The sequence below is a fragment of the Pinus tabuliformis genome, chromosome 7 (genome assembly GCF_031772625.1).
Source record: "Pinus tabuliformis cultivar Carrire ecotype Pingquan chromosome 7, CPIR1, whole genome shotgun sequence".
NCBI lineage: Eukaryota > Viridiplantae > Streptophyta > Pinopsida > Pinales > Pinaceae > Pinus > Pinus tabuliformis.
Window position 1 is genome coordinate 188,850,213 of NC_142293.1, and position 576,716 is coordinate 189,426,928.

The 576,716-nt window shown below is 39.2% G+C and overlaps 2 protein-coding genes and 2 pseudogenes across 3 annotated transcripts; 3 read left to right on the top strand and 1 right to left on the bottom strand.

The window, feature by feature from the left end:
• Nucleotides 1–79,874: 79,874 nt before the first annotated feature.
• LOC149246492 (protein HASTY 1-like) lies at nt 79,875–410,490 on the bottom strand. 2 transcript variants are annotated; one of them, XM_089457942.1, is made up of 22 exons: nt 410,232–410,490; nt 382,784–382,885; nt 327,217–327,360; nt 326,878–326,958; nt 326,608–326,677; nt 326,373–326,443; nt 326,130–326,293; nt 325,944–326,012; nt 325,616–325,853; nt 250,906–250,968; nt 250,425–250,715; nt 217,062–217,172; nt 216,689–216,815; nt 216,437–216,606; nt 216,140–216,253; nt 193,327–193,430; nt 192,860–193,181; nt 192,539–192,777; nt 138,801–139,304; nt 138,366–138,660; nt 137,939–138,122; nt 79,875–80,281 (listed from the first exon to the last, which is right to left on the bottom strand). In XM_089457942.1, exons 1-22 carry the CDS (start codon nt 410,349–410,351, stop codon nt 80,208–80,210), a joined length of 3,657 nt encoding a protein of 1,218 aa, XP_089314068.1. In that variant the 5' UTR covers nt 410,352–410,490; the 3' UTR covers nt 79,875–80,207. The 2 variants fall into 2 exon arrangements, with proteins under 2 accessions (XP_089314068.1, XP_089314067.1); XM_089457941.1 differs by having other exon boundaries at nt 382,784–382,888.
• On the top strand, nt 82,242–109,814 carry LOC149246493 (DEAD-box ATP-dependent RNA helicase 42-like; annotated as a pseudogene).
• Nucleotides 410,491–480,855: 70,365 nt separating the features above from the next.
• LOC149246494 (protein CURVATURE THYLAKOID 1C, chloroplastic-like) lies at nt 480,856–481,281 on the top strand (annotated as a pseudogene).
• Nucleotides 481,282–489,560: 8,279 nt separating this feature from the next.
• Nucleotides 489,561–501,816, top strand: LOC149246495 (uncharacterized). The gene is made up of 7 exons (XM_089441701.1): nt 489,561–489,564; nt 489,700–489,764; nt 493,327–493,496; nt 493,583–493,676; nt 493,835–494,072; nt 501,258–501,380; nt 501,524–501,816. Exons 1-7 carry the CDS (start codon nt 489,561–489,563, stop codon nt 501,634–501,636), a joined length of 807 nt encoding a protein of 268 aa, XP_089297827.1. The 3' UTR covers nt 501,637–501,816.
• Nucleotides 501,817–576,716: the final 74,900 nt, after the last annotated feature.

Sequence of the window (576,716 nt, forward strand, 5' to 3'; positions counted from 1 at the left end):
ACATTAGTTCTGGTTCACAATGAACAATGATGTGAATGACCAGGTGATGGTAATAATGCTATTATGACAATGACTAACACTGAAAAACCTGGTTACTGATTATTATTGAGTATGGCAGGAAACCACCAGAGGCACTCGCACATGACGAGTTGACGACACCTAGTTTGATGAAAATCTATATTATTTTATCTTTGAAATTCTAATCGATTTTGAAACCTGCTATATATGTTTATCTATATTCTGATGATATGGTAATGGTTGCAGGCACATATGAGTTGCTTGGCCGAATGACTCACATATGGGTGATGGGGTTGTACAAGTGGATGGAACTACATGGGAGGGGTGGGACAGTGTCCCTGATCTCACCCACTAGCACTCCCGCCGTGACTTGGGCTGGAAGGGTTGAAACACCTTCGCCTTGAAGATCACGATGCCATGAGGGCAGGTTCCCAAGTTGGGTCACTCATGAGGATTTTAACGGGGGGCGCGCATCAAGGCGGATTCCTTGATCCCCGACACCATTAGTCTCACTATAGCAGGCAACATAAGAGATGATAGCGGTCTATGATGTTGCACCTATACTTTCCCCTCGTAGTCACTGAATGTTTGAAGGGTAAGTGGCGTGGCACCCTTGGAACTTCAAGGGAATTTCTTGAAGGGCACGACCAACCGGCACCCTTGGCATCACAAATAAAATGTTAGTCGTGGCACCCTTGGAACTTCAAGGGACTTCCTTGAAGGGCACGACCAACTTTGCACCCTTGACATCACAAATAAATTGTTAGGCGTGGCACCCTTGGAGCTTCAAGGGAAGTTCTTGAAGGGCACGACCCAAACTTGGCACCTTGGAATCATTAAAAATGAATAAATTAATAAATATAATCAAGAAATGAAAACTAAGTAAATTTACATCAAGGGTAAATGATGTTAGAAACCGAGGTAATAAAATCAAAAATAAAACTTGGGTTAAGAGGATCATAGGAAGAAATAAAATAGATTACCTTAAAAATTCTACTCTTCCCGTGTTGGAAAATACTAGGTAGATTATGTGGTTTAATTAGGTAAAAAGGGAAAAGAGGGATATAATTGTAAGGATAAAGATTAATCCTAAACTAATTAAACCTAATTAAGAAAAGAGGAAGGTGAATTAAAATAAGAATAATAAATTAAATTTAGAGAAATGTAGAGAACCTCCATGTGGCAACAACCAACATAAGTATATCCATCTAAGAGATAACTTGAGTTAAATTAGGGGGGTAGATAGGGGATCAAATATTGACTCATTAATTGACTTTAGTAATGAACCCAATTTAAGAAATAAAAAGGGGGATAAAGAGGCAACTAGGAGAAGAAATAGGAATCTTGTTGAGGTGAGGAAAATATTAGTTTTAAATTAAAATTTAAGTAAATAATTTTGGAAGACCCTTGATGAGAGAGTGACACTTGGGTGGGTGAATAATCAAGATATTGAATTATAAAAAAATAACTATTTATGCATGACATGCCAAGTGTCACCTATGAGGACTCCTATAAAAGAAGGGGCAAGCCATGAGAGAAGGGACTTTTGGGAACCCTATTGTTGGATGGATGAGATGATGTCAAAGCAGTGATTACGATCCTATAGTGAGTTTGGTGAGGTAGAGGATTTTAGAGAGGGGACTCTTGAGCCAAGGAGTGCTCTCCTCTACCAGCTATTGCAATTCTCCATTGTACAACCCCATTGCAGCTCGGGGGTCTGCGGGGAAGAAGAGTACCCAAGGAGTAGGCTGGGAGGTTAATCGGTGGGTCATTGCATTCAGATCAAGTACATCGCCATTCATTCACGGAGGTGACCGACAACAAGGGAATACTAGCAACAGCAAAGCAAACGGAGTCTCGTCTTCTGGTGAACGGTACATATGTGTTGCAATACTATTTTGGTCTTAGTTAAATGTATGTAAATGTTATGATATGTTTCTTGAAATGAAATCCTAATGTGTTTCTGTTATAGTTGCATTTTGTTGTGATTTAAAAAAAAAACATGTATATAGTCTAGATGTGGTCCTTACATACTCATTGAAGAACATGATCCCTTACTCATTTGACGGACTATTGTTGAAGATTTCTTCCATTTGATCACTAAGAAAGTAATATTTCTTGAGATAGAGGAGTTTATGCAAATAGGGGGGAGTTGGTTTATCACATATTGACACATATATCATGGATCTCATTTCCAAAAGGAAGAGCATCATGAAAAGGGGAGTAATATACCTATGAAGATCTATTATTAATGAAGAGATATGATGAAGAGAAGCAACTTAATAGGGGGAATACTTGGTCACCCTGTTTTCCATTGATGTCGGAGGGGGAGAAAGTGTTGGAAGGGAAAGAATATTGACATCAATGACAAAGGGGGAGAGTGTTGGTCAAGTTTGTCATTGATGTCAATATGGAATTTCTGGAGTTGGAAATTATTCTTGTGATACATGCCTTAAACCCTTTCATGATGTTTCCCTAACTACATGACAAAACCCTAAGTACATTTATGCCCTAGATTGGTGATGCATGATCTAAATTCCTACAATACTCTATAAGATTACTTAGCCCTAAATAATTGATTCAATTCCTAATACTTATGATTCCCTTAATATACATGAATCGAAGCCTATGAATACCTATTGAAAAGGAACCATAATCTTATTAATTCCCATGATACCTTTAAATAATCTCTAATCCTAATCAGATTGATGACCTAATTCTATAAATAAGGAGCCCTAAACATTGGATGCCCAAAACTAAAATCCTAATGGCTTCCATAAATAAAATAATAATGACTATCTCACAAGAATAATTTTATTGGTGGTAAATGACCCTATTTAAGGATGGGATTAGCATAGGAGTGTATAGGATTTTTTCCTCTTTCTAATGAGCTATTACACCCCCCAAATTCCTTATCGTTGAAGAGAAATCAATTTTTGAAATCAAAATATGTCAAAAATTGTCAAATTGTCCAAGCCAACTTGAGTAGGCTCATAACCCTTAGAAAAAAGATGTGTCCCTAAGAATATGGAAAAACAATTATAAATATAAACCTAAATTCATCCATTCAAGCTTATATTTTTCGGTGGAGACAAGACAAGAGGTAGAGAAGCAGTCGCAACCCCAGCCTATAAAAGCAAGGAAAACAAGTTTGTCGAATTATTCTTGGGTTAAAATGTCTCCCAGAGGTTGGTGGTAGGAGCAAAGAAGTTGTCGTAGTTTTCGTGGTTGAAGTTGCCATAGTTTCCGTAGTCAAATTTTCCATAGTTTCTGTGGTCGAAGTTTTCCTAGTTTTCGTGGTCGAAGCTTTCACAGTTGTTGTGGTTAAATTTGTCGTAGTTGTTGTGGTTGTAGCTATCATAGTTGAAGTTTTCATGGTTGAAGCTACCATGGTCGAAGTTTCCATAGTTCCATTGTTGAATCTATCACATATGTCATATTTGAATCTATCGTAGTTGTTTTGGTAGAAGTTGTCATAGTTGTCATAGTTGAAGTTGTCGCATTTGTTGTGGTTGAAGCTACCGTGGTTGAAACTATCGTAATTGTCATAGTCGAAGTTGTCGCAGCTATCGTTTTTGAAGTTGTCATAGTTGTCGTGGTTGAAGCTACTGTGGTCAAACTTGCCATAGTTTCTGTGGTTGATCTATCATGGTCAAAGTGTTGATTTATTGGGATTGGAAAAATATAGAATGTTAAAGTCTTCTCTTGAGAACAGAATATGGTAGAGTTGGAGAACTTTGTGAAGCAACATATTGAAGATTTGTGGAGATCATTGAAGACCATGATGCGTTGAAGCCATAATGAGGTAACCTTGGCTATTTTGTTTGGGTGACATGAAGAGCACTGGAAATACCTTCTAAGAAGACAAGGTTGTCATTGATGACATGAAATGGAGACTAAGGGAAGGCATAGCTGAAGATTGTAAAGGCTTGTTGAAGAAGACATTAGGAGTCGTGAAGTATAACCAAACACATTTTGGCGAAGTAAAGTAAGGGTTGGATCCCAAGAGGTTGGAGCCTCAAAAAGACAAGTTTAGTCCCTTGAAGGATAGGGTTGGAGCTCTAAAGGATCGGAGTCCTCAAGAAACCAGGTCAGAGTCTAAACCAGATATAGGGTTTGCGCCTTTCAGGTTGTTGCCTCAAAATTGACAAGGTTGGAGCCTTGGAAGTCCAAGTCGGTTCTTGGAAAATATAGTTTGGATCCTAGGAGATTGAAGATCAATGTCTTCATTTAGGGTTGGAGCCCTACATATATTGTACTTGATTTATTATAAAGAAGAAATTAATAAATCATTTATTCTTATTGTTCATTTTGTGTTCTAAATATAAGTGATCTAACTGGTAAAAGTAACAATTGAAGAGAAATATTGATTCAGCCCCCCTCTTGGTATTTCCAACACATGGGATGAAAGTCTTTGCCATGTCCAACACAGCTACAACAAAGCTCTCCACAGCTCAGCAGGACACAACCCCTTTTAGGTAGGGCTGAGATTTTAGCCATTATGTCCCATTGATGTGGCCATACCATTTGCAGCCACTCAGGTAGATTCAGCTCATGTCCAATCCATAGCTGAAATGGGAAACATCTCCATTGAACACATTCAACACATCCTCCAGCAGGTCCCTGATATAGTGGACAGAGCCAATGCTAAGTACAGGCAGTGCCATGATCAGCATTGAGTGTCACACAAGTTCCAGGTGGGCGATAAAATTTGGCTACATTCGCAGAAGGAGTGCCTCATTGGACCCTACCGCAAGCTTCATCCGCTCTAATATGGGTTATAGATCATCACCAAGGTTTTCGATGACAATGCCTTCGAGCTCAGCATCCCACTTTTTCTTGGCCTGCACCCAGTGTTCAATGTAGACCACCTTTAGTCATACTTTCCACCATTGTTGGACACATCCAACATTGCAGAAAATCTCACACCAACAGAGCTCAATCTGAGCTGCATGGTGTTGGGACAGGGTCCCCTAGGGTCAATTTTGGGGGAAAAGCCCAAGTTTTGGGGAAAAAGCCTAAGTTTTTGTTGTATAAAATGTAAAGTCTATGCAAATTGTGGTCATGGAGCGTGAAGATAGTAAAGTGTCATAAAGGGTTTTACCCTTCTTTTATGTAAGTTGTGTTAGATTTTATAGATCTACCCATGGTTCATGGACCATGGGATTGTATAAGTAGGAGAGTCTTAAAGAGTCTAAGGCATGGTAGATCGATGACGAAGACGAATGTAATGGGTCAGTAAAAGAAAGTGAGAAGAATTCTTAGAGTAGAAGAGAGGCTCTATAGTTGTGTGCGCAAAGACCTAGAGTAGAGTTTGCAGCTCAATGTGAAGGGAAGTCTTGAGTTTGTGAGCATAATTGAAGTATTAATAAAGAGATTATTCCAGAAAATCCTGTGTTTTGTCTATTTATCTATGTTATGAATGAATGTGCTATTATGTTATGATGAATGATGGGTTTATGAATTAATATTGTATTGATGCATGACTTTACATAATTAATGTTGTTATATGAACACATTTAATATTAATTGTTACGCAAAGCATAACCTGTTGCATGTTAAAGTTATTGAACGTTTTTAGAAGTAATCACAGAGGCGCGTAAGTGGTCGATTCACTTGGATTATTGATCTTCATGAAGGCAGGTTTAGGGCATCCCCCCATACTGCTTCGGGTGAGACTTCAGTCTGCACTCCGCGGGTTGATGCCGAAAGAGCTAGTAGTTTAGGGATTTGTTTGGCAAAACTAACTGTAAACCTGAGTCAAGAAGCACTAAGCCAACAAATGGTTCAGTTGTAAGGACCGGTATCTACATAAAGAGATGTGTGATGTCGCATCACTGGAATCCAAAAAAGAAAGAAATTGGGGAGTGGTTGGAAAGAAAGATCCATGAATTCGCGGTGCAAGAAAACAAAAATCTGCGCCTGAAAAAAGAACAGTGGTTGCAAAGATATCGGTACACAAAGATACACAAAATATTCTTATGTTCCTTTCTGATTGAACTCTATGAGTGGATCACTAAATTGGCATATGTCCAAGGAAGGTGGAGGCTTGACAGTCCAATAGTGTGGACCCCGGAGTTATTGTGGATATTGGAAGCCTCTGAAGATAAGATCGTGTGCATTGTCGATCATTGGCTTGATCGTGTCATAGGAGGATTTGAGACAGAATTCAAGGTTGATACCTCGGTCAACTAAAGCGAAGTAGAGTGATGCTTCTTCAAAGGACTTCGAGGTAAGTATTTAAGATCTTTGAATACTTCGATTAATATGCTCTTGTGTGAAAAGTAGGTTATGCCATTACCTTGATGTTTGGAGCTACATGAAGTGAAACGTTCTTCAAGGATATAGGGAGAACAAGCCTTGAATATAGCCCGCTGATTGAGCCTCATCTGAGCGATAACAAAGGAGCAATGCATGCTTCATCGCAAAGCATTGTCCAGTTAATGCAATAAGGGTTTATGTGAAACCACATCCATCCACACCACCTCCACCTTCACCTCCATAGCACTCACCTTCGCCCACACCGCCACCACCTTCACCATTGTTCGATATGTCGAATACAATGAAGTTTCCTATTTTCAAGGGCCTAGGAAATGAGGACCCGGACCAGTTTTGGTTCATTGTGAAGGTCATGTGGATAGCCCAAAATATTAAAGATGATCATATGAATAAAGAAACATTGGTTACTTCTCTATAGGATCATGCGCTAACATGGTACATTAAGTACTGCACTGAATAAGGAATTCAATAGACCCAAGTTTGAATCACAGTCAGACGTTGGACTGAAGAAAATCATGATGAGGCCTAGAGAAACACCTTGGGAGCTAGATCAAAGATTGAAATGCCAAATCCACAAAGCTAACATGAATCTGACGAATGGGAAGCACGCGAATCGGTTTTAGCTTCACTCTTACCTCATCTAAGGGTTGCTTTATCACAACAAAAGATTGGGACCCAAGCAGAAGCCCTCAAAATTGCGATGAGATTGCATGAGACACCGATTCAAGATGCTTCTTTGGGAGTTCAGCAGATTCACACAAAGTTGCAGAATCTTTACCTAGAGTTTCAAAGTTTGAATAAGGATAGAGCGTCTCAGCCAGAGGTGCGCAAAGAAGTTTGGTGCCTGAAATCCAAGAGCCAGGGGCATGACAAAGATCATTGCCATGTCTTCGCAAATTATGTTGTAGGAGGAGGGTCGATTCCTCTAAAACCGAAAGCTCAAGTAGGGCCAAGTACAGGGCCTGGGATGTGGTGCACTATCTGTCAGGTAGTTGGAAAAAATGTAATAGGAAATTTTCACTTACCACAGAAATTTGTGCAGACACCGCAACAATTCTTCTGCAAATTCTGTAAATTACTAGGTCACAATGAGTGTAACTGTCGTAGCTATGAGTTAATGATGGAAAGAATATTTGTGTATTGAATGCAGATAGAAACCCGGCCTCCGAATAAAGGCACTGGGGTAGCATGTAGAGGATATTAGGGGCGTGGATGAGGCTGAGGAGGAGGAGGACCTTGTAGAGGTCAAGGACAAGTTATCTTCTACAACTGCAGAGTGTCAGGACACTACTCGCAGGAGTGTACAAGCCCAACACACCTATCATTCTGATATTGTACTCAGTTTTATCACGCGATAAAAGATTGCCCTATATTAATAGCTAAGATGCATGAGAAGAGGGCATAGCCTCAGCAGCCTACCCAGAACCTATAGATGATGAGGGTTGAACCCCACAAAGATAATCCTAATGTGAATATTGTGTTGTGAAGCAGAATGACGACTAGTGATGACAAAGGAAAGAAACCTAAAGAAAGTGTGTGGGTCCGTAAATCTCTAGAAAAGGAGGTTGGGTTTGATCTGGAGCACACAAAAGAAACATTCATGGAAGAAAAGAAAAGCTTCACTGAGGCCTCTACCTCAGGAAGTCATCATAATTTGTCTGAATAAGTGGACCCCTCCATGCTTACTACCTTCTTAGAGACCTGCATGGAGTTTTTGCGTGATAGCAAGGTTGTGAAAGGATTACAGGAGTTGATAAATAAGTGTGTCAATAAAGAAAGTGCTCCTAAAGGACCTCGCATAGTCAGAAATATTGGTAAGCATATGGCAAGGACAGGGCGTGAGATGAGACTCACTGCACAAATAGGAGAGTATGAAATGGTTCAAGTTATTCTGGACTTGGGGTTGAATGTGAACGTGTCACCTAAATAGACATGGGAAAGATTGGGGAGACCTATGCTGCAGTGGTCTCCAATTCAATTAAGGATGGAAAATCAACATAAGATTATCCCCATGGGAATATAGCAGGGAGTAACAGTAGATATTGAAGGCACGAGCACATTGGCTGACTTTGAAGTGATAGAGATTGTTGATGACAGTAATCCCCACCCTGCACTCCTAGGGATCGATCAGGATATTGACATAAATGGGGTGATCAATTTGAAGAAGAGGACAATGTCATTTGAAATGAAATCACTCTGCATGGTACTACCATTGGTTCCTGCAGAAGGGTCGTGCTATACTGAACCTGTTCGAGATTACAAAAGCAACGATTATTTGGACCATGTCTACAAAATAATAGTGCAAGACCAATATTGGATCAATCTGACAGTTGATGGGTGCATCACCTGGGACCTCAAAAGTTCTCATACATCAGATTCATATGAGAAATTGGAACACTGGTAGAATAGGTTGCACGAATTATCTAAACTGCGTTATAACATGATGACTGAATCATTGTGCTGTGTATCATTGGAGGTAGGAAGTTTTCCTTATTATGATGGTTTAACTGATGTGGATAAATTTTTTGATGCATTTGAAGGGGAAGTACTAGAGAAGCATCACTTCCAAGCCTTGGACTTGGCATAGTGTGCTACGCTTGCAAGGTGGTGGGGTGCGCATAAAGAAAGTTTTGATGGATTGCATGAGTACATAAAATTTATGAGATTATGGTTTGGTCGCCCAAAAGTTCGGCTAATAGAGAAACATGATGGAAGGTATGATCCGCGCAATCAATTGGAAAAATGGACTAAAGTTTATGGAGCAGAGCTGCAACCTGAGTGGGTGCATTTATTTTGTCATACTTTGGATGTAATACCAATGAATTAGTACCTGGAAACAGAGCTATGCCACGACACTGACGAATGGGACGTTTTGAGACATATATTTTTTATGACATTCAGCTTTAAGTATGGATTCAAATGCATTGATGAGGCATTGCAAGAGTTCAAGGCAGCGATCTTCAAAATACTGTAGGATCCCTTGGATTTTATTCAACCAGATTGGACCACCTAGCTGCGCCATGCGTTGGAGTGCTACAATGTGACTGTTGAAGAATAAGATGAGGATCCAAGGAACATTAACATCCCAGCGGCAGAAGGCCACCGTGAAGTGTAGGGACCACAAATAGAGAATTAAGATATCACCATGCCATTGAAGACTAGGCAAGTAAATATTGGCACAGAAGCGGAGCCGAAGTTTTGAAGACTGGGGATTATTGGGGTGATGCCACAATAGATAAGGTCACTGAGTTGCTTCGCAAGTATCATGATTTGTTCCCTACAAAGTTTTCAGACTTGAAAGGAATAATAGGAGACTTGGATGTAATGAAGATTACCTTGAAGCTAGATGCGAAGCTAATTAATCAAAGGCCCTATCACCTTAATCCCAAGTATAAAGAAAAGGTCTGCTTGGAGTTAGACAATATGCTTTCAGTAGGTATTATTGAACCAGTGGAGGAATTTGATTGGGTGATCCCAATGGTAGTTCAAGAAAAGAAGCAGAAGGATGAAATAATGATATGTGTTGATCTCAAGAAGCTTAACAATGCTTATGTTGCATGATACTTTTTTGACACCATTCACAGATGAGGTACTAGACAATGTTGGAGGACATGAAGCATATTCATTCACAGATGGGTTCTCTGGATACCATCGATTAAGATCGTGCCATAATACAGGAGTAAGATGACCTTCGTGATTGAGTGGGGATGCTTTCAATATACTGTAATTCCTTTTGGACTTAATAATGTGTCGAAGATCTTCTCATGTGTAGTCATCACAGCGTTCAAAGAGTTCATTCACAAGTTTTTGGAGGTGTAATTTGCACTTGATGCTGGATCCATGCCGAGGTATCAGATCGCGCTAAACTTGAAGAAATTTGTTTTTGTGTCCCTTTCAAATATTGCTAGGTCATGTGGTATGCAGACAAGGCTTAATGGCGGACTCTACTAAGATTGCAGTTATAATCAATTTGGAGGCGCCAAGGAGTTTTACACAGTTGCGCGTAATGTTAGGTCATACAGGGTACTATTGAAAGTTCATCAAAAGTTATGCCCATATTACCACATCGATGGAAAAGATACTAAAGAAGGATGTTACATTCTGTTGGGATGAAGAATGTCAGCGGAGTTTGGATGTATTAAAGGAGAAAATGATCACCGTGTCGATCCTAGTATTTCCAGATTAGAAGAAGGAATTTCATGTCCATGTGGATACGTCATGTATTGTGCCAGGAGCAATGCTAACACGGGTCGGTGAAGGAGAATTGGACCACCCCATAGCTTTTTCAAGCAGGAAGTTGTCCAAGGCTGAAAAGAATTATTCAATGACATAGAGTGAAGGTTTGGCTATGGTGTACGCACTCCAGAAGTTCAGACATTACCAATTAGTCGGACACTTTAAGACGTATACAGACCATTCTACATTAAAGTACCTAGTCAACATGCTTGTTTTGTGGGGGGGGAGGAATATGCATATGGTTGTTTATGTTTCAGGAGTATGATTTCAAAGTGATTGTGAATTCAGGGCAATTGAATGCAAGGCCCAATCACTATCACGCATTGAAACAGGAGAGGAGCCTACCAATTTAGAGAATGGGTTGCCTGACATGCAGCTCTTTGTGGTGTGCGTAGCTGACAATCACTTTTTAGACATATCCACTTCTTGACTATAGGAACGACTCCAGAGGGATACACTAGTCAATAAAAGAAGGACTTAGTGGTGCACGCGGTAGACTTTTCTATTATTACAGGCCATTTGTATAATATGGGATCGGACGAGATACTACGATATTATGTGCATGATTTTGAACGAAACAATGTCCTCGTTGAAGCTCGTGGAGGAGCTATGGGAGGCCATTATGCAAGAAAAGCAATAGCGGAAAATATTTTACGCGCTAGGTTGTGGTGGTCAATGTTGCATAAGGATTCCAAAGCATATTGTAGGGCGTGCGATGCATGTCAGCAAACTGACAGGCCATCGTGAAGGGATGAGCTACCTTTGAATCTGTAGGTCTCACTGCAACCATTTGAGAAATGGGAAATTGATTTTGTAGGACCAATTCAACCTTCAGGCAAGAAGATGGGTGTGTGGTATATCATCACCGCGACCGAGTATTTGACCAGATGGATGAAGGCACATCCCATGAAGGATTGTATAGGGGCAACAACAGTGAAGTTCTTATTTGAATATGTGTTGACCAGGTTCGGTTGCTCAAATGTTTTGATGAGTGATCATGGTACGTATTTCCTTAATGAAACAAATAGCGCACTGACATAAGAATTCCAAGTTTATCATCAAAAGAGTATGCCATGTCATCCTCAGGCCAATGGGACAGTTGAAGCATTTAATAAAATATTGGAGTATGCAATGGTAAAGGTTTGCAATGCGTAGAGGAACGATTGGGACGTCGCATACCAATAGTATTATGGGCTTACAGAACTAGTTGTAAGAAGCTTACTGGTCACACACCTTTTAGGTTGGTCTATGGTGTAGAGGTTGTAATGCCTATGGAGGACATTGTGCCTAGCCTATGCATAGCATCATTCATAGGAATGGCAGATAGTTGAGCCTTAGAAGATAGGTTCCCACAACTGTTAGAGCTCAAGGGAGATAGATTTTTGGTTGGATTCCATCAGCAGGTTCAGAAGGAACGTGAAAAGGCATGGCACAATCAACACATCAAATTGCAAACCTTCAAGGTAAATGATTTAGTTTTATTATATGATAGCAATTTTGATAAGTTTCTAGGAAATTTTCAGATGCATTGGCTATGGCCATATGTTATCAAAGAGATTACTAATGGTGGAGCAGTTCAGCTCGTGAAATTAAATTTAGATCCATTTCGGGAAGGGTAAATGGAAGCCGATCGAAGCCATACACCGGGGATCGGACCCAATGACTACATGATGGTAGCACAGTCTTAGCACACCAGGTAGCTGAAAGGAGGCACGGGACTATAAAATACACTACCTGATTTGTAAAGCTAGGGACAGGGGATCTGTGCGCAACAGAGCGATGTCACAGTACCAGAAGAAGCATGAAGGGAGTTACGTTATAGGAGGACAAACCACGCAGTCCAACTAGGAAGTGATCGTTACCGTCATTGTTCATGATTTGACAATGAGGAGACGTTTAAGAGGAGTGGGGGGCAGCATTTAAGGTTGAATTTAAGAGTGAAATATTTGGAAATCTGCCGCCAGCCTAGAATTTATGGATGAATTTTGGGGGGAACAGTCGAATTTGAATTTGAATTCACCTATAAATTATGCATGGCCGTCTAGTGAAAAACACTTTACATCCTAAGAAATTTTGTGTTGAGCTATCAAGTGTGTATGAATGCTCAATTTTACGCAGATTTGGTTGCTTCTTCTGTATTTGAGAAGTTGCCTGCAGACACCCAGCAGTTTATCCACAACATAATATCCACACTAGTAGAGAATGCTAGTACTGGGGGAGATATCACCTCTGAGGGAGCTACTCTAGAGGTGATGAGTATGGAGGTTCTAGCTGCAGTGCCTACAGAGCCGAGCTCACCTAGGCCGAAGCCTATGTTGGCATTATGATACATATGTTGTACTTGATGGCAACCCACTCATCTCAGATGATAAATTATAGTGCAGCAAAGTTCAAGCACTTTCATGAAGATAAAAGTTTCTTTCATGTAGAGAAAATTTCATGCACTTTTATGCAGAGAAAAGTTTATTTCATGTAGAGAAAAGTTCACGCACTTTTATGCAAAGAAAATTTTATTTCATGTAGAGAAAAGTTCACGCACTTTTATGCAAAGAAAATTTTATTTCATGTAGAGAAAAGTTCACGCACTTTCATGCAGAGAAAAGTTTATTTCATGTAGAGAAAAGTTCACGCACTTTCATGCAGAGAAAAGTTCCTTTCATGAAGAGAAAAGTTCACGCACTTTCATGGTTGGCTCATGGTATTAGTCCGACAGTTTTTGATCCTATGGTTTTGGTCCGTGGTATTGCATCCAAAAGTGTTGATCTCACGCACTTTCATGGTTGGCTCATGGTATTAGTCTGACAGTTTTTGATCCTATGGTTTTGGTCCGTGGTATTGCATCCAAAAGTGTTGATCTCACGCACTTTCATGGTATTAGTCCAACAGTTTCTGATCCTATGGTTTTGGTCCATGGTGTTTCATCCAAAAGTGTTGATCTCATGCACTTTCATGGTTGGTTCATCGTATTAGTCCAACAATGTTTTGATCCTATGGTTTTGGACCGTGGTATTGTGGAAGGCCTAAGACTATAAAAGAGGAAGGAGATCATTTGGCAAAGAACCATCGAATGAATTGAATATCTAATAAGTGCTAGATCTGAAATATTTGTGATTGGGTTATGGTGCAGATCTGGATCTGAATGAAGGAGGAACCTTAGTGCATAAAGAAGGATAAGTTCTATTGATGGGTCATAATCTTTAAGCTTGAATAATAGTATCTTTGTATGATTTTGATCTGTTATATGAGGCACATGCTTGATCTATAAATCTGACAATCTGGGTTAATTAGTGTTTGAATATTTGAAAGAATGAATTATCCTTTATAGATCTGCACGTAGGTTTCAGGTTGTTGAAGTAACATATATCTTTAAATTGTGATCTAGCTACCTCTGTTTGTTGCTGCAATATTCTAGGTTCAGAATTTGGTGTGTGGTTACTGCTACTGTGTTCTGGGTACAGCTGTCAGAGAAGTGTTTACTTGATTCAGTGCTAATTGGGAAACAGAGATTGTTTGATGCAGATATACTTGATGATTGATTGATGTTCATGGATCCAGTCTGAAAATTTATGAAACGTGGTCCCTGGAAGAAAGAGAAGGTTGTACCTTTCAGTAGGCCAGCACCTACATACTAGTATCTTGGCTAGTACAAGAGCTAAGGGGATTGTAGCTCCCTTCCAGGAGAAGCTGGATAACGAGAGAGGGTTGTAGCTCTCTGCAGGTTGCAGCCTGTGTACTGGTAAAGGACTGAACCAGTACATTGTAAAAGGAAGTTTCTAATTAAAAGAAGATAGAGACGAATTGCAATAGGTGGTTTTAACTCACATTGGGTTTCCACCTTATATCTTGTGTGTGATTGTCCTCTGCTCTGTTTTACTGTTTCTGGTTACTGGTTATTTGATTCTGATACACAGATTAATAATCAACATCTGAAAGATAAAGTAAATAATAAGTTTGCATTGTATACGCGGGTTTCCTTCTACATAGTTGCGTATATACGCGGTTTTAATTAACTGAAGTAGTGTATGTCATCTGGATTTGAAAAAGGAATATTTGACTTGATAATACTGATTCACCCCCCCTCTCAGTATTATTTCCAGCAATTGGTATCAGAGGAGGTACTTCTGAAGAAGCTTGATCGCTTGGAGGAAGATCCATCATCATGAGCAACTACGAGAGAGAAGCATCTATCAGGCCACTGATTTTTGATGGGACAAACTTCGTATATTGGAAGGTAAGAGTTACTGCCTATCTTCAATCTCTTGGTACAGAAGTCTGGGATATCATAGATACAGGGTACTCTTTTCCATCAGCAACTCCTACAGATCCGGCTGAGAAGAAGAAATATGAAACAAATGCAAAGGCAATCAATACCTTATTAGGATGTTTATTTCAATCAGAATTCGTCAAGGTTATGCAGTATAAATCCGCAAAAGAAATATGGGACAAGATTGTTTTGAGCTATGAAGGAGATGAACAGGTAAAACGAGCAAAACTTCAAACCCTCAGAATTCAGTATGAAAATCTTAGAATGCACAGCGATGAAAGTGTGGCTAACTATTTCCTCCATGTAGATGAGATTCTTAATTGTATGAAAAACTTGGGTGAAGAAATAAAAGAGCCTATTGTGGTTGAAAAAGTTCTAAGATCTTTGTCCCCTAGGTTTGAATCTAATGTTTCTGCAATAGAAGAAAAAGAGAATCTACAAAACCTTACCATGTCACAGCTGCATGGGATTCTAACTGCTTATGAAATGAGGAAAGGAGGACCATCGGATAGAAGAGAAGCTACCTTCAAGGCTTTAGGCAAAAGATACTACTATGAGTCAGGACACGTGTCAGAAGAAGAGGAAGAGTCAAATTTTGTCAAAAACCTTCAACGGGGTGTTGGAAGATTCCGTGGTAAGTTATCTTTCAAATGCTTTGCTTGTGGAAGATTTGGTCACTATGCTGCCAAGTGTCCTCATAAGGATAAGATTGACAAAGGGAAGGAACCTGTTAGATAAAACAAGAAACAGAATGTAACCAAGAAAAGTTACTACACTCATGAAGACAGTGATGGACTATCAAATAGTGACGAAGATGAACGAGGTAATAATTATAAACTTTTAATGGCTTTTAAAGATGATGATTACATGGATGCTATAGATGCAGATGGTATTTATGAAGAGATTTCTAATCTCAAAATTTGTTTAGAAGATTAAAATGTGATTATTGATTCTCTACAATGTCAACTGGCTGAAAGGGAAAAACATCATGAAAAATTGGAATGTGAAATTGTGGGTCTTAGAAAAGAGATTGAGAAAACTAAAGCTCGTAATCTTAGATTTGTTAAAGGATCTGAAACTCTAGATGAGATTATCAATGTGCAACGTTCCCCACGAATCAAGACAGGTGTAGGATATAATAAAGAAGCATCTCAAGCGCAGAAACCATCCACCTCAAAAATTTATCTTGATGCAGCAAGGAGGAATGAGCAAAAGACTAATGGAGATCACCAGGTAAAACAGGGATGGTTTACATCAAGAATAAACAAAGACTACCAGGTAAATCGGGGGAAATCCATCTTAAGGATGAACCAAAGCTACAACCAGCCACAGGTAAAATCTTCTCAATTTTCCTCAAGAATGCATGACAATAGAAACTACAATCATTTGGCCGGTCGATTATCGAATCACAGGAGTTTCTTCAGTGGCCAATGTTTCTCTTGCCATAACTTTGGCCACAAAGAAGCTCAATGTGTTGCCTATAAGACAATCATGACTAGAGAAGCTCAAAAACAAAGAAGTATGACTGGGATCACGAAAAGGACCTATAACAATTTTTCTGCCCTTGAAAATGAAATTGAATGTTGTATTTGCAATAACTTCGGTCATGAAGATTCTGAATGTAGGAGCAGGTTTCGGCAGACAACTCAGAAAGAACAAGCCTCAAGTGCCAGAACATGGATAATGAAGGAACCACAACCAGAAAGATGTGGGATAGATTTTTATGCAGAAAGATAAGAAAATCAATGGTACATCGATAGTGGATGTTCGAAGCATATGACATGTGATAAAGAAAAACTTCAATCATATAGTGCTTTAGAAAAGGGAAAGAAAGTTTCTTTTGGAAATGATACCCCTGCAATCATAAAAGAAAAAGGCACTGTTCAATTGAAAGAAAAGGTCAAAGCTGGAAATGTTTTGTATGTTGATGGCTTGAAGCATAATCTACTAAGTGTCAGTCAGATGTGCGATCAAGGAAATGAATTAATATTTCGATCAAATGGATGTATTGTTCGTGATCTTGATACAGGAAAAATAGTGATCAAAGGCATAAGAACTCCAAATAATTTATACACATTTGAAGAAGGACAACAACAATGCTATTTGAGCAAGAATGAACACTGGTTATGGCACCGAAGGTTGGGGCATCTAAGTTTTTCACAGATAAGGAAAGCATGCAAATAACAGGCAGTTCGTGGTCTTACAGACATCAAAATTCCAGACAATACAATATGCAAATCATGTCAGTTTGGTAAGCAAACTAAACTAACTTCCCTGAGAAGGAAGGATCAGCTAGTAGGCCTCTTGAACTAGTCCATACAGATGTATGTGGTCCATCTAGGACAAGGTCACCTCGAGGAGAAGAATACTTTATATTATTCATTGACGACTTCTCCAGGATGGTTTGGATAGGACTTATGAAGCACAAAGACGAAGCATTTGAAAAATTCAAATCTTTCAAAGCCTTGGATGAAAACGAATCAGATCACAAAATTAAGTGCCTCAGGTCTGACAAAGGTGGGGAGTTTACCTCAAATGAATTTTTCGATTTCTGTGAAGAACATGGAATAAGAAGGGAATTATCTATAGCTAGGACTCTGTAGCAAAATGGAGTGGTGGAAAGGATGAACAGAACGGTTCAACAAATGGCTCGTGCTATGCTTGATGAGTCTAGAACTCCCGCAACCTTCTGGGGTGAAGCTGCATTTTCTGCAGTTGTTATTCTCAACAAAACAAATGTCCGAGTGAACAACACTCAAACTCCTCATGAGCTCTGGTATGGTGAGACTCCTTCAATAAAACATTTCAAAATTTTTGGAAGTAAATGATATATTAAGAAAAATGATGAACAACTTGGCAAACTTGAACCTAGAGAGGATGAAGGCATTCTCCTTGGTTATTCTCCCCACCGCAAAGCATATAAGTGTTACAATAAAAGACTTGGAAGAATTGTCAACAACATTGATGTAGTGATTGATGAAGAAGGAAACGTTCCTAGGCAAGTAAATAATGAAAATATCGAAGAGGATGAAGACTACCCTTCAAATCAGACTGATGATGAAGAAGAACCTCAAATGGCACCAGAGGAACAAATAAGGATAGAAGAGAAGACTCCTTCCAGGTATGTTCAGAAGAATCATCCAGAATCTCAAATTTTGGGGCAGAAAGAGGCAGGTATACAAACAAGAAGAACAATTGCAGAAGCCTCAAGCTATTTGGCATTGCTCTCCTCCACTGAACCACAAAATGTAAAAGAGGCATGCAAAGATGAATGCTGGGTCAAGGCAATGGATGAAGAACTTGAGAAAATCAAAAAGAATAACACTTGGGAGTTAGTTCCTAGACCAAAAGATAAGAATGTCATAGGGACAAAATGGATTTTTAAAAACAAGTTGAATGAAAATGGGGAAGTGATTAGAAACAAGGCCAGACTTATTTGTAAAGGGTATGCTCAACAAGAAGGTATAGACTTTGAGGAAACTTTTTCTCCTGTTGCTAGACTTGAGGCCATCCGAATGTTCCTTGCTCTCTCAAACTTTCAAAAGCTTAAAGTATTTCAAATGGACACGAAACCAGCCTTTCTGAATGGAGACTTAGAAGAAGAAGTGTACATTGAGCAACCAGATGGTTTCATTCTTGGGAATGATCCAAATCTTGTATGCAGACTAAAAAAGGCTCTCTATGGTCTCAAACAGGCTCCAAGGGTTTGGTACTACCGTTTGGACAATATCTTCATCAACAAGGTTTTTCAAAAGGATCAGCAGATAGCAATCTTTATATAAAAATTTAAAATGACAAATTTCTAATACTTGTTGTGTATGTAGATGATATTATCTTTGGCAGCAATGAAGAATCTATGAGTCAAAGCTTTGCCTTGGTGATGCAGAAAGAATTCGAAATGTCTTTGCTTGGAGAACTGACATATTTTCTTGGATTGAAAATCCAACAAAATGAAGGCAGTATCTTTTTGTCTCAAACCAAGTATCTCAAGCAGATCTTGAAGAAATATGGCATGGAAGATTCAAAACCAGTGTGTACCCCTATGGTTAGAGGATGCAGCCTCAGTACAAAAGTTGAATCTGCAGCAGTGCATCAACCAACCTATAGATCCATGATTGGAAGTCTTCTTTATTTGACAGGTACTCGACCAGACATCATGCATGCAGTGGGAATAGTTGGAAGATTTCAATCAAATCCTAAAGAAACCCATCTTTAGGTAGTAAAGAGAATTTTCAAGTATCTTCAAGGAACTCAAAACTATGGCTTATGGTATCCTAGAGATACAGATCTCACTCTGCATGCTTATACAGATGCAGATTGGGCTGGAAGCGTGGATGACAGAAAGAGCACAAGTGGTGGAGCATTCTTTATGGTTTCCAAATTAGTGTCTTGGTTCAGCAAGAAACAGAGTTCAATTGCTTTATCTACAGCTGAAGCGAAATATGTGGCTGCTGCATCTTGCTGCACTCAACTCCTTTGGATGATGCAAACCTTGCAGGATTTTCAAATCACTTGTACACCACCTATCTCCATCTTATGTGATAATACAAGTGCAATCAACATTTCAAATAACGCAGTCATGCATTCAAAGACCAAGCACATACCGATCAAGTACCACTTTCTCCGGGAACAAGTGTTGGAACAAAAGGTCAAGTTGGAATATGTTCCCTCTAAGGAACAAGTTGTTGATATACTCACCAAACCACTGCCCAGGGAGACATTTGAATACCTTAGACAGAAGATGGGAGTAGTTGATGCATCATCTTGCTATCAAAACTTGTCTGTTTCAGAGGAAAATGGGTGTACGTGAGTTGCCTAAGGAGGATCCACGTACATACGTCGGTTTGTGCAGAGACAGTCGTGTATATGGAGGATTGATGGATATCAGTAGGGACAGGCTCTGGTTGAAGATAGTCTGATATGGGTGTGACAGAGACCATCTGGCACAGGTTCAAGGGGAGCAGATAAACTTCTAATGATGCATTGTTGGCATTATCTTATGGTGATTGTCAGATGTTGCTGCTATCAATTATTGGTGACTTTCATAAGTCTTGCTCTAGATATTTCGTCTCTATGTCATGTATCTCTTTTATGGTGTCAAGGTCATGTAACGGCCTATCTTGGTTTCCCCACTATGCCTAGGATGAAGATGTAATGTTCTTGTTTTATATGTGTAAAATTTTGATGTATCCCCACTTGGTTGGGAAACGGATGTATGTATGAGTCCTTGGTGATATGAAGGTCATTTATGATAAAGTCATGTTCTTCTTGTAAAACTTTTTTTGCAGACCTTACTTATAGTCAGGGGGAGCATGAACAACACACTTCAGCAGAGCAGAGACTTCAGCATGTACTCAAAGGAAGCATGGACAGAGTGGTACACCTTGTCATATACAAAGGGGGATCTCTTTCAGAGATTTCAGCAGGTACTCAGGGGGAGTATGCGCAGCATAATGTTTCTCTAGGAAAGAGATTATCTTGGTTTGCCCTTTGCCCTTGATGTCAAAGGGGGAGAGTGATTGGTTGTTGTTGCCATCAAGTCCAAAGGGGGAGATTGTTGGCATTATGATACATATGTTGTACTTGATGGCAACCCACTCATCTCAGATGATAAATTATAGTGCAGCAAAGTTCATGCACTTTCATGAAGATAAAAGTTTCTTTCATGTAGAGAAAATTTCACAAACTTTTATGCAAAGAAAAGTTTATTTCATGTGGAGAAAAGTTCACGCAATTTTATGCAGAGAAAATTTTATTTCATGTAGAGAAAAGTTCACGCACTTTTATGCAGAGAAAATTTTATTTCATGTAGAGAAAAGTTCACGCACTTTTATGCAGAGAAAATTTTATTTCATGTAGAGAAAAGTTCACACACTTTCATGCAGAGAAAAGTTCCTTTCATGAAGAGAAAAGTTCACGCACTTTCATGGTTGGCTCATGGTATTAGTCCGACAATTTTTGATCCTATGGTTTTGGTCCGTGGTATTGCATCCAAAAGTATTGATCTCACGCACTTTCATGGTTGGTTCATGGTATTAATCTGACAGTTTTTGATCCTATGGTTTTGGTCCGTGGTATTGCATCCAAAAGTGTTGATCTCACACACTTTCATGGTTTTTTCATGGTATTAGTCAAACAATTTTTTGATCCTATGGTTTTGGACCGTGGTATTGTGGAAGGCCTAAGACTATAAAAGAGGAAGGAGATCATTTGGCAAAGAATCATTGAATGAATTGAATATCTAATAAGTGCTAGATCTGAAATATTTGTGATTGGGTTATGGTGTAGATCTGGATCTGAATGAAGGAGGAACCTTAGTGCATAAAGAAGGATAAGTTCTATTGATGGGTCATAATATTTAAGCTTGAATAATAGTATCTTTGTATGATTTTGATCTATTATATGAGGCACATGCTTGATTTATAAATCTGACAATCTGGGTTAATTAGTGTTTGAATATTTGAAAGAATGAATTATCCTTTATAGATCTGCATGCAGGTTTCAGGTTGTTGAAGTAGCATATATCTTTAAATTATGATCTAGCCGCGTCTGTTTATTGCTGCAGTATTCTGGGTTCAGAATTTGGTGTGTGGTTATTGTTACTATTATCTGGGTACAGCTGTCAGAGAAGTGTTTACTTGATTCAGTGCTAATTGGGAAAAGGAGATTGTTTGATGCAGATATACTTGATGATTGATTGATGTTCATGGATCCAGTCTGAAAATTTATGAAACGTGGTCCCTGGAAGAAAGAGAAGGTTGTAGCCTTCAGTAGGCTAGTGCCTACGTACTAGTATCTTGGCTAGTACAAGAGCTAAGGGGGTTGTAGCTCCCTTCCAGGAGAAGCTGGAGAACGAGAGAGGGTTGTAGCTCTCTGCAGGTTGCAGCCTTCGTACTGGTAAAGGACTGAACCAGTACATTGTAAAAGGAAGTTTCTGATTAAAAGAAGATAGAGACAAATTGCAGCAGGTGGTTTTCACCCACATTGGGTTTCCACCTTATATCTTGTGTGTGATTGTCCTCTGCTCTGTTTTACTATTTCTGGTTACTGGTTATTTGATTTTGATACACAGATTAATAATCAACATCTAAAATATAAAGTAAATAATAAGTTTGCATTGTATACGCGGGTTTCCTTCTACATAGTTGCGTATATACGCGGTTTTAATTAACTAAAGTAGCGTATATCATCTGGATTTGAAAAAGGAATAATTGACTTGATAATACTGATTCACCCCCCCCCTCTCAGTATTATTTCCAACATCCTACGCTAGTGAAGGAAGTCACCAAGCCTAAGAAGGACAAACAAAATAAGCCAATGTCGGTGCGCAAGTCACCAAGGAAGCATGCAACTACATACCCTCATAGAAAAGAAAAGTCGAGCACGAAGGAGAAGGGGAAAGTGGTGGATCTGAAGGATGAGGAGGGCACAGAAGATATCGATATTGAGGGAGTGGACCCTATTTCTAAGCTGTCAGAGTATACCCCTTCGTGCAAGGGAAAAGTGAAGGTCCCTAAGGACCTAGATGAGGGACAGTTCCTCCTCAACACACTCTTGTTACCAAAGAACCTACCTTTTGAAGGTTCGTGCTTGGTGCAGATCCCGCAGTTGAAACTAGAAGATTTAGATTTGGCGGACCACGAGCGGTTCCCACACCTTGCTACAGACACCTTCATGAGGAGGGTCTTCTACAAAGAGTCTGGTGTCACTTTGTTGGAGCTGGTGGAATGGATTCACAGATTCAACAAGTCAGGGTTGTTGAACCTGTTATGGGTGCCTCACTATCATCGCGCTCTGATAAACCTAATTGTCATTAAGCAGCTATTGTGCCTATTGCATTATGGGTACCTGTGGCTGAATGAGTTGATCCCCATCAATGATATGTTGATCCATCAAATCACATTATTTCCCCATTTAGGACAGAATTCAGCCAAGGCATTTTGTGGAAAGGTGAGTGAGCATGACATCACTGAGAAAATGAAGGATAAGTTTAAACTCGTGAAAATCCCCTCGGGTACTCGATCACCTCCATTACTGACCCCGTGGTAAAGGTTTCCATGCATATTTTGGTTGGCAAAGTTATCAGGAAGTGTCGCGCGGATGAGGTGCCGACACCAGTGGTCTCTTTGGTAGCATAGTGTACGTAGGGCATACAATTTAACTAGGTACACTACCTGTGTAGCAAGTTCCTCGCGAACTATAGAGAGCCATAGGATGAAAGTAAGACCTTTCACTATTTGTGGTTGTTGCTCTCAATTGTCCTTGTCGCATGGGATTTTCCGGAGGACAGTTAGTTTCCTCTAATCGAGATGGATTTACTGGAAGTAGCAAAATTTGCATCTCTCTAGGCCACAAAAGATGTTGTGCAAGTCAAAGAGAGCAAAGACTTTTGGGTGCTGATGGAGGAGAGAATTTGCATAACCATCAACCAAAATCCACGGTTGTCACCAACCGTGTTCGAGCAATTTTCAGGGTACGCGGAGTTCAAAGCAAACTTCCACCATATCTACATCTTATCCGAATTGGATCCATCAAGAACTGTCAAAGAACCATGATTGTATTAGGTCGGGACACATCTCTAAGAATTCAGAAACCGCGATCAAAAACACCCCTGAACCAATGGCAATGGCAGCCAGCATGGAACGATGAGGACCTCGATCGAAGTGCGCTGACTGAGGCCCATGGAGACTACGTCGGAGGTCAAAGTAGCCTCTGGGAGCACTGGATCGGGAAAAGGAGGTGGATTTTGAAGCACGATAGTGCATCGCTGGGTGAACAGGGAAAAAATGGAGGAGCCTTGAGCACTCGATCACGTTGGGATCTAGAGAACCACGAGCGGAAAAGTGAAAAGCACTAACGTACAAGGCGGGACCCGCGCTCCGAAAAACTAGCGGTATTGATCAGGGTGCCCTTGAACGACAAGCAGTTCTGGAGAAATTGGAGCAATCCCATACATCGATCGATGTGTGGCAAGCAGAGGTGAGAGAAAACCGTCATTGATCATGTGCTATCGATCGAGCAAGTCAACTGCGTGGAACGTGTGTATGACGTTGGATGTGGGGGACCCAGATTAGATGGCTGAGATCAAGCCTGATGGAGGAAGCAGAATCAACGAAGGAATATGCCGCGTTTTAGAAGGATTTGGAATCTATCTGACCACCACGGTGGAGGAAGAACACATCCATGATGTAACTGAAGAAACGAACCGATGAAGCAGGCCAGCACCATTTAGAGGAGGAAAAGTGGCCACTCCCTGAGTGTTCATGATGACGCCAAACAGGGAACTCCAAGCGCAGCTGCAAAAGATGAATTGACAAAGCGGACGAGGAACCGAATAGGCATTAGAATGAATGGCTAAAAGCCATGAACAAAGACAAAATACACAAGTGAGAGTCAATTGGAGCGAACCCTGAGAGGAGGACTGAACACTGAGAGATAGAAACCAGAGAAGAAGGTAGTAAAGCAAAAGCAAAAAGAGACAGAGGGCCGAGCTGACCAGCGGTAACATCGAGCACCAGAGAGCTTGAGAGATTCAAGCCATCCCATAGAGGAATCTCTCCGGGCTGAGCACCACACTGGGCTCTTACCACTGTAGACCAGAAGGTCACATAGTTGGTAGGAAGAAGAAGAGTCTGTGTACTCCAGTGGCTTGGGGAATCCAAGAACCACCCTGCCAAGCAAAACCTGCTTCAGGAGAACTCACATTGAGTCCCTGCATTGTAATTCTCTGCTTAAAGGCACAATAAAACAAGGCCACCACTGAAAGCTGGACCGGAGATGTAGCCCTGGAGAATAGGGTGAACTCCTTATTAAAATTCTTGTGTCTTTGTGTTTGCTTACTATATTTCTCTATTATCTTTCCATTTAAATGTTTGTGTGTTGGCAATATGATTGATATGTTGCTTAAAAAACACAGAACATGCACCAGCACATGAGTCTGTAATACCTTTGTTTAATAAATATTTAACTGAGGTCACTCATAGGGTAATTATCAGATCAAGTGGTATTAGAGCTCTAGGCTGTAAGTTTAGACAGGCTTGTGTTGGTTTAGCTGTTGAATGCTCACTAGATCAAAGCTCAAATTAGGAGGAGATTTGGTCGAAACTAATCCTGAAATTGGGAGTGTCTATCCTCAAAAGACAATGTCAAAGGAAGGTTCTATGGGGCCGGACCCTCGATTCATGGAGAGTTTCCTAGCTATAAAGTCTATGGTAGAAGAAATGTATAGGGACCTTAGAAAGAATAAGGATGAAGATTCATCTGGTTCTAAACAAGATAAAGAAGAAGTTGAGTCTCATTCCCATGACCACTCAAAAGGAAAATGGAAAGAGGAAAGCTTTCTCACGCCTCGTAATAGCCTTGTGCATAATAAGAAAGAATCTCTGAGTAAGCTAGATGTTAAATTTGATTTTCCTATATATGATGGAGAGCTAAATTCTTAAAAGTTGGACAATTGGATTAGACAAATTGATGTGTATTGCATAGTGTAGAACATCAACTCAAACAAGAGAAAAATTTAGTTGGCAAGCCTACACCTAGGAGGCACTACCTTGGTTTGGTGGGAAGGCAGAACCCAAGCTGACATAAAGAGACATGGTAAGACTATCCCTGTCTGGAGTGACTTTGTTTCTACAATCAAGAAGCAGTTCTATCCATTGGCCTACATGCAAAAAGCCATGATGTGTTGGCAAACTCTTCGGTAGTTGAAAGGGAAAAGTGTGCAAGGGTATACTCAAGAGTTCAAAAAAAGAGCATTGATGTTGGGTATCTCATTAGATTCACCAAAGTCTCTTTTGGAGTACATTGGTGGTCTACATAGCTACATGAGGCATACCATCCTCATGTTTAATCCCACTAGTATAGATGAGGTATTTGTACAAGCTACTCATCTAGAAGCTAGAGGAAAGAATGGAAATCCAGAAGTTGGGGCACCATCCCAACCCACTGCAAGCAAGAGCAAGGAGAAAAGAAAGCAGAAGTGGAAAGCAAGGAAGGCTAACACTGCACAGAAAATCAAAGCTTAATGCACTCACTGTAAAAAGGAGGGGCATGATGATGAGCACTGTTGGATTCTGCATCCAGAGCTGAGAGCTAAGAAGTTTGAGGTCAAGAAGAAGAAGACTGCTATAGCTATTCAAAAAGATTTGGGGTCAGACTCGGGAGATGAAACAATCATTGCAGCCATAGGTATAAAAGGTAATAATTCTAAAGCATCTACTAGTAATTATTCTGAAACTATTATTGATGAAGAACATGAGAGAAAAAGACATGATGTTTTTCATATTTGAGTTATTTCCAAACATCAAAATATTGATACTTTGTTTGATAGTGGCTCACAAGTAAATTTGATTTCTGAAGCAATCGTAAAAAAATTGGGATTAGCAACTACACCTCACAAGAAACCATACCCATTAGGATGGTTGAATGATAAAGCACAACTACAAGTGACTAGACAGTGCAAACTCAAGTTTTCTTTTGGGTCAGCATTTGTAGATGAGGTTGATTTAGACATAATTCCTTTAGATATATGTGGAATTGTTTTAGGAATTCCTTACTTGTATGATAGAAAGGCTATTTTCTATAGATTTGAGAACAAGTGTCTACTTGCTAAAGATGTAATCGAATACTTTGTAAGAGCTCATAAGCTCAAGAATAATTATACTTTCATAAATTCTGGGCAGATGAAAAGAATGATAAATTCATGCAAACAATTCTTACTAATGGTTGTAGAGGAAAAGAAACCTGATAAAACCAATGTATTTGAGGTTTGTAATGCTCAGCAGCAAGCTGATATAGAAAACATTGTTTCAGAATATGATGTCTTTTTTCAAGAACCTAAAGGTCTGCCACCCAAAAAGAAAATAGTACATGATATTATTTTGTAGCAAGATGTTCCATTGCCTAACATTGGGATGTACAGGTTGTTTGCTTTAGAAAATGCTAAAATCAAGAAGCAGGTGCAGGGGTTGCTCAAGAAAGGGTTCATCATGCCTAGCACGTCACCATGTGGGTCACCAATCGTTTTGGTGAGAAAGAAAGATGGCTTGTGGAGAATGTGCATTGACTACCGAGCACTGAATAAGACAACCATAAAAAATCGTTATCCCCTTCCTCACATAGATGATCTTTTAAATCAATTGAAGGAACCTAATTATTTCACCAAGATAGATTTGCACAGTGGATACCATCAGGTCAGAGTTGCAGAGCAGGATGCATGGAAGACTGCTTTCAAACCAAAGCAGGGATTGTATGAGTGGTTGCTTATGCCTTTTGGCTTGACCAATGCTCCTGCTACTTTAATGAGATTAATGAATGATGTACTCAGGAATTTTATTGATGATTTTGTTATTGTGTATTTGGATGACATTCTGATTTTTAGTAAAACATGGGAAGAACACTTAAAGCATGTTAAGCAGACATTAGATGTTTTGAAAAGAGAAAAACTTTATGTTAAACTCTCAAAATGTGAATTTGGCAAAACATCTCTAAATTATTTGGGTCATATAGTAGGGGGTGGTGAATTGAAAATAGATCCCTCTAAAGTGGCAATCATTGTAAACTGGCCTAAACCCAAGTCTGCTACAAAAGTGAGAAGCTTCTTAGGAGCAACACAATATTGGAGGAAGTTCATTTCTAATTTTTCCTCAATTGCAGCTCCCTTACATGCTTTGACAGGATTGAACAAGGTGTTCCAGTGGGGAGGCAAACATCAGAAAGGCTTCGACACCTTGAAAGAAAAGATTAGTACAGCACTTGTACTAGCACTGCCTGATCTACAAAGACCGTTTGAAATCCAAACAGATGCCAGTGACTATGCCATGGGGGCAGTATTGACACAACACGGTAAACCCATATGTTATCATTCTGAGACTTTTAATCCTACCGTAGTTAACTATCCTACATATGATAAAGAATTGTATGCATTAGTTCAAAGTGTGAAAAAGTGGAAACATTACTTAATGGGCAAAGAGACAGTAATACATACTGATCATCAACCACTTCAATATCTACACTCCTAAACTAAGTTGCAGCAATCAAGGCATTATAGATGGATGGGTTTTCTACAACAGTTTCATCTAGTCATCAGATATAAAAAGGGCATACACAACAAGGTTGCAGACATGTTATCTAGACCCATTATAAATGCATCTACTATATTTAAGCATAATTCAGTACTACACGAAAGTTACATTGAACAATATGCTCAAGATATAGACTTTAAAGATGTATAAGAAACTTTGAGTCAAGGAAAAAAGGTAGAAGAATTGAACTATGATGTGAAGGACCGACTCTTATATCATTGTGGGAAACTCTGCATTTCACAAACTGAGAGAGTAAAGATAATGAGAGGCACACACTTCTCTGATATCATGTCACTTTGGGGTAAGTAAAATAGTTGCACAACTCCAAAGATTTTGTTATTGGCCGAAAATGAATGAGACGGTTTCTAGATATGTAAGAGGGTGTACTATGTGTGCTAAAAGCAAGCCCAACAATAGAAAACTAGGCTTGTACACTCCTTTACCAGTTCCTTCTCACCCTTGGGAAAGCGTTTCCATGGATTTTGTTGGAGGACTGCCTAAATCTAAGAAAGGTCATGATTTTCTATATGTGGTTGTGGATAGGTTCAGCAAAATGTGTATTTTGATACCTTGTAATAAACAGATTACAACTGAACAAATTGAAAAATTATTCTTTGAACGTGTATGGGTTCATTTTGGATTACCCACTTCCATTGTATCTGATCGAGACACCCGATTTGTGGGGAAGTTTTGGTCCAATCTATGGGAACTGATGGACACCCAACTGAAGAAAAGCACAGCTTTTCATCCACAAACCAATGGCCAGACAAGTAGTTAACAGGATAGTGATCCAGTTACTCAGAGGATATTGCAGCAAACATCCTAAGTTTTGGGATGAACATTTGTGTTATGTGCAGCATGCTTACAGCAGAGCAAAACACTCTTCTACCCAAAGATCTCCTTTTGAGACCTGTTTTGGTTTCATACCAAGGTCTCCTTTGGACTTTGTCTTTGGTAATGATACCACAGTTGATGGACACAGTGATGTGGATAAGGCAACTAGGTTCATTGAACAGATCCAGGAGATCCACGAGGCAGTACAAGAACAACTGGAAAAGAGCCAAGCCAAATACAAGGCTAGGCATGACAAGCATTGGATGGAGCATAGTTTTCAAGTTGGAGACCAGGACTGGCTATATATTAGCAAGGAAAGGATGCAAGGTGAAGGTAAAAAGCTAAATCCTATCAGGTATGGACCTTTTATAATACTTGAGAAGATTGGTGAAAATGCTTTTCGCCTTGATCTATCAGCTTACATGCACATCTAGTCAGTGGTAAATGCAGATTGCTTGAGATTGTTTGAACCTTCAATGATTGAGGATCTTAAAGAGAAAAGTCAATTGCCTTCTGTTGATGACCTGCTACCTGAATATCTTAATGAATTGCAGGAAGACATAGTCTTGGACAGGAAGGTGAGGACGACGCGCATAGGAGATGTTGAGTACCTCAGAATTGGACTCAAAGGTTCGAAGCTGAGCAATGCAAAATGGATTGATATTGGACAAGTGAGACAGCAGTATCCTCACTTATTCGATTCTTGAAAGAAAACCAACTTTTGGTGGTCCAAAATCTTTTTTAGTCGGAAGGCCGTGATCTGACTTGGATCCATCAAGAACTGTCAAAGAACCATGACTATATCAGGTCGGGGCAAATCTCTAAGAATTCAGAAACCGCGATCAAAAACACCCCTGAACCAGTGGCAATGGCAGCCAGCGTGGAACAATAAGGACCTCGGTCAAAGTGCGCTAATCGAGCCCATGGAGACTGCGTGGGAGGTCAAAGTAGCCCTTGGGAGCCCCGGATTGCGAAAAGGATGTGCATTTTGATGCGCGACGCTGGGTGAACAGGACCAAAATGGAGGATCCTCGAGCACTCGGTCGCATTGGGAGCTGGAGAACCGCGGGAAGAAAAGAGAAAAGCGCTAATGTACAAGGCGGGACCCGCGCTTCGAAAAGCCAGTGGTATTGATTGGAGTGCCCTTGAACAGTAAGCAGTGCTGGAGAAATTGGAGTGATCCCATACATCAATCGATGTGTGGCAAGTGGAGGTGAGAGAAAATTGTCGTTGATCGCGTGCTACCGGTCGAGCAAGTCAACTACACGGAATGTGCATATGACATTGGATCTGGGGGACCCAGATCGGACGATTGAGATCAAGCTCGATGGAGGAAGTAGAATCGACAAAGGAATACGCCGCATTTTAGAAGGATTTGGAATCTATTTGACTACCATGGTGGAGGAAGAATGCATCCACGATGTAACTGAAGAAATGAATCGATGAAGCAGGCTGGCGTCATTTAGAGGAGGAAAAGCGGCCACTCCCTGAGAGTTCATGATGACGTCGAACAGGGAACTCCAAGCGCAATTGTAGAAGGTCAATTGACAGAGGTGGACGAGAAACCGAACAGGCATTGGAACAAATGGCTAAAAGCCATCAATAGAGACAGAATACATAGGTGAGAGTCAGTTAGAGCAAACCCTGAGAGGAGGACTGAACACTGAGAGACAGAAACCAGAGAAGAAGGCAGTAAAGCAAAAGTAGAAAGAGACAGAGGGCTGAGCTGACTAGCGGCAGCATCGAGCACTAGAGAGCTTGAGAGATTCAATCCATCCCATAGAGGAATATGTCCGGGCTGAGCACCACACTGGGCTCTTGCCACCGTAGACCAGAAGGTCACAGAGCTAGTAGGAAGAAGAAGAGTGTGTGTACTCCAGTGGCTTGGGGAATCTAAGAACCACCCTGCCAAGCAAAACCTGCTTCAAGAGAACTCACATTGAGTCCCTACATAGTAATTCTCTGCTTAAAGGGACAGTAAAACAAGGCCACCATTGAAATCTGGACCAGAGATGTAGCCCTGGAGAATAGGGTGAACTCCTTATTAAAATTCTTGTGTCTTTGTGTTTGAACACTGTATTTCTCTGTTGTCTTTCCATTTAAATGTTTGTGTGTTAGTAATCTAATCGATCCGTTGCTTAAATAACACAGAACACACACCAGCACATGAGTCTGTAATACATTTGTTTAATAAATATTTAATTGAGGTCATTCATATGGTGATTATTAGATCAACATCCAGGCGCAAAAGGACCCCGAACAGAAATGGTTCGACCTACGCTACTTGGCTACAGATGACACCATTCAATAGGTCATGAAGCGTTGGCCAACACTGTAGCATTCAACATCCAATTTGGCTGTCAAGACTAGCAAGTCTGTGAAGAAGAAGAAAAAGGAAGTCGACAAACAAAAGGTTCAGCAGTTGGCTGAGAAGAGGAAGAAAGAAGCCATGTAGAAGGCCTGAGTAGAAGCGAAGCACGCTTCAAAAGATCAGGTAGAGAAGGCATATCATGGCTCCGAAAGAAGTCAGAAGTCTTTGTCGCCCCAAATGGAGGAGGAAGAATAGTTAGAGCAGGATGGCCGTCATCAGCAAGAAAGCACTCCCTTCTAGGTAAAGCAGTACAGGGAGTAGGAAAAGGAAGGACAACAAAAGAAGACAAAATCCACCAAGTCATCATTAAATCTGATTACTTTGACAAATGGCGACTTGGGTGAAATTGGAGATAAGGTGCAGGATACAACAACAAAATTGTTACAGCAGTTTGAGCAGCAACAAAAGCAAGAAATGAGCACCATTCAAAAGTATCTGTGCAAGTTGCAAATCTAGATGACAGGAATCCAGGCAGGTGCAGGACAAAGCAGTGCTGCATCAACCAGTTTGGCACCAAGGACCACTCAAATAGTAGAGATGTTTCAGTCATTAGATCTCCTGGCAGTGGCATTTCCTGATGGAGCTTTGATCGTGGAGGCAGTCGCTGACAAGGCTATTGTCAGCCCTTTGAAGAATGTTGGCCTCAACCTGGCCACCCTCCCTAGTGAGTTTCTTCACACACTGCAAGCAAGTGTGATAGTGGAAGTTAAGGCCCGGGATCGATGTGTTGAGCTTGACCAGTGAGTACAAAGTCAACAACAAACAGATGTTGGTGGACAAATCAACAGCACTGGAGGCTCAGAAGAAATTTCATATGTGGAACAACCAGCTTGCAGCCATGGTGATCGAGGCATGCAGGACAGCCCCTGAACTACATATCCCAAAGGAAGTGTCAATGGAGGCAAAGATTAGGAAGTTGGTTGCAGGTGTGTACAATGCAAAGATAGAAGTGGCCAAGGTTCAGTTTGAACTGAACCTGAAAATCACAATATTGGAGTTGAAGTCACAACCTTCAACTCTGCCAGAGGTCATAGAATAGCGCGAAGCCTCTGTGAACGATGGAATCACAATAGTGGATGTCGCAGTGATGGTTGCACCGCGGTCTTCGAGAAGTCCATGGAAGTAGTCACGGCTCCGCAAGAAGATCCTAACCTACAGAGGTTAAACACATAGGCCCGTGAATTGCATTATGAAGAAGCGAGAGTGACTACATGCACCGTCGTTATGGCACAACAATTGGCCAAGTTGCAGGAGGTGAAATAGTTGCTTGAACAGGTGGAAGCAGTGCAGAGAAAAGAGGTGGTCCTCAAGGTCAGATTGGGGCCTTGGCTAGACAAGGCCTACGTTATCTCTGCCACCATTGAGGAGAATTTGGAAAGCCTACAGAGAACGCAACAAAATATCAAGGAATATAGTGCAAGATCGACAACAGAGCAGTTGGTGGAGCAGATCAAACAAGCAGCCATGCAGAGCGCAGCTGAGGTAGCACTGGCACAAGTAGAGTAGGGAGATCTCCACAATAAGATATCCATGCCAGCAGAGTGACTCGAGGGCGAGTCACGATATTTGTGTTAGGGACCTGTTGGGATAGGGTCCCCTAGGGTCAATTTTCGGGCAAAAAGCCCAAGTTTTTTTGTATAAAATGTAAACATCTCCACAAATTGTGGTCGTGGAGTGCATAGATAATAAAGTTTCATAAAGAGTTTTACCCTTCTTTTATGTAATTTGTGTCATCTTTTATAGATCTACCCATGGTCCGTGGACCATGGGATTGTATAATTAGGAGAGTCGTAAAGAGTCTAAGGCATGGTAGATCGATGTCAAAGATGAATGTAATGGATCAATAGAAGAAAGAGTGAAGAATTCTTAGAGTAGAAGAGAAGCTTTGTAGCTATGTGCACAGAGGCCTAGAGTAGAGTCTGCAGCTGAGTGTGCAGGGAAGTCTTAAGTTTGTGAGAAAAATTGAAGTATTAATAAAGAGATTATTTGAGAAAACCCTGTGTTTTGTCTATTTATCTCTGTTACGAATTAATGCACTATATGTTATGATGAATGATGGGTTTATTAATTAATATTGTATTGATGCACAACTTTACATAATTGATGTTGTTATATCAACGCACTTAATATTAATTGTTACGCGAAGCATAGCTTGTTGCATGTTAAAGTTATCGAATGCTTAATCCAATCTAGGTAAATATGGACTTAGAAGTAATCACATAGGTGCGTAAGTGGTCGATTCACCTGTTTAGAGTCCGTGAAAGATAGTCGTAGACCTTTGCCAAGGTCTAGAGGTTGGTTAAAGGAAGTTGTATCGACAAGCATTAAAGTCTTATCGATCTGCGCAGAGGTAGGTTTAGGGCATAAAACGACATTACACTAATCTCTAGGTGCGGAAACTTGGTTCCAGCATCCCCCCATACTGCTTCAAGTGAGACTTCAATCCGTGCTCCATGGGTTGATCCCGAAAGGGCCAGTAGTGTAGGGATTTGTTTGGAAAAACTAAGTTTGAACCTAGGTAAGGACCCACTAGGCCAACACATGGAATAGGTCAAAACTAATCAGATCATGGATACACAGATCAATAACACTCATCAATAGAGGATACAGCTATATCAAGTTTCAAAGTAGGCCAACTCCTTCACCAAGGCAAGTGGTTCACAAGGGACTAGGTTTAAAAATAAATTCCTCACATCATGGAGGCTCTGCACGCAATGGGAATCATAGATTCCTAAGGAGGGGAGGAATGATCTAGGTGGATATTGGTGGCCACCCACCTATTGCACCTAGACCCTCTAGTTAGTTTCATCTATTTCCTTATTTATTTCAGCATTTACTATTTTTAGCAGTTTTTCGGGTCCTAAGCTTCTGGAGCAATTTTGACCCCCTAACCAGCATTTTTTGAGGTCCAATGTAGGCCCCTAGCCATAGGAAAGGGCTTGTGGTGAAATATGTAGTACTCGAAGAGACCTTTCCAACAAGGTATTATTATACACGCCAAATGGAGATAATATGACCAACTTATGACACTGGGAAGTTGGCTTCCCAAATAACCCCAATGGGGCCCACAAACTCTTGGCATTACATCTGTTGGGCTTAGGGTTTTTGTTTTTGAAGATTTTCTCATGTTTTTCAATAATAAATAGGCCCTTGAGCCTCATTGTAACACAATTGAGTGGCATGTAGCCGCCACATCTCTTCTCAAAGATAAACTACCATCGCCCGAGATATCTTATTTCCATTCTATTTGTGAGCATAGTTCGAAATTTTCCTATTAATTAAATGAAGTGTTTTTCTACTGCATCTCTGTATTTATGATTATATCTATAATTTTGTTGTGTTCCTGTTTAATTTTGGATCAAACTAAGGTATAAACACTTAAGCATTTGTCATCTACATAACTAAAAAACAATGTACATCAACAATCATCCATGCCTCCATACAAGCAGCAATAAACAACATAATAAATCAATCATCATTCAAAGCGTCATACCCAACCAACAACCTCTAGTAGCACACAACAATATGCCAACATATGGAAATCATAAGCAACATCAATCATATAAGGCACCAACCTAAATCTCCATAGCAACAAATCAAGTCTTACAACGTTAATGAGAAACATCAAATAATGTGTAACAATATGCACATAAGAATCGACCAACATTATCCACAAAAACCACATAGTAGCAACATCAATTCCCAACGTCTCCTCTCTGCTCATAACATGAGGCCAAGAACCCCAAAAATCATACGATGGCATGAGGCACATCATGGCACACCATGAACACATCCAAGCATATCATAATTCCAAAAATGGAAGGCTGAAGTAAACAACAACATATAATGCCCCCCCCTAAAGATGTGTCATCTCCAAAATCAATTCCAACCTGCAATGAACCTCTTCCACTACAAACAATACTTTCTTTCACAAGATAGAAACATAAAGTCGATCAGGACTTCACATGACCATGACTAAAATGACAAATAAATTGATACATACATGGTTGTAACAACAACACAAAAACCTCATACATGATTATTTCATGACCTTATGACTCATGAATAGAAGACCCAATGATGGTACAACATAAGTACATGGCTCCATGATCATTTTATATAGATTTATCAATGAGATACATAGCTGCTATGATCATCTACTATGGACCAAATACTCAAATACATGACACATCATGATTGCTACATCAACATTATCCCATACATGTCGCTGCAAGATAACTCCATGAAACTCCTCCATGACATGTCTAACACCATGATGACTCAACATACTATTGATTGGACTCTCAACCAATAGATAATGATGAAACAATAAAAGGTACATGGCTATAAAAAACAACATACAGCATCCTATATATGGATTGCCCAAGTCTCAAGTCACATATGCATGTGATTGCCACATCTCCTCCTTCTAGGGTAGCTGAAAATGATAAACAAAAGGTTGCAACAAGGATGAGATAACATGTTTTTCCACTCATGAACAGTAATAATACCAATTGAAAAGAAAATATGAGTCAAAATGAATAACAATATGAAGAACAAGACTTGAAAACCTTGAATTAGCACCTCAGATGCATACATAATCCAAAGAAAATCATCAAAAGAAGATTAATTCTTTTTGTGCATGGATGATTTTAGTTATAACTCACTTCTCTAAGTCATGGCCAGTGTTATTATTGCTTTGTGGCCCACTGACAACCTACATTAGTCCTTCTTAGGTCTCCTTCCTCATGTATTTTTCCAACTATGATTCAGGTACTTATTCAATTTCCAACACTCCCCCAGAGATCATAGGAGTCTCATATATACCTCTGTAGTTAAATAGATCTAACGTGTAAGAATGGACTGCAATAGGGGTTTCTCTTCACTACTTGAAGATTTGTTGCTCCTTTCTGCACATTGTCTTTGGTTTCTTATTTTCTTCCTTCACTAGTTTTTTGCGAGGTTCTCTCATTTTTTGTTGCTTTTTTTTATTTTTCTTTGAATAACGATGCAAAAAATAGTCTCTTGCCATATGTCCAAAATTATGGCATGTATAGCACTCCACATGGCCAAGATACGAAGCAAGAGGATCAAATATATTGTTTCTCATGCCAATTCTATACCTTGCATGCAATTTTCTTCTCCTCCATTGGTTCACCATTGGTTATACCTGCAATCTATTGCCTTATGGCCAAACAGGTTACATGAATAGCAATAACCATAAAAACCATGATTATACCTAATGGAAAGGCTCCTTGGATGTTGAAATGTTGCAAGCTCTACTAATTATATATGTGCATTTCTCTCCTGCAATTAGTTACAACATGCCCAAATCTATGATAGTTGTAACATTCTACCTTATGGCTGAAAGGAACAAAAGGAATTTGATTCCTTTGAAATTTTACAAATTTCTCACGATCCGGTCTTGGAGCAAAATATCTTCTAAATGTAGGTGCTCCTTGAGGTTTTCTTTTCTACTACTACTAGTTTTGTTGCTTGATTTGTTGTTGGTTCTGCTTCTTGTTTCCTCAGTTGTTGCTCTTGTTGTTGGTATTGTTTGTTACAGGTTATTTTGGTTCGACTTTGGTGTTTTTACATGAATGAAAACTAGACCAGATTTATCCAAATGTTGATCTTTAGATGTCAAGCAAGTTATCCAAGGCCATGGTGCTCTTCTCCATCTTTTGTTGCTTTCTCAAGGACATCACTTTATATTCTAACCTTCATACTCGTCTTCCTTCTCTTTGTACTACTTCCTCATGCCTTCCTCAACTCTTTCTAATTATGCCAATTTAATATTTATGTTGATGATCTCCTCCTTGAGTTTGACTGCTCTATCATCACACATTTATAATAGTTTTTATTAATTATTACATGTAGTTGTTATTCTAGAAATCTGAAATCTAAGATCCTGAATATCATTCTTGTCTTCACCAGGAAATCCAGCATGATCAAAATATGAATCATCAAAATTATAACTTAACAGAAAATAATTAATATTTATTCCTTTAGGTTCAAGATTTTATGATTTCTTCTCATCATCAGTTGAATCATGTGCACTAGAATAATGAGACACTTGTGAATGAGGTTCTCAACTTTGTAGGCCCTTCTTCTTGTTCTTCTTTTTTTTTGTTCTTTTTCTCATTTTCTTTATTATTGTTGGCACAATATCCAAATATGAATTATAACTTGTTTTGCATTTCCTTCACATATTTCAAACCTACTAGCCTCTTCAAATCATCATCAAGAAGATTCTTGTAGATTATGACTCTAGCTTGTGCGTCCTGCTACAAAAAATCATCTGCAATTAGATCCTTGCCACAACTTTCACATACTAATCTCCAAATATTAGATCCACTACAAAAAAATTGAGATTTCAATTTTTTGTGTCATACCTTGTAATTTGCAGCAGTGAGGACAACCATTCTGATAAATAAATAATCTTCTAACAAACTCCATATCTACTCTCCATCAATCAAGTTGCAACCAAGATCCCCATTGTGATACCAATTGTTGGAAACCTTTGATCATTACTAATAGGGGGATCAATCAGTAGTGTATCTTATTATCAATTTTACCACTTTAAACTTCACTAGTGAATCATGCACCATTAACCAACAACATATCATATAGATCATAACATGAACATAAGAAATGTAAGCAATTAAATCAAACAACCATGAGAGAAACAAAACCATCAAAGACACCACAAAAACCATCACACAAGAGACACAAGATATCTGGTGGAAAACCCTTCACGAAGCAAAAACAACCCTTTTTGTTGTTGCATTGCTCTGAATCTTCTATTAAGAAAAATTATGTATTTTACATGGATGATTGACTCCCATCAATCTGGAGACTCGACCTCACTACAATCAGTTGACTCTGATTATCTAGAAGACTCGATTCTACTTATTAGCTTGGAAGACTATGTTCTCACACGGATATACTCACTACCATCTGTTGATGGCCACCATGACCAATGATCCTCGCCTAACTTTGATTGGACTGTCCAGAACTAATTGGATGGAGAAATTGTTCCTTCAGCTAAAGCTCTGTAATGACTGCTCCACTGACATGAATTCATTGCTCCTCTACTCTATGTGAACCTCGTTTCATTTTCATATTGGGTCCCAATACTTTCTGCTCAACTCAATTCAATTCTGCAATGCGATCTCTAGTAGCAAGACACCATCAAAAATAAATCAAAAACACCACAAGTAAAATGCACTCAACTCCAAAAAATAGTGGCACAAATGAAACCATCAAGTCTACAAAAAAATGATCACTTGGCAACAAAAACTCTCTTCCATCAACTCTTCTATGTAAATTGGTATCTTTTCCACAACAACTTTGCAACAACTTCATATATGCTCACATCTCTGTCATTTGCAACATCTCCACACACTAACCCTTCTCATAAGAAGGTATAGAATAGCGTGCAACTTCTCAAATGCTCACTCTCATTATCTGTATGCACATATGCAATAGAACCTCGACCTCCTCTGTCTACACTCACATATGATTTCCCTGCTCTCAACAATCGAACCTCTGAATGATGGATCCGGTCCTCTATTTAACTAATTATTTTCATCACCACCACTCAAATCATCAACAAATTCACACCTAAATGACCTTTCCAACTGTAGATGAAGTTAACTCTAACTTTCCAGCCATTACCATGGGATATTACGATGCGCAAGGAATGTGGGAAAAAATAGTCTAGACATGGTAACGCTCCTTCTGCTTTGGGAAGTGTGTTAATATCAGGACTAATGCTTCCCTAATGAAGAAAACAAGAGTTATAGCACTTTCCATGCTATGTTAGACAGTGTTACCCAAGTTTATCCCCCAAAACTGAGTCAACCAAACTCCAAAATTTCGAGAACCATCCTCTCAATGTCTACAATCACCTTCTAAGCCAGTAGAATTAATACATGATTTGATGAGGCTCATATGAAGGCTTTAAGTCATCATGTAAATACTCCAACCTTGTGTAAATTATCAGTATGTTAGGGCCTCCAAACAAGTTTACATATTGCCAACAACTCACCTCTAACAACTGCATAAGTTGCAACATATGTGTGCAAACCTATAACACATCTCCATTATCATCATAGGGCCAACATATTGATGCAACAATTCATCCATCATAAACACTACTAGCACATGCGAAAACATTTGTTATACTAATTCCATCATGTGTGTGACATCATAAGGTTGACATCAATGCCAACACAATCAGCTCAATGCCAACACAAGTAGCTACAAACAATCAACATATGCATGACTTAACCTACAGGACATGCTACAAGGTTGACATCAATGCGAACACACACCAGCTACAACTACACAATCCATAATGCCAACATTTTTTGTGATTTCCTTTAAGGGCTTCTCAACAACACTAGGTCTCAGCCTTATACATGTTATATTAGTTTTGTAGTCATGGGGTATGGAAGGGTTTGAATGTTGGATTGTAGTCTTGTTTTATGAACAATCCTAGGAACTACATAGACAATGAAGCTATAATGTGACATATTGATATATAGACCTAAAGGTAACATGTGTGAAGACATTGACCCCCTTGTAAATATATGAAATTGTTTCTCAGCAAAGGAAGTGGTAGTAAGGGGTTCATCATTTGAGTATCAGTATCAAATGCACTAAGGCAATCATTGAGCTTCTTGAATTTATGACATCCTTCTTTGAAAAATGCTTAATGATTTAGAGTAATAATGAAACAGTGACATGACCTTAAAACAAAAACATTATTTGATTCGATTTTAACTTAATAAGTTAACTATGGAAACATTCTTGACAGACCCTGACTTATTTGACTATGACCTTCATTACAGGAATTTTGAGGTCTAAAATGGGCCTCCTAAGAAAAATGTACAACCAAAATAAACTTTATAAGAACCAATAGGATTCAATATGATGATGTCAACCATGGGGGATGATTCATCATTTTTGGAGTTAAAAAATAAAAAGATTAAAAATAATAAAATAATAAAACTACTTTTTCAACTCGTATTTTCAACTTATCTCCCTAAGATTTTACTCAAATTTTGAGCAGGAGTACTCGTTGGATGAAAAATTTAATTTCTCATCCAAGGGTTGCAAACTTTTGATGGACCTTGCCACATGAAAAATGTGATTGCAATCACGTTTTTTCATATATTTCACATTTTTCATGTAGCCGGGTCCATTAGAAATATGCAACATGGGTACTTCTTGGATGAGGAATCAAATTATGCACCCAACAAGTGTTTCCACTTGAAATTTTAGTAAACCCATAGAGAGATAAGTTGAAAATACGAGTTGAAAAAATAGATTTTTCTTTTTTCCCTCTAAAATTTGATGATGTAATCTAATCTTATTTTATTATTTCCACTATTATTTTATAATTTCCTTAGGAAGCCCATTTTAGAACTCAAAATTCCCCTAATGAAAATAGTGACATGACTTGATCTGACAAGAATAGTTGAATGAAATTGACTACATATGACATAGATTAATAGTAACAATAGTAGTTGGAAACTTGTTGTATAAGGAGTTGAGCAATGGAACTATGCCTTGATTAACAAAATGACATCCATTGTAATGTATTGAAAGTGAGATAATAGTCTTCATGTATAGGTTGACTTGATAGATTTGACAATGACTAGGTAATACGACCTTTGATGATATGACAATGTTAATGACCTTATTTGACATAATGATTTGATTGTGATTTTACTCTAATGGTGACTTAATATGGGAATGTGTTTTGATATAACAACTTTGGTATTATGATTTATTGATATATTAGTGATATAATAATAATATAGACTAAACATTCACATTGATAGATATGCATACATAATGGTGACATGACATATTGATTTGACTCCAATACATTGACCTTATTATAGCTACAATGCATTGTTATGACTTAATATTGAATTGACACTTAGATTAGACAATAGACTTGATACTGACATTAAATACCTGACCTATTCTTACACAGACATATACATGTTAGTGAATTGACTTGTTTAGGAATTAATCACATAGACTTAACACATATTGACATGACTCTTGACAAGTGATAATAACCTTGTTGAACAACTTATTGACATGGTACATGGACAATAGTATATGATTGGTGATCAACAATAGAAGTGAAAAGACATATGTTTGTAGCCCTCCTTGGGCCTAGTTTGAGAGATTTGATACTAGGTCATAGGGATGACTTGAGGAACCTTGGTTTGATCTATTATTACTCTTTGGTGCCCCGTATAGGAAGTGGTTCAGTGATGTGAAGTGACTTCTTATGATCTCTTGATGCTTATTCAATCATGAGTAGTTCAGTGTAGTGACAGAGTATGCAATGGTCATTAGTGGTAGTTTGTACAATGATGTGTAGTTTTAGTGGTAGCAGGTTTTACAGTGATGGTTTGATGTGGCGGCGTTAATAGTCAAGGTTTGATGTGCAATGCAGTGATTAGTTTGAGTAAAATTGTGTAGTGATCAGCTTGGACAGTATTGTACCATAGTCAGTGGTACCAGGATTTGATAGGGTATACATAGCAACAACATCTTCTTTACAGTGTTCTTCTATTCATTCAGAGCACAGGGGGATCCATTCTGAAAATTGTGAAACATGGTCTACATGTTGATTAGAGTGGTAGGGTGGTGCAAGGCGGGTGATTGGATTCACCTTCAGGATAGAACCTAAGAAAACTTTAGGGCGGAAGGGTGGTGCTAGGGAAAGTCAAAGCTTGTAGAAGGGAATTTGTGCATCCTTTTAGTGGGTGCTGATAAAACACAGGGTTTTGGTGTGTCCTTTAGGTTGGTGCCTATAAACTAGGGCGTTGTTGTGTCCTTGAGGTTGATGTATGTAAACTTGGGGTTGGAGCCTCCTTCAATTCGAGATGAAAATTTGATGTAATTGTTTCATTTTAAGAGAAGAAGACAATTACTAAGAAGCATTCAATGGTTTCCTCCTAAAAATATTTATCTACTATCTCTATTTTCTGCATTGTTGTATGGTGTTGTTTATTAGTTCTTGATATTTGACACTGAATAATAATAATAATAATGTTGAAGATTAAATAATGCTTTGAAAAATATTAATAAAGTGCTAGTTGCTAGGAAATATTGATTGACTCTCTGTATTTCAAACAATAAAAACCCTTCTAAAAGATATCTAAGAACTTGACCATTCAAATGCATGCAAAGGAGAAACCCACAAACTTGTCAAACATTGCAATGCTCTCTCGCTTATGGTTTGACTTATATCACATTTTTTCATGGTCCAATATGCATTAAGTTGTCGAGGATCTTTGGCATAGAGGTAAATATAAATGGACAGATGGTAGTTCCCTCCCAAGCCATCTACACAACAATTTGACATTCCCTTCATACATCTAACCAGGTAGATGTAGATGTAAAGATCAAATTCCTGCAAGAGAAAAGTTCATTAACATCCCATGTGTCCAATGGAATCAACAAGAACCCACATTAGACAACTCATTGGATTAAAAAAACTCCACCACATTCCATACTAAGGTTCTTTCTTATGCCACATGATTAATGTAATAACATAGTTGTTTTATCCATGCATGTATGACTAAAAGAGTTTGAAGTGAGTTGTAGTATTTGTTGTGCTTTGGAACCATGTGTTGATGGTGTGAGTGTTAAAAAAGAGAAAATATCACATGAACAAAGTTCCACTGTAAAGATGATTCGTTTAGCAATAGATTGAAGGATTTCTCTCTCAATTTGTGGGAATCCAAAGAGATTTTCTTAAGAATACTAATTAAAAGTTGATTTGAATAATTTTTTAATAAAAATATTCATTTTTTCAATGGTGAATGTTCCTATACCTATCCTCAAATTAAATAAATAGGTTCAAGGAATATTCTTCTTCTCTTTTTATGTATGCATATTGTGTATAGTATAGTGTCTTTTTACATGTACAATTTTCATTTTAAATGGAGTTGACACATCCAATCTTCTTCCACAATCTCATGCAATCTAAGGCAAACAAACCTCACACACAAATGTAAGAAAATCAAGCCACTTAAGTGAGGATCATCAATCATTAACACCAAAGGGAAATTCAACTAATAATCAAAGAACTTTACGGATTCAATGCATTGTGCAACATTCAGATTTGAAGATAAGAAATTATAATTAATTATAATTTGCAAATATGATTTTTCTGTAAGTTTGTAGTGTGAAGTGCAAGAAACCCTCTATATTTTCAAATCAATTCTAACATAGACCCACCTACACAAGGAGGCCTGATTCAATCTTTAAAAATGTCTCCAGAAATAGAATTATAAAAGTTATTAAACACATTAATATTCAATATTGTTGATAACACAATCACAACCAACAAAAAAAATCTTGAATTGATTTTAACTTGTTTGCAAATTTTAAAACAAGATTAAACTTCTCCATACTTGGCCACTACTTCAAGATCAACTCAAGCCAAAGTATCTTCACTATTCTAAACTAGTTGTTATTTAGTGCAACCCGCTTTTTAAATTTGATAATGATTCCAATCAATAGTGAACACAAAACCATCTCAATGAAAAAAAATTCAAGCATAGTTTTAGATAAAGATGAAGTTATTCAAGTGTAATTTCAATGTATCCTTTTGAACCCCATTATCACCTTGCAAAAAATTCAAAAATAACAAACAAATAATAGGAGTTAAATATGATAAGGAAGTAACCTTTCATATTCTGGTTTATTTATCTTGTAAAGTTAAAAAGGATCTTGAAAATGGATTTTATATATATATATATATATATATATATATATATATATATATATATAAGTTTATCATTGAATGTCTCTCAACCCTTGTCTTCGCATCTCTAAATGTCAAATTGACTATTTAAAGAAAAAAAGTTAACATTGGTAAATGTCCAAATGAAAAAGGAAAGTGCATCAATGTTCGTATCACCAATCAATTATTAATTATAAACTCAAGTATAATAAAAACAAAATCATTTTTCACAAGAAGCAATGTAGAATTAAGAATTTAAACTAAAAAATTATAATTATAAATCCACATCCAAATTTAATCTTACAAATATATATCAACAAAATGTTAACATAATTCTATGTTCAACCTATTGAAAATGTAACTAGTGTCGGTCTTTACCCCGATGGGGGGGGGGGGGGTGTGGAAGGGGCAAGTTTGTGTTTAGGTCATTAATGGCGTCATCATGCATGATTGGCATGTGCGTGAAGGCAATGGAGAAGGGAAAGGCATGTCTGGGGAAGGGAACCAACATCACCACTTGTTTGGCCTTGATCCCCATGTGGAAAGCTTACTGCCTTAGGGCTCAACCTCATTTGGGTTTGTCAAATCATTTTAAATGTGGGCAAGTGGTCACAGAAAGAAATATGTTTGAAGTTCTCTTGGTTTTCTTATTTTGATCATGGATGCATTTATGGAGATGGTGCACATGAAGTGGGTGTTAAATGTGAGTGTTAACTTGAGTTCCCTCATGCACACTTGTGCCCCCTTCGCTTTGACTCGCCCATGAAGTATTTTCAGGTTCTTTGATACTCAGGTCATGGGTGGTCTATATAAACGCATGGATCACACTTAAGGGTGGTGAACCATTACGATTATTTCCAAGATATCAAAAGATCTAGGTCAGTATCACTCCCCAACATGAACGTCTATCTTTTTACTTATTCCTGTCCTGCTTCGGTGTTGGTTGTCAATTATGTGATGGTCTATCTTTATATTACCCTCAATCTTGCTTCAGTGTTTGGTTTTTTGGTTATTATGTATCATTTTGGTTTGATCATGTAGTTGGTTATTGCAGGTGCCCAAGTTTTTTGTCTTATTTTTACACAACACAATGATGGGTCCTTCTTTTGAGTTGGTCATCGTGATACCCTCTGTGTTCTCACAAATCGTTGATTCTAGAAGCATTTCATTTAGTTGTCCAATACTTGTATGTGGTGTTTGGTACTTGGGCACATTTTCAATTTGATTTTGAAAGAGTCACAGGAATAGTATTCCTAAGGGCTTTGGGTTCACTCCATGCATGCCTCTCTCCACTGCAAACATTGTGCCAAAAGAAATTTTACAATCACTAGGGTATAGGGTCTTTTATCTTGTCTTTGTTAAACAACGCATTACTAATGTTTCGCCTTCACTCATGTTTCACTTCCTACACCACCATATTACCACTCCACCACTCTTGTTGTACCTTGATTACATCTCCGGTATTTTTAATCAAGTTGGTTTATGTTGTCAGTTCCATTATAGTTTGGTCACTTCAATTAAGTATGTTCGCTCCAATAGTTTTCATGGCTCCTTAGATGCGTCAACTCAGTCATCGGGGTGGTGTCATAGGAAAATCCACCTCTCTTTTTCAGTGGCTATTCGATTAGAACGCAGTGACCTACCACTTTGACTTTGTGCCCCTAGAAGTGAGGAATGAGATCCTTCACTTGGAAGCTAAAGAATTTGGTGATCGGGTATATTTCCCTGATACTAAAATCAATGGCAGCATGTTTAGGTGGACTCTGGGTCCTAGTAAATTTTTCAAAAGGAGACTTCATTTTCTCCACTGAGTGGCTCTACATCGCCAACTAGAAACATTGCTTCACATGATCATCTATGAAAAGCAAGTTTATCACTATCAGTTATTTGTATGACAAGAGGAGATTAAAAGGATCCTTCAGGACATCTAATACAACTTGTACGACATTGTCTCTAGATTAATGCATGTGGAACATTATGTGGTGTCTGACTCAGACTACGGATCAAACTCATAACCTCATAGCCTAGTTGTTATCAATGCACCAGTCGAAGTTCCACCTTAAGGAAAATCCAATTATATCTCTCCAGTCATCATAGTAGACTAATAGTCTTCTATGGCAATGGGCTCCTCCTTTTTTCATATAATATATCAGCTTCTCTTATGGTTGTATGACCTTTACTATGTCTCAGTATGGTAAATGTGCACACTATTTTGTTTGAATGCCCAATACACACCATGCATGTAATTACTAATGGGCTATGTAGCCTGGTTGTTGTCAGTTTTGCCTACCATCTTTCTTAGACAACTTAGGGATCATGGGAATATGGTTTTTCAGGATAGTTATTTATGGGATCCCAAAGAGATATTAGGAAGCAAAGGCTATCAATGTAATCTTAATTACTTCGTAATATAAATATATTCCTAAAGTTTACAACAACAAAAACTATTGTCGATCTTCATAATGTAATGCAAGTATATATTCATTTATTACATTCATTATTATTATTTTTATTAAAGCATGGTTTTCATGCTCATAGGGTTTATTGATTCAAAAGAAAAATTATTGAGACAAAGAAATGGATTTGAGTCAAAATCTTATTAGGAAACTTTGTAAGAAAAAAAAATATATTTGAGTCAAAATTCAATTTTTCATCTGCAAGACCAATTTAGCCTTGCCTGGATTGGTCAGCCTAGAAGAGGCATTTATTTTGCCCCCTAGAAAGCTATAAATAGAAGACACTTCGACCTCATTCATCCATTCATCTCACACATTGATTTATGTGCCAAATACAAGAAGAATAGTAAAGTGAAATGAGAGAAGAAAAGTTGAAGGAAAGAATTTGATGGTTTTTGGCAACATTTTGTTCACACATGTGAAGGAACTAGTGCAACTCCGTGAAATTACAGCTTTGAAAATACAATTCTAAATTACAGGTCCAAATTTTTGTGTTTTGACTAGAATTGACAAGGTTCGACCAGCATTGAATTTGGTTGACATTGACTTGATTAGAGGAGATTTGAAGGAGGGTTGACTTGGGTCCTTTTGGTAGTTTGGTCTTGGTCTTGGTTCTTGGATATCTCACTTTGATTTGAAGAGGATTTTTGGATTTTCTCCCTTGTGGGGTTTTTCCCTCGCTTGGAGCCTAATTTCTAGTTTTCTTTGTCTCTTTGTAATCTTGGTAGTTTCTTGATGAAGAGAACATAATATTAATAACAAGGAAACAAATATTCACAAGTAATTATCAATTTAAGAGAAATCATCATTATCTACTTTCTTTTTGGTTTCTCAAAATATTATCATATCTAAGGTGAAAGAAGGAAGCTTAAAAATCACATCTTTTTGGCACTCTTGTTTAAAGGAACTCTTGAAGCAGTTATCTTCTCTCTTCCTCTCCAATGGAAAGATACATGAAGGTATCAAGATTCTTAGGAGTCTCCTTGAATCTATTAAAGGATGCATCATCAAGTTCATCTCCAAGCTATCTAAAGAAGTTATGGATGGAAATATTTATTCCACTCTTACAAGCACTTTTGAAGATGATAGTACATGGGTAATTGACAGTGGGGCTTCAAGGCATATGAAAGGGGAATGTGGTCAACTTAAAAATCTATCAAAAGGAAACTATTATCATTCAGTTGAACTTGGAGAAAATAATAGCTACTCAGTGAAAGGGATTGGATCTACCTCCTTGGAGCTAGAATCTAATCGGATTAGTCATCTCAACAATATCCTCTACGTTCATGGTAACGTTATTGTTTGGGCAAAGGGATCTAGTATTGAAAATTCAAGGACTATTGGGATTCATGAGGGGAGGTTGTATAGACTTCTAACTCCTCTTCGATCTCTAGTACATTTAGGCACCAACTCGTTTGAATTATGGCATAGAAGGTATGGTCATCTTCATTACAAGTTATTTCCGTCATTGAATCAAATGGTTTCTAGTATACCCCAATTAAAAGAAGAGCATGAAGGAGCTTGTAAGGGATGTGCCCTTAGTGAGAAAGTGAAAAAACCATTTAATAGTTGTGACACAATACCAAGGAAATTTTGGACCTCATTCACTTTGATGTTTGTGGACCCATGTCAAAGAATCATTTGGGGGTTAGCAATACTATGTAAGATTTATTGATTATCATTCCAGAAAGACTTGGATATACCTCTTAAAGTCTAAAGATGAAGAATTCGAGAAGTTCCAAGAGTTCAAAATAGAAGTGGAAAATATGACAAAAAGAAGATCAAAAACCTAATATCAAATAATGGTGGATAATATACTTATTAAGAACTTGTGGCATTTTGCAAAGAATCAGAAATTGAGAGGGAGCTAATAGTTCCCTACAATCCACAACAAAATGGTGTGGTTGAAAAGAAGAATTTATCCATTGAAGAATGTATTAGAGTTATGATACATGACCAAGACCTTCCCAATATCTTATGGGTAGAAGATTTTATACATAAAAAATAGAAGTCCTCACAGAATACTTGATGACATTACCCCATAAGAAGCATTTACAAAGAAAAAAATTGAAAGTTGATCACCTCAGAATTTTTGGATGTCATGTTTACATTCACATTCTCATTGATAAAAGGAAGAAATTAGACCCGATCGGTATGAAAGGTATCTTTGTTGGATATATCACCTCGTTCAAAGAATATATTCTACATCAAGGAAGAACATCATATTGAAGTAAGCAAGGATATTACATTCGACGAGAGCATTTCATACAACAAGTCCAAGGATATTCCTATTGACTCTGATAAAGAAGAAGAAACCATCTTTACCAATGAAGAGAATTCAAGGAAAGACAATCCTCCAAAACCTACAGCCAATCATCAAGAAGAAACAAAAGGACCATGTGAACCCGTACAACCATACATCATTTTAGAAACTAAAAAAAAACCATCTTGGTTAAGATCAACTCTATAAAAAGTTGAAGGACATGCAGCAGCAAAAGGAACATTTAGATAAAGAAAAAAACCCAAGAGATATTCAAGATATGTATCTTGTATGACTAAACTTATTGAATCAGAACCTACCACTTATGAAAAGGAAATCGAACATTAAGAATGGAAAAATGTAGTGTTAGAAGAATACCAATATATAATGAAGAATGATGTTTGGGAAATTGTTCCTAGACCTAAAGATAAATCAGTTGTGACTTCAAAGTGGGTGTACAAAATCAAGCATGTAGTTAATGGAAGTATTGACAAGTATAAGGCAAGATTTGTGGCAAGAGGATTCTTTCAAAAGGAAGGAATTGATTACGAAGAAACTTTTTCTCCAATAGCCACATACACAACCATTAGATCCCTCATTTCTATTGCAACTACCATGAGATGGAAAATCCATCAAATGTATGGTAAAGGCAACCATTCTCATTGGGACAATTGATTAAGTCTACATAAAGCAACCCCAAGGATTTGAAGTGCATGGTAAGGAAACACATGCTTGAAGGTTGAAGAAGGCTTTATATGGCTTGAAACAAGCCCCTAGAGCATGGTAAGCCATAATGGATGTTTATCTACTAAGACTTGGTTTCATCAAAAGTTTTGCAGATCCTAATCTCCACATCAAAGTGTTAAAGAATGAACCCATAATCATTTTACTCTATGTAGATTACTTACTAATAACAGGGATGGAGCATCATATTCTTAAATGCAAGAAGCAGTTAGTAGTCGAATTTGATATCAAATATCTTGAACTAATGCACTATTACTTGGGACTCAAAGTATGGAAGAAACCTAGTGAGATTTATCTTGGTCAAGGAAAATATGTGATCAAGATTTTGTAGAAATTCGGTATGATGGATAGTAAACTGATGACAACTCCTATGATCACTAATTTGAAGAAGTTAAGGAATTAAGACTCAAGCTTTTATGGTCATACATTCTATCAACAAATTATTGGTTCCTTGATGTACCTTGTAAACACCAACCAAATATATGTTTTGCAGTCAACACTCTTAGCCAATTTTAAATGACACCAAGGCATGATCATTGGAAGCCAAACATATTTTGAGATATATTCATGGAACTATACATCATTTTCTGAGATATGTTGCAAGTAATGAGATTCAATTATTGGGCTACACAAATTTAGATTGAGAAAACAATAATGCAAATGGAAAAAATACTTCAAGAGGATGTTTTTGTTTGGGATCCTTTATGGTTTTGTGGATGAGAAGGAAACAAGGCTCAGTTGCATTAAGCAGTGTTGAAGTTAAATATATAATGGCCAGTGAATTTTGTCGAGAAGAAGTTTATCTCCAAAATTTTCTTGCAGATTTTGTTGAAAATAGCAACAAGAAATGTTAAAAATAGCATCTAGAAATTCCAATTTAATTTGTCCTTGAATTAAATTGTAATTCTTTTCTCATAACAACTTGTAATAGTTAACTAAGTTAAGTTGACTTAGTGTGCTTAGGAAATTCAAGTTGGAAGTCTATCTTGAGTAATGTAAGTGTGATCCCTAAGTTTTAGGGGTCTAGATTGAGTTTATTGGAGTTGTAATTAGATAACTCAGTCTAACCGAGTTATAGTTAGTTAAACTAGTTCTAACTATTGGAGGAACTAGTAGAGGTCTAGTAGTGAGTTGGTGCACTGGTGCATCCTCTATGCTACTTGGCTAACTAGAGATTCGCTCAAGAAAAAATAATGCATGTGAGTTCAGAGGAAGACCTAGTTGAGACTAGAGTGCAGGGACAATGTGCTGTAAGTGGTATAGTTTTTTGAGTTGTACAGATGGTGCATGCAATAAGTTGAGGACTTAAGTTTGGCTTGTGCAGTTATGGAAGAAGGATTTCCTCATTAAATAGAGTCTAATTCCTCTAGGAATTGCGCAAGGAAGTAGGGGCTTGGAGAGCAGCAGAATAGGCCAGGTGTTGGTTGGAGCTAGCTTGTGAGAAGAGATTTGATCATACTTGGACAAGAATTGTTCTAGTGAGAACAAGCTTTGTATTTTCTTCTTAGATATTTTGATTACTACAATATAGATAGTCGGAGTTTTGAGTTGTGGCTTTCCCCAGAGAAATATTGTGTTAAGTGTCATTGATTATCTTCCTCTTGTTGATTATTGTTTTCATCGATCTATGGGTTTCCATTGTTGAAAGTAGAGTAGATCCTTGTCTTGTGTTTTAGTACATTACATGAGTTGTGAATCTACTGGAAAATCTACATGGTATCATAGTTGAAGACAATAATAGAGGAGATTTTGAGTTTGGGCTTGTAGGTGAAATTTGAATTTGCAGTTCATACTTCAAGGTCGGCAAATGGCTTTCTATGGTTTGAGACTTGAGTATTCCTTGGATGGTACCTTGAATTACATAGCCTGGAAGGACAGGATGGAGGCAGTGCTAGAAGATAATGGCCTCAAGGAATTAATTGATCAAGGAATCCCTAAGCCTCCATGTTAAGTTATGGTATGTTCTATGCTTAGAGAAATTTACTTTTATTTCTTATTATTATTCATAGATTATAAATCACGTGCATAATTAAAGTGTAGATATAACATTAAACGATGAAAATAAAACAAGCCAAGATAAGAGACACAAGATGTGGCGGCTAGCCAGGGACAAACCCCACAATGTGCGGGGAAACCCTCTGATCAAATCTTCTTTTATCTTCAATAATTCAGTAGAGAGAAATAGTACAATAAATTTGATTTATATCAGTAGTAGCAAACCCTAGATCAGCAACATCAACATTAGCAACTTCATCATCAAAACTAGGGCAGTCGATATCTCGCAAACCGACCGTCGGAACGGCTTGATTCCACCACCAAAAGTTGCAGCCATCAAAGGAGGTCTAGATGAACCTAAAATGCAGTTCAGAAGAGGAGGTTTGATGGTCCAAGCTTGTCAAAGTTTGGATCTGCAGTTGCATCTTTAGTTTCAGTAGCTTCCTTCAAACTAGGGCAGTCGATATCTCACAAACTGATCGTCAGATCGGCTTGATTCCACCACCAAAAGTTGCGGCCTTCAGAGGAGTTCCAGATGAACCTACAGTGCAATTTAGAAGAGGAGGTTTGATAGTCCATGCTGGTCAAAGTTTGGATCTGCAGTTGCAGCTTCAGTTTCAACAGCTTCCTTCCACATGTGTGAGAGAGACTCTTTTCTGCGCAGTAGAGAAGAGCCTCTTTTCTGTGCAGAGAGAGAGAGAGAGAGAGAGAGAGAGAGAGAGATGTGATGAGATGAGTGAGTGAAAATGAGGAAAATTCCTCTTGTATTTATACACAACTATTGATGTTTGAATAGATGTCCCTGTTGGTCTTCTGAGCCTACAAGAGTTGTAAGTCAGCTTGATAATAATTCCATAAACAATATAAATTCATATCTTCATGAATACTTATCGGAATAGGATGATATTTAGATCAATCCTACACCTCTCCACGAGAGGAATCTAATGAATATATTATCAGCCATGAATAAGATGACCCACATGAATTTTAACCCTAGTTTCCAATTTTAACATTCCCTCTCAACTAGGGAGAAGTTCATCTACAATTTGTCTGTCAGTCGCTACTATTCAACCATCAAATGCACTACCCTGTACAGCCTGACCCTTGCCCTGCTCTGCTCTATTCTACTTGTTTTGGTTTGTCTTGTTCTACCCTATATTGATCTGTACGGATCTGCTCTGTTTTGCTCTACTCTGCTTTGTTTTGTTTTGCTCTGCTTTTGTCCAAATTATGAAGAAGAAGAAATGATTGAGGATGTATCACACTGACTCAAAGTCAGTCTCAAAGTATGTACAGTTGGTCCCAGACCAGTCTCAACCAAACCGAAGTCAGTGTCATAGTGAGTACAACTCCTACCACTGGTCGCAGACCAGTATCATCCTCCACTGACTCAAAGTTAGTCTCAGAGTGTGTACCATTGGTCCCAGACCAGTCTCAACAGACCCGACGTCAGTGTCATAGTAGGTACCACTCCTACCACTGGTCCCAAACTAGTATTGCAGGCTCAGAGAGTGTACCACTAGTCCCAAACCAGTCTCAATCGACCCGAAGCTAGCGTCATAGTATGTACCACTCTCACTGGTCCCAGACTAGTCTTGCACTGACACGAAGTCAGTCTCAGAGTATGTACCACTGGTCCCAGACTAGTCTCAACCGACCCGAAGTCAGCATCATAGTAGATAAAACTCCTACCACTGGTCCCAGACCAATATCATTGATCCCATATCAATGAAGGTCATCCTAGTGTAGGAAGTAAATAGATACACTGATGCATCCATCGATACTACTATGGTCCCTGTTGGCTAGCAGAGGTCCCGCGTAATGTTTTGGGGCAGAAAGCCCAAAAAGTAGGATTAAATTATTGTAAAAACTTCGAAGTATGCAAAGCATGAAGTATAATAGGATTGATTCAAAGGGTAGTCCGCCCGAAAATTATGTAAAGAAATATAAATAGAGTCGACCCACGTAGGGATCGTGGGCCAAGGAAGGGTATAAATAGATCATGGCTCTATGAGAGAAAGATAGTTCTCGTTTTGAGAAAGATGAAATGTAATGAGCTTTAGAAGAAGATAGTCTAGAAGCATCTGTAAGTCCGAGTCAAGGGTTGGGTTAGTAGATAGAGGCTCTGCAGCTGTGTGTGCAGAGGCCTGGAAAGTTCGCAGTTGTGTGTGTGGACCCTTGCAGCTAAGTGCGTAGGACAAATTTGGATGTATTAAGGATAAATGTAAATAAAGATAAGTTTTTTCTGAAATTCTGTGTTCCTTCTGAGCTATCGCAAATTTGACTTTCATGCTATCTATTTAATTTAATCTGCTTATGGTATGAATGAATGTAAATCTGGGTTCATTTTAATGCACGAATCATTTGTGTTGATTAAATATTTTCTTAAAGACCTTGTTAATTTATAACTGCATCCTCCAATAGAATAGCACACTAATAAGAAAGATATAATCAACCTGGATCTGTTGGAATACCGAGCAGCGCGGAGCTATAAAATAGTGTGCGAAACCTCCAGACCACACCAAGACATCCCTAGGGTGCGAAAACCTAGTTCCAACACCCTCCCCAGCTACCTCAGGTGAGACCTCAGTCTGCGCTCCGCGGGCTGTTTCTAGAAGAGTCGGTAGCTATGGGATTTGTTTGGCTAACTAACTCTTCCGAACCTAAGTCAGGCCCATATAAGCCAACAAATGGTTCCATTATCAAGACCGAGATCTGCATAAGGGGTGACTGCATGAAATATGGGGACTCTATAGAAAAGAATGTTGAAAAATCAAAAGGATTAGGGATGGTAGTAGAGCAAGGGTAACTATGGCAAACACGATCTAGTTGCTAGTGTTCAAAGGAGCAGGAGGCGAAGACCCAGAACAATTTTGATTTGTGCTAACATCAGTATGGAACGCGCAGCAAGTCGTGGATGATAATATCAAGAAAGTTATCTTAGTCAACGCACTGCAAGATCGAGCACTAACATGGTACATGAAGTATTCAAGCATCAACCCAATGGCAGGGATAGCGGACATCCATACTGAATTAACAAAGGAGTTTAGCTAGCCAAAGTCAGAAGCGCAGTCGGTTGTAGGATTCAAAGAGATCACGATGATGCCTAGTGAGACCCCGTGGGACTTGGATCAGAGGTTGAAAAGCACCATTTGCGAGGCCAACATGACCCTGACGGATGCACAACACTGCGCTTGGTTCATCGCATCCTTAACTCCATATTTGAAGTCAGCTTTATCACAACAAAAAATCTCAACCCAGGCAGAAGCGCTGGAGGCAGCAATGTGGCTGCAAGAAACCCTGGTACAAGACCCAGGGTTGGGAGTTCAGCAAATCCAAGACAGGTCCAAAATTTGTGTTTGGAAATATAGAAGTTAAAACAGGAATAGACACTACATTCGAGAGTCCAGGAGGAAGTATGGTGTATAAATTGTAGGAGCCAGGGACACGATAAAGATCATTGTCTGGTCTCGGTGAATTTTGTGGTCACGGGGGGACCGACACCATTACGACCAGAGGTATAGGCAGGGTTGAGCGCGATCGCCTTGCTCTGTGTGCAATCTGTCATGTAGGAGGAAACCACAACACTGATAATTGTCATCTGTTGCCAAAATACAACCAAACCCCCCAGCATCTCTTTTGCAACTTTTGTAGATCGGTGGGTCATGAAGAAAGAGATTGTCATAGCTATCGAATGTTGATGGACTAAGCACCTGCCTACATAATGCATATTGAGGTGCGAGGTCAGGATCCAACCATGGCAATGGTGCGCGGTGGGTTCTCGGGACAGGGTCGAGGACGGGGCGAAATGGGATTAAGAAGGGGTCGCGAAAAGCTAATCTGTTACAACTGTGGAGGACCAGGACATTATGCGTGGGATTGTACCAATCCAACCTGAATATCATGTCCTTATTATGACCAATTCAATCATGAGTTGCTAGATTACCCCATGCTGATAGCACAGATTTGCGACAAGAAGGCAGCACCTCCTACAACAACGCAAAACGTGCAGATGATGAGATCCGAACCACGCGACGATGAACCCACAGTAAACATGGTAGTGCGAAGCAGTGCAGCCACAGGAGCAGTCAATAGGGAGAACAATATGGAAGCTAGGGAAAGCTTCACGGGCATCTCTACCTGAGGTAGTAGGGATCAACCTGAGCAAGCTAGGGATCCCTCGATGTTGACTACCTTCTTAGAGACATGCATAAAACTTCTTCGTGGCAACAGGGCAGTTAAAGGGTTAAAGAAAGTGATTAATAGATGCGCAGGATGGGGTGAACCTCGCGTAGTCCAGAAGTTAGGAAGACATGCATCACAGGCGGGTCGGGAGATGTGGTTAATAATGCAAATTGGCGACTACGAGATGGATCAGGACATTCTAGACCTAGGTTCAGATGAAAACGTATTTCCTAAATAGACTTGGGAACGCATGGGTAAGCCTACACTACAACGGTCTCCTATTCAGTTGTGGATGGCCAATCAACAGAAGATCTTGCCCATGGGAAGACTGCAAGGAATTACAATAGATATTGATGGCACAAGTACCCGGACGGATTTTGAAATTATTGAAATCATGGATGAAAGTAGCCCGTACCCTGCATTGCTAGGGATAGACTGGGCCACTGACATGAATGGGGTTATTGACCTTAAACAGAGGAAGATGATATTTGAGAAGAAGTCACTCTGAGTAGTCGTTCCTCTAGATCCAACAGACGGACCGCGCTACACGGAACCTGTGCGCAATGAAGGAAAGGACAAAGCATTGGATTGTATCTACAAAATTGCTACAAATAGACCGAAGGAGGAGCAGAGACTCTCACGAGGCTACACCATCTCATGCACCAGCGATTCAGATCAAGAGGACGAGTGATGGCGAAATAGGGTGAACGGGGTAACCACGTTACACTGCAATATCATGACAAAATCGTTGTATTACGTTAAAGCTCAAAACTGAGAGTTATCGATGTATGATGGGCTGACAATAGTGGATGAATTCCTGGTTAAATTCGAAAGTGCAATACCAGAGTACCAACGGTTTGATGCGCTAAAATGGACATTGTGCTCAACATCGGCGCAATAGTGGGACACCCATGAAGGGACCTTCGAATATTGGCAAAGCTGCAAGCGCATGATGCAGATAAGATTTGGGAACCGAGAGCTACAAATAACAGAGAAATACGATGGCCAGGATGATCCGCGCCTGCACCTGACCAAATGGACCAAAGCTTATGGTGCGGAGCCTCAACCAGAATGGGTGCACTTATTTTATCACACCCTAGATGTCATTCCACAGAACTGGTATACGGAAACAGAGCTCCGACATGGCACCAAAGAGTGGGTTATCCTGCACAAAGGTTTTTTGTAGACATTTCTTTTTGAATACCAATGGATGGATATCGTGGATGACGCATTACAGCTAGTAAAAATCGCCATATTCAGAACACCGCTGGAACCAGAAGAAATCGCGTCGTCAGACTGGTCGCGATAATTGAGCCAGGCCTTAGCATGTTACAATGTCCAAGTAGAAGATGATGAGGATGACCTACGTAACATCAATATACGAGAATCTGAAGGGAGTCGTGAAGTGCGTGGCCCCGAGACAGAAGATCTAGACATCACGGTGCCATTGAAAACAAAGCAAGTGAATATCGGAATAGATGAAGAGCCAAAGTATGCTACGCTTGGGGACTATTGGGACGATGCCACGATGGAAAAGGTCGTCGAGTTGCTCCGAGAATACTGAGATTTATTCCCTACAAAAATTACGGAGCTGAAAGGGATTCTAGCAGACTTAGGAATGATGAAGATAACTTTGAAACCAGATGTAAAGCCAATGAAACAGCGACCCTACCAATTGAATCCAAAATAAAAAGCAAAGGTCCACGAAGAATTGGACAAGATGTTGGCAGCAGGCATTATTGAACCAGTCGAGGAGTCCAATTGGGTAAGTCCTATGGTCGTACAGGAGAAGAAACAGAAGGGTGAGATCCGCATCTGTGTAGATCTGTGAAAGCTCAATGATGCTTGTGTTAACGATCCGTTTCCAACACCCTTTCCAGATGAGGTACTAGAAAATGTGGGCGAGCAAGAAGCATACTCCTTCACAAACAGGTTCTCCAGGTACCATCAGATCAAGATCGCGTTAGAGGATCAGAGCAAGACAACGTTTTGCTACCGAATGGGGTTTTTTTGAGTATACAGTAATGCCCTTTGGGCTAAAGAATGCGCCAGCGATATTTTCCCGTATTGTGGTAACCACATTCAAGGAATTTATCCACAAGTTCTTAGAAGTCTACCTGGATGACTGGACCGTATTTGGCTTGGTTAAGAAACATGTCGCAAGCTTACGATTGATGCTAGATACCTGCCGCCGATACCAGATTGCGCTCAACCTAAAAACGTTTACTTTCCTTGTCCCTTTCAGGAACTTGCTGGGCCATGTGGTTTGTAAGTAAGGACTAATGGTGGATCCGGCAAAGATCGTTGTCATACTAAATCTGCAAGCATCGCGAAGTGTAAAGTAGCTACGCGCTACATTAGGACACAAGGGCTACTACTGGGGTCCGAAAGTTTATAAAAATCTACGCCCAGATCACGGCTTCAATGGAACAGTTAATGAAGAAGGATGCTACGTATTGTTGGAACAAGCAATGTAACAAAATCTTGGAAACGCTTAAGGAAAAGATAGCATCTGCCCCTATCTTGGTCTTTCCAAAATGGGACATTGAATTTCATGTACATGTTGACGCGTTGTGTATCGCGTTAGGTACGGTACTCACTCAAGAAGGAGTGGAGGGCATCAATCACCCGATTGCATTCGCCAGCCGCAGGTTGCCCAAAGCAGAAAAGAATTACTCTACTACTGAGCGGGAGGGATTGGCAATGGTATACGTGCTCCATAAGTTCCATCACTATCTGCTCAGAGGGCATTTTAAGATGTATACTGATCACTTTGCGCTCAAGTATCTAGTGAATAAGCCTGTGTTGGGGGGGTGCATCTGTTGGTTGTTGTTGTTGATTCAATAATACGACTTTGAGGTTGTTTTAAAGCCAGGACTTCTAAATGTAGGTCCAGATCACCTGTCCCGAATTAAGGCCAGCGAAGAACCAACAAATCTAGAGGAGGGACTCCCAGATGCCCAGTTATATGTCGTGCGCATTGCAGATGGCCACCTTGAAGATATTATCCACTTGTTAACCACGGACATTGCGCCATAGGGGTATTATGTCCAACAAAGGAAGGAATTAGTGATACGCATAGCAGATTTTACCATAATTGCAGGCCACCTCTACAAGATGGGCAACGACGAAATATTGCGTAGATATGTACCAAAATTCGAGCGTAGACAGATCCTAGACGAAGCACATGTAGGGGTTGCTAGTGAACATTATGCGGGCTACACCAAAGCCCAGAAGATTCTTCGCACCGGATTATGGTGGCCCATTCTACACCAAGACTAGAAAGCATACTGTCGAGCCTGTGATGTATGCCAACGGACAGGCAAACCATCATGAAGGGATGAAATGCCCCTTCAACTACGGATGACACTACAGTCATTTGAGAAATGGGCGATCGACTTCGTCGGGCCTACTGAACCGCGAGGAAAGACAGGTGCGCATTATATCATCACTGCGATCGGATATTTGACCCGATGGGTAGAGGCGCAGCCAGTTAAGGATTGCACGGCTGCGACAATAGCAAAATTCTTGTTCAAGAACATATTGACTAGGTTTGGCTGCCCCAAAATTCTCATGAGTGATAGGGGAACGCATTTCCTAAATGAAATGATCAGTGCACTCACTGAGTAATTTCAGATATATCACCAACAGAGTACGCCCTACCATCTGCAAGCAAATGGGACCGTCAAGGCCTTCAACAAAATTTTGGAGACTGCGTTGACTAAGGTTTGTAATGCGCGATGAAATGGCTGGGCCTTGTGCATCCCTGTTGTGTTATGGGCATACCGAACTACGTGTAAGAATTTGACAGGCCAGACACCATTTCACTTAGTCTATGGCAAGGAAGTCGTTATGCCTATGGAATATATTGTTCCTAGTCTGTGGATCGCAGAAATCACAGGTATGGCAGACTGTGGGGCGTTGGAATAAAGGCTAGCACAACTAGAAGAATTGGAGGAGGAACACTTTCTAGCTGGATTCCATCAACAGGTACAGAAAAAATGTGAGAAAGAGTGGCATGATCACCATATCAAGGTGCGCACCTTCAAGGATAATGATCTAGTATTGCTTTATGACAGTAAGTTTGAAAATGTCCCAGGCAAACTATGCATGCACTTGGTTGGGACCCTATGTCATCAAAGAAGTTACCAATGGGGGCACGATTCAGATAACTAAACTCAATGGAGACCCCTTCCCAAGCAGAGCGAATGGCAGTTGCCTAAAGCTATACACGGGTGGGCCGACCGCCTGACTAGCCGAAGAAAGGATAGTCTCACCGCTCCACCCAGTTGGAAGAGAGCGTGGGACGATAAAGCAGCTTGGGGGACAGATGCGTGAGTACTCTAGTGTGCGTACATTTGACCAAGCACAAGGATCGCAGTTGTGCATAAAGGATCACGTGGATGTGCTACTACAAGGAATGCTGACCGTTGATATCACTATTCATAAGAAGATGTTTGCATTATGGCAAACGGGAGCGGGCGGCAGGCAATTAAGAGCAATAGTATGAACCAGAGATGAAACGAGTTGCCACAGATTTTACACGGGCAGTTTATACGCGTTGGAACAGGAGGTAAGCAGTGAATTTGAAATTCACATGGCTTATAAATCACCAAGGGTGGCCTACACTTTGGAAACGCATATGAAACTATTCATTATCTCTGCACAAGGCATGCGCCCAACAGTAGTGATCTCGCTGATGGAGAAGCAGGACTCTCTAAGGAGTATGGTGTTGATAGCTGCGGATGTCCCAGAAGCTACAGCATCATTGGTAGGGGATGTACCAGAAAAGAGGGAACACGAAGAAAAATTGGTCTGGATGCCATAGCCTCACCCAGGGATAGGCCAGCGCATTATGACAGAACAACGAAAGGATGGACAAACGACAATAATGGGTAGATATGTAGTTAATAAGTCGTCTTTGATGTCCCTCGAAGATTGGGATCTTGCAGACAGCAGCCAGGGTCTTGCAAAATTGCAACACAAGTTGCAGCAGACGATGTAAAGAGAAGATACGAAGGTCGAAAGTGGCTGCAGTGGTACCAGGAAGTCTCGTATGCGGCTCCCCCACTCGTGTTAAAATCCTATGAGGGTGTGTTCTGTGTTAACCAAGCAAAGAAGAATGTGCATCATCAGTTGCAAGACATGGTAGAAACATTGAAGCAAGAGCCAGACAAAGCGTTGCAAGAGACAATGAAGGAGCAGTAGGACGAAAAGCGCCACTCAAAGGAAGGCGAACCACGAAGCCAAGGCAGAGCATCTAGCCATGCCAACAAGTGACTTGGGATGAGTCACGATGATTGTGTTGGGGGACTGTTGGGTAGCGGAGGTCCCACGTAACAATTTTGGGGCAGAAAGCCCAAAAAGTAGGATTAAATTATTGTAAAAACTCTGAAGTATGCGAAGCGCGAAGTATAATAGGATTAGGTCAAAGGGTAGTCCACCCGAAAATAATGTAAAGAAATATAAATAGAGACGGCCCGCATAGGGATCGCGGGCCAAGGAAGGGTATAAATAGAGCTCGGCTCTATGAGGGAAAGACATTTCTGGTTTTGAGAAAGATAAAATGTAATGGGTTTTAGAAGAAGATAGTCTGGAAGTGTCTATAAGTCTGAGTCAAGGGTTGGGGTAGTAGATAGAGGCTCTGCACATGTGCACAGAGGTCTGGAAAGTTTGCAGCTGTGTGTGCGGAGCCCTGCAGCTAAGTGCGCAGGACGAATCTGGATGTATTAAGGATAAGTGTAAATAAAGATAAGTTTCTTTTGAAATTCTGTGTTCCTTCTGAGCTGTCACGAATCTGAATTTCATGCTATCTATTTAATTTAATCTACTTATGGTATGAATGAATGTAAATCTGGGTTCATTTCAATGCGCGAATCAGTTGTGTTGATTAAATATTTGCTTAAAGACCTTATTAATTTATAACTGCATCCTCCAATAGAATAGCGCACTAATAAGAAATATATAATCAACCTAGATCTGTGCAAATACCGAGCAACATGGAGCTGTAAACCAGTGCGTGAAACCTCCAGACCACACCAAGAAATACCTAGGGTGTGGAAACCTAGTTCCAACACCCTCCCCTGCTACCTTGGGTGAGACCTCAGTCCGCGCTTCATGGGCTGTTGCTAGAAGGACCGATAGCTATGGGATTTGTTTGGCTAACTAACTCTTTTGAACCTGGGTTAGGCCCATATAAGCCAACAGTCCCTAACTTCATTTCCCTGCTCATTGATCAGATGAGAGGTACTTCCCATGAGTCCCAGACTGCATGGGTAGGCTGCCTCGACAGGAGAACTTAATCAATCTCGTCCTCACAGAAGAACTAATCATCCTACTACACAAACGCCATGGAGAACACATCATCCAGGCCTCACAGGAGAACTAATCATCTTGCTACATAATCTTCATGGAGAACACATCATACAGACCTCACAAGAGAACAATTCATCCTGCTACATAGTCATCATGGAGAACACATCATCCAGACCTCACAAGAGAACCAATCATCCTGCTACATAGTCGTCATGGAGAACACATCATCCAGACCTCACAGGAGAACCAATCATCCTGCTACATAGTCGCCACGGGGTGTACATGTACACCACTAAGGGATGGTGAATCACCCTGTGGTCATATGTCACTGCAAGAAGTACCCCGCACCCCCCCCCACGAAGCTCCCATAGCTCAATGCATCATATAGGAGCCTCATCGGAGGGTCTTTGAACAATACCAAGTTGTTCTCAAAAAGTCAGGAATTTGAATTTTCCTAGGGGCTTTGTCAGAATGTCAGTAACCTGTTCATCTGTACCTATATGTTGGAGCCTTATAGCTCCCCGTAGCACCATATCTTGAATATAATGATACATGATATCGATATGCTTGGAGCGATCATGAAATACAGGATTCTCTGACAAATGAATCCCACTCTGGTTGTCACATAGGATCAGGGTGGCATCCAATGTAAATCCAAAGTGCTCACTGAAGAGATTTTGCAACCAGATTGCCTCACAGGAGGCCATGCTAGCGGCAATATGTTCTGCTTCGGCAGTGCTCAAAGCCACTGACTTCTGCTTCCTGCTCATCTAGGATATCGAAGCAGATCTCAAGGAGAAAAACCACCCAGAAGTTCTCTTACAGTCCTCCACATTGCCTGCCCAATCAGCATCAGTATATCCAAGTAGTCTCACATCTCCGGTAGTGTATCTTAACCCATAATTAATTGTGCCACGAAGATATCTCAACAGATGCTTGGCACCAATCCAATGTATATGGTGAGGTTCAACCATATGTTGACTCAATGTGTTGACTACAAAGCATATGTCTAGACGGGAAATCACTAAGAACATTAATGCTCTGATGAGTTGCCAATACTCGATAGCATTTTGTAAAATAGGTCCAGCAGCACTACCGCTTAACTTCTTGAAGTCAAGCTCCAAGCTCCATCGGGGTAGTTATAGGCTTGCAGTCTACCATACAAAATATTTCCAATATCTTCACCACATATTTTCCTTGAGATAGGAAAATTTCCCTTGACTTCTGCCAAACTTCAAGTCCTAGGAAATAGTGCATCAGTCCTAGGTCCTTCATTTCAAATTCAGAAGCCAACTCCCTCTTACATTTGTGAATGAGAGGGTCTGCACCTGTTAGAAAGAGGTCATCCACATACAACACCAGTATGAGAGGTTTGTCATCTTCAACCTTAAAGTAAAGGTTAGGATCGGCTTCATTCCTAGTGAATCCCAACTTCATCAAGTAGCTATCGATCCTCTCATACCATGCTCGGGATGCTTGCTTCAGCCCATAGAGATCCTTCTTCAACCTGCATACATGAAATTTTCAATCATAAATCTCAAATCCTTCGGGTTGCTCCACATAGACTTCTTCTTTGATCAAACCATGCAAGAACGTAGTCTTGAAGTCTATCTAACGTAGGTTCCATCCTTTTGAACCCACAAGGGCTATGACCAAGCACATGATCGTATATCTGGAAACAGGTGCAAAAATATCATCATAGTCTATACCTTCCTTTTGGGAGAAGCCACGAGCAACAAAACGAGCCTTATACTTTTCTGTACTTCCATCTGCTGCATGTTTTATCTTGTAAAGCCATTTATAAGTGACAACTTTCTCATCCGGGGGTCTAAGAACTACTTCAGAGACATCATTCTTAGTAATAAACTCATGTTCTTCAGCCATAACATCCTTCCATATTTGATGCTTGACGGCATCTGAGAATTATGAGGGGACATTTTGTATGATCATGCTCATGATGGTCAGGTATCCCTGATACCTATTAGGTTTCTTACTTTCCCAGGAGGTTCCTCGGGGTGCAACATGTCCTTTAGCATCATCAAGTATCCCCCTAAGCCATGAAGGCCTCTTCCTAAAAGAGGAAGGCTTAGGTGGATAAATAGGATCCATGGGTTCCACCACATCAGGCATTGTTACATCATCTACCCATAGAAACTTCGGAAGTCTCTGGATAGCTTCCACAATTGTACGATTCTTCCTTTCTGCCACACCATTCTGCTCAGGAGTATGTGGAGTAGTGGTCTCCCTCTTAATGCTAGCCTCAGGAATGCCTGAGTGAACCAACTGTAATATATCGGAGGTCTTGCTTTGGCTTGAGGGGAAGGGTCCCCTTTTGAGCTTTCCTTCAGCACATACACCTTCTTTCTCTACTCAGAATTCAGGCATCCCTGTCACCATTTGTCTTACATCGGGTAGAGCTTTATAATGAAGGTGGGAAAACCTCTGATGTCAAAGTTCAGACTAAAGAGATGTGTCATAATACATGACACCTAGTGGACTTCCATCGATATGATATAATGAATCAACATGAAACCCAAGAGTAAAGGAATCTTTAACATTATTTTTCCATATATGTACCTTGCCATCATTGAAGGTTACCTTGTAGCCTTTGTCTTCCATTGCCAAGATGGACACCAAGTTTTTTTTTTTTTTTGAGGTCAGGTGCATTTAATACATCCTAGAATTTCTAGCCTTCTTGAATGGTTGTCCTCTTCCTTGATTCCCAGCACTCCTCTTACCTTTTCTATTGAATTTGTCATTTCGTTGATTGCCATCAAAAGGATTTTGATCATCGTCCCGGTGTGAGTCCCTTCTATCAGGGCACTCCCTTGCATAGTGACCTGCTTTATTGCAGATGTAACATCGTCATTTTCTTCCACCCTTAGATCCAGCCTTTCTTTTTTATTTAGTCCTGAAATTATTTCTTTTCTTAGCATGAGAAGAAAAGGCAGCAGGAGGACCTTTAGGTATGGGCATTTCTTGCTCTTATACCCTTGTTTCTTCTTGGATGCATCTAGCCATTAATTCCTCGAAACCAAGAATTACATTATTGTTCAGAAGAAGAGTCCTAAACACATACCATTCGAATGGTAATCCTCCAAGAGTCGTGAGTGCCATTTCCCTATCAATAATAGTCTCCCTAATAGATAGGAGATCATTCCTGATCTTGGTGATTCTTAAGAAGTATGCTTGCATACTCTCATCTTTACCCTTCTTAATTTCCTTCAACATGTTTCTAAGAAACAAAAATTGATTTGCATCATTAACTTTAAATAATCTCATTGGTCTATCGTAGATTTCCTTGGACGTGTTTAGGTCGGAGATGTAGGACACCAAGCACTTGTCGATAGAGTCCCAGATGATCTTCTTTGTTTTGACTTCTCCGGTTTTCCATTTGTTCCTGGCAGCAGTGGATGCATTTGATGGAGGCTCAACAATATTGCCTCTCACATGGTCCAACACTCCTTGATCTTCTAGGGTTAGATCGATAGACATCTTCCATCCATGATAGTCAGCTTTCTCACGGAAAGAGTGTTGAGGATCCCATAGTTCTTTTAGGATAGCCTTGCCAATCTTCTCTTCGGTAATTGCTCTTGCTCTTGCTCGGGCTTTGTCTTCACCTCAGCCAGCGCTGATACCATGTTAAGTTATGGTATGTTCTATGCTTAGAGCTATTTACGTTTATTTCTTATTATTATTCATAGATTAGCAATCACATGTGCATAATTAAAGTGCAGATAGAACATTAAATGATCAACAGAAAACAGGCCAAGACAAGAGACACAAGAGGTGGCGGCTAGCCAAGGACAAACCCCACAATGTGTGGGGAAACCCTTTGATCAAATATTCTTTTATCTTCAATAATTCAGCAAAGAAAAATAATACAATAAATTTGATTTATATCAGCAGTAGCAAACCCTAGATTAGTAGCATCAGCGTTAGCAACTTGATCATCAAAACTAAGGCAGATGATATCTCGCAAACCGACTGTCGGATCGGCTTGATTCCACCACCAAAAGTTGCGGCCTTTAGAGGAAGTCCAAATGAACCTACAGCGCAGTTCAAAAGAGGAGATTTGATGGTCCATGCTGGTCAAAGTTTGGATCTGCAGTTGTAGCTTCAAATTCAGCAGCTTCCTTCAAACTAGGGTAGTTGATATCTCGCAAAGCGAACGTCGAATCGGCTTGATTCCACCACCAAAAGTTGTGGCCTTCAGAGGAGGTCCAAATGAACCTATAGTGCAGTTCAGAAGAGAAGGTTTGATGGTCCATGCTGGTAAAAAGTTTGGATCTGCAGTTGCAACTTCAGTTTCAGCAGTTTCCTTCCACATGTGTGAGAGAGACTCTTTTCTGTGCAATAGAGAAGAGCCTCTTTTCTGTGCAGAGAGAGAGAGAGAGAGAGAGAGAGAGATGTGATGAGATGAGTGAGTGAAAATGAGGAAAATTCCTCCTGTATTTATACACAACTATTGATGTTTGAAGAGATGCAACTGTTGGGCTTCTGAGCCTATAAGAGTTGTAGGTCGGCTTGATAATAATTCCATAATCAAAATAAATTCATATCTTCATATATACTTATCCGAATTGGATGATCTTTAGATCAATCCTACACCTCTCAATGAGAGGAATCTAATGAATATATTATTAGCCATGAATAAGATGACCCACATGAATTTTGGCCCTAGTTTCCAATTTTAACACTCCAACATAGAATGCCAAAGATCTGGCTGAATGGAGAAAGTGTGTGGCAAGGGCGAGGCAAATTATCCTTGAGGGAGTCCAAAACCACATTGTCTCAAGACTCCATGGCGAGGAAACTCCGTATGCTATGTGGAAAGTATTGACAAACCTGTTTCAGAACAACAATGACCATAGGAAGTTGGCACTGAAGGACAAAATTCGAAAAATCAAGATGGAGAAGGGTGACTCAATTCCAAATTACTTGACCAAGTTCACCCATTGTCAAGATGAGCTTGGAAGTATTGGAATCATTATTTTCGAGGATGATATGGTGAGCCTATCTCTTCTTGGACTTCCCAAGAGTTGGCATAGTTATCAAGACTCTGTCAATAGGAGGGAGAAGCTGCCAAATTTGGAAAAACTATGGTCGGATTTGGTACAAGAAGAGTTTTGACAAACACCAAAGTTGGGACCTCTTCCGAAGAAGTGGGAAAGGACTTTTCCTTAGTGAGTAAGGCAAAGAAATCCAAGGGAAAGAAGCACCAAGGCAAGGCGAGCGGCAAGAATATGGACTTGTCGAAAGTCAAGTGTTTTCACTGTTACAAGCATGGACATTATGCAACGAATTGCCCACAGAAGAAATCAAGCAAGAAGGAACCTAGAGTAGTTGTAGCAGGTGAAACTCTAGCTTCAAAATTTGAGCTTGATTTCACTCTCATTGCATGCATGGTCAACAATGTCATGGGAGGCATGTGGTATCTTAACAGCGGTGCCTCGTTCCATATGATGGGGAACAGAGATCTCTTTAGTGATTTTGAGGATAAATACCTCAAGAACAACATAGAGTTTGCAGATGATGAGAGGTATAGTGCTACCGAGTTTTGTACGGTTACCTTTTAGAGGGAGTGTGGCTCCCCTCTCAGACTAAAAAATTTGATGTATGTTCCAGAACTAAATAAGAATCTTGTTTTAGTTGCAGTATTGGAAGATCACGGATATGATGTGATCTTTAGTAAGGGAAAGGTTTTCCTTAGCTACATCACCACGGGACATGTGAAACATATTGGTGAACAAATCAAGAACCTATAAGCTCTTGAGGTAAAAAATGCATGCAAAGCCTTGAGGAGCAAGGAAAAGGTTAGAGACCTAATGGTTGAATGGGAGAGTGAAATACCTCTCGAAATGCATCCCCATAAGAAGCCTCATAAGCAATATTAGAAAATTATGGAGTAGTCAAAATTGGAGAAGAAGAGAGGAGACTGAGTGGAGAGATCCACTCAAGCAGAGAAGAAGTAGCCTTAGAAGCAGTCTCAGACAATTATGGAGCAGCCACATTGGGAGAAGTGGAGAAGAGACCGAGTGGAGGCATCCACTTATGCAAAGACCTCCAGTAGGGTGGAATTTCGAGCCAAGTGGGTAGAGAGAGCACATGCAGCCATACCTCCAGGTGTGAGGTCGGGCGATGTGAAGTGATAGTTCCAAGACAATTGAAATTGGGCAGGGTCCATTGAGAGATTTTGTCTCATGAATTGTACCTTGCTACGAGAGCCCAAAGTACATTGTAGCAGGAGGAATCAGTGGCAGTTGATGCAGTCAAAGATCAGAGTAACAAAGCTAGAGTAGTCAGATACTGAATAGCGCATAGAAGAGTTGACAATAGTGAAGAAAGGAAGATTTAGTAGAAGCACAGATTTTTCAATCAATAGAGGCAATAGCAATCAAAGACTTTGATGAGAGATGCATCATATTGATTCAGGTTGGATGTTTTTTTTTTGGCTTCAGGAGTTGTTGTGGCAACAACACTAGAGAGAAGTGTTGCATGCAAAACATTCCAAACGTTCAGGGTCGGGATAGAGTTGAATTCCTTTCTTATTGAGAGGGAGTGTTGAAAATAGCAACAAGAAATGTTAAAAATAGCATTTAGAAATTTCAATTTAATTTGTCCTTGAATTAAATTGTAATTATTTTCTCATAGCAACTTGTAATAGTTGACTAAGTTAAGTTGACTTACTTATCTTAGGAAATTCGAGTTGGAAATCTATCTGGAGTCATGTAAGTGTGTTCCCTAAGTTTTAGGGCTCCAGATTGAGTTTATTGGAGTTGTAATTAGATAACTCAGTTTAACTAAGTTATAGTCAATTAAACTAGTTTTAACTGTTAGAGGAACTAGTAGAGGTCTAGTAGTGAGTTGCTGCATTGGTGCATCCTCAATGCCACTCCAACTAACTGGAGATTCACTCAAGAGAAACTCATGGATGTCAGTTCAGAGGAAGACCTAGTTGAGACTAGAGTGCAGGGATAGTTTACTATCAGTTGTATAATGTTCTAAATCATACAGATGGTGCATGCAATTAGTTGAGGACCTAAGTTTGGCTTGCACAGTTATGGAAGAAGGATTTCCTCATTAAATAGAGACTAATTCCTCTAGGAATTGCACAAGGAAGTAGGGGGTTGGAGAGCAGTAGAATAGGCTAAGTGTTGGTTGGAGCTAGCTTGTGAGCAAAGAGTTGATCATACTTGGGCAGGAATTGTTCTAGTGAGAACAGGCTTTGTATTTTCTTCTCAGATCTTCTGATTAATGTAATATATATAGTTAGGGTTTTGAGCTGTGGCTTTCCCCAAAGAAATATTATGTTATGTGTCATTGATTATCTTCCTCTTGATAATTATTATTTTCATCGATCTATTTTCTTTCGTTGTTAAGAGTAGAGTATATTCTTGTCTTGTGTTTTAGTACATTACATGAGTTGTGAATCTACAAGAAAATCTACAGATTTGTTTGAAGGACCTTTGGACTCCACTATCATATGTTATGACAACCAGATTTGCATAAGATTGATAGAGGACCCAGTTTTCCATGCTATAATGAAGCACATGAATAACAAGTGCCACTACATGTGAAGCTTGGTGCAGTATGGTTTCGTGAAGTAATAGTACATCTCCACTGATGAATAGGTAGTTGATATATTAACGAAGTCTCTTTCTAATCAGAAGCTTGAGTATTTGAGAGATAAGCTCAGGCTTGTGGATATTTCCTCCTCGGTTGAGAGGGAGTAAGGGTGGACACGATATTCTCCATGTGTCATTCACTATGTCTAGGACTAACATATGTAAGCCTAGTGAAGGCACTGGCAGGGAGAATGGTGGATTGGATAAAGTATCTGAGACCAATATTCTTTAAGGATTTGGATCCAAGATAAGAATAGTCTTGAGGATCAATATTCTTTAAGGATGGGTGATATCCAAGATAATAATAGTCCTATAAGGACATACCTCGTGAACATTTGGATTGGGTATGTGCCTTGAGAATCAGTGATTGTGTTGTCACTCACTTCATTATTAGTCATCACTTGCTTCAAATATCAGATAGAAATGAGGTTTGATTCTAACTTTTGAGCCACTGAAGCTATTAGAGCTTAATCAAACCCTCTCCATTGCCTAGTGCTCAAAAGGAGTCTTCCAACGGTATATAGAAGTCCAAAAAATGGACTCCTGGAGCAGAAGTTAAAGCATTTGGAAGATTACCCTTAGAAAGCCCAGCGAGCAAAGGAAAAAACACCAAAGAAGCAAGGCAAATTGCAATCCCGCATCTCGCAGATCCCAGGGCATACACTAAAGGTTATTGTCAATTCATAGTGTCAAACGCCAATATCGCAATTCGCAATCCCGCAGTCTCGCAATCCCGCATCCCGCAGGTCCCAAGGCATACACTTAAGGTTATCGGCAGTTCACAGTGCCGAACGTCGATATTGCAGCTTGCAGTCCTACGATCCCACAATCCTGCAGTCTCGCATCGCCCCCAAGTTACTTGATGGGCCATCCTTAAGAAATTGCGAGGGGAAATCATCGATACAGTGTAAAATTTCTAGGGAAGGTCGAAAACAAAATACAAAGGAAAAGCAAAGGGGAGTTATACCAAAAGATGCCTGAAGGGCGGTTGAAACTCGCCTGTTTTACGTTATCCTGGTGTTAAAAGCTCGCACCCTCATTCATCCATATTACTCCATAAGCACAACACCAGACATATCAAAGTGTCGAAGGGGTTTTGCAAAGCTCTTGAGACGGATGGGTTAGCAATTGTGATATTAAATGAAGTATGGGGTAGCATTAAACCAGTATGGTGAGGTTCAATAAGACTTAATGGCTCGGCATGGAGCCTCACTCCTCTACACAGCAAAGGACCACCGAGACAGGGACTTGCAACTACCCACTCCCTATTTCACAGAATTGGCCGTTCATGCAGTACAGGCAGAAATGACATAAAACAGCCTCGCAACAGAGGAACACATCACAACGGGGACATGGCTTGATCAGGGGCCTCCACTAGAACAGTAGGGGGACACCTCCTCCTTCATCTTTCCTTTTTTCTCCTTCTTCCATTAGTTCTTCAATTAGCGTTTATTTCTAAGAAAGGGAGCAAATCCCTGTTGTAATATTTTTAGGCAGTAGGAGCTATCACAGGCCGAGGCAGCTAGTACATCAAACAGTTGGCCTTTGGCTGCAATATTTTGTAATAGTAATTCCATCTCCCCCTCTTCTTATAAATAGGGGGAAGCAACATTATACAAGGGTTACGGAATTTGTTAAACACATACATGGGAACAACAACATATGAATGATAAGCATGAGAGTATATCTATTATTAACAAATGATATACATTTATAGTACATTCATATGACCTTTGGTTTCACATTCCAAGGTCTCTTGGACTTCCTTAGACTCTTCAGCTTCCGCACCAACCCTTAGAGGATTAGGTGTACAACATTCCCCCCTTAATCCGAAGGGTTAAGTATGAGTCCAAGAAGAGAGTTGTAATACAAAATGCGCAAAAATGCATAGCAGTACTACGCTGAATGTGCTCTCTAAAATGTTGGTATAAGAGAGGTGGTTTAAGGATGACCACCAACACTAGAATGCTTAGTGTAGTTCCCAAAACTCTTCCAAGTCTGGCATGAAGATCACGTTTTCTGCTATAGGAAGTGCTCCTGATGTTTTGAAGAGGGAAACCTTCAACCATGAAAGGGAGGTCTCTCCCCGCATAAAAGGGAGAACCTCAACCTGAAAAGGACAGTCTCAACCTGTGATGGTTTAAGGATGACCAACAACTCTAGAATGCTTAATGCAATTCCTTGACCTCTTCCAAAACTAGCAAGAAGTTGAAGTCTTCTACTAGATAAAGTTTCCCCAATTCTTTGAAGATGCATCACCAACTGAAGGCATGCTCAAGGACATATTTGTCTCTGGCTACAACTCTAAATCTGATATGGCAAGTTGTGTTTCATGCTCGCTTGATATGGCTTTGAAGCTTTTATATGACCATCATTTCTCCCCCTGTCAAATACAAGGTGAGGTGATGGAGAAAACTCAACTATAAGACTATTCAATACTCGAGAACAAATCATGTTGTATGAGCGAAATATGTTCTTAGTTGTTGAAGCCCATTGCTAAGAAGCGATCCATCCAAGATGAATATTTGTTCTTGCAGGAGGTTTGTTCTGAAGCATCTGTTTGAAGAATCATTGGTTTTATGACAGTGCTTACATGGATGAAGATCAAAATAGTGATCTTTCATGTGGCCAACTCGGTCATAGTGTTGGCATTTCACAATCTGTTGTTGTTGATGTGGAAGAGGAGAAGAATCTCGAACAGATGAAGGTGAACTATCATGAAGGAATCCAGCACTCTGAAATTGAATGGGCTTTGAATAATCTAGAATATGAAAGGACACATCCTTGTCATATCCAAGACCAGTTTTGTGCTTGTTGTAGACAAGCTCTTCCCAAGGTCTGATGATTGGCTTGGGAAGTGCAGACTGAACTTCTGCATCTGCATGTGACTTTGCTGCTTCATTGGGCACTGGATCTAAGTTTGTAACATTATTGACTTGTTGTTTATGGGAGTCTGTTTCATTGTTCTGAACAGAAACAGGTTCAAAATGATGACTTCATTGTTGTAATTCTGCTTGTTGTAGCTGAGATTCAAGCAACAAAAATTCAATCTTGTCTTGTGCATTTTGCAAACAAGTTCTAATGTCAACAAGAGAAATTTTGTTGATTCTTACTTTATCATGATCAGAGGAATGTATTAGAGTTTTTAAGAACTCTAATCCTTCACCAATTTGAGTCATGTTTTCCAATGTCAAACTTACACTTTAAAATTTGTTCACAAATTTACACTAGCCAAGCATGCATCGAACGGCTGTGCCGAGGAGTAAGTAGTGATCCTTGGATACCAATTGATGGCATTAAAATGTTCTTTACAGAGTGTTTTAGCAATAGAGAAGGATGATGACTGTTTTATCTTCCAATGTGGAGGCACCAAGCTTGAGACAACATGATGGTGGTGATACCAAGCGTTTAACCAGCTGTCAGGATTATGTGAACCAGCATACAATGTTCAACCATTAAACTATTCATCACCACCACTGCTGCAATTCTTCCAATAACTGACATACGATGGATTGGGATGTAGATCTACGCATTACGTAGATTTTGTACTTGTATATATATATATATATATATATATATATATATATATATATATATATATATATATATATATATATATATATATATATATATTTCAGGGTCCCACTTACTTGACCAACATCATCGATCCTTTCTTTGACTTTCCCTTTTGTCAGGGACTTCAATCTGCGTCGTTGATTTCTTTCTTCAAATCAACAAATATCGTGTCGTATGCTTGCCAACTAGCCTAGACGATCTCTACTTTCGATGTGACCCATCCAATCAAACGACTATCGTGCAATCTCGCGTAGATTCTTGCATGACCGATATCAGGTCGAGAGCGTGCGAGATTTCTGGTTTTCTCATGCTACGTGGCACCACCACAGTTCATCGCGCACTTCATACAAATACCATTTACCATTTTATTACCCACGCGATATACCACTTACCATTTTAATCTGAGCCTTAAACTCTTTTTAATAATCACATCACATCCGTTTAAAATGTTAACCTGCTTGCATGTTCTGACACGATATGCGTCGATCTCCTCTGATCGGATGATCACTGCTTCCCCGCAATTTCCATCAATTTTAGCAGTCTGCCAAATTTCTTTCTCATCTGCCACTTTTACCTTGACTCCAGTTTGCACTCTACAGCCACAATACTCCTCCAGGCAGGTGATATTGATGGGGAAAACGTTGTCTTTGATGCTGCTATAGAGTGGTGGAGCAGAACGCTATTGGGACTCAAATGCATGGGCGTAAAGATATGTGGATTCAAACTCAATAGTTGTAAAAAAATTTGTCACTACTATCTGCCATGATTATAATAGCCATATCCAAAATGACACTCGAATGCTTTCCACAACAGAGAATGCTTTCAGCTGGAGACAAATCACCATACAATGCAACTTTTGATAATGATGCAGCCTAAGCCGCACATACCCACAGTATGCATACAAAATGCATGTCATATACATGTCCCAACAATTTTAAAATTCCATACTTAGTAAAACCTTCACAAGTCAAGGTTTAATGCTCCTTCAATAAACTCTATGCGGAAACGTTTGATTTAACTATCGAAAGTCTGGACCTTATAAACCTTTGAGCGGAACCTTATACATCCTTCATAATCTTCGGTTAATTCTTATTACCCGCGCATATTAACCATACCATGGATTTTAAACTTTGGTTAAAACTCAACTTTAACCATAATACATTAATCCTGCTTATTTCTATTATAATTCCCATATAATAGAAATATTTCATAAACCATACTTAAACCTTACCCTTCTTCTATTCCACAAATCTTTCCACATATATCGATGCTCTCCTTAGCGCATTAAATCTTTGCCATCGATCTCATTCCTCAATTTGACAGTGATCACACAATAACTCGCGCCAACTCGCCTAAGCCAATCTCCACCGTTTATTTCTCCTACCTCAATTCAACGGTGACCGCATAAAATCTTGCACGATGCATAACAAGTCGAGAACGCGTGAGAAAAGTGGTTTTCTCTTTCCATCATGTGCTACGTGTCAACCCCTCAGGTTAATCGCGTGAAATTGTAGAATACCATTTACATCTTTTAGGGCGCACGAGATATTGCTTACAGCCTACGAAGACCGCTCCATTATTCTGCACATTTTCCACCCTTCTGTCGACATGTGCCTTGATGTGATCCATCCATTTCTTAACTTTATCTCCTGCGATAAGATCTCATTGCTCATATTCCATTAACCCTGTCCATTGATCCGACTAATCCAATGGTTATTGTGTACTGTTGCCTAATTCACTGGACCTCGAGTTGGCTCGCTTAAGGGTTTCAGTCTTGGCTTCGAGCTTCTTGGGAAGTCACCTATGGATGAGAAATTCATGGTCAATAGATCCTCTAACATGGCAGTAGGGGCAACATTCATATAACTAGATGGTGTATGTACTAATATGATTCAAGGCAACCATAGTCACTGTGTACAGTCGTGGTGTACATGCCAACACAATTTCACTGACATAGAGGAGGTATTATGGTGTAGAGTCAGGAGTATTAACACGGAAGGAGAGGCGTTAACCAAGAAACAGTCATGGTAATGCAGTGTTATGAACACAGTAATACTGCATGACAATCACTCCATGTGAAGCAACACAATGTTCATCCAAAACACAATCAACACATTACAATTCAACACGGAATAGCATTCAATGAAGAATATGTATCAAATATGTATGGCTGCAATACATACTTACTTCACTCATGGCACTCACCATGGTCATCTCAGTTTTCCACGCAACACAGACTTTAAAGGTTGTTCAATTTTCTATCAAACGCAGAGCGTTCAGGGGCAGAATCCAAGCGGGTATGTTTATGTTATTTGAGGCAGTGGAAAGAGAATCCAGCACAAATCTAGCTGAGAGAGGTCAATTGGACAGTGTGAAGCACGAAATAGGTAATCACACAATAATAGCAATTCTATCCGCAAGAATGCAGAACTGACATGCACAGAGAGGCCACATACGATGGATTGGGATGTAGATCTGCGCATTACGTAGATTTTGTACTTGTATATATATATATATATATATATATATATATATATATATATATTTCAGGGTCCCACTTACTTGACCAACGTCATCGATCCTTTCTTTGACTTTCCCTTTTGTCAGGGACTTCAGGGAACAGCAGGGGGACACCTGCTCCTTCATCTTTCCTTTTTTCTCCTTCCATTAGTTCTGTAGTTAACATTTATTTCCAAGAAAGGGAGCAAATCCCCATTGTAATCTTTTTAGGCAATAGGAGCTATCACAGGCCAAGGCAGCTAGTACATCAGACCGCTGGCCTTTGGCTGAGATATTTTGTAACAGTAATTCTAGCTCCCCATATTCTTATAAATAGCAGGAAGCCACATTATACAGGGTTTCCAAAAATTTCTCACCCACGGGCTCTGAGTTATGTGATGCCATTGGGCTTCATCGATATCGTGTTGAATGTATGGACTGGTTATTTGGACCCTTTGAGATAAATGTTGTTTCCCTGTTGATTCCAAGCAGGATTAATGTGCAGCAGGTTCCTCTCAGTAATCTCATTTCATTTGTGTTTTTCTTACTTTGAAATAGTATAATGAATGCAATTGGTTCCTCTTCAATCTATGGATTTATCTTAGCTGCTCATAGACGACAAAACCTATGCTTATCACAAACCTATATATGTTATTCACTAGCATTGTAGTACCTGTAAAATTACAGATTTACTTGTGCATTTGATTAACTTGTAGGACCTGTATTAGTCCAAATCTACGTTAGCTTTTGGCAAAGAATGACACCCATGTTATGTTTGGTCTGAAGCCTTCTTTTGCACTCCTTTATTTCTATCATTTCACCAGAAAACCATGGTTTAGGATTATGTGTTGTTTACAGCCCTATCCATCGAATTCCACTTTTGTTGGAACATTATTGCCTAAGATTTTGTTTGTTACAACCCTATACATCTATTTCCCTCCTTCCTCTCCTTCTCTCCACCATTACTACAACTTCAGTTTTAAGTTGTCTCATTTCCGTGTGTAAGACACTAGAGGAAGAGGCCATTTCTCTTAGAGATCACCCCAATATACCCCCAGCGTTTGGCTCCACGAGTTGGCTTGAATCTACTTTAATGAAAGCTTATTGAACCAAGCCCCTCCTATTACCTTTTTACGTGACAATTGGAGTGTTAATAACCCCTCACATATAACCTTACAAGCACTCATCTATTTAAGATGTCCTAGGCACTAGTCTACAATCAACCCAGAGACTCTCTCTAGGAGGTTTTCTATCTCCCTTGTAGCACTTGTACTACTGGTGCGATTTGAAATGACAACAGGTGGTATCCAAATTTGCGCCTCCCAACATTGTGCTCTTATCGAGTGGAGAGATAGAGCTTGTTAGTCAAGGCATTACTATGTTTGACAATGTTGGTTATGATGATGCTTATCAATCTAAATTCTCTCTTATGAGAATATTCCAATTTGAGAGTGTCTTGTTGTGTCATTATGAATACCTCCCTAGTTAAGAGGGAGTGTTGAAAATGTAAATAGTGTCAGTATTTGTATTCATAATGTAATGTAAATATATATTCATTTTTATATTCATTAATATTTCTTTTATGCTAGTGAAAGTTTGTTCTTCATGCTTATACGGTTTATTGAGTCGAAAGAAAAATTATTATGACTCAAAGAAATGTATTTAAGTCAAAGTCCTATTTGGACTTTTTGTAAGAAAAAGTAAAAAAAAATTATTTAAGTCAAAAGTCAATTTGTCATCCACAAGACCAAGCGGTCTCTACTTAGCCAATCCGCCCTAGAGGATGCATCTTCAACCTCCTAGACAACTATAAATAGAAGACACTTCGACCTCATTCATCCTCTCATCCCACACATCGATTTTTGTGCCAAATACATGAAGAACAATAGTGAAGTCAAAGGAGAGAGAATTCAATGGTTTTTGGCTTGATTTTGTTCACAAGTGCGAGGGAACTAGGGCATCTCCGTGAAATTATAGATCCGAATTGCATGTCTGAATTGCAAGTCCGACTTTCTATGTTTTGACCAGTGTTTACTTGCATTGACTTTGACTTGGTTGGAGGAGATTTGAAGGAGGGTTGACTTGGGTCTTTGTGTTCTTGAGTCTTGGATATCCCACTTGATCTAATTCCATAAGAAGAGGATTTTTGGGGTTTCCCCCTTGTGAGGTTTTGCCTTGGCTTTGAACTTAATTCCTAGGGTTCCATCTCTTTGCGATCTTTGTGCTTCTGGTAATTGCTTGATGAAGAGAACATAATATTAATAAGAAATCATCATTATCTTCTTGCTTTGTGGTTTCTCAACACACTCTAGATAGAAACATTGGAAACTTTAATGTTAAATATGACAAAAAAATTCATTTGTCATCCTTATGTAAGAAGTAAAAGATAGCATTGCAGAATGTTACAAGGAAGTCATGCTCAGTAGCACCCTTTTTAAAGATAAAGAAATTTCCCGCATGAAATGTCACAATCAAAAAATCACTTGCACAAATCAATAAGTCAAAAGATATGAAATAGTGTGATGATATGTTTGAACATCAAAATCAAGATTCCAAAAAATATATAAATCAGAAAATGATGAAGAAAGTTTCCGCCTAAAGAACCTTAATCAAAGGTTGCCTAAACAAATTAAAAAGTTAAAAAATAAAAAGCAAAGAATCAAAGTGTTTTAAAAAATCAACAAATGAAAAAGTAATGAACTTTCAATGCCCAAGGGATCATAATCAAAGCTTATGCAAATCAAGAAATCAAACAATGATAAAAAGTTGCTACAAGGAAAGCTAAAGCAACTTTCAAACAAAGAATAATTAGCCAAAAAAGTATCAATATAGATCCAATCAATAGTATAAATCAGAATGACACTTGTGAATGTTTTGACACAAAATAGAAGGATACCTTATTGTCATCCAAATAACAGGTCTCACAATAATCCAAAACAAAATTAATATAAGTTAAATGAACAGCTTAATATTTGGAAGAGAAATTCAAGTCAATTTTGCTCCAGGCTTTCCCAATAATCTTGCATTGTCAACCATCATAGCTTCAAGACAAGCATTTCCACAAAATAATAAGGAAAAAATATCTTGAAGGAATAGACAATATAATCAACATAATATATCAAAAGAAAAACAAATAATAATAATAAATATAAATAAATGGAGTACCGTGTTGGACAATGTCTATTTTCCAATATGACCGATAATGTAGTAAGTACACTGGTACATGGCATTGTATCAATATCATTCATTTATATCTTAATAATTATTTATAATTTGACTTTTATGGAATTTGATCTATTGTTTCTATCTTCCTTATCTTGTTTTGGGTATTTGTTAACGAATGAGTTTTTATCAATTCGCAAAGGGACTCAATGAAATTCGAACTGAAGACCTGCATGAACGTTTACACAAAAGCACTTACCAATTGATCCAGAGGTTGTTAAAACATTGATAAAATAAAATTTCTAATTGTATTGAATTATTAACAGCTCAAATGAATATAGACTACAAGCCGAATATAGATTACAAGCCATTTGACACTATCTTAAGCCCAGAATTGAATTATTTTTTAGCTTTTGCAAGATTATTTCCATAGTTTTTACATTTTTTTAAATGTTTTGACCCCCAAAAATCAGTTTTTTTAATGTTAATCAAAGAAATTTATAGGCATATATAAGCGATTGATAGTGTTTCCAATTTTAGTCAAAATGGCTGATCATAGTCTAAAACCTATATAAATTGGAGCTTTTTTAACCACTCAAAATAACGAGAAGAAAAATCAATATTTTTGGCCTTAAATCAGCAAGAATTATTTTGAATTGATGAAATAACAAACGCCATTACACAATTATGTTGTGATGGGGATATTCATAAATAGTGAATCTATTTATACATTAAAAATAACAATTTCATCAATCAAAATTACAATTTTGGCAAACACCACATAATTGATCCTAACAAGGGCAGCTCAAAAGAAGAAGAAAACAAATATTCACCTGCATTTTAATAAAATAAATTAATTCTACTGAATATAAAATTATAAAGATTCATTGCAGTTTCAACACTTACACCAAACAGAAGATTATAGTTCCTTCCAAGTTACCTTGATTTTAACCATCAAAATTGTTAACCTTAATTATTTACTATATATGTGCATTCTGGCTTTAGTTCCTATGGCTAGTTACATTGATTTTACCTTCTCAACCTTAATTCTTTATTATATATGTGCATTCTGGTTTTAGTCCCTATGGCTACTGTGGTATCACACTGAACTTTTTATGTAAAGTTCTTATGTATTCGAATCTCAGTCATATAGCTGAACACGTTGAACCCAGAAACCCCAATGTTAAATATTCTTCCACAAATTTGCAAATGTTCATCTTTGGATTACTGTGAATTAAAAATAGATATCAAGATCTATGATAATTAAATTTACAAAACTTGTCTTGCCACATATGTACATCAAACTTATTGTTTTAACCATTCATCCATATAGCTCTTCCAATACATCCTTTCCTTTGGAGGCAGATCCAATTTTGTCATCGTAAATAAGAACATGTTACAAAACCAATAGCCAATAACAATAAATTCAATAGACTATCAAAATTGGTCATCATACAGGTGCTATGGTCATAATACCTTCAGCCAGCTGCATAATGGAGTGGTGATGGTGAGATATTCAGATGATAGCTGCCAACCCAACTACGTCGTCTTCGAACTTTGACTCAGCTGTACGTTGAAAAGATCGTGTTGCTGCACGAAATATTAAGAATGAATGTCCGGATTATAACTTGATATTTAGCAAATAATACTTTCCATAGAATGAAATCCAATTCATTTTTTGCTGGCATTATAATTAGCAATTTTGCACATAATACTTCTGTTAGAATTAGATTTTTTTAAACTGGCATTCCAATGCCATTCTTAACATGCTTCATGGTGCTTGCAAAACAGCAAAACAAACTAAATCTATGCTGCTAGTTAATTTTACTTTATAATTTAATCTCATGGGAGTATTTGAGGGTGGAGACCATCTGTGGGGAATAAAATCTGTCAGACAGAGCATCCAGACTCAACCAAGCCTCGCACAGACCTGATGACAGCATCCACAGATGGGCAGATTGTTCTTCCATCAAACATTGAGATTGGCCCGACCTAGGCTCGGCCTAATTGGGAAAATAAAAAAAATGAAAAGATAAAAACTTACTCTATAATAAATTTTAGTTACTGAGATGGGCAGCTTGCTCTTCCATCACACATTGAGATTGGCCCCAGCCTAGGCTCAGCCTAATTAAAAAAATAAAAAATTACTATATAATTATTTTAGTTCACCGTTGACATGGGCAGATCGTTCTTCCATCAAACATTGAGATTGACACCGGCCTAGGCTTAGCCTAATTGGAAAAATAAAAATTTACTTTATAATTAATTTTAGTTCACCGCTCATGATAATTTTCTCATCTTTTCTACAACAATGTCTAGGTAAGAATGTTAATTCCACAGCCATAATTTCAGAAGGATACAAGGAAAGACATCTGAAGTAAAGATGCTGCTAACATCCGACGAATTCAAATATCTTGTAACAGTCAACATATAGTGAACATAGAATTTATCAGCAGCTGTGGAAAAATATATTACATGTATGCCACAGGCATTCGTCCTGCCCCAAATAATTGGACCTGACAGGCATTCACCGTGTTCTAACTTCTAATATTAGTGTTAGGCCTGTCTTGGATAAAAAAGTCTAAACAGATTTTAAAAAAAAGGCTTGGAATCGGCAAAAGGGGTGCTTCATCAAAGTTGACCTAATCAAGCCAAAACCTCTGGCTATTAATGCCCATAAGTGTTAATGCAAACTTTTGTTTCATGCCCATAAACATTGGGCGAGGCAATGCAATCATTGTATAATAATCAATTTTTCTTATCAAATCCAATATAGGTTACACTAAGAGGCAATGAATATTGGCAACGAGATCATGAAAAGAAGATATTGGAATGAGATGGCTAACTATATGCCTTTTGGGGATCATATTGATAATTGTTATGGTAAGCTGCTGCAATCCCCCCAGGCACTGTTTTCAACCAGTACATTTTTATGATAAAACTTATTTTTAATGATGATGGGTAGATCGGTAGAGAATTTATGACATGCATTAGAAGGTGCTACAATGGTGAAGACAGCGAGAGCCATGTCCTTTATCAAATGCGGGATCATAGGCACATCAAAACCGTTTGCCTATGAAGGCTTTCATCATTGCTCGTTTTACTAAATTTTACTATCTTTTCATCTTCAGACTTGACCTGAACCCTTGCCACTTACACTGTCTTCAGTGGCAAAAATTTGGCAGTGGCTTGCCAATCATATCTTAAGTCAAACGTCAGATTCTTGTGGTCAAGCCATTGAGAGAAAAGAGGTATTCCACTAGTTAAATGGAAAATTGTTGCAATGCCTAGAAAGGCAGGTGGGTGGGGTCTAAATGATATTTTTCTGTTCGGCAAAGCTCTAGCTGCAAAAGGAGTTTGAAGTGGATATCTAGTCATGGTCTCTGGTGTAAGTTGTCTCTCAGAAGTATATTTAACCAGAATCTACAAGGTCATTTGCATGGGCGGGCTGTTTTAGTTGAGAGTTTCTGCTTTGCATGTTCTCTAGAAACTTCACCTGCAGATATGTTTTTGAAAATGAGGTCAGTCCTCAAGCTGCTTTATGTCAATCATGGCGAGAGAAGATATGTATGCAACTCCTGGCAAAAGGGGTATTGCTGATGAAAGAGGACAAATTGTTAGACCAGGTATCTTATTCCGATTTCTTAGCTGTTTTAGTTGCTCCAAAGAAGAAGATATGAGGTGCACTGTATGTAACCTATTGTTTTCCCTTCATTTTTCCTGCTGATGCAAATTCTTTGTATATATAAGAAGCATATTTTACCAAAGAGAAAAAAAAATACAAAATGAGAAATGTGAGACTTCTCTCAGTTTATCTGGGCTTTTGAATTTGAAATATTTGTCTGATTTAGGTTCTCATTTCAATGTTTCATGATGATGACAGGTTTGGTTGGTGCAGCAATCTACCTAGACAATATACATCCTAACTCAGATTTACTTTTATCAAAGAAGGCTCCTTGTTTCCTCCATGAGACTCGAAGAATCTTGTGGATCAAGTAGCCCAAGGCATAGGAGAAGCTTCTAAATTTTTTTTATTATTCAGTTAACTTTATAGATATTAACATATAATAAAGTTATAAACAGATGCTTCTAGTCCCTGGTTTTTTATAATTTTGGACTTGTATCATATATGAGATACCCATTGATACACAAAATTTTGGACATCCATTGATATTGTGCATTGTATGAGCATGGCTTTGAAAGTTTGATGAATATCACTAAGAAAATATATTTTTTTTGTCAAAATATGTGTACTATAATTTCATAATTGCCAAAATTTTCCCAATTCTTTCTCAATTCGAGTCCAACTCTTGGCTATTCTACCTATTGCCTCAAAATCTAGTAGGTCTTGTGAGAGGCCCCACAAGACAAAAGTCAGACTAAGACACAGCAATGAGATGGATGCCACTGTCACCTCACCTCAGCACTCCACCTCCTGCTCTTTAGTGGAATTTCTAGGTATAGGTCACCTAAATGGTATTCTAGGTCAAAAGGATCAAGGTGACACTTTTATAAGCTTAATCATGGTACCCATACTAGGAACAAGGCTCAATTCTTTGTGATAAGGGATAGCGTACCTATGAAGAGGCCTATAAAGTAAAGCTTGTAGCCTAGGGTTTTCAAGATATGGCACAACACTAGCACAGTTAGGCATATAAGAAGAAGGAAATGGTTTGAAAGGTATGATCAACAAGCAGAGCAAAAAACCTTCAAGTGACCTTAAGTTGAACCCTTAATGCAAAATTAGGGTTATTCAAGCCTTAGATTTTCTTATTTTGGTTAAATTGCTAGACCAAGCAAGGTGAAATGACTTCAAATCAGCTCATTGTCCAATCCCTAATTGAATTTGGCAAGAAACTCAAACCCTAATAGCTTGCCTTAAAGGCCAAAATTGTAGGAAAGAGAGGAAAAGATTAATTTTTATATGTTTCGATCACCAAGATGGATATCAATGCCTTCTATGTACTTAGGTGATGGAGGTTTAGGGATTTTGATCATGGAGATATCAAACCCTTTAAAGGACTAAGGGGTAAAACCCTAGGTTTTCACTTGCTAATTGTTACCCACCAAAAGTGGGCACCCCTAGGAGGGCTTTTCTCCTATTCATCTTCTTCCAGCCGACAACCAGCATCCCCTAACAATGACCTTGTAGCTGATGTGATGTGTCACTTTATCTTCATCCCCTGTATTAGTCATATGTTTCCTCTCCCATTTCTCAAGAGCATATGTTAGAAAGTGGGCAATATGACCCAAAAGGTACCTTATTCATTATGCAATTGGGTGTTTAAGCTTGTTTTTTTCGTTTGGACATTTTGGCATGGATTATTGGGTGACTTAGAAGAAGGAAGGGCTTTAACCATGGTTTTGTTCCCTCACCTTAAATAAGGGATGTTAAAATGTGGTTGTCATTGATGTCAACCCAAGCAGCACCAGAAGATGTCTCGCCTTTGTTGATCAAAATGACATGATAAGTCACCTGACATGGGGACATGAGACACGCAAATTCAAGTGTCCAACACGGGGCACATAGACCCCCTAGAACAAGACATGTAAGACATGTTATATTATTATTATTATTATTATATATATATATATATATATATATATATATATATATATATATATATAATACTAAATAGATATTTCAATGATTTCATATTACACAAATTCTCATTCATGATACAAATTCAGACATAGATCTAGATTCTACATTGTAAATTTGTAAGTTGTAACATTATGCATACAAATACAATCATGATAGATTCATCAACGATGCAATAGGAGAAAGACAAGAAATTGCAATTTTCTCATTAAGTCATAAAAATCAAAATGTGTTACATAGGTACTAAGTCCGAAGGACTCCTAACTAGCAATGCCAATAGCAAATAGAAATTGAAAATACAAAACAACTGCAAGGTAGTAGGTAGTGTTGGCCGCACTTTGTCAACAGTGCAAGAAGCAAAGTACAAAATAGTGAACGAAATTTTTCAAGATCAATGTCATCTTTCAGCGTCCAATTTTATCATTGTAAACTCAATTTTTGCTTTTATATTGTAAATGATTCTAGTATGACTATAAAGCAATGTAACAACACCTAGGTAAGCCTATGATTTTTTGTCAAAGGATTTCATCCTAGGGATTTTTTTAACCTCCCTGAATTATGTGTTTGTAAACACGCATAATCGGTAGAGTTTTTCTCCCAGATATACCCCAAAGCTAAGGTGGAATTCGTTGGCAAGGTCTTCCATGAGTCCTAGTGTTTATCGGGTCTAAAGTGTGTTTAGGAATAATTTAATGCATGGTTACTCATATTTAGAGACCATGGCTAAATTATTTTATTATAGACACAATTGGAGTGTTCAAAAATTTGTATTCCCCTCTTGAGTCTTCTAATTAATTCTTTTGACAAAAATAAAAAGAAATAATTAACAAGAAAATTAATTAATTTTGAGTCAAAATAATTTGAGAGAAATTAAATTCTCTCCAAGTGGAAAATAATCAAAAATTCGTGAGTCAAAATAGAAATCATTTTTAGAGGTCCTCCACCAGAGGACAAATGGTTTTTATTAAGGAAATTTGACCCCTTCAACTTTGGTAGTTAAGTCAAAGTGAATTTTTCAAGGATATTAGTCCAAAAATGTTTTCTTTGGATTAATAAAAAATGGGTTTTAAGAGAAATTCGATTTTTCCTCAAAAATAAAAATAAAAAATCAACAATGGAGATCAAGTTATTTTCAAAGGAAGATCAACGGATGAGACTATTTTGACGAGGATCAAGCCAACTAGTTGTTATTTCCACTTGGAGGGGTTTTCTTCTCTCATTTTCTTTACAGGGAAGCTATGAAGCTTCTCATTTCATCTTGGGATGATGTAATCTGTAACACATGTACTTGTTGGAAAATCCATAGAGTTGGCAATTAAAACGATCTCCCTTATGACATTAGCTTGTGATGTTTTCATTATTAGTATTAGAGCTCTTAATTATCTTTTCTTATCATCAAGATTAATGCCAAGCAACAAAAGAAGAGAACACAAGATATAGTCACACTACCAAGGCAAAACCCCCCTCGAGGGGAAAACCCAGTCACAAATCCTACCTCTAGTAGATTCAAAAGATGAGACGACCAAAACCCTTACAAACTTGACTCACGACTACCTCCATCCATCACATCAATCTTATCATATTGCTCACTGAGATAATATTGTCTACTATGTTAGCATCGAGACCTTTTCACTTTGGAAGCATTGAGACCTTTACTGTGGTAGCACCGAAATCTTCATACTGTGGTAGCACCGAATTCTTCATGTTGTGGAACCACCCAATCATTCATTTTGTGGTAGCACTGAATTCATTCACTATGATATACCACTGAAAGGCTTCACTGTAATCCACATCATTTCAAAGAGGTATGTCTTATTTCTAAATTCATCACTACAATTCATTCGAAACTTATCCACTATACTATCACTACGATATATCTACCATAGCATTAGACTGACTCTACTTATCTAAACTCTTAAGTGATATCGAAACTTATCTTTGTAATTCCTATCCGAATTCTTGTGTTCATAATGTGAAGTCCTCATCCCTATATATATAGTTGTTGCCATACGAAAATAGGTTGACATGTGTTGATGAAGAGTTGTGTCACTATAGTTAGGCAGACATGAGATTATTTCTAGGAAGCCAACTTGACAATGACAACAAGGAGACTCTGATGGATGGAGGAGTCTTTAAACATTGACTTAGACAATAATCTAAAGCCTACAATGGAGGCTTGACTTATAATTGACCCAAGCATGAAACCCATGCTTTAATAAGTCAATTCAATTTAATAATAAAATTATTTTCACTTTATTTTGACAAATATATTACATTTTGACTTCAAGTATAATAACGAAAACCAAACCTAGTTACATTTTCCAACACTCCCTCTTAACTAGGGAGGTATTCATATATAATCAAACGGGTACATGGAAGATCTCAAAACATCATCTATGACGAAGTTTAGGCACCGCAATCCATGATTTCCCTGCACAACTTAGATAGCAAGTACAATTGAAATTGCCATATCAAAATCTTATAAGAACGAAAGCATTTAGACTTTACAAACATAATCAACAAGAGACTATACTTCAACTTCTTGTCCAGGTTTAAACCGTAAATCACATTCAAAGCTCATCAAAATTTCAAATTCATTATGCTAAGGTTCCAATATTCTTTCAACGACAAGTTCCTTCATATAGAAAACCCTAAAAACAGATCAAGTCAATGAATCTAACAACTTTTAGAATTTATATGTTAGACTCCTCACTTAGATTTCACACATATCCTAGATTTCATACATAAGCTTCAACAATCAAAACCAATCACAGCTTAATCAATATCATGACTATCATCTACTAGAGTTTGATGTAAACACTAGATTTCAATCTACAAATTCTCAACAATCACTATATAGTTTCATAGATTCCAGGTTGTCATATTACACATACTTAGAGATTTTAACTACTACTAGGGGTTAGCTGCAAGACCCTATATTTTCAAAACATCATCTTAGACCACCAAACTTTGACTAGGGCTTGTTTCCAAACCCTGGGACTCATGACCATTAACACTTAGGTCAACACATATATCTAGGAATTCATTAGCACATCATATGTTAGGCAATATTAAAAATGTTAGACATATACCGACCTAGACCATGCTAGGGTTTCAACCAAATGAACACATGCCTAGGGCTTCATTCCTAGGACTCTACATAACAAGGGTTTTGATTATAAACCCAACCAAACCCTAAAGATCTAGGGTTTCATAACAAAGCAAACATACTATTTCAAACTTCAAAGATTCAGGGATTTCAGACAACGCCATTTCAACCCCAACAAGTTAGGATTTCATGATCATACCGAAATCCCAAACAAGACCTCATTAACAAAAATTTCAAATAGCATTTCCCAATAACCCTAAGCAATTTTAGTGTTTCAAACATTGATATTAGCATACCCTTAGGTTAGGGCTTTCCAGAGAACCTGTCTGGGGTTCTATAAAAACAATTAAGAATATGAGGAGGTGTAGATTTATCAAGTGACGAATCACCCAGAACAAGAAACATTATGATTCAAGGCTAGACATAACAATGTTAGTCATGTAATGCAAAATTTCAAAATAAGATAAAGAGAATTTTATAGTCTAAGACATACCTGGAGATGTTTATTGACAAACCTTGTAGGAAGTGTAAGCCATGATCTTCTATACTCGTAATGCATACTTTCAAGCAAAACATGTGATACGAATAACATGATTTCATTCTTCAAGTTAGATTTCCTACATAGCCATGGGGGATGGAATTCTATGAAAAGTTATTATTTCTTTCAATCAAGGACTTTTGCTTGGAATCCTAGATTACATGTAAATCCTGGAGGGAGAGGATTAAGGTTCTAATATGTTATCTAGAGAGTACACTCTTAATCCTAGATTAGATATAAACAAGGATCATTAGTAGAAATCTAAAAGCTCATAAATGTACCGTATGACTACATAGTACATACCTTCTTTGGCTTGTATCAAATGCGTTTTGTTAGATTCTTACTTGATTTTTCTTGAGTTGGTACATTGTGCTTGAGCTTGATAGACCTCTATAAGCAGTTGTACTAAGTACAATCCTTACTGTAGTGAACCCCTCACACTGTAGCATCACTAGGGTCTTCTTTTTGTAGGATCACCGAACTGATATCATTGTAATATCGAAGTTGTTGTGACAGTCTCCGAACTGATGTCATTGTAGTTGCATCGAACTAAAATGGCACCCACACTGTCAGACTGAAGTAGTACCGAATCTTGTGACATATCGAAATTATAGTTACTTGTGAAGGCATTGAACTGTGGTAATACAGAGTCTAAAGTAGCACCAAACTGTGGTTAGCATCTGAGCTTTTACCTGTAATGCCATCGAAAACCATTTGAGCTTATCCACCGAAAATCATATGAGCTTATCTCTGAAATATATAGCGAGGTTATATCTTTATTGTGCCTTCACCGAAGGGTCCATACTATGCCTTCAAGAAGAGTGTTGAGATTGAGCCATTTCCAAAAATGTTGAGACTATAACAATACTGAAAATGCTATGAACCCAATCAAGAAAAGATCCAAACTTGTTATATCACCGAGATGTTGTTCCTTAGATTATTGAAAACTTTTCTCTGTGGTGGTATTGAAACAGTGATTGTATTTACCAAAGTGAACTGAGATTTATTGTGGAGTGAGGTATATCCTCCTTCTCAAGTTGATCTTCAATACATAACCTTCCTCAAATATTGTATAGGCAATACCATGACCATAGCTCTGAGACCATGTTGGAAAATCCATAGAGTTGGCAGTTAAAACGATTTCCCTTATTATGGCATTAACTTGTGATGTTTTCATTATTGGTATTAGATTTCTTAATTATATTTTCTTATCATCAAGATTAATGCCAAGCAACAAAAGAAGAGAACACAAGATATAGGCGTGCTATCAGGGCAAAACCCCCCTCGAGGGGAAAACCCAATCACAAATTCTTCCTTTAGTAGATTCAAAAGATGAGACGACCAGGACCCTCACAAACTAGACTCAAGACTACCTCCATCCATCACGTCAATCTTTTCATATTGCTCACTAAGATAGCATTTCCCATTGTGTTAGCATCGAGACTTTCTCACTTTGGAAGCACTGAGACCTTTACTGTGGTAGCACTGAATTCTTCATATTGTGGTAGCATCGAATTCTTCATACTGTGGCAGCACCGAATCATTCATTGTGTGGTAGCACCGAATTCATTCACTGTGATATATCACTGAAAGTCTTCACTGTAATCCGCATCATTTCAAAGAGGTATTCGAGCTCGTTTCTGAATTCATCCCTACAATTCATCTTAAACTTATCCACTAAACTATCACGGCAGTATATCTACCATAGCATTAAACTGAGTCTACTTGTCCAAACTCCTTAAGTGATACCTAAAACTTGTCTTTGTAATTCTTATCTGAATTCCTGTGTTCATAATGCGAAGTCCTCATCCCTGTATATATAGTTATTGCCATATGAAAATAGTTTGACATGTGTTGATGAAGAGTTGTGTCACTGTTAGGCTGACATGAGAATCAAGATTATTTGTAGGAAGTTGACCTGATGATGAAAGTAAAGAGACTTTGATGGATCAAGGAGTATTTAAACATTGACTTTAGACAATAACCTAAAGCCTACAATGGAGGCTTGACCTATAATTGACCTAAGCATGAAACCCATGCTTTAACAAGTAAAGTCAATTTAATAATAAAATTCTTTTCACTTTCTTTTGACAAATATATTACATTTTGACTTCAAGTATAATAATGAAGACCGAACCTAGTTACATTTTCCAAAAGTACTGAGCCTTGCTCTACTGGAATTGTATTTCTCATTATAGAAAGACTTTGGGGTTTCAAATGCATGGTGTTCTTCTATCCATTGATCTATGGTATGTGCCAGTAATTTTTCATGCTCTATATTATATGCTCTTTATAAATTGTTATTTCATTTGCTGCAAGACGGGACATGTATTAGTACAGGTATCTTGCCTTAGGTGTTGGGTTTAGATCTATACCCATAGATCTAGATTCCTCATGATCTAACAATTCATCTTTTAAGTTTGAATAGAGATCTACAGGTACGCTAGCCCTTGGTCTCCAAGTTCACAAAATATGGAGAAGAACCAACCATGTTTGGATTTTGAGCTTTCATTTTGCAAGGTACTTTGCAGGAGGGTTTGCAAAGGTGATTCATTACATACATCATTTATTTTAAAATTTCTCAAAAAAATCTAATCTCTCTCTCTTGTACTAAAACGAAATTTACATGTTATTAAGGGCTAATTTACTTTTGTAAATAGTGTAAATACATGTAAATTATTTCTCCACCCTTGTATTTTAATTCTAACCCATTTTGGATTTCTTATTTTTAAATTTGAACTTTTTTTGTATATATTGGGTTCTTGGGTCTTCTCTATTTCATTTATGCAAGTGATAGCTCAAGGGTTTGAAGCATAGATTAATTTTTGAGACATTCATTCATGAGGAGAAGGTTGATTTAGGCCCTAGAGGGTAAGATCTAGCCTTTCCAACTCCTAGCAACTCAACATCTAGCTGAAGGAAGTTGCTAGCTCTTTTGGGTCCTTTGTAGTGATTTTTTGAGTTCAATTTGTGCTTGCAGGGGGCGAGTTCATTTATAGGGTGGTCGTGGGAATTTTTGGGGCTTCTTAGCGTAACCGCATCCCCTAAGGGATTTCGTTTGGGGGCCGCATCCCTTGTGGGGGGTTTATAACCCTAGCAGCAACCCATCAGAGCCTAGCCACAGGCCTTAAGGCCTTTTGGGAGGAGGCCGCAAGCACTTGTGGCCTTTATTTGGGTAGTCGCATGCCTCTAGGGCATTTTTCTTGTGAGCCGCAACCCTAAGAGGGCTTGTAACTCTTGATCGTGGGCTTATTTGGCCTCTTCCCCTAGTCGTTGGCCTTCTTAGGCCTTCTTACCCTCATTGCAGTCATAAAGGTCTAATCTTTGGTTTTGAGCTAACATTTGGTGAGTGCAAGTATTGAGAAGTAATCTACTTCAATGTTGCACTAACCGTTATCAGGATTTACTTGGCGCAGGGAAAAAATTGGAAAAAACCCGTAAAAATCGGGAAAAAATCGATAAAGATCGAAAAAAAAATCATTTTTTCATTTTTTTTAATATTTAAAGCATCTACAACATAAAATAAATACATTGACACATAAATATGATAAAAGAACTAATATATAAGATGTTTAATATCATTTCTAGTGCCACACCACAGAGAACAGTGAATCATGTCCTAAATAGTAAGTCCTGACTCATGACTCCCAACTCAGCCTCAAAATATCAGCAAAAAATATAATAATGTATCTCATATCATGAGTTATAATGTCATATACGAAGAAATGAACCAAATAACTAAAGTCTAATACTATTGATTTCCTTTGCCCCTCTAGATGTAGATGTCGATGGAGTTAGCAGTAGACTCTGTTGTGCTCTAGAAGCTGAAGAACTAGGAGCTACAGGAGGTAGACCATATCCTCTACTGGTGACAGAGGTAGCTTGGGTCACCTCCTCCTCCTGATAACAAAAAAAAAAAAAAAAAAAATCTGCGATTTTTTCATAAAAATCGCCGAAAAAAAATTGCAATTTAATCGGCCGATAATATCGCCGATTTGAAAAAATCGCGATTTTCCGATTTAATCATGATTAATGCAACACTGATCTATTTCACCTTCCGATTTAATCGCGATTAGTGCAACACTGATCTATTTCACATCTCCAAACTTAGCATTGGTTATTAGGCCTTGGGGTTTGCTTCTTCTACCCTCATCTTTCATTTGGATCGACTACATAATTTATATCAGATCTGATATATCGACAAACCAGTGGCATAATCATCATAATACAAGCCTAAAAGAACCCCACATTAAGCTAATAACTCATATAAAGCATCAGGAATCACTTATAAGGATTTGATCTATCAATCTTGTTGTTTTATGCATGGCTATCATGTAAATTTCAAGGTCTGATATAAGCATATTAAAGTCTGATATACAAGGTTGCAGCAGTAAGAAATCATTTTTCTAAAGCTTGACACTCATAAGAGCTTATATCTAAGTGCTCCTAAGCTAATAGTAAAGTGTTTGCTTGTATAAGAGTGGTTATTCTCAAAGTAGTAATCTCATCATAAAAATCAGTGTTAGCGATCTCTATAGAAATAATCACTTCGCTGATTTCTGATTTTGTAGTGCTTAAATGATATATCTGACATTGGTATTAATTGGCTAACCATTGGAAATATTGTCTTGGATAATCACTGTGGTGGATGTCATTGAGCTTATAGCATATCTTGTCATTTACTAAATTGCTGAATATCATTGATGAGCATTTGATTATTGGATTAATTCAAAATTTGTTCCTTTGGAAGATCTTTTCACTTTATTTTGAATAGGGCATCATATCCTGAAGCATTGTTAATCGCTTGGAATTATTAGCTAATCTTGTTCTTTAAGTGATCATAAGGGATAGTAAGACCAATCCATCTTTGGCTAATTGTAATCTCTTTTTCCTATCTTGCTTCATTTGAGATAGCTGTTAATCCACTTGTTAAGTGCTTCATCTAAGTTGCTCTCGTACTGAATATCTACGATAACTTGTCTTGTTGGACTACTTAATTTAATTAATTTCATTGAAGCATTCACTCATATCTTGCATAGCATTCTAGGATTAGTTGTGCATTAATAAATTCACCTCCAAGCATAAGCTTGGTTGATAGAAAAATAGGACAACCCCTCTCTTGGCTTGTGACCCTTGATCCTTGCACTAAGGTTAAAATGGGTGACCTTGCAGTGCTCTTGTGGACATCCCTTGTAGGAAGAGAGGCACCTAGGTTGTTAAAACCTCATAGGAGGTATCGTTAATGAGGCCCTAGCCTGCTTCTTGTCGGCTTCTTTCTACAACCTTATTGTGAGACTTGCTTCAAGATGGCTAAATTGTGGGTTTTCATCTAGAATAGGCATTTAACTAAAAGTAACCAGGATCTTGCATCTCACTTAGTTTTAGTGTTGCATTTCATATAGGATAGTTTCTCATCCTAGCAGTGATTGTTCATCGGTAGCTTGGATTTTAATTCGTATTGTGTAAGTCATTTGACTCCTAAGGCATTAGTCTTTAATTAAAAAATTCCATATACTTAATCAATTGGTGCTTAAAATAATTAAACTTGTCAATCATCCTTAACCAAGTTGCTAGGCCATTTAGTTTTGTCTCCCGAACCCATCATCTTATTCTTAGGGACTACCCCCCTTAGCCTGTTGTAGGGAGACGCCTTAAAAAAGGAGGGTTGAGATCAAAGTGACAGACCTTGCCCTGAGCATTGTCAATTCTTATGTACAATTTGAGTAACAACAAGTAGCTCATCAGTCAACATCGCCAAAATCAACATCACTTTCATGGTCACCACTGCTCTCCTCTGCATCCTCCTCTGTATCCAATGTGATCTTTGGATATGTTGGTTTGGACGATGACCCCTCAAGAGTATCACCATCATCAAAATTGACAAGCTCTAGCACTAAGTCATTAAGATCCAAGTTGGTCAATGCCAACTCAACACTGTTGTCCAAACACATATCATCAGGAAACACATCCCACATGTCTTTCCCTTCAACCACACCTCCCTCTACCTGTAAATAAGACGAAGAATGGTGTGCACATACACTATTGTCTCTGCCCTACACTGCTCAAGCCTGCTCTTCTTCACACTACAAATTCCCATATGTGCTCCAATTCCTCTTGCAACAAGAGGATGAAGTAACCTGAGAGAGGAGCCTCATGGCTAACTATTACAGAGGAGGGCATGTTGCCCCATGAGTTGCCTACCAAGAATAGGGCTTCTTAGTCCCCTCGTCTCTAAACACATCATAGCCTACAAATCACCTAGTGGCAGTGGCAAAATCTGCGAAGGCATCCTCCACCTCATCAAGAGATACTCTATCCTGAAATATCTTCCTTAATACATCCTTCCGCCCTTGTGAAATTTCACCATCCATGTGAGGAGGAATTTGCGGGAAGGTACACCATTCAACGACTCATGACTGTAGTATTTTGGATTCAATGAGTGAGCCAAACAATGAAAAGGTGTGCAATTCTTGTCCCACATGTTGACAAGAATATCCTGTATGGGGGTGAAGAAGGCCTCCAATGATGTGTCATACTCAAAGCACTCACTCTATAAAATAATGGTCCTCAAGGACTCAATCATGGAATCCCATCCCTCATAAACCTTTCCTATGATGGGTTGGTCTATATCTTAATAGTGAGATCTACCCTCTTCTACCAAGCATCATCTAACACTGTGTCCTTGACTCTTTTTTAGGCTACTTGATTTGTCTTTCTCCAAAAATACCAAAACTCTGAAATAACCATGGCCTGAGGAGCGATCTTGACATCCCTCAACCTCTTCAGCATAATGAATGCAGAGGCAAACCATGTATCTGCAATCTTCAACAATGATAGATGGGTGCACTCCTTGTAGATTGTCAAGGCATTAGTATGATTTTGTACAAAGTTGTGGATATGTCATGCAGCATCAATAATACTTCCAATCCAAGGCACATCAGAAGCAATAATTTTCCACAATGATGCTAGCGGCCTTGCAAACAAGTGCATTGTCTGTAATGATTTGCACACAAGAATCAACACCTACATCTTCAATAACTTTAATGAACAACTCACCCATATATTGTGCATCCACTAATTTCAAGAAAATTGGTCCATTCAAGGAAGACACCATGAAGTTGATGAGTGGGTGGCGTGTTGAATCTGTCTGTCCATCAAAAACAATACTAACCACAAATGTTGGCCATGTTGATTTAATAGACTCAAGCATGCATTTTATCCACCTCTTTCTTTTCCTTAGTCAACAATGTGGTTCTAAACTTCTCTAACCCAGGGGGCACAGACCCTGATGGAGCCCCTTGAGTTAGAGCTCGACACATCTCAATAAATAAAGGTAATTGTGCAACATTAAATGATATGAAGTTCAGATATAAAAAGAAGCCAATGGTGATATCAAGCTCTTCCCATCTCTCTTTCTAAAATATCTTGTCCATTGGACCAAGTGCCACTACATTTCTTTGTGTTGCTTGACCTACATCCCCACCAAAACTCTCAAATGGAAATTTGTTGTTGCTTTTCCTCAAGAATGGAAGGGGATCCTCATTCTTATTTTTTTAGATGATGCAGTCACCCTTGCCACACCAACATTGACTTATTTTTTAATTTCTTTCCTCTTAGCTACAGACACATTTGCACATGCTCCAATCCCACAACCTGGTAAGCCCAACAAATGTGATTTCACATGGAAATAAGTGCTCTTGAATTGATTGTTGCAATAGCTTCATGTCCAAACAACATTGCCTCCTCCCTTTAACTTGTTGCCCGGCCCTTGATCTCTTGTGACATACTTCCACAAGGGATATTTACTTTCTTGAGCTTGTTGTCTTTCTAAATTCAATCCGCCCTCAACATTTGTAGTTGTTGTTGCAGCCCTACCACCAACAGAGAAAGCGCTAGCAGTCCCTAATGAAATTGGAATAGGTGGGGCCTCACCAATGGAGACATACTTCCCCTTTCTTTGCCCCTTCCCTGTTTCCCTTGACCAAGCCATGAATGCTGTAAAAAAATAAAGAAAAAAATGCACTAGCATGCAAACAATATGGACAAGCAAATTGTTGTAGCAAGAATGGAAAAAAGATGGAAGCAAAATGCACTTACCGGTTTCTTAAATCACCTCAAAAATGCTCCTAAACCCTTTGCTACTAGCTCCCACATACCCACATGTTGATTTTGGGTAGCATCGGATGTGCTCTAGCCATGAAAATTGGTGGAGAGGCTAAGGCACATGAGATCTCCAAGACCCAGAAATGGTTTGGACAGATTGTACCCAGTTTGGGAGATATGAAAATAATTAATATTTTTAATGGAGTTCCTAAGTCTAAACTTGTGAAAAATCGTAAGAAGCAGATACGTAAGAAGACCGCATATGCCTAAGAGAAAGAGACAAAGCGAAGAACAGTGATAATGAAGGAACATTGGAGAAATCATCTCGGCACCTTTTATGTGTTACCACTCAAAAACCCCGATCTCAGATTTGAATGGGACCTTTGATATCTAAACTGCCGATATGCGGACCCGATTAATTATCACAACATCTTTAATATAAAATCACATCCACCCTTCATCGGAGCTTTTCGAATGATACCTCTAATTAGATCCGCCGATCTCCGATTGTGATATGTGTTGCAGACCCGATTGCTCCACCATAACACGCCTTAATGTAATATTGCATCCGCACATCTAAACTTTCATATCGCAAGTTTTAAAGTCGTGTCACGATGAAACCTGTGATTGTGATATATGTCACGGACCCGATAGGACTATCAAAACAATTTAATTAAAATATCGCATCCATCAGAGGTCAAAGTATGATGCGGACCCAATTGGAGTATCAAAGCGAGTTTATTGAAATATCGCATTTGCTACGTCGGAGGTTAGAGTATGTGCACAACTTAAAATTTCTGATATTCATGAAGTTGCGATATGCGGGATTAAAGCGATGATGTGGCATGTGGGCCTCCCAACATCTATTATAATGTGGATTCCGTTCAAATAAAACTATGGCATATTTGGTCCACTATTATCAAAAGACCCCTTCCGATATATTTTTAATGTGCCACCTCATGCACAAGTCGGCCTCTCCTCCAATGAACGTGTCTTTTCGTTATTGGCGAAACTTGTATATATACAAGTCAAATACTTCACTTCAAGGATTGATCTCGATCATCTATTACAGAGAGGGAGATACAATTCACAACTCGCGAACTTGAAAGTCATGAAACTTAGATGCTGAGAAGGATTACTAGATATATAAAGCAGATAAGGCAGTACGAGCTCGGACCTGTGGGACATTTCAATTTTAGTAAAGCCCTGTACTATGGACAATTACATTTGGAAGGGTCAGACCAAGTGGAGCAGGCATCTGTGAGTGGCTTGGAGCTATAGCCAACTTGCGAAGAAATGGATCTTTTGTAGCTCGGTAGAAGTGTAGACCTTGACCTAAAGAATAGTCCTGTGGAGGTTTCTCTAGCAGCTCGAACTAGTTCCCTATCTTTGTCTCGAATTTGTGAAGGGCTCGGATAAATGGACAGTCTTGTAGACTTTTATGTGAAGGAGCTTGGTGGAAGAACTATCGTGTGAAGATGTGAAGGATGCCTCAAATCATCAGTGTAAGGGAAAGTCCTGCAGCACCACGAGACGGATATGGCTATACTCCATTGAAGCAAATAGACATGTGAAGAGCAGAACAAGATTTGTGACTTATCTATCTTTATTACGAAAAACTAAGGGGTTGTTGCCTTGGGGATTGGAGCCTCTAAATCAGAAAAGGATAGGGTTGGAACCCTAGAGGTCGGAGCCTCACAAAAGTCCAAGTTGGTGTTTGGCAACAGGTTGGAGCCTGGAAGATTAAAGGGTTGGTGACCTCAAATATCATTGTACTCAAATTTTATAAATGAAAATTGGTGTCCTCATTTATTTATAATAAAATCCTTATTATTTATTTCTATGTTTATAATTGCGAAGAATCTTAACTGGTAAATATAAAAATTGAAAATAAATATTGATTCACCCCTCTCAGTATTTCCAAGCAACAATTAGTATCAAGAGTAGTCTCATTATCTTGCAACAAAATATTGTTATATTGCCATCTATAGCAGTAAAGGCCTTCATCATGATACTGCAATATCTCTTCATTATTATTATTGCTTAGCAAGGATAGAGTCTCATCATTCTTGGTATTCACTATTTCAAAAAGGTACATTTTTTCAAACACTTCATTGTCATTATTACTTTACAACATAGTTTGAAAACTCCGACTCGGATTCAGAACTGGCCGAGGGTCAATTCTGACTCGGTATCAACTCGGCCTAGTTGTGATTTCAATGACTCGGTTGTTTAAAAAATACATTAAATATTTTTTTATGAAAAAGCATATTTTTAAAGGCTTTCATTCATGTTTCCAAACTCAAAGCATTAGACTATAGTAGTACAGAGAGAAGACAATATATGATCAAAGTATGCTCATGAATGTATCTATTTTATCAAAATGGCACCCAGTGCACTATCAAATACATGTAATATATAAAGATCAGACTAAAAACACATAACCAAGGAGGCTCTAAATGGCCTCTACAACAAAACATCACTAGTCACTATTGCTCCAAAAACCAACTCCAACTCTTCATTAACTCCTCACACAAATGCATTGAGATAGCTGTGAGTAAATGTGAGGGGGTCGGGTCACCTTTATGGGGTTGGGCCACTTTTATAGGCTTGGGAGAGATGTAGAGGCATTAAGAAAAAAACCAAAAAAAATTAAGTTTGAAGTCCAAGTTTCCGCCTTTTTCCCCACACACTAGCTCAACCCGTTTAAGATGGGTTTAGCCGAATCAGATGGTTTGTTACCGACCGTTCAAATCAGTGTTTGGCTTGGTCGGTTTGGTAATGGACCGACCGTCGGCCCAGTTTTTCTACCTAGCCATCCTAAGCAAGGGTTTGGCTCAGTCAACTAGGCCGAATCCAATTCGGTCTGGCCTAGTTTTAAAACATTGTAATTACGGAAAAAAGAGCCACTTGGTCATCACTTTGAATCTTGCATTAAAGGTTTTGTCATTTGTGTAAGGGTTTCATTTGAGGTAAGGGTAAAGGTGTCATTGGCAATAAGGGTTTCATTGAAGACTTGTAAGTGGGTCATTGTCCCTGGAACAGGAACCCATAATATCTTGTAAGTGGGTCATTTTCCCTGCTATGGGATCTTACAATACTTGGTCTGGTCTATTTTCATTTTACAAGGTGGTTGGGTGGTGTTAGGTGGGTGGTTGAAGTCACCTTTAGGTTGTTGCCTGAAAACACTTTAGAGTGGTAGGGTGGTGCTAGGACAAGTTGGAGCTTGCAAGAGTATTGGAGCATCCTTTTAGCAGCAACCGATAAAACTAAGGCGTTGGAGTGTCCTTCTACTTGGAGTTGGAAAATTGAATGCTTTTCTAGAGTACTAGTAAGTTGGGGCTTCCCTTTTCAATTGAAGTTGAAGCATTTTAAGTACTTGCAAAATTATTAGAAAACTTCTTGTGCATTTTTCTCTTGATGTGTTTATGCTTTACAAGTTGTTAATGCTCTGAAAAGATTAATAAGTTACTAATTTATAAGAAATATTGATTCACCCCCCTCTCAATGTTCCAACAATTGATATCATAGCAGGTTCCTTCACTAGCAGTTTAACCACTGGAAGGAGATCATGGAGTGGAAAAAGATGGGAGTTCTAGTACTTAATGGGAACAACTATGCATTTTGCAAAGGAAGGATGAAGGCATACCTTCAAGCACAAGGATTTGATATTTGGAAAGTTGTGTTGACCAAGTATCAAGAAGCTTCAACCCCTACTACGGATGATAATAGCTAAAAGCTTTACAAAAGCAATGGTAAAGCTAAAAATGTCATTCTGAATGGTTTGTCAAAATTTGTGTATCAACAAAAGAAATTTTGGGCAAGCTTCGAAATATATATGAAGGGAACAAGAAGGTAAAGGAGGTCAAATTCTAGACCTACCAAGGTAAATTTGAGTAGCTGAAAATGAACGAAGATGAAAACATTGCTACTTATTTTCTCTTCACTGATGCAGTAGTTAATGCCATAGAAGGATTGGGAGAACCAGTGGGTAGCCAGGTAGTTGTCTGAAAGGATCTAAGATCACTTCAATGAGGTTTGATGCTAAAGTCTCTGTGCTAGAAGAAAGAGATGATTTAGGAAAGCTCGGCATGGATGAGTTGTATGGAATACTCACAACGTATGAAATAAGAACAGAACAAGAAAATCCATCTAATAGAGAAGCAACCTTCACAGCATCCAAGAAGGCCGAGAAAAACAAATAGAAATCAAAGCCAACCTCCAGTTGTTGTAATGACAAATACTTAGATGAAGAAGTGGCTAACTTTGAGAGAAAATTAAAAAGAGGAACAGGTAAATTCAATGGTAAGCTTCCCTTAAAATACTTCAATTGTGGTAAGATTGGTCTCTTTGCTGCTAAATGTCCTCATAAGAATCATGATGGTGAAGAAGAAGCTACCAGGAAAGAAAAGAAGAACCAAAGAAGATTCAACAAAGGTCAAGGGAAGGGCTTTAAGAAGATTCCTTCAAAAGAAGATAGCTCCTCTTCTGATGAAGAAAGTGAGAGTGGTGTACAAAATGCCACAGGAAGAGTATTATTCATGGCTAGGGACAACAAGAAGGAAGCTCCTGATGAAGAAGAAGATCATGAAGAAGAGATGGACAAGGTCGACAAATTTCAAAAGGAGATGGTCAGAGTTATAAAGGATCTCAATGTTGAAAGTGGAAACATCAAAACACTAGAAATCAAACTAAATGAAGTAAAAAAACATGTAAGAAGCCTCAATAAAGGATCTCAAGGTTGAAAGTGGAAACGTCAAAACAATGGAAATCGAACTAAATGAAGTAAGAAAAACATGTAAGAAGCCTCAATAAGACGAATGAAGATTCAAAAGAGATTGTCATCAACCTTAATGTGCAGTTGGAAGAAGCCGGAAAAATTGAAGACTCCCTAAGAAGAGAACTTGAAGAAAGAAACAAGGAAACGAAAGATTTAGAAGCAAAGATAGTCTCTCTATGAAAGGAAGCACAAAGAAGAAATGTTCAGTAGGACTTTGCAAACAACTCCAGAGCATTGGATGAGCTCATCAGCAGTCAAAGGCCATACAATGACAAGACAGGTTTGGGCTACAGGGAAACCTTTGTAAAAGGCTTGAGTTCATCAACAACAGAAAAGGAAGATGAAAAAAAACTATGCAGAAATTACTAAAGGGCCTATCAAGAAGGAAGAATGCTTTCCAGTAGAACAGATGGCTCAAGAGACACAAAATCAGCAGCACATATTGAAAGAAGGCTCTTGCAAATTAGTACCACGAAGAAGATCTTACCCTCTCAGGTATCAAAACATATTTCTCGATGTCGATTATTCTTGAGGAATTTTGGACATAAAGCTGTAAATTGTCAGGAGTCAGGACTATGATACGCACAGAAGCAACTCCAGGAATGATTATCCTAGATATTCTAGGGAGGATTACAGGCAAAATTATAATAGGTTTGGATACCTAAGCAATAAAGTGGAATGCCATAAATGCAACAACTTTGGATATTTGGCTAACAAATGTAGGTTAACAACTTCTCCAAGGGAATCACAGCAAAATCAAAAAGCTCCTCCAAAGGTTTGGAAGAAAAAAATTGAGAGTTGCGCAATTGCCCTAAAAGTTGAAAGCAAGAAGAATGTGTTGTATGTTGATAGTGGTTGCTCAACACATATGACTGGAGATAGAAACAAATTCATATCTTCAAAAAAAGGAAGGATGGAACAGTATCTTTTGGGAATGATAAATCTACAAACGTTATAGCAAGAGGCACAGTCAAGCTTGGAGGAAAGGATGATATAGCAAAGGATGTGCTACTCATAGAAAACATGAATCATAGTTTGTTGAGCGTAAGTCAAATGTGTGATCAATAACTCACATTGTTCTTTGATTCAAATAAATGTGAAATAAGGAAAGAGAAATTCGGCAAGCTAGTAGCAACCGCAACCAGGACTCCAAATGATATATACACTTTGGACGAGACTATTAACAAAGGTTGTTTCGTGGAAAAAAAAGATAAAAGTTGGCTCTAGCATAGATGAAAGTTGGCTCTGGCATAGTTAGAAACCCTTCATCCACTTTTTCTGATTTATCCTTACCTACTTGTTATTTTTCCTTTAACAAGTTATTTACAAAGTAAATACTGAAAATAAACACCAGTGCATGCTCAACATATTAGAGATCAGCAACGAAAAGAAACAAGAACAAACACACTACATGACACCATTATTTTTGGACCAATGTCCCCAGAAAAACCCAATGCAAGAAAACCAATGTAGCTATCTAAGGGTTTTCTTATTAAGCAATATTAGAGTACAATCTAGGTGCCTAAATTGGCCTACCCAACAGAGAATTTCCTTAGCAGCTATACCTCACAGTTTGAGAGAAATCTCTTGGCTGAAACCCTGGAAAATCCTTCCGGCAGCTCCTTAGCACAAAATTGCTCCGCAACCCCAACGTCTGGCCAATCTGGACTGCATCAGCCCCTTTCTGTCTCACGCTGGCCCTACATCAACCTTTCCTGGCCTGTGTCAACCCCAAGAGACCATGCGTCAACTTTTTGGGCCTCTACGTCAGCTACGCTGGCCCCTCTGGTGCTATGCGCAGCACTTGGCTGCCTCTACGTGGCCCTGCATGAGCCTTTGTTGGCTCTGCATCACTCTCCTTGGCTGTTGCGCTGCTCTCCCAGCACACTCTCTACCTTCTTTGTTTCTCTATACTCAATGCCCCTCAGCTGCTCTCCCGATCACTGATTCTACCTCTCTTAGCAAACCCCACTCTAGAGAGCAGAATGATTGATCACTCTAATGTACTCTCCAAGTGACCTTCAAGCCTCCTCTTATGCTTTTCCTGTTGACATCTCAACGGCTGAGATTAAGTCCCTAATCAACGGCTAAGATTAGATCTAGCTTGATCCATGTCTTTTGGACCACTCTAATTCAGATTCATATTAATACACATTAATATTTTATTTTCCCTAAGTTTAGACTTAAGGACTCCATTAAAAATATTAATTATTTTAATATCTCCTGATCTGTTTAGAATCTACCCAAACCCTTTCTGGGTATTGGAGATCTCATGTGCCCCAACCTCTCCACCAAATTTTGTGGCCAGAGCACATCTGATGCTACCCCAAATCAACACTCCCTCTTAGCGAGGATTGTGCTCTAACAATACTCCTCACTGAGTACTATGATCATTCGGCATCGGTACCTATGCTGATCCTAGGCCTTCCTGCCCAACATCCTCTACATTGCTGCCTCCTGTACTGTTGCCCATGGTTTTGCCACTGCCACTACTGCATCTGTACAACAACTCCCTCTGTATCCACGCCACTGTTGGTCCTTTTTCCCAGCAATGCATCCACACTGCACCTCCTTTCATCATGTTGCATCGTGTTGCCCACTGCTACACTGCAACTCAGTTATTGAGAAGTAAGTAACTGATCTCCCAACTGACTTCCCCGTTCGGCTAGAAACACCCACTGATGTCCAAGCTCCCTCTGCCACTGACTTCTGCTCCCTCTCTCTAACCTTTGCGCCACTGCAACAACTCCCTGCATCTCGCACCATTGCACACCTCGTTGTGTCTGCCTGCACTGGTGTAACGCACTGCTGCAGCCTGCTAGCTCTACGTTGTCTCGAGACTCCTACACTAGAGCTCTCTCTGCTGCCCATCTGCATCTGTCTCTACCCACTCAGCCAATCCTACTACTCTTCGTCGGGGCTCCCGTAGCAAGGTCTAATCCAAGAGGCTGGGTACCTCAAGGATCCTGCCTCTCATCGCCTGTAGTCCTCCTTACTACAGCTCGATGTCTCCCCACTTCTGCTCAAGTAGCACATGTGAACTCATGGCACAGTCATCTTCTGTCAAAACTTCCTTCTCTGCTTGTGCTGGCACTGCCTTAGTCTCGAAAGACTCTCCCTTACTCTTCTTCCTTGGGCACTGGGTCGCATAATGACCCATCTCCCCACAGCCGAAGCACTTGATCTTGGAGCGATCTTTCTTCTCCTGCTTCTCCTGCTTTCCCTCAAATGCTAGGACCACATCATCCTCCTCCTGCTTCACCTTGATCGCTTTGCTGCTACTACCTATCTTCAACTATCTTCTAATCTCTTCTTGGCAAAGAGTTGCCCACATCTCGTCCCAAGGTGGAAGTGTCCCTCTGCCCAGTATACTCTGGACAAATGCTTCCCATTCTTCTGAGACAGCATTCAAGGTTGTTCTCACCCTCAGCTCCTGATGCGGTGTCGCCTCTATAGCATTCCACTGATCTCGGATCTCATTCAGTCCTCCGAGGAAGGTGTCAATCATTTCTCCCTTCTTCCCCTGATACGACCTTAATTGATTCTCAAGTAGCATTCTTCTCTACACAGAAGTATGTAGGTACAATTTCTTAACAACCTCCCACATCTCATATGTCATTTCCTTCTCAGCAATGTGTGGAACTACATGGTCCTTGACCCCGTCAAGGATGATGCACTTGGCCCTCGCCATTGCCTCCTTGTACATGTCATTATCATTGGGGTCGACTAGGACAGCTATTACCTTCAAGGCAAAGTTCTTGACACAACTCCTGTCAAGCACTGATAAGATTTTGGCCTTCCAAACTGCAAAGTTCGATGCTCCGTCTAGTCTATCCTGGTCTCTTACCCCATGTAGTGCCATGATGCTCCTCTACTTCCCTCCTGGAAGTTCTCTTTTCGACTCCTCTGAATCCCAACTTCCCATCTGGAAGTTTTCTTTTGGACTCCCTCTGAGTCCTGATTTCCCTCCTGGAAATCCTCGTGTTGCTTATCGAGAAGCCACCTACTCTGATCATCTTGTGCAACTGCACTGCTGATCCAGGTTCTTCGGCTAGAAACCCTCGGTAACAACTCCTCTAGCCCTGCTCTGTCAAGTATTGTTTTGACTACATTACCTTACCAACTCCACTCTGCAATATTCCTGCAGCCTTCTAGACCCCAGCAACTGCCTCTCTGTGAACTGCGTCAGCCCGTCTCTACCTCACGTTGGCTCTGTGTTACCCTACATGGGTCTACGTCAACCCTCTGGCCCTCTGCGTCAGCCCTCTGGCCCTCTGCGTCAGCAATGCTGGCCTCTTTGAGGCTCTACACAGCTCCCGACTTTTTCTGCGTGGCTTTGATTGGCTCTGCATCACACTTCTTGGCTTCTGTGATGCTAGAAATAGCATCTGTCACCTCGTGATAGTTGTTTTCTGCTGTTATTGCTCCGCTCAGCTGATGTCTTTTAGTCCTCCTGTGATCTGCAATCACGCTCTGATACCATGTCGAAGTTTCTAATTTTCCTTAGTTAGAAACCCTTCATGCACTTTTTCTTATTTATTCCTACCTACTTGTTATTTATTCTTTAACAAGTTATTTACAAAGTAAATATTGAAAATAAACACCAGTGCATGCTCAACATATTATAGATCAGCGACTAAAATAAACAAGAACAAACACACCACATGACACCATTATTTTTGGACCAATGTCCCCAAAAAAGCCAAATGCAGGAAAATCGGTTGAGCTATCTGAGGGTTTTCTTATTAAGCAATATCTGAGTACAATATGGGTGCCAAAACTGGCCTACCCAACAGAGAATTTCCTTAGCAGGTATACCTCACAATTTGAGAGAAATCTCTTGGCTAAAACCCCAAAAAATCCTTCCGGCAACTCCTCAACACAAAACTGCTTTGCAACCCCAACATCTGCCCAATCTGGACTCCGTCAGCCCCTCTCTGTCTCACGTTGACCATGCGCCAACCTTTCTTGGCCTGCATCAGCCCCAGGAGACCTTGCGTCAGCTTTCTGGGCCTCTACGTCAGCTACGCTGGCCACTCTGGTGCTCTGCGCAGCACTTGGCTGCCTCTGCATGGCCCTGCGTGAGCCCTTGCTGGCTCTACGTCACTCTCCTTGGCTGTTGCACTGCTCTGCCGGCACACTCTCTGCCTTCTCTGTTTCTCTATACTCAATGCCCCTCAGCTGCTCTCCCGATCACTAATTCTACCTCTCTTAGCAAACCCCGCTCTAGAGAACAGAATGATTGATCACTTTGGTGTACTCTCCAAGTGACCCTCAAGCCTCTTCTTATACTTTTCCTGTTGACATCTCAACGACCGAGACTAAGTCCCTAATCAATGGCTAAGATTAGATCTTGCTTGATCCATGTCTTTTGGACCACTCTAACACAGATTCATATTAATACACATTAATATTTTATTTTCCCTAAGTTTAGACTTAGGGACTCCATTAAAAATATTAATTATTTTTTATCTGTTTAGAATCTACCCAAACCCTTTTTGGGTATTGGAGATATCATGTGCCCCAACCTCTCCACCAAATTTCGTGGCTAGAGCACATCCGATGCTACCCCAAATCAACAAATGCTACACTAAAAGGGAAAACCAGAAGACTAGAAAATTTGACTCTAAGGTAGATGAAGCCATTTTTCTTGGATACTCACGCAAAGGTAAAGCATACAGATGTTATAATCAGATATTCAACCGGATAATTGAAAGCATGAATGTAACAGTTGATGAAGTTTGTGGACCAAAGGTTGAACAAGTAAGCTCATCCTCAAGCGAAAAAGAGACAAAAGAAGCAGAACCAGAAAGCCCTAGAGGTAGAACAATCAAATGAAGAAACCACTGCCAACGAGGAGGAGACACGAAATAATCAGCAAGCACCTTCCAAGGCTCCCAAGAAATGGTATCAAAAGAACCATCCCTTAAACCAAATCATTGGGGACATTAATGAAGGCATAGGAACTAGAAGAAACCGTCAGATACACATACCAGAGCAAGCACACCTTGCACTCTTATCCACATATAAGCCTAGCAAACTTTGAAGAAAACAATCATGATGAACGTTGGATAGCAGCCATGAATGAAGAATTGGATCAAATTGAAAAGAATGAAACATGGGAATTGGTTCCATGACCAAAGGATAAAAATGTGATTGGTAAAAAATGGGTTTTCAAAGACAAGTTGAATGAGCATGGACAGGTCACCGGAAACAAGGAAAGATAAGTCTGCAAAGGGTATGCACAGGTTGAGGGAATAGATTTTGCAGAGACATTTGCACCTGTCATCAAGATGGAGACCATCAAGATGTTCTTTAGCCTATGCATGTTCGAGAAAGATCAAGGTGTATCAAATGGACGTAAAATCAAGCTTTCTGAATTGAGAATTGGAAGAAGAGGTCTAAATGAAACAAACCAAAGGATTTATGCTTACTAACAAGAAAGATTATGTTATGAATATAATTCATAACAATTAGATAAATAAAATAAATATTAATATTAAATAATTAAATATTATTTAGGTTAAATAGTCATTAAATTAAGTGAAAAGGCATGTCTAAAAGACATGCCCATTCACGAAAGGTCACCTGCTAAGGTATAAAAACAAGGTCCTCATTGTACACTCAAATCATCTTATATATTTTATATATAATAATAAATTACATTATTAAATACCTGCGTGTATTTTTATATTAAAATCTACAAGCTATCAGTTTTCTTGCTTCAGCCATAGTTTTTATGCTACAGTGGTATCAGAGCCATGGCACACGATATAATCATGCGGGCCTTTGAATGTAGTTTTCCGCACAATATATCATTACATTCACGTTTTGAATCCATGGAGAATTTTAATAAAATTCAATAAGTATTTTCGCATTTAGAAAAATCATGTGCTGAAGCTACAACATGTTTTAAGGAGACTTATGCAAAAATCGATAATACATATTCACCGCTTGAACCAGATTGGCAAGAGATGAAACGAATGAAGGAAGAGAGTGAGAAGGAAAAGAGGGGAGGATAAGGGTGAACCAGAGGCTAAAGCTAGAAAAAAATGGACCCTTGAAGGTGAAGAATCTGATGATTATGATGTATTGGCTGTTATGAAAGCACATGGAGATGTTCCTGGGTTTGAAAATGGAAATGTTGTAATGGTTGAATCGGAGGATGAAAATATGCAAATGGAGAGGCCATGAAGATTGATGAATCTGATGCCAATGTTGAGGATGAAATTGATCCTCTGGATGCATTCATGAATACTTTGGTTGTATCTGACATGGAAAATTTGAATAGCACAGCAGAAAATTCCAAGCCTAGTAATGAAATTGAGAATGAATCCAAAGGTGTAGGCTCCAAAGGAAAGAGGACTTTTCAAAAACACTCTCGGGAGAATTATACTAGGTGAGGGGTCTGATACGAATAACGAAGAAGATGAAGACTTCAATGAAGATCAAGTGGATGATGAAAATGATGACGAGTTCATGAAGAGAGTGAAGAAAACTAAAGTTGTGAAACTATCTATTCTGGACCACTCCAAGGTGCAGTATGCTCCTTTCAAGAAAGTCTTTTACCGGGAAGTAAGAGAAATATCTCTGATGACATCAGAGGCAGTTGCGCTTTACAAGAAGCAGCTTGAGTTGAAGATTTGTGGAAAAGACATATCGAAGCCTGTCAAGACATCGAACCAGACTAGATTGACTTGTAATTGTCTCGAAGTCATCAAAAAATTAGGCTTCGAGAAGCCTATGTCTATTCAAGCTCAGGCCCTTCCTGTGATTTTGAGTGGAAGAGATTGTATCGGTGTAGCAAAAACAGGTTCGGGTAAGGCTCTTGCATTTGTTTTGCCTATGCTAAGGCATATTAAAGATCAGCCTCCTCTTGCTACAAGTGATGGACTAATTGGTTTGATTATATCTCCCCCGAGAGAGCTTGTTCAACAAATTCACTCTAATATCAAGAAATTTGCTAAGATTTTAGGATTGAATTGCATCCCTGTCTATGGAGGTTCAGGAGTAGCACAACAAATTAGTGATTTGAAGAAAGGCACTGAAATCGTGGTATGCACACCTGTTAGAATGATTGATATCTTATGTACAAGTGGTGGTAAGATATCAAATCTTCGCAAAGTCACCTACCAATGAAACTGATAGGATGTTTGATATGGGTTTTGGGCCTCAAATAACTAGAATTGTTCAAAATACCAGACCAGACAGACCAACTGTGCTCTTCTCTGCCACATTTCCTAAGCAGGTAGAGGTTCTTGCTCGCAAAGTATTGAATAAGCCAGTGGAAATTCAAGTTGGTGGGCGTTGTCTTGTTAATAAGGATATAACGCAATCTATAGAGGTTCGCCCCAAAGGGAAAAGATTCTTGAGACTTTTGGAGCTTCTTGGTGAGGGGTATGTAAAGGGAAAAATTTTAGTCTTGTACATTCACAGGAAAAATGTGACGTTCTGTTCAAGGAATTGCTTAAACATGGCTATCCATGTCTTTCTCTTCATGGGGCCAAGGACTAGACAGATTGGGAGTCTACAATTTTTGACTTTAAAAGCAATGTCTGTAATTTGTTAATAGCCACTAGTGTTGCAACAACAGAGTCTCTTAGTCATGGATTGGACATTAAGGATACTGACCTTGCAGAGTCGATTTCTATCCTTCATCAGATAATTGAAAACCCTTCTTCATCCTCTGAAGCTATCCGGGTCAAGGAGCAGGCGATTTCCAACCTTTCTGATCTTCTCACACAGAAGAAGAGTGGGGAAGAGCTGAGGAGTCTCCTGACACTTTTACGCCCCTTATACGTTCCACTTGCTCAACAAGGGACTATTGATCTTCAGAGTGGTATTCTTCATGCCGAGGAGAAGGATTATAAAACGAGTTTCAGCTACTTCTTTGAGGCATTTGAGGCTTTTAATGCTCTCGAGGATCAGCGTGCAATATTTAGTTTGAAGTACATGCTTTTGTGCAAGATCAAGGTCAACGATGTAGCGTGACCGTTGAACGATATCGGTTGGGCGAAGTACATGACGAATCAATGACGAGACGACAAACACAAAATGAAGAAAACCCCCAGCGATATAGCTTTGAGGACAAAACTTCCACAGGGAGAGGCTATGTTATGAATTATATTCATAACAATTAGATAATTAAAATAAATATTATTTAAGTTAAATAGTCATTAAATTAAGTGAAAAGGCATGTCTAAAAGACATGCCCATTCACGAAAGGTTACCTAATGAGGTATAAAAGCAGGGTCCTCATTGTACACTCAAATCATCTTATACATTTTATATATAATAATAAATTACATTATTCAATACATGTGTGTATTTTATATTAAAATCTACAAGCTATCAATTTTCTTGCTCCAGCCATAGTTTTTATGCTACAGATTATGTTTGCAGGTTGAAAAGGACCTTATAAGGTCTCAAACAAGCTCCTAGATCTTGTTATGCCCGTCTAGACAGGTACTTGCAGAAACAAAGAAGAGGAAATGTTCATAGCAACCTTTATGTAAGGGTAGAACAAAACAGCTTGACTATCATCGAAGTATATGTCGATGACATCATCTTTGGTAGCGAGGATGACAGGTTGAGTAAGAAGTTTGCTTGAGACATGCAGAGTGAGTTTGAGATGTCATTACTTGGTGAGTTGGCTTTCTTCTTGGGACTTCAAATATGTCAGGAAGAAGAGGACATCTTCATCTATAAAACCAAGTACATTAAAGAAATGTTGAAAAAGTTCCAAATGGAAGACAGCAAACCAATTGGCACTCCAATGGAAATTGGTTGCAAGTTGAGAATCGATGATATATCTAAGGATGCAAATCAAAGAATGTATAGGTCAATGATCTCAACACACACCCTACATGTGCCAATGTGGCCCTCTGGAGGGTTAGGACCCCATATAGGGCGACCAAACCCAAGATGGAGACCATCTACAATCCTGCATAAGATCCAATGCGTTCCCTAGCCATCCAATACAACAAGTCATTAGAGAAATAGAGTAAATGAGCTTACCAACCATGGACCACAAGTGGGGGGCTTCATAATCGCCTCCCCTTCCATAATGGGCCTCGAGATATGCCAATGTCTCCCAAACTCCAAATGGGGTTAACCAAATATCCTATTAAGTGGTTTCTACTTCTAAAGGAGATAATATGTTCAAGGTACATCCTTTAATAGGTGGTGGCATGTGATAGAGAGGCGAATGATGTAGGAGATGAGAAGGGGCAACCCTAGGCCACACACTGGGGTGCAATGATAGCTAATAAAAGGAAATCCCAAACTTGGGTTTATAATATATAGGAGGGAGCAATCGTGGTACATGAGGTGCCCCAACGTTGATTTTTCCACCCTTCTTTATATGCTTTTTGCCTTTTTATGATTTTTCTTTGCTTGACTGCTTGGGGCTCAAGGGGTAAGAGCATGATGTAAGAAATGTAACAGTGGATACCCTTGTTTAAGGTAGGGCAATTCATTGCCCACCAGGGGTTGGGACAATCATGGGTTCTTATTTGATGAAGGAGGCTCATAGAACCTGTAGGAACTGGGGTGATGGACATGATGATGTGGTAGAGCTCATTATCATCAACAAATTCATCTCTTATAGCAATTGAATGATCTTTATTACCTATTGTTCTAAGATCTATTTGTAGATCGCATGTTTTATGTTATTCTCGGGTATATAATAAGATAATGTTAGAATAGATAGATGCATGTGTTTGATTGTTTAAATTAGATCATTTTAGTTAAAGACATTTTAAGGTAGGGCGATTCATTGCCAACTAGGGGTTGGGACAATCATGGGTTCCTATTTGATGAAGAAAGCTCATAGAACCTATAGGAACTGGGGTGATGGACATGATGATGCGGTAGAGCTCATTATCATCAACGAATTCATATCTTATAGCAATCGAATGATCTTTATTACCTGTTGTTCTAAGATATCTTTGTAGATCGCATGTTTTATGTTATTCCCGGGTATATATTAAGATAATGTTAGAATAGATAGATGCATGTGTTTGATTGTTTAAATTAGATCATTTTAGTTAAAGACATTCCCCATTATATTTTATATCAAACCCAACATCATCATCATATCAATCCTTTCTGGGAAACTGATCCCATTATCCCCAGTCAAAGCCACCATATCAAACGGAAAAGGAGTTGCTTCTAAGGTCTGGACCGGATGGTTAACCCCCATGTTGTTGCAACGAAATTCTGAGGCTTCAACAAGCCCAGGGATGCCCCTTCTCATCCCCTACTTCATTCACCTCTCTATAACATACCACCACATTTTAAATGATGTACCGTGAACATATTATCCCGTTGGGAAGGAGAAAACACCTAATAGGATACTTGGTTAACCCCATTTGGAGTTTGGAAGACATTGGCACATCTCGAAGCCCATTATGGAAGGGCAAGGCATTATGAAGCCCTGCACTTGTGGTCCATGGTTGGTAAGCTCATTTTCTTTATTTCTCTAATGACTTGTTGTAATGGAAGGCTAGGGGACGCATTGGATCTTATGCAAAGATTGCAGATGGTCTCCATCTTGGATTTGGTCTCCTTATACGCAGTCATAACCCTCCATAGGGCCACATTGGCACATGTAGGGTGTGTGTTGAGAGTCATGGGCCTGCACAATATTAGACAGCACTCCATGGATCGCCGAGGATGTTCAAAGATTGCTCAAGATTCACCTATTGGACAAGGAAGATGCACCTGATTCACCTTTGCCCAGTCGGCCCCACAGATGTTCCATCCAGTTGGCAGTTGATCTGACTTGTAGGATGATGTGACATCACCTACACCATCATCAGAGCCCTTACAAATGATCTACGGGGCATCTTCGACTCATTTGAAGACCCATGAGGTTATTATTGTGCCCCCCACACACACAAAGAGCACCACATGCTTATTGTGTGGAGAACAAGGGGCCAACCCCTATCCATCACTTTTGAGGGTCATATTCTTCATTATGGCACCTATGGACCTCATCAAGCCTCTTGGAGGGCCCTACGACATGTATTATTTATCATCTAACCACTTAAGAGGTTTATTATTTCATTTGTGAGCTAGTTTGGTGGGTTTGTTACCAAAAGTTAGGTTATTAGCACATTATTTTATTTTTGGGGCTTAAGTCAGCCTAGGAGACTAATTCGAACTCCTCATTAATGTATAAATAGTAAATACAAGTGAGATGAATTCATTTGCTCATCATCACTTTGGATTGGATCTCTTCTCCCTCTTGAGAATTTCACACCCTTTCTTGGAGGATAAATTGGAGCTTTATGGATAGATTTTAATATTTGGGTTTGGTTTATCTTATCTTGGAGCTTCTCTACTGTCAAATTGTGGATGGTTGGATATGTTCTATTACATGTAAGTACATGTTTTTCATGTTATTCTTGTTTTACTTTGTCATATACATTGGATTGGGACTTTTGTTATTTTTAGGGCTAATTGTTGCATGCATTTATTGCTTAAATTGTAGAATTTCGTCTCTATATGGCATCTCTCAATGTATAGGCCATGTAATTTGAATGAAATTTCCTAGGGATGATTCTATTAACGAATTCATCTTGATAAGCCATAACCTTTTGCAAGTCTAAGTATAAAAGTTGTAAGGTTGCCTCCCCTTTGCCCTAGAAGGCTAGCAAGGTATTCTTAAGGCCTCCTTGACTAAGAAACAAAGTCCTCATTCATATTTATCATAGACTCCATTCTCCCAAGACTAAGGCACTAATCTACCAAGAGGCGGTCACCCAAAATCAATTTTTTCACCTTTTCATATGTCTAACCAAGTTGGGTCGCCTAGGGCATCATTATCTCGACAAAATAGTCCTCCAAAAAGTTCGATCTCCTAGCCTCCCCTGAGTGGGTGTGTCCTCAAGACCTCCTCCAATTTTGAAACTATTTCAACGGTGGAGTTGTGGGAAAAGCCAAGCCCTAGGTCTAACATCAAACTTTGCCTTGGTATCCCCAAGGCTAGTGCTTCATAGGATCAATTTAACGCCTTTAAGTGAAAATCCTTTCTTTGAACCTTTCCCCCTCCTTGTCAAGGTTAAGAATATTGTTAGTTGCTAAACTCTTACCCCATAACCTAGGTTGGGTCCACTTGCTCCCGTGTGGTCCCATTCCTTTGAAAAGACAATTCTTTCAAGAACCATTTGAGATGCCAATTTCGATAAGGATTTTAGGTATTGGGAAACTCTCTCACAAGTCATATTCCCTAAACCTAACCCTCAAGTCCTCCCATCCTTCTCTTAGAAGACATTGTACCTTGCTTAGAAAGCAAGTAAGCTCTATTCTTCAACCTCTTCTGGAATGGGATTATCGATGTCACTTCACATCCATTTGTTGATTCGTCTTTCACCAGTGACTTCCTTATATCGGGTCTCCTCCCATCGGTGAAATTCCATAAAGAGTAGGGAGTCTTAGATGAGGTGATAGTGGGCTAAGTATCCATTGTTGCTCTTGGCCTAAAGGTTATCCCCTTTAGGTCCCCTGCTAGTTTAAGCGGTAATAATGTCAACCCATGCAGCATTAGAAGATGCCCCGCTTTATTGACCAAAATGACATGGCAAATCATAGCTTTTAGAGTTTGGATCATCTTTGTTGGATTCTCCTCATCGAGTCCATTCCAGCGGTATGAGGCATGCCACGATGTTAAAATTGGCAACTACGGACAAATTTCACTTTGGACAACTCATTTGATGGAGATGATGATTGCATTGAATTTCTCTTTTTGAGAGGACCAAAATCAACCTAAAGATCACCAAATTTGGACAACGGAAAATATGTTTTTGAGGTCAAGCCCACACGTGCAAATTGTCAAGGTCGGCCTCATCATTGTGTAGGCTCATGAAGCCAATGGACATGTCTCTTGAGCCCCAACAACCTGTATAAATATAAGAGACCTCAAGCCTCATTTGGCATCATCAAATCACAAACATTCTTCTCTGTCCTTCTTTGATTGTTTCGTACAGCTTATTGGGCATATCTATTCTCTCACGTGTTGCAAGAAAGACGAATTTCAGGACCAATTACATGGCCGAAATTTCAGAACTTTGTTATAGGTTTCACCACTGTTGACCAAGCACTTTGACCAAGTTTCATTGCGATTTTTGGGTCAATTTTGTTTTTGCAAGGTCGCATTGATTGGCACAAGAATCGAGGTATTATGGGCACATTCACGAGGCTTTCCACAGATTTGACCACAGACTTCAAGTGCATAATTTGTACAGGTTTGACTTGGAGGTCTTTCAAGACCTTTGGATATGTTTGTCACCACTATTTTCAACAATGACAGGATACCTAGTTTCGATGAATTGTTGGCTAGATGCACTCAAGAAGAGACTAGGATAATGGAGAGAGACAAGCCTTCAAATGGAAATGAACCTATTGCTTTCTTCGCTCACGCAAAGAAGAAAAATTATATTGGTCCAAGGAGATAGGGTCAAGGATTCAAGAAAAGAAGAAAATGAAGGTGCTACAATTGCAACAAGTTCAATCACTATGCAAAAGAATGCCCTCACAAAAAGAATTCTCCAAGGGATTATGACAAAAACAACCACATCAATTTCAAAGGCAATGGCAATCAAAGGAACAACAAGTTCAATAACAAAGGAAAGAGGAATGCTCCTGCTACTCGAAATGGAAATGGTCGAATTCCCAAAAGGATGAGAAATGGCAGGTGTGATGAAAGTAATGTTGTGGAAAAACGAGATGGATTTTATCTTATCTCTGCTCTATCTATTGCTTCTCATCCGGATACCATGGTTCATTGGTTGATTGATAGTGGAGCCTCAAGGCACTTCACTGGGTACAAGGAGGCCCTCTCAAATTAGGTTGAAAATAAGACTAATTTGAAAATCATACTTGGAGATAATGCCACCTACCGCATGAAAGGGATAAGTATTGTCACTCTTTACTTGAATCAAATTCAAACCATTCATCTACAAGAAATATTGTATGTGCCTGATTTGAAGAAGAACCTAGTGTCTATCTCTACGATGGAAAACAAAGGCTTCAAGGTAGCATTCATTGATGGAAAGTATTTGGCAAAGACACCCTAAAATGCATTTACACTTGCATTTAGGGTTGATGGTCTCTATCAATGTGGAGGAAGTCCTTTGGGAGCTTTGGCAAGTGATACCTCTCTACAATCTGAGTTATGACACCGAAGGTTCATCCACTTACATTACAAAGCCTTACTTGGGGTAAGGAAGATGGTCATAAGTATGATCGAGTTCAATATGAACCATGAAGGTGTTTGTTAGGATTGTGCAAATGGGAAACATACAAATGGGCAATTCCCTTCTAGCGAAATAAAAACTACTGATATTCTTCAATTGGTCCATTCTAATCTATCTAGTATGTTGCCCATAACATCGTTGGGATGATATTTATATTATGTAATCTTTGTGGATGAGTTCTCACGCAAAACATGGATCTATTTCTTAAAGAAGAAGGTTGAAGTGTTCAAATGGTTTCGTTTTTTCAAAGCATTGGTGGAAAATCAAACAGGGAAGAAGATCAAGATATTGAGGACCGACAATGGAACTGAATATGAATCAAATGAATTCAATGACTTTTGCAGAGAAGTTGGCATTAAGAGAGAGACAATTGTTCCGTACACTCCTAAGCAAAATGGTATTGCTAAAAGGAAGAATCGAACGTGCCATGCTCCATGATCAAGGTCTACCGAAGTTCTTATGGGGAGAAGTTGTCAACACTGCCTTATATGTTCAAAATAGGAGCCTGCATCAAGCATTGGTTTACAAGACACCCGAGGAAGTTTTCACTAGAAAGAAACCTGATGTTTCTCATTTTAGAATTTTTGGTTGTCCCGTGTACTTTCATGTGCCTAAAGAGAAAATAAGCAAGTTGGAAGCATTTGGGAAGAAAGGCATATTCATCAGCTACAGTGAAAATTCGAAAGCATATAGAATCTATGTACCTAGTCAAAGAGATGTGGAAGTAAGTCGTGATGTCACCTTTGATGAAGATACTGCCCATGGGAAAGCCAAAGATCTCCCTATCCCAAGGACAATGATGATGCTACGGAAAACAAGATGAACCTCCAACAAATGAGCCTATGCTCGATATTGATGGTATTGATCCACCTCCTGGTGATCCCTCTACCTCAAGGAAAAGACCACTATGGCTCAAAGATAATCTTGAAGATGTTGAAAGCTAAGTTGCAGGAAACGCAGGTACAAGGTCCGTTTCCGTACGGAAACGAAACGGAAACGCGTTTCCGCGTACCGTACGGCCTGGAAACGCGTTTCCGCGTACCGTACGGCCTGGAAACGCGTTTCCGGCCGTACGGCCACGTTTCCCGAAACGGAAACTTGGCCGTACGGCCGGAAACGCGTTTCCAGGCTGTCTGTGCCACGTTTCCCCAAAAAAACACTTTTTTTTTTATTTTATTTTATTTTTTAATTTGTTTTTAATTTTTTTTTAGGGTTTCCAGGTAGTAAATGTGATGTAAATTTAATCTTAATGTTTAAATGTTTATGTAAGTAAATGTATCATTCATGCTTTATGATTGCACATATATATAATAATAATTTTTGAATATTTTTAATATATATATATTATTATATATATTCGCGTTTCCCCGTTTCCAAAATTTGGGGAGGTCGCGTTTCGTTTCGCTTCCCCGTTTCGTTTCGCTTCCGCGTTTCCCCGTTTCGTGCAACTTAGGTTGAAAGACATACTGCTCCTAGAAGGAGATTTCAAGAAAGTAAGAAGCTGAATAGGTATCAAGGGTATCTGGTTGCTACGAGTACTATCATTCAAGTTGAACCATGCATGTTCGAAGAAGTTGTAAAACACCAAGTGTTGAAGGATGCGATGAACGAGGAATACGAGTCAATCATGAAGAATGATGTCTGGGACGTGGTGCCTAGACCTAAGGACAACATTGTGATCAACTCAAAATGGATTTACAAAATTAAACATGGAATTGATGGGAGTGCTAAAAAATACAAGGCCAACTTCATTGCTCGAGGTTTCTATCAAAAGGAAGGAGTGGACTATGACAAGATATTTGCACTAGATGCCTGATATACCACTATCCAATCTATTACTGCTCCTGCCAATAAAGGATGGAGCCTACAACAAATGGACGTCAAGACTAATTTCTTATATGGCTCGCTTAAGGAGGAAGTCTACTTGGAACAACCTCTAGGGTTTGAAATACAAGATCAAAGGACACATGTATGCAGGTTGAAGAAAGCTCTCTATAGGTTGAAGCAAGCCCCTAGGGCTTGGTACAAGAGAACTGATAGCTATCTTATGAAGCTGGGATTTACGAGGAGCTATGTTGATCCAAACTTATACTTCAAGGTTGAAAAGGACTTGCCTCTCATTTTGGTCGTTTATGTTGATGATCTCTTTCTAACTGGTGCAAACCCTTTCATTTATCAATGCAAGAGGGAGTTGACTTCCGAGTTCGAGATGGACGACCTAGGACTAATGCACTATTTCCTAGGTCTGGACGTCTAGCAAAAGTAAAGCAAGATTTTCCTTGAAGGAAAATACATTGTGAAGCTGCTAGAGAGATGTGGGATGGTGGATTGCAAGTTTGTGTCTACCACAATGGAACTCAACTTCAAAAATATATGTGGAAGTGCTAGTGGGCTCGAATTGGTAAACCCTCATAAATATAGACAACTTGTGGGGGCCCTGATGTTCTTGGTAAACTCTCGATCAAACATATGCTTTGCTGTGAATACTTTGAGTCAGTTTATGGTTGAGCCTCATCACATACATTTGATTGCTACTAAGAATCTCTTGAGATATATCCGTGGCACAATCAACTATGGCTTGAGATACAATGCAGGGAATTTGAGCCTACATGGATATACTGATGTTGACTAGGTTGGTAATGTGGTAGATAGAAAGAGCATGTCAAAATGTTATTTCTCATTGGGATCTGCTTCGATTTCTTGGATGTGTAGGAAGCAGAAATCAGTTGCTTTAAGCACCACCAAGGCCAAATATATTGCTGCAAGTATGCCCTGTTGTGAAGTTGTCTAGTTGAGGAAGCTCTTCAGTGAGCTATTTGAGCATGTGTTGGATACCACCGTCATCTATTGCAACAACCAAAGTGGGATTCGCCTTTCAAAGCATCTCGTGTTCCACGACCGCTTCAAGCACATCGATATCAAGTACCACCTTATTTGAGATATGGTACAACGGGGATCAATAAGGCTCCAACACATCAAGACTGATAAGTAGGTTGCAAACATCCTCACAAAGCCCTTAGGGAAGGTCAAATTCCTAGCCTTCCGAGAGAGACTTGGGGTACTTCTTGGAGCTATGAGCGACCATAGGGTGAGTGGTTCACCTTCCCCTATGATTTATGACACGTGTGTAGGGTGAGTGGTTCACCTTCCCCTACGATTGATGATATATGCATAGGATGAGTGGTTCACCTTCTCTTACGGATGCCCTAGCATACATCCTACAAATGTAGTTCGAGACTCATGGACCTCTCATCTGATCAATGAGTTGGGAAAAGTGGATAGGGACCATAGCACTACAAATGGATGCATTGTGTACTCTCGTACTCCCTATGTCTAGGATGCATGGTGTTCAACAACTTGATCTGGGATCAAGTCGGATTGGGGTTACACCCCTAGACTGACTTTCATCAGTGGAGAGTGGTAATGTCTTGTGTGTTGAGAAATCTAGGGCATCAATAGATAGGTCATTTCTCTACTTATGATAATTGCTTATGATTGTCTTTTAAATTCTTGATTATGATCTTCTCTTCTTGAGTTATTATTATGTTCTTTTCATCAAGACAATTACCAATTCATGAACAATAATGAGACAAGAGACACAGTGTATAGGTTGTCAGCCAATGCCAAAACCTCTCACTCTTTGAGAGGAAAACCCAAACAAATTCTTCTTATAGAACCTTCAATTGACGAATACCAGGACCATGACAAAGACCCTTGACACTAGGGCCCTTCCAAGACCAAGTCACTAGCTTCCTCTTCACCCTTGGATCAATGTTTCCCTTCTTCTCGCTCTTCTCAGCGTCCTTCTAGGTCTGCCTTCTCCTTGAGAGAGACTCAAATAGCCTTCTCCTTGAAAGAAACTCTTCTCTTTCTAACTTGGTTTCCTTTAGCGAAGATTTTACCCAAACAAGATCACTTTTTATGTGACTGCAATCTTTTTTCCGCCTCTTGATAACTTCGAATCTGCTACCTTCGCACGCGAGAGGGTAAACTTACCCCAAAACAGTCCTATGATGACCCTCTCCTTCGCTATTCTTCTTTCATTCTTCGTTGGATTTAAGGATTTTTCTAAGATGATTTGTGCACTTGATGTTGGAGACTTGCTTCACCGAATTGATTGCCTCCAAATGAGGTCAAGCATTGGTATAAATAGTCGTTGATCATTGTTTAGGCTGACATGATCCCTTGGAGTAGGCTGACTTCATCTTCTAGATTTATCCCTTCGTTGTAGGCCCACTTGAGTGAGGACTAGTGACAAGGTCTTGGAGGGTAACTTACAAAACAATTTTGACTCTTTACAATGTGTAACATGCCTTCATTACATGACAATGACTCTTTAGAATTTTATGACTAGATGACAATATCCCTAAGGGCTCTCAATGGGAGCCTTAACTAAAATAAAATCTCTTGGTCAAGAAACGCATGATGCATACATTACAATAATCTTATTTTTCTTCTTTACATCTTTCACATAAAAATCACAATTACATGTCATTATGAAGACCAAACCTAGTTACACTTTTCAACACTCCCTCTTAACTAGGGAGGTATTGATAATGGTACTTGGTCATTCTCAATCTGGAGAATTTCTCATAAGAAGAATTGAATTGGTAACCCATTTGTTCAGCAACATATCAACCAACATTGTCACATAGCAAAGCCTTGACTAACAACTCTATCTCTCCACAAGTTCTGAGCACAATGTTGTGAGACCAATGATTTATAGACACTCTCATCATTGTCCCTCCCGGAACATACCCCACCCAGGTTCTCAAGGTGTGTTATCAACACTATTCTTATCTTGGATTCGTAGTCCTCAAAGAATATTGGTCCTCTATGACTACTCTTATCTTGGATGCCCTATATCATCCTCAAAGAGCATCGGATGCTAAATGATTACCCAGTCCTCCATTTTGTCTTCCCAAGTGAAGACCAAAATGATGTGTCTATCCCTCTCAATTAGGGAGGACATATCAATTCCAATAAAGGAATGTGCTAATTCCTACAAAAGGAATGTACCTAAGCTTGCTCTTGGCTTAGGAATTTCCAAGTTTCTTCCAAGTAAGAAGCTTGTTTCCAGGCTTCCTCTTAATTAGGGACCTACAGCAAGTCCTCAGGTGGAGATGATGGGACAACCAACTACTTGAAGAACTCCCATGAGTAAGTCATGTCACCACTCCTTTCATCAGAAAGTGATCCATCAGTCGACATTTGGCCTTGCTTCATGTCATGTTGCCTTCTATGGAAGGATCTTACATGGTCCTCTAGGAAGACATCCATAGTTCTTCCTTTGGCAGTCCTGCATAAGCCCATCCAAATACTTGTTCAAAAATAAGATATGAACACTTAGGTCATAATTACCCCTGTGATGGTCTTTCATGATGACATCTTCCTGTAGGCATCAACATCCTGCATACATGTGGACACATCTCCTAAAGACATGTATTGTCAAGGGTCTCCATATTTTCCAAACTTCCATCAGAGTCTTCATACCTTTCTGGTAGATATCATAGTCAAATCTTCTTGGACTTTAGGATGTTGATTGCCTTTACTATTGTTGCATATTCCACAATCTCTTCCTTCCTTTTGTCACACATTTCATTCCCAGGAGGCTAGGAGCTTTCAATAAAAGTTCCTCAATTGTAGTCAACCACCTCATACTCCATATGAGGTCATATTATGTTGATTTCATCTAGTAAATATGTGACCCATGCATTCTTGCATCCCTTTGAGGGAGGAGATCCTTTCTTTGATCATGCCTCTCAGGATAGAGCAGTGATCCATGTTGCCTGCAACAATATGAGATGACTTCCATAATATCACATGTAAGCATACATACCTTATATTTCCTTTGGGTCATCCAGACTATCAATAGCTTCCTTTGAATGAAGGAGCTTCATTCCCTTGATCTACTTCATTGTTATGTCATCATACCATCATCCCATGAATTATTGATGAAACATTTTCTTCCCCTCATGATCGGTGAACCTTCCACTGAATATTCCATCAGAGAATCTTGAGGATCTTGCCCATCCTGCAGATGTTACCTTTTGACTAATGTATGATGAGCCTTGTCCTAGATGACTTCTTCCTTTTCCCATAAGTATCACCTAAGCTTTCAATGAGGGTTTCCAAGAGCTATATCCTACATAGTAGACTGCCATAGATTTTGTTTCAGACATCCTTCATGTTGCCTATGTCACGAGCTCTTCTATCTGATGTCAATTTTCTAGTATGATGCATACTACTTATTTACAATGCTTCTTACCTATAATTTACACAACAGAAGAGTACCTTTTAGTGAAGGAGATTATCTCAGTCATAGTAGAGATCTCTCACTTCCTCCTAAGGCTTCTTCGTCTCAGGTTCTTCCACTTCTTCGGTAATCTGGGCTTCTTCCTTATTTCTCTTGTTATTGTCCCTTTTAAGTTTAGGACAATCTCTTTTGGGCCCTCACTTCCCTTTCATGTATTTAGCAAGTGCTTGAGTATCTTCTTTGGGAGGTCGGGTTATTGACCCTGTTAGCACTTGAAATTTCACCTCAGGCTGAAAAGGCAAATCTCAAAGCTACATCAAACCATTCAGCCTCGTAGCTAGCCCTACGAGGCAGGAGAAGGCTCTCTCCGGTCAAACTCGGTGGATTTTTCAATAGGATGAGCTGACCAATTAGAAACACTGATATTAGTCTAGTAAACTGATAAGGAGGGTTGATTTAAAGTTTTTGGGGTTTTTGGTGGCAATTGGAGGGAGTGCAATTCAGGGTGCGGGGATTGAGCTCAGGTTTTGCAGGTGGGTCTTTGGGGCAAGGTAGGAGTTTGTGCTGATGCCTTTAGCTGAGATGGATGATCAAGGAAGAAAAAAGAGAAGCTAAAGAGGGCAAACAATGACTTTGAATCCTCTCTAGACAGTGGAAAACATAAACATTAAACAAATTTGAAAGCTGAGCATGGCAAGCATGAATTCAAACTTTATCACTTCATTTGTTTAATAAGCTGCAGTAAAGAAAGAGATGGAACACATAAACACACTTACAATTACAATAAGAGAACACACCATCAACACAAGAGTCCACAAGAATCCCAACGATGTCTGCAAAACCCTGGTCTTCCTTTTCCTCAAATTGCAGAGATACAAGTAAAATATACAATAGGAGCTTCTCCCTCAAGAGTCCAACCATGAAGGCATAATATAGATGATCTAACTCCTTTCCCCACCTCTAGGGGTCGTGCTCAGCTTCCTAGGAGCTGTTTCAACTAATTCTAAACTGAGCACTAGATAATAGGCAGTCAAAACAACTTGCCTCTAAAACTTAGGAAACCTATCCATGCATTAAATATTTACCATTTACATCAAAGAATCTTCTAGAAGTGATGAAGGAGAGTAAAAGTATCTAAGTGCCATGAAAATTACACAAAAATCCATCATTTACATGCCTCAAAAGTCAACCAAGATGAAAACAGTGTTTTGCTGGCCGAACTGGTCAAAACAGGCAAATTTCCCTGACAGGTCGCGCACATTCACAGCTCTGTTTGAGGGCCTTCCCGGTGTCCAAATCAGGTGCAAGATAGCTCGTTGGAAAGGTCTGCGAGTCTACTTTCCAACCCCACCGGAATTTTTGAATTTGGAGTTGATTTGACCCCTCAAAAGTCATTTCTCCCAAGACAGCTTTCTGCAACTCAAAATAGGGGCAGAAAGTCAAAATTTGCATGTATTTTGAGCTTTTGGAAGCCCAAATCTCCATAAAATCTGAAACCCATCCATAGGCAAGTGTATTTTTGCATGACAATTCCAAAAATGCAAAGTTTTCCCCGTTCTGAGTTGCCCCCATGTAGGGTCGCGCGCGGGGTGAGACCCGTCAAATGGCCAAAACCTGTAAAATTCCCAAAAATGCCAAAAATGCTTCAAAACTCTCAAAATTTCTTGGGTTTGCTGCTAGGAGGATGCTAATGAGTATCATGGTGAGTGAGAGAGGCCTCAGCCAAGATACGGAGCGGGTTGGTCTTCTTCTTCCTCTTGCGGGCCTCGGACAACCTCCTCTGGAATATCTTCATCTTTGCTTTGCAAACATGCATCCTCGCCCAGTAATGATTCTTCATGTTCCGTAGCAGTCTCTTGTCCTGGTTGGCCTTCTCCAACAGCCTCTCCAAGTGTGCATTCACACGGATAAGCATGGATTCCCTCTCCTTGGGCAGCAAGTCACCGGGCCTCCTACGGTTGATGACTCGGTCACTTCGAATCCTCCACAGCTCATCCAACTCTTTCTCATCCTCAAGTTGCTTGTTGCGCTGCTCAAGATAGTTTATTGTCCATTGGGCCATGTCGAGCTTCTGCTGTAACAAGCGGTTTTCTGCCTCTCTCTGTCGGATGATCTCATGCAAATCTGAAGTGGGGGAGCGAGCATCAAGATCAATGATGTCAACCTGTGTGTCACCGGCTCTCTCCTCCTCTGTCATGGGCTGTTTGCCCTCCCGTACTGCTGATGGAGAACGCGAGGCCCCTTCCACCTGGTGTGGAGATAACACTCGCTGACCTGTAGATGATGATGGCGAGACCCCTTCCACCTGCTGTGGAGATAGTACTCGCCGAGCTGCTGCAAACAAGGCCCTCGAGCCTTTCTGATAAGTGAGCTGAGGTGAGGAAGCAACATGTCTCGGAACAGTGATCTCAGGCTGGTGTGACGGACCTCCCTCCTCATAAATGGCCTCTGGCTCTGGCTCTGGCTGTGGTGGCACTGTAAAGAACTCATGAGAAATGAAGTCTGCCCATGGAATGCCCTGCTGACTCAACTGATGGGAAACAATGAGCTGGATGAGACCATGATGGCACAAACTCCTATACTGCTGAGCTGGGGACCGCCTCTGAAACACGGACACCATCCTCTGAATGTCCTGGAAGAAGAAAACCGGGATGTTCATCATCCTCACTCGGGTAAAGTGCATCAACAGGCGAATGTGATAAGAGAAGACCTGTGAAAATCTCCCCTCGCATGTGAAGTAATGCATGATAAGCCGCATGATCGGAGCATACTCCCCCCGGAGGAATCTGAAAGGAAAGACCCCCGACAAGTGGCTCATGAATGCTGGCCTGACATATGGCTCAAAATAAACATAATCCAGCATTTTGCGCTTGGGCCACACCTCACCCACATTTGGTATCCCGGTAGCCTCTGAAATCACCTCCGGAGATAGCACAAAATTCACCCCTGCAAGAGTGACCTGCCCATCCTGAAGGTGCAAAACAAATAAGTGGGCCAACTCCCTGTGGTGCTGAATCTGGGCAAGCCTCTCACAGAACTGAAAACATGACATATAACGGAAACAATTCACTGCCATAGGACAGGCCTGCAACTCTGCCAAAGAGGTGGGCTCCTCTCTTTTATGATGACCACCTTTGCCACCCCTACGAGGCCTCCGCTGTACCTCAACCTCTGTGGAAGAAGACCGGTCATCACCTTGCTCATAGGTTTCAGTGTTTGACATGGTGCTTTTGAGCAAAGTGGAGAAAATAGATAAAGTAGACTGCTGCCCTTGCCTGCAAAAATGCTGAGTTGTATGCTGTTTTCAAGGGGAACAAAATCATGAAGGAAATGTTAGGGGAGGGGATTTTTCATAAGGAAAGGGAAACATATAAAAATAGGGAATTTCTAAGGGACAATTCACAAACTGTCAAACATACACTCTCATCTTAATCACCGAGAAATCATTTGCAAAGAAATGTTTTTATTAGGGAAACATGGATGATAATAACCAAGGGAAAGGATATACATGCTCAACAGGGGGTAAGGGACAGCATGTATAACAGGGGTATGGGGCAGCATAGATCACTAGCATCAACAACTTGCTCTTTGATTTTGTCTTTTGACTGTACATTTGATGCTAAGGGAAACAAGGGATTCTTTTACATTTGTCATAGGGGAAGGAGGGCTTTATTTACATTTTTGTCAAAAGGGGAAAAGGGATTTCATTGACAACTTCAAAAGGGAAAAGAGTTGTATTGAAACAAGGATATTAGGGGATAGAAGGGAAAAGGGAAAACAGGGTTTGGTTTTGGGAGACACAGCAACATTATTTTGGTAATGAATACTCAAAGCAATATGTCTTTTTGATAAATATACACAGCTGCATTGTCTTTGTTTTTGCTTTGAATATACACAGCAATATGTTCTCTGTTTTGTAATGACTATGCACAGCCATATTGCCTTTCTCTTAGTTTTGTCATTTTGCCATCATATTGCCTTTTTCTTTTTGCACATCATTTTGTTTTTCTTGCATAGAAATTTGTTCTTTTGTTGTGTGTGTTTTTATATCACAATGGAGGGTATTAGGGTTTTGGGAATATGTTTAGGGAGGGATAGGGTTTGACATTTGGAGATGGGAAAATTTTAATTTCTTTGCAAATGACATATGATAGAGATGTATAATGACAATTGCGAAATCAATGGGAAAAAATGGAGGGAATATAAATGGGAATAAAAACCTTGAAAAAACACCAACCCTAGCACTATGCCTACATGAACAAGCAATAACTAAAATCCATTTCTCTTTACATTCTTGGTAGCAAAAATATATATAAGCACAAGCCCAACATCCTTGATTCAAGCATCCAACACGTTAAAAGACCCTACCTCGATTGATTTGGCAAGCACGAGGGCGATTGAGCAAATTTTGAAGCGGTTTTGTGAGTGACAGGTTGACGGGTCGCGCACAGGCTTTGACAGGTCGCGCACGGGCTGACAGGTCGCGCCCGTTATGTTTTTACACTGCGGAGAGGCGCCTGACAGGTCGCGCACCGCCCAACAGGTCGCGCACAGTCCCTGACAGGTCGCGCACCTGAAAAACGACCAATTTCTCTGCACTTCGCCTTCGTTCGCCTCTTCGCCCTATCTCTTTGCCTTGCAAGCTCTTAGATGCACAATGAGGGTGTTTTAGAGGGAATTTGACTGTTTATAGGCCCAATTTGAAAAAATTTACTTACCAAACCCACTTTCTAATGTTTTGTTTTGGCATTCACTTTAACACTGATTTGAGTTTTCTTTGTCCTGAATTTGGCTCTTTGAGTGCTTTAACTCCGTTCTTTTTGCAGGTAGACCATTTGATGGACTCTGGCGAGAAGACCAGGGCTATTGCCGACATTTTGAAGAATTTTTGAAATTTCCTTAATTTTTGCAAAATTGACATGACCTTGGCTTTAAAAACAGGGTATTTAAATCCAAGGTATAAATGAGCTGTACCTGATGAAAATATCAATGAAACATATTTACATACCTCCTTCTGGCTTGCTGGGGACTCATGGACTTTTGACTCATGACATTGCAAAGACTTTTGACCGAAACCCTAGACCTAAGACTTTCGACTTCAAGACAAAGCAAAACAAATGTGACACAAGCTCATTAACTGATATGACCTGATCCAGCAAAGCCAAGAAGGGAACAAGGACCAGCTCCTCCATCAGTTTTATGGCATGCCTAACGAAATGCAAAACTGACATTGATGAGACACCTACCTATGCATAATGCAAAGAGCTTTTGATCACCGATGGAGGGCATCATGACCGACACTAACAGACCCCTTGATGTGATCCATGACTTCATTCTCAATAAGATTTAGGTCTGTTCTTTTCCTCCATGCAAGAAAAATCGAAGCCCCAACTAATTTGTTGCTCTCCTTGCAAAAAGACATTTTGATAGATTCATATGAAGTCATATACTTACTTGAGTAGATGTTTCTCTCTCCACTTGCTTCCTCCTTAATCTTGATAGTGATATAGATAGTAGAAGACTACTTCTTGGTAGATTCTTTTCTACAAGAGTAATCCTTGATCTCTTTGAGAGAGAGATTACTTTGATGGAGTTCTTCAAAGGGTAAACCTTTGTTTTAATGATAGAGAGTTTACTTCACAAACTCTTTTGAAGATGATGACAATGTTCTTCGATCTGGCATTCCTTGGTCTTTGAAAAAGCTTCCACTCCTTGGATGATGGATGAGAGATGATCTCGCAAATGCTTCTAGGGTTTTTCTGCTTCTTCCTTGATGATGATTCCAAGAGTCTTGCTGAAGTAGATTTCTTTGATCTAGGGTTTTAGTAGGATGTCTATCTTAAAATTTCGCTTTGGTATTCTTTATCTCGCTTTGATCCCTTTCTTGAAACTCGATCCTTGTGTGTCTCCTTGATTAGATGACCCTCCTTGACTTTAGCACCTTAGCTTTGATACCATGCTGAGAAATCTTGGGCATCAATAGATAGGTGATTTCTCTACTTATGATAATTTCTTGTGATAGTCTTTTTACTTCTTGATTATGATCTTCTCTTTTTGAGTTATTATTGTGTTCTTTTCATCAAGACAATTACCAATTCATGAACAATAATGAGACAAGAGACACAATTTATAGGTTGTCATCCAGGGCCAAAACCTCTCACCCTTTGAGAGAAAACCCCAAACAAATTCTTCTTATAGAACCTTCAATTGACGAATACCAAGACCATGACAAAGACCCTTGACGCTAGAGCCCTCCCAAGTCCAAGTCGCTAGCTTCCTCTTCACCCTTGGATCAACATTACCCTTCTTCTCGCTCTTCTCGGCTTCCTTCTTGTAGGTTTGCGGCCCTTTAGAAACCCTAGATTTGATTTGGCTTCTCAAATAGCCTTCTCCTTGAGAGAGACTCTTCTCTTTCTAACTCGGCTTCCTTTAGCGAAGATTTTACTCAAACAAGATCACCTTTTATGTGACTACAATCTTTCGGCCTCCTCTTGACAACTTCACATTTGCTACCTTCGCACGTGAGAGCGTAAACATAGCCCAGTACAGTCCTCCAAAGATGACCCTCTCCTTCGTTATTCTTCCTTCCTTCTTCACTAGCTTTAAGGCTTTTTCTTAGATGATTTGCACACTTGATGTTGGAGACTTGCTTCACTAAATTGATTGCCTCCAAATGACGCACTAGTATATGTAGTCGTTTGTCTATCCCTTCATTGTAGGCAAACTTGAGTGAGGGCTAGTGACAAGGTCTTTGAGGGTAACTTACAAAACAATTTTGACTCTTTACAATGTGTAACATGCCTTCATTACATGACAATGACTATTTAGAATTTTATGACTAGATGGCAATATCCCTAAGGGCTCTCAATGGGAGCCTTAAATAAAATAAAATATCTTGCTCATGAAACCCATGATGCAAGCATTACAATAATTTTATTTTTCTTCTTTAATTCTTTTACATAAAAATCACAATTACATGTCATTATGAAGACCGAACCTAGTTACACTTTTCAACATTGTGAACCACTCTCGATTAATTCTTCTCCATTATCTATATCAGTGTTCAGCAAAGTAGAGACAAGATGCAGAGAGGATGGTATGATGATGGATGGATTGATAGGTGGAATTCTCCCTAGTAGAGAGGTAGTGTTAAAATTGGCAACTAGGGATAAATTCCACTTTGGACAGCTCATTTGATGGAGATGATGATTGCATTGAATTCTTCTTTTCGAGAGGACTAAAATCGACCTAAAGATCATCAAATTTGGACAAGGGAAAATATGTTTTTGAGGTCAAGCCCACACATGAGAAAATTGTCAAGGTTGGCCTCATCATCATGTAGGCTCATGAAGCCCAATGGACATCTCTCTTGAGCCCCTACGGCTTGTCTAAATATAAGAGACCTCAACCCTCATTTGGCATCATCTCATCACACACATTCTTCTCTCTCCTTTGATTTGTCCATATAGCGTATTGGGTACATCTATTCTCTCACATGTGTGGCAAGAAGGACAAATTTAAGGACAAGATTACAGGGTTGAAATTTTAGAACTCTGTTGCCAGTTTGACCAACATTGACCAAGCACTTTGACCAACAGTTTGACTGTGATTTTTGGGCCAGAATTTTGTTTTTGGAAAGCCGCATTGGTTGGCACAGGAACTGAGGTATTCTGGGCACACTGACCAACACTGGCCGAAGAGTTGACCACAGACTACAAGCGCAAAATATAACCAAGTTTGACCATTGATTAAGTAACTATTTTAGGATGAATTTGACCACTTTAGAAAGCTAAGTTTGACTTCCTTTGACCGAGCTCCAAAGAGTATTGTTTGTTGTCGCATTGACCATCGTTGACTTTTTGGTTAGGGTTGTAGACTATAGTAGAGAATTTTAGATTTGACAAGGTTGTTTTGACTTTAATCGGGTAAGTCAATTTTGACTTTTGTAATCTATCTCTCTGTTGAACATTTGAAATAATAAGAAGAATTGATCAAAGGGTTTTCCCCATCTTGGGGTTTTTCCTTGACATCCGTCAAATCTGGTGTTCTCTTGTCTTGGCTTGTCTTTTGTGTTTTCTTATTCATGTTCTTTCTATAGTTACTGTCAATGGGATTTATGGTTAAAGTGATTGCTATTGGAAAATTAAATTGGAAATTGTCATTGGGCTACTAAAAGAACATTGAAGTAATTGTGCAAAGCATAGAAAATACCATTGTTAACTAATATTAACATGGTATCAGAGCCGAGGTGAAAACAAAGCCCAAGCAAGAGAGAGAAAAGCAATCACTAAGAGAGATCTATTGGACAAGTACCCATGGCATCTACATCTTACTTCAAGACCACGGACAAGCTCAATGATAAATTTGACAAATTCAGTAACATCAGAAGACACACAAGATATCTCAAAAGTAATTTTTCAAGAAAGTAAAAAAGGCAATAAAAAATATGCAAAGGGAAATTGACAAAATCACCACTGACAAAAATAAAGAAATTTCTCGACTTAAGGACCACAGTGAAAAATTACTAACACAAATTAAGAAGCTTAAGAAGGACAAAAAGTCGTTGGAAAATAAGGTACAATAGCTTATTGAGAAGGAAGCATAGTAAGAAATTCAAGTCGAAGAAAATGGAATGAATATCGATCTAGTGAATATCACAACTCAAGAAGACAAGTCCGTTAAAGAAAACACACACTTGGATGTTGAGACAACGACAATTCACTTAGAAGGTGAAAAATATCATCTCCTAAATGTCTTTGAAAATAATGGCTCTAGCAGGCATCAAGGTCTCAGAGCTTTTCAAAGAGCCAGTAAAGTATCAAAGATTAAACTTGCTCATAATTGCCAATTATCCAATGTGCAGCTTCCTTACATTCACGGGACAACTGACAAGATTGCTCATATTCTTAGAAAGAATAGATTTTATGCTACCTTCAAACCCCTTAATACCTTTAGGAATTCCCTTAAGATCTGTCAAGGACCCTGTAAACCCTAAAGACATGAAAGGGGTCTACTTCATCCCTTGTTCTAGTGGGATTTCCTACATTGGGGAAACTAGTCGCACCATTAACCAAAGAATTCAAGAGCATAATACAGACATCAAGCACAATTGTTCTCGTTCGTCAGCTTTAGCTGAACGTGCGAATAAATCCAAACACCATGTTTGTATTGAGGATTCTCAGGTCATCGCAAGGGTTGATCAATTCCATCATAGGAAACTAAGAGAAGTCGTTCAGATTGAGAAGCATGCTATTAATCTAAACAGAGACAATGGCTAGAAACTCAGTAGGAGCTGGATTCCCACCCTATCTTATTTATTTTATTTTATTAATTTTTTTAATTGAGTTTTTGTTATTACTATTATTATTTTATTTGTTTATTTATAATTATTATTTCTTTGACTTCACTACTAAAATATTCACTGATATTTTAATATAAAAACATTTATAACTAATTGTTTAAAAATATTAAACGTATTTTTAAAAACTAATAGTTAAATAATATTAAGCTTAATCCTAATTATTAATATCCATATATATATTTCTCATTTTATAATTATATATTAATTTAATTCAATTCAATTTAATACAAAAAAAATAAAAATAATAACTGATTAATTAATCAATTATTTCAACAACTAATTCCTAGCATCTAACTCCTAACAGCTAGTTCCCAATAGCTAACTCTGGAACCTAATGCATCTCTACCATTTAAACTTCTGGATAGATTGATTTTTTCACCTTTGCCCCGAGGATGAAACACATTAGATGGTTTGAAACGTCGACCATAACATAATGATGTGATTAATTCGAAAGACAATCTCATAATCACAATGAAAATTCCAGGTGAAGATTTTGTAACCACCTCAACGACATCAGAACTTGAAGTAATTTAGAATCTTGCCACACACATGATAAGGGAAAGATAAACCAAAGAACTCCTTATCTACATTTGATTCACAAGAGCAGACAACTCAATCAATCTACGAATCTATATCACTCAAAACATAAACAACAAACTTATGTTCCAAAGAACTTCGAAGTTTTCACAATTCAATCCGATGATAACAATTCATCACAAGTTTCCAAACACTACAAGATTCCACAGAAGATTGATCTAGGATGGTCAAATCCCTTCTCAATTTGACAATTTTACTTATCGCTCAAAGGATCGTATCATCTTGTATCCATGAAGATGATAGTTTTGAGACAAGAAGACACTCGAAACAGGGAAAGTGATAATGCTCTTTCATTAGTAAGCTTTGAGGACAAAGCTTTTTGAAGAGGAAGGCAATGTTATAGATATAATTTATATAAAAATAATAAAAATGAAAACAATAATAAACATAAATAATGATTAGTTAACTAGTAGTTAATAAGGAAGAGGCATGTCTCTAAGGACATGATTGTACGTGAAAAGGTAACCTTCCTAGGGTATATAAGCAGGCCTTAACCCTCATTGTAATCATCTCATATCTCACTTTTATTCAAATATTCCTATATAATATATTATTTGTCCCCATGATGGACATTCTTATATAACAGATATTTTGAGTATTCCGCTTCCTATATGAACTTTGTTCATTACATCTGTAGCGTTGCGAAATCTAAGGACCAAATGAAGAAAGAGAGAAGGAAAGGGTCTTAGAAGCCCTAATAAAATCTGGAACTCTATAGGTGTAGGAATGCTCAAACATATCCTTGAGCATGGAGAACTCGAAAAATTTCAAGTGCAACTTTAGTGGTCAATAGGTTCCTTTTGATGAAATGGAGCATCAAGTGCTCAAGAACCAAGTCATGGCTAATGAAGAGGCTACAGCTCATGCTAGGCTTTTTCCCATGCATTATCTTATGTCTCGACCATCTTTTGCATTTTAACTTTTCTTTTTCTTTACTTGTGGCCATCTTATGTTTTTTCCTAAGTTATTGGATCCGGCAGAGGCAAGAGGAATATTGTTGGATCCACAGATCTGAAATGGACCCGGATACGATATGCTAAAAATACGGCGAAAATACGTATTTGATAAATATACGGTTTTGGAAACAGAAAATTTTTGCAGGATACAGATCCCGCTGGTGGCTGCCGGAAACGGTGATATGGTCACCGAAAAGTCAGCAAAAAGCAGATATTTTTTATGTTTCAATTGTCAGTTTAGGTTTAGATATTATATTTTAATGTGTATATTATAATGTGGTCGCCGTCTATGTCATACCCTGCTCCGCTTTTGTCCACATTCACCCTTTTTGTCTGCATTCGCAAGTCGGCCCCTCCTACACAGTGCAGAGTTTCATTTGTTCTGGGCTCACAGCCGACCCCTCAAGCACACCTTTATTTGTCCCGGGCTCACCGCCGGTCCCTCCTGCATGCAGCACGCAGCACTTCTTGTCACACTGCTGGCCCCTCTGCACGTAGCACCGCGACACTTCTATTCACGCTGTTGGCCCCCCTACACGCAGCACAGTGCACGCAGCACTATTCACCCCCGGACATAGTCGCAGTCAATCAGCACACAGTCGCCGGGTTTGGGTTGTCTTTAGTCGCAGTTTCACAAGGTATTTAAATTTTTAATATTCATTAGACTATGTATTTAATTTAAATTTATGTAGGGGATAATAATAAATATATATTTTGTACCAATGTTTAATATTCATTTGTTGTGATATATAATATATATTATATAATATATTATATATATAATAAATAATATATATTATGTACAAATATAAATTTAATTACAAATGTCAAATATAAATTATGTAATATATAATATATATTATATACAAATGTCAAATATAAATAAATTTAATTCATTATAATTTATAATATTTCATATTTACAATATTTAGTAATTTATATTAACATTTGCATATTTAAATTTTAATGTATTTAAATTTAATTTTAATGTATTTACTATTTAGGGTGCAATGCTATTTAAATTTAAATTTATATTTTAATGTATTTACAATTTAATTTTTAATTGTTTATTGATAATTTGATTTTTAATATATTATAATTTGACTTTTATATACAGTTGCAACTTGCAAGTAACCAATAGTCATAATGGAACCATCACAAGATTCACAACATGAGCATAGTGAAGGGGAAATCATCAAAACAGGCCCAAAATCTCCTCTATGGCAGTACGTGGAGATTATTGGAAAAAATCCCGAAGGTGGTTCATTTAAGTGGAAGTGCAATGAATGCCAAGATATAAAAAATGGCTCATATACTAGAGTGAAAGCCCATCTAACAGGTCAAACTAACACAGGGGTGCAAGTATGCATGGGGCCAAAAGATGCAAATGGCAAACCTGGCCAAGGTTTGAGTCCTGGAAAAATGAAATTCTATGCATCTTTGCAAGAAGATGCTGATAGGAAGCTTGCTAAGGGAAAAACCCTGTGCAAAGCTCTACAAATAGACCTCCATTGCCATCTAAGCCTGCTGCCACATCTAATAAAAGGGCCACTTTAGGCCCTCTTGAAGCGTGTTTCAATAATCAAGGTAGAGATATAGCTGATGAACATGTAGCTCGTTGCATCTATGCAAATGGGCTAACATTCAATTTGGTGTGTTTCCCTTACTGGCAACAAACGATTAAGGCAGTTAATGAAGCGCCAAAAGGGTACAAAAGCCCTGGATATGAAAAGGTCCGCACTACTTTGTTGGCATCAGAGATACAATCCGTGGATAGACAGCTATAGGCAATCCGGGATACATGGGTAGAAACAAGGGTGTCCATCATTTCTGATGGATGGAGAGACCAAAGAAATCGTCAATTAATTAATGTTGTCGCAGTATGCCCCCAAGGGGCAATGTTTTTGAAGGCTGTTGATTGCAGTGGAATAGAGAAAGATGCATCTTTCATATCCACAATTCTTATTGAGGCAATAGAAAGTGTCGGGCCACATAATGTTGTCCAAGTCATTACGGACAACACACAGATTTGTAAAGTTGCAGGTTTGATTGTGGAGGGTCGATATGATCACATCTTTTGGACTCCACGTGCAGTACATTCATTGAACCTTATGCTTGCCAAGATTGGTGAGACTGAATGAATTAATGAAATATATGTAGCATCAAAAGAAATCCAAATGTTCATAACAAATCATTCAATGTCCCAAGCCATTTATTGGGGTTTTGCAAAGTTGGAGCTACTGAAGGTACTTTTTTTAATCAATACTATTTGTATTAGAAATTCTTATTTTTAATTACAAATTTATATATGGTTTCTTATTTGAGATTTGACTTTTTGAAACTTGTAGGTTACTGAAACTCGTTTTGCCTCCCACACTCTTGTCATAAAGAGACTTGTGGAGGTGAGACAAGCACTACAAGCAATGGTCATTGACCCTCTTTGGGAATCATGGAGGACTTCCACTTCTGATAGAGGGCAAAAAATTAAGTCCATCATTCTTGATGATGCATGGTGGGACAAGGTTCAATATCTTCTTTGGTTCACTGAACCAATCTTGACCTTGATCAGGGCATTTGATACAGATACACCTTGCTTGGGTGAAGTTTATGAAAACATTGACAGTATGTTGGAGAGGATAAGAGAAATTATCAGGGCAAGTGAAAATGACCCTTATGAAACATTCTATTATTTAGTGAAGGAAATAGTTACAGAAAGGTGGAACAAAATGACCACGCCATTACACCTTCTCGCATATGCATTGCACCCTAAATACTATCATTCTAAAATTTTGTCTTTACCTGGTAGAACAACACCAAACAAAGATTCTGAAGTGGTACAAGGATACAAGACAGCCTTGAAGAAAATTTATAGAGATATGGGAGTTGCAATGGAAGTCCGCCAAGAATTTGGAGGGTTTGTACAGTGTACTAGTAGCTTTTCAGATCCAGTAGCTATGGACGATCGAGGACATCTTGACCCTATTACTTGGTGGGGCTTCCATGGTGGGGATAGCATTCATCTCTCTACTCTAGCCACCAGGTTGTTATCACAGGTTGCTAGTTCCTCATCAGCTGAGAGAAATTGGAGTACATATGACTTCATCCATTCAGTGAAGCGGAACAGGTTGGGAGCGACAAAGGCTGAGGACCTTGTTTATGTTCATTCCAACCTCCGTCTTCTATCACATGTTGAACTAGAGTATAAAAAAGGTCCAAGCAGTATGTGGGATGTGGAGCCTGAGATCTCTGACTTGAACCTGACACTGAATGCCATGACTCACCTCAACCTACTTGAGGATATTGTTCCACCACCAGTCCAGCCTACTGATGCAACTTCCTACATTCCAGGACCCCCATCATCTATTCATGATGTAGAGTTGCAATATGCAGAAGATATAGATCCATTTGATGATCTATAAATGTATTTACTATTATCATTTATGATATTATGAATCATGATCCTTTTTGTTACTTTGTATGAGGGACAATGCACCATTTCAATGTTTCAATTTTCATATTTATCATTCAATGCTCTAAAAGTGTTTGATGGTTTCATGGAGTATTTGATTTTTTAGCTCTAAGGTGTTTTTTAAAATTATATTTATATATATATATATATATTGTACGTGACGTATCCTTGTTGTATCCGGATCTTAGATTTTCAAAAAACTAGCTTATCCGGATCCGGATCCGTATCCATATCCGAATCCTGGTAACTTTGGTTTTTTCATTCTTTTAGTTGCATCAAACCTCTAGGGCAATGTTTCCTGGCCCTACTCAAGGATGTGGATAAGAGAGTGCCAAATCCCAATGAACCAATGACAGTTAACCCGAAGAATGTAGATGGTATCAAAGGACAATAATGTGAAATGGAAGATGTTAAGTAAGGAAAAAGAGAATGGACACATTATTTCAATCCACATCTTCCAAGTAGTGCCCCCCACCCCCATAACCATAAGGCCTTAGGGGAGGTACCATTGGACTAGGGCTAAAGGCTGACCTACCCTCCCCTTTGTAAGGTGAGAGAATAAGTTCACAGGCAAGATCAGTCAATCATCCAGATCACCCCTTAAAAGTAAAAGTACCTTTACTTTTAAGTAAAAGTACTTGATTGCAAAATGATAAAAGTACATGCTGAGTGGTAACCCACCTTCATCCAAGAGAAATACCAGATAATGAGAGGTGTATGACTAATGCAAATGGTGGACGAACTGGCATATCATCATCAATATGCAATTGTGTAGGGCCGCTGGCTATCCTATGTGGTTACTCATTTTGGTGGGTAACACAACCTTTTTGAGTTTAACCTGATTCCAAACCCAGAAAGTTTAGTCAAGACTGAATATATACACACATTGTTTTGTTTTTATAATTTTCCAGATTATCAGAAAAAAACAAATCTTAACATTTATTTCTAAAACTTACAAAAAAAGTCCACATGCTGACTAAATTCACCACTGCTTTTGATTCAATGAAATTCAAGTTTTTTCTGGAGAGTTTATTTCAATTTAGTTAAATAAAAAGTAAAAAATAAAAAACAGGCATCATATGTGGTGACTAGGAACATAAATCCAATAACCAGAAAAATAAACATAAAAAAGCAAATCACATGTATCTAGTCATTGATTGTGAACATATAACAGTTTAGGAAAAAGTGGCATTACTATTGAAAGAAAAAGACTTACTTAATACATTTTTTATAACATTTGTAGTCTTCTGAGCCATTAGTGCTTTCAACTGGCTCCCAGCACCTAACAATAATAAACTCTTGATATGTTGCTTTTGCTCTTTTGCACTGGATGTTTTGGAAAAAGCAGTTTCAAAAGCACTGAAGGAATCTTGTGTAACAAAAGGCAGTGATAGAAGTACCTGCCCATACAGAAACTCTAGTCAGTTGATTATAATGTGATCATTCATTCACCTGCTCTCTTTCATTCCCCACACACCCCCACCTCAGCCCACCCCCATCCCCACCACCCCTCCACTGCGAATTAAAAAAAGGAACATCTAAGAGGACAAAAACAGCCATCTACATTTCACATGAATTCTAAAAAACAATCATACTAGTAAACTAGCAGAACATATACCTATAAGTGACAATGTTGAACTTACTTCTCTTGGAGCAGAATGTCTGTTGGAAAGGTGAACAAAAATCTCACGACAAAGGCTGACAAGATCTGCATGGATCATTGCATTTGACTCCAGAGTTAAACCTTGAATAACTGCTTCAAATAAAGATTTTGCCACAAAGTTTTGGAGTTCAAAATTGCTTGTCGAAACTGCAAATATGACAACAGATCCACAGAAGCTAACAACTTTTGCAACTGCTTCACTATCAGGCCATGTGAATGCTTTGACACTTATCTCGAGGGCAGCACTAGCAGTTTCTTTGTGTTTAAATAAGAATCTGCACAGGTAAATGACCCAATAAGTTCAATGAACCAAACAGAAACTAAAATGAGCTCTGGAAGAGAATCGGAAGAATAATTTAGATATACATCAGGAACAATGAAACAAAGACCGTCTTAAAAAAAGACATAAGCATACCCTATCAAGGACTCTGAAAAATTGTTTTTGGTGTCAATAACAGGACATGATTCCATGCGGCCAAGCTGTCCAAGTTGTTCTGTTGAAGGGAGACTTTTGTTGGCCCCAGGGGAAGCCAATGCTGCCAACAAAGCACAAGTCTCTCGAGTCAAATCTCTTAGGAGCTTTTCTTCCATAACCTCCACCTTCAAACCCGGTGCAGAACTATAACGACAAGAATCTGGAACTTTTGCTCTTCCCTCACTTATAAGGCTGCACCAAGAATCAGAGAGAACTTGCTTACAATGCACAAGCAGTGCATGCAAAATCTCCCCTAGCCAAGACTCCCAATATAATGGTGGACAATTTTTTACCAAAGGTATTATAACTATGTGAATAAGCTGGCGAATGTGTCTGAACTCCATTTCTTTGAGATATTGAAGTAGAGCAGTAAAAACATCATTGCTATCCATGCATTCATAAAAATGATCTCCAATGCTTGTTGCAAGGCCTATAACATTGTAACTGCAAGAAAAATCACAACATGAAACACACTTTAAATAAATATATTTTCTTACCGTAAAAACATCTTGCACAGAAGGAAAAAGAAAATTACAATTTTTTTAAAATGCTAGCACCACCACCTATCAAAAGGTGGAAGGCTGCATACATTGTACAATCACCAGGCCCAACTAAACATCTGACTGAAAGAAATGTGTTTCTAGCAAAGTCACCAGACTCACTCGAATCATTTTGGCCAGAGAGTCAAATTGACTCAAGACTTGGCAAAGACTCATGAGTCAACCCAATAAAGACTTGACACTATGAAAAATACATCAAATATAGAGTTTCAAGAAAAATATAGAGTTGAAGACAAGTGAATTTTCAAATATTTAGAAATCAACGATAAAAACTTGCTTTCCACCATCAGTCTCACTAACATCGATGTAGCAGATTTGAATATTGAAGGGAAATTAGGACATGACAACAGTTCAATGGTTTACAAGAAACATTATAGTGCCATCCCTATAGATCGTCAAGAAAAATCCCCTATCCATTGACCACATGATAGGGCCTTATATGATGAGTAAGAATTGTCTTTATATCCCTTTCCTACCCTTTTTCTTACAGATGTTGAGCAAGAGGTGGAGAGACATAATGTCGAATGGCTTGAAAGTATCCCATAGACAGTACACTTCTCTCATTAAAAAGGGTCCACATTCAATGACAAGAAGTTGCACCACAGGGACAACATGCTTGGGATTGCTACATAATCACTACATATTTTTTTTAAGATTGCCAATCAAGAGGTAGATAGTTTTTGAACAATGGAGAAACAACCCTTTGACACTTTGTATCAAACCTCAATTCAGGTTTCCAAAGATCCATATCATTTCTAGATCTTATTCTGCAATTTAAAGCTATTTGTCAGGGGGATCGTGATATTGTTATCACAGATCACATGACACACCTTTTCCTTCAGATTTTGACAAGATGGTTATATCCAATTAGATTTACAAGTGTTTTCTTCAAGTGTTCAAGTCTCAAGATAATGTGATAGAATCTTGTTTTGTTGGATACAATGAGACTTCTAAAGCTTACAGGATCGACATTCCAGTACAGCGAAAGATAGCGGTGAGCCAAGATGAAAGGTTTGAGGAAGATGTCTGCCCTAGGAGAACTTTTCTCCTATTCATCTATTCCAACCAACAGCCAGCAGCCCCTGACAGACACCTTGTAGCTAATGTGACATGCCATTCATATCTCCGCCACCTGCATCAATCATATGTTTCCTTGCCCATCTGTCAAGAGCACATGTTGGAAGGTGAACTTATGATCAAAAGGTACTTTAGTCATTTTGCAATCCGGTGCTTATACTTGTTTATATTTGGGCATTTTGGCATGGATTATGGGGTAACTTGGAAGAAAGAAGGGTCTGTTGAAAATTGGTCGTCATTGATGCCAACTCAAGCAACACCAAAAGAATCCCAAATTTCGTTGACCAAAATGTCAAGGAAGATCAAGTTTCTTCGTCATGCCATTTCTAACAATAAGTGGTATGTCTCATAATTCCTCACAGTTGAGGAGATATGTCACTTTAAAGGTTGAAGCCCCATTTCTGGTCAAAAGCCCCAGAGAAGTTTCTCAAGCACCTATAGATTGATGGAATTTTTATTTCAAAAATTAATTTAAATGGGCCTATTTGAATTAATGGTCAAGGGAAAAAAATTAATCAAACTTGTTGACAAGTCAGCCTTCAAAATTACGTGGTTTTCAGCTTCCCTCCATTTATGATCAGGTCACCGCTCCCCCTCCCCCCCTATTTGTGACCCTTCAATCCCTATAAAAGGAGACTCAGATACTCCACAAGAGACACACATTCAACGTGCAATCTTCTGAAATTGCTTCTGCAGCCTTGGGTAGTCACGTCAAGAAAACATGCAGGCCTAATCGAATAAGTTTGGGTTATTTTCTTTCCTTGGGTTATGGAATTCGATGGGCATCAATCTCATGTCTGAGGGCATTAGGCCTCCTTTTCTGACGCATATCTGAGGACTCTAAGGACAATATTCTGAGATCAAGTTTTGGAGTAATATTTCTCTTTTGAGATTAAATTTTATTGCTTTGGTCAAGCTTGGATTCCCCAAGGCCTACTCAGCCCTCCTCGGCAAACAACTGTAACTGTAACAATTCTATTGCAAACCTGACATATATCTCTGAGGGATTTTCATTGAGTATACTGTGCACAACTTCAACCTCCAAAGCAACCAATTCTAGGCTCATTAAATGTCTATTTTGAACCATATTATCAGGCTAATCTGAGTTTTTCAAAGATTCATTACCTAAGGTTGAATGGTGTCTCTATGATTGTGGTTCTAACTTCTTTGCTAGGGTGTGTTTATCCTCTAAGGCCATTTGGCTTTCTTACTAAGGAGATGTGAGTTCCTTTTCTGAAGTGGTTTGTCGCAATGTTTTAAAACTCCGACTCGGCCAGTTTGATTTCAATGATTCGGTCATTGTAAAAAATACATTAAATATTTTTTATGAAAAAACACAATTTTAAAGATTTTCATTGATGTTTCCAAACACAATGCATTAAAATATAGAGAGAAGACAACATATGATCAAAGTAGACTCATGAACATATCCATTATATCAAAATGGCACCCAATGCACTGTCCAATACATACATGATATAGAGATCATAACAAAAACACATAAGCAAGGAGACTCTAAATGGCCTCTACAACAAAAGTAAACTGTAAAACATCACTAGGCACTAGTACTACTGGCTACTGCTAACCTCCCCAGTGAAGCTTCTGCCTCCAAATCTTTATAATGATACCTTGGGTTCAGAAAAAAGCCAGTAGCATGTATAAGGTGATGGAGTTGATTGTTCCATCTTTTATCAATAATTTCCCAAATGGACCCTTATTTAGCCACTCTATCCTTGTATGTTGCATTTATTTGCTCCTTTGCTTGATCCATAGCCCTCATAAATGAAGCCCATAACCAATCTTTCCCCATCCACCAACCGCAACACCTTAACAAACCGGCCAGGGGTCCGACTCAATCATCTCAATTCGGCCAGTTCGGTAACAAACCGGCTGATCCAGGTGCGATATTGGTGGCCACCCACCTATCCCATTTGGACCCCCACAACTGTCTCTTCCAGTTTTTCAGTTTCCGTAATTGTAGCACAATTTACTATTTTTAGTAGTTTTTTTTTGGGTCCTGAACTTCCGGAGCCATTTTAAGGCCCTAAACAACGTGTTTTGGGAAATCTGGGGGCAACATAGGTCCATGAACCGATGTTGCCCTTCCCAAAGTTGTAATGCTCAGATAAATCTTTCTAACGAGCTATTGTACGCGTCAAACGGGGATCGGGTGCCAAAGTTACAACCCCAGGAAATTGATGTACCAATTTACCCAAACGGGGCCCACAATTTGGTGTTTCATCTTCTAGGGTTAGGCTTTGGGATGTGAAGGGTTTTCCATTGTTTCTCAACAATAAATAGGCCTTCGAGCCTCATTGTAACACAGTTCAAAGGCATGTAGCCACAACATCTCTTCTCAGAGATAAGCTACCATCGCCCTAGCTGTTTATTTCCATTTTCTGTTTGTAAGCATATCTCAGTATTTTACATATGAAATGAAGTATTTTTTCCGCCGCATCTTTGTGTTTATGGTTATCTCTGTAATTTGTTGTGTTCCTGTTTAAATCCGGATCACTGGCCACCAAACCAGTTTTTCTATCAAGCCGACTCGGCCAGCGGCTCGGCTTGGTCGACTTGAACGAATCCGATCTGGTCCGACCGAATTTTAAAACACTAGTTTGTGTGTAAATTCATGCATTTGTGAGACCACTCCTGTAGAACGTGTGTAGATCTTGAGGCTCCCAATTCGTCCTTAAACAGAGTACAGTGTGTTGTTTTTGAGGTGACAATAAGGCTTTAAGGCAAACGAGTTTTAATACTGACTGAATGTTTGTTTTGAATTTTCTTGATTACTATTTAAAGTTTGTTTGTGGGGTTTCACATAACAATTATTGCATTTCTGAAGCTTGTTGTCTAGGGTTTATTATGGCACTCCAATTGACTCTTTCCTTGGCATAATATATGACTATTTTGGTCTAGTCTAAAGTTTTATGGATTTGTGGATTATCTTTGAGAAAGTTGAGGGATTGTAGTACCTTTACAGTCTCATTTAAGGGCTAACCCATGTCTACAACCTCCCAAGTATACACAGGTTTTCTCATCCTATTTGGAGGTTATATGTGGGCAAACTATTGGACACAATAAGCGTTTTTTCATTACCCTTATTGCTAGAAGGTTGAGATAACTTGATCACTGTGGAAGGCGTATTTCATGGAACCTCTCAATAGAAACCATTGTTGATCTGTGTTGGATTAATAGGGTTAGTAACTTATTGGCTTCTAAAGTATATCTATGGCACAAGTTCAAGACTATTTAGGCACCCCCTTTGACAGCCCTGTGGCAAAATATTCCTGATCATGTATCAAGGTTGTACTGGAGCAATTTGAAGGAAATCGTTCAAGATCATAAAGAGACAGCCACACAATAACACAAGAGTTTATCTTGGGAAAACCCACATGGGGAAAAACCCAGCAATCCTTTCCTTATAGAATCAATTCAACAAGAGAGACATCAAAGTCAAGATCCAACTGACTATTAGAATATTCATATTTAGTATTTAATGCTCATTTATTTTAGTTGTTGCTATTTGTATTCTTTTAGCAGTTTCTTAGATGAAACTAAGTGTTTCCATATTCTACATAGAAACCTGATGTTTCTATTATTGTAAATATCTCTGTATTATCATTGAGCTGTTTGCTCATTCAGAATTAATTCATTGAACATTCTTTTATGGTATCAGAGCGAGGTTAAGAGATTTCTTGAACAGTTATTCTCTCTGCATCCTAATCTCTTGAGTCCTTTCTAAGGTCGAGCCCTCTGTAAGCCAGGTAGCCTTCACTGAGTCTTAGCCTCGGCTTTGCTCACTGTGATAAAAGCTTACAGTCGTCCATCTCGATACAGAAATGGATTCTTCTCCTGCTTTATCATTTCTCTGAGGAATTAACCCTGTGGCGGTGACCGTTTCGTAGGAGCTGGATTTACAAGTTAGCAATTCTGCTGTGTTTTTCATCTGAGTAAAGTCGATTTGTGATTTCTCGTCATACACGCCAAAGGCCTCTTCGGCTTCGATGATTGCTTCGAATTCTTCACTTCAAGATCAAATTTGAGGCGCCTGAGAGCACTGACGGTGCTGGAAACGTGATCGAAGACCTCTTGTGTGTGTTGTGGACCTCTTGTCGCAAGTTCGACCCTTAAACAGTGAACGTATAAAACCACGGGACGTATAAAGCCAAGGGACATAACAGAGCGAAGGAAATTTTTTGTCGTATCTGTTGTAATGGTGAACGTATAAAGCCACGGGATCTGCACCCGACTGTCGTATCCGCAATTTTTTTTGAATCTACGGATACGCATTGAAATTAAAATTTCTGCGGCAAAACCTTGATCGTGGGTTCATATTCAATCGACTGCTCACGTGGGTTATTCAACCAAGCTGCTAGAGATCCCCCCGCCTGTGGACTTTCGGATCTCTCCGCTTCGTGCCACATTTCAACGGATCACGTGGGACGTGAAAAACTTCAGCGGAAATCAGCAGTGGGGATTCACGATGTCTGCGGTCACGATGTCCTGAATATGTGCAGATATAAAAATAGTAAGTGCCCACCAAACCTTTGAAGGCAAGAAGACGGTGACAGATTCGTCAGCCGCACAGAATCTGCGTATTGAACATACACAGCTCAAACACGGCGTCTTGATCAGCTCATTTTGGGCAAAGAGCTCAGTCCCGGTACAGCTGGTACCGATCAAGATAAATTTGATGATCGCAATCGAGAGGCTGTTATGCTTCTCAAGCTCTCTGTCGCTGATGATCAGTTACCACAGATTCCTTCTGGCAAGACAGCTGCCGAAATCTGGCAACAGTTGAAAGAACTGCACGAGACATCTGACAAAAGCAGAGCTTTTTTTCTCAAAAATCAGTTGTTCTCCATCATGATGGACGACCATATGTCTTTACAGGAACATCTCAACAAAATTAAAGACATTCGAGATCAGCTCGAAGCCATTGGTCGGACCATGGAGGAAGAAGATATGGTAGTCATTACTTTGAAAAGTTTACCGAAATCTTATGAACACTTCATAGAAACACTCAACATTACCACCACAAATGTTGATCTGAAGTTTCCAGAATTATGTACCAAACTTCTGCAGCAGGATCGGTGGAAACAGCAGTTCGGTAGTAGTGCTTCATCAGTGTCTTCGGAAAATGCATTTTCTGCAAAATATCAGTCCTCTCAGTCCTTTCAGCAGAAAGGCTCCTCTCAGCCTTTTGATCCTGCTAGGAAGAAAAGTGTGCAGTGTAATTACTGTCACAGGTTCGGTCACATGAAGAAAGATTGCCGACAGAGGATTGCTTCTGAACAGAGGAAACAGGGAGGGCCACATCAGACAGCAAATGTTGCAGAACATTCCGAGCAGACAGAGTCTGCCTTTTACGCCTTTATGGCTAAAAGGTCTACAGATCCTGTTCCTCCCTCTGCATGGTACATTGATTCTGGTGCATCACGCCATTTCTCTCACAGGCGTGACTGGTTTATTGACTTTACACCTTTCAGTGATTCTGTGGTATTTGGCGGAGGTGAAAAGTACACAGTAGCTGGCAGAGGTACAGTTCAAATTCAGTCTGGTAGGCGCACACTTATATTTCTGAATGTATACTATGTTCCTGGTATGGAAATTAATCTGCTATCTGTCAGCCAAATTATGAGGAATTCTCCTCAACTTGATGTAGTGTTCAGTGCCCACAAGTGCTCCATTATTGACAGGGAGACTAGTTTAACAGTTGCTGTTGGCCTAGAGGACCATGGTCTATACAGGCTACTTGACACAGGTGACTCTCCAGAAGTGGCTCTAGCAGCACGTATCTCTCCTATCAGCACTCTATGGCATCAGCGATATGGGCATCTCAATATGCAGTATCTCTCTCAGCTCTCTCGGGAGGGACTTGTGTCAGGATTACCTGATATTCAGACTCAGCAATTGGGGGTATGCAGCGCCTGTCAAGCGGGAAAGCAACATCGGTCTTCATTCAAACATGGAGAATCTTGGCGCGCATCTAAGGTACTTCAGTTAATTCATGCTGATATTTGCGGTCCTATGAATACAGCTTCTATCACTGCTTGCAAATATTTTTTACTTATTGTAGATGATTTCAGTAGAAAGATGTGGGTGTATTTTTTAAAAAATAAATCTGATGCTCTTAGTACCTTTCAGAAGTTTAAAACCTTAGTGGAAAAAGAATCTGGTTGTAACATCATGACCCTTAGGACCGACAATGGGGGCGAATTTTGTTCTTCAGCGTTTGCCAACTTCTGTGACATTCATGGCATCAAACGTCAATTAAACACCCCCTACACTCCTCAGCAGAACAGTGTTGTCGAGCGTCGCAACCGCACGGTTGTTGAAATGGCTCGTTCCATGCTACAACACAGGAGTGTTCCAAACAAATTCTGGGCTGAAGCAGTATTTACTGCTGTTTATCTTCTTAACCGATCACCCACTCAGGCTGTTACAGGGAAGACTCCTGAAGAGGTTTGGTCTGGCCGTAAGCCTAAGATCAGTCATCTCAAAGTATTTGGCTCAGTTGCATATGTTTGGATTCCAGCTGCTAAGCGCTCTAAGTTGGATTCCAAAAGCCAGAAACTCATGATGACAGGGTATAGTGATCATCAAAAAGCCTATAGGCTGATAGATATAGCCACTGGTCGTCTTAGCTTCAGTCGGGATGTAGTATTTGATGAAGACAAAGGATTATTTCAGTCTTCTTCTTCTGAGCAGTGCTCTGAGGATCAACCTCACAGTGTTCTTCTTCCGGTCGGTCCACCTGATGGGAGGGATAATGTAACATCAGTATTTGATAATACTCTATCTGAGCTTCCTCCAGAAAATAATCCTCCTCTTGCGGCTCCTATTGCTTTTGAGTCTTCTCCGCCTCCTCCTGATATTGGTTCCTCTACTCCTGATATTGGTTCTTCTACTCTTCGGCCTAAATGGTGGGCTAAAACCATTGGTGATCTCCGGGATGATGAGCTCATTGAAGGTAGAACTTCTCGACATAAGAACAGACAACAGTCTACAGTCAATTTTGCTCTTATGGCTAACCTACATAGTATTTTTGAGCCTCAAACCTATTCAGAGGCTAAGGGTACATCTGAGTGGGAACAGGCTATGGAAGTCGAATTCCAGAGCCTTCAGAAGAATCACACATGGACACTTTCTGATCTTCCTGCAGAAAAAAACCCATAGGTTGCAAATGGGTGTATAAAGTGAAATACAAAGCTGATGGAACCATAGACAAGTATAAAGCTCGTCTTGTGGCTCGAGGGTTCTCACAGAAGGAAGGCATTGACTATGAGGAGACTTTTGCTACTACAGCCAAGATGAGTACCTGTTGAAGGCCTCGAAAATCGCTGCCACAACAAAGGGGATACCACCCGGTCCGGACCTTAATGCAGCTCCTTTTCCGTTTGGAATAGTGGTTCCGACTGGGGATAATGGGACCAGTTTCCCAAGAAGTATAAGTGAATGGGATGGATGAATGACTTATGAGATAAGATGGTAATGAGCGGACAGCTAAACCATAAACAAAATGTAATAACTATAATCGGATCCCGGGACTTATTACTAGGCAAAGCGTAGCGTTTGATGATCTGTGCTTTAAGGCAGGCATATAAATGACTCTAACACTTTAAGCATAGACGTTTGAACCATTTAAACATTGCTCTGCATAATTAGTTATGCAGAGCGATTAGAGCGAATTACTACGCTTAATCATTCATATCATTGATACATGCATGAGTGAAAGAGATAACAAATCAACACAAACATTCAATAGTGAAGCGAAATGACGATTCGTTGTTATATCGCATACATGCATTCAACAATAGCAAAGATAATAACACAGCAATTCATATAATCAGAAATAACACAGATACAGATAATAGTACCATGTAAGCTGATCGATCAATCCAGTACATCAATCACTATGTCGCAGTCCTTCCTTCTAATCGGAAAGCCTTCCAAACAACAGACAGTCGTGCGCAATTGTATAAAACAGCCTTCTAATCAAAATTCAGAACCATTGGTCGAGTTTCACAAAAAGAATATAGACTGAAGCACAATAGTGCAAACTTCAGCCTTTAAGTCTTATTACAAAATTTTACGACCCTCTCCAAAACAATGAAAGGGTCTATAAATACTATACTAATCTAAATATCTAAACAACTGAAAAGCTATTAAATTGGCATCAATAAATGTTTGTTCCATCTTTTTTGGCAATCTGGCAGTTGGCGGCAATGCTTCATTCGATGGGTTCTTTGCCTTTACTCCTTAGCTGACATATCGCCAGCATTGGCTCTACTTCTGGTGGAGTGTTGAGACGCGAAGTTAGCTGAGCATCATATGTAGCATCTTGAATGTCGAGGATCAGGTATCCGAGGGCATCTGTTAAACACTTAAGAGCAGACCTTTGAGTATGTGGCTTAATTAGAAAGAGCCAATATGCATCAGAGGTTAAAGTATTTACTCCGGTAATTAATTTCCTCTGTTCCTCCAAGTCAGGATAACTTGATTCTTCAAGCATACCTGCTGTTGTTATGCTTCCAGGTGTGCACTTGGAGATCATGTTCGCCAAATAAAGTGTATCATTGACTAGGTTGATCATATTGCTGGCAATTATTTTACACCTGGAAGCCGCCCTTTCTGCCTTCATTACCTGAGTATTCCATTCAGTGAAGAGTATGTCCTTATACGTTTCATGGATTCGGGACAAATTCGCCACTTTCCCTTCTGGAGTGTCTTGCCACTCAACGTATTCGGATATGGCTTCTTCGGCCTGATCTAGCTCATTCCTGGCCTTCTCTATTTGCTCACACATTGTTGTAGATATTTCGCATAATTGCTCAGCCTTAGCAAGTTTTTGACATAAAAGTCTGATCTGAGACAGTAATGCGCCATTTATTTGAGTTGCCTCTGCTCTGAAGACTTTCACATTCTGTGTGCTCTTGATACCTTCGAGCTGTGTTGATAGTTGAGCTATTCGCTCATCTTTTGATTTCATCATCAGCTCATTTGATGCTTCCAACTGTGACAATGCCTCCGACAATTCTTTTGCCTTCTGAGTTTCACTTTGGTCTATCCTTTGTCTTTCAATTTGCAGTTGCTGGGTTAACAAATTGTTCTCTTGCTGTTGAGCCAGCAACTGCTCTTCCACCTGTGCTGCTTTGTTTTTCGCCTCAATTACCTCCGCCTGTAATGCATATATTTCATGGTCCTTAGTCTTCAACAGAAGACTTACCTCCGATGCTTTGTCGATGGTTGCTGCAGAATAAGCTCCCGCGAATTGCGACAGCTTTGTTAGATCATCGGAGGGATCCAAATCCTCCTTCCAGACCATATTGCCCGTGACTGTTTGCTCAGGAAAGATAGAAGGTTGATCAAGCCTTCGTCTTTTCTTAGAGCGCTTGATAACGGCTTTATGCTTTGGGCTATAGAAAATATCCAGGGGAGGAATTTCTTCCACCTGGAGAACAATTTGATCGGAAGGGTCCTTATTGATTACCTCGACATCCTGTGAAATAGGTGGGCCGCTGGTTCCTCCTAGAACCTGAGAAGAAGTGATATCGGGCGCATCGCTTGTTTTAGAGGAGCCTGTGTCTTTGGAGCCTTCCTTACCACTGATAATGGAATCGAATTGATTCCATTGTTTAATCAATTCAGGATCAATGGAAGATTGCTTATGGGCTTTGCTCCGTTCTTTCTCTTGTTCTAACTTCTGCTGTTCTTCAAGTGATTTTCGCTGCTGCTCCTCTCGCGTTTTCCGCTGCTGCTCCTCCAATTCCTTTTTCTGCCTATCTGCTAGTTCTTTCTTTAATCTTTCTTCTTCCTTCTTCTTCCTCTGCTCTTCTTCCCTCTGTGTCTTTTGCTGCCTTTCTATCTGCTCCTTTTTCTGCCTCTCTGCTTGCTCTTTTTTCTGCTTCTCAGCCTGCAGCTTTTTCTGTCTTTCCTCCTGTTGTTTATCCTGTTCTTTAGTTGTAACCGGAGGTGAATGTATCTGTTGCCGACCAGGCCCGCTTGAGGAAGACGCTGGGGTTGTGGATAATAACTCTAGGGGCAGAGTTTGCAACCTCTGCTCCCTAAGTTTATTAAACTCAGTCAACGCCTCATCGTTGTATTTCATTATGGCAAGCTGTTTGACTTGGCTTATTGTCTCGGCACCTACGAACAAGTCATCAAATGTATCCTCTTGATGATCAACTTTTGTTAATTTTGATTGTTCTAGGGCAATGTAGGCAGTTTTCTTTGGATCATAGAGTCTGCTTGGGAGAGTGGCCAGGGATAAAGCTTGGATTTTTGCTGCTTCTTTTTCTGCGTGCTTGTAATTAAGCAGAGTAAAAACCCCAATTCTTAAAGAAAAAGAGGGCCAACCCTTCTTCTTCTCTTCTTTGAGAGTTTGTGTGACACTGTCGGCCATAATCTGGTAGCAGATTTCCCGGGCTAACAGCTTGTCTGGGATATACAAAGGGAGGACATGTGGCCTAGCCTTACTCCCAAAAACTCTGATATAGGAGAAATACTCTTCCCCAAACCAACTCGCTACGGCAGGTAAGTCAAAGGAGGCTTCATAAGAAATTCTGGAAATGGGTCTGTCAAAAATAGAATAGTAAATGGGGACCATGAAACCATTACAAATTTGGTACAAGTGGTCCTTGTAAGAGGACTTCCACAATTTCTGATGGTATAAATGAATGGGTGTTGGATCCTGGGTGGTCCATCTCCAACCGAGGACAGGAAACTCAGAATTAAGACACAGGGTATCCATAATGTAAGCAGAATAATAGAATGGAGGGATTTTCCTTTCGGAGACTATAGTTTTGTTTCTGAATTCACGAACAGCTACGACCAATTTATCGGAAAGAATAGTGGCCCAGTCCATGATTATAGAATTGATAGCCGCTTCCATTAGGGGAACCATGTCAATATTGATATTAACAGAGTCATGTAATCCCCACAATCTACACATCATAATCCCCGCATAGCAATAGGGAGAGGCCAAAGAAACGTTGGAGTACTTACCCGAACTTTCATGCTTGTGCTTGGCTGGGTTCTGCCTCCAATCTCGGAGGGGTTCGGATGGTGATTCATTTTCTTTTGCGAATTTCTCCACGAAGGTTCTGTTGTAGACTAGCTCCGGTTCAGGCAGATGATACATTCGCCTCAGGTCATCAGGCTTGAATGCCCGAAAATCCTTCCGTCCCTTGTATGGAAAGTTCTATCAGTGATGGGGATTTCTTCGATTGCCCAGCGCACCACGTCTGTGTAAGGGAGAACCTGCTCTCTGGCCGCTATTCTGTGTAAAAAGGAGTCGGCCAAGTCTTTGAGCGTTGCATCAGACTTCCTTAATACATCTACACTAGCCGTTCTCACTGTTACTTTTGGTTGCTCGGCCTCCAACAGATTATATGTACCTTGCCATGTGGTTCTATGAAGACCAGCGCACTTAGTGTCCGAGATTAAGCCTTTCTTTGAAATTGGAGCAGCTTGACCTGCAACAGATGTTGTAGTAGAACCAGAACTCCTCTTATTTTTCTTCCCCATCATGTTCAGGCTTTCTTCAACAGACGAACTCTACACAAGTGCGAGAGAAATCGTAACACGAGGAATAATGAAGACAAAGCATAATTGGAAAGGTATATATCACTTGAAGCGTGGCGCTATTAATCTTCAAAAAGTGGCTGCAGATCCAATCACTGGTAAGAGATTGCATATGCATTAATGGTGATTTTAAGGCTTGCTACCCATTAAATGACCATTTACGCTGTTATTCAGTTGAATGACCACCCAACGCGTGCAACAGATATGATATGCCTTAGACGCAAGTATTCGTTAATCGAAGGGGCAAGGTTATTAAATACGCATGCATTACCTTATCCCTGCATTTAACGGCATTTTGAAATCTGCGCCTTATCAACCGGATTTAAACAATCACCTTTTGAAAATGCCGATTACCGATGAACAATGTCGCATCGCATGGGGGGAGAGGTGGGCGCCTTATAAAAATGCATGGGATACCGCCGATGGCCGATAGCGATATCGCATCGGGTCGGGGTTTATAACTTGACGCGTTTTCTCATAAGAGGCAGTGTCGATAGCCGATCGCCGATATAGCGTCGCATCGGGGTGTGAGATATGTGCTCTTTTTGTGTATGCCATGAATACCGCCGATTGCCGATAACGATATCGCATCGGCAAAGGCCAAAGTGCCGTTTAAGTGCGCCTCTCTTGTCATTGCGATGTGCGATCTTGCGATCGCTTTATCGCAATAACAAAAGATTGTTTTATTTTGGTAACATTGTTATTCGAAAAAGGCTTCATTTTTCATACTTATTTGATTATCATCCCTTTTTCGAACAAATTCATTAATACCAATTAATTTCTAAAAGGGACCCATTTCATACGTTGATTATTTGTAAATACAGATGATATGAAATGGGGGGTTGTTGTAGGGCACAACAATTGGCGATTCGTTGGTAGAACCAGTTATCTCTGAAATTAACATAAACATTCAAGCCTTTCATAAATAGAAACTCAATCAGAAGGAGAAATTTCTAATATAACTAGATATTCATCTGTTCTGACAAAAGTGAATTCTATTTTGTTAACTTCGTCCCATTAAGTTTAAAGAAACCAAATACATAAAAAGTTTCTAAAATAAGTCTTTATTGGTTCATAATGATAAAAATAGAAAACTTTCCCATATCAGCTTTTATAATTAACTCCTTTGTCATAGGTAGAGCCTCTGTTGCCAGCAGACATTTATAGTCTCGACAGGGATACCTTTTAACCATAATATTGTCTAGCTTTTCCATTCACATAAGAGTGTGATTAACAGAACGAATCCATAAAATGTTTTCATATTTCACTTCTTCATCTGTTTTTCTTTGTAATAGATAAGATAAAAAGCCACTGTCCTGGTTTGGTAGCCAGCTTATGACAATGCCATTCACTGGTAATAAGTTAACTGATCAAGTCGGCTCGTGATGAGACCCCTTGTCTTGAAATTTCAAGCCATTACCCTGTTTTGGTAGGCAGTATTGGTAATGTCAGTTAAGCTATTTCCCTATGAACATGGTAAGCAGGCTTATGATAAGACCTCTTATCTTTAATCTTTTATATTTTAGAATTACACTCTGAATAATCACATCCTTTAGTGAATGGGGTGAACAATTTTCTCCTTAAGAGCCGATGGATGACAAGTGAAGAGTTGAAGATACTGAAAAATGGTATAGCCTCTATTTCTTTTAACAGATAACCTTTGGAGACTATTTTGGAAACAGAAAATGATTCAGAACTTTTACCTCCTGAGAGGAGTCTTCAAAATTTAGATTAAAATTTCAGAACACAAGGATATCTAATTTCCTAGAAACTATTTCTTTTGAGTGAGGATTCTATTATTTAGAAACAAGTATTTATATTATTTCTGTAAGACAGCTTTCTCAAACACAACAAAAGGTCAATGTAGGTACTCTACAGTTTTATTTCCTACTAATCCTACAAACTATGCAAATCTAAAAAGGAAAAGGGGTTACCTTCTCAGTTAAAGAATTTTTTCAGGACCAGGCCATTGACGGGGAGAGAATCTCTCAACCCTGATAAGCTTTGCAATATAAAAGTTGAATGGCCTATCTTTTCACAGATCTGAAATGGTCCAAGCCACATTTTCTGAAATTTGGTATGCTTGCCTTTATCCTCATGGGCCTTGTCCCATTTGAGAACTAAGTCACCAACTTGAAGTTGTTTGGAAGAGGATGATGCTGAGTCAAAAGATGCTTTGATGATTTGTTGATGCTTGGCATGAGTGATTCTGGCCTTTTCCCTTTCTTCTTCTAATTTGAGAATTTGGTCATATCTAAGTTGGATAGAAGAAGACGGAGTCTCTTGAATAAACTGCACTAGGGCTAAAGATGGAAGAACAAGATTTGTAGGCAACACGGCTTCTTTTCCATATACCAGATTGAAAGGAGAGGTCCCTATTGAAGCCTTTTGTGTTATTCTATCAGCCCATAATGCAAAGACCAAAGATTTATGCCAGTTTCTATGATTCTGTTCAACAGTTCGCTTAATGATTTTGATGAGGTTTTTATTAGTAGATTCGGCTAAACCGTTTCCCTGGGGATAGTAATTGGAAGAATATTTCAGTTTAAACCCCCTTTTAATAGCAAAATCATATATAGCGTTTCCTGAGAAATAAGAAGCATTATCGAAAACAAGAGCATTTGGAACACCGAACCTGGTAATGATGAATTGGTCGATGAACTCGATGATTGCCTCTGCATTTGCTGCCTTCAAAGGAATAGCCTCTACCCATTTAGTAAAATAATCAGTAGCAGTAAGGATATACCTATGTTGTTTGGAAGATGGTGGAGTAATTTCCCCGATGATATCTAATCCCCATTGTTCGAATGGCTGTTCAATGTTGACAGGTTGCAGAGGGAAAGCGAGCTTTCGTTGTCTTCCACCAGATGTTTGGCAATTAAGGCATTTTCTTACGTGCTCATGGCAATCTCTAAATAGAGTAGGCCAATAATATCCAGCATGAATAATCTTATGAGCTGTTGTGTCGGCTCCAAAATGTCCTCCAGCTGGTCCATCATGTAGCTCCTGCAGAACCTTTAGTGCTTCAGTTTTCTCAAGACATCTTAGCAGGATAGAATCATAATTTTGTTTAAACAACACATCATCAATGAGAGTGAAGTTCTTAGCTTTCAACCTAATGGCCCTTTTATTTTTGTAAGATAAATTTGGAGGAGCGTAACCGTTCTTCAAATAAAATATCAAATCAGCATACTGAGATTCAGAATCAGTGAGACTTATCTGATTGATGGATTCAATCTGATCTTCATCGCTTGATTCGTGAATGTTTGATGCTCCTGCCAACATCCTGCAAAAACCTTGGCCCCTAACAATCTTTGCTGGCTTTATTTCTAAATCATATTCTTGAAGCGCTGTAACCCAATTGGCTCTCTTTTCACCCAATTCTTTCTGAATTAGTAGTTGTCTTACCGCTGGGAAAGGAACTACTACTTTCGTGTGGGTTTTCAAAAGGAAGGGTCTATAATGTTTGACTGCTTTGAACACAGCAAAGGCTTGTTTTTCCACATCTGAATAATTCAACTCGGCACCTTGAAGATTTGAACTGAAAAATGATATGGGTGCTTCTAGGTTGTTATCATTCAATTGTGTGAGTACTGCAGCATATGAAGTGTTGGATGCGATAGTATATAGTGTAAAATGATTAGAAAAATTCGGGGTATTCAAAGCTGGGGCATTGATTATTGACTGTTTGATAACATCAAAAGCTTGCTTTTCTTCTGATCCCCATTTGAAGACTGAATTCTTCTTGATCATTGTCTGAAGTGGTAATACAATCTGTGAAAAATCTGGAACAAATCGTTTGACAAAATTAATCTGACCTAAAAATGACTGCATTGATTTCTTGTTATGTGGGAAAGGGATTTCAGAAATTTCATTAATCCGATCAGGATCAATATAAATACCATCTTTGGATACTATAAACCCTAAGAGTTTTCCTTGATCTAGAGCAAAGAAGGACTTTTTTGGGTTTAGAGAAATACCATATCTTTTGCATCTCTGAAAGACCTGATTTAAGTCGTGCAAATGATTATCTCTCTTTCTAGAATACACAGTAATATCGTCTAGGTAGACGACTACTGATCGATTAATTAACCCTCTGAAGGCCATGTCCATTGCTCTCTGAAATGTCGCTCCGGCGTTTATAAGACCAAAAGGCATTTTCTGATATGCATAGGTTCCCCATTTTGTCATGAATGTAGTTTTGAGCTGGTCATCGGGATGTACCAGAACTTGATTGTACCCTGAAAAACCATCTAGAAAAGACATCAATTCAGAACCTGCCACCGATTGGAGAATTTGCTCCATAGTGGGCAATGGGAAGTTGTCTTTTAAGCTCGCTTTGTTTAAATTCCTGAAATCAATACAAATTCGAATGTCGCCATTTTTCTTCCTGACTGGCACCATGTTAGAGACCCAGTTTGAATGTCGGACTGGAAAAATAATTTTGGCTTTTAAAAGCTTATTAAGCTCCGACTTAATCTGGCTCTCCAAATTTGGGTGTATTTTTCTTAATTTTTGCTGAATTGGTTTTTTATCAGGAAGCATAGGAATGGTATGCTGGATAATAGATGTATCGTATGTCTTTAAGTCATCATATTTCCAAGCAAAAACCTGTTTGTTCTTTCTCAACAATTTAATGAATGCTTCCTTTTCGTTCTGAGATAGTCCTGTTCCTAAATTGATGTTTTGAGGAGACTCGTTGGTTCCTAGATTTATTAATTCAAACCTAAGGGTAGAACTTTGAAGCTTTGTGTTAATTACAGGTTTGAACCTGTCTTTAATATCATAAAGGTCTTCTAATTTTACCACTGGTTTGGGGATCGAATTTTCTTTGGGCACTCCTTTCATCTGGGAATCATGATCATCTTCCTCAATAACTTGCTTATCATAAGAATTCTCAGAAGTTAAAAACTGCAAAATATCATCGTCATGATTAAATGCTCTCCAATTAGTGACATTGTCGGGAATTGAAGGTCTGAAAAGTAATTCTACGGAAAATCTATCAAGGCTGTAGTCTTTAGAAGGTAGAAGCTTTGAAGCTACATTGGCTAGCAAATCTGCGGCTGCATTTTGAGATCGAGGTATAGAAGAAATGTTGAATGCAAGAAAGTGTGAGGTAAGTTCTTGAACGAGCGATTGGTAATGTTTAAGGTGAGTCGAAAGGCAATGAATTGCATTTCTAACCTGTTTGACAATGATTTCCGAATCGCCGAAAACCTTTAGATATCGTACCTCCAGACCGATTGCTTTATATAATCCTTGGATTAAAGCCTCATATTCGGCTGTATTATTAGTGCACTCAAACTCTAACCTACAAGACAACATTGTCTTTTCTCCTTGCGGACTAACCAATATACATCCAGCTCCTGAACCTTCAGGGGACTTAGAGCCATCAAAATACAGAGACCAAAATAAAGGAATATTAACAAAAGTATCTACATTTTTCTCAGCATCATTATAACATCTGGACCTATCAGTTTGTGAAAAATTTTCTATTTGAGATGTAAAATGATTGACTGAAAAAGGAGATGGTTGGGCAACAAAGTTGCCAAAGTATGATTCTGCCGAATAATTCCCCAAAATGTTATTATTGAATGCGACAGGTTGGTTTTCTTGCTCGAATTCAGTAACTGTGTGGGTCATATGTTTCTCACGATCGATCCTTATCTGATTTGGCTTTCCCTTGTAGGGAAGCCACATATGTGACCAATCTGTGGAAATATACCCATGTAGTTTTTCGGACCAATCTCTGCTTAAAATCAAACCATAAAATTCAGGTATGTCTGCGATTAAAATGTCAATTCTCTGGACAATTCTGGGGTCGGCTGACAACCTGATGGTTACAGAATTAATTTCTCCCACCACCTGCACTTTAGTTCTATCCAACTGTACAATATGAATTGCAGATTTCTGGGGTTCAATGTTCAGCTTAGAACAAACTGAAGCTGGCATTATATTAGATGAGGCCCCTGAATCTATTAAACAGTTGTGTAGGTTTCTATTATAAATCTCATAAGTAAGCAGGAAGGGTGGAGTGTGAGAATTTGATTTATCTCCGATCAAGACTGAATCGGTAATTTCAACCATGCCTGCAGGAGGCTGGCCTGAATCGTTGGCAGCTCTTGCACTGGGAAGGGGAATAGAGGGAACAGCATTTAACTCTTTAAGAAGTAGCTTTTGCTGATGCTTCAGTTTACTGAGTTCAAACATGGTTATATTTGCCTTGGTTTTCTTCATATCATCGACAATGTTATATTCCATGGAATCAGATACTACTAGAGTCTTGGATGTTGAAGGAGAAGTAGAAGTTGAAGGCTGATTTGAAGGAACTACCACAGGTGACTTCTTTAGGGGAACTTTTTCTTTTGCTGTAGTAGCGCCTGCGCTCCTCTTCTTTGAAGTTGCCTGGGGGAGTTCAGAAGCAATTTTACTTCTAGTAGTAACCGGGAAGGCTTCTTCTTCATTCTCAGTATCAGAGTTTGGGAGTATAAAATCCCACATTCCGTGACATTCAGCCACTTCTTCATCATCATCGGTCTGTGGAGGTGTTTCCTCTTCCTCTTCTTCTTGGTCTGAATCGGCGTTAGATATAACATTAGGTGGCTTTGATTCGGATTTCTTAAAAGTCCTAAATGGTCTTTTGATTGAAGTTTCGGCCACTTGCTTTTTAATCTCAACCATTTCATTAGACAATGTTTTAAGGACCTTCTGTAAACCTTCCATGTCATATGGGTCCTTGGGGGTTTTCTTCTTGGAATCTTCTTTAAACGAGACTTTTTTAGCTTTTCTATCTTCTAGAGCAGCTTTCTTTTCAAGAGCATTGATGCGCTTTTCAACTGCAAGTGCTTCTTTCATATTTTCAGCTAGGGTAGGTTTGCCAGCCCTGTCCACAAAGATAGCTATGTTGGCGGGTAGGGCAGTGATGTACCATTCGCTTCGGATTTGCTCACTTGGTTTAGAAGCGGTAGGGATTTTATTCAGTAGTTTATTAAATCTAGCATTAAATTCTTTTATTGGTTCCCTGTGCTCTATTCTTAAATTGGAGAGGTCATTTATTAAAGTTGCTAGGGACCGGTCGTCTCCATACTTGGTGAGAAACTGCTCTTGGCATGTAACCCAACTGGTAATCGAACCAGAGGGTAAGGAAAAATACCAGGATCCTGCTAATCCTTGTAAAGTATAAGGGAACAGTCTTACTACGACATCTTGCTCAGTCACTCCTTTTAGATTAACTGCTAACATGAAGTTGTTGATGTGTTCTTCGGCTTGGGTTCCATTATCTGGATTAAATTTAGGCAGCCATTTTTCGGGAGCATCTGGTAGATCATGTAATGGTCCAGGCATGTTGACAGCCCCCGGTCTAGTCCATGGATCTGCCATTATGCTAGCGACAGTGGTTGTCACTACTGTCGGGGTTCCAGATGTTTGGTGAGGTATCGAAGAGTGAATAGGTTGGGATATTGAGGCTCCTGTTCCCTGATGAACAACAACTTGTAATGGAGGGGTGGGTGGTTGACTTTGCAGATGAGGAGATGAAATGGATGATATGGAAGAAAAATCCCCACTGTCAGATCCTTCAGTGTTTTTCTTTGGCTTTTTCCTTTTGGGTAAAGGAAACTCAGTAGGTTCAATACCAAGTTTTTCGCTCTGAAGTCTGGTAAGAGGATGAGTGAGGTTGAACTGCGAAGTCGCACTGCTTTCTGATATCTCAGATTTCTGTGGTGAGATCGAGAAGCTCTGAAGTTTATGGATTAGAGACTGAACTTCAGGAGATTCAAGACTTAGTTGTTCTGGGATATGATGGGATTGAGCAGTGGTGATAGATTCCTCTTCTTCTTGGTTATGGGCTGGAGAACCAGCATGCAATTGAGAAGAACGAGGAGATTTGGAGGGAGAATTACTCTTAGAATGACTTGCCGATTTGGGTCGGCTTGCCATTCACAGTTGGCCCTCCTAGCGCCAATTTTGTTGAAGGCCTCGAAAATCGCTGCCACAACAAAGGGGATACCACCCGGTCCGGACCTTAATGCAGCTCCTTTTCCGTTTGGAATAGTGGTTCCGACTGGGGATAATGGGACCAGTTTCCCAAGAAGTATAAGTGAATGGGATGGATGAATGAATTATGAGATAAGATGGTAATGAGCGGACAGCTAAACTATAAACAAAATGTAATAACTATAATCGGATCCCGGGACTTATTACTAGGCAAAGCGTAGCGTTTGATGATCTGTGCTTTAAGGCAGGCATATAAATGACTCTAACACTTTAAGCATAGACGTTTGAACCATTTAAACATTGCTCTGCATAATTAGTTATGCAGAGCGATTAGAGCGAATTACTACGCTTAATCATTCATATCATTGATACATGCATGAGTGAAAGAGATAACAAATCAACACAAACATTCAATAGTGAAGCGAAATGACGATTCGTTGTTATATCGCATACATGCATTCAACAATAGCAAAGATAATAACACAGCAATTCATATAATCAGAAAGAACACAGATACAGATAATAGTACCATGTAAGCTGATCGATCAATCCAGTACATCAATCACTATGTCGCAGTCCTTCCTTCTAATCGGAAAGCCTTCCAAACAACAGACAGTCGTGCGCAATTGTATAAAACAACCTTCTAATCAAAATTCAGAACCATTGGTCGAGTTTCACAAAAAGAATATAGACTAAAGCACAATAGTGCAAACTTCAGCCTTTAAGTCTTATTACAAAATTTTACGACCCTCTCCAAAACAATGAAAGGGTCTATAAATACTATACTAATCTAAATATCTAAACAACTGAAAAGCTATTAAATTGGCATCAATAAATGTTTGTTCCATCTTTTTTGGCAATCTGGCAGTTGGCGGCAATGCTTCATTTGATGGGTTCTTTGCCTTTACTCCTTAGCTGACATATCGCCAGCATTGGCTCTACTTCTGGTGGAGTGTTGAGACGCGAAGTTAGCTGAGCATCATATGTAGCATCTTGAATGTCGAGGATCAGGTATCCGAGGGCATCTGTTAAACACTTAAGAGCAGACCTTTGAGTATGTGGCTTAATTAGAAAGAGCCAATATGCATCAGAGGTTAAAGTATTTACTCCGGTAATTAATTTCCTCTGTTCCTCCAAGTCAGGATAACTTGATTCTTCAAGCATACCTGCTGTTGTTATGCTTCCAGGTGTGCACTTGGAGATCATGTTCGCCAAATAAAGTGTATCATTGACTAGGTTGATCATATTGCTGGCAATTATTTTACACCTGGAAGCCGCCCTTTCTGCCTTCATTACCTGAGTATTCCATTCAGTGAAGAGTATGTCCTTATACGTTTCATGGATTCGAGACAAATTCGCCGCTTTCCCTTCTGGAGTGTCTTGCCACTCAACGTATTCGGATATGGCTTCTTCGGCCTGATCTAGCTCATTCCTGGCCTTCTCTATTTGCTCACACACTGTTGTAGATATTTCGCATAATTGCTCAGCCTTAGCAAGTTTTTGACATAAAAGTCTGATCTGAGACAGTAATGCGCCATTTATTTGAGTTGCCTCTGCTCTGAAGACTTTCACATTCTGTGTGCTCTTGATACCTTCGAGCTGTGTTGATAGTTGAGCTATTCGCTCATCTTTTGATTTCATCATCAGCTCATTTGATGCTTCCAACTGTGACAATGCCTCCGACAATTCTTTTGCCTTCTGAGTTTCACTTTGGTCTATCCTTTGTCTTTCAATTTGCAGTTGCTGGGTTAACAAATTGTTCTCTTGCTGTTGAGCCAGCAACTGCTCTTCCACCTGTGCTGCTTTGTTTTTCGCCTCAATTACCTCCGCCTGTAATGCATATATTTCATGGTCCTTAGTCTTCAACAGAAGACTTACCTCCGATGCTTTGTCGATGGTTGCTGCAGAATAAGCTCCCGCGAATTGCGACAGCTTTGTTAGATCATCGGAGGGATCCAAATCCTCCTTCCAGACCATATTGCCCGTGACTGTTTGCTCAGGAAAGATAGAAGGTTGATCAAGCCTTCGTCTTTTCTTAGAGCGCTTGATAACGGCTTTATGCTTTGGGCTATAGAAAATATCCAGGGGAGGAATTTCTTCCACCTGGAGAACAATTTGATCGGAAGGGTCCTTATTGATTACCTCGACATCCTGTGAAATAGGTGGGCCGCTGGTTCCTCCTAGAACCTGAGAAGAAGTGATATCGGGCGCATCGCTTGTTTTAGAGGAGCCTGTGTCTTTGGAGCCTTCCTTACCACTGATAATGGAATCGAATTGATTCCATTGTTTAATCAATTCAGGATCAATGGAAGATTGCTTATGGGCTTTGCTCCGTTCTTTCTCTTGTTCTAACTTCTGCTGTTCTTCAAGTGATTTTCGCTGCTGCTCCTCTCGCGTTTTCCGCTGCTGCTCCTCCAATTCCTTTTTCTGCCTATCTGCTAGTTCTTTCTTTAATCTTTCTTCTTCCTTCTTCTTCCTCTGCTCTTCTTCCCTCTGTGTCTTTTGCTGCCTTTCTATCTGCTCCTTTTTCTGCCTCTCTGCTTGCTCTTTTTTCTGCTTCTCAGCCTGCAGCTTTTTCTGTCTTTCCTCCTGTTGTTTATCCTGTTCTTTAGTTGTAACCGGAGGTGAATGTATCTGTTGCCGACCAGGCTCGCTTGAGGAAGACGCTGGGGTTGTGGATAATAACTCTAGGGGCAGAGTTTGCAACCTCTGCTCCCTAAGTTTATTAAACTCAGTCAACGCCTCATCGTTGTATTTCATTATGGCAAGCTGTTTGACTTGGCTTATTGTCTCGGCACCTACGAACAAGTCATCAAATGTATCCTCTTGATGATCAACTTTTGTTAATTTTGCTTGTTCTAGGGCAATGTAGGCAGTTTTCTTTGGATCATAGAGTCTGCTTGGGAGAGTGGCCAGGGATAAAGCTTGGATTTTTGCTGCTTCTTTTTCTGCGTGCTTGTAATTAAGCAGAGTAAAAACCCCAATTCTTAAAGAAAAAGAGGGCCAACCCTTCTTCTTCTCTTCTTTGAGAGTTTGTGTGACACTGTCGGCCATAATCTGGTAGCAGATTTCCCAGGCTAACAGCTTGTCTGGGATATACAAAGGGAGGACATGTGGCCTAGCCTTACTCCCAAAAACTCTGATATAGGAGAAATACTCTTCCCCAAACCAACTCGCTACGGCAGGTAAGTCAAAGGAGGCTTCATAAGAAATTCTGGAAATGGGTCTGTCAAAAATAGAATAGTAAATGGGGACCATGAAACCATTACAAATTTGGTACAAGTGGTCCTTGTAAGAGGACTTCCACAATTTCTGATGGTATAAATGAATGGGTGTTGGATCCTGGGTGGTCCATCTCCAACCGAGGACAGGAAACTCAGAATTAAGACACAGGGTATCCATAATGTAAGCAGAATAATAGAATGGAGGGATTTTCCTTTCGGAGACTATAGTTTTGTTTCTGAATTCACGAACAGCTACGACCAATTTATCGGAAAGAATAGTGGCCCAGTCCATGATTATAGAATTGATAGCCGCTTCCATTAGGGGAACCATGTCAATATTGATATTAACAGAGTCATGTAATCCCCACAATCTACACATCATAATCCCCGCATAGCAATAGGGAGAGGCCAAAGAAACGTTGGAGTACTTACCCGAACTTTCATGCTTGTGCTTGGCTGGGTTCTGCCTCCAATCTCGGAGGGGTTCGGATGGTGATTCATTTTCTTTTGCGAATTTCTCCACGAAGGTTCTGTTGTAGACTAGCTCCGGTTCAGGCAGATGATACATTCGCCTCAGGTCATCAGGCTTGAATGACCCGAAAATCCTTCCGTCCCTTGTATGGAAAGTTCTATCAGTGATGGGGATTTCTTCGATTGCCCAGCGCACCACGTCTGTGTAAGGGAGAACCTGCTCTCTGGCCGCTATTCTGTGTAAAAAGGAGTCGGCCAAGTCTTTGAGCGTTGCATCAGACTTCCTTAATACATCTACACTAGCCGTTCTCACTGTTACTTTTGGTTGCTCGGCCTCCAACAGATTATATGTACCTTGCCATGTGGTTCTATGAAGACCAGCGCACGTAGTGTCCGAGATTAAGCCTTTCTTTGAAATTGGAGCAGCTTGACCTGCAACAGATGTTGTAGTAGAACCAGAACTCCTCTTATTTTTCTTCCCCATCATGTTCAGGCTTTCTTCAACAAACGAACTCTACACAAGTGCGAGAGAAATCGTAACACGAGGAATAATGAAGACAAAGCATAATTGGAAAGGTATATATCACTTGAAGCGTGGCGCTATTAATCTTCAAAAAGTGGCTGCGGATCCAATCACTGGTAAGAGATTGCATATGCATTAATGGTGATTTTAAGGCTTGCTACCCATTAAATGACCATTTACGCTGTTATTCAGTTGAATGACCACCCAACGCGTGCAACAGATATGATATGCCTTAGACGCAAGTATTCGTTAATCGAAGGGGCAAGGTTATTAAATACGCATGCATTACCTTATCCCTGCATTTAACGGCATTTTGAAATCTGCGCCTTATCAACCGGATTTAAACAATCACCTTTTGAAAATGCCGATTACCGATGAACAATGTCGCATCGCATGGGGGGAGAGGTGGGCGCCTTATAAAAATGCATGGGATACTGCCGATGGCCGATAGCGATATCGCATCGGGTCGGGGTTTATAACTTGACGCGTTTTCTCATAAGAGGCAGTGCCGATAGCCGATCGCCGATATAGCGTCGCATCGGGGTGTGAGATATGTGCTCTTTTTGTGTATGCCATGAATACCGCCGATTGCCGATAACGATATCGCATCGGCAAAGGCCAAAGTGCCGTTTAAGTGCGCCTCTCTTGTCATTGCGATATGCGATCTTGCGATCGCTTTATCGCAATAACAAAAGATTGTTTTATTTTGGTAACATTGTTATTCGAAAAAGGCTTCATTTTTCATACTTATTTGATTATCATCCCTTTTTCGAACAAATTCATTAATACCAATTAATTTCTAAAAGGGACCCATTTCATACGTTGATTATTTGTAAATACAGATGATATGAAATGGGGGGTTGTTGTAGGGCACAACAGTACCATAAGGCTTATGCTTGCCCTAGCAGCTCAGTTCAATTGGAAAGTTCATCAGATGGATGTAAAGAGTGCTTTCCTAAATGGTGATCTCCAAGAAGAAGTCTACATGACGCAGCCTCCAGGATTCAAGGTTGCTGGTCAAGAACAGAAAGTGTGTCGGTTAGCTAAAGCAATCTATGGATTGAAACAAGCTCCTCGGGCTTGGTACATGAAAATTGATCAGTATCTGACAGATCAGGGTTTTCAGCGGAGTCCATCTGATGCAAACCTGTATATCAAGCATACTGGTGATGATATCTTGTTTGTGGTTGTCTATGTGGATGACCTTATCATTACTAGAAGCTCTGCACATTTGATCCATGGGATCAAACAAGATTTATGCAGAACTTTTGAGATGACCGACTTGAGACTTCTTCATTACTGTCTGGGGGTTGAAGTTTGGCAGACTGAACATCAGATCTTTCTCTCTCAGTCCAAGTATGCCAAAAATCTTGTGGACAGGTTCAAAATGCAGGACTGCAAACCGGCCACGACTCCTATGGAACCAGGGCTCAAACTTTCAGCTCAATCATCCTCTCCCCTTGTGGATGAAACTTTATTCAGGCAATTAGTGGGCAGTCTCATCTACCTTACTGCTACCAGACCTGACATCAGTTTTGCAGTAAGCTACATTTCCCGCTTCATGTCAGCTCCTAAAGCTGATCATTGGCAAGCAGCAAAGCGTGTGCTACGATATGTGCGTGGCACTTCTGATTATGGTCTCCTATACACTCGAAGTTCCAAACCTATACTCCGTGGTTACACTGATTCTGACTGGGCCGGTTCGGTTGATGACCGTAAATCTACAGCTGGGTATGTGTTTAATCTAGGATCCGGTGCTGTTACTTGGACTAGTAAGAAGCAACAGGCAGTGGCTCTCTCCTCAACAGAAGCAGAGTATCGGGGAGCAGTTAAGGCATCCTGTGAGGCAGTTTGGCTTCGACGTATGCTTACAGATATGCATGTTTCCCAGACAAGGCCTACTTCTTTGTTTTGTGATAATCAGGGAGTGCTCAAACTTGCCAAGAATCTTGTCTTTCATGAACGAACAAAGCATGTGGAAACTCATTGTCACTACATTCGCCAGCTTGTTGAAGACGGCTCAGTTCAGTTGCAATATGTTCCCACAACAGAGCAGCCCGCCGACATTTTCACCAAGCCTCTTGGTCCTGATAAATTTGTAAAATTCAGAGGGTCTATTGGTGTTGTAAATAGATTGAGCATTAAGGGAGGGTATTAGAATATTCATATTTAGTATTTAATGCTCATTTATTTTAGCTGTTGCTATTTGTATTCTTTTAGCAGTTTCTTAGATGAAACTAAGTGTTTGCATATTCTACATAGAAACCTGATGTTTCTATTATTGTAAATATCTCTGTATTATCATTGAGTTGTTTGCTCATTCAGAATTAATTCATTGAACATTCTTTTACTGACCAACATGGATGACAAGCTTAACCCCTCACCAAGAAACCAAGTCAGCCTTCACAAAATTGTCCACAAAGTGTCATTGAATAACTCGAGCACGATCTGAAATAGGCCTACTCCAAAGGGCCGAAATTTGGCATCTACCTTAGCCACCGATGTTCAGCCCTGACCATAGATGAACCACAGAAAATTTCGGACTCTACCTTAGAAAGACATCACAAAAACTCGCATTGATCTTGGCCTCTTGTACTTGTTTGAGCGAGGGAAGAAAGAGCATTTCTTATACCTTTATATTTGGCCTCCTTGACTCCTTGTATTCCTTCGTAGATTGCAGAGATATATTGCTTGTTGTGTGTGATGTGAAGTGCCCCAAGAGGGAGGATAAATGTCTCCTTTATATAGCCATCATGAGGTCAAATGGGTGCCATAAGGGGTTGAGCCGACTTGAGCATTTAGAGGATCCGACTTTGTTTCTTGTGGAGGGAAAAATGCAAATTCAAAATTCAAAATTCTTCTTTTGCAAAGGTCATGAAGTACATGCCTTTCATATTTTCTTTTGATAAAATAGTGAGCATGAAGAACATGCTTACAATAAATACATAATGATGAAAATATATATTGTGAAGACCAGCCATAGTTAGAAAAATTCAACAAATTGACCATTGCGAGTTTGGAATTGGCACCCACACATCCTCATACCTAGCTAGGGTCTGGATATGCACACTGGGAGGTTGATGCAGCTAAAAGAAACAGAAAAATAATATAATGGCCCCAAGAAAAACAAAATACAAATCAAAATGCAAAAGATGGTCAGGACTTTGAATTTACACATGGACAAAAGCCAAGCATGAGCTCCACCTCTACCATATAGCCATCACTCTATTCTTGGGCCAATGTTGCCCTATCTCATAGAAGAAAAGGAACCCTTGCATGTCCCAACCCCTAATGGGTGATGAACTGCCCTATCCTAAAGGGGGTAATAATTGTTATACATCATACGTCTCATTCCTTGAGCTACAAGCAGTAATACAAGGAAAAAATCAAGAAAGAGTAAAAGGCAATATAGAAGGGTTGAAAAACAAAGGTTGAGGAAACTCATGCATCCACGATTGCTCCCTCCTCGCATCTATACATCCAAGATGAGATACTTCATCATAGTCGATTCCTTTGACCATGGCACTTGGCCATGTAGTCTTTTCCCCTCTGTTCTATCATTGTCCACATGTCACCTATCGATTGAGGGGTGGACCAAGGACATGTCACTTCCCCTTGGGAGTTGGGAACACCTTAGATGATAGTTTATTAACCACTTCTACCTAGGGAGGTAACACCATTACATAACTAAGGCCCAAATTTTGGAAGAGAAACCTCATATGAAGTGTTTTTTGCACATTTCTTTTGGGCTTGGTTCACTTAGATGCAATAATGATTAATGTACCTAATGGTGTAAGTTGTAGCATTGGATATTGTGTGTGATTGGCAGGTGGTTCCATCTATAGGTCGAGGAAACTTAACTAGGGTCCAAGCCCTCCAGAGGGACATGTAACACCCATAGGTGATGCGTTGAGAGCCATGGGACTCCGAGAAGTTGTATAGCATCATTCACAGGCATGAACACCGTCAACATCGTCCCTGCGTTTCCTTTATTATTCCTGGGATATGCACCTGGACCAGCATACCCCAACTAGTTTAGCAATGACAAAATGGTTTGGCAGTTGATCTAGGGCCCAAAGGAGGTTTGTCTCATGCCTTCAGTGTGAAAAATTGATAAAAACATCACTTATTGCAATCAATCGGTAATTATCCAATGTATTTAATTTTAAGAAAAAATATTCTACTGCAAATACTTAAAAAAAACACAGTTCAAATATTCACAAAAAATAAAATGCAAAAACTCTAAGAGAAAAACCAATCACAAAATGGACACAAATATTTTCAAACAAAACCTCCTTGGAGAAACCCCAAAGAGAAAATTAGGTCTTCAGATTTGAGAGTTTTATTAGTCTTTAGCAAATTCTGCAATTGATGAATATTACAATACTACTTTCCAAACCCTAGCAAAGCTTCGGCAAAATATTTCTTCACCTCCACAAGTTGATCTAACCATTGGGAGGCTCAATGCTCCCTCTACAACCTGACACTAGAAAATACGGCATGTACAACCTCACACATGCAACTACTAGATCCTCCAATGCTCACGGCCTGGACAGAATCAACCTCTCGACTCTTTTGGCAACTCATATAACCCTCCTGGCAATATGGTATGGCCTCCTCCTAGCAAATACAACCTCCACAAGGAATCTCAACCTCTCCCAGTGAAAACAAGGCCCTCTTGGAACCCTCACAACCTCAATAACTCGGCCTCCTTGTGTACAAAAGAACTCTAGGAGAATTCCTCCTCTGAATCTCGAAACTACAAGAATATTGATGAAAGAAAACCCCAGAAAATATTCATTGCTTCAACTACTCCTAAAACCCTCGTTGTTGTCAACCACAATAACCATGATCATGATCTCCAAGGTTGCCCATCAATTTCTTTTATAATCTCTCATTACGAAATCAACTACCAAGATCTAGATCTACAATGATCTAATTGATGATTAGGATCACTTAGAAACTTTTCTAGATGTCCCAATTATTACTAATTAATTAATCTATTTCCCTACATTAAAACTTAGTAAAATAATTAACACTGATTAACTAGTTTAACTAAGACATTTCCATTCAAAAGAATAACTTTGGCTTGGAGATATTTTCTACTCTTATGTTCCTAGCCTCACTGACACCACCTAAGGCTAGAAAACCTGTCTGAGCTACATCAACCAACACTCCCTCTTAGCGAGGAAGGTGCTCTATGTTGTATTCCATCATGCTCTGTGCTCGCATCTGGAACACCTATCACCCCACGACCCGTTCCAATATGCCCCAGCTCTCCTGGATTGCTGCTACAAGCGATGAGTGCAAACTCATCCTCCAATCAACTAGACAACTCATATGTGATTATTGTTGTATGCTTCTCACTCTTCTTGTCACCTTTCTTTTTGTGTGGGCAATTGCTGCCATAATGGCCAAACTCGTGACAGCCATAGCACTTGATCTTCGACATGTCCTTTTCCTTCTTGGAGTTGGGCCCTTCATTCGATCCCTTCTTCATTTTTCTGTTCCTCACAATACCGACGTTCTCATTAACATCTCTCCCTTCGGCAAGGAATTGTTGCTAGTACCACTGTCACCTTTCACAGGGCTCAATCAAAGCTCCTCCTGTGTGAAGTCTATTGAAAATACTGAGGGGGGGTGAATCAATATTACTTTTCAATTGTTACTTTTACCAACCATATCACTTATATTTAGAACACAAAATGAACAATAAGAATAAATGATTTTATTAATTTCTTCAATAAATCAAGTACGATATATGTAGGGCTCCAACCCTAGATGAAGACACTAATCTTCAATCTCCCAGGCTCCAACCTGTACTTGCCAAGTACCAACTTGGACTTCCAAGGCTCCAACCTTGTCAAATTTGAGGCACCAACCTCAAGGGCTCCAACCCTATATTTGGTTCAGGCTCCAACCTGGTTTCATGAGAACTCTGATCCTCTAGGAATCCAACCCTATCCTCCAAGGCACCAACATTGTCTTTTCGAGGCTCCAACCCTTAGCTTTACTTTGTCAATATGTGTTTGGTTATACTTCACAGCTCCCAATGTCTTCAACAAGCCTTGTCAATCTTCAACTATGCCTTCACTATAGTCTCCACATTACATCATCAATGACAACTTTGATCTCTTAGAAGGTTTCACCACTGCTCTTCATCATACTCAAACAATTTCCAAGGTCACCTCATGATGACCTAAGCAATGAATCATGATCTCCGAGGGTGCCTTCAAAATGTCAGCTCCAAGATATGTCTTCACAAAGCTTCACAATTTCCAGCTCTAAGCCTCTTCAAGGACTTCCCCAAAGGTCTACAATGTTTTCAATCACTGCTCTAGTGAGTATAAAATTCTAATGCTCAAAGGCTCTTTTCTCTCCACGAGTCCCCAAAAAATCGATTCTTAGGACCGACAAAATCTTCTCCAAATCCTCTCCCAGGATAGAGGTTTGCTTCAATGATTTTAGTAGGAGTCTTCAATGCTCTTCATGTCACATCAATATTCTATAAAAGAACTACTCCATTAGGCCTTCAAGATGTGATGTTAATGGTACTTCAACAAGTCTTTTAAAGACGCTGCAAAGTGTTACAAAGGATAGCCCAATATTAGTTTCAACAAGGTCTGAAATATATTAGTCTTATGATCCGAGCTCACAGTTCATGCCTCTAATTCAGAACTTTCAATAAGGTTTGTCCACCAAGTCTGAAGGTTAAATGCCACCACAAATTTGCAATACAAGTGTGCTTACCACAGGTTTGTTGTTTCAGATCTTCAAATGTTACTACCCACAAGCCTTATAGTCTTACCGAGCTTACTGTTCTTTTAAATCTAGTCCAAGCCTTCAACAAGTGTTAAATCTTATATGTCTGAAGTCACCAGTATCACCACGGGTCCGTGGTGAGGGAGTTCTTTCACAAGATAGTTGTCTAAGCTGTAGTGTGACTTTTCCACAGGGTCACTGTCAAGTTGAACTGTAATACCATTGGTCTGTCTGAATATTTAAGCTTGTTGTCTGAATCTTCAATCTGGATTCAACGGTTATTGTAGCCCTTCCACAGTTCACTGTGTTACTAACCCGAGTCTTTGATTGTGATCACAGGTTCTGCAGTCCGAATTTGTAGTTCTGGAAAAGATCTGTGTCGTTGTCTCTAAAAATTCCAGATATCCAACCAAATGATTTAATTTTTCTGCGAGATGTAAGGTCTTCTTTTAAATGTTTGCTCACTCTCCTATGACACTTGCAACACAGTTCTTCTTCAACAAGGTCAAATGACTTTTATTTATATATTTTGTCACTCTTCAAGAGACATGTCCATTGCTTTTTAAAGGTGACCTCACAACAAGTATTTGGAAGGAGGAAGCCGACATGTGAAGCGAATGATATTTAAATACGTAAACTTGGTGTCCCTCTTTTTTATGACCTATAGTCTCATAGTATCCTTTATTAGCAGCACGACAACTTGAGAAGGACAAGTCAAATATTGGTTTGCCATGTGATGTATCACACATCCATCACATTTGTCTGCCATGTGAAAAATGGATGATATAAGAACCATGCAAAAGACTTGTCTGCCATGCGAGTGTTGTATCTCATCAAAAGACTTCTCTTCTGTTAGTGTCAGTCTTTCCAGCCTTCCTCCAGTGATCAAATATGCTCTTACAAAGTGATTTTAAAGTGTCAAGGTCAAATTTTGTCATTTCAGTGAGTCTTCAAGCAAAATTTGGTCACTAGGCATTAGGTCTAGGGTTTGCTTTCACCCTTTTCAAAATTGCCCAAATGCCAATATATGTCACTATTCAGTTGAGTCTATCATCATTCATAGGGTTGTCATTATCATGTCAGTGTCCAATGAGAATTTTACACCTTGTTCATGCTTCAGTTGTGCCTAGCTAAGGTCATTTCTCTCTCCTAGGGTTTTGAAGGCAATTTCTCTTAGATGGTCAAATCATCGGCAAAACTTGTATCCTGATGTTCATACACCTTCCCCTATCCTTAAAATACCTTATCAAATGCTTCCCATCACTGAGATACCCCAAATTCCTCATTTTTCCACAAACCCTAGTTTCTTGCTACAACTTGGAAATTTTCTAGGCTAGGCCTGTGTTTTGCCCTTTTGGACCCCTTCCCCTCACTCGATCTCTGAGATTCCACTTTCCCCTGCTTCCTAACATCCCTCCCTACTTCCAAAAATTTCCCCAAGAATTTAAAAGCCCCTTATCCCCTTCATTTCGCTTCATTTCGACAAAATCCCTTGTTCCACACATCGGGATAAGTTTCACTCAAAAGATGTTTCAGAGCAATCAAAGATGAATTTTGGAAAACTGAGAGAGGTTTTTGCCCACAACATGCCAAAGAAGAAAAACCTCCTTCACTTTTTACACAGGTGTCATGGTTTTAGAGAAATGTCAAAAATACAATCGCCGGACCCAAGGAGGTTGAGCAAGGCACTAAAACGACGGAAAAGGCCCGATCCACTCCAAATTTTGGCCGAAGCCTCTTTGACTGAGCATGGTACTTGATTGCGGACTCCCAGCCCAAATTTCAAGAAATTTGGAGAAAATTTTGTCAATTGTGAAATTTTTGTATTGAAAACAGGTTTTTGCCCTCAACGCGTAGCGCGCTACGCACTACCCTGAAGATGGGCAAGTCCATTTCTCAAAAACTCAGCATTTTTGGATTTGTCATGACAAATTACATTTGCTCAGCAATTGCCAAGACATTTCATCAGGTTTTAAGCCCTCAAAAGGTCAAAAAACATGCAAAAATGACTTTCTGCCACTTTTTGGACACACAGGAAGCAGTCTTGGGAGATTGCAATTTTGGAAGGGCAAATGGACACCAAATTGAGAAATTCCACTTGGGTTGGAAAGTAGACATCCAGACCTTTCCAACAAGCCTACTTTTGCCCCATTTGGATGTCGGGAAGTGCCTCAAAAGTTGGCTCAAAGGCGCGCTACGCGTTGAGAATTGGGGCGCTACGCATCAGGGAAATTTGCCAAATTTTCACCTACAGCTCAGCAAAACGCAGATTTGACTAGTTTTGACTTTTTGGAGTGATCTTTCATCCTCCTTGATGTAATTGATGTAATTTTATGATGTCATGGCACTTATTTATCTCTTCTAGAAGATTCATTCATAAAAAGTCAAAAATTTAATGAATGAATTGGATTCTTAGCTTATAGAGGCAAGTTGTTTTGACTGCCTAGATTTTAGTGCTCAGTTTAGAATTGGTTGAAACAGCTCCTAGAAGGATGAGCTCGACCCCTAGAGGCAAGGACAAGTGTTAGCTTGCCTATATTATGTATTTTCTTACTCATTTTCATGGTTGGACTCTTTGAGGGATAAGCTTCTATTGTATTACACTTTGTATCTCTGCAATTTTGGCAAAGGAAAGATCAGGGTTTTGCAGCACTATTTGGGATTCCTGTGGTTATTTGTGTTGATGGTGTGCTTTTCTCATGTACTTGTAAGTGTGTTATGTGTATCATTTTCCCACTTTTCTTTTTTGCACATTAAGTAAATGAAGTGTTAAGGTAGAATTCATAATTTATATGCTTAATATCTATGTTTTCCTCGGTCTAAAGAGAACTCTCTAAAGTTTCTTGTTCTCTTTAGCTCCTCACCGGTCATTCCTATCCATTCACTTAAATCAAAGGCATCAAGACAATCTCCTACCTTGCCCCAAAAAGACCTCTGCAAAAACTGTGTCTCATCCCCGCACCCAAAATTGCTCTCCCCCTGTTTTCCACCAAAACCCTAAAAATCTGAAATCAAACCTTCTCAATCAGTTTACTAGCCTAAAATCAGTGTTCTTTATTGGTCATCTCCGCCCTTTGAAGACCTTTTGCCGAGATAGACCTGGAGAGAGCCCTCTCCCGCCCCGTAGGACTAGCTACGAGGCTAAGTGGTTTGATGTTGCCTTGGATTTTGTCTTGTTCAAACTAAGGCCAGATTCAAGCGCTAACATCTTCCATGGAAAAGGCCTTGTCTGCCATTGTATCCTACTTGCCATGTACATGCTGCAATTATACATTGTCTGCCATGTATGGCCATAGGAAACATGTATCCCATGTTTGTTTGCCCCTAAACAAAGTAATTTTATGTACATGGTAATGGTATAGGTGTATGAAGCTTGTGTAGGTGTTTAGGAATTAAGATTTTAGAACTAATGTTTAGGATTTATAAAAACAAGTAGACATTAATATTTAGGGTCATAATGTCATCATAATATGCTTCATCCATGTCATCTTGAAATGTCATAGTGTCATCATGTACTAGTGCAGTGTAGTGATATGCAATACGCAGCTTCATCATTAGGAAAGTTCCAAGATAGTAAGATAGTCTTCCAACCATCAAATGAGATCTTCCATGTCGTCATCATCATCAAAAGTATGGCTTCATCAAGTATAATCGTTCACATCACGAGGTTGTTTATGTGAAAATTCCTAATCCTCAAGAAACCCCAACTGCAGCAAATCTGAATCTACTTCACCTACTTGATATTAATATACATTATCAAGTTATACTCTGAATACTGATGCAAATTACTTCTGCAGCCTAGACTACTTAACATTTGATTACATGAAACAGAAAACTCAGCAAAGAACAAGATAAATAAGACACAAATATTTTTGGACAAAATAGTCCCCAGAAAAAAACCAAAGTTAGAAAGGTGCGACAGCTCTGAGCGTTTATTATTATGCAAGAGAAAATTATGAGTACAAATCTAGGATGCTCAACTAGCAATCCTTTAAAGAGAAAATAATGGAAAAAACACTGGTGAAATGATCTCACCCTGTCACTGGAGAAACAGTGATCTAAGGCTGAGATTAAATGCTTATTTAAATCTCACTTTTTATTTTTTAATTCACCCCACTTTAATAAAGACCCACTTAGTCATTTATTTCCAAAGTCACTTTTCCTTTCTAATTTTTCATTGACTTTATAAAAGTCACTTTAAAATTAGACTTAATAACTTTATCACTTAAAGTCACTTTTAAATTAGATTTATCTTTATAAAAATTATAAAGTTACTTTAGGAGAAAAATTAAATTCTTTTGGACACTTTTCCCTAGGCCAAAGATCAAAGCCTTAAGGAACCACCTGTCCTCCGGTACCAAATTTCAACAGAAGCTGGAGAAAGTGGATTTGATGAATACCCCGGTGCGGAGGAGCTGGAGGAGGGTGAACATGACTCTCAAAAAACTAAACAAAACCAAACCCCATTGTGGAAATATGTTAACAGGCCTGAAGCAGGGAAAGGGGGTGGAACCACTAAATTTCATTGCCCCCATTGCAACAATGATTACACAGGTTCATACACCAGTGCCAGAAAACACCTCTGCGGAAAAAGGCCATGGGATGGAGACAAACAAATAGGAATCAAAACTTGTCCAACAATGTCAATAGCGGATAGAGCCAAATACATAAGGCAAGAGGAGGAAGCCCAATACAAATCAAAAAAATCAAGGGGTTTCTTTGAACCAAGCTCACAATCACAAGCACAAAGAACTCCTTCAGCATCCTCCCAAGGCAGTGGATATGGAGGCACAGGGTCATCAGGTTTAAGGCGTAGAACCATATCAGATTTCCTTGATGAGGGGTGTAGGAATGATGTGGATTCAAAGGTTTACAGGTTTCTCTATGCATGTGGGATACCATTCAATGTTCTTCGCTCACCTTATTGGCACGAAATGCTTTCTGCCATAAATGATGCCCCTAAAGGATACAAGAGCCCTGGGTATGACAAGGCAAGAACCGTTGGACTTGATCGTGAAAAAGCAAAAATATCACATTCTTTGAATAGAATGACAAGTTCTTGCACTGACCATGGGGTGTCCATTGTATCTGATGGATGGACAAATGTAAAAGGCAAGCCATTGATAAGTGTTCTTGTTGTGTTTGTTAGTGGTGCCATCTTTCTAACTGCACATGATTACTCAGACAAGTTCAGGACCGGCATCAACACTGCAGAAGCATTACTTGAAACAATTGACCGTATTAGACCATACAATGTCATCCAAGTCATCACTGATAATGCTCCTAATTGTAAGGCAGCGGGAGCAATTATTGAGGATAAATACCCCAACATATTTTGGTCTGGATGTTTGGTTCACACATTGAACCTTCTGATGCATGATGTTGTCAAGAACAAAAATGCACAATACCAATGGATTGGTGATTTGTACAAGAAAGGCAAACAAATGATAAAATTTATTACAAAGCATAGCAATACACATGGCCTTTTCCGCAATCACTCGAGATTGGAGTTGTTGAAGATTGTGAAGACCAGATTTGGTAGCTATTACCTCACCTTCAGGCGCCTTTTGAAGGTAAGAGAGTCATTGGCTAGCATGGTATCAAGTCCACATTGGCAGGTATTAAAGGAAAGGGCTACAAATACAGCTAACAGGCAAGGTTTTGAACTGGTGGAGGAGGCCGCTCTTGATGGTCAGTTTTGGACAAGTGTGAGGCAAGTGTTGGATTTCACCAAGCCCATTTATCACATGATTCAGTTTGCAAATACAGACAAACCAGTGATTGGCGAGGTGTATGAGCAGATGGATACTATGTTGGGGCAAATAAAAGATATTGTTCATCACAGAGATCCCAACTTGTATAAAATGATTCACGATTTTGTGTGTGTACGTTGGAATAAACTTAATCTTCCACTACATTGCTTGGCGTATATCCTTACGCCAAAATACTACTCTACATCTTGGTTGGGCCAACCTGCACCAGGGGGTGGGATTAGGACCAAACCCCATTTAGATGCAAAGGTAACTAGTGGATATTTGCAAGCATTGGAAAAGTTGATACCTGACAGGGAGGAATGTGCAGTTGTGCGCCTTGAAATAGGCAAATACTTCAGTGGCACTGGTTTGTTTGGTACCTTCCATGCAATGGAAGACAGAGACAGATTTGATGCTCTCACATGGTGGGAAACATATGGCAACCATGGACTTTTGCCAAAATTGGCAAAAAAAGTTCTATCATAGGTTGTGAATACTTCTTCTGCAGAGAGGTGTTGGAGCACCTACAACTTCATACACAATGTGAAAAGAAATAGACTCAATGAAAACCGAGCAGAAAGCTTGGTTTATGTGCACTACAACTTGAGGTTGTTGAGTCTTTACTGTGATCAGGCTTATGAGGATCCCACATATAAAATCTGGGACAATCACCCAGAGGATGACAATTTGGAGGATGGTATAGTGCATCTTGAAGAATTGGAAGAGGAACTTATAAGGGATGAAGATGAAGCAGTTGCAGTTGCAGCAACCATGCCACCTCCACCTCCACCATCCAATAGTAGTGCTCGAGGTCCGAGTCTTGTTCCTTTGCTGTCGACACCTCCATCTACACCCTCACGTGGAGGGCATGTGCCTTCTAGTTCTGGTCGTCGGTCTGTGCGGGAGACTCCTAGAAGACCACCACGACCTGCTTATATTCCTGGAGACTCTCGTGGCAAGGGCCACATGTAGATTTACAGTTTACTTGTCTTTTCTAGTTTCTATTAGTTTTCATAACTGTTGAGTCTTGAGTCCTTGACTCTTGACTCTTGACTCTTTCATATCATATTGATATTTTTTGTAAACATTATATGACTGTGACAATGAAAATTTGAAGTTTGAAGTTGGCAATTATAACTCATTGGTAATGATTGTGAATTATGAATATGATGCTTCGTGAAAGACTACAGTTGTTTCATTTCATTTCATTATTCATGTTTCATTTTATAACATTTCATTTCATGTTAATAGTTAGAAGTTTGGACTTATAAATATCTAAGATATTACTTCTTGTAATGGTTAACCGTTAAACTTAGCTTACAAGTACAACTTTGGTGATCAATGATGATAAATGTTATATATTGAATTTTCAATTTTGAAAGCTTGAAGTTGAAACTTTAAGATTGAATTTGATGAATCATGATTCACGAGACTCATTATGTTGCAGTTGTAATATGTATTTTAGTAACTTGTGGACATGGTTGATGAAGATTATAATTTCTAGAATCTAGATGATTGATGTGATATGGTTCAATGATCAATCTATGTTTTTTTATGTTTTTTATATCTAATTCAGCATTCTACATGTTTTTGTTGACATATATGTATCAAAAATTAAAAAATATAAAAATATATATATTTTTAAAAAATCGCTCCCGGATTCGCTCCCAAACCGGGGGCTTCTGAAAATGGTCGCTCCTGCTCCCGTTTTTGCTCCCGCTCCCGCTCCCAAGTAACATTGTGTTGGATTTTGAGTGAGATCTAAAATTCTACTTTCTCCATATGAAATCCAATGAGGGCGAAACCACTCTCAAACATCCTAAGCCATTTCATGGTAATGTTAAAAATTTAAGTAAAAGGATGAAAATGAAAAATAAGGGAGAATATCACTTTTACTTTAAGAATTTAACAATAGCATGCACTGCATATGCCTCAAACTTCCTGATGAACTGCATATCAACACTAGGGCAAAAGTTCACTTTTATAACTTTAGATAGGCATCTAGAAGCAACTAGAAGGCATTAGAAAAACCTAATTAAAAATTAGAAGACAAATTAATTAAAAAAAAGGTCAAGTTGCATGTGGAAACGGTGTCGTACGGCCCAGAAACGCATTTCCGACCGTACTAGCCACGTTTCCACTTCGAGAAACGTGCCAGTACATCCAGAAACGCGTTTCAGGGCCGTACAGTACGCGTTTCCGTGTTTTGTTTCCATTTCCATATGGAAACTCCTCCCCTACCAGCTTTTCCTGCAACTTAGCTTCCGATGCTACCAAAAACTAACACTCCCTCTTAGCGAGGAAAGTGCTCTAGCAACAATGTCAACCTGCATGCTACTCTGTCTCTGAAGGATCTCCTTTCTGCACTGTTATTGCCACCAACACCATGTTGTTGCTGCAACTGTACTACTGCTCATGACACTTCCACCGCCACTGCTACATCTGTACTAAGGCTCTCTCTCAAATGCTGCATCTGCTATGTTGCTAGCACTGCCACTGCTAACACTGCATTCGTATTGCAACTCAGTTGCTAAGAGAAGCAACCGAAAAACATCCAAAATTAACTGAACTTAACTGTGTTCAGCATAATACCATGTATGTAGGAATCTGACTGCTACTAGTCTTTGATCCTCTGAATCTTCTATGTTGTTGCTGACTTCTGCATTGTACCAACTGCACTGCTGCCAACCTTGCTCTGCGCTAATCAGTCTCTGGTCTTTGCCTGTAGCAAGATATTGATCCAAGAGGTGGACTCCTCAAGGATCCTGTCCACAAGTAGTCCTCCTGACTATAACTCAATATCGCCCCATTTCCCTCCTAGAGATGTGTGGGTACTCATGGAAAACTCATCTTCGTCAATCTTTGCTAGAGCAGCCTTAGGATCATGTTTCTCATCCTTATCCTTTTGCTTCAAAGGACACTGGGATGCAAAGTGGCCCATCTCGCCACATATGAAACATTTCACCTTCGAAATGTCCTTCCGCTTCTGCTGCTGTTGTCCCTTTGATGCTAGAGCTATGTTCTCCTCCTCCTCCTTGGTCTTCATGCCACTCCCACTATTGTCATTGATCCTTTACAAGGTCCCTCCTTAATTCTTCTGGATGATCAGTTGCCCACATCTCCTCCCATGAACGTAGTCTTTCCCTGCCCAATATACTTTGGACAAAGACTTGCCATTCATTCGAGACTCCATTCAGGGTCGTCCTTACCATTGTGGTAGAATGAGGAGTAGACCCCACTGCAACAAGCTAGTCTCTAGTGTCATAAAGACGTTGAAGATAGGAGTTAACCCCTTCTCCCTTTTGCATCAATGTCCGCTGCAACTTTTGTTCTAAGTACAACTTTCGTTGTTCGAAAGAACCTTCATACAATGAAGACAAAGCTTCCCACATTTCTTGAATTGTATCTTTGCCCTACAAGTGTGAGACCACATGATCTCAAACTCCATCGAGAATGAACCTCTTCGCCTTCCCCTGCTCAACCTTATACTTCCTTTTTTGATAATTGTTAGCAAGAACAGCCACAACACTCTTGATGTAGGCTTCGAGATCATACTCCTCCAGTATAGCTAAGATTCTGGTCTTCCATATGACATAGTTGGAATCTCCTTCCAACATGTCCTAATCTCTAAGCCCATACGATGTCATCTCACCCAACTGTCGAACTGACTCCTCTAGTCACTGCTCAGCTGCCCAGCAAGTGAGAAACTCAAATTTTTGGCAAAAAGTTCTCTGAGGAGAAAATTCCCCTTCTATGTGTCTTCGCTCTTTTCCGATGGATTTCTGCCTTGACAGAAAAACTACGCCCTTCAAGCACTGCGCTGAGGCTTTGCATCACTCCCTCTGCCTCTGCAAACTCGTGAGCTGGAAATCGTACCTCTCTATCAACTCTCTTAGAGAGAGATTTCCTCGAAATCTCTGCTTCCTAGCAAGGATTGCGCAATCCCTTCAAGGTGATTCTTGCTGCCAAATGCAGCTATTGGCCTCACTACTCAGTGTTCGATCTACTCTTCCTATTTCAAAATAAATTCTCTGATACCATGTGAAAATTCCTAATCCTCAAGGAACCCCAACTGCAGCGAATCTGAATCTACTTCACCTACTTGATTTTAATATGCATTATCAAGTTATTCTCTGAATACTAAAGCAAATTACTTTTGCAGCCTACACTACTTAAAATTTGATTACATGAAACAGAAAACTGAGCAAAGGACAAGATACAAAGGACAATTATTTTTGGACAAAATAGTCCCCGAAAAACACAATGTGGGAAAATCAGTGCAGTAGCTCTGAGGGTTTATTATTATGCAAGAGAAAATTCTGACTACAAATCTAGGATGCTCAACTAGCAATCCTTTACAGAGAAAATATTGGACAAAAGACTGGTGAAATGATCTCACCCTGTCACTAGAGAAACAGTAACTAATCCTTCAGCTCTGAAGGCTCTGTGTCACCCTCTACGTGACCTCTGCGTCAAATTGTGTCACCCCTCCTGGGTATTATGCTGCCTCTCTGCTCTGGATCCTTTGCTGGTTGAGAAATCAACTTTCCTGCCTCCAGTCTCACACCCTGGCTTCTGGCAACTGAACTTTGAATTCCCTCAGCAGAAACTCGACTTCCCCTCACTGACTGCATTGCCTCTGCATCAACACTACGTAGGCTAACATTAGCCCTCCTCTAGACGTTTTTTATCCTCTCTTTGTGTTGTACTCTCCAGAAATTCCTTCTTCCAAATTCTTACTACCCCTCTGCTGCAAGATCTCCTCAATCGATTTTCCTCCTGAGAACTTCTCACCTCAAAAAATCGAGTTTCTCAATCTCTCTGTGTGTCTCTAAATGAACCCTAAGCCTCCTCCTTATATTTTTCTTATTGAGACTTCAACGATCGTGGTTAAGTCTCTGATAAACGACTAAGATTAAAACTTGACTTGATCTGCCTTCTAGATCATTCTCACCTATATTTTGATTAATACCCATTAATACTTTAATTTTCCTAAGTTTAGACTTAGGAACCCCATTAAAAATATTAATTATTTTAATAAAATACAAATCAGGTGGAATTTAGAATTCATGTGCCTTAGCCTCTCCACCAATTTTCAAGGCTAGAGCACTTCTGATGCTACCAAGAACTAACAGTATGTTGGCAATTAGGATCTAGATCATCAATCAAGGCACGTGATTGGCACTTGGCAACATCATAGTTAATTCAAGTACTTCTTAGGGCTTCCTTCATTAGTGGTTTGACTTCTTTGTGACTTGACATCTTCATTGTTGTTATCCTAGTAAAGCAACCACCAAGAGTCATGACATCGTCGTCTAGAACCAGGCATCTCAAGAATATTGACATCTCAGTCAATGCCATATTGACATCAATGACAACCTTGATTAACAAATTCATTCCACAAGCAGTCGCAAGTAGGAAAATTAGATCTTCCACTAGCCACTTGCACGAAAACATCCCACTGCTTTTGAAACCCATTCAAGGTTGTTGTCACAAGCTCTTCGCCATTGACCTCTCCAATGGCTATTAGTTGGTGTCTGATTGTCCTAATGTGGGCGATCTAAATAACAATGTTCTCTCCCTTATTTTGTTTGGTGCTTTTGAGCCTCTCTCTTAGGACCATTTTCCCATTCATATTTTTATCCTTAAAAAGCTTGTTGTTGGCATACCACATCTTCTTGGCAGTATTTTCTTTCTCCAAATTTGGAACAATGTGGTCCTTGACCCCATCTAGAATAATATGCTTGGCCTTGGCATCATCTTTCCGGTACTCATGCAACACGATAGGATCTATTGGTACAACAATAAGTGTCGTAGCAAACTCCTTCAGCCCAACCTCTTCTAAAATAAGAAGGCACCGGATTTTCCAAACACCAAAGTTAGATACACCATCCAACCTATCTTGATCCCTCAATCTTGCTGAAGCCATTACTGAATCCCTCGACGGAAAATTAAAATTATATATATATATATATATATATCTTCTACTAGATAACAAAAAATACTTGGAAAACCTCATAGACTCCCTCTGCATGTGATCTTGGCTTCTCTGAGAATGTTCGACTCTTCTAGAAAACAATATGGCCCTCATGTGTGATCTTTAGCGAGCAAACTGGTCTCACAGCCTAGCCTGTAGAAGTCTCGAACTTCTTAAAAAGACTCGATCTCACCTTCTCAGCCCTCCTAGAGCATTTCGGCCCTCAACATGGCCTCAATACCCAGCACATACAGTCTCGCTGAAAATATAGGCCTCTCTTGCAAAAAATAACACTGGTAAAATTCCTCCAAGTAAATTTGGAATAAACCTAAGAAATCCATCTGGGTATTAAGCCCTTGCCTTCTTCTTTCAAACCTCTATGCTTTAGATCTACTCTAATACCATGTGAAAATTCGATAAAAATATTACTTATTGCAATCAACTGGTAATTATCCAATGTATTTAATTCTAATCAAAATTATTACACTGCAAATACCAAATAAAAACAGGATTGCAATATTCACCAAAAATAAACTGCGGAAACTTTGAGAGAAAAACCAATCACAAAATGAACACACATATCTTCGAACAAAATGTCCCTAGAAAAACCCTAAAAGAAAAACTAGTGCTTCAAATCTGAGAGTTTTATTAATCTTTAGCAAATTCTTCAATTCATGAATATTACAATACTACTTGCCAAACACCCGCAAAGCTCTGGAAAAATATTTGTTCACCTTCACAAATCGACCTAACCACTGGAAGGCTCACAACCTCCCTCTGCATCCTGGCACAGCCTCACACTAGCAAATACGAGGTGTATAGCCTCACATGTGCCACTCCTAGACGCTCTGATGCTCACGTCCTAGACAAAATATGCCTCTTGGCTCTTCTGACAACTCATATGGCCCTCCAGGTAATCTAGTATGGCATATTCCTAGCAAATACAGCCTCCACAAGGAATCTCAACCTCTCAGAGAAAACACAGCCCTCCTAGAACCCTGACGACCACAATAACTTAACCTCCCTATCTGTAGAACTTTGGGAGAACTCTACATCTTAGAAACTAGAAAAATACTAATGAAAGAAAACCCCAAAAAATATTCACTACCAATGTGGAAAAAGTCAACCTCGAGAATAAATCAGCAAGGGTCCAAAAATTGAAAAAAGTCGTTAAAGTCTAGATCTTTTTAAAAATTCAGCAAAAATAAAAATAAAAATACAAAAATATTCATTTTTTTAGCGTCTAAAGTATCCACAACATCAAATAAATTCATTTCCACGTGAACATGAAAAGAAAGCTAATATATAATATGTATATGAAGTCTAATGCTACATCACATATCAAAATAGTGAATCAAGTCATGAATCTGGAGTCTTCAATCTTGAGTCCTAACTCAGTCTCAACTCTCAAGAGTCAAAATATCAACAAAAAATATAATAAATGTAAATCATGAGTCATCTACATGTCATAAAGTAATCAGTCACTAAGATCCTTTGCCCCTTTTACAAGAATAGGGAATGGCTTTGCCTTTTCCTCTAGAGGAAGAAGGCCTTGCCCTTGGGGTTACAAATGGACTTTGTCATCCTCTGAAGCAAAAAAAAGATGTGGCCTCCATCCTCTGTTCTTGCCCATCCTAGATGGTGTCACCTCCACCTCCTCATCCTTCTCTTCCTTTGCCTCCTGACTCTGCTCCTCCGCCTCCTCCTCTACCTCTGGCTCTCCCTCCCCTACAACTGCTACCTCCTCTGCCTCTAGTGCCTCTGGATCCACATCTAACCAATCAGGGATCAAGTCCATGACAAGCCTCTCAATCTCAACCCTCCATGCAGCAGTGGTATCAATTTTGTCCAATGAGATGGCTTCCACATCATGAAATTTCTTAAGTTGTCTCAACCACAATCAGAGATTGTGTAGACGTAGACCATGTCATCGAGGCGTTGGGATTCCAATTTGTATTAGTGTCATAAATTGTAAATTAGTACTTGGAAAATTTAAATGTTCAAAATAATAAACTAAATTCAAAATTGAATTTGAAAATTTTTTACCTGTTGCACTTTTTGTTGTGTATTTTGTCAAACACACTCCAATTGCACTCACACCCAAAGGAACTACATGTCGGATCTGTGCACTGCTAAAAATGCTCTACTCAAATCTGCTCCAAACAACTACTGAACAGCCACCCAAACAACACACAAATTCTACTCTAAAAATAGGTTTTCTCTCCGACCCCACTCTCTCGTAATCTATTGCTCCTCTCTCATGTGCAAGCTTCAGCCAATGAGCTTTGCACACTGTATAAATGAGAGAAATTTGGCCCTGGAGATTCCCTCAATCTCTGCCCTTCAAAATGCCAACAAACTATTGCTACAACCAAGGGATAGCTCTCTCCAAAAGCCCAAAAACTCTAACCCACAGTTGTTGCTACAAAAATTTAAAACGAACTCCTCCTTGCACCCCACATATCCGAGGAAACTTCTCATCCCCATACAACACTCTGTCTGGTGGTCGGCCTATGCCACCTCCTCTAATCAACCCCTAACAGAGTGTGTTAATCCTCTTACGACCCCATGTTTGGTTAGCCTGCCATGGAATCACACAGAATCTGCCTGCTCCCCTATCAATCCATCCTATCAATAGGGTTGTTTGGAACTCTAATGAAAATCTAAAAGTGTGTATGCGCTCAAGCACTAGATCCATCACAAAGTTGTTGCTATCACCGACCAAATCCCTAAAGTGATGGGGGAACCCAATAATAGTTTGGCCCTAGAGTACCACTAGTTACCCACGACCCTTGTTGAACTATGGTCAGGGAGACATCCTGACACCTAACCCACTCCACCGGGTACCAACTCAGAATCTCTCGCCACCCAACTCCAAGAGAGGAATCAAATGCACAAACTCTCATACACAGAACAAGCCCTCCATGTTGTGAATGTTTCACCCTATGAAGCCTCATGTCGCCTCAGCTCACCAGCCTGGTCAACACATACTCCCTTTCCAACGTGCAGAGGCAACCTACTAGTGCTACAAACCCCATCTATGTATGTCTGAAGAGGGTTGCTCCGACGCTCCAATGTGTACTCGAGTTATACCATTAAGGAATCCAATTGTGCCCCAACGCGAGCCAGTTTGGTCATTGACTCAGCACAAACTGCTCCCATGCCCCCCAACTCCTCTTTTTGCTTCAAAATGGCCTCTCGTACTGTTATGGCCTTCCTTCTCAATGCTAGAAGGTTGGCCTGGAATTGATGAAATTGTTGTGGGTGGCTATCATCTGTACACTTGGTCATAGCTCTAGATCCCTCTGTCTTTTGGCACCTTGGCAACGAAGGATATGTCTCTAGGCACCTCATAAATCTGTTGTGGGTGTCCAATGTCTGAAAACTCGATCATAGTGTTGGGTACCTCATCAACTGTTGACACCTCATCTCTGGGTGGCACCTCCTCAACAGACAACCCTCTGAGTGTATACTCTCCTCTCTCCACTAAGGTGTCAATCAAAGCTAGCAAGGGGACCCCCAACAAGGGTGGCTCTCGCATCTCACTAGGTATATCTACATGCTCCTCACACTCATGTCCTTTGCCTCATGCTCAACCTCCTCAGGGTCCTAATATCTAAAGCCAGGTCTCCACCAGCACAAGTGCCCCCTAGTCTCACCCTCTAACTGCCCATGCCTTGTCCACTCCTTTTAAAGAGGTCTAGTGCCATGATTCTGTCAACTTTCCCCACACGGTGTGAATGGTCGCACCCCCATGGCATGCGCACTTCTGGTGTCTATGCTGTAAGGATGAGAATGGATCTAGTTTGTCACCTTCCTCAACTTGGCCAACCCCTCATCGTTCTAGCGAATTCCACCCCAGAATTCCAACGTGCTAAATCTTCCTTGAGCCATGGGTTTGTCTATCATGTCACCCATCATTGTGCATACATGCCCAATGCCTTCATGATCTTGCTAGCTTCCCCACAGTTGGCCAAGATCATGCTATGACACCACTGTAATATTCTTAATTGGAATTTAACAACTAATATCAAGCAATGGACTAGGAACCATAAATAAACAAAAACTCATACACAACAATTAAAACACCAAAATGTCCAACGACACCATATGAGCCATTTTATTAATTTTATGATAAAAGAGTATATAAAATGAGCTGAAGTTTTGGAACCGGGGCTTGCTTTGCAAGATGAGAAAAACCCAAGAAATTGTCCAAAACCAAAGTGGTAGGAATGGTCCTGGAGTGAACTGCACCAATGTTGCGAAAATTGGCATAGCGATAAAATTGGCAAGGGTCTAGAAAACCAAAAAATCGAAAAAACCGGGAAAATATCGATAAAAAATCGACAAGCATCGGCAAACTTAAGATACCATAAAATATTTTAAAAAAATTGGCAACATCGGCTAGGCCAAAAAATCATGATTTTGAGATAAATTCGGGATGTTATCAAGATGTTCGCAACACTGATCTGTGCACTACTCAGAAATAATCTGTTGTTGGCTGTTGGCTGAAGTCCTAGTCTCAGGGTCGAATACTCCACGGAATACTCTGAAAATTTAGCTCTATACTCCACTCCCAAAACCCAGAAAAAACCCATAAATGGTTTGGGTTGAATCCAAATGATCATGAAGCCCTCCAAAATGGTGCAAATGGCTCTCTGATTGGCTATACGCCCTACTGGGTTTCTACCCTATATATCGCTTACAAAATTCTGAAAAATTAACCCTGGTATCTACACTGCAATCTCAACAAGACCCAGAAAGGGTTTGACCCGATTCCAGCTAACCCAGATGACCCAAAAAAGTGTGAATGGCTTTGCCAAGTAAACTCTGTGCACTGCTGAAAATGCTCTGCTCAAATCTGCTCCAAACAACTATTGAATAGCCACCCAAACTCCACACAAATTCTCCTCTAAAAATAGGCTCTCTCCAAACCCAATCTCTCCCTGAATCTGTTGCTCCTCTCTCCTGCGCAAGCTTCAGCCAATGAGCTTTGCGCATTGTACAAATGAAAGAAATTCGGCCCTGGAGATTCCCTCAATCTCTGCCCTTCAAAATACCAACAAACTCTTGTTACAACCAAGGGAAATCTCCCTCCAAAAGCTCGAAATCACCCACAGTTGTTGCTCTAAAAATTGTACCACGAACTCCTCCTGCACCTAGGAAATGCACAGAGTAGATCTTCCTGCAATAAGCTTAAGGGAAGCCCTGAATTAAACTCTCAAATTACCTCACTAGGGAGACACTCGAAATCCTTTGAAATGAGAGTGGAATTCCGCTTGGAATTCCTGGTGCTAGACAGCGCTCTAGCCCTTGTGCTAAACAGCTCCAAGAGAAGATGAAATATGAAGTGTAATTGCCAAAAGATAATCCACAAAATGAGTCCATCCTCCTTTTATAATTTCTGTGCATGCCTCTAGACTCCTTTTTTAATATTATTTTATTGGTGGGAACCATTTTTCAGTAAGTTACTTTTGCCGCCATTTAATAAAATAATAATTTGCCGCTATTCTCCAATAAAATAATACTAACCACCTTTGTCCAATAATATTTGCCCCTTTTTACTTAATATTACTTAGATTGGGAAAAATCCCTTAGTGACTCTCATACTCACAAAATTGGGGATATTACACTCGGGAACATGTTGGATGAGGTCATTTTGATTAAAGCTCAATTTGATCATATTTGATATTTCCTGTCAACATATCTACAGGGAAAGGAACACACTCTCCGATAGTTTATCCAAGGAGGCCTCACAACAGGACCATGGTATTTGGATGATAATCAAGCACAATGCCTGATCATTATCAATATTATCATAGACTATTTGACAACAGGCCATAGCTGGACGCAGCACAGAACTGATTCTCTCTTGCACTATATACATCAGCATTTTCGCATCTTATTTACTGTATATCTGTTGACCACTACTGGTCAATTACCCATAGCAGTACACCCCCTTTTCTTTGCAAAAAGGGTAGCGTTTGATCGACATGTCCGTGCCATTCTTCAGTCATCGATAGCTTGATCAATTTATGTTGTAAACCCAGTCTACATGTATAAATTGTAAATAATCTTAGCAGATATGAGTCATGTATGTAAATTGCCTAGGTGGACCTAATTTTCTAAGTGATAATCTACGTTCCGGAAGGTTTTTCGTCTCACCGATCCATGATCGGCAGAGTTTTCCTTCAGTCTAACCCCAAAGCCGGAATGGATTTTGTCACTAGAATCTTAGGAGAATCCTAGTGTGTTAATCTGCTAGATTATAGTTGTGTCGCAAAACTAGGTGGTTTATGAGGGCCTGTGTCAAATGGGTTCTCCCCCTTGAGATGTAAAGTTGTAAAAGTCATGATGTAAAGTGTCTTGAGGGTTAGAAAATGTTTTTAATCCCCTCATAAGTCCTAAGTCCTAGGTCCTAGGTGATTTTTCCAAAGGCTAAGTTCGAGGATCCATTTAAAAATAAATTAAAAAAATTGAAAAACTAAATAAATAAATAAAATAAAATAATAAATAATAAATAAAAATAATAAAATAAAGTAAAAACTTAAAAAATAATAAAATAATAATATTTTGAGTAAATAAATGCAAAATTTCAATTTTTTAATGCATTAAAAATTCAACGGATGAGATTAAGAGATATCTTGATCCTCATGGATCACTCGAACTAGCTGTTGGGAATTTTTCCTTTAAATGGGGTGTTAGGGGTCATTTGACAGGAGATTGGATCTGAGAGTTTGGTGCTAAAGAAAGCTCTCTTGTAGTCATTTTTGTGCAATAAAGAAGACTTTGGGGTTAAAAATCTTGCTGATGTTACTCTTCTAAAAATGCTGTAAGATTATTGTATTTTTTTTTCTGCATAATTTTATTTTCAGCCATTGATGATAGCTTAATGAAGATTGCTCTAGGCACAGGTATCTTATCTGATCTTTGAGGTTTGAATGATAGTTTAGATTCTGAAATATAGTGGCAGGTATCTCCATTTGATCGGGGTTTCACTATTGTTTTCTCCTTCTATGTTAATGGTTGATTTTAAGCTGTGCAGGGAATCCTTTTTTTCAGATTTACGGGCGTTAGGAGAAGTTCTCAGTTGAACCAGCCAACTCCCGGCTTGTGTTTTCTGAAAGAGCCCAGTCAGTTCTTGATCCCGGGCTTATCATTCGAAATATTTTTTATGCATGCAGGGTTTTCTGAAGCGTTGTACATTAAAATTAAATTCTGATAATATTATTGATGATAACTGACAAATCTGGCTGTTCTAGAGCTGTAAATTTTGCAATTTTGGACCAGTTTTGTAGGGTTTTACTTTTAATCTTTGCATATATCTTTCCGGATTTTGGTTTTCCACCTGCAGGTCTGAGATAAAATTCTGAAGGAAATTTGAGTTTTGCAAGGTTTACTATTCTGCTATCCAGAGGTTTCAGATATCATTTGTTTTTCAAAGCTGGGGTTCCATTATTTACAAGAAGAGAATTTTATTGTGCTCCCATCAAAGTTCAACTCAGCCTGATCTCAGTTCCGTCAAACCCCATCATCTCTTCATCGAACCTGCAAACTGCATTTGTCCTTGCAGTCTCACGCAAGTCCGTCCTCAGCGTCCTAAATGCCTGCACACATCAAGCAGCAGAGAGAGAGCAGGAAATCGATTTTCCTTGCAGTTGTGAATCATTCAACCGTCCAGAAATCTTTCACAAATTTTGGCTGTCTGCATGCATAAAATCATTGAAGCCTCCTCCGCCTGCAAATCTCCAGCAATCCAAGCGGGCCAAGGGTGCCACGAGCCTGGCGTAAGAGGGTTCTCGTGACTGTGCGTGCGGGCTTCAGGTGGCTCTCTCCCACGCTGTCGGCGTTCTGCTGCCTTCTACCCATTGAAACACCTGGAAACCTGCGTGTGGCTGCCGCTGGGGAAAATTTTGTGGACCTGCAAAAATCAGTCGAATAAATCTGCGTGGGATGCTTCAGGAGTGTGGCGGGAGTAAGTTTCTGGTTGATTGTGTGTTAAAATCATTCCGCGCGGAATCAGGTAAGACCCTTCCAGCTCGAAATACGATTCAAATACGTTTTGTAAGCTTTGGTTAATTTTTTTAGGGTGACGATTGGGTCTTAGCTTATGCGCTGGTTAATTTTTCGATCTGAACCATAGTCGATTTTCTTTGAGTAAATCTGATTTCATTTTCATTTAGCATTTCGTTCCATTCAGATTGGTTCTTGTTGTTTTAGTTTTAGTTTTACTATATATGATTAGCATAGTTTAGGTTTATTTATTTAATTTTAGATTTAAGTTTTATATTTTAGTTTAAGTTTTATTTTTTAAGAATCATAAAAATATATAAAAATTAAAAAATCATAAAAATCATTAAAAAATTATAAAATTATAAAAAAGGAATTTCTTTTCTTTTAAGTGTAGATTTTGATATTATTCAAATTTTTAGGTCTCATTTAGTTTTAATTTTTGTTTTATCTGAAAAACATAAAAATATTTTGGGAAATTTTTTGCCAATTTCAGTCTTGGCTCAGGAATTTTTTAGGTTTCATCTTTTATGCTAAGGCTAAAATTTTGATGTGGGAATTAATGTTTAACATGATTCAATGTTCATCTGAAGATTAATTGCATGAATGTGATCTCTGGTTAATATTTTACGTGATCTTTCGAAATTTCAGTTGCTGGAGTATCATTTAAGCATTTTCTCGCATTTGATAAAAATTAATTTGATGATAAATGGTTACTCTACATGGTTTATATTTCTGCAGCATCTGATAATCAATTGTTTAAACATTAAATCCATAAGGCACTGGTCTATTAATTTAATAAAATCAATTTAGTGTTGGTTTCCCTTCGTGTCTTCCAGCCCAACTGGTTCACAGTTGGTCATCCTTTTTCTATAGGGTCTTACCCCCTTAGCCGTGGGAGACAAGGTTAAACGGAGAGATCGGGGATCAGAGTGACAGCCCCCGGTCTGAGCGTTGTCGTGACAATCCGTGCGACAACAATATCTATATAGAAATGATAGCAGCTTGTGATTAGATGACAGTTATATTTTTGTAATTTTTGAACAATGATCTATATTTTTTAGACATTAATGATTATCAATATGAGTTAGTTTTGCTGAGTGATCTATGGTCACATTATTTGATATGTTTTTAAAAGCATCTACAGGATGTAATTTTCACTATTATCATAATCGAAATTACGATTTTTCCTTGGGGAAAAACATTTGATGAATTTTGATAAGAAACCTTGGTGTTTAATCCCATACAAGGTGTCACATATTGAACCTTCATAGCTCGCTTTATGTAGCAGATAATAAATCAAGTATGTGATTACAGAGCACCAGGCATTGTTGATTATAATGAAACGACTCCCAATTAGTAGAGTGTATCTCCAGTAGTTATGCTCTATCAAATGGACATTCAGGAAAAGTAACAATGTCACCTCACACAATACCCACTCATCCCCCCAGTCACTCATTTCAAAGATTGTGCAACGTAGCTATTTATCTACCCTTTTAGGGGGAAGGGGAGGGGTTGGCTAAATAAAAATATTTGAGCAAGCAAGAGACATCTGGCTATGTTATCGAAGGTTATTAGAAACTATAAACCATAGATTCACTATATTTGTGTGGTCGTATCTTCAATCAGAGCACTTATGCTTGGCAATAAAAACCAACAACAAAGGATAAAATAAACATCATCATTAAGGACAACCAGTTCTTAAAAAGTTCAAATTAGTATGGAATGTCTTCATACCCACTATCTCGAACACCCTTCAGCCAGTTGCGAATTTCATTTTCAGTTAAATCAATGCTTCCTGGCTTATTCAAATCCACCTGACCTCCATCCCCAGCCCCCATTCCCTTCAATTTGGTTGCAGCCTCGCCCAAAAGACTAGCTTGCTCGGCAGGAGTAATGACTAAAGCAGCCTGCACCTCTTCTGGCAAATTTTGATCTAGTGGCGGGGACCAAAGTGAATGTATACAGCGAAGCAACTGCAAGCACAACCAGTTGTAAAACTTCTCACATAAGAAAAACTCAAAGACAAATCAAAAATCAATGGCCAAGAAACCTTACCTGTAAGAGAGGAGGCAGCATCCACGATAAGCGAGAAGCCATAGGATGAGAAGAACGAACATCAATAGTTAATGCAGAACCATTTTGAGGGGTGGGGAGTGAAGCTTTTTTACTACCACTCCTTTTAAGGGCTCTCTCAAAAATAGTGACTGTGTGGAAAATATGCCACATTCGTTCATTCTCTGGTGTATTTGGACCTCTAGTTAAAAGATGCACCAAACCATTTCGACTTGATAAATATGTATCTCGCAATTCTTTTTGGATCCACTGTTCCTTTAAAGGTTCAAGTAACCAATTTAAAACACTTTGCTGTTGCTCACTCCTGCATGGAAAAATCAGCAATAATAGTAAAACAGCAGTTCTAATCCACTTGAACAAACCCTATAAAAAATAAATAGCAAGTATGAAGACATGATAAAAATAATTGATAGCTTATGTTTTAATGCAGAGTTAAGATAGGTAGCTACCCCGCAGCTGAAGCCATCACAAGAAATGCTTCCCCAAACAGATTCTGTTCACTGCGTAAAAGACGTCCTTCTCCCTGGAGCTTAGCCATGGTTTCAGAAATATCCTGTGACAATATTGCAGCATTCTCAGTAAAAGATACAATCCACTTCTACAAACTCACAGTACTTGGCTCAATGCCACTATTAGATCCAAAGAACACAAACTGAAGTTCACTAGTAATTTGCATAATCATTCTCCTCGTCTAGTATAACCAAAGAAGCAATTCAACCTAGAGAGCTCTTAGATCACGAAAAAGGAATTGATATTGTTCCTTTATATTGTTTATTTTATGTTTAATTATAAACCCTATACAGCATATACAAATTTATCAACATGATGCCAAGACTCAGTTGCACTACCTTTAAGTCAATACACCTCCTCCTGCAATACCATCTACTTCTTATATAGGATACAGATACAGATAGTGATGTAATGCTAACAATCACAGGAAATGGTGAATTTTATCTCAAAGATAAGCAACAGAATTATTAGATCTTAGCATGAACTAAGCCAGTTCTATATGAAAAACTTCAAAAAATTGTATTCATTTGGACTCCTAAAGACACCATTTGTTCCTTCACAGTTTTCCAATTTTTGGACCATTGATCTTTACATCAATTGTAACTGGATCATTACAGTTTATATGGGATACAGATACAAACAGTGATGTCATGCTGACACTCAGAGGCAACAGTGAATTTCATCTCAAAGATAAACAACAGAATAATTAGATCTTAGCATGAATTGAGCCAATTCTCTATAAAAAAACTTCATAAAATTGAATTCATTTGGGCCACTAAAGACACCATTTGTTCCTTCACAATATTCCAATTTTAAGCCCATTGATCTTTATTATCAAATGTAACTGGATCATCACTGAAGAAATTCGTAAAGATTGACTATAATGCTCCTTCAATAAGGTTTTCCACAATGGATACATCTTGAAAACTTTCAACGATAACTTTATCTAGACTTCATGGACAGAGTAGATGTGTACTACATTGGCCCTACCAGCCAATTTCCCATATTGTTTGTCATTATAAGAAAAAGAAAATAGGCACCTTTATCTAGACTTCATGGAGAGACTAGATGTGTACTACATTCGCCCTGCCAGCCAATCTGTTGAAATTCTGGTACCCCCTGGGGCCCTGCTATCTCCAAAGATCATATCAGCGAAAGTCAGTGCATCATAACCATATAAAGCGTGAAACGGTGACAAACCTATGGACCTATGGTAGGTAGTGGTGTCGCAGTACTCCCCAAGGTGCAGCCACTTCACCCACGCTTTCTGCTGCCTGGTCACATAGTTGTGCAGGGAGCCCTCCGGCCATCTGTTCACGATCTCCATTTGTCCGTCTGTCTGAGGGTGATAGCTCGTGCTGGGTGTAAGCTCCATGCACCACAAGGCAAAATAGCTCCTGCCAGAATCCTCCCATAAATCTGTTGTCCCAGTCACTAACAATTGTATTAGGCAGCCCATGCAGCTTGAACACCTCCCAGAAAAATAACTTGGCCACCTGTGAGGTTGAATACTTGGCTGGGATGGCGAAGAAGTGGGCGAATTTTTCCAATCTGTCAACCACCACATGGATGCAATCTCGCCCCTAAGCGGCCAGTAACCCAGTGGTGAAATCCATCAATACACTCTCTCATTTCCTCTTACGAATAGGAAGAGGTTGTAATAGTCCGCCAGGATGAGTGTGCTCTCCCTTGTTCATTTGGCAAACATCACACTCCCACACATGCCTCAAGCAGTCATCCTTAAGACCCCAACAAGTGAAACGCTCCCTAATGGCCTTGTATGTCTTGGAGAATCCTTGATGCCCCGCCAAAGGTGAGTCATGAGATGCATGTAGGATCTTCTCCCCAACTGTGAGCTTGGTACCAGATAAATTTTGTCCTCGTAATAAATAACTTCATCAATCACCTGGTACCTGTCATCCCCATGAGTACCATCCAAGACCTCACATGTTTTTCGACCCTTAGAATACTCCACCAACAACTAGTGCACTCCAATCCTGCATGACGTCCATCAAAGAGAGTGTCATGGGCTTTCGTGATAGTGCATCAACCACTATATTCTGCTTGCCCTTGACATACTCAATCTCAAAATCATTCACTTGAATCTCACTGACGCATTTATGTTGTCCCTCCTGCAAGTTCTGCTGCTCCAAAAAGAAGCGAAGACTATTGTGGTCAGACTTCACTTTGAACCTATTGCCCACTAGGTATTGTCTAAACTTGGCCAATGCATGCATCACAACCACCATCTCCTTGTCATATATGGAGTACAACCACTCATGTGGTTGTAACATTATACTCTCAGATGTTATAGGATGGCCCCATTGTGTTAGAACTACCCTAGCGCTCTCTCCAGATGCATCACACTCCCAAACAAATGGCCGTGAGAAATTTGGTAGGGCCAAAACAGGGTAGTTACTCATCACCTGCTTGAGGCGCTCAAAGGCCTCTTGCACACATTAGTCCGCTCAAAAGCCCCCCTCTTCGTCAAATACGTGAGGGGTGCTGCTAGCTGGGAAAACCCCTTCACATTCATGGGCGTAGGCCAATCTAGGAGCCCTAATCCTCTCTTGGTGAACCCTTACTCCATCCTCCCCAATCACATGTCCAAGGTATAACATCTATGTCAAATTTCAATCCAAACTCGCACTTGGACATTTCCGCATACAGTTGTTGCTCCTCTAGTATGCACAGTACCTCCTCCAAGTGTCCGAGGTGCTCCTCTCATGTCCTGTTGTATATCAAGATGTCATCAAAGAATTCCAGGACACGCCGTCGCAACTACTTGTGGAACACATGGTTCATGTAAGACTGAAACGTGGTTGGTGTGTTGGTTAGCCTAAAGGGCATCAACAAGAATTCGAAGTGTCCATAGTGACAGCAGAAGGCAGTCTTTTGGATGCCTTTCTCCCTCACCTAGATCTGGTAGTACCCCGAGCGCAAGTCTATCTTAGAGAACTACTTAGCTCCTCTAAGCTCGTTCATCAGCTCATCAATGCGCAGAATGGGATACCTGTTCTTCAGTGTCTTTATTGAGGGCCCTTTAATCCCCTCAACTCTGTCACATTCCAGGGTGTAGGCCAATCTAGGATGACCTTCATCCTCTCTTGGTGCACCCTTACTCCATCCTCCCCAATCACATGTGCAAGGTATAACATCTCTATCAATCCAAACTCGCAATTGGACATTTTCACATACGGTTGTTGCTCCTCTAGTATGCACAGTACCTCCTCCAAGCGTTGGAGGTGCTCCTCTCATGTCTTGTTGTAGATCAAGATGTCATCAAAGAATTTCAAGACACATCATCGCAACTACTTGCGAAACACATGGTTCATGCAAGACTGAAACGTGGTTGGTGTGTTGGTTAGCCCAAAGGGCATCAGCAAAAACTCAAAGTGTCCATAGTGACAGTGGAAGGCAGTCTTTTGGATGTCTTGCTCGCTCACCCAGATCTGGTGGTACCCCGAGCGCAAGTCTATCTTAGAGAACTACTTAGCTCCTCTAAGCTCGTCCATCAACTCATCAATGCGCGAAATGGGATACCTATTCTTTAGTGTCTTTTTTTAGGGTCCGGTAATCTATACACATATGAAGCGTCCCATCCTTCTTCTTCACCAATACAAATGAAGAAGAGAAGGGGCTCAAACAGGGCCTAATGTGCCCCAATCTCAATAGCTCATCTATCACCCTCTCAACCTCATCCTGATATTTCTTGGGATGCCTGTACAGAGTGGTAACGACTGCATGCACCCTGTCCTCCAACTCAATGGTGTGCTTGTATCCTCTGTTTGGTGGCCTGCCAGGTGGAATCCCTCCAAATACTGCTTGATGCTTCTCCAAGTGTCAATATGTCTAATTGTGTCTATTGCACTAGTCCCCCTATCTCTGAAATCCTCAACTCTACAGCCCAAGTGATGTCACCATGTCTCAAGTCAACCTTCATCCTATGCATTGACACTGTCTGGGTGGATATGAGTGCATCCCTCTCAATAATACCATCTTCCCATCTAGACCCATGAACTCCATCTCTAATTTCTTCCAATCGGTAGTGACTCACTCGAAAGAATACAACCATTGAACACCCATCACCACATTGGTGTTAGGAACGTCAACTACAAAGAAGTGATCTATCATAGAGTAGTTCCCCATGGTCATGGTCAAACAAGGAACGTATCTGGTGCACTACACAGTCCGGTCTTCTGGCACTAAAACTGAAAACCCCTCAGAGGATATTGTCTGAATGCCCTGTGCTCAACCAATTACGCATCTATGAAATTGTAGGTAGCCCCACTGTCCACCAATACTGACACACGTTGCCCCTGGATCGTCCCCTTGATTCGTGAAGTCAAGTACTTTAGAACTCCCTGAAGTGAAGTGATAACCCTATCGATGGGAAAGAATGCTCCTCCACCAGGTGGGGATGGTGGTCCACCTCCTGCAGTACCCTGATGTCCATAATCTCTTGTATCTGGCTCCTTTTTTGTCTCCTCCTTCTTAGACTCACTATCTAAAAACACCTCTATATAGTGGGCCTTGCCCTTGTTACACCAGTGCCCTGGTGCCCATGGCTCCTTACAAGTGAAGCATAGCTTCCTCCTCCTAAGGTCCCTCCTGATCTCATCATCGAATTGTCCTTTCCCTGTCCACTCCTTCTGAGGAGATCTAAAATCTTTCCGCTTCAAAGGGAAACTAGGTCTAGTAGGTGTCGAGGCTCTCATCTTTGGAACAACGTCTAGCATGTCTTGTGCTCGGTTAATGGCATCCTACAATGACACTGACATGTATGCTCGCACCCATCCTCTCAGTGGCTTATCCAGCCCCTCAATATAAAGCATGATCAACCTCGCCTTAGAAATGTCGGAGACCATCACCACGAGTCTCTGCAACTCAGTTATTTAAGCCTTTGCATTACTTGTCTTCTTCAGGTTAGCCAACACTCTGAAATGTAGCTCTGGGTCTTTCATATCAAATCTCTCCACCAGCCTACGAGTGATCTCAATATAATAAGTAATGGATGCATGCCCCAATGTGATCAACCCATAATACCACCACACCTGGGCATCTCCCTCCAAGTGTAGTCTGGCAAACCTAATGGCATCACTCTCCCTCGTTGAACTCCTGGACGACCCATTAAAACTGGGCAATGTCACCTTCCCCACCAGCTTATGATTATCCCAACTCTGGTACTACTGCCAACCTCGAGATGAAGTTCCAACCCCCTTGTACTTCTCCTTCAAATGGAAATAATCTGCAAAAGTGAGCGTCCTCCTGACTCGGGGATCCCACATCTCATACTCATCAAACCCATCAGTTAAGGATCTAATCAACTCAGTGAAGGGATCAACTTCTCTCTCACGTTTTGGCTCCTTAGTCAAGCGTAGCATGGTGGGTTTGTTGGTATGGCCATAAGTATGAGCGGGTTGCTGGTTGGTGTGCTAGTGTATGTGGCTCCCCTCTCTGGTACGAGAGCCTCCTCCATCATTGGCTCCCCTCTCTGGTACAAGAGCCTCCTCCATCATTGGCTCCCCCTTGAGGCCCTCCATGCATGTTCTAAAGCTGCAAGTCCACCAAGTCTCTGATCATCCCCATCATCTGCTATTTTGACCTCACCAGCTCCTAATGGATCATGTGCCCTTTGTCTTGGCTGCTCATCCCCATTGTTGTCCCCCATGAAATCTCTAGCGTTTTCAAACTATATGTCTGGAAAGTGCTCAAGCTCATCCTCTCTACCACAGCCCCTTCCTCTACCTCTGCCTCTGCCTCTAGGACAATAAACTGCTCCACCAAATGGTCCTATCATCACCTGCTCTTGAGGCCAAGTGCTCAAGCTCATCCTCTCTACCACAGCCCCTTCCTCTACCTCTACCTCTGCCTCTAGGACGATAAACTGCTCCACCAAATGGTCCTATCATCACCTGCTCTTGAGGCCACAGCTAGCCAAGAACATGCTCTGATACCATTGTAATATTCTACTAGAGAAAAACATGGTGAATATCTACAACACGAACTAGCTACAGCAAGAAGTGAAGCATACAAATCTGAAACCACACATGCAATTTAAAATTAAACACCCATTGAGCATAAATAAGTGAGTTGAGCCATTTTATTAGATTTCAATGGACAATATGGTACAAAGTGAGGTGGAATGAGTGCATTTGGACTTGCTACGGTAAGCACACAATACCTAGGTCAAATATGTGGAATTCCACTCTCAAAATGGTTGAATCTGGCTCTGTTTTGCTCAAGCAATCTTTGCAACTGCTGCTGGAGGCAAACTGTGATTTGGGCCCTCAAACACCTCCAAAAATTCTGAAAAATTAGGGTTGATCTCCTCAACACTAGACCAACAAAACCCAGAAATATTTTGGGCTAATTCTGACCCCCCGGAATTACCCAAAATTAGTGTGTTCTCTTCTAATAGCTGGCCCAACGCCCAGCTCAGAATCTGTTGTTAAATATCTGCTCCAAACCCCTCCAACTAGCTAGAAATTTCTGCAATATTTCTTCTGGAAAGGGAGTGAGACTCCAGCCCTCAGATCCCTCCAACAACGAGTAATTTCTCTACCGCGATCTGAGCCCAGAAAATGTCTACACAAGCCCCAGGAAGACAAATTCATCCCACACTAAAGCAAGGGTCTCCAGCTTGGAAAAACACTCTCGAACTGCACTCTCCCACAAGGAAAATTTATGTAAATTCTCGAAAGGAAATTCCCTGGGAATCTCCTGCCCCAAGCACCACAACATTTGCTCCTGCATCTCCTAGAAAATTCGCAGAGGTTGAACCAGTGATATCATAAGCTCCCAACAGCTAAGTCTCTGCTCTCCAATCAGATCAGAAATCTCTCTTAGGGTGACACTCTAAGTTCATTGAAAGAGAGTAGGGATTTTCCGCTTGGAAAATTTATGTAAATTCTCGAGAGGAAATTCCCTGGGAATCTCCTGCCCCAAGCACCATGACATTTGCTCCTGCATCCCCTAGAAAATCCGCAGAGGTTGAACCAGTGATATCATAAGCTCCCAACAGCGAAGTCTCTGCTCTCCAATCAAATCAGAAATCTCTCTTAGGGTGAGATTCTAAGTTAATTGAAAGAGAAAAGGGATTTTCCGCTTGGAAATCCCTGTGCTAAACAACACTAGTTAACTTGGCTAAACAGCTCGAGCAAACTCTCAAATGTCAAATTCACAATTCAAGGGACCCCAAAATTGAGTTTGGTCCTCCTATATATAGATTATGCCCCTTCCAATCCTTGTGGGCCCACTATATTGAACCCCTTTCCTTACCTCCTCCTCATGAGATACAAATTCATCCAAGGAGTTCAATTTTGTTTTTTGGGTCGCCCCCACAACCCACCAACTCTTTAATTATTTCATTTCTCCTATGTCGGTCACCTTTGCCTCCAAAAAATTAATTGTAGCCTCCCAAACCTTTTTCCTAAGTCAAAATTTTAATAATTATCAAAATTGCAAATTTGTGAATCCACATTAGCAGAATTCATTTGTTGGGGACATGACAATGGGGAACATTTGAATATTTGAGAATGTCTTTTGGGCTGACAAATGCTGGAGCAACTTTTCAAACAGCTATGTATTATGCTTTTAAGGGCATAATAGGCTTAATCGTGAAATTTATTGAAATATATCAAGATGATCTAACGATGTTTCCAAAAGATGGAGTTTCTCATGTTGGTCATCTAAGGCAGATTTTTCATAGGTGTAGAGAGTATTAAATCTCCCTAAATCCAGTGAAATCTATTTTTGGAGTAACCGAAGGGAAGTTACTTGGTAATATCATCTCTAAGGATGGGATCAAGATTGATCCTGAGAGAGTTGAGGAAATTTAAAGAAAGAAGCTAAGTTTGTTTAGTAAAATGAGGGTAGTTAGGCTTTCTAGGAGAATAAGGATTCCATAGCAAAGGCGCTTGTGCTTATTAGCCCTGATTACTCTAAGGAATTTATGATTTTCTCTTTCGCATCGGAGGATACCATTGCGGGTGTGTTGCTCCAAAAGAATGATGAAGGGTATGAGCAACCAATAGCTTTCATGAGTCGGTCACTTGAAGGGTCGGAGTTGAAGTATAGTACCATGGCAAAGCAAGCATATGCCTTAGTCAAATTTCTGAAGCAATTGATCCAGGTGGATATTGATGGCCACCCGCCAATTCCACTTGGACCCCCACTATTGTTTCTTTAACTTTTTCAGTTTCCTTAATTGTAGCACAGTTTACTATTTTTAGCAGTTTTTCGGGTCCTAAACTTCCGGAGTCGTTTTGAGGCCCTAAACGACGTTTTTTTGGCAATCTTGTACCAACGATTTTTTGTTTAAGATCGTCTTTTCCGTCGTAGTCCTCGGAGAGATCTTTCCATTGGGGTATCATGCACATCAAACGGAGATAATATGACCAAGTCGCAACCCCAAGAAATTGGTTATCCAACTAACCCCAATGGGGCCCATAGACTCTTGGTGTTACATCGCCTCGGGTTAGGGTTTTGGTTGTTAAGGGTTTGTTCTTATTGTTCAATAATAAAAAGGCCCTTGAGCCTCATTGTAACGCAGTTTAGAGGCATGTAGCCACCACATCTCTTCTCAGAGATAAGCTACCATTGCTCAAGCTAGTTTTATTTCCATTCTGTTTGTAAGCATATTTCAGTGTTTGATATTAATGAAATGAAGTGTTATTTCTACTACATCTTTGTATTTATGGTTGTATCTGTAATTTGTTGTGTTCCTGTTTAAATCCGGATCAGTGGTATCAGAGCAGTCTACTCTCTTTGTTTTTCTTTGCATGTCCCCAACGAGTTCGGGATATAAGGAGTTAGGGCTTGAACTGATCGAACCTTTGCAAGAACAACCTCGCAAATCCCGACGGCCTTCCATGGCAGATGAAAAGAAAGACGAGGGAACAGGAGATCCTATCAAAATCTTGCTCGAAGAAGCCCTCGAGCGACAAAGGAATGCGATGATGGACAACTTTGCCCAAATCCTTTAGTGGCTACCCAAGGGTGATGCATCTACCTCCGACAACTACTCTAGAAGTGCCACGCCCTTTAATGTACAAGTTAACTTTGACATTCACATATTTGAGGGTCAGAAAAATGTAGACATTGTAGATAAATGGTTAAATCTGCTAAAATGATATTTTTCCGTTCATGATTTTTCCAGCTGGAAAAAGATCACTTTTGCACTTCTCAAAGCAGCCCACCACGTCAAGGACTGGTGGGAAACCTACTATGAGCAGAAGGATGAAAGTATTGTTAAATTGGCAACTAGGGCCAAACTCCATGTGGGTTAGCTTATTTATGGCAGCTGATATTTTTATTGGATCCCTCCTGTCAAGAGGTGTAGGATTGATCAAAAGATCATCCGATTCAAATAAGTATTTATGGAGATATGAATTTATTTTGATTATGGATTTATTATCTAGCCGACCAGCAACTGAGGTAGGCTCAAGAAGCCCAAACGTCATGTCTATTCAACCTATACGTTTTAGTATAAATTGAAGAAGATTTGATGTCATTTGGGACACACAATTCTTGAGGGATCTCCTCCTCTCCACGTCTTGGGTTTTTGGAGGAGTGAGACACCAAGAGAAACACATGCTGGTCCAAAGATGATGCCCTACCAATGCATGATGATGCCCTAAATGATAACGCAGTCATGAACCCACAAGCAATGGAGATGATACGTGAAGGGTAGCCGCAGTTACGTGAAGGATAGCCGCAGGTAGCCGCAGTGGAAACTCAATACGCTGACCAGAGAACATTATACGCTGGTCATTGATACACAGGTCCTGGAGATTCTTACACGCAGATAATGAAGAGCCGCATTCTTCATGGTTACGTTCATATGCAGGTTATATGTTACATTTATACAATCAAAAGCAATGTTGCTATGAAGAGTCGCATTTATATATGGAACCCACTATCTATACAAGAAAAGCAATCAGATATGGAAATACGCACAGCAATGAAGAAATGTTCTATGCGGACATGACGACTCATGAATCATATGCAGTCAACAGTGAACGCACTCTTAGCATTAACCTAACACAGTCTTGGCAATATATACGCTGGGCATGAGAGTCATATTCATGGGACTCAATCATATTGAACGCAGATATATACAAGTCATATTCATGGGACACAGTCATATTGAACGCAGATATATACAAGTCATATTCATTATGGGACAGCAATAATGTAAACGCTGGACAATATACACTAGTAATGTAAACGTTGGACAACATATGCTGCAGTAATGTAAACGCTGGACAGTATATACGCTGCAGTAATGTAAACGCTAGATAGTATATACGTTGGACAGTATATACGCTGCAGTAATGTAAACGCTGGATAGTATATAGCTGGGCAGCAATGTAAATGCTGCACAGTATATACGCTACAGTAATGTAAACGCTGGACAGTATATACGCTGCAACAATGTAAACGTTGGACAGTATATATGCTAGGCAGCAATGTAAACGCTGGACAGTCATGTATATACACTGCAGGCATGGTTATATATACTAGTCAGGTAGACATTGATGGACCACTGTCATCAAGCCGCATTGATGAAGAGGCAAACGAAATCATGGTATTGGAGGAATACCAATACGTTGTGTATAATAGGATTGCATGGAACTATAGCCTAACTGCTTTGCTACACTGTAAGCCATAGCAAGCAACTAAGGCTGATATGTATATGAACTCCATAATGAAGCAACAAAAGGGTATTATGAGCAGCAAGATGAGCTACATGATGGGCAGTAGTATGAGCAGCATGATGCATGATGTATGAGATCATGAGCATCATGGTAAATGTAATCATGTGCATGGGCAGCACAATGATGCATGGAGCATGGGCAGCTCATGGGCAGCATGATGTATGGGCAGTATGATGTATGAGATCATGGGCAGCATGATGTATGGGCAGCGTGATCTATGAGATCATGAGCAGCATGATAATGCATGATGCAGCATGATGGTGCTACATGGTCAAGGGCAGCGAATGGACGAGATGCAGCACGATGATAGGTGAAGGAGTCACCTTGGAGAATCAGTTGAAGTAGAAAGTCCTCTACTGATCTCATCACTATACGAAATGATCTAGGCTAGATCTAGATAAGTCAAAGTGTTGACTTTTGCTGTAAATGTACTATCTCTCTCTCTCTCTTTCTCTGCTGAACTTTGAAGAACATAAAAGAAGAATTGATCAAGGGTTTCCCCACACATTGTGAGGTTTGTCCTTGGCTAGCGCCACATCTTGTGTCCTCTTGTCTTGGCTTGTCTTCTGCGATTTATATTTGTGTTCTATTTGCAGTTTATCTTAATACTGATATGATTGCTAACTGTGAGAATTTAAATAAATTGCTCAAGCATAGAACATACCTAAAATAAACAAGTATGAACTCATTGTTTTTAGCCACACCCACTTGGAAGTTGTTCTGGGATGCCATCAAGGAGTAGTACTACCCTATCGGGAGCTATCAAGATAAATACATAAAGTGGACAATGCTGCGACAGGGAAGGGACCAAGATGTGCCAGAGTTTACCAATGTTTTACATACCCTTCGCATGAAGTTGGCTATAAGGATTCTGAGAAGCATTTGGTTCTCAAGTACCGCGGCTGCCTGCACAACTACATCCAGGAAGAGATGGAATTCCTGAACATCTCCTTGCTCGGCACGGCATACCGATATGCCTTCAAGATCAAGCAAAAGTTTAAACAAAAGAAGTGAGACTTTGGATCTGCGAATCCGAAGCAAGGGAAAGGTGCCCCCAAACCACAAAACAAAGGACAAAGCCAAGGCGAGGCAGCCTAGGACAACCCACCAAAGGCACAAGCAAAGAACAACGCCGTGAAGCCAAAGAAGGACACGAGAAAGTGGTGTGAGTTTCGTAAGAGCTCCACTCACAACACAAGTGAGTGTCAGTCCAAGCATTCACTGGTGGCCGAGCTAAAGGCTTTGGAATCAGATGCATGTTCCGACTCTGATTCAGAACCCAACAACGGGAATGACAAAGGGAAGCAGATTATTGATGTGGAGCCCAACACTACCGTTGCCACCACGAAGATCTAGAAGGAGGAACCCCAAGATTTAGAGGACGAGAAGCGCCTCTTCCTCTCCCAAATGTGGATAAAGGGTTCCTCACTATTGTTCATTGTCGACAGCGAGAGCCAAAAGAACCTCATTTCGGCAGAGGTCGTGAAGCGTCTAGGCTTACCAACCACAGTACATCAACAACCATACACCATCGGGTGGCTTCACCAAGGACAGGATCTTCACATGAGCCAGCAATGCCGCCTTCCATACAACATCGAGCCCTTCACGAATGAGATATTATGTGGCGTTGCTAGCCTTGATGTTTGTGATGTATTATTAGGCCAACCATACTTATGGAAGCGACATGTTGTGTATGAGTCAAGGCCTTGTGTTGTTATTGTTACTTTGGGAAATAAGTTGTACAGGATACCGGAGGTAGCACCACCTACTGCTATCTCTTTGGTTACTATAAAACAATGCAGTAAGCTCATTTCCAAAACCAGCAAATTTGTTTTCTTGATGATACGCCCTCAAGGGAAGAAGAAGATGGTAGCCACGACCTCCAGACAGGGCCCCTCCGCATGACAACAACATATGGACAAGTTCGTGGAGTACAAGAACATCTTCACCTCCCCTGCAGGGCTGCCTCTGCACTGTCAGGTCAAGCACTCCATCAATATGACCCCAGGTGTGCTGCTACCCAATCAACCAATCTATCGGCACTCTGTTCTAGAGAACAACAAAACCAAAAGACAGATTCAGGAGCTGTTGCAGAAAGGTCACATACGTCCAAGTTCATCGCCCTGAGGGAGCCCGATCGTGTTGGTGCAAAAGAAGGATGGGACTTGGAGACTCTGTTTTGACTATCGGGTGTTGAACAAGATCATTGTCCAAAATAGGTACCCGATCCCACGGATTGATGACCTTCTGGACCAACTGAAGGGGGCAAAATATTTCAGCAAGATCAACTTGAAATCAGGATATCACCAGGTACCAATCGAACCCTCCAATATGTGGAAGACTGCCTTCAAAGCCAAGGAGGACCTTTTCGAATGGTTGGTTATGCTTTTCGGGTTGACGAATGCTCCTGCAACCTTCATGAGGCTGACGGATGACATCTTGCGGCCATTCACCAACTCCTTTGTAGTAGTATACTTGAATGACATCCTGATCTTTAGCCAAAGTTGGAAAGAGCACCTCCACCACATCCGATCAGTTCTCCAAACACTGCGGCAACACAAGCTATGTGCCAATTTTAAGAAATGCACTTTTGGCATGACCCAAGTTCAATATCTGGGATACATTATTGATGAACGGGAGGTGCATGTGGATCCGCCCAAGATCCAAGTCATTTGGGATTGGCCAGCTCCAACCACTCTGACATACCTCCGTAGCTTTCTGGGTCTCGCCAATTTCTACTGCAGGTCATGTTGGGATTCTCTCATATCACTTGGCCCTTGAGTCAAGTCACCAAGGGAGGAGCGAAACCAAAATTCTTTTGGTCTGAATCTTAACAGAAGGCATTCACAGAGTTGAAACATCGCCTCTGCTCTGCACCAATGCTCACATTAACAAACTTGCAACAACCATTTAAGATCGAGACAAATGCCTCTGACTATGTTATTGGGGTAGTCCTTACTCAATAGGGGCATCCAGTGGCATATCATAGTGAGACACTTTCAAACACAGTCCAGAAGTATCCCACTTATGACAAAGAGATGTATTCCATCGTGCAGGCCTGCCGACAATGGAAGCATTACATTTTGGGGAAGGAAACAGTCATCCACACAGACCACCGGCCCCTGCAGTTCATACAGACACAAGGGAAGTTGCAGAATGATCGCCATCAGAAGTAGTCCACATACCTGCAACAGTTCCATTTGAATATCAAGTATAAGAAGGGCAGCACTAATAATGTTGCAAATTGCCTCAACCAACCACCAATCATGGTGTTAACCACTGTGCTCAACTCTTGTGGGCACGAGACTTCTAATTGGCCACTTCTCTACAAAAGCGACCCAGAATTTGGCCACAAATACTAGACACTCTCGGAGGGTCAGCTAGTTCCAGATTTTCACCTCCAGGATGCCCTATTATGCCCACCTAGGACATCTTTGTGTTCCTTCAAGCAAGTGTGCCAAGATGATTTGGGAACTTGGAAGCACACTACAGTCGGGCCGCTGGGCATTTCGGGGTCGAGAAAACGATGGCAATACTGCAGAAGTATTTCTATTGGCTAAATCTTCAACAGGATGTCAGGAAGTACATCAGATCTTGCACTGCTTGCGCCATTGCCAAGCCGACCATCAAGAAGCAAGGCCTTCATACTCCGCTACCTACCCCTAGTCGACTTTGGGAATCCATCTCCATGGATTACATGTCGGGCCTTCCTTCTACTAAGCAAGGAAACGACTGTGTTTTTGTGGTCGTCGACATATTCTCGAAGATGGCCATTATGGCTTCCTGCAAGAAAAATATCGCAGCAAAAGCCACTACTAAACTCTTCTTTGAACAAGTGTGGGTACACTTTGGGATCCCATAGTCTATCATCTCAAATCGGGACAACAGGTTCCTCAGTACATTTTGGTCCAATCTCTGGTTGATGCTGAACACCAAGCTCACTAAGTCCACAACTTTGCATCCCCAAACTGATGACCAGACAGTGGTCGTCAACAAGATGATCGTACACATTATGCGCATGTACAACTCAAAACATCCACGCATATGGGATGAGAGCCTCGCCTACGTCCAGCATAGCGAAAACCGAGCTCTCCATAGCTCAACTCGCCACAACCCTTTTTAGGTGGGCTTGCGATTCCAGCCACTATGTCCCATTGATGTGGCCATGCCATTTGCAGCTACTCATGCAGATTCGGCTCATGTCCAATCCGAAACCAATAAGACAAACAACTTCATTGAGAACATCCAACATATCCGCCAGTAGGTCCACGACATTCTAGAGAAATCAAATGCCAAGTACAAGCAGCAACATGATCAACATCGAGTGCCACACAAGTTTCAGGTGGGCGACAAAGTCTGGTTGCATTTGTAAAAGGAACGCCTTACCGGAGCCTATCGGAAACTCAACCACTTCGATATGGTTCTTACACCATTACTAAGGTTGTGGGAGACAATGCATTTGAGCTCAGAATTCCCCCATTCCTTGGCCTGCACCTAGTGTTCAATGTGGATCACCTTCGACCATACTTCCCACCATTGCTAGACACATCAAACATTGCAGAACAACTCACACCTACAGAGTTAAATCCAGATTGCATGGAACAAGCCACAGCTAATCAGATCATGGACACATGGATCAAGCACACTTGCCAGCAGAAGATCCAACTATATCGAGTTGTCAATGCAGGCCAACTCCTTCACCAGGGCAAGTGCACCAGGGACCAAGTTCAGCAGAAGTTTCCCCATATCATGGAGGAACTCAATGCAATGGGGACCATTGCTTCTTAAGGGGGCAGGAATGACCCAGGTGGATTTTAGTGGCCACCCGCCAATTACACTTGGACCCCCCTATTGTTTCTTTCATTTTTTCAGTTTCCTTAATTGTAGCACAGTCTATTATTTTTAGCAGTTCTTCGAGTCCTAAACTTCCGGAGTCATTTTGAGGCCCTAAACGACGTTTTTTTGGCAATCTTGTACCAACGATTTTCTGTCTAAAATCATCTTTTTCGTCATAGTCCTTGAAGAGATCTTTCCAATGGGGTATCATGTACATCAAACGGAGATAATATGACCAAGTCGCGACCCCGGGAAGTTGGTTGTCCAACTAACCCCAATGGAGCCCATAAACTCTTGGTGTTACATCTCCTCGGGTTAGGTTTTGGTTGTTTAGGGTTTGGTCTTATTGTTCAATAATAAAAAGGTGCTTGAGCCTCATTGTAACGCATTTCAGAGGCATGTAACCGCCACATCTCTTCTCAGAGATAAGCTACCATCACCCGAGCTAGTCTTATTTCCATTCTGTTTGTAAACATATTTCAATATTTGATATTAATGAAATGAAGTGTTATTTATACTACATCTTTGTATTTATGGTTGTATCTATAATTTGTTGCATTCCTATTTAAATCTAGATCAACAATTCAGGACTTATGTGGGATATTTTAGAGTGATTTCTTTTGTCCCACATTTTGAAGTAAAAGATATATTAACTCAAACTAATTGCCCGAGCTAGTCTTATTTCCATTATGTTTCTAAGCATATTTCAGTATTTGATATTAATGAAATGAAGTGTTATTTCTACTACATCTTTGTATTTATGGTTGTATCTATAATTTGTTGCATTCCTGTTTAAATCTGGACCAACAATTCAGGACTTATGTGGGATATTCTACAAAGATTTCTTTTGTCCCGCATTCTGAAGTAAAAGATATATTAACTCAAACTAATTGCTTGGGAATGTGGGTTACATGGGTCACGAAAATTAAAGAGTATGATTTGGACATTACACCGACCAAGTTGGTTAAGGACTAGGGGTTGGCCCAAATTTTGATTGAGGAAATGAGAAGGCTTTAGACTTGATTTATCAGAATGATTTATTGGAGGTCATAACTTCATCGGAACTTCAAAGAGTAGGCCAACTTGAATGGTAAAGTGACATTGTTTATTACTTGCAAAATTTATCATGTCCTAGCCATTTGATTGGGAATAAGAGAAGAGCATTGAGATTGAAGGTAACTAAGTATCGCAATGTGCAGGATGGTCTGGGATGGAGAAATCCAAAAGGGGTAATACTTAGATGTGTTGATGAAATTGAGGCAAAGAGACTTCTTACTGAGTTTCATTTAGGATTTTGTGGAGGACATTATGCGACAAAGACAACTACCCACAAAATCCTGAGAGTTGGCCATTATTGGCCTACAATATTTTCAGATGTGCACATGTTTGTTAAAGGGTGCTAAGCATGCCAAATGTTCACTAGGACGCAGAAGCTACTTGCTTTGACGTTACAACAAGATCTTGTAGAGGCTCCTTTTCAACATTGGGGGCTTGATTTTGTAAGAAAGTTTAATGAGAACTCTAGTAATGGCTACTCTTGGATCATAATGGCAACTGATTATTTCACCAAGTGGGTAGAAGCCATTCCTACAAAACACACCACTGATAAGGTTGGATTTCATAGAGGATAAAATTATTACTCGATTTGGTGTCCCAGCGAAAATTACCACTGACAATGCCAAGGCTTTCAACTCTTTAGACTTTTCATCATTTTGTCTTAGGTATGGTATTGTCCTATCCTCTAAAACTGGATTTGTTGAGATAGGACAACGTGTCCTGAATTCGGCGAATCGGACACGATTCGTGCCAATTTGTGTCCGGAAACCGGGACACGTCGTGTCCAATTGAGACATGATCGAATCTGGATCGTGTCCCGCGCGGCCTAAAAAAGGTGACTTTGTTGTTCTTTTCTATCATTTTTTCTTCTCTCTTTTGCAGTAGGTTTGTTGTGGGTTTGTTGTGAAGGGTTTGCAGGAAGGAGCAAATGGTATTTTTGCATCTAGTATGCAGATATTTTGTGCAACTTCCTGATGCGCCATTTAGTTAACACTCATTTGCTCATACAGTCTAAACTTCTTTTTCCCCATTCAACTTTATGGGTTATTGTACCAATTTCTAACTTTGTTGCTTTGATCTTATCTTAATCTTCATAACAAATTACTTTGTTCTCAGGGGTCTTATCATTTTAAAAATGTTCTTCAGTCATCTATTCTTTTGATTGTTGTCTTAGCCTCAAGTTCTATGTGGTCAAGGTTTGGCATGGCTTTGCCCTTCCTGTTTGCTTTTTAAGAAGGAAACACATATGCAATGTATCATTGTTAATTAAACTGGAAGAACCTAGTTTGCAGTGACTAAAATGATTTTTATTGTTAATTATTTCATTACTTTGAATAGTTTCATGTAATGAAATATTTACTATTACAGTTGACAATATAAGTGTCTTGTTGAAGCATTCAAGTGTAATTTTAGAGTTTTGCATACTAAACACTTCAGAAGTAGTTTATTTGCAGTTGATAAAACTACCATTGTCAGTGTCTTTATCTTACTATCTTGTCTTTCTCCAATTCGATCTTGACGAATTGAATATGTATTATGAATTTATCATTTATCATTTATGTGACATGTCACAAATTACAATTGTATTTGAATTTTGTATGTACTATGCATGTTGTAATGTTACTAACTTACTTTGTGAAAAGTAAAACTTACATCTAGATGAAGATCTATGTTTGAAATCAATGAATTTGTATCATGAATGAGAATTTGCGTAAGAAATATCTAATTTTTAATATATATAACGTATCTGAACGTGTTTTGTTCAGAGGGATCAACGTGTCCAAATCCGACACTCGAATCCCAGTATCCGACAAATCCCGAATCAACGTGTCAAGTTACTTAGGTCCTGTCCCATTCTTCAAACTACTATCCCCAAGGTAATGGTCTGGCAGAGTCTAGCAATAACAATTTTATCACCATTATAAAACAAAAATAGTAGGAGACAATAAGAGGGCTTGGGATAGAAGAATCAAGTATGCATTGTGGGCAGACTGAATAACAAAGATGAAAGAGTCCCTTTGAACTAGTGTATGGCTCGAACGGTACCCTACCTATGCACCTTAGACTTCTAGCTTACCAACTCCTCCAAAGCTTTCCATCTAAAAGAGATGTTGTGCAACATATAAATGATCAAATTGTGGAGTTAGATGAAACCAGAAGAAGGATTTGTTACCCACCACCCGTGGGTAGTATCCATAGGAGAATTTTTCTCTTAGATGGTCCTTAGCCAGCAGCCAATAGCACCTTACAGCCACCAAGTAGCTCGATGTACCATTGTCTCTGCTACATGAGCTAGCCATATGCTCCTCGCCCATCTGTTATGATCGCATGTTTGAAGACGGGCCTTCCAACCCCGAAGGTATGGCTTTTCATTATGTAGTTGGGTATTTTTGTTTACTTATCATGGACACTTTTGGGCATGGATTAGTGGGGGGATTCGACAAACAAAGTGGGCTTGGTTTGGACTTTTGTCTCTTGTATCCTATTTCATGGTTAGCCTTGTCTCTTAGTCCCGCGGGATCTCCTTTATTGGCTACTAGCTTTATGGGTGGCACTACATGGGAAACCCCAATTTTGGTTGTGTGGTCCCACTTCCCAACACCATATAAATCACTCCCCTCCACTCACTATAACCCCATTCATCATATTTCCCATTTGGTTCCACATTTATCCATCAAGTCCGCAAGGAGTTAGCCTCCCCTCCCCCCTTATATGTTGATTTGGGTGTGTTTGCAAGGCAGATAAGGCTGCATATTTGGAGGACAAAACAGAGTTGTGTTAGGGTTGTTTGGTGGAGTTTTGGAGGGGGGCTAAAGGCTACAACAGCTGTTGTGCTAGGTTGTAGGCCATAGCCAACAGCAAGGCTACTTCTTGGTGCTACGTTTGGGGTTAAACAATGCCAAAAGGAGTAGCGTAGGTGTGGAGGGTTGTTCCCTTGGAGAATTGTAGCTAAGTTGCACAAAACGGGGAAACGAGTATGAGTTTCCGAAATGGGCACGGGTACGAAACGTGACCCCTGCCCCAAAATTTTGGAAACAGGGAAACGCACTATATATATATATATATATATATATATATATATATATTAGGACATTTAAGAAATATGTGCAATCATAAAGCATATATGATACATTCTAATTTATTACATTATGATTAAATTGTCAATGCATAAACTATAAGTCTCTAAATTTACATCACATTTACTCATGAATGATCACATAATGAAAATAGAAATATCCAAAATCAGCCACAATAAATTTCTAATTTCTTGTCTCGTGCTTGATTGGGAGTCTCCTACATAGTCGAACAACCTTAGTGCTCTTGATTAAATACAAGTTTCATACCCTAGTACCCTACATGCTCTTGATTATTGGGAGTCTCCATGCATAGAGGGCTTGGTTCTCTTGATTAAATACAAGTTCCATACCCTAGTACATGACAAAATCCAATGGAAACATTGCAATCCCCCCAATACTGAAATCCTAAAAAACAGATAAGTCTGCTGGATTTTGAGTGAGATCTAAAATTCTACTTTCTACATATGATATCCAATGAGGGCGAAACCAATCTCAAACATCCTGATTCATTTCATGGTAATGTTAAAAATTTAAGTAAAAGGATGAAACCGCATATCAACACTAGGGCCATAGGCTTGCCCCACTCAAAAAAATCATTTTTCTTATAACTTGAGAGACATCTAAAAGCATCTAGACGATATTTTAGTCGCTCGATAAAAAATTAGAAGCGAAAAAATAAAAAAAAATATAAGAAAAAGTCAAGTTACAAGAGGAAACTCTGACGTACGCCCCAAAAACTCGTTTCTAGTCGTACTGGCCATGTTTCCTCCTCTAGAAACATGCCTGGACGGCCGGAAACGAGTTTCCGGGCTGTATCGTATGGGTTTCCCCATTTCCATATGGAAACGGACCCTGGACCCACATTTCCTGCAACTTAGAATTGTAGCCTTAAGAGAGTTATCGTGCTAATTTGCATGGAGAATAAGGGTTGTAGGGTGATGCCCTAACCAGTGTCGCAATGACAGTAGTGCAGCAAGGTGCACAGGAGTGTTTTGGAAGGTGTATTGGGTCAAGGTGTGACCCGATTGGATCAGTTTGTTGAGCAACCAGTTGATGCCATGTATATGACATTCCGAGGTGGTGAAGTATCATATTAGGATAGCAGACTCAGCAATGAATGGATTGGGTGTCATAGAGTGGATTGGAGGGCACCGAGTTGGCTACCCAAAGTAGCCCTAGAGCAGCAGACAAGAAGGACATTGTTGATGCGTGATTGAGTAAAGTATAACAACCTTATGTCAGCACTTTGATGGACGAAAGTGACTTCTAGATTGGCAGATTGGAGCTTAGGAATTAGGCCTACCCAGAGAGAAGTTTGATGAGCTCCTGTTCATTGTAGCAAACGTGACTTGCAACAGTGACAGGAGGCAGCCCTCTTGGAGTCTCGATGTGTAGTGGCCTTGATGGACTAAGGCATTACTAGTGAGCAGTATAGAAGCGAATAACTGGCAGGACGAGATATGACATAGAAGTTGTAGCGAAGTTTGTCATTGTATCTTGTATACCATAGACTGTTGTATTATTCAGATTTGGTTTAATATAATGAAGATTGGGATTGTACAATTTTGTTAAAAAAACGTGTATATTTGTGCATATGTGATTTACTGCTTTATATTTCTGCTGTGCAAAGTAGTTTATGGTTGAGATTCTTGGAATGCTAGCGTCAGTGATTTTAAGACTCTAACCTAGACCCAAGGTCGTGGAAATTCAACATGGTATCAGAGCGTGTTTGAGCTACTTTGGAAGTAAGTAAATCAGAGTTGTGCATAGCTAAGTACAACGTGAGAGGAAGTTGGTCACATTGTGAGTGAAGGCTTCACTACAATGTCGAAGTTGCAGGCAGGTATCCGATATAAGGACAGGTTGGGGGGGTTGTCCAACTATAGTCCATGGAAGGAAAGGATCAAGTTGATCTTGCAAGTCTACAGGATCTGGGATTTTGTCAAGAAAGATATCAAGAAGCCAACCGACCCTAAGGAGCTGGAAATATGGGAATATTTGGATGCCAGGGCGAGACTGAACATCTAAGATGATGTAAAGGATGCCCTAATACCTCATTTTTCCGGGAAGAACACTGCACATGAGATGTGGATGGCTCTTCAGAATTTGTTCCAAAATAAGAACAAGAACTGGGCACTGGTATTAGAGGACAAGTTGAAATCCACCAAGATGTTAAAGGGTGAACCATGAAAGTGTGGCCTCGTATCTAACGAGATTATCTCAAATCAAAGATGGGCTTGCTGCCATCGGTGTGACTGTCTCAGATGGAGATATGGTAAGGATTGCCTTGAAAGGGTTCACCGAGGAATGGAAGCCCTTCATAAAAGGGATCATTGCCAGGGAGAAGCTACCAAGCTGGGATAGGCTGTGGGATGACTTCATTCAGGAAGAGTTGAGAGACGAGGATCTTCAGTCGAAGCAGAAAGCTTCAGATGATGACATTAAGACAGTGAAGACAGATATTAATAGGCAAACAGCAAGCAAGTGGAGAAACAGCCACTGTCCAATGTTGGTAGTTACAGATCAGAGAATACCTAGTCAAAATACAAAGCAAAAACTTTCAACTGTCATTTACAATTCTAAAAAGATAAGCTATTTGTAAACTCTTAGTTTTTATCAAGTTCAACCTATCAAAGTCCCCTAATTTTTCATTTTTGTTAGTTAAGCACTAGTATGTCACCACTACAACACCTTTGCATCTCTCACAATGAGATAGTAGTTGCAATATTGAATGCCACCTTTTATTAATTGAAGCTGATTTAACAGACAAAATAGAAAAGTGTTTCATTCATTAACTATTTAATTTTATAATACAAACATCCAAATGCTCACCACAGGTCATGCAAAGCCACCCAGTGATTCACATACCATTCCAGAACAGGCTGATTTAACAGACAAAATAGAAAAGTGTTTCATTCATTAACTATTTAATTTTATAATAGAAACATCCAAATGCTCACCACAGGTCATGCAAAGCCACCCAGTGATTCACATACCATTCCAGAACAGCACTGAACAAAAATAGCTTGAATAGTTCTTTTGATTAAACATAATGAACTAACCCTCATATGTGGTAGGAGGCTTGTGCCAGCTGCTCTTGCAATTCGAAGAAAAGATGTGCAAACCTGCAACCTTGCTCGGCTTGTAGATACTGCTATTGGATCCTGCTTTTGACCCTGACCAAAGCCAATATATATGGCAATATCTATTTAAGCTTTACCAAAGTTCAGAAAGATCAAAGCACAAAGCACTTTAAATTATTGAAAATCTTTGACTTTAAAATCATCATTCTTATGTGCAAGGGTCAGAAAATTAAAAATTAAAAATAAAAAATAAATCCAGACATTTCTAATATTTACCTTCTGAAATATAGGAAGTGATGTTAGAAGAGCAAAGAGCTTTTCAATAACCATGCTCACATCTCCCGGGGAATACTTTAAAAATGGTCCCATTGCATCTAAATACCTCCCAAGAATTTCCACTGATGCTGGTTCTGTCCATTCCAGATTAAGCAACTGCGACAAAACCCCTGCAAACCAAATACAAGTTAAGTCTTATAGGACAGTTTGAGGAAACAATATCTTAACCTCCATCTCGAAAATCCAAATGACCTTTTATTAAGCTATGCAATTTGTGCTGCATAGTTGAAGGAAGCAATCCGATATCTATTCCACCATCAAAAATAGCAGTAATGGTTGTATCCAGGGCAAGTTGTGTGCCTTCTAAAACTGGAAGATCCTGTAAGAAAAAAAATTATCACTGAGGATCTACAACATATGTCCTCAAGAAAGACATTGCATGATTGACAAAAATAAATCAAAGAAAGTCATAAAAACTGGCTGGCACCCTTAACTCCAGACAAATAGACAATGAAGTTTCTAAATACAATAATACATATCTCTGCAAAATAACAAGTATAGCTCTGGTGTTCAATTTATGTTCCATATTCGCAAAAAGAACTGAAGTAATGTCTTGACTTCTTACTTGAGAAGGGACTCCCAATGAATACATATGTATCATCGCACCAACTCTTTCAGAAATTTTAGAAGCAGCTGTTATAGGTCGTTGAGCAGCAATAAGGCGAATAAGCTCAAGCTGCATGACACCAAGACACTGGCATTACTAATAGATCAAACCAAATGTCCAGATAAAAGTAGAATTACTAAAGATTACAGGCATTTACAATGAACAATCAAGGATAAAAAAGCCTTTGTTCAGTAATGGAGCAGATAACATGGGAGCTGTGGATCAACTTGTTAATGCATAAATTGTGCAAATGGCCAGCTAGAGCTGTACCTTTTAGTGATGTTTTAACAGCAACAAGGTTGCAGTCTATACAATGCTTGCTTAAGTGCATACCATCATAGATCCAGGTTAATACGGGATCCATCAAGCACCAAAAGGAATCAAATCCATTGCACTATGAATTTTTTTATTATTTCAGATGGATCTAGGCTTCTTGTTGTTTCACTCAACTAAGTGAAACTCAGAACTCAAAACTTATGCAGATATGGATGTGTGAAAATAGATATTTGATGATTGTGAAGATATCTGGCTGTTTTTTTATTTGGTGTCGAGATAGTTTTATTTTCCTTGCATGTATAGTTTACTAACATAGAGTATTAGTATCATTGTTTCTTATAAGTATTATATTTTTTTAAACCAACATATGATAATGTAGAAATTTATCACATACATAACAACATATGATGGCATAAGCATCACTCACATACATGCCATTGTAGATCTATGTTAACCCACGATCTAACAAGCACCAAAGTGTTAGAAAATGTAACTATGTTCGGTCTTCAATAATGTACTTGAGTCATTATGTAATGTACTTGTCAAAAGAATAAATAAAAGAATTTTTATTATTATTATTGTGACTTATTAAAGCATGGGTTTCATGCTTGGGTCACCATGTTTTAGGTCAAAGTCCCCATTGTGGACTTCTGGGATTTATTATGAGTCTATAGAATTATTGCACATTTAAAAAGACCCTTCTTGGGCTTTTGAATCATGTAAAAAGGTTAAGTATTGAATCAAAAACAATTATGTAACATACACAAGATGTCAACCTAGAAGATCAAGTCGGCCTAAGGACCCTATTCGACCCCTCAAGAAGCCTATAAAAAGGAAGCTCACCGAATTCATTTGGAGCATGATTCTCACAATTTCGAATTCTCTTGTAGTTGGGAAGAAACGCGAAAATCTCTTGTTGCTAGGCAGAAGTACGAAGTTCTCTTGTAGCTAGGAAAAGGTGCAAAGTATGTTGTCGGGAAGCCGAAGTAAATGTGAGTTTGGGGAAGTCTAAGGAGAAAAGGAAAGTTAAAATTTTGGTGTCTCTTTCTGTTTGTTTCATGTCCTAGATTGGGAGATCGAAGTCTTCCAAGTTTCACCATTGCCAGAAGTTGTCAGTTGTCGTAAGCTACTGCATAGTCGAAGTTGTTGGGAAGAAGTCGAACTTCCGGGAGGTTGACTTGGTGCGGAGGGAAGGTCTGGTCTTGGTCTAGGGTGAAGACTCTCAAAGAATACTATTGAGAGGAAGAATTATCTTGACTGGGTTTTCCCCTCGGGGGGGTTTGCCCTGGCATGTGCCTACATCTGGTGTCTATTGTTTTATGTGTTGTTGCTTTTGGTAATTGCTTGATGAACTAAAGATAAGATAAGATAATTATATTTATGTACAACTAATGACCACAAAGTAGGTCAAAGTGACTGTTGAGTACAATGATGTCCATAAAATGCGAGAGAACCAAATGGTGTCCTATAAAAAATACAATGCACGAATATAAAAGGTATAATGCAGGATGATAAAAGATACAATGTATGGAATGTCCTGACGGAGAAGATCCAGGGGCTAATGGGTCTAAGGATCAGACCCATCTCTCCTAACATCCGAGGCTGGATGAAAAACACTGAAAAAATTCCACAAAGTTTGTTGGCCTAATGAAGGGCTAGTGGGAGGTGTGGACTGTCCACTAACTCGTTGTCTGGGGGAGTTTGCGCATTGTTGAGGTCTGAAGGACCTAGTCTGTCTCCCAAGGACGAATCTAAGACGGTTTCGCTGCTGAGGTCTAATGCGGTGGGGTGAGGTCCCATGGATCCTCACTGGTCTAGAGTCTGGATATGAAACGGTATCAATCATTCTCTTTGTGCCCTTGTTTGAAGCTAGTATCCTGAAAAATGTCGTGATCCTCATTGTGGGGTCTGGTCTGATGGGAGGTTGAAGAGTATGTGCTCGAAACCTGAGAGCCTCCTGCATATATAGGGCCGGACATCTCTGATCGGGATACCTAAAAAAGTTTGCGAGGGCCTGAGAGTCTCTGGACAAGCAAAGGAACCTTCCTCTGATCTCGTAGTAGGTAGGGCATCCAAAGATGAAGTGCACCTCAGTCTCTACTTCATGTAAATGACATACCTGGAAGATTATGTCTGGTATATCAATATGGTGGTCGTCTCTACCCAAAGTCGATGAGAACCTACTCTGAACTGGCCTAGAGGAATGCGAAGAGCATGCATCCAATGGTGAAACATATACTGGCGTCGAATAATGAGCTCGTCTCTCAACTCCAAGAAGTGCTCAGTGTAGAAGGCCATCTTTAGGCGAAACTCTCCCGGAGGATTAACCCAAGTGACCTGGATGAACTGCCTATAGATGTCCTCCCTGATGATCTTGTTCAACTCTTGTCTAGTAGGTCGAAGGTGACCAAGAGCATCCAAGGAATATCGGAAAGGAGGGAGACAATCCAACCGAATTCCCACTGCCTCTAAGAGATCTTAAACTCCTGTAAACCAACATCTAGCTCGCCCTAAGGGAGTAGAACAAGCAATAGTCTCAGAAGAGAAATATGCCAAGTAAGGGTAACAGTCCCTACTCTTTATCGAGTCTACAAATCCCCGGACACGATGCAAGAATGAGACCAAACTAAAGACTGTCTCAAGCCGAAAGGGCTGAGCTCCAAACTCTGCAAGGATGATGTGTTGAGGTATTGTCTATTTGCATCTAATGATGCAACGGAAAAGAAGAGTCTAGACTCTCTCAACTGAAGCCCAATCCGACTCAAGTAAAGATGGTCCCCAAATCTCTGAGCCATATAGAATAGTGGGACAGATCAAGGTGTCCATGAGGCTCATCTTGGATGAGATGTCCTGGAAGTGATGTCGAAAGCACTATCTCTCGAGAAGGGCTAAGGATCCATATCCTTTGTTGATCTGAGGCTGAAGCGTTGGTCGCAAACTGAAGCAGGGGCCTGAGAATTGCACCCCCATGTATGTATACATGCTAGTGATCTCAACCTCCTCCCCTCTGAATAGGAAGTGAAGGTCCAAAGTTTTCTTCACCCCATTGAAGAACCTTGGTTTTACCCAGGTTGATTGTTAACTGTCGAAGATCGCAAAAAAGAGCTAAGGCATCCAACTGCCTTTGTAATCCTTCTGGAGATGAGGAGAGGAGGACCACGTCGTCAGCAAAGAGTAGAATAGATATCATGACCTCGTGAAGAAGGCAACCATCAGTGTCCTGGATATGCTCGTGTAGAAAAGCCTCCAACTCATCAATATAGATCCCAAACAGGGTAGGGGACAATGGACAACCCTGTTTAACCCCAATAGTGCTTCGGATGAAATCAAACATCCCATGAGCCATGCGAAGACAACCAAGGACAAACTCATATAGGCATGTAATAGTTGTCAATAAGGTCGTTCGGATGCCAATATCTCTGAGTCTTTGGAGTAAGGCTTCCCTCGGAACAGAGTCAAAAGCTTTCCGAAAATCTACGAAACAATAGTAGACTTTCGAAGAGCGATGTCATGCCTCCTCAATCACGGTGCGGAGGGTGAAGATGTGGTCAATGGTCTAATGAGTTGGTCACTAGAGAGATTCCTATGTAGAACAGTAGCATACAACTTCGAGAACGTGTGGCCCACCATGATCGTTTTGTAGTTATTGGGATTTGAGTTGGGGCCTGATTTGTGGATTGGATGGATGATGTGGTGTGACCATGCCAGTGGAAAACCTTCACGGACTACATGGTTGAAGAGATCAGCCAAATAACTAACCAAAGCATGGAAACCGTGTTTAAAGAACTCTGCTTGGTAGCCTTCCTCATCGGCTACTTTGTTGTTGCTCATCACCCAAATGGCCTCTCTAATATCTTTGTCTGAGAATAGGTAACAGGAAGGGGGTGGGGAGGTAACATGAATTTGGCCCTGCCCCAGAATATCATAAAGGTTGGAAGTGTGAGAGAACATGGATGTAGGGTCGAGGTCAGATGGAAGAGGGGAGCGTCAAGGAAGGATGGTATGCCAGAATTGTTTAGGGGAGTGGGCAAGGAGAGCAGAAAGTTCCCATCTTCTATGAGAGACAGAGTCGTTTCTTGCGACGAAGTAGAAGACGATAAGAAACTTTGAGGTCAAGGTAGAAGGGTTGAGAGTGGGTGAAAGCATATCAAAGTTCTCGATGTAGAGTCTTGCATTCGTCATCGTACCATTTGTTCATGGGGCAATATCCAACCTTTCAAGAGGTGGAAGTGGAACAAGTGGAGTGATGGAAGGATTTGAGTGTTGCTTCCCAAATGGCAGATGAAAGACGGGTGTACTTAGTAGAAGCAGAATCAAGCAAGGAGAATTGGGTCATTGATGGGAGCATCTTCTGTACGATAGAGGAGAAGATTGGGAGCATCTTCTGTACGATAGAGGAGAAGATGTCAGGGTCACCTTCGGCAAACATCATACTAATAAGATATAAAGAATCATAATAATAAGAAACATCACAAGTAATTATCAAGAATAAGAAAATATTTACTGCCTTTCTAATTTTCTAACATGGTATCAAAGCTTTGGTGAAGAAGGAAGAAAAAGGCGGTCTCAAGCACTTGATCCATTCATAGATACTATCTCAAGGAAGGAGTCTATTATATTCAAGGAAGATGTCTAACTCAATCAAGGGTGAGAACAAGCTTGAAGGATCCTCTAACTTCAGGTCTTGGAAGAAGAGGATTGACCTAATCCTCGAAAAGAACAAGGTGATGGACTTGGTAAGAGGAAATGTAAAGAAGCCTACAGAAGAAGCCAGTGATGTCGACAAAGCGAAATTCAGGGATTTAGAATTGGTGGCTATGACTCTGATGGTAGAAGGGATAAAGGACAATCTTGTCCCATTCATAGCTAACATCGATCATGCTCAGGAAATGTATGAAGCCTTGTTGAAGCTATTTACTATTAAGAACATTAGACAAGTAGCAAGTTTGAAGAATGATCTGAGAACTACGAAGATGACTAAAGAAGATATTGTGGCAACCTTCTTTGTGAAGATAGCTAGACTCAAGGATAATATCTTGGCCATTGATGAGATTGTTCCAGACAAAGAACTTGTGATCACCACTCTATTAGGATTGCCACCCTCTTGGGGTGCATTTGCTACAGGTCTCAACAGTTGGAAGGTAGCTCCCACCTTTGAAGAATTATGGACCACCTGTAGTCAAGAAGAACTAAGGATCTCTATAGTTACCAATCCTGAAGGAGTATCAAATGCTTATGTTGCTCATCATAAAGGAAAGAGATCGAAGGGACCAAGGAAGAAAGTTGACATGTCCAAGATAGAATGTTGTCAATGTCATAAGAAAGGTCACTTCAATAGTGACTGTCCCGACAATCCAAAGAATAAGAAGAGAGGAATGGATCAAGCCAACCTTGATGTAGAAGGAGACTCAAAGAAAGTCAAGTCCGAAGAACCCGACATTAGGTACTTACAATATTAAGTCCTTTGCTTGTACCTTTTTTATATCTTTTATAATTTATAGGTTTCTAATGTATTTTTGAAAAGACATTGCTGTATTGTTTTTATAGGTTTGTAGGTATCCCTCAAGCTTTGGAGGGATCCCCCAACAACTCCCAAGGATAAATATCTTATGTCTTTCCCGTTTTTGGGTTCATGTATTCATTTAGTTTTGATTACCTTAAATACTAATCACCTTTCTCCCTCTATTGTCTTGATTAGGAAAAACATTTGCAAGAAAGAGGATCTCTCAAGACAAGGTTGGTCAAGAAACAAAGGTATGCTTTAAATATAGTGATTAAAAGGATTATTCATTTGATGATCTATTACTAACTTTGTTATGACTAGCTATATTGAATCATAATGATTCTTGTTCTGGGTGATTCATCTCTTGATAAATCTACCTGCCCCACTCATATTCTAAACTGATTTTGTAGAACCCTAGACAAGTTCTGGAAAACCCTAACTAAAGGGTATGCTAATGTAAATATCTGAAACTCTAAGTTGATTAAGGTGATTATGAAAAGCTATTTGAAGTCTTTATTGATGATGTCATGTTTAGGATTTTGGTATGATCAAGAAAACCTAACTTGGTAAGGTTGAATGATAGGGTCTAAAATCCTAAACCATTGAAGTTTTGGTAATGTTGGTTTTCCTATGTTTCTACATTGAAACCCTAGTCCATTAGGGTTTGGTGGAATGTGTGATCAATAACCTTATATTGGCTTAGAAATGTTTTACTTGGTATGGGTGTGTTTGTCTGACCAAACCCTAGTGTAATCAAGATGGCTATGTGTCTAACTCTTATTAATATCTGTGAAGTTGGGTTTGACTAACAGATGATATGAAATGTATTTTCACGGAAATGAAATCTAGGCATATATAGATATGTCCTTTTTGGTTTAAATCCTTGGTTGATCTAGGTCAGATATATTAATGTTGTTAGACATATGATATGCTTGTGAATGACTATGAATTCCTAGATATATGTGTTGACCTAGTTATTTGTGGTCATGAGTCTTCCGATTTAATGGAAATCCTTGTCTGAGATTCTAAGATGATGATATTTGGAAATCTAGGGTTTTTGTAGCTAAACTCTAGTGAAGTTAAATTGTCTAGTATGTGTGATATAATACTCTGAAAACTATTTAAATTATTGTTGGAAAATGAAAATCTGGTATTTTGCAGTTAAATCCTAGTAGTGACATTGTCTAATGTGTGTTATCAAGATCTATGTATTTAATGATTGTTGAGATTGTGAAAATAGAACTCTAGGGTTTTGGAGTTGAACCTTAGTCAAAGTAAAATCTCTGGAATATGATGATATGAGAATTGTGTAAGATTGTTGAGATTGTGAAATTGGAATACTAGGGTTTTCGAGTTAAACCTTAGTCGAAGTAGAAATATCTGATATATGATGACTATATGATAATTTCAGGTTTGTGAAATATTGTTGAAATTTGAATTTTTGGTTGAGATTGATGGTTGATCAAAAATCTAGGGTTTGCAACTAACTCTAGTGGTAGTTGGTCATGGTAGTGACTGATTGATGATTGATTGAAAAATCTAGAGATTGGAACTAACCCTATTGGAAGTTGGTCAAGTTAATGACTACGCTGTGATTGACTGTGATTGATTCTTTTGTATGAAATCTGGGTTTTGTATGAATCCCTAGTTAGAAATCTAACATATGAATTTTGAAAGATTGTTAGATGCATTGTATATCTATATTTGTGTGAATTGTTTCTAGGGTTTGCAATGTTTTAAAACTCCGACTCGGGTTCAGAATAGGCTGAGGGTCGGCTCCAACTCCGTCTCCGGCTTATTGTCGACTCGGCAGGTTTGATTTCAATGACTCGATCATTGTAAAAAAACATTAAATATTTAATTTTTTATGAAAAAACATAATTTTAAAGATTTTCATCATGTTTCCAAACACAAAGCATTAGGTTATAGAGAGAAGACAACATATGATCAAAGTAGGCTCATGAATATATCCATTATATCAAAATGGCACCCAATGCACTGTCCAATACATACATGATATAGAGATCAAAACAAAAACACAACCAAGGAGGCTCTAAATGGCATCTACAACAAAAGTAAAACATCATTAGTCACCAGTACTATTGCCAACTACTAGACTCACCAACATCATCTGGCTCAAACTCTGAATCAGAGTTAGACAGGGAAACCCATGGCTCCTCCTCATCACCATCTCCAACCGCAACTGGAAGACTTGGGGTTGGGCCTGGTACAAATGGATCTACATTCAACTAAACATTATGCTCAACAGCAACTTTAGCTAATGCCTCTGTCTGTAAATCCAAATCAGTATCAAAATCCTCATCAGAATCAAACTATGCTAGATGACTCTCCACTACCCAATCTGATGTTGGATCAATATCTTCCAACACAATGGGATCTGTATCAGGTCTTTTGTTCAGCAATTGGTTGCGCCTTAGTCAGAGGTTGTATTGGACATAGACTAGATCATTTAACCATCTTTGTTCCAAATAGTTTCTCTTCTTTCTGTGAATCCTCTCAAAGACAGACCAATTGCACTCACACCCAGTAGCACTGCCAGTTTGACTCAAAATACAGATTGCAAACTTCTACAATTAAGGACAATGGCTACCAAATGCCTCTCACCATTATGCTACAAAAAACATAGTTGTGTAATGAGTTAGCTCAAAAAATTATATCCAACTTTCAAATTATAAACAATTTAACAAAATAAAAATTTGAAAATTGAAATTGTTTGTTTACCTGGCTCATCTGCTTTCATTGCAATCCTTGCTAGGTTCTTGCCAAACATAACTCTGGCTCTGCTGAAACAAGTGATCTGTCGGTGTATCTCCAGTTGATCACTCTCCTTAGGGATCATGTGGTCAATGGATTCAATCAATCCATCTCTAACCTCCTCAGTCAAAGCTTCTACCTCCAGAGCTTTATAATGATACCTTGGGTTCAAAAAAAACCCAGCTGCATGTATAGGGTGATGGAGTTGATTGTTCCATCTTTCATCAATGATTGCCTAAATGGGCCCATACTTAGCCACTCTATCCTTGTATACTACCTTTATTTGCTCCTTTGCTTGATTGATAGCCTCATAAATGAAGGAAGCCTATAGCCAACCTTTCCCCATCCAACAACCGCAACACCTTAACCAAGTGGCTCAGCAACCTTCACAATCTTTGCTGCCTTTTTCCAAAATATTTCTTCATTAACTTTCTTTTTCACATCTTTGTCATTCTGTTTGCGAAACCATTGGCATTCATTCCATTCATCACTGGAAAACAGCCTTTGTAAGTTTCTATGTTGGGAAAGCATAGATTGCAATGTCAAAAAATGAGTTGCAAATGTAGTGATGGCATGCCTAATAATATCCCTACCCCCTGTGTGTTTCCTCATCAAGCTCAAAATCCATGAGTGATTGTAGATATATTTTGCAGTGTGGAAAAAGTCTGCAAAAAATCCCGATTTAATCCTAAAAATGTGATTTTTTAAACTAAACGATTTAATCCCCTGACTTTTTGGTGACTTTTTCAGAAAGGAAAAAATCCCGATTTAATCGTTATAATCAGGAGTCTACCCAAAAAGTTTGCCTCCCTCCTAGGCCGCAAAGGCGAAAATGATATAATTTTCTCCTGTTTAATCTTAAGGCAGAGAGTGGAATCTTTCAAACATAGCCCTAGAAATTTGGTGATAACGTTGTGCTGTGCAATTTGTTTTGTTGTTGAATCTTAATTTCGAGCATTATAGTTGGTTGGTGTTACTAAGAAAATTAATTGCTTGGTTGCTATATTCTGTTGAATGTTGAAACATATACGACTATTATTGGTTTGCTCTTGCTCGAGGTTATGTCTGCAAAACAATAGCGATCTATATGAGATGTGCAAAAAAATATAGAGAAGAGACATGAGCCAAAGGCTAAGCTATCAGAAGGCTGCTATAAGACACTGAGAAGACTATGAAAAAGAAGTGCATACCTACCTCGACGAGCATGATTGTGAGACATAAGAGAAAGAGGACAAGGAGTATCCAGACTAGCAAGCAAGGAAGTGTAAATAGCTAATGAACATTCCCAAGAATCCACATTGTTATGATCATATTTTTTGTGGATAATGTTGAAAAACATTGGTGATAAAATGCACTTAGAATGCAAACTGTAAGAGTGTAACATCCTTTTAGTGATTGAATTCACATGTAAAGAATGACATTGTAGTAAAACAATGAAAACACCTCTAAACTATGACTTCGACTCTAAATGTTAAAAAAAAAAAAAAATGAATAATTTTGTGCTTTTTTTTTTTTTAATTTTGCTGACTTTTCAAAAAACTCCCGACTTTTGGACCCTTGCCAAATTAATCCGACTTCGACATTTTCCACATTGATATTTTGTTATGCTTTTGGCATGCTCTACAGTGTTCTTGACCAAATCTATTTTGCCAATATCCTCAAGCATGAGGTCTATGCAATGTTCAGCACATGGGGTCCAAAAGATGGTTGTGTGTTTTTCCTCTAACAATTTACCAGCAAGAACATAGTTAGAGACATTATCCATGATGATTTGAACAACATTAGCCACCCCCACCTCTTCAACAACCTCATCCAAAAGCTGAAACAACAAGTGTGCATCTTTCACCCTATCAGATGCATCCACTGATTTTAGAAACATGATTCCTTGTGGGCAAAAGATAAGAAAATTTACGATGGTACGGTTCCTTTGCTCAATACATCCATCTGACATGATGGTACATCCTGTTTTGGCCCATGAGATTTTGAAATCTTTCAAATATTCATCAATGGAAGAAACTTCTTTTCGCAAAAGAGATCCCCTTAACTCATGCATAGTAAGACCTTTCAAGCCCTTTCCAGCAGCAAATATGGCATCAAACATAGGTTCATAATATGGTGAACGAGAAGTATTGAAGGGGATATCATAATGATACCACCATCTAGCTATGTAATCACAAGCAAACTCTCTCAATTGTTTCTTCCAATGGACATCTAAAGTGGGTTGCATAGGACTTCTACTAGCTTGAGGACCATGCGCATCTCATGGAGAGGAGGGTGTGAAATAACTTTTGATATTAACCCTTTTTTCATTTTACCCTTACCCTTTTCTTGCATAGACTCCAAAGAAGGAGGAAGATAGTGAAAGGGGTTGGATGCATTAGTGCAAGGGATAGATGAAGACTGCCTAAATTGTTGAGTCACTGTTTGGATAGATTGCCCTGGTCAGGAATCTAGTCCATGGCATTGCGCTGCCTAAATTTCTTCATGGTTCATATAGTTTTAGATCTTCCATTGTATTTGTACATTATGAATACCTCCCTCATTAAGAGGGAGTGTTAGAAAATGTAACTATGTTCGGTCTTCAATAATGTACTTGAGTCATTATGTAATGTACTTGTCAAAAGAATAAAGAAAAGAATTTTTATTATTATTGTTGTGACTTAAAGCATGTGTTTCATGCTTGGGTCACCATGTTTTAGGTCAAAGTCCCCATTGTGGACTTCTAGGATTTATTAAGGGTCTATAGAATTATTGTACATTTAAAGAGACCCTTCTTGGGCTTTTGAATTATGTAAAAAGGTTAAGTATTGAGTCAAATATGAATTATGTAACCTCCACACCATGTCGGCCTAGAAGAAGATCAAGTCAGCCTAAGGACCCTATTCGACCCCTCAAGAAGCCTATAAAAGGAAGCTCATCAAATTCATTTGGAGCATCATTGTCTCACAATTTCAAATTCTCTTATAGCTAGGAAGAAGTGTGAAAATCTCTTGTTGTTGGGCAGAAGTATGAATTTCTCTTGTTGCTGGGAAAAGGTGCAAAGTTTGTTATCGGGAAGCCGAACTGAATGCGAGTTTGGGGAATTCTAAGGAGACAAGGAAAATCAAAATTTTGGTGTCTCTCTCTCTCTCTGTTCATGTCCTGGATTGGGAGATCGAAGTCTTCCAAGTTTCACTGTTGGCGAAAGCTTCCAGTTGCCGTAAGCTACTGCATAGTCGAAGTTGTTGGGAAGAGGTTGAAATTTTGGGAGGCTGACTTGGTGTGGAGGGAAGGTCTAGTCTTGGTCTAGGGTGAAGAATCTCAGAGAATACTATTGAAAGGAAGAATTATCTTGACTGGGCTTTCCCCTCGAGGGGGGTTTTGCCCTAGCATGTGCCTACATCTGGTGTCTATTGTTTTATGTGTTGTTGCTTTTGGTAATTGCTTGATGAACTAAAAAAAGGAGATATAAAGAATTGTAATAATAAGAAACATCACAAGTAATTATCAAGAATAAAAAAACTTTTATTTCCTTTCTAATTTTCTAACACAAAGGAATCAAATTCACAGCATTATCAACTTTTTGAATAATTCAGATGGATCTAGGCTTGTAGTATCACTCAACCAAGTGAAACTCAGAACTGAAAACTTATGCAGGTATGGATGTGTGTGAATATGCATTTGTTGATTGTTAAGATATATCAGTTTTTTCATTTGGTATATAGTTTTAGTCTCACTCAACCAAGTGAAACTCAGAACTCAAAACTTATGCAGTTATGGATGTGTGTGAATACGCATTTGTTGATTGTTAAGATATATCAGTTTTTTCATTTGGTATATAGTATTACTATCATTATTTGTATAAGTATTATATTTTTTTAACCAACATATGATGGCGTAAGCATTTCACACATACATATCAACATTTCCATCAAACTAGCTTGTAAATCTAGTGCTTTTAGACCCAATAATGATAAATAATATATATTTGAAAGCATATACAGATAAGATACAATAAGATAATTTTATAATTTCCAACAAATGACTACAAAAGTAGGTTAATTGGACTAACAGTTACAATCCAGTTTAAATATGGTGGAGTTGTGCAAAAGAAAATCCTAGAATAAAACTGAAAGTCAGAAGCAACAGAGGGAAGAACAGAGAGGGATATATAGTTAGAAACTACAAATTAGCATTCCAGCAAAAAGATATAAAAGAATATAGAAGTTGGGCTGCAATGACGGGACCAAAAACTGAGGATCTTAGTGTTGTGCAAGGAAGGAAAAGACAATGTAAAATCCTACAAGCACTAATGACCAAGGGTGAGTAAAGTGGCCTAGGTAAGGAATCATAGTCATAGTCTATGAAAGGGCCAATGCATCAACTAATGATCCCAAAGAGGTGATACTGCTTGAGGGAAAGAAACTCTGATGATATCTGGTCGATGGAAAGAAACTATGATATAGTCCTGGCCACCTGATTGGAACTAGGGAGTAGTTTGGAAATCAAGCATGCTTCAGCTCTCAGTTGATCTAGATCTGCTCCACCTGTCAATCTAGTGGTGCATGATCTATGGTCTCCACAGGAAACTTCTCAAAAGCTAAAAATTTAAAAGATGTAAATTAACCACCCAGAGGGGGTTGTTGTGAAGAAACATAAGAGGAGACACACAGACCTACCGACCACTTTTTGGCCAATTAAATAGAGCGAACTAAATGTAAGAATTGATCCTCCAAAAAACCTCAGGATGAGATAGAGCAAGTAAATAATAACATCTATATTTGAGCATTTCTTTGATGAAGAGAGTGAGGCACCTATGGTCAAGGCCCCCAAATCCCAATAAAGGCAATGGTACAATTAGATTGAACACATGAAAATGACATGCATCTTTCTATTTGGCTCCTAAAGATGACAACATTAGCAAGTCCTACCAAGGCATCGTATGTGGCAAACGATCTCTATCCAAAGTCTATGGGATCCCACCCAAAACTACCCTACAAGGACCCTCAAAACTTGCAACCAATGTCTTTGTGTACAAGGTGTACTAGATTATGCCCTCGTACAACTCTAAGAAATGCTCCAACCAAAAGGCCATTTTCAAGACGAGATACTAAGGTAGTGTAGAGCAAATGGCTTGGATTTACATTCTAAGGATGTCCTCATGGTTGGGTTAATTCAAATCCCTAGGTAGTGGGATGAGGATTGGCAAATCTATACACTGCCTAAAAGAAAATATGCAGTCTAGAGAGATGGAAATTGACAAGAGCAGTTGGAACACATCTACATACCACTCATGGGTGTGAAAATTCCTTCAAATGCAACAACTGGAAATTATTCTTCTAAATGGTCAATTCTTAAGTAGTGTATTTGCTACAGCAAACAACAAATAATTCACATTGCAATTCTTCACAAATAAAAATTATGCTACCAAACTAACAATCCTCTCTCAGGGAAATACTGGCAAAAATATTTGAGGGAATTTACCCTTGTGCGCAGCTCCTGCATCACCCTTGCGCAGGCCCTCAAATGCTCAACCCATCCTGCCTCAAATCTGCCTCTGACTGACTACTGCTGCTCTGGAAAGAATTCTCTAGCCCTCTTGAAAATTATCTCGAACTTCAACAACTAAATCCTCCTCTTGCTCAGCTAAATCGAACTACCTTCTTGAGGCTTTACGCAGCCTCCTGGCGAAATAATACGGCCTCCTCTCCTGACTCATATAGAACTGGAAACTCCTCCGGAAATTTGCAACTTTGCCCCTTTGCTACCTGCTACTCAATCACTAGCTCAATCTCACTGTTGAATCACCTGCGACAGGAAAATCAAACTGCCTTGATAACTGAGTATCTGCAAAGTGTGTACTTCTCCAACTCCATCGACCTCCTCTTATAATCTTCAATTGAGACTTCAATGGCCACAATTAAATCTTAATCGATGGCTAAGATCTCTAAGTCGATCCATGTGAGCTTCTAGAGAATTCTCACCTTTCTCAATTAATTCCTATTAATTAATCAATTTCCCTAAGTTAGACTTGGGCATTTTATAATTATCAATTAATTAATTTAATTAAGCTATCTCTAAGTGAAATTTCCATAAACAATTTATGGGTTTTGGAGAACTGATGTGCTTTAGCCTTTCCACAAAGTTTGAGACTAGAACACCATCTGATGCCATACAAACTAACAATCCCTCTTAACGAGGAATGTGTTCTAGTGTTGCATTGTTACAATATATTGTCTCTGCATCATCCTCCCATACGTTGTTGATGTAAGACAACTATAGTTGCCTGCCACTATCCATCAAGCACTATGCTAACTTTGATTCACCTACCACTGGTTATAGCTAAACCATGTTGCATCTGTGTTGTCATTAACACCAAATTGTACAACCTGTACTGCTACCAACTCTGCATCTGTGACATAATAAACACTCCCTCTCACTGTTGTTGTTGTTGCTACAACTATTACAAATGAGAAGTATCTAATTGTTACCAAAAAGGGTTCTCACTATACCCATTTGTTCTCTGAAATATACAAACTTGCCTCTTCCTAGAGCTTTTGTGAGTATATCTACAACCTGCTCTTCTGTGGGAACATACTTTGGTTGCACTGCTCCACGCTACACATAATCTCTGATGAAATGACACTGAATTTCTATATGTTTCGACCTGTCATGAAACACTGGATTTTTAGAGAGCTTGATACAACTCTAATTATTGCAGTAGACACTAGTCATCTCTTTCCTCTAGCTGAACAAGTTTACTAACAACTTCTGAAGCCATATAGCTTCGCACGTGCCATATACTCTACTTCTGCAAACTCAATGCTACTAACTTCTGCTTCGTAGTACACCAAGAAAACATCCCTGATCCAACACTAAGGCAGTACCCATAAGTACTTTTCCTATCCACTGAATTGTCTGCCCAATTTGCATCTGTGAATCCACAAACTGACATCATCCGCTCAAGTATATTCAACCCATACTCTATTGTGTCACGCAAATACCTCGGAATGTGCCTTGTGGATGTCCAATGCACTCTCTTCAGTTCCACCATAATCTAACTGAGTGTTGACCGCGAAGCAGATATCTGGCCTAGTGTTGACCAGATACATGAGAGAACTGATAAGTTTTTTATACAAGGTAGAACCGATAAGTTGTTTATACAAGGTAGGGTCAACATCCTTGTCCTCCGATGCGTTTATCTTCTTCTAGTTGGTAATAATCGGCATAGACATGGGTCTACAATCCTACATCATCAATCTCTTCAAAATCTCTGTAGCAATTTTCCGTGACAAAGGAAGATCTCCCCGTCCTTCTACCACACTCCAAGCAGGGTTGTGGTTCGCTCCCTAACTGTTCCTAGAGCGAAATTTTTAAGGAGGGAGCAAAAGATCCCAATCGATCCCTCCTTAAAAATTTCTCTCCCACCGAAAAAAAAGGCGTATGGTGGACGAGCAATGAAAGGGAGGGTAGGGGAGGGAAAGATAAGATAAAAGGCCCTCCTCCCCTCCCATTTTTCACCATTTGCACAGTGAGAGAGCAAGAGAGGACTTTTGGAATTGGAGCTTGAGTTGAAGAGGAATATTGAGAGGATTGCTTCGATCCTTGAGGAGCTTGCAAGGGAGAATGGAGCTTGGGATTGAAGGCCAAAGAGGTAGGATCTAGACTCTAATCTTGTTAGACAAAAGTAATACTGAGAGGGGGAGTGAATTAGTATTACGATAATATTATAAAATTTCTGCAATTAGAAACTTGTTCAGAAATTCACTTCAACAAATATAACAATATCATGCACATGAAAAACACAAACAATCATCACATGTAGACACATGGATTTTTGGTGGAAAAAACCCACTCCAGGGCAAAAAACCACCAAACTCCTTGTTGTTTATTCTTATTATATATTGCTTCAAAACATTCTCATTTACATTTACATTAGCTCCATGCTTGATTTTGTAGAGCCTCTAGGCTCTGCGCAATCCTGGCAAGGCTGATTTGCTCTCCTGGCCAACTGCGTCAACCCTCCTGGTCTCCGTGTGGCTCTTCGTGAGCCTCTTCTGCCTTCCTCTACCTCTGCGTTGGCCTCTCTCTGGCTTGAACTAATGACGTGGGCCCTCTGTGTCAACCCTTCTCTATTGCTTTCTGCCTAGGAACAACTTATGTCACTTAGGAGAGTTGTTTCTACTGCAAATTTTTTGATTCAGTTGGCGCCTTCAGCTCCCCGGTGATCTGCAACGCTCTGATACCATGTTGAAATTTCTAAGTATTACCTGTTAGAAATTTTTCTGTATTCTCTAGTTTATTTCGCCTACTTGTTTAATTACTAGTTATTTGAAATAAACACAATACATTCTCAACCATCTACAGATCAACAATTGAAATAAATGAACAAACACATAAGGGACACCATTATTTTTGGACAAATCGTCCCCAAAAAAACCCAACTTGGGAAAACTGGTGCAGCAGTTCTATGGGTTTTATTATTATGCAGCTTTTTCGAGTACAACTGGGGGACAAACTGGCTCACCCTACAGAGAAATCAATCTGGCAGTAATACCTCTCTTCAGAAGCAGATATTCTAAAACTCTGCTCCACAAAACCCTTTCTAGCGCCTCTCTAAGGCACTGTGTCAACCTTCCTGGCCTCTGCGTCAGCCTAAAACCCTCTATGTCAACCCTCTGAGGCTCTGCGTAGCCTCTTTGGCCCTTTGCATTTCTATAGCCTCTTCGTCACTCACGCAAGCTCTCTAGCCCTTTGTGCAGTCACTGTTGGCCTTTGCATCACTCACGCGGGCTCTCTTGCCCTCTGCGCAATCAGTGCTGGCCTCTGCGTGACTTTTTATGGCTCTACGTCTACCTCTCTGCCTCTGCAATAGCCTTTCGACACTATCTCTGCCTATTTGTTATGCACTCGTTGCCCCTCCCTGCAACTGATCACTGGTTCGATTTCTCTTAGCAAACCCCGCTCTAGAAAATCAAACTGACTGATCACTTTAGTGTATCTCCAACTAATCCTCAAGCCTCCTCTTATACTTTTTCTGTTGAGTCTTCAACGACCGAGATTACATCTCTAATCAACAGCTAAGTTTATATTTGGCTTGATCCATGTCACTTGAACCTTCTAACCTAGTTTTATATTAATACCAATTAATATATTTATTTTCCTAAGTTTAGACTTAGGAACCCATTAAAAATATTAATTATTTTAATATCTCTTTCACCAGGTAGAAATTCCCCAAACCATTTCTGGGTCTTGGAGATCTCATGTGCTTTAGCCCCTCCACCAAGTACTTCATCACCTTCATAGATGACTACTCTAGGAAGACCTGGATCTACTTTTTGAAGACCAAGGATGTGGTCTTTAGTCGTTTCCAAGAGTTCAAGGCTCTAGTGGAAAATATGACAGAGAAAAAGATCAAGGTGCTTCGAACAGACAAAGTTGGAGAGTACACAATGACTTCACGGGGTTCTTAGGACATGCCCAAGTTTGTATAGGCAAAGGCATGTAGCACAGCAGTGTACATATAGAACAGATTTCATCACAAGGTGTTGGGGAAGATAACACCAGAGGAGGTTTTCAGAAGAAAGAGACCGAAGGTTGTTCACATCAGAATCTTTGGTAGTATAGTATAGTTCCATGTGCCAAACGAGAAATGCACCAAGTTAGATCATATTGCAAAGAAGGGGTACTTCATTGGGCGATCAAAATGAGCCAACAAATGTTCCATTGGTCCAGTAGCAGGGATAGTCGCAGGGACAATCGCAAGGTCAGCAGAGTACTAGTACAGTGACCAGTATGAGCACAAGCTCATGTACAGGGGATCCAATGAATTCGCAGAAGACAAAGCGCAAAGGCAAGATGAGGAGTTGGTAGAACCATCCACCACTAGTCGTAGAACCAGCACAGAAGTTCGTCAGACATTGAAGGATGCGCAAGAGTTTATGAGGGCTCTTAGGACAGGCAAGAGGGAGCATAGACAGCGAGACAGATACCAAGTGTTGGTGTCACAGGTTGTTGAACCTTCCAGTTATCAAGAGGTTGCACAGCATTAGGTGTGGCAGGATGCCATGGTAGAGGATAACTCCATCATGACAACCTATGTATGGGAGGTCGTGCCTAGACCTGTGGATAGGTCAGTTGTAGGCTCTAGACAAGTCTATAAGATCAAATACGCTGCATATGGTAGTGTAGAGAAGTACAAGCTAGGTTTGTGGCCAAGGGGTATGCGTAGAAGGAAGGCATAGATTGAGGAGCCCTTCACCCCAATGGCCAAAAATACTTCCATCTAGTCAATTATATCTCTAGCAACATAAATGGGATGGTAGATTCACCAGGTGTACATCAAGACAACATTCTTAAACAGGGTGATAGAGGAGAAGGTATATATGGAACAACCAGAGGGCTTCAAGACACATGAGAGAGGCACACATGTGTGCAAGCTTAAGAGAGTGTTATACGGGCTCAAATGATCCGGATTGGATCATTATATTGTTTGTCATCCATCTCAGTGTATTTGGAGAGGAAAAAGTGCAAAAATCAGCTCACGGGACCATTTTTACTGGCGGGACCCAGTTTGGCAAAATGGGTTCTGAAACCTTCCAAGAGCGTTTTGAGGCATCAAACGACATTTTTTGGGGGTAAAACTTTGGTGCTATTGCGCTACAACTTTACATGTTGTTCTACACACATTGATCTTTCCAGCAGCACAATAAGCACGTCAATCAGAGTCCATATGCAAAATTTATGCCACTCGGAAGTTGACCTTCGTGTTTTCACACCTATAATTCGCGAGGATGTCGTGTTAGCCCGATTATTCATGGAAAGGGGGCTAGCCACGTGTTTTTGATGTGAAAGACTCTAGCAGAGTCTATATTGTAGCTCTAGTTAAGAATTGATGTAGTCAAACTTATCCACTAATAGGCTATCGGGGTGTGTTATAACCGGGCCACTAGGAGGAAGAGGCATTTCATTCTTTCAAGAGCATTTTGTTCCATAATTGAGCAAAGATAGCTAGGAGAGATAGGAGGTAGAACCCACAAAGAGGATTTGTGCACTGTAGCAACCCACGGGCCACAGGTGTTGATTTGGGGTAGCATCGGATGTGCTCTAGCCATGAAAATTGGTGGAGAGGCTAAGGCACATAAGATCTCCAAGACCCAGAAATGGTTTGGGGAAATTCCACCTAGTTAGAGACATATTAAAATAATTAATATTTTTAATGGGTTTCCTAAGTCTAAACTTAGGAAAATTAAAATATTAATGGGTATTAATATAAAACTGGGTGAGAATATTCTAAATAACATGGATCAAGCCAAATCTAATCTTAGTCGTTGATTAGGGACTTAATATTGGTTGTTGAAGACTCAATAGGAGAAGTAGAAGAGGAGGCTTGAGGGTCAGTTGGAGATACACCAAGATTGATCAGTTAGTTCAATTTTCTGGAGCGGGGTTTGCTGAGAAAATTTGAACAAGTGATATGTTGCAGCAAGGGGCAAAGATAGTGCCTGAGGATCAGCACAGTGACTGAAGAGGCCGACGCAGAGGCAGCCAGAGTTACGCAAAGGTAGCAGGAGCCACAAAGAGGCAGCTAGAGACTGTGTAGAGGTTGAGGGGCCTACGTGGGTGACGCAGAAGGCCAAAGAGCTAACGCAGAGAGGCAGAAGGCTGACGCAGAGGGTTCAGGAGCTATGCTAGGGCTAGTAAGGATGACGCAGAGCCTAGGAGAAGCGCTAGAAGGATTTTCGTGGGGCAGACTAGAGCTGAGAGGTTGAATATCTGTCTCCAAGAAGAGGTATTATTGTCATGTAACAATCTGTTTTGGGTGAGCCATTTCTAGCACCCTAATTGTACTCAAGATTCTACATAATAAGAAAACCCTCAAAACTGTTGCATTGGTTTTCCCGCATTGGTTTTTTTCCGAGGACGATTGTCCAAAAATATCAGTGTCCTTTGTATGTTTGTCTCAGTATTTTCAATTGCAAATTTGTATGAGTTAAGGTTGCATTTGTGTTTATTTCAGTGTTTATGTTGATAAACAACTTGTTAATGGAATAAACAAGTAGGAGATATAAATGAGATAATGCAGTAGGGATTTCTAATGAGTCGGACTTAGAAATTTCAACAACAGGCATTACTTCTTTGTACCTACAGCCATATTTCCAGATAGAGAAAGAGAGCAAAGCAGCCTCACCTTCCAATGAGGTTTTCTCCCGAAAAGGTTTCCCAGAGCATATCTTGTGTCTTATGTGTGTGTGTGAGCTATTTTGTCGCTCTCCACTTTTCTGCATAATTTCCATTCGCATGCATGTACTAATTACAGTTAAATTTACAGATCTAGAAGTTTAATAAAACTGTAATAGTGTAGAAATTCGGTATTTTAGTTTATTATTATCAAATCCGTTGTGACGAACTATCCAGTGGAATATCCATGGCAATCTATGGATCAAAAACAGGCTCTAAGGGCATCGTATTGTCAGATAAGCAACTACTCGCAAGATAAGCCTTAAAAACACCTCAATTAGAATAATTAGCCAATAATTAAATATTTCCTAAGTTTAACTTAAGGAAAGTGGTTTATTAAATCAAATTAATTAAGGGCAGTTGATTTTGCAGTAGAGACTTCCGGAATTGACAAAGTCAAGGTGATCATATCCATCGATTGAGATATGATCAAGTCGTTGGTTTCCTGACAGAAGATTGTAGGAGCAGGGTCGATGGAGTTGGAGAGATATCAGTTGTGAGTCAAGCAGTTCGACTTGCCTAGTTGCAATGATTTAGCAAGTGCGTTGTTGAAGCTAGGTAGACACCAGCAGCAAGGTATTCAGCAGAGATTTGGAATTTTCCTCAGCGATTTCCAGTTTTTATAGGCAGGAAGGAGATCGATTCAGTCTACAAAGAAGGAGGTTGATTTAGCAATGCAAGTTAGCTAATGTATCCAGTGCGAGTTGTCAAAGAGACCACGCTTCAGTTTCTCGTTGTCATATCTATTTCTCGGAGGCAGAGCGTGTGGGCCTAACATCTATTGGAGGCAGTTTTACTTAGAGGGACGATTTCCCAAAGGTTGTACGAATTTCCCGGGACTAGTAGTGCGCATTCCAGCCAAGCAGTGTGAATAACCTTAGGAAGTGTGAATTGGTTGGGAAAGGCCACATCCAGTTGCAGAGGGTGATAGAGAGTCTTGGGAGAGGCCAGATCCAGTTGCAGAGGGTGACAGAGAGTCTTTAGTTAATTTTTATAGTGGAGATCAGTATTTGTCGAAGGTTTTCCGTTATACAGAAACCAGTTGTAATTTCTCAAATTGTTGAATAATAATAAAACCCTCATATGTCACACTAGTTTTCCCTTTGGGGTTTTTCCAAGGACAATTTGTCCAAAAATAACAGTGTCAAAATCATTGTGTGTGCGCATCATTATCTCAGTTCTAGTATTTTATTTTCCACAACTTATTTTATTGTGAAGAATTAAAGCATGAGTTCATCAATATTTGACGTTAATAAATTAATAAAAGACAAATACACTACATAAGTTAGGAGATAAATTTATGGTTGTTGCAATTCATGGAAAATTCACATCTTGTGGTTTATTTAAATGTTGAAATTAGCAGTTTTGATTTTATTCAGTATTTGCAGTAAATTAATTTGTTGGGACCAATAATCTGTAAAAAGATAGGAGAAATATTACAAGATTAACTACAATATAATTTTTATAGGTTGAACGCAAACTGCAAGACTATTGACCGCAAGGTTGACCACAAACTGTAGGCCATTGACCACAATTGACTACAACGTTTTGACCACAGGTTCGAGTTTGGCTATAGGGCCAAAGTTTAACATAAGTTAGTTATTTGACTAGTGTTGAGTTCTATGTATTTTGGCTGGTTTGACCAGCGTTGACTTGTTGTTTGACCAGGCTTGACTAGCTTTTGGACTTTGATTATTGGCACAAATTTCAAGATGAATTATTGATTTGTAAACCTTGCTAAAGAATAATTTCTTCTAAAGAAAATTTGTTGGGTTTTCTCCCAAGGTTGGGCTTCAGTAGCTTGGTTGGCTTTTTGGATCTTTGTCAAATGGCCACTAACATTAGAGGAAGTGGGTTTTCAAGGGGGAATAGCCATTTTTTGATCCCCAAAGGTGGTCATAGGATAATGTTGAGGTTGTGAGCACAAATTTTGAGTACCCACATGACACCAACATACCCTAAATCCACTTATTTACAACTTTACATAGAAAATTAATTCAAATCCCGTCATGCAGGAAACTTTAATTAATTAAAAAAATCCTATAAAAACCTAATCAAATTCCATGACACTTTGGATATTGCCTAGCATGGTAATATACATTGACCCTAGGCGTTCGGACTTCGCACTCCAACGTTGGAGATATGTGAGTGAAAAAACTCGCTAGTTATTTATCACTGCAAAGTGAAAATAATCAACTAAGAGAAGAAAACACTCTACAGTGGACTCACATAATGACTGGGTACCAAGTCCCCTACGACTGTTACAAAAACTTCATCATGGTAGCGAAATTATACAATTCCCTCGTAGGGGTTGTGGAATTCAAGAGAGAGAAAGTGTAGAGAGAGGAGAGAGAAAAGGGGCATTAGTGCCCTGTTGACTTCTGGTTTTCTGAAAAAAATTGTCAAGTGCCCATCTTCATTGGGCAATGGGGTCTAGTTCCCTACTAGGTACAAATTAGCAAGTAACAAGTGCATCCCATGATGTACAGGCAGTTGATCATATCCTTCATGTACCTGGTTAACACCAGGCCTGATATTTGTTGTGTAGTGAACACCCTCAGCCAGTTTATGGTTGAACCAAGCCAGTGATATTGGGTTGCAGCAAAGCGTGTGTTGAGGTACCTACAACGTACAGTTGGATATGGTTTGAGATATGTCTCAGGTGGTGAAGCGAGGTTGCAAGGATATGTAGATTCAGATTGGATCAGGGGTGCCTGGGATAGAAAGAGGACCTCAAGGTGTTGCTTCAGCTTGGGATCAGCTATGATATCTTGGTTTAGCACAAAGCAAACTTCTATCACACTCAGTATAGAAGTGGCAAAATATATCGCAGCGAATGCTGCAATTCAGGAAGCAGTGTGGCTTCCAAAGCTACTTGCAAGACTATTTGACCATGCGCTTGAGTCGACCTTGATATTTTGTGATAATCAAAGTTGTGTCAAGCTTTTGAAGAATCCAGTCCTCATGACAAGTCAAAGCGTATTGAGATAAAATATCACTTCATCTAAGACATGGTGCGAAAAGGAGTAGTGAAGCTCCAGTACATATCCATAGATGAGAAGATTGAGGACATTCTCACCAAGCCTCTATCTAGAGCGAAGTTTGTCTACTTCGTAGACAAGTTTGGCGTGATGCAGAATGTCTCCTTCTTTGAGAGTGAGTGTCGATGTCTTTGCATGATCAGGGAGACCATCCCATGAGAAGCCATGTTGATTTGGCTAGGTCATGTTGATTTGACCAAGGGAGATGGATACATTCACATGAGTAGTCATGATAATTTGATTGGACCATGCTAATTTGACCAAGGGTGAATGGATCCAGGGCAGGCCTTCTCCTGAGAAGCCATGCTAATTTTGCTGGGTCATTCTAATTTGATCGGATGAGCTGGAAACATTTACCTGAGAAGCCATGTTGATTTGCCCAAGGGTAAATGGCACCAGTTACTCACATTGCCTTCTCTAAGATGGAGCGAACTATATCTATGAAGGTGCATGTGAGGGGACACTACATAAACATAGTGAACTCACAAACTTTCCTTTGAGAAAGGAGAAATTTCAGCTAAGGGGAGATCTATTTGCAGCTAAGGAGAATACCTCCCTCGCTAGGAGGAAGTGCTAATTTTTTGTAACATCGGGAAGTAATTCTGCATAACAAAAAGGGGTCTCCAAGTCGGCCTACGAAAATGACAAAAAATTAATTTTAGAGTGACATGTCAGCCCAGGAAGTCAAGTCAGCCCATCCAATGAAAGGGTGTATCCCTTGGTTATTTCACCTCAATTCAACAAGTATAAATACTGATACCTCATTTTTCTCCACCAACGAAGAGTGAGCTTCTTCTGTCATTAGCATTCTTGGACAATTACATGTGTGGAGAAAGAGTATCCATTTCACTGAGTTTAACTGGCCATTGACCGAGCTGTTGATCTCTGTTTGACTGAGTTTTTGACTAGGTGTTGACCGCAAAGTTGCAAACTACAGAACTATTGACCGCAGGATAAGCACAGGGTTGACAGCAGGATGAAGAATGATGACTTCAGTTGACCACAGTTCCAAGTTTGACCGCAAAGCCGAAGTTCAACTGCAGGCTAGTTGTCTGACCAGCATTGACTTCTATGTATTTTGGCTGGTTTAACCACCGCTAACTTGGTGTTTTTTGACTCGGTTGACTAGTATTTGGACTTGGATTATTGGCACAAATTTCTAGACAAATTGCTTATTTGTAAACCTTGCTGAAGAATAATTTCTCCTAAAGAAAAGTTGTTGGGTTTTCTCCCAAGGTTGGGTTTCCCAGGGTCAATTTATTGTCTCTATTGTTCATGGTTGTCTTTCTATGATCTTTATTGTTTCCGCTGCATTTACTGTCGAGATTTTCTGAAGTGTAATTATTCAGTGATAGTAGTGGCATAAAATACTAGTTGAAGATCATTAGGAAATAATTATCAAACAAAAAATAGTATCCTTCATACTTCTTGTAGAAAATTCATCACAAACAGGTTTTAAACATCTTGGAAACACTACCAACAATGTTGTACAACATTACCAAATCTGGAAACAAAGTATAGCACAACTAGTGGCATCTCAAAGGCATTTCTGCTATTTCCAATGATGTTTCCTTCTAAAATGTTATCTATGTGTATCATTCTTATTTTCTTGCAAGTTATAACACACACACATGCACAAACATAGAATGTGTTTTTTATAAACCATGTTCCCCCACCTACCTATTTTTTAGGGGTAACATTTACAATTGTTCCCATGTTATATAAAAAATTTAGTATTTTGTAAAACTATTGGTTAATTGGGGGCATAGAGCATGATCAAAGATCATGCCAATTCACCAAGAGGCACGTAGGGTTGTATTTAAGCTTGAGCCTCACACTTTGTAAATCATCCTACATTCATTATTAATAATATATATATATATATATCTTATGATAAATTGTTGAGTTATTCTACTCCATCTGGTATCAGAGCAATACGATCACCAGAGCGCTTCCCAAATGCCCAAACGTTGTTCCATTGTTTCTGATTCTTCAGCCACCCATTGTTCTACCCTCACCCTTCCCTGTCTCTGCCATCCCTCTGTCATCGACCTCACCGTCCTCCGCATCGTACCATTTCCGTTCTTTTGCGCTAATGCCCGACCACTTGTGACCCCGAATTGCTAACTCTCCACCAAACATTCACTGACTTCCACCCTTTGCCTTCCGCTCTGTGACTTCGTCCCTCTACCCTTGACGTCGACCTTTGTTCGATCCATCTACGTATCACATCTCTGCCATCAATCCCTTGTCAATTGTGCCTCCGTCGTCCGATCGCGCTCTCTAACACCGTTGACCTCTATCACCATTCGACCTTCGATTTCTTTTTGGCTCCTCGGTATAATCTATACATATATTAATTACTATATAGTTTTATTATTACTTTTTATATGATTTATAATTATATAATAATTAATATTTCAATTTTAATAATAATAAATAAATAAAAATTTACGTTGGATAAGTATACCCCACCTCACACACGCTAAATGGCTTCATCTATGTCAATGGTCGATTTCAATAAAAGACTAGTAGACCTTGAGACTAAGGTGACCAAGCAGGGCGATAAAATCAAATATCTCCAGAACACAACAAAGGAAATAAAGAGTTAGCTCGAGGAAAACAAGAAAGACTTTAAAAAAGATCAGGCAGACCTTTCAGTTAAGGTGGATCAAGCTATGGTGATGTTGGGTTGTATTTGTACCAGCTTAAAAGTTACACCCGATCAAATACCCCAGAATAATGAGGCTACTTAGTATCTCAATTCTCCAAATTCACCAAGATCATCAGATGCACATGAGAAACCCATGTCTCCGACGACATCTTCCACGCTTAATCATGAAAATAGTAACACAAATTTTCAAAATAAGCAGCTTAGGAATCAATACCCCTTTTTTCGCTCCGCCAAAATCAACATATCAACGTAGAGCAAAAATTGAGTTACCCAAATTCAACGACAAAGAAAAATGCAACGGCTCCATAAAGAAGAAGAATATTTCGAGATTTATGATATTAACAATGATGATGAAAAGGTCAAGCATGCTTCCATGAAAATGGAAGGCGACGCATATAATTGGTATATGTGGTGGAAGAAGACGACACTTGCTATCTGTTGGAGGAAATTTAAAGATGTGTTCTTTAAAAGGTTCCAAGGTGTCAAGGAAGAAGAGTTCTTCTCAACACTCACCAGATTACGACAAAAAGGAGATGTGGATGAATACACTCAAGAATGGGAGACTTTAGCAACAAAAGTACCTGGAATGCCAGAAACTCATCCCATTCAATCGTACACCTCGAGACTTAAACCCCATCTTCAAGTAGAACTTGAGCTTCATGACATTACGTTGATAGAATTAGCAAGACAAAAAGCAAAAGTTGTTGAAAAGAAATTGGAAACGATGTTGTGGTCAAAGGCTGAAAGAGTATACATGAGACGAAGATTTCCCCAGTCTGCGAATACGGATAACACAAAATATGTTCCACCATATCTTCGTGAAGGAGAAAAAACGAACGTGCAAATGCAAAGGATGAAAGAGGACAAATGCAAATGTTGTGGCAAGAAATGGGACCCTAAACATAGGTGTGCTAAAGGAAAAGAGACCAAAAACCAGTATAAATGTGAAGCAACTAATAATCAATGATGAATCAGACGTTGAAGAAATCGAAGACTCCCTAGAACCCTCTCTAGAACTAGATGACAAGAGAATTCTGCAAGTATCATTATTGGCCATGACAGGGATATCACAGCCCCAGACATTAAAATTAAAAGGACATATCAAGAAGAACAATGTAATGGTTCTCATCAATACCGGTAGCACCCACAATTTCTTGGACTCAACCATGGCGAAGAGACTCAACATTTTTACATTTCTCGTGCCCAACATGAAGGTTATGGTAACCGACGGTAAGAAAACCGAAAAAGAAGGGAAATGCCATCAAGTCAAATTGCAGATTTTAGACTTTAATTTAGAATCTTTGTTCTACATGGTACCATTAGGAAGAGTGGATGTGGTCTTAGGTATCCAATGGTTACAAACCATCGGTACTTACTCTGCCAACCATCAAAAGCAGTTTATAAAATTTAAATGGGAAGGGCAAAAATACAAATTATATGGGCTCCAAGCACCTAAGAATCAAATCGTATCATCATCCCAAATGATGAAAATGATTCGAAGAGGAGCACCAGCCTATGTAGTACAATGTCACCAATTAGAAATTTTAACTTCAAAATTGATCAGTGAAGAAGCACCAGAAGTACAAGAGCTAATTTAGAAACATTAAAACGTATTCCAAGACCTGCCCATGAAAATGCCTCCTAATAGAGAAATCGAGCATACTATAGAATTCAAAGCGGGATCAAACCCCGTCAACGTCAAACCGTATCGATATCCCCATCATCAAAAAACGGAAATTGAGAGATTAATCCAAGATCTTTTAAAGTGTGGCATCATCTCAAAAAGTAAAAGTCTGTATGCTGCTCCAGTTGTATTGGTGCGGAAGAAAGATGGATCGTTCAGGTTATGCATCGATTATCGAGGACTAAACAAAATAACAATCAAAAACAAGTTCCCAATTACCTTCATCAATGAAATGCTAGAAGAACTACATGGCGCTAGATATCTCTCAAAATTGGACATAAGGTCAGGGTATTATCAAATCGGAGTAAGGTTGGAAGACATACAAAAAACTTAATTTTGAACACATGAAGGTCACTACAAATTTAAAGTAATGCCTTTTGGGTTAACCAATGCACCAGCTACATTCCAAGCCACTATGAACGAGTTATTTCGTTCATAACTAAGGAAGTTCGTGTTAGTGTTTTTTGATGACATTTTATTTTACAGTAAAACTTGGAAGGAGAACCTACAACATTTGGAGAAAGTTCTTACACCATTGGAAGAGCATCAGTTCTATGCCAAGAAGTCCAAATGTACCTTTGGGAAGGAAGAAGTAGAATATCTCGGACATATAATATCCAAAGGAGTTAAAGTAGATCCTAACAAGATCAAGGCTATAAGGGAGTGGCCCAAACTAGCTAATATCTCCAAGTTAAGAGGATTCTTAAGGTTGACTGGATATTATCGAAGATTTATTAAAAACTATGCCCATATAACTGCACCCCTATCAAACCTTCTAAAGAAGAACTCATTTTGAGGGAATGATGAAGCAGGAAAGTGTTTTGAAGATTTGAAGGAAGTTATATCTAATGCCCCTTTGTATTAGTAACTCCAGACTTCTCAAAACCATTTGTAATTGAATGTGATGCTTGGGTTTTGGCATAGGAGCAGTACTAATGCAGGATGGCCATCCAATCGCATTCGAAAGCAAAAAGCTCAATAAGCACGACCGTCTCAAGTCTACATACAACAAGGAAATGCTTGCTATTTTGCATGCATTAGCCAAATGGAGACAATATCTCTTGGGAAGTAAGTTCTTAATATGAACAGATCATAATAGTCTTCAACATCTTCTCTAGCAGCAGACACTATCTACAGATCAACAAAGATGGACAGAAAAAAATAGATACCTTTGACATGGACAAATTACACAAGAAAGGGAAAGATAACGTAGTTGCTGATGCCTTGTCAAGGAGAGACGAAGAACCATCATTACTCGCATTGTCAGTGGTTATTCTCGAATGGCTTAATGAGATTCGAAGTGAATACGGAAAAATCCACAAACAAGTGCTATAATCAATAATCTTACTCAGAATTCAAAATTTGAATGGAAGAACGGTATTCTATGGTACAAGGGAAGAATTTGTCTGAATGCAGATTCCAAATTTAAAGCTAAGGTTCTCAAAGAGTCACATGATTCACTACCAGTCAGAAGGGAATGAGTAATGATATTCAAAAATATGTAGCCACATGCGATAAATGTCAGAGAAATAAAAATGAAAATATTATGACACCCAGATTACTTCATCCCTTAAACATTCTGAATCAAAAATGGGAGGAAATATCAATGGACTTTATTGAAGGTTTACCTATGTCTAATGGTAAGGATAAGATTCTTGTAATAGTCGACAAACTCACCAAGTATGCTCGCTTTATTGCATGAGGAAATCAGATTCAGCAAAACAAATCATCGAAATATTTTGCAAAAATGTTTACAAATTACATGGATTTCCCAAGGTTATTGTGAGCGATAGAGATGTCAAATTTAAGGGTAATTTTTGGAAGAAATTTTTCAATCATATAGGAACCTACCTCAACATGAGTTCCGCTTACCACCCTCAAACAGATGGCCAAACCGAGGTTGTCAATAAATGTGTGGAAGCCTACCTGCGTTGTTATGCCACAGACAAACAAAACAAGTGGGCTCAGTGGTTACATCTCGTTGAATGGTGGTACAATTCCACTTACCACACATCAACAAAAATGACTCCCTTTCAAGCTTTGTATGGTTACGAACCTCCGAAATGGAAGGACTTTGCTATCATCGAGACAAAGTTGCCAACTGTTAAAAACCAGTTAGAAGAAACCCAAAAAGTTGTCCAAACTCTAAAAGAAAATCTAAATAATGCAAGGAATCATATGAAACAACAAGCTGACCGAAATAGAACCGAGAGAGAATTTGAAGTTGGAGATTGGGTATTTGTCAAGCTCCAACCATACAAACAGCGGTCCTTAAAACAAAAAAGGAAAAATAAATTGGCACCAAAGTTCTATGGACCATACCAGATCAACAAAAAGATCGACCAAGTTGCATATAGTCTACGCCTTCCAGATAAAAGTCGTGTCCACAACGTCTTCCATGTATCCTGTCTTAAAAGGGTACTTGGTGACCATCAATTAGCACAAACAACACTTCCATCCTTAGATGATCAAGAGTGGGTCAATTTAGAACCAGAAGGTTTCATATCCACAAGGGAAAAGAAGCTCCGATCACGAGTAATCAAAGCATACTTGATCAAGTGGGAGGACTTACCAGAAGAAGAAGCTTCTTGGGACACTAAAGTGTTTCGTCAACAACATCCGTCGTTACATATGCTTTGAGGACAAAGCATCTTTTTGGGAGGAAGGCAATGTTATATAAAAAATTAGTATTCTATAAAACTATTAGTTAATTAGGGCATAGGGCATGATCAAAGATCATGCCCATTCACCAAGAGGCATGTAGGGTTGTATTTAAGCCCGAGCCTCTCACTTTGTAAATCATCCTACATTCATTATTATATATATATATATGAGTTATTCTACTCCATCCCATTTTGGAAAATTGTACACATTTCTGTGTTTAATAAAACTTAGTTTACATGTTTTTCAGCTTCATTATTTCATGCAAATAAGAAATAAGCATGAAAATTTTACGATGAAAAACTTCAGAAACAATCATAAAGGCATTTATCAAGTCAAATGCTCTCTTGCCCAAGGATGTGTGATCTAGTGGCAAGCAGCAAGGTAATCAAGTTTGTGTCAATACAGAGACCTGAGTTCAAAATCCCTCAAGTACAAGTGAGGCCAGATACAAGAAAGGGGTGATTTTGACAGCATAGAAACACCCCTCAGAGTGATTTTGATGGCAGCAGTGACAGAGAACAGTTGTAAGTTACTATAAGTACCATTTCCACCGAAAGAATGTAATGACCCGCCTACAATTACAAATAAACCGAGAATATTAGCATGCATAAGGGACATCCATATTATAGCTACATATGTATGAATCATGTGTATTGCACTAGTATACATACTAGCTAATATTGGAAAATGTTTAAGTTTAGGTTACTAAAGCGTTTATCGAAGTAAATTCCTAACACACCAGAATTATAAGGAATATATTGGATGGAGTCCTTGACATATGTATGATACTCCTTAATCAAAAGAAAATATGAAATACATGAATTATGAAATAAATTCATTTAATTTAGAGTTTAATTTGATTAAAAAAAGTCTAAATAAGGTAATTTAATTAAATTATAAATTAAGTAAATTAAATTAATTAAAATTTTCTTAATTTTAACTAAATTAAAAAAAAAGAATTTACGTATCATGAAAATTATGAAAGTGCCCGACTCTAAAAGAAAGGAGGAGGATGCTAGAAGGTACGCAACCAACTCCCAAAGAAGGAGATTCAGTGGACTTTATGCCAATGTTCCACCAAGACTCCAGTGCGGGGAGATCCACAAGGGGACGTGTGGTAGTACCCTCAGTACCCTCAAATTTTAGCGAAATTTCGGGGGTCTGGGGGGACATCGGAATATATAATTTTTAATTATATATATATATATATAATTCAAGTTCATATTCATTGTTCAATAATGAAAACATAAATTTTAAATAGACTAATAGTAATATGGATACCAATACATTGAAAATTGAAATTTGATCCACACAAAATTTAAATTCATAATTGAATTAAATAATGACATACATTGATCCATCCTCATCATTCATTTTGATACATACATCATTCATATGACATACTCATTATTCATCCATAACATTCATAATTGAATTAAATAATGACATACATTGATCCATCCTCATCATTCATTTTGATACATACATCATTCGTATGACATACTCATTATTCATCCATAACATGAGATTCAATAATGAAAAATTCAAATACATTGATACATATCATTGATAATTCTACAATCTACATTAATTTAAAAATTAAATTCATCATTCATCATTCTAGAATCTAAATTGAAAGCAAAACATACTATAGATTACCATATACTATATACTAGATACTGAAGTTTTGAGGGGGGGCGCCCAAACGCACCCCTTTTGGGGACTCTCGTCCCCCACACTGGTGAAATGCACCCCCTTGCATCTCCCCAAGACTCCCCAAAAAGGGTGCGTGCAGAAAAGCAACCCCAGTAGACTCCCTGTCCCAGGTGCGTGGGGTGCGAGGGGTGCGTGCACTCGACCCTGGGGGACGCGTCCCCATGGAACACTGCTTTATGCATATAAGGGAGTCGGGGGAACCTTCCTTAAGGGGCAGTGGTTGGAGAAAAAACTGTGAAAATGAGAAGATGGAGATTTGGAAGAATTGAGCCTCAATCATTGGAGTTTTGGGCACAGGGGCAGAAGACCTTAAAGTCCTCTAGATCTGGGTACTGAAGAGGATGAACCCAGGTTGGCAGGGTGGATTCAGTCGGATTGGCAACTACAACCACACCAAATCGACTTAGAATTCAGTTCAAATTCAGTAACCAGGTATGTAGCTGTGTATTTAATTAATTCCGCTCAAGAAATTTATGTAGCTGTGTATTTAATTAATTCCACTCAAGAAATTTATGTTACTATGTATTTGATTAATTCCACTCAAGAATTTTACTGTATGTATTATTACTGCTTGCTTTATTAGTATCAAATTCCAAAGTTTTCCAAATTCAGTACCTTACAAAGAACTAATGCACAGATGTAAGTTACTATAAGTATCATTTCCACCAAAAGAAGTAAGAACTAATGCTTGCTAGACAATGTGTTAAAGAAAAAAATATAAATAAAGAAAGAAACCCATTTACAAGCAATTGGAAGGCTTTGAAAATACCAGTCTGCTACGATACTGACTAAATTCGCCCTTGCTTGCAAAATCATCTGTCCATATCTCCAATGAACTATCAGATAAAGCCACTCCCACAGTAGGATTTTTCTTGAGCATGCGCTGAAACGCGACATTCATTATATTGGCACAGAAATCATCACTAATGCTTACTGCAACTTCCTTCTCCTTATCAATCAGCCCAGAAGCTGAGCTTTGCTTGGCAATTTTAGACATCTTTCCACCATCATCTGCTTGCTTGTTGCTCTTCAAGGACGAATTTGACTCCCTGAATAAGAACTACAAAAAATCAAGAGCAATGACACAAAAAGAACGTCAATTCCAAAGAAATCCTTTCTTCATAAAACAATACACAAGAAGAACATCAATACAAAGAAATTATTTCTTCACAAAGTAACAGATAATACAAAACAACAAAATTAAATGCCTTCTCCTAAGAGAATCAAGGCACATTAATGATTAAACATACCAGCCAGAGAGGTAGTGACTCAAAATGAAGCTCGAACTTGGGGTGCTGCAAAAAGAAAAGCATCTGAAAAGCAAATGGGGAAAAATCAAAGCTTGTCACTGAACAAAAAATGTAATTTATTTGAACCATCAAAAAGCTTTTGAGATGGAAGGATTCAAGAAAGAAAATCAAAGTGATAATCCATATGCGCAAAAGAATCTCTAGCCATTACATCAGTTATGCCCTAAAATTGGATGTAAATTATGTGTAATTTGTTGAATAATATAGCTCAGACAAGAACTTCATCACATATTCAGTGTGAATATGTGAGAAGTAATTATGATATTTTCAAGAAGTAATTCTATTTTGTAAATCACTTAATAAAAAAAAGTGAAAGCTTTATATTAGCTGTTGAATCTGTAAGTGTATCTCATACATAACTTATGAGTATAAAGTTGTATCTAATGCATGACTTAAAATAGGAGAAATCTTAGAATAGATTCTCCACTAAGCAAGGTAGAGGCTTTCACACACACACACAAATGAGCAGTTGATCAAAACAGAGAGAGAGTGTGTGTGTGTGCAGACAGCCAGGGAAGAAGCATTCCTGGGCAGCATACAATTCAAGACAGCAGTCTGTACAATTTCATATGGTCGTACTGACAGATTTGTACAGATCTGTACAATTGTATGGAAAGGTCCATACATAGCAAACAAACTGTCACATAGGTCGTAAAGTGGTTTTCTATTGTTTCTGGTTTTTCAAGCAGCATGTACAAGCTCAGTTCAGAGTGCATTTGGTATCCATGCAATGCTGTTTTTTTGCCAGCCAATTTGAAGGAGCACTTATGTGTGTATGTAAATTAATTTTTTATGCTGCCATTAATTAATTTTTACCTATTGTGTGATTGATGCTATGGTCCAAAATCTAATTTCAACACTAATTAAATTCAGCCTTGTTTGATTGAGATCATAAGAACAATAAATACCTAGGGCTTGAAATTCTAACGTGGCCTTAGAGCATGATCTTTCATTGGGATTTTGAGGGATTTGCCTCAGTAAATCTCTTGCAGGGAAGAAGGACCAACAATAAGAAAATTTCAGTGTTCTATATTTTCATTTGGGAGTTTGTTCAATAGATCCCAGAGATGGAAGCAACAGGCTTCTGATTTGAGGACAGATTGGATGGTGCATAGATCCCAGTTTAGATGTTTTTAATATTTAGTATGTCAGTTCCATCTCTGAGTTTGCTTGAGTGAGTAGTTGCATGCACTTTACATATGGAAAGTCTCCAAGATTAGATGGGGCACAAATCCCTAAAAGAGAGATGCATGCATGCATACTTGCACTCTCTTCTAGTGGATGCACCTTAGTAATTGCTATTTCATGCACATAGAGGGCACCAATTCCAAGGCCAAGAGATGATCTAGGATTGTGATAAATCATCAATTGTCATGGGTTCAGATAAACCATTCAATTGTCATGGATTGAGATAAATCATTCAATTTTCATAGGTTGAGATAAATCATCACTTTCCCCATCTTGCACACCCAGATTGGCAGATATACTATAGTAGGCTCAGCTGAATACAGTGTAAGGCCCAGAGGAATGATAAGATAGTCGCACACCTTTCAAATATCTTACTGGCCGCAGAGAGGATAGTGGCGCACCTTTGAGAAGAACAGGGTAAGGTTCAGCATCCCTAAACTTATTAGCAAGGAAAGCACTTTGAATTTGAGAACCAATAGTTTAAGAAGTAGTTGATCTTGTTGGCTGGGTGGACTCATAATTACCTGTGGTTTATGCAAAGATTCAAGACAATCCCTTGCTACACATCTATATGTACCTTGACCAAAGGTGTTTAGTTCTTTATTTCTAAGGGGCAGTTACTCTCTGACGGCAAGCTCAGATATACTCTCTCAAATCTATATCCACTAGGTTGATTACATCTTTCTTTCAACATATTTTCATGAGAGAAGGCATAAACTGCCCAGCATATAGTTTGGGATGAAAATACAGTAAAGTAATTTCTAGATCAATGAAATGATGCCCTAATTATTGAAACCCAAGAAGGAAACAAAAATTCAAATGCATATTGGAGCCACCGCAACATACGCATTTTAACACCTAGTATAAAAGTGGAGTTGGATCCCAACTCACAACAACATCAGACTTCTCCTCTACTAGGCTCCATTCACCCTTGTGTTGAATTTTGGTAGCTGCAGTTAGTATTCTTCAGTGTTCACTACAAGTCGGCCCTAAAAGGCAAAATAAAAAGGAAATTCTCAATTTTAAATTTTAAATTTTAATTTTAATTTTAATTTTAATTTTCCTCCAAAAGTCAAGTCGGCCCAGCATAAGGACAGGTTGGCCCAGCCATAAAGACACACCAATTCGGGAAACCTAAACCACTATATATTGGCACTCAACCTCATCAGTTGGAGACCAATTCGGACCATCATACCATCTTCCGATTTTCTGTTCACGCGTGCGAGTTCACGGGGTCTTCTGAGGTTGACCAAGCTCATCTTCTGATCTGTTTTGACCTGCATTGACTAGTTTTCTAGGCACAGTTGGACCGCGGTTGACTGAATCTGTTTCTCGCAGTTTGACCGCAGTTGACCGAATTCATGAGGCAGATGCAAGAGGCTGAATTCCAGCCTATTTGACCAGAGTTGACAAGCAGAAACAGAAGGCCAAATTTTTGTCCATTTGACCAGGTTTGACATGTGTGGATTTATGTGGTCAGTTTGACCTAGTTTGACTTGGAAAATCAGATTGTACATTTTTTGAATTGATCGATTCCTCCTAGACAAAGATTGTTGGCTTTTTCCCTAGTTAGGGTTTTCCTAGAGTAAATTTTTGTGTCTCCTATGTCTGGTTGTCTCTTCATGGTCCTACTGTCATTATTGCATCATCGTTGAGATTTTCTATGTATAATTGCTTAATGATGAATGTGACATAAGATGAATTAATTAAGATATCATTGGAAAGTAATTATCAAATTAGAAGATCTTGAAAAATCAACATGGTATCAGACATAGGTGAAAGAGCAGCCTTGACGAAGTTCTTTTTGAAATTGAAAACCTTAGTCTGAAATTCTGTCTGAGGGCTGAAGCCCTAGAAGAATGTGACAGGAGGCCGAGAAGGCCTCAGTCTAACTACAGGTGGGAAGAGAAGGCCTCATGGCTGGTTGCGTGAGGCCAAAGGCCGAATGGCCTGAGGGTTGACCTCAAGAGGGCCTTAGGGCTGATTGAACAAGGCCAAAAGGCCTCAGGAGCCGGGTGGACTAGCTCGCAGACCTAGAAAAGGACAAGAGGATTCAGAACCTAGAAAACAGTTACTTCGGGATGATAATATTTCAGCAAGGTTAATTTGCAGAAGCTGCTCTATTGTAAGGTGATTGTTGAGCATTCATTTGTGAAGTGTGTAAGACTGACCTGAACTCACGGAAGTCTAACCTAGACCTAGAAGGTCGTAGATCTGGGACAAGATTTGAAGTTGTTGAAAGTTACTCCAAGGAGCTTCTATCTCTTTTAATACAACAAAGATACTTGTTGATATTTCACATCAATTAAAGAAGAAAGGCAAGGTTTTGCCAGTGTGGTGAAACTTGGAAGTTGGAACTGAGAATACAGCCAGATTCCAAGATTACAAATGAAGATGCAATCTCAAGTCCAGAATAGTCCCAACTGCAGAACAAAAATAAATATGTTGATTTCTACCTGAAGATATGGCTAAGTCAAGCGCATTCAAAATTTGTTATTCTCCCACAACGAAGAAGGGGCCAAGTATTTATTTGCTTCCCTAATCACACAGAGGGGCCGAGTTCATTTTATTGGCAATTAAGGTTCTGGGGTATGCAAGTATCCCCAAGAGAAACAAAATTGTCCCCAACTTGAAACCTTGTTGGTAACTACAAGGCTGTCCTAGACAGACTTTCTAGATATGATGAAGACATCTCACTTTCATGATTGGATATTTGTAAATGTGGCTTGACCTGCACTGTTTATCTTTGTTGAAGGGTATTCTTTCTTTACAGTGCTAGACAACAAACAAGCCTTACAATAACTATATTGAATCATTAATCCTGGATTGATATTGGTAGTTTGACCAAGATGGAACATCCTTGATTGACTAATAACATGATGGAGTAGCGCTGAACAGAACTCTAGAAAGCAGAGTAGCAGGGTCAAGTTTAAGGACAAAATTGAAATATGTTTAGAAAGAGAGAATCAAGAGTGTTGCTCATGTATGTCTAAGAGATGCCTTGTGTATGCTGTTGAACTTGCATTGGCTGAGATATGTTGCTAGGGTCTTGCCAAAACAGATTGGTATATAGCAGATATGATCAAATTGATTTTATTCAAGAAAGTTACTCTAGAGCTAGAGGGAGTTGAGGAGAAAGGCTCTATCATATAAAGCTCGAAAAGTCGTAACTCTTGTGCTAAAGTATGGCCCCTTCTTGGAAGAACTAGTAGACTTAGGGTTTGTAAACCCTTGAAAAGATTTGAAGGTTATGACTGAGAAAGCCCCAGGGTTTGGGGATAAATCCCTAGAACTAGACCTAGAATTGATGAATTAGCTATTAATGAAGAAACCGTAACAATTCATGCAAGGAAGGAAAGGAAAGGAACATGCATTAAGAGATAGACCTAGAATCAATGAATCCGCTTAATGAAAGAAAGGAAAGTAACATGCATTAAAACCCGAGAGCTAGACCTGGAATCAATGAATTCGCTTAATGAAGAAACCCTAACAATTCATGCAAGGAAGCCAAGGAAAGTAGCATGCAAGTTCTCATTCATTTTCATCTAGCCTCAAATAAAATGCTCTGTTAAAATATTGTAATTGTAAAAAGCATCAATACTTGCATTCTATCAATTCTACTAAAATTGTGTATTTATTTTACCACACAAAATTCTCACTATAGATCACAGTTGAAAACTTTCACAAAATATTAAAATTCCTTTTTCTATCAAAAATGAAATTTTTTTATAACTCCTTACAATCCTTAGATCTAAAGATAAGTACTTTATATCTTTCCTTCCTTGATTATTGCTTTATTTTTATTTTTTTTTGGGTCAGCCTCTTGTCTTTGTATCTTTTGCTTGGTTATAATCATTTCTTCCATGACCTCCTAATGAGGTTTGCAGGTACATCATGAACGTTGCCAAGGCTCTAACAACAGATAGAAGCGTCGAGAAGAACTCAGCAAAGTTGTGGCAAGAGGTATTCTTCCAGGATCAAGCATAAACTCAGCTAGAGTGATTTGTGTTTGAGAAGGAGAAATTGTGCTGACATCTAGAACAATGCTAGACGATCGGAAAAGCTCCTAGTTTAGAGGGAGTAGGTAAGCCAGCATGTTCGAAGGATACCATGATGGAGAAAATTATGCCGAAGAGAAGTTGGTGGTGATCTACAAGATCAAGCATGTGGGGAGTGGCAACATAGAAGTACAAAGCAAGATTCTCCAAACAGGGAGAAGACTATGACAAGATGTTTGCTTGAGTTGTCAAACTGAAGAAGGCTTTGCACGGGCACAAGCAAGCACCTTGAGTGTTGATGAGTTGTGATCTTGATATTCTATAACTTGTTTCTGACGATAGTAGAAGGATTCATGTGATAGAGGAAGCGACAATGGCAAGAGGATTTGCTTTTGTGATCAAGGGAGCAATCAAGCCCTGCTTCAATGTGAGAGAAAGTTGACCTCTAAGTTTGAGATGAAGGATCTTGGTTAGATACATTACTTCTTGGGACTAGAATGTTGAAAACGTTAGATACATTACTTCTTTAGCATGGATGCAAATTCATGAGTTAGACTTCAATTACAATGAGTTGATTTCCAGTTTACTAGAATGGTCATCAAGGTTGCATGTGTAGTGTTGGAGCTTCAGTGAGTTAGATTCTTCTTCAGTTTGACTATAGGATGAGGTGGCAGTTACAAGTTCAGTTAGAACGAGTTAAGTCTTCATTGTTGTTTGGAGAGAGAACTAGTTAAGACTCCAGTGTTGATTGGAGAGAGATCGAGTAGAACTCTCATTTAACTCACAATCACAACTTGAACTTCTAAATTCAACTAGGCCTCCTTGCATGCTCAAATTCTATCTATAAAGAGGAGGACAAAGGCACAAGACCAATCATTCTTGAGAGATCACATCTTTGATTGTGGAGTGTGCAAAATTAAGGAGCAATTGTGCACTAAGAAATAGGGCCACAAGTACACTACGAAATAGAGCTCAAGTGCGCAAGGATATAGGACCAAGTGTGCTATGAAATAGAAGCCTAGTGCACAAGGAAATAGGAGCTCAAGTCCGCAAGGATTGTGGAGCAAGAAGGATCAGGATTCAAAAGTAGGTTTGGACTATTTTTAGCAAAGATCAAGAGTTGATATTAGTGAAAAGAAGCCTAGTGCTTTCTCAGGGATAGATTGCTAGCTGCAGTAAGTAGCATGAAATGTAATAGATTTATTTGCTTAAGAACAACCAATAAAATACCACAGCAAAGAAAGCATGTTTTCCTTTCGGGGTTTCCTGAGTAAACAAGCATGTCAATTTGTGTGCATGTGTTCTTATCTTTGGTGTTTTTTCGCTGCTTATAAATTGTTAAGAAACTTTGTATCTTGGTGAAAGTAAATTTGGTTTCAGTTTTTAGTAATTCATCTAAGTAGTTAGAGAGTTTTAAAAAAAATTAACATAGAAGTGTGGCAAAAGCCAAGTGACATCTTCCTTGGTCAAAGGAAGTATATTATTACAATCCCTCAGAGATTTTAGGATGTTGGACTCCAAATCCATGGCCACCCCCATGGTAACCAATCTGAAGAACCTGTGTGTCAAAGGGAGCAGCCAGGATTGCCACAATAAGCTTTATTTCAGTGTTAGAGGGAGCAACCAGTCTGTTGATTTTGGGTAGCACCGAATGTGCTCTAGCCACGAAATTTGGTGGAGGGGCTAAGGCACATGAGATCTCCATGACCCAGAAACCGTTTGGAGAAATTCCACCCCGATGAAGATATATTAAAATTATTAATATTTTTAATGAGTTCCTAAGTCTAAACTTAGGAAAATTAAAATATTAATGTGTATTAATATAATATGGGTGAGAAAGTTCCAAGTGACGACGATCAAGCCAGTTCTAATCTTAGTCATTGATTAGGGACTTAATCTCGGTCATTAAATCGTCAATGAGAAAAGTATAAGAGGAGGCTTGAGGGTCAGTTGGAGATACACCAAGAGAGATCAGTCAATTCGATTTTCTGGGGCGAGGTTTGTTCAGGAAATCGAGTTAGTGATCAGAGTTGCAATGAGGGGCAATTCAGCAAGGGATTTTCATCTGAGGCTGAAGAATACATAGCAGAGAGGCAGTGAAGTGTCGGGAGAGACAGCGCAGGGCCTAGAAGGGCTGACGTAGAGGTCGTAGGAATTGGCGCAGAGGACGTAGAATTCGTAGAGGTTGACGCAAAAATCGTAGAGGGCTTCAGAGGCAACGCTAGGGGATTTTGTGGGACAGACTAGGAGCAGATCAACAGATTCTGAGCTGGGAGAGGGTGACACAGCTCCTAGAGGAATGATGCAGTTCATGAGCAGTGCTTGGCGTAGCTGTTGTTGTCCTCCATAGGGAACAGCCGGAGTCGTTGTGGGGTTTGATAATCCGGTTGCTGATTTGCCGGAATATCTGTCTCCGGATAGAGGTACTACTGTCGAGGATATTCTCTGTTGGGTGAGCCATTTCTAGCACCCTAATTGTATTCACGAAATCTGCTTAATAATACAAACCCTCTATATGTTGCACCGGTTTTCCCTAACTGGGTTTTTCCGAGGACAATTGTCCAAAAATAATAGTGTCCCTTGTGTTATTGTCTCAGTTTATTTCAGTGCATGATCTGTATATTTGTGAAGGTTGCAATAGTGTTTACTTCGATGTCCATGCAATTAAATAACTTGTTAATGTAAAAACAAGTAAGAGATTGTAAACCAGTAATTTCAGTAGGGGTTTCCGATGTGTTAGATTCAGGAATTTTCACATGGTATTAGAGCGATTGCAAATCATAGGCGACTGAAGACACCAGCCGAGAAATCTGAGAATTTGCAGCAAAGAAGCAGTTGTCCCTAGAGATAGTGTTGTTCCAAAGCTAAAGAGGCAAGAGGCCTAGAAGGGCTGACGTAGAGGTCGTAGGAATTGGCGCAGAGGACGTAGAAGTCGTAGAGGTTGACGCAAAAATCATAGAGGGCTTCAGAGGCAACGCTAGGGGATTTTGTGGGACAGACTAGGAGCAGATCAACAGATTCTGAGCTAGGAGAGGGTGACACAACTCCTAGAGGAATGATGCAGTTCATGAGCAGTGCTTGGCGCAGCTGTTGTTGTCCTCCATAGGGAACAGCCGGAGTCGTTGTGGGGTTTGATAATCCGGTTGCTGATTTGTCGGAATATCTGTCTCCGGATAGAGGTACTACTGTCGAGGATATTCTCTGTTGGGTGAGCCATTTCTAGCACCCTAATTGTATTCATGAAATCTGCTTAATAATACAAACCCTCTATATGTTGCACCGGTTTTCCCTAACTGGGTTTTTCCGAGGACAATTGTCCAAAAATAATAGTGTCCCTTGTGTTATTGTCTCAGTTTATTTCAGTGCATGATCTGTATATTTGTGAAGGTTGCAATAGTGTTTACTTCGATGTTTATGCAATTAAATAACTTGTTAATGTAAAAACAAGTAAGAGATTGTAAACCAGTAATTTCAGTAGGGGTTTCCGATGTGTTAGATTCAGGAATTTTCACATGGTATCAGAGTGATTGCAAATCATAGGCGACTGAAGACACCAGCCGAGAAATCTGAGAATTTGCAGCAAAGAAGCAGTTGTCCCTAGAGATAGTGTTGTTCCAAAGCTAAAGAGGCAAGAGGAGGAGTGACGCAGTGCAGAGAGGGTGACACAGAGGCTCATGCAGTGCCTGCATCAACACTCTGAGCCAGGATAAGGGCCAGCGCAGAGGCAAAAGGGGGAAAATCAGGCTCACGCAGAGCCATGTCATCATTCTGTGCCAGGAAGGATTAACACAGTTGACAGAGGAGCTGATTCAACACACGCAGTGATTGCGCGGAGCCTAAAGTTCTCAAGTTATTTAATTGTCGGGGCTAAGGGAGTTGTGCAGATTTTGATTTGAGGAGCTGGTGGGACGTTGTTTCTGTCATTGCAGAGCAGTGTCTAAGGAGACTGAACCAAGGTAGAGGGAAGTACTACCTCGATAGATTTCTAGCCAAGAAATCTAGATCCAGGTTGCAGCAACAAAGGAGGATTGGAGAGGAGTGATTCGACAATTGGTCAGAGGATTTCCGAGAGGGAAATCAGGACTCAGAGGGAGTCTAGAGAAGAGGAGCATAGATTGAAATGTACGGATTGAGGGGTCAAGATAGATTGGACGGGGCTTCCAATTTTGTCCTCTGGAAGGCCAAGATCCTGGCAATCCTGGATAAACACCACATCAAGGACTATGCCTTGAGAATAGTAGTTGTCTCAGTTGATCCTAATCAAATAAGAAGTATGAGGAGGACCGGGCGAAGGCGAAATGCATGATCCTAGACGGGGTCAAGGATCATGTCATACCACATATTGTTGAGAAGAACACAGCAAGGGAGATGTTGCAAACACTGACCACCTTATACCAGGGCTCTTCCGTGCAGCTGAAGATGTTATTGGAGAATCAGCTGAGGTCTTATCAGATGCAGAAAGGAGAGGAGATAGATCCATTCCTTCTCAGGTTGCAATGGATTCACGACCAACTTAATTCTGTAGGGTCTACATCGGATCCAAAGTCCACGGTTAGGATTGCCCTAAATGCAGTCTCCAAGGAGTGGGAGACATTTGTCCAAAGCATTTTGGGCAAAGCGACCCTCCCCACTTGGGAGGAGATGTGGGCAGCTCTTCGACAAGAAGAGCTCAAGAGATTGACCAAGGTGAGGAGTAGCGGTAAGGGAATTCAAGTCAAGAAGGAGGAGGAGGAGGAGGATGCAGCTCTCACATCAGCGGGCCAGCAGGGGCTACAGAAGAGGAAGAAGAAAGATATCTCCAATATCAGGTGCTTCAACTATGGGCAGTTGGGACATTATGCCTCTCAGTGCCCCAGGAAGAAAGGCAAGGGAGAAGCTTCCGACTCAAACTCTGCTCCAGCAAAGGCGGAGAAGGATGTCGAGGCTGATGACGATTGTGCCATGAGTGCTCATGCGCATCTAGAGAAGAGGTGGGAGACATAGATTTATAGTCAAGAGGACTACATGCAGGGGCGGGATCAGCGAGGTGCCTAAACTCTTGGATCACATATGACTAGGAGAGCCCTTAACGACAGTAGCATGATGACAAGTGTCCGCTGGAGCAAGGTGTGATGGAGCGACAAGGGAGAGCTAGAGTGCAGAAGTTTGTAGCAGTGCAGTGGAGGTTGCAACAGTGCGAGAGACACGGAGGGGTTTGCAGCAGTGCAATGGCAGCAGAGGGAGCACAGGATAGCAGCTGAGGTTGCTTCAGCACCACAAGGCTTCCAAACTGACTAGGATGTCAGTAATTGGGTGAAGTCAGTTACTTACTTCTCGGTGACTGAGTTGCAGTGCAGCAGTTAGCAATGGCAATGCTATGGACAGCATGGGCAGTATTTTGAGAGGGAGTTGCAGTATAGATGTAGCAGTGGCAATGGCAGTGTCATGGGCAACAGTACAGGAAGCAGCAGCGCAGTGGAAGTGGGGCAGCAAGCCAAGCATCAGCACAAAGGACCGATGCGGAGGATCAATGTGATGCCTATACGGTGAAGCATTACTAGAGCACATTCCTCGCTAACAAGGAGTGTTGATTTTGGGTAGCATCGAATGTGCTCTAGCCACGAAATTTGGTCGAGAGGCTAAGGCACATGACATCTCCAAGACCCATAAATCGTTTGGAGAAATTCCACACGGATGAAGAGATATTAAAATAATTAATATTTTTAATGAGTTTCTAAGTCTAAACTTAGGAAAATTAAAATATTAATGTGTATTAATATAATATGGGAGAGAAAGTTCTAAGTGACGAGGATCATCTTAGTCGATGATTAGGGATTTAATCTCGAACGTTGAATCGTCAACAAGAAAAGTATAAGAGGAGGCTTGAGGGTCAGTTGCAGATACACCAAGAGAGATCAATCAATTCAATTTTCTAGGGCAACGTTTTTTGAGGAAATCGAGTTAGTGATCAGAGTTGCAGTGAAGGGCAGTTCAGCAAGGGATTTTCATTTGAGGCTGAAGAATACCTAGCAGAGAGGCAGTAAAGTGCCGAGAGCGATAGCGCAGGGCCTAGAAGGGCTAACGAAGAGGTCGTAGGAGCTGATGCAAGGAACGCAGAAGCCGTAGAGGCTGACACAAAAATCGTAGAGGGCTTCAGAGGCAGCGTTGGGGGATTTTGTGGGACAAATTGGGAGCAGATCAGTAGATTCTGAGTTGGGAGAGGGTGATGCAGCTCTTAGAGGAGTGACGCAGTTCCTTAGCAGTGCTTGGAGCAGGTTTCGCTGTCCAGCATAGGGAACAGTCAGTGTCGTTGTGGGGTTTGATCATCCGGTTGCTGATTTTCCAGAATATCTGTCTCTGAATAGAGGTACTATTGCCGAGGATATTCTCTATTGGGTGAGCCATTTTTGTCACCCTATTTGTATTCACGAAATCTGCTTAATAATACAAACCCTCTATATGTTGCACTGGTTTTCCTGAATTGGGTTTTTCCGGGGACGATTGTCCAAAAGTAACGGTGTCCCTTGTGTTATTGTCTCATTTTATTTCAGTGCATGATCTGCATATTTGTGAAGGCTACAATAGTGTTTACTTCAATGTTTATGCAATTAAATAACTTGTTAATGTAAAGAACAAGTAGGAGATTGTAAACCAGTAATTGCAGTAGGGGTTTCTAATGTGTTAGATTCAGGAATTTTCACACAGTCAAGGTGACCAGAAAGTAGTTGTGGCACAACATGTGTTGAGGTACTGCCATGGTACAGTTCAATATGGATTGAAATATGTCTCAAATGGTGAAGTAGAGCACCAAAGATTCACATATTCCAATCGGGCAGGAAGTACTAAAGTCAGAAAGAGCCCATTGGGATGTTGTTTTAGTTTGGGATCTAGTATGATATCATGGATAAGCAAGAAATAGACATATGTTGCACTCACCACTGTTAAAGATTAGCATATTGCAACTTGTTTGGTGAGTTGTGAAGTAATGCGACTTCGGAAGCTACTCGTAGGATTATTTAATTATGTGCACGAGGCAATCATGCTGACAAGTCAAAGCACATTGAGATTGGGGTACCACCACATCCAGGACATTGTACAGAAGGGTGCACTATGGCTCCAATGCATTTCTATGGATGAGCAAGTTGTTGACATTCTCACAAAGCTTTTGTCCCTGGATGAAGTTTGTATATTTTAAGGACATGCTTGGAGTGGTTGAGAATGCTTCCCTTGGTTAAAGGAAGTGTTGATGTTGTAGCATCAAGGGGCTGAGATTCTCCCTAGGTCAAAGGGTATTGACCAGGAGCCATGTAATGTGGCTAGGGAGATTGGCCCAAATAGCATCAAGGCCCAGAGTGCTCCCCCAGGAAGGGGTTACCAGACCATATTGCCAAGGGTTATTTGGCTAATGGGTTGAGTGAGTGCCTTATAGCATCAGGCAAGTGTTTTGTCATTCAATAGCATGTGATGACATGTGGTAACTGTAAATGGGCCCAAGGTTTCACCAGTGGTCAAGGGATTCCTAACATGCCTCCAAGTTACAACATGTTGAGTTGGACTAGTTTTGTTGACCTCTGTCAAAAGGTTCTAACCATATTACCAAATGGTTTTGCGGCTTGCCTAGTTGGTGACAAGATCCATTTGCAAAGGGCATGTGGCTAGTGGGTGACTAGATCCCTTTGCTTGATGTTGATGCAGGATGCTTTCCACATGGTTCTGGTATAGAACATGAAGTGGATGGATACATCAACATAGCTAGCTCATTCAATCTTTTCTTGGGATGGAGAATTTTTTTGTAAACAAAATGTACATTTGAGGAAGTTAAGGTGAATACCTCCCTAGCTATGAGGAAGTGTTGAATTTTCGTAGTTGTGGTAGGTATTCTTTATTACAAGTCATCCCTAGAAGGAAAAACAAAAAGAAGGAAACTTAAAATTTAAAAGTTCAATTTTAATTTGCCTACAAAAGTCAAGTCGGCCCATCAAAAGGAAAGGTTGGACCAGCCATAAAGACACACAAATTGTTGGATCTTCATAATTGTCATTGTACTCATGTCATTATGTAACAAGCAAAAGAAGAAAGAAAAATATTATTTTCAAGCATGGGTTTCATGCTCCATTTGATTGGTCAATTAGGTCAAGCATACATTTTATGCTTCTAGGATTTGTCAAGTTAAAAGAATATTTGTCATGAGTCAAGATAGTCATTATCAATTGTATAAGACCCTCTTGGGCAAGTTGTAACATGTAAAATATGTTATTTTTGTGTCTTAACCTCCAATACCAAGTCGGCCCTACCGGAGGAGGTCGTCCTAGAAGAGGCCTAATTCGACCTCATGAGAAGCATATATATAGAAGGAACTTTGACCTCATTAGCATACAATCATCTCATCTTCGATCTGCAATAAGAAGCAAGAAGAAAAGGGAGCGAAGGTCTAAGAGAAGGAAGAATCTCAAGAAGAAACCAATAATTTGACTTTTGTCAACATTTCTACTCACACATGCGACAAAGCTAGGGTTTCCGCAGTCTACTAGGAGTCGAAGTTGTGGGTCCAAATTTCAAACCTGAGGTAAAGGGTTGAAGCTGTGATTTGAAGGAGGTTTGACCTTTGACATGTTTGAAAGAGATTTTTGGAAGGTTAACTTGGTGCTTGGAGGAGGTCTTGAACTTGAAGTTTGGGTCTTGGATTTCCCAATTGAATTGATTTTATAAGAAGAGAAGAAATATCTTTTTGGGTTTTCCCCATGGAGGGGTTTTGCCCTGGCTTGGAGCCTACATTTTGTGTCTATTGTCTTCTATGATCTTCATGGGTTATGCTCTTGATAATTTTTTGATAAAAAGAATCTAATAAAGAACAATAAAAAGCTAATATAAGATCACAAGAAATTATTAAGGATAAGGAGAATTGTTTAAATAGTTGTCCTACTTGATTCTCCAACATCATGTCAGAGCTAAGGTGATAAGAGAAAGCAGCTTGAAGATCATCTTGTTGGCATAAGAGGAGGTTGCTTTTCAAAGGGAATCATTTGCAAAGTACACAAGGAAAGGAATAAGGAAGAAGTTTTACTGATCTAAGAAGGAAGGTTACTACATCAAGCTATCATTGAAGGCCGCGTCATCTCAAGAAGGACACTTGTTCAACAAGTAAGTACTATATTGTTTTCAATGTCTTAGTCTACAAATTAAATGATTTCATTTTGCAAGGAAAGTAGCAAGCTCGTTGGATCAACAAACTTCCTAGCATGGAAGAAGAGGATTGATTTGGTACTTATAGAAAATGAAGTCATGGAATATGTTCTTGGAGAAATTACTCAACCAAATAAAGAGAAGACTCAAGAATTAACAAGATATAAGAAGGGAGAGGTGAGGGCACAAAGGATTCTTATTGAATCCATAAAGGATCATCTCATTCCCTTTGTTGCTGATTTAAGTACATCTAAAGCAATCTATGATAAGTTGGTGAAATTGTACTCTATAAGTACATCAAGTCAGAAAATATCCTTGAGGAATCAACTATATAAAACAAGGATGTCAAAGAATGAAGATATGTCCACATATCTTATGAAGATCTCACAAATAAGGGACCAGTTGCAAGGACTTGGGGAAGTCATTTCCGATTCAAAGATAACTACTTGTGTACTAAATTCTTTGCCACCTGAATGGAGCAGTTTTGCAACTAGTGTCTACTCAAGAAAAGTTACTACTCCCTTTGATGAACTATGGGCTCAAAGTATCTTGGAAGAGACAAGGATAAAGGCAAAGGATGACACTGAATCAAATGAAAAGTCTCAAGACTTTGTTGTAAAATACAAGAAGAAGAAAAAACAATTTGGAAATTCCAAAGGAAAACATGATATTTCCAAGATACAATGTTTTGGATGCAATGAGTAAGGGCATTTTAAGAGGGATTGTGCAAACAAGAAAAACAACAAAAGAAAGGAAAGTAGTGGAGCTCACATAGCTGAAGAAAAGGAAGAACCTGAGAAGAAGTCGAACAGTAAAGATCCCAAGGATGTAGACTATTGAAGGAAGTTGCATCTCTATCAAGCTCATTTGCAGTTCAACTTTCCTTTATTAGAAAGTAGCACTTAGAGTAAGCATGCATCGTCTTTGCTTTTATGAAGCATGGCATCATAGAAGGAAGCATATGATAGTAGAAGATTTAGAGTCTACATGATCAAATTGCTTTAGAAGAAGTCATCTAGTTGGCAAAAATGAGAATATTTGGACCATCTTGCACATCATATTTCATCCAAGCATTTTCCAACATAATGTTAGATGGATCACCAAGATGTTGATTTGGGGTAGCATTGGATGTGCTCTAAGCCTCAAATTTTGCAAGGAAGCTTGGGCACATGCATTCCAAAGAACCCAGAAACCGTTTTGGGTAATTCCACCCAGAGACGATTATATTAAAATAATTAGTATTTTAATAATTAGTCTAGCCTCTAAACTTAGGAAAATTAAAATATTAATGGATATTAATCTAATTGTGGTGAATCTTCTAGATAAAGACGGAGATCAAGTCAAAATGATTTGTGCCTCTGATTAGGAGTTAATCTAGGTAGTTGGTTGTCCAACAGGAAGATATAAGAATAGGCTTGAGGGTCATTTGGAAAATACACCGAGAGATCAAGAGATCGAATTTCTAAAAAGACAAGTTCTCAGTATGAAATTTTGATCGAAGAGATCTTTTGCAGTAGAGGGGCAGGGATAGTGATCCGAAGGAAGATTTCCAGATCCTGAGAGGCAGTAGCAAGAGGCTGAGTTATTCCCAATGCAGGAACGCGCGAGTGTAGGAATGCGCAAGCACAGGAACACGAGTGCAAGAACGCGCGAGTGCAGGAACGCAAGTGCAAGAACGCAAGTGCAGGAACATGCAAGTGCAAGAACACGCAAGTGCAAGAACACGCAAGTGCAAGAACGCGAGTGCAGGCAACACGAGTGTCGGGGTTGCTTAGGGAATATCTCTACCAGATTTTCTTGCAGTTTAGATTTCCAATTGGGAATCCATAAATGTACTCAGATTTCACTATTGCACAATAAAAAAACCCTCACTGCTGCACTGGTTTTCCAAGTTGGGTTTTTCCAGGGACATTTGTCTAAAAATAACGGTGTCCTATGTGTTTGTATTTCCTTGCTCAGTTTCTATATTTCAATATCATATTTAATTTGGTGTAGGTTGCTTTAGTAATTTACTTCAATGTTTCAAGAAGAAATCTGAAATAAGTTTGAAATGTAATTTACGATCTAGGTGAGGTAGATTCAGTTGGAAGCAGTAGGATTTCTGAGATTGTTAGATCTAGGAATTTTCACATGGTATCAAAGTTGTTGATGTGAAATAGGAAGAGCAAATCTAGCACTGAAGCAAGGGCCAACTTGCTACAACAAGCAGCAGTTTGAATTCCCTGAGGGATTGCGTAGTTCTAGCCAAGAGGGGTATATTTTCATGTGTGTCTCTCTCTGAGTGAGCTGACAAAGAGAATTTGCCAAGGCAGAGGGAACCACGCAAAGCATCAACACAGAGCTAGAGGGACATAGTCTTCTGCAAGCTGATTGTTGGGCAGAAAAGTCGTCGGAAGAAGGAAGCAAATCGCATAGTGAAGGAATACTTCCTCAGTGATTTCTTGTTGAGGAAATCAATATTTCTCATTTGTTGAGTAGCAAAGGCGTAGCAAACTTACCAGCTCCATCAACGAGTGCGTAAGCCAGCCTAGAAGCTACGCAATAAGGAGAAAGAGGGAGTTGTTCGCGATTTTCGGAGGATATGGAAACCAATGGCTTGCGGATCAGGACAAGCTAGACGGAGCTTCCAACTACGTCATCTGGAAGGCTAGAATATCCTTCCTTCTAGATGAGCATGCCCTCAAAACATATGTTGATAGTGTGGTAGTTGTCCCTGTGGATGCAGATCCACTGAAGAGTACAGAGCTGAAATGGCAAAGGCCAAGAGGATGATCTTGGATGGAGTCAAGGATCACGTGGTGTGCCACATTGCTAGCAGAGCAACTGTTAAGGAGATGTGGGATGCTTTGGCCACATTGTATCAAGGATCTTCTGAGCAGCGGAAGATGTACTTGGAACAGAAGTTAAGATTTGCGAAGATGCAGAAGGGAGAACATGTGGATCCATTCTTCATGAAGCTGAACGTGACCCGTGATGAGTTGTTGGTCGCGTGGCATACACCTCAGGATTCGAAGTTAGTGAGACTGGCCCTAAATTCTGTCTCGGATGAGTGGCAAGTCTTTGTCCAAAGTATCCTGGACAGAGCAACATTGCCTAATTGGGATGAGATATGGGCAGCTCTAAAACAAGAAAAGTTGAGGAGAGACCTAGTTAAGGTCAAACTTGACGAAAGCAACAATAGCAGTGGGTCAAAGCCCAAAGTAGAGGAGGAGGATAATCCAGTCCTTGCATCGAAGGGGCAGTATGGGCAACAAAGACAAAAGAAGGACGTCTCCAAGGTGAAGTGTTTCAGATGTGGTGAGATGGGCCACTATGCATCCCAGTGTCCCTTGAAGAAAATGGGCAAGGATGAGAAGCACGATCCTAAGGTTGAAGCCACAAAGACCAAACAGGAAGAGCAGTTCACCATGACAGCCAAGATACCTCCAGGAAGGACGTGGGCTGATATAGAATTGTAGTTCGATAGAGCTACAGATGGGCAGGATCGTTGAGGAGCCGGCCTCTTGAATCATCACCTTGCTACAGGAGCCCATTATCAGTAGTAGCAGGATGGAGGATTTTTTAGTTGGTGCCATGGAGTGTTGGAGTGACAAATGCAATAATTAGCAACACCAGAACTTGAGCAGCGTAGAGCAGAGAGCCAGCAAGGCATGGAGGTACAGGGCAGAGCTTCATCAAAGCATTGGCTTCAAAAGACAGCATGGGACTAGCAGCGGTGTTAAAATTGGCAACTAGGGCCAAACTTCATGTGGGACATCTTATTCATCGTTGATAATATTTTTATTAGATTCCTCTCGTCGAGAGGTGTAGGATTGATCTAAAGATCATCCGATTCCGATAAGTATTTACGGAGATATGAATTCATTTTGATTATGGAATTATTATCAAGCCGACCTACAATTCATGTAGGCTCAGAAGCCCAATAGTCGCATCTATTCAAACATCAACAGTTGTGTATAAATACAAGAGAACTTTTCCTCATTTGCACTCACTCATCTCATCACATCTCTCTCTCTCTCCTGCGCAGAAAAGAGGCTCTTCTCTACTGCATAGAAAAGATACTCTCTCTCACACATGTGGAAGGAAGTTGTTAAACCTGAAGCTGCAACTGTAGATCCAAACTTTAACCAACGTTGACCATCAAACCTCCTCTTCTGAACTGCGTTGTAGGTCCATCTGGACCTCCACTTAAGGCCGCAATTTTTGGTGGGGGAATCAAGCCGATCTAACGGTCGGTTTGCAAGATATCGACTGCCCTAGTTTTAATGATGAAGCCGCTAATGCTAACGTTGTTGATCTAGGGTTTGCTACTGCTGATATAAATCAGATTTATTGTACTATTTCTCTCTGCTAAATTATTGAAGATAAAAGAAGATTTGATCAAAGGGTTTCCCCACACATTGTGGGGTTTGTCCCTTACTAGCCGCCACATCTTGTGTCTCTTGTCTTGGCTTGTTTTCTGTTAATCATTTAATGTTCTATCTGCACTTTACTTATGCACATATGATTGCTAATCTATGAATAATAATAAGAAAGAAAAGTAAATTGCTCTAAGCATAGAACATACCATAACTTTACATGGTATCAGAGATGAGGTGAAGATAAAGCCCGAGCAAGAGCAAGAGCAATCACCGAAGAGAAGATTGGCAAGGCTATCCTAAAAGAACTATGGGGTCCTGATCGCTCTTTCCTGTCGAGGACAAGCTCCGTGAGAAAGCTGACTATCAAGGAGTATCGGACGATGTGAGAGGCAATATTGTTGAGCCTCCATCAAATGCATCTACTGCTGCCAGGAACAAATGGAAAACTGGAGAAGTCAAAGCAAAGAAGATCATCCGAGACTCAATTGACAAGCACTTGGTGGTCTTCATCTCCGACCTGAACACCTCCAAGGAAATCTACGATAGACTGGTGAGTTTATTTAAAGTTAATGATGCAAATCAAGTTTTGTTTCTTAGAAATACGCTGAAGGAAATTAAGAAGGGTAAAGGTGAGAGTATGCAAGCATACTTCTTAAGAATCACCGAGATCAGGAACGATCTCCTATCTATTGGGGAGACTATTACTAATAGGGAAATGTCACTCACGACTCTTAGAGGATTACCATCCAAATGGTACGTGTTCAAGACTACTCTTCTGAACAATAATGTAATTCCTGGTTTCGAGGAATTAATGGCTAGATGCATCCAAGAAGAAACAAGGGTAGAAGAGCAAGAAATGCCCACACCTAAAGGTCCTCATGCTACCTTTCTTCTCATGCTAAGAAAAGAAATAATTCCAGGACTTAATCAAAAAGAAAGGTTGGATCTAAGGGTGGAAGAAAAGGACGATGTTAAATTTGCGATAAAGCAGGTCACTATGCAAGGGAGTGCCCTGATAGAAAGGACTCAGACCAGTACAATGATCAAAATCTCTCTGATGGCAATCAAAGAAATGACAAATTCAATAGCAAAGGTAAGAGGAGTGTTCGGAATCAAGGAAGAGGACAACCATTCAAGAAGGCTAGAAATTCCAGGATGTATTAAATGCACCTGACCTCAAAAAGAACGTGGTGTCCATCTCGACAATGAAAGACAAAGGCTACAAGCTAACCTTCAGCGATGGCAAGGTACATATATGGAAAAATAATGCTAAAGATGCCTCTACTCTTGGGTTTCGTGTTGATTCATTATATAAGGTCGATGGAAGTCCGCTAGGTGTCATGTCTTATGACACATCTCTTCAATCCGAACTTTGGCATCGAAGGTTTCCCCACCTTCATCATAAAGCTCTACCCGATGTAAGACAAATGGTGACAGGGATGCCCGAATTCTGAGTAGAGAAAGGGTGTATGTGCCAAAGGAAAGCTCAATAGGGGACCATTCCCCTCAAGCCAAAGCAAGACCTCCAATATATTACAGTTGGTTCACTCAAGCATACCTGAGGCTGGCATTAAGAGGGAGACTACTACTCCACATACTCCTGAGCAGAATGGTGCGGTGGAAAGGAAGAACCGTATGATTGTGGAAGCTATCCAAAGACTTCCGAAGTTTCTATGGGTAGATGATGTAACAATGCCTAATGTGGAGGAACCCATGGATCCTATCTATCCACCTGAGCCTTCCTCTTCTAGGAAGAGGCCTTCATGGCTTAAGGGAATACTTGATGATGCTGAAGGACATGCTGCACCGCAAGGAACCTTCCGTGAAAGTAACAAACCTAATAGGTATCAGGGATATCTGACCATCATGAGCACGATCATACAAAATGAGCCTTCATCATTCTCAGATGCCGTCAAGCATCAAATATGGAAGGATGCTATGACCGAAAAACATGATTCATTTATGAAGAATGATGTTTGGGAAGTAGTTCCCAGACCCCCGGACGAGAATGTTGTCACTTCTAAATGGCTTTACAAGATAAAGCATGCAGCAGATGGAAGTATGGAAAAGTATAAGGCTTGTTTTGTTGCTCGTGGCTTCTCCCAGAAGGAAGGTATGGACAATGATGACATATTTGCACCACTTTCCAGATATACGACCATCTGCTCGATCATAGCCCTTGCGGCTTCACGAGGATGGAACCTACATCAGATGGATGTCAAGACCGCGTTCTTGCATGGTTTGATCAAAGAAAAGGTCTACGTGGAGCAATTCGAAGGAGTTGGGATTTATGATCGAAAATCTCATGTATGCAGGTTGAAGAAAGCTCTCTATGGGCAGAAGCAAGCACCTCGAGCATAGTATGAGAGGATCGATAGCTACTTGATGAAGCTAGGATTTACTACGAGTGAAGTCAATCCTAACTTTTATTTTAAGGTTGAAGATGACAAACCTCTCATACTGGTGTTGTATGTGGACGACCTCTTTCTAACAGCAGCAGACCCTCTCATTCACAAATGTAAGAGAGAGTTGGCTTCTGAATTTGAAATGAAGGACATAGGACCGATGCACTATTTCGTAGGACTTGAAGTGGGACAGAAGCCAGGGGAAATTTTCCTATCTCAAGGAAAATATGTGGTAAAGATATTGAAAAGATTCAGTATGGTGGACTGCAAGCCTGTGACTACCTCGAGGATCTTAACTTTTAGAAGTTATATGGTCGTAATGTCGGACCAAATTTAGGAAATGCCTCTGAGTTTCATAAACTCACTCGCATTGATGTTCTTGGTGAGCCTCTGTCCGAACATATGTTTTGCAATTAGCATTGTGAGCTCATATTTGTTTGAGCCTCACTAGATTGATGCCAAGAATCTTCTGAGATGTCTTCGTGGCACAATCACTTATGAGTTAACTACCAGAGATGTGAGATTACTTGGATACACTGATGCTGATTGGGCAGGCAATGTGGAGGACCGTAAGAGCACTTTCGGGTGTTGTTCCTCCTTGGGATCTGCTTTGATATCCTAGATGAGCAAGAAGCAGAAGTCGGTGGCTTTGAGCACCACCGAAGCAGAGTATATTGTTGCTAGCATGGCCTCCTGTGAGCTATTTGGATTTACATTGGATACCACCGTGATCCTATGTGACAACCAGAGTGGGATTCGTTTGCCAAGAAATTCCATATTTCATGATCGCTCCAAGCATATCAATATCAGGTAACACTATATTCGAGATATGGTGCAGCCGGAAGCTATCAAGCTCCAACATATTAGTACAGATGAACAGGTCACCAACATTCTGACAAAGCCCCTAGGGAAAGTAAAATTCCCAACTTTCCGAGAACAACTTGGTAACACTATATTCGAGATATGGTGCAGCGGGAAGCTATCAAGCTCCAACATATTAGTACAGATGAACAGGTCGCCAACATTCTGACAAAGCCCCTAGGGAAAGTAAAATTCCTAACTTTCCGAGAACAACTTGGTGTTGTTCAAAGACCCTCCAATGAGGGTCTTGTATGATGCATTGAGCTCTAGAAGCTCCGAGGGGGTGCAGGGTACTTCTTGGAGCGACATATGACCACAGGGTGATTCACCATCCCCTGGTGGTGTACATGTACACCCCGTGGCGACTATGTAACGGGAAGATTGGTTCTCCTGTGAGGTCTGGATGATGTGTTCTCCATGACGATTATGTAACAAGATGATTAGTTCTCCTGTGAGGCCTGGATGATGTGTTCTCCATGGCGATTGTGTAGCAGGATGATTAGTTCTCCTGTAAGGACGAGATTGATTATGTTCTCCTGTCAAGGCATCCTACCCATGCAGTCTGGGTCTCATGGGAAGTACCTCTCATCTGATCAATGAGCAGGGAAATGAAGTTAGGGACCATAGCAGTACAAATGGACACATCGTTGTATCTACCATACTCCCTATGCTAGGATGACCTTCATTGATCTGGGATCAATGATACTGGTCTGGGACCAGTGGTAGGAGTTGTACCCACTATAACGCTGACTTCGGGTTGGTTCAGACTGGTCTAGGACCATGGTACATACTCTAAGACTAACCTTGGGTCAATGCAGTACTAGTCTGGGACCAATGAGAGTGGTACATACTATGACGCTGACTTTGGGTTGGTTGAGACTAGTCTGGAACCAGTGGTACACTCTCTGAGACTATGATACTAGTTTGGGACCAGTGGTAGGAGTGGTACCTCCTATGCCATTGACTTCGGGGTGGTTGAGAGTGGTCTGAGACCAGTGGTACGCACTCTGAGACTGACTTTGAGTTAGTGGAGGATGATATTGGTCTGGGACCAGTGCTAGGAGTTGTACTCACTATGACGCTGACTTCGAGTTGGTTGAGACTGGTCTAGGATCAGTGGTACATACACTGACTTTGAGTTAGTATGACACATCCTCGATCATTTCTTCTTCTTCATAATTCAGACAAAAGCATAACAGAATAGAACAAAGCAGAACAGAGCAGAGTCGTACAGATCGATACAGGGCAGAACAAGACAAAGCAGAACAGACAGAATAGAGCAGAGCAGGACAAGGGTCAGGCTGTACAGGGCAGTGCATTTGATGGATGAATAGTAGCGACCAATAGACAGATTGCAGATGAAGTTCTCCCTAGTTGAGAGGGAGTGTTAAAATTGACAACTAGGGCCAAACTTCATGTGGGGCATCTTATTCATGGCTGATAATATTTTTATTAGATTCCTCTCGTTGAGAGGTATAGAATTGATCTAAAGATCATCCAATTCCGATAATTATTTATGGAGATATGAATTTATTTTGATTATGGAATTATTATCAAGCCGACCTACAACTCATGTAGGCTCAGAAGCCCAACAGTCGCATCTATTCAACCATCAACAGTTGTGTATAAATTTAGGAGGACTTTTCCACATTTGCACTCACTCATCTCGTCACATCTCTCTCTCTCTCTCCTGCACAAAAAAGAGGATGTTCTCTACTGCGCAGAAAAGACTCTCTCACACATGTGGAAGGAAGTTGTTGAACTTGAAGCTCAACTGCAGATCCAAACTTTGACCAGCATTAACCATCAAACCTCCTCTTCTAAACTACGCTACAGGTTCATCTGGACCTCCTCTGAAGGCCGCAATTTTTGGTGGTGGAATCAAGCCGATCCAACAGTCGGTTTGTGAGATATTGACTGCCCTAGTTTTGATGATGAAGTCACTAATACTAATGTTGTTGAACTAAGGTTTGCTACTGCTGATATAAATCGGATTTATTGTACTATTTCTCTTTGCTAAATTATTGAAGATAAAAGAAGATTTGATCAAAGGGTTACCCCACACATTGTGGGGTTTGTCCCTGCCTAGCCACCACATCTTATGTCCCTTGTCTTGGCTTGTTTTCTGGTTATCGTTTAATGTTCTATCTGCACTTTACTTATGCACATGTGATTGTTAATCTATGAATAATAAGAAGAAAGAAAATTAAATTGCTCTAAGCATAGAACATACCATAACTTAACAAGCAGTCAGGCTTTCAGCATCGAGGTGTATCCACAAGATACTTATCCAGTTTTGGGTGTTTTCAATTGCTTCTCTCAGCAACTGAGTTGCAGTATGGATGCAGTGTTAGGAAAGGCAGTGCTAGCAGCATAGCAGATGCAGCATTTGAGAGGGAGTTGTAGTACAAATGTAGCATCCGCAGTAGCAGTGTCAAAGGCAACAATACAGTAGCAGCAGCAATGTTAAAATTGGCAACTAGTGCCAAACTCCATGTGGGTCATCTTATTTATGGCAGCTGATATTTTTCTTAGATTCCTCTCACCGAGAGGTGTAGGATTGATCTAACGATCATCCAATTCCGACATGTATTCATGGAGATATGAATTTATTTGTATTTCTTGACAATTTGTCAAGGTCGGCCAGCAAGCTAAAGTGTGTGGCACACCCCCAACTTGTCCTCCACGATTCATATAAAAGGAGGAAACTTTGTGGCATTATTCCACTCATCTCACCACACATCTTCTCTCTCTCCTACGCATTAGAAGAGCTTCTCGCTCTCACACGTGTGGTTGAAGAAGGAGAACGCAGATCAGGTTTAAGGCAATGTTAACTTAGGGTTGAACATGAAGGACGCAGATCTGTTTTACGCATGCGTTGACCAGCATAGAGGAAGGTTTGACTGCGTTATTGGGTTGGGCAACCTCTCCTAAGCTAGCCGCATTGCTAGGTAGCCAAACGCTGCCCTGTTTGACCACGGATTTGACCAGCGTTGACTGGTTAGGGCTGACTACAAAGCTGCAATTGTGTTGACTATTGTTTGACCACATTTGTGGACTGTTTTGGGTTGCTTACTATTGCTGTTGGAGGCCAAGTTCTCCTAGGTTGACTTGGGGTCAAATTGGAGTTGATTTGACCAGATTTGACTTTGATGGTTGTTGTTGTATTACTGCTGATATAAAATCACAGATTTGTGATATTATACTATCTCTCTCTCTCTGCTGAATTATTGATGAATATAGAAGAATTGATCAAAGGGTTTCCCCACATTGGGGTTTGTCCCTGGCTAGCCACCACATCTTGTGTCTCTTGTCTTGGCTTGTCTTCTGTCGCTTTATGTTTATGTTCTATCAGCATTTTACTTATATGTTAATGTGATTGCCAACATTGGGCTAACGAGAAGAAATTGAAGTAAATTGCTCTAAGCATAGAACATACCATAATTTAACAAGCAGCGTAGTAGTTGGTGAACAGAGTATCAGACATCAGCAGCGCAGAGGACAATGCTTCAGAGTTAGAGCAGTATGCAATAGGAGTATATTGCTAAAGCACATTCCTTGCTAAGAGGGAGTGTTGATTTGGTGTAGCATTGAATGTGCTCCAAGCCTCAAATTTTGCAGGGAGGCCTGGGCACATGCATTCCAAAAAACCTAGAAAACGTTTTGGGAAATTCCACCCAGAGACGATTACATTAAAATAAGTAATATTTTTAATGCAGTTTCTAAGTGTAAACTTAGGAAAATTAAAATATTAATGGGTATTAATCTAATTGTGGGTGAATCTTCTAGATAAAGACGGAGATCAAGTCAAAATGATCTGAGCCTTTAATTAGGAGTTAATATAGGTCGTTGGTTGTCCAAAAGAAAGATATAAGAAGGGGCTTAAGGGTCATTTGGAAAATACACCAAGAGATAATACACAAAGAGCAAACAGCTCAATGATAATACAAAGATATTTACAATAATAGAAACATCAGGTTTCTATGTACAAACAGTTTCATCTAAGAAACTGCTAAAAGAATAAAATTAGCAACAGCTAGAAGACTGAGCATTAAATACTAAATAGACATATTCTAATACCCTCCCTTAATGCTCAATCTATTTACAACACCAATAGACCCTCAGAATTTTACAAATTTATCAGGACCAAGTGGCTTGGTGAAAATGTCGGCGAGCTGCTCTGTTGTGGGAACATATTGCAACTGAACTGAGCCGTCTTCAACCAACTGGCGAATGTAGTGGCAGTGAGTTTCCACATGCTTTGTTCGTTCATGAAAGACTGGATTCTTGGCAAGTTTGAGTACTCCCTGATTATCACAAAACAAAGAAGTAGGCCCTGTCTGGAAAACATGCATATCTGCAAGCATACGGCGAAGCCAAACTGCCTCACAGGATGCCTTAACTGCTCCCCGATACTCTGCTTCTGTTGAAGAGAGAGCCATTGCCTGTTGCTTCTAACTAGTCCAAGTAACAGCACCAGATCCTAGACTAAACACATACCCAGTTGTAGATTTACGGTCATCAACCGAACCGGCCCAGTCAGAATCAGTGTAGCCACTGAGAATAGGATTGGAGCTGCGAGTATATAAGAGGCCATAATCAGAAGTACCACGCACATATCTTAGCACCCGCTTTGCAGCTATCCAATGATCAGCTTTAGGAGCTGACATAAAGCGAGAAATGTAGCTTACTGCAAAACTGATATCAGGTCTGGTAGCAGTAAGATAGATGAGACTGCCCACTAATTGCCTGAATAAAGTTTCATCCACAAGAGGAGAGGATGATTGTGCTGAAAGTTTGAGCCCTGGTTCCATAGGAGTAGTGGCTGGTTTGCAATCCTGCATTCTGAACCGTTCCACAAGATTGTTGGCATACTTGGACTGAGAGAAAAAAATCTGATTTTCAGTCTGCCAAACTTCAACCCCCAGACAGTAATGAAGAAGTCCCAAGTCTGTCATCTCAAAAGTTCTGCATAGATCTTGTTTGATCCCATGGATCAAATGTGCAGAGCTGCCAGTAATGATGAGATCGTCCACATAGACAACAACCAATAAGATATCAGCACCAGTATGCTTGATGTACAGGTTTGCATCAGATGGGCTCCGCTGAAAACCCTGATCTGTCAGATACTGATCAATTTTCATGTACCAAGCCTGAGGAGCTTGTTTCAATCCATAGATTGCTTTAGCTAACCAGCACACTTTCTGTTCTTGACCAGCAACCTTGAAACCTGGAGGCTGCGTCATGTAGACTTCTTCCTGAAGATCACCATTTAGGAAAGCACTCTTTACATCCATCTGATGAACTTTCCAATTGAACTGAGCTGCTAGGGCAAGAACAAGCCTTATGGTACTCATCTTGGCTGTAGGAGCAAAACTCTCCTCATAATCGATGCCTTCCTTCTGCGAGAACCCTCGAGCCACAAGACGAGCTTTATACTTGTCTATGGTTCCATCAGCTTTGTATTTTACTTTATACACTGTTAAGTTTAGGTATGTTCTATGCTAGAGCAATTTATTTAAATTTTCACAGCTAGCAATCACATCAGCATTACGATAAACTGCAGATAGAACATAAATATAAAACGCAGAAGACAAGCCAAGACAAGAGGACACAAGATGTGGCGCGAGCCAGGGACAAACCCCACAATGTGTGGGGAAACCCTTTGATCAAATCTTCTTTTATCTTCAAAGTTCAGCAAAGAAAGAGAGAGAGAGAGAGAGTACAATTACAACAGAAGTCAACACTTTGACTTGTCTAGATCTAAGCATAGATCAGCTTCAGTAACAATGAGATCAGTTGAAGACATTCTGCTTCAACTGATTCTCCAAGGTGACGGCTTCACCTAACATAGTGTTGGAGCTTGTACTCATGTTGCATCCGTCACTGTGCTACACCTAGTCACTGAGCTGCTCCCATCATCATGCTGCTCCTTACTAATGTGCCCATCATGCTGCATCATGCTGTCTCTTTCATCATCATGCTGCTGCTATGCTACAACACCTTGTTGCTACATCATGCTGCTGTTATACTTCTGTTGCTTCATTATACAGCCATATGTATATCAGCCTTAGCTGCTTGCTATGGCTTGCAGCCTAGCAAAGCAGCTAGGCTATAGTTCCAGATTCCTAGACCCAAGGTAGTAGCTTAGCCCTCTGACTTCTAATCTGATGATAGTTGCTCCTAAACATATCTCATCCAAGTTACTGTCATAGACAGTCATCACTTTTATGCACTAAGGTCACTGTCATATTTGAAATTTCTGTCATGGATAAACTGTATCACATATCACTGTAACATATTTTGATCAAAATCCTTGTCATATAACCATATGTCTCTGCCATACGAACATTCATAACTGTAATGTGAGCCTAGCCATATTGAATACAATTCGAGTCCACTGTAGTGTAGTGTGATGCCAGAGATAGAGAAAATTCGAGCCACATAAATTTCGTGCCAGAGAGAATATAGTGACCTTGCTGCTGAGATTAGAACCTTAGATATATATGAACCATGAGCTTCCAAAATTGCATGTCTCAGAGATCATTAGTGTGTCACTGTAATTCAAATGCGTGCCTTAATGTATATTAGCGTGCCATTGTAATTCAAATGCGTGCCTCAGATTATGCTACTGTAATTCAAACGCGTGCCTCAGAGTATATTAGGGTGCCACTGTAATTCTAGCGTGCCACTGTAATACAAATGCGTGCCTCAGATTATATCACTGTAATTCAAACGCGTGCCTCTGTAATTCAAACTTAGTCTCAGATTATATCAGGGTGCCACTGTAATACAAATGCGTGCCTCAGATTATATCAGCGAGTACACTTGGAGCGAGTGGAGAGTGAACCCCTGGCTACGATTGTGCGTGAACATGTCTCCATTGATGCGGCTTCATTATTCCTCATCTGCGGCTACCCTTCCTTTACTGTATAGCGTATATATGTATAGAATGGCAGAGGAATGCGTGAACAGGTCTCCATTGATGCGGCTTCATTATTCCTCAACTGCGTCTTATTGACCCATTGACTGCGTTTATATTTCTTCATAAGCCTGTTGCTTACTGCGGCTAGGGCATTACTGCGTCTAGGGTATTACCTGCGGCTAGGGCATCAACGACTTAACCCAGCATACTCTTAGTGTCTCTCTCCTTCACCAAAAAGTGGAGAGGAGATAGCCTAAAGAGTGTGTGAAAATGATATCAAATCCTCATCTATTTATACCAAAACAAGGATGATGAATAGACACGTCGGTTGGGCTTCTAGAGCCTACATAAGCGCTGGTCGGCTTGACTATAATTACATAAACAAAATAAATTCATATCTCCATAAATACTTATCGGAATCGGATGATCTTTGGATCAATCCTACACCTCTCCACGAGAGGGATCCAATAAAAATATCAGCTGCCATAAATAAACCGACTCACATGGAGTTTGGCCCTAGTTGCCAATTTAACACTCCCTCTCAACTAGGGAGAACTCCATCCGCTGATCCATATGTACGACTGTACTATCTCTGCCTTGCTCTGCTGGCTCTGCTCAACTCTGCTGGCTCGGCTCTGCTCTGCTCAGCGCTGCTGGCTCTGCTAGCTCTGCTCTGCTCAGGTCTACTGGCTCAGCTCTGCTCAGCTCAGCTCTGCTAGCTTTGCTCTACTAGCTCTGCTCTGCTCTGCTCATCTCCAATGAACTATGAAGAAGAAGAATTGATCGAGAATGAGTCATATCATTCTCCACTGACCTGAAGTCAGTCTAAGAGTGCATACCACTAGTCCCAGACCAGTTTCAACTGACCCGAAGTCAGCTTCATGGTAAGTACCACTCCTAACACTGGTCCCAGACCAGTATCGCAGTCTCAGAGAGTGTACCACTGGTCCCAGACCAGTCTCAACCGACCCGAAGTCAGCGTCATAGTATGTACCACTCTCACTGGTCCCAGACCAGTACTGCACTGACACGAAGTCAGTCTCGGAGTATGTACCACTGGTCCCAGACCAGTCTCAGCCGACCCGAAGTCAGCGTCATAGCATGTACAACTCCTACCACTGGTCCCAGACCAGTATCATTGATCCCAGATCAATGGAGGACATCCTAGCGTAGGGAGTACGGTAGATACAACGATGCGTCCATCGGTATTACTATGGTCCCTAACTTCATTTCCCTGCTCATTGATCAGATGAGAGGTACTTCCCATGAGTCCCAGACTGCATGGGTAGGAAGCCTCGATAGGAGAACTTAATCAATCCTGTCCTCACAGGAGAACACATCAATCCTGCTACAATCACCATGGAGAACACATCAATCCAGGCTGCCATGGAGAACACATCAATCCTGCTACAATCGCCATGGAGAACACATCAATCCAGGCCTCACAGGAGAACACATCAATCCTGCTACAATCGCCATGGAGAACACATCAATCCAGGCCTCACAGGAGAACTAATCATCCTGCTACACAAGAGAGCGAATCATCTTGTCCCACAAGAGAGCGAATCATCTTGTTCTAGTGCGCACCACCAGGGGCGGGTGAGTCACCCTGTGGTCGTATGTTGCTCCAGTAGATTCTGTAAGCCCCACAGAGCTCCCAGAGCTCCATGTATGCAACATGCAGGACCCTTTTACAAAGGTCTCTTGATGACTCCAAGTCATTCGGGAAAATCACAAATTTGATCTTTCCCCCGGGGCTTTAGCAACCTGTATATCATCTCAGAGCGATGGAGCCTCCTTGCTCATCGACTTTCCATATCCCAGATAAGGCAGTATCCGATGTTTGTCCGCTGGAGCAATTGTCGAATACGGAATTCCTCAATAATTGAATCCCACCTCTGGTTGTCACAGAGAATCACAGTGGTATTCATCATGTGTACAAACAGCTCACTTGAAGAGCTTCAGCAACCAGACTACCTCACAGAAGGCCATACTATCAACAATGTATTCTGCCTTGGTGGTGCTCAGAGTCACCGACTTCTGCTTCTTGCTCATCCAGGATATCGAGGCAGATTCCAAAGAGAAACAACACTGAGAAGTGCTCTAGTGATCCTCCATACTGCCTTCCCACTCATCATTCGAATAATCATGTGGTTTCATATTTCCGGCAGTGTATCTCAATTCATGAGAGATTGTGCCCTGAAGATATCTCAGAAGATTATTGGCACCAATCCAGTGAGGCTCAACCAAATATGAGCTCACCATGCTAACTGCAACACAGATGTCCGGATGGAGGTTCCCCAAGAACATCAATGTGAATGAGTTTATGAAACTCAGAGGCATTTCCCAAATAAGGTCCGACATCACTACCATATAACTTCTTAAAGTTAAGATCCTTGAGGTAGTCGCAGGCTTGCAGCTTATCTTTCCATATTCAGAATCCAACTCCCTCTGTCTCCTATAAATGAGAGGGACTGCACCTGTCAGACATAGGTGCCAGTACGAGAGGTTTATCATCCACAACCTTCAAGTAATGGTTTGGATCGGTTTCACTCCTAGTGAATCTCAGCTGCATTAGACAGCTATCAATCCTCTCATACTACGCCCGAGGTGTTTTTCTTCAAGCCATAGAGGGCTTTCTTCCACCTGTATACATGAGTCTCAAACTCCTCGGGTTGTTCCAAACCTGTGAACTTGCTGCATGAGGGGAATGGTCCCCTTATAATATTTTCCTTTGGTACATTTAGACATGTACCTTCATGCTTCTTTTTGAATTCAGGCATCCTAGTCACCATCTGACTCACAGACCTCCGGTGTTGAGTCAATGGACATGGTCCCTAGTGGACTTCCTGCAACTTGATACAACCCTGAACTCAAAAACATATTTAAAAGATCTATTTTCAAACACGTACCTTTTCATCGATAAGTGCCACCGTGTAACCTTTGACTTCCATTTCCGAGATGGACATCAGGTTCGATCAGGTACATAAAAGAGATTCAGGGGTTCCTTGCTTTCGTGGAAGAATCAACCATTTCCTTGATGACCTGCATTACCAGCCATTCCTTTGATCATTGAAGATGTCCAAGGAATGGTTTTTATCTTCATCAAGAGATGTGTCTTTGCCATTCGGACACTCCTGCGCATAACGGCCGAACTTATTTCAACAAGGCATCCGCCTTTCCTTCCACCCTTAGATCCGAACTTCCCAACGAAGTGATCTTTAGATGGACCATCAAAATCTTCCGCTGCGCCATTCTGATAACATTCTTTGCTTTGAATTCACCCTCGGTGAATTATGAGGAACCCATTGATCCTTCTGTCTTGTCCCAACTGTCTTCGGTGATTGCTATTTCACTCTTGCTTGGGCATTGTCTTCACCTCAGCTCTGATACCATGTTAAGTTTAGGTATGTTCTATGCTAGAGCAATTTATTTAAATTTTCACAGTTAGCAATCACATCAGCATTACGATAAACTGCAGATAGAACATAAATATAAAACGCAGAAGACAAGCCAAGACAAGAGGACACAAGATGTGGCGCGAGCCAGGGACAAACCCCACAATGTGTGGGGAAACCCTTTGATCAAATCTTATTTTATCTTCAAAGTTCAGCAGAGAAAGAGAGAGAGAGAGAGAGTACAATTACAACAGAAGTCAACACTTTGACTTGTCTAGATCTAAGCATAGATCAGCTTCAGTAACAATGAGATCAGTTGAAGACATTCTGCTTCAACTGATTCTCCAAGGTGACGGCTTCACCTAACATAGTGTTGGAGCTTGTACTCATGTTGCATCCGTCACTGTGCTACACCTAGTCACTGAGCTGCTCCCATCATCATGCTGCTCCTTACTAATGTGCCCATCATGCTGCATCATGCTGTCTCTTTCATCATCATGTTGCTGCTATGCTACAACACCTTGTTGCTACATCATGCTGCTGTTATACTTCTGTTGCTTCATTATACAGCCATATGTATATCAGCCTTAGCTGCTTGCTATGGCTTGCAGCCTAGCAAAGCAGCTAGGCTATAGTTCCAGATTCCTAGACCCAAGGTAGTAGCTTAGCCCTCTGACTTCTAATCTGATGATAGTTGCTCCTAAACATATCTCATCCAAGTTACTATCATAGACAGTCATCACTTTTATGCACTAAGGTCACTGTCATATTTGAAATTTCTGTCATGGATAAACTGTATCACATATCACTGTAACATATTTTGATCAAAATCCTTGTCATATAACCATATGTCTCTGCCATACGAACATTCATAACTGTAATGTGAGCCTAGCCATATTGAATACAATTCGAGTCCACTGTAGTGTAGTGTGATGCCAGAGATAGAGAAAATTCGAGCCACATAAATTTCGTGCCAGAGAGAATATAGTGACCTTGCTGCTGAGATTAGAACCTTAGATATATATGAACCATGAGCTTCCAAAATTGCATGTCTCAGAGATCATTAGTGTGTCACTGTAATTCAAATGCGTGCCTCAATGTATATTAGCGTGCCATTGTAATTCAAATGCGTGCCTCAGATTATGCTACTGTAATTCAAACGCGTGCCTTAGAGTATATTAGGGTGCCACTGTAATTCTAGCATGCCACTGTAATACAAATGCGTGCCTCAGATTATATCACTGTAATTCAAACGCGTGCCTCTGTAATTCAAACTTAGTCTCAGATTATATCAGGGTGCCACTGTAATTCTAGTGTGCCACTGTAATACAAATGCGTGCCTCAGATTATATCAGCGAGTACACTTGGAGCGAGTGGAGAGTGAACCCCTGGCTACGATTGTGCGTGAACATGTCTCCATTGATGCGGCTTCATTATTCCTCATCTGCGGCTACCCTTCCTTTACTGTATAGCGTATATATGTATAGAATGGCAGAGGAATGCGTGAACAGGTCTCCATTGATGCGGCTTCATTATTCCTCAACTGCGTCTTATTGACCCATTGACTGCGTTTATATTTCTTCATAAGCCTGTTGCTTACTGCGGCTAGGGCATTACTGCGTCTAGGGTATTACCTGCGGCTAGGGCATCAACGACTTAACCCAGCATACTCTTAGTGTCTCTCTCCTTCACCAAAATGTGGAGAGGAGATAGCCTAAAGAGTGTGTGAAAATGATATCAAATCCTCATCTATTTATACCAAAACAAGGATGATGAATAGACACGTCGGTTGGGCTTCTAGAGCCTACATAAGAGCTGGTCGGCTTGACTATAATTACATAAACAAAATAAATTCATATCTCCATAAATACTTATCGGAATCGGATGATCTTTGGATCAATCCTACACCTCTCCACGAGAGGGATCCAATAAAAATATCAGCTGCCATAAATAAACCGACTCACATGGAGTTTGGCCCTAGTTGCCAATTTAACATACACCCATTTGCAGCCTATGGGCTTTTTTTTCGCAGGAAGATCAGAAAGAGTCCAGGTGTGATTCTTCTGAAGACTCTGGAATTCGGCTTCCATAGCCTGTTCCCACTCAGATGTACCCTTAGCCTCTGAATAGGTTTGAGGCTCAAAAATACTGTGAAGGTTAGCCATAAGAGCAAAATTGATTGTAGACTGTTGTCTGTTCTTATGCCTAGAAGTTCTACCTTCAAGGAGCTCATCATCCCGGAGATCACCTATGGTTTTAGCCCACCATTTAGGCCGAAGAGAAGAAGAACCAATATCAGGATTAGAGGAACCAATATTAGGAGGAAGAGAAGCAGGCTCAAGAGCAATAGGAACAGCAAGAGGAGGATTAGCTTCTGGAGGAAGCTCAGATAGAGTAGTATCAAATCCTGATGCTACATCATCCCTCCCATCAGATGGACTGACTGGAAGAAGAACACTGTGAGGCGGATCCTCAGAGCGCTGCTCAGAAGAAGAAGACTGAAAGAATCCTCTGTCTTCATCGAATACTACATCTCGACTGAAGCTAAGTCGACCAGTGGCTATATCTATCAGCCTATAGGCCTTGTGATGATCACTGTAACCTGTCATCATGAGTTTCTAACTTTTGGAATCCTACTTAGAGCGCTTAGCAGATGGAATCCAAACATATGCAACTGAGCCAAAAACTTTGAGATGACTGATCTTAGGCTTACGACCAGACCACACTTCTTCAGGAGTCTTCCCTTTAACAGCCTGAGTAGGGGATCTGTTAAGAAGGTAAACAGCAGTAAATACTGCTTCAGCCCAGAATTTGTTTGGAACACTCCGGTGTTGTAACATGGAACGAGCCATTTCAACAACCGTACGGTTGCGACGCTCGACAACACTGTTCTGCTGGGGAGTGTAAGGTGTGGTTAATTGACGTTTGATGCCATGAATATCACAGAAGTTGGCAAAAGCTGAGTAACAAAATTCCCCCCCATTGTCGGTCCTAAGGGTCATGATATTACAACCAGATTCGTTTTCAACTAAAGTTTTAAACTTCTGAAAGGTACTAAGAGCATCAGATTTATTTTTTAAAAAATACACCCACATCTTTCTACTGAAGTCATCTACAATAAGTAAAAAGTATTTGCAAGCAGTGATAGAAGCTGTATTCATAGGACCACAAATATCAGCATGAAGTAACTGAAGTACCTGTGATGCGCGCCAAGATTCTCCATTTTTGAATGAAGACCGATGTTGCTTTCCCGCTTGACAGGCGCTGCATACCCCCAACTGCTGAGTCTGAATATCAGGTAATCCTGACACAAGTCCCTCCCGAGAGAGCTGAGAGAGATACTGCATATTGAGATGCCCATATCGCTGATGCCATAGAGTACTGATGGGAGAGACACGTGCTGCTAGAGCCACTTCTGGAAAGTCACCGGTGTCAAGTAGCCTGTATAGACCATGGTCCTCTAGGCCAGTAGCAACTGTTAGACTGGTCTCCCTGTCAATGATGGAACACTTGTGTGCACTGAACACAACATCAAGCTGAGGAGAATTCCTCATAATCTGACTGACAGAGAGCAGATTAATCTCCATACCAGGAACATAGTATACATTTAGAAATATGAGCGTGCGTCCACCAGACTGAATTTGAACTGTACCCCTGCCAGCAACATTGTACTTTTCACCTCCACCAAATACCACTGAATCACTGAAAGGTGAGAAGTCAATAAACCAGTCACGCCTGTGAGAGAAGTGGCGTGATGCACCAGAATCAATGTACCATGCAGAGGAAGGAACATGTTCTGAAGACCTTTTAGCCATAAAGGCGTAAAAGGCAGAATCTGTCTGCTCGGAATGTTCTGCAACATTCGCTGTCTGATGTGGCCCTCCCTGTTTCTTTTGTTCAGAAGCAATCCTCTGCCGGCAATCTTTCTTCATGTGACCGAACCTGTGACAGTAATTACACTGTACACTTTTCTTCCTGGCAGGATCAAAAGACTGAGATGAGCCTTTCTGCTGAAAAGACTGAGAGGACTGATATTTTGCAGCAAATGCATTTTCCGAGGGCACTGATGAAGTACCACTACCAAACTGCTGTTTCCACCTATCTTGCTGCAGAAGTTTGGTACATAAATCTGGAAACTTCAGATCAACATTTGTGGTTGTAATGTTGAGTGTTTCGATGAAGTGTTCATAAGATTTCGGTAGACTTTTCAGAGTAATGACTACCATATCTTCTTCCTCCATAGTCCGACCAATAGCTTCGAGCTGATCTCGAATGTCTTTAATTTTGTTGAGATGTTCCTGTAAAGACATATGGTCATCCATCATGATGGAGAACAACTGATTTTTGAGAAAAAAAGCTCTGCTTTTGTCAGATGTCTCATGCAGTTCTTTCAACTGTTGCCAGATTTCGGCAGCGGTCTTGCCAGAAGGAATCTGTGGTAACTGATCATCAGCGACAGAGAGCTTGAGAAGCATAACAGCCTCTCGATTTCGATCATCAAATTTATCTTGATCGTTCCCAGCGGTACCGGGACGAAGCTCTTTGCCCAAAATGAGCTGATCAAGACGCCTGTATTCAAAAATGGTCAACATTCTTTGTTTCCAAATGTTATAGTTGCTGCCATTAAAGCGTTGATTTCCTTCTAACATCAGATTGGTGAGCGTGGCCATTTTCTTAAAGAAAATACAGAAGACTGATACACAAAAAGAATGTAGCTGCCTGTTTATCCTGATGTAAATCAAAACAGATTTTGTTCTGGAAAAAAAAATTACCCAGCAAAAAAAATTTCTCCCTGTCTAAAAAATAGCAATACGGCTGTAGCTGTACCCTTCTTTAGGCAAATACCACAAGACAGAACTTTAATGGATGTAACAGGTTCAAATCATAAGCTAAAGTTTGAGATTCCAGTTCTGAGATTTGTCCTGAGGTAAGCACAAGTCTGACTGCTGCAATGTCCAGGCTATAAACAGATAATTTTCCTTCAAATCTGAGTTGTAATGGAGGCTGTCAGGATCACTATGGAGAAAAAATTCGCTGACTGGAAAACAACTGCCGGCAGACAAGACTGTTTGAAAAATTAAATACGTAGATTGAAACAAGGAAATGGACCCACGTCTTCTTCACAGCTTCACGTCTTCAGTTCTACGGTATATCAGCTATGATTTTAAGTTTTCACGGTTCACAAAACAACAAAAAATATGGACCCACGTCTTCACGTCTTCTCGTCTTCACGGTTTAATTTTTCACGGCTTATAACAAAATATGAACCCACGTCTTCACTTTCTCAGCTATGATTTAATTTGTGTTATGGCTTCACGTCCACAGTGCCGCGGAATATAAACTCGACAAGCGATTTCCTCTAAATCGAAGATCGAACAGCATAGATATATGAAGTTTATACTTACTGAATATTCATCCACGCATTTCTAAGATAGTTTGACCATGAAAATGGATGGGTTTTGAGCATACCAAGGCGAGAATTGAAGCACGCAGAGATAAGAGCAAACGCTGGATCCACAGGTGTATAACCCGCAGGTGTATCCACAGGTTCCACGACTTTGAAGAAGATAATCGGATTCGCTAGCAAAAAAACAAAATCCCGCTCCCACGAAGAAAATAACCGGATATGTGTGCGATTCCAGATATCGTGACAGAAGAACACTTTGAAGAAGATAACCAGATTCACCGTGAAAACGCTGGTACGAGACTAGGGTTGAATACTGAGAATTCACGGGCCACAAAAATAAACAAGACTTCAAAAACAGATAACCTGTTCAACCGATAAATCGACTGCTGCCCCCAGATTTCAAAATGCCGGATTTAATTTCAAGAAAATTTCACGATCCCGAGTACCTCCACAAAGTTAATTCCTCATAATAAAGATAATGCAGGAGAAGAATCCCTTTCTGTATCGAGATTGACGACTGTAAGCTTTTATCACAATGAGCAAAGCCGAAGCTAAGACTCAGTGAAGGCTACCTGGCTTACAGAGGGCTCGACCTTAGAAAGAAATGAAGAGGATAGCTGATCAAGAAATCTACAGACCCTGAGAGCAGTTTCGAAATGAACTCCTGAATTTTTCAAACTATGAAAAATTATTTCGAAAAAAATCCCTGTGCTCTGATACCATAAAAGAATGTTGAATGAATTAATTCACAAAGAGCAAACAGCTCAATGATAATACAAAGATATTTACAATAATAGAAACATCAGGTTTCTATGTACAAACAGTTTCATCTAAGAAACTGCTAAAAGAATAAAATTAGCAACAGCTAGAAGACTGAGCATTAAATACTAAATAGACATATTCTAATACGAATTTATAAAGTGAGAAGTTATCAGGAGGAAATTATAATTGAAGAGATCTTTTGCAGTAGAGGGGCAGGGACGGTGATTCGGAGGAAGATTTTCAAATCCGAAGAGGCAGTAGCAAGAGGCTGAGTTATTCCCAGTGCAAGGACGCGCGAGTATGAGAACGTGTGAGTGCAGGAACTCGCGGGTACAAGAACATGCAAATGCAGGAACACAAGTGTAGGAACGTGCAAGTGCAGGAATGTGCAAGTGCAGGAACGCGCCGATGCAGGGAACACGAGTGTCGGGGTGCTTAGGGAATATCTCTGCTAGATTTTCTTGCTGTTTGGATTGCCAGTTGAGCATCCATAGATGTACTCAAATTTCACTGCTGCATAATAAAATAAAACCCTCCCTGTTGCACCAATTATCCCAAGTTGGGTTTTCCGGGGACATTTGTCCAAAAATAACAGTGTCCTATGTGTTTGAATTTCCTTGCTCAGTTTATATGTTTCATAATCATATTTAATTTGGTGTAAGTTGCTTCAGTAATTTACTTCAATGTTTCAAGAAGAAATCTGAAATAAGTTTGTAATGTAATTTACAATTTAGGTGAAGTAGATTCAATTGATTGCAGTAGGATTCTTGAGATTGTTAGATCTAGGAATTTTCACACCAGATCCGCCAATGAGGACCATCATTTAGAAAATATTAATATATGGAAGAAGCATTATGGCATCTCTCGTCTATTCCATTTAGCAAGAAAACAATAGTCTTGAAGGATGAAGGCATGTAGATTGGTCAAGTTGCAATTTTCAAGGCAGAAATTAAGTCTTTCTCCTCTTATGAAGGGAAACATATCTTCTATAAGGAGAGAAGCAATCTCATTCAAAGGAAAGATGGCTAGATGGTTATACGAAAGAAATGGTATGCATATCTTCAGTAACTCTTCTCTAGAAGGTAGAATTCATGTCTACAAAAATCTTACAGAAAGATTTGGTCGTAAGAATGTGCTCAAAAGTCTTTCATGTGATTACTCGATGCTTGGAAAAAGAGGTTTGGTATGCTTTGGAATAGCTAAAGATCAAGACTCTTCCATAAGATAGCATAACTTAGACATGATGATATTGGTCAACATCAAACATGGACTCCTGAAAAAAGAAAAAGAGTTGATAATGACAAGTCCAAGGAAGAAGGTATTTCAGCTTGTTCCATAGGCACTTCGATTAAAATCGGAAGCATGGAGAAGGATTTTTGTACAATATGGAGATAGACCATGCGGAAGGATGTTGATCTCAAAGGAAACAACTAAGGAGAGTTTGACATCTTAAACAAAAGGCCATCATGATGAGATAACTATGATATTGATGTTTTGGTATTGGTTATCTAGTTGGTATATGGTTTTGCTACCTGAAAGAATGTTGCAGAAATACATAATGACAGTTGAGGCATGTGTATCTATAACTATTTGTTTTCAACTCAATCCAATGAATACATGGATTGAGTGGATGATTTTGGAAATCGTTGGAGGATTATATGGTCAAGATGTCTACATCATCTTGGGATTGAAAGATAGCAGTACAAAAAGATAACCTAATATTTATGTTTCAATAACAATGAAGATCACTTTCATGATTAGAGGGATCTATGATTGGCTCAATATAATGTCTTTGTTGATATTGACTAGAGAAAAGTGATATGAAAAGTTGACGGCCTGAACCCTGTCACAGACTATAGAAAACTTGGCTCCATTACAAAAGCTCAATATGATGAGATGCAAAGGGGAGGAGGAGCCACGCAGCTACTACTTGAAGATTTCCATTAGTAGTTCATGTATAGATAAAGACACACTAAAGAGCTTGTGATTATGACTTCACAATTGAAAGAACGTAAGGAATCTCCTCTATGTTTGAGAGGGACAAAGAAGTCTCCTTAAAATGTTTGAGTAAGGAGAATGTAACTAGATTCGGTCTTCATAATGACTTTTGTAATCATGACATTGTATATTTTATATATAGAAAGAGAAAAAGATTTTTTATTTATTCCAGCATGGGTTTCATGCTCAAATTCTAGGTCAAAGCATGTTCTTCATGCTTCAAGCGCTTGTTGAGTCAAAGAAGAACTTTTGTCATGTATTATAGTCCCATTTGAACTTGTAACAAAATAAAATTATTATTTTTGAGTCTAGAAATCCAATTTATCCTCCAAGACCAAGTTGGACCTGCCAAGGAGAAGTCGGCCTATAAATTATAGTTTTGCCCTGGCTTGGAGCCTATATATTATGTACTTGGTCTTTTTGTGATCTTCATTGTTTTGGTAGTTGTTTGATGAAGAAGAAATAAAAGTAATAAAAGGCCAACTAATATCACAAGTAATTATCAAGTAAATAAAGTCAATTATAATCTATAAATTCTTTGATTTCCAACATGGTATCAAAGCTAAAGTGAACAAAGGAGATTGGATGATCACATCTTAGTTGGCACCTTTGTTGAAGAGAAATATAGAAGTAGTCATCTACTCCTTCTTCTTAATGGCAAGGTTTATGAAGAAAGGTTTTAAGTCTCTTGGGAGCCTCCTTGTAACTATCGAAGGATACATCTTAAAGTACATCTCCAAGCTAACAAAAGAAGTAATGGATGGAAGTTTCTTCTCGAATCTCCACTCTTGCAGGCTCTTTTAAGGATGATAATGCATGGGTTATAGATAGTGCAACTTCTAGACATCTGATAGGCAAATGGAGTCAACTCTAGACTTTAACAAAAGGAAACTCTTCTCAATCAGTGGAACTTGGAGGCAAGAAGAGCTACCCAGTGAAAGGGATTGGAAATACTTCGTTGGAGCTAGAGATCGGTTGAAGCATTCATATCAATAATATATTCTAGGTTCTAGGTTTGAAGAAAAATTTGCTTTATATTTCTTTCCTAGAAGATAAAGGTGATAGGATTGCTTTTGTTGATGGCAACATACTGGTTTGGGGTAAGGGCACTAGTACTGAACATGCTAAGATAGTTGGGATCCGTGAGGGGACGTTGTAAAGACTTCGTACACCTCTTCCTCAAGTTTTAGTACACTTTGATGTTAGCCCTTCTGAACTATGGCATAGACGGTATGGAAACCTTCACTATAAGGTGTTGCCATCTCTGAATCAAACAGTCACTGGCATACTTGAATTGAAGCAAGAACATAAAGGAATTTGTAAGGGATGTGCTCTAGGCAAGAAAGTGAAGAAACCATCTGCAAGAAGTGATACAAGATCCAAGGAAATCTTAGATCTCATACACTCTAATGTGTGTGGACCTATGGAAGTAAAATCTCTTGGAGGTCATCAATACTATGTGACATTCATTGATGACTACTCTAGGAAAACATGGATATATCTCCTCAAGAACAAAGATGAGGTATTTGAGAAATTTCAAGAATTCAAGGATGAAGTAGAAAATCTAACAAAAAGGAAGATAAAGACCCTAAGATCTAATAATGGTGGAGATTATACCTCCAAAGAGTTTATAGAATTTTGCAAGGAAGCAGGAATAAAGAGGGAGCTTATAGCATTTTGCAAATGTTGTAACATTTTTTGGTTTTGGTAAGTTAGAATCAATTAGTCAAAAATGAAAATATATTTCAAAAAATGTTAAGCTAGGATATGGACAATAAGAATACTGAATAAAAAAAATGTTAGGAAATATTTTGATAAATATGTCCATATCAAATAAAATGTTAGAATAGATGCCCTAAAAAATGAAGGCAAAAATAAAATGTTAGGTTAGAAAGAAAAGCATAAAACAATAAACTCTGAAAGTGTTGCAAATCTAAATGCAACTACTTTAGTCTAGTTTACTTGTGCAAATAAAAGTTGTGTGCACCTTGTTTAAAATGCCACACTAGTTTATACAATACAGTTATACAGTTTAATCATGATTGGATTTGTATTAAAATTTTGTTAATAGGTAGCAATAGGTAAGAAAATAAAATTGGCTCAACAGTTTAAACTGAGCCAATGGAGGAAATAAGGAATAGAGGTAGATTAGGCATAAAAAGAAAATTTTGAGTTGCTAACTTAAATGCACTCTCAAAAATAAGCAAAAATGTTAGGAGTAAAAGGGGTAGGTAGACATGTGAAATGTAATTGGAGCATCAAATGTTTTTATCCTAAGTTGTAACATTGGAAAAATATACATTCGATGATGGGTTTTAATTAACCTAAAGTTTTAAAATTTGCAATGTTATTTCATAAATATTTCCATTCATCCATTTATTCGCCATAACCCACAGATGTCACATTCGCCCTCAAAGTCATGACCCCACCATCACTTCCGCTTATGTGTTAAATACCCCCCACCTCACCTTTCACCCTGCATGAGCACCCAATATCTAATGGCCCATGTCCCTCCTCGACCCTCATTTACTGTCTGAACTTTATTGGCGAGGGGGGTGGGGGGGTCTAAAATGGGCAATTTCCAATACCCCGACATAAACAGCCTTTAGTGTTTCGGGACTTAAAATCGCGAAACTACTTACCGCCTCACCTTACCCCCGAACGTGGTATATCAAGTTACCGCCGCTCCACGTCGCGCTCCATGTCACACTCCACCTCATGCCTACCATCCAATCAACTGTTGCCTATCCGTTATCCATTCAATGCCACTCCCACAAATTTATGATGCAAAGACCTATTAATTAATCCCGTTGGGTTATTAATGCAAAATTCAAACATTCATTGCCACCCCCGCTCCGTTTTTTTCATTTATAAAACGTTGTTAATTCATGAGAATGGGTACACGACCCATTTCTGCAACTGAATTGATCATTGAAGGTTTATTGCCTACAGCGCGACCGTTGTCTGACATTAAGTAATTATTTGTCCTGTTCGGGAAGCCAACATCTAGATCCACTAAACTCTTTTGTTAGTTATCTGTTTTTATTGTAATCACTCTCTTTCAGACCAATTTCTGTCATTTTCAGTCTGCAATTTGTTTGACAAAATGCCTCCCAAGGGAAAAGAACTTGCACAAGTCCCAAATCCTCTGATTCATCCACAGGTCGACTTCCATCATACCCCATTAGTCGAAAGAAATTGTAAAATCATTGACGCTTCTTCTCAATTTGATTTATATGAAATCTATTGATGGATGGAAGATCAGCTAATTGACCAGACAGATGAAATAGGAGTCTGGGATTCCCAATTGCCTCACTACATTTTCCCTCAGATACACAGAGCACCTGAATTTGTAAGAAAATGCCATGAACCTTATGATCCCAGCCAAAGAGTAATTATTTCACCCACAGGAGAAATCCTCTATTCAATTAATTATGATTCCATTGAAAAAATGCTGCAGGTCCCTGCTACTACACCAACCCATCCTTTTTCCCATGAAAACCTGATAGAAGCCTATCAAAAACTAGACTTTACTAAAAGATCCCAGACCCTTGAACTCTTTATAGCTATTGATAGTCCTCTACCTAAAAGAAACCCTCCTTATGATTCAGCCATGTTCCCTGATAGAACGAAGCAAATCACCACTATTTTGTCCTATCTGCTTGGTTATACCTCTGATCAATATGCCAATGAAGTCATCCTTGGTTTCTAATACATCTTTTCTGTTGATTCCAAACCCACTGTTATTTATGATTTCAGTCATTTCATAGTTGAAGCCATACATGAGCAATTTGTCAAGTTTAATACTGAAGAAGTATTCAAGTACGCTTCAATACTTGTTTACCTTTTAATATATTTTCAGGGAGACATATTCCAATTTTCTTTACAGAAGCTAGACGAGGAAGGAAATCAACAATCAGTGATATTCTGGACTTCAATGGGGATGAAGGAGAAGGACGAGTTTACATATAAACAGTTTATAGAACTGTTTATTCATCTAGCTATCAGTCTTATGAGCAGCACTCCAGCACCAAGGATCAGTGAGGAGATTGTCAAAGTATTACAGTTGGTTGATCACGCTGCAACAGGGGATTGGTATTGCTACCAAAACTATACAAAGATCAAGGTTTATGGTTGTAAGCTTCCACCCTACAAAGTACAAACTGCCCAAGTACATGCCTATCAGAATCTTTGCACTGGAATATATAAGGCAGAGGTTAGATGCAGATGAAGTGCACTTTGAGGCTGCAAAGAAGAAATCGCAATTCAAGTTGAAAGCCCAAGTTGGTCCATTCACCTGTAACACCAAGGCTACAGGAGAGGAAGTAGACAAATTACTAAAGGAGATGTGTTGAAGTTTCTAAGTCTACTTAGTTAGAAACCCTCCATGCACTTTATCTGATTTATTCCTACCTACTTGTTATGTTACTTAACAAGTTATTTACAGTGTACATACTGAAAATAAACACTAGTGCATACTCAACATATTACAGATCAACAACTTAAGGAAACAGAAACAATCACACCATATGACACCATTATTTTTGGACCAATGTCCTTGGCAAAACCCAATGTGGGAAAATCGATGCAACTATCTAAGGGTTTTCTTATTAAGCAATATCATAGTACAATCTGGGTGCCAAAACTGGCCTACCCGACAGAGAATTTCCTTGGCAGTAATACCTCTCAGTTTGAGACAAATCTCCCAGCCGAAAGCCCAGATAATCCTTCGGACAGCTCCTCAGCACCAATCTGCCCCAAAAACCCCAGCATCTGCCCTTTCTGGACTGCGTCAACACCTCTCAGCCCAGGGTTGGCCATGCAGCACCCAGAATGGGTCTGCGTCAGCCTTAGGAGGCCCTACGTCAGCCTTCTGGCCCTCTGTGTCAGCAACGCTGGCCTCTCTAAGCCTCTACGCAACTCACAGTTGCCTCTGCATGAGCCCTGGCTGGCTCTGCATCCCTCTCCCCGGCTACTAGGCTACTCTCCTAGCACTATCTATGCCTCTCTATTCTTTTGTACTCAATGCCCCTCAGCTGCAACTCCCGATCACTAATTCTATCTCTCTTAGCAAACCCCGCTCTAGAGAATAGAATGACTGATCACTCTGGTGTATTCTCCAAGTGACCCTCAAGCTTCCTCTTATACTTTTGTTGTTGACATATGAATGGCTGGGATTAAGTCCCTAATCAACGGCTAAGATTAGATTTGGCTTGATCCATGTCTTTTGGAGCATTCTAACACAGTTTCGTATTAATATGCATTAATATTTTATTTTCCCTAAGTTTAGACTTAGGGACTCCATTAAAAATATTAATTACTTTAATATCTCCTGAACTGTTTAGAATCTGCCCAAACCCTTTCTGGGTATTGGAGATCTCATGTGCCCCAACCTCTCCACCAAATTTTGTGGCTAGAGCACATCCGATGCTACCCCAAATCAACAAGATGAAGTTTGGTCTCAGCGTCATGGTCTTATTACCCAATGGGAGTCGTTTCCAAGCTCAGGATGGAGAACAAATTTACAACATATCATCACACAGCTAGGCCTGAGATAGAACAATATAAAATCAGTTGGAATGGGCAGAGAACACCCTCCAAGAGGCTGAAGAGCAGGCAGTTTCTACATCAAACGTGCAAACTCCACTTGCACAAGAAAAGACAGCCAAGAGAGGGAGGGAAGAACAGTCATCCCCTACAACTGAAGCATCAAGCCAGGGTTTTAGGATTGTGCACAGAAAAAAGAGACCTAGAATCTATGTGATTGTAGGTGCAACACATGAGTCTATGAAAACCACATTTGATGGACTTGGAGAGACTATGCTCCATACATAGTCGGGTGCACAGTCTACACAGTCCCCAACTCATTCCACTACTTCTCAGGAACAGCAGGTAACCCAGACCAGTGGAAGCACTCAGAAGGACAAGGAGGAAGACATCTTTCATGTTTTTAGTGAGATCAAAAAGAAGAATGAAGAGTTGAAGTTGAACACCTACACACAGTTCTGGAAACATTCCTCCAGTTCTCAGGCCAGACTTCTTTCAGTCTTTGACTCTGAGAAGGGTAAAATGCAGTTGGCTTATCTGCAGGCTCAGGTTCCACAACCTAGGACTGCTGCTCAATATCAAAAGCAGACCTCTTTTGAGTTCAATGTGAAGGATGTGCATCCAATTGATCAAATTGAGATGCACAAACAAACTGGGTAGATGATTGCTTCCACCTTGACAAACACTGCCATGAGTTTTTCAAAAATGCAGGTTACCTTGGCCAACACTCAGTCATAGCTTAAGTTGGAGAAAGTCTCCTCATTAGCAAAGGATACCAAGATTCAATCCTTGGAGAATCTAGTGCTAAAGATGGGATATGATTCCTCAAAAATAAATGTTGCAGAAGAGCTTAATAAGAAAAAAAATGTTGAAGTTGCAGCATTAAAGAAGTAGCAGAAATTGCCAGCTTCTGAGAAATAGGAAGCTGTCAAAAAGGCTCAAATTCAAACTCTAATGGATATAGTACCCCTTGCAGTAATCCCTATAACCAAGATTCCCACTTCAGCCACAAAATCAACTATAGGTGCAGCAGAAGGAGCTGTTCAGAACCTGTCTATCCAAACAGGGGAAATCAAGAAGCTGAAGGATGAACTTCACGAATTACAGCGTCTGAAGTCAATAGCAGACAGTTCACATGCAGCTGAGTTGAATAGAGTCAAAGGTCAAATTGAAGTACTACAAAGGGAACTCAAGGAATCTTTCATTGGAAACAAATTGGGTTTAGCTAAGGAAATTTTGTGGTAAGGAATTATAGAATCAATCAAGGATATTTGGCCCTATATCAAGATAGTGTTTGATCAGAAGGATCTCTTGTTGAAAGATCAGGAAGCAATTGAAACTATTACTAAGCAACTTGAAGATATGCCAGAACTTGCCTCTGATATAATCAAGTTCCTAAACTCCAAAGACAACTATGAACTTAAGGAATTAGGCATAAGTGATAGAATAGCAACTATATTGGAGGTAAAGAAGATCATCACCAAGGAAAACCTCAACCTTCAACTACAAAAAAGAATGCAACAATGTCAATACCATAGTTCAAAGGTTTTTTAGCAGGATAGAACCCTTGACCAGCAGGGTTTACCCTCCATGCTTGTGACTAATGACAAATTGATGCCAATTGAGGATTATGTTCAAAAGCTGACAGAGGTGGGCAAACATGCAGCGTCAATCTCAAACATAAGAGATTCAGCAACTCCAGCACTTATAGTAAATACACTCAGGGATACTTTCTTTATTTTTAATGAAATCAGACACATATTTTTAGTAAAACCCACTTTTACTAAATATACGGAGATGGATGAAATCTATAAAAGAGTAATTAAGCTATCTATCCCAGAAAAGAAAAGTTGGGAAGAGTTGACAGATTTACTTGAATGAAGGGTGATCTAAGAGAATTCAGTTTTTGGAGGAACAGACAGTTAGCTTCAGTAGTTTTCAGTTTTTCCAGCGACAATCATCAACACCTCGGCACCAAAATAGTGCCAAATCAACTAGCAGTTTTTATTTTTGATTTTGTAATAACCTATTTTTGTAAAAACAGTTTAGAACATTTTCTTAGTTTTATTGTTGTATAAATAACTCTCTTCATGAGTTATCAAGGGTTGCACCCTTGAAGAAGTATTTTTAAGCCTCAAATGTACTTGATTTTTCTAGATCATTAATATAAAAGCAAAGAATTCTGAATTCTGATTCACACAATTTCGTGTTTCCTGTAAGTTTTCCAGTATTATTTATTATGTTTTTCTTCATATTCTTATGTCTTATAGAGATAACTAGGTAGGAATAATTGGGTTTCAATCGATTCCTATAAGCTTTTGAAATGATAATCTGTAAAGAGAATGAATTAATGAACTGTTTGTTTAATTAATTCCCTCTAAATCAATAAATCATCAGCATCTTTTGTAAGCTTAAGCATATTCTGTTAAACCTTCTAAACATAGTTTAAAGGTTTTCATACTTATGATTATTTAATTTTCAATCTGAAGACTGTGATAATCATATCATTTCTCTGTTTCTGCTCACCACATTGTGAATTTTAATAGCAGCCCTCTGTTTAGATATTAATGTTATTCAAAAGGTTAAGCTTCACTGTTTTAAATCTATCTCCTACATTGGTCCTCCAAATTAAAACAAAACTCCCAAAACAATTATCTTAGATGCCCTGGCATGATAGCTGACCATTATCATCTCAGAGATACAACAACAAGGAAGCAGGCGAATGTAGTCAACTCCAGACTTTATTAAAAGGAATCTCTACTCACTCAGTCGAAGTTGGAGACAAGAAGAGCTACCCAGTGAAAGGGATTGGAAATACTTCTTTGGTGCTAGAGATCAGTCGAAGCATTCATATCAATAATATATTCTAGGTTCTAGGTTTGAAGAAAAAATTGCTTTATATTTCTTTCCTAGAAGATAAAGGTGATAGGATTGCCTTTGTTGATGGCAAGGTACTAGTTTGAGTAAGGGCTCCAGTACTGAACATGCTAAGATAATTGGGATCTGTGAGGCGGCGTTGTATAGACTTCGTACACGTCTTCCTCAAGCTTTAGTACACTTTGATGTTAGCCCTTCTGAACTACAGCATAGAAGGTATGGAAACCTTCACTATAAGGTGTTGCCATCTCTAAATCAAACAGTCACTGGCATCCTTGAATTGAACCAAGAACATAAAGAAATTTGTAAGGGATGTGCTCTAGGTAAGAATGTGAAGAAACCATCTGTAAGGAGTGAAACAAGATCCAAGGATATCTTAGATCTCTTACGCTCTGATGTGTGTGGACCTATGGCAGTAAAAACATGGATATATCTCCTCAAGAACAAAGATGAGGTATTTGAGAAATTTCAAGAATTCAAGAATGAAGTAGAAAATCTGACAAAAAGGAAGATAAAGACCCTAAGATCTAATAATGGTGGAGAGTATACCTCCAAAGAGCTTATAGCATTTTGCAAGGAAGCAAGAATAAAGAGGGAGCTAATTGTTCCCTACAACCCTAGACAAAATGATGTGGCTGAAAGGAAGAACAGAACAATCGAAGAATGTGTTAGAGCCATACTTCATGACCAAGATCTCCCTAAGTTCTTATGGGGAGAAGCATTTATAACAATTGTCTACTTGGAAAATCGAAGCCCTCATAAAATTCTCAATAATATGACTCTAGAAGAAGCATTTATAGGAAAGAAGCCTAGTGTGGATCATCTTTGAATATTTGGATGTCCAGTTTATATGCACATTCCAACAGACAAGAGGAAGAAATTAGATCTTACAAGTACAAAAGGCATCTTTGTTGGTTATAGTGCTTCAACAAAATCATACAGAATATACGTTAAAGAGGATTGTTGTATTAAAGTAAGCAGTCATCTTTGATGAAAATGTAACTTACAAGAGATCCAAGGATATTACGGTTGATTTTGATGAAGAAGAGGTACCCATTTTTGAGGAAATCCCAAAGGATGACAATGTTCAAGATCCTATGTCTATTCATGATGATGTTGAAGGACCTAGTGAACCGGTGCAGCATGTTGTTATTCCATAAACTCGTATGAGACCTGCTTGGTTGAAGACAACTCTACAAGTGGCAAAAGAACATGCAGTAGCTAAGGGAACTTTAAGAGAAAGTAAGAGACCTAAAATGTATTCTAGTTATGCAGCTTATATGACTAAGCTCATTGAGGTTGAACGCTCCTCCTATGAAGATGCAATTGAACATCAAGAATGGAGGAATCCAATGCAAGAAGAATACCAATTGATTATGAAGAATGACGTCTAGAAAATTGTTCCTACACCAAGTGACAAATCTATTGTCACTTCCAAATGGATATACAAGATAAAGCATGCAGTGTATGGGAGCATTGATAAGTATAAAACTAGATTTGTAGCTAGAGGCTTTTCACAAAAGAAAGGAATTGATTATGAAGAAACCTTCACTCCTACAGCAAGATATACACCTATTAGATCACATGTTTCCTTGGCTACCACTATGGGATGGAACATTCATCAAATGGATGTTAAAACAACTTTTTTGAATGGGACCATTGATGAAGTGTATATTGAACGACCTCAAGGATTCAAAGTCCATAAGAGGAAGACACACGTCTGTCGATTGAAGAAGGTTCTATATGGCTTGAAACAAGCACCTAGAGCATGGTATGCTAGGATGGATGCGTATGTATTGACACTAACCTCTAAATTAAAGTGGTAAAGGATGAACCCGTCATCATACTTTTATATGTGGATGACTTACTTGTTATAGGTGTGGAACATCAAATTTAGGAATGCAAGAGGCAATTGGCAGCGAAATTTCACATGAAGGATCCTGGACTTATGCATTATTATTTGGGACGATAGGTTTGGCATAAACCTAGTGAAATATATCTTGGTAAAGGAAAATATGTGATCAAGATATTACAAAAATTTGGCATGATGGATCGTAAGCCAATGACAACTCTTATGATTACCAATCTAAAGAAGTTGAGGATTTCATAATCTACTCTAGTGGATCCTACATGCTATAGACAGTTGCTTGGCTCTTTAATGTATCTTGTGAATATTAGACCTGGCATTTGTTTTGCAGTAACTATCCTCAGTCAATTTCAGATGGAGCCAAAGCATGACCAACGAATAGCAGCCAACCATATCCTAAGATATCTTCATGTGACAATGTAAAGTTTTGTAGATGTTCTATGCTAAGAGCAATTTCACTTTTCTCACAGCAATCATACAAGTAGATAAGCAAAATGCAGATAGAACATATAAGCAGATCTTACAGAAGACAAATCAGAAACAAGAAAAATGTATGTGTTTGTTTCGGCGGTCAACAGGATGCTTCAACCAGCAAAGTCTCCTTTGGTCAGCCAGCCCAGCATGTGTCACAACAACCCTCCAACCAGTAGATGAGTCAACCCAAGTCAATTCTACAAAAGTCAACGCTGTCCTGAAAAGTCAACGCAGGGGCAGCAAGCTAAAAGTCAACGCAGCAGCAAAACAGTCAACCCTTTGACCTCGATTTTTGTGCCAGGTAGTATGGCCTTCAAAAATCGAACCTCCCACAAGTTTTCAGCTTGTTTGGAGCAAGTGTTGACCAAAGTCAACGCTGGTCAAACTTCTGCGAAACCCTAGCAGCAGAAAAATCCTCTTCGTCCTTCCCACGTGTGGCTGAAATTCGTCCTCCAGGTAGCTGGTACTTTTTAGGATGAGAGAGGAAGATGTGAGTTGTGTTGTGATCAAATTCTCTCCAACTTTTCCTGTATATATATATCCATCAATGAGGGTGTGTGACACATCTGTTGGGCATGTGAGCCTACATTACAAAACTGGCTGACCTTTGCACATATAATTTATTAAGAATAATAAATTCAAAATATAAGTTCTGCTCATCGGATTAAGACTATTTTTATATGGATTTTACACCTCTCAGAAAGAGGAATCCAACAAAAATATTAGCCTCTTAATCTGAGCATCAGAACATGGAGTTTGGACCTAGTTGTCCAAATTTAACACTCCCTCTCAACTAGGGGGAACTCCATCTATTAGTGCAATTAACATCGTGAGTCATCCCGCCGAAACTTGCTTTGCTGGCTTCTTTATTTCAGAACAGAAGTGGGTCAGTCACAAAGACATCATTCCCCGACTGACATAATCAGTCCAGAGGTCCCAGACCTCACAAATCTTGATCCCAGATCAAGTGGTTGGACCATGCCATCCTAGATAGAGAGTACGGCAATCTCTGATGCGTCCATCAGTCTTTGCTAATAGTCTCTAGCTTTTCCACACCTCATTGGCCAAATGAGAGGTACTTCCCATGAGCCCTGAACTCAATGGGCAGGATGCATACGGGGCACAGATTAAATGAGTGGCGAACCAGCTCAATAATCACAAGGGTGGGGCAGAAGCATTATGAGTGCTTATAGCTCCGAGAAGCTATCCCCAAAGCCCCCCAGAGCTCCCAGAGCTCATCGTCCAACAGGACCCACATCATAGGGTCTTTCCACGACACCAAGACTCTCACGGAAGGTTAGGAACTTGACCTTCCCCAGGGGCTTAGTGAGAATATCCGCGACCTGCTCATCAGTTCCTATATGATCGAGCCTTACGGCGCCTCGCTGTACCATATCCCGGATAAAGTGGTACCTGATATCAATATGCTTGGATTGGTCGTGGAACACAGGATTCTCAGTCATACGAATCCCACTCTGATTATCACAGAGTATTACAGTGGTATCTAGCACATGTTGGAACAGCTCACTAAAGAGCTTCCTCAACCAAATTGCTTCACAACAAGCCATACTAGCAGCAATGTATTCGGCCTCCGCGGTGCTCAAAGCCACCGACTTCTGCTTCCTGCTCATCCATGAGATCGAAGCAGAACCAAGATTGAAACAGCATCCAGATGTGCTCTTACGATCCACCACACTGCCAGCCCAATCGGCATCAGTATATCCCCGGAGTATCACACTCCCGGCAGTGTATCTCAGCCCATGGTTTATCGTGCCCCGAAGATATCTCAAAAGATTCTTGGCACCAACCCAGTGAAAATGATGAGGCTCAACCATCTGTTGACTCAAAGTATTCACTGCAAAACATATGTCCTGACGGGTGTTCACTAAGAACATCAAAGCTCCTATGAGTTGACGATACTCAGTAGGATTGGCCAAGATAGGCCCTGCAGCGCTGCCACTCAACTTCTTAAAGTTGAGTTCCATTGGTGTCGACACGGACTTACAGTCCACCATCCCAAATCTTTCCAGAAGCTTCACAATATACTTTCCTTGAGAAAGGAAAATCTCTCCAGGTCTCTGCCAGACCTCCAGGCCTAGGAAATAGTGCATCAGTCCTAGGTCTTTCATCTCGAACTCAGCAGCAAGCTCCCTCTTACATTGATGAATGAGAGGGTCATCACCTGTCAGGAAGAGGTCGTCCACATACAGCACTAGAATGAGAGGCTTTCCTTCCTCAACCTTAAAGTAAAGGTTTGGATCAGCATTGCTTCGAGTGAAGCCCAGCTTCATCAAGTAACTATCCATCCTCTCATACCAAGCTCTGGGTGCTTGCTTTAACCCATAGAGGGCTTTCTTCAACCTGCAGACATAAGTGTCTCGATCTTGAACTTCAAATCCCAGAGGTTGTTCTACATACACCTCTTCCTTTATTGCACCATGCAGAAAAGCGGTCTTGACATCCATCTGATGAAGACTCCAACCTTGCGTAGCAGCAAGGGCTATGATGGATCGGATGGTGGTATATCGAGCCACAGGTGCAAATATATCGTCATAGTCAATTCCTTCCTTTTGAGAGAAGCCACGGGCAACAAATCTTGCCTTAAACTTTTCAGCACTCCCATCAGATCCATGTTTAATCTTGTAGAGCCATTTAGCGGTGACAACAGATTTGTCCTTCGGTCTCGGGACCACATCCCAGACATCATTCTTCATAATAGCCTCATATTCTTCATGCATAGCATCCTTCCAGACTTGATGCTTGATGGCTTCTTCAAAAGATCCAGGTTCAGATTGTATAATAGTACTCATGGCAGCTAGATACCCTTGGTATCTACACGGCTTCTTGCTTTCTCGGAATGTTCCCCTTGGGGCAGCATGACCCTCAGCATCTTCGAGGGTGTCCCTGAGCCATGATGGCCTCTTTCCTAGAGAAGGGGAAGGATCAATAGGGTCCATTGGCCCTTCAACATCAGGCATAGTCTCATCCTGGGGTTCTTCCAGATTTCCAGGTCTTTCTTCATGGTTTTCTTCAGATCTAGGAAGATCTACTACTTTCTTCAGGGAAGCATCTTCGTCAAAAGTGACATCATGGCTTATCTCTACTTCCCTTTGACCAGGTACATAGACTCTATATGCCTTAGAAGTCTCACTGTAGCCCACAAACATTCCTTTCTTCCCAGTAGCATCCAGCTTACTTCTCTTTTCTTTCGGCACATGAAAATAGACAGGACATCCAAAAATTCTAAAATGTGAGACATCAGGTTTCTTACCAGAGAAAACCTCTTCGGGAGTTTTGGAGTCCAAAGCGGAATGAGGGCATCGGTTTTGAATGTACACAGCAGTATTTGCAGCTTCTCCCCACAGAAACTTTGGAAGACCCTGGTCACATAGCATGGCACGGGCAGCTTCCACAATAGTCCTATTCTTGCGTTCAGCAACACCATTCTGCTCAGGAGTATATGCAGTGGTAGTCTCCCTCTTAATGCCAGCTTCTCTGCAAAAGTCTTTGAACTCATTTGACTCATATTCAGTGCCATTGTCAGTCCTCAAAATCTTGATCTTCTTTCTGGTCATATTTTCCACCAAGGCTTTGAAGGTACGGAACCACATGAAAGCCTCATCCTTCTTCTTCAAGAAGTATATCCAGGTTTTGCGAGAGAAGTCATCAGTAAATGTCATATAGTAAGAACATCCCGGAAAGATCAGAATGGACCAGTTGCAATATCTCAGATGTCTTTGTGACACTTGAGGGGAAAGGTCCCCTTGTATGTTTTCCTTCAGCACAGCCCTTACATACACCTTTATGATTATTTCCAAAATCAGGCATCCCTGTCACCACCTTCCTTGCTTCGGGAAGAGCCTTGTAATGAAGGTGTCCAAATCTTCGGTGCCATAGTTCGGTTTGACGGATAGTATCACAAGTCATAGCTCCCAACGGACTCCCTCCAACCTGGTAGAGTGTACCAACTCTAAAACCAATTGAGATAGCTTCCTTGAAGCTCTTCTTCCACATGAGTACCTTTCCATTAGAGAAAGTTACATTGAATCCTTTGTCTTCCATGGCAGATACAGACACAAGGTTCTTCTTCAATTTGGGTACATAGAGTACATCTTGTAGATGGAGGACTTGTCCTTGAGACAAGTGGAGGGTCACAGTCCCGGTCCCTTTCACAGGATAAGTGGCATTATCCCCAAGGATAATTTCTAGATTAGTATCCCTTTCAACCATGTCAGAAAGTGCTTCCTTGAATCCGGTGATGTGTCTTGAGGCACCACTATCGATTAGCCAGACATCCATAGTGTCGGGCGGAGATGCAGCTGAGAGAGCAGATATTAGAATATACTCATTTCTTTTATCAACAACATTAGACTCCTCATACCTGGTATTTCTGGTCCTTTTAGAAGGTGGATGGTTTCCTTCAAAGTGAGCCTTCCTCTTTCCTTTGGATTTGTCATTTCTTTGATTCCCATTCCTTCGGTTGTTGTTGTTGTCGTCACTATCGGGAGAATTCTTCTGGAAGGGGCATTCTCTAGCATAGTGTCCAGTCCTATGGTAGGTGAAACATTTACCCTTCTTCTTTTGAGTCTTAGTCCTTCCTTTGTCCTTGGAACCACCAGAGTTCTTCTTTCGGGAATGAGCAACATAGGCAGCGTTTCTTTCATTATCAAATTCCTTCATCCTTGTTTCTTCTTGCATACATCTAGACAGAAGCTCATCAAAGTTAGGGATGGTATTATTGTTGAGAATGGTAGTTGTGAATACTTGCCATTCATATGGAAGTCCTCCAAGTGCGGTGAGAACCATCTCACGATCAGCTATTGTCTCCCCAATAGCTAGCAGATTGTTCCTGGTTTCGGTCAACTTCATAAAGAAAGTTTGAATAGACTCGTCTCGGCCCTTCTTCATATTCTTCAACTTGTTCTTGAGGAATAGCACTTGGTTCACATTGTTTACTCGGAACATAAGTATCAGTTTGTCATACATCTCCTTGGATGTGCCTAGTTCAGATATGTAGGCAACCAGACTCTTATTTATGGATTCCCTGATCAGCAGTTTTGCTCTGATTTCTCCCTTCTTATACTTGTGTTTAACAGCAGCAGAGGCATTTGATGGAGGTTCTTGAATCTTCCCTGTCACATGATCTAGGAGATCATGATCTTCTAATTTGAGATCTAATAACATCTTCCAGGCATGGAAGTCATCACTTCCAGTCAGCTTGTCATTCTCCCTGAATTCAAGCTTAGAGGAATCCATTTCCTTCGATGATGATTGCTATAGATAGAGTTTGTCTTCACCTCAGCTCTGATACCATGTAAAGTTTTGTAGATGTTCTATGCTAAGAGCAATTTCACTTTTCTCACAGCAATCATACAAGTAGATAAGCAAAATGCAGATAGAACATATAAGCAGATCTTACAGAAGACAAATCAGAAACAAGAAAAATGTATGTGTTTGTTTCGGCGGTCAACAGGATGCTTCAACCAGCAAAGTCTCCTTTGGTCAGCCAGCCCAGCATGTGTCACAACAACCCTCCAACCAGTAGATGAGTCAACCCAAGTCAATTCTACAAAAGTCAACGCTGTCCTGAAAAGTCAACGCAGGGGCAGCAAGCTAAAAGTCAATGCAGCAGCAAAACGGTCAACCCTTTGACCTCGATTTTTGTGCCAGGTAGTATGGCCTTCAAAAATCGAACCTCCCACAAGTTTTCAGCTTGTTTGGACCAAGCGTTGACCAAAGTCAACGTTGGTCAAACTTCTGCGAAACCCTAGCAGCAGAAAAATCCTCTTCGTCCTTCCCACGTGTGGCTGAAATTCGTCCTCCAGGTAGCTGGTACTTTTTAGGATGAGAGAGGAAGATGTGAGTTGTGTTGTGATCAAATTCTCTCCAACTTTTCCTGTATATATATATCCATCAATGAGGGTGTGTGACACATCTTTGGGCATGTGAGCCTACATTACAAAACTGGCTGACCTTTGCACATATAATTTATTAAGAATAATAAATTCAAAATATAAGTTCTGCTCATCGGATTAAGACTATTTTTATATGGATTTTACACCTCTCAGAAAGAGGAATCCAACAAAAATATTAGCCTCTTAATCTGAGCATCAGAACATGGAGTTTGGACCTAGTTGTCCAAATTTAACAGACAATGCATCACTGCCTTAGGTATGTTGGTAGAGATACGACTATTGGGATATACAGACTCTAATTGGGGTGGCAATGAGACAAATGGTAGAAGCACTACTAGTGGATGCTTCAGTTTAGGATCTTCCATGATCTCATGGAAGAGCAAGAAGCAAGATATTGTTCCTTTGAGTAGTGTTGAGGTCGAGTACATTGCTACAAGTGAAGTTTGCAGAGAGGTTGTTTGGCTTAGAAGTTGCTATCAGAGTTATTTGAAGGATCATTAAGCCCTACAATTATACATTGTGACAACCAAAGTTGCATAATGTTGACAAAGGAACTAGTGTTTCATGCTAGGACAAAACATATTAACAGTAAGTACCACTATATAAGAAGCTTGGTACGAGATGGGGTCGTGAAGCTACATTATATTCCTAAAGATGAATAGGTAGTCGATATTTTTGACAAAGGAACTTCCCAACAAGAAGCTTGAGTACTTAAGAAGCGAGCTTGGGTAGGTAGATATCTCCAACCTGATTAAGAGGGAATGATGATGGACATTATAATCTCTTCTTCATGTGTCATGCACTAGGCCAGGACTAATAGTAGCATGTCTAAGTGAAGGCCATGAAGAGAGAATGGGGTCCAGAGGATTGGATAAGCATCTGATATTGGTACTTCTTGAGGATTGGAAAATCCAAGATAGAAGAAATCTCATAGACTGGTACTCTTTAAGGATGAGGAAGGGTGTCCAAGATAAGAGTAGTCAAAGAGGACTGATATTCTTCGAGGAATAGGAATCCAAGATAAGAATAGTCCTAAAACGACATACCTAGTGAACATCTAGATGGGATATGTGCCTTTAGAGGTAGTGTGGTGTTTCACGTAAAGACTCCCAGCATTATGCTATTATATAAGAAGAGCTTGTCAATTAAGGCCTTGTTGACAATGTTGATTGTGATATTCATGCTTAAAAGATGGCTATCAATCCGACTCTTCTTATGAGGATACTTCAATTTGAGAATCCTTATACCACATGATGGGATTATGAATGCCTCACTAGTTAAGAGGGAGTGTTGGAGAATGTAACTAGATTCAAGCATGGGTTTCATGCTCAAATTCTAGGTCAAAGCATGTTCTTCATGCTTCTAGGGCTTGTTGAGTCAAAAAAAAAAATTGTCATGTATTATAGTCCCATTTGGACTTGTTGTAACAAAAAAAAATTATTATTTTTAAGTCTAGAAAGCCAATTTATCCTCCAAGACCAAGTCGGCTATGCCAAGAATAAGTCAACGTAGAAGAGGCCTATTCGACCCCTCAAGAATGTTAAATTTTTCATCAATTGTTCTATGTTGCAACTATTACTTCAACAATATCCAATAGCATCCAGTTTAACAATTTCCACTTCTTCAATTTAACGAATGACAGTAGAGCAATAGTAGATAAAGCAATTACTCAAATGCACAATGAAAGATAGCCAACAAACAAGAGACACAATATTTGGTCAATGACCAAGAAAAACCCCACTAAGGGGAAGCCCTTGCAAATCTTTTTCTATTAGATTGTCTTCAAATGTTCAGCAAAGAAAGTACATCATCCAAAAGTCAAAGTCAAACTTTGACTAGCCAATATCCAATGTCAATATCCAATATCCAAATCAGAGACAAAGGATAGAGATGAATTCAACAATAATCAAATCCGATCCTTCTGCAAATCTGTCTCAATCAACAACAGTCAAGAGTAGCAAAGTCAACCCTAACCAGTCAACAATCAAGGGTCAACATAGTCCTCTAGTAAGTCAATCAAGGGCAATCAAACTAGGCCTTAAAAGATGGTCAAAGTCACCTCAAAACAGTCAATCAAATTTGGTCAAAGTCTGCGCTTCTTGTTACAGTCAACACTGTGGTTAGCCCTGTGGTCAATGTTGGTCAACTAGCCCAGATTTCCTCGATCTTTGTGCCCTCCAATGTGGCCTTAAGAAACGTTAAAATTCCACCCAAAAATGCAATCAAAGGAGGTCAAATACACCCAAGTCAACGTTGGTCAATGCCCTACAATAAGTCTAAAATTCGGCCAATCTGAAAAAGCCACCAGTCCCTTCACACATGTGAGAGATTCCTTCCAATTCTAAGTTGTACGAACCAATAGAATGAGGAGAGAGAAGATATGTTGTGAGTTGATGAAGTGCCAAATGAGGAGGACTCATCTTGTATTTATATGCAACTTGAGGGGTGTCATTTTGTCCATGAGATGTGTCATTTGACCCAAGGCCGACCTTGACAATTTTGTATTTGTGGGCTTGAACTCAAAAATCCACTTTTCCTTATTCAAATTGAGTGCTTCAAAAGTTAATTGTGGTCCTCTCGAAAAGAGGAATTCAATACAATGATTAACTCAATTAAATGAGTTATCCAAACTGGAATTTTCCCCTAGTTTCACAATTTAACACTCCCTCTCAACTAGGGAGAATTCCACCTGCCAATATCTCACCATCGATCATCATGCCATAATGTACCATCTTTTCTTGTCTCTTCTCATCTCATGTTGAACATTCTCAAATCTAAAGAAGGTTGTTGGGGAGCTCCAACTACCACCCTGACTCTATCACCATCTGGGAGACTATGCTACCACCCGAAATCATCATCATCATTTAGAGCCATAGCTACCACCCAAAACTAAATACAATGGGTGAGATCAACCTATCCCAGTGTGTAGGGATCACACTCTATCCCAAAGTCCTTGACAATAGGTGATATCAACTTACTAGAGGTAAGGATCACACTCTACCCTATTGTCCCTGATCATTCATCTTAACCCTAAAGAGTCAGATCATAGAACACTTACATCCACCAACTTGGGCGAGAACCACCTCCTACAAAGGGTAGGGATCACACTCTATCTCAAGTCCCTCAACCCATTGGCCAGATGGGAGAGGTTGTCCCACAGAGTGGGCAAGACGCTAACTAGGGCATACTTTGACTAGGGTAGATCCCATGTCTCAACATCCTATCGGTCACAAGTCTCTCATCCCCAGGAGCCCTATAGCTCCATTCCTCACCTTGGAAGCTCAACCAAGTGTGGAGAGCACTATTTAGTGTTCTTGATCAGCCCGGACCCTCATTCGAAAGGGTCATCTCAACTAGTCCAAGCTACTCTATGAAGGCCAAGAACTTCCCTTTCAACAAAGCCTTAGTAAGGATATCACCTATCTGCTCATCTGTCAAAATGTGGAGGAGTCTCACAGCTCCTCTTTGCACCATGTCACGGATGTAATGATATCTAATCTCGATATGCTTGGACTTGTCGTGAAACACGGGATTCTCTGACAAATGAATCCCACCCCTGTTGTCGCAATAGATGATTGTCTTGTCCAGAACCTGCTCAAATAGCTCTCCAAAAAGCTTCCTCAACCAAACTGCTCCACAACTTGCTAGGCTCGGTGCAATATACTCGGCCTCAGCATTGCTAAACGCTATGGATTTTTGCTTCCTACTCATCCACAATATCATGGTGGATCCTAGACTAAAACAACATCCGGAAGTACTCTTCCTATCAACAACATTGTCAACCCAATCTACATCTATATATCCATGTAGTCTAACATCTCCAATGGCACATCTCAATCCAAGGTCATTAGACCCATGTAGATATCTCAATACATGCTTAGCAGCAACCCAATGTACGTGGTGAGGCTTGGTCATAAACTAGCTCAAAATGTTAACTACGAAGCATATATGAGGTCGAGTGTTTACAAGAAACATTTGAGCACCAACTAGTTGTCTATATTTAGAGGGGTTTGCTAGGTACGGTCCAGAAACCTCTCCACACAGCTTCTTGAAATTCATCACCATAGGTGTAGGCAAGGATTTGCACACAACCATGCTAAATCTTTCCAACAATTTTACAACATATTTTCCTTGTCAAAGGAAAATCTCGCCAAGATTTTGCCATACTTCTAGTCCCAGGAAATAGTGCATCAAACCAAGGTATTTCTCTCAAATTTGGAAGCGAACTCCCTCTTACATTCTAGAATAAGAGGGTCTGCACCTGTCATGAATAAGTCATCAACATTTAATACGAAAATGAGATGCATACCTTGGATCGTTTTGAAGTACAAGTTTGGATCAGCATTACTCCTTGTGAATCCCAACTTCATCAAGTAATTGCCAATACGAGCATACCAAGCACAAGGGGCTTGCTTTAATCCATAGAGAGCTTTGTTCAATCAACATAAATGGATCTTCATGTCATGAACTTCAAATCTTGGAGGTTGTTGAATATACACTAATTCTTGAAGCAAACCATGTAAGAAAGCCATCTTCACATCCATTTGATGAAGGGTCCATACCTGACTTGTAGCAACAGCTACTATAGAACGAATGGTTGTATATCGAGCCACCGGAGCAAATATATCATCGTAATCCTCTCCCTCTTTTTGGGAGAATCCATGAACTACGAACCTTGCTTTGTATTTTTCAATGCTTCCATCAGCCCCATGTTTGATCTTATTGATCCATTTGCAGGTTACAAAAGATCTTCCCTTTGCTCTCAACACAACATCCCATACGTCATTTTTCCTAATAGACTCATATTCTTCGGCCATTGCGTCCTTCGAGACTTGTTCCTTTATGGATTTTCTGAAGGTGCTAGGTTCAGCTTGAATTATATTGCTCATAGCAACAACATATGCTTGGTACTTGCATGGCTTCTTGCCTTCCCTGAAAATTCCATGAGAGGCAGCATGTTTCTTGACATTTTGTAGTGTGTCCTTGAGCCAAAGTAGTCTTTTTGTCGCAGTGGGATAGCATGGAGGAGGATCCAAAGGATCCATAGGCTCCATGGGATCATCAACCATGTCCTCAGATTCAGGCACAAAAAGACCTAGAATACCCATATCATCACTCTTGTCTTCGGGAGGAGGCGGCGGAAGGAGGTCCCTTGCTTTTCTAAGGGCAGCATCTTCATCGAATGTTACATCCCTGCTAATTTCAACCTTCCTTTGACCAAAAATATATATTCTAAATGCTTTAGAATCTTCACTATATCCAATAGACGTACCTTTTCTTCATGTGGCATCTAGCTTATTTCTTTTGTGCTTCAGCACATGAAAGTATACGGGGTAGCCAAAAATCCAGGGATGACCAATATCGAGCTTGACACCTGTAAATACTTCCTCAGGGCTCTTGTTTTCCAAAGCTTGGTGAGGCGGCTTGTTTTGAACATATACCATTGTGTTTGTTGCTTCTGCCCAAAGGAGCTTTAGCAGCTTTTGATCATGGAGCATGGCTCGAGCAGCTTCCACAATGGACCTATTCTTTCTCTTAGCCACTCCATTTTGTTCAGGAGTGTAGGGCACAATAGTCTCTTTTTTAATTCCTTCCTTCTTACAAACATCTATAACTTCATTTGAATGTATTCCCCTCCATTGTCGAACATGAAGATCTTTACTTTCTTCCCTATATGATTTTCAACCAAAGCCTTGAACTCCTTGAATATTTCGAACGCCTCATCCTTGTACTTCTTTAGAAATCGTCGATGAAGGTGATGTAATAGAGATGAGCCCCAAGTGAATGCACGGGCATTGGACCACATATATCAAAATGAATGAGATGAAGGATGTCTTTCATCTTGTTTTCACTAGAGGTGAACGGTCCCTTTGTCTTCTTTCCACTAGCACACGCAAGGCATACTCCATCATGTTGAGCTCGAACATCGAGGATCCCATAATGTAGATGGGCTAGCCTTCTGTGCCACAGCTCACTTTGATGGTTTGTATTATGGACCATAGCTAGAAGGTGTCTTCCAGTGACTCTATAGAGTCCTTCAAACCTAGTTCCCAATGTGAAGGCATTTCTCATATAAGATCCAACAAACCTAGTAAGTACTTTTCATTTGATGAATGCAACCCACATTCCTTTATCATAAAGGAGATATCGATACCATGTTCTTCTTCAATCCTGACACATACATCACATCATGTATCAAAATAGATTCCATAGAGTCACAATCAAATTTGATAGAACCAAAGCCCTTAGGGAATGAGTGGTATTGTAACCTAGAATACTCTTCAAATCAGTCTCCTTCTCTACCAAATTAGAGAGGAACTCCTTATATCTAGAGAGGTGATGACAGGCCCCACTCTAAACTAGCCAACTATCCCATGTATCCGGAGGAGATGAACTAGAAAATGTGGAAATAAGAATATATTCAGATTGATTAATAGTATTACTTTCATAATTGGAGTTCCTTGACCTCTTTGGTGGACAATAGCTACCTTAACGATCTACGGGAGAGTCCTGTTGATTTGGGGTAGCATCAGATGTGCTCTAGCCATGAAAATTGATGGAGAGGCTAAAGCACATGAGACCTCCAAGACCCAGAAATGGTTTGGGGAAATTCCATCCAGTTAGAAAGATATTAAAATAATTAATATTTTTAATGGGGTTCCTAAATCTAAACTTAGGAAAATTAAAATATTAATGGGTATTAATATAAAATTGGATGAGAATGTTCTAAATGACATGGATCAAGTCAAATCTAATCTTTGTCGTTGATTAGAGACTTAATCTCGATCGTTGAAGACTCAACACGAAAGTATAAGAGGAGGCTTGAAGGTCAGTTGGAGATACACCAAGGTTGATTAGTCACTTCGAGTTTCTGGAACGGGGTTGCTAAGAAAATTCGAACAAGTGATCTGAGTTGCAACAAGGGGCAGTGAGTGCATAGCAGAGAGACAGAGGTAGTTCTCAAGGACCAGCGTAGTGGCAGAGGGGCTACACAGAGGCAGCCATAGCTACGTAGAGGCAGCGAGAGCCACGCAGAGGCAGCTAGTGACTGCGCAAACGCTGAGGGGCCTGCGTGGGTGACGCAAAAGAGGCAGAAGCCTGATGCACAGGGTTTAGGAGTGACGTTGAGACTAGCAAGGCTGACGTAAAGCCTAGGAGAAGCACTGGAAGGATTTTCGTGGGGTAGACTTGTTGAATATCTGTCTCCGAGAAGAGGTATTACTGCCGTGTAAAAATCTTTGTTGGGTGAGCCAGTTCGGCACCCTAGTTGTACTCAAGATTTTGCATAATAATATAACCCTCAGAACTGCTGCACCAGTTTTCCCAAGTTGGGTTTTTCAGGGACTATTGTCCAAAAATAACGATGTCCTTTGTGTGTTTGTTCCAGTATTTCAATTGATGATCTGTATATGACTTAAGGTTGCATCTGTATTTAATTTCAGTATTTATATTTATAAATAACTTATTAATGTAATAAACAAGTAAGAGAATTTAAACCAAAGGATGCAGTAGGGATTTCTAATGGGTTAGACTTAGAAATTTCAACATGGTATCAAAGTGTTGCAGAGAACAGGAGGACTGAAGGCACCAGCGTAATCAGAAATATTTGCAGCAATAGCAGTTGTCCTGAGAGACAAAGCTGCTCCTAAGCATAAGGCAGCAGAGAAGGAGTGACGCAGAGGGCCTACGTCAATCATTTTGAGCCAGTGAGAAGGCTAGCGCAGAAGCACAGAGAGGCAAAAGAGGCAAAAGAGGCTCACGAAGAGCCATGTCATCCTACTCAGTCAAGTAGGCTTGCCACAGTTGGCCAAAGGAGTGATTCATCCTCTGTTGAGATTGCTCAGCGCTGGAAGGCTCAGTTTCTTCAATTGTTGGGGCATATGGAGCTATGGGTAGATTGTGGATTGGGAAGCTAGTGGGGTGTTGTTGTCAAAGCAGAACAGTACCTGACATGACAATACCAAGGTAGAGGGTGTTGCTACCTTGACGGATTTCTAGCCAAGAAATCCAAATCCGAGTTGTTGTCACAAAGAGGATTGGAGAGGAGCGGTTCGACATTTGGCGGGAAGATTTCCAGCAAGGATATCAAGGCTCAGAAGGAGTCTAGGAGAGAAATTCTAGGAAGGACATCAAGACTCAGAGGGAGTCTAGAAGAAGAGTGAAGATGGCAGTGAACGGGCTAAGGGATCAGGACAGGTTGAACGGGGCCTCCAACTTTGCCATCTGGAAGGCAAGGATCCTAGCAGTCCTTGATAGACATCGCATCAAGGGCTTTGCCTTGAGAACTATGGCTATCCCAATTGACCCAGCTATGTAACACCACATATTGCCGAGAAGAACATAGCAAAGGAGATGTGGGATACTTTGACGACATTGTATCAAAGCACTTTCGTGCAGAGGAAGATGTTGTTGGAGAATCAGTTGCGGTTGTATCAGATGCAAAAGGGGGAGAAGATAGATCAGTTCCTCCTCAGATTGCAGGAGATTAGGACCAACATACTTCCATAGGGGCCACACCAGATGAGGAGTTTATGGTGAGGACCGCCTGAATGCAATCTCCGACAAGTGGGAGATCTTTGTCCAAGAGATTTTGGGTAGAGCTACTCTTCCAGGTTGGGAAGAGATGTGGGCAGCTCTTTGCCAATAAGAGATTAGACGGCTGACCAAGGCGAGGAGTAGTGGCAAAGGTGGTCGAATCAAAAAAGAGGAAGATGAGGATGCCGATCTGGCATTTGGGGGCCAGCAAGGGAAGAGGAAGAAGAAGGATATCTCCAAGGTGAAGTGCTTCCATTGTGGGAAGCTGGGTCATTATGCATCCTAGTGTCCAAGGAAGAAGAACAAAGGAGAGGCTTCTAACTGCAAGGAAGCTCCAGCTAAGGCGGAGAAAGAAGTCGAGACGGATGACAACTGTGCCATGAGTGCTCATGCACCTCTAGAGAAGAGGTGGGGAAACATCAAGTTGTATTCAGGAGGGCTACAGAAGATGAGGGACAGGATCCTTGAGGTGCCCAAACTCTTGGATCATATCCAGCTACGGGAGCCACGAATGACAATAGCAAGATGATGGATATCAAGTAGAAGAAGGGTAGAAGAAGGATGCAGAGTGCAGAGGTCTGTAGCAGCGCAGTGGGGGTTGCAGCAATGCGAGAGGCACAGAGGTTGCAGCAGTGTGAGAGGCTCAGAGATGTTTGCAACAAAGGGAGCACGGGATAGAAGTAGAGGTAGCTTCAGCATCAGGAGGCTTCCAGACTGACAAGGATGTCAGTAATTGGGTAGATCAATTACTTACTTCTCGATAATTGAATTGCAGTGCAGTAGTTAGCAGTCGTAGTGCTATGGGCAGCATGGGCAGCATGTTGAGAGGGAGTTGCAGTACAGATGAGCAGTGGCAGTGGCAGAGCCATGGGCAACAGTCCAGGAGGCAACAATGCAGTGGATGTTGGGCAGCAGGATGAACATCAGCACAGGTACCGATGTAGGAAGATCAGTGTGATGTTCAGTGGTGGAACATTACTAGAGCACATTCCTCCCTAAGAGGGAGCGTTGATTTGGGGTAGCATCGGATGCAATTTAGCCATGAAAAATGGTGGAGAGGCTAAAGCACATGAGATCTCCAAGACCCAAAAAATGGTTTGGGGAAATTCCACCCGGTTAGAGAGATATTAAAATAATTAATATTTTTAATGGAGTTCCTAAGTCTAAAATTAGGAAAATTAAAATATTAATGGGTATTAATATAAAATTGGGTAAGAATGTTCTAAATGACATGGATCAAACCAAATCTAATATTTGTTGTTGATTAGAGACTTAATCTCAGCCGTTGAAGACTCAACAGGAAAAGTATAAGAGGAAGCTTGAGGGTCAATTGGAGATACACCAAGATGGATCAATCAGTTCAATTTTCTGGAGCAGGGTTGCTAAGAAAATTCGAACAAGTGATCTGGGTTGTTGGGAGGGGCAGTGAGTGCATAGCAAAGAGGCAGAGATAGTTCTTAAGGATCAGCGCAGTGGCAAAGGAGCTACGCAGAGGTACCCATAGCTACGCAGTGGCAACAGGAGCCACGCAGAGGCAGCTAGTGATTGTGCAGAGGCTGAGGGGCTTGCGTGGGTGACGCAAAAGGCCAGAGAGTAGACGCAGAGAGGCAGAAGCCTGACGCAGAGGGTTCAGGAGTGACGCTGAGACTAGCAGGGCTGACGCAGATCCTAGGAGAAGCACTGGAAGGATTTTCGTGGGGTAGACTTGCTAAATATCTGTCTCCGCGAAGAGGTATTACTGCCATGTAAAAATGTTTTTTGGTGAGCCAGCTCGGCACCCTAGTTGTACTCAAGATTTTGCATAATAATATAACCCTCAGAACTGCTGCACCAGTTTTCCCAAGTTGGGTTTTTCCGGGGATGATTGTCCAAAAATAACGGTGTCCCTTGTGTGTTTGTTCCAGTATTTCAGTTGATGATCTGTATATGAGTTAAGGCTGCATCTGTGTTTATTTTCAGTATTTATATTTATAAATAACTTGTTAATGTAATAAACAAGTAGGAGAATTTAAACCAGATGGTGCAATAGGGATTTCTAACGGGTTAGACTTAGAAATTTCAACAAGTCCTTTCGTTTTTCCTTCCATCTCTTCTTTCATATGACTTCTTGTTGTTGAAGCCACGATTATTGTTGTAGGACCTTGAAGAGTTTCTTCTTGGAGCATCTCTCTTTTTCAGGGCAATCTCGAGCATAGTGACCCTTTCAATGACAATTGTAGCATTCAACATCTCTATCTTGCCTTCTTGAATCCTTGGAATCTTGATTGGATTGAGGAGGTCTTCTTGATTTAGATGGCTTTCCCTTTTCTTTCTTTACGTTCTTCTTCTTCCCTTGAGCAACAAAGGCAGTGAGCTCTCCTTCATTTGCCTTTAAATTTTTCCTCTAGATGTCATTAGTCTTTCCTCTTGATTGCATGGAGCAAGTAGCTCGTCAAAAGAAGGGATCCTTTCCCTGTTGTTGATAGAAGTAATGAACATGTCCCATGAAGAAGGAAGGCCACTAAGGACAGTCATCACCAATTCCATGTCAAATATAATTTCTTGAGAAGTCCAGAGTCCATGAACTTAGTGATCCTTATGAAGAAGGATTGCATAGTTTCTACCTTATACAACTTAGACTCCTTGAGTTGATTTTTCAAATCCATTATATGGCTCAAATTGTTTACCTCACATATGCCAATAATCTTATCATACATTTCTTTGGAAGTCTTCAAGGATGAAATATAAACAAGTAAATGATCTCTTAAAGAATCAATAATGATCTTCTTAGCTTTAATCTCACCTTTCTTATACTTGGATTTGATAGCTTGAGAAGCATTTTCTAGTGATGGTTAAATCTTTCCTTCCATGTACTCCAAGACATCATACTCATATAAGTTGACACTGATCCTAGTCTTCCATGCTACAAAGCTAGATGAGTCAGCTAGCCTTTCATTATCCTTGAAATAAGAGGAAGACATTTTTACCAAAAGATTTTCCCCTTTCAATCAGCTGCTTAAAAGATGGATGCGCATGTTCTATGTCTCTTGAGCTTGTCTTCACCTCAGCTCCGATACCATATTAATTTTTCATCAATTGTTCTATGCTGCAACTATTAATTCAAAAATATCCAATAACATCCAATTTAACAATTTCCACTTCTTCAAGTTAACCAATGAGAGTAGAGCAATAGTAGATAAAACAATTATTCAAATGCACAATGAAAGACAGCGAAGCGACAAGAGACACAATATTTGGTCAATGACAAGGGAAAAACCCCCACTAGGGGGAACCCTTGCAAATCTTCTTCTATTAGATTGTCTTCAAATGTTAAGCAGAGAGAGTACATCATCCAAGAGTCAAAGTCAAACTTTAACTAGCCAATATCCAATGTCAATATCTAATATCCAAATATGTCAAACAACTATCCAAATCAGAGACAAAGGAGAGAGATGAATTCAACAATAGTCAAATCTAATCCTTCTGCAAATCTATCCCGGTCAATAGCAATCAACAACGGCAAAGTCAACCCTAAACAGTCAAGGGTCAAAACAGTCCTCTAGCAACTCGATAAAGGGCAGTCAAACTCAGCCTCAAAAGTTGGTCAAAGTCACCTCAAAACAATCAGTCAAACTTGATCAAAGTCTGCACTTCTTGTTGCAGTCAAATCTGCAATAAGCCTTGAGGTCAACATTGGTCAACTATCCCATATTTCCTTGATCTTTGTGCCCTTTAATGCGGCCTAAAGAAACAAAGAAATTCCACCCAAAAACACAGTCAAAGGAGTTCAAATACACCAAAGTCAATGTTGGTTAATGCTTTTCAATAAGCCTGAAATTCGGCCAATCTGAAACAGCCATCTATCCGTTCGCACGTGTGAGAGATTCCTTCCAATTGTGAATTCTACGAACCAATAGAATGAGGAGAGAGAAGATATGTTGTGAGTTGATGAAGTGCCAAATGAGGAGCACTCATATGTATTTATATGCAACTTGAGGGGTGTTATTTTGTTTATGAGATGTGCCATTTGACCCAAGGGCGACCTTGACAATTTTGTATTTGTGGGCTTGACCTTAAAAATCCACTTTTCCTTATCCGAATTGAGAGCTTCAAAAGTCAATTTTGGTCCTCTCGAAAAAAGGAATTCAATGCAATGATTATCTCCATTAAATGAGTTGTCCAAAGTGGAATTTGGCCCTAGATGCACAATTTAACAAAGACTATAAATAGAAGGGACTTCGATTCATTTGGCACATCAACATCAAGAAGTTCGATTTGCAATAATAAGAGAAGGAAAACAAGAGAGAAGGACAAGAGACAAGGAGAAAGACCAAGCAAAGTAAGGAGACCGAAAATCTGATTTATTTTTGTCCCTGCGTGCAAAAATCTAAGGTTTCTAGGCTAGTTGTAGGGGCAGGAGTTGCAGGCTGAAGTTGCAAACCTAAAGTGAAGTTCGAAACTTGATTGAAGCAGATTTTGAAGAGGTTGATCTTAGTTGACCTTGGTACATTTTGTCTTTCTTGAAGGAGATGTTGTTGGAGGGCTAACTTGGTGCTTGGGATGAGCCCTAGCCTTGGTCTTTGGGTCTTGGAAGTCTCATTTTGATTTGATTCTAGAAGAAGACAATTATTATTTTTGGGTTTTCCCCTTGGAGGGATTTTCCCTAGCTTGGAGCCTACATCTTGTGTACTGTCTTTTTGTGACCTTCATTGTTTTGGTAGTTGCTTGATGAAGAAAAAATAAATGTAATAAAGGGAAACTAATATCACAAGTAATTATCAGGTAAGGAAAGTCAACTATAATCTACAATTCTTTTATTTCCAACACAAGGATCTATTCCCAGGTCAAAAGGGAATGAGGATCTCCTCTCTGGTTGAGAGTAAGAGATGTTAGATATCATATTCTCCATGTGACATGCACTAGACCAGGACTAACAATTATAAGCTTAGTGAAGGCACTAGGAAGGAGAATGGAGGATTGGGTAAGCATCTGAGATTGATACACCATGAGGATAGATAATCCAAGATAGGAAGTATATTGACACTCTTTGAGGATTGGATAGGGTATCCAACACAAGAGTGGTCGAAGAGGACCGCTATTCTTTGAGGATTACAAATCCAAGAAAAGAATAGTCTTAAAAGGACATACCTATTGAACATTTGGATGGGGTATGTGTCTTAAGAGGTAGTGTGGTGTCTCACGTAAAGCCTTCCAGCATTATGCTATGTTGACAGTGTTGGTTATGATGTTGATGCTTAAAAGATGGCTTATCAATCCAATTCTTCTTATGAGAATATTTCAGTTTGAGAGAATCCTTGTACCAATTATGTACAATTATGAATACCTCCCTAGTTAAGAGGGAGTGTTGGAAAATGTAGCTAGTTTCAGTCTTCATAATTGTCATTGTACTCGTATCATTATGTAACAAGCAAAAGAAGAAAGAAAAATATTATTTTCAAGCATGGGTTTCATGTTCCATTTGACTAGTAAAATAGGTAAAGCATACATTTTATGCTTCTAGGATTTGTCAAGTTAAAAGGATATTTGTCATGAGTCAAGATAGCCATTATCATTTGTATAAGACCCTCTTGCACAAGTTGTAACATGTAAAAGATATTATGTTTGTGTCTAGAAAGTCATTTGTAACCTCCAAGAACAATTCGGCCTAGAAGAGGCCTAATTCGACCTCATGAGAAGCATATATATATAGAAGGAACTTTGACATCAATAGCATAAAATCATCTCATCTTTGATCTGCAATCAGAAGCAAGAAGAAAAGGGAGTGATGGTCTAGGAGAAGGAAGAATCTCAAGAAGAAACCAAAAATTTGACCTTTGTCAACATTTCTGCTCACATGTGCGAGAAAGCTAGGGTTTCTAAACTCTATTGGGGGTCGAAGTTGCAGCTTTGAATTTCAAAGCTGAGGTAAAGGGCTGAAACTGTGATTCGGAGCAGATTAGCGGAGGTTTGACCTTTGTTGACTTGGTTGACCTTTGACATGTTTGAGAGAGATTTTTGGAGGGATGACTTGGCGCTTGGAGGAGTTCTTGGTCTTGAAGTTTGGGTCTTGGATTTCTCATTTGAATTGATTCTATAAGAAGAGAAGAGTTTTTTTTTGGGTTTTCCCCTCAGAGGGGTTTTGCCCTAGCTTGGAGCCTACATTTTGTGTTTATTGTCTTCTATGATCTTCATGTTTTATGCTCTTGATAACTGTTTGATAAAAAAAATCTAATAAAGAATAATAAGAAGCTAATATAAGTTCATAAGCAATTATTAAGGATAAGGAGAATTGTTTAAATAGCTGCCCTATTTAATTCTCCAACACCAATTTGGGCACCTTAAAGCACTATATACCAATGTTGTGAAAATCGTAATCAGGATAATATCGGCAAGGGGAAAAAATCATAAAAATCGAAAAAAAATCGGTAAAAATCGGGAAAAAATCGGAAAATACAAAAACAATAACCGTTGCAGCTCCAGGTATATATTTCTTGGGCCAATACCATTCAGCGCTGATGAAGCCACCTTTTTACAATATCCCGCAAACACACATAACTGTATGCTCAATGCAAAGGTTCGTATCCAACTTTCAGTGCCCTGATGCTACAACGCTTGTTGGGTGCATTATCTGGGTGTTTCACTAATAGACAAGAGCCAACACTGCTGGGCATTCTCATTCCTTCCACGATTAACAGGAATCAAACAAGCTCCACGCAGGTTCAATTTGACACATTAAAACTGATTTCTGGGCATACAAACAAGCAACGCAGAGATTGAATTGCAGACAATGCAGAGAATACAAAAATGGCAGTCTAGCGTTGATACATTTGTTCCACAAGTTCTGGTTGTCACATCATGCCATCGATTTTCAGAAGACACACTAGACACTTCAAACCAAGTAATGGATAACAGATTTGTTTGTAACAGTCCACAATTCTTTCCGTGATTTTTTCCCATCGAATCGCCATTTTTTGGGAAAAAAGACTTTCAGAAAAATCACGCGATATTATCAGTCACGTGAAAAAACCGGGATTTTTTTTATTTTATCGCGATTTTCGCAACACTGCTATATACTGGCAGTCAACCTCATCACTTGGAGACCAATTTGGACCATCATATAATCTTATGATTTTCTGTTCACACGTGCAAGTTGAGGGGGAGTCTTCTGATGTTGACCGAACTCATCTTTTGGCCTGCATTGACCAAGTTTTCTAGGCACAGTTTGACCACAGTTGACTGAATCTGTTTCTGGAAGCTTGACTGCAGTTGACCAAATTCCTGAGGTGGTTGCAAGAGGCTGAATTTTGGCCTAATTGACCAGAGTTGACTAGCTGAGGCAGAAGGGCAAATTTCTCTCTGTTTGACCAGGTTTGACATGTGTGGATTTATGTGGTTAGTTTGACTTAGTTTGACTTCGAAAATCAGATTGTACATTTGTTGAATTCATCAATTTCTCCTAAAAAAGATTGCTGGGTTTTCCCTAGTTAGAGTTTTCCCACAGTAAAATTTTGTGTCTCGTGTTTGGCTGTCGCTTCATGATCCTACTATCATTATTCCATTATAGCTGAAATTTTCAATTTATAATTGCTTAATGATGAATGCGACATAAGATGAATTAATTAAAATATCACCGGAAAGTAATTATCAGATTAGAAGATCTTGAAAAATCAACGCCTTGGACATTGAGAGAGCTCAACAATCATTGTTTTTCTTCTTATGCAATATCAGAGTCTTCTTTGTCTAGCTTTCATCATTTTGTATTTTTGCTTTTTATTACTTCCCTATTTGTGTCTAGGAGATGCATTTCACTCCCATATCACCAGTATGGTTGGTTGTAATTTGAAGACCCATTGAAATATTCTGGTCATCTGTGGACTTTGACATAATCTCTCTCTCTCTCAGTAATAATGACTATTGTAGGGTTATAGGCAAGAACAAACTTAAGCTGCTTATCACAACTGTAGATATAATCTAGATGACTGAATTAGATTTTTTTCATGCCTTTGTTTTTGGTTTCAGAGGATTCTGCACAAATATCTCTGAGCATTATCATAATATTAATGTAATTGGACTGGGATCACCAATAATGCGATTAAGTTCAAGGGTCCATTATTCCATAAAAAATCCCGTAAATGGAATCATAGTGAACATAATTTGCCACTCCAAAATAAATTCACTCAACCTTCAGGAACTTAAGGAGGAGAAGTATTTTCTGCTCAAACAGGCAAAGTTACAAATCTGGAAATGGCTAATCTCCAATGGCCAGGTTTACATATTCATCCCATTTACTATGGAGAACAGTACTCTGGTAAATGACATTTGTCTTTTGTTCAACTACCAACTTACAGCAGACAGTTCTGCAATCAATCTACATTGACAATCTGGACAATTACTAGGGATTCATTTCTCATGGCATACTATTGAAATTTTCATTGGACCCATAGAAGGTGTATACTATATTTCAATTGGGATCATTGTCATAGTTATGTTATTGCACAGACGTACTTGTTGGAGCCTATGCTGTGAACAAGGGTTACTAAAGATCGTCAGTTTAACAAATTCTGGATTACCTTGGTGAGTGATGGATGCACAGGAATTCAACCTTCAATCCCATGCAATATCTGGTTTTCTCAAATTTCCATTGCAGTATTTACGTGCATGCTCTGATTTTTGGGCAGAATTAAAGCAAAACTAGATTTTGGAATTACTTCATATAATTGCATACAAATAAGATCCTATGCCTGCACAAATGCAATGACAAAATAAAGTAAATATAACATTCATTCTGAGATGCCTTGTAGTCAAAGACTGTCTCCACAGTAGCAGGCTATTTATATCTTCTCATCAGTCTTTGATTTCCATTGTAGTCTACCAAGTGATCAAGTATTCCTGATAATGATTAAACAATTGGATTGTAGAAGAAAATTCCAATTCCCAAACAAACACTCAATTTCAGCTTTGATTTTCAATCAATATGTCAAGAGCACCTACCACATTAAGGTAAATAGAAAACCGATGTTCATCACCAACAATGCATTGCAAGTTATTGCAGCCAATTGCAACCATAGTTTCACATAGGCATTCAGCAAAGTCAACTTGATCCTTATTAAGATCACTGGTCCAAGTAAATCGATGACTGATGAATTCTTCAGCTGCATGTATGAGGATCTGAAATATCTTGGTGATAGTAGAATCAAATGCCACAGCAGTTTCATCAGATGGCCTTCGCCTGCAACACCCAGTGAACAGAATTTAATCTTATGATAGAGCCATTTACTCTCTTGTAGTGACATGAATAAAGTTGATATTGCCAGCATACCTTTGAGAAATGAGCTTAAAGAATTCACAAGCACTAAGACCAATTTCAGAAAAAAGAAGACCACGACATCTGTAAAAAGTGGTATGTGTTAGCCTCATTCGCACTGCTTTTAACCTTAAAGGCAATGACAATACAGGAAGAGATAAATCATTTGCAGAGATCAAGCATGATAAGGCTGCAGCTTACACATCAATCAAACCAGAGCTTTCCAGTGCTGATATAGGAGCCCATTCAGCATATGTATTAATAGCATTAAGAGCTGCTGTAACTGTAGCAGCATGCTGTTTGGCTTTATCTATCTCATTGATCTTCATATCTTCTTGAACTGCTAGAAAATGCTGATAAACTAGCTGCACAAAAGCGAGTCTGCCTATCACCTAAACAAGCATACAAATTAAAATCTAATTTTAACATGAATTTTGCCCTTACCTTATGTAAAAAAGACAAAATTTCTGATAAATAATGTGTCAGTCCGTGCAATAACTGCCGCCGTCGATCTCCTATGAAAGATGGGAAAACAAGAACTTGAGAAAGAGAGAGATGATAGTTGTTCATGAGCAAAAGAGATGATAGTTTTTCTTATATTTATATTGTACTGTTCATTATTCAATATCTGTCAGTTTCTTATCCAAAAAAAACAATGACAATGAATAAACTTATGAACCTTCTAAATCTTCATTATGCACAGTGATGTCTTCTGGAAGCCACCTCAACACCATAGCAACAAGTTCTGCCTAAACATGCATGATCAACAGAAAGTCATCTTGGGACCGAAACACATCTTAGCAAGTTAAATTAACAAGGGAGTGTTAGACGCATCTCCCAAGAAAAATATACTAAAGCTAAATATAACCATAAAACAATGTAAAAGAACAAATAATACCAAAGGCTAGGTAACACTCTAATATTCACCAATAGGCATACATATACATACATGTATTGGACTCTGATCACAGATAGAGACAAGATTTTCCAATAAGTCCTGCCATAGAGGAAGCCCTGCTCTCCTTGCCACCTACAGTGAGAAGACATTGCAATCAGATAAATTTATAGATTATGACTTCTGCACAAAGACATGGACAACTCATTGCACCTCTTAAATTTGTAATCGCATCAAAAGGTAAAGAGAAAGGAAAAATAGGAGAAATTGTGCAATATACAAGAGATAAAACAGAACATCAAACATGGCACCATCTTGTTCTTATTTGAACATAAGAAGCTTGCTCTATCAGCACAGGAATGAAAATCAGGAAAACGTGGCAATGGTTCAAACCTCTGCTACAAGTGCTGCAGTCTGGCTCTTCAATACCCATTCTTCATGAGGCTTTGCTACTTCACAAATCATATTAACTGTGATCTTTGCAAATTCTTCCCTTTCTTCAGTGCTGAGCTCCTCCCATCGCAACCGCACTAGATGCTGCCATAAAACATTAGAAATAAGTGATGCATAGAAAAACTACTATAGGAGTGTTCTGTTGGACTTGATGTAAAAAGAAGCTACTGTAAAGGTTTTCTGCAACATTTTTTTTATTATCAACAGACGTGAGGACACAGATTACCAAAATCAAATTACCCCTGAAGCTGAAAGAGTTTCTTATAGCAGTTCATCTAAAAGCTAAGTCACAACACATGGATACAAGTATCCAACAAGGGAGATGTAGATTCCCCCCACAACACAACACATAGGACACATAAAAAGAATGGAGTTGTCTATAATGCGACTTTTTGGAGATTCCGGTGACGAAATCCAGGGGAAGAAATTGAGGTTAAATCTTGATTTGTTGCAGTTAAAATGTTTTTTTAACTGCATATTTGGATTCAGCACCCTGAAAAACCCCTGGGACACTTTGATTGTGCAGAAACCAGCTATTAAACTTGTGATTCCAATAAATTGCTGCCGGATTTTGACCGGAAAAACCCACATGAAAAGCTTCCAAAAAGTCGCATTATAGACAACTGCAAAAAGAATTATACATAGATATAATTTCTATGAAATTAAAATTACAGATATAAAATACAGACATAAAGATGTAAAAAAATTTAAACATTTTGAAAATAAAAGTACATCAATCACTAATTAGGACAACCATTGACACAACAAAACATATCTGCACGCTTCTGTTGGCCTTCACGTAAAAAGAAGCTATTGTAAAGGTTTTCTGCAACAATTCTTATCATGAACAGAGGTGAGGAAAATCAAATTACCCCTGAAGCTGAAAAAATTTCTTGTAACAGTTCATCTAAAAGCTAAGTCACGACACATGGATACAGGAGTCCAACTCAGGATATGTAGATCGCCCCACAACAGATCTGCACACATTTTTCAAGTATTGTGGAATTATTTTTTAACTCTTTTGGTGATCTGAGTGTCCAGTACATTGGGACATTCTATGGCAGCATCAGACATGTTACCTGCTACGTTGTACCTAGCAAAAATGAAGACCATGTCGTCGCCAAAATTGTACAGGCACCGCAACAACTGCTCAGGGCGGGGGCTGTCACTCTGATCCCTGCCCACTCCGTTCTAGCTGTCTCACAACAGCAAGCTATGGGGGTAGTCCCTATGGAATGAGGTGAAGGAAAACAATTTGGGAACCAACTTGCTTGGGAGACACGGATGAGTGACCTAGCTACTTCGTAAAATTGTGGCAAGATTAATGATTAGATTAGATTTTCAAGTATCAGACCAGTGCCTTATGGAGTCACAATTCTTGCTTAATGTAAATTAATGCCAAGTAACAGGGTGAGCACCCGCTGCTTGAATGATTGACTAAGCTGTATGATGTGCAAACCCTGGAATCTACGTGTGATGCAATGATCTTGATTATTTTTAATTATATGCCTAGTCTAAGTAGAACCTGTCCTTAGTTGTTTTGAGAAACAGTCTTCAGAGTAGGTTGTGAAATGGAAGCCAAAGGGAAGCAGGCAGTGATTTGATTAACGATACCTCCCCCTTGTGTTCTACCCACCCAATGCCTTCGACGCTGCAAGGACTGTGGCTCTGACGACTACAAGGTCATTGTGTTAACCACTAAGAAGATTTGAGTTTCTCAAGCTAATTGGAAAAGGGTTGCCCTAGATCTCTGTCAACATAGCTTATGCTAGGAGGTAAATTTTAATGCAATCTAGAACTAGTATGATTGTGCAAGAGGTTATGAGTGAGACTTTTAGATGAGATTACTTAAATGTTCCTTCTAGTAATTAATTATATTTTACCCAAGTTATGATGTTAAGTACTCCACAATGTTTAGAAAAGGTAATCTCGACCAAAAGTCAAGTGTTAGATTTTAACAGTGCCAACAAGAGATAAGATATCCACAAGATGCAATTGCTTAATGAATATAGATCCAAAAATGATAAACAACAGTTAACAGATGATTTAGTATGATAAGCCAATGATCATTATCCACAAAAGACAATAAATGTTCTTAGCCAATGTTCTTCAACAATATGATTTACAAATTTTCAAGTTAAGAACACTTAGATGAAATCTAGACCACCGCCAATTAGATGCACAAATGAAACAAGTTATTTCAATACCACTTGGATTAGAGAGACTTAGGGACAATACTTAAACCAAATATTTGGAATGTGCTTATATTAGATGTGAATTTTCGAACTTTGTAGCATATAAACTCACAAGGAAAACACAACGTTAGTCACTTCCACAATGTAAATACTAGGAACAAGTAACAATAAAATATTGAGCTACGAAAACACTTGTCCACTTTATGTTCCTATGATTTTTTTATGAGCAATAAGTGATTTATGACAGCAATAAGTAAATTAGCTTAGATGTCAAATTCAAAGTGCATATGTTTGCCCAATATCATAAAGAGAGACCCAACTCCCAAGTAGACTTAGCCAACTTAAGAATTTGGATGGATTAGCCTTTCAAATACATAATTTACCACTGTTATATCAGATTTATTATGCAGAAATATTAGTTACAGAAACTTCAAGATTCATGCCAATCTATGATTGCCCAACTTATACAATTTATTCCTTAGTATGCCAAGCAACTTATGAATGATTTTTAGGGCCAATTTAGGATGTTTTTATCACTGATATGACTTAATTTAATTGCTCAAGTAGGACAATGAGGAAACAAGGGTTAGGAGATTAAACCCTTAAGCCCTAGGCCTTCAAGTCTATTAGCCCAACTTGTGCAATTTTTGTCCAATGACTTGATACCTGAAAATACAAACTTTGAACCAGTTTTCTCTACAAAACACACCAACAATCAGGCTAGAAGATTTTCAGAGATAATCATATGGCAGATTAGGGCCAAGAGAGGGAAAGAGAGAGCCCAAAATGAAGGGAAAAGCTTTCAATAGGCCTGCGGCTACAGGAAAGGCCTATTAGGCCTTAGGGAAAGCCCAAAAGAGGTTGTCGTTGGGCTTAGGAAGGGCCGAGAGGCCTACTAGGGGTTGCAGCCTAGGGTTTTGAGGCCCTAAAGCCTGCGGCACCCTAGGGAAGGCCTCAAAAGAGGCAGCCGCAAGCCCTTTTAGGGCTGTGAGCCTGTGGCTAAAGAGAGAGGAGCATCAAGGGCAAGCGGAGGGGCCAAGGAGGCTTAGCGAAGGAGGAGGGAGGCCACAGAGGGAGGACAGAGGGATAGCGAAGGAGGACGGAGGGATAGCGGAGGAGGATGAAGGGTCAAGGAAGGTCGAGGAGAGGGAGAAAAGGCCTCTAGGGCATGCGGCAAGGGTTAGAGAGCATGCCGAGAGCCCTAAGGCTTACGGCCAGCCTTAGGAAGCTTGAAAGGCTTGACGTAGAGGGCCATATAGGTGACGTTGGGGCTTGGAGGAGAAAATCGGGGCTAGGAGCCCTGAAAACCTTGAAACTATTGCTCAGAAAAAATTTATGCTTCAACTCCTCAATTTTTTGAAAATTCTTCTGTGGGTAGCTTGCAAATTTTCTAAGAGACTAGATCCTACCCTCAAGGGCCTAGATCTAGCTCTTCCTTCACTTGATCCTTTGATCCAACCTGCAAAAATGAAAAAATACAACACCCAAACCTCAAATCCTTCTTTTGATCCCTTCGAGTTCAAGGGATTCAATAGAGCATTGTAACACTTTGGGAGTTAGGGTAATCCCCTAAGCATCACTCTTCCCCATTGGGATCTTGTGTGTGTTGTCTCTTTTCGTGGTTTGATTTCTTGGGTTAAAATTAACCTTAGAATAGTTTAATCATCACATAATATTCGAATAGTTTTGCTTTAAATTCACTCACGTAACCTATTTTAGATTTACATTCATTTCATGAGAACAATCTATAATAGGTTCCCTTTAGATTAACCTACTTACAATCTATAATAGTTTCCCTTTAGTTTTATTCATTTCTTATAATAGATTAATCCTAATTTCTTGCTTTAGGTTAGATTTTATTTCATGTTATTACCTTAGATTTCATTTCTTGCGAAGAGTAACGAACCTCCATCAAACTCTTTCCTGCTCTCCACCATTACAGGCCTAGCCTGATCCTTGCCGTGATCATGAAAGAGTTTGTTGGTTGAAGTAGCTTAATTAGGGCCCCCCTCTTCTATGTATTCTTATTCTGAGATTGGGGAAACCAATGAGCATCAAACTTGTGAAGTAAGGCTTTGGGCTTGTTCCCTTAGCATTGGACCTCCTTGCGAACAGGCTGACTTGTGGGCTCTCAAAGGTATTCAATGAAGCCTAAGCTTCCCCCTATAGAATCCCCTTGCAGTTTTCCTTAACCCAGTGAGGATAAGGCTGAAGGAAACCAACCTTATATTAGTTTTAATTTTTTGCAATCGCCCATTTGCACGTTGTGCATACACACAATAAATTCATTTAAACCCAAGTGAAAATCTAACTTTAACTAGAATAGACCAAGTACACTCCATCACATTTCTTTTCCATCAATTTGTATGTTATCATTATCTCATTGCCACTTTTCACTGCAAGCTCATTTACTTTTGGCAATTGTATTTCCAAGTTCAAGTACATTTACATTCAAGCACTTCATTCCCTTAGTACTTTTACTTCAAGCATTTTACTTCTAAGTTTTACATTTCAAGTAATATCTCACGATTTGATCATTGTTTTCCAAGCTATCTTACTTGGCACTAGTCTCTATCTGGTTATATTATTTGTGAGCATTTCATTCAATTTGTTTATCATTGTTACATCTATTGTTTATGAATGATCACGGTGCTTACAGTTATCTACTTGTGAAATCATTTACGTGCTTTGAGGTACATGTTGTAATTTGTTAATGATTGAACGTTTCATGGGTAACTCATTTAACTCCTAGAACTTGATTTAGTTTAACTTAGCTTAAATCAAACCTAATGTCCTGGGATTTCTTTCAAGTGATCTAGCAGGGAAATATGATCTTGAGGGTGGGAATGATCTTCTTTAGACTTTACACTTTCAGAAAAAACGAAGAAAAAACTAGCTTTTGGCCAAGCCTTTACGTGCATCTTCATCAGTCATGAATTGTGGCCTCCAATACTGAAGAAAATTTTCAACCAAATCTTGAAACAGAGTGATGGTTCCAAGGTCATAGAAATCAACTTGACATGTTCCAAGAGAAACAATGAATAATCTTATCAAAGTATTCTGGTGAATGATATTTTCTTTTGAAACATATGTGATGAACCTTGTTGCATGATCAAGTATTGACTATGGATTCCCACCAAATTTTTGAATGTTTATTGTAGTGATTGCATCACAATGATTTGGATATCCAGGAATTCGTTCGACATCCAAAGCAAGGAATGACTCATGCAGTATCCCAAGAAGTCGTTACCTTGATTTATGCATAATAATCAAGTGTGGAGTCACTAGGGTGAATTCAAATGCCTAGAGAGATGTTTGTTTCACCCTACAAAACTTGAAATTGAAGTTCAATGAAGAACTAGGGCTTCGTTCCTATATTGGAGTTTCAAAAGAGAAATTTATCTTATTGGTAGGGATAAAGCTAAATATTTAAATTTCATGAAGGTAGACTCACTTTGTCCACGGCAACGACACAAAATTGTTGCCACAAAATCTAGCACGACTTGGAGAGGGGTACCCTCAAAGGCTAAAAATAGACCAAGTGACAACAATGGGTTGATGGCCCACTGTCACCATAGCCAAAACCCCCTGCTCTTTATGAATTTTCACCAATGGGAGGAGCCTCGATATGTGAGAAGGTCACCTAGAATAGAATTCAAATGTTAGGGGACAAGGTGACTCAAATAGACATTGTACAAGAAAGACACAACAATGGCTCAAAGCTCCAATTGGAGACAATTCGCTTTCTATATAGAGATCTAGGGAGGGAAATACATGACCTAGGGTTTGATTGATTGGTTGAGTGGTGGATGAACCTAGTGCCAAGATGCAAAGAAAGGGTTTCCAATAATGAATTTCAATGAAACAAAGGTGCATGAAACCCTCAAACAAGCCTCTAAGTTGAAGCAACACAAACTAGAGTTTTACCCTAGGGCTACAAACTAGGGCAAATAAATTTATGGATAAGATTGAAGTGGATGCCCACCAAAAAGAGAGATTTTGTGGCAAATACCCTCCTCTTGATGTTTAGGCTTTCCAACCCCCAAAATGTTCCTTTCCTAGGGATTCACACTAAGCCCTAATTTCAAAGCTTATCCTTGAAAAGGCCGAAATTAGAGAGAAGCATTTATGAAGGAAATGTTTGATCACCAATCAAGAAGACCAGTCCCTTGTCCCTTGGGAGAATGGAGCCTATGATTTGATAGGATAACTAATAAGTTTCTAAGGAGGCCGAATTTTTTACGAACTACCAACAAAAAATTCAAGCAATTATCTATGAAAAAGATAATGGATTTTTCATGGGAGAGCCAAGAAAGTTTCACCAATAGGACATTCATTCACATGTAATTCAATCAGTAATTCATGGAATAAATTATATAGACATCAATCAATATATCTTCAACAAATTATGGCACAATTAGCATAACCTAGAATCACCATTATTCCATACATTAGACATGTAGAATATAGATATTCAACAACTAAGTTCACCTACAGGATAACATGCAAAGATTCCATCTGTTGGTCCAAAGAATAGCTCCAAACTTAAAAGATAGGCAAAATTAGCTCCAAATGTCAATGGATTCATAGATTCCAAGTTCTCCGCAAGAAAGAACGTCAAATTCAGCTAGAGAGGCCGAAACTCCTAAGTGATGACGTTAAGTTCAAATGATTCCTCCTCTACTTATATGAGGAGTTTGTGATCCTATTTTAGCCTACTAGCCCCTATAGAAATAAAATAATGTGCTAGTAGCCAATGAATAAAACTCAAACTAGCACACATGTGTGAGCCATATGAGAGAAGAAGTTGACGTCATCCATGTGTAGGCTTGCTTAGAGCAAGCGTTGAGGACTCAGGGTACCATGATGTGAGTAGAGACCCTCTTAAGTCATCTCCTAGGGGTTGGCCCCTAGGTCTCTATCAATCTCCCTTAGTGGAACCCTAGTTTTGACCTTGGGGCACCAAAATCATCTCATGGGCTCTAGGTGGTCAAAATGCTTGTCTCCACTCCAACATTAAGGGCTCTCAAGGTATTAGACCATCCTCCTTTGGGCCCTGGACCAGTTGCCAATCCCTCGTGAAGAGGTAAGTCAACAAAGGGCATGTTGGGTCAAGGTGCATCATCCCATAAAAGTCATAAATGTAAGGCAAAGTGTTGGAACACTATGGGTGTTGGTGGCGCTTGTGGCTATGTGTGATGCTTTCCTACACCTCAAAAACCCATGGCTCTCAACGCCCCATCTGTGGGTGTCAATATGTTCCTCTAAGAGACTTGGGCCCTAGTTTAGTTGCCCAAGCCATGGTTGTGGAACCACCTAACAATCACACACAATATCCAGTGCTGGCATCTACATCGTTAGGTATATTTAATCATTTTTGCATCTAAGTGAACCAAGCTTGAAAGTAATAGGAAATTTGACAATTCAAACAAAGCTTCCCTTCCAAAATTAAAGCTTTGACCTCGAAATAGTGTTACCTCCCTGTCACCCACCATTTTGTGGTTGATATCCCTAGAGAAATATTTTCTCCAAGATGGTCCTCAGCCAGCAGCCACAAACTAGCTTGTTGTGCCATTTCTCTGCCACTTGAGCCAGCCATGTGGTCCCTCACCCATTTGCCATGATCGTATGTTTGAAGGTGGGCCTCCAAAACCTAAAGGTATGCCTAGTCATTTGGTAAATGAGTATTGTAGTTTGTTTATCATGGACACTTCCGGGCACAGATTTATGTGGGGATTCAGCGGCAAGAATAGGCTAGGTGTGTGTTCTTGTCCCCTAGACCTCTTTTTGGATGTTAACCTTGGACACTAGTCCCATGGGATCTCTTCTACTGACCTTTGGGTTGGTACTACATAGGAAACCATGACTTTAGTTGCCGGATCCCGCTCCCTCATCCATATATATCACTCCCCTTCTACTCATTATAACCTTATTCATTACTTCTCCTACCTGGGTCCACATTCCTCCACTTGAATCCACATAGGGTTGACCTTCCCCCTACCCTTGCCCACACCTTGGGTCGGGCCTGCATTGATGCAGTTGAAAAGGAAAATGTACCACAAAACGCAAAAGATGGTCGAACAAACACATTTAACACGTGGGCAAAAGCCAATACATGAGCTCTACCCCAGCATCATGGCAATCGCCCTGGTTCCTATAGGCCCTAGATGGGCCTCCTTTTATCATTTAGGAACCCATGATTGTCCCAACCTCTGGTGGGCAATGAACCGCCCTACCTTAAAAGGGGTATCCATTGCTATATCTTACACATCATGCTCTTACCCCTTGAACCGTTTCATTAAAGAAAAATCATAAAAGGCAAAAATCAAGGCCAAAACACCTCATGTACTATGATTGCTCCCTTGTATACATTATATACCCAAGTGTGGGCTTCCCATTTTCTAGCTACCCTTGTACCCCAGCATGTGGCCCAATTTCATTCCCTAATACATTCATCTCTTTATCACATGCTACCACCTTTTGAAGGATGTACCTTGGACATACTATCCCCTTTAGAAGTAGAAACCACCTAATAGGATAATTGGTTAACCCCATTTGGAGCTTTGAGACATTAGCATATGCCAAAACCTATTATGGAAGGGCATGCCATTATGAAGTCCCCACCTGTTGTCCATGGTTTGTAAACTATTTTACTCGATTTCCTTGATGACTTGTTGTACTGGAAGGCTAGGGGACTCATTGGATCTTATGCAGGATTGCAGGTAGTCTCCATCTTGGGTTTGGTCTACTTTGCACATGTAGGGTGTGCGTTGAGAGCCATGGGCCTCCACAACAATAGACAGCACTCCATGGATCCCCAAAGATGTTCAGAGATTGGACGAGATTCACCTATTGGACAAGGAAGATGCACCTAGATCACCTTTGCCCAACCAACCCCACAGTTGTACCATGCACTTGGCAGATGAATTTTGATGTCTGGATTATCTTTTCTTGTCTTGGAGCTTCATGATTGGTAAGTTTACTGGTAGTTGGATATATTCTCTTATATGTCGGTACAAATTTAATGCTATTATTCTTTTACTGTCACATGCATTTAAAATGAGATTTTTGCTATACTAGGGCTAGTTGTTACATGCATTTATTACGAAATTGTGGTATGATGTTTCCATATAGCATCTCTATGTATGGGCCATGTATGTTGAACGAATTTTCCTAGGGATAATTCTCTGATCGAATTTATCTTGACAAGCCACTTCACCTTGCAAACGAAGTATAAAAGCTTTTAAGGTCACTCTCCTTTGCCCTATATGACAAGCAGAGTTGATCTTGGAGCCTCCTTGACCTAGAAATGAAGTTTATCTTCGTATTCTTCTCGACTCCAATCTCCCCAAGGGATTAGGCACTAGTCTACCATAAGGTGATCACTCAAAGAAAAAAAATTCTTCACCTCTCCTCCTTTATTCTAGGTCTAGCCACATTAGGGATCCTAAGGCATCATTTTCCCGACAAACTACCCATAAGAAAAATTCGATCTCTTGGCCTCTACTGTTCTAGTGTGTCTCCTAAACCTGCTCCAAATTTGAGGAAATTCCAACGGTGGAGTTGTGAGATATCCCAAGCCCTAACCTCGAGATTGGTTTTTGCCCTAAGATTCCCTAGGCTAGTTCCTCATGGGGATCATTTTGCACCATTGAGTAAAAATCATTTCATTGATCCCCTTCTCTTTCGTGTTTAGGTCAAATCTATCATTGATTGCTAGACTCCCTCCTCTTGACCTAACCTGGGTCTACTTGGTCCCATGTGGTCCCATACCTTTCAAAAGTCAATTCTTCAAAAACCACTTGGGAAACCAAGTTCAATAAGGATTTTAGGGTTTTGGAAGCTCATTTACAATTCACATTCCTTGAATCTAGCCCTTAAATCCTCACCCCCTTATCCTAGAAAGCTTTGTACCTTGCTTAAGACCCAAGCAAGTTCCATTCTTGAGCCTCCCTAGGAAAGGGTCCCCGAGATCACTTCACAACCATCTTAGTTGATCTATCCTTTGTAAGTGATTCTGTATATATCGGGTCTCCTCCCATTAGTGAAAGTCTGTAAAGAGTAGGAAGCTTTAGCTATGGTGACAGGGGATTTCACTTCAATGTTGCTCTTGACCTAGCACGTGCCCCTCTAGGACCCCCTACTAGCTTGAGCAGTAACATTTTGGCATCGTGTTCGGGGACACAAAACGTGTATTTTGTTCCCAACACGGCATAGTGAGATATCATTATTGACAACTCCGATGGAAGAACAAAGCCCTAGTTCCACATTTGCAAAACTCACCGACCAAGACATTCAAGAACTGCAAAAGAATGGGAATAAATATGCAAAATCTTATCAAAATATATTGGAAGGCATGGATATAGAACTCATGCTTAGGTTTTATAGATCACAACAAGTACAACTCGACATGATGGACTCCTATGAAAGGGATCCTAGTCGCCTCTTTGACCTGGCTCGCCTAACTTATGCTTTGAATATTCTAACTAGCGAGTGAGGATAATGAGCAAAGCATCAGTTATAAAATTGGAAGACAACGACAATGAGAAAGGGAATATCTCCTCCAATGATTGCGAAGAGTTGGATCCTGTAAGCCTTCAAATCACACAAGAGAGAATGGTTGAATATAGTAGGTCATGCAAGGGGTTAGTAGGGGAATGTAATTCTAGTGAAGTATTCTTCCATTTGCACAAAGAAGAGGTAAAGCTTCATAAGATGAAATGTGAATATAAAGAGAACCCTACTAGCGCTCTCCTCCTAGAAGCATACTACCAAAATCATGTGACAAATACCTTAGACATTGTTCTTCAAGGGAAAAGGGAAGAAGAAAAGTCTCTCTTATCCACCAACCAAGTTGAAGATAACCTTGAGGATCTTGGTGATGAGCAAGAAGAGGAGCCCTCATTTGGTCCGCATGACGAAAAGGATGATTTTGAGAACACGTGTTGGGAAGGATGAAGTTGAGACCAACCTTACCTTTCTCAAGGATATTACTCACGATGACTCTCTTTTTGAGAACCTTGAGGAAGGTGATCCCATTTTCCCTTTAGAAGATGACATTTGGAGATTACTTCCATATTGAAAGGGAGAAATGGGAAATTGTTGGTCCTCAATTTGACTGTGCTCCCATTTATGGCACTGACAAGGAGGAGGAGGTTGAGAGTGGCCCTCCCTTTCTCCCCAACATTATTTATGAGTACATATCCATCGATATCCTTGGGAAGCAGAATCATCATTTTCCCTTGCTTGAAAAAGAGCAATTGGAGATGATTGATTCTCCTTTTTGGGAAGACCTTATCTTTGATACCAACAATGATAGGATTGGTAAGGCCCTTGCTCATACCTACCTTCCTTATGATTCCAGGAGTATATTCAAATCACATGAGCCCCTTCTGTTGGATTTTCAGGAAAAGGGTCTTATCGAAACTTCACCTTCCCCTTTGCCCTTTTATGTTGTTCGTCATCTTGAGTCTTCATCAAGTGATTCCCTCACCCCTTGTCATCTAATCTCAAGTGATTGTGAGCTCTTTCACCCTTCCGAGCATAGTGTCCAAGAAGAGCCCCTCATTGATTTAACTTTATCTCTTTGGATGCACCCTCGAGGTTTTGATCAATCTGTGACCTCCCCTCTCCAATGTAACCATCACCTTGAGCAACCTATTTGTTGCACCCCTTCTTTCCCTCATCCTTTGTTCCCCTCTCATCACGACCTTGTAACATCTACAAAGCATGATACTATAAACAATGATTGAGAGTGACCCTTCATTCCACCAATGTGTATTTAGAGGGAAAGCCCTGCACTTCTAGATTGGCTTATTCTCCTTCTCATAGGGCTCCTTTTTACCTCGAATGGAAATCATACTTTCCCACCTCCCTGTTGGAAAATGTAACTAGGTTCAGTCATTACTTAATGTATTTGAGTCATCTTGTAATGTACTTGTCAAAAGAATAAAGAAAAGAATTTTTGTTATTATTATTGTGACTTATTAAAGCATGGGTTTCATGCTTGGGTCACCATGTTTTACATCAAAGTCCCCATTGAAGACTTCTAGGATTTATTCTAAGTCAATAGAGTCATTGTACTTTTAAGGAGACCCTTCTTGGGCTTTTAAATCATGTCAAAAGGTTAGGCATTGAGTCAAATGTAATTTAAGTATCCTCCATGTCAAGTCGGCCTAGAAGAGATCAAGTCGGCCTAAGGACACTAATTCGACCTCACATGGAGCCTATAAATACAAGCAAGTTGAACTCATTTGGAACACACTCTCTCACAAAAAGTTTGATATCTCTTGAAGCCAAAGGAAGTATGAAGTCGGGAAGCCAAGGAAGTGCGAGTTTGGTGGAGTCTAAGGAGAAGAGGAAAAACAAAATTTTGGTGCCTCTCTCTATCTGTTGCTAGAAAAGAGGTTGAAGATTTGGAACGTTGACTTGGTGTGGAGGGAAAGTTTGGTCTTTTTCTAGGGTGAAGAGTCTCAAAGAATACTATTGAAAGGAAGAGAATTTTGATTGGGTTTTCCCCTCGACGGGGGTTTTCCTCTCAAGGGAGGTTTTTCCCTAGCATAGTGCCTACATCTGTTGTCCATTGTTTTATGTGTTATTGCTTTGTTAATTGCTTGATGAACTAAAAGAAGATATAAAAAATCATAATAAAAAATCAAGAACATCACAAGTAATTATCAAGTATAAGAAAATCTTTCTGCCTTTATGATTTTATAACACTCCCACCGGCTTCATCCTCCATACAAATGTATCCGCATTCACTTTAGGATTTTCTACATGAGTGGTCATAGAGGTAGGCATATGTATATTGATATGATGATATGTTGGTTGCACTGGCTTTATGATTACACTTAGCATTAGCATTATTATATGAATGTTAGGGTAGGATGCATTTCATGATGATTATTGCATTAGAACTAATGTCATGATATTTCTCATGATAGATTAGCTGCATTTAGATTTAAAGATTGAATTTGAAAATTTATTTATATATATTAGTCGATTTTATGGGTCTAATCCAAGTATATGCGATCATAAGACTTTGCGAAAGCATGTTGCCCCGTGTTTTCATCTATTATATGTGCAGGTAACAAATCTGTGATAACCAAGAGATGACAGAGTTCTCGTGACCTCCCGTTCAAGTAGCTCCGTACACTTTTTCGAGAGATCATGTCCCAGTTGGAGCCAGATGTTACCCACAATTTTGTGAGCGATATCCCTAGGAAAAAAAAAATCTCCAAGATGGTCCTCAGCCAGCAGCCCCTTGTAGCCACCAACTAGCTCGTTTTTCCATTTCGCCACCACCTGAGCCAGTGATGTGGTCCCTCACCCATCTGCCATGATCGTATGTTTGAAGATGGACTTACCGAACCTAAAGGTACGCCTTGTCATTTGGTAATTGAGTATTGTAGTTTGCTTATCATGGATACTTCTGGGCACGGATTAATGCGGGGTTCAGCAAAAAGAATGGGATAGGTCTATGTTCTTGTCCCCTATACCTCTTTTTGGATGTTAACCTTGGACACTAGTCCCATGGGATCTCTTTTACTAACCTTTGGGCTGGCACTACGTGAGAAACCCTGATTTTGGTTGTGTGGTCCCACTCCCTCATCCACATATATCACTCCCATTCCACTCATTATAACTCCATTCATCACTTCTCCCACCTAGATCCACATAGGGTTGACCTTCCCCCTCCCCTTGCCCACACCTTGGGTTAGGCCTGGAATGATGCACCAGAGATTGATGCAGCTAAAAAGAAAAGTATAACCATAATTGGCCACATTCAACAGGAAAATGTACCACAAAATGCAAAAGATAGTCGAGACAAACACATTTGGCACGTGGGCAAAAGCCAATACATGAACTCTACCCCATCGCCATGACCATCACCCTGGTTCCTATAGACCCTAGATGAGCCTCCTTTTATCATTTAGAAACACATGATTGTCCCAACCCATGGTGGGCAATGAACCACCCTACCTTAAAGGGGGTATCCACTGCTATATCTTACAAATTATACTCTTACCCCTTGAGCCCCGAGGGGTTAATTATAGAAAAATCATAAAAGAAAAAAGGCATATAAAGAAGGGTGGAAAAATCAAGGTCGAGGCACTTCATGTACCACGATTGCTCCCTCCTATACATTATTTACCCAAGTGTGGGCTTCTCTATTTCTAGCTACCCTTATACCCCAGCATGTGTCCTAGGGTTGCCCCTTTTCATTCCCTACTCCATTCATCTCTTTATCACATGCTACCACCTTTTGAAGGATGTACCTTGGACACTTTAGAAGTAGAAACCACCTAATAGGATACTTGGTTAACCCTATTTGGAGCTTGGAGACATTAGCACATGCTAAAGCCCATTATGGAAGGGCATGTCATTATGAAGTCCCCACCTATTTTGTCTATGGTTGGTAAGTTCTTTAAGTCAATTTCCTTGATGACTTGTAGGTTGTTGTACTGGAACGCTAGGGGACACAATGGATCTTATGTAGGATTGCATGTGGTCTCCATCTTGGGTTTTGTCTCCCAATATGAGGTCCTAACCCTCTAGAGGGCTAAATTGGCACATGTAGGGTGTGCGTTGAATGCCATGGACTTCCACAACAGTAGAGAACACTCCATGGATCCCCATAGATGTTCAAAGATTGCTTGAGATTCATCTATTGAACGAGGAAGATGCACCTAGCTCACCTTTGCGCAACCAGCCCCACGGTTGTACCATGCACTTGACAAATGACCTAGGACTTGCATGCTGATGTGGCATCACTTACACCATCATTTGAGCCCTTACAGATGGTCTATAGGCATCTTCGACTTACTTGGAGACCCCTGAGGTCACTTCTGTGCCCTCACCAGCCATTGGGAGCAACACAGGTTTATGTGGAGAGCAATGGGCCAACCCCTTGTCCATTACTTTTGGAAGTCCAATTCATCATTTTGGCACTTATGGACTTCATCAGGCTTCTTTGAGAGCCCAGCGAAATGCATTATTGATTACTAGACCTCTTGAGAGGCTTGTTATTTTGTTTATGAGCTAGTTTGGTGCGCTTGTCACTAAAAGTTAGCTATGTGCACATTATTTTTATTTGGGGGCTAATGTAGGCTCAAATAAGTAAATTGAACTCATTAGAAGAGTATAAGTACAAATGATGAGAGTTCATTTCTTATCATCACTTGGTTTGGACTTGTACCACTATTGAGATTTTCGCTATTCCTTCTTGGTGGACGAAATGTTTGGAGACTGGATGAATTTTGATGTAAGGATTATCTTTTCTTGTCTTGGAGCTTCATGATTGGAAAGTTTATTGATGGTTGGATATATTCTCTTACATGTAAGTACAAATTATATGCTATTATTCTTTTTCTTTGTCACATGCATTTAAAATGAGATTTTCGCTATACTATGGCTAGTTGTTGCATGCATTTATTGCGAAATTGTGGAATGGTGTTTCTATATAGCATATCTCTATATATGGGCCATGTATGTTGAACGAATTTTCCTAAGGATAATTCTATTATCGAATTTATTTTGACAAGCCACTTCACCTTGCAAACGAAGTATAAAATCTTTTAAGGTCACTCTCCTTTGCCATAAATGACAAGCGAAGTTGGTCTTAAAGCCTCCTTGACCTAGAAACGAAGTCTATCTTCATATTCTTCTTGACTCCAACCTCCCCAAGGGATTAGGCACTGGTCTACCATAAGGTGATCACTCAAAAAAACATTTTTCTTTACCTCTCCTTCTTTATTCTAGGTCAAGCCACATTAGGGCTCCTAGGGCATCATTTTCCCAAGAAACCACCCATAAGAAAAAATTGATCTCTTGGCCTCTACTGCGTTGGTGTGTCTCCTAAGCCTACTCCAAATTTGAGGAAATTCCAACAGTGGGATTGTGATAAATCCCGAGGCCTAGCCTCGAGATTTGTTTTTTCCATAAGATTCCCTTGGCTAGTTCCTCATAGGGATCATTTTGCACCTTTGAGTAAAAATCATTTCTTTAATCCCCTTCTCCTCCTTGTTTAGGTCAAATCTATCATTGGTTGCTAGACTCCCTCCTCTTGACCTAACTTGGGTCGACTTGGTCCCGTGTGGTCCCATACCTTTGAAAAGTCAATTCTTCAAAAACCACTTGCGAAACCATGTTCAATAAGGATTTTAGAGTTTTGGAAGCTCCTTTACAATTCACACTATTTGAATCTAACCCTTAAATCATCACCCCCTTATCCTAGACAGCTTTGTACCTTGCTTAAGAAGCGAGCGAGTCCCATTCTTGAGCCTCCCCTACAAAAGGGTCACCAAGATCATGTTGGATTGTGTTATATTCTTTCCACGACTAGCCTACATAGTTTATGGGGGGGTTAGAGGGGGGATGGAGCCCCCCCTTTGTTGTGCCGACTACGCAGTGGGGGGGCAGCAACACTCCTGTACAGGGGGGTTTGAGGGGGGCGATTTAGAGGGGGGACGGAACCCCCCTTTGTTGCGCCGACTGCACAGTGTGGGGGTCACAAGGGGGGCAGCAACACCCCTGTACGGGGAGGTTTGAGGGGGCGATTAGCCCCCCTCTACGAGGTCTGGGGCAGCGCCCTAGAGAAAAAGAAATTTTGGACCCTATATTAAGTTGGGCGGACCTACCTATGGTTTTGTGCATGGTTTTCACACATGGTTTTGGACGCGATGGTTGTCGGTCCATGGTTTTGGACGCGATGGTTTTCGATCCATGGTATTGGATGCATCGGCATGTATAAATATGTATTGTAACAGTGAAAGGAACATAATGAAAAAATCAAGTTGGTAGTCCCGGTTTTGGGATCTAGGAGAAAATCTTTGTGTATATGTGTTTTATGTGTTATGCTTTCGCATTGTTTATTGTTGTGTTTTAGTATTCATATGCAAGTAATTTCTATATAGGGTTAAAACCTACAAAAGGGTCACCGAAATCACTTCACGCCCATCTTAGTTGATCTATCTAAGTGATTCTCTATATATCGGGTCTTCTCCCATCGGCGAAAGTCCGTAAAGAGTAAGAAACTTTAGTTGTGGTGACAGTGGGCTTTAGCTTCATTGTTGCTCTTGACCTAGCTAGCAAGTGCTCCTCTAGACCCCCTGCTAGTTTGAGCGGTAACACTCCCTAAGTAGGAGTGGCTAATAGAGCACCCTATTAGGTGTTTCCAATCCCTAAGGGGAAATGACATGTCCTTGGTCCACCCTTCAATTGATAGGTTTAATGTGAACAATGACGCTACCAACTCTGTCTTTGTTTTTCCACCTCTCTTGTGTGCCTTTTACTTTTCTTGATTTTTTCTTTGTATTACTACTCGTAGCTTAAAGGGTTAGAATTTGCTTTGTATGATGTATAATAGTTATTACCCCCTTAATGGTAAGGCAACTCATTGCCCACCACGGGTTGGGAGATGCAGGGATTCCTTCTCATAATATGAAGAGCAACATGTGCTCAAGAACTACACAATGGCCATAATGAGTGATGTTGACACATAATATTATGGATTAGGAAAACTTATGTAAATATTGTAAATAGCAAAAATAAAGGAAGTTAAAAGTAGAAGAGACATTGGGAGATGAAACCCAATAGTTTCCCTCTCCTTGTACATATCCATGTTCTATCTTAACGCAAACACAACAATTTTCATTCGGAGTTACTCCTGCCCTAACATGGTATCAGAGCGAGCTCCCAAAATTAGTTTTTTTGTTGTAACTCCTGCCATTGTCCTCATTTTTTCACCTATCATTATTCTCTGTCCCTCTGTCGAATTTGAAGTGTCAACCTATATATCCAATTTTTTTTGTTATTCATGGTGCGGTGTGAATCTCCTGGAGCAGTGAGTGTGGATCTGAGTTGCATCTGTCGGGCTTCGTCTCCTTCAACCTTTTGTTTTGTTCTGGAAAATATAATTTGGTCTTTGTGCATTTCAAATTGTGGATTCATGGAGTTACCCTCATGGGCATGCTAACGTGAACGTTGCATTTGGTCGAAACCTATGCATTGGACCTATGTGCATTTGGTCAAAACCTGTGCATTGGACCTGTGTTAATGTCTTTGTTGTGACGGGCATATGTATGCGTTGAATATGTTGGTGTGGACCGACTCTATTGCATAACCGTGGTGTTGTGTTGAAGTGTGGTTATTGGAATGCGAGCCCATTCACATATTTTGCCTCTGTTGGTTTGTATGACTGTTGGTTTTGCGTTATGTTGGAATCTATAAATCGTGCGTTGAAGACCATATTCAAATGTTGTTGTCGTTTGGTAAGTCCCATTTTTTATGGTCGTATTCCATCATACATTAATAGCATGGTGTGCTAAAGTTTAATGGTCAATGGCATGAATGGTGTATGGTGAATGCATATGCGTTGAGCCATTAAAAATTCGTTGGTTGAAGATTTGCATTCAAATCATTTACGATGTGCATAAAATTTATGCATTCGAAACTTTCTTTTTATGTTGAGGCATATATGATGGGCATATAATATATATTAAGGAGGTATATAATATATGATGGATTATATATCATATATTAAAGTGCGTTGAATTGGATGGAATACATTTATGTTATATATTTGGTGTGATTGAGTTTATATGAGATCTGATTGTGTTGGAGTGTTTTGTGAACTTCATATATGATGGTATATATTGTATGAACAATGAAGTTGCATCCTTAGTTGAAAACTTTTTGAAGATAGAGTTGTATGTTAGTCAATTAATTGCAGAAACATATCAATTTTTTATTGCAAGTATTGTAATTTTTGGCCCAATTCAGATTTTATAATGCATTCACTCATCTCCATAGTGGGAGTAGTTCTTGCTGGCAAAGAGAACTACCATGAGTGGTCCCGGAATATAAAACACACCTTGATTTTTAATGAGTTGTGGGAAGGAGTTTGTGAAGGAGAAGGAGACAATGCACCTGAAAAACCCACTTCAGATAAGGAGCCTACAATTTGGGAAAATAAGAACAGCAAGGCCTATGCCTTGATTGCAATATCATTAAATGAAGAGGTGAGTCGTCGTATTTCACCATTTTCAAATGCCTTTGAAGCCTTAAAGAAGTTGAAGGAATTATATGACTCACACTCTGAACTAGAAGTCGTTCAATTAATGATCAAGTTGTTCAATCTTGAGTTGAAAAATGATGGCCCTCATGCCTTGGCATCAGAAATAAGATCCATTATGCATGACAAAAAAGCCATTGGTGTCGAAATAGATGTTCTTGTCACTCTTTATGTCAAGGCACTATATCCCACTTATTCACATTATCTTGAGTCATTGCAAGCAAGTGGCAAACTTAGGAAGAGTTCTTTTGACTCCCTTGAGAAGAAGTTTGCTGAAAGAGAGAAGGATTTTGGGGAAAAGGCAGCTCCTTAGTCTTTTGAAGATGTTGTGTGCCTTGCACAGAAAAAGAAGAATCAGGGACAAGATTCTTCTAGAGGAACAGGTAGCCGAAGTGGAAAAGGAAGGAAGAATTTTAGAGGCAGGGGGGGCAAACATTTCCAAGGAGAAAGGTTTGATCTTAATTGCATACAGTGTAACAGAGATTGACATGATGCTTCTAGATGTAAGTAGCCTTGGGAAAGAATCGAGGAGGAAAGAAATGAAGAAAAAGGTAAAACACCTAGTAAAGGGAAAAGAAAAGCACATGAATCCGCTCATTATGTTGTGGCACATTGCAACACTGGAGTAACTGAAGACTTATTCAATGCTTCACTTGCTTCATGGAAAGATGCTTGGTTGCTTGATTCAGGAGCAACTTGCCACATGACTTTCAGAAGAGATTTCTTTGAAGAATTCACTAACAATGTTGATGGAGCAGTCTACTTTGCAGACAAGTCAAAACTCCAATAATCAAGGCTTGGCACCATCAAGCTCAAATTGCTTGGTCTTCCAGACTTTCTTCTACATGATGTTCTATACCTCTCGGAGTTGAGGAGAAACTTCTTGTCTTTGGTCCACATTCGCCAACAAAGACACTCCATTCACATATTTGATGGCAAGGTTGAGGTCAAAAAAGCATCAGATCACTCACTTGTCATCACTGGGATAGAAGAAGAAAGACTTTTGAAGCTACAAGGAACCTCTGCTCGTGCACAAAACTTTTTATACAATTCTCACTATGATGAAGGTACACTTCCATAAAGTCTTTTATGGCATGCTAGATTTGGACATTTGAACTATGACAACCTTCATTTGTTAAAGAAAAATGGTGTTACTAATTTGCCTACAAATCTTAGGAAACTTAAGCAATGTGATGTTTGCATCTTAGGAAAGCACAGCAAACAATCATTTCATGATTCTCATTCCAGAGCACATAGAAAACTTGAACTCATTCATTCTAATTTATGTCGCCCAATGCTTGTTCCTTCTGTAAATGGTAATAAATATATGATGACATTTATTGATGACTACACCCAAATGTGTTGGGTTTATTTGTTGAAGAACAAGTATGAAGCTTTTGAAACATTCAAGAACTTTCATGCACGGATTGAAAATGATGCACAATATCATATTGGCTTTATTCATACTGATAATGGAAAAGAATATTCATCAAATGAATTTGAAAACTATCTTCGCCGGCATGGGATCAAACATCAAACAATCGTGCCTTAGGACAATCTTGAATATGGTACATTCCATGATGTTTTTCAAGAATGTTAAGCATATGTTTTGGGTTGATGCAGTTCTATGTGTTGTGTATATAAAGAATAGGTGTCCATATCATGTTATCAAAAAACGACTCCCTATGAAATGTGGTATGGCGACATTTCTTTAGTGAAGCATCTTAGGGTTTCTGGTTCCACTTGTTATGCCTCGATACCTAAGGAACAGAGAAACAAACTCGGTGCAAGGAGTCGCAAATGTATCTTCTTGGGGTACTCAAATACCCCCAAAGCATATTGTCTCTATGAAGTGAATAAGAAGTTTATTTTATCTAGAGATGTGATATTTTTTTAATCTTCCAAGATTGACAATGTTGTTTAGTGACAGCTTGATCGCTTGGATAGATTCGTACATGCAAAGTCTTTTCAAGAGTTTGAAAATGAGATTCCACATCTTGAAGGGGGGATCCCTATACTGAATCAATCTGTGGAATCTCCTTCTAAAGCACTCTCTCCCCCACATGAAGCTCCAACCACTAATCAAGATGACACTTTGAGTGATGTGATTGAGAGAAATGGGAGGCTAAATCTTGATTCAGCCTCATCTCAGTCAACTGAGCAACCATGGCCACCTCAGAAACGTCCTCCAAAATGGCTGACAAAAACACTTGAAAGTGTTCATCTTGATGAGGTTGGAAAGACGGGAACAAGAAGCTCAACCAGACAAAATGAAGGTGATGTAGACAACCATGCTTCCTCTGTTGATATGGATGTTTCTTATGATTGTGAACTAAATTTGTCTACAAATTTTATATCAACTTCCTTCAAAGAAGTCACTTCTCATGATGAATGGAAAGAAGCGATGCAGAAATATAATGCTTTGATAAAGAATGGCACCTGGAAGCTGGTGGATCCTCCATTGGGAACTAAACCAATTGGCTACAAGTAGGTCTTCAAAAACAAGTATAAAGATGATGGCTCACTTGACAAGCACAAAGTCAAGCTTGTGGCAAAAGGTTTTGCACATAAGGAAGGGGTCGACTATGATAAGACTTTTGCCCCCACAACAAAATGGGCTACCATCTGGACACTCTTTTCCCTGACAGCACAAAATGGTTGGAAGGTCCAGCAAATGGGTGTAAAAACTACTTTCTTGAATGCAGATCTAAAAGAAAATGTTTTATGTCTCAACCAGAAGGATTCGTTGTGAAGGGTCAGGAAGACAAAGTATGCAAGCTTGTAAAATCCTTGTATGGCCTCAAGCAAGCACTGCGAGCCTAGTACGAGAAGTTAATTGAGCATCTTCTGAAACTCAATTTCAAACATTATGATCTTGATGATGCAACTTTGTTTGTCAAGAAAGTTGGCAAAACAATTGTATATCTTGTGGTGTATGTAGATGATCTTTTGATGACAGGGAACAATGAGAACTACATTGCATCCATAAAGAAGGAACTAACGAAAGGTTTTGAAATGACAGATTTGGGCTATGTTCACTACTATCTTGGTATTGAAATAACCCAACATCTGAAGTTTATATTCCTCTCTTAGAAGAAGTACATTAGAGATCTGTTGAACAGGTTTGCCATGGCTGAGTGCAATCCTTTGACTACTCCAATGGAACAGAATTTAAAGCTCACATCCACTACAGAAAAAGAATTTGAAGATGCAACAAAGTACAGACAACTTGTAGGAAGTCTCAACTACCTGACTACTGCCAAACCAGTCATTTCATTTGTTGTTGGAATCCTCTTCAGGTTTATGCAAAAGCCTTGTGAGGGCCATCGGACTGCTACAAAAAGAGTTCTAAAGTACTTGAAGGGAACTCAAGACTTTGGACTCAAGTATACACAAGTGGGTGACTTCAGCTTGATTGGATACTCTTATTCAGATTTCGATGGAGATAAAGAAACTGGGGTATCTACTTAAGGTTATGTTATGAGTCTTGGATCAAGAATTGTCTCCTAGAGGTCGCGCAAACAATCAGTTCCAGTAGATTCCACAACTGAGGCAGACTCTGTGGCAGTAGCTGAAGCAACAAAGGAAATTGTGTGGCTTAGGAAAATTTTGGAAGATTTGCAAGAGAAACAAGTGCATTCAACTCCTCTTTTGATTGATAACACTTATGCAATAAAGCTGGCCAAAAACCCAAAATTCCATGATCGAACGAAGCACATCAATACAAAATACCATTTGATTCGACATCATGTTGAGGCCAAAACAATCCACCTACGGCATTGTTCCACAAATGAGCAAATAACAGACATCTTCACCAAAACGCTTGGAAGGGAAACGTTTGAAAGATTCAAAATGATGCTTGGACTCACCAATATCCCTTTAGATTAAGGGGGGAATGTTGACACCTAATCTTTGGGATTAGGAAAACTTATGTAAATGTTGTAAATAGCAAAAATAAAGGAAGTTAGAAGACGAAGAGGCATTGGGAGATGAAACCCAATAGTCTCCATCTCCTTGTATATATCCATGTTCTATCTTAATGCAAACACAACAATTTCATTCAGAGTTACTCCTAGCCTGACAAGTGAGGTAGAGCTCATGCTAGGCTTTTGCCCACATGCTAATGTGTATGTCCCAACCATCTTTTGCATTTTGATCACCCTTTGTTTTTGCTTGTGGCTATCTTATGCTTTTCCCTGTTTTTTTAGTTGCATCAACCTCCCAGTGCCAAGTTCTGGGCCCTACTTAGGTACGAGGATGTATGGTGCCAAATCCCAAAGAACCAATGGTCAATTGAACCTGAAGACGGGAGGTGGAATATAAGGCTTATGGTGTAAAATGGAAAGTGGTAAGTATGGAATAGGGAGGGATGGGACTATGCTATCTCAATTGAGGTTTCCTAAATAGTGACCTTCCTATACTTATTGGGCCATTAGGGGAGGTCACACTTGACTAGGATGAAAGATTAACCCTCCATTTAAGGTGAGGAAACAAGATGATGGTCAAAACCCCTCTTCCTTCCAAGTTACCCCATAATCTATGTCAAATTCCCAAAATAGAAACAAGCATAAGCACCTGATTGCAAAATTAGTAAAGTACCTTTTGATCGGAAGCCCACCTTCCAACATACACTCTTGCCAACTGGGCGAGGAGACATATGACTGTTGTAGGAAGCGGAGATATGAATGGCACATCATCATCAATTACTAGTGGTTGTCAAGGGCTACTGGCTTCCAGCGAGAAGAGGTGACGAAAGAAAATTTTCTCCTACGAGGTCACCCACTTTTGGTGGGTAAGATGACTATAAAATTGATTATTGTATCAGGAATTAAAATATTGAAGTTGTGCACAATGCATATCTTGTGAAAATTGTCTTGGTGGTCCTTGCCTCCTTTGATTGATGAAGCATGTGTTGAAGAAAGTGTAACTAGATTCGGTCTTCATAAATATGAAATGTACTCTTGATTCTTGTATTTTATAAAAGAAAGAAAAATGATCATTATTATTATTGAGCTTGGATTTCTTGCCCAAGAGACTTGTTTTATAGGTTAAGCACTAATGGAAAGTGCTCTGAGGTATGTCCTAGGTCAAGAAGTCAAATAGGGACATTGTCATAATATGAAGACCCCATCGGGCATCTTGTAAATTGTAAAAAGAATTATTTTTATATTTTACTAAGCCTTGCAAGATCAAGTTGGCCTGCCAACTTGTTAAGTCGGCCTAGAAGCTGGAATTAGTACTCCTGGAAGCCTATATATAAGAGGCAACTCAAGCTCATTTGGACACAATCAATCCTCTCTCTCTCAAGTGAAGGAAGAAGTAGAAAAGGATAGCGAAGAAGGCAAAAGACGAAGGAGAAAGTGTTTTGGGTCTCTCTCTTTCTCTCCACACATGCGAAGAAAAGCGCTGAAATTCTGCAACTTTTCGCTAGGGTTTCAGTAGTCAAGCTAGGGTTTCCTTATGAAGGGTTTATCTAATGAAAAGGGGTTGAAAAAAGGGCCAACAAAGTCCCCTTCTAGATCCAGAAGTCAAATTAGGTCAGGCGAGGTAGCTAGAGGCAAAGAAGAAGCAATTCTTGTCCACACGTGTGAAGGGGCCAAAGTTGCAAATTTGCAGTTAGGGCTGAAAATCTATGGCTGAAGGTCGAAGAGGTGCTACAGAAAGAGATTTTGTTGGATTTGGAAAGGAATAAAGCAAGCACATTATTGAGAAGTTGATCTTGATCTTGGTCTTGGAAGGGCTTCAATGTTGGTCAAAAGTCTTGGCATTCGTCAATAAAGAATCTATAAGAAGAAATTGAAGGGTTTTCCTCTCAAGAAGAGAGGTTTTGCCCTGGCTTGGAGCCTACATCTTGTGTACTTGTATCTTATTGATCTTCTTGTTTTGGTAGTTGTTTGATGATTGAAGAACACACTATAATAATAAGAAGGAGAATTTAATCCTAATAAGTAAGAAGACATCACAAGCAATTATCATAGTTAGAAGAATCATTATTGTCATCTTGCCCTAGATTCTTCAACATGGAATCGGAGTTATGGTTCGCATAGGGCATGAAGAAGGTCAAGTCTATTATGAAGAAGCTTGAAAAGAAGTGTTCATCACTAGCAAGTCTCATCAAGCAAAGTTTCAAGGCAGTATGGAATAGTCTCTTCTCTTCCAAAGATCTCAAATCTTCAAAGAATGAAGGATTGTTCTCAGCCCTCACAGGGACATTTCAAGATGAAAATATATCGGTGATAGATAGTGGAGCTTCAAGGCACATGATTGGATATCACAAGTAACTCAAAACCCTATCCAAAGGGAAGTCCTCATACTCTGTGGAGCTTGGTGACAACAAGAGCTATCCGGTAAAAGGCATTGGATCTACATCAATTGAGCTGGAAGGAGGTAAGATTCATCTCAACAACATTCTATATGTTTCAGGTTTGTGCAAAACTCTTATTTATATTCCATCATTAGAAGAAGTTGCTTTTATAGATGGTAAAGTAGTGTTTTGGGCTAAATATTCAAGCATTGAACAAGCTACAACCATTGGAGTTCGAGAAGGAAGACTCTACAAACTCTCATCTCCTCTAAGTCAAGCACTTGTCCACATTGAGATAAGTCCGTGTGAACTTTGGCATAGAAGATTGGGCCATCTTCATTACAAGATCTTGCCAACTCTAAACTCCATTGTAAATGGGATACCAAATCTCAAAGAAGACCATGAAGGAGTCTGCAAAGGTTGTGCCCTAGGAAAGAATGCAAAGAAACCATTTGCACATAGAACATCTAGAGCTCAAGAGATTCTCAATCTCATCCACTTTGATGTATGTGGTCCCATGTCTAAATCACTTGGAGGTCATCTATATTATGTTACTTTCATTGATGACCATTCAAGGAAAACTTTCAAGAATTCAAGGTAGAGGTAGAAAATCTTACAGAAAGAAAGATACCGATTCTCAAGTCAGATAATGGAGGTGAGTATGCTTCCAAAGAACTCATTGCCTTTTGTAAGGAGTCTGGGATTAAGAGGCAGCTTATAGTTCCATACAATCCCGAGCATAATGGAGTAGCTGAATGAAATAATAGAGCTATAGAATAAAGTGTCAAGGCTATGCTCCATGATCAAGATCTACCGAAATTTTTGTGGGGAGAAGCAATGAAGACTACAGTATACATCCAAAATAAAATTCTCATGGGTCACTTGGCAATATAACTTCAGAAGAAGTCTTCACTGGGAACAAACCAAATATTGATCATCTTTGGATATTTGGGTGTCCTGTATATATTCACATTCCCAAGGACAAAAGAAAGAAGCTAGATCCCGCAAGCAAGAAAGGAATATTCGTTGGATATAGCAACTCTTCCAAGGCTTACAGGATCTACATAAAGGAAGGACATCAAATAGAAGTAAGCAGAGATGTAATTTTTTATGAGAGCATTGCCTTCAAGAAATCCAAAGATCTCCCATCTGATTCTGATGAGGAGGATCTTCCTATGTTAGGAAGAAGTTGCTAAGGAAGAAGAGGTTGCTCATCATGAAGAAGAAGGTCCCAGTGAACTAATCTCTCTCCCTGAAAGAAGAAAGAGACCTAACTAGTTAACTTCTACACTTCAAGAAGCAGAAGGTCACACCGCAAGAGGAAGATTCAGGGAGAGCAAGAAACCGAAAAGATACTCAGGATATGCAGCATACATGTCAAAGCTCATTGAAGATGAACCTTCCACTTTCGAAGAAGCAGCCAAACACCAAGAATGGAAGAATGCAATGAATGAGGAATACCAATCTATTATGAAGAATGGAGTTTGGGAAATTGTCCCAAGACCAGAAAACAAATCAGTGGTAACCTCTAAGTGGTTGTATAAGATCAAGCATGTTGCAGATGGAAGCATAGATAAATTCAAGGCTAGATTCGTGGCTCGAGGCTTCTCTCAGGAAGAAGGCATTGACTATCAAGAAACCTTTGCTCCCATAGCAAGGTATACCACAATCCAATCTTTGATATCTCTGGCAGCATCAATGGGATGGGAGGCACATCAAATGGATGTAAAAACATCATTCTTGAATGGTACCATAGATGAAGAAGTCTACATAGAACAACCATTGGGATTCGAAGTAAAAGATCGAGAAACTCATGTTTGCAAATTGAAGAAGGCACTTTATGCCCTCAAGCAATCTCCTAGGGCATGGTATGATAGAAGGGATGCATACTTGTAAAGGTTGGGTTTCAGGAAAAGCGCGACAGATCCCAATATCTACATCAAAGTAGAGAATGATGAACATGTCATCATTCTCCTATATGTAGATGATCATTTAATAACTGGTGATGAAGAAACAATTCAAGAATGTAAGAAATTGTTGGCAGTTGAATTCGATATGAAGGATCTAGAACTTATGCATTATTATCTGGGATTGGAAGTCTGGCATGAACTGAATGAAATCTACCTGGGCAAGGAAAGTATGTGATTGAGTTATTGAAAAAGCTTGATATGATGGAATGCAAACCCATAACAACTCTGATGATCACAAACTTGAAAATGTTAAGGAACTATGAATCTAGTCCAGTGGATCCTACTAAGTACAGACAATTGATTGGCTCCCTGATGTATCTAGTGAATACTCGGCCAAACATATGTTTTGCAATGAATGTTCTCAGTCAGTTTCAAATGGAGCCTAGACATGATCATTGGATAGTTGCCAAGCACATACTGAGATATCTGCAAGGAACCATCCACTACTGCCTGAAGTACGAAAAAAGAAAAGATGTTCATTTATAAGGATTTACTAATTCTGATTGGGGAGGCAACAAGAATGATGGAAGAAGCACTACAGGAGGATGTTTTAGCCTGGGATCTGTTAGAGTCGGTCTAGTAGCCCTCCATCAGCGATCAAAGCTCTTTGCATTTGCATAGGTAGGTGTCTCATCAGTGTCATTTTTTGCATTCCATTAGGCATGCCATAACCCTGATGGAGGAGCTGGTGCCTTTGTCCCCCTCTTGGCATTGCTGGATCAAGGTTGTTTCAGTCCTTAGACTCTTTCAAGCTTACTTGTCTTGTCTTGAAGTCAAATTCTAGGTCTAGGGTTTTGGTCAAGATTGTCTTCAAGGTCATGTCTCTGAAGGTCAATAAGTGCCCAGCAAGCCAGAGGGATGATTTTCAAAGTGTTTCTTCGAAAATTTCTATCTTGTACAGTTAATTTTCACCTTGGATTTAAAAACCCTGTTTTTAAAGCCAAGGTCATTTTTCAAAATTTTGTAAAAAATGGTAAAAATTCACAAGGCTTCAAAGGACAGCATGTAACCCTGGCTCCCTTGCCAAGATCCCTCAGATGCTATCCCTGCAAAAAGTATCAAAGAAAAGCATCAAATCAGTCAATTTCAGGACAAAAGAAAACCAAAAAACAAAAAAAAGAGTCAAGTTTATAAAGTGTCAAAGAAAAACATTATAAAGTAGGTTTGGGCATGAAATTAATTCAAATAAAATTATAAAAACCCCAATCTCCCTCCATCGAGCCTCATTGTGCATCCAAGTTATTGAGCAAGTGATTGCAAGTGAGTTCGAGCCGAAGTTGTGAGTTGCAGAGGCGCGCGACCCGTCAGACCAGGCGCGCAACCCGTCAGAGGCGCGCGACCCGTTGAGCGCCCTCCGACAATGCAAAATTGTAACGGGCGCGACCCGTCAGAGGCGCGCGACCCGTTGGGTGAGGCGCGCGACCCGTCAGTGCCCTCATTGTAAAAACTGCCTGTAAATTCACCAAGGAGCCACAAAATCGCCAAATTGTGTGAGGTAGGCCCTCCAACTCAAAAATTTGTTGCTTGTTATGGTTAAAGGAAATCATGAGTGCATTTTCAAAGGTCTCCATTTGCAAATGAAAAGCTCCACTTTGCTTTGGTTTAAAATTGTAAAAATGGCTAGGGTTTATATGCTGTTTTAAGGTATCCCCTTGTTATCATTTTTGTATCCCCTTGTTATCATTTTTTTCCCCATTTCCCATTTCTTTTTCCTTGTCTATGTAAATTTCCCTTGCAAAATTGGTGAAAAGCTCTAAACCCTACCCCTCTTCCCTAAGAAATAAAAATCAAACCCTAACCCTATCTCTCATAATATCCATGTAAATAAATTTATATAATGATGCATATGCAATGATTTTGCTATGATTTTTCCCTAAAATCCCTGTTTTATATATTATTATTCCCATTTTCCCTTTAAAGTATCCCTCCCCTAACATTCCCCTCGTGCTCCTTGTCCCCTTGAAACAGCATTTTAATCAGCATTTTACAAAGCAGAAACAGCAGTACATTTCAGCCACTTTGCTCTTAAAACAATGTCAGAAACCGAAACCAATTATGAGCAAAGTGATGACCAGGCATCAGCTTCAGAGATTGAGGTACAGAGGAGGCCTCATAAGGGTGGAAAGGGTGGACATCATAGAATAGAGGAGCCCACCTCTTTGGCAGATTTACAGGCTTGTCCTATGGCAGTCTCATGTTTCCGTTATATGTCTTGCTATGAGTTTTGCGAGAGGATCTCTCGGATTCAGCATCACAGGGAGTTGGCTCGCCTATTTGTTTTACATTTGCATGATGGACATGTCAACCTTGCCGGGGTGGATTTTACATTGACACCCGAGATGATTGCACAGGCCACAGGGATACCTAATGTCGGAGAGGTATGGAATAAGCGCAAGGTGTTGGATAGTGTTCAGTTTGAGCCTTTCGTTAGACCCGCATTCATGAGACACTTGACAGGTGTGTTTCCCTTCAGATTTCTCAGGAGTGAGTATGCTCCCATGATGAGGCTTATCATGCTCTATTTTACCTGTGAGGGCAGATTTTCACAGGTATATTCGTACCATATTCGCCTATTGATGCATTTCACACGGGTACGGATGATGAACATCCCTGTTTTCTTCTGCCAGAACATTGAGAGGATGGTGCCCGTGATGCAGCGGAAGAGCCCGGCACAGCAGTATAGGAGCCTCTACCATTATGGTTTGATTCAGCTTGTGGTCTTACATCAGTTGGCTCAGCAGGGCATCTCATGGGAGGAGTTCATCTCTCGTGAGTTCTTTTCAGCACCACCACCACATCCGGAGATTGTTCATGAGGAAGGAGGACCATCACAGCAGCATGACATCCCCGTGACTAGACATGTCAGCTCCTCACCATTGGTCACTTATCAGAGAGGCCAAAGGGCCTTATTTGCAGCAGCTCGGCGAGTACTTTCTCCACAGCAGGTGGAAGGGGTCTCGCCTTCTTCATCAGCACCACGAGTGTTATCTCCACACCAGGTGGAAGGGGCCTCGTCTCCGACAGCAGCACAGGTATCAGAGAGGGGCAAACAGCCCAGGATTGATGAGGGGCCATCAGGTGTTCCAGATATAGAGCTTGTTGATCTTGATGTCAGTTCTCCTAGCCTAGAGTCAAAGGAGATCATTCAGCACCTTAGAGCTGAAAATGATGCATTGCAGAGGAGATTAGAGGGGGCACAATGGACAATCTCATATCTAGAGCAGCGCAACAAGCAGTTGGAGGATGAGCAAGCTCTTGATGAGTTGTGGAGGATTCGTGGAGACCGCATCTTGAATAGAAGAAGACCCGGTGATCTATTGCCCGCTGAGCGAGAGTCCATGCTTATCCGGCTCAATGCTCACTTGGAGAGGTTGTTGGCTAAGGCCAACCAAGATAAGAAATTGTTGAGAAACATGAAGAACCATTATTGGGCGCGGATGCACGTGTGCAAAGCGAAGATGAAGATGCTCCAAAGGCGATTGGCCAAGGCACAAAAAAGGAGAAAAAGGCCCGATCCCCTCCACATCTTGGCCGAGGCTTCCTTGAAGGAGCAAGGCACTAAACAACTCAGCCACAGCACAAATACCAAGAAATTTTGAACATTTTGGGTCAATTTTGGTTTTTTCGGGCAATTTACAGGTTTTGCCCTCTCAACGGGTATCACCCCCCGCGCGACCCTTTCACTTGGCAACTCTATTTTCAGAAAACTCAGCATTTCCAGATTTGTCATGAAAAGTTACACATGCTCATCCATTGCCAAGAGATTTTATGAAGTTTTGGGCCTCCAAAAAGTAAAAAAACAAGCAAAAAATGACTTTCTGCCACAGTTTTGACACACAGAAAGCAGTCTTGGGAGATTGCAATTTTGGAGGGGCAAATGACAACCAAATTCAGAAATTCCAGTTGGGTTGGAAAGTAGACTCACAGACCTTTCCAACAAGCCTACTCTTGCCCCATTTGGACACCTGGAAGTGCCCCAAAAGTGCCCTCAAAGGCGCGCGACCCGTCAGGGAATGGCGCGCGACCTATCAGGCAAATTTCTCAAAATTTCAGTGTACAGCGCAACAAAACGCAATTTTGACCATGTTTGACTTTTTGGAGTGGATTGTCATCCTCCTTGATGTAAATAATGTAATTTTATGACACTTTTACACTTATGTATCTCTTCTAGAAGATTCATTCATGAAATAGGTGAAAATTAAATGAATGAATTGGTTTCCTAGCTTATAGAGGCAAGTTGTTTTGACTGCCTAGTTTTTAGTGCTTCGTTTAGAAGTGGTTGAAACAGCTCCTAGGATAGTGAGCTCTACCCCTAGAGGCAGGGAAAGATGTTAGATGATCTATATTATGTACTCTCTTGCTCATTTTCATGGTTGGACTCTTGAGGGAGAAGCTCTTATTGTATTACTCACTGTATCTCTGCAATTTTTGGCAAAGGAAGACCAGGGTTTTGCAATCCTTTTTGGGATTCTTGTGGTCACATGTATTGATGGTGTGTTTCTCTTTGTACTTGTAAGTGTGTTATGTGAATCATTTCCTTACTTTTCTTTCTGCACATTAGGCAAATGAAGTGTTAAAGTAGAACTCATGACTGTCATGCTCTGCTTTTAAGTTTGCTTAATTTCAATGTTTTCTACTGTTTAAGGAGAATTCAAAGTTATTGTTTGCTCTCCTTAACTCCTCATCTGTCATTCTTAATCATCCACCAATCATCCACCTCAATCAAAGGCATCAATACTGTCTCCTACCTCGCCCCAAAGAACCCCCTGCAGAAACTGTGTCCAAACCCCGCACCCAAAATTGCCATCTCCTCAATTTGCCACCAAAAACCCTAAAAATCCCAAATCAACCCTATTGATCAGTTTACTAGCCTAAAATCAGTGTCACCCTATTGGTTATCTCGCCCATTGAAGATCTTTATCGAGATAGACCGGAGAGATCCCTCTCCTGCCCCGTAGGGCTAGCTACGAGGCTAAGTGGTTTGATGTTGCCTTGAGGTTTACCTTTCTCAGCCTGAGGTGAAATTTCAAGCTCTAACAGGATCCTCCATGGTCTCATGGATGAGCAGAAAGCAAGAGACAATGGCTTTGAGTAGTGCTGAGGCTGAGTACATTGCAGCCTATGAAGTAAGCAGGGAAGTGGTCCAGTTAAGGAAGATGTTATCTGATCTGTTTGCAAGACCATTAGACCCTACCATAATACATTGTGATAATATCAGTTTTATAAGACTATCTGAGGACCCAATATTTCATGGAAAGATGAAGCACATAAACAACAAATACCACTACACTCGAAAGTTGGTACAAGATGGTGTGATGAAGCTGGAGCATATCCCCACCAAAGATCAAACTGTTGATATTTTGACAAAATCTCTTCCCAATAAGAAGCTTGTGTATTTTAGAAACAAGTTTGGATTAGTTGACATTTCTTCCCTAGTTGAGAGGGAGAGATAGACACATCATTCTGGTCTTCATTTTGGAAGAAAGAATGGAGGATTGAGTAATCATCTGGCATCTAATACTCTTTGAGGATGTGGTAAGGCATCCAAGATAAGATTAGGCAAGAGGACTGATATTCTTTGAGGGTTGGGGACCCAAGATAAGAATATTCCTAGAAGGTCATACTCAGTGAACACTTGAGTGAGTATGTACCTTGAGAGACAATGATGAAGGCGTCTATAATCATTGTCTCGCCAACATTGTGCTCTGATCTATTGAGAGATAGAGTTATTAGTCAAGGCCTTGCTATGTGACAATGTTGGTTATAATGATATTATACAGATGGATTATTAGTTTGACTCTACAACCCAACCCAACAATCGAGGATTGAGTTCAAAGGGGAAAATCCCCAAACACACACAACCCAACAATCACTAAGAGAGTTAAACCCTAACAAATGGCTTTAGATTCTTTACAATGAAGATGGATGATGGAGGGTAGAAAATTAGTTCCCTAGCATGCCAATATATTCTTGGGGGCATATGGAGTCAAGAAGCAAGACAATTTGAGAGAAATGGAGTGGATATAGGTTGAAAGACTAGAACGGACTAACTTGTGTGCACTAAAAAATTGACCTAGGCATTTTTCTATCTTCAAAGATGGGATCGGGTAATAGATTTAGCTTCAAGGACTAGGGCAGACTAACTTGTGTACCCTAGAGGCTTAGGCTAGGTGGCTTACAATTTTCAAGGATAAATAAGGGGCAAGCTTAACTAAGGTCACCTCAAAAGAACATGATGAAAATATTGACCAAGGAAGATAATGAGATAAAGCTACCACAATCAACTAATACAAGATAAAAAAAGATAGCTTACCACAATCCACATCAAGATCTACCAATATCCATCAAGAAGAGGTGAATTGTGAAAATTTCTAAAATGGAAATCCTACTTCAGTGAATAATATGACTTCTTCTACTTATTACTTCAGAGATAAGTTATCTATTGTATTCTTACAGCAAATATCAAAACATGTTCTACCACAGCCTTCACAATTAAAACATTACAAAAATTAAATGTAAGTAAAATGTCAGCCCATATACAAACACAAAGACATTTATTTTTGGACAAAACATCCCCGGAAAAACCAATGCAGGAAAACCAGTGCAGCAAATGAGGGTTTTATTATTCTTCAGCAACAATCAACAAGTACAAAATTTCACCCAGCTGTATAGAACTAAGAAATATTTACAGACGTTCCTAAACAAGTTTCCTTCTAAGAGAGGTTCCTTCTGCCTTTGCGTCACTCAGGCCAGTGCTGCCTCTCCTAGCGTCAATCTGCCCAGCATTGTTCCTTTTGTTGCTCTGTGTCTTCGTCCTTGTCGCCCTGAAAAAATACAACATGGAAGATTCTAAACCAGTAGGTACCCCCATGGTAACAGGATGCAGTCTCAACTCAAATGATGAATCAGAAGCAGTACATCAACCAACCTACAGATCCATGATTGCTAATTTGCTTTATCTAACAGGTACCCGACTAGACATCATGCATGCAGTGGGAATAGTTGGAAGATTCCAAGCAAATCCAAAGGAATCACACCTTCAGGCAGTCAAAAGGATCTTCAAATATCTTCAAGGAACTCAGAATTTTGGTTTATGGTATCCTAGGAATACAGATCTTACACTTCATGCATATGCAGATGCAGCTTGGATAAGAAGCATGGATGACAGAAAAAGCAACAGTGGTGGTGCATTCTATATGGGTTCCAGATTAGTGTCTTGGTTCAGCAAGAAACAAAGTTCAATTGCATTATCTACCGCTGAAGCAGAATATGTGGTTGTTGCATCTTGTTGCATACAACTCCTTTGGATGATGCAAACATTGCAAGACATTCAGATCACATGTACTCCAACCATCTCCATTGTATGTGATAATACAAGTGCAATCAATATTTCAAAGGATCTAGTCATGCATTTCAAGAACAAGCACATACCCATCAAATATCATTTTCTAGGTGAACAAGTGCTTGAACAAAAGGTCAAATTGGAATATGTTCCCTCCAAAGAACAGGTTATTGATATATTCACCAAAACACTGCCCAGAGAGACATATGAATATCTCAGACAAAAGCTGGGAGTAGTTGATGCATCATGTTGATGTGAAAACTTATCTATTTTAGAGAAAAGTGGTTGTACGCGAGTTTCATGAAGCGTATCCATGTATATACACTGGTTTCTGTGGATACAGTCACATTTATGTTGGTTTGAAGAAAAACAGTGGATGAAAGGAGTCTGATATGGGTCTGACAGTGATCATCTGGCACAGATACAGGGGGAGCATATACTTATAGTAATGCATTGTTGGCATCATCTTAGAAGGTCTTGGTACAAATTCACAGCTGTTTTTTATTCAAGTGGAACAGGTTCAAGGGGAACTCATGGTTGTTGGTCTGGATGATGATTGACAGATGTTGCTGATGATAGTTGTTGATAACTATCATAGTCTTGTTTTAGATGTTTGGTCTCTATTTTATATGTCATGTATATCTTTCAGTGTCAAGGTCATATTTTGTTACCCCACTATGCATGGGATGGATGATGTAATGTTCTTGTTTGACATGTATAATCAATTGGTATATCCCCACTTGGTTGGGTGGATGAGTCACACTTGTTATATCCCCACTTGGTTGGGTGATGTATGTATGTATGAGCCTTTGGTGATAAGAAGGTCTTTGGTGATCTATATATAGAGTCATGTTATCTTTTTGCAGACCTTGCTTATGCTCAGGGGGAGCATGGACTCGATCATAGAAGCTCAATCAGCAATTCAGCATATCAGAGATTTTAGCAAGTACTCAGTGGGAGCATGACCCTTTGCCCTTGATGACAAAGGGGGAGAGTGATTGGTGTTGTTGTTGCCATCAAGTCCAAAGGGGGAGATTGTTGGCATTATGATACAGGTGATACAAGTGTTGTACTTGATGGCAACTCTCTCAGATGACAAATCATAGTTCAGGCCACATAGAATGAAGAAAGAAAGGTATACGCAGGTTCACCTTGACCAACCCGCGTATACACGCAGGTTCATTGAACAAAAAAAGCGTATACGTACACACACACTTTCACGGAAGGAAAGGCGCGTACATGTTGGAAAACTAAGTTTTGGTCCGTGGTATTTGATCCATAGTATTTGGTCCGAACTTCAAAGTGTTGACCCCAGGGATTCGATCCAAGGTATTGGTTCTAAGTGGTTTTGGTCCATGGTATTGAGTAAGACCTAGGACTATAAAAGGAGGAGAAGATCATTAGGTAAAGGCACTCATGAATTGAATATCTAATGAAGAGCAAGATCTAGAATACAGGTTATTGGGTTATGGTGCACAACTGGATCTGAATCAAGAATGAACCTGAGCACTTGAAGAAGGATAAGTTCTATTGAGGGGTCAAGACCTTAAGGCTTGAAGAGAAGTATCTTTGTGTGGTTTTGATTTCTTATCTGAATAACTGGCGCATGTTGTAATCTGTAAATATGATGATCTGGGTATAACTGATGTCTGAAGTTGTTGTAAAGTTTAAATCATCATTTACAGATCTGTACGCAGGTTCACTTTAGCAAAGGCACATATACACGCTGGGTCTACATATCAAAAGAGTGTATACGCAGGTTCACCTTGAGTAAACTACATATGTATGCAGGTTCGACATGTTGAAGTAGTGTATACCTAATAAAATATGCTTTAGCTACTTCTGTTTGTTGTTGCAGTGTTCTGGGTTATAGCATGGGTTCTGGTTACTGTTTCTGTATTCTGGTTACAACATTCTGAGAAGTGATTGTTTGATTCAGTTTGGTTAGTGCAAAGAAGATTGATTGATGCAGATATATTTGATGGTTGATTGATGTTATTGATGGTTCCAGTCTGAAAATTAATGAAACGTGGTACCTAGAAGAAAAGAGAAGGTTACAGCCTTCTATAGGCCTGCACCTACGTACTAGTAAACACAACAGCTAGTACAAGAGCTAGGGGGTTGTAGCTCCCTTCCAGCAGAAGCTGGAGAATGAGAGAAGATTGTAGCCTTCTGCAAGTAGAAACCTGCGTACTGGTATAACTCTGCACCAGTACAAAAATTGTAAAAAAAAAAAAAATCTTATTAAAAGAAGATAAAGACGATTGCAGCAGGTGGTTTTCACCCACATTGGGTTTCCACCTTATATCTTGTGTTCATATATGTGATTGTTTGTTCTATTTTTACTGCTCTTGTTCATTGTTTATATGGTTAATGAAGTTCTGATGCACTAATTAAAGATCAAAATATAATGAATTAACTGAATCACAAGTTTACTGGATATACGTTGGTTGCATTAAACACAGTTGCGTATACACATGGGTTCCCTTAACTGAAGTAGCATATATGAATCAGAGTATGAAATGAAAAAGTTTTATTGATTTGCTAACACTGATTCACCCCCCCAGTATTATTTCCAACAGTCAGCCAACCCAAAAAGGATATGACAATGTGTGTGTGCTCCTGTGTGTATTATTGCATCTTTCGCATCCTTTTTAAGATATTAGTGGATTGGGCACTCCATTCCAGAGCTTAGGTCAGTCCACAAACCTGAAGCATGATACTACATTCTTCAAATTCTACTGGATATCCCAAATGTTTGTTATATTTCACTGGAGTAGTACCTCTAAGGTTGGTTCTTTGCAATCTGTCTTTTCTTTTGTTACCAGCGAAAATTTGCAATTGTTGTGGAAAATCTTCCAATTGAAAGCTCAACCTATTTGTCCAAGAGAATGTGGTTTTTCCTAAAGGCTATGAATTGACGAACCTTTGCACGTGACTAGACTATATGGATAGGCAAAAATAAAGTTCAACAACCATAGCATGTTCAACATCCTTTTGTCATTACCAAATCTTTGTATAATGTATACACAAGGGCTACGAAAAAGGCTCTTGGATTTTGGTAATACATATGCCTAGGTAATATCACTTTTAAGAATGCTTACTAGATTTTAATAAAGTTGTAGCAAACTTCCGAGGATGGATGTTGTGAGATTTGTTTGTTATTTTCTGTTATGTGTTATGGATGTTATCATCCTTCAAAGATTGACAAAATATTCCAAGTCATCTCCAAGGGTGCCCTTTGAACCTTTAAATCATGCAATGAACCCATATTAGGCATACCAAATCAACATCATCTTAGGTTAACTATAGGTAAGCCCTGATCTTCACCAATATTTTACCTAAAATAGAGGTTGACTCCTATTTTCTTTTGTGTGTGTGTGATTGTAACTCAGCGTTGTCTTTAATTTAATTAGGGGATACATAGTTCAGCCAACCCAAAAAGAATTATGACAATGTGCACATTGTTAGAATTCCATGCACCCCATGTCTGGTCTATGTTTTGGAAATTTCCCAAAATAGGAAACATAAACACACTGAAATGCCTAACTTTATAGAACAACTTTTGCAGAGCAAAATATATGAGCAATTAGATTATGCACAGTACACAATATTTATTGCCCAAAACTGATTTCTTATTAGTCCTTTAACAAAAATCCTTAGGGCTCCCATACCAGGGATAATTGTCCTTTACAATCCTTAGAAAATGCCCAAATACAATGTCAAACCCTTTGACAAAATCTCTATTGTCGAGGCCAAGTCCCTTAGGCTCTCATCTACCCAATTATCAATGTTGTACATGTCTCTTTGCAACAGCATCAACTGAAACCCTTGCTATGGTTACCTAGGGCTTTCCCAACCCTTCCAAACGCCACAGTTTTCTCTTAACTATGCCCATGCCTGCTCCTTTAGGCCTCTAGTCTTCCTTAATAACTTAGCTTGCTCCTTTATCACTCAGCCCCCTTGTTGTAGCAGCCTTCAAGTGCTTGACTACGTTGCTTTCCCTTCCGGCTTTCTCCTAGGCCTTAGTTCTCTACGGCCGGCCCATTTATCCTCGCTATGGCCAGCCTCTCCTGGCTATGGCCTCCTTCAACAAGCCCTTCAAGCACTCAAATCAAGTTGTGGCCTTCTCTTTAGTATTGCAGCCAACCTCTCATGGTTGCGGCCTTCTCTTCCTATCAGTGACCAACCTCTCCTCCTAGTTGCGGCCTCCACAAATAAACCTCCTTGAGGTCCAACGTTAATCCTTTGAACTCGGCCTCCTTTTCTTAGTCTCTTTGCCCTTCCTTAGGGCACAACCTTCCCTTTTAGCCTCTCACTTGCACTTAGCAAACACAAAAGACAAACCGTGGCCCTTTTTCACCATAGAAAAGATGCCCTCCAAAACCCTCTACTGCCCTTGTCACAAGTCTGTGGTTTTATTGATCAATTTCAGACCTCAATCAAGGAAAATCCATCACTCCTTGTCCATATGAGTTACTCCTCAAGCCTCTCCATTGGCCTCTTAATTTATACTTGGACCATTGGTCCCTTTGGAAGCTCCCTTGTCCTTCAAGAAACCTCCAGCATCAAACACAACATTAAATTATAACATCAAATGCTCTCCTTGGATACAAATCCCACAACTTGGGTGCAAAGCCCATACACTCATAAAATCACACTTTATGAGCATTTCTCTTTCAAAAGCATAGCACCAAGGGCATGTGTGAGTACCTCCTGATGCTACCCAATCTCAATACTCCCTCTTAGCGAGGGAGGTACTTCCATTCCTTGGAAGTCTCTCTGTTTCCCACACTGGAACACAATCCTCTTCCACGGCTACTCTCCAATGTTTGTCATAAGCTTTGTCTCTCGCCATAGAAGCAAAACCTGATGCAAGAATAAAATCATTTTTGGAAGTTTCCTTACTACTAGAAGCCTCCTGCTTCATCTTTACTTGATATGCCTTTAAGCCTTGTCAGTTATGGAAGTCTCCTTTCTTCTCTCTGACATGCACCCTTATGCGGTTGTTGACTCCCCCTTTGAATCGGAAAACTCCCTCTAGAACTTGACTCCTTGTGACTCTATGAAACCTCCTTTCCTTGGTCAACAAGCTTTCCCTTTAGCTTATACAAACCATTCTCTCTGACTCTAAGAACCACCCCTAGACTAGAGCTAGATCCACTGGGCTTGAGAATCACTTTTCTATCCCCTAATAGAACATCAAACCCCTTTGCCTCAATTGTTGAGACTGAAAGCATGTTGCATCTGAGCTCTGGTACCCAAAATACATCCTAGACTCACAGCAATCCACCTGACTACATCTTGAATGATACAGCCTCAGTTCCTTTAACTGCACGTTGAAACTTATCACCAACCTTCTCATATAGATTAGAGCCCCACTCAGTATTAAACACTTCTCGTGTTTCTATCATATGCTTTGAGGCCCCATTGTCTAAGAACCAAGCACTCTCACAAATGGTGCTCCCAAAAAAATGAGAGATAAGAGAAAATTCCTCATCAAATCTCCTCGAAGAATCATCCTCGTCGATTATAGTTGAAGTAGCCATCTCAGGGTTCCTATATTTCCCTTCCTTTTTTATAATGTAGATACTAACTCACATAATGACCAAACTCGTCACATGCAAAGCATTTCACTCTACTCAAGTCCTCCTTGTTGCCATTGTTGAACTTCCCTTTGCCCTTTTTCAGCTTACTAGTGAGGGCAACATTCTCCTCATCTAGACTCTTTTGCTAAAGATCCTTGTCCCAAAGTTCCTCCTAAATGAAATCATCCCACAACCTGTTCCAATCTACAAGTTTCTCCCGTGATACTACTCCTTTGATGAATGGCTTCCATTGCTCTAAGAAACCCTTCAGTGCAGCCCTCACCAACTCTGGTTTTTCCGCCGTCTCTTGTACAGTTGCAAGCTCATCATGAACTTGCAAAATCTTTGTAAGATAGGAAGTGGCATTCTCTAAACCCATCATCTTGATTTCCCTAAGCTTCTCTCTCAGTACCATCTTCCAGTTTTCGTTCTTATTCTGAAACAACACTTTCAAAGCTTCGCACATGTCACATGTAGTTTCTTTTCTGGTAAGATGAGGTACCAAACGATCCTTAACTCCATCAAGGATGATCAATTTGACCTTTGCATCAGCTTCTTTATACAAAGCCAAATTTGTTGCATCAGTTGGTATCTTGATCTAGGTGTTGGCATAATCCCACAGATTATTCACCAACAACACTAGCTTGATTCTTTCCTTCCATTAACTGTAGTTGAATATCCCTTCCAACTAGTCCTAAATCCTCAAACCAAAAACCATTTTCTCTATTGGATTCTTACCCATAAATCCAACAGACCAGTTGCCCCTCCTTCAACAACAAGGTCACTAAGCTCCCTCTTAGAACTGCCACCTACGCACAATTTTGACCCAATTGCTCTTCAAAGTAACTTTAATACCATGTTAGAATTCCATACACCCCAGGTCTGGTCTATGTTTTAGCAGTTTCAAAAAAACAGAAAACATAAACACACTGAAATGCCTAACTTTAAGAAACAAGTTTCACACAACGGAATATACCAGCAATTAGATCATGCACAGTACACAATATTTATTGCCCAAAACTAATTTCTTAGTAGTCCTTTAACAAGAATTGTTAGGGCTCCCATACTATGGATAATGGCTCTTTACAACCCCTAGAAAATGCCCAAATACAATGTCAAACCCTTTGACAAAATCTCTAGGGCTAAGGCCAAGTCCCTTAGGCTCTCATTCACCCAATTATCATTATTGTAGGTGTCTCTTCGCTACGTCCACTGAAACCCTTCTTGTGGTCAGCTAGGGCTTTCCCAGACCTTCCAAACACCACAATCTTCTATTAATTGTGCCGATGTCTGCTAGTTTAGGCCTCTGGTCATCCTTAACAGCTTGGTCTGCTCCTTTCACCCTTGGCCACCTAGCTATAGCAGTCTCCAATGCCTTGACCTGCCTCTTCAGGCCCTCAAACTCCTTGCTTTCCCTTGTGACCTACTCCTAAGCCTCAGTTCTTTGCGGCCGAACCTTTTCTTCTTGTTGTGGCCAGCCTCTCCCACCTGTGGCCTCCTTCAGCAAGACCTTCAAGCACTCAAAATAGGTTGTGGCTTTCTCTTCCTTCCAACAACCAACATCTCCTAGCTGCGACCGCCACAAATCAACCTCCTTAAGGGCCAGCCTCAATCCTTTGAACTCGGCCTCCTTTTCTTAGCTTGTCAGCCCTTCCTTATGGCATTGCTTTCCCTTTCAGCCTCTCACCTGCATGCAGCAAACACAAAAGACAAAGTGTAGCCCTTTTTCACCATAGAAAGGATGCCCTCCAAAACCCTCTGCTGCCCTGGTTGCAAGTCTGTAGTTTCCTTAATCAATTCAGACCTCAATCAAGGAGAATCCATCACTCCTTGTCCATATGAGTTACTCCTCAAGCCTCTCCATTAACCTCTTAATTTATACTTGACCATTGATCCCTTTGGAAGCCCCCTTGTCCTTCAAGAAACCTTCAACATCAAACTCAACATTAAATTAGAACATTAAATGCTCTCCTTGGGTACGATGCCCACTCACTTTAGGTACAAAGCCCATAACTTTGGTGCAAAGCCCATACACTAATAAAATCACACTTTATGAGCATTTCTCTCTCACAATCCTAGCACCAAGAGCATGTGAGAGTACCTCCCGATTCTACCCAATTTCAACAAGCGCACATGTATGTGTGTGTATTGTTGCATCTTTCACATTCTTTTTAAGATATTAGTGTGCTGAGCACTCTATTTCAGAGATTAGATCACTCCACAGAGCTGAAGCATTAGGTCACCCCAAAGACCCAAAGCATGATACTACATTCTTCAATTTCTGCAAGTTATCCTATATGTCTGCCACATTTCGCTGGAGCAGAGCATCTAAGGCTAGTCCTTTGCAATCTCTCTTTTTGTTTTAATACCAGCCAAAATTTGCAATTGTTGTGGACAATCTCCCACTTGAAACCTCAACCTGTTTGTCAAAAAGAATGTGGTTTTCCCTAAAGGCTATGAATTGACAAACCTTTGCATGTGACAAGAGTACATGGATAGGAAAAAAGAAAGTTGAACAATCATAGTAAATTCAACCATCTTTTTGTCACTACCAAATCTTTGCATAATATATACAGAAGGGCTAAGAAAAAGGCTCTTGGATTTTTGGTAAAAACTATGCCTCCGTAATTATTTACATGATCTTCAACACTTTAACAAATATGAGAAAAAAAATTAACTGCGCGCACTCTGCTCCTCTGCGAGATTTTGTTTAGGTCAGCGATCGCTGCCAGGACTGTCCCGCCACCATGGGTGCGCCAGGGGGTGTGGAGCCCTCTCCCACCCCTCCATCTTCAATAGCAGAGGCCTTTTGTAGTCTGCTATCGCAGAAAGGAAAAAAACGTTCCCATCCCAACGTCCCGAAGTTCATCAAAAAGCTTGATGAAATCCCAGAAATTGCTTTGCCGGAAGATCAACCGATCAAAATCGCTCTTGCCTTGGCTAACAGAGGTCTAGTGGGGCAATTTATGGGTCGTTGGCCAACAACAAAATCGACTGATGAATGGGTTCAACGAAACTGGAGGCCCCTGCTGCCCAACAACGTGATCTGCTATGTTGTCGGTAGAGGTTTTTTCATTTTCGAATTCACTACCAAGGAAGACCGAGATCTGGTGTTCAGAAACGGTCCATATTTCATGGGAAATCAAGGTCTCTTTCTGAATAAATGGACCCCCGACTTCGACCCTTCAGTCGATGTCCCAAAGGAGGTTCCTGTTTGGGTCTGGCTTCCCAACCTACCATTACACTGCTGGAGCTTCCAATCCCTGCAAAAGATAGGAAACAGACTGGGCAGATTCATCGACAAAGCTGATAACAAGGGCCAATACACCTGCGCCAGAATCTGCGTGGAAGTTGACTTGGAAGCTGGTCTGCCGGAAGCCATCAAACTTACAGTTGGAGATTGGCACCACTTCCAGAAGCTGGACTACGAGCAACTGCCCTTTAAGTGCAGAATCTGCCATGAGCACGGTCACTTTCAACGAAACTGCCCCAAAGCCCCATCAGGGGACAAAGTGGAAGAAGAAGAATGGAAAGAAATAAAAAAGGGCAAGGTAGTCTCAAAGCCCAATGAGCAGAAGAAATCAGGACCAATGGGGAATCCCCAGACCAATTCCAAGACCATACCAGTTTCAAATGATGGCCCCTCCTCAGGTGAAAAGGTGGATGCCTCAGAGAACCATGAAGAAACTGAAGATCAGTCGAAGAAAGTGAAAGAAACCGAAGAAGAAACAACTGTCCCCCTAACAGAGGCTGAACAAGGGGGAAACGCAGGCAACGACGAGCACATTAGTCTAGCCTCTGACTCAGGGGAAGAATCAGAAGAAAGAGACTCCGAATCAGATAGCTCACAAATTACTCCTACCAAATCGACCAGGGGCCGGAAATCCAAGAAGAAACAGAGAGAGGAGAAAACTTATTTGGATGTTCTCCAAGGCTCCCAGAAAACTCTCAAAGGAATGATGAACACCAGATCCGGGCGCAAGCACAACAGGGCTCCAAAAGGAGCCACTCCTTCCCAATCCAGTAAATAATGAAGTACGTCTGCTGGAATTGCAGAGGATTAGATAGCAGGCTGAAAGAAGTTGTGAGGTTGCATTCGCCTGAAATCCTTCTCATCCAGGAGACAAAGCTGGAGGACACTCTTCTCCTCCAATCCAGCAAAATATTATGGCGAAAAGGCCCCGGTAGAGTTGTCAGTGCTAGAGGCGCCTCTGGTGGGATTGCCTCCTTTTGGGACAGCTCCAAATATGACTTGACTCACGAAGAAAGTTGCCATCACTGGATTTTCACTCAGCTCCTCCACAAAGACTCTGGTCAACAAGTAAGTATGTTCAACCTTTATGCTCTGGTCTCTCCAACGGAGAAAAAAATTTGTTGGGACTCGCTCCAGTCTTTTCTCTTATTGCACAATCCAGAAAACATCATTATTGCACGGGATCTGAACGTTACTCTAGCTACTGAAGAGAAAAAAGGGGGTTATCCTGTAAGGGACCCAGCTAGAGAATGGGTAGAAGATATAATGATTGGCTGGGATCTGGAGGATATCAAGCCTTCAGCTGGGAAATACACTTGGTCTAACAAAAGGTTAGGTCCCAACCACATAGCTGCTCGTTTGGACAGATTCCTCGTCCAAACCTCATTCCTTACTAGTGGTCTAATGGCCTCTTCCAAAATTCTACCTAACTGCACTTCCGATCATAAACCCATTAGTCTCGAGCTCTCCATGGATGGTTTTCTTGGCCCCATTCCCTTTAGATTTAGCCCTTTGTGGATTCAGCAAGAGGATTTCCATGAGATGGTTTCTGAAGTCTGGAATCGGCATGTCCTGGGATCCCCTTTCTTTGTGTGGGAAGAAAAGTTGCGGGCTCTTAAGAGAAGCCTTAAGGAGTGGGCTAAAACTCTGAAAACTCCAGCTGCCAAGAGAAAAGAGTCATTAGAAAACCTTGTTGCCCTCCAATCATCAATGGAGGATTCTGCTGTTACCCAAAGTCTGCTCCAAAAAGAAGTTGAGTTGCAAAAAGCCCTCCATAAAGCTAGTAGGGACGAAGAGGAGTATTGGAGACAAAAATCCAGAAACTTATGGTTACAGGCCGGCGACAAAAATACCAGTTTTTTCCATAAGCATGCCGAAGCTCGCAAGCAATTCAAAAATGTATCAGAAATCCGCTCCCAAGATGCAGTGGTTAAAGATTTTGAAGGCATCAAGAGAGCAGCCTTCACTTTTTTCAAAGAGCTTTATTCAGCGCCTGCTGACCCTCCTATAGACCCCCATGCCTATCCGATTAATCTAATCCCCCTCTGTGTTCAAGACTCTGTCAACACTATGCTGACTGCACCGATCAGCACGGATGAGCTCAAGAAAGCCTTGGATTGCATGGAGCCGGATAAGGCGCCAGGGCCTGATGGGTTCACTGCTAGGTTCCTTCAGTCTTGCTGGTCAACTATCAATAAAGACCTCCTGAGAATGGTTAGGAAGTCCCAATCTTGCTCTAAGATAGGAGGCAATACCAATTTAGCCTTCCTTGCATTGCTTCCGAAAGAGAAAGGAGCTTCAGATTTTAGTAGATTCCGTCCCATTTCGCTGTGTAATACTAGCTATAAACTGATTACCAAAATCATTTCCATCTGACACAAGAATATTCTACCGGACATCATCCCGGAGAATCAAGGAGGCTTCATCAAAGGGAGAAAGATATTGGACAATATTGTGCTGGTTCAAGAGGCAGTTCATTCAAGTTGCCAAAGAAAAGAGAAAGGAACGGTGATAAAACTCGATCTGGAAAATGCCTTTGATAGGGTGAGGCATGACTTCCTGTTCACTGTTATGAAGAAAATGGGCTTCTCAATAACCTTCATAAATTGGGTGAAAGCCTGCATTGCCTCTCCTTGGATTGCGCCGCTGGTAAATGGCCGATCTACTGATTTTTTTAATGCATCTAGGGGATTAAGACAAGGTTGTCCGCTGTCCCCTCTCCTCTATGCTATTCAAGCCTCAGTGCTTAGTTTCCAGCTAGACTTTTGTCAACAAGTCCAAACTCTGCCAGGCCTCAGAATGGTGCACAATGTTAAAGACATAAACCATGCCCAATTTGTCGATGATACTCTGCTCCTTGGAGGAGCGAGCATTAACTCGGCCAGATCTTTTAAGAAGGAATTGGACATTTATAAGGAGGCCTCCGGCAGCAAGATAAACTATTTAAAAAGCACAATCTATGGCTGGAACTGCTCGGTCAAAGATCTGGCTGACATTGCTAGGCTCCTTGAGATGAAAGTTTGTCAGACCTGGGAGTCCTTCAAATATCTTGGGATACCAATCTTCAAATCCATACCTAAAGTTGCCCACTGGATGCCCCTCTTAGACAAGCTTAAGCTCAGAATACAAGCCTGGGGAGCCTCCTGGCTGAACACTGCTGGGAAAATAATTCTTATGAAATCTGTTCTAATAAGTATGCCTCTTTTTCAGCACTCCATTCTACTTGCTCCCAAAACCTTCCTCAGTAAAATGGATGGTATTCTGAGGAGATTCCTTTGGGAAGGGGGGAAAATAATGAAAGAAGACTTCATTTAGTTAATTGGGACACCATTAAGAGGCCAACCCTGGAAGGAGGTCTGCAAATGGCTGCACAAAATCTCGCACTAGGCTCTAAAATCCTGTGGAATATTGTAGCTGGGAAAGTTAGCTGGAGTAAGGACCAGTTAGCTGGAGTAAGGAAGTCCTGTGGAAGAAATATTTTCAAGGTCAGCGTTTGAGATGTTTAGATCATCCGCCAAAAACCACCAAAGGTTCCCCAATTTTCAAGCTTTGTCTCTCTGCTCTGGAGCATTTCAGTTCCAATCTCTACTGGATCCCAGGTAATGGGAAAAAAATCATAATATGGGAAGACCAGATCCTAAGAGATCAGCCATTGAACCATATAGAAGGCCTTACAAATATTAAATTTTGGCTACAGTCGAACAATATGGAAACCCTTTGGGTCATATCCACCTGGACGAAGGATTCTGGTAGACGGTGGGACAGCTGGAACCTGGGAGAGGTTCCACATCGATTGCAAATTGAAGCTTCGTTACTTTTAGACAAACTCCAAGGAAAATCTCTCATTTCAGCAACAACTAAGGACAAAAGAGGGTGGGGCTCCCATTCTGGCTCTTTCTCGATTTCTGAAGGTTACAAAAGTTTGATTGCTGTTCCTAATGTCCCTCCTGACCCAACGCAATGGAATTTTATTTGGGCCTTTCCTTCGCTCCCAAAAGTAGACTTCTTCTGCTGGACGTTAGCTCACAACAGTATTCTCACTAGAGATAATCTGAGAAAACGTGGAATGGAAGGGCCATCAAGATGCCCTTTGTGTATGTCAGAGGAAGAAACAGCTAATCACCTGATGTTGCTGTGCCCTTTTGCCAAAGCTGTTTGGAAGGGGGTTCTGAGGTCAAGGGCTGACAAGGTTGAGCTGCCAAGAAATATTCCAAATCTACTTCATGAGTGGGCCAAGTTATCTTCGTTCTGCCTCAATAAAAAAAACCTTCTTAAGACTGCTTGGATGTGGATCCCTAAATACACTTGCTGGAAGTTATGGTTGGAAAGGAACAACAGATTGTTCAGGGGTGAAATCTGCACTACAAACAACGTTATCTCCAAAATTAAAGCACTCTTGGGAGAGACTTTGGATGCTAAACCGGCTTTAAGGAATGAAGCGATTCTGGACAGTGAGGAGGAGCTTTGGCTGAAAGATATTGCTCCAAATTATCAAATCAATCCTATTTCCCGGCCTCTTTCCATGCTATGTGGGAAATTCGCCTGGAAGAACAGGAGTTTATAAAGTGGCGATCTGCTCTGGATGACCACTGTCTCTTCTTCGACGGGGCCTCTAAAGGCAACCCTAGGGCTGCGGGTGGGGGCGGTGTTCTTCTGAATCCTGATGGCTCTACTTTGCTCAGGTATCATTGGGGTCTGTGGCAGGGGCTTTCTCTGGCTCTAAATCAAAACATTCACTCTCTGACGGTCTTTGGTGACTCCAGACTTATCATTCAAGCGCTGAACTCCCTTTCGAATCCTTCGCAGATCCACTTAGTCCTCATTCTCAAGAAAATTAGATTCATTCTGGCCAAGTTTCGGAAAATATCCTTTTATCATACTCTGAGACATCTGAATTCACAAGCTGATCTAGAAGCAAATCTTGGCTCAGCCCGTAGCCAAAGAACTCTTTCAGTCAATTCTGAAGAGTCTCTCTGCATCATTCCATAATCTTCTTAAGACCTTCACTTTCAGAAAATCTGTTCACTCTGCTGCACTAGGGGATCGCACCTGTACTAGTAACAATGGGCTTCTGCAACAGGCTATTCTCAGGTTAATCTCTAATCGACTGTTCCTGTCACAGTTTGCCCATCATTCGCACTTGGATCCATTGGTAGGCAATCAATATAGAAATGATTAGATGCACTGGAAGCTCAGTCCCCATTAGACGCTGTTAAACACACATGGACAGCAAAACAATGTGAAAGATAAATCAATGAGTTCATATTTTTATTAACATCAGATATACATTTATAGTACAATGTGTGACTCTTGGGTTTCAGATCCCAAGGTCTCTTGGACTACTTAGTCTTTTCGGCTTCCACACTAACCCTTTAGGATTAGGTGTCCAACATTCCCCCCCTTAATCCGAAGGGTTATGTATGAGTCCAAGAAAAGAGCTGTAATACAAAATGTGCAAAAAATACATGGCAGCACTAGGCTGAATATGCTCTATGAAATGTTGGTAAAAAGGGCGGTGGTTTAAGGATGACCACCAACACTGGAACGCTTAGTGCAGTTCCCGGAACTTTTCCAAAACTGGCAAGAAACTGAAGTTTTCTGCTAGAGGAAGAGATCCTATTGTTTTAAAGAGGGAAACCTTCAACCATAAAAGGGAGGTCTCACCCCGCATAAAAGGTAAAACTTCAACCTGAAAAGGGAAGTCTCAACCTGTGATGGTTTAAGGATAACCAACAACTCTGGAATGCTTAATGCAATTCCTGAAACTCTTCCAAAACTGACAAGAAGCTGGAGTCTTTTGCTAGAGGAAGTGTTCTTAATCTGTGATGGTTTAAGGATGACCAACAACTCTGTGATTCCTGGAACTCTTCCAAAACTGGCAAGAAGCTGGAGTCTTCTGCTAGAGGAAGTGTTCTCAATCTGTTCACGGGCATCTTTGTCTCTGGCTGCAACTCTGAAACTGGTGTGGCAGGTTGTGGCTCAGACTCGCTTGATGTGACTTTGAAGCTTGTAGATGACCATCATTTCCCCCCCTGTCAGGTACAAGGTGAGAAGATGGAGAAAACTCAACTGCAAGACTGTTCAATATTCTGGAACAAGTTCTGACATGTGTTTGGAATATCTTCTTGGCTGTTGATGCCCATTGCCAAGAAGCGATCCATCCAAGATGAATCTTTGTTCTTGCAGGACGTTTGTTTTTGAAGCATCTGTGTGAAGAATGGCTGGTTTTATGACAGTGCTCACATGGATGAAGATCAAAACAGTGATCTTTCATATGGCCAACTCGGTCACAGTGTTGGCATTTCACAATCTGTTGTTTTTGTTGTTGTTGTTGTTGCTGTGGAAGAGGGGCAGAATCTGGAACAGCTGAAGTTGAACTGTCATGAGGAGCAGGTGAACTGTCATGAATGAATCCAGCACTCTGAAACTGAATGGGCTTGGCATAGTCTGGAATATGAAAGGACAAGTCCTTGTCATATCCAAGACCAGTTCTGTGCTTGTTGTGGACAAGCTGTTCCCAAGGTCTGATGATGGGCTTGGGAAGTGCAGACTGAGTTTTTGCATCTGCATGTACAGCTACTGCTTTATGGGGTATTAAATCTGAATGAACTATAACATTATTGTTTTGCTGTTTATGGGAATCTGTTTCAATCTTCTGAACAAAAACAGGTTCAGAATGATGACTCCACTGCTGTAATTCTTCCTGTTGTAGCTTTGTCTCAAGCTGCAAAAACTCAATATCTTCTTGTACATTATGCAAACAGGTTCTAATGTCAACAAGAGAAGCTTTGCTTAGTCTTACTGTACCATGATCAGAGGAATGTATCAGAGTTTTTAGGAACTCCAATATTTCACCAATTTTAGTCATTTCTTTACAGAAAAAAAATATATCTAGATGCAAAAAGTTCAGCAAATCTCTCTCTGAAAATTAGTCCAAGCAGAACAAAAGCTTCTTCCTTCCCTTCAAATTTACAAAATCAATAGGTTTTCTCTGTCAACAGCAAAACTCTTCTCATGGCAGCCAAAGTTTAACCCAGACCACTCTACCGAACAATACACGAATGGGTCACTAGAGATAAAGATAAGATCGCGCAGCAATGAGTGGAGTGGAAATAGAGATGGATCTGAAAAGAAAATAATACAACAGCAGGATTGAAGTTTTAAAAGTGTGGGCATTCATTCACTCAAACTGTTCTGAATCTCTATCTCAATTCGTTCACCATGCTTTCTATATCAAACATTTCATTTTATGTTCTGCCAAACAACATGAATGAGCTTACCGCGCATATCAATTGCCTTCTTAAAAGAATCCCAAACTCATCCCACACATTCAATGCCAATTACAGTGCAGAGAAACGCATTAAAAAATTGTGTAACACCAACAGGCTTCGAGAGGCAGCGGAAACCTTCAACAATATGCCTCTCTTCCGATCTTGGGACCTATGAGAACTAGATTAGAAAAGACTCTCTCCATCCCTTAACGCACGGAAAAAAAACATCGGGTTAGATACGCTTTGTATGGAGGACTGCGTTCCTTCTGGAGAAGAAGTAATGGAGGCCATTCAAAATACTGTACCCGGCGACATTCGAATCCTGGTCATGGTAGCCCGGCAGTTAAAAGAAGCCAAGCGTTGGATAGGCGAAGAAAGTCATGCATTTATTACACGACATGCATCGCAGCAGGCGAGGGACGCATGCATCAGAGTCTTTGGTAGGCACAGTGAAGATATTCTGAAGGCGCTCGTCTTACAACATTCAAACTGCCATCTCTTTTAGTAACAGTACAACTCGACTGTTGCATTTGAGTGACATTATTAACCGGCTAAAACACCCATCTGTTTTGACTGTATATTCGCTTCGTTTCATTTCACTTCATCTTCAACTTCAGAAGATCTAATACAAGACGTATAGAGCAGCAGCATCCGTAGCTTCTACAATCGGGAGGCGGAGCTCTCGTATACAGACTGCTAGCAGATTCGGTTGGAGTAGAAATTATGCTGCAAAAGAGATCCGATTTGGAGTTGATGCACGGTCAGCAATGCTGCAAGGTATTGAACAACTTGCAGATGCAGTGAAGGTGATGATGGGACCAAAGGGTCGCAATGAGATTCCTAAAACCGATACTATAAAAACATTCATTATTCAGTCAGATCTCTCTGAAAATCACTGGATTTGGGCATGTGAAGTTCGCTGTTAGAGTGTTATCTGCTATTTTTGCATCGTTTTTATTGTTGGATAATGAAAGGATTTGTCTGGCATCGGCATTTCAATGTCGTTCGAAGAATAATAGCTCCCCATTCAACTCAATCTCAACAGGCAGAGCCAATGACCACCTACTTCTCTTTTATCATTCATTATTTTCGACGCAGAACAACGATTACCTTTATGAAACTGATGCGGGTATAGTTTACTTTGTTTGCAGGCCTCAGGAAGAATATCTAAAGCTAAAATCTGTTCTGAGCAGACAAGAGGGTTTCATCGCTATGTCGGTTCGTCACATTCAGGTCATAGACCGGGTTAGGAATCATTTCTACAATCTTCGTCAATTGTGTTAAAATATGTGAAGTTCCTTGAAAACCATACGTTCTTCTTACGCTAGCAAGCATTCACATCCACAAAATGTTTGACAAAAAATATGGCCCCCTTTCAAGTACTCAATCCAGCACTACTCCATACAATTAAGCCCTTGAAAATTTCTAATATTAATGCCATAAAATACCTCCTCCAATTAATTTGAAGAGAATTGATCGAGCCGTTGCAATTCCTGGTTTCTTTCTTCAAAGCAATTGACAGACAGCCAGGCTGGGGAGCATATACGCAGCCGAAGTCATGCAGCGGTTTGAATAAACTGTAAATGGGACAGCATGGACAGCGCTGGACAGGACAGCGCTTCTTTCAGGAACATTCATGGGCAGTCCAGAGCGCAGGTTTTAAAACGCATATGGCAGAGGCAGCAAACGTTCATGGACAGACCTTCAGGCAGACAGAGAGCAGAGATGGAATATGGAGGAGCAGCGCAGGTATATGCAAGAGGTGGCAGCTAAATTCTAGCTGAGAAAATATTCATAAGTGATGGCAGAGGTGCAGGACTGACATGCACATAACAGGCCACAGAAAAACAAGTGGCTCCGATACCATGTTAAACACACATGGACAGCAAAACAATGTGAAAGATAAATCAATGAGTTCATATTTTTATTAACATCAGATATACATTTATAGTACAATGTGTGACTCTTGGATTTCAGATCCCAAGGTCTCTTGGACTGCTTAGTCTTTTCGGCTTCCACACTAACCCTTTAGGATTAGGTGTCCAACAGATGCACTGGAAGCTCAGTCCTCAGTAGATGCATTTGACAGAGAGTGAATGTCTGAAGACAAGTAGACAACAAGTTCCAGGTTTGATCTAATTGCATGAAGGGTACATTCTATGTATGCACTATAGTTGCTAATGATTATGGTATGAGCACCGAGGGCTTTGTTATAGCATATTGGATTATCATCCCGTAATTCGTCAAGGATTCAACCTAAGTTGGGCATAGGTCGGTTGGTGGCATCTTGGGCTGTGCGTGAGTGCACCGGTCTTCATTGTTAACAACTGCAGTATTACAAGCTTTTGATTCCAGAGCAGAGACAAGGCAAGCACCTCCAATCGTGGTCCGACCTCAAAGGCGACACCTCCTGCTGTTTCAAAGCGCGAAACCCCTTTCTGTGTAACAAGAAATTCTTGGTCAAACCAGTGTTGCACGAAGCGCCCCCCCCCCCCCCCCGGTTCCAAGCCCCGAAGCGCGTCCCATACGGAAGCGCCTAGGAAGCTTGGCCGGAAGCGCGCTTCCGGCTTTTTTAGACGCTTCCTGGAAATTTGGAAGCGCTGGTGCTTCCGAAGCGCGCTTCGTACGGCGCTTCCCAGACGCTTCCAGAAAAGCTTCCGGAAAAGCATTTAGAAAATCGTTTTTTTTTTCAATTTTTTTAAAATTTTAGGTGAGTTTGCTTGTTGGGGGTGGGTCCACCTTGGGTTAGGGTGACAAATGAAAGCAAAAAAAAATATAAATATAGCAGATGCTCCCTCATGGTAATGTTAAATTCTTAAAGTAAAAGGATGAAAATGAAATGACTCAGAATGTTTGAGAGTGGTTCCAGCCTCATTGGACTTCATATGGAGAAAATAGAATTTCATATCCTATTCAAAATTCAGCAGACTTAACAGTTTTCAGGTATTCAGGATCAATGGGATTGTGGCATTTCATTAGATTATATCAAGTATGAAGGTATGCGATTAGCATTTAATCAAGAGCACCAAGCCCTATATGTACCCTGGTGTTGGTTGGTGTTAATTGTTGAACTCCTTTGTCACGCGGCACGCCCTTAGCAAAAAATTACCTTTCAATCAAGTCAAAATCATCGATCAAACATGTTAAGCTTTTTCTACCATATTTTAAGTCTTGAATTAGGTAGTTTGATCAAAATTGGGCAATGTTGACTAATATCCCTAGACAATCGAGGTAGAGGCAAAGGCTAGACAAGAGGAGAAGAATCTAGATTCTAGATCATTAATGTACAATGGATGTTATATCTATCTTGATTTATGCAAAAATATGCATGTTTTCATGTCTTCTACAATTAATTTGGTATTTGGGATGTTTGTTTTGAGTATAAATGCAAAAAAATATAAAATATATATATATATATAGCAGACGCTTCGCTTCCTAGATTTTTGGAAAATGACGCTTCGGCGTCCCCGCTTCCAAAAAACGCTTCCGCTTCGCTCCCGCTTCGTGCAACATTGGGTCAAACAGCGATGTATTATCCAAGTACGCGGCAGCTGTTTTGCCGCCTATCAATGCAATTTAACCGTTATAGTCAAAAAAAAAAAACTATGCCTGCGTAATCTCACTTCTAAGAATGCTTACCGGATTTTAATAAAGTTGTAGTAAAATTCTGAGGATGGATGTTGTGAAATATTTGCAATTCTGTTATGGGTTATTGTGAATAACTCTTGTGAATGTCTTCATGTTTAAGCTCATAAATACATGAATGCTAATCTAGCAAGTAGATTACATTTGCGTTTGGCAGTGTATATTGAGCTTCTTGTTTAAAATCATTCTTTACAATCTAATGAAAATCTAGGTTGTGTTGCATAGGTTTATAGTGACCTTATTCTTTATACTCAATCTTTTCAATCTATTAAATATCTAGGTTGTATTACATAGTCTTATTATGCTATTGATGTGCATTTTATTATCTCATTTCTAGCGCTACTCCTATCTTTCTTAGTTTAGGATTTATTTCGTGCATTCTACTTACATTACTGTCAAAATATCAAAACATAATACTTTAAAATGAACCCAGTAACCAATACCACAAACTGGATGATTCGTCAACAAGAGTGGAACCCACATTAAGGGTTTTAACCCAACCAATCCCTCACATTGACAAGGGTCAAAATCCCATTTCCACATATCATACTAAATTTCCATTTGTACATGGCAGTAATCAGACATACCATAGTGTTAAGAATCACAATGGGTGTTTTCAACTGCAAAGCTTTCAGAACTAGAGCAAGAAGACAGAATATATAAAACAATGGTTGTCGTAAAGAGACAAACATACACAAGTGAGTGATCAAATGAACACCATATTATCATATTAGAATGCATAAGGTAACACACATCCAAAGTTTATCACACAAGAAAGATATCACAGTTTCCAAACAAACATGGAGAAATTCTACAAGCACATCATCCTATTAATAAACGTTAAAACACATAATGGCATATGTACCTGTAGCATTTTGAATCCATAAAGACGAATTTCAGAAGACCTTTCTCGTCTCACCAATGCACATGAAGTATTTGCTAAAACACGGACATCCCCTGATTTTATCTGCTTCAACCACATGAGTACAACAAATTTTACACAATGAAGATGCCAATTGACTAGTTCTTCCCATTATAATTCCTACTTATAGAGGTAGCACGCTTGTAGAAGATTAAACTACCAAAAACAAATTACTAAAGACAAGAGGGTAAGAACAAAGAGTCTTCAAACACTTGATTGAAAAATTAAAGCAGAATACTTCTCACAGTACTTTAAGCATGGAAAGTCTGTAAGGACTTTGCTAAATAAATAAAGTGCGAGACTTTTGTTATCACACCTAAGGTTTAAAATTCAAATAGAAATGAGACAACTAGTGAGTCATTAACTTCAATCCATCCTTTGACAACAACGGCCAAATACATCAGCGATTAATTTACAATGTTTTCAGCAGAATACCCTATGTGCATCTTATTCCACTTAGGGAAAAATACTATTTGTAGAATATACAATGGATACAATGGAATGGGCCTATCCAGCTTCCATGTACAAGCATAAAGAAAAGAACACATCTACATGATGAGATTAACGTAGTTGGAAAGCATAAAATTTAAAACCAAATAAGGTTGATTACGTATCATAAGCCTGAAAATATAGCAAAGTCATCTAGGAATTGCATGAAAATAGAAAGCTCAAAGACATAATCATAACATTAAATATATCAATTGTTTCTAAAATTTTAAACAACGTGAATACCATAGTTGAAATAGGATATTAAATAGAGGGCATATGGTGCAAAAGGTTCATTTAAAAGATTCAAATATAATAGTTAAATTTGATTAAATCAAAATTAACATCCACAAATGACTAAACAATGTCCGGTGTACATGATATGTGACATCAAGGAAGCCCAAAATAAGGTTGTGGTCAACGATCGCTGTGCCAAGAAAGTTTCAAAACTCAATAATTGGGGTAAACTGATGGATCTTCTCTAGATCAACATGCACACCTATTTAATCACACCTCCCAACTAAATACTAGAAGGAAAAAATGGAAAGGAGTAAGAAGAAAGGGCAGAAAAAACAAGTCCAAGACCAAGGTTACTTCAAAATGTGCAAGACATGAGAGAATGCAATAAATACAACAGTTAATTTTAGGCAACAATGGTATGTTCTATGTTTTAGAGCAATTTTACTTCAATTTCTTGATTAGCCTAATATCAATATTCAGATTAGCAATCACATCAACATGATAGTAAAATGCATAGAACATAAACATAAACAGTAGAAGACAAGCCAAGACAAGAAGACACAAGATGTGGCACCAGCGCAGGGACAAACCCCAATGTGGCGCAACCCTTGATCAAATCTTCTTTTAGTCTTCAATAGTTCAGCAGAGAGAGATAGTACAATTTACAAATCTGATCATTTATAACAGCAACAAAAGAGCCCAAACCAGAAAAGTCAACGGTGGTCAACAGCATAGATTTGACCCTCAGCAAATTGGTTAACTTCGGTCAACTTCGGTCTCCAAACAGCAAGATAAAACAGCCCTCAAAATAGTCAAATTCAGCCCAGTCAAAGTCTGGTCAAACAACCCACCTACAGTCAGCCCTAGCTGCAGTCAACACTGGTCAACAGTCAATGTTTAGCCTCGATTTCTGTGCCTAGAAATGCAGCCTACCTAAACAAAGAGCCCTCACAAAACGCAGTCAAAGGAGGTCAATGCATGCTGGTCAACACTTCATCAAACTATCCAAAAATTTGGTCTCCTGAAATTTCGGCCTTCTGAAATTTCTCTCTCCTAAATTTGGTCTCTCTGAAATTTCAGACGTGTGGAGAGAGAGAGGCCGAAGTGGTACCTGATATCTATATGCTTCGAGCGGTCATGAAACACGGGATTCTCTGATAATCGAATCCCACTCTGGTTGTCGCAAAGGATCACGGTGGTATCTAGCACATGTCCAAACAGCTCACTGAAGAACTTCCTCAACCAGACAACTTCACAGAAGGCCATACTAGCAGCTATGTATTCGACCTCGGTAGTGCTCAAGGCAACCGATTTCTGCTTCCTGCTCATCCAAGATATCGAAGCAGAACCCAAAGAAAAATAGCAACCAGAAGTGCTCTTATGATACACCACACTACCAGCCCAATCAGCATCAGAATAACCATGCAGCCTCACATTTCCGGCAGTGTATCTCAGTCCATGAGTGATAATGCCCGGAAGATACCTCAGAAGATTCTTGGCAGCAATCAAATGTATATGATAAGGTTCAACCATGTGTTGGCTCAATGTGTTAACTGCAAAACATATGTCTAGACGGGAGTTCACCAAGAACATCAGTGCTCCTATGAGTTGACGATACTCAGAAGCATTTCCCATTTCAGGTCCAACAACACTATCACATAAGTTCTTAAAGTTAAGTTCCATCAAGGTAGTCACAAGCTTGCAATCCACCATTCCAAATCTTTCCAATATCTTCACAACATATTTTCCTTAAGAGAGGAAAATTTCGCCTAGCTTTTGCTAGACCTCCAACCCTAGGAAATAGTGCATCAGTCCTTGGTCCTTCATCTCAAATTCAAAAGCCAACTCCCTCTTACATTTGTGAATGAGAGGGTTTGTGCCTGTCAAAAATAGGTCATCCACATAAAGTACCAAAATGAGAGGTTTATCATTTTCAACCTTAAAGTAAAAGTTTGGATCGGCGTCACTTCTTGTGAATCCCAGCTTCATCGAATAGCTATCGATCCTCTCATACCAAGCCCGAGATGCTTGCTTCAACCCATAGAGAGCTTCCTTCAACCTGCATACATGAGATTCCCGATCATGTACTTCAAACCCCTCCGGTTGTTCCACATAGACTTCCTCTTTGATTGAACCATGCAAGAAAGCGATATTAACATCCATCTGATGTAGGTTCCATCCTTGTGAGGCAGCAAGGGCTATAATCGAGCGGATGATGGTGTATAGGGCAACAGGTGCAAATATCTCATCATAATCTACACCTTCCTTTTGAGAGAAACCTCGAGCAACAAAGCGAGCCTTGAACTTTTTTGCACTTCCATCAGCTCCATGCTTGATTTTATACAGCCACTTAGAGGTGACAACCGATTTGTCCTGGGGTCTAGGGACCACATCCTAGACATCATTCTTCATAATTGACTCGTATTCTTCATTCATAGCATCTTTCCATACTTGATGCTTCAAGGCTTCTTCGAATGATGAAGGCTCATTTTGAATGATAGTGCTCATGGTAGTCAAATATCCTCGATACTTGCTCGATTTCTTGCTTTTACGGAAAGTCCCCCTTGGTGCAATGTGTCTCTCGACATCCTCAAGAGTCTCCATAAGCCATGAGGGTCTCCTTTTGGAGGAGGAGGGCTCATGAGGAGGAGGATCAATAGGATCCATAGGTTCATCAACATCAGGGATCATTTCGTCCTCTTTTTCACCCTGATTTCAGGTGTCAGCTTCTTTGTCCTTCCTTAGGATAGGACGGTTGTTGATCTTCCTGAGGGTCGTATCTTCGTCGAAGGTGACATCATGACTTATCTCAACTTCCTTTTGACCAACCACATAAATTCTATATCCCTTAGAATTTTCACTATAGCCCACAAAGATTCCTTTCTTCCCAAATGCACTGAATTTGCTTCCTTTCTCTTTCGGCACATGAAAATATACAGAACTTCCAAAAATTCTATAATGAGAGACATTGGGTTTCTTACCAATGAACATTTCTTCGGGAGTCTTGGAGTCCAATGCTTGATGAGGGCATCAATTTTGAACATACACGGCGGTATTTCCAGCTTCAGCCCATACGAACTTTGGAAGGCCTTGATCATGAAGCATGGGACGAACTACTTCTACAATAGTGAGATTCTTCCTTTCAACCACACCATTCTGCTTAGGAGTGTATGGCGTTGTAGTCTCCCTCTTAATGCCAGCTTCTTTGCAATAACCTTGGAATTCATTGGATTCGTACTCGGTCCCGTTATCAATCCTCAATATCTTGATTTTCTTTTCGAATTGGTTTTTGATCAAGGCTTTGAAGTGTCGAAACCAAGTGAACACTTCATCTTTCTTCTTCAAGAAATTGATCCAGGTCTTGCGAGAATAAGTATCCTCCCAAAGAGTTTACGAGCATCATACTCGATATGTCGAAGTGGATTAATTGAAATATATTTGTGGTATTACTATTACTTGAGAGGAACGGTCCCCTTGTAATTTTTCCTTTGGCAAATCCCAGACATACACCTTCATGCTCTACTTTGAACTCGGGCATACCTATCACCATCTATCTCACATCGGGTAGGGCCTTATAATGATGATGGGCAAACCTCCGGTGCCATAGTTCAAATTGTAGAGATGTGTCACAAGACATGGATCTTAATAGACTTCCTCCAACTTGATATAAAGTGTTAACCCTGAACCCAAGAGTAAAAGCATCTTTAAAATTTCTTTTCCATTTTTGAATCCCGGTCTTCCTTGACTTTACTTCTTTGAACCTGCATTGTACTTCCTCTTAGCATGAGCAGAGAATGCAGTGGGGTTGCTTCTATTAGAAGGCATTTCTTGCACCAACATTCTTGCTTCTTCTTGAATGCATCTTGACATCAATTCTTCAAACCCTGGAATTCGATCATTGTTGAGTATAGTGGTTCTAAATACATACCACTCAAGTGGGAGTCCTCCAAGGGTGGTGAAAGTAAGTTCCCTGTCAAGAATGACTTCTCCAATCGAGAGTAGATCATTCTTTATCTCAGTAATGCTCAAGAAATAGGATTGAATGTCCTCATCCTTGCCCTTCCTAATATCCTTCAATTTATTCTTGAGAAATAGAATTTGATTAGCATTACTAACCTTGAACATGCCAACCAACCTGTCATAGATCTCCCTGCAGGTCTTCAATTCGGAGATATAGGCCACCAGATGCTTGTTAATGGAATCCAGGATAATCTTCTTCTCTTTGACTTCAACCCTATTGTACTTGGTCTTCGCAGCAGTCAGTGCATTTGAAGGAGGTTCAGGGATTTTACCCTGCACATAATCCATCACTTCTTTTTCTTCCAAGGTCAAATCAAGAGACATCTTCCATCCATGATAGTCAGATTTATCATGGAGCTTGTCTTCAGCCGGGAAGTAGGATGAGGAACCCATTGAGTCTTTTGTCCTTGTCCAACTGTCTTTGGTGATTGCTCTTTCACTCTTGCTTGGGCTTTGTCTTCACCTCAGCTCTGATACCATGTTAATTTTAGGCAACAATGGTATGTTCTATGCTTTAGAGCAATTTTACTTCAATTTCTTTATTAGCCCAGTATCAATATTCAGATTAGCAATCACATCAACATGATAGTAAAATGCAGATAGAACATAAACATAAACAGTAGAAGACAAGCCAAGACAAGAAGACACAAGATGTGGCACCAACTAGGGACAAACCAATGTGGGAAAATCCTCGATCAAATCTTCTTTTAGTCTTCAATAGTTCAGCAGAGAGAGATAGCACAATTTACAAATCTGATAATTTATAACAGCAACAAAAGAGCCCTAACCAGAAAAGTCAACTTTGGTCAACAAGGCAGATTTGACCCTCAGCAAATCGGTTAACTTCAATCAACTTTAGCCTCCAAACAGCAAGATAAAACAGCCCTCAAAACAATCAAATCAGCCCAATCAAAGTTTGGTCAAACAGCACACCTACGGTCAGCCCTAGCTGCAGTCAACGCTGGTCAACAGTCAATGTTTAGCCTCAATTTATGTGCCTAGAAATGCGGCCTGCCCAAATAGAGATAGCCCTCACAAAAACGCAGTCAAAGGAGGTCAATGCATGTTGGTCAATGCTTGGTCAAACTGTCCAGAAATTCGATTTCCTGAAATTTTGACCTTCTGAAATTTCGCTCTCCTGAAATTTCGGAAGTGTGGAGAGAGAGAGGCCTAGAAATCCAAACCCAATCAATGAGAAGAGAGAGAGAGAGAAGTGTGAATATGAGTGTGTCCAAATGAGACTAAGTCACCTTCTATTTATATGCAACGTTGAAGATGAATAGACGTGATTGTTGGAGTTCTGAGCCTACATAAGTTTGCTGGCCGACCTTGACAATTTGACCATAATCAAAATAAATTCATAACCTCATTTGTAACATCAGAATTGGATGATCTTTAGATCAATCCTACACCTCTCGAAGAGAGGAATCCAAGAAAGATATCAACTATCATAAATAAGATGACCCATGTGTAGTTTGGCCCTAGTTGCCAATTTTAACAAAAACCCTAGTGGCAATGAGGCCAAAAGCTTTATTAGCCTCAAAGTAGTGACCAATCTCTACTATTATTCAAGGCTAAAGAAGGGGAGATAGAAGTCAAGGTATTATTCCCTCTTACATGAGACCCTTGTAACCATTATTGTTGAACAATCCTTATAGAAGTGATACACTCAAATGGTCTTTAATAGTTCAGATTATAAGGCTAGAAGTAGGATGCCTTTAATCACTAACAATGAAAATGGCTAAATTTCTCTGCGAGACGATTTTGTCAACAATGAGTGTCTTCCCAAATGAATGGGGCGAGATATCCCTAATCATCACAATACATGATGGTCCTTAGCAAGTCAACTAACTTCTTAAACAGGCAATGAAATCTGCCATGATAGATGGGACATCTCATAATGAAACAATTGTCAATCTCAAGCTCAAATTTGCAGAATCTAATCATGTAAGGTGGCAATCTTCTCAATGCAAAGTTGTTGTAAGCAAATATAAAGTTGGGCCAATGGAAATCTCTAACATATTATGCTCTAAAGTATCTCTAGAAGACAAACACTAGTCTACATATGGAAAAAATGATCAGCATTCTGGTGAGAAGCTCCTTAGGATTGGTACAAGTGACTTCCAAGTACACCTTACAGAACACATCATGAATCCAACTATTTATGTCTCCTTTGGTTACATCTACAGCACTGATTTAGATTCCAATATCCAAATCAAGGCAGCAAAGCAAAGAGGTGGTCTCCACATGCTAATTAAAATCATGACCCTAAATCATGAGCGATATTAAGGACTGATGAGCTGAAAAGAATATGTATCATGTCTTGCTAGAGTTTTCCCATGCATTGAACCCTCCGAAGCATGACAGACACGTGAAATAGAATAGCGATAAATAGGGGTGGGCATGAAACTCAGCTAGGTGTCAAAATGTGTGACATACTTTTTAGCTCAAATGACCTTGGATAGTATTGTCACCAAGACTCCCGCAGTGTAAGCCCATCATGACTATCTCGAACTGATAACCCAAAAGATTCTATGGCTGAGTAGAAACAAGTGGATATCTCTCAGGTATGGAAATGGGTAGGGCACTAACAATGATGCTGAGATCGAGGCTATTTAAATTATGATGCCCCGGCCCTAGAGAATAATGTTGCTGAAATCTCCATCTCTCGGGCATCACAGTTGGTAATTTCATGGTTGAAGGGAGAATTCAAGGTAGGAACATCACTCTTAGACCCAAATTGACATGGCCAGGGAAATTGCCCAGAAGTTCCAAAGGATTCAGGTCAGGCACAAATATAGATAGAACAACAGGGAAGCTGAAACTAAAGCAAAGTCAACTGCTACTTTGGATGAAGGTAAGCTATAGGGAACAAACATTTAAAGTGTTGTGTCCTCTTCTAATTAATTGCCCAAGGGAGAATGTAGTAGCCTATCTAACCCCATAAGCTATAGTCATTTGTAAAGGATGAAACCCATTATTTGATGTTATTGGGGTAACATTAGATAATTTGGGGTAAATGCGGGAAAACTTGCAATAAAATCCAAATATTGGGCAAATGGAGGGAAAATTATTAGCCACTCAAATTCAAATTAAGCGAGAAGACCCCAAAGGAAATCTATAAAAATGAGAGAGGAGATTCATTTTGATCATCATGGATTGTGGTTCTTTCTAATTTGTGAGTTGAGGCTCTTGAGGGTTTTAATTTTTAACCACTTTTCTCTGGTTGGTTTTGGTGGTGAAATATTCCACCCTAGCCAAACCATCTCTCTCTTTATTCTGTTTAGCATAATTTTTGAGTCAACATTCATCTATTTTGTAGCAACATGGGTGTCTGGGACAGTATGAGGCAACGAGCTACCTTCAAGGCATTTTTTGTGGCAGCATGGGCTTAGGAGGCAGGATTCTTTGGCAGCGTGAGTTCCTGAGGCATTGTTCTGGGCAGCAAGGGTCTGAGGCCACTTCGAGCTAGGAAATCTTCTGTTCTGGGCAACGAGGGCTTGAGTGAATGACCTGTGGCTGCAGCCACTTCTGAAGTCTTCTTTATGGCAGAGACTCCTCTCTAAAAGTAATATCTGGGGCAGTGAAGTGAAGTCTGGGCAGCAAGTGGGCTAAGGAAAGTAATCTGGAGTAGCAGAGTTCCATTCCAGGCAGCAATGAAAGCCTTGGAACATCTTTGGGCAGCAGTGAGGCCTATTAGGGCCTCTCTTGGCAGCAGCAAGGTCTGTTAGGGTAACCTCGGGGCAACAGCAAGGTCTGTTAAGGTTTTTCTGATAGTAGCAAGGCAACAACAAAGGTCTGTTGGAACATCTCCGAAGGCAGCAAGGTCTGTGAGGTGCAATTTGAGCAGTAACGGGCATTGTTAAGGTGTTTCCTGAGGCAGCAAGGAAACCGATGATCTTATAAGTTGGTTATTTGTGCCGAATGTGCAGTGTTGTTGATAGGGTAACTGATGTTGTAATCCTTGTGAATGTTGTTGGTGCATTCAATAAAAGTTTGCTACTATTTATAAATTGATGAGGTATTGTACAGCGAGATATGTTGGTGTAACAGCACTAGGAGTGAGATTGTGAATTTGTAACTACTGTTGGTATTGTTGGTAAAATCAACTACTTGTTTTCCTTGTTGTGCATTCAAAATCATCTCTGTTTGAAATTAGAAGGAATATTGTGATACTGGTACAAATTTGTCATGTGCTCATTTCAACCCTAAGGGTAATTTCCAAGGGAAATATTACAGTGGTATCAAAGCTATGCATCCTACCAGCCTGTGAGCATATGAACTCTAGATGCTTCCAAAAGACAGGGAGAACGTTACAGTCAGGAAGAAGACTCAGTCAAGGCAGACAGGGAAGAGCAACCAGTATATGCTAACCCTTTTGACATCTTCAGGGGGCTAGCAAGGGAGCAACAGCAGCTAGCCCAAGGAAAGCAGCAAATAGCTCAACTATTGGCACAAGGGCAGGCAGCAGATGGCCCAATTTTTTGCCCAGGTTGTGGAAAATCTAAACAATGCAGGTAACAATGTTGCTAGTGGATCTAATTGCGTAACAAAAGTTTTGCAGAGGGGAGCAACAACCATAATACAGCCTCCTTTAACATCTTTACACAAGCTAAAGTAGAGGCAACTAGTAGAAGTCACCCCCAGTTTCTAGATGGTCAAAGAGCAGCAATCCAAAAAACCACAAAACAGAATGGAGATTTTACAAAATATTTACAGGAATATGATCACTAGGGGAAGATGTTCGAGCAGCCATGACCTTTAATGAGTTCAGTATCATTAAGTATAGAAACAAGCCCAAGGGCACACAGCAGAACCATGATCTACTACACAAGGTTGGGAAACTATCCATTCCCTCTTTCGATGGGTCATCCAAGTGTTCGGCAACGGCTTGGGTACAAAATTTAGACATCTACTTCTAACTTAACCCAATGTTGGAAGCAGAGGTTATCAAATTTGCCACCCTGCATTTGGAAGGGGAAGAGCATGAATGGCGGTACCACGGATTGGTCACATTGGGACATTCCAGCATCACCTCCTACAAGGACTTCACAGAAATATTGATAAACGGGTTTGACAGGAAGGATCCGAAGATACATTTCATATAGCTAGCCCAGCTCAAGCAGATTGAGACACCAGAGTGCTACATTTCAGAATTTCAGCAAGTAGTGATCATGAAGATAGAGATATCTGAGTAGAGACTGATCATGCTTTTCACAAAAGGTTTAGCTGAACCCTTGTGTGGTTGGGTCAAGGCTTTCAAGCCCACTACCTTACAAGATGCCATCACTGGGACACGAGACATGGGAAATGCAATACCTAAAGCTAAATTTCCATCCAAACCATTCATTCCTCATAAGAACAAGTATAAGAAGCCATTTCAAATAGAGTGGACCAGGGAAGGACGGGTTCGATGATGAGACTCAGTGTGAGCTGAGAAGAAAGAAACTTTGCTTCACTTGCAAGGAACCCTGGGAACCAAGTCACAGATGCTTGGGCAAGGGGAAGGTCCACTATATTGAAGTAGTGTCAGACAGCAATGATGAAGAAGATACAATACCAGCACCAAGCAATGAGCCTAACAATTTCGAAGAAGAGCAGTCCCTTGAGGAGGCTAAAGGAGATGAGAGTCCCCGGAGAAGAATCAAGGGTGGTACTATTGCCACTCTTTCTAGAGTCCCTAGGTATTACACATTCAGGATCAGGGGGGTCATAAAGGGGCAATGAATCATAGCATTGGTCAATGGTGGAGCCACACACAATTTCATCTATGCAACTTTGGTGTCAAGGAGAGGTATTCCCATAGAGGAGTTTGAAGGCTACAATGTTCTAGTAGTTGATGGCCACAACATAACATGTAAGCAAGTGATCCCACGTTTAAGCATGACAATAGGTAACTATACATTAACAGATGACTTTTATGTAGTAGATCTTGCAGACACCAATGTCGTATTGGGGGTACAATGGTCATACTCATTGGGAAAATTTTTAATGAACTACTAGGCAGTGGAGAATGAATTCAAGGCAACAAGTGGCAAGAAGGTAGTATTCAGAGGTATGTCCAACTGCAGTCCTCGAACTATATCAACTATGAGAATGGAGGCTATATTTAGGCATGGAGATGTACCTTGCGCAGCAGAATGTTTGATTACGACCCAAAAGTCATTTGCTAGTAGCCAACAGTATCAGGTCGATATTCAACTATTGTTGAATAAGCATGACTGGGTTTTTAGAGAGATTCACTCAGGGAGACCTCTTGATAGGGGCTTTGGGCACACCAAAAATAAGAGGGGTCCAAACCTGTGATCACACACCTTACAAACACCAGAAAAAATTCAAGGATGAGATAGAGAAGGCCATCAAAGAACTGCTAGCTATGGGCCACATCCGACCTAGCTCAAGTCCATTCAACTCATCAATAGTTTTGGTGAAGAAGGATGGCACGTGGAGGATGTGCATTGACTACCACGCACTAAACAAAAAGACCATCAAAAACAAGTGTCCCATTCCCAAGATCGATGAACTGTTAGAAAAGTTGCATGGAAAAGAATAATTCTCAAAGATTGATCTACGGTCAGGATATCATCAAATTTGAGTCCAAGAGCAAGATGTGTATAAGACAGCTTTCAGGTGCCACAATGGGCATTTTGATTTCTTGGCCATGCCATTTGGACTGACCAATGCACCGGCCACTTTCCAATCATGTATGAACCACATATTCAACAAGCAGTTGAGGGAGTTCTTATTGGTATTCTTTGATGACCTCGTCATAAACACCAAAACATGGAAGGAGCACTTAGGACATCTACATCATATTATGGGTATTGTGAAGGAGCAATCACTTTATGCCAAGGCATCAAAGTGCGAGTTTGAGATGACCAAGATCCTTTATTTGGGATACATAACCAATACCCAAGGGGTACAAGTGCATCAAGATAAGATACAAGCCATACTGAATTGGCCCACACCTAGGAACCTTACCGAGTTACAAGGATTCTTTGAGATTTGCAACTATTAAAAGCGGTTTGTCAAAGGATTCTCTTAGTTAGGCACAATATTGATAGACTTGAAAAAGAAAGGGGCATTCAAATGGATAGAAAGAGACTCAGCAAACCCTTTGAATGCCCCTTTGCATTTTAGCTTTCAAGCGCAAGAAACTTAGGGATCCAAAGAGACTCTATTCCATCTGTGACAAAGAGATGCTCGCCATTATGCACGCCTTAACGAAATTCAAACAGTATTTGGTAGGGGGCAAGTTCGTGCTCAAAACAGATCACAATAGCTTACAACACTTCCCAGAGCAAAAGGACCTCAATGAAAGATAGCGAAAATGGGTAAGTAAGATTCAGGCCTATGATTTGTTGATTTGGGGTAGCATTGGATGTGCTCTAGCCATGAAAATTGGTGGAGAGGCTAAGGCACATGAGATCTCCAATACTCAGAAAGGGTTTGGGCAGATTCTAAACAGTTTGGGAGATATTAAAATAATTAATATTTTTAATGAAGTCCCTAAGTCTAAACTTAGGGAAAATAAAATATTAATGTGTATTAATATAAAACTCTGTTAGAATGGTCCAAAAGTCATCGATCAAGCCAGATCTAATCTTAGCCGTTGATTCAGGACTTAATCTCGGTCGTTGATTTGTCAACAAGAAAAGTATAAGAAGAGGCTTGAGAGTCACTTGGAGAACACACTAAGGGAGACTAGTCAGTTCAATTTCTGGAGAGGGGTTAGCTGAGAAACTGAACCAGTGGTCTGGCGAGCAGTCAGGAGGCAGCAAGTACAGAGCAGAGAGGCAGGATTAGCCACTGGAGATCAACGCTGAGACAGGAGAGGCAGACGTAGGGCTTTTCAGGCATACGCAGAGGCAGCAGAACACTGCGCAGTCACTTGTTGGGCCTGAGTGAATGACGAAGAGAGGCCCAGGGCTAACGCAGTCAAGCAGGGGTTGACGCAGAGAGTTTGAGAGCCACACGGAGACCAACCGAGGTAACGTTGGGATTGGGAGAAGTGCTAGAGAATTATTTCTCTCTATGGGTAAGCCAGTTTGGCACCCTGTTGTCAGAAAAATTGTTGAATAATAAAATTCTCCCTTGCTGCACCGGTTTTCCCACATTGGGTTTTTCCGAGGATTGTTGTCCAAAATATCTGTGTCAATGTGTTAATGCTTGTGCATATGTTTGTTTCTATATTACGGTGTGATATCTGCAACAGTATTTATTTTAATGTTTATTGAAGTAATTTCATAAATAACTTATTGTGGAATAATTAGGAAAAATAAATCAATTGCCGCAGTGATAGAATTTTCACATGGTATCAGAGCAAGTAATCAGAGACACAAAGGGAAAATCATTTATGGGTCGAGACCACAATGCAGAGGCATCCACGTCAGGGGACTCACACAGATTTTCAGAAGATTGCACAAGAGAAAGAGATTTCGATTTCTCTATGTTGGCTTCTAGGCTGGAAGAAGAAGTGACGTGTATGACTAGTGTTGCATCATCAGAAGTATGGTATATAGACAGTGGAGCTTCGTGGCATATGACGGGAATCAAGGAGTGTTTCTCAGAATATCGAGAAGAGAAGATGAACTTTCAGATCACCATGGGGAACAAGGCAAAGTGTACTCTAGAAGGGAAGGGTACCACAGTTTTTCAAACAAAATCGGGAGAACAATTTCGTGCTACAAACGTACTACATGTACCAAGATTGGGGATGAACTTACTTTCTATGTCGCAACTACAAGGCACGGGCTATGACGTCTACTTCATCAAGGAGAAGGTATACGTCAAACACCCGAGCTGGAAAATGAAAGTGCAGATTGGGATCAAAAGTAATCGATTGCATAGATTGCAACTAGAATCATCAATGGCACTAATAGGCAGTCATGGAGACAAGGACTTGAAAGAACTATGGCACAGAAGAATGGGTCACTTGCACCATGGAGCTCTGACAATTCTTAGGAGCACTGTAACAGAAGTTTCGGATCTGAGTACAGAACGAGATGATGTATGCAGGGGATGTGTTCTAGGAAAGTATCCCAAGGCAGCATTTCCTAGGAGCAAACACACGGCCAAGAGTGTACTAGGATTGATACACTCTAATATCTGCGGACCTATGTCCGTCAAAGCTCTCAATGATGCCAAGTATTTCCTTACTTTCATTGATGACCACTCAAGGAAAACTTGGATTTTCTGAAAACCAAGGATGAGGTTTTCTATCGATTCAAGGAGTTCAAGGCTCTAGTGGAGAATCTGACTGGGAAGAAAATAAAAGTTTTGCGCTCAGATAATGGTGGAGAATATGTCGATAAGGACTTCACTGATTTTTGCACTAAGGAGGCCATCAAAAGAGAGTGGACAGCTCCATATAATTTGGAGCAGAATGGGGTAGTAGAAAGAAAGAACAGGACTATTGTAGAAGCAACTAGGGCCATGACGTATGATCAGGATATGCCAAAATTCCTGTGGGCAGAAGCATGCAACACAACAGTCTATGTTCAGAACAAGACTCCTCATCGGGCAGTGGGCAAGATTACTCTAGAGAAAGTCTTCATAGGGAAGACACCTAAAGTTAGTCATTTCAAGATATTTGGGAGTCTAGCATATTGCCGCATACCTAAAGAAAAAAGGAAGAAGTTGGATCAGACTACAGAAAAGGGATACCTGGTAGGATATAGCGAGAACGCTAAGGCATACAGAATCTATCTTCCAGGGAGCAGGGAGGTAGTAGTACGACGAGATGTAAAATTCATTGAGGATAGGGCTTTCAGAAGATCTCGCGAGCTGCCTTCCGAGGAGCAGTCGAAAGAGGAGTCGTTGGTTAAGCCTCTTCAACCAACAAAAGTGCTTCAAACTAGTGGGCACGGAATTGACCCCTAGTACTAGCTCTCACCCTCAAACAAATGGCCAAATAGAGATTGTGAATAAATGGATTGTGGGATATTTTCGTAACTATGTGACAAGAACGCAGAAGGCATGGATCAAATGGTTACATCTCAAGGAGCACTGTTACAACACCACTTATCATCTATCCATTGGGATAACCCAATTCAAGACACTACATGGGTATGACGCTCCATCTTTTGTCAATTGAGCATTTGGGGATAGTACGGCTCCAAAAGCCAAAGATTGGATACAATAGAGCCAAGACATCCTTAAGGTCCTTAAGGAGAACCTGCAGACTGCCCAAAACTAACAAAAGATGTATGCAAACAGGGACAAAACAAAGCGCAACTTTGAGGTGGGAGACTTAGTTTTCCCAAGGGTACAGCCATATAGACTCTTCACTCAAGAAGAGCGGTGCAAAAAAACTAAAACCGAGATTTTATGGGCCTTACAAAGTTCTCAAACAAAATGGTGAAGTAGCATAAGAGTTGGGGCAACCAAAGGGAAGCAAAATCACGTGTTCCATGTATCATGCCTTAAGAAGGTTGTCAGTTAGCTGGTTACTACTTCACCCAAGCTACCCCCTTTCGACAAGAAAGGACAATTAGAATTGATTCCCGAAGCTATCATGGTTATTCGAGAGAGAAGATCTCAAAATGATCTCAAAATATCTCATTAGGTGGAAGGACTTGCCTAAAGAAGATGCCACATGGGAAAGAGAATAGATCTTGCAACACTCGAATTTGCAATTGCTTGAGGGCAAGTAATATTGGGAAGGGGGGACTGTGATGTCCTCTTCTAATTAATTGCCCAAGGGAGGATATAGTAGCCTCTCTAACCCTGTAAGCTATAGTCATTCGTAAAGTTGGAAACCCATTATTTGATGATGTTGTGGTAACATTAGATAATTTGGAATAAATGAGGGAAAACTCGCAATAAAAACCAAACATGGGGCAAATGGAGGGAAAATTGTTCGTCACTCATATTCAAATTAGGAGGGAAGCCCCAAAGGAAATCTATAAAAATAACAGAGGAGATTCATTTTTGTTCATCAGGGATTGTGGTTCTTTCTGATCTGTGAGCTGAGGATCTTGAGGGTTTTAAGATCCCTTTTTTCTGGCTGATTTCGGGGGTGAAAGATTCTACCCTAGCCAGTCCATCTCTCTTTATTTTGTTTAGCATAATTTCTGAGGTGACATTCATCTATTTTGTGGCAACAAGGGTTTATGAGACAGTTTGAGGCAATGGCCTACCTTCAAGGCATTTTCTGTGGCAGTGTGAGCTTTGAAGTTAGGATGCAGAAATCTGTGGCAGTGTGATTTCCTGAGGCATTGTTTTGGGCAGCGAGGGTCTCTGAGGGCACTCCAAGCTGGGAAATCTTCTATTCTAGGCAGTGAGGGCTAGAGTGAACAACCCTGGTCCCTGTGGCTGTGGCCACTTCTGAAGTCTTATTTATGGCAGCGGTTCCTCTCTAAAAGCAATATCTGGGGTTGCAAAGTGTAGGCAGCAAGGGGGCTGAGGAAGGTAATGTGGAGCAGCAGAGTTTCATTCCAGGCAGCAGCGAAGGCCTTAGGGCATCTCTGGGCAGCAGCGAGGCCCATTAGGGCTTCTCTGGGCAGCAGCAAGGTCTGTTAGGATAACCTCAGGGCAACACCGAGGTCTGTTAGGTTTTTCTGATAGTAGCAAGGCAGCAGCAAAGGTCAGTTGGAACATCTCCAGAGGCAGCAAGGTCTGTGAGGTGCAATTTGAGCAGTAACAGGCATTGTTAACGTGTTTCCTGAGGCAGCAAGGAAACCAATGATCTTGTAAGTTGGTTATTTGTGTCAAATGTGCAGAGTTGCTGATAGGGTAACTGATGTTGTAATCCTTGTGAATATTTCTGGTGCATTCAATTATAGTTTAATACTGTTTATAAATTGATGAGTACTGTACAGCAAGATCTGCTGGTGTAACAGCAGTTACAGCACTAGGGGTGAGATTGTGAATTTGTAACCTGCCATGTGTTGTTGGTGTTGTTGTTAATATCAAATACTTGTTTATGCTGTTGTGCATTCAATATGATCTCTGTTTGAAATTAGAAGAAACACTGTGATACTGGTACAAATTTGTCGTGTGCTCTTTTCAACCCTAAGGGTAATTTCCCAAGGGGAATATTACATATAACATCTAACCCCCACAATGCAACACAGGCAAGTATCCTACTGATCTTTTATTTCCTTTTGAATTGTTGATTACTACCATATCCTAGTAGGCAGGGCTTTCTATTTTGCAAAATGAGCTATGTGCTTAAACTATAGACAATAATATACTCTACTACTAGTGAGTATGTGATGGAATCAAAGCCCTGTTTGTAGGACTATGTAGTTGGTTGAACATAATCTTCATGAATAATCATAGAGATGCAAATATGAACTTTTTCTCTAGAAACGCAACACACACACACATCCAACCATTTTCTTCTAGTTTAGTGGAACATGATACAAGGGAAAAAAAGAGATTGGACCTCAAACTAATAGATCTTGCATACTTCAACCTAGGAAATATTAGATTTGATTTTCACTCACTTATAAGCACATGTCATTATAGCAGATTTATTGTTAGTTTACTTGGTTGTTCCAACCGTGTTGTCCATTGTGAGGAAGATCTTCATGCAAGGATGGCAAGCTGCTTATGAAGACATGATGGAGAAGACAATGCAGTATCACATCAGTAAGGCACATGCATGCATGCCTACATATTCTTTTATGGCAGGGTGCAGATTTACACGTTGAGGGAGCAGTTACTCTCAGAGAGATTCCCATACGCATGGCACATTTTGTTGGGACGCATGCATAATGCACTATTTTGGGAAAGATTCCCTCTTGCAGAAGGCACACTACTCTGGGAGAAATTTCCATCATTCAAGGCATATTTAGTCCAAAAGTCACACTACCCGCATGGCACACCATTCTAAGGGTTGCACATCATGTATGGCACAACCATTTTGGGGGTTGCACGTCATGCATGGCACATGCATTCCATGTTTGTGAGGCACATGAATAAGCATGTGAGATGCGCCACTCTTCATGTCATTTTTAACATGTTTTGTAACATGCTCTTCTTCGTCACATATAAAGGAGATGGACCACTACTACTTACATGGAGCAAAGAAAATAAGTCAGTGTGATTTGCAGCGAGTATTAGCAGCAGAGATTTCTATGTTTTAGTTGTTCTTTTCAATGTGTTACAAGCAAGTTAAGGAGTGAAATTTTTCTTTTGTGTGGGCAAATTGTGTGCTTGCTAGCAACTACATCAGCTGTTGTTGTATTCATTCGGACTGAGTAAAGGGATTATGCTTAAGAGTGAGTGTTAAAATTGGCAACTAGGGCCAAATTCCACTTTGGACAGCTCATTTGATGGAGATGATGATTGCATTGAATTCCTCTTTTCGCGAGGACCAAAATCAACCTAAAGATCATCAAATTTGGACAAGTAGAAATGTATTTTTGAATTTATGCCCACACCTATGTAAATTTTCAAGGTTGGCCACATCATCATGTAGGCTCATGAAGCCCAATGAGTATGTCTCTTGACCCTCATTTGGCGCCTCACTCACTCACTCACTCATTCTTCTCTCTCATCATCTGATTGATTCGTACAACTTATTGGGCATCTCTTTTCCTCACATGTGTGACATAAAAAGGACAAATTGCAGGATGAATTACAGGGCCGAAATTTCAAAGACTGTTGCAGGTTTGACCAAAGTTGACAAAGGGTGATTTGACCTCCTTTGACTGCGGTTTTTGTGCCTAAATTTCATTTTTGGCAAGCCACATATATTGGCACAAGAACCAAGACATTTTGTTGACTTTGACTGCAGACATATCACAGGGTTGACCACAGCCCTGACCACAGAGTTTGATCCACTTTGACCGTTGTTTTCAGGACTCTTTTGGACTGACTTTGACCACCTTATCAAGGCGAGTTTCACTGGGTATGACCGAGTTGCTTTGAGGACATTTTGTTGCTACTTTGACCAACGTTGACTTTCTGGTTAGCGTTGTTGACCGCTGCAGAAAGTTTCATATTTGACAAGGCTTCTTTAATCATCATTTGGCAAGTCAATTTTGACTTTATTGTACTTTCTCTCTATTGAACATTTGTTATAATAATAAGAAGAATTGATCAAAGGGTTTTCCCCATCTTGGGGTTTTTCCTTAGCATCTACCAAATCTAGTGTCCTCTTGTCTTGGCTTGTCTTTTGCTTTTGTTGTTCATGTTCTATATACAATTACTATCAATGTGATTTATGGTTAATGTGATTGCTATTGGAAAACTAAATTGGAAATTGTCATTGGGCTGCTAAAAGAACATTGAATTAATTGTGTTAAGCATAGAACATACCATTGTTAACTAAAATTAACATGGGATCAAAGCCCAAGTGAAGACAAAGCCCAAGCAAGAGAGAGAAAAGCAATCACTAAGAGAGATCTATTGGACAAATATCAATGGCTTCTACATCTTACTTAAAGATTGGGGACAAGCTCAATGATAAATCTAACTCTCATGCATGGAAGATGAATTTGGACCTAACTTTGGAGGAACATAAAGTATTGGGCTATGTGCAGGGAAAAGTGGTGGAGCCTCTTTCAAATGCACCGGCTGCTGCTAAGACAAAGCATAGAAAAGGTGAGGTCAAAGCAAAAAGAAAAAATTGGTTGACTCTATTCAAAAGCATTTGGTTGCCTATATTTCTGATTTGGGATCTTCTAAGGAACATGATAAGTAGGTTGCGATGTTCAAAGTTAACAATGCAAATCAAATCCTCTTTCTCAAAAACAAGTTGAAGGATATCAAGATGGATAAAGGGGAGTCTATTCAATCCTACTTCATGAGAATAACTCAATCAAGAACGTCTTGTTATCTATTGGAGAAGTTATTTCTTATTTGAGAATAACTCAATTCAAGAATGCTCTCTCTCATGCTCTTGGAGGGGTCTTCCAAGACCATGGGATGTATTTGTCACCACCATTCTCAACAATGACAAGATACTTGGTTTCGATGAGTTATTGGCTAGAAGCACTCAAGAGGAGACTAGGATGATGGAAATTGTCAAGCCTTCAAATGGAAATGAACCTATTTTTTTCTCCACTCATGCAAAAAGGAAGAATAATGTTGGTCCGAGGAGACAAGGTGAAGGATCCAAGAAAGGATTCAAAGAAGGAAGAAAAGGAAGGTGCTACAATTGCAACTGGTTCGACCACTATGCTACAGAATGTCCTCACAAGAAGAATTCTCCAAGGGATGACAACAATAACAACAACAACAATTTCAAAGGCAGCGAAAATCAAGGGAACAATAGGTTCAACAACAAGAGAAAGAGGAGTGCTCCCACTACTCGAAATGGCAATGGTCGACCTCCCAAAAGAACGAGAAATGCCAAGTATGATGAAAGTAATGCTGTAGAAAAACAAGACGAATTCTATCTTATTTCCACTCTATCTATTGCCTCTCCTTTGGATACTTTGGATCATTGTTCGATTGATAGTGGAGCCTCAAGTCACTTCACTAGGTACGAGGAGTACCTCTCAAATTTGGTTGAAAAGAAGACTAATTTGAAGATCATATTTGGAGATAATGCAACCTACCCCATGAAAGAGATAGGTACTATCACTCTTCACTTGAATCAAGGTCAAACCATTCATCTACAAGAAGTATTGTATGCGCTCGATTTGAAGAAGAACTTGGTGTCTATTTTTGTGATGGAAGATGAAGGCTTTAAGGTAGCATTCATTGATGGAAAGGTACGTATTTGGCCAAGAAACCCTAAAGATGCATTTACTCTTGGATTTAGGGTTGATGCTCTCTATCAAGTTGGAGGAAGTCCATTGGGGGCTTTGGCAAGCGATAACTCTCTTCAATCTAAGCTATGACACCGAAGGTTCGCCCACTTATATTACAAAGCCTTACCTGGGGTAAGGAAGATGGTCACAAGGATGCCCGAGTTCAATATGAACCATGAAGGTGCTTGTCAAGGTTGTGCCGCTGGGAAAACTTACAAAGGGACCATTCCCTTCTAGTGGAAGCAAGGCAACCGATATTCTCCAATTGGTCTATTCTAACCTATCTAGTATGTTGCCCATAACATCGTTAGCAGGATACTTATATTATGCAATCTTTGTGGATGACTACTCTCGCATAACATGGATCTATTTCTTGAAGAAGAAGGATGAAGTGTTCAATCTAAGCTATGGCACTGGAGATTCGCCCACTTACATTAGAAAGCCTTACCTGGGGTAAGGAAGATGGTCATAGGTATGCCCGACTTCAATATGAACCATGAAGGTGTTTGTTAGGGTTGTGCAGCTAGGAAACTTACAAAGGGACCATTCCCTTCTAGTGAAAGCAAGACAATTGGTATTCTCCAATTGGCCCATTTTGACCTATCTGGTATGTTGCCCATAACATCGCTGGGAGGATACTTATATTATGCAATCTTTGTGGATGACTACTCTCACATAACATGGATCTATGTCTTGAAGAAGAAGAATGAAGTGTTCAAATGGTTTTGTTCTTTCAATACATTGGTGCAAAATCAAACAATGAAGAAGATCAAGATATTAAGGACCGATAATGGAACCGAGTATGAATCAAATAAATTCAATGACTTTTGCAAAGAGGCTGGCATTAAGAGGGAGACAAATGTTCCATACACTCCTTATCAAAATTGCATTGCTGAAAGGAAGAATCGAACAATCATGGAATCCACCCATGCCATGCTCCATGATCAAGGCTACCAAAGTTCTTATGGGGAGAAGCTTCCAACACTGTTGTATATGTTCAAAATAGGAGCTCACATCAAGCATTTGATTTCAAGACATCCGAGGAAGTTTTCATTGGTAAGAAACTTGATGTTTCTCATTTTAAAATATTTAGTCGTCCCATGTACTTTCATGTGCCTTAAGAGAAAAGAAATAAGTTGGAAGCATCGGGGAAGAAGAGTATATTCGTTGGCTACAGTGAAAATTCAAAGGCACCTAGTCAAAGAGATGTGGAAGTAGGTCATGATGTCACCTTTGATGAAGACACTTCCCTTCAAAAAGCAAAAGATCTCCCTATTCCAAGAAAGGACAATGATGATGCTACCAAAAAACAAGACGAACCTCCGACGGATGAGCCTATGCTCGATATTAATGGTCCAATGGATCCTATCAATCCACCTCCTAGTGATCCCTCTAGCTCAAGGAAAAGACCTATACGGCTCAAATATACTCTCGAAGATGCTGAAAGACATATTGCTCCAAGAGGGATATTTCGCGTAAGTAAGAAACCAAACAGTATCAAGGGTACCTGGCTGCTGTGAGTACTATCATTCAAGTTGAATCATGCACATTCGAAGAAGTTGTAAAACATCAAGTATGGAAGGATGCGATGAATGAGGAATATGAATCGATCATGAAGAATGATGTCTGAGACATGGTTCCTAGACCTGAGGACAAGTTTGTGGTCACTTCTAGATGGCTTTACAAAATTAAACATGGAGCTTATGGGAGTGCTGAAAAATATAAGGCCAGGTTTGTAGTTCGTGGCTTCTCTCAAAAGAAAGGAGTGGACTATGACGAGATATTTGCACCGATTGCCCGACATACCACTATCTAATCTATTATTGCTCTCACTGCCACTCAAGGAAGGAGCCTACATCAAATAGACATTAAGAATGCTTTCTTGCATGACTCGCTTAAGGAGGAAGTCTACTTGGAACAACCTCAAGGGTTAGAAGTACATGATCGAAGGACACATGTATGCAGGTTGAAGAAAGCCCTCTATGGCATGAAGCAAGACCCTAGGGCTTGGTATGAGAGGATTGATAACTATCTTATGAAGTTGGGATTCACAGGGAGTTATGTTGATCCCAACCTATACTTCAAGGTTGAAAAGGACATGCCTCTCATTTTGGTCCTTTATGTTGATGATCTCTTTCTGACAAGTGCGGACCCTCTCATTTATCAATACAAGAGGGAGTTGACTTCCAAGTTCGAGATGAAGGACCTAGAATTGACCCACTACTTCCTAGGCCTAGAGGTCTAGCAAAAGCCAGGTGAGATTTTCCTTTCTCAAGGAAAATACATTGTGAAGTTGCTAGAGAGATGTGGGATGGTGCATTGCAAATCTGTGTCTACTCCAATGGAACACAACTTCAAGAAGCTATGTGGAAGTGTTGCTGGGCCCGAATTGGCAAACCCTTCCGAGTATCGACAACTTATGGGGACCCTGATGTTCTTGGTAAACTCCCGAACGGACGTATGTGTCGCTATGAATACGTTGAATCAATTTATGGTTGAGCCTCATGATTCATCACATACATTGAATCGCTGCTAAGTATCTCTTTAGATATCTTCGTGGCACAATCAAATATGGGTTGAGATTCATTGTCGGGAATTTGAGGCTACATGAATATATTAATGTTGATTGGGTTGACAGTGTGGTGGATAGAAAGAGCATGTCAGGATGTTGCTTCTCATTGGAATCTTCTTTGATTTCTTGGATAAGCAGGAAGCAGAAATCAATTGCTTTAAGCATCGCTGAGGCCAAATATATTGTTGCTAGTATGGCCTGTTGTGAAGTTGTTTGTTTGAGGAAGGTCTTTAGTGAGTATTTGAGCACGTGTTGGATACCACCGTGATCTATCGCGAAAACCAAAGTGGGATTCGCCTTTCAAAGAATCTCGTGTTCCACAGCCGCTCCAAGCACATTGATATCAAGTACCACTTTATTCAAGATATGGTACAACAAGGAGCAATAAGGCTCTAACACATCAAGACTAATGAGCAGGTTGTAGACATCCTCACGAAGCCCTTAGGGAAGGTCAAATTCTTAGCCTTAGAGAGACTTAGAGTCGTGGAAGGACCCTCTCATGAGAGTCCCGCTTGAGTTGGACACTAAGCTCTGGGAGCTCCTAGGGGCTTGGGGTACTTCTTGGAGCTATGAGTGACCATAGGGTGAGTGGTTCACCTTCCCCTATAGGTGCGTTATGTACAAGGTGAGTGGTTCACCTTTCCTTGTGATACCCCATGATGGTTCACATGTGTGTATGGTGAGTGGTTCACCTTCCCCTATGATTGATTACACATGTATTTGCATAGGATGAGTGGTTCCCCTTCTTCTATGCATATGAGCAAGATGAGTGGTTCACCTTCTCCTACGGAAGCCCTAGCATACATCCTACCCATGTACTCTAGGACTCATGGGAAGTACCTCTCATCTGGCCAATGAGTTGGGAAAAGAGGATAAGGACCATAGCACTACAAATGGACGCATAGTGTACTGTTGTACTCGCTATGTCGAGCATGCATGGTGTTCAACAACTTGATTTGCGATAAAGTCTGATTAGGGTTCTACCCCTGGACTAACTTTTGTCAGTGGAAAGTGGTAAGATCTTATGACTCACTCTCGATCAATTCTTCTTCATTATCTATATCAGTGTTCAGTAGAACAGAGACGAGATGCAGAGATGATTCATGATGGCATGATGATGGATGGATTAACAAGTGTAATTCTCCCTAGTTGAAAGGGAGTTTTAAAATTGGCAACTAGGGCCAAATTCCACTTTGGACAGTTCATTTGATGGAGATGATGATTGCATTGAATTCCTCTTTTCACGAGGACGAAAATTGACCTAAAGATCATCAAATTTGGACAAGCATAAATGTCTTTTTGAATTCATGCCCACACGTGTAAATTACTAAATTGTCAAGGTCGGCCATATCATCATGTAGGCTCATGAAGCCCAATGGACGTGTCTCTTGACCCTCAACGATTTGTATAAATATAAGAGACCCCCATCCTCATTTGGCACCTCACTCACTCACTCATTCTTCTCTCTGATCATCTAATTGGTTCGTACAGCTTATTGGACATCTCTTTTCCTCACACGTGTGGCAGCAAAAGGACGAATTGCATGACGAATTACAGGATTGAAATTTCAGAGACTGTTGCAGGTTTGACCAGCATTGACCAAGGGTGGTTTGACCTCCTTTGACTACGGTTTTTGTGCCTAAATTTTGTTTTTGGCAGGACAGATCTATGGGCATAGGAACCGAGGCATTTTGTTGACTTTGACCGCAGACATATCACAGGGCTGACCACAGGCCTGACCACAAAGTTGACCGTAGAGTTGAACCAAGTTTGACCGCTGTTTTCAGAACTGTTTTGCACTGAATTTGACCACCTTATCAGGCCAAGTTTGACTGGGTGTGACCAAGCTGCTTTGAGGACATTTTGCTGCTGTTTTGACCAGCATTGACTTTCTGGTTAGGGCTGTTGACTACTGCAGAAAGTTTCAGATTCGACAGGGCTGCTTTGATCATCATGTGGCAAGTCAATTTTGACTTTATTGTACTCTATCTCTCTCTGCTAAACATTTGGTTATAATAATAAAAACTGATCAAAGGGTTTTCCCCACCTTGGGTTTTTTCCCTGGCATCCGCCAAATCCGGTGTCCTCTTGTCTTGGCTTGTCTTCTGCTTTTATGTTCAGGTTATTGTCAATGTGATTTATGGTTAATGTGATTGCTATTGGAAAACTAAATTGGAAAGTGCCATTGGGCTGCTAAATGAACATTGAAGCAATTGTGTTAAGCATAGAACATACCATTGTTAACTAAAATTAACTGTGAGCTAGGGTAGTAGAATGATTTTGCTAATGTGTGATACAGTATGGGTTTTGAGTGAAAAGTTTGCGTATGGTACAAAGATATGTGGTTTCTCTTTTCCATTGATTATAGCAAGGAATGTGATTGCTGCTACAGATTCCAAGTATGCTGTTCTGAATTCCCAAAATGTTATTAATGTAGATATAACCTTTAGTTTTCCACTCGTTTGATCTAACCTTAAATTATGCAGTGCCAGCACTATTGAGTTTACAATCCAGATTGTTGGTATTTACTATCCATTTTTTTGAGAGGTGCTTACACAATTTTCACTGATCAGTTGGGATTTTGTTCATGAGAAGTGCAGATATGCATATCATGTTCCCAAAGTAAACAGTTACCAGATTCACCACCCTTGGAAGAAGATTTGGGATCTAGGACAGATATGGTCTACAGATTCATTAAGCCCCACCAGATTCTAGAGGACCTGGAAGCTTTTGGTTGTTGGATAAAATTCATGTTGTCATAATTCTTTTGCAGCATAAACACCTGCAAAACATATTTATTGTTGTAAGAAACAACAAAAACATTTGCAGGAAACATGTCCAGCAACAGGAGAAGACAAAATAAATGTAAAAAAAGGTAAATGAGTAGGGAGATAAACAGGAGAGCAAGACCCACATGGCCTCCAAATAGCCAATGGATGCTTGGGGAGGTACATGCCTCCTTGTTCTTATGTTTTTTTTATTTTTTATCTCACTGCAACAGCATTTTGAACCAAAACTAAGCTTCTTTTTACCCTCATGCTTGGAGAATGGCAAATTTGGAGAGCAGAATAGTAAGTTGGAGGGCACTACAGCTTAAGCCTTACAGTTACCAAACTTGACAAATTTTGGTTTTACTTTTGAGTTGCATGTGCATACAGAAGAGTTCAAAAAATATGGATGAGAATGTTTAGTGTTTTTTGAAATCAACACAAAATAAAAGCACTCAAGTTTTCTCCTATTCCACTCATATTTTTGTATATTTTCATATCTCTGGTCATGGAACTCATTGTCAGAGAAGTAGTGGAGGGAGAGGATATAGTGGAGAAAATCAACATAAATATCCCATTTATTCTCCTCACTGGAAGTGTGTCACAAAAGTAGGAGATTGGGTCAGTTATGGGAGCTTTTGTTGCTTATTTTGTTTGTGAGATTGGTAGTTCTTCCAGCAATGGTGCTGACAATTATTATGATCAGTCGGAAGGTGGATTAGATGATGTTCTGTTGGAGAATGTGAAGGGTGGAGAGATGAGTGTCAGATCTCAGAACTTTTCAAATTAGCTCAGTTTTTGTAATTTTAATATTTTTTCCTTTATGATTATATGAATTTTTATAATGATGGTTTATGGTTTTCTGATGATATACGGAATCTAGTTTTTAAGGACTGATTAGATCCGATTTAAAGATTCAGTTCTTCCTAAAAATCCCTAAATTTTTAGTAATTTTATAGAGAGAGTCAGAGATAGACACTGCGTACCCAAGAAACCTAAATTTGGAAACTCTACCACACCCACGCACAACCCTCCCTGCAATCCCTACATGCATCCATGATTCGTATAACATTTGGACGTAGTAAATTAACAAATGTTGACCATAGCATTTAAACAAATTTTCACGCAAATCTTGAAGCGAACCATGAGATACTTGAAAATTGGACAAGCGTAGCGCATTTTAGTCACAATTAATCATATATCAATCAGCTCAGACTGGCCATTAATACCACCCTGTGCAGTAGAGTAATCTTTTGTGTGTTGTGTATTTTATACTATACCATGTTTTATCTATTATAGACTATAGCCATTATGTCCTATATGACTCGGTATCAATACAATCACTCTTGATCACCCTTTTTCACTTGTTCCTTGTTCTACTTGTGATTGCTTTCGTAACTAAACAGAGCACCCCATATACCCGTTGAGCTAGAAATACTGCCAGATGAGAAGAAGCTGCTTGTACATGTAAAAGAAGAACAAGGAACTTAAGATGTTTGTATTTAGTCCATTAAGACCTCGTTGACATTACAAACCAGGAGAAGAGAAAAACTAAAGAAAATTAACGAAATGTGATACGGGTTTTTCAGACATACAGATTCGAGATAGAAAGTAGCACGCTGCCTTGCTTCTGCAGGGGATCTCCAATCGAAGGCTGTACTTACAGCCAGAGCCGCCATATCCTCAATACTGACCTGGTTGCCTCCCTCCGCCATTAGTTCAATTGCAACGAAATACCCACTGACAAAAGCCACAAATGAAAACAATGCTTACAAATTTCTATTTGCAGGCTCCCCAACCAAAGGCAAAAGTAGAAGAGGATGTGTAAATATATTGCTGGGAATAAAGGTTACCTGAAGAGTATTAGAATTTATAGATGGCCATGGAGTTAAAAAGAAGCCACTGTTCATAACGGCTGATGAAGTGGGTAAAAATGGGTGGGTAAAAATGGGTCAGTGTTGTGTTAATGATAAATTTAAATCTGGGTGCCAATAAAGGAGCGGTTATAAATTTTACTATTTTTTATTGGAATTGATTAATAAAGTGGTGAATTATTAAAATTTTCTATATGCCCATTTTTCCAGTATTGAAATTTAATAATGGTTTATTATTAAATAATGATATGGTATTATTTTATTAAGATAGGGAATTTTTATGCTAATGGAATATTTGTACTAGTAGACTTAGATTTATTTGAAGATATCACTTTTTATGTACTCTAACCACAACCACCGTATCAAAAGATGTGCAAGTTTTTTTTGGAGTCAAAATGATTTAACTAATAATTATAATTAATCACTTTAATTAATATTTTTTAATATAATTTGACTAAGTCAAAATGTTTAGATAACATAGTATGACATGATATTACAACATCTCTTCCATAATAGGTTGGATGGTGTCTCTTTGCACAAAAATGTAATAAAATTATAGAGAGAGATTGTGAAATGAGGCATGGTTTTTTGGCATGTGGTATTAATGAACCATGGTACTCGTCATGGTATTGTAACAAAATCTATTTACAAGTTAATAATATTTATGGTAAAGTGGGGATGAGTATTAGTGATTAAAAATAATGTTATATTGTAAATATTAAAATTTTATTTGTTTATTAGTGAAATTTAAATATAGTTACAAAATTATTATTTTAATTTATATAATAAAATGGATTTTTATCTATAACTATTATTTATATCTTGATAAAGAGTCTATATATATCTCAAAAGTAATAAGAATAAATTTAAATAAAATATTTTGATTGTGAGATGAGAGATGGTTTTTGGGCATGTAGTATTGATTAGTCATGGTACTAGCCCATCATATTATAACAAAGACTATTTACAAGTTAATAATATCTATGGTAAAGTGAGTGTCAATATTTATGGGTAAAAATATTGTTATAGTATAAGAATTAAAGTGTTTATGTGCTTATTTATTAAATTTAAATATGGTTACAGAATCATTATTTTAATTTATAAAGTAAAATGGATCTTAACTTATAGTTGCTATATATATATATGATTTTTTTAATCTAAAATGCTATTCATAACCTCGATCGGGGTGTGAGTCGGTGGTTGGGACAACCTGGGGAAAATAATGACAAGTACCTATGATTTATGCACTGTTGCCCCCACACGCTCAAGGCGATGGGTGCGGTGGCCCTTGGCATGAGTGCATGCAAGGGTGGTGGGAAAGGTGGTAGAGAAGGTGGCGAGGTAGGATGTATAGGAGAGCACGGCAGACAAGTGGGTGAAGCTGGAGTGTTGGCTCGCGGAAGGAGTTGGTGCAGGGGAAAGGGAGGGTGACGGCATCCTCGGCATCAAGCTTAGAGATGGATTGCGATTGTATACAGGTATGTTTTTCGGCTTTTCTCCTTCATTGCAATGACGACATGTTTAGGTTTCTACTGGTGGGAGAGGAGGAAAAGTAGGAATGTCGATTGGGGGGTTGAGAATCGTTGGTGGCAATGCGGTAGGCAACTGGTTGTAATTGCTTGGTTCTGCGTCTATGTCTTGCGATTGCCGGGTATCACCTCTAGCCTCTGTGATGTTGACCTTGTGTTGTTTGGTACAGAGAACCTGGGTACTGCAACCCGTGGTTGGTGCAAGGTTGGCCGCAGGAGGCATGTGGGTTGTGGCAATGAGACGGATGTTAGGGGAAGGGCGGATCAGTCAAGATGTTGTATAGGAATAAGGCCATCCTACCGCAGCCAATGCACTTGTTGGGCTATTAGGAAAATCTATTGTGGATATGGAAACGTTAGGGACTTAGAGTGGAAATTTGGGCATGAAAAAGACAATGACCTTGCTCAAATTTCCTGGGTTGAGGGGAAAGGGTTTACAATTACTACTTGGCAACCTGTTGGCCTGAGGTTGGGCTTACTTGCTTGGCCTTGGCAAGGGGACGCCTATCTGACTGTGATTGTGAGGTACTGGGTATGGAGGTGTAGCGTGACAGAGGGTTGCAGGAGGTTGGCCCCCTCTGGGGGCTAGTTCTTCACCCATTCTGACTTTGGCTCCGATAGTAAAAGGATAGGAGAGGAGTACAATGAGACTGACCTCACTGTCAATGCAATTCAAGGAAGGAACCAAAGTCATATTATATTAAATTGTTTTCGCTTAACAAATTGTTGCTATGAACGGGTCTCAAGAATTTCTGATATGGCTCGCCCTGCAAGAGGTCGTGGACAAGGAAGGCGATGCCAGGTCCCTAGGAAGGATAAGAAGTCGAGCACATCAGAGCCCTGCAGAGGGAGAAAATCGGTAGAAAACCTTATCAGTGAAGCTGCTGAGGCTTACCGTGAGGATACTAATGAAGGAATTCAGAAGCTGTTAGAAGAATGGGAAGAGGAAATTAAGCAGGGCAGTGAGATTGAGGAGGATATGGAAAACTAGAGGGTCCTAGTCCCGGATCCTGGCAACACCAGAGGAAGAATTACGCAGTTCAAATAGACCTTATACCTTTATTGGCTAATGAAAATCTTGTTGGGCAAAGCAATGGAACAGATCTTGGTGGGCATGGTGGTTTCACTCCAAGGTATTCTGAGCTATAAACAAGACCCGCAGAAAATACAATTCCAACTCCATAAGCAAGACATTAGGCCAGACATAATTGAAAGACACATTCTTTGCATCCTAGAACTATCTGAGATGCCCAAATCAACAGTCAAGGACCCGACACCTATGGAATCGGCCTCGGAGGAGCAGAAGGGCTAGTCATTTTCCTATGCTTACTTTTGTTTTATATGCGGTTAGCTTTTAATTTTCGCCATGCAAGTATATGTATAAATAGAAATATAGAGTATTGACACGAAACAGAGACATATATAGCTTAGTTTGAGAGATTAAAACTATATCGTTTTTTTATGGCTTACAAGGCAGATAGGTGCCCAACAAACTTGGTTCCCCACTTGAGCAAGTTGAGGCCACCTAGCCAATCTATGTGGTGTAAATTTGCCTATGATTGAATAGAAAATGAAAAGGTCCTGCCAAGCTTAACAAACAAAAAAATGTTATTCATAATATTATTAATAATAATATATTATCGCATCATATTTTTACATGTTGGGAAGAATGAGCTCTGCTAGGGTTACAAGCAAATATTGAAGTATATGACAGCATCAGATCTGAATTCTTTGCAACCAACGTTTTCATACTAGAAGGCTCTGACAGGGGGATATGTGCGCCCCAACTGGGGGGGAGAGATCCCCTCCTATCGAAGTTTGGCAGCAGGTGAAACCAATGGAAAAACAGGAACGTTGCATGGCCAAGAAGTCACCCCTAATGAGGGACATGTAACGGGAGCCCAATGGCAAGCACGAATTTGCAAGCAATGCGTCCCACGCGCAACCAATAAACCCAAATTCATGATACCCTCCAACATATTGGAGAACTACTGCAAGTACATGAAGAATCATACCCTCATCTGCAAATTTATTAGGATTTGGCCATCAGAAAAGGATTTGATCAAATTGATCCAGCTAAAATGGCAACCCAAAGGCCATATAGATCTGAAGCTTGGATATTGAGGGTCTTTTACACTAATATTAGCCAGTCTGGAGGATAAGGAGAGGGTTTTTGAAAATTTACCATACTTTTACTACAATGCATGGCTTTTTATGAGATATTGGGAGGAATGCTAAAATCTGAATAAGGAACAATTTATGGTCGCCCCCACCTAGGTTGGCCTCTTCGCTCTACCGGTATATTTTTGGAATCCAGAAATTCTGGAAAGGATAGGCAACTTCATTGGAAGATTGCGAAAGTAGCTTAATTGACCCGTTGGAGGAGATACACTTCGTATGCCTACATCTGTGTCTACATGAATATCATTGAACCCCTCTCTGAATTTGTAGAACTAGAATACCAAGATGAGATTTGGCAGCAACCTTTGGATTACGAGCACATCATTTTTCGTTGTCGTTGATGCCATGAGTATGACCACTTGTACAAAGCCTGCCCATTAAATCAAATAGAACCCGAAGTTGGGTCTTAGGCCAAATAAACGACTTCACCACAAGGGGATAATGAAGGTTTTCAAGAGGTCTCACATAAGAAGAAGAATGTGAAACAGGCCCAAATGCATTTGACAATAAAGCAACGAAATCCAGAGAATCAAAATCATTTTGGGGTTCTGCAGGATATGGGGGAAGTTCCAAAGTCGCAGATCAGCCAAAAGAATTGACATAAGGGAGAGAACCAACCAAAAGAAATCCTAAGCCAAAACGAAAAGCCTGATGGAACCCTCGGACAAAGGAGAATAAGAGCAGCCCACCAGACACACGATCATGGATATTGACACATCAAAGGAGGATCTGAGTAGTGAAGAATAGATTTTGAAATCACTGTTGCATGAATGGAGGAATCTAGATGAGAGGTTCATTACGGAGGATCAAAAGAAGCTCTACCGGGACACGTTCTAGCAATATCAGGCAAAGCAGAGTCAAAAGACACTTGATCCACCTAATATTATTGTTCCCAGTTGGGAGGCTCGCAGCAACCCGGAAGCCAAAATAAGGGAGGTAAGAAACGTGGAAGGAAAAACCTTCACGAAATGATCCAAATGGTAGGAGATTCAATAGTAAATTATGGATGGGTGGTACCGCTATTGACGGTTTTCCACCAAATTAACAAAGTCTCTCCATGATTGTTATCTCCAAAATGTGAGGGGCCTCCATAGCCGAGGTAAACAAAGATATCTGCAGGAACGCCCAAAAAAGGAGAAACCCCAAATAGTGTTGCTCCAGGAAACTAAGGTTATAGGGGCAAGAATTGAAGCAATGCTCAATTGGATGTGTCCCAGGTATGAAGTAATATATTTAGATTCAAGGGGTAGCGCAGGGGGGCATTGTCATACTCTGGAACCCTACTAAGATTATTTTTGACCATTGAATTAGTATGCCCTGTATTTTATCTGGAAGATTCAGACAAATTGGGGCCAAAGAATGGGTATTACTATCGGCAGTCTATGGTCCTCATATTCCAGGGGAGAAAGAAGATTTCCTCCAACATTTAGGAAAGCTTCACACAATGAGTGAGGAAAAAATTTGGCTGATTAGGGGAGATTTTAACCTCATAACCTCGCTAGAAGAGAAAAAGGATGGGATAAGACGACAGGAGCCATAAATGGATCTCTTTCGAACTTGGATAATGTATTTAAAATTAGTAGATATTCCAACCATCAACGAGATATTCACATGGAACAACTAGAGAGGTTGAACCCACTAAGTTGCCTTTAGGTTAGATAGATTCTTGGCCTTTAAAGACCTTTTCAGTATGGGCATTTTCTTTGAATCCTCCATTATGCCATGTCTTGGGTCTGACCATTGGCCAATCCGATTGGAAATGGACCTTAAGTTGGGCCAATGTAATTGACCCTTCATGTTCGAGTCCTTTTGGTTATGAAACACATCCTTTCTAGACAAAGTAAAGGATTGGTGGACCGCTAGTGCGGTTCAAGGATGCAATTGTATGCACACCTTTCAACTCCACCTGAAGGATCTCAAGCAGCAGATACAAAAATGGAGCAAATCGTAATTTGGTCACATTAAGAAAGACCAAGAAATCCTACAAGCCCACATGCAAAAGGTACAACAACATATGATCAACCAAGGGTGTTCGGGGCCCCTAATAGTAGAAGAAGGAAAAATCCTAACTCATATAGAAGGCTGAAGAAAGCAGGAAGAGATACTTTGGAAACAAAAATCCAAGGTTCAATGGTTGTGGGAAGGGGAGAGAAACACTCGTTTCTTCCACAAAGCTATGATCCAACATAGGCACCACAATCGTATCTTTGCGTTGCTTAATGCGCAGGGGAACCGACTAGTACAACATGAAGACATGGAAAACCTTATGGTTGACCACTTTCATAACCTCCTGTCATAACCGAATCAAGATAGATCATAACCAATTAGATGCATTACAAGACACATTCCACAATTGGTAAGTAGAGACCAAAATCTAACACTGATGAGAACCATCACTGTGGCAGAAGTTGAGGAGGTAGTAAAAGGCCTGGCAAAGAACAAAGCCCCAGGACCTGAGAGCTTCACTGAATAATTCTTTTAGGCGGCCTGGCCTATTTTGGGTAAGGACCTTTTTTTATGAGCATATTGAAAGCCTTTGGTTTTGACCAATGATGGATCCAATGGATTTCCTCTCTCATTTCCTCCCTCGTATTCTCGATTATCATCAATAGATTTCCCTCCCGCACCTTCAATGTGTCAAGAGGCCTCCGTCAAGGTGACCCTATCTCACCCTTCCTCTTCATTTTGGTTGCGGAAGGGCGGGAAGATATATAAAATCAATTGTTCAGTCTGGCCATTTAAAAGGAATTCGTTTGTGGGGCAATGACCTTCCTTTATCTCACCAACAATTTGTGGATGATATAATGTTATTTTATCAAGTCTCCCTTCAGGAATCCATATTGCAAGACTTTAAGCAAGATTTTGGTACTTAGATCAATAATGAGAAATCCAATATATTTTTCTTTAACACCCTGGTTCCTTCCCAATCTTTCTTGGCCAGGATCTTGGGATTCTGCATTGGCTCCCTTCCATCCAAATACGTGGGAATTCCCCTAGTGACTAACTCTCTTAGGATATCCTGTTCGAAAACCCTCCTTGAGTGAATCTAATGTTGACTTCAAAACTGGTCTTTCTGAACCCTAAACATTGTTGGGAGGGTGGCTCTACTGAAGTTGGTGCTGCAATCGATCCCAATATATCAACTCTCAGGTCTATCTGCTCCTAAAACTGCTTGTTCTGATATGAAAACTATCTTCAAAAAATTCTTATGTAAGGGGGCTCAATAAGCTAAAAAATGGGCACTCCTTTCATGGAATCGGTTGACTAAACATGAAATGGCAGGGGGGTTAGGTCTTCGGGATCCCTTTATACTTAACCAAGTGATGGGAACAAAATTTTGGTGGAAATGGATTCAAGGTGGTACTCTGGAAGATCATTTGGGGCCAGAAATATAACATGCCTTCAACCACATAGGAAAGATTGAGAATGCAAAGAACCCCAAGCAGATCCTCAAATTGGAACTTAGCTTCTGAGAATAAAGAGTTAATTTGCAACCATACATTATGGGAAATCATAGATGAGAGGAGAACTCTATTCTGGCTAGATTCGTGGCAACAACAGGAAAAGCTCTTGAGTTACCAGGATTTGGCGGAGATCTTCCTTTTCACTAATAAACCCCACATCATGATGGTTAATCAATTTTTGAACCCGACCCCCGGGAATCAATGGAGACAATGGAAAACAAAGCAAAATTAGCATAACCCTCCTTACTCAAATCAATGGGATGCGTTTGACTCTGAGTTGCGCACTAGAAGAATTGCATCGTTAAAAGGACATGACATTCTCAGGTGGGGCTATAAAGTCAAAGGTATGTTCACCATAAAAGAAGCTTACCAATTGGCAAGAAAGGAGCACCCGAATCAATACAATCCACTCAAGAGGACAATATGGATGGGACAATTTTTGCCGAAAGTAATGTACATCCTGTGGTTAGTGTGCAGTGGCAGGATTCTCACCTGGGACCAATTACAAAAGAGAGGAATCCATGGGCCCCCTTTCTGCAATATTTGTGCCTTTCAGATTGAAACCATAGAGCATATCCTGAATTTATGCCCCTTTGTAGCCCAGCTCTGGCATAATATAAATACTCTTTTTGGCCATCTAGACTGTGATAATACCAGTGTTCGATCCACCATTAGGAGTTGGAGGAAAGGAATGTTTTCCAGTCTACTTGTAAATTGAGCCTGGTGTGTATCTCTCGGCTTTCTTTTATGCGCAGTATGGAAGGAAAGGAACATAAGGATTTTCAAAGACCATAAACTATCACACTTGGAAATCTGGAAAGGAATACTCCAAAATGTAAGAGAATCTATACTACCAAAGAAATGGCATTCTGATGATTGGAAGGTCAATCCCCAAGAAGTGCGGATATTGTCTACTCCCAACTTATCCCTACAAATGCTTGCACCCTCATCTTGGAAATTAAAGTTTCCTCCCAGTCAATCTCCTTCTCGCTTCTCATGCCTCCTTGAGGGTTTTCTCAAGTTAAAATTCAATGGGGCATCCAAAGGTAACCCCAGGGATGCAGGATTTGGATGGGTCATTAGGGATTCACAGGGTCGCGCTGTCCGAATATATGCTTTGGATTGTGGCATGGCAAGTAAGAACGAAGCTAAATTCAATGTTGTTAAACATGGTTTGATAATAGCTAGAAGGGAAGGGCTGAGAAAAATGGTGGTGGAAGGCAACTCTTCTCTGGTCATAGATATTATTAAAAAGCTTAACCAAGGGTCCCAATGGGAAAATATTAGTAAAACTTGGAGGATGGATCGCTTGATCTAAGACATCAGTGAACTTATTCAAGATTTCAAATATATTATCCCTTCACATGTCTGCCTAACTGGTAGCAAAGCTGCAGACTCCTTAGAAAAATGGGGTTGTCTTCACTCGAGAGTGAAAATAGATAAGCCTTGGATGAGAGAGATTGGGGAAGCAAGAATGAACCAATTGAATTTGATCCTGAACCAGGACCTGGCTCCTAATCAGAATCTGCAATCGAGGTGTGAAATAGATGGAGGCTCGCTTGGGTTTGATTGATATGACAAAGACTTTTTTGTTTTGGGATGGTGGGTGGTTTCCCCCATGCCCTCACACACGTATTCACTTTGATAATATGCAACGTCACATACCTTGGTAGATCCATGATGTGAAGGTTGGTAATCCTTGGTGCCTACAGGTAGTGGGAGCGAAGGTGGAGTTAAGACTATATATCCAGCGTATAAACTCAGGTCCTCAACTTCTTAAGGAGCCTAAGTTTGTTGGTTACAGGTTCACGACGCTAGGAACGCGAGAGGTATACCCAGATGTTTCCTGTCTCTGGTCGAAGGTGGCATATAAAGTCTGGTATGCTATAATGTTATCTTTGTATCCTGGGTGGGGGGATGCTACTCGAATTAAACTTTGCGCCCAAAGGGGAAAAGAAACACTATTTAAATTAGCAGTTTCTGTGACTGGAAATATAGGCCTTCTCGATTATGTAATGTCGATTTCTATATTTTTTAGCAATATCCTTTTTTGTATGGGCATGTTTACTAGTTTCCAGTTTATTCTCATGATGTTTTCTCTGCATGTTGATGATTGGGTTACCTGATTTAAGTTTGATCTATCGGGGCAAGCCCTGTGGTGAGCAAGGGTTTTGAAAAATGATCAGCACCAAGTCTACAGGGCTCAGGGGGTAATGGGGGACATCATTTTTATTCTTGTGATACCTCCCACCTCCAGAAGGGTTATTAATTATACATGCATGTTGGTTCAGGTGGTATAATTCTGAAGGGAAGCAATGTTGTCCCGCATTTTATTTGTTTTTTCTGGTCATTTGTTAAGTTAATGCATGTCTTTTGGGTGGTTCTTTGTACAAATTATATTCCAATTTCACCTCCACTGTCTTCACTTCTGGTCTCTATATAGTGGGTTGGGTCATGAGCGCGGGAAGGCAGGAGAAGGGAGAAGAAAGGAGGCCTGACCTTGGCAGATATGGTGAAGTCTCAGTGATCTGTATGTGAAACTTGAAGATTTTTCAACAATTTGCAAGTTAAAATTTTATGTGTTTTGGGTAGAGGATCAACTTACTAAACACATAAACAAGTAAATGTAAACTAAATTTTACAATCAAAAAGATACAATGTAGCACATCTAAAACACATAAGGCAACAAATGATAAAGAAGTTTTCCCCTTTCTTGGGCTACATCTCCTGGTTCAGCTTCCAATATTGGGCCTCTTCCATTATGCTAAAAAATATGTTTTTACAACAAGTTACAGTGCTCAAAATGATGAAATAATAGCTCCAATGGCTCCATAACAGTAAAGAAAACCCCTGTTTGATTCTTTCTACACCTCATTTGGTTAAAAACTAAGAAAGTTATGCTTGTTTTCTCCTTTTACCCAATTCTACATCTAACCATCCTACAATTCAGCCTCAACCTGTCTTGAGCGCCCCAAATATAGAACCAACGCATAAAACTTGACACTATTCCCGCTTGGCGGGCAAAATTGTAAGACAGTTAAGGGCACCATTAATCCCCAATCCTGAAATTTCAGCCACATTGCAGCCATATGACTATGTAGGGGGCCGAGTTTTGGGGTTGTTGTCTGGCCCCTGTCTAGAGCACACCCCTGGTTCCATGCAACCCCATAAGACCTTGTTCTAACCCTCTAGGGGTTGGCCCCTTTATCCACCGCTCTCTTGGGCATATGGGAGTTAACATGACTTGGGGATAGCCCCCTCCAGCTAGTGCCCTTGTACTCTCACGCTGGTCGTCACGTGGAGGTTTATATGACCCGGGGCTGGCACTTAAGGGTTGGCCCCCTCAACTGCATTTGCACTCCGATTTTTGGCAATTGGTCATGTGAAGGCTTCGTTGTGTGGGTGTCGTGACCTTGACCGTAGGTTGGGCTAGGCCCTAGCCCTCAGCCCCCCCGCCCGCGATCTTGTGGCTCATGGGTGGCCGAGGCTAGGGCTTAGCCCGAATCCTCCCCTAATATGCGCCAATATAAACATTTAAATACATTTTGAATACTTTATAAAATAAGAAACAACGTGGTGGGGCATTGATGTGGTTCTTGGTTGATGAGTGTGTGTTCTCGATTTTGAACATCTGGGGGTGTTTTTCGACCCTCAACCCAAATTTTGGTCGCCATGAGGAGGCCATATGGAAGCCACTAGTTGGCCCACGTGGCACTCACTCATTGGCCACCTCAAACAAGCCATAAACCAATAAAAACTTGCCGTGTCGCAACCAGTAAGACAGTGCCACTTGTCGAGAAACCACGGGACCATGAAAATTTTGAATCTTTTAAACCAATCAATAGAGGCCACATGCCAACCTACCACTAACCCAAAATGTACAGTCAGTTATCCTTTTTACCAAAATTCACATGTTTGACAAAACAATCAGAATGCATTTATGGGAGCATTTGATGTCAGATTTTGTGAAATGAGTTGCATTGGATTCAGATTGTTGATATATATCCAACCATAAAGGTTTCGAGCTATGTCGCACGCTTCCAATTTTGAGCAGTATTTTGATCAACCGGATCATTCAGCCTCGCGGTGGTGCCTCAAACCGAGGTGGAAGATGCATAAGACATTTGGAAGATAAAGGTAAAGAGGTAGGTCTATCTTCCGGTCGAATTGAGTGGCAGAGGACTGAGTGGTGAGAGACTACGCGGCAAGGAACGACACAGAGGGGGATTGCATGGCAGGGGACTACGCAGTAGGGAACAACACGATAGGGAATAACGTGGCAGGGGATTGCGCGACAAATGGGTTGAAAAACAATCTTTGAGAATCTGCGGGCCATGGTCCATGCTTACTGTGAAGGGACCCTGACACAAGTGAAACAATTGATTGTGAACTAGGAAGCATAGTTGAATTTGCATGTTGAGCTTGAAATGCTAGCCGAAGACTAGGGTAACTAATCATGGACTCTGGGTACACGCATAGTTGTTTCACCCCGTTCAAAAAGTCCTTTCATCTTTACTGGTTAATGAAGTGCATAGTGGCGAAAGCAATGGCTGTGACCAGTAACTCAAAGACACACATTGAGGTCGGGTTGGGTCTACGAGACATTCAAAATGAGCTCCAGCTCATTCAATGTTAGTTGCAGAATTAGAACGCTCGTTTGGGCCGCATCGGTGGCATATCCCATGTCTATCGCAATCTGAATTGCCATGATCAAGTGCTAAAGATCCTGCTCTGGTGGAATCGTCAGATGATTAGTGGGACGAATTTATCATTGTTAATTTTGGTTGTATATGTCGGGTAGCATTTATGTTTTCAGTATGACGTTTACTAGTTGATTTCTAGACTATCAACCTTATAAGGCTTAGCTAAAAAGACTCAAACTATTTATGTTTTGGATGGCTTATAATGTGATTCGGTGGCCAACATATTTGGTTTCCCACTAGCAAGGTTGAGGTCACCAAATGACTTATATAATTGTACCCTGTTTGTTTATAGATGAACAAATGAAAGGTACTACTAAGCTTACAAAAAAAAATATTAATAAAAACAAAAATCCTATACAAAAAATTGAATTGATTTTTTTTTTCTTTTCAAACACTACAACATCACCCCATACTGCACTTTATATTACTTTTGATATTTATTATTATTTAATTGAAATGTAAATGTTTACACATCCTTTACATCTTATAAATTGAATATATTAATATAATTTTAATATATTGAGCCCACATGTAAAAATGTTTATATACTTTCTTACATTACACCTACACATCTCCCATATATTGGGTTATCCAAGCAATAACTAGCAATTGCACCACATGTTGCAATGGAAACGTCGTAAGGAAGTAGCATAGGAAAGAGTAGCATTAAATTGCTACTCTTACATGATGACAATGAAAGTGTCAGCTGCAACATTTAGAGCAAAAATCATTGATGTGGTTGATACTGAAAACCAATTCAACAATTTCAAACATTGTGAAAGCATGCAAAAGATTAAGAACTTTGTTTCTCTATTGTATAACTCAAATACAAAACAAAAGGGCGAAATACAAAATATGAGTAAATTGGAACCAGAATGCATATGGGCCATCAATATTATATTTTGCACCTTGTCATCCTATAGTTGGAATAGGAGTGTTTTACAGGATTTCATTTTCAATCCTCAATTGAGAGAAAAGGCAACATTAGCAAATTAAATTCCTTCTAACCCAACTTATAACATATGATAGAGTTTAATAGTAAAAGCCAAAATCAATTATCCTAAATTAAAGCGCTCATTTTATTTTTTAATTGGCTTTCAATATCTCAAATTCCATTGACATTGTCAAAGACCACTATTCCTAAGAACAAAAACATTAGACACAAATTCTACTAATCCACTAGTTAAGAGATTAGGCACAGATTCCAAATAACCTTTTTCTACTTGTCAACAATATATCTTCATAGCATATCATCTTTGTTTGTCTTAAACAATCAAATTTACATTCAACTTTTGTCTTTTATATATGTTTCATTGCACCAAGGATATAATCTATGTCTTATGATGGATGTGTTGAATAGTTTCTACCCTATTTCACTTGAAGACTAGGATTCAAATTCATCAATGTTGATTCATACCAACCTGGATAAGCTAAGCATTAGACATCCAGTCCATCACTTTGTTCCCATCAAGTGCCAAAATTATATCCATCTTCAAAGTGCAATTGTATATTCTAACTGTCCATTCTCAAGTTGATAACTAAGGTTTTGCATATTGTAAAATGTCTTCAAATTTTGGCTGTGAAGATGATATCTAATGCAAGTTTTGTGTATTGTAAAATGTCTTTGGATTTTGGCTGTGAAGATGATATCAGATGTTACGTTTTGTACAAAACAAGAATTCCTTTAATGAAACTCATAAATTTTGTTCGGATGAATTCTACAAGTCACTCGATTTAATAGGTGCAAATCAATTTTTCTTTGCCTTTTTAGTGTTCAGGATTGTAAATGGAGAAATAGTAAAGAGATGATTTGGTCGCCTAGAAAGATGCTAAAAGGTGAAATCAAATTATGTACCTTTTTTTTTGGGCCTTGTAAATGGAAAAATAGTAAAGAGATGAAATGGAAAGAAGATTATTTGGCATATTTGGTTATCTTTGAAAATGTTTAAAAGTTTGTGGTTTCGTCTTTGTAAACTAAGTAAAATAAGCTCCAGAATGTATTTTATATGTACAACTAACATGTAGTAGAAAATATTTACCTGGCGTTTTGGATTATCTAAGAGAGTGACTTACCTTATGAATTGTAACCATGCCAGCGAGGATTTGTTGCCCTTCCATGAATCCTGTTTGTTCTAGAGAAATGATGGAATTGAACACGGGTTTAAGCCTTTTCACAAAGCCTAATGAGATGATCTTATGTAAGACATTACAATGAGAAATGTTCAAAAAATTCTTGACTCATAGGCATTTTCGTTCTTGGGGATGAGAGTTAAGAAAGACTTCCTTACTAATAAAATACCAACATTATTTGAAGAAATTTATTGTGAATCCATCTGGACTCGATACTTTATTACTTTCAACATTTCCTTAACTACTTCCTCGACCTCTCCAAATGTTATCTCCATCATCAGTGCTAAGTTTTTCTCCTCACTTATCAATTTAGGAATATGGGCGATGATGCATGTGACTGCTTCATCCTTATTTAGATCCACTTCCATGAGTAGGTATTCATAATAACAGATCAACTCATTCTTAATTTCCTCATGTTGAATAAGTATATTCCATCCCTTCAATTAATAGAGAAAACTTGGTTGTTATGTTTGTGCTTGATCATAGCTTTACGGAATAATTTGGTATTGCGCTCCCCCTCTCGCGACCACTAAATTCTAGATTTTTGTCTCTAACTTCTTCTTGCTTATTCCTTTGCTCTAGTTCTTCCATAATGTGGCCTTCTTCATTGATTTGTACCTCTAATTGCCTTTCTTTAATGATTTCTTGTTGGATCTCCTCCATATGGGAATCTAACATGTGCTTCTCAACCAAAAAACTACCAACAAACTCCTTGTTCCACAGTTTTATCCTAAATTTGAGGTGTTTCACTCAAGTTGAAAGGTATCTAATAGATTTATACTCCAAACTTCACTTTTGTGTCACCATTCTTTGACTAAGTGCATGAAATCCTCTTTTTTTAGCCAAAATCTTTCAAACCTTAATGGCTTATTTTTGGGGATCATATTAAGATCAGTCTTCGATCTAACAAGTCAATGATCTGAGCATAGACACATCAAAACAATTACTTCTACAAACACATCCCTTCCTAATAATCCCTTAGAGAGGAAGAATTGGTCCAAACAACAAGCTACTTGGTGCGTTCCTCAATCACAATTACTCCAAATAAAGGTCTCGTTGTTAATATCTATGTTTGTGACCCTTTTAACTCCTAGATAGTGTTTATGAATAATTGAGAATATTGATCTAGGCATCTAAACTCCTCCCGTTTTCTCCTCCAGGTGTTTTATTAGGTTGAAGTCCCCCCCAGATCCAACAATCATCTTGGTGAATGATTCTCAAACGAAGCATGTTGGAAAAAAAATCATTTTTCTCCCCTAGGATTGAGGGGCCAACCATCTAGCATTTCCTCTTGTGTATATGGCCATGAGCTCACATCCTCTCCATCATGTCCCCATGATTTATTCGAGCTTTACTCTCAATACCTTCGTTTCTTGCAACAATACTAACTTTGTTTTCTCTTTTACAATTATATCCTTCAGGTACCTCAATTTACCCATGCTATTGAGGCCCTCTATATTTCGTGTTATCATTAAGGATCTGGAGAAATGAAGTGGAAATACTCTGTGATATCATTATTCTACGCTGAATTTATACAAAAATCCCAGTAGTTCTTATTACCTCTTGTGTGGTTTTTTACCTTTGTGGCTCCACTCTCTTGGTGCATGGCCCTTACTTTTACTAGTGTGTGAGGTATTCCCCCTTGGGACTATGACTCCTCTGTGTTCCCGTTTTGGTTGTAGGTGGGTATGCTTACATTATGCATACAAGTGAAATAAATTCTTGAGTTTCTATGTGGGGATGTTTGTAGCCTATGTTTTTGTTGAAGTTTTCAGGAACTCAAGCATTATTTTCTCATTCAATCTAAGGTTTTCCAGTTGATCTACTACATCTAGGATCATATCAGTGCTAGCAAGTAGATCCTTTATATTTGGTGCATCATAATCTTTTTTAGGTGTTTTTCACTTAAGGTTTGGCTTATCCCTTAGAATAACTGCATTCCCCTCAATTCCATTGGTTGATCTGCATGCTTGGACATAATAATCTCTTCCTCTGTTGAGCTTGAAATTTGTTCTAGATTAGGGGACCTTTCTCTTACACATTCCTCTCTAGATATGTCTTAGGCATCTGGTTCCATTGGTTTCAGTTTTTTCAATTAACTACCTCCTAAAACCTAGCATTAGTTTGGGGGCTAGATTGTGCCTAGTTTTGTTGCAAAACCAATAGGAAGTCATAATACAAGTAATCATACTCATGGTGTCTTCTAAATTTGAACGAGACATGTTCATAGTCCATTGGCTCGGTCTAGATATCATCATGATATTCGAGATTTATAGATTTTTTTGAATAATAACATTCCTCCTTAAAATGCATAAATAATCCAACATTGTACATGAAATAAGAGTTATTTTCTACCATTCTCTTGTGGTCTTCTAGACCTGCAAAGATCAATGTGAAGAAACCCTTAGCCCTCAGTCAAAGTTCTATTGGACCCACTAACCTCCATTATTTTGGATCCATTTTACTATATCTTGCTTTAACCGAATGCCCATGAACTTACAGATCAGGGCATGATCCTTCATAAACTTTCATGATTCGTTCAGTTGATTATTGGGAATGATGTACTTGGGGTTTGATGTCGCCTTGGGAAGGCACCGCCCCCACAATATAGATTACAATTGTGATTGAGGTTATGGTGGACTTTTGTCATTTTCAACCCTGAATTCATGCCTCTTTTTCTTCCTTTGCAGAGGACCTGACGCTGTTGTGGATGCTGCGTTTTGTCTTGTATTTTGGATGGCCTATGCCTTGGTTTATTTTTTTGGGGTTTCAAGGTTTCTTTGCTTCCATTTCAAGGTTTTTAGTGGCCATTCTTGGAATTTTAGTTTTTCTTAGTCTTTGTCCAAGGGTTTTTTCTCTAAGGTTTTTTGGGGATTTATGGGGGCTACCTGAGCGGCCTGTGCCTAGTTTTTTATAGATGTTTTATGGATATTTGGGTTTTAGAGGTATGTTCATAGGGGAGATTTGAGATCTTTTTTGTTGGTAGGCTTGTTGGTTGATATGTCTGTAATGCCCTCGATCATCTACAAAATGTAATTTTGTCCCTGTTTTCAGGTTGAATAAAGTTAAAAAATTTCCTCGATTAAAAATAAATAAATAAATAAACTTTGGCTAATTGGTTTTTGATTGAGGCGTAGTTTGGAGAAAGATAAGAAGGACGATATGGCAAACACAACAATAGCCTCGATTGTTCTGAGGAGAGGTCTAGCTCCATCAATATTCGCTCTTTGTCATCTAGATGATGCAGATTGCCACATAGACAATCATCAATCAAACATTAGAGCTAAGCCCCCATATACTCGCTCTCCACAACTTAAGGGATCTCGATGGTAATGTTGGAAGTGAGTCGTGTCCCTGAGAAGATGGGTCTGCTTTGGCAAAGCTGCAGCCAAAGATATACGAGGAACCAAGATCCATAGATAATTCACCTTTATGCAGATCTCGACTCCTCAGTCATAGATCGACATTTGCTTAGGTCAAATTTGGAGTTATTCTCATTGATTCATGATGCCCTACATAGAACACCCTACCACCTTCCAGATCTAGTGTTCCAAGTTGAAGATCGACCTATGATTTGGCCAAACCTTCTAGATCTTGAGTTCTAAGTTGAAAATCGGCCTTTGATTTGACCAAATCTAGATTCCTTAGTCCTGTTTTGAGTGGCTCCACAACAATCTGTTTTCTCTCAGGACAATCGCAATGGGGGGATTTCCTTATTGGATCATGTAGCGAGGGTCTTTGATTATTCTATCGATTGTGCTATGGTTGATGATCTCCATGATTATCTAGAATGGGAGATGGATCCGAGAACCAAATCATCCTACCAAATATCTATCAAAACCCCAAATGGAAAATCAATTCTATTATGGGTTCAGGCTTCAGAGAGCGTCAACCAACTGAAGAAAAATATCGTGCATATTCTGGGTATTTTGATGCCCCTTCATAACCTGATTTGTGGAGGAAAGTCCATGCAAGACGAGCTGAGATTACAAGATACAACATCTTTCATCATCCATCATTGTATAAAATTTGAGGCTTCGAGGAGGCTCTCCTGGACCAAGCTATCAAAAGGGAGCAGGGGGAGTATCCATATATAGTCTTCCAAAAGGAGAAGATTTGGATCAAGGACTAGTAAATGGAGGACTTTCATTCGAGGACATCCTCAAAGGAAAACCTAGAGCATCTGCAAAACCAGATCAGACATACAATATACCTAGCCCTATATTATGGAACAATTGAATAAAATACCAACAATCACTGTAGATCTACCATAAATAAATTATCTATTCACAAACTATGAATCTCAAGCCTTTATATGCAGATTTAACGATTTATGGCCAAAAGTTGTGGAACTTTTCTATCGGATCCTCACAACTTGGACAATAAATTGCGAGATTCCAGGGGCTTTTTCATAGTAAAGTTCGCATCATCATAGGAATGTGAATATATATTATGAGAGGACCCATGGTTCTGGGTTATGTAGAACTATTTGTCACCCCATGATTCCCAAATTTTGATGCCAATACTATGGTGGTATCAAGAACGAGGGTTGGGTTCGATTGCATAATTTCCACATACATTTTTGACACCATAAAGTGTTTGAAAACATTGGGAATCTCTTAGGGAGATACATAAAGACAGACACACAAAGAGTCAAAGAACATATCTACACCTTATTTCAGAATTTGTGTGGAGGTGGATCTCAGCAAAGGATTGTTGGATCGTATCCTCTTGACACATAACAAATAGTGTTGGACATAGTTTTTAGACTTTAAGAACACAACTTTTAGATGTTGTATTTGTCGACAGACTAGACATTTACAAAATTCATGTCCTGATACCAAGAAAGCGCCTTGAAGAAAGAAGAAATCAGGGAAGTATCTCAAGGAATGAAAATTCCCACAACAGATGTCAGAAGAAGAAGATGATGATGAAGATATGGAGCCCCCTACCACCGAAGAAACCCAGATTCCTCAAGATAGCATTGAAAAGGAAGGAATTAGTCATGATGATTCAGGGGCCCGAGCACACACATTCCGACAAGACACCATCCTTGAAGAAAAGGAGCTAGGGGACTCTAAACGTCATCATGTTTCTGAAAGTTTAGATGCAGACAAGGAATGTCCACAAATGAAAGGAGGGTCACAACTAGCACTTGTAATGACCACTCCAACTATGGGAGAATGGCGAAAGGTTGAAAAGAAGAAATGGAGAAAAGGGTAATCTGTCTTCTTTTCCATTTCGAAGAAGTTTTTTTGTCTATGTGAACACTAGTTTTGACTGGCATGATTGAATGCATTATAAGCATCTACAACATGTAATTTTTGTTTTCATTAATAAAATTACGATTTTTTATTTATTTATTATTCCACGAAGAAAAAACATAATTTTATTAATGAAAACAAAATTACAAGTAGATGCTTACAACACATTCAATCATGCGAGTCGAAACTGGTGTTCACATAGACAAAAATAACTTCTTCGAAATGGAAAAAAAGACAAATTACCCTTTTCGCCATTTCTTCTTTTCAACCTTTCGCCATTCTCCTTGATTTGGGGTGGTCTTGAACCTACAACATGTAATTTTGTTTTCATTAATAAAATTACGATTTTTTCTCAAGGATAATGGCGAAAGGTTGAAAAGTAGATATGGAGAAAAGGGTAATCTGTCTTTTTTTCCACACACACACACACACACACATATATAAATGGGTTTTGAAACGAGATATGTTTTTTGGGCAAGTGATATTAATAAGCCATGGTATCGTAACAAAGCCTATATACAAGTTAATAATATCCATGGTTAATAATCTTGTTATATTGTATATTTATTGTAAGTTTTAAGTTTTAATTTTAAAAATGTTATAAAATTAAATAAAAATAAAATATTTATAAAAACAATTATTTTGAAATGAGTTATGGTTTTTGGGTATGTGGTATTGTTAAGCCATAGTAGTGTAAGAAATCTCATTTAGAAGATAAAAGAGCTAAAGGCTAAGCTATATTTCAGAGACATCAGTCAACTATTGACCATCTTGTCACTCTTAGGATCATCATTAAGGAATGTCACAATAGTAAAAATGATCTATTTTGTTGTTTCATTGACTTTAGAAAAGCTTTCGACATGATCCCTTGAGATAATATATGACAAAGACTTGAAGAGATGTTGGCTCCTCTCGAGTTAAGAGTTGTCATAATTCGACTATATGAGAATGTTGTCGCCAAGCTTAAGACTATCGAGGGTTGGTCTAAAGAAATTAAATGCACTATCAGTGTTAAGGAAGTGTGCCCCATTTCCCCTACCCTTTTTGGCATTTACATCGATAAGTTATAATAGTGTTTGGAAGCTATTTGATACGATGGCCCCAAGCTCACTAATATGGTCATTACCCTTATCCTTTAGGCTGATGATATCGTTCTTCTTGCCAAAATCCATGATGATCACGACAATCAGCTTAAAATCCTCCATGATTACTGCTCCAAGATGGGTATGATTGTTAATATCGATAAAACTAAGTCATGATAATTAAATCCAAAAAGATAAACCATGATGATTGCGCCTATGATAACAATTACTTGGAGAATGTTTCTTCATATAAATAATTTTTATCGACATTCATCTTCAGCTCAACTGGAGTTATAGCATTGAGAAAAGGATTATTGGAGGTTGGAAAACTTAATATGAGTTTGAAAAGAGTTGTAAGTCGAATGATCTTCGAGTTTGGAGTAAGAATAAGTTCCTCTTTGGGACTCTCGTCACCCCTATTATTTTTTATGGTTGTGAGGTTTGGGGTTGCAACATATCTAGAGAATCATGGAGGAAGATCGAATTGATCAAAAAGCAATTTATAACCTACAACCTCAAGATTAAAGGACATACTCCCTGTCATATCCTCTTGATTGAAGTTAGTCTTTTCCCAATTGAAAACATGACTATGTTTAGGTATCTAATGTATAAGAGGAAGCTTTACAACATGGAAGCCAAGAAATTCTCCAAAATTGCTACTAACTCTAGCTAAAACCCTCATCTTCGACTCAAGTGGGGATGGCACAATGATGCCCAGTCTTCGCTTGTCTATTTGGGGATAAAGGAGGAGATCATCTTAGAGATGAAGGATAAGATTAAAAATACTATTACTTCCAAATTAAAGGAAAAGTTGTGGAAGGATAAGGAGTTAGAGGGGAAAAGAAAACTAAAGTATTATAAGGAGGTAATCAACCTCACTCTTGCTGACCAGAATTATCTTTTTTCCTTGACCAATTATAAGAAAAAAATGAACTTTGCAAAGATAAGAACTAATTCTGATGAACTTCAAAGTGAAATCAGGCATTGATCTATTCCTAAAACACCTCGGATGAAAGAATCCATCACAAGTGCGATACAAAGAAGGTAGAAGATGAAAAGCATTTTCTCTTGTATTGCCTGACTCTTACTCACATTTGATTCATTTCTATAACATTTACCATAATATCAACCTTCTTGACTTGCTAAATCAGCGAAACATTGTATTTGTATAGAGGATTCACAGCTCATTGCCAAGATTGATCATTTCCATCATCGTAAGTTTAAGTATGCCATTAAGATTGAAAAAAGGTCTAAGACTCGTAATAGGGATGATGGTTGGAAGATAAGCATTTGTTGGATCCCTTCCCTTTATTCCTACTTTTCCTCCTTTTCTCCTCCCTTCTTTCTTCTTTGGTTCCCTTTCTTTTTGACAATTTTTGTTTCACTTTCTTTCGTAGCCCTATTATTTCTCACGTGTTAAGAGATTAGGTTGATCCCCTATTTGTTTGGTTTTAGTTAGCATTATATTATTCATTTTATTTATAATAAAAAATCTTATAATATTAATTATTATTTTAATAATAACCTTGAACAATGTAAACTTTGAAACGGGAACTATAAACTCAAAACGGGAACTCTGGCCCAAAAACCCCAAAAAAACATCAAAAATAGTGCTAAAAACGAAAAGTGTGTATACTAGAACAATGTTTTTATTTTTTAGGCGTAAATTTTGAACATGTTTTAAAAATGGCAGTGAATACGAAATTTACTATGAAATTTATGTGCAAATAATAGCTTCAAAATGAAAGTAATGATACTGGAACAATGATTTTTTTTTTAGGGTCAATTTTCGAAATTTTTAAAAAATGCTAATAAAACCAAATTTTTATGTCTCAAACAAATTTATTTATGAGGAAAAAACACATTAATGTTTTTGGTAGAATATCATTTTTCTTTCCTAAGTATAAATTTAACATGTTTTCAACCATAACATGCTAGATACAAAAGAAATTGAAAATTTTTCAACTATAAAATTAAGAAACCATGACATTATGAAAAAATTACATCACTAAATGAATTCAAAAGTCTTTATTTGTATACTAAATAAAACATACATTATATCTCTAATTTGATATTGCATTGTAGATATTTAAACAATAAAATTTATCATACTTAAGACATATAATCCAACAACATAAAAATGATTCATAACTTCTCATTTAACACCATATGGAAAACATTAATTTTATTTGAAGATACGATGCATACATCAGTTATATAAACTGTCTTAAACAATTATTCAAAATCACTCATATTTTCTTGCACACCATCAGAATTCACATCTTCAGATGAGTGACTGGATGCTGACGAAGATGTTCCATATTCTTCTCTTTCATCAACTAGTGCCCCATCCGAGTCCACATGCATGCCAAACATTCCAGGTTTCAAATTTCTTCTAGATCTACGACTGGTTTCAGCAGACTCCCATGTCAACACTGTTCCTTCTGGTAACAACCTTTTCAGAATCTATATCGTCTTGAAGCGAAGAGTTCCTCTCTTTGTTAAATTGAAGTCATAAACAAGTATGTCAACATCCTCCAATTGTAATATGTCTGTGCGGCGACGATTTATATTTGTACCCTTTCTTTTTCTTTTTCCGCCATTTTTTTTGTCAGCTACCATCTCTGGCTTATACACACCATTGAATGGGTGTGTATTTGTGGCATACCAATGTACTTCAACACCTGTAACATCCTCATTTTCTGTAAAGACCTTTATAACTTTAGCAACCCAAAATGGATAGCCATTGGGATCTCCATCTGCTAGCACTGCAATCATGCAACCCTCCTTAATATCCTGTACTGAACCCCTGTAAAGGTCATCCATGGCTTCACGTTGTGCACGAGATCTTCTGGAACCAATATACATCTCTCTTTCCATTGCCTGTGAAGAATTAATAATACCTTGACTTTGTTGCTGTTCAACAATGTTTACTTCCTCATGTTCATTCGACACATTTTGTGGCCAACTAAATGGATTTTTCAAAGATATATCTTCATTTGTTGTTGTTGAAATGATATCACTTTGATTATTGAAAAATGATTCCCACCAAACTGAATCAGCAATGTCAAAGTACTCATATGTATATCTAATACATTTTTTAATTTCTTCCAGGCAATCAGAATAATTTATATGTCTATTCTGTCTGCGTGCATTATGAACTTCACCAACTGATTGTAATAACAATATTTTTGATGCAAATATTGGACGATCTGGAATGAACTTCAAAAATTGCAAACCTGATGACGGTGCCCATTCTGTAGTAGCTGAAAACTTCTTGCCCCATATTAGTGTTTTCCCATCAATTTTTTTGATACGAAATTGATGTTGGAAGCTAATGTCATTAAGTTGTTCAATGCATTTCCCCTCACCATATGATCCCAGAATAAACCTTCGCATGTCAACAGTTTCTTCCAACACATCAAACATAGGCTCTGGCATGTATGATTTCTTAATACATTCAATTAGTGATGGCAAGCTCCCAACTTCCTTCCTCCTCAATGTGACTGAAAAAACGACTGAACATCTGATCAATATGGTCATGAGTGTGCCCAACAAGAAGGAAACCAACCTTTACCTTTTGAAAAATTCTCAAATCAACAAGCATGTTTAGATATCCAAAAACAACCTGATTTTTGTTTTCACGGCAAGTGTTGTCCAATTGTAGATACAAAACTTCAGGAAGATTACCAGACCAATGAGAAATCACATCATGAATTATGGTTATGGTCAGATTTGCATCATTATGAATATTTGGAGCTGTGAAGTACACCCTTGGCAACATTTTCCCATTGAAGACCATACAACCGAACAAGTGAAACTGAATAAAATTTTCCTCTTGTAAATTTTTGGGTGTGCGAACAAAATGTGGTAAAAGTGTTTTCTTCTGGTCCATACCATCAATTATCAAACCCAAATATTTATTCGGATTATCATAACACTTCTTTCGATGCTTGTACAACTTCTTCATTTCATTTGTTTGTTGTTCGCGATGCTCCTGAAGTTCTTTGACAATTAAATCTACACAACATAAAAGAAATTCATTAAGAAATATGTTTTCATAGTTGATGACTATACAATTTTAAAAGTTAAAGTTATGAACGCTTACCTCTTTCTGAGCCTTCACATTTGTCCCTTTTTGATTTAAGAGAAGCACATGTACTGCAAATCCCCATCCTTGTCTTCTTAGGAATACGGACATTATTGAATTCTTTCTTCCATATCTTCACAAAATATTGATATGTAATAAATTGGCCATGTCCCTCAACACCTTCTGCATATTCTTTGTATAAGTTGTAGATTTCTCATCTTGAAAAATTATCTGGAATATGTATTGTCTCTCTATTTGGCATACACTCTCCATGCTTTGAAAATAAATCTTTCATCCATGACATTGCAGTGTTTGATAATGGCCCAAACTGTCTTTTATGACGTACTTCTGAATAAAATGTGGGATCCTTTTCCAAATTTTCTTGAATTCTCGAGAGACGAAAATTCCCAATCGAATGAAACATTTTGAAAGCTTTTCTACACAATAATAATATGATAATCATAACCTGACAATGTAGATTGCATGCATCCAACTAAATATGAATTTTGCATGCTTTTATTCACTGACAAATATCTCTTCCTGTTTTCTAATGCAAATGTGAAATCCATATGTTTCAAGCAATTTTTTTGGCAACATTCACTTGAAATGAGAGCACTGATAGAACTTCTTCTCGTCAGATATTCTGCTCTACCCCTTGTATAACTAGAACAACTTGCATTTATACGAAAAGGTCTGCTCCTACTCCTCGATACAATATTTCTGGGCAACATCTCCATCATTGGATCATCATTTTTATAAGGATTTTCATCATCATTAAGAGGAATGTTATCCACACTATCATTAGCTCTGCTTTTCAGATATTGACTTAGAGGATACTCTTCATCTTCCCCTTCTTCAGTGCCACTGTCATAGTCTTTAGAATTCGGACTGAATGGAAAATTTGACTCAATGTTTAATGGATATTCTTCCTCATGTGCATTGTCAGTGCTACTCTCATAGTCCATAGAATTAGGACTACGTTGAAAATGAGACTGTTTACTTATTGAAGATGCTACATCCTGTCCTTTGTCATTGCTATCTTTATAATCATTAGAATTAGGACTAACTGCATGATCCTGTCCTTCATCACTGCTGCTCTCATAGTCCTTAGAATTAGGACTAAGAGGACACTGTGACACTCCAATATTTTGAAATTCATCATCCCGCGCTTCATCACTGCTGCTCTCATAGTCCTTCGAATTAGGACTAAGTGGACACTTTGACACTCCATACTTTTGAAATTCATCACCACGCTCTTCATCACTGCTGCTCTCATAGTCCTCAGAGTTAGGACTAAGTGGACACTTTGACACTCCATTCTTTTGAAATTCATCACCACGCTCTTCATCACTGCTGCTCTCATAGTCCTCAGAATTAGGACTAAGTGGACACTTTGACACTCCATTCTTTTGAAATTCATCACCACACTCTTCATCACTGCTGCTCTCATAGTCCTCAGAATTAGGACTAAGTGGACACTTTGACACTCCATTCTTTTGAAATTCATCACCACGCTCTTCATCACTGCTGCTCTCATAGTCCTCAGAATTAGGACTAAGTGGACACTTTGACACTCCATTCTTTTGAAATTCATCACCACGCTCTTCATCGCTGCTGCTCTCATAGTCCTCAGAATTAGGACTAAGTGGACACTTTGACACTCCATTCTTTTGAAATTCATCACCACGCTCTTCATCACTGCTGCTCTCATAGTCCTCAGAATTAGGACTAAGTGGACACCGTGACACTCCATTCTTTTGAAATTCGCCATCATGCACTTCAAAACTGCTGCTCTCATAGTCCTCAGAATTAGGACTAAGTGGACACCGTGACACTCCATCCTTTTGAACTTCACCATCATGCTTTTCAAAACTGCTACTCTCATAGTCCTCAGAATTAGGACTAAGTGGACATCGTGACACTCCATTCATTTGAACTTCACCATCATGCTCTTCATCACCGCTGCTTTCATAGTCCTTAGAATTAGGACTAAGTGGAATCTGTGACTCTTTATTAATTTGAAATTCTCCATCCCCTCTTTCATCAATGCTGCTCTCATAGTCTTTAGAATGGGGACTAAGTGGAAGAATTGACTTTCTATTCATAGTGGAAGAATGCCCGCTATATTCATCAATATGAATAGAATTGTTACGCGATGAAGATGTTGATGGTGTATAAATCGAAACTTCACTATCAGAACAATCCATCCCTTTGAAATAGGAGATGTTGAATGATACAAATGGAGTCTCCTAAGGATATTATATAGCTTAAAGAATGAAATATTCCCTCCAAAAAGTTTCGCGAAAATATTTCCCTCCAAAAATTTCGCGAAATAATTTCCCTCCAAAAATTTTCGCGAAATAATTTCCCTCCAAAAGTTTGTTAGATTTATTTACCTTCATTAATTTATTCTACAATTTATTGAAAAATGCAAACTAAATTTTTTTATGAAATAAATCACTAAAATTAAAATTGTAAACTATAACTTGTACATTAATTATTGTAATAGTTAAAGTATATAATATTTACTAACAACTGAATTTTTTTAAAATTTTTATAATATATTCTAAAACAAATTAATCCCACATTCAATCCGTTGTAAAACAATTCTACAATATTCGCTTTATAATATTTTAAAACAAATTATCCCACATTAATCGTACGGAAAAACATCTTCGTAATTTCACTTATATATTAAATTTCATTATCATTATTACTCACGTCACATCCAGGTTTTCTGAGGTTCGTTGAAAGACTCGTGAATTTGTGGAGCAGTTGTATTGTTATCAACAACATATTGAACAAAGAATTCTCGCAATTGAAAGGTAAGTTCAATTTTTTTCCTTCAAAATTTTCATATTAAATTAATTTAATGAAGAAGATTTTTTTTTTTTAAATTAATAATTATTTTGAGCATGGTGGGCCCGATCAAACTCAATCGCCCAATAACCGTGGGTAGGCCGTCATCGTGCCCCCCATGTCCCACGCCACCCTCCCTCAACCCATGCGCCCCCCCCTCACCTCTCAGCCTCCCCCCAACCCATTACCGACCTCGCCCCCTCACCCATGCCCTCTTCACCTTCCTACCCAACCCATGCGCCCCCCCTCCTCAACTCCCCTCGCCCACCTCCCCCACCCCCTAACTCCCACGCGCCCCGCCCAACCCAATCCCCGGCCCACGCTCCCCTAACACCCCATCCTCTCGCCCCCCGCCACCCCCTAAAACCCCCCCTAACCTAACTCCCCTACACACCCCACAGCATCCCACCCCTAACCCCCCGCCCCTAACCCCTACCCCGTGCCCCCCCTTAACCCCCCTATCCCTACCCGTGCCCCCCACCCCACCCCACCGCACCCGACCCACCCCCTTACCCCCCTACCCCGTGCCCCCCCTCAACCCCCCACTCCACCCCACCCCACCCCACCCCCTACCCCCTACCCGTGCCCCCCCTCAACCCCTCCCCCCACCCACCCCACCCCCTACCCCCCTACCTCGTGCCCCCCCTTAACCCTGCCACCCCACCCCACCCACCCCCTAACCCCCCTACCCCGTGCCCCCCCACCCACTCCCCCTAACCCCTACCCGTGCGCCCCCCCCCCCCTCCCTTCCCCGCCCCTAACCCCTACCCGTGCGCCCCCCGCCTCGCCTCCCCTCCCCCTAACCCCTACCCATGCGCCCCCACCTCCCCTCCCCCCCGGCCCACGACCCCCCTAACCCCTCCCCTCCCCCCGGCCCACGGACCCCCTCCCCATCCCCCTCGGCGCGGCCCTCCGACCCGCCCGACCGGCGACGATCGATTCTTGGAATCGACCGCCCGCCGGTCGGGCGGGGTGGAGGGCCGCGCCACCCGCGTGGCCCTCCGCCCCGCCCGACCGATGGGCGGTCGATTCTCGGAATCGACCGCCGGAATCGACGGACCGCCGGTCGGGCGGGGCGGAGGGCCGCGCGAGGGAGATGGGGAGCGGCGGGGAGAGGGCGGGGGGGCACGGGGTAGGGGTTAGGGGGGTGTGTAGAGGAGTTAGGTGGGAGGGCCGGAGGAGGGGGGGAGTTAGGGGGCCGTGGGGGGGAGACTGGGTAGGGGGACAGGTCGGTTGGGTAGGGTGTTGTGGGGGGCACATGGGTAGGGGGTAGGCGGCTCGCCCTCACTTGCCCGACAGTCCACTTAGCTTCGTCGTCCCTGACCCGAGCTCTCGCCCGCCCATCGACCCGCCCGCCCACCCGTTAGAGGTGGCTGGGCCATTTTGATTATACAAATAACAAATTTATGGTATATTTTTGTTGTTAATTTAAGTTGATATGCTTTTTTTTATTTACTAATTTATGTGTTTTTATTTTTTAGGAAAATGGCATCAAGGAAAATTTCTGTGAATCTTTCTGGACCAAAGACTCTTAGAGGTGCATCTTCGAAAAATATTGGTGAACGAACTCCACCTGAGCTCATGGCTACAAATCATTCAAGTGCCTTAAGTGACAAGAAGATAATTTCATACTGGAAAACTTCAAAAGAGCTTAAATTTTCATCAAGGGCCTGGTATGTGAAAGAAAGAGAGAGCTCAAATGTGAATATATATCTATATATTGATACACCCCATAATAATGAAAATTTGGAGGTGATGGGAAGAGTCATAGATATGTGTTCGGTACCGAACACTGAAGTTGTTTACGTACTTACAAAAGCTCCCAAGTCACATGAAAGGATTAAATACTGACTATCATATTCATTATATGACACGAGAGAGGTATCTACAAAGTTGTGTAAACAAATCGTAAACGATATGACACAAAACATCGTAAGTATTGTTATTTGTATTTTTATTTTGCGTTCTTGAAAGTGTCTCGCTATATTTTTTTAATTTTGTTTTTATTGACATATGATATTTTGTTTCGCAGAATTTTGTTGAAAGTTGTTCAATTATGTTGGGAGGCATTCATTTCATAGAGCATGATATCATGAAAGTTGTCAACCATTTTTACTCAGTGTCAGAAGAAGATATGGAAAACATGGAAAATGTAGTAATTGATGATGCTACAAAACTACATCCAAAGAATCAGAAAAAAAGGTCTCTGGTGGATAAATCTAGCAAGGGTAAACAAGTTACTTTTGAGGACGATGAAGTTGAAATTGACAATGAAGCATATGTTGCCATTACTGAAGATGGCATTGGAACTGAGAAAAGTCGTAAAAGACCAAAAGTAACAATGCCCAAGAATAAATCTGTTGAGAATGTTATGACGAAGAAAAGTAGAGTTGAAGATTTTGAAGTAGTCATTACCAGCAGTCAAGAACCTAGTGAAACTTCAAAAGAAAGTAGAGAAATCATTACACCATGAGCTGATTTAGATGATGGCATTATCAAAACAAAACAAAATGCCATTCGACAGAACTTGACAAAAAGAAACTTAATTGATGGTGGTCGTACATTTCAGCTAAATGTCAGACAAACCTATAAGGCAAGTGAAGGACAATGCCAATATCAAGTCAGAAAGCCACATCATCTGCATGTTCATAACTTGAAGACATTGATGAGGTACAATCCATATGCTCATGTGGTTAGTTATGTGCTTCTTGTTGATCCACTTCAAGTTCCCAAGAAAGAAGCATTTGATAAGTCAAAATGTTTTGAATACAATTATTATGTGCTTGGGGGGAACCATTCTGTAGAAGCTCAAAGACAATTGATGGAGGAATATCCTAATAACCCACGTTTTGAAACAATGAAATGTATCATTTATGCTGGTTTAAATGAAACAGAAGCAAAGTTAGTAGCATGGGACCATAATTCAGATAATGAATATAGGATGTCTATGACTTTCATCCAAAGGGTTAGATTTATTCATAGTGAATTTCAAGAAAAATGTGGTGGGGATAGGATACATGTTACTGCAGATTTCTGAAAGGAATGTTGTATGGAAATAGGCTATCAAATTGAAGAGAAAACCAATTCAAAAGGTGGAAAAGACAACAGACATAGTGATTTATTTAGAGGTGTTGATAACATTTTCCAATTGGCATTTAGAACTGGAGATGTTTGGAAGTTGATTGATGAGATTTTTACCATGTGGGAAGACTTTGGCATTAAAAACCAGAGGGTCAAAAAATCTAAGCCATTGATATGTAGCAACAGTAAATCAGCTCCTGAACTGAAGCAACTTCCAGACAATATGACCATCACGCCTTGGAGGGCGATACAAGGAGTGAAAGATGAAAAAATTGTCAAAACAATATTATCTCGTGTGAGGTCAGGGGAATTATCATTGGAAGAAATGTCTGAAGAATTTCAAAAGTAAGTTTGCTGAATTATTTTTATTTATTTATAGGATTATAGTTATCTTTTAAATAAAACATGTTGTTCTTGGTACTATTTGTTATACATATCATTATATTAACTTTTTGTTACTTTATCTATGCAGTCACAAAGTTTACATGAAAATTCAGGAACAAATGGTTAGATTGTTGAATGAAGATAGTTGGGATGATGTTGTATGCAACTATCCAGATTCAAGTTCTACATCAACATTAAAACCTTTTTATCTTGCATTTAAAAAGGTATCTTGATTTATACATTCAGTTTTATTCATCTGTGTACTATTTTTAATTTAAAACTTACACATATATTTGTTTATTTGATAAAAGATGAGGAAGGAAGATAATGGAGCACCAGACAATTTCAAGACTTTTATTGAAAAAATAAAGATTGAAAGACTGAGGAAGCAACGTATTAAGAATGTTGAACTTGATCCAACTCTTAATCATTTCATTTGGAATGGGCTAGACACTATTCAATATCAAGTAATCCAAGGCGACTGTGAAGACATTGCTAAACTCATACCAAAAAGGGATTATGCCCTAGTTATTGCAGATATTCCCCATGGTTTCAATATTCCAAACATTTACTATGATAGTGACCCTTATACTTATCAAGCTTTTAATAAAGTGGTTGCGGAATTTGTAGAAGTGACGTCATCACCATTATGGAGATTTGTGACATTTCATTCAGACACACAATTGGCAATGATATTGTCAAGCTTCAAGGGGAAAACAAATTCAAGGATGCAGCTTACATGGTAAGACGTTTAATAGGTATATTTGATTAATGTTGAAAAATTCATTTATGTACAAGTTAACTGAACTTTTACTATTTCATGTTACAGGCAAAAGTCAAATCTTCTTAACAATGAAGATCAACAATTTATAAATGACTGTGAGTTCATTCATATTGATAGTTGGGCAAAAGATGATAGCCATATGTCTATGATTTTTAATCGGGTGGACGGAAAGAGTCATAGCCAAATACTGACTTATGATGCTGTTGTGAGAAAATTAACATATGAAGACAAAGAAACGAAAGGAGAGATAGTTAACATTTATCAAAAACCACAATTATTGATTAACTATCTTATAAACATATGTTCAAATGAAGGAGATTGGGTTCTGGATTTATTTTTTGGCTCAGGTAGGTTTTGCTATATGGAATTGAATTTCAATATGTTCTTTTTTTAATTAATATGTCACTATACTAATTTACTTCATTATTTTTTTTGTGCTTGATAATTAGGTACAACACTAGCATGCTGCCTTCAAAAAGGAAGAAATTGCATTGCAATTGAGAAAGATCCATTACAATGCAATTTCATTCAGCAAAGAATTAATGCTCTTCAATTTCTTCCAGATGCAATGCAAGAAATTGGGTTGAAGAAGGGGGACTTTAGTGAATCACGTGTGGCAAAAAAGGCAAAGGAACCCCAACCACCATTACATGGTATGTTTGGAAAGACATACATTGGGAGATTCGCAGACATCAAAGACCCATTAGAAGAGGAAAATGCGCAAAATGAAGCAGAAAATATTATGGAAGAAGACAATGATGAAACTCTAGAGGACGAAGAGTTTGGATTACGTGACATTGTTGATTAAATTTAAGTTATTCTTGGAAATCAAGTTTTGCAATGTTTTGACTCTGACATTTTATGAAAAGAATAATCAATCAATTAAAGTTGTTATGTGTTCAATATTTGTAATTTGTGATTTTCGCATTGATTTTTAAGTTAATTATTATTTTTTGAAAAAAAAAATGATTATTGTTATTCTTTTGACATGAAATTCATTAAAAAAACTATTATTTGACCATTTTTAGTTAAAATTTTTGTATAAAAATTGTGATTTTGACATGTTAATTCTAGCAAAAAATTATCAAAACGTGTAATTTTTTTGTTATGTTTAGGTTAAAAATGGTTATTTTTATGTCCATTGTTAAAAAATATTGTTTTTTAGAAACAATCATTTCATGTGGATTGAAAAATTAATTAAGGATGTATAAATATGTAGATTATGTAAAATTCAAACTATCGACTTTCTAATTTAAAAATGCAAAACAATAAAAACCCCACTACAAAAAAAACTAAAATTAAAATAGAAAACAAGAAAATATGAAGAAAACAACCACTTCAAAAACTATCAAATTTAGAAAATAATTATTTGCATTTCATACACTAGAAAATTTAAAGTAAAAAAATAGGTCTTTTAAAAAAAGGGTGTGATGCAGAATACTCACTTTTTTAAATCAGCATGAAAATCACTACCATTCTAAAATGTAATGCACATGAAAAAAATTAAAGTTCCAAAAACTATGCTCTAAAAAAAACATGTGTGTTCTGCATCACCCCTTTTCAAAATCGGGTCATTTTTTTGTTATCTCTACGAAACGGGTAACAGTATCAGTTCCCGTTTCAAAGTTTACATTGTTCTTGATATTTTTATTAAATTTATAGTTTAGTTTCTCCCCCTCCCATCTTTTTAGTTATAATTATAAGATAGAATACTTCCAAAAAATCACATCTCAATTTTTGTTGCCAACAAGTTTTGAACCACTAAGTGGGTTCATCATAAGGACTTGGAAGAAAGTAATGACCCAACCAACAAATATATAATGTAGGGATGTAAAACAATTAGGAAAACTGAACGTTGAAACAATAATAAATTAATTAAATGAACGTTATATATATATATATATATATATATATATATATATATATATACAGAGAGAGAGAGAGAGAGAGAGAGAGAGGTTTGAATTATTATTACTTTGACTATACCCTATTTCTTGATATAATAATTTAATTACAAAATAAATAAATAAATCAAGTCCTAATATGTTATTAAAGTTTAGATGTGATCTTAGAAATATTACGTTATTTAATATTATTATATTCATTAATATTAATATTTTGAGATAATAATAATAATTTTTTTTAAATACACAAATAATAATAATAATAATATGAATAAATTAATAATAATTAAGGTCACTTAAAAAAAACAATAAGAAAGAAAAGAGAGGGGAAGGGCATTAACTAAGGGGAAAAAAGGTGGGATCCAACAACTACTAATCTTCCACACATCATCCCTATTTAGCGTGATAGATATATTTTTTTTCTTAATTTTGATAGCCTCCCTAAACTTTTGGTGATGGAAGTCGTCTATCCTTGCAATGACACAAGAGTTTTCAAAACAAACATGGTGTTTGGTTTTGTCAGCGTGTTCTGCCAAGGCTAAGGAGCGTGTCCTACAATGCCTAATATCAACCACATGTTCACGAATCCTTTGATTTATAGAGCAACTCATTTCACCAATTTAGGGGGCCCCACAGGAACATGGGATTACATAAACACCCTTCATGTCTTTTAGATCCCCAAGGTCTTTGATAGATCTTAGGGAGCTACGAATAGTGTTGAGGGGTCTAAAAGTGGAAGAGATCCCATACTTCCTTAAAATCTGAGCAATCTTGTGAGTAGTACCTTGAACAAAGGGAAATTTAACATTGGTAACCAACTCTCTTTGATCTTCACTTAGTTTAGGACCTTTGTTAGCCTTTAAGAAAGCCCTGAGACCCTAGGACCAACTATAACCATTATTATTAAAAACTTCAAGGAGATGGGTCTTCTCCTCTTCCAAGTGATCTTTATCGAAAACCCTAAGAGCACGAGTGGCCAAAATGTTGAGAACACCAACCTTTTGAGCCGAAAAATGATGGGAGTTAACATGCAAGTATTACTGCATGTGGGTTTTCTTCTGAAATACTTGGTGAGAGAAAGAGCCACCATTTCTCTTGGAGATGAGAACATCAAGGAAGGGAAGGTTGCCATTAATTTCAGTTTCTATGGTGAACTTAATGGAGCTTGAAAGATTATTAAGATGTTGGAGGAATAAATACAACTTCTCATGGCCATGAGGCGAGTTGATGAAGGTATCATCAACGAACTTCTTCCAAAGCTTAGAATCGAACAGAGCGGAAGCCAAGGCTTTGGATTCAAAATATTCCATGAAAAGATTGACAACAACAAGGGAGATCAGGGAACCCATGGAAACACCACAAGTTTGTTCATAGAACTCACCTTAAAAGCTAAAAAAGGTAGAGGTGAGGAAAATCTCTACCAACTTGGATGAATCCAGATCAGTGACACACTTGATCACTTCAACCGCTTCATTGATAAGGATATTAGTGTAGAGAGAGATAACAACAAAACCAATAAGGGTGTTTATTCAATCCCATGTTCTTGTGGGACCCCCTACATTGGTGAAACAAGGTAGAGGTGAGGCAAATCTCTACCAACTTGGTTGAATTCGGATCAGTGACACACTTGATCACTTCAACCGCTTCATTGATAGGGATATTAGTGTAGAGAGAGACAACAACAAAACCAATAAGGGTGTTTATTTAATCCCATGTTCTTGTGGGACCCCCTACATTGGTGAAACAAGCTGCTATAAATCAAAATATTCGTGAACATGTGGTTGATATTAGACATTGTAGGACATGCTCCTCAGCCTTGGCGGAACATGTTGACAAAACTAAACACCATGTTTATTTTGAAGATTCTCGTGTCATTGCAAGGATATACCACTTCCATCACCAAAAGTTTAGGGAGGCTATCAAAATTGAAAAAAGATCTATCATGTTGAATAGGGACAATGGGTGGAAGATTAGTAGTTGTTGGGCGTCGTGTCCTTTTTCTCTTAGTTAATGCCCTTACCCCTCTCTTTTCTTTCTTAATGTTTTTGTTGTTGTTGTTAAAGCGTCCTTAATTATTATTAATTTATTCATATTATTAATAATATTCCTATTTATTTAGGGCATAGTCTAACTTATAGACAAAATGGCCTTTTTCACAACCATTTTTCTGGTTAATATATGACAAAGATTTTTAAAAGCTTGAGTTTTAATTATTTAACCTACATAATTATAATGCACCCGAGATTTTTCAAAGTGCTGAATACATTTATGCAATCAAAAATGTATTTTAAACAACAAAAAATCTTGAAATTGTATGTCGTTTTTTGTTGAATTCCAGTAAAAAAGGTAATTTCCTCTATAAGTTCAACTACACCTTTTTTTAGTTATTATTATTATTATTATTTATATATATTATTATCTCAAAATGTTAATATTAATCAATATAATAATATTAAATAACGTAATATTTATGAGATCACATCTAAACTTTAATAACATATTAGGACTTGATTTATTAATTTCAAATTACTTTATTTATTTATTTTGTAATTAGTATTATTATATAAAAAAATTAGGGTATATTGAAAGTAATAATAATTGAAAGTTATATATATATATATATATAGAGAGAGAGAGAGAGAGAGAGAGAGAGAGAGAGAGAGAGATTCGAATTTAGGTTTTTGTGATCCATGCTTGAATTATTGAGAAACATTTGGCAATAATTACATAGGAGAAGTTTTGTCGACGCGTTTCAAACCATCTAGTGTGTTCATCGTCAAGAAACGTGTCGACCTAACTTCTCTCTCTCACACACACATAATTACATTTAAGAAATAATTTTTATATTAGTTTTCTAATGTTTTTATTATTATTTTAACGTTCATTTTTCCTATCCATTTTGCATCCCTACAGTATATAATTGTTAATTGGATGAGTACTTTCTTCCAGGTCATGATAATAAATGCACATAGTGGTTTGAAATGCGTCGACAACAAAAAAAGAGATGTGATTTTCTGGAAGTATTCTATCTTAATATTATGAATCAAGTTTGCATTCTAATAAGTTATAGTCATGTTAGATTTTTTATTATTATTATTTTTTTCAACTCATGTTTTTCACCCGTTTCTATTTATTATAATTTTTTTTTTTTTAAGTTCATGGTTTTGACCCTTTCTTATTTATTATCTTTTAAGTATAATTTTCTAACTTTGGGAAATTTCTTTGAATTTTTGAAATAATATTTACCCCTTCCTTTTATTTTTTCCTATTCCTATTTCTATTTCTATTTTTATGTATTCATTTATTTAAATGATTATTATTTCTTTTTATTAAGCTATGTTTGCTAAATTTTTTTATTTTTTTTGAATTTTTTTTGAATTTTTTTTGAATTTTTTTTTTCTATTCTTTACTATGTTTTTTGGTTTTTTCAAATTTTAGTTTTCAAATTTAATGATTTTTATTTTTTTCTCTCTAACATTCATTTTGAATATTTTAATTATTAAATTTATCAACTAGAATTTAGTTGTTGCACATCTACCGTATTTATATGGTCTTTTGTTCTAGCTATCTACTTATGTCTTGATGATGAACCATAATAAGTGCTTTGAAATGTGTCTACATAAAAACATTTATGTGATTTTTGCGAAATATATTATATATAAAATCATGAATGACATAAGCTTGCATTATGAAAACTATGTTGATCTAGAAACACTTTTTTCCCTTCTCTATTTTTTTTTTAATTATTATTATTTAATGGAAAAGTTGTAATTTTCATTAAGCAAAGAAAATTACATTTTGTAGATGCAAAAGCATATGTTGTATATGAGGCATAAAGCCCATCATGTTTGAGTAGTAAAAAAAAGGTGTACTCCATGCAGGGAGACAATGTACTGTCACTGAGGTTTCAAAATAAGATAAAAAATTACTCTACACAGAGAGTATTAAACTGTTATATATAAGTCTAGTATCATTATGCATTTATAAAATTATATAAACAAAAAGTATTTTCAGGCTCCTTCAGAGCTAGTTAATATGATATGTCTATATAAGGTCTATGGTAGTGCCGATGGAAGGTTCCATCCCTTTGCTCCAGTATCCTCCATGTCTCTATAGGCCTGTGCGCTGCTTCATTGGATAGGAGATCGACAATTGTGTTTCGCTCCCTGTACATATGATGACAAACAAAAGTGTCAAAAATATTGACGAGTCTATGGACTTCTTCCATGATATGACTAGGAGAATATGCATTGCAATTTGCAGTTTTGTTTATCTAGTTGCATACAATTTTTGAGTCTCCATATAGTTGTAAGTTTCTGCAATGTTTTTCTAGTGCAAATTGTATGGTATATTTGGTTGTGATAAGCTCAGCAAAATTGTTTGTGCCTCTACCTAGTCCCATCTGTATTTTGAAAGAATGAGATTCTGAAAGGTGTAGTATGGCACCACCCCCACAGCCAATGTCTTGTGCTGAGTCGTCAAAATATGCCCAGGGGTGTATATGATTTATGTTTTTAGGGATAATATGTCTGAGAGTAGAGCTAGATTCATCCTCGGGAATGAGTTGGTAATCAGATAGGATGCGGGCTATGATAGTTGACCAGAAAGGGGGAGAGTTCTGAAAGATGTATCGATTTCGAGCAATCCAGATAGCCCAGCATGTGAGGATAGGGATATTTTTGGCTTTTATCGAGGAGGTGGCAGACCACCATGCTTCCCAAGCCTCACGAACAGACATGCCCTGTTATTAAGGGAGCGAGGGTAGATGAGAGAGTATAGAACTCCATATATCTTTTATAGTCGAGCACATGAGGAAGAGGTGATCCACAGTTTTGTATCAACTTTACACAGACCGCACCAAAAGGGTCCATGGAAGGATCTTTGCTTAAGTTATCTCTTGTGGGGATCTTGTTCCTCGGAATGGTCCACATGAGGAGCCTCGATCTGGGTGGTTCTTTTAACTTCCATATGCTGCTCCACCAAGTTTCACATAGTGGAGGTTTTTTTGAGTCCATTAGAGCTATATAACCTTCTTTTCGTGAGCTTTTTTCGTGCTTTGCTGGTGCCCATATTAGCTCATCCTCTCCTTCCAATATTCTGATATGTGATTCAGTAAGGGTCTCTGTGTATTCCTTCCAATGTTGGTGCCATAGATGAGGGATCTGCAATGCCCTCCTAGATTTCCAGGCTTGTTGTGCAAATGTTGAGCGTTCTCTGTCCGCTATGTGGCTGAGATGAGTGATCCTCCTGGCAGATAGATGGGTTCTTAGTTCCTCAAGGAGCTTGTGAGCGTTTCCACACCCGATCTAGGGGTCTATCCCTAGTCTGACTTATGCTCCCGACTGTATTCTCCATGTGAGACCGTCTCTAATAAGAGGCATTGATTGCAGTACTGCTTTCCATATGATTGATTTGCCAACATAATTCCATTGTGGTTGTCTTAGCGATTCCATGCGACTTTTAGAAGAAATGTGTTTAGAGATGGCCACTGTTGTCCATAAGTTACGTGATATGATTAGATGCCATCCTAATTTTTCTGCCAAGGCTGTAGAGAAAGTGCCTGGGCTTTTGATTCCCCAACCCCCCATTTCTTTGCGAGAGCTAGGGATTCCTAATTGGCCCAAGCAAATATTTTCCCTGGCTTCTTCCCTTTCCACAAGAATATGCAACATAGGTTTTTTAATCTAGAAAGGATTCCCCTTGGTATCCACGCTAACGACATCCAGTACACTAGAGTTGCTTCCAGAACTGCTTTGATGAGGATCAACCTGCCTACTCTCGATAAATATTTGTGGTACCAAATGTTAAGTCGTTTTTCCATCTTGGTGATGAGCCATATCCAGTCTGTGATCTTATATCTGTGAGGGTTTAATCCTTAGCCCAAGTATTTGAGACCCTCTTCTAGTTGCAAAAGGGTATAAGGAAATATGCTCAGGGCATAGTGTATCATGTATGGGGAGCACCCAATAGCCGTTATAGTGGACTTTGCATTGTTCACCATCATGCCTGTGGCCGATAGGAAAATAGAGAAAGTGTTTTGTAGTGAGGTCAAATCACCAATACTCTCATTTAGGAAGAGCAGAACATCGTCTACAAAGAGTAAGTGCGTCAATGTGCATCCATTTGCGATCTTGATACCTCTTAGTCTTCCTTGACGATGTTCCTCCTTTAAGATTCTGTTAAGACCTTCCATAATGAGTAAGAATAGTAACGGGGACAATGGGCATCCCTCCCAGAGACCTCTCTCAGAGCGAAAGAAGGGTGATGTCGCCCCATTTACAAGGACACTAAATGATACATTAATAATGCAGCACATAATCCATCTTATGAACTCGTATGGAAATCCCAAGTGAGTTAAAAGCATTCTAATATATAGCCACTTAACTATGCCAAAAGCTTTCGAGAGATATACTTTTAGGACCATACCTTTAAGTTTCTTTGTCTGAATGGAGTGCAAGATTTCTTGTGTAGTTCCGACAACCTCATGGATTTGTCTGTTTTGCAAGAAAGCGAATTGTTCAGCTGAGATGTGGTTGGACAGGATCGGCCGAAGGCAGTTGGCTATGATCTTGGATATGATTTTGTATATACAGTTGCACAAGGAAATGGGCCGAAAGTCATTGAAGGAGGTGGGATTGTCAGATTTGGGGATGAGAGTGATGAAGGTTGAGTTGTAGGCCTCATACATCCTTCCGTTGGATCTACACTCCTCTATAAATTTTAGGAGGTCCCCTCCAAGAGTTTCAAAAAAAGCCAGATAGACTTCCACATTCCATCCATCCAGTCCTGGGCTTTTGTCTCGTTTGAACCATTTTAGGGTGGCTTCCAGCTCTCCCAAAGTGACTTCCTTTATCAGTTCCAAAGCATCCTCATGGTCGACGAACTTGGGAAACAACTGAGCTATTCTCATGACTTCAACTAGGTAACATTTTGAGGCGCCTTCTAAATTTTCCTAAAATGAGATGTAGCCAGGGCAACTAATCTAGGGAATGATTCACTGTTTCTCCTTGCTCATTTGTTAGCTGCCAAATTGTATTTATAGCTTTGCGCCTGTTCGCAATTTGTGGTAGAACTTGGTATTATCATCCCCTTCCATAAGCCAAATGGCTCTACTTCTCAGTTGCCAACTTTCCTCCCGATCCTTAAGTATATGACTCCTTTTAGCCAGAAGGGATGTAATTTTGTCCTTATGTTTTGGGGAGGAGTAAATCCCTCCATAATCATTATCAAAAGCCTCTATTTCTTCTTCAGTAGTGTTGAGGGTTAAGTCCTCCAGGGTTCGCTTTTTGTGTGCCCATATTTTGGAGAGATTTTTCAGTTCTCTCAGATTTTGAGCAAACCATTATGAGACGTTCGTTCCTGCCGCTGGGGGGTGAGCCTTCTTCAGTGACTAGCTTGATGTATTTTATGCCTCTTAGCCATGCAGAGTTGAATTTGAAGGGGCCCTAGGTTTGTTCATACCTCTCCTTATTTCCATGTAAATCAGCCTATGATCCGATATGCCCCTTGAACCAACCCACTATCTAAATCCATGTCCCAAGTTCAGTAGGTGCTCCTTAATGAGGAATCGGTCTAGTCTCCTAGATAGGCTATCCTTGCCTGATCTGTTGTTTCTCCATGTAGGTTGGATTTTGGTTGAGAGGATATTAGTAAGATTATGATCCTCCATAATGGTCTCAAAAAATTCCGAGAAGATGTCTCTTTGTGCATTATGCCCCCATGATTCCACATAACCAATGGAAAAGTTTAGGTCCCCCCCCCAAATGAGGTTATCCTGTTGAAAAATATGAAATTTTAGCTGCATGTTCCAGTATTCTTCCCTATTGTGATAGGGACCATAGATATTAATAATCTTGAGCTCTGTATCAAGTTCAGATGAGTATATGTCTACCCAAATGTGCCTAGAGCTTCCCCATATGTTATAGATTCTGATGGTACGGGTGTTAACTCCCCGAGCCAAACCCCCTGATCGACCAATTGCATCAAGAGAGTGAAAAGTCCACCCTGGTAGCCATGATTCGAGGAGGTGAGTGATAACACTAGCCTGACCTAGGGTTCCTTGTAGAAAGAGGACATCGATCATCTTAGGTTTTAACAGTCTTCTCATAGCTAGTTTTTTGTCCGGGCTAGCCAGCCCTCAACAGTTGAAGGATAGCATCTTCATGGAGGGGGGTGCACAAGGGTATTCACTGCTCTAAGTACCCAGTCGATGGAATGTTGTCTAGCAACAACAATCTCTTCCCCAGCTTGTAGAATGGCTTTAAATAAGGAGGAGGGTCTACCTCGAGGTTGTTTCGAAGGTGGGGGGGAAGAAATTAGGCCAATGCCTAAGGAATCATGAGCATGTGATCAAATCTGAGAACGTAGAGGGTATTTGGTGGATGGAGGGATAGGTGTGGGAATGGAAGAGATGGCTGGGGGGGTCCTCGGGAAAAGATGGCAGGGTGCAGGATATGGTGGGAGAAGAGGGTTTTAGGGGACATCCAGAGTAATGGGAGGTATATTGTAGTGATCAGAGAGCTGAACATTATTTGATGTAATGCAAAATGATGAAGAAGTAGAATAAGCAGAGGAGGAAGATGAATCTAACATACCCGTGGAGAATGTAGCCTCAGCAGTTGCCCTTGCTCTGGTAAAAGGAGGAGAGGGTGGCCCGAATGGTCCTTTCCCACGCTTCTTCCTGGGCTCCTTTGAGGGTGCCTTCTTTGCATCAACCTGTGCCATTTTATTGCCTCCTCAGCTATGGGGGGGCTTCCTTGTGAGTGTGAGATTTTTTGTGGATTGACCTTCTCCTTTTCTCCATCTCGCGCCTTCCTATTCAAGGGGCAGTCCTTGAAAATATGTCCCACCTTATGGCATCGTCTGCAACGAAATGGGACCCCTTCGTAATCCAGGGTTTGTTGTCGAGAGAATGATCTGCATTGTAATGTGATATGCTCTTGGAGGACCCCCCTTGTGTCCAGATGAACCAAAACCCTAGCATAAGCCATCATTCCAGTAGTTAAATATGATCTATCGTGCTCAAGATATGTGCCAAGGGTGTTGTCGATGCGTCGAAATATGTCCTTCGACCATAATTTGCGGGGGGGTAATCCCAGAAGCCTAATCCAACTAGGCTCGACTCCTATTTGTTCTTTTTTCGGATCGAATAGAGGGTTCCAACGATGGAGGAGGACTGGAGTGTGTTCAAAGTACCACAAGGAGGACAAGACCCAATTCGTGTGCTCGGCTTTAGCGAAACGCAGAGAAAACTAAACCCTAACAAAAGTTTGCACAAATGGAAGGTCGGCCACGTGCTGCCCCCATACCTCTAAGGTCCAAAGATTCAATCGAGCCTCTGTGTAGCTTTTGCCTCAGATCCTTCCAACCAGAACGCGGTCCGCCGTATCCATGGTGTCGCCCCATTGGATATCTTCCCCAAGCCTGATGATGATGTCTTCACCTTTGGGCTTGAAGCACTTGCGCTTCTTGCTTGGCCTAGCAGCAGCTTCAGAGGAGTTTGGTTGATCCTCGAGCAGTGAAGGGTTTGAGGGAGGGTTTTCAGTGCTGAGATGTGCGTCCACAGGGATAGGTTCCGAGAGTGGGGGGACTACCGAGTAGCTACCCGATGGAGGTGTCGTTGATGATGTTGCTTGAGGGGTCCCTTGTACCAGGGTCGAGGGATTGCTGGGAGGGATGTTAAGAGAGCCGACAGATGCGGGGGGGGGAGGGGGTGGCGGGGGTAATGCAAAGATTCAGCTGCAGGATTAGGGCGAAAGCAGTCGGATGCAAAGTTAAATGTGGAGGGAGACTGTGGCAGGGAGGATGGTATTAGCCATACCGGAGGAGGCTCGAAGAAGGTCACGGTGAAGCTGGAGGGTCCCGAGATCGAGGGCACTCTAGCGATGGTGGCCATTAGATCGCAACAGAAGGGGAGAAGGTCTTTCGCGGCGGAGCGAGGAGTTGTCCAGATGTTAACTTCCTCCAACAGGTCCTCCGAGTAATCCACTATGTCCAACTCCATGACTATTCAGATGAGATCTCCGCCAGTTGCCTCCAGGACAACTGTCACCACAATGCAATGTCGGTTAATAGGTAGGTATGCAATAAAAACAGCGCAAAGGCGGGGTTACAAGGCCATTACGGTGAGCCAAGTCATGTTACGGGAACTGCCACGTGAAGGTGATCGGAAATAACCACATGACGATAGGTAGTGTGTAGGTGTGGAGAAACCCTAACCCTTTTCAAACTGTCGCTGTTGTTCCATCCTCGCCAACCTCCATGTGACCGCTACCTTCAGTCTCATCTTGAATGAGATTAATTTTATTACTAATGTATTCGGTTAGGAATCTTCTTATATTGTAAATATTGTTTTTATATGTGCTTGTTAATAAAATTTAAATATGATTATCAAATCATTATCTTAATCTATATGGTAAAATAGATTTTAATGTCGTAGTCTAACTAGACTGTTTTTTTGCCCTGAAAATCATGGAAATTCTGGCATTATTTTGATAAACTATGGTAGAGATTTTTTTAAATCCACGTTAAAGCTGTCAAACTTCAATATTTTGGGTGCACTAGAGTTTTTTAATGGTGTTTAATCCACTTCCACCATCAAAACCATGATTTAAACATTGCTTCTTTAAGTTTTGTTGAATTTTTTTTGCCCAGATTTCAGCCACTTTTGACTGTCCGGGCAAATCCTTTGCCTCGGCAGACGACGCCGATTTTAATTTATAGCTATTATTTATTGGCGTAGTCTAACTTATAGACAAAATAGTTTTTTTCATTGAAATCCGACAAAACAATTTGAAGAAAAAATGTGAATTTGTGTTGTTTAAAATACATTTATGAATGCATAAATGGATTCAACACCTTGAAAAACCTCTTGGGGCACTCAAATCCTACATTTTAAACAATTTAAACTCAAGTTTTTTAAAATTTCTGTCGGATTTGGTTAAAATTAACCAAGAAAAATGTCGTGAAAAATACCATTTCGTCTATAAGTTAGACTACACCCTATTTATTTGTTATATATTTTAATGTCATTTTCTTTTATCCAAAAAATTGCTCAAAACCAAAATTACAATATAAAAAAAATTGAACTTAAAAAATATTTACATATAATGTCTAACATCGAACACCTACAAATCTACCTTATATTGAATTGTAAAACGCCTCTGGGCACAATTAAAATTGTTAATTTAATTTAATTTTAATTATTTATAATTTTAATTTAATTAATTTTAATTTTAATTCTATTTGTTATTTTATATATTTTAATTGAATCAAAATGTGATAAATAAATAAATAAATAAAATTACCAAATCAAAATATCTATATAACATCACATCACATTTCTTTAGCATTTTTCCACGAAGAAAAAGCATGATATATTCATAAAAGAAGATTACATAGTGCAAATGCAAGAAGCATACACAGAAACATGGACCGAGCCACTTACAAAAATACTCCAAAAGAAGTATCCAGAAAAGCCCTCAGACAGGGTAGCAAATAAAGGAATAAGCCCCAGAAAATCTGCTCAACGGATCCCAAATAAAGCCCCAAAAGGCCAATAGCACCCCAAAAAAACAAGGCAACCCATCAATAAGGTGCAGAAGTGGCACTAATGCACCAAGCAGACAAGCATCTGTGGATAGAAAAAGAGAGCAACCAGCACTAGATCTGTCTGCCCAATACGAAAGGAGAGGCACAAAAAGAGGAAGAGAGCAGCAAAAGTAGCCACTCCTTCCTCGCCCCCTCAAACTCTCCACCGGAATCAGACGAGAAACAGAGGAAGAAACACTGCCTCAATCATCCACATCTGCCTGCAGAGAAAGACCAGCGGAAACATCCATAGAAGTGGCACGAAACAGAGCAGAGTGCCGCAATTCCCTCAATGCTCCAAAGAATATGTCGCGGCCAGAACAATCCAAACTGCTGCCAATAAGGAGAAGACCCATTGGAGCAGAGGCATCACCGGGGGCAGAGGCGGCAAGGGAAGCCACCTCGCCCCCACTCAGAGAAAACTAAAAGACCAGAAGATGAAACGAGCCTGCAAGACGAAACCCTCTCTGCTTGCCTCTCGCCACTCGACTCAAGAGAGCCCGCACCTCACGCCGTTCGTCGCTCGCCTCTAGAGAAACCTCGCGGAGTCGTTGTTGAAACTCACGTTGTTCTCCACTCGCCTCTGGAGAAGCCCTTGCTGCCTGTGGAGAAACCCTCGTTGATCACCGCTCGCCTCTAGTGAAGCCCTCGCTGCTCGCCTCACGTCGCTCGCCTCTGGTGAAGCCCTTGTTGCCTGTGGAGAAGCCCTCGCTCGCCTCTAGTGAAGCCTCTCGCCTCTGGAGAAACCCAAACTTTTGTGAGGCCCTCACCGCCTGTGGAGAAGTCCTCGTTCATCTCTGGTGAAGCCTCACCGTAGCACCCCTCGCTGCAAACCCTTAGCGCTCGCTGCCTATGAAAAAGCCCTCGCTCCCACATTTCTTTAGCATATATCTTCCATACTAAACTAAGAACAACTCTCAACCAAAAATAAATTATAAATTTTACCAAATTCAATAAAATTAATAAATAAAATAATAAATTACCAATTTAATACCATTATTATATTCCACGATGCATTATACTTTTAACTTTATACATTAATTCTCGATCTAACACATAAAATTAAGAATATGACACATGTATAAAATGGTAGATTATGTGTTATATTTTTAATTTTATACCATAATTTCGGAGCTAGTGCATAAAGTTAAAAAAAATAACACGTGCATAAAGTGGTGGATTATGCATTATATATTTTAACTTAATGCATTAATTATGGGAGAGCTACTGCATAAAGTTAAAAATACAACACATGCATAAAGTGACGGATTATTTGTTATATTTTTATTCTTGTGCATTAATTTCAAAATTAGTGCCTAAAGTTAAAAATATGCATGGATGGTGGTAGATTGTGTGTGATATCTTTAATTTCATGCGTTTATATATATATATATATTTATTTATTGGAATGAGTGTGTAAAATTAAAAATATAAAGCATGGATTTCTACATGTTATAATGAAAATTGTATTTTGGAATGAAAGGGGAAGGGGACATTTTATGAAGTCTCAAGTTATCAAAGAATTAGTAATAAAGGAAAAGTTTCACATATCGTTATTATAGGAGATTAAATTTGAAGAAGTTGAGATAATGATTTTTCCAAATAAATTTTAGCAAAGAGGTCTGAGGTGCTTCAGATGGCATTACGATTTTTTGGTCGAATACTCACTTCACTCTTATAGTTAGCAAAAAGTATAGATTTTGGATCGTTGTGTGTCTCAAATAGTTGGATTCCAGTTAATTTTTATGCACTAGTAAATTTTTGTCAAGCCTAAATTTGAGTTGGAGAACTTAGAGTTCAGTTAAGCATGTGTGATTGTTAATTTGTAGCAATCAAGGTCAGTTGTTTTCAGTTAAACTAGTTCCAACTCTTAGAGGAACTAGTGGAAGGTCAGTTGTGCAATGAGACTTCAGTCTACCTCAGTGATCATCTGTTTAACTGATCAATCAACCCAAAATAGCTAGTGCATGCAGAGAATTCAAGTTCTTTAGATGTGGTAGAGATTCTAAGGCAGTGTAACATCAATTGTAGACTAGTATTGAGTGTAGAAGTGTTGCATGCAGTCAGATAATCAACCTTGGGAATTATGCAATCATTTTGGAGGAAATTCCTAAATAATATGGACATAATTTCCTTAGGAATTGCGCAAGGAAATACGGGCTCAAGCATAAACAGAAATTGGCTAAGTCTGGGTTAGAGCTTCTCAGTGAGCAAAGAGATAGGTTATTCACTTGCAAGTTGTGCTCAGTTGAGAAAATAAATTGTAATACATCTCTATTCATCAGATTACTACAAGCAAGAATTGGGGTTTTTAGTATATTGCTTTCCCCGGGAAAAATATTTTGTGCATGTGTGTTATTTCTCATTGCATGTTTGTGATTGATCTTCTAAATTGTGAATTAAATTCCGCAGAGCGGTAGAGTATAATTGTGTCTTGGGATTTTTATTAAAACTTCATGAGCAATTGAAATTCTACACTATAATTTCTACATGGTATCAGAGCAAGATTCACATTAGAGTAGGAATGTTGAAGTTATTTCCCAAGAGGTTTGAATTTGTAGTTCAATGTAGTAGGATCTCGTCAAAGTTGGGAAGATGACCTTCAACGGGAAGAGACAAGAGTATGCCTTGGAAGGAAACTCTAATTTCATTTCATGGAAGGATCACATGGAGGCAGTGTTGGATGACAACGGATTGCTAGAATACATCAATATAGATGTTGCAAAACCACAAACATCTGATGCACAAAACAACACAATGGAAGAAGATGTAGCTAAGGTGAGGAGAATAATATTGGAGGGAGTGCAAGACCACATTGTCACAAATATCCATAGGAAAGAAACTCCTTACGCAATGTGGCAGGCACTGACAAATTTGTTCCAGAATATCAATGCCCATAGGAAATCGGCATTCAAGGATAAACTTCGAATATCAAGACGCAGAAGAATGGCACTATTTGGCCATATCTGAGCAGGTTCACACAAGTTCATGATGAGCATGCAAGAGTTAGTGTTACTGTTTTAGATGATGACTTGGTAAGCTTAGTCCTTCTAGGCCTTCCCAAGAGCTAGCATAGCTACCAAGATTTGGTGAATGAAAGGGAGAAATTACCGAATTGGGAATGGTTATGGTCAGATTTGGTATAGGAGGAAATAAGGCAAAATATCGAAGATGGAACTTTATCCAAGGGCGAGGATGAAGAAAACTTTGCATTGGTTGGAAAGGGAAAGAAAGGAAAAGGGAATAAATCTGAAACCAAACTAGAATCTGGCCAAGGGGGCAAGAAGAAAGATTTGTCCAAAATTAAATGCTTCAATTGTCATGAATTTAGGCACTATAGCACTAAGTTTCCACAGAAAAATTCAAGCAAGAAGACCTTAGGAGGAGGAGGAGGTGAAGCTTTGGCTTCACAGTTCGAGCTTGACTTCACCCTTATTGCATGCATGGCCAACACATTGATGGGAATCATGTGGTACTTGGACTATGGTGCCTCGTTCCACATGATAGGGTGTAGATAGCTTTTTAGTAACCTGGAGGAAAAAGATATCGAGATGCGGGGTGATGGAAGGTACAACACGACCGGTATTAATATAGTAACCTTTCAGAGGGATTCAGACTCCCCTCTTGGACTCGAGGATGTCATCTTTGTTCCAGGCCTAAAGAAGAATCTCATCTTTGTTGCAGTTTTGGAAGACCATGGTTATGATGTGATCTTCGGCAAAGGGAAAGCATTCATAAGACGCATAGCCACAGGATAGGTTAAGTAGATCGGGGTTTGTGTGAAGAACTTGGATAACCTAGATGTGGAAAATTGTGTTGCATTAAGCACTGAGGCAGAGAAAGTCGTGATTTCAGTGAAATTTTTCACATAAGACTTGGCCATTTGCATCATGGCACCTTGAATATTATGCATCAAATAACCACTGGACTCCCCAAAGGAGCACTTGAGCAACAAGATGTATGCAAAGTATGTACTTTGGGGAAGTACACAAAATGCACATTCAATGATTGGGACAACAAAGCACATACATTCTTGGAAAGGATCCGCTATAATGTTTGTGGACCTTTCTCGACATCCTCCACTTCTAGACACAGATATTTTGTCATTTATATTGATGACTTCTCAAGGAAGTGCTAGATCTTATTCATGCGGAAGAGAGATGAGACATTTTCCAAGTTCGTAGAATTCAAGGCACTAGTTGAGAAAGAAAGCGAAAAGAAGGTGAAGGCTCTCAGGAGCGATGTTGGAGGTGAGTATGTTTCAAATGAATCCAAGAATTTATGTGCGAAAGAAGACATTCTAAGAGAGTTGACAACACCCCATAACCCACAACAAAACGGGGTGGCTGAGAGAAAGAATTGTAGCATTATGGGAGCTGCGAGGGCTATGTTACATGACCAAGTCCTACCTTTGTACTTGTGTGCTAAGGCATGACACACAAAAACCTATTTGCAGAATCTAAGTCCTCATCGGATTCTTGGTATGATTACACCGACGAAGGATTTCTCAGGGAGGAAGTCAGATGTGTCACACTTCAAGATTTTTGGAGCTTCTATTTACTGCCATGTCTACAAAGAATCAAGGAAGAACCCTGAGCCAAGAGCAGGGTTGGAGATATTTGTGGGTTACATAGAAACTCCTCATAACTATTGTGTGTACTTACCATCCCTCAGAATGACAATTGTGTGAAGGGATGTAAATTTTGATGGGGATAAAGCCATGTGGTGCTCTCTTGAGGGAGCTTCAGATCCCACTAGAAGAGGATATTTTAGCTCCAAAGGAGGAGCCTGAGTAAGTTGTGGAGTAAACATAAATTGAGAAGAAAAGAATGGAGACATCCACTCAAGCAGAACCATCTAGAGAAGGAAGAAAAATAACTAGGGAATCCGATATACTTGTGAAGGATGTGAGGGAGAATGTGGGAGCTCCTTCAATTTTTCATAGGCGTAGAAGGTCACCTAATGGTACATTGGCTACATGGCACTTATGACAAAGCTTATAGAGATTGATCCATCCTCTTTTGAGGAAGCAGTAGAGAAACCTGTATGGGTTGATGCAATGGTGGAGGAATATGAATCCATTGTAAAGAATAATGTTTGGGAAGTGGTTCCAAGGCTGATAGATAAATCAGTTGTGGGTTCTAAAAGGATCTTCAAGGTTGAGAATGCATCAGATGGAAGCATAGAGAAGTATAAAGCCATATTTGTGACTAAGAGATACTCTCAAGTTGAGGGAATTGACTATGGGTGGAAGATACACCAAATGGAGGAGCAGGTGCACATCGAGCAACTAGAAGGTTTTGAGACATTTGATAGAGATTCTCATGTGTGCAGACTCAAGTGAGTGTTGTATGGTCTCAAACAAACACCTCGTACTTGGTACACCAGGATCAACAACTACCTCACTAATTTGGGCTTCACCAAAAGTGAAGTAGATGCAAACATCTATCATATCATAGTATAAGGTAAATTTCTTATTATTGTCTTATATGTTGATGATTTAATTTTCACTAGTGATGAGAAGCTAATCAGATCTTGCAAGGAGGACCTTGGAAGGGAATTTGAAATGAAGGACATGAGTCTCATGCACTACTTCCTCAGGTTAGAAGTATGGAAAGGCAATGGGGAATTGCTTGTGTCTCAAGGCAAGTATGTAAATGAGATACTACAGAGATTCCACATGGAGAGATGTAAACCCAAGGTGACACCTCTAGCAGGCAACTGGAGGAAGGAGGATGCCACTTTAGGTGAAGAAGTGGATGCTACCATTTATTGGTAGCTAGTGGGTTCATTGATGTATGTTGTGAAAACATGAGCATATATGTGCTATGTAGTCAACCAGCTGAGCCAAGATATGGTTAGGCCAACCAAATTATTTTGGAAGGGAGCTAAGCATGTTTTACAGAACCTCGGAGGCATTACCCAGTTTAGACTATGGTACAAAGAGACCGAGGGAGTGAAGTTGTGTGGCTTCACAGATGCAGATTGGGCAAGGAGTCCATCCAAATGAAATATTACATCAGGTGGAATTTTTAGTGTTGTGTCTGCAGTTGTTTCCTAGTATAGCAAGAAGCAAATATATGTGGCGCTAAGCTCAGTAGAAGAAAAATACATGGCTGCAAGTCAAGCAACATGTGAGGCAATCTGGATGAGAAAGATACTCGTGGAACTATTTGGTCAGATGATGGAGCCATATGTGGTCTAATGTGATAATCATAGTTGCATCAAGCTCTTTGAGAATATCTTATTTCACAGTCGATCTAAGCATATAGATATCTGGTATCACCATTTATGGGACTGTGTGTAGAGGTGGATAATGTTGCTACAATACATTCCGACAGAGGAACAAGATGTTGACATTTTGACAAAGGATTTGTCAAGAGGGAAGTTCAAGTTCCACAGGTGCAGGATAGGGGTGGTTGATAATCCCTTTCTTGTTGAGAGGGAGTGTTGAAAAATGTAGCAAGAAATTCTCAATTTGATTTTGCCTTGATTAAATTGAGAAAATTTGAATTTCCACATCAATAGACAACTTGGATGCAGTTAACTTCTGTCACATGGCTTGTGTCACCAAATATACTCAGTAAATTCGAGTTGGAGGAGTTAGATTTCAGTTAAGCATGTGTGGTTGCTAATTTGTTGCAATCAAGGTAAGTTATTTCAGATTGTTTTTAGTTAAACTAGTTCCAACTCTTGGAGAAACTAGTGGAAGGTCAGTTGTGCAATGAGACTTCAATCTAACTCGGTGATCATCCAGTTAGCTGATCAATCAACCCAAAATGGATAGGGCATGTAGAGAATTCGAGTTCCCCAACTATGATGGAGATTCCAAGGTAGTGTAACATCACTTGTAGACTAGTATTGAGTGTACATGTGTTGCATGCAGTCAGATGATCAACTTTGGGAATTGCACAATCATTTTGGAGGAAATTCCTAAATAATAGGGGCCTAACTTCCTCCAAAATCGCGCAAGGAAATAAGGGTTCAAACAAACACATAAATTGAATAAGTTTGGGTCAAGGCTTCTCAGTGAGAAGAGATATAAGTTATTCACTTGCAGGTTGTGCTCATATGAGCAAAGCAATTGTAATACATCTCTATTCATCATATTAATGCAAGCAGACATTGGGTTTTTTAGCATATTGCTTTCCCTGGGAAAAATAATGTGTGCATGTGTGTTATTTCTCATTGCATGTTTGTGATTGATGTTTTAAATTATGAATTGAATTCTGTAGAGCAGTAGAATAGGCTTGTGTCTTGTGGTTTTTATTAAAACTTCATGATCAATTGCAAATATACACCATAATATCTACAAAGATCAACATGACCCACTTGTGTATGAATTGGCTAGGGGTCTATTATTGTAGAAGCTTCTCAAGTTCTCTTCACCCCAAGCATCTACATTCATCCTCCTTGGAGACTCTTTGGTCCTATATATATGGTCTATCCTTGAGGGCTAGAGAGCCTTAGAGTTAGAGAGATTCATACATATAGTTTGTTGCTTTTCCATTGAGAGAGATTGTGTGTAGCACATCACTCCACACATTTACCCACTTTTACAAGCCCTCCGGGCAAATGTGAATTGGGTTTCCACTATGACATGAATTAACGTCCTAGTTCTAGTTAAGGAAGTGGGGCCTACAAGCTAACCATAATCTGACACCGTATAGAGACTACAAATCACCTAGGAGCTAAAGAAACACCCCAAGTGATCAATCCTTGAGATGGAACCTTGTTTCACTGACTCGGACTCCCAACCACACCGTTGACACTACTTCCATGGGGTTATGAGGCTATAACTGCACTCATAGGCCTAACTTCCAACAAAAATGACTACAGTGTCAAGCCTCACATATTCTCAGAAGGAGACCTGGTCTTGCTTTATGATCAGGAAGCCGATAAATTAGGAACAAGAAAATTTGAACCACTATGGATGCGCCCCTACATTGTCAAGCGTGTTTTTGCAAAAGGCATTCACGAGTTGGTTGATTATGATGGAATTCCATTATTGCAGCCCCGAAACGGGCTGTATCTTAAACGTTACTATGCTTGATTGTGTGTAGTAAAAACACTATATATACACTTTGACTGCGTGTGTGTGTCATAATGTGACTTTTAGAGTTTTTATGTGGTTAGTAATCCGCTTTGCATTTGTTGTAGATGTCATAATCTTTGGAACCATTTGTTGGTTATGTTGATGGTGCTAGTCGTAGTGTGCAGAACTTATCCTCTGCAGCATGGGCCATATTCGCTCCAAGTGGCGAGTTAGTGAGTTTTCAAGGGATTTGTATCGGTTGTTCTATAAATAATATCGTTGAGTATAGCACATTGGTCGAACTCCTCTCTGATGCCATTTCCCTTGGCATTCGACAAATCATCATTAGGCTAGACTCACAACTTGTCGTACTACAAATTAAGAATGTTTATATCGTTCAAAATCCAACTATTCATCGTATATTCCTTAGAGTTTGTCTCTTGGAAATACATTTTGATTACATTCAATATCAACACAATTCCATAAACTTTAACACATTGATTGATTCTTTAGCGAATTACGTGTTAAATAGACATTTGCGAAATATGTAAAGAGTAAATTTTCAATTCACATCAATAGCTGAATAGGATTACACATAACCATACAAAAACACTGAAAGTAAAATAGATAGATGTTCAAAGTTTTTACAAAAGTTTGTGTCCAAGACATGATGTTCATCTGACCTCAAAATTCATACAGTAAATCATCCTAAGTAGATCTACTGATGCTCATGATAACAGGTCACTGCCTGAGCTATCATGCGCAATAGCCTCATCCAACGGCTAGGTACATGAATAGTATGGTGTTGTAGTCTCATCAGTAACTCCTTAATCCGAACATCTGGTATACCGAGGGTTAACCCCTCTATATGATGCTGCAACTCCACCAGTGTCTCGATCAAATCTAAATCATGGAGAACTTCTCTTCTGACATTTCTTCCCATTGGTTCACCCGGCTCCTGTTGATGACCCATTGGTCAAACAGTGCCAACATCTATATACATGAGAACATTTTTAGTTTAGTCTTGGAAACATAAAAAAACACAAAGACATGTAAAAACTCAAAAAATAAAAAATACATGGTCAAAGCAATTTACCTATAGCACCCCATTTACCACCCACTGATAATCTCAAATCTGGATCTCTATGGAAATCCATCCTTACGTATGGATGCTCCTCTATGAAAATATGTTGTTGACGGAGACAGATTGATGACTGACCATCATGTCTAGCCATCAACTCTACCCATCTCTGCATTCGTGGATCTCTAGGACCAACTAAACTCAGTGTCACATATTGAGGTTGCATCAATGGAATTCTCTCCAAAGTAAAAACGATCAAGATCGATCCATAGCCGAAATTTTTCATCTTACTGCTTTTTATTTTAGTCAATTGCTCTTTCATCAAAGAGAATACTGCCTCACACCAGTTGAACATAGTTGGCTCGAGACACTCGAGCGCATACTTCATGTATGACCTATTCACGACATTAAGTTTCACACTACCCGACAACTTTGCAATAGTAAAGAGGATTGTTCACAAGGGCATATCACGAACATCCCTGATGTTTATCTTTACATCTTTGATAGGTTGTGTACCTGGCGAACAAAATTGTCGAATGTAGTCCCTCATTGATTCATCCCCACAGGCAGAACCTGAAAGGGAAACGGGGGCACCACATCTCGACAATCCTGTGAGAAAGTAAATATCATCGATCAATATAGGGAGCACTTTGTCCCCTATGTGAAAAACCTATTCCGCTGGATCCCATGAATGAACCAAGAACTGCAATAGTTCTAACTGTTGCCTCATCTTAGATAACCTAAAATATTTGAGTAACCCACAATCTTTGAGGGCCTCAACAATACCAGGATCATTTAGGGCAACCATATCCTGTTTTTCATGTTCTCTTTCACACCATGTGATAGCCATTTTGATCCGATCAAAGTCTAAAATCACGCCATAGGCTTATTTAGGATCCATTTCATGCAAAAAAATGAAGAGGTTTTGGGTAGAAATGATGAATCACATTTCTAAATTACGCCCAACGCACTCCTCATCTTTAGATAGTGCGATACAGATCAGTTTCCCTTCTGTTTGACTACTTTGCAGTGTAGTTTTCAATGCATAAGGGTGCGTTGATCCTAGGGCGTGATATATTTACCCTAGGGACCCAAAAACCCTAAATTTTTTGCCTACAATTGAAAAAGAATGACCTTAAATGAAAGAGAAGAGGTAGATCTCCTACCTAGTCTTGACGGCATGAAGCCACAAAATCTCCCGCAATCAGTTGTTGAAGTTTGAGGTAAAAAACTGGTTGAGAGCACAAAACTGAATGGTAAATGTCAAATGGTAAAATGACTTGGTAAATTCTTATTTTATGGTTATTTCATGTTCATTAAATGAATAAATGATAGTTTTTCCTATTTTTACCAATGAAACGGGTATGTTTAATCCGTTTGGTGGTTCTTTGAGTAGGTTTACAGTTGGTAAATTTGACGTGCATGATCGTAAAATGTACCTTTGACCACAAAGCATATTTTAATCTCTTTTTCAAGCTCTGTTAAATATCGAAAGAGGAACACCCTTAGAGTCTTCTTTCAGCTCTTTTCAAACTCTCAAAATGTGAAAAGATTCTCGGGCACTTATCCTTTTTAGCTCGTAAATGGATTGGAAATGACATCTACTTAGTATAAGTTTAACCCTTTTCCAGACTGAGATAGATTACTTACGAAAAAGGAATACATTGATCGGACATGGTCAAATGGTTCTCTCTTGTATTATTTTACGCTTTTTCGGACTTGAGAGACAAATTTACGAAAAAGAACTTGTGGAGTTTTCTTTTTTTCCCTTTTCAAACTCTCTAAATATGAAAAAGACCGAGTTCTCATTATCGTTAAATTTGTTAAAGCATCAAATAGCGACAAAGTTGTCCATCATGAAAAGACCAAGTTTCACCTTCGCTAGACTCGTTAAAACATCACATAGTGATGGATTCACCCAAAGGGTAGAATTATACATCAAGCATATGTTATCCTTCTCAATCTTGTTAAAAAATAAAGAGGTACTGGTTAGCAATGACTGGGAAAAGGGATAAATCACTTTATGGTAGCAAGTCGCTCTTGAACATGACACTTTCACTTCATCTCTGTGACTATTTGGGTTGGGTTATCTGCTTGATGATTATCATACCTATGGTCTATCACACCATCCATCACTTTGGTTTTGGGTCAATGTTGCCAATTCATTCAGTGTCACCGACATGTTCAAGAGAAGTCACTCCATAAGCTTCATCCTTTGCAATACTCATAAACCTTCATTTTCATGACTGCCATTCCTGAACATTGTGTCATCAGCCACATTATGTCTTCAAAATCATTATACTCGTTTCGTGTCATTGATGGGGGATACATCAAGGCCCTTTTGCGACGAGTCGCTTCTTGTCGACATCAGCACATTATCCAAGAAGTTGACTTAGAAACACCCTTCCAGTACCTTGAGGCTTGCATACATCAATGGCAAGTTTCTCGCTTCCGACGATAGGTTGAAATCATAGGCCTTCGACTGAAAGACTTTGTACAGTGTTCGACATCAAAACATATATTCACACCATACATAATGTATTGTAGTACCTTGAGAATCATTATCATTATTGGTGATTTATCTCGCGTCTGTTAGCAGCATACATCATTGCTTGGGAATCAGACGGTGTCTTCCCATGTTCGACTTCAGATCACATTTTCACATGGTTAGACTCGTACTTAAGCAAATGATTGAACGAGATAGAGGACCCCAGATCTTGTTTCATCCATCTGGGCTGCGATTTCAGGAGAGTACTAAATCATCTATATGATGGCTTTACACAGATGGTCATCTTATCATGTGTCTATATATATAGATGACTATCTAATTTATGTACATGTAATGAAAAGTTTATATGATAAGCATGGGTATGACTTCCCTCAACAATTCATGAAAATTCAAAGATATCATGATATTATGTATTGTAACTGATGCAAGTCACTGTCTGCTTCAAATCCTCCTCATCACATCATAAAGCATATCACTCAACATTATCATTTTTTATTTCATGCTTTAGGGGGCAGTTGTTACAGGTCTATTTGGGCACACCACTCCCAACGATCAGATCAATGTAAACATGGTCTATCAAACCCTAATTCAGTTTCTACATGCCCTAGACATGCCACCTCATTGAGTCCTTTCATCCATGAGAGTTTCCTGACTTCAAACCTTATTGAAGTGCTTACTTGGGTCACCAGCGCACCCCTGGTCAGGGGTAAGTGCTCTGTAGAGAAGGTAGCCCCATTCAAGGCTGTATTGCAAAGCACCTAAACCTACTCAAGCCTGTGATGGGTGAGAATCCTCGAAATGTTCATTTGATCCCGAGTATATTCCTCCTTTTTATAACCTTATAAAAGGAACCCAACTCGTATCCTATCAAGATGAGCTCGACTTAGGATAGCCTTGGATCATCTAATCCTCTATCCTCTCATCCCTTTGAACATGGGAACTAATCATCCAATTATGGAAAACCATTCAATGCCATATTAATGACAAAACCACTTGCATTCATCTATAAATTAGCCTCCCATCATAGAGCCAAAGACCTTGGATATTATAGAGAAATATTGTTGGTTTAGAGACTTGAAATCATTGTCAAAGTAAAGTTATGTTGCTAGATTGATGTTGCTATTGGTATAATGAGGGCTTGGACTAAGCTAGATGAGTGACACAAGACCGAACCACATTGGGTGTAACTTCTCCTTCTATCAATCAATAAATTTGTTTGTTCCTTTTGCAATACTTTTGTCTATATCTATGATGAATGTATGTTCAAATGTTGTCGATTCCATTTGTTTACGATAAATAGATCATATGCTTTGATTGTTGTCATCTTTTGTTTATGTTGGCAGGTACCAATTGAGCGAATTCAGTTTGAGTGGGAGCAATGGGAGCAACTTAAAGGAGATCAAAGGAAGCGAAGGATCACAAGTAGGTTCTTTTATCTTATCTGTTTATTGTAGGAAAATGTTAAACATCTTTACTTCAGTTGTTCTAAGTGTAAATACCCACTTAGGGAAGATATACTTATCTATAGGTATAAATTTCGTATAACACTTATGGCAATCCAAAGCTCAACCAAGAAATGAATCCCATCACACCATGCCTATCCAAGAAATGGCAAGGCAAGGCTGAAACCACTGCCAAACCCAACAAAAATCATGCCATTGACAACAAATGAACCAAATAAACAAATGCATGCACCATGCATTCACACTTCAGCTAGGAAATCACACATGCAACACGTTATTTGCAAAATACTCCTATTGAAGTTGTTGATCCAACCTTCTCCTTGCTTGTCCTTTTTGTTCTTTCTCCAATCCAAGTGAATTCCCAAGTGCTACAAGAATTTTCTCAAAATTCCTCCAAGTGTGTAAGGGTCGAGAGAGAAAATCTAAACTGACAAAAGGCTGTGAACTGATCCTCATAAGCATTTTTATCATTGAGGCCTCTATTTTCTTCATTTTCCTTAATTTTCCTTCTAATTTCCCTCTCATGAAGATTTGTGTTTCTTCACCTTATTTTTCTCCTATTTTCCTTTATTCCCATAAATAAAATGCCAATTAATGCCTCTTTTCCTTTTCCAATGCCTTTGTCAATTTCCATAGCCATAAATAAACCGAAAGTGATTCCCACTATAGTGCTTTGTCCATCATTCTACTTGGAATATGTGTCCCATACCTTGGTCTTATTTTTCCTTTATTAACCTTTATTACATGAACTTTTAACCTAGGGCTGTTACAAACCCCTCACCCTGAGGGGAACACCATCCTCAATGTTCTATGACACCTATGATTGGAAAACTGTTGAAAAAAAAACATACTACTTATGGAGCTTGATAACATAGCTCAATGCAGTTACAATGAACAAATACTGCAAACCATAACAAACACGACAATCATATCAGTTATTGGAGCGTTATAACAAAACTCATTGTGGTATTTACAACAATATCCATATATACATACATATACCAAAACTCATTTGCTTGACCCAACAAATAATGAAGGATACAAATCTCGCATTTGATCAACCATCCCCCATGTAGCTTCATTGGGCCCAAAGTGCTTTCACTACACTTTAACTTTCTCAATTTCTCAGTTCCAGAGCATGAGTTGTTTCTGTTGCAATATACATTGTGGTTCTGGTTGGAATTATCCCTCTGGTTCCACTTGCAATAAAAACCAATCAATCACATGATCAACATTCTACACAAATCTCTTAAGCAATGAAACATGGAAAACATCATGGACTTTCATTGTCGGAGGCAGTGCAAGTCAATAGGCCATTGGTCCAAACGTTTCAAGGATATTGAAAGGCTTGCAATACTGAGGTGCCATCTTGGCACATGATCCAATCCTCAAGGATCTCCTTTTGGGATTGATGTGCAAGTCCACATGCTCCCCATCTTGAAACTCGTTAAATTCTCTGTGTTGATTTGCATAACTCTTATACTTGTCTCGGGTTTCCTTCAGTTCCTCTTAATAGCCTGCATTTCTTATTCCATCTTTGCTAACCTATCCACTAGATCACTCCAACTGATAGGAGTATTACAACTCCGCCCGTAGAAAGCCTCAAATGGACTCATCTTCAAGTACTCCTGATACCAATTATTATATGAAAGCTATACCAGTGGAAGATACTCCTCCGACTTCGTCTGTTGATGCATGATGTACGTCCTTAACATGTCCTCAAGAATCCTATTAACCTTCTCTATCTATCCATCTATATTTGGATGATAAGTTGTACTGAAAGCCAACTATGTACCCAAACCTGCAAACAACTCTTTCCAAAACCTCGAAGTGAACTTGGCATCATTGTCTGATATGATATTCTTAGGAGCACCATGCAACTCCACTATCTTCCAAATGAAAATCTAAGCTACCTCACTAGTTGAATTCGTACAATTAACTAAAATGAAGTGAGCGACATTACTTAACTTGTCAACCACAACCGTGATGGAATCGTGTTGCTTCAATGTCCTCGAAAAACCTGTAATGAAATCCATGGAAATGGGCTCCCATTTCCACTCTGGAATAAAAATTGGTTGTAATAACCCACTTGGATGCTTACACTCTACTTTTACCTGCTGATAGTGGAAACATCTCACAACAAAATCAACCAACTCTTTCTTCAAGTTTGGCCAATGGTAGAATTTCTTAACTGTTGTGAATGTCTTCTGATATCCTAGGTGATATGAATATGATTTAACATGAAATTCCCTCAAGATAAGCTTCTTAAGCTCACTATCAATTGGCACATAAGTATTGTTCCTAAATATGACCAAACCATCTACCATTAGGTGATACTTCTCATCCCTATTACCTTCACCTTGTTGCTGTAACCTATGCCTCAACTGTTGATACTTGTCATCATGTTGTCCCGCCCGCAAGATCTAATCCTACAAGTTTGTCCCATAATAATTCATTGTTGCAATATGATTCACCAGCACCCTTCTACTAAGAGCATATGCAACCTTATTCTCCTTTCCATTAATGTACATGATCTTGAAACTAGACTCACTAAGAGTAGCCAACCATCTTGCTTGCCTAGAATTTAGATTGGGTTGGTCAAACAAGTACCTTAGTCCACTATGATCACTCATCATATCAAACCTCCTACCAATAAGATAATGTCTCCACATCTTCATGGCATGAATGATAGCTACCAACTCAAGCTCATGTGTCGCATAGTTCTACTTGTGCTCATTCAAGTTTCTTGACTCATAGCACACCACCTGTCCTTCCAACATCAGGACTCCAAGTCCTCTCTTACAAGCATCTCTACAACCACATACTCTTTGTTAGGATCTTCAATCTTCAAAACGAGAGCATTTGTAAGCAAATGCTTCAACTGCTCAAAACTAGTTGCACACTCCTTTGTCTATTCAAACTTATTTCCTTTTCGCTGTAAATATGTAATAGGATAGGCCATCTATGAGAAGTTCCTGATGAACCATCTGTGATAACTTTCTTGTCCCATGAATGATCTAACCTCATCCACATTCCTAGTAACTTCCCACTCCATGATATCTCTTGTTATGCACTTGACCTGCGAAAATAACAGAATGCCTGAAATACGAAACAATGTTGCCATAAACACAAAAATATCACATGATTTGAGACAAGTTGCAAATATATTTTATTATTCATAAGAAGAATACAATGTTCACTTGCCTCTTCGAGGGGGGAAACCTCCAATAGAGTAGAGCTAAATTACAATAAAGCTCGATGATTCTTCCCTTGCTATCTAACACTATTTATAACTTTATGACATCAAAAACCCTAACTACTAGTGATCCCTTGCATAATAATGGCCGTTAACCACTTTATTTATTAACTATGTCCCATTTATAACTAACTTTGGTCCCTTTTCTATAATGTGGGTCAACCACTTAAAATTATTATTAATGTCAATAACCGCTTATGATCTTTATTGACACAACTAACTAACTATGACTTTAACTAGGCGCCTTCGACTTATTACATAAATAAAGGGGTTAGGGTTTAACATGCCCTCCCCCATCAAAAGCAGCCTTGTCCTCGAGGATTAAATTGTGGAAAATGTTGAATAATAGTGGTTGGTTCCCAAGTCATATCTTTTGGAGAGGTGTCTTTCCACTCGATGAGGACTTCCTTGAGCATGTCACCACGAAGATGTCTTTTTCGAGTATCAAGGACCTATTCAGGTTAGAGCCAAAGTGAACCTATCTCATCCAATTCTGGTAGACTTGTTTGAAACCTGAAATTTTTCCCCACATCTTTCTTAAGGTAAGGTATATGAAAGATTAGTTGGATTTTTGAAGTAGTTGACAGGCTCATCTTGTAAGCAATTGTTCCTATACGCTGAAATACCTTATAAGGCCCATAGAATTTTGGTGCTAGTTTCTGGCAGCCCTTTTCTTAGAGAGAGGGTTGGTTATAAGGTTGGAGTCACAGGAACACCTGGTCACCTACTTGAAATGACCTCTCTAAATAGTGTTGGTCTGCCAGTTGCTTAATTTTATTCTAATTTTGATGCAGATTATCTTTGAGATGAGCAACCATGGTGGCACGGTTCTACAGGAGTTGATCAACTACCCGTACTTTGGAAGATCCTGTGATATAAGAAGTTGGTGAAGGTGGGAGTTGACCATACATTGCCTCAAATGGCGTCATCTTGGTGGCTTCACAATAGTTAGTATTATACTACCATTCAGCTAAAGGCCATCATTGTACCCATTGATGTTGCTTATTTGAAGTGAAGCACCTCAGATAGGTCTCCAAACATTTGTTGATTGCTTCTGTTTGACCATCGGTTTGGGGATGAGAAGTTTTACTTGTTGGAGTTGCATGCCATGTAGCTTGAAAATTTCTTGTCAAAAATTGCTAATGAAAGTGGGGTCTCGATCAGACACAATGGAAGTCGGCATGCCATGTAGTTTGAAGATTTGGTCCATGAAAACTTGAGCCACCAATGTTGGGGTAAATGGGTGTGGTAGAGTGAAAAAATGAGCATATTTGGAAAGTCTGTCAATAACCACCATGATGATTGATTTGTTTCCTGACTTTGGGATACATATAATGAAATCCATGAAAACATATGTCTAAACGAAAGCAGGGAGTGGCAAGAGTTTTAAGGTTCTTTGTAGCTTGAGCATTTCCCCTTTGTTGCGTTGGCATATGTCACATTCAACTACAAAAGTAAGGATGTCATTCTTCATGTCAGTCTAATAGAAAAAGTGACATGCTCATGCATAAGTCTTCTAAAAGCCTGAATCTCCTACAACCGGAGAGGAGTGCATCTCTTCCAAGATTTAGGTTTTGAGTGTGGAGTTTGGGGATAACACTACTTGATCCTTATAATAAAGAACCTCATCCTTCCAAGAGTAGTCCTTTGAGGAATTAGGATATTCTCGTAATCTATAAATGGGTCGGGACAAAGAGGGGTGGGAGAACCATTCATGACGAGCTTCTTCAATCCAATCGACTATGGGTAGAGAGAGGGATAAAAAGGCGCCCTCATCCTCAAATTGGTGCAATAAGTCATCGTTTACTACATTGTCATGCCCCTTCTTATAAATAATCTCATAATAATATCCCAACATTTTTGCGAGTCATTTATTTTGTTGTGGCGACGATAGAAACTCTTTGAGGAAATATTTAAGGCTATGATGGTCAATGCATATTTGGAAATTATGCCCCAATAAGTATGGTCACCAAGTGTCTACTGCATGTAATATGGCCATCATTTCTTTCTCATATGTATATTGACCCAGATGCTTGCCACTGATTTGTTGACTTGTGAAAGTTAATGGTCTACCTTCCTGCATTAATACTGCACCAATTCTTGTACCTGAACCATCACATTCAATCACAAAAGGTTTTATAATCTAGTATGGCCAATAAAAAAGTGGTGCACATGGCCTATTTGAGAGCCAAGAAGGCCTTCTAAGCAACGCCAGTCCAAAGAAATAATTTTTTCTTGAAAATATTAGTGAGTGGTTGGGAAATGCGTCCATAATTGTTGAGAAATTTGCGATAGTATCCCATGAAACCCAAGAATCCCCTTAAACTCTTCAAAGTTTTTGGTTGGAGCAGTTGCAATACCTAGTTGACATGTTGAAGGTGAGTGTCCCATGCTATGTTGTAAATGAGAATATCATCAAAAAATATGAGGATGGATTTTCTGATATATGGTTTCATATGGTGGTTCATGAGGCTCTAAAAGGTGGACAGGGCATTACAAAGACCAAATGGCATGATGATGAATTCATAATGGCCTTCATGAGTTCGAAAGGTTGTATTGGGAATATCAACTTCCTTCATTTGTATTTGGTGATAGCCCGAGCGGAGGTCCAGGTTGGTAAAAAATTTGGCACCATGCAGTTCATCAAGCAGATCATCAACTAATAGTATAAGAAATTTTTCCTTGATACTAAGTTTGTTAAGGGCCCTAAAGTGAGACATGCACCATTCACTATCTTTTTTAGAACCATGACCGTAAGAGATGAATAAGGGTTGGTGTTGGGAAGAATAACACCAGCTTTGAGGAGTTCCTTGATGATTTTTTCAATTTCATTGTTTTGTGCAAAAGGATATCAACGGGGGTGGACATTTGGTGGTTGGATACTCGGGACCAAAGGGATGCTATGATCATGTTCACCCCTAGAGTGTGGGATTTCCTTAGTTTTTACAAAGACCCGATGGTGGCGATCTAATACTTGTTGCATATCGGGATGAATGTGAGGAGGAGTGGATTCAATGGCAGTGATGGTATTAAATTATGCTACTATACCATGATTACCCCTTTTTAAACGATTATTCATTCGATGCAAGCTGATGATAGTAGGAGCACCTGCCTAGAGTCTCCTCAGTGTATTAGTGTGGTCGTTTTGATTAAAGATCATATATAGCTCTTGGAAGTCCATTGTGATTGGGCCTAGTGTTTGGAGCCATTGAGCACCAAGGAAAATGTCACAATCACCAAGTTCAATGGAAAACATGTGGGTTTTGAGGTGATAATATCCCATTTGAAGCTTAATATTTTCATAGTGTACTTCACTTTTCATGGTCCCCCCATCAACGATAAGGACTTGGAAATTAGATACCACTCTGACAAAACAATGAACGAATTTCTCTACTCCCTTATGGAAAAATTTGTGTGCTGCCACTATAAATCAATATCACTACTTGTCGATGTTTAAGAAAACCTTGGATTTTGAGAGTATGAGCAGAAGAAATGTTCGGTAGTGCATTGAGTGAGATAACTGGCTCATCTGGAGCAGTTGTAGTATCAGTGTCCAATGTTGTTAGGGGTTCACCCTCTTCCTCCTTAGACGCTTTAGTGGATGGAGCTTCATCAACAAAGCTATTTTCAGTGGCATTGATTTGAAAGAATTTTGGTTCCTTGCATTTATGTCCCGGGGAGTATTTGTCATCACAATAGTAGCATATTCCTTGTTTCCTTCTTTCGATCATTTCTGTTGGCGACACTTTTTGAACCTTAAGTGTTTAGGTGGGGCCAATAGGGGATGTTATCCCAATTGTAGTTAATAATTTTTTAAAGTGCTGACAGTTTCAGTGTCAGTGTCGATTTGTAATAAATAGGGTTAAAACACTGACAGTAAGAATATCAACGTTATTATAAGTTTGTAAAATAAAAATATTGCACTGAAATTAAGAGTAGCAACACATTTAGTAAAAAGAGTAAGTTAAAAATCTCTAATAAACTAGAGGATCAACACCAAAGGGAAAAGTTCAAAGTCTTAAGTCCAAATAATGCATTGATGGAGCACACGTCAGCATATGAGCAATAATTTATCAAGCAAGTATTGATGAGTCAAATAGTGAGGTCACGTGATATGTTTATGGGTTTTGCTGTCGAGAGGTAATATTCGGTCAAAGGGCCTTGATTGCACGTTAAAGATTTTTTGAAATTATCTATCAGATTCATTATAATGTTGTACCTGTTACCACACCCGGAAATAATTTTCTGCATATGGTAAGACCCATAAAACACAGAATTGAAATGTTGTATTTTTACGCCAAATGAGGACGGGTTGTTAATTTTCCCAGGAACCCTGGATCGAATTGCAATCCCACTTATGGTGCTATTGTTTGACGATGAGTAACTATGGGAAGACACATAAAATTAGACAGAGGCGAGCCTAAAGCACCTGATTTGCTCGAAGTTTATCCAGAGATTCAACAACATTTTTAGGAAGCAAGTTGGGAACGATTTTTCTCTCATTGTGCAACCTATCATGATGGAGTTTCCAGAGCTTTTGCAGAGGGATTCAATGGTCAACAGGTTAGTGTTTGGGGAATCTCATTTCCTGTCACTAATTACTTAATCGTTGAAGTCATGGACCTACCTGTAGATGGAGAAAGAGCCTTCAAGAGTCATGATTTGGATGGAATTGATGTGCCATTTTTCCTGAAAGATGAGTTTAAGGAGATGAGTTGGAATTCAAGAGTTTAGAGGTCCTGGTTTAAGAACAAGTGGCATTGTATTCTACGAATTACCTAATCTTATTTCACATGTGAAGGAAACTACAAGTAGGTGAATCTCTACCATTTTCGGTGCCTAGCTCACATAGCATATCAGTTAAGGATAAACACTCACTATTTTATGTTAGAAAGTATGAAACATATGTTTGCTAGGGTTAGATCAAGACCAAATGCATCTACCCATTTTATATATCATAAAGGTTTGATTAAGTTGTTAATTGAGAGATCTTTGAGAAAGGATGGGAGGACTTGGGAACATTACAAAACAAAAAAAATCAAGTTTTACACTACTAAACGAAGCAAATATGACAACTAACTAGGGATTTTGGGAGAGAAAGGTATGGAAAAACTTGTAGATTTACATTCCTTGATGGATCATCCAAACTTGTAACATGGAGGAGTAGAACAACGAATAGCTAGATCCAAACAACCTCCACAAAAGTCAAGGAAGATCACCTCCCTATTATAATGGAAAAATTGTAAATCTAAGTACAAAACAAAGTAGAAAGTCTCCTAGATATCCTTGATTGAATCAATAAAAGTAAGGCATAAAAAGTGATATTAAATCAATTACAAGCAAATATAAGGGGACAGAAAGAGCATTTTATTACAATTATAAAAGATTACAATGGTGAATCTATGCCTTGTTATGATGAGATGACGATATGGTGTGGGAAGAAATGAGATTTATTACAATTGTGAAATATTACAATGGTAGATGTATACCTTGATACAATGAGATGTCTCTAAGTCCTTTCTCATTGCGTTTCATTCCTCTTTAGGATCTCTATAATATAATGGTTTTTAAGACTTCCTCCCAGTTGGGACTCAGAAATGTCATATTTTCATCCACCTTTTTCCTTACATTTCATCATCCCATTAACCTATTATCATATCACTTTCCTACATACACTTGGGTTTCACCTTCTTATTTTCCATTTTATTCATTTTTGTATTTTAAGTGAATTTATGATTAATTATTAGAAAATGTACATACTTTTATATATCTCAAGAATATGTGAGTTTTGTGATGTGTAGGAAATATGTGAAGAATTAATATCTCCTCCACCATATCAAGGAGATAATTATGCAAGCCTTTTTCTATGGAGAAAATCATGGAGGCATATCTTTTCTATGGAGAAAATCATGGAAGCATATCTTATCCTAAGGAGAAAATCATGAAGACATATCTTATCCAAGATATGAGAGAGATTTGTGGGATCATGTTTGAGAGATTTGTGCGATTATATCTTGTAATAATGGGAAACTAGTTGAGAGTGCTTGAGAGAATATTTGATATGTAATTATGGAAAGGTTATCTTCCTCATGTATATAAGAGAGTGCTCTCTCTTCATTGGAAGAAGGAATAATAGAGAATGGAGATTAACTTTGATTCTTTCATGATTTGTAATTTAGTTATTGTAATATAATTTGACATAGTTTTATTGTTATGAGCTCATATATGTTGTTTGCCATTCACTTCTTCACATGTTGTATTTATTTTCCTTTATGCAATTTCATGCTTTCCTAGTTAGTGTTCCAATGCTTTAATTTGATTTCAGTAATTTAGATTAGATTAGATTAGATTAGTTCCACTTCAGTCCTGCATATATAGTGCATGTGTCTCGTAAGTCTACGGACCTCGGATTGATAAATTAAATAGTTGGGTAAGTACTACAACGGAATTAAACGAACATAGTTTCACCCAACATTTTGGCGCCGTTGCCGGGGAGGCACGATGGATTGAAGTTTAGTTTGATTTTTTTTATGCAAGTGTGTTTAGACATGTTCCTAACTCCGAGGTGTTAAGGCGGTAAGACGTGGGGAACAACCTACGCATCACATTCGAGATACCGTAATGGGCTCGACCTCTTATGGATCAGGGCATGTAGGGTGTGTTTACATTTATGCAAGTGTGAATTTTGATTTCTGCAAGTGTGTTTGATTTTCGCAACTGTGAAGAGTGTTTGATGAATTCATGGCTCATGGTTACAATTGAAGCATTCGATTACTCAATTAATGAGCAATCCTTGTAAGAGGGTTTAATTGAGTATTGAATTCAAGATTATTTCTGTGGTCCTTTTGTTTTTAATTCAATTGTTAGTGTGCTGATTTTTATTTGCTTTTCTCTTTCAACATGGTTTTATAATGAGTGTCAGCTTGGAACTACTCACTCAGATCCTTGTAGAAGTCGGAATCTTCTCTTCCCTGGAAAAGGAGATCTTGACAAAAATTGAAAGTTCAACTACTCCCTAAGAAATATCAACATCTGAAGAATCTTGCGTATCTGATGGCGAACAGTCATTAGAACAAGAGATCGAGGAAGAAGAGCAGCAGATCGGAGAAGAAGAACAGGAGTTACAGCGTTATCTGAGTGAGAGAAACTGTGCATATCAAAGCTTCATCGAACAATGGTTCCAGGTAAGTATTAGATTAGATTCATCTTTTTATTTTTTAGTTGATTTGCAGTTACAGCAACTAGACTCATTCACTGTCAAATATTTTCATCCATCATTCGAAAACTTGCTACTGAATCTATTGTTGTTACTGCTGCGTGAATGGTTTCATTGGAAGTTTAACTACACGTAACTAATTTGTAAATTCTAATTAGTATAGAGTAGGTAGGCTTTTAGATTTAGCTTTTGCTTTCATTTTCAGTTCTGCTTTTACCTAGAATAAGTATGCTCTCCTCCTGCGTCTTTGTACGATCTCGAGGATCAGAAAATAGGTTTCAGTTTTGCTTAGAATAAGTATGCTCTCCTCCTGCGTCTTTGTACGATCTTGAGGATCAGAAAATAGGGATGATTTAGGCAACCAATTTCAGGAATAAATAAATGTTTTGCAATATGCTTCATCAAAAATATCTTTCAATATGCAAATTTTTGTGTCCATTTGTTAAAAAGAAAATTTAAAACTAACCATTTTTGTTTTTAAAGATAGGATTAATTTCATTTTCTAGACTGTTAATAATAAAAATAACAAAAATAATAATAATAATAATAAAAAAAAAAAAAACAGTCAACCAGCGCACTCATGTATGGTTTCACACGGGTTATAGCTTGATAGTTGGAAGCTCTAAATCGGCGATGAACATTCTTGTCATCTAGGATTTGAATCTCAAATGTAAAATATTTCTTCAGATTCTTGACAATCATCACCAAAAATGGCAGTTTAATACCAAGTGTCGCAGCAAGATCTGTAGGGCATGTGATGTTCACATTTGGGCCAACAATTTCCAGAACATCGGACTGAATCTTGTAACCATTTAATCTGTCCATTTACAACTTCTTTGTCCCATATTTGCAATGGTTTGCTCCCAAGGCTGTAGAGGATTGAAAGAAAACCGGACTGGAAAGTATTCTTGAATATCTTGACAATCAGCTTCCTGAGAATCGTGTCCTGATCAATTGATCTGCGTGAAAATTTTCATTCTGAGAAAAAGGACTTCTAATTGATGAATTCGTCCCCAGATGTCACAGGACTCTCACTGAGAAAATCTTGATCTTCTACCACTATCACTTCACACATGTTCTACATATAAATTAATAACCTATTGAAATTTTAATCCCTGCCGCCACCATCACGCATGTAGTCATTATTCATAACTCGGATCAGTGCTTTCTCATCATTTGATCAATCTATATCTTGAGTTACTCCCTTGCTATTAAATAATTCAAAGAAACAACATTTTGACTTGACGACCACGCTTCACTTGCACTTTCAAATCCAAACATTAGAAGATATTGTCTCTAAGTTGACTTTCATTTGCAGCTTCAGCTGATCTTGTTCAGGTTTTCGCTGATTCTGATTAGTCAAGTCACAGGCTTGGCAAAGCCAATTGAATTTTGTTGGATTTGACAGGCCATCCATACGCAATCCCTGCAAACGTCAGTTTTCAAAAGCGGTTTGTGATCAAACCAGGACAAATTTAGAAAAAAGAAGACATGGGTTTTTTCCCTAATAGAATGAATTATAAAACCCAGAAATTGTTTGCTTGAATTCCTAACGGTTTGAGAGGGAATCGCGATTCTTCGAGACCCTGTTTTGGTAACTGCGTAAAAAACGGTTTTCAAATCAATGTACAGAGAATTAGGGGTGGTCGATTGTTGATGGTTTTATAGCAATTTTTCAACATCTGGTGGATCTGCTGACATTATTTTCTCTCCATCTACCCATAAATCATAATAAGAACCTGACTGAGAGGCAAGAAGAGCAGTTTGAATATTTCGTGTCTCAAATTCGATCCTGCAGTTTTAGCTCTTTTGTGTAGAGATGGCTGCCTGCACAGCCTCTACATTTTTCTCATGCACTCAATTTCACGCTGCTCTGGGGCCTCCCAGGCAAGTACAGGCCTTCAAACGACGGTTTCTTGGAATGCCCGCAAGACACTCCAGTGTAAAACCAGAAAGAATGCGCTTTGCCCCTCAACTGTTGTTAGTGCAATCAACTCCGTTCCTTTGCTACCAAAATTTATGGAGCTTATTGGCCTCGGCTATGCACTATGGTTTACCTACCGCTATCTGCTTTTTAAGGAAAGCAGGAAGGAACTAGCGACTGATGTCGAGGAGCTTAAACAAAAAAATTACTGGATCCAAAGATGATTGATTTTATGAACAAGCAGCAAGCCCAAGTATAAGTTTTCTGCCTTCAGAGGGTATTTTTTTTTTTTGTCATTACATGATGCAGTAATTAAAGTTGCAGGTTTGCTCTCAAATGTATTGCGTGGTTTGATGGATTACTATGGCAAGTTTTTAAAACTTTCATCATTACCTGAAACAAATATTTGGCTCTTCTGCTGTATTCCTCGATGACATGCCAAGTGCCATAAAATTCTCCGAGGTCGTGTTAGCATTTTCTCAGATATTATTGTTGTCATCCATATCTTTTGATATTATCTTGGAAAAAAAGATGATGTCTTAGATATTTAGAGTCTTATTGTCTTTGGCCAATCACATTGATTGATATGTTGAAAATAAGAAATTGCTTTGCCATTTGTAAAAAAAAAGAAGAGTAGCAACTTTTTCTGCAGTTTCCTGCGCAAATAATCTTTTCTCGTCAAATATGGTGCTGCAGGAGCTAGAACATTTCTATTCAAGTCACCACATGCTCCAAGTATGGATCCCATATTTCTGATGATGGTACTCATAACTGTCTTCCGATCCTTCTTAAGCACGCCATGAAGTTGAAATGTCTGTCTTGTCGTAAGTCGAAGAGTTCCAATCCCAAACTCATCTGCAAGATCATCCATTACCAAGTAGAGTCTCTATGGAACTTTCCCTGTCGGGTTCTTCGTTCGAAGCATGAACTGATAAGACTTGCCTCCTTTAAAGCGCTCATCTCTGTTGTCTTGCTGATAGCTTCCATGAAATTTAATCAGCTGTGTTGCAGCCTCATTGATATTTGGTGCTTCTGTCTGTAACTCTTCATTCAAAGGATACCGTAAATAGTTACTCTGTTCCTTAATAATTTCAACCTTGCTGCGCTTAGTCTATGGTGTTGCAGGAGGCATTTGGGTGGCGTGTTTTTTTCTTTACGCCCTGTAAAAAATAAATAACATAAATAAAATAACATACATAAAAAAACAAACAATCAACAAAAACTTTGCCCTCATTCCTTCCTAAACTCACTACTTGTTCCCTCAGACATACAAAAGCCTTTTCAAATGTTTTAAATGAATTTTCCTGCAAGCCACTAAAAACATTTTGAAAAAGTATTGCACAATCAATAAGTACATTGCATGGGGACATGCAATATTTCTAAGTTGGGGGGAAATAAAAGTATGTTGGATATTTTTGTGAATTTTTGGGCAAGAGTTAGGACGCACATACTAACAAGTGAAATGAGCTTGGTGTTATGTGTAGGTCAACGAGAAGCTTATGCAGAAAGCTCAACATTCCAATGCAACACCCTTTTCATCCACAATTAGTGTAACTTCGAAAAATAATTAAAAAAAAATGGACATTTTGTAAATTCTTGAAATGCGCTAATTTGTTTTTGAGTCACTTCATACAGGAATGATCGATGGAGATGGCACACGAAGATGACAATTTTTATGCAGGAATGGTGCTAAGTTTTTCAGAGTATGCAAAGTGATTTTTCGAAATCACAATGAAACATGCATCATTGGACGCTTGAAGGAACAAATTCTTCACTGCACATATCATGACATTTTCCACTACACACCTTTTGCGTCATGATTACTTCCCTTTTTCCTTCCAAACGCCTAGACCATCCTTGTGTTGCAGCCCATCTTCCATTTCCTTATCTTTCACAACTTCATGCACGCCTATTTTTCTGAATCGCATACATCCATTTATCCTTTTTAGTTTTGCCTTCTAGTTTTCCTTTTGAATAAAACTCATTCCCTTTCCATGATCACATTACCTTGATTTCCTAGCCATGCTGATCCACACTGCTTGTCCGTGAGTTCTTTCCATTTATAGTCCTACCAAATCTTTTTGTACAAACTCACGTTGACTGATGTGGGATTCCTTAAGGCCCACCTTTCAACAAGTCTTGCCCCATCGACATCAGCACCTTATCTGGGAAATAGACTAGAGTTCATTTTGAGTACCTAGAGGCTTGCATGCCTTAATGGCAAGTTCTCTTGCTGGAGATCATGGGAATACATCAATGTCCCTTGACCTTCAGATCTTGCAAGTGGCTCGACCTCGACACATCCATTCGCACTTCGCAAGATGTACTCTAGTACCTTGGCACTCATTGACATCAATGGTGAGTTGCCTCGCATTGGTTAACGACATACATCAATGGCCGGTAATCCAATGATTTCTATTCATGCTCGACATCGACACATTCATTCGCATGTTTAGAATTGTACCATCGGGTTTGTAGCGGGTGAAGACTATACACTTTTCCATGACTCCCTCAGCAGTTACAGCAGTATGCATTCTGATCTATGAGAGTACCACAGTACCACTTTCAGCTTTTATCTTTTCCATGATTCAGCATCAACAGTTCAGATTCCTTCATTTCCCAGGATCCAGTTACATCAGTCACATTTTCCTGATCCAGCAATAGCAGCAGCTACATTCCTATTGCATACTTCATCATTCTTGGGTAAGTAGAGGTATGTTGTTTTCTAATCTTTAATCATGCAATTCCTTATATGCTAACTTGAATATTTTGGAAAATTCCCTCACCATGCTACATTTCCTTTCATGCGCCATGTTAAGTTGCATGCGGACATGCAACCAATTCAGTTGAGGGGGGGAGAACTACATTCACTACATATTCACTTCCATGATTCCACTTCTTCACCACTATCACTCCATTTACCATTCACCAACATTTATTTTCCAATGATACTTTGTTGCACTTTGTTTCATACGCAATATTGGCATGCTTCATTAATATTACAAAAGGGCTTTCTTATGCACATTATGATTTCCAGTGAGTGTTTACATTATTGAAGAAAAGAGAACAGAAAATGAAATGAATGTTGTTAACACAAGAACCAACATTCTTTGTATTCATGGTTGTCACACAAGAACCAACCATATTCATGGTTGTCACACAAGAACCAACCATAAGAAAATGTAAATTATTACCAATGTCTCTCACATATCCTGGAAACATTTAAGACATCATCATGTAAAGCCAAAGTTCAATATGCCAAATGTTCTTAAAAGATACCCATGCATGGTTGCATGAGGACATGCAACAAGTTCAGTTGGGGAGGATGTTGGGATTCAGAAATGTCATATTTTCATCCACCTTTTTCCTTACATTTCATCATCCCATTAACCTGTTATCATATCACTTTCCTACATACACTTGGGTTTCACCTTCTTATTTTCCATTTTATTCATTTTTGTATTTTAAGTGAATTTATGATTAATTATTAGAAAATGTACATATTTTTATATATCTCAAGAATATGTGAGTTTTGTGATGTGTAGGAAATATGTGAAGAATTAATATCTCCTCCACCATATCAAGGAGATAATTATGCAAGCCTTTTTCTATGGAGAAAATCATGGAGGCATATCTTTTCTATGGAGAAAATCATGGAAGCATATCTTATCCTAAGGAGAAAATCATGAAGACATATCTTATCCAAGATATGAGAGAGATTTGTGGGATCATGTTTGAGAGATTTGTGCGATTATATCTTGTAATAATGGGAAACTAGTTGAGAGTGCTTGAGAGAATATTTGATATGTAATTATGGAAAGGTTATCTTCCTCATGTATATAAGAGAGTGCTCTCTCTTCATTGGAAGAAGGAATAATAGAGAATGGAGATTAACTTTGATTCTTTCATGATTTGTAATTTAGTTATTGTAATATAATTTGACATAGTTTTATTGTTATGAGCTCATATCTGTTGTTTGCCATTCACTTCTTCACATGTTGTATTTATTTTCCTTTATGCAATTTCATGCTTTCCTAGTTAGTGTTCCAATGCTTTAATTTGATTTCAGTAATTTAGATTAGATTAGATTAGATTAGTTCCACTTCAGTCCTGCATATATAGTGCATGTGTCTCGTAAGTCTACGGACCTCAGATTGATAAATTAAATAGTTGGGTAAGTACTACAACGGAATTAAACGAACATAGTTTCACCCAACACTCCCAATCCTCAATGTGGAAATTACACAAGTAGAGGCAAAGGTGAAATTTGGTCATTCTTTTGCACAAAATCAAACCATCATAAGTTCACCAAAATGCACAACCAAATATCCACCCAAAATATAGATCCAAATCCTATATCAATCTAAGATATGTGACCCCATGTGATAGAAGCCTTTTTATAGGATTATTGGTCCTTCCTAGGGTTTTTGCATGAATAACAAGATGTGTTCTAAATATTTCTTGAAATATTCATGCTTTGGGTGCTCCACAATTTATTAAATCTGACCAAATCAACTTAAGAGCATGATGTTATCAAGTTTGACACTATCAATAGAGCAACACTAAAAATGGCCCATTACAAGTGTTTATAGAGCTTCTTTAGGGAGATATAAGCAATATTCATCATGACCATAAAAAAGTGATAGATTTTGCACAGTCATGGGACATTTTGGTAACTATGTTCTAAATAGACCATGTGCCAATGCATTCCAAGAGTGAGACTACTTAATACATGTAAGATAAAGTTCGTTATTAAGAATAAGAATTGTTGAGGTTGTCTAGAACTTCTCCCTTCATGTGTAGTGACATGGTATATTGTAAATCAATGCCCTACACTTATATGTGGTTTGGAAGAGGCTAGATATGAATTGCCATGATCTTATGTAGTTGGATATCCATTAATATAATGCATGCCTAATAAGTTTTACATTTTTTGTGTTTAACATATACAATAAATTCTTCCTTAGTCATTAAGTCCATGATCTCCCCACATGTCACTTGAATCATTCACACTTCCATTTTACTCTTGTCCCAACAATATCACTACCAAAACAACTAAATTATGCCTCACATAAGATTAGTGATTAAAACAACTACCAAGAGAACTCATCTCTCCTCTCCCATCTTAACAACTAGTCCTTAAAAAGCTCATTAAAACAACTCATTTGTGTTCTCAATAGTACTACTAGTCAATGTGGTTGCTATTATCTTTTATATATGCTCCTCTTAAATCAAGATCCTCACTTGTCCTTTCCATAACACACATAAATAAAACTAAGCATGTGATGTTCAACAAACACATATAGTTAAGATTAATTAAATATTAATCTTAAATTGGAAATATTAAGGCATATCTTTTTGCATTTTGTTTTATCAGATAAAGTATAGATGGGATGTATAATCCAATGGTCTAAACTAAAATAAAATAAAAATTAAAATCTCTAACACAAAAATGGATAATAATAATAATAATACTATTATAATAATAAAATAAGTCAACATAAATCCATGTTAACTTTGATGTTTTAAGTGTTAAGAGTTTTACACTTTATTTTATTTTGAATCTTTCTTTAATACTTATTAGGTTCAAAGTTAATATGGTTCTACTATTGTAAATTTACACATTATGAAAAATTACGATTTGTAACTAATAGCAAGGTTATGCGAGTAAAAATCTGCATCTAACCCCATTCACATCGCATAGAAAACTACTTTTCCCCACCCCAAAAAAATTGCTTTAATTATGAGGTGCTCTATAACGAAGTATGGGGGTTATATTATAGTGATGTTGTAGTGGTGCAAATGTTTGTTTGTAAACATTTACATGTCGACTAGATTAAAAAATAATAAAAATATTAAAAGTATGGAGGAGATGTAGTAGTGTCTCTAAACTAGTGTAAACATCTAAATGTTGGCTCAATTAATCATAAAATGTTAAAAGTAATAAAAGTAATTAACATTAATTTGTTATATTGTAATTTTGTTTTTATTAATAAAATTATGAACAAATTTCTAGATAACAAAAAAATCATAATATACATACCAACCGAGATGCATCTTAGCTCTAGATCTACCAAGCACTGAGAGGGATCAATTCTATTTTCACTCTAAAAATATTTGCATCTCAATAGATTTGATCCCTCAGTACTTGGTAGATCCGGAATTAAGATGGATCTAGGCTGGTATATATATATATATATATATATATATATATATATATATATATATATCTGGCTGCGTCAAAATGTTTACATAACATAACAGGACAAGACATTACAACATCTATAACATATTGGGCTCAAGAGCGCCTCTTAGCACAATCACATTAAAATATATATTAGTAGTTATGAATTAAGATCCATTTTACTAGATAGATTAAAATAATGATTTCATAATCATATTTAAATTTAATTAATAAGCACATACAAACTTAATGCTTACAATATAACAAGATTCTTAACCATGGATATTCATCCCCACTTTACAATGGATATTATTAGCTTGTAAATAAGTTTTGTTACAATACCATGGGACAATACTAAGACTTATCAATACCACATGCCTAAAAACCATAACTCATTTTATAATCAAAATATTTTATTTTAATTTTATTTTATCACATTTTTTTAATTAAATTTAAAAGCAAAAACGTGATAGTTATTTTTGAGACATATCTAAACCCTCTATCCTCACTACTACTAAAAATATTATGTAGATATTCCATAAATATTAATTTAAAGTTTTAATAACATTTAAAATAAAAATATTCTTATATATAGAGATGTGAAATTTACATTATATAAATAATGTTATTAAGAACCAATATAGAGCCATCTAAAACAAGGATCTATCAAGTGAGGAGAGGAATCCAATTTCTCGAAGTGCAAATCTTTCTTCAAATTTTGCATTAAAAAGAAGATTGCATCTTGAAAGATTTGATCCCTCTTGGTGCTAGATAAATCTAGAATTAAGATGGATCTATGCTAGTCTCTATGAAACAATTGATGTACTAAATTTCAGGAGTTTTTATATTTTAATCTAAACATCAATTTATGACCCTCTTATAGTTGTTTTTAGTAATTTCAATAAAAAAGTACATGAAATAACACACACACAAAAGTTAGGTTTCTAGGAAATGCCATGAGTACCAATATAATTGTCCTTCACAACCTCCCCCTAAGGTTTTGAATAACAAACTTTTGATGTCATCTGTCATTATCTTAGAAATATATACACCCTTGAGTATAAGAATGATTATTGATACGCCAAGACACTTCAAACCAACCCATTAGAGATGTATCATCACAATGACAATGATGATCCTCTTACCACTATGATTGTCCCTCCAACAACACCATATTCAACTTCTACAATTTTGTTGATTATATAATCTTTATACATTCTTTTAGCATGTGCAACAACCATTATTTAAAGAGTGAAATTATGAAACTCATTTCTTGTAAAATAAAAACAAATAGTTATAACAATGGTGTGATAATGATTTATTCAATGTATTAATAAAATCTTTTATGAAAAAATTCCATACCATCAGAATTTAAATCTAGATTACTATTATTATAGGTATTTCTAAGTACCACTAAATTATATCTTAACATATTTATAAAAAAAATTGTACTTATTCAAAATTTAAATCTAGATTACTATTATTATAGGTATTCTTGAGTACCACTAAACTATATCTTAAGGAACTTATAAAATTCTTTGTACTTATTTAGATTATATGTTTAATTTTCAAAGTCATGTAACATATTCATACCAGGTCATGTGATATTATGATATTTTTGTAGGTTTATCATAATTGTTTAACTTATATTTTGAGACATTTGCATTTATAAATACTAATATTTAATTATGTTTTAAATCAATTTTATTAACAATTTTTCTATATAAATTTGATCAAATTATATATTTATCATATTTAATATATTATTTTGATTGAGATAAAGAATTGAATTGGGGATTTCACATCAAACAATACCTTAACTATATTTATCTAAAACACCTAAATAAAAATATAACACAATATCATCGTAACCAAATATAAAATTCATTGCATATTTTATTAATTAATCCATGTAAAATTGTTTAACAAAATCTCCAATATCCATAGATATTGATTTGAGTAAAAGTTTATTTAATAATATCATGGTATAGTGTTGTGCCCGTCAATGGCTCTAGGAAGGCTGGGGTGAGAATACTAATTTTCATGGTAGAATACGTTAATAGGCCAGCAATATCTAAGACCATGTTCAACCACTTTAGTTTTTTCACGAAACAAAATTGAAAACAATAATTCGAAAATATGACAATCATCGTGGAATAAACTTCCAAAAATAGTTAAAAGAAAACATGCAAAATGATAAACCCTTTTTCTAAGGTTGTGGACTTTGCTTCTTCCTCTTCTTTACGGTATAAATTGAAGTCACAAAGGGAAACATTGTATCAATTGAGTGTAATGAAGTAATAATGGTTATATTAATAATAATACATGTTTAGTTTTGATGGGTAGTTAGTTGGTTGAAGTTGTGTTACTGAGTTTTTGGTTTTCTGTCATGCTGTGTGGGTTCAATTTTTGTTGATGGGTAGTTAGTTGGTTGAAGTTATGTTACTGAGTTTTTGGTTTTCTGTCATGCTGTGTAGGTTCAATTTTTGTTGAGTCCATCAAGGTCAAGCCTCATTGTTTGGGGCAGTGTAGGCATAAAAAGGTAGGTTCAATTTTTGTTGAGTCCATCAAGGTCAAGCCTCATTGTTTGGGGCAGTGTTGATCCGGATTTAAGCAGGAACGCAATAGATTACATAGATAACCATAAATACAGAGATGCGATAACCATAAAAACAGAGATGCAACAGAAATAATAATATGTGATAACCATAAAAACAGAGATGCTGCGGAAATAATACTTCATTTCATTAATGGAGAATACTGAAATATGCTTACAAATAGAAATAACCCAGCTAGGGCGATGGTAGCTTATCTCTGAGAAGAGATGTGTCGGCTACATGCCTCTGAACTGTTTTTGAACTGTGTTACAATGAGGCTCGAGGGCCTATTTATTGTTGAGAAACAATGGAAAACCCTTCACATTCCAAAACCTAACCCTAGAAGATGAAACGCCAAATTGTGGGCCCCGTTTTCGGGTAAGTTGGTACATCAACTTCCCGGGGTCGCGAATTGGTCATACTATCTCCGTTTGACGTGCATGATAGCCCGTTGGAAAGATCTCTCCGAGGACTACGACGGAAAAGACGATTTTTATCAGAAAAATCGCTGGCCGTGGATTTCCCAAAAAACGTCGTTTAGGGCCTCAAAACGGCTCCGGAAGTTTAGGACCCGAAAAACTGCTAAAAATAGTAAACTGTGCTATAATTAAGGAAACTGATAAAAACTGTAAGAAGCACTAGAGGGGATCCAAGTGGAATTAGCGGGTGGCCACCAATATCCACCTGGATCAAGTGTAGGCATAAAAAGGAAAAGCCATTGTAAGTGTAAAAAGGAAAATTTACAATTTTTTTTTCAAAGTTGGAAATTCATTAACGTCTTGGGTTTGAGTTAATACAAATTAATTTCTACAATTTTTTTTTCTGATAATATTGTATTTTTCTTTCAATTAAATTTAACTTGTTCTTTGAAAATTAAATAATATAAATTGATAACATATTTTTATAAAAGTTCTGTATTAAATTTCCCAGTAATGTAATACAATATTCCAAAAGTTCTGTATTAAATTTCCAAATGTAATACAATGTTCCCTAGACATTTTTACAGAGTCAAAAAATAAAATAAAAAAGAACCATACTTTAAAATAAAAATAAATTTAAACTAAAATAATAAGATAACTTGATTTGGTCAAGTTAGTAGTTAAAGTTTTACATTTATGAGAACCCATGGTATTGACCTGTGGTAGATCTGAAGTTAAGATGGATCTTGGCTGGTAATATTAAATCTCTATCCCATTATGATATAGATGTTGTAATGTAATGTTCTATTTAACATTTTGACTCGGTCCAAAATAAATTAAAATAATTAAATTAAATTGAAAATACAAAATTTATAATTATAATTAAACCAAACTAGATCCATCTTAACTACCAAACGCCTAGAAGAATCAAATCTCTTGAGATGCAAACTTCTTTTATAGTGAAAAAAGATATTATCTTTCTCAGTGCTTGGTAGATCCGAAATTAAGATGGATTTAGTTTGGTAATAAATTAATGATATTTATTATAATAATTTGATTTTAAAACTACATTTAAATTAAATATTAAATTGGTGTTTGAGATTTCTTAAATTAATAAATTAAGATGGATTTGAAGCCTTTTATCCCAAAAAAAGATATATATGACAAACTTTATATCATTGATTAGAAAAAAACATTACATATATGAATATGATTGTTTGCTCACGACTGGTGAGACCAAAGCAATAACATAGTAATATGTGTAAGAACAAAAAAATATTCCAACATATAGTAGCATTGCTTTAGATAATGCAATTTTCAACTATCAAGTAAACTAGATAAATGAACATGGCCAAAATTAACAATAAAGTAGGGAGCTTTGTAGAGCTTCCTAAAACACACAGTTGCTACAGAGTAGACCATGGTTAATTAGTAAGAGAATCCACTTGGGTAGGAGTTATAGCTGTTCATCTTCCTCACCATTGTTGAAGTCCAAGTTGGTGAGTTTCTTCGCGAGGACTGATACCTTAGTATGTAAGTGTGTAGCATGTTAACTTGTTGCTACAAGGCATCTATACAGAGAAGTATTTCTTTCCGAGCTTAACTAAGCTAAACCAAGACTTTACCCATCAAAGTTTTCAAAACCAAGACTTTACCCATCAAAGTTTTCAATTGCCAATATAAATCAACGTTTGCATGTATTGAGTTTGTTTGAATCAAGTGTTCCTATGCCAAGAATCCATTGTTTTATGCTTTCCACCACCTCAATGTTAGACAAGAACTTGTGCTCTACCTAACCTTCTTACTATACCAGATCTATTTCATCCTAAGTAAATCACTAGGTGCATTCCAATATTAATGAGCAAAGACTTTTACATTGGCTTGGGCCCTAGTGTGAAGAGGTTGTTCTTTACTATTGCCACCATGTTCAGAGGAGTTGCAACCATGATGAGGCATTATGGCTATTGGTAGAAATGAATGGGGAAGAAAGACAAGGGAAAGGAGGCTCAAGGCCAACACATCAACGAAGAATCACTCCACCATAACAGAGGAGTAGAGGAGCTCTCTAATAGAGTGGTGAAAAAGCACAATGGAACTGATAGAAAGAAAGTTAAAGAAAAACATGATAAAAAAGAAACAAAATTGATCATGTTAAAAACCAAAAAAAAAAAACAAAAAAAAAACAAAAAAACATATACCATACCCCTAAACATGCACTCAAGAAAATTTTTACCATCAATTCCAAGTATCACACTCGTAATATACCATAATTGTTTCCTATACCGAACTACACCCACCACTAATAATATGATGTTATAAAATAATGAGAATCATTATAAAGAACCAAAAAGAAAGGACAAGACTAGCCCTAATGATCCTAACAACTAAGTAACACAATGAACATTAAACTCCAACTATTATCCCTCCATCGTGACTTTAAATGGTGAGATGACCGTAGTGTTAAAAAACTATCAATCATAGCAGGTCAATGTACTCAATGAGATTTGAACTTCAGTCTCCGAGGCTTCACCCAATCCCGTCTTGGTGGCACACAGCAGGTCAGTGTACTCAATGAGATTTGAACTTCGGTCTCCCAAGCTTCGCCTAATCCCGTCTTGGCGGCACGTGAGTCTGCTCTTTCTAAAATCATAGGATCTTAGTATAGCTGACTTGCAGTGGTTGGACGTATTCTGGTGTTATAAAGGCGGCTACGAGGGTTGATCCTGGATCTCCCATAGATTAGGACTGGTAACGACTGATTCACCATATCATTAAAAAAAAACACAAAAAACTATCAATCATATTATCTTTAATGGGCACCCTTAACAAGAAAACATAAAAATGATATTATTTTTAATTAATAAAAAATAAAGTGATATAAATACATACATTTAACCAAACTTAAATTCAATTATTATGTTCATAAATCACTAAGTTTTTATGTTAAAAGAGTCGACAATACATTTATACAATTTTTAAATCATTATAACGACCCAATTATTAATTTCAATTTTTTTACCCAAAAGACCATGCTCGTCGCGCTGCCCCAAGTGCCCTAAAGTCATTTAAATTTCACATATTTAAATAGCTGTTCGCCATCGTTATTGGACATACGTTCAAAACATTCTTTTCTTCCCGCCACTGGCATCGGCGCAGCAGCATGAGCACGATGAAGCCCAAACAATCTGCTACATCATCTTCCTCAATCAGGCAGTTCGGGCAGCGATCCATTTTGTCAATTTTTGATCCCCAAGTCGTGTGAGTTGAATTCAGTTCTGTATTCTACGTGGGTCTGTTACGAGTCTCATTCAATTCATTCATCCTTACAATTTTATGAAACGCAGGGAAAAGAAAACCAGCAAATCTTCGTCTTCTTCGGTCTCTCTGCTTGACTTTCTTGACAAAAGATTAGAAAAGAGGTCTGAAAAAACTCCTCAGGTACGATTAAATGTAAATATGTGTGCGTGTATGCTTGTCTGTTTTATTCCTTATCAATCACAAAGCTCGCTAAACACTGGTATTAGATAAACTTGCAAACCCTATATTCACTGGTATTAGATGGAGGTTCTGAGCAATTAGATTCTTGGTTTGTGTAGGGAAGTACGGACGACAAACCCTCTAGTGCAACTGCTAGTCCTATTCCTAGGGTTTTAAGTGGAAGGAAATCTGATTTTCAGCCTAATACTAGTATCGCAAGTTCAGTGTTCCAGCAGTTGAAACCTGTGCCCAAAGCGCTGAAACAACTACAGGGAGACTCAAATCCACCCGCGAATCCTCCATATGACCCGATTAATAGAAGAAATTCACTAAAGAGGAAGAACTTTTCATCGACAGGTATGATGCTATTACAAATGCTTCATTCTAGTCTCCCGGAATTTTAATTGGTGTCTATTTTCAATTGGTAGTCAAATTCAAGGCCCATCCCCGATCAACTGGCTATCCTACCACTGAGCGATCTCCCCTGTCCCAGTTCCTCAAATCTAGTAACTATATATATCTACTTTGTTCTGTTACCGTACTGAAAAGTGGACAGGCTAGGGAGCGATCCCGGGACGTATTCTCAGCCGACGGACTGATTTATTGTGGAGCTACATGTGCCTTAAGCCTAATTTTGGCTCAGGACTTCCAGCCACTTCAACCTTACTTGGTCTAGATGCCATGTTGAAAAGTAGACAGGCGAGGAATCAGACCCAAAACGTACTTTTGGCTAATGGGCTGCCTTAGCATTGAGCTACATGCCCCTTCCTTATGGTCACCCTAAACAGTTTGATCTAGAGGTGTGGATTGCTAGCTCCAGGTTGCAACACCCTTCTTAAGCCACACTTTGGCCCGGGCCTTCCAGTCACATCAGCATACTTGGGTCTGATACCATGTTGAAACTTGAGCAGGCTTATTCAAACCAGGGAACTACTTTTTGATCGACCGACTTCTGTCACTAAGATACATAATGATGAGCGGCTTTAATGGTTGATCTAAAGGTATGGATTCTAATTTCCAACATTAATCTTGATCCCATCCTACAAATCTAAGTCGTCATGAATGCATGGTGCCCAAATCAAGTGTCAATGTAAACTGCCTACCGAAGGAAAATCAAAGAAAGCCATTCAAAAGGAATTTGTACTATCTTCCAACCCCTTATTAACCTGTTGCCAAATGTCTTTCATTATTTATACCTTCTTAGTAGAGAACACTCTTATTTTTATCGGGAAATATTCTAAGCCTCATGTGGTGTATCACGATCATTGAATCTGTGAAAGACTTAGTGTTTTGCATTGAATGAAGTTGTTTTGGTAATTGATATACTAACTGCAATTGTGACAATAGGCTTTCCACAGGTAGAGTGAGTCCACAAAGTCTTTTGTGTTGTTATGCTTCTAGCAATGAGTTAAATTGGAGTTCTTCTATCATGTGAGGCTAAGCGTTTTATTATATTTTCAGGAAAAGATAATTTCTCACTAAATAGAAAAAATCGAGGCTTTACTGAGAAAAAATGGATGACACTAAGAATCACCTCCCACATAGTGATCTCAGATCATGAAAATATAATGCCCTACTTGACACATCCCTCCTGATAGTCCAAATGGTATGAGCCAACTTGGGGACTCTCCCTTCGCTGGATTGGATCCGGTTGTTTTCTTACCAGAAATATTTTATACCAGTGTGTCGGAAATAGTCGCAGTATGGCAACTTATTCATAGTCCTCCACGTGGATATTTTGTTTTAGCTGTTTGGCATTTGAAAAATAGGGTTGCCAGGATTTAAGGGTTCAGGTTGGGGTCAATTATTCCAGAATCCAGTTTTGCACGTTTTAGTGCAGGCACAAAACAGACATAAAAATTAACATTCTAAAATGCCAAAACCTTCTGCCAGTGCAGAGTTTGCAGTCAGAGAACAAGTGTTCTCACTTTGATTTAGACAATGCCATAGATCCTAAGATGTAATTTGCTTAGATGTATAGCGTGAGTGTTTACTATCCTTGTTGGTGTATGGAGTGAGTGTTTACTATCCTGGTTGATGAAGAGTTCATTATGGAACTGTTAGGCCTTTTGAACTCTCTGGCCTCCTTTAAATAATACTGGGTATATGATTTAATCGGGAGAATTACAAAATAAAATTTTGGATCGTCCGATTTCCAAGATGCTGAATGCAAGTTTAAAGTTCAACTGTGCCAAGAAAATTAATGTTTGCTATTCTATCTGAACTGTCTAAACAAAATAAAATTAGTGATTGCTAGGCTATCTGGTGGATATTGCTTTTTCCAAGTCAAATTCATGACTTGAAAGTTTCAGATGAAATGGGCCCATCTTAAGTTTGGAATTTTCGCATCACCCCAGAGCTAAACGTTCATAACAGTTTGCCTTGGAGTTTTTCCATTGCATCAATCGCTTAACAATGAAATTATCAACCGCCAGAAGCGTGCATCTTGACTTACGAGTATGCTAGTTATATAGAGAAAACTTGGGCTTGGACCAATGTTCCACAAAGTTTTCCTGAGAACGGGGAGATGTACACGGGGTGTATAGAAGCAATTCTAAATTTTGGAGAAATTCAAGGTGGATGTATGTCGGGGTTTTATTTTTTAAAATATAAAAATAAAAATAAATGATAAAATCTCAATAATAACATTTTATCCGAAGCAAATTTATCATTTTACAATGTTAATACTAAATAGTAAATAGAAAAATAATATTAAATCTAAGAACCCAGATTCATCCTCCCCTCTTGTGTCTCGAATCCCTTGTGCCGGAGATAATTTTCGAGGGACACATGTCTGATTTTTGGCTCAAGCACGTCTTGACACATGGGATTCCCTAAACACGTGAATTAGATTTGACGGGCCAACAGATCTCGATTTTGGGACATGTGTCCCACTGAAAAGAGTGCCGCGCGGCTTAAAAAAGCTCAATTTGGACCGATTTATGCCTCATTCTTGTGTCTCTCTCTTGCTGGGGTGTGTGGAGCAACTAGCGAAGGATTTGAGAGTGTTTGGGAGGTAATTCAAGAAACAAGTAAGTGTATTTCTGTTTCCATTTTGTTTGCTTGTCTATTTTGTTTACATGTTTGTGCATTTTTTCATTATTTTTTCACAATATTTATGGTTCAATCAAGGGTAGCAGAGAAGGGGCAAAAGAAGGGGAAGAATGTTCCCATTGGTGATGCCTCTCATGTACCAATTTCATCATGGTCTGCAAGTGTTCTCTTTGTTGGAAGTGGGGCTGCAACAACAACTTCAAATATTGAGGGCAAAATAAATTAGAAAGACAACAGGTTCAAGAAAGTAAATATCCCTTGTGGAAATGTGTCACAAGAAATTAAGGGCAAGGCAAAAAGTTGAAGGTTTCTTGGACATGCAACTATTGCGACAATCATTTCAAAAACACTTATTTCCGTGTGAAAGCTCATTTGTTGGGCTTGCCATGTTGTAGAATTGGAGCATGTGCAAATGTGTCTGTATCTAAGAGGAAAGAAATGGAAAAAGAGGCCAATGCTGGTGTGTCAAGGGTGGCTGCATCATCTAAAAAAACAAGAATGAGGATCCCCTTCCATTCTTGAATTAAAAAACAACAAATTTCCATTTGAGAGTTTTGGTGGGGGTGTAGGTCAAGCAACGAAAAGAAAGATAGTGGCACTTGGTCCAATGGACAAGATTTTTTAGAAAGAGAGACAAGAAGAGCTTGATATCACTATTCTCTTTTCTTTTTTCTATTTTAAATTTCATATCCTTTACTGTTGCATGCTCACCTTTATTTCTTGAGATGGGTTGAACTTCGACTCAAAGGGCTCCATCAAGGTATGTGCCCCCTGGGTCAGAGAAGCTTAGAATTACATTGTTGATTAAGGAAAAGAAAGAGGTGGACAAAATGCTTGAGCCTATTAAATCAACATGACCAATATCAGGGTTAGTATTGTTTTTGATGGATGGATAGATCCAACACACCACCACTCATCAACTTCGTGGTGTCTTCCTTGAATGGACTGGTTTTCTTGAAATCGGTGGATGCATTTGGACAATACAAGGATGCACAATATATGGGTGAGTTGTTCATTAAAGTTATTGAAGATGTAGGTGTTGATTCTAGTGTGTAAATCATTACAAACAATGCACTTGTTTGCAATGTTGTTGGCATGATTGTGGAAGCTAAATATCCACAAGTATTTTGGACACCCTGCATTGCCCATTCCTTGAATTTACCACTTAAAACTATTGCTTCTGATGCGCCTTGGATTGTAAGTGTTATTGAGGATGCGTGACATATCGGCAACTTTGTACAAAATCATATTAATTCCCTCACAATATACAAGGAGTACACCCATTTATCATTGTTGAAGATTGCAGGTACATAGTTTGCCTCTTCATTCATCATGTTGAAGAGGTTGAGGGAGGTCAAGACCACTCTTGGGGCCATGGTTATTTCAAAGTTTTAGTCTTTTTCGAGAAAGATAGATCAAGTAGCCTAAAATGGAGTCAAGGACATAGTGTTAGATGATGTAGATACATACCAACCCATCCTAGGAGAGGTTTATGATGGACGAGATTCCATGATTGAGTCTGTAAGGACCATTATTTTATAGAGTGAGTGCCCCGAGTATGAGACTTCATTGAAGACCTTTTCGACCACCATACAGGATATTCTTGTCAACAGATGGGATAAGAATTGCACACTTTTGCATTGTTTGGTTCACTCATTGAACCCAAAATACTACAACCATGAGTGGCTGAATGGTGGACCTTCTCGCGGATTCCCTTCTCACATGGATAGTGAAATCTAACAAGGGAGGAAGGATGCATTGAGGAAGATATTTCAGAATAGAGCATCCCTTGATGGGGTGGAGGATGCCTTTGTAGAGTTTTACATTGGCACTGAGTGATTTGCAGGCTATGATGTGATTAGAGATAGAGGGGTTAAGAAGTCCTATTCTTGGTGGGTAATTCATGGGGCAACAAGCCATCCTCTATAGCAATTAGCCATGAGGCTCCTCTCTCAGGTTACTTCATCCTCTTGTTGCGAGAGGAATTGGAGTACATATGGGAATTTGTAGTGTCAAGAAGAGCAAGCTTGAGCAGTCCTAAGCAGAGACAATGGTGTATGTGTGCACCAACCTTCGTCCTATTTAAAGGCAGATAGATGTGTGGTTGAAGGGAAAGTCAAAGATGTAGGATGTTTTTCTTGATGATATGGGTTTGGACAATAGTGTTGAGTTGACATTAGCTAACTTGGATTTTAACAAGCCAGTGCTAGAGCTTGTCACTTTTGATGATGGTGATATTGTTGAGGGGTCATCTTCCACACCGACAAATGCAAAGATTACATTGGATACAAAGGAGGATGTAGTAGAGGAGAGTAGTGGTGACCGTGACAATGATGTTGATTTTGATGATGATAATTGATGAACCACCTACTACCTTGTACTTATTTTGTATTCGCTATTTCTATTTGCCATTGGCATTGCTAGTCAGGTGTCCTCATGACTCAGAAGTAACACATTTTGATTTTGATGAGTTGATGAGAAAATTGCAGTTTCTTGTCTTTCTCCTATTGGATCATTGATGAATTCACAATTGTATTTGTATGCATAATGTTACATTGTATAACTTACAAATTTACAATGTACAATCTAGATCTTTATTTGAATTTGTATCATGAATGAGAAATTATGTAATATGAACATTGATATATATATATAGTGTCATATGTGTGCCCCGTGTCCCCACTCGAATTTGCATGTCCAACATGTCCCGTGTCAGGTGACTTAGTATTAAATTCAACATTATAAATGATATAAACATGATTCAGGTTCAGTAATGAAATACAGTGATTTATAAACTATGGACAAAACTGAGATAATAAAATACTGATACATTGATTTAGATTCATCATTTTAAAATTTAATTAACACCAAGAAAAACAGTAGATACTGAAATATGAAATAATAAATTGATATGACTGAAACTCAAAAATAATAAAGGCTGATAAGTCAAAGATTTGATCTGAGGCTAGTATTTAGAGTCAAAACAAAAGTTAAAACAAAAAGAGTTAAAAACTGAAAAGTAACAAAGGGTAATGAACATTTAAAATAAAATGAGCAACAAAGGGTGAAAGTGAATAAATAGTAAATAAAAGAGAAAATGAGATAGTTTAGTTTTTTTTGATCTGGCAAAAATTTGAAGAGACTATCAGAGGTAACCATTTTGTGGAAATGTGTCCCACAGGAGATCTTCCCCCTGTTTCCTAAAGAGAGACATAGCGATAGCGAAACATTTCCCAGATGCCCTCTGTCCAGAACCATGGAAAACATTGAAAGCACATCCCAGTGAAACACTGGTTTGGACATTTTAGGGACCACTTCCCATCTATACTTTTCGTCAAAAAATGGAGAACAATCCCTGGGTAGGATGATAGATGTGAAATGTCTAATAAGCAGAAAATATATGCTGTATTTGAGCTGACATTATATAACAAGCTTGCTAGCATCCTATCACAGTCCTGATAGATTGCTATAATGAAAAACCAAGAAGACTTCCCGTACTCATCTTTGCACTTTTGTGGAAACTTGCCTTCGTATTTTGGTATCTGATTTGCGTAGATTTCTGAAGATAAAGATTACGTTAGTAACGTGTCTATTAACAGATTTTGTAAGTGTTTCCAAGCTATTTAGAGCAAAACATATTGGGAATTCTGCTCTTGCAAGAAAGGCCATATTCACTAGACGTCAACGATACCTGAGGGTGGATTAAAAGAATTCCCAAGGACGTTGTTAAAGGGTGATTAAGATGAAGCCAAATACAGGATTGATCTACCACCGAACTTCTGTCTTCCCATTTCAGTTCTCTCACACAGAGTCGGCTTTTCAAGGGAAAACAGTGAGGTCACTATCTTCAAGAGTTTGGACATTGGCTTATATTTCCTGTTAATGGAATGTTGCACAATGTTTTCTATAATCCTCTTGCTATCCAAAAGGCTTGTTAACTGTGGAGAGTCTTGTCTGCTTCTCAGCTAACCGCATGAAATGAGATTAAAACATACTACACCAAGGAGTATGCTTGTATACAACTGCCAAGAATAAGTGAAGGGATATCCAGCTTTACCACTTTAGCTTACATGCGATTTCTTTTTTCCTGGCATGCTATGTAGTTTTTTCCAGCACGCTTTTACTTGCAATTCTGAGGCCGTATTTCCATACAAATAAAACCTTACCACAATTTCAACACTGACTTCAATTCAATAGCTCTTTTCCTTCTACCACCCTTTCAAAATTCCTCCTATCAAAAGTGAGGCAATTCTAATGGGTTTCCTTGTATCAGAACTAGATGAAACGTGTAGGAATTATGCTATTGAGTTGCAATGGATGATAATAGGAGATCATATTCAGACAGTCTAATATTGGTAATTATTTATTGGAATTCAATGATGATAAACTTAAAGAATAATGATCAGTTACAATAACTGAAAATGCTTTTTGAGGCCACTTCACCTTAGGAACTCAGTTTTTTGCGAATCTCTTTTCTGTATTTTTCAGATAATATCCAGATGTTCTCTTCCTCTTCCTCCTTTCTTGTTCTTGGCGATGATCCCAAACCGAAAAGGAAGCTAAATGCCCAAAGGCGGGTGGATGAATTACCGCGTACTATCTTCAATCACTGTAAGTATATTTCTTTCCCACACTCTCGTTATGCACCATCTTGACTTTCCAAATCACAAGTAGCGAATTTTCATCTTTACGTTGAATCCTTCAATCCAAGCCAATCAAAGGCTGATTCCATGGTAATTTCACTGTGGTTTCAGATGCTGATGGCGGCGGTTGGTGGGACACAGACATGGTTGGACTTGATAGTGACGAAGTTGGCTCTACAGAAATATGGGAGGGCATGGGTTCAACTACTATCGGAGGCTTATAGCAGTAGTTCCCCAATTTGTTGAAATACCATGATACCTAAAATCTAATGGGTTTGATACTCTTGCTATCGAAATGTTTCCCTGAAGGGACACCGTTGGAATTTATTGATATATGTAGAGCTTGATGTCAGAGATAGTGGCTGTTGTTGGTAATATATAAATTTCATCTAGTTACCTGTTTACGAGGTCTAATCTCTGCAAACTTCGACTTATAAACTTTTCGATATTTTGGCATCTCTTCAAGTAAAGTTACAGTCCACATGGTAATCACCATTCAAATGCGCTATGAAAATTATCCAAGGTACAACAGCACTCGCATAAGTCAAGTGATACACTGCTGGCTTCATCCAATTTTAGTTTTTTCCAGGGCAGAGTTTCTCTGTATGTTGTGAGATTCTTTTGCTTCTCCATGTACAACTACTTCATTGTTTCCTCGTGTTATGGAATTAATTTTTTCACATTTAAGTGGAAAACAATGCTGCAATAATCCAAACATGGGAAATGTGTGAGCAACTTACTCCACTAGTGGAGGATAGCCCATTTACATCACAATTCGGGGTATGAGATGTGACATAGATGCAAAGGCAAATTTTGCAAATATTGTAGATGGTATGGTTACAATGTACAATCCAAGTTTGATGAGGATGTCTTTATACGGGCGTTTTTATATCAAATTGAACAGTACTTAGATTACTTCAATCATTTGAAAGATTGTGATTCAACGTTGCTTTAAGTAACAAATTGTGTGGCTGACATCAAAGCTTTAATGATGTATTGACATGCCAAATGGACACTTTACCACTAAATTTGTTCGAGATTTAATACACCTAGATTTTGATCGGTCGGTTTTAATTAAAAATAGTGATTTGGTTATTTACTTGCAATCTATGAAATAACATCTCTCCAAACTGACATGGGTTGATGTGCCTCTGCTTTGCAAACGTGTGCATATAGTCCTCATCATTACACAACTTTTACAAGTGCTGAACATACGATGATGTTTTTGAGTGATCCGTGTGATGGTTAAGTGTCATGGAGAGAGTTACGGCAAGGGGTCTTGGCGATGGAAAGCAAAATCTTAACTTTCATTGTGAACAAAACTGAGAAAGTATCTTTATCGATCATTTCGAGTTCACATTTTATTAAAAAGATTAAATTTTGTACTAGAAAGGAAATTTCTGAAGATAAAATCAAAACTTAATATAATACAATAAGTATTAATGATATGGTGATTAAATCATATTAGTATATAAATATTTTAATAATTTTTTGCAAAAGTAAACAATTTGGCTAATTGGACTTATAAAGCATGTTTTAAATATTTATTAATTTATATAATTTTTTTGTCTATTTATTTGCATGGTTTATTAAAATTTATTCTTAACTTGATACTTGGCATGTGGTTTGAGGTATTTTTTGACGATGTTTATTGTAATGGTGAATCTGCCTTGTATAACCTTGAAGGTTTTCTTTAGTGAAAAGTCTCAATTAGACTCACTTTTTGATATTGGGAACCTATGTAAATTATGGCTTGAAAACAATTATTAGTTTGGAATTTTAGTCGTTTTGATCTAGTTCATTGTTTAAGGGTTTCTTTAATGTGCAAAACGCAGAATGATGCTAGATCTACTTTAGTTGAACCAAATAGATAGACATAACACTAAATATATAATCATTTTTATGATCACCAAAAAGGTATTGTGTAAGCAAGGATGTGTACTTGAAAAGTTGGAAAACAATTGCTAATTATAGTACTATGCTTGTGGCTATAAACCAACATTGCAAGTAACAAAGAAGAGTTAGATAGAAAAACCGTGAGTAGAGAGATTGCACACCAAACAAAAAACCACACTATCTTTTATTGATGTCATAAATGTTACATATATAGTATATAGATCATTGACTTCGACAAATCTAGATTCTAAGAAAGTGGATTTGATTAGCTAAATATAGCTAACCTAGAAACTCATGATTACAACTCACAAGAGCATAGAACACATGGAAGCATTACTTCCAACACCCTCCCTTAATGTTTACATGACAAATTACAATATTAAAGAAACACATACAAATATTTTGTCGTATCTGTTTGATATGGTCTTCCTCAACACTTACATTCACCCTAGAATCTTATAGACAACACTCTTTCTTTACCAACACAACTTCGAGCTACCACTTGACCTCCATTTAAAATATAATTGCTTTTGACCATTGTTGACGAACTTGCAAAATTGATGCTTGACCTTTTGAAGGACAATTTCGATATTGAATCATTCTATGGAATTGTCGCCATTTGTTGAATACATGGCCTTTCACAATATTCACTAGTTATCTAGGTAAATAGTTTAGACATTGAATGTCTTCCATAGTTAATTATACAACTTGACTTTTCATAGAAAATAATCTGTACTGATGCTTTTGGAGCACGCCGAGTCACATAAGCTTGACCTAATTAAGAACAACATGTAGCTAATGCTCATGGAGCACAACAAGTAACATTAGTCTGTTCAATAATTGGCTTGTTTTTTGTGGTTCTGCATCATATTTTATAAACTCACAAGTAAACACATAAACAATCACACAAAAAACACTCTACGTATTCTTTTTAGAGCAATTTGAGAGTTGATTTACAGTCCATAGTTTGTTGAACAATCAGAATTGATTTTTTTTTTGTTCGGGACAAAGCCATAGCGCTTCGAACTCTGTGCATGATTCTTTCTCGATTCTTCCATGGGATGGGATCATTATTCCACTATTCATGGTTTTTTTTTTGCATGTTGCAACTATGCTCTTGAATTTGAACAACTTCTTTCATTGTCAAATGTTTACCATCAAAATGCAACACATGCAAATGGAGGTGGGGATTTTCATATCAATGACTTTTAATATCAAGGGATCCACCAACTCAAAATCCATTTGGACGTTGCCCTACATGCGTTGGCAGGAAACAAATAATTTGTCACAATTGAAGTTGTGGACTAGTAGGTGATCTTCATGTAGATACCAAGATCGCTCTTGGTGATTAGGGATGCAAAATACAAACAACAAACATCCAACACTTGCTTGCATAAACTTCCTTAGCTTGCAATGAAAATTGGAGGACACGACCCTACTGATAACTGTAAGATCATCTCCACTCCACAATGTCTCGTCATCTTCCAATTGCAACAAAATGCAATGGTCACGAAAGGTTTCAATTAGTTCAAGAATACAATGGCTCCACTTTTGGTCCATCTAGTGCCTGACAAATTCAGTCTCTGATGCCCAACGATTGAAGCTTGGTAAGATTGAAAATGGTGGCCTGGAACTGACCAGAGAAATGATTTGCTAAAATTGCATGATCTCAACCTCTCTCGTGAGAGAATCAAAGTTGAATCAACTCTGATACCACATTAGATTTATCAAGGGAGCGGATAGAGATTGCACCAAACACAAAACCACAATATCTTTTATTGACCTCACAAATGTTACATATATAGTATATAGATTATTGACTTCGACAAATCTAGATTCTAAGAAAGGGGATATGATTAGCTAAATATAGCTAACCTGGAAACTCATGATTACAACTCACATAACCTAGAACACATGGAAGCATTACTTCCAACATTAGATAATTATTTGTGTAAAAAAACTAATTGACATTGCCAAAAAACATCCTTAAATCAATTCCAAAACTCAACAAAATAATAGAAATTCTAACCGCGAAGGTTTTAAAATTTAAACTTGTCTTCAAATAGCTTGGCCACTATTAGTTTCCCTCATTAAAATTTTACAAATAAGTTTCCAAAAATTATAGATTAACAGTCTAAATTAAATTTAATACTTCTAAGAAGCTTTCCCATCTTCTTTGATCTTTTTATTCAATGTAATTATTTGAAAATGTAAAATAACAATATATTTGAAACGACAAAAATACATGTATTTAATAATTAAAAGCTGATCTCCTTTATGAGAACAAGGTCTAGGTTTTTGCTATGCTTTGCAAATTCTAGGGTTTCTTCTACATAGTTCTTTATGCTCAACTCCTCAAGAGGGGGCTTTGCCCCCTCCTTTAGCTAGATTGTTTTAGGAGTATATAACGATTTTGGATATACTGGTATTCCCGTTCAATCTCCTCATCTTTGACATCGTTTTCATAGAGCAGTTGGGCAAAGTGGGCATTTTGGTTTTGCAACCAAACCTGCATTGGGAGCATCATGGCAAGTTAGAAATCTAGGGTGTTGCTTGCCAAAAGCGGTGCAAGGTCCAAAATACAAGGTTAATTCTAGTATGATTAGAGAATATCTCCAATATATGCAGGATCATGCTTTGATTTGCAAATTCATTGGACTATGACCCTTTGAAAAATCATTGATTGGGTGGATTCAAAATAAATGGAACCTCTAGGGTCAAATAGAATGGAGTTAGGGGTAAAAGGATTCTTCATTGTCATCTTCTCCAGCTTGGAAGATAGATCAAAGATTTTTGAAGGAGGGTTGTATTTTTTTTAAACAATGTAGGGCTCTTCGTGTGATGGAGGTACACATCATACACTTGGATCTATTAGCAACGTTGTCAAAGTATCAGAGGTTATTAAGAGATGGAGGTACACATCATACACTTGGATCTATGTTTACATGAATATCACTTAGTTTCTTGCAACCTCCATAGATATTTATCATACAACAAAGCCCAATCACCTTCTTGAAACATTTTGTCTTTGATATTTTTGTCATGCCAAACCTTTCTTTGTACTTGAGTCACCTTTGTGTGTAGGAGGGTCTGCATCCTGAATTCATCTAACCCATTGAGCTAGAGCAACCTCTTTTGTTGTGCCCTTGTAACATCCAAATCTAACTGTGCTTCCATTCTTAAAGTGCTGTACTCAAACTCAATGGAAAGCATAGCCTTCTTCCCATAGACCAAATCATAAGGGGTGAAGCTAGTGGTTGTCTTCCAAGTTGTATTATAGGCCCAAGTGGCCTCCACTAGTCTGTCAACCCAATATCAGGATAATGTTTGGAAGCAATCTTTAGATTATCCCCTTTTGATGTAGACATTATCATGAATATTGGCATGTTATTATGGATAGTCTGATGAATACCGAGAAATTGGTTGAAGACCACCCTTCTTAGAGAGAGCAAGATTATTTGGGAAAATTCCCCCAAAGAAGACGAAATTTGAGTCTTTAGGGTACCTCAAATCCAGATCATATCTCTAGATCTGGAGGAGTCTCTAAAGTAAGACAATGTTCAATCAAGAATGCAATCAGCAAAAAGAAAACCCCATAACCCTTTATCGAATCTTTCAAAGCTAGTGCAACAGTCTCTTGAAGAGCGCGAACAAAATCCATCACCATAGGAAATGGTTAGCTATCTTACGAAAGAGGCTAAAACAAAAGCCCTTCCAGAAGATATGGACATAGATGGCCTATGATTGATTGCACTTGCATAAGAATGACATGGAAAAGATACGAAGGACATACTAGATCATTATGCTACGATTCTGTACAATGCTTATCTTCGAAATAAGGAAAGAAATTAACTGGGCTTGAGTTACTCACAGTCTAGTCTTGGAGTTCAAACAAAGGATTTCAAGGTGGAGGTAGGACAAACAATTCAAAAAACGAGGCTGCAAGAGCAATAAGGCTTTGATCTAAGAAGATGGTGAAACATTAATCAACTTGGGGAAAATCACGCTAATGTTGGAGGCATTTCTCCTCTTGAAATATTGAATCTTCAAGGATTTTTATATATAGTCATGATTATTGTAGTTAGTTTCTGATTGTTTGTTAGTCTCAAGAATCTCCTTGATTTTAGTCCTCTTTTAAAAATCCAAGCTATATGTACCTTTTTATGATTAATGAAAGGATCCATTTACTTAAAAAAATAAAAATGAAAAGTTTATTTACTTTTTCCTTCCTTTTAATGACTTTCAAAGATTATAATTTGAAACTTTTCACTTGTATTTTCTATTTTTTATGAATCCACACGCAATTAAAGAATAGCTATTTTTATTCATTTTAATAGTCTTAATATTAAATTAATTTTATAAAAATAAGAAAATTAACCACTACAATTTTTTTTTGACTTCACAAATAAATAATAATTATATTATTTCTTTATTTGAATTCATCACCTATTCATTGTCAATCTAAAGACCCATACCATCAACATAAGGATTTTTTTTGTAAGCTAAGTTTGTATTTCCTTACAAATCCGAGTTTCTAGTACATAGTTCATACATCCACTATCAATATCCTTTGTTGTGAACGGTTTCAATCTGCCTAATAAGAAACTAGATATTTTGACCATTTGCCAATAGAGCAATTAGTCCAAAGCTATAAAGAGAGTAACATTTGCAACATAACTAGAGTGCCTACAGTGTCATTGTACCACAAAAACTATCAACAATCGTTCAACAAACTAGGAGTCTAAAGTAACATGTGTCAGGTCTCTTGTGTTGGAACTTGGAGGAGCTGATGTCGTGGCAATACACAATATATGTCACTCAATTTGGGCCCTCAAGGCTAACAAACACATTGTATCTATCAACGTGCTTTTCCATGAGAATTCTGCTTATTAGGGTTTTCATTTTATAGTAAAGGAATAAAGCTTGAAGGTACTGTTTCTTGTGTGGCTGGGGTCTGGAATCCACTACCCAATTACTCCAAAAGCTCTGAGTTTGAAAAATCATGTCTGTCTCTGGTTGCCTCAACCTCTAGGTGTTGTATACCACTTCAAGTTTCAAGTGGGATAGCCTAGTGAAAGGACTCAACAACCTCCTGGGCCTAATTATTGGCTCGATTACGAGAAGAGTAAGGGCCCCCTTTAGACCAATTTGTCTCTTGCCATGAATAAACCCACAAACCAGAACAAATAAACAATAATGTGATTGAGACCAAACCCCAACAACCAAGAAACAATGCTGACACTCATAACTGATCCTCGTATACCCACTGTCAACCTAGACAAACACCCTTGGACTAGCGTTTGGCCAATTAAAAATGCCCCAACCAAGGGTTGCTAACAGACTAATAGATCGATGACCGAGAGTACTACAACAACAAAATTAAAGTGAATGAAAGGCTTAAGAATTACCAATATAGAGTCAAGCTCTAAGTGTTGTAGGTAGGAAGATAACACCTCGTTTGGAAGATCAGAGATGTTGACATTGGAATGACTTCCGAGCTCAGCAAGCCGCTCCCAATCTAAACTCTTAGCTTGCTTCTTGATCTTCGAACTTATTCTCCAGAGAAAAAACTACCATAACCCCATTTGGAAGGAGTTGGATTTTACTAATTTGGTTCCCCAAGTTCACACACAACCTTGACCCACTTCATGAGTTTCCAATCCAACTGCAATCCACACCTCGTTCCTACTTAGAAACCTTCGCAAGCACAAGCCAAGGCATTCTAATACTGGTAGCATCCCAATTCTTGTCTGAGCAGCGACACTGACAGGAATGCTGCTCCCTTCTCTAGTCGCAAGTGACATGCATTCAATTGATCCGGGGTTGATAATACCACATACAACTACATGCACGGGGTGACCACGCCACCCCTTTCCTTCAATGCACTTCATGTTTCAAGGTGGCAGGCACAATTATCCACACTATCATTTAACTCATATTGCACCTCCATTGGGGGATCAAAATAAGGATTTTACCATAATATTATTTATTTATTTTATTTTTATAAGTTAAAAATGATTTTTTAGTTTATATTAATATATAGAGAGATTACATCACTTTCTAGTTGATATCTATCATTAGGAAACTAACATCTCCATCGACATGATATTTGCTTGATTATTAGAGTCTGCTTTGCTTCTAACTAGATATGGATAAACGAAAAAGCCTAGAATTCTTGTCACAAGATAACTAGACATAATGACTAGTAAACTAAAATAGAGAGCATAAATCAAATAGTGGGGGAAGTATCTCTTGAACATCATTTCGTGAAGCTAGACTCAGTGTTTGTAACTTCTTTCTCTGCTCTCATCACATGCCTAGAACTAAAGAATCCGCCCTGTGGGGCAAACATTGCCCCTCGTCCTTTGTTTTCACCCTCCCTTCATTCTATAAAAGACTGCTATGGGTAGAGAGATGGAATTATCTCGCAAGAGCTTCTCCTCAAGTTGTGACCAAGTAAAGCACAAAAATTGCGACCCCCTAATTAAAACTCTGACTTGGACAGGAAGACCTTGCTTACAAATAGAAAGACAAGACCTGGGCCAACCCCCCACTTCATAGTCCCAACATTAGTTAGTACCTTCTCCTGTCCATAACCCCTGTGCCTCACCAAAAGATTCTTTTCAACCCCTAGAGACACAGGTGAAACCTCCTTCCCTCATTTACCTAACTAGACTCCTCTTAAAGACAGACTCCATCTTCGATGGTCCTCCCACTAACATAAAGCTACCAACACTGAAAATTGTCACCACCAGAAAGCTACCAACAAAGAAAATCCCTCCCTACCCAAGAAGAAAAAAGACAAACTCACATTCACCCATAGATATTGTTAGCATTGAGAAGCCACCACTGCTTTGGATGGAGTTGATGTTGACATAGATTGTCATTTATGTCAATATGGCAATATTCTAGGAGCTAGAGGAAAGCCAAGACAGTCAAGCCATTGGAGGCGGAGGAATTCATCAAAAGAGGAGTTAACATATCAGAGGAGCATAAACAACGCTATCGGAGCTACAGGAGGAGCCATATATATGTCATATATATGCCAAAGAAGAACATATCGGAGGAGCATATGTGGAAGAGTTAAAGGAGGCGAAAGAGTTAAAAGAGGCGGAGCAGTATATATATATATATATATATATATATACACTATTGGAGGCAGAAAACATATATATATTGGAATACACTATCGGAGGCGGAAAATATATATATATTGGAGAAATCATATCGGGGGTTCTATTATGAGCCATTACCCGAAACCCTCGATTCCGATATACATGTGCGGACTCGACGACATATATGTTCGGGTGCATAAATAGGTGAATTGTTAATATGTGACATTTCATGATGATAACTCAGGGCTAGAAGGAAATGTAGCTGAATTGTTAATATGTGCCATTGAAGAAAATGAGAAATTACAGAATAAAATCATTTCTTTCAAGCTAGAAAACGAGGAAACAAAAAGAAGGGAAGGTCTCTTGGAAACAAAGCTAAAAGAAAAAGAAGAAACTTGCGAAGAACGTGAAGCCGGAATAGTATTTCCGAGGAAGGAATTGGAGCAAGTTAAAAAGGGTTGGAAAAGCTCTCAAATACTTGAGACTATCCCAAATAATCAAAAACCTCAACATGACAAATCAAGAATAGGTTTTAAAGGAGAATCATTAAGCACTAAGAATATTGCAAAAAGCTATGCCGATGCACTTTCCAACAACCCAAAAGAAGAAATATTATTTCATCAAAGGCTCATCCCAGATCCAAAGAATGAAGAGAGAATAACTCCAAAGAAGAATGTGGATTCAAATCATGGATATTACAACAAATACAAGTCAATACACTACAACAAAACATGAAATTTGCGCCAGATTTAGCACCATATTTTATTGCATTTTTTCTCAATTGGGATGAGTAGCCTGGCGCTAAATATGGCTCTATTGTGCAATTTTTAAAGCGTTATTTTTTGCACCAAAATTTGCATATTTTTTTATGCCAAATTTTGCATCATATTTTGCACCAAGATTAGCATTTGGTTTTACAACAGGTTTTACTTCTAGTTTTGCGCCATTTTTTGCTTCTAGTTTTGTGCCATTTTTTGCTTCTTGTTTTGTGTCATAATTTGCATTGATTTTTACACCATCTTTTGTATCTGAGTTAGTGCCTTTTTTCATGCATTTTGTGCCAATTTTTGCATCTAGTCTTATGCCATTTTTTGCTTCTAATTTTGTAATTATTTTTAAATCTATTTTTGTGCTAGTTTTTCTGCCTTTTTTTACACCATTTTTTGCATCCAATTTTGCACCATATGTTAAATCTGATTTAGTGCCAAATTTTGCATCCATTTTTATACCATTTTTTGCATCAACTTTTGCGTTTTATTTGTCTCTATTTTTGCATCCTATTTTGCACCATATTTTGCATCTAATTTTGTGTCATTTGTTGCATCCAATTTAGCATCATTTTTAACACCATTTCTTTCATCCAATTTAGCATCATTTTTAACACCATTTATTTCATCCAATTTTTCATCCTGTTGAGCATCTAAATTTGCATCCTATGTTGAACCATGTGTTGCATCCACCTTTGCATCTCATTTTGTGTCTAATATTACGTTCTATTTTGGGCCATTTTTTCGTCTACTTTTGCATTTGTTTTTGCACCAAGTTTTGAATCATTTGTTGCGCCTCCTTTTGCATCCAATGTTGCATCTCAATTTGCATCCAAATTTGAACCGTTTTTATGCCCAGTTTTGCACCATTTTTCTACTTTTGTGTGGACCAATTTTGCACCATTTTTATGTCCAATTTTTCATCCTTGTTGGTGCCTAATTTTACATCATTTTTGGCATCTAAATTTGCACCCTTTTTTCTGCCACATTTTTTGTCCACATTTGCATCTCATTTTTTACGTAGATTTTAGTTTAAATTTTTATCTAGTTATGTATCATTTTTGGCTCTTTGGTTTCACCTTTTTTAGTCCCATTTACATCTTGTTTTGTGTCTTTTTTTACATCCTTTTTGCACTCAATTTTGCATCCTAATTTTACACCATTCTTTGCATCCTCATTTTTGTGTTTATTTTTGCATCCTTGTCTACGCCCAATTTGGTATCCTTTTGTATGCCTTATTTTGTTCCCTTCATTGTGTCTAGTGTTGCACCCTTTTTAAATTCTACTTTAAAACCCTTTTTTGTGTCATTGTTTGCATATTGTTTTGATGGCTAGTTTAACATCCAATTGTACTCCCAATTTTGCATCCATGGTTACATCCAATTTGGCTTCTTGTTTAGAGTTTTACTTTTATTTCCATTTATGACCCCCTTTATGGGTTCATTTTACTAATTTCAATTACATAGTGAAATATATTACATTTTCTAAATATCATTTTTCTGTAGGATTTAATGCATGGATAGATGAACATAAAACCCTCTAAGTTTATTTCGGAAACCTAGGACAAGTCGATTAAGAGAAAGGTTGTTCTAAGGCTCAGGATTATTAGTAGATCAAGATGTAGAGTATATATTAAGAAAAAGAGAAGGAATTTGTGTGAATCCTCGCATGCAGGTCTTGTTGGAGTTTTTAGTATGGTTGGGAAGCGCTCCTGGTTAGTTCCAAAGCTTGGTCCTACACATAAGAGAGAGAACAAAGCACCCTTCACAAAATAATATCTTGATAATCAAAACTATAAACATAAATATTACTAAATAAATAAATATAAACAAAAATCCCATACATTCATTAGTTAAATAGAATAAGTAAAGGATGAATATCAACATATGGAATGAAGAAAAACTTATCTATATTAATAAAATTATTGGAGGAAAGTTACAACCATCAGATGTAGTTGCAATAGCACCTCCCCCAACGCCTAGCTCCAAAACTCTCCCTCTCAAGATAGATCTCAGTAGCGTGACAATACAAGAATTCCCATCATTTTCTCAAAGGCCAAGCCTCCAATATATATGAAATTGAAGGCTATGAATATTTCCCAAATTCCTCATTAGTTCAATTTGGGCAAAATATTTTGGGTGAATAATGTTTCCTCATATAAAAATGGCCTTTTCCACTTTTTAGATGCTTTTGTGCTTAGGAAAAAGCTTCCCCATGCTTTATGGCTCTTTCCCACTTTTGTATGCTTTCGTTTTTATGAAAAAGCTAAAGATGAGGATAAAGATATCACATTCCACCTTATGAATTTCCGAAAGTGAACAAAAGTGTCAAATTCTAGTTAACTCGAGATTTTTTCCTTGTGACTCAATGAGAATTTTGGTAACAAAAATTAGATGAAGGGGACAACTTTTTATAGACTAGGATAACATGGTCCTCATGGCACATAACTTGTATTATAGTCTTATATAGTCTAGGAGAAAGGGGTATTTCAACCAACAACATAACATTCTCCTCCAAGACGATGAGGAGGTATTTTCATGTATAACACATTTAAGAAGAAATCATAATTAAAATTGATAACTTAATATTTGTTAACAAATTTGAGGGTAATTGACAACATTCATAAAAAATATAGTAGTATCCTCATATATAACAATTATCCATCAAAAAATCATTGACAATTTTCATTATACATATATGTCTACTAAATCAACACTTATTGCAAATATCATTATTCCAAGGTAAATTCACAACATTACATCCAAAATAGTAATATCATCATACATAATGATTCTCCATAAAAAAAGCTTTGACAATTTTCAACACATATATAAAGTAACAAGATAATATTAATAATATCCTCATCATATTTAATCAAATCAACTAATATTCAAATGTGTGATTATCAGATCAAAATATTTCGTGAACACCATTATTTTAAGGTAAATTCACAATGTCCATAAAAGATAGTAATATCATCATACATAATAATTCTCCATCCAAATAATGTTGATAATTTTCAATATATACATAAAATAACAGTATAAAAATGATAATATCATCATCATATTTAATCAAATCAACTAAAAGTCAATGTATGATTACAAAATAAAAATGTTTCATAGATATCCTTATTCTAAGGTAAATTCACAACATCCATAAAAAATAGGAATCTCATCACATACAATAATTCTTCCTAGAAAATTAAACAATTTTCAACATATTCATAAGGTAACAAGATAGTACTGATAGTATCATAATCATTATTCGAATCAACTAAAATTCAAATGTATGATTACCATATTAAGACATCCTAACTAAATATAAAAAATAACGAATGACTAGCTAGCACCACAAAAATCATTGTCAAGATCATCCTCATGATCATTTCCATGATCATCATCTTGACCATCCTGATAATATCATCCACATAATCATCACGAATGCCATCGCCATCCTCATCATCATCATCTCTGATATATGATGTAAACTAGACATAATATGTATCATCATCTTCGTGGTCATTACATGTAGCATTCTAGAAAAAAAATCAATATTACATGTTAGTACTAATTCTATAGCACAATGCATATTTTTATTACAATGCTAACCATAAAATTAAGTAGGACACAATAACATTTAATAGTACTAAAAAATAAAATAAAAATATGGTTTAATATATATTGGAGATCCAACTAAGATTACACTTGTAATTCACATTAAGTAGTAGAAGCATTTTTAAATGCATATGAAGTAGGTACCAATTTGTTCTTCATATTATATTGTGAATGTTTCTTATGATGTCCATGCACGATTGGTAAATTAAGAGTTACTGGAAGCTTTATTTCAAATTATAATTGTAATTCAGGCTAGAAATAGAAGAAATTTTAACAAAAAAAAAGAATGCCACATGAAAAATTAAATTGTTTTTAATGAAAAATAAGTCACATACAATATGAATGCCACATGAAATATTGAGTTGTTTTTAATGCATGTACTTTACTCTATGATAAAATGGATCCTAATGTTCGTTCAAGAACAAATGCTCACAAATATTACTTCATTTTATCCATTATACCTAGTGACGACAATGATTCCATTCAAATTGCTTCGAACTCCCTAAATATAATGTAAAAGAGAAAACTCCACGACCACGACCGCGACTGCAACCCCTTCTATTGCCTAGTCCACCATTAGAGACAATGAAATTGGAGTTATGACCACGATAGCAACCCCTCCCTTGCCTCGTGTCCACCATCAAAGGCATTGAACTTGGAATTAAGAGTACTCATGTTTTCTTTGCTCTAATTAATCTCCAAGGAATCAAAACTTGATCAATATATCAAGGACTCCATCAAGGAATATATATATCATAGGTGAAGCTCAATAGGCTTTGCCAAAAGAGTGTGAAATAATATTGCTTATGTTTTAGTTTTTTTCTAATATATATTTAGTTTCAATATTTTTTTTTCTCTAAAAAATATATTTAGTTTTTGGTATTTTTTTTTATAACAAAAATTATTTTTTGTTTTTATAAAATGGATTTTAAACATTCCATTCATGCTAAATTTGTGATTTTATGATAGAAGTTTAAATTATACATAAAAAGGTGACTTAATTTGTGTTGTTGAGATGGGTATTATACATCTCTTCCTTGCTAAGTTATAGCATGTGCTTGGGTTTTCTTAATGCAATAAAATTAATTTCGCTCTTCATTATAGCTCGAGATGTTCAACTTGCGCCTAATAAAACAATAAATTTAAAATAGGTTTTCCTTTGTCCTTTGTAGATCTTTGTCCCCATTAATCTTGGTATTGATAGATTAATTGTCTTATGGTGGCCTTGAGTGGTCACTCCCATTAGTTGCATGCATTTTAGTTTTCTATTAGCGACAATTCTTAGGCTTGATAACATGTTATTTAAATTATGAAAATGTGTTATTGTCCATATTATTGTTAAATAATAATATTAACTATGTTGGTTTTGAGCATGGTTTAGCAAAAAGTTCCCAAAAGGTTTATAGATTGTATTTTATAATGTAATGATTCATTGCTTGATGAAATTGTTTTGGATATTTTTTTTTAATGATTCATTGATTGATGAAATTGTTATGGGTATTTTTTTGGTATATTAACTTGTATATGATAAAGTCAAGAGTCTCCTCTTTTTGAGATTTTCATTGGTCAATTTCCTCAAGGCCATCAAGTTCACCATTCAGTGCCAGGTTAAGGAAATATAAGAGTCATGAAGTGGCATTGTCCAAGCACTTAAATCTTGAAACATGTTTTTTTAGTCATATTATACTTCCTTTTTGTGTAAATTCTCCATGGAAACAGTCTCATGGAACATGAGGGGCCTCAATAGTAAAGGAAAAGAAAGACTCCTAAAAGAAAAATGGTATGAAAAGCACCCATCAATAATGTTGATATAAGAAATAAAAATATTAAGTAAGGTTCTACCTCATATAATTAGAAAATAGAGGGGGAAGTGCCAAGTAGTAGTGATTAATGCTTATAGATACTTGGGTGGAATGGCTATTATTTGGAATGATCAGGACATCAAGGTTACCAATATGTTTACCTCTTTTCACATTATGACAACACAATTTTAGTTAATTGACATCGAGGACAACTACCATGTATCCAATGTATATGACTCCAATATCTCAAATGGAAAACCTCTATTTCTCAATTCTATTTCCAACACAAGTAATTTATACTCCCCATCTCCATGGATTATTGGGAGTGACTCCAATATTATCAAGTGTCTCGAGGAAAAGAAAGGATGAATCACAATATTTACCAAGAGATTTTGTAAGCTATGCCATCAAAGCCCTAAAGTAGTCTCCATTAAATTTCTCAAGCAATGAGTCTCCAACCCACACATGTGGATCAATGAGATGCAATACATGTGTGTGTGGTGACTAACTTAATACATTGTTCTAATAACTCCACAAACTAAAGTATTTCACTCAGTCACATAAATTGACCGTAATGTGACATAAGTAAACCAAGAGTAGACATGAAACCCTTAGGAAAAAAAATTCCCTAGGTCCTCAATTAGGTGCTTAAATGATGAAGTGAAAATGTAAGGGGAAAAGAGGACTTCATGATTAAACCATCACAAACATGTGATAAAGTGTGACTAGGAGTGTATATATTCATATGTTTTCCAAAGAGGGAGTGATTACATGAGTTACCATTCATTGGGCCTTATTTTTCTTTCTTTTTCCTTTTCTTATATATAGGACTTAGGGAATAAGGTTTTCATAAGTTTGGCACAACTCATATATATAACATTTACATGAATTTTCACTTGAAACTTAGAGTTTAGACTTAGATAAATCATTATAGTGTATATTTAATGATTTTGGCTTTCACTTTTTTATTTTAATTCATCACAAATGAAAAAATTGGAAATATTTTGCCACAAATCTATGAATGCTTAATCATAAAGGAATGATGCAATGAAAACAAATTAATGATGTTCTTCTCTATGAAAATGATGGGTATTCTTGAGAAAAGCTTATGCTTGTGGATGTCTCCTCCCTAGTTGAGAGGGAGTGAGGGTGGACACCATATTATCCATGTGTCATGTACTATGGCTAGGACTAACCATTGTAAGCCTAGTAAAGACACCAGTAGGGAGAATGGTGGGCTGGATAAACATCTGGGACCAATATTCTTTGAGAATTTGTACTTTGACTAGGGCTAACTGCTATAAGTCAAGCACATTAATCCAAGATAAGAATAGTCATGAGGATCGGCATTTAATGGTGTCAAATATTATGACATTGGATTAGGAAATGATCATGTGATGAAAAACCTGGTGAACATCCTGGTGGGGTAAGTGTCTAGAGAGACGGTGGTGTCCAAATTTATGCCTCCCAACATTGTGCTCTGACCTAATGGAGAGATAGAACTTGTTATTCAAGGACTTGCTATTTTGATAATGTTGGCTATGATGATGTAAATCATCGTTGATGCTTATCAATCCAGATCCATTCTTATATGAATATTTCAACTTGAGGGTAATGTTTTGTCTCATTATGAATACCTCCCTAGTTTAGAGGGAGTGTCATCATCTTCAATATAGTCATCATTACCACCATCATCGTCATCATTGCATTATCGTCATAATCACCATCCATTCCATCATCATCATCATTATGGACATTGTTGTCAATTATTCATAATTATAGGTGTTGTAAGAAATATCATCAACCCAAAAAGGGTTGTTATGACACATCATATATGCAATAGAAATAACAAATTTATTTTCGAGAGATGATCGATGATCATCATCAACAGTACCATTATCATCGTCATTATAATTTTCATCATCCCTATCATCATAATTAATGTAATTTCTATCATCATTGTTGTCATCTTCATCATGAACATCATAACCATCATTCATGCCATTATTGTTGTTGATGATGACCAAGATGAAAATAATGATAATGATGATCAAATGATGATGACTTGGAAGATGATGCCAAAGATAATGATTATGATTATGACCATGACAACATTTAAAAATTGGGAAGATTGGCCAAGGTCATTAACATCATCATCATCATTGTCAATGTAACCCCCATCATTTTTATCACCATTTTCATTATCATAATAATCACAATTCATGCCATCATGATCATCTTCATGATCATCATCGTCATAATTATTGACATTGTCATCAATTGTTCATAATTGTCAATGTCATAAGAAATATCATCAATGCAAAAAATAGGATGAGTGTTGGAAAAGGGATGCAAAAATGAACAAAAAAATGGGGGCAACAATAGACATAAAATTGGATGCAGAGTGGACACAACATAAGTAGATGCAAAACAAGACAGAAAAATTGACACAAAAGTGGATGAAAAAGTATATGCAATAGTTGATGCAAACTTGGACACAAAATAAGATGCAAACATGGATGAAAAAGTGGAAGAAAACATGGGTGCATTAGTAGGCATAAAACTTAGCATGAATTGTGGTGAAACAAATGTGGATACAATAATGAACGCAAAAAGGGACACAAGCTTGGATGGAAAAAGGAGAAAAACTTGCATGCAAAGAGGGATGTAAACATGGACAAAACATGGGTGCAATAGTGGACACAAAATTGGATGCATCAAAAGTCGATATAAAAGTAGATACAAAATGAGACACAAAACCTTATGCAAATTTTGACGCAAATACAAAAAAGGATGCAAAAATAGATGTAAAAGTCAATGAAAACCTAGATGTATATGAGGTTGCAATCGTGGATGCAAATTTAGAAGAAAAAATGGGTGCAAAGGGAGGTGCCAAACTAGGTGAAAATTATGGCATAAGAAAATTGGATGCAAAATGGACACAATAACATATGAAAAAGAGGATGCAAATATGGATGCAAAACAAGATGTAAAAGTGGATGCAAAATTAGATTCAAAACTAGACACAAACCTTGATGCAAAACTTGACGCAAAGGGGATGCAAAAAATGATGCAAAAAATGATTTTAAAATTGGTGCAAAAGAGGATGCAAAAGATGATGCAAAAGTTGATGCAAGTGTAGGCGCAAAAAGTGGATGCAATAGAGGATGAAAAAGTTGGTGAAGCAAAATTAGGTGCCAAACTTGATGCAAAACATGGTGCAAAGGATGGTACAAAACTTGGCATAAAACCTGGCTTAAAACCTGGTGTAAAATCTAGTGCAAAACCTATTACAATACCTGGTGCTAAACTTGGTGTAAGACTTGGTGCAAAATTTGCATCAAGTTTTGCATCATATTTGATAAATTGACACAAATAGCACCAAAAATGGGCTCTAGATGCAAAAAATGAAGCAAAAAGGGACGCTCATCACATGGTTTTGTGGTAGTGATATTCCATCAAAGGCCCATATCAAATCCAAAGAATGAAGCGGGAGTAATTCCAAGGAAGAATGTTGATTCAAATCATGGCTATTACAACAGGTACAAAACTATCTTTTTTGGACATTGTTTCTATTGTAAAAATTTTGGTCATCAAGCTAGACATTGCATGGCTTGCAAGAATGAAACACCAAAACTAAAGGATCAAATAAACAAACCATATGGCCCCAAAAGGCAAGGACAAATCAAGACCTACAATTCGTTTGATTCCTTGACCAAATTTGCTCATTATGTAATAATAATGGACACTATGAACAAAGTTTCCCAGTCAAAAGAGGAAAATCAAGAAATGAGAATCCCAACACGGATAAATGTGGCTTGGCTCTATATGCTCAAAATAATGAAAATCATTGGTTTGTGGATAGTGGGTGTTCCAAACACATGACAGGGGACAAAAGGAAGTTTGTTTCATTGAACAAAAAGGAAGGAAATGTATCCTTTGGAAGTGGATCTGCTAGAATTGCTGGAAAAGGAACAATTACTCTTATTAATGGACAAGGAAAAGCTCAAAATGCTCTGCTAGTAAACGGGCTCAAACACAACCTCCTGAGTGTTAGCCAAATCTGCGATCAAGGACATAATGTTGTCTTTAGCACCAAAGACTGTGAAATAAGGAACTCTTCCTCAGGGGAACTTGTGGCGAAAGGGGTTAGAACACCAGACAACATCTACATTCTGAACAAGATTCAAGAAGATAAATGCTACTTAAGTAAAACAGATGAGAGTTGGTTGTGTTACAAGCAACTTGGACATACAAGCTTCGAGGACTTGATCAATATTAGCAAGATTAAAGCAGTACGAGACATCCCAAAGTTATTCAAACCAAATCAAGGAATATGTGGTCCATGTCAACATGGAAAGGAAACTAGAACCAACCACAAGACCAAGGAGTTTTCTACATCAAAGCCTTTGGAGATCATCCATGCTGAATTATGTGGACCAACTAGAAATCCGACACTCCAAGGAGAAAGGTATTTTGTTTTATTTGTTGATGATTATACTAGAATGATGTGGATATATTTTATAAAATATAAATCTGAAGCATTTGAGTGTTTTAAGAATCTTAAAGATCTTGTAGAAAATGAAAAGGACTCAAAGATTAAGTGCCTTAGAACAAATAGAGGGGGAGAATTCACATCAAAAGAATTTAATGAATTATGTAAAATACATGGAATTGAAAGAGAATTCTCTGCTGCCATAACACCCCAACAAAATGGGGTAGTTGAAAGAAGAAACCGAACAGTTCAAGAAATGGCAAGAACAATGTTATTAGCAGCTGATTTGCAGCCAAAATTCTGCAGAGAAGCAGTCAAGACAGTTGTCTATACCTTGAATCGTACTCAATTAAGACCAAATTATGAAAAAACTCCTTATGAATTATGGAAAGGAAGACCTGCTTCAGTAAAGTACTTCAAGATTTTTGGAAGCAAGTGCTTCATAAAAATCAATGATGGCTCACTAGAAAAGTTTGATTCTCGGGTTGACGAAGGGATCTTCCTTGGATACTCTACACAGAGCAAAGCCTACAAGTGCTACAATAATTGACTTAGGAAAATAGTGGAAGGCATGATGTAAAGGTTGATGAACACCTTCCAGAAAAAGAAATTGAAGAACACGAAGTTGATCCTCTCATTGTAGAAGAAGAACCTGAAAAAGAAGAAATGGATCAAGAAGAATCCGAGGAAAAAGAACCACCTCAAACCCCTTCAAAGATGAAGTTTCTCCAAAAATATCACCCAAAAGAGCAGATTATTAGCAATAGAGATGAAGGGCTGCAAACCCGAAGAAGGATGATAAGTACACCAAAGAAAAATGATATTGCTCTTCTATCCATGGTAGAACCAGAAACATTTACTCAAGCAAGTAAGGATCCTCATTGGGTAAAAGCCATGGAAGAAGAAATGTCCCAAATTGAGAAGAATGAGACATGGGAGTTGGTACCTCGTCCAAAGGAAAAAAACATAATAGGAACCAAGTGGGTATTCAAAAAAAAAATGAATGAAGATGGACAAATCATCAGAAACAAGGCAAGGCTTGTTTGTAAAGGCTATTCACAGATTGAAGGAATTGACTTTGAAGAAACATTTGCACCAGTACCTCGTGTGGAAGCTATCAGGATGTTCTTGGCATTTGCTTGCTCAAAAGGATTCAAAATCTATCAAATGGACGTAAAATCAACATTTCTGAATGGGGAACTCAAGGAAGAAGTCTACATGGAGCAACCAGAAGGGTTTGATCTAATAGAAGGAAAAGACTTAGTTTGTAAGTTGAAAAAAGCATTATATGAGCTGAAACAAGCTCTTAGAGCTTGGTACGCAAGATTGGATCACTATCTACAACAACAAGGCTTCAAGAATGGGGTGGCATGGAGTAATCTCTACATAAAGACAAATGAAGGTATGTTACTAGTCACACTTGTTTATGTTGATGATCTGATTTTTGCTAGCAATAATGATGAGATGAGCCATGAATTTTCACAAAACACGTCAAAAGAGTTTGAGATGTCGATGATAGGAGAGTTATCTCACTTCCTTGGACTACAAGTATCTCAAACCATAGCAAGATTGTTTATATCTCAAGCCAAATATCTTAAAGACATGCTTAAAAGATATGGAATGGAAGACTGTGCACCCATGAGCACACCTATGACCACAAATTGCAAATTGAGCAAAAATGATGACTTCTCTCTGGTAGATGCAACTCATTATAGGGAAATAATTGGAGCCCTTCTGTACTTAACTGCTACGAGATCTGATATTGTGCAGGCAGTAGGAATGGTGGGAAGATTTGAATAAGCTCCTAAACAATCCCATTTTTTAGTTGTAAAAAGAATTCTCAGATACCTAAAAGGAACTCCTTATTTCGGTCTTTGGTACCCTAAGAGCTCAACTCTTACTGTAACTGCATACACCGATGCTGATTGGGCCAGAAGTGTAGATGATCGAAAAAGTACTAGTGGAAATGCATTCTTCCTGGGAGACTATTTAGTATCTTGGCTCAGCAAAAAAAAGACATCCATATCATTATCCACAGCCGAAGCCAAGTATATAGTTGCAACAGACTGTTGTACTCAAATACTATGGATGAAGGAAGCTCTAAAAGATGTTAACATAGGTACAAATCAACCAATTACCATCTATTGTGATAACACAAGTGCTACCAGTCTCAGCAAAAATCTAGTGATGCACTCAAAGACCAAACATATACCAATCAAGTATCACTTCCTTCGTGAACAAGTCACTGAACAAAACATCATCTTGGAATATATCAATACTAAGGAGCAGATAGTTGATATTTTCACAAAACCTCTTCCTCAGGAAGCATTTGAACATCTTTGTCAAAAGATGGGGGTTATCTCTTTAGCATCACTTAAGTTCATTCATAAAGATGTTGCAGGACAGGGGGAGTCCGTATGCATTCCTTTGCCATTGATGTGAAAGGGGGAGAGAAGAAGAATATTGTCATCAATAACAAAGGGGGAGATTGTTGACATAGATTGTCATTGATGTCAATATGGGAATATTCTAGGAGCCAGAGGAAATCCAAGACAGTCAAGCCATTGGAGGCGGAGGAATCCATCAAAAGAGGAGTTAACATATCGGAGGAGCATAAACAACGCTATCGGAGCTATAGGAGGAGCCATATATATGTCTTATATATGCCAAAGAAGAACATATCGGAGGAGCATATGCGGAAGAGTTAAAGGAGGTGGAAGAGTTAAAAGAGGCGGAGCAGTATATAATATATATATGCAATATACACTATCGGAGGTGGAAAACATATATATATATATATATATATATATATATATATATATATATATATATATATATATATATATATCGGAATATACTATTGGAGGTGGAATATATATATATATATATATATATATATATCAGAGAAATCATATTGGGGGTTCTATTATGAGCCACTACCTGAAACCCCCGACTGCGATATACATGTGCGGACCCGATGAGATGTATGTCCGGGTGCATAAACAGGTGAAGTCGCCTAAGTGTTTCGATGCATGCTTTTAAGTGTATTTAATATATTCTGGCTCTATGCCTTGCCACATTAAAACAAGCGAATTGCAATATATTTATATATATCATATAATTGCGATACATTGCTAACCCGCTGCAACATTATGAAATGCTCTATTGTTATATCGCATCCGCCTATCGGAACTCGCATATCGCAATATATAAAGGGCTGTCACCGTTGAAAGCACTGATTGCGATAAAGAATGCAGACTCGCTGCAACATTGCGATATGACTTAAGACTATGTCGCATCCGCCATATCACAAGTGCTTAAGGCCTTGCCGTATTGGAAGCGCCGATTGCGATATATGTTGCGGACCCGATTGTCCTATTGTAACACAACTTAATATTATATCGCGTCCAGCAAGGCCATCGACCATCAACGATGTGATGGGCTCAACTTATATAGGACTTCCAGAGGCTGTGACTGCCGATTGCGATTACACAACGAACCCGATGAAGTTATAGATGCAGGCGTAAGGCATTTGAAGTCCGACCTTAAGCATTCGGTCGGTTTTTCCATATATTCTTGTGTATTTCAAATAATTGTATTGCCCGGGTTTTGAAGGCCAAAATGCATAAATAACGGTTCCGATAGTTCAGTGGGCTTGAACGATGGCGATTGCGATTGCGATGGTGATGTGGCATGTGGGGTCTCCTGATTGGTACAATCTCTCCGTAAAACAATAAAGTCCTGTGTATGCATATTATTATTGAAAAAGGGGCTTTGTTACAGTTTTTAATATGAAACATTTTTTCTTTGTGTATTTCGGCCCTCTCTTTTGAATTTACGTGTCCCTGGAGTGTTGGTGAACTCGAAGAGACAGAGGAAGTCGAAGGACAAGCCAGCGCAGAGGAAGCCAAAGCGACATGAAGAATCGAGAAGCCGAAGAGGCAAGCAAGCACAGAGGAAGCTAAAGCGAGCGTTGAGGAAGCCAAAGAGCCAGCGGAAAGCGGAAACCAACAGTTAGAGGCATCAAGAATACATAAAACAGGAAAAACAAGGAAAGGGTAGAGTGTGTGTGAATAATCAGAGTTAGAGGAAGCTGAAGTTCAGGCAGAGGCAGGAGAAGCAGGAGAACAGAAGTGAAGCATAAGCTCAACAAGCTTGGGAGCAGAGAACTACAACAAGACATATTATAATAGTTTATAATAAAGGGTTGGAGCCTGTGGGGTTGGAGCCTCAGAACTGAAAGGATTGGAGTCCTTGGGAGTTGGTGCTTCTAAGTCCAGGACTGTTGCCTTGGCAAAATAGGGTTGGTGCTCTGGAGGTTGGAGCCTCACAAAATTCGAAGTTGGTGCTTGGAAAATGATTGCAACAATTTATATATTGTATCTATTTCATTGCACATATTATATTAATAAAAGCATTTATTCCAGCTATCTATCTCTGTGTTCCATATATAAATGTTTTTTTGGTGATAAAAAGAACAATTGAAAAGAAATATTGATTCACCCCCCCTCTCCCCTCAGTATTTCCAACAGTTGAACTATAAAGGAAACTATAATGACCTTACAAAGCTCAACATAGAGAATCACCATTGCCTCCTCAAGAGCTTAGAGAGTATTTTCTCAACCCCTTCCCTTGTGCTGAGTAAATTTCATCTTCGTTAGTATCCATCATCCCAACACTCCCTAGAGCATTATGGTGATGCATTAGCCCTTTGCTGTCCCTGTTCAACATCTAGTTTTTTGAACAATTGTACATTCTTTAGGACCCTCTCTACACTCAATATTGATTAATGTAAGCCATTGCAACCATCTTCATTTGTTGCAAATCTTCCTAAGTGTCAAATCCCCTAGCCATATTCACTGCAACATTAAAACTATACCCTTCACTTTGCACCCCCTATAATTTGAGTGACACTTTCCATTTTGCATAGTGTTATGGAGGATTTCAAGATGTTGACACACGCTCTTCCCCATCCCACGATCAAATATCATATCTAGTCTACCACTTCTTTAGTATACTATTACTTCTATTTATAATGAAAACATTTTTTCTAATTCAATTTAATAATATTTTAAATTTAAATTAATAATATAAAAACAAAAAACTCATCACATTATTACTTATGTATTCTAATTTACTAATAAATAAAATTTCTATTATTACCTTTCTATTTGAATTCATTAATAAATAACAATTATATTTATGACAAGAACAAAAAAATTTCATTAGTAAATGATAATTTTAATTGATGGACTTCTACAATGTTCTCCTAAATGCCTTACTTTAATACCAATTTGGGACCATATTGCTTACCAAACACTCAACAAAATATATGCTTTTTGGGCTTTATGCATTCCTTTCTATCGAGAAGTGAGAAAACTATTTACAATGATCAAAATTAAGTACAAGAAAAACTGTACAAGTCATTGTAGTTAAAAGTCTAAACTAATTCATATTTAAAAAAAAAAAAAAAAAAAAAAAAAACCTAAAACAAAACAAAACTAATCTACAACAATACTAATTAAAACAGCAATTTTTTATATTAAAACTAATTAAAAACAAGAAAAAAAAGAAAATTAACTACTCACAAACCAATTAATCTATTTTATTGAAAGTGAATAAATCTAAAATATTGATCTGCTGAAAATAAAATATCTTTAACACAAACATATGCACAAAAATAATTTCTGCATCTGATGAAATATATCCAAAAATATCTAAAATATAAATTGAGTAAATATGTGCTTTAAAATAAATTAAAAAACAAAAAAAATATAGAAATGTATACCAACCAGAAAAATAGCCTCCACACATTCTCAAGAACTGAAACATGTAATTTCTATTAACAATAAATAGCAACACAATCCAAAAATAATGGAATCCTTTGAGTGTAATTTTCAAAGTTTTTTATACGAAAATTGACATGATTGCTCGTTACTTTCTAGCTGTTTTTGCTAGGAATAAAGGAGCTAACCACTCGAAACAATTAAGCGTTGCAAAACAACGATCTTAATTGGGTTGAATCAAAATAAGAAGTCTGATTCGTCAAATAAAAAGTAACTAAGAGTTAGAAAAGTAAATAATTACAATAGGAAATAGACAAAAGTTACAACAATGGTTTCCTTTGTTGAAAATATATCTGGTTGCAGAATCTCCGTAGTACCATGTATCATATATGGTACACACTTTAATGCTATAGAGATTTATCTAACTTCAACCATGGTTTTTTGGTTGTTGAAAATATCTCTGGTTGCAGAGAATCTCCGTAGTATGATGTACCATAGGTGGTACACACTTTAGTGCTATAGAGATTTGTCTAATTTCATGATGGTTGACGAAAAAATTTCACAGTTTTTCTCACTAGTGAAACTTTAAAAGGGTGTCCTCCTTCAATATTCACTTGTAAAATTGTTAATTTATTATAATTTTTTTTTGGTTCATTACCACTTGATCCAATCACTATTTTTTTATGATGAATAAATGAGGTAAAAATAGAGAAAACTTGTGATTTTTATAAGAAAAATAATGGTAAAATGAGTGATTAAAAGTGCCCAATTGAATTTTTATAATGAAAATTAAAAAATAAAATTCTATTGTATAAAAAATAAAATTCTATTTACAATAAATTCATTGTAAATAATGAAATAAATTGAGTTTATTTTCATGATGATTTTATTAAATATGAATAAAAGTTATAAATTATCATTTTTAGAATAAATAATTATTTTATTTATAATAAATTATAAATTTTAAATTGGGTTTGGAGTGTGTTAACTATTTGTGTTTGGGTCAAGAGTTCTTTTTTTAAGTAAAGAAACACTATTCAAAATCTAAACATATTTGACAATATTGAAAGCCTATCTCTTTATGATTACTAATTGGGTAATTTCACTTAGTATGACTTTCTTTAAATAACAATGTTGAATTAACTTACATTCAATGTTGAATTAACTTACATTCATAGATAGCATCAGATGATATTATTCCACCAGTGATTTGATGATTGAATTATGATAAATTTTTCACACTGAAACAAAATTATAAACTATAATGTTAAGTTTCATCTTCTTATTGATTCAAATTTCAAAAATAAAACATAAACCACTGACAAGACATAAAACTGTGTCACCTGACCTTGAGAAACCAGAGATATCTGAGACATATTGATTGAAGTTTAGACACCAGAGATATTGGAGACATATAGATTGAAGTTTAGGACGTTATAAATGAAGATTTTCAAGACACCAATGCCTAAGTCTACCAATTGGTGATTTTCTCTCTGCGTACAGAATCTGTGTCATATTGCGAACAATCTGGTCAGCCCGTGCATTCTTCTATCTTGTGCGATATGGTGATGCCAGTATTTCAAAGGAAGAGAGTATCATTGACGATACTGACTCATTGAAGTAATATCTCTTTTGATGTGAAGAATATCTTCCGGTTTCCAAATTCTTTCATTGTAATTTCCAATGGTTGGGCGCCTGAGTGATTGCTCGGAGCCATCTTTTCCTCGTTTACCCATGTCCAGATCTTCTCTACCTAAATCTAATTCTAGCTTTGGAATCAATCTCGACTTTCTAGTTTGGATTTGTATACCCGCTACAGAGATTCTGGCCATAATTATCATAGTCAACATCCCCATTTATCGATTATGAAACCTATGATCTTGGGCCAACGATAGATCCAGAGTTTCAAAGTTTCCTAATGTCATTTAAAGCCTATTTTTACATTACTTCTGATCCTGAAATGGTAGAATATGGTAAGATCTGAGCTTAATTTGATTGCAGATTTTCAAAAAATTTAGGAAAATTTGATAAACAATGAAAGATGGATCACCGGTACCTCAGGTTTGGTTCGCTCAGGCCGAGTCAAGTTCGCTAATTTAGTCTTGTAGCTAAGCTCGAGACTTTGATATCCATCTTGTTTAACGCCCATAACACACTGGAGCTTCCAGCTTTTTATTTTCAGCGATTTCTTCACAATATTACCAAACTATCAAGTATATAAAACGGCTCTGTCAGTTCCATAAATAAACTTGAGTTGTTGGCTCGCTATGGTATGGTGCAAGATTTGGGAGCCTACTCATATAATTCAGTTATGGAAATTTGCACCTCCAACAGAACCTTGCAATAATTTCTTTTGAACCAAAAAACGAAGCTCTGGCAGAGGCAGCATAATTAATATCAAAAGACTTTCACATAAATAATAATACAGTAATAAGTCCGAACACGGACCTGGGGTTATTCTGGCCTTCTAGGTGGGAGTTCGTGAATCGAAAAAGAGGCCCGTTGCTTGAATCGGGCCTTATCAGTCTCTGCCGAACGCCTGGATTATAGAAATGAGTTCGCCATTGACCCGCGATTAATTGCATGTTCCATCTAAAAAATTTGGAAAACTGAATAATAATCTTATTGAGATGAAAATAAATAAACAAATTTTATTTCTGTGAGCGAAATTTTCACAGTTTTTTCATATTGTTAAAGACTTTTCGACTATTGGCTTTGAAACTGGAAGTGTTATAGAAGAGGCGGCCCCGTTGTCGATATGCATTAATATTTTTGATCTGATCTCGATCTCCTCGCCCGGCTCCCATCTCTTCCCAACTTTAACAAACAAAACAGAGCTTCTTAACGTTAATATCCATTTCCTCACTCTGCATTTAGCTCCTATTTTCTGTTAACGTCTGTTTTCTCGCTGGCCATCTAACTCCCGTTTGTAGGCCCGCTTGCTGGTTACGACACGACGGCTCACTTCCTTCACCAATGGCCACCTGCGAGCTAGCGCTTTTAGCGATTTTATAATGTGGAATAAACACTTAAAAATAATAAATTTTTTTAATGCCCAATAAATCATATCTCCATCTCCAATCATTAATGCTGGTTCTCAATCTATCATTGTTTTTCCCTCCCTTTTTGGCACTGGGTACACCTTCAACCTTTGCTCATTAAGCCTTAGATATGCTTCTCAGCTCTAAGGTTCTCTGTCTCAGTTACTAACAAATGATTGAAACCAATACGCACGTGCCTCAAGCCTCGATCACAACCTCATCTCATTTATAATTATGTGATGGCAGCCAAATTAAATTTACCACTTAATACTCAAGCACATCAGGGAACTTGTTACAAGCCTCAACTTTAAGAAATAGAAGGGGCTCCGGAAATAGAAGGAGCGCTCCAAAAATTACACCACAACAGAAAAGAGAATAGAGAGACGAGAACGCAGTGCCAGAAGGGGGTTAATGAGAATAATGATGTGAACAGTGTTTCACTGCTTTCACAATTACAAAATTCACCCAAAATCTCTTATCTGTGTGGCACTTCCAAGCTCTGCTCACTCTAACTTGATGGTGTAAAATTGAAGGGGATTGAGTTAGTGAGTTTGGGGACCAAACAGAAGTATTTATAGCCAAGCTACCATCAAGTCTCTGTTGGCTGTGTGTCAAGTGTTCCACAGATCATGGTAGAGAACTGAAAAGGGAGTAATCGACCACTCCAGGAGCTCCCAACAAAAAATTAATTAACTGAAGATAGTTTCCGTAATTGAAGGAAATAACTGCAGTTAGTTTCCATAATTTCAGGAAATAACTGGCAGATTGTTTCCAAACCAACAACCACTGTTATGGGAGCTAACATTCTCCCACTTGGTCCATACTTCCAATCTTAATGTCTCATCTTAAAACCCATGATAATCTGTATTAAGTAATAGATACATGAATCAAGGCGATAAGTCCTTTAATGACGAGTATTATCTTCCATGTATTACTATGTATTTATTTATATTATAATTTATGTGACAACAATTTCTTAATGAATAAACCTTATGTTTATTCTTGGTCCTACACAGATGAATTCTCTCAAATCAAATTAAGGTGCACATAAATATGAGAAAAACGTCACAATAGTTAAGAATTTAATTAAAATAACATTGTCCATACAATGAGAAACTACATAATGGAACCAAGTCCCATATTCATTACATGATTCTTGAATTTAAACGGTGGTATGTCCTTAGTCAAAGGATCAACGATTATCAACTCAGTGCTGACGTGCTCAATGACCACTTTCTTTTCTTTAACACGTCCCCTTATAGCTAAATACTTAATGTCGATGTGTTTATTTTGACTCCCGCTTTTGTTGTTTTTAGCCATAAAAACAACCGCTGAATTGTTGCAATACATTCTCAATGGCTTAGAGATAGAATCCATAATTCTAAGTCCAGAAATAAAACTCTTAAGCCATACACCATGTAAAGTAGTCTCAAAACAGGAGACGAACTCAGCTTCCATAGTGGAAGTGGCAATTAAGGTCTGCTTGGCACTCTTCCATGATACAACTCCACCGGCCATCATAAAAATGTATCATGCTGTTGATTCGCGTGAATCAACACATCCAACAAAGTACGCAAATCAACACATCCAACAAAGTCAGAATCTAAGAAGCCAATTACTTCCAAATTGTCTGTCCATCTATACATAAGCATGTAGTTTTTAGTTCCTTGAAGGTACCTCATCACTTTCTTTGTAGCTCTCCAGTGGTTTAAACCTGGATCACTCTAATATCGTCCTAACATTCCCACAACAAATGCAATGTCAGGTCTTGTGCAGCCCTGAGCATACATTAGGCTTCCAACAGCAGAAGCATATGGAATGTTCTTCATTTGTTCCTTTTCAAAGTCATTTTTCGGGCATTGGTTCAAATTGAACCTATCACCCTTCACAATGGGAGCTACACTTGGTGAACAATCCTTCATCCGAAATCTCTCTAAAATTTTACTAATATAGGTTTCTTGAGACAAACCCAAGATGCCTTGAAATCTGTCTCTATGGATCTTAATGCCAATGACATAAGATGCCTCACCCATATCTTTCATATCAAAATTTTTAGAGAGGAATTGTTTCACCTCATGCAGCAAACCCTTATCATTGGTTGCTAGCAAAATGCCACCACAGATAAAACAAGAAAACAGATTTTACTCCCAATGACTTTCATGTATATACATTGATCCATAATGTTTTCTACAAAACCAAAAGAAGAAATTACATTCTGAAATTTGAAATACCATTGGCGGGATGCTTGTTTTCAACCGTATAGTGATTTCTTGAGCTTGCAAACCAATTGTTCACCATCACTAGATGGAATCCTTCAAGTTGTTTCATGTAAACTTCCTCCTCTAGATCTCCATTGAGAAATGCCGTTTTCACATCCATTTGTTGCAACTCCAAGTCAAAATGGGCTACTAACGCCATAATAACGCGTAATGAATCTTTCTTAGATACAAGAGAGAAAGTCTCCATGTAATCAATTCCTTCATTCTAAGTGAATCCCTTAGCAACGAGTCTTGCCCTGTATCTCTCAATGTTGCTCAATGATCCTTTCTTTGTCTCAAAGACCCATTTACATCCAATGGCTTTTGCACCATTAGGCAACTCAATAAGATCCCAGAGTTCGTTACTCTTTATAGAATTCATCTCTTCCTTCATGGCATCATACCATAATTCTGATTCTTTGCAACTCATGGCTTGTGAAAATGACTCGGGATCATTTTCGGCTCCAATGTAGTAGTCAGATTCTCGCAGATACACAACATAATCATCAGGAATCGCTGATCTCTTTGGTCTAATAGATCTTCTTAATGTTGTACCATCATCTTCCTGAGAAGTATGTGGTTCAACTCGTTGTTCAAAAGTTCTTGGCAACTTTTGAGCTACTTGATCTACTAGAATGTCGTCAGCAGCTTGTGGAACTTCTACAATTGGTTGTTCAACACCACTTTGTACTTGAGGGGTGTTGTGAACAATAATCAATTTATCACTTGAGGTGGAAGGTTGAGATTCTGAATGATCTTTCTTAGAAACTATGTTCCTGGTTTGATCGCTTCCACTGATCAAATCATTTTAAAAAAACTTTGCATTTAACAACGTAAACTTTGAAATGGGAACTGATACTATTACCTGTTTTGTAGAGATAGCAAAAAAGTGACACGATTTTGAAAAGAGGTGATGCAGAACACACATGTTTTTTAGAGCATAGTTTTTGGCACTATAATTTTTTTTTTTTGTACATTGCGTTTTAGAATGGTAGTGATTTTGATGTTGATTTAAAAAAGTGGTAATTTTACACTATACCATTTTTTTAAGAGGTTTTTTTTTTTCAATGTATGAAATGTAAATAATTATTTTGTAAATTTAATAACTTTGGAAGTGGTCTTCTTCTTCATATTTTCTTGTTTTTATTTTTATTTTTATTGTAATGAGGTTTTATTTTTTTGCATATTTAAAGAAAATCGATATTTTTCATTTTTGATATTCTACATATTTATACATCGTTAATTAAATATTCAATTCACATGAAAGAATTGTCTCTAAAAAACATATATAAAAAAGACAAAAATGAAAAATAAAAAACGTTAATTTTTTTTTATGTCATAAACCATAAAAGAATTTAGAAAAAAATTAAAAAAATATAAATATAAAATTAAATAAGTTAAAAATAGAGAAATTAATTTTTTTTTAGCAAAAACTAGGGAAAAAATTAAAAACAAGCGAGTTAAAAAAAATAAAAAATTAACTCTATATATATTTTTAAATTAATATTTAAAAAAACAAAAATGAGCTCTAATTAAAAAGAAATATGAAATTTATTTAAAAAAAAAATTAAAATATAAAAATACCAAAAAATTTTAACATTTAATTTTTTTTAAACCATTTTTTTAAATAATATATATATATTTTTTTTCTGGATAAAGGCTGATCTATTGTATTAAGAAAAAGAGAAAATATTTACAAAGAGGCCGAGGCCTCTGAAGATGCAGAGGAGCATCCTCTATCAGAGAAGACTACAGGTGCTCAAGGCAACTTGGATTACATATATGGAGAAAGTAGGAGAGAGCATATCCGACCATACATAAACGACCATACAAAAGGGCAGCGTTTGATTTGAGAAGTTTGCCTTTCCAGTGTGGCTTGCTGCAGAGACCAACGTACTAAACTGTGGTGTGAAGTCCATATTCTTCAAAAGACTGGGAGTGCTGAGATTTCTTGAGAGCTCCCTACTATTAAACCGACGACTGGACCCTTCTATACCAGAATGAGTCCCCTCAAAATTCCAAAACATTTTCATTAAACAACAGAGAAAGCATGAACTAAGCCTTTGATGGCTCACCTTGATCAATTCCTGATTTGTATATTTCCTCATTCGGCTCCAGATTGCCGGAATAAGCAGGAAGCTGAGGTGAACCAAGAGCCGGAAACTGAGACAAACCTTGAGTTGGTTGCTGAGGCGCTCTCAGTCCCGGAGGAGGCTCCATCACAGTGATATCAACAGCAAATTCATTTTCAGTATTGTCCTTCATTGCCTGTGCCCGAGCAGGGTTCAATTGTTCCAGCTCCCCATGACTGGACGAGTCGTCCTCTTCCTCAGTTGCAAGGACAGTGATAAGCAGTGAGAGACGGGTCTGATTTCTCCGGCAGCGAAAGGTGCAGCGAGAAGTGTGGACTTGACTGTCCAACTGGTCGGACTCTTCAGAGGGAGAGGATTGAGGCTCCAACATGGCCACTGGCTGAATTGCCTGGGCCTCTTGCCTTCCACGAATACCCCAAACCCCTCCACGTCTTGGGATTCCCCTTTGTCGTGGCGCCATTGTCCCTGGAGAGCACACTTTGCAAGCAAAAAACAGTGAAAAAGCAGGACTGTAATTATCTAGCCGGTTCTCCTTAATAGCACTTACCCAATTCTGGTGCCTCACTGAGCGTTCCTCCAGCGGAAGCGTAGAACACACAGTTGAAACAGAGTGCCCAGAACACGCGAATGGAACAGAGGTTAGGCTATGGCCTTTCCCCCTTCCGCCGGTATTCGTCTTACTCTTACATCCAAACCACTGAACATAACTATGTCTCGAATCACTGGACTGATTCATATACCTCATTTTATAGGACCTGGAACTGAACTGTATGGCGGCAATGGAGCCAAGACTCCATAGAACTGCGTACAAGGCAATCAATTCGCCTCGCTTGAGGCCACCCCCCTTCTGCATGGCCATCTTTTCCACCGCTATCTGCGTTAATGTTTGGCAGGGGCTAGTTAATGTAGCGTCCGGCCAGACGGTCTTATAACTACAGCTGCCCTTCATTGCATGTACTCATGCGTATACAAGTGTCACCCGCATCCGGGTATTTTTTTTTTTTTTTTTATAAATAATATTATTATTAACTCTCTTTCTCTTTTTTTTCGGTATAAAAAAACCATTAATTTTTTTTTATTATTTTTCTTAAAATGAATGAAAATTTTTAATTTTTAGTTTAAAAATTTTAAAAAATCATTTTAAAAAAATTTGAAGATTTAATTTTTTTTTTTTATCGATTTTCTTAAAAACTATATATATATTTTTAAATAGTTATTATATAATTATTATTATTATTTTTTAATATATTATTATTAAAATTTTTTTTATACATTTAAAAATTTTTAATTTAAAATTTTAAAACATATAATTATTATTTAAAAAAATTTTTATACATATAAAAATTTTTAGTTTTTAATTTTAAAATTTATATTTATTATTAAAAGAATATTTTTTTTTTTTTTTTTTTTTTTTTTTTTTTTTTGCGTTTTCCCGTCCCCTGCTGCCGGTGGTGGTGAGGCCGTGGGTAGAGGGCCTGCGTGCAGGACCCTCTGCCCACGGCTACGCCACCACGGGTTGGCACCTCCCGGCCGCTTGTTGTGGTGTGGCCGTGGGCTGAGGGAATCAGACGCCTGCCCCCCAGCCGCCTGTGGTGGTGCGGCCGTGGGTGGAGCGCAGACGCCCTCCCCCTGGCCGCCCGTGGTGGCGCGGCCGTGGGCGAAGGGTCCTGCGCGAATCGGACGCTTGCCCCACGGCTGCCCGTGGTGGCATGGCTGTGGGCGCAGGTCCTCCGCCCACGGCCGCACCACCACGGGCAGGCGGGGGGCAGGCGTCCAATTTCGGGAATCGGACCCCCTCGGTCGCCCGTGGGAGGAAGGCCTGCGCGTAGAACCCTCCGCCTACGGCCGCGCCACCACGGGCGGCTAGGGGGCAGGAAGACACAATTTTTTTTTTTAATAAATAATAAATATAAATTTTAAAATTAAACACTAAAATTTTTTATATGTATAATTTTTTTTTAAATAATAATTATGTGTTTTAAAATTTTAAATTAAAATTTTTTAAGCGTATAAATTTTTTTTAAATAATAATTATATATTTTTAAATTTTAAATTAAAAAAATGTTTTAAAAAAACTAAATATAATAATTATTTTTTAAATAAAAAAAACAATTGTCTTCAAAAAAATCGATAAATTTTATTTTATTTTTAAATTTTAAATTAAAAATGTTAATTCGTAGTTAATAATAATTATTTTTTTTAATAAAAACAAATTGTTTAAAGAAAAATAAAATTATAAAATTTTCCTTTTTTTTTATTAGTTTGTTTGTTTGTTTGTTTGTTTTTTTTTTTTTCAATTTCTCTATTTTCATCTACGCAATTAGCTCTCTCTCTATATATATATATATATATAAATTAATTAATTAATTATTTTTATTTTTTCAAATTCTTTTATGGCTTATGAGATAATTTTTTTAACATTTTTTATTTTTGTCTTTTATTTATTTTTTCCCTTAATCAACATTTTAATATTAATTTTAGTTTTTAATTTTTTTTTATATTTAATTTTCTATTTTAATTTTATTTTTAAAATCTAGTTTGTTTTGTTTGTTTGTTTGTTTTTTTTTTTTTTTTACCTACTTAATTTTTAGTTTATTTTAAATGTTATTTTTTCTTTTTTCATATTTTTGTTTTTGTTTTTTTTTGCCATTTTTTTTAATGGTTTAGAAGATATATATATATATATATATATATATATTACTATTTATTTGTTTGTTTGTTTGTTTTTGTTTTGTTTCTTTTTAACATTTTTTTTTAATATATATTTTAATTTATGTTTTGTTATTTTTTTAATTTTTTTTTTTTTTTTTTTGGTTATGATAAAATATTTTACGCCATTATTTTGAAACGTTGAAATTTTACTTTTGAAAAAAAAAAGTGTTTCCCAATGTTAACACTTTTCGTTTTGAGGGTGTTTTTCGGACAATTTCTGCGCAAAAATTTGTTTTCACCACCATTTTAAAACATGTTGAATTTTTTTTTTTACAAGATCGTTTACTCATATATTAAAAAACTGCACTGTGCAAAAGCTGTTACATCAGATTGAAGAAGAGGAAGAAGAGATGAAGTCCAAAACCGGGACGCACCCCTTGACTTCTGGGGGTTTAACTTGAGGAGAATATGTTGAAATAGATATCTACTGTACTGTCTGACGAACAAGCCATCTATAAGACTTACTTTGCTATTCATAAGATTAACACCAGAATTGGTTTACTGTGACTTCCATCTGATCATCCCTCTGCTGGTCCTCCGTGAGGTTCTTGATATGGTTGATGGCCTCCTGCAAATGCTGGCACTTTTCCTTAAGGTCCTCGATTTCCTCCTTTTGTTTTATAAGCTTTTTTCGCTTGGATCGACTGAGAACAGCGTGGATGGCCTGCTGATCGAAGTAGCTCTGTTTTTTGCCTGGCTTGTTGCTGAAGAGGAGATCAAGAGGAAGGAACCACAGTGTTCTATGAACGTGCTGTTTGCTTTCGCTGTGGTGAACTGCGTTGCCACGCTCAGGACGCCCAACTCTACCTATCTGATACTGATAAGGCAATGAGTTTCTGAGGAGATCGGGGAAGGGAGAGGGGATATAAAGGAGAGGGGGGGACCATTCATGATGAGAGGGTGGGATATTTTTTCCTGCGGGAACTGTAAGCAGATCCTGCTTCAGATTCGAAGTGCACTCTCCAGATGGGAGATCACGAGAGGGTTGAGTATGCATTGCTCTGGGATCGAAGGAAGAGGAGAAAGACGGCGGTGTGAAGGGGAAAGGTGAATCGAGGGATGAGAGACCGATGAAGTGATTGCTGATATGACAAATTCCGGAGGCGCTGTTCTTATGTGCTGTCTGGCAGTTTGATTTCTTATGGTATCGCCCTTTCATATATTCTTTCGTTCTCACGAACCTGACCTTGCTGCCTGTTGACTGCCTTACTTGCTAAGGAGTCCGCCTCTGCGTTATTTTCTCTTAGCACGTGCCTAAAGGTTACTTCACCCATATTTCTGATGTTATCTGTAATCCTCATCCTTATGTTGTTGAGGCCTGCTTTGCTGAATTCTTTGTCTGTGCTCATGGCTGAGATGATGATGGCCGAGTCCCCAATAATGATGGCGTTCCTTAATCCCAATCTGGATAGAATTGCGGTGCCTAGAAGTAAGCTGTACGCTTCGGCTGCGTTATTCGAGGCCTTTCCAAGTCCCCATTCATAGCTGCAGATGGAGTTCCCCTTATGGTCTTTAATTATGCCTCCTGCTCCTGCTTCTCCGGGATTGTTCTTTGATGCGCCATCAAAGAAAAGAAGGGGGCGATTTTGATTGGAAATCCATTGGCTTATCTCTTCTTTAGTTCCCCTGAGTTTCCAGTTGGAATGCTTCTGATGAGCTTTGCTCTGGGGGGGAGGACTCTGAGAGTGGCTGATGTTGAAGTTACTGTACCAATCCCTTTCTTCTTGTGCCCAGCTCGTCTAATCTGGGGTAGCTATGAAGTTTGCGCTGACAGCTTCAGAAATGTTAGCAATTGTTTTTGTTATGACATTGTCTATTTTAGGCGTTTTGTTGTTAAAAACGTGATTGTTCCTGGCTAGCCAGAGGTTCCAGCATAGGGTAGCAGGAATGCACTTCCACACTCTGATTAAATTATTCTTGCCTTTTCTAGAATGAGGGAAATCTTTCTTCCAATTCTTCTGTAGATTGTGCATCTGGTCGTGGATTCCTCGAATATCCAAGGGGCTTGTTAACTGTTTCCAACAACTTTTAGCGAAGGGGCAAAGTAGGAAGGAGTGCTGAATAGACTCCTCCTCTGCTCGGCAGAAACAGCAGATCGATGGGCCTTGAATTCCTCTCTTTCTCAGATTCTCAGCTGTAAGAATTTTCCCTTTTAAAAGGGTCCAATTGAAGTGTTTTACCTTTGGAAGGCATTCTGACTTCCAGGCAGCTGTGTGAAGGTTCCAATTTGCTGCAGGAGTTGTATTTTGTAAAGATTTATATCCTTCTTTTACTGAGAAGGACCCTCCACCAGTGTCCCAGATGTATCTGTCCTCGTTCTCCTTGTTGGTTGGTGCTGATCCAGAGAGTGAAAGCTTCAGTGTGAGCCATAGTTCCTTGAGGTCCAGAGGAAGATGCAGATCTTTCCAAGCAAGCCATCTATTTTGGTTCCACAGAGATATATCGTACAGGGTGATTATCTTTCGTTCCTCCATCCAATCTTGTAGGGGCCTGAGCTCTTGAAGAAGGTTTCTTGGGTTGGAGTTCATTATTCTATCAGACCATATTTTGATGTTCTTTCCGTTGCCTGGGAGTTTGGAGACATTTTCTCTGAAGTGTGCCAAAACTTTCTTGATGAGACGCCACATCGGAGTGCAAGGCCTGTCTGCTATTGGTTCATTGAGGATGTTGGAATTTGGACCTCTGAGATATTTTCTTTTTATTGTCTCCACCCACCATGAGCCATTTCCTGTGAGAATCCTCCAGATGGAAAGGGTTGGAATTTTTATGGAGAGACCTCCTTTTTCATAAGGAAGAGTGACTTGGTCCCAGTTGACGAGGCTGAATTTCTTTGTGTCCTGTTTTCCTCCCTGCCAGAGAAAACTTCTCATTATGAGTTCCATGTGTTTGTGGATACTAGCAGGAGCCATAGTTACCGCATATTGGTAAATTGGGAGGCCTGAAAGGACAGCCTTTATAAGAATGGTTCTGCCAGCTAGGTTTAGCCAAGAGGCGCCCCAGCTCTGGAGTAGGCCTCTCATCTTTTCAATATGGTTTTTCCAGACCTCTGCTTTGATGTGTTCCTTTGCCAGAGGCAGACCCAAGTAGGAAAATGAGCTCCAATTTTTTTGTAGTGGGATGTCCAGAATTTGGGCTATTCTTTGTTGTGTCTGATAGGGCACATTCCAAGTGTACAGTTTACATTTCCTGTTGTTCAGTTTGCCTCCGGAAGCTTGGAGGAATGCATCCAAAACTCTTTTGAACCTCCTAGCCATCAAACTGGAGGCTCCCCCAATTAATAAAGTGTCATCCGCGAATAACGAATGATTTATCTCCTTTATTCCTCTTTCAATGCGTATGCCTGTGATTTCTTTTTTGTTGCGAAGATTTTCTAGATGAACACTCAGAGTCTCCGCCATGATAATGAAAAGGAAAGGGGAGAGGGGGCAGCCTTGCCTTAGCCCCCTGGAACTTCTGAAGAATTTGCTGGGGCGACCATTGATCAGCGGGGCAGTCCAAGGATTGGAGATACACCCGCTGATGATGCTAACAAAGTTGGAGGAGAAACCGAATTTTTTTAGGACTGCACTTAAGAAGGAGTGGTCCACTCGGTCAAATGCGTTGGCCATGTCCAGTTTGATGATCATTCCACATTCTCCTCTATTGTGGCTGCTATGGATGGCTTCCTGGATTAAAATAACATTGTCTGTGATCTGCCTCTTTGGGACAAAGCCGCCCTGATTCTTTGAAATTAGAAGAGGAAGAAATTTCTTTAACCTGTTGGCAATTATTTTTGTTATGATCTTGTATGAGACATTGCAGAGCGAAATGGGCCGGAACCTATCAAGAGATTTGGGGTTTGCTTCCTTGGGAATCAAAGCTATGTGTGAAGACTTTGTGTTGTCCCCCAGCTTGTGATTTCTGAATGCATTTTTTACCATTCTCACAAAATCCTTCTTTGTAGTTTCCCAATGCTGCCTGTAGAATGCAACTGTAAATCCGTCCGGCCCCGGAGCCTTGTCTTGCTGCATGCTGAAGGTGGCTTCTTTGATTTCTTCTGCTGTGGGATCTTGCTCCAACTTGTTATTGTGATCCTCTGTTATTTTGCTCTCTATTACACTTAGAAATGCATCGCTGTCATATTGTTGGGGATCTGCCGAAAGAAGGGCCTTGAAGTGATTAAATGCTGCGTTTTTTATGTCTTCTTGTTCCTTCAACTCTCTCCCTTCCACTTCGATTTTGTCTATCTGATTGCTGGCTCTTCTGATTTTAACATTATTGTGAAAGAAAGAAGTGTTTTGATCCCCAGCTTTCAACCATAAGCAGCGGGATTTCATTCTTTGCTCCTCTTCCTCCACGCGGTTTTGCCGATATAGCTCTTTGTACAAATTTTTTTCCTTCTCTAAGTCCTCTGCTGTGTATTGCGTCTGTTCTTTGTCTTTGTGCCAGCTCTCCATCTCTGTTAACAACTCTGTTTTCTTTTTCCTTTCAGAGGTTGCCTTATCCCTTGCCCATTGCTTTATAACTGTCCTTAGTTGTTTTATCTTTGTTTCCCATACGAAATGTGGCGAGCCTAATACTTCATTTGCCCATTGTTTTCGTACAAGGGTGCGAAAATCTTCATGGGAGTCCCATGCTTTGTTATATTTGAAAGGAAGAGGACCTAAGTTTATTCCGTTGTCCAAGGTGAGGACCACGGCCTTATGATCCGATGCTGTGCCGTGAATTATATGACTCCTGATTGCTTGGAAATTACCTGCTACACCTTCCTGAATTAGGAACCTGTCCAACCTCTCTTTTATATTGTGTGATCCTGTTCTCTTATTGGTCCATGTGTATTTGCCATTCGACAGAGGGGTGTCGATCAGATTGAAGAGCTGAATGATGGCTTCTAACTTGTCTCTCGATGGATCTGCATGGTAGTTCCCACCATATTTTTCTTCCACCTGCCTAATTAGATTCAAATCTCCCCCAAGAATTATCCAGCTGCTGTGGATAGTGGTGAGATCCGCTTCTATAGAGTTCCAACAGCTAGCTTTGTCTCTGTAATGGTTAGGTGCATATATATTATAAATGTAATAAACTTCTTGGGTGCTTTTATTCTTTAGATCTGTTCTGATCCACCAGTTGCATAGCTGTGAGTTGATGATTTCCCACTTATTTTTGTTCCATAATGTTCCTATACCTCCTGAAGCCCCATCTGAACCTTTTGATATGCCTGTGTAGTTTTTGAATCTTTGGATTTGGAGTAGAAAGTCCTGCTCGGTGGTTTTGGTCTCCTGGATTAGGAGAATGTCTGGCTGTTCCTGATTTATAAGATCCTTGATTGCTTTCATCTTTAAGGAAGAGCCAATCCCCCTACAATTCCAAGAGACCAAGTTCATTATTTACCAGTTGTGGGGTGGGATCCTGATTTCTCCTTGGCCTTTTCGCCACTTCCTTTTAGCTTGCCTAGGAATGAATCCATGGGTTGTTGAGTACCGGTTGCCATCTCCTTAGCTGCTGTTTCGTCCCTTAGCTCTTTATTCGTTTTTCGACCAACTTTTCTCGGGGGATCGGATGGCTGGTTGGCTTCTTTTGCTTTGTTTCTAGTGAGGATTCTTTCGATGGTAGGAGGGGGGGAGGGAGGAGGGTTGGAACACGGAGAGGCTGGGCGCGGGGATTGAGGAGGGGAGGGCGGAACTTCAGCTGTTAGGGATTCGAAGGGGTTGGAGGAGGAGGGGAAAGCTGAGGAGGAAGGGGGAGGAGGGGGAGGTTGACTTGTTGCCGGAGGGGCTGTGGAGCTAGTGCCCGGGTTAGAGGAGGACTTTTTCCTTTTAACTTGTTCCCATGGTCCTTCAACATTTTCCTCATTATGTTCTACTTCATTTACTTTTAACTTGCTACATCTATTGGCGAAGTGACCGTACTCGTGACATACCTTGCATTTGAAGGGCAGCTGTTCGTAATCCAGCTGCTGAATGTGCATCCATTGATCCACCTTTAACTTAATGGCTTCTGGCAGTCCTTTCCCAAGATCAACTTCAACGCAGATCCTTGCGCATGCATGCATATTCTCCCTTGGTTCCGATCTGTCTATATATTTTCCAACTGCATTGCCGATCGCTTTGACCGATTCATCCCCCCAGCAGTGCAGGGGCAAATGGGGGAGGCGCACCCAAACAGGGACCGCGTTGGGAATGTCCATTTCCGGATCGAAGTCCGGGGTCCATCTGTTCAGATAGAGACCTCTTGTGTCCATGAAGTAAGGTCCATTGCGGAAGATGAGGTGCTTGTCTTCTTTAGTCTCGAACAGGAAGGTGTAGTATCCTCGCCCGCAGAATCTGATGGCGATCTTTCCTTGGATCATTGTGCTCCAGTTGCGCTCCACCCATTTTTGGACCGTTCTTGGAGATGGCCAGAGTCCAGTGAACTGTCCAACAAGACCTCTTTCTAATAAAGCTATTGCCGATTTCCTTGGGAGGGTTGGAGGTAGGTTCACCTCAGGGATCTCATCCAGCTTTTTTATGAACTTTGATAATGAGGGGCGAGGTCTGGCATCTGATGGCTCTGACAGAAGAGAGGCAAAGATTTCCTCTGGGTTCTATGAAGCTGGAGGAGGGGAAGCGGATCCTGCCATTGCAGGCCCGCTGAGAATGGCAGGAGGGACAAACTGTCAAGCGGCCGGTTCCCCGAAGGTGGGGTCCGCGCTAAACGACGAGAGCAAGGGTGCAGCAGAGGCCCGACCAGGCAGAGCCTGGGGGCGAGGGCAGAGGCACGGGGTTCGATCGGTCAAGGCTCCATCGCAGCATCGCAGTCCGCGTCTTTTTAAAACATGTTGAAAATTTACCCAAGAAGAAAAAATGTGTTATTCTAGCATCAACACTTTTCGTTTTTAACACTGTTTTTGATGTTTTTTCGAGGTTTTTTGGCCAGAGTTCCCGTTTTGAGTTTATAGTTCCCGTTTCAAAGTTTACATTGTTATTTCTTGATTCCACAATCCTAGTGCTGTGAGATGGACAGTAAAATCTGTAACCTTTAGACCTTTCAGCATATCCAATGAAATATCCACTAATGGTCCTTGGGTCTAGCTTCTTCTCTTGTGGATTATATATTCTCACTTCAGACGGGCATCCCCAAACGCGCATACGTCGCAAACTCGGTTTCCAACCTTTCCATAGTTCAAATGGCGTTTTAGGAACAACCTTGGTTGGAACCCTATTTAATATATACACTGCCGTCTTAAGTGCTTCAGTCCACAAGGATTAGGAAGATTGGAGCTGCTAAGCATTCTCTGCAACATGTACAATAATTTTTGGTTTCTTCTTTTTGCTACACCATTCTGGTCGGGTGAACCATGCATGGTGTATTGAGCAACAATCCCATGCTCTTGAAGAAATTTTGAAAATGGCCCAGGTGCTTGTCCATCTTCTATGCATCTACCATAATATTCTCCACCTCTATCTGATCTCACGATCTTAATTTGCTTGCCGCATTGTTTCTCTACTTCAGTCTTAAAGATCTTAAAGACATTTAATGCTTCGTTCTTTTTATGAAGCATGTAGAGATACATATATCGTGAGTAATCATCTATAAAAGAGATGAAGTATCTCTGACTATGTGAGTCCATGTATAGACTACATATATCAGTATGTATGATCTCTAATATGTCCGAACTCCTATTGGCATCTTTCTTTGACTTGTTGGTCTGCTTTCCTTTTATGCAGTCCATGCAAGTCTCAAAATCAGTAAAATCCAGAGTATTAAGTACCCCTTCATTTACTAATCTTTTAATTCTTTCTATGGAGATATGACCTAGTCTCCGGTGCCATACTTTAGAGGAATCTTCATTAATAACACATCTTTTAGTGCCAGTGTGAACATGCATTGAATCATAAGTGACATTGTTTTGTAAATTAATGCTGTAAAGACCATTAGACAAAATACCATTCCCAACACAATCAGATTTATAAAATAAACTGAAGGATGTTTCTGAAAAGTTGAAGGAATATCCAAAATGTACAAGCCTTGAAACTGAAATCAAGTTTCTAGAAAAACTTGGAACATAAAAGGTCTTTTCTAATTCTAAAACAATGCCACTACCTAAAGTTAAATAGCATGTTCCTATGGCTTCCACATGCGAGCTCATCTTGTTTCCTGATAAGATGCTTTTCTCACTTCCCACTAGCTTCCTTAGGTTTTGCAAACCCTGCAAGGAATTCGAAATGTCAATTGTTGATCCAAAATCAATCCACCAGGTGTTAATATTGACATTAACCATATTAGATTCATAACAAATAAACAAGATTGGATTACCTTTGTCCGCAAGCCATTTATGAAATTTGGCGCATTCCTTCTTCATGTGTCCCTTCTTTTTACAGAAGAAACACTTGGAATCTTTCTTGATATCGGCTTGGGGAGGTACTTTACCTTTCCCTTTCTTATTGGCTTGAGATTTTCCCTTTTCTACACGTTGCCAGCATTGCACTTTCTTCCAGTTCCATCACCAGTCTCTCTTCCTCTTGAACACACATGGTTATGAGTTCATTAATTGACCATCTATCTTTATGTGTATTGTATGAGATTTTGAAGGGTCCGTATTGGTGCGGAAGGGTGTTCAGAATGTAGTGCACCAGGAAAGACTCTGATATTTCAATCTCGAGTTTCTTCAATTGAGCCACAATGTCCCCCATTTGCATCTCGCACACACCTTTAACACTGGTGAGCCTTAGGGATGAGAACTTCATGATTAGAGTGTTTGCTAGTGCCTTGTCTGAAGTGACGAATTGATCATCAATGGCTTTCAGCAAGTCTCAGACTTTTTCATGCTGATCAACGGAATCACGAATACCAGCTGAAATTTTAGTCTTAATGAACACAATGCTTAGGGGATTAGATCGTTCCCATCGTTCATAAAGCGTGATGTCCGCTGCAGTGCTGGTATTAGTGAGTACTGGTGGTTCATACTTTTTAATAGCATAGTCTATGTCCATCCACCCCAAATGAAGGAGAATTCTCTCCTTCTAGACCTTATAGTTATCTCCCTTAAATTCAGGGATATCAGAACGAATTTCAGAGAAATTTGCAGGCTGTACAACTGCATAAAATTAAAGATCACATGCTTATGTTAAATTTGAGGCTGAAATAAAATTTCATGTTTTACCAATGTAAACCATGCTTAAAATTGAATCTAATGACATAAAAATTGTCTGTGGACTAAATTTTCAATTCAAGCAGATTCAATTATTATTTATGATAGAATTTATCAAATTATTCACTTAATTCATAATTCGAAAGAGTATCTTATGATTATAATTTGATATAAATTCTATCTTAGATTTGAACTTTATGATAAAACTATTAATTCATAATTCCTGTGGGTAAGTTATGAATATTTTATCCTACTTAATTATATAAATATAATAAAAATACTTGTGGGATAAAATTTATTGTATTTAGTATAATTAATTACAATTAATGTTTAAATATTCTTTATGTGATCCTAATCAATCATAATATATAATATTATTTAATTAGAGATGCTGTGGCTATTCTCTAATCAATTAAAAATTATATGGATCATTAGACATTATTTCTTTCATAAAAATTTACTTGATATGAGAATAATGATAATTTGCATAAATAAACTATAATATTCATGTATAATCATTCAACGATGGGTCTCACATACTCATCCAAAAATAGCATGTTTTAATTAGAACAGAAATAATCGATTCATGCAAATTAAATATGAACATAGTTAATAAATTTTGCACAACAATTATCCAAATTGCATATAATTAAACTAAATAAATATTATAAGCATAAAATTGAGCAAAAATTAGACATATTTCCAAATAAATGCCTTAATTCAGAAAATTATCAAAATATGACATTTAACCAAAAAGAACATGTCTATAAACACCAAGGCAGAGATAAAAATAGCTCTGATACCAAATGTTAGCTTAGTAACGATTTTATAATGCAGAATAAACACTTAAAAATAATCGAAAACTTTAATGCTAAATAAATCATGCCTCCAACCATTGATGCTTGCTCTCAATCTGTCACTATTTCTCCCTCCCGTTTTGGCACTGGGTACACCTTCAACCTTTGTTCATTAAGCCTTAGATCTGCTTCTCGGCTCTAAAGTTCTTTGTCTCAGTTACTAACAAATGATCAAAACCAGTACGCGCGCGCCTCAAGCCTCGATCACAACCTCATCTCATTTATAATTATGTGATGGCATCCAAATTAAATTTACCGCTTAATACTCAAGCACAGCACATAACTTGTTACAAGCCTCAACTTTAAGAAATAGAAGAGGCTATGGAAATAGAAGGAGCGCTCCAAAAATTACACCACAACAGAAAAGACAATAGAGAGACGAGAACACAGTGCGAGAAGAGGGGTTAATGAGAATAATGATGTGAACAATATTTTACTGCCTTCACAATTACAAAATTCACCCAAAATCTCTCATTCGTGTGGCACTTCCAAGCTCTACTCACTCTAACTTGATGGTGTCAAATTGAAGGGGATTGAGTTAGTGAGCTTGGGGACCAAACAGAAGTATTTATAGCCAAGCTTCCATCAAGCTTCTGTTAGCTATGTGTCAAGTGTTCCACAGATCATGGTAGAGAACTGCAGAGGGAGTAATGGACCCCTCGAGGAGCTCCCAACAAGAAATTAATTAACTGAAGATAGTTTCTGTAATTGAAGGAAATAACTGCAGTTGGTTTCCGTAATTTCAGGAAATAACTGACAGATTGTTTCCAAATCAACAACGGCTGTTATGGGAACTATCAGCGGTTGTTATGGGAGCTAACAGGAGTTGTATATGGAGTGGGCTCCAATTTTAAATTTGAATTAGCAAATCTATTAGCAAATTAACCAGAGGGTGGGGAATAAATGTTGCGTCGAATTACTCTCAAATCTGCAGTGTGTGGCAGGTCAGACAATGCCTGATTAGTGTTTGAGTTTTTGCAGTTGGAAGTTCCATCTCCTCTCATTTCAATTTCATTTCGTCGAGGGAGGAAACAAGGGAGAATTGCCTACTGTTTTTAGAAATTTACGGTTAGGGGGCCCAAATTTGTCGCTTTAGGTAGGTCAGATAAGGCCCAATTCTTGTTTGATCTTTTGTCGCTGGAATCTCCATTTCCTCTTATTTCAATTTCATTCTGCCGAGTGAGGAAATAGGGGAGAGTTTCTTTCATTCCTTCGAGGGAAAAAAACAACATGGGAGAGTTGCTTTCATTCCGTCTAGTGAGGAAACAAGGGAGAGTTGCGTTGCTCACTGTTTTCAGAAATTTGCCCAGTGGATCTATCTCTTGCCAAGCGAGACAGGGTTAACATTTACAAAGGTAAATCTACTATTTTTTTACCAATTATATGCATTTTCTACAAATTATTTGCAATTATCTACATTATTTTTGTTCCGAGAGCCAGTTACCGCGGTGGCAACGGTGACCAGTGAGTTTCCGCTACGACACTTATCTGGGTTGCCATTGCGGCAACTCACTGGTCACCATTTAGAAAACTCGTTTGTCACTGTGGTTTGTAATTTGTTGGTGGACTTCATGAATGGTGAGCTTCATGAATTCTTTGGTATTGTTTCCAAGTTTGTTTCATCTAATTTACTTTAAATTTTTTGTTGGTTTATTCTTTTTCATTGTCTTGTCATGTAGTTTGGCTCAACATCAAACTTGGGCATTCTTTGGACCAATATACATCAAATAATATACAAAATTAAAAATGAGCCAATCGAACCAATTGAACTAACCCTCATAACTTTTATATATAACATTGGTTGTAAAATTGGCTATGTATTTTTATATATAATAATGTGAATTCAAAGCAAAATAAAATGATCTTACTAAGACAATTGTTTTTAATATAAAATCATCCATAGACTAATTATCTTGATACCGACTCTAATATAAATGCTATTATGATTTTATTATTCCTCTTTTACATGTGTTTTTATCCTCCATTAAGAGTCTTCCTTTCTCATAAATACATTGTTTTATTTTCATATTTTCATATTGTTTTTATCCTCCATTCAGATATAAGTACTGTAGGTGTAGGTACTTCCATAAGAGTCTTCATTTGCCATAAGGACATTGCTTCATTTCCATATTGAATGTTGTATTATTGAAAGAACTTCACAATGGTTTGAAGATTCTAAAAAACAAATATAGAGAAGATTAATAAAATTGTGTAAATGGGCATGGAATTAGTGTGCCATAAAAACAAATGAGAAAATTCTTAGCTTTTTATAATTTATAATTTCTAATTGACGAGACATCTCCATCATCCAACAGTTCTCATATTTCTTATAGCTAGGATCACGAAGAAATTTATTGATTCATATTTACATTATGCATCCATTGGAAAATTCATCATCTTTACAAAAGTAAAGAGGAAACATGAACGACAAAGATGAGCTATCATGTTAACCTGGTGTAGGATGACCTATCATGTTAACCTAGTTTATTAATAAAGTGATAGTGGTGTTGTTCTATTGCTCACTTTTACAGTGAGTTCCTACTGCTGTAACAGTGAGTTGCTGCTACTGCAACAATGAGTTGCAGCAACCTTGTTTTAACAATCTAACAATATTTAATTAATTATTATTATTATTATTTTTTAATTGGTTCCTTCTCTTGCAGATGGTGCAAAAGTGGACACTGATTATCCAGGTTTGGTGCCATCCAAACCCAGACCAAGTACATACTAGATTTGTGCTTCATAATAAAGCACTAAGCTAAGTCTATCAAAATAATAGAGAAATTTCTGGGACAACCACAAACAATAAAGCCTATTATTTTGCCTTCGTTGACAGGCTAAAAGCAACAATGAATTATGGTGCGAGTGACATTGTCACTTACACCAGTTTAGAGTTGATAACCAATCAAATGATTGGAATTTACCCCTCCACAAATAAGCCAAAAACATTGCTGCACAATTTCATAGTTTTAACATAACTTACCGATCAGATGTCCAAAAAGTCGCTGATGATATTTTCAGTGAAGCAACGTCCATTGGACACAGATATGCAAGATATGTGGAGGAGCCAGCATGTGCTCCAATAATTGTCATTGACAGACATTGATATACGTGGCCTGTTAATGAATGAATTGTTCTTGTGATTGCTATTGTGTTTATTATGGTAGGAGTCCTATTATCATGTTCTTATTTCTTGTGATAGATTGTAGCAACATAAACAACCATTGTGTCCATCATTTTTGATGTATTTATATGAGCTTTGTTTTTTTATAGATGAACTCACTTTATTTTTTGGTACTTTTTTTATATCTCAACACGTGTATGTAAAAAATGTATTTTTCAATCAATGCTATTAATGAAACTACATTGTGATTACAATTCAGATGTCTCATTTTGATTACAGTTTAGTTGTGTCTAACAGCTCATTTCAGTTTAGTTGTATCATTTTCATTACAGTTTAGTTTTGTTTATCTGTTGGAAATACCGAGAAAGGTGGGGGGGAGAATCACTATTTTTTTTTACAAATGTTATTTTATCAGTTAAGATCACTTTAAACAAAACCCAAAAATGAAGAACAAAATAAATATTTTTATTGTCAAATAGAGGACTCCAAAAGATGTTACAAAACGAGACCTTAGAATGCCTTCAATATCTCTTCTCATTTCCAACTTTTAGTAACATTCATTCATTCATTATCAATGAGTAGCATATGCAAAATTTATACAAGTCTCTAATAAAAGTCTAATGAGATTGAATTCTTAAATAACCCTCTTCAATAACAAATTATGTGAGATACCCTTGGTTACAAGCCAACCAAGGCAAATTATAAATCAATCATCATTTGCCCTTGTGATATCTTTCCTTTTTCCAATCCATAGATCCAACCTCATTAAGGGATGTAATTGTATAAATATCCAAACAAACAATTCAATTGCTGTGAATTTCTCCATTATCAACATCTACAACCACAAGACTAGGTGATTTGAATTGAAGCACGTTTTGACATACATGACAACAACAACAACAACTAAGTCTGCAAATAGTGAAAATAATATGAACAACCTGCAAATCAATGAATTTAACTTGATAATCATGCAAAATTATAATATGCATTCAAGGATAACTAATAAATTGTAACCAATACTTTTTAAGGCAAGTAATTTAAGGAGTGAGTGTAATGCTGCATGGGCCCACAAAGTTGCACGTAATCAAACTTTAAATTATTGTGATGGCAAATCTCCCCTGACCATGACAACAACGAACGATTGGTTCCAAATGGCCGGAAATCATTGCGACAACACCTGACTGCGTACAACGGAAACAAATATCTCCCCTGACAACGATAAAAACGAACGGTCGATGCCAAATGGGCGGAAACTGTTGCGGCAACACTTGACTGCGTACTTCCACCACAATAGATGATGTTACGTTTTATTAATGGAATCATTACCTCAAATCTTCCATTGTGCCATTGTCCCACATTCAAACTGTTGCAGAGAACAAACACAACCATATCCACTCTGAACTCTGAATAAAGATGGGAGGCTCAAGAGTTTGCAGAGAAGGTAGCGAAGAATTGCTAGACGAATTTCCACGTGTTAAACCATTTTTTGAACAGGCCGGATGGATAGAGTATATTCGCAGGTTTCAGGGGTATGCTAACAACACAACTCTAGAATTTTCCATGCATTACAGGGAGGGTAGATTTGAGGTAGCAGGGACAATGGTGAATGCGACAGAAGAAGCAATTGCGGAAGTAACAGGGTTACCCCAGATGGGAGAACAGTGGTTTGAGCCCCAAAAACCCCAACTTGATGTTGTGCGACAATTCCTTGAGGCAGGTGAAGAGATGCAAAAGATAAACACATGATTGATAGGAGGGAATTACCAAAACCATGGATAGAAGTTGCATTATTTGTCCAAAGATTTTTCATGTGTGAAGGAAGATATGTCATTATTTATTACCAGCACATCTGATTATTAGACCACTTGCGTCATGGTAGGTTGGTTAACGAGCCTTTATTTCTTGCAAAAACCCTAGAGCATATGGACCTATCTATGCAAAAATCAAAGTGGCCATTTGAAACCCTATCCCACCATTTACTCATTAAACTTTTGGTGGATGCTGTGTAGCAAAGGGAAGGGAGAACTTGGGATGAACTAATTGGAGGCCATTGCATGCTGAAGTTGCTACCCTGCTAGAGGATTATCTAGTAGCTACAACTCTGCTCCATGACCTCCCAGTTGCATCTCCGCCCCATGATCCCCTAGCTGCAACTCTACCCATGACCGCCTAGCTGCAGAAATTCCCACTGAACCTGTACATATGGCAACCGAGCCGCCCAATGTTCAAACTAGGGTTTCTAAGGATTTTGCTACTAAATACCCACAGAAAGGAGATGAAAAAGATGATGATGATGAAGTAGAAATATAGGGGAGTAAACATGCCACCAGAGGATTGAGAGGATACATGAAACACCTGGTAATTATCGAAATTCCTAAATGGCAATCCTATTGCAACAACTGGAAATAATTCTCCTAATTGTTAAATTAATTCTTAACAATTTATTTATTGTTTTCTATAACATATACTGAATCAATCACGCTACAACCTACACAAATAAACTGCGGAATAAATAAACACAGGAAGAAATGCTAGCACACACACATAAAATGACACAATTATTTTTGGACCAATGTCCTCGGAAAAACTCAACTCGGGAAAACTGATGCAACAGTTGACAATCTTATTAGTATGCAACAGTGAAATAATCTGAGTACAATTCGATGCCGAAACTGGCTATCATACAGAGAAATACTGGCAAGAAAATCTAGTGAGGAGAAACTCCTCAGTCCACAGACAAATCCCAGAATTGACCTTAGCTCAAATTGAGTAGTCCAAACTATCTCTCCTAATTGTTAAATTAATTCTTAACAATTTATTTACTGTTTGCTACAACAAATACTGAATCAATCACACTGCAACCTACACAAATAAACTACGGAAGAAATAAACACTGGAAGAAATGCTAGCACACACACATAAAATGACACAATTATTTTTGGACCAATGTCCCTGGAAAACCCAACTTAGGAAAATCGGTGCAGTAGTTGAGGGTTTTATTATTATGAAATAGTGAAATAATCATAGTATAATTGGATGTTGAATCTGGCTATCCTACATAGAAATACTGGCAAGAAAATTTAGTGAGGAGAAATGTAGAAATTTTGAATAATATAACACTTATTCACAGAGATTATCCTGATTATACACTATTGCGGAATGCATGCATAATACATAACCTCCTCTACGTTGATCATCAATTTTGCGGAATTAAAAACAATGAAACATCAATCGCATGCGCACATTAACACAGTATGTAACCGGGGAAAGCATATAGCTGAAAACCCCCAACTATCTGTATATTATAATGATAGAGAACATGTAACAATACATAGTACAATACTCCTCACAAGTACTCAGTACTATCTCCACCTGCTACACACAAACTAGCTCAAATCTGAATCAAGTCACATGCTCAAATCTCCTCCGCTGTTTGCCTGCCTCTACTGCGCAATCCAATGTGAGAATAGATCAGATCCAAATTCGTTTTCCCTTGGCTTATACTGCGCAATCCTCATTGGCAATCTCAATCAATGATTGTGCAAATCTCATGCAGAGCTACAGTCACAACTGATAGCAGTCTCACTCTTTCACCCACCTCTAACACTTGTCTCCACTGAACTGTCCATGCACTGAGTTAACTGATGTATTCTTTAGTTGCTTTATGAGTTAATAATTAGTGAATTAATTAATAATTAATTCACATCACTCATCACTAGTGTATTCTGCAGTTAGACTAAATACAACTAGTTCAACCAAGTCAAACTGAACACAACTCCATCAACTCCTCAATCAACTCCACCAAACTCAATCACTTGAGTTCTAACTGAAGTTCATCATGCAATAGCTCAACTGACCCATAAGAAAAGCGTATTTCCTTCTGGCAGTTGCATGTGCCACATCCGTAGCTCGAACTAAAGTGCTCCAAGAGGATAAGATAATGTTTATAGTCCAAATATTATTAAGAGCTAATAATATTCGACTGTTCTATTTTTAGACTGGCAGTTTAAAAATAGACTCCGCCCATATGTCTAAAAATAGAGGTCCATCTATTTTTACCAACATGACCAATCATCCACAAATAGAATCCTGCAACTCATAGACCATGATCTATATGTCTAAAAATAGACATTGTCTAAAAATAGACTTTGCGCCAAAAATAGCCTGCGAGCCCACTTAGTGAAGGCGACTTCTTTTCACTAAGCTCCATCATTTTTTTGCATTTTCAACACTCCCTCTCAACAAGATATGGATTATCTGCAACCCCTATCCTACAACTCTGAAATGTTCTGCATGCAACACATTTGCCCGGTCCACTTGCTCCAACAAGACTTGGAACAAAAACACTCCCAACTGACCACTTTGTTGGGCTAGGAAAATACTCTGATGCTGAAGCTCTACCTGCTGCTGGCAAGTGCTCCCTCTCTGACATCTGCGCTACTGCAACATCTCCATGCATCTCGCACCATTGCACACCTCTCTGTGCCACCTAGCACTGTGCAAAACACTTGTGCCTCTCGCGTTGCTGCAGCCTGCTAGCTATGCGCTGTCCTGGGATTCCCTACACTGTCGCTTTCTCTGCTGCTCCATCCGCATCTATCTCTACCCAATCAGTCAGTTCCTGCTACTCCATGTTGGGGCTCCTGTAGCAAGGTCTCATCCAAGAGGTTGGGTACCTCAAGGATCCTGCCCCTTCTCCTTGGGATGATCACTCTATATTGCCCCACCTCCTACCTGGAGGTATGGCTGCATGTGATCCCTCAGCACACCTGGCTCGAAGTTTCCCCCTACTGGAGGTCTCTGCATGAGTATATGTCTCTACTCGATCTCCTCTCAGCTTCCCTTGTTGTGGCTGCTCCACAACCTCCTGAAGCTATTGCACCAATCGTGGCTCCTCCACAATCGTTTGAGACTTCTTCTGGCTCTGCATGTTGAGAGGTAATATATGCTCCCTCTCAACCACCAAGTCTCCATCAATTGCCTCGCTGCTCAAGGCTTTGCATGCATCTTGAACCTCAAGAGCATACAGGTTCTTGACCCGTGAACCAATCTGCTTCACTTGTCTAGTGATGATGTGTCCAAGGAAAACCTTTCCCTTACTAAAGACTACATCATAGCCTCTGTCCAGCATCGCGATCGACACCCAGATTCTCTTCAATCCTAGTACATACTTGACATCGGTCAAGGTAAGGCGAGCTCCATGCTCCCTCTGAAAAATAATCGTGCCTACACCTGAGACACTATACTTCTCATCATTACCCATCTCTATGAGTATTTGGAGATCTTTCTCCTCCAAAGTACTGAACAAACTCTTATCACCGGTCATGTGGAAAGAAGCTCCACTGTCAAGAAACCAACCACTTCCCACCATGGATGAAACCATCCATGCGAAGAGTGTGAAATCCAACTCAAACTGTGAAGCAAGTGCCTCACCTTCAGATCCCTCCTCGGATCCCTTCTTGGATTTCCTCTGTGGACAATTTGCAGCATAATGGCCCACTTCATGACATCGAAAGCATCGCACTTTCGATTTTTCAACCTTCTTCCCATCATTGGAAGAACTGGATTTGGAAAGAGAAACCTTCTCCTTCCCCTTCTTTGCTTTGGCAGCCAAAGCGCAATTTTCTTCATCAGATGCCTTTGATGAAGATCCGTCCCTGGTATTCCGCCTGATCACCTCTTGCACAAGATCCGACCAAAGTATCTCCCATCCTGGGAATTTCTCCCGACCATTGACAGAGTCCTGATAGGAATGCCAACTCTTCGGAAGACCAAGGAGAGCCAAGCTCACCAAGTCCTCATCATCGACAGTCACCCCCACACTTCCCAGCTCATCCCGACATTGGGTGAACTTCGTGAGATACTTGGGCATACTGTCTCCATTCTCACACTTAATGTTTCTGAGTTTATCCTTGAGCGCCAAATTCCTTTGGTCGCTCTGGCTTTGGAATAGATCTGTCAATGCTTTCCACATCAAGTATGGAGAAGGCTTTCCTTGCAGGCTGGATACAATGTGATCCTTCACGCCCTCCAACAGAATCCTTCGACACTTTGCTGTCTTCTTTTGCCAAGCCTCAACGTGAGCAACATCAGTAGGCTTTGGGACCTCAGTCTCTATGAACTCCTTCAACCCATTGTCATCTAACACCGCCTCCATCCTGTCTTTCCATGCAATATAATTCGAGTTGCCTTCAAGAGCATACTCCAATTGCAAACGTTGTAAGACATTTCAACTTTGACACCAAGAAAACACTGCTGCAAATTCGAATTCCACCAGCTCAAAACTCAACCGCTTCTGCTCTAAAATTCGTGAGAACAAAGTATTTCTCATACAGAGATTGACTGTATTGGCTTTTACTGGATATCTCACCTTCCAAAAGAAGGATGAATCCAGAGGCTACCTAGCCCGATTACAGACTCTGCTTGAAGAAACAAAATGTAATCACTTTCTGAATAATAGATCTGATGATCAACTCTGCTCTGATACCATGTAGAAATTTTGAATAATATAACACTTATTCACAGAGATTATCCTGATTATACACTATTGCGGAATGCATGCATAATACATAACCTCCTCTACGTTGATCATCAATTTTGCGGAATTAAAAACAATGAAACATCAATTGCATGCGCACATTAACACAGTATGTCACTGGGGAAAGCATACAGCTGAAAACCCCCAACTATCTGTATATTATAATGATAGAGAACATGTAACAATACATAGTACAATACTCCTCACAAGTACTCAGTGCTATCTCCACCTGCTACACACAAACTAGCTCAGATCTGAATCAAGTCACAGGTTCAAATCTCCTCCGCTGTTTGCCTGCCTCTACTGCGCAATCCAATGTGAGAATAGATCAGATCCAAACTCGTTTTTCCTTGGCTTATACTGCAAAATCCTCATTGGAAATCTCAATCAATGATTGTGCAAATCTCATGCAGAGCTATAGTCACAACTGATAGCAGTCTCACTCTTTCACCCACCTCTAACACTTGTCTCCACTGAACTGTCCATGCACTGAGTTAACTGATGTATTCTTTAGTTGCTTTATGAGTTAATAATTAGTGAATTAATTAATAATTAATTCACATCACTCATCACTAGTGTATTCTGCAGTCAGACTAAATACAACTAGTTCAACCAAGTCAAACTGAACACAACTCCATCAACTCCTCAATCAACTCCACCAAACTCAATCACTTGAGTTCTAACTGAAGTCCATCATGCAATAGCTCAACTGACCCATAAGAAAAGCGTATTTCCTTCTGGCAGTTGCATGTGCCACATCTGTAGCTCGAACTGAAGTGCTCCAAGAGGATAATATAATGTTTATAGTCCAAATATTATTAAGAGCTAATAATATTCGACTGTTCTATTTTTAGACTGGCAGTCTAAAAATAGACTCCGCCCATATGTATAAAAATAGAAGTCCTACCAACATGACCAATCATCCACAAATAGAATCCTGCAACTCATAGACCATGATCCATATGTCTAAAAATAGACATAGTCTAAAAATAGACTTTGCGCCAAAACTAGCCTGCGGGCCCACTTAGTGAAGGCGACTTATTTTCACTAAGCTCCATCATCTTGTTGCATTTTCAACAAGAAATTCCTCACACCGCAGGCAAATCTTGGAACTGACCTCAGCTTAAATTGAGTCGTCCAAATTGCCTCTACGCAGTCACTGATCACCCTATCGTAGTTGCTGCTGCTCTTAACTTGGAAAAACTTCTCCTCAAGTTGTCTGACCAACTATTGTCTGGGAAAACATATCTTCTGGCCTATGGAACCTTTGCCCAACTTCTGGCACTGAAATTTTGCTTCTCCCCAGCGAATCGACTTTGCCTCTAGAGGCTACTACCCTGCTCTGCGTCAGCCTCACTGTGGCTTCTTTGCCTCTTTGCAAATGCACTCACCGGAACTAGAATCCTCCCTTCGACTTCACTATTCCTGCCCCTCTCTCACTACTTCGATTTCTTTGGCTCTCTTTGACAACTAAATGTTGCTAATTGGGAAATTGATCTGCTCATGAAATCGAACTGCTCAAGTGATTTCTCTAAGCCCCATCGACTTCTTCTTATAATCACATGTTGAGACTTCAACAACCAAGATTATATCTTAATCGATGACTAGGATTAACTTGAAGTTGATCCATGTGAGTTTTTAGAACATTCACACCTTAACTTAGTTAATTCTGATTAATTAGTGATATTCTGATTTAAAAACTGACTAATAATCTAATTAAGTCATTTCTAGGCGGAATTTCCAGAAATGATTTCTGGGTTTTGGAGATCTCATTTATTATAACCTCTCCACAAAATTTCAAGGCTAGAACATATCAGATTCTACAGAAAATAACACTCCCTCTTAGCGAGGAATGCATTCTAGAGTTGTTGCCTCCTGTAGCAACACCATGTCTCTGCATCATCTCCTTTCATGCTGTTGATGTCTGGCTGCTGCTACCCACCAACCACTACGTAACTCTGATATGTGCTACATCTCTGTTGCTACTGACTCTGCTGAACTACTACTGACTCTTCTGAATTGCTACTAACACTGCATTTGCACTGCAACTCTGTCTCCATCCGCTGTTGCTGCAACTGCAACACATGCAACTAAAAAATATCCTAAATACTGAATCAATTATGATCTATATGATGATCCTCTCACCCGAATATTTCGCTGCTGCTAGTATCTGCATTGTCGCTGAGGCATCTGCGCTGTTGCTGACTCTGCACTATGCCATATGCACAACTTCCAAGTCTGCACTACGCTCCCCAACATCTGACTACAACTAGACTTCGCATCTATCACTATGGCATCTGACTGCATCTACTATCACTGGTCCATCTTGCTACTGAAATACTGTGGGCCCCCGTAGCTAGGTACTGATTCAAGAGGTGGATCTCCTCAAGAATCCCACCCATTTGTAGCACTCTGCGGCTACAACACCAAGTCACCCCACTTCACTCTTGGGGGTATGCCAAAAAACATGGCGAAGTATTCCTCCAGCCTAGAGAACAACCTATCGATCTCTGCTGATGTTACCTATTGGTCATACTTCTCCTCCTTGTCTTTCTTCCTGAGAGGACACTTGGGGCTGTGGTGGCCAAGCTCACCACATCTGAAGCACTTGACCTTTGACAGATCCTTCTTCTTCTTTCGTTGTTCCCGTTGTCCCTGAATGGGACCCTTTGATGCGAGGGTCACATTCTCCTCCTCCTTCACTTGCTTCAACTTGATACTGCTGCCACTGATGGAGCTCTTCTCTAAGTCTTGCCTCAACTCCTCCTGTTTCCAATCGACCCACATCCTGTCCCACCTTGACAAGGTTTCTCTGCCCAAGACACTTTGGATGAATACCTACCACTCCTTGGATACATTATTGAATGCTAATTTCACTAGCTCTGTGGCTTAAGGTGCTGCCCCAACAATTGACAACTGATCCCCGATCTCATGAATCATGGTGAGGAAGGGGTCTATGCGTTCCCCTTTCTTCATCTATGTGCATCTCATCTTCTCCTCTAAGTACATGTTTCATTGCTTGGAAGTGCCCTGGTACAACGTGGAAAGTGTATCCCACATCTCCTTGGCCTTTCCCTGACCCGCTCAATGTGATACAATGTGATATCGAACACCATCAATAATTAACCTCTTTTCCGTCACTATCTCCTTTCGGTATTCCTTTAGTTGATATTCATTCGTGGGGTTAGCTACCACTACATCAATATATGGCTTCAGGCCATATTCGTCTAAAAGGAAGGACATCTTTGCCTTTCAGATGACATAGGTTGAAGCTCCATCCAACCTGTCCTCATCACGAAGTCCAACATTGGCCATCTTAGATGATGTCGTAAATCTCCTCTTACCTTCTGCTCAACTACTGCTAGTCTATTCATATTCCCTTATGGAGTGAGAAAAATTGCTCACAACGACTGCTGAGTTGCAATGGAATTCAAATTTCTTGAGACTAGAATTTCCTTGAGGAAAATTTTTCCCTCTCAGTGTGTGCTCTTCTTCCTCCCAACTCTAGTTCTACTATATAAACTGTTGCAAAACTACTGCATCCAACTAGAGATATGCTCTGCGAAAAATACTGGTTGCTCCCTCTATGTTAAAATTGGAAACTAGGGCCAAACTCCATGTGGGTCATCTTATTTATGGCAGCTGATATTATTCTTGGATCCCTCTTATTGAGAGGTGTAGGATTGATCTAAAGATCATCCGATTCCGTTAAGTATTCATGGAGGAATGAATTTATTTGTGTTATAAGACAATTCGTCAAGGTTGGCCAACAACCAAATAAACCCCACATGTGCTCAATGTTTTAGTATAAAAGGAGATGACTTGAGAGTCATTTCACACACACTTCTCTCTTGATTTCTCTCCACTTGTCTTGGGTTTTAGTGTGAGAGAAATCCAGGAGGAAGTAGCCCTAAACGCAAGAGGAAAGGAGGCTAATCTATCTGTCATAGCCGCAGTCCTAGCCCTAACTTCTACGCATAACCTAGCTGCAGTCATAAAGAGATGCCCTAATTCTCCACGCTGTCCCAAGGGTAACCTAGATGCAGTAAGGAAGGAGTCCTACGCATGACCTAGGTGTTGTCCTAAAGAGGTCATGGACAACATGATAATTTAGGGACTGTTTGGAGGGTTTTTCAGGGGTCCAAAGTGTAGGAAGGAGGGCCGAAGGACTGCTTTTGGAGGCTGAAGCAAAGAAGGGGAATTCTGGGCTGTTTGAGGGCCAAGTGGAGGGGAGGTAGACTCTAAACAGGCAGCCGCAGACCTGTGATGCCTTGTTGTAGCAGGCCACAAGCATATAGGGTAGGCCGAGGTTGTTAAAGAGGGTTAGACTGCCGTAAACCACAGCAAGAAGGGCTAGCCTCCTAAAAAAGGGAAACCGCACTCCTTAACAAAAGATCTGGGCAGAATTGAAGGCTGTATATGGGACTGTAATAATGCCCTAACCAGGCCTACGTGGCAGCCATCTACCTTGACTAGTCATGAAGGTAGTTTAAGGTATGTTGGGTTGTTGTAGCGATGGGACATCAACAAACATGGTGCTGCAAACACAAATGGGACAACAAGAAATCATATAAGCAGCAGTGAAGGCAAAATTGGAACAACAATGTTGTTGGGACAACAGTGCTAGTAAATGGGACAACTAGGCAATGGAGCTTGGTGGAGCCATGATACATGGGACAACAAGGTGACTAGTGCAACAAAGATACATGGGACAGTTGGGCTACATAGTGCTGCAAAGATACATGGGACAACAAGGTTACATAATGCTGCAAAGATACATGGGACAACAAGGTCACATGGTGCTGCAAAGATGCATGGGACATCAAGGTCACATGGTGGATAATATTGGTGAAGCATTATGGTTGGTTACAGCTGTTGATGCAACATATTCAACCTATGGATGCAACTACATATCTAGATGTAGTAGTTAGATGCAACATGGTGTTGGAGACAACAATATAGTGCTACATAATGATTGAGTGCAGCCCGGTGATGGGAGCATGTGAAGAAGAGCAACTTAATGACAATGGTGCAGCGTGATGATACTTTGCAACATACATTGATCAATGTGATGGGCACAATCATGACTAATGAATCATGATGAAATGCAACATAGTGATGTTAGATGCAACACAATGATGAGGAGCAACACAATGATAGGTGCAGCAAAGCGATGGAGAATCAGTTGAAGTAGCATGTCTTCAACTGACTTCAACTATCTCATGTATCATCTTCATAGAGATGATCTATGCTCTTATTTAGATAAGTCAAAGTGTTGACTTCTTTTGTAAATGTACTCTCTCTCTGCTGAACTATTGAAGAACATATAAGAAGAATTGATTAAGGGTTTCCCCACATTGGGGTTTGTCCCTGGCTAGCGCCACATCTTGTGTCCTCTTGTCTTGGCTTGTCTTCTGCGATCTACGTTTATGTTCTGTCTGCAATTTACTTTAATGTTGATGTGATTGCTAATCTGGAAAAGATATTGAGCTAACTGTGAAAATTGAAATAAATTGCTCTAAGCATAGAACATACCTAAAATTAACATGGTATTGGAGCTGAGGTGAAGACAGAGCCCAAGCAAGAGTGAAAGAGCAATCACTGATGACAGTTGGGAGAGGACAAAAGGCTCAATGGATTCCTCATCCCTCTTCAAATTCACCAAGGGTGAAGTCGAAGTAGAGAATATTGTTAGAATGGCGCAGCGGAAACTTCTGATGGCCTACCTAAAGATCACTTCAATGAGAAGTCTAGATCTAAGGGTGGAAGGAAAGACAAATACTTTGTTTGTAATAAGTTCGGCCATTATGTGAAGGAGTGTCTGAATGTTAGGGACACATCACTTGATGATGATAACAATCATTCCAGGGACATCTTCAATGATCAGAGGAATGACAGGTAATGTAGGTCATCAAGGAAATAGCAGACTCTTCAAAGAAAGCAAGGAACCCTAGGTATGAAGAGTCAAATATTGTTTTTGATAAGATAAAGAAGCATTATGTTGTATTGGCCCTCTCCTTCAGACTCTTTGGGAATCTGGCTTATTGATTGTAGTGCTTCAAGGCACTTCATCGGATAGAAGGGTACTCTCTCTAATTTGGTAGAGATGGAAAAAATCATGGGATTATACTTGGAGTCGATGCCACCTATCCCGGAAAGGGTGTAGGGAATGTTACCCCTCTATTGAATGAGGGTAACTCGATTCATTTACGAGAACCTCTTTATGTACCTGATCACAAGAAGAACTTGGTGTCCATTTTGCCAATGGAAGTCAAAAGTTTTAGGGTGGCATTCATCGATGGAAAGGTATGTGTTTGAAAGTAGAATTTTCAAAGATGCTTTTACTCATGGGTTCAGGGTTAGCAATTTGTATCAAGTTGCAGGATGGTCCATTGGGGACCATGTCAGTTGACACATCTCATCTATAGCATCAGAGGTCTACGTTATGGCGCCTTACCTGATGTGAGTCAAGTGGTGACAGGGATGCCTGAATTCAAAAAGAGCATTAAGGTACATGTATGAGATGTACTGAAGGAAAATATTACAAGGGGACTATTCTCCTCATGTAGCAGGTCCACAGGTTTGGAGCAACCCGAGGGATTTGAGGTTCATGATTGAGAACTCACGTGTGCAAGTGGAAGAAAGCCCTCTATGGCATGAAGAAAAACACCTTGGGCTTAGTATGAGAGGCTTGATAGCTGTCTGATGAAGTCGAGATTCACGAGGAGTGAAGCCAATCCAAACCATTGCTCGAAGGTTTTGGATAATAGACCTCTCATACCGACACCTTCTGAGGACGACCTATTTCTTACAAGTGCATACCCTCTCATTTGCAGAAATAAGAGGGAGTTGTATCCTGGATTTGGAATGGTAAACTTCAAGCTCGAGACTACCTCGATGGAGCTTAACTTTCAAAAGTTATGTGGTAGTAATGCTAGACCAGACTTGGGAAATGCCTCTGAGTTTCATAAACTCATTCACATTGTTGTTCTTGGTGAACTTCCGTCTGGACATATGTTTTGCAGTTAACATGATGAGCTCATATATGGTTGAGCCTCACTGGATTGGTGCCAAGAATCTTCTGAGATATCTTCGGGGCACAATCTCTCATGGATTGAGATACACTGTCAGAATGTGAAGCTGCATTATTATTCAAACGCTGACTGTGTAGGCAGTGTGGAGGACCGCGAGATCACTTTTGAGTGTTGGTTCTCTTTGGGTTCTGCTTTGATATCCTGGATGATCAGGAAGCAGAAGACGGTTGCTTTGAGCACCGTGAGACCGAATATATAGCTACGAGTATGATCTTGTGTGAAGCTGCCTGGTTGTGGAAGCTCTTCAGTGAGTTGTTTGTACACATGATGGATACCACTGTGATCTTCTGTGTCAACCAGGGGGGGATTCGATTGTTGAGGAATCCCGTATTCTATGGTTACTCTAGCATATAGACATCAAATACTACCTTATCTAGGATATGGTACATCGATGAGCGAGGAGGCTCCATTGCATTGAGACTGATGTACAGGTCGTAGACATTCTGTCGAAGCCTCAGGGAAAGGTCAAATTTTTGACTTTCCCGAACGACTTGGAGTCATTGATAGACCCTCTTATGAGGGTCTTGCATGATGCATGCATTGAGTTATGGGAGCTCTGGGGGGCCTGGGGTACTTCTTGGAGCAACAAGCAACCATAGGGCGAATCACCCTTCCTTAATTGTGCGTTGTGTACAGGGTAAATGGCTCAACCTTCCCTTGTGATAGCCTGTGGCAACTTAGGGACAAGATGAGTGGTCTCCTGTCGAGGCATCCCACCCATGTAGTTTGGGACTCATGGGAAGTACCTCTCATCTGTCCAATGAACAGGGAAATGGGGTTAGGGACTGTAGTAGTACTATCGATGGATGCATCGTTGTATCTAATGTACTACCTATGCTAGTATGACCTCCATTGATTTGGGATCAGTATGAGTGGCTTGAGACACTCTCTTGTGATATTGATTTGGGATCAATGAAACTGACTTTGGGTCAGTAAGAGTGGTATGAAACACTCCCTTCATATGGGACTGACTTTAGGTCAGTAGAGAATGGTATGAGACATTCTCGATCAATTCTTCTTCATGGTTCAGCAGAGCAGAGCTCTGATGCCAGAGATAGTATAGTCAGATAAATGGATCAGCGGATGGAGTTCTCCCTAGTTGAGAGGGAGTGTTAAAATTGACAACTAGGGCCAAACTCCATGTGGGTCATCTTATATATGGCAGCTGATATTTTTCTTGGATCCCTCTCATCGAGAGGTGTAGGATTGATCTAAATATCATCCGATTCCGATAAGTATTAATGGAGTTATGACTTTATTTGTGTTATAAGCAATTTTTCAAGGTAGGCCAACAACCAAATAAACCCCACATGTGCTCAACGTTTTAGTATAAAAAGAGATGACTTGAGAGTCATTTCACACACACTTCTCTCTTGATTTCTCTCCACTTGTCTTGGATTTTAGTGTGAGAGAAATCTAGGAGGAAGTAGCCCTAAATGCAAGAGGAAAGGAGGTTAATCTATCTGCCTTAACCGTTGTCCTAGCCCTAGCTTCTACGCATAACCTAGCCGCACTCATGAAGAGATACCCTAATTCTCCACGCTGTCCCAAGGGTAACCTAGACGCAGTAAGGAAGGAGTCCTACGCATGACCTAGGTGTTGTCCTAAAGAGGTCATGGACAACGTGAGAATTTAGGGACTGTTTGGTGGGTTTTTCAAGGGTCCGAAGTGCAGGAAGGAGGGTCGAAGGATTGATCTTGGAGGCTGAAGCAGAGAAGGGGAATTCTGGGCTGTTTGAGGGCCAAGTGGAGGGGAGGTAGACCCTAAACGAGCAACAGGAGACTTGTGATGCCTTGTTGTAGCAGGCCACAAGCATATAGGGCAGGCTGAGGTTGTTAAAGAGGGCTAGACTGCCCATAACCACAACAAGAAGGGTCAGCCTCCTAACAAAGGGCAACCACACTCCTTAACAACAGATTTGGGCAGAATTGAAGGATGGAGATGGGATTGTAATAATGCCCTAACCAGGCCTACGTGGCAACCATCTACCTTGACTAGTCATTAAGGTAGTTTAAGGTATGTTGGGTTGCTGTAGCAATGGGACATCAGCAAATGGTGCTGCAAACACAAATGGGACAACAAGTAATCATATAAGTAGCAATGAAGGCAGACTTGGAACAATAGTGTTGTTGGGACAACAATGCTAGTAAATGGGACAACTAGGCAATGGAGCTTGGTGGAGCCATGATACATGGGACAACAAGGTGACTAGTGCAACAAAGATACATGGGACAACTAGGCTACATAGTGATGCAAAGATACATGGGACAACAAGGTCACATGGTGCTGCAAAGATGCATGGGACAACAAGGTCACATTGTGGATAATATTTGATGAAGCATTATGGTTGGTTACAGTTGTTGATGCAACATGTTCAACCTATGGATGCAGCTACATATCTAGATGCAGCAGTTGGATGCAACATGGTGTTAGAGAGAACAATACAATGCTGCATAATGATCGAGTGCAGCCCGACGATGGGAGCATATGATGAAGAGCAACATAATGATAGTGGTGCAGCGTGATGATACTCTGCAATATACATTGAGCACAATGATGGGTACAGTCATGACTAGTGAAGCATGATGAAATGCAGCATAGTGATGATAGTTGCAACATGATGATGAGGAGCAATAAGGCGATGGAGAATCAGTTGAAGCAACATGTCTTCAATTGAGTTCATCTATCTCATGTATCATCTTCTTAGAGATGATCTATACACTTATTTAGATAAGTCAAAGTGTTGACTTCTGTTGTAAATGTACTCTCTCTCTCTCTCTCTCTCTATCTATCTCTCTCTCTCTCTATCTCTACTAAACTATTGAAGAACATATAAGAAGAATTGATCAAGGGTTTCCCCACATTGGTGTTTGTCCCTGGCGAGCGCCACATCTTGTGTCCTCTTGTATTGCCTTGTCTTCTGTGATCTACGTTTATGTTCTATCTGCAATTTACTTTAATGCTGATGTTATTGCTAATCTAGAAAAGATATTGAGCTAACTGTGAAAATTGAAATAAATTTCTCTAAGCACAGAACATACCTAAAATTAACACTTTGCCTCTGCAAACCCTCGATCTGGGGAGATCAATTTTTTCTGTTCCTCTCTTAGAAAAATCGATTTCACCTCAAGAATTCAACCTCTTGGCCAAGGTGAGTGCGCTGTCGCTGGGTTTTCGAACTATTGTCCCTCAATGAACAATGAAACTCCCTCTTCCTTCGCTACTGAGCTCTCTGGCTGATCATATGTGCTCTGGTACCATGTGAAAATTACTAAACGAGAATCTTATTGAAACAACTGGAAATAATTCTCCTAATTGTTAGATTTAATTATTAACAATTTATTTACTATGTGCTACAACAAATAATGAATCAATCACACTGCAACCTACACAAATAAACTACAGAATAAATAAACACTGGAAGAAATGATAACACACACACATAAAATGATACAATTATTTTTGGACCAATGTCCCCGGAAAAACCCAACTTAAGAAAAATGGTGCAGCAATTGAGGGTTTTATTATTATGCGGCAGTGAAATAATCTACGTACAATTGGATGTCAAAATTGGCTATCCTACAGAGAAATACTGGTAAGAAAATCTAGTGAGGATAAATTCCTCATTCCACAAGAAAATCCCAGCACTGACCTCAACTCAAATTGAGTCGTCCAAACTGTCTCTGCGCAGTCACTGCATCACGCTAACGCAGATGTTGCTACTCTTAGCTTGGAACAACTTCTCCTCAAGCTGTCTGACCAACTGCTGTCTGGGAAAATGTCTCTCTTAGCCTATGGAATCTCTGCCCAACTTCTGGCACTGAAATTCTACTTCTCCCTAGCAAATGGACTTTGCCTCTAGAGGCTACTGCGCTACTCTGCGTCAGCCTCACTGTGGCTTCTTTGCGTCTTTGCAAATGCCCTCACCGGAACTGGAATCTTTCCTCCGGTTTCACTATCCCTTGCCCTCTCTCACTGCTTCAATTTCTGTGGCTCACTCTCCTGCAATTGAATGCTGCCACTTAGGAAATCGATTTGCTCATAACATCGAACTGCTCAAGTGATTTCTCCAAGCCCCATCGAATTCTTCTTATAATCCTCTGTTGAAACTTCAACGACCAAGATTAGATCTTAATCAATGGCTAGGATTAAGTTGAAGTCGATCCGTGTGAGTTTCTAGAATATTCACACCTTAACTTAATTAATTCTGATTGATTAGTCACATTCCCTAAGTTTAGACTTATGAAATATTTAAAAACTAACTAATAATATAATTAAGTCATTTCTAGGCAGAATTTCCAGAAACGACTTCTGGGTTTTGGAGATCTCATGTATTCTAGTCTCTCCAAAAAATTTCAGCACTAGAACACATACAATGATACAAATACTAATTGCAATAGCACCAAAATCCAAGCAGAATAGGAGAAAGCGAGGTCGTCTTGCTCCAGTTCTTGAAACCCTTCCCATTGTTACAAAAGAAACAATAGAAGAGTAATATCAAGAGAAAAAACAAGAGCATCCACATGATGTATTGATGGAATAATGAGTCATGGAGCAAGGATGCACGCAACAAGGATTCATGGAACAAGGATTAGGCCACTTTGTTGACACAAAATAACAAGTTGATAAGGTTCCCTCTCCTGATTCTGACTATGAGTACATACGAGTAGTTGAATGGTATCGAACAAAGGGCCTTGCCTCAATTTCAATTTTGTATGGGGATTATGTGGGGGATGAACCAACTGCACCACCAAAATTGTCCTCCAAAAATGAGGAGGACCAACCAACTACACCACCAAAATTGTCCTCCAAAAATGAGGACGACCAACCAACTGCACTACCAAAATTGTATGGGGATGTTGAGGAGGACCAACCAACTGCACCACCAAAATTGTACGGGGAAAATGAGGAGGACAAACCAACTGCATCATAAGAATTGTATGGGGATGATCAGGAGGACCAAGCAATTGTACCACAAGAATTGTATGGGGATGATGAGGAGGATCAACCAATTGCACCATCAGAATTGAAAAAGAAGCACGTTGGAACAGTAAGCACCCCTACAAGTCTTCCTCTGTATATTTCATTGTTAAAGAAGAATAGGATTCTCCAAATGAAAAACATATAACTACAAATCAAAGTTAAAACCCTCATAGATGAGCTGAGACAAAAATAAACTTTTGATAGATTAAATTGCTTGGCCCAAGTTGCAGAGTCCCTACCAATTGGTGTCATAAATGTACCTTCTCCACGGGTCCAAGAAAATATACCCCTTGGAAAAAACATATTGATGACATTGTTGTGCAAACAGAGGGCCGGAAGCCAGAGATGAAATTGACCAAAAGCACAACCATGCAAACAGAGGAACAAGAATCACATATGAAACTAACAAAAGAAATAACTATACACATATAGGAACAAGAACCAGAGATAAAACTAACAAAGGATTAGGAATGAGAGATCAAACTAACCAAAGACACTGCTGTACAAATAGAGGATGAGGAGCCAAAGGATAAATTAGTCCAATGTATACCCTCTTATAAGGGAAAACTAATACCTTTCCATTCACGAAAACTCAATTCTTGACCTTTTTAAGACATGGAAAGAATATATAAACAATGTTGAAGGAGAACATAAAAGCAAAATGGCTGAGCTAAAAATCAAGGTGAACAAGATGGAGAATGATAATAAATAACTCGGACATATAATGGATGGTGTGATTAGTTGTAGGGTTCCTTCAACCAATTACAACATGTACTTGACAAAGAGATTTTTGATGTTTAAAAAGAATGCTATCATCAACAATAAGCCTTTCTAGGTTGAATAAAAACATGGTTTCACAGAAGCATATAGGGCCTGCACGAATCTAGAAAAAGAATTCCTCTGTGAGCTGTACCAACATAATTTTCTGGTATCTCTTAACAAAAAATGGAATCCCAACCTTGATGTAGGGGATGTCCAATTGAGAGCCTTTGTATCGTATTTGAGAAATCAAGCCAGTTGGGTGGAAGCTCTTAAAATTTTTAAACGTAATTCCAAGAGAATTCTATGGGTTGGAGGAGAATATGAAATACCTATAGAGGTGATAAAAGAACAACAAAAATTGGCGAGTTCGTTAGAGGTAGCAGAGTATATCTCTAGGAATAGGCAACAAACCATTGCATATTGTGTAGCCTAGATTCAAATATTGGAGACTGCCACACAAGAAGGATGTAAAGCAAGGTGGGGTGCTTTGGGAAAACAAACCTGAAATAAAAATCCATTTAACTAACTAAACTTAAACATAGCCTTAACAAGGGTTGATGCGTATATTATTTCTATGGAACAATGTGCGAATAACTGGATCGATCTTAGATTTCACTATCCAATGATTTGGATGCCAACAAGGATATATAAAAATTCCTATACCCTGAAAGGAGAAGAAGAGTTTGAATGCTGGAATGAAATTATGGAAACAGGAGGGCATCTTTGTCCTAGTGAAGCAGGGCACAATGATTATTGTATCAACAATATTCATGAAAATCCCCCTTCATGCTCATATTCAGATTGGCCCATGTGTTCTTGCTGATATTCACTCCTCATTGTTGCTGATATTCTCTCCCTTACCATTGTTGACATTCTCCCACTCACCATTGCTGACACAATAGCTCACCTTTGCTAACATACTAGCTAGTGGTTACTGACACTAATTGCCACTGGTGTGGCAACTCATAGTCAACAAACACATAATATTCGATGTTGTAATCTATATTATTCTCCAATAATATATCACCATTAGCATTGAGTAGTTATAAAAAACTGGTAAAATTGTGTTTTACATGTTTAATTATGATAACGTTGCATTTCATCTACAAAAATTGTTACATTTTTGTTGTTTTTATTCCAATTTATATATCATATTCATGTTTAGACACTAATGTATGCAAGCATAATGCAATATGGAAAACGCAGTGAAAGCTATCTTCCATAACATACAAAATAATTGATGTATTGAAAGACTGAGTGTAAGTGTATGGAGATATTTACTGACCTTAAATGACAATTCAGACAAATTAGACAAATCAACAAACATATCCTCACTACCTACCAAACATACATCGACATATTCAACAAAACAATATTATATCAAATACATGTAATTCACTAATAAATATTAAAATCAAATTGAAAACAAATGCATCACAACAAACCTTAAAAGCCATGCATTGTTGGAGCGAGGGTGACCTCGCTTGTTGAGTTGTTAAAACTCCAATGGTTCATCTTCATCTGCAGCAATATTCAAGTCAATTTCCAATCTTGCATTTTGTTTTCTTGTTTTTCTTCTCTTTTTGTGGCTCAAGAAACTCTTCTTCCTCTTCAAAGATGACTCAAAATCACCCAATCCACATGTGAATTCATAATCCATAATATGAAGATTGTTGGCATCATCCAACATTTTTTTAACCAAAGCAATCAACTATTCAGTCTTGGTCAAAGTAGCAAGAGGATTTTTTGAACCAGGTGTATGTAGCCAAATAATGTCTCTTTGGTCAACTCAAGTCCTTCAACATTTACATCAACGTTGTGACTATCCATGGAAAATGTGTTTGCATCTTCACCAAGATCCACTATTGCCTCTATATTTATCTCAGGAGGGTCATCGTATGAATCAGTTGTGCTTTGATGATTTAGTAATTGGTTTGAAGCCATTGAACGGGAAGACAACCAACCCACCTTAATGGCATGCTTGCAAATGTTGCCATGAATAGACCATGGGCAATCATAAGTTAATAAATTTGTGTGATGACAAGTGATAAGATATTGCTTATTAGGTTTTGAATGACTCCTCACTCAAAAAGAATGAGACATTTTCTCATGAGGGCTACAATCACTATCTGGAATTCTTTTTTCTTTTTCCATTGATGATTCAAACTGTTTCTCTTTTCTATAATTATTCAAAAATCCTTCATTTTTTAGAATTTCCTTAAATCGATAACATGGTTCAACATTTGTTAGGACAACATATATCAACCAATCCATCCTATGAGAACATTTATTTCTTCTATCGGATAGAAAGTTTGTCTTTAGGTAACAATGATATGACTCCACAACATTGTTTGTGTCCTAATTTGCACAGGGAAAATCCCAACAACCTTTTACCCACATCCCTAATTGCATAAAATTTGGGTTAATGAAGATATTTTATCTGTATGAAAACCAAAAAGAGTAGTATAAGAAAGAATTTGTCAACTTACAAATCTTGTCACCATAACCCAATTGTTGTGGAAATACTCTAGGAACTTCTCCTCAGCAAATTTGTTGGAGAAAGCATTAATTGCATTGCTCACTTCAACACTAGAACAATAATTCCTAATTAAACCCAAATCACTAAACATCTCTTTTGCTATTTCTGGAATATTGGCTAATCGATTCACATTTTTAGCCATGCTCGATGTACGTGCTAAACACACAATATAACATTGCACCTTGTGATTCTCCTGCCATATTCAATTCATTTTATGCATGTTATTTTTGTAATAAATAAAATAAGAATATTGAAGTTACCTTTAAGAAATTTCCAACTATGATCAACTTGGTGACACCTATGCATGAGTTGCTCCAACCATAGTGAAATGTCATGTGATGTACTACATGATGCCACCACCCATGCAACTAGCGCCCCACTTTGTTGCCCATCAAACACCACGTGTGTGTACAACTAATACTATCACATTAAAAAATAAATTGAAGTCAACTTCAACTCATTAATCATTATCAATCATTACTAATCAAATTATTGTACTAGATCAATCATTCTTAATAGTCTTGCTTGATTTTGGGAGGATAACTGGCAACAGGAACCCAACCTTTACAAGGATGAATGTGCAGATCTCAAAAACGACACAGATAGCAAAGGTATGGTTTTGGTAAAGGACTTCTGGGATCAAGGAAGGAACAATGAAAAATGGAGGGAATGGAAGGAGCTAGGATACAGTGACGAAAACCAGCTGAAAACCAAGGCAGAAGCCCTCACCCAGGAGCTCGAGCACAAAAGGATTCTTATCTCTTCCTCAATGGATCAATTAAGATGGGGAAAGAACACTGAAGGCAACTTTAACCTCAAAGAGGCCAAATAGGAAGTCACGAGATTTAACTTTGTGAATCCTAATCAGATCTGGAAGAAACTTTGGCAAAGTCCGCATTGGATGAAAATAAAGCTTTTCATTTGGCTAGTGCATCAAAATAAGATCTTAACTTGGGAGAATCTCCTCAAGAAAGGCTTCATTGGTCCTTCCAGGTGTTACCTTTGTGGCACGCATGAGGAGACGATTGAACACCTTCTCAACCTCTGTCCTTTCACTTCAAAGGTGTGGGACTGGGTGGCTGCTATCTTTAGACAAACTGACAGGGATAGTCTCAGCATATCCAACACTCTAAAGAAATGGAGGAAGAACTTCTCAGGGAATGAGATAGTAAATAAAGCCTGGATTCTGGTTCCAGGTTTTGTCATCTGGCATGTGTGGAAGGAGCGCAACAGTCGAATCTTCAAAAACAAAACTCACAGGCCCCAACACATTATTGAGCAAATTCTAAGGCAGCTCAAAGATACAGTTAGAAGTTTGCTGAGGACCCTTCCTAAATATCCTCCCCTACCCCACGAGGAGAGAATTTTACTTCACTTGGGGCTCTAGTCTATTAATCCTTTTGGAATAATGAAGATAGTGAACCTTCTAAACACGTGTGCTACCATCTGGAAGCCTCCTCCATATGGATTCTTAAAAGTCAATATTGATGCAGCAGCTAAGGGCAACCCAGGATTAGCGGGCTTTGGGGGTGCCATAAGAGACGATTAGGGACAAATACAAATGATCTTCCATGGCCACTTGGGGAAGGCTACAAACAACATGGCTGAGCTCATGGCATTAGAGAAATGCTTGGAAATCTTGGTGATCTCTGGTTCACACAATGTTATAATTGAAGTGGATTTGGAATTAATTATTAGAGCGACGAAGAAGATTAGTAATGGTACCTCTCCAGATAAAGTTTCGAAGCACTAGAAGCTCTTGCAGGTTTTTTACCACATCTATTCTCACCTGCGAACCCTCAAAACTGTTAGATTTTCTCATGTAAAAGGGAAGGCTAATATGTTAGTGGATCAGTTGGCGAATGAAGGAGTCACAAATAGGGACAGGATTCTAGGTATGCTTGGGATTCGCTTCCCCCAGGTAAATTGCGGGAGGACTGTCTATGTAACGCTACCCAGGATATGGATCTTGGACTAATAGGGAGGATTAGAGGAACCCTGAAGACCAGCAGGATGTTGCAGGATTCCATACAGTCCAACCCGTCATGGTTCGGTGAATTTCCAAGGTCAGGTTTCCCTTTGTTTGAATGAAGAACGGCTTGATTCAGACTGTTCCACAGGGCGGGGTAGCCCTCGTCATTTGGCCTAGGTGGTGGTTGACAGAGAATTCAGGTGAACGGGATTGGCTCAAGTACTTCCCACTGGAAGGAATTAAGGGACAACACGTGGCGAAGGGTCAGGTGGGTTTTTATGCGAGTCAACCGATCCAATACCACAAGCGGTATATCAGGCGGGGTCTGAACGGTTTCTGATTTTTTTGTGTTTTGGCTCTGATTCCACTCTTTGAGTGACACGTTGCGGACTGAGGAGAGAGAAAACCGACCTCATCGGGCGGTTAACTCTCGCGTTTCTCGTCCTTCCGATATCCATGATGACCGTTGGCTCTTCATCAGTGGATCAATGGTGGTTATTGTGTGTGCACATTGGTCGGACCCGAAAAATATTAGAGTGTTATGCTTTAACTTCCTTTGGGTCCGTTTGTCTGTTTGTCCGTTTATCAATTTGTCAGTTTTCAGTTTGACTTGTGGGGGGACCTCTTGTGATTCCATGGCAGGTTTTGGACTTGCCCTCCGAGGTTTACTATGCTCCTTGTGCTTTTTTTGGAGGTTCTCCTTGGTTTTCCAGTTTAGGTTCTCTTAGTTTTGGGAGATTGGGTGGTTTGACCTGCCCAATTGACTGTTGAACTCTCGCAGAGCGGGTATGGCTCCTTGTAAATTATGTATATTTGACTAAGTTTAATAGAAGGTCCTACTCTTACTTGATAAAAGATAATAATACACTCACCCCATATTTATTCGTGTTGAATTTTGAATCCATTATTATTAGGTTATTATTCGATAACTTCACCATGGTCTCCAACATCCACTTTGTCTGAATTCCAACTATAAAAGGGATCTCTCCACCGTTGGGCTTTTGATAAAAGAAAAAATCATCTAGGTGTTTTATATACCAAAGGTTCACACTCATTTCATCATTCTTATGCAACTGATACTTTCCTTTCATTAGGCGATTATAGATGTTAACAACATCTTTCTTACACAAAAGAAATCCCTATCTCGAGTTGCAGCATCCATGTCAACATATTTTTTAACATGCATTTTGCAAACCGATTCTAGTGACACTTCCAAGAAGAAACAACTCTCTACATAGGAAACCATGTCCCTTGATAACCTTGGTTGATGCAGGGACCTAGCATGACCTGAAGTATCCTGTTGGCCATGACACGACCATCCTTGGCTATCTACATGCTCATACATGTTATATGCTATTATTTATATCTTAGGGATTTGAACCATACATTTTACAATGAAATGGCATTGGCAACCCTTATTTTTCACGAATGAGGATCTTTGCTTCATTTCATCTTGTCCTCTTATGTCCTTGGGGCCATATGAGCAATCATAGCTACATAAAAATGTTTGAAAAGCCAATACATATTAATCCATGAAAAATGATCGAGATCTATTAATACCAACATCTAAATAATGCATCTCTAAAAAAATTACACTTCATATAGCAAGGAAGCAATAGACCTTGAGCCTCAGAATTTATTTTGTACTCGGGTTAAAGAACATGGAGCATATGGGTTCATTTACTCTCCTCTAATAAAGTCTCCAATTCTAGTTGAAGGGATTTTTGCAATCCGATCAATCTCCATGTGTTTTCCATGTACTTCAGACAAATCTAAATCCATTTGAGAAAATATGATCTTTTCTTTAGGGTCTTGCACCAGAAGGGCAATGATTGTTTCCCATTTGAATTTTCTTACCATTTTTTGACCCAATGAGTTGTTGTAACGGTAACCTAGAATGTGCTGCAATAGTGACCCAACAAGTTGCCACAATAGTGACTTGACGAGTTGCCATAAATGTAAGGACAACCAACTACAAACCAATGTGTTTCCATAGTGGTAAACTAACAGTTTGCCTCAACGGTCGACCAGTGGGTTGCTGCAACGGTGAAACAACGAGTTGCCGCAATGGTTGACCAACGAGTTGTCGCAACGGTTGACTAGTGAGTTGACCTGTGGTTTTTTTTGCAATCAATTTTGGTGCTTTCCTAACCTTGAAATGAAACAACCAGCTGTGTGCAACCCATAACAACATTTCCTTTATACAATACTCTGAATAAATTGGGTTTTAGTAATGTGGAGGATTCTGGGTTTCACAAATTGGGTTTTATTAATGTGGAGGATGAAGGTTTTTAAAAATTGAGTTTTGAAAACACCATAAAAAATAATAGAAAAACAAACATTATTTTTATTAACCAGACCTGGAATTTGTGTAGGCTTTGACATTTCCTATTTTGAACTTACAATATGAGCGATGTTCGGGTGTAAACGTCTGTCGTGATTTTTGCATGTTCTTTTCGGAATTTAAGCTCCATTCACGTTGGACATTGGACCGATATTTGCCATCCGATCAACACAGGAGGTTTCAATTTTCTTTGTCTGAGGGTGCATGCTTATTAACTAGACTTAGAATCTGCAACTCACAACATTTCCTATTTTGAACTTCGCTGCTTGCATTGAACATTGGACGTATATTTGTAGGTAGTTTCAATTTTCTTCGTCTGAGGGTGTAGGGGCTTCAAAATGATCTCGGATCAAATGGAATTCGGACTAACGAAGGTGGGAATTTATGGTGTACGATTGCA

Excerpts from the sequence above, each read along its gene's own strand:
- LOC149246495 (XM_089441701.1), top strand. Across the intron at positions 493,497-493,582 it reads ATTTTTGATCCCCAAGTCGT|GGAAAAGAAAACCAGCAAAT; the intron begins GTGAGTTGAATT and ends TATGAAACGCAG. Across the intron at positions 494,073-501,257 it reads GAAGAACTTTTCATCGACAG|ATAATATCCAGATGTTCTCT; the intron begins GTATGATGCTAT and ends TGTATTTTTCAG.
- LOC149246492 (XM_089457941.1), bottom strand. The coding sequence starts at position 410,351 with ATGGCGGAGGGAGGCAACCAGGTCAGTATTGAGGATATGGCGGCTCTG. Across the intron at positions 326,294-326,372 it reads TTTTGTCTTTTTTACATAAG|CTAGTTTATCAGCATTTTCT; the intron begins GTAAGGGCAAAA and ends GCTTTTGTGCAG. Across the intron at positions 80,282-137,938 it reads TGTTATAAAAAATGTATTAA|CAACACGATCTTTTCAACGT; the intron begins GTAAGTCTTTTT and ends TATTTCGTGCAG.